The 474,551-nt window shown below is 45.7% G+C and overlaps 7 protein-coding genes, 3 long non-coding RNA genes and 2 pseudogenes across 24 annotated transcripts in view; 7 read left to right on the forward strand and 5 right to left on the reverse strand.

Moving 5' to 3' along the window:
- Positions 1-608: 608 nt before the first annotated feature.
- HHLA1 (HHLA1 neighbor of OC90) lies at positions 609-56,889 on the reverse strand. The gene is made up of 18 exons (XM_081204719.1): positions 56,749-56,889; positions 51,224-51,331; positions 49,457-49,507; positions 47,906-47,986; positions 47,183-47,266; positions 46,168-46,251; positions 45,650-45,733; positions 30,738-30,794; positions 30,038-30,124; positions 29,200-29,292; positions 28,149-28,400; positions 25,725-25,964; positions 22,963-23,040; positions 22,049-22,120; positions 20,432-20,506; positions 4,191-4,341; positions 3,613-3,695; positions 609-1,000 (listed from the first exon to the last, which is right to left on the reverse strand). The coding sequence occupies exons 2-18, from the start codon at positions 51,297-51,299 to the stop codon at positions 957-959; spliced, it is 1,692 nt and encodes a 563-aa protein (XP_081060845.1). The 5' UTR covers positions 51,300-51,331; positions 56,749-56,889; the 3' UTR covers positions 609-956.
- A 16,509-nt stretch (positions 56,890-73,398) lies between these two features.
- KCNQ3 (potassium voltage-gated channel subfamily Q member 3) lies at positions 73,399-261,661 on the reverse strand. 2 transcript variants are annotated; one of them, XM_081204486.1, is made up of 16 exons: positions 260,647-261,661; positions 109,242-109,332; positions 104,737-104,863; positions 103,901-104,073; positions 102,769-102,921; positions 101,339-101,449; positions 100,276-100,371; positions 98,940-99,034; positions 98,243-98,266; positions 95,776-95,832; positions 86,289-86,476; positions 78,839-78,941; positions 78,137-78,268; positions 76,881-76,979; positions 75,741-75,825; positions 73,399-74,805 (listed from the first exon to the last, which is right to left on the reverse strand). In XM_081204486.1, the coding sequence occupies exons 1-16, from the start codon at positions 261,021-261,023 to the stop codon at positions 74,089-74,091; spliced, it is 2,628 nt and encodes an 875-aa protein (XP_081060612.1). In that variant the 5' UTR covers positions 261,024-261,661; the 3' UTR covers positions 73,399-74,088. The 2 variants fall into 2 exon arrangements, with proteins under 2 accessions (XP_081060612.1, XP_081060613.1); XM_081204487.1 differs by lacking the exon at positions 95,776-95,832 and having other exon boundaries at positions 260,647-261,650.
- LOC308593183 lies at positions 165,513-192,766 on the reverse strand. The gene is made up of 3 exons (XR_014010824.1): positions 192,672-192,766; positions 166,285-166,987; positions 165,513-165,584 (listed from the first exon to the last, which is right to left on the reverse strand). It is a non-coding gene; the product is annotated as an uncharacterized lncRNA (long non-coding RNA).
- Positions 166,423-172,742, forward strand: LOC308593175. 2 transcript variants are annotated; one of them, XR_014010813.1, is made up of 3 exons: positions 166,423-166,473; positions 167,928-168,026; positions 172,677-172,742. It is a non-coding gene; the product is annotated as an uncharacterized lncRNA (long non-coding RNA). The 2 variants fall into 2 exon arrangements; XR_014010814.1 differs by lacking the exon at positions 172,677-172,742 and adding an exon at positions 171,999-172,167.
- A 32,530-nt stretch (positions 261,662-294,191) lies between the features above and the next one.
- DNAAF11 (dynein axonemal assembly factor 11) lies at positions 294,192-334,576 on the reverse strand. Of its 4 annotated transcripts, XM_081204807.1 has the most exons (13): positions 334,501-334,576; positions 329,645-329,812; positions 328,176-328,253; positions 323,694-323,866; positions 321,806-322,044; positions 320,539-320,727; positions 317,940-318,017; positions 316,078-316,143; positions 315,231-315,300; positions 313,848-313,943; positions 304,676-304,761; positions 299,067-299,154; positions 294,353-294,508 (listed from the first exon to the last, which is right to left on the reverse strand). In XM_081204807.1, exons 1-12 carry the CDS (start codon positions 334,559-334,561, stop codon positions 299,112-299,114), a joined length of 1,347 nt encoding a protein of 448 aa, XP_081060933.1. In that variant the 5' UTR covers positions 334,562-334,576; the 3' UTR covers positions 294,353-294,508; positions 299,067-299,111. The 4 variants fall into 4 exon arrangements, with proteins under 4 accessions (XP_081060930.1, XP_081060931.1, XP_081060933.1 ...); XM_081204804.1 differs by lacking the exon at positions 299,067-299,154 and having other exon boundaries at positions 294,192-294,508; XM_081204805.1 differs by lacking the exons at positions 299,067-299,154; positions 334,501-334,576 and adding an exon at positions 333,859-334,003 and having other exon boundaries at positions 294,192-294,508.
- Positions 333,936-349,039, forward strand: LOC308593142. Of its 2 annotated transcripts, XR_014010776.1 has the most exons (3): positions 333,936-334,013; positions 348,415-348,544; positions 348,651-349,039. It is a non-coding gene; the product is annotated as an uncharacterized lncRNA (long non-coding RNA). The 2 variants fall into 2 exon arrangements; XR_014010777.1 differs by lacking the exon at positions 333,936-334,013 and having other exon boundaries at positions 347,694-348,544.
- Positions 336,297-370,104, reverse strand: TMEM71 (transmembrane protein 71). 5 transcript variants are annotated; one of them, XM_081205147.1, is made up of 8 exons: positions 369,958-370,104; positions 353,537-353,597; positions 351,638-351,850; positions 349,814-349,977; positions 349,497-349,685; positions 347,606-347,681; positions 338,255-338,319; positions 336,297-337,464 (listed from the first exon to the last, which is right to left on the reverse strand). In XM_081205147.1, the coding sequence occupies exons 1-8, from the start codon at positions 369,968-369,970 to the stop codon at positions 337,442-337,444; spliced, it is 804 nt and encodes a 267-aa protein (XP_081061273.1). In that variant the 5' UTR covers positions 369,971-370,104; the 3' UTR covers positions 336,297-337,441. The 5 variants fall into 5 exon arrangements, with proteins under 5 accessions (XP_081061273.1, XP_081061272.1, XP_081061276.1 ...); XM_081205146.1 differs by having other exon boundaries at positions 353,537-353,600; XM_081205150.1 differs by lacking the exon at positions 351,638-351,850.
- On the forward strand, positions 353,733-356,479 carry LOC308593004 (phospholipid scramblase 1-like). 2 transcript variants are annotated; one of them, XM_081205169.1, is made up of 2 exons: positions 353,733-353,838; positions 355,709-356,479. In XM_081205169.1, exon 2 carries the CDS (start codon positions 355,738-355,740, stop codon positions 356,440-356,442), a length of 705 nt encoding a protein of 234 aa, XP_081061295.1. In that variant the 5' UTR covers positions 353,733-353,838; positions 355,709-355,737; the 3' UTR covers positions 356,443-356,479. The 2 variants fall into 2 exon arrangements, with proteins under 2 accessions (XP_081061295.1, XP_081061294.1); XM_081205168.1 differs by lacking the exon at positions 353,733-353,838 and adding an exon at positions 355,119-355,449.
- LOC308592959 (phospholipid scramblase 2 pseudogene) lies at positions 359,161-360,721 on the forward strand (annotated as a pseudogene). Its single transcript has one exon. The product of its transcript is annotated as a phospholipid scramblase 2 pseudogene (transcript).
- On the forward strand, positions 362,601-363,890 carry LOC308592995 (phospholipid scramblase 1 pseudogene; annotated as a pseudogene). Its single transcript has one exon. The product of its transcript is annotated as a phospholipid scramblase 1 pseudogene (transcript).
- A 4,385-nt stretch (positions 370,105-374,489) lies between the features above and the next one.
- Positions 374,490-440,232, forward strand: PHF20L1 (PHD finger protein 20 like 1). 2 transcript variants are annotated; one of them, XM_081204462.1, is made up of 20 exons: positions 374,490-374,673; positions 377,188-377,301; positions 390,275-390,446; positions 390,647-390,731; positions 391,817-391,905; positions 395,490-395,552; positions 402,182-402,389; positions 402,704-402,829; positions 408,915-408,997; positions 415,309-415,561; positions 419,232-419,438; positions 421,761-421,817; positions 422,554-422,658; positions 424,496-424,660; positions 425,727-425,908; positions 426,906-427,005; positions 428,750-428,945; positions 430,308-430,674; positions 436,229-436,394; positions 437,608-440,232. In XM_081204462.1, the coding sequence occupies exons 2-20, from the start codon at positions 377,219-377,221 to the stop codon at positions 437,748-437,750; spliced, it is 2,850 nt and encodes a 949-aa protein (XP_081060588.1). In that variant the 5' UTR covers positions 374,490-374,673; positions 377,188-377,218; the 3' UTR covers positions 437,751-440,232. The 2 variants fall into 2 exon arrangements, with proteins under 2 accessions (XP_081060588.1, XP_081060589.1); XM_081204463.1 differs by lacking the exon at positions 395,490-395,552.
- A 2,935-nt stretch (positions 440,233-443,167) lies between these two features.
- TG (thyroglobulin) overlaps positions 443,168-474,551 on the forward strand; it is a 178,058-nt gene continuing 146,674 nt past the window's right edge. The window contains exons 1-16 of the mRNA XM_081206080.1: positions 443,168-443,373; positions 446,728-446,836; positions 448,585-448,682; positions 449,004-449,207; positions 450,033-450,192; positions 451,767-451,873; positions 452,733-452,876; positions 454,708-454,893; positions 457,747-458,793; positions 460,086-460,673; positions 464,216-464,455; positions 466,650-466,787; positions 468,007-468,084; positions 469,475-469,587; positions 470,692-470,803; positions 471,944-472,144. Coding sequence (XP_081062206.1) covers positions 443,310-443,373; positions 446,728-446,836; positions 448,585-448,682; positions 449,004-449,207; positions 450,033-450,192; positions 451,767-451,873; positions 452,733-452,876; positions 454,708-454,893; positions 457,747-458,793; positions 460,086-460,673; positions 464,216-464,455; positions 466,650-466,787; positions 468,007-468,084; positions 469,475-469,587; positions 470,692-470,803; positions 471,944-472,144 — 3,589 coding nt within the window. The 5' untranslated portion in view covers positions 443,168-443,309. The remainder of the gene's footprint in view (positions 443,374-446,727; positions 446,837-448,584; positions 448,683-449,003; positions 449,208-450,032; positions 450,193-451,766; positions 451,874-452,732; positions 452,877-454,707; positions 454,894-457,746; positions 458,794-460,085; positions 460,674-464,215; positions 464,456-466,649; positions 466,788-468,006; positions 468,085-469,474; positions 469,588-470,691; positions 470,804-471,943; positions 472,145-474,551) is intronic.

Here is a 474,551-nt window from a genome sequence, read left to right on the forward strand (position 1 = left end):
ATCCTGAAGCTGAGGCTCCAAGACTTTGGCCACCTTATGAGAAGAGAAGACTCCCTGGAAAAGACCCTGGTGTTGGGAAAGATGGAGGGCACAAAGAAAAGGGGACGACAGAGGACGAGATGGTTGGACAGTGTTCTCGAAGCTACCAGCATGAGTTTGACCAAACTGTGGGAGGCAGTGGAAGACAAGAGTGCCTGGTCCATGGGGTCGCGAAGACTCGGACACAACTAAACGACTAAACAACAACAACAACAAGTTTTATCTGAAATTGCCCATTCACACCGCAAGTCACATTTAAATCTCACAGTCCCAAGGAGGGTCAAAACTCAGTGGCAGAGCATGGAATGGTTCCAGATTCAATCACTGCCATCTCCAGGCAGATCTGAGGATATCTCCTGTCTGAAACCCTTGAGAGCTCACTGGACCAATGGTCTACTCATTGTTAAAGCAGGTTCTTCGTATACTGCACATGATATGAAACAGCAATAGATTTCATATCAATTCACTTAAATATATGCCATTTCATAATAAAAAAAAAGTTCTCCAGGATTTTATCACAATCTAATTCTTGAACATATTTTTATTCAGAGCTGGTTTACCACAGTTAACAACCCTCAACATGCACCCGCAACAATACTAATGATTACACTTTATGAAGTACAATGTACCAAAAAAAAGAAAGAACATTTAAGTTTAGTTTCATGCTTGAGTTCCACCTCCTATTATTACAGTTCATTTAATCAGTGCTTGGAATGGAAAATATTCTACGCTACTACAGGGAAAAACTCATTCTCCTCTCTTCTTCTTCTTCTTCTTCTTCTTCTTCTTCTTCTTCTTCTTCTTCTTCTTCTTCTTCTTCTTCTTCATACCTGGCAGTGATTTCTTGCGCTGGATAATGGGATGAAGACTAAGAGTTTGTGTGAGTCTTCTCCTTAGCAATGACTCCTCTTTGGGCTTTAAATAGCTCTGCAAATGCTTGCAAGGCATTTTTGCTTTAAAGCTGAAAAAGCAAAAGAGGAAGCTCTTAACAATCTTAGAATCATAGAAATGTAGAGTTGGAAGGAACCCAAAGGTTCATCTGATCCAGGCCCCTGCAATGCTGGAATCACAGCTGAAGAATCCCTTACAGATGGTGATCCAACCTCTGCTTAAAAACCTCCAAGGAAGGAGACACCATCACCTATTGTGGGAGTCTGTTCCCCAGTTGAACAGCTCCTACTATTAGAAAGTGTGGGATGTGAAACACAAGAGCAGTCAAGTACAACATTCCTAGAGTGAACATGTTTACACATGGGGAGGAATGTTTGTCCAGCCAGCAGGTAAACTTCCTGTTTCCTTCTGGGCTGGGACAGACTTCCTCTGCATGTGACCAGAGGTGGGCGTGGCCTCAGCTGTGCAGGTAACAAATGCATAGGACTGGCCACCATCTCTCTCTCTATGACTACTTTCATTGAAGAAGCAACATCTGCTTAGCCAAAGATGCTGTCTTGGCCTCCATCCAAGAGAGGACAAAGGGACTGTCTCCTTATGAGATAGTTTCCAGGTGTATGTAACTTTTCTAAGCTAAGTCTGCCTTCTGGGATCCGATTGTGAACAGAATGTGAGTAAACTCTTTTTATACTTTTATAGAAGACCGTGTCGTGTCTTATCTTTTATGAGGGAATAAGGGGGAAATACCAGAATAGTTGTTATAGAGGCTTTAGCGAGCCTGAGCAAACGCATCCGCTGTGAGTTTAAAAAGGGGGATGTTACTCTACTAAATTGTGAACTTGTTAACACAAGTTGGAAAGGCCATAATCAAACAATATATCCTCTCCTGCATCCCTGAACATTCCCACAGAAAGTTCTTCCTAATGTTTAGTTGGAATTTCCTTTCTTGAAACTTGAATCCATTGGTTTGAGTCCTACCCTCTGGAGCAGCAGAAAGCCAGCTTGCTCCATCTTCCATGTGACGGCCCTTCAGATAATGGAAGATTGCTCTCATATCACCTCTCAGTCTTCTCTTATTTGCACATATTTAATATATAGCAATGGTTCACACTCCCAAAATTGTAGCTTTGATGGCACCCTTAAAAAAAGAATCCTCTGATTCCACCCACTACCCTCCTTTGGTTCTACCTCCTGAGTGCCTTGAGCATGTGCAAAGTGCAATATTCCATATGGCAGGGGTCTACCACTCATAAGCAATCACTTAGGAAGGCGAGGAGCTAAATGAGCTTGTCTGTGCTTCCTCTTTGTGTGCCACCCATGCACCCCTCCTTCCTTCCATCCTTTCACCCAGAGGTTAGAGACAGCAAGCTGGGCTGGAGGAAGAGAAGCTTGGGAACCAAAAGATGGGGAAGGCCATAGCTCTATGATACAGCATCTGCCTTGCAGGCAGAATGCCCCAGGTTCAGTTTCCTCCTAGAAAGTAAGGGGAAATGTCTGTGCGTGTTATGGAGGAAATGCCTACGGGTGGCATGCCTACGGATTTTCCTCCTCTAAAAACTACGTGCGTGTTATGGTCGGGTGTGTGTTATAGAGCGAAAAATACGGTACCTAAGTAAAGTCAGCTGGGAGCAAGCCACTCTGAAAACATTCTGTGCAAAAGCACAAAGTATTGTATTCTTGTCATCCATTTCTGAATAGCCTTTCAAATCAGTGTCAAGGCTATTTACGAACATACCGTAACAACAATCAAAACCAATTTTAAAACAATACCCGAAAAGGGGCAGATACAGGTTTTTTAAACAATACAAAATCAATGCCTAATGAAGTGACTAGGGAAACCCAGCCAGATGGGTGGGGTATAAATAATAAAATTATTCTTATTATTACACCAAGATGGAAAAACCTGTCAAAATAAAAAATGTCTTCAGTAGTTTCTAGAAAATACAGGTAGTGAACACCTGTATGATCTCAACAGAGATGCTGTTCCACAAAGCAGGGGAAGTCACAGTGAAAGTCCTGTTTTGAGTTGCTGTGGAGCAGGCTTCTGATGTTTTAGGGACTTCAAGAAGTGAAGTATAAACCCTACTGGGTCTATGATGGTTTCTTAAGTAACCTGGTGCTGTAAAGAGCCTTGTATGTTAATCCAGACTTGAGGTTGCCAGTGCACGAACAGCTGTGGTCAAGCTAACCTGTCCTGTAATCACAGAAGGGTAGTGGGAAAGGAGATAGATTTTGTCCAAGGGAAAGGGAGGCAAGCCTAGGGAATTCAGGTTTGGGGTGCCTGCAAGCTCTCCTGCAATCTTGTGAAAAAGGAGGAAATCTGGGTTCAGTTTGCAGCAGAGAAAAGAGCTGAACACCAGGTCTACTTGTTTGTTGAAAATTAATGTCTGCTGCCTAGTCCAAGGTCTACCCATAGCTACTAGCCGGTAGACCCATTAGGATGGACCTGGATTAAGTTAGTCTCACTGATGTCCCACTGAAGGTCATTGTGGAAAAAGTAGTCATGGCTAACCATATCCTATTGACTTCAGTGGGTACTAAATGCAATTAATTTAGTCTTAATATTTTCCATTGTCCATTTCAAGGCCACATCCCCAAAACCCTGCGAGCCAGATGAGAATTTGTCCCATTATATTTGAGAAAGAAAACATTATGAAACACCATTGAGGAACATCTACTTACTCCTTGAATGGGCAGCCCTCTTGACTTTTTCACAGATGTATGTTGCATTCTTCAAGAACCAGGAATAGTTTTCAATACAGTACCTAAAAAATTTAACCAGAATCACAAGATCAATGCAATATTGATTAGAATAAGATCTGATCATCTAGTCATTCCACAATTACACAGAACCACCACACAAACTCATGGCAGGGTCATAGGAACAAAGGCAGCAGCAACTACAACACTGGAGATGCACTCCATGACTTTTCAGTCATAAAATGTGAATTTGGTATTTCCAGTCAGTGAGTGGCAAGACATGAATCTTGAGGCAATCCAGTGCTTGGAAAAACCTGGACTGTGTCATCTTTTGTAGCTAACCTTAGCTATGGGACAATACAGCCCAAGCTTAGAGCTCTTGAGGAAGCGGGCAGAGGGACCTCTCCATCCAACAGAATCCAGAATTCTATGTTTTGAAAACTCTTTGCTATAATTGTATAGGTCTGAACTTCCTCATGCAAACTCAATGTTCTCAATTATCCTTCACTGTTCCCCAAATTTAGGATAAAAACCAAGGTGAGACCGGTTCTACCTTTTACCTCATAGCTTCATCTCTTGAATAGCTTCTGTCCCTTGCACAGAGGCACTGCTGGAAAAATTTGCACAGCTCCATCACACAAGGGTTTATCTTCTGAGCCGTGATGTACGGTGTAGTCATGGAGGTGCCTTTCTTCATTGCCTGCGGACATCCTACAAGGGAGAAGATAATCTCCAAGTAGACCTTGACAGTAGCTCCATATGTTTGGCATGTCAGAGGCACAGGAATAAGACACTTGCTAAAGTCCTGAATAGGGCACCCAAATGGATCAAGGTGCTGGAGTAATTCTCTACAGTGGGGAAGTTGCAATGTTTGGGGCTTTTTAGGTTAGGGAAAAAAAGAATTAAGACTTTGGGGCATGAGAAAGGTGTATAAAATTAGGAAAGGTTTGGAGAAACTGGATCGGGAAAGTTTCCCTCCCGCTCCCACCCTGTGACAACTTGGGACAACTCTTCACACAGCTCATAGTGGAGATTTGCTCCCACTTGAAGAAGAAGAGTTTGGATTTGATATCCCGCTTTATCACTACCCGAAGGAGTCTCAAAGTGGCTAACATTCTCCTTTCCCTTCCTCCCCCACAACAAACACTCTGTGAGGTGAGTGGGGCTGAGAGACTTCAAAGAAGTGTGACTAGCCCAAGGTCACCCAGCAGCTGCATGTGGAGGAGCGGGGACGCGAACCCGGTTCACCAGATTACGAATCTACTGCTCTTAACCACTACACCACACTGGCTCTCATCACACTTTAGGTGATGATGGTTACCAACTTGGAGGCCTTCCCACAAGGATTAGGCAAATGCATGCAGGAGAAGACTATCAGTGGCTACCAGCTCTGATGGCTATCTGCAGCCTCCACTGTCAGAGATGGTATGATTCTGAATACCAATAAACCTAGGGAGAGAGCTATTGCACTCATGTCTACTTTCTGTAGAGAGCTGGTTGGCCACAGTGGGGACAGAATGTTGAACTAGGCGTAGAGTCATCAACAAAGCTCTTTAGGCCCTCCAATAATTTTCCTTGCTCCTGCCACCCATGTTTCAAAAAACAGGGGGTGGAGGAGGGCAGGTGCAGAGCCAAGTGTACCATGGCTTCAGTGGTCAGCTCCTTCTCCTCATCCTCCTGCCACTACATCATTCTGGCAGTGGTGAGGTCAGAGGATTCTGATGAAAATGGAAAAGGAAGCCAGAATTGCTGAGATTTAGAGCAGAAATCAGCCAAGCATTATCAATACAGTCAAACCTTGGTTTTTGAACATAATCCATTCCAGAAGACCATTCGACTTCTGGAACGTTCAAACGGTTCAATGGGCGGTTGGCAAAATCCATTGAAAAAATAGAAAAGCACGCATCGGAAGCCGTTCAACTTCCAAGGCGCATTCAAAAACGGAAGCAATTACTTCCATGTTTTCGGTGTTCGGGTTCCAAATCGTACGTCAACAGAGACGTTTGAGAACTGAATTTCCACTGTATTCATTCACAAGGTTGTTGCTGTTTTTAAGCCTACAGATGAAACTTAATTATCTTTTTAAACAGTGTTTTGACATTTCCTTTACATTGAAACGTGTGTAAGCTATGCAGCTTACATTAAATAATGTCATATGAGACAAATGGCATAGTATTTTGCAGAAACCAAACTGCAGTGAAATGGAAACAGTGCTGACTGTGTTGAATACAAGTGGAACAGAAATCGCTGCGTTTTTGCATTTCTAGCTGACGCTGCCTGTTTATCTCAGTCCAAAGGAGATCACTTCATGATTTTCAGGGGGCACAAGCAAGTCCTGCTAACCCAATGCAGAAAAATAGCCACACTTAATATACTTGTGTTTATCCAAAGTCTGGTGCAGCCAATCCTATAGGGACGCTTGTGGTTATTGGAGCTGCCTTGGCCAGGCATTTGAAATCAAGGCTCAGCTGTACATCATTTTTGCAAGCTCTCTGAGCCGTAATCTCTTTGGACAAGGTAATTGAATCTCTCCCCACCCACCCAATGCCTTGCATTCCTTATGGCTTTGGTTGTGTTACACGATAGGAGAGGTTATGGAGGTTACCCTTAGAGTAATGAAGCTCTGTTGACATACACCTGAGTTGTCGGAGCTCATCGCAAATTTAATAAAAAGTGGCATTCGTTGATGGCAGAGAAATAAAGCTGCTGTCGTCTTCAAAGAGACAGGCACAAAACTACCTTAAGAGCTGGGTGAACTAGTGAGCAAAATGGAATCCCATCTTTTTTAAGTCATCCTGGCCTCTAACCCACTCATTTTCCTGCCCAAGGTTACCCCCACCAGCCCCAAACTCAGCCCAAAAGTACAGCGTGTGGTCTTACAGCGGTCATTATCTCGATTCCAAACTTACCTCCCAGGTTTGTCACAAAGATCTAATGAGAGACAGGGTGAACTGAGCTTCTTGGAGCAGAAATGGAATGGTGGGTGGTGGAATGGCGATCCAAAAGGCTAGATAAGCCAGTAGCAGAGATTAGTTCTGCTGCCTTGACCCCGAGACTGAGGGGGCCCAAGGCCATGTGACATCAGCACAGCAGGCAGCCATGCCAGGAACCATGTCTTCAGAACGGTTTGTCCAATTTTATGGAACTCCCTTCCATCATCATCAGCATCATTTTATTTGTATGTCGCCTTTCCATAGTTAAAACAGTGTTCAAGGTGGCTTACAACATGACAAGATTTACATAATTACCAACATAACAAAAGTCATAAACAATAAATAAAGGTAAAGGTAAAGGGACCCCTGACTGTTAGGTCCAGTCACAGATGACTCTGGGGTTGCGCCGCTCATCTCGCTTTATTGGCCGAGGGAGCCAGCGTACAGCTTCCGGGTCATGTGGCCAGCATGACTAAGCCGCTTCTGGAGAACCAGAGCAGCGCACGGAAACACCATTTACCTTCCCGCCGGAGCGGTACCTATTTATCTACTTGCACTTTGCTGTGCTTTTGAACTGCTAGGTGGGCAGGAGCTGGGACCGAACAATGGGAGCTCACCCTGTCGCAGGGATTCGAACCGCCGACCTTCTGATCGGCAAGCCCTAGGCTCTGTGCTTTAACCCACAGCGCCACCCGCGTCCAATAAATAAAACACATCAAAAGGTACACAACCAAATGGAAAACAATTTCCACATAAAACATAAAAACTAAAACTAAAACTACAACATTGATATCAATAACTATATAAAATGGCATAGATAAAAAATAAAAACAATATTAAAGAAGCCCTCTATGTCAAGCAGCAGCAACAGCAGTCCTTGTCAGGCCCTGCCCCAAGCCTAGTGGAGAGAGGTGGGGCAGGGTCCTTCAGGCTCCCAGCAAGCAGTCATTCCAGCTGAGGACAGACAGACCCTCTCCCTGTTGAACTTCCAGCACCTACTGAAGACTGTTTGTTGCAGCAGGCGTTTTAATTGAAGTCCAGTTTTATAGTTGGGACTGTTTATTTGTGGGGGGGGGGGGGTTACCTCTTCTTTGCAATTTCTTATACACTGTTTAGAGACGATCATAGCTAAAGCCAGATACAAACGGCTTAAATAAATAAAACAATCAAGAGCAACATACATGAACAGTTTTATTGACAGTTTCTTGGGCTGATTTGCCCATAACTTGCAAACTGCCTTGGGTCCATCTTGGCAATTGGGTGGCACTTCATGGGCAAGTGACAGAATTCAGAATATAACACATTTATTCATTTTCTTACATATATATCCCACTTCCCATCCACCATGGAGCCCAAGCAGCATACATGTGGTTCCCAGGTGGTCTGCTACCTGGGCACTGACCAGACCGAGATCTTCAGCAAACAGGTGGTCCATTGTGTCTTCAAACTGTACCTTGGGACCCTAGAGGTCATTCTCTATAGTCCCAGTCTCTATCCACATAGGACAAAAATGGCTGGTTCAATTTTATTATAATATGAATGAATCAAAGGAATATGATGGATGCAATCTCATTATCTCCTTCTGTAAAATGATTCCTTTGGGATGATGGCTTGGGAGGTGAGGCTTTATTCAGTCTTGATCAGTGATCTGAAGCCCAGAGAGCCTTTTCATTTTCATTTATTTACTCAAGAGTGTTAGCTTTCTTTAAAAACTTTAGAAGCATCTCCATTGGCAAAGGGAGGAGACTTGTAGCTTCATCACATGGCAGGTACCAACTCTGTCCCACCATCTCATTATGTCCCTGTAGAGAAACCAGAGATGATAGATCATTTTTCAGTGGGGGGCATTTTAAGGTGAAGAAGATGTTCTTCAAAGCTGAAAATGTTCACATACACATTTACCTTCTTCCAGGGACAACAGGCTCATTCTTCTCAGAAGTATCCGCCCCTCGTCACCTGCCTGAAAGAAACAGTTGTGTTCCAGTGAACAAAATATATGCTTTAAGTGGACGAAAGCCAAAAGGAGCAGGGGAAAAGTGGAGAAGACAATGAATTACCTTGCTATCATTTCCAGACATGAAGGAGAAAGTCTTTTCAATCCATGCTTTTGTTTCCCAGAAGACTTAAGACCGATGTTCTGCTTAGAATAGAAGTTGCAAAGATGGCATGTTGACAGCCTGCAAAGGTTGATTCCCACTCAGGATTCCTGTTATCCCATTGTTTGCTGTGGTGGTATGTATTTTTGCGTTTCTATATTGTAAACCACCCTGCGACCCTTGGATGAAGGACAGTATAGAAATACAGCCATACCTCAAGTTACATTACCTTCAGGTAAAGTAATTTTGAGTGGTGAACGCGGCAAACCAGGTTTCACTTCGCGCATGCACAGAAGCGCTCTATCATGCCGTGCGCATGCACAGAAGTGGTGCCTCTGGATATGGACTTTTCAGGGTAAGTACGGACCCCCAGAATGAATTGAGTTCGTATCCGGAGGGTCCACCGTATAATATAGAAGGACAGTATAGTAAATCAAATTTACATGTTCCTGTCAGTAGCCATTTTGCTTTGGGCAGCCTGTGGTGGGCTGCTTTTGCTGTCCTCACTTCAAAATGATAAGGAGTGGCTCCACATCAGCAAGTGTGCCATGAAGCATAAATAGCAGCTTTATACCAGGACAGGGACAATGCTTCAGTCCAAGGCCCACCTTCCTTTGTGGAGAACCTTCCAGAAACCACACGCCTGTGGTGGGCAAGGCCAAAGGCAAAAGTGTGTGGAGCAATGGGTGCCACTCTTACTTTTATTCAATGGGCATAAAAGTAAGAGTGGCAGGCAAAAGTAATTGCAGTTGGACACAGAACAAGGCAAATGTACTTGAGTTGGGCACAGAACAAAGCCAGAGAAAGGTGTGCCCTGAGGAGAATTTTTGAGAGGCCCAGAGGCGTACATTTGCCCCCCCCTCACATACCTTCCAACTACCCCCAAAATACTGGGATCATCAAAAAAACCCCCCTTACGCTGTCATGGCTTTCCACCTTTCCACACAGAGTCCCAAATTCCCCAGGGACCTTCCCTTCTGCACAGCGTTTCAGTGTGTTACTAGAAGGCTAGATCTGTGTGTCAGAAGGACACACATTTCTCCCTACCGCTCAGTCAATATGGCTCCACTTCCCTTTCTTGTGAAAACAAGATCTGGGGCACACGAACACGGCTAAGAAAGTTGGTCACTGTTTTCCTCAGTTGGTCAGTTTCCCATAAAGAAAGTGGTGTGTACGGGAGCAAAGGGGCAGGGCCTGTCCATGAGGCTGGTGCCATGGCTCCAAGTGTTCACAGGCGCTGAAGAGCAGCCATTACAGTTTCTTGGCTCTGGCTTGTTTCATTTGGCTGCTGCGTCTGTGTTCCTGCCACAGCCTCTGAGGAAGAGGTGTGCAGGGGGACAGGGACACTGATGTCGAATGTGTCTCTATTTTCATCTGAGGAATGTTGGAGGCCATGCCCTTGCTTTATACCAAGGGAAAGAAAACACAGCTCCATCCTTCTAGCCCAGTATTTTGTTCTCTGACTGATCATGACTCAGGGGTAGCCAAGATGACTGCAATTCCCATCATACCTGACCATTGGCCATGCTGGCTGGGCCTGACAGGAGCTGGAGTGCAACAATATCCAGAGGGCACCAAAATTGGCTACCCCTGCTCCAGGGTGTCAAACAGGAAGGTGTTTGCCCAGTCCTGCTCCATGGAGGTCCTTATGAATGGAGATGCCTGGGATTGAACCTGGAACCTTCTACATGCCAATCATGCACCCTGCCACCAAGCTACAATTTGATGAAGTGACCTGTACCTTTGGTGTTCTTGGTTTTTTTCACCAGCCGTCTATTCTGCTGAAAAGCAGACTGCAGAGAAACACGAGAGAAGCAAACCTGGCGATACGCTTGAGCCATTTGCTTCTTTCCGCTCATGCCTCCAAACCCCCGCAGTCCAAGAAACGAGTCCCATGCTACAGTTCAACTACCCACGGGCTCAGTACTCAAATAACAATGTAATTGCATTTCTAACATTCAATCATCATTTAAAAATATATATATGTGGGCACAACCAAGCCAAATCCAGCATTCTGAAGAACCACATATTCCAGTGGTAAGTTCAAAACACATGCTTCCTTTCTCCCCATTCAACTCCATGAGGTTGCCGTTGCAATCCTATACCCAACCTTACTGGCACTTAGAGGGGCTTCCACACAGCAGTTTATTGTGGGCGCACTGCTAGTCAATCCTGCAGATATTTTTTGTGTGTGCAGCATTCAGAAGACGTCGTCCTCACCAAAAATGGTGCCCCACACAATTGCCTTATTTAATCTGGGTTTACTGTTTCCACAGCATGCAACTCACAGAGGAAGTACCCCAGTCTTCATTCACTGATATAGGTGTCAACAGCCTACGAACCACCCTGAAGGACTCTGCTGAGCTATTACTCAAGGAAAGATTAAGACTAAGAATTTTAAATGATGTTGATGATGATGATGATCAGGCCCATTTGAGTGGACATTTTAAGATTGCTCTGTTAATAAAGGTAAAGGGACCCCTGGCCATTAGGTCCAGTTGTGACTGACTCTGAGGTTGCGGCGCTCATCTCGTTTTACTGGCTGAGGGAGCCGGCGTACAGCTTCCAGGTCATGTGGCCAGCATGACTAAGCCGCTTCTGGGGATCCAGAGCAGCGCACGGAAACGCCGTTTACCTTCCCACTGGAGGGGTACCTATTTATCTACTTGCACTTTGATGTGCTTTTGAACTGCTAGGTGGGCAGGAGCTGGGACGGCGCTCTCCCCGTCACGGGGATTTGAACCGCCAACCTTCTGATCGGCAAGCCCTAGGCTCTGTGGTTTAACCCACAGTGCCACCTGCGTCCAATAAATAAAAATAAATAAAACACATCAAAAGGTACACAACCAAGGAGGAGGGACCAAGCAACAGGAGCTCACCCCGTCATGGGGATTCGAACCTCCGACCTTCTGATCGGCAAGTCTTAGCAATTTTGGTTGGGTAGCCTCTACATGGGATACATCAGCCTCGCTGCTTGAATTTCTGCTTGCTCTGCAGGCATTAATGTCAAAGGAGGGTGCCCAGGGTGGAGGATGTGTGTAGAGACAGCTCTTCAGAGATGGATCAAGTTAAAGTTCACTCAGTGGCTTGAAACAGAATCTCCCTCCTGAAGGATTTGGGCTTGTGCACAACACTGCATCCCATTGTGACGAAAAGATGGCCCAGAGGGAAGATCTGGCCAAAGGGGACACCTCTGGGATACCTTCTCCGGGGAATGTGAGCTTCAGTGTTCAGCTGATGCAAGAATGCAGTTGGAGAAGCTCCTCTCCTTTTTCAAGCAAGGGAACACAGCTGTCAGAGCTGCTTCAAGATCCTAGCTCACAGAGGATCACGCTAGCCAGCGGTCATTAAGTAAAAGTCTTTATTGAATTACAGTTTCCATTCTCACGCTGCTGTCTGCAACTCTACGTCTACTAGCTAGATCGGCGAGGCTCCGTCTGAGTCTCCGCCCCGTGCGCACCAACTTAATATCCTAGCCTTGCTCCACCTTTTCCTCCTGACTGTCCTCCTCTGGGTCCCTCTACCCCCCGGGGCTTCTTCCTTCCGGGATTCTTCTGACGCTGACCCGGACCCTTCTGCCTCCTTGCGCCGGGCTTTAGGACCCGGTTCCCTTTCGGGGCTGCTCACTGCGCCGCCTTCCTCTGCATTTGAACTTGGCGCGCGCGCCCAACCTTCCACTTTCCTCTTAACCGTTTCTTCGCTCCCCGATGGAGGTGTGGCCACTCCTGACTCCTGCCCTCCCTCCTGTGGTGAGCTGCCAGCGCTTCCCCCCTGGCTCCTTTCCTCTTCCCTGCTTCCTGGCGGTGACGCTGGTCCCGATTTCCAGCTGCTCCCCCCTGAGTCTCCTCTGGCTCTATCTTCCTGGGGTGCCTCCCTAGACTCCCCCCTTGCCCTGGCCACTGGTGCTCCTTTCTGTGAATCCTCTGATTCACTGGAAAGACTGGGAGATCTCGGGTCGTCGTCATCACTCATCCTTTCCTCTGTCTCCTCCCCTTCGCTCTCTGTTTCCTCCCTTGCCCGTGCCTCTGCACCTAAACCCCTGACATCCATCCCCCCCTCGAAGCCCCCCAGTCCCCCCTCCCCTCCTTCCGGTGCTGGAACTGGGGGCTGCTGTTGCAAAGGGACGAACGTCGGATATCGGTCGCTTCCCGTGGCAGGCCTCCAGCGGAACTCTTCCAGGTCTTCCTCTCTGCTCTCGTTGACGACAGTCACCTCCTCTTCCATCTCTGTGCCGCCGTGCTCGAAACCAGGGTCGTCCCCGAAAATGTCCATGTCCGTCTCTCCCGCACTACCTCCAGGCGGCGTTGCTCGGCCGGAACAGTCCAGCCACTTCCTGCGGAACTGCTCCTCCGGCCTATCGTCCCACCAATACGAGGGTTCTGAGACAGATCCCGAGGGTGACCCCTCCGGGGAACGGACGTCTCGTGTTGGTTCCTCGTCCGAGTCGAACCCCCTGAACGTGCTGTCCGAAAGCGTGGGCGTGAAAAGCCAGTCGTCGAAAAAGTCTGCTGGCATAGGTCTATGTGGGAAGAGGGCATGAAACTCGTCTTTGAGCAGAGGTTCGTCTAAAGCGTAGCCCGGCACCCAGCTGTTCGCACTGGCCGGGGTGCCCTCCCTGGCGAGAAAGTATTCTACTCCCTCTTCCCCCCATCTGGAGTCCAAAATCTCCGTGACTTCGTTGATGCGCTCCTCCTGTGCCACTCCCGCGTGCCCCGTTCCTTCTCTGAGCGGACTCGGCGCCGTTCCGGGTTCCTGGAACCTGTGCGGTGCCTTGTAGGGAGTGAGCACCGATCTGTGGAACACCGGATGCATTCTGGAACCCTCCGGAAGCGCCAGCCTGAAAGCCACCGGGTTGACCTGCTCTTCGACTTGGTAGGGCCCCAGTTGTTTATGCCCTAGTTTCTTCTTGGCCAACGACCTGGCCGGCACTGCGTGGGCTGCTAACCAGACCCAGTCTCCCACGTGGAGCTCTTCGCCAACCCTTCTGTGTTTGTCCGCTTGTACCTTGTATGCGTGTTTAGCCAGCTCCAGGTGGCGCCGCAGCTGATCGTGGACTTCCTGCAGCTCCGACGCGAACGCATCGGCTGACTGCGGCTCCTCTTCTCCCCTGCATTCCAGTCCCGGAAAGGTTCTAGGGTGCCGCCCGTTGTTGGCGAAGAACGGCGTGACGCCCGTGGATACGTGCTTCGTGTTGTTGTAGGCAAACTCTGCAAGCGGCAGGTAATCCACCCACGTCGCAGGCTGTTGGTTTGCATAACATCTCAGGTACTGCTGCATGATGGCATTGGCTCGCTCCGCTTGCCCGTTGGTCTGCGGGTGTCTCGCCGACGCCAGATTGATCTTGACGTTCAGGAAGCCCATCAGTTTCTGCCAGAAGTTCGAGATGAACTGCCGCCCGCGGTCGGACAGAATAGACCGTGGCAGACCGTGAACCTTGAACACGTGGTCTATGAACAGTTTGGCGGTTTGCTCCGCCGTGGCCACCTTAGCACACGGAATGAAATGCGCCATCTTGGAGAACAGGTCCACCACCACCAACACTGCCGTCTTGCCCCTTGAGCTGGGCAGATCCGTGACAAAGTCCAGAGCCACCCTTTCCCAAGGTTCGACCGGAGTTTGCAGCGGCTCCAACAGTCCAGCCGGCGGTTTGTGTACCGGCTTTGCCCTCTGGCAGGTGTCACACCTCGCTACGTAGTCTGCGACCTCCCCTCTCATTCCAGGCCACCAGAAATCCCTGGCTACTAATTCCACCGTCTTCTCCTTGCCAAAGTGCCCGGCCGTGGGTGCGTCGTGCAGCTGCTGTAGCACCTTGGCTCGAAGTTCGTCACCCGGCACGTAGATGGCCCCTTTACGGATGAGCAAGCCATCTCGTAGCTGGAAACCGTCGGCCGCTGCCTTGCCCCCTCGCACCTCTGCCATCTTCGTTTGTGCGAAGGAGTCCCCCTGCAACGCTCGCCGCACCGCCTCTAGGTCCACGGTCGCCGCGGCGCACGCCCACACTGTCGGTGCAAAGATGTGCATGGCGGCCGCTGGTGTCGCGTCCTCCAGATACTGTGGCTTGCGGGAGAGAGCGTCTGCCATGATGTTGGTGTCCCCCGGGACATACTCTATTCGGAAGTCGAAGTCCGCAAAGAACTCAGCCCAACGTATCTGCCTCTGGTTCAGGAACTGTGCTGTGCGCCAGTGTTCCAGATTCTTGTGGTCCGTGCAAACCTGCACCGTGTGCTTGGCGCCGATCAGAAAGTGCCTCCACGCCTTGAACGCTGCATGAATGGCCAGCAACTCCCTGTCCCATATGGTGTAGTTCTGCTCGGACTTGCTGAGCTTCCTGGAGTAAAACGCTCCCGGCCGCCACACGCCCCGCGGGTCCTTCTGCAGCAGGACCGCCCCCACTGCTCTGTCCGAAGCGTCTGTCTCCACCCTCATCGGCATGCTGGGGTTGACATGAAGCAGCTGCTCTTCCGACGCGAAGAGACGCTTGAGGGCCTGAAAGGACTGCTCCGCCTGCTCTGTCCAGATGAACTTCTTCTTCTTGGAGCTAAGGGTGTCAGTGATGGCCGCCGTCTGCATCGCGAAGCCCTTGATAAACTTGCGATAGAAGTTCGCAAAGCCGACAAACCGTTGGACCTCCTTCCGGTTGCGTGGGCTCTTCCAATCCAACACTGCTCGAACCTTGGCGCTGTCCATGGCGAGCCCCTTGTCAGACAGCTTGTAGCCCAGAAAATCCACCTCCGGCACGTCAAATTGGCACTTCTCCAGCTTGGCGTAGAGCCTGTGTTGCTTTAGCCTGCCCAGCACTTCCTTGACGTGCTTGTCATGTTCTTGCTGCGACTCCGAAAAGATCAGGATGTCATCCAAGAAACAGACGCACGTCTTGTAGAGCAGTCCCGCCAACACGTGATGCATAAATGCTTGAAAAACGTGAGCGCCATTTTGCAGTCCAAAAGGCATAACTCTGTATTCGTAGGTACCCAGTGGCGTGAACATGGCTGTCTTCCACTCATCACCTTCCCGCATGCGAATGAGGTTGTACGCCCCCCGCAGGTCCAACTTGGTGAACACCTTTCCCTTCCGTACCTTCGCCAGGAGGTCGTCGATGCGGGGCATGGGGAAGTCCGACGGCTTGGTCACACTGTTCAAAATCCTGTAATCCACTACGAGTCTTTTTTGGGGCGTGTCTCGCTTCTTAACAAAGAATACAGGACTGCCCCCCACTGCCTTAGACTCCCGGATGAAACCGCGCTCCAAATTATGATCGATGAAGTCTTTGAGTTCCTGCAGTTCGTCCTCAGACATGGAATACAGCTTCCCTTTAGGCAGCGCCGCCCCCGGCAGCAGGTCAATTTTGCAGTCATATGGTCTGTGAGGGGGTAGCCTGTCCGCCTCCTTCTCGCAGAAAACTTCCAGAAATTCTGCGTACTTGTGGGGAATCGCTTGCAGCGTGCCTAGCAGCAGCTGTGACTCCTCTTCCTCTCCTTCCTGCCTGGGTACGATGCAGTGTTCAGCACAAAAGGAAGAGCCGAAGACCAGTTGCCTCTGGAACCAAGCCATCGTTGGGCTGTGCTTGTCCAGCCAACTCATACCCAATACAATGGGCGTGTCAGACAGTTGAGTGACGTTGAAGCTGATGACTTCCCTGTGATTCCCAAGTCGCATCACCATTGGTGGCGTCTGCTTCACCACTTGCCCCCCTAGCAGCTCCCTGCCATCCACCGTGACAACCTGCAGGGGCAGTGTGGCCGGCAGCAACTGCACAGCGTGCCTGTCGACAAATTCCTGCCCTATAAAGTCCGCGTTGCTGCCGGAGTCGATGGTGATTGGCACGTCCATGGTGATTCCATTGGGCAGCTGGAGAGATGCTGTGAGCCTCACTACTGGTTTGGGCGGGAGGGGGTTCACTGGCTGTAAAATTTCTGGGGACTGCGTCACTAACACGTCTGGCTGGGCCCCAGTGCCTCTTCCTCCAGCCAGACATCGTCGTTTCCCTGCTGTGGTCCTCCCTGCTGCGTTGCTGCAGTCACCATTGCTGAGGCTGCAGTAAGCTTGTGGGGCCTCTGGGGACACTCTTTCGCCATATGCCCTGGCTGCTCACAGACGTAACACTTCCTGGTCCCTCTAGTAGGCTTCGCCTTCACTGCTGCCGGTGCTAGGGCTCTGGTTGCTGACTGAGCCCTTGCACTTCCAACCTCCATAGGTTCGGCTCCTCCTCCTGGCGGAGGCGTGGATTGCGCCCGCGCTGCTTCTCTGGGAAAGAAGGAGGGGCCCCCGGCTGGTTCGCGCCCTCCACGTCCTTCGTCCTTGCTCCACGGACGTCCTTCCAGCCTCACCCCCACGGCCAGTGCCCTCTGAACGACCTCCTGGGTGGTTCGGGGTCTCTCCCCCCTCGCTATCTCATCTTTAATCGAGTTGTGCAGTCCCTCCCAAAAGAGGTCTCTTACAGGAGCCGAATCTCTGTCCCATTCCAGGGCGCTGACCAAGGCGAAAAAGCGGGCATGATACTGTCTGACGCTGGCCCTCCCTTGTCTCAGCCCATGCACCTCCTTCCGTGCAAGATCAATGTCAATACTTGATAAGAAACACCCATCCATCGCTTTAATAAAGGCATCCGCATTCTGGAGCGCCGGATCGTTATCTCTCCATAAATTGCGCAACCATGCTTTCGCCTCCCCATGCAGATGGGACATGATGAACCCCACTCTCTCCTGTTCATCTCTAAAGTCTTTATGCAACAGTTGCAGTGCGCACAGTACGTCGGCTCTAAAGTTGGGATACTGTTGCAGGTTCCCATCGAAGTGAGAGAGCAGCCCGCCTGTCCGTCTCGCCAACCCAATTCCCTCCTGCCGGGGTGGTTGCTTTGCCAGTACGTCTAACCTGACCTGGAGATCCCTGCAGGCGGCAGCTGCCTCGTCCTCTCTCTTCCTGGATGCGAGAACCTCGGCGTTCAGTTGTGCCACTGCTTTTCTGAGGTCCTCTATCTGCTGCTCAGCCGTCATGTCTCCTGCCGTTCGTGAGCTCGCTAGTGGGCGCCTGTTTCTCTCCCCTCCTCGAGGCTGCAGATGCCCACAATGTAGAGACGGAGCCTACTGTCAGAGCTGCTTCAAGATCCTAGCTCACAGAGGATCACGCTAGCCAGCGGTCATTAAGTAAAAGTCTTTATTGAATTACAGTTTCCATTCTCACGCTGCTGTCTGCAACTCTACGTCTACTAGCTAGATCGGCGAGGCTCCGTCTGAGTCTCCGCCCCGTGCGCACCAACTTAATATCCTAGCCTTGCTCCACCTTTTCCTCCTGACTGTCCTCCTCTGGGTCCCTCTACCCCCCGGGGCTTCTTCCTTCCGGGATTCTTCTGACGCTGACCCGGACCCTTCTGCCTCCTTGCGCCGGGCTTTAGGACCCGGTTCCCTTTCGGGGCTGCTCACTGCGCCGCCTTCCTCTGCATTTGAACTTGGCGCGCGCGCCCAACCTTCCACTTTCCTCTTAACCGTTTCTTCGCTCCCCGATGGAGGTGTGGCCACTCCTGACTCCTGCCCTCCCTCCTGTGGTGAGCTGCCAGCGCTTCCCCCCTGGCTCCTTTCCTCTTCCCTGCTTCCTGGCGGTGACGCTGGTCCCGATTTCCAGCTGCTCCCCCCTGAGTCTCCTCTGGCTCTATCTTCCTGGGGTGCCTCCCTAGACTCCCCCCTTGCCCTGGCCACTGGTGCTCCTTTCTGTGAATCCTCTGATTCACTGGAAAGACTGGGAGATCTCGGGTCGTCGTCATCACTCATCCTTTCCTCTGTCTCCTCCCCTTCGCTCTCTGTTTCCTCCCTTGCCCGTGCCTCTGCACCTAAACCCCTGACAACAGCCCATGGATTTAATTGAGGCAGGATTCTCCAGATGCTTTTGCTTATCAGCTTCCCCTGTCTTTCCTGGACAGATCTTGCTGGATACAGAGCAATAGTGGCTTGCCGCCAGTCACTACACATGATGGTGGTGGGTGGCAACGGAGGCAAAAGGGGGTGGGAAAAATGTAAATTTTACCTGTGTGCAGTGAGCTAGTTTCTCCGCACCCCCACCTCTACCTTCCAACCATGCAAGCAATCACCAGCAAGGGGTGTGCAGGGTTCTCCTGGAATTCCCGGACATGTCCTCTTTTGGGAGTCCTACATGCCCACCCGGGGGGAATTTTTACATCTCAAAGCAAATCTCCAGGATTTTGGGTTATTTTTTGTGTGCAGGCAGCTCTGGGTCTGGCTATTTTTTTAAAAAATATATATATTATTTATACCCCACCCATCTGGCTGGGCTTCCCCAGCCACTCTGGGTGGCCTCCAACAAAATATTAAAATACATCAAGCATTAAAAGCTTCCCTAAACAGGGCTGCCTTCAGATGTCTTCTAAAAGTCTGGTAGTTGTTGTTCTCTTTGACAACTGGTGGGAGGGCGTTCCACATCAAGCATTAAAAGCTTCCCTAAACAGGGCTGCCTTCAGATGTCTTCTAAAAGTCTGGTAGTTGTTGTTCTCTTTGACAACTGGTGGGAGGGCGTTCCACAGGGTGGGTGCCACTCCTGGGAAGGCCCTCTGCCTGGTTCCCTATAACTTGGCTTCTTGCAGTGAGGGAACAGCCAGAACGCCCTCGGCGCTGGACCTCAGTGTCCGGGCAGAACGATGGGGGTGAAGACGCTTCAGATATACTGGACCGACTGGCTATCATGTGATTGCCCCCCAAAAAGCTCAACAACTTTTTGTGTCCAGATTTTGAAATATGGCAACCCTAAGTGTGTGACCTGCAGAGAGTGCCAGGGGCCAGGCAGAGGGACCTGGAGAGCTGTATTCAGCTCCAGGCCAGAGATTCCCCACCCCTGCCCTGCACATTCATCCTTAATCCACACAGAGAGCCTAAGTGCTGCTAATGGGCTGTATGGAAGATGCCCACACAAGTATAGCTTGTCTGCCACAGGCTCTGTACAGGGGTACATGAATGCATGCATGCCAGGGATGCAGCCAAAATGCCCTCTGGTGCCACCCTCCAAAATTGGTGAGTTTTGGGGTCCTTATTTTGAAGCTTGCAAGCTGAATGAATAGCTTTATTATTATTATTATTATTATTATTATTATTATTATTATTATTATTATTATTATTATTAGACCCTCTCATCCACCTAGTGATTCAAGCTCTCTCCCTGCCACCTGGAATGGGGACAGGCAAACCAGGAGATTTCATTTCAGCCCTGGAATTCTGGCATCCCTATTACATATTGCATTTTAAGATGAAGTAGTAGGATGATGTTAAACATGCTTTTAACCTCCTCCTCTCAAACCCTAAAAGCTCAGCTTATGAAGCAAAACTTGGAGGTGATATTTTTTGCAGTTAAAGGACAGTTCCTGGACCCCAAATTGGCCCCAACCCCATTTCCCTGTCAAATCCATGGCAGATAGAAAGTCTTGAGCAATGATGCTTTGGTCTTCCTTCTGCAGCTGAAGAACCCTGAAACAAGCCAACTTTTTTCCAGCCTGAGGCAAATTCACTGGCACAGATGAATTAGCTGCAGGATGAGACGCTTAGTGCATTTGTGAAATTCCCAAACACGGATGAATATGGGGCATTTGCAAAGTTGGATATCTTTGAAGTTGGGATAATATGTGTAGGATCTACAGTAAAGAAAGCTATGGGAACTCATTAAAAAGAAAGAAAAAGATTCGCACGCATGGTAGTAAACATACTTAGCCTGGTAGCGGTTAGCCGTATATGGTCTACGTTTTATAGCAAATTAGCACAAGACATAGGTACTTACTGGAGGGCACCTTTAGTAAAATGCCAGGCCTCTGTTGTGGTGTAGATGCTGCAGGAAGAGGCATGTTTTCTGCCACTGAAATCAGGAACAGAACATAAAAGATCAGCTGGGCTGCAAGATATAGGTCATAATATAATGTTTGAAGACTGGGAAAGATTGTGGAAAACTGATTTAAAATTTACAGATTGTGGCACCCACCCTGTAGAACATCCTCCCATCAGATGTCAAGGATATAAACAACTACAGTGGTACCTCGGGTTAAGTATTTAATTCGTTCCAGAGGTCTGTTCTTAACCTGAAACTGTTCTTAACCTGAAGCACCACTTTAGCTAATGGGGCCTCCTGCTGCTGCCGCGCCACCGGAGCACGATTTATGTTCTCATCCTCAAGCAAAGTTCTTAACCCAAGGTACTATTTCTGGGTTAGCGGAGTCTGTAACCTGAAGCGTCTTTAACCCGAGGTACCACTGTACAAATAATCTGCCCTGTCTGAGAGGTGCCTGCGCATCCTCATGGGACCGGTCTTTTCTGCAACCTGATCCTGCAGAATGCAGATAACCACTCACTCAACCATGGGTAGGGGAGATTGTGTGGATCTTTGCAGAACGTGCTGAACTATGTGTCACTTTTCCAGGCAACCAGCACCTTCTGCAAAGACTCGTGGGCCCAGCCAGAGTCTTCAGGTACAGCCTCTGGGTGCCTTGGAACTTGTTGAAGGAATTTGATTCCCCGTGGAGTTGCATGTGCATTTCTAAGAACCAGGAAACGAAAGTGGACAAAGGCAATTAGAAGTGTATTGTTGTTGAGCAAGAATCATCCCTGCATCCCAGCCTCCTCATACATGGATGGACCTGTCCGTTTCATCTGGTCCTGGAGGAAGAACTGTGAGAGGAGAGACTTCATCAGGCAAGGCTTCCTTCCACCTGCCTTGCTCCACCCTCCAGTCTCTGCTTCTCAATTTGTATTGTATTATTTTATGTACTGTGGCTTGCCGTTGTTTTATTGATTATAGTGTAGAAATTATTTATTGTAACTGTTGAGTGGATTTCTGTTTAACTTTTATATGTTAATATTATTTAATACTATTCTAATGATTGTTGAATTTTACTTTTTTGATGTAGGTTGCCTATTTTAAAGTTTTATTATCACATTTTTGTATTGCATTAGATTGTTATAAGATGATGTAATACAATATGTGTATGTGGAGTATCTAATTGAAAAACTAATAAATATTATTTGGAGGGGTGAAGATTGTTATAAGATGTACATTTTTTATTTCTTCAGCTTGTATACTGCCTTGGGTATTGTAAGATAGAAAGAAGGTATACAAATTTTAAAAAATGATGATGATCTCAGTTTTCCTCCAATCTTAAATTCTATTTTCCACATTTGAATTGTTTAAAACAATAAATAAATTTTAAATTTCTAACTATTCTACTGAGAATTTGTCCCAAGAAATACATTTTTTGTATGCATTTTGGACTAATATACATATTTTTGCAACCATTTCCACTAATATATACAGAAAGGCTGGAGCTAGGGCATGGCTTCCATCATCAAGAAATTCGCTATATACACCAAAGTGTTGTGGGTTCCTTGCACTGCAAAATAAGCTCACCTGTCTGCATTGGGCGAGGCGCTTTGGTCCGTTTCAAAGAAGCTGGTCGCGTCCAGAACGTAAGGGCTTCAGCTGAAAAAGCAAAAGCAGAAACACGTATGACCTTAATTACAGTGGCAAGAAGAATTACTCTTGTAGCGTTAAGGGTTTCACAGCAGTTACGTTACTGCAGTTCCTCAAACAAGTTAGGAGAGGTGCAGGAGATTCTCCCATGAATCCAAAGGATGTGCAAATGGGTTTTTTTAGGTCCACACAGGCCAACCCCATTCGCTGATGATGAGCCTAGTGAAACCTGTCAGCATTTTGGTGCAGATTTCTCCGTTGCTTGTATGTAATTTTCTCTAAAATACACATTTTTGCAAAACTATTTCCCCATACATAATGCATTCATGCATTTTCATTTCACTAATATATTTATGTGTACTGTATTTATTTTACCCTAGTATTTCTGTGGACATTGCTTGGCCACAGAACGGCACCGGAAATAGAATAGAGGAGAATGAGGTGTGTTTCAGTTTGCATACTGTTTGGGCAAGTGTAAATTCAGTGAGTTCAGCTTTAAATGCAAACTGAATTATTCCCCCCCCCCCGCGTTCCTTGTTACTTGTGCTGAGATATCACAGGACTTCATCCATCAAAGGCATCCCCAAACTTGGCCCTCCAGATGTTTTGGGACTACAATTCCCATCATCCCTGACCACTGGTCCTGTTAGATAGGGATGATGGGAGTTGTAGTCCCAAAACATCTGGAGGGCTGAGTTTGGGGATGCCTGATCCATCAGAAAAACCAGGCTCTGTTAATCCTTAAAATGACACACAATCAAACTTTGGATGGTTTTTCTGGCAAGAGAGTAACCCATGCAGCATCTTTCCAGTAGATTATTCAGACATTTTCATAGACAATCTCTACTCACAGGGAGGAGGACGGGTCTTCAACGCATCCTGCACTTGCTCTATGGAAGGAGAAGCCAGCGGTAAAGGAATTCCTGTTGCTGAAAGGGTTGAATGTTAAAATTAGTTGCCTCTGATCTGAACTGAATTTAAACTTTGCATGGGTTATATCTATGAGAGATAAACATGGACTAAATCTGATGTGGGGTTCTTAAACTGGAGCATCTTCGTAAATTTTCAGATCTGCTTAAAAAGAGAGAACTGATCCCAATTCTTAGGAAGTTTACTGTGTACATACATTTTCTTAAGTACAGTGGTACCTCGGGTTACAGACGCTTCAGGTTACAGACTCCGCTTAACCCAGAAATAGTGCTTCAGGTTAAGAACTTTGCTTCAGGATGAGAACAGAAATCGTGCACCGGTGGCGTGGTGGCAGCAGGAGGCCCCATTAGCTAAAGTGGTGCTTCAGGTTAAGAACAGTTTCAGGTTAAGAACGGACCTCCGGAACGAATTAAGTACGTAACCAGAGGTACCACTGTATTGGAAACTTTGCTTTAAAAATAATAATCACCATCATCATATCATTTGGCTGAAATGGCATTTCCTCCCACCTTTTGTTTAGATTGGGATAGTTAATGTGGTACCCTCCATATGAGATTCTTGGGTTGTATCTCACATCTTCCCCGACTGTTGCCTATGCCAGTAGGGTCTTATGGCAGATGGAGTTCAATAACATTTAGAAGGCAATATATTGACTGGTCCTATTTTAGATTATCTTGGGAGGAGGTTGGGGGGGAGGACCCCAAAATAATATCAAGATAACTGGAGCTGGAAATATGATCCCAAACTGTTGGATTTTAATCTTGTACAAATAGAGATTCAAACTGCATGGACACCCAGGAATAAAAGGGTGCAATCTTGTGTACAAAGTACAAGAATCCTTTGACAAAATGAATATTTTTCCCCTGAGGATCTACAGTGAATTTATACCCACAGAGCTTCCCAATTCATGCACAATAACCCATTTAGCATATCAAATGATTGCAGATGATCCACCAATTAATGGATGAATTAATGACAGTTGTACCTCAGGTTACAGATGCTTCAGATTACAGACTCCGCTAACCCAGAAATAGTACCTCGGGTAATAATAATAATTTATTATTTATACCCTGCCCATCTGGCTGGGCTTCCCCAGCCACTCAGGGCGGCTTCCAACAAAATATAGTAATCCATCAAACATTAAAAGTTCCCCTAAACAGGGCTGCCTTCAGATGTCTTTTAAAAGTCTGGTAGTTGTTGTTCTCTTTGACATCTGATGGGAGGGCATTCCACCGGCCGGGTGCCACTACTGAGAAGGCCCTCTGCCTGCTTCCCTGTAACTTTGCTGCTCACAGTGAGGGAACCGCCAGAAGGCCCTCGGCGCTGGACCTCAGTGTCCAGGCAGAATGATGGTTTGCTTTGCTTCAGGATGGCAACAGAAATCATGTGGCATGGCGCGGCGGCAGCAGGAGGCCCCATTAGCTAAAGTGGTACCTCAGGTTAAGAACACTTTCAGGTTAAGAACACACCTGCAGAATGAATGAAGTTCTTAATCTGAGGTACCACTGTACAACAAAATGTTTTGCACCTCAGGCAATATGGAGGTTGCATCTGTGATGCTAGACTCATCCTGCCTCATTCATAGACATGACTCATTGCTTTTTTAAAAAAATAATATTTATTATTTTTCCAAAAACTTAAACACTAAAAAGAAAAAAGAAAAATGACTCATTGCTTCCTGCTGCTGTCACCAAATGATTAACATGAAGGTTGGTGGTTCAAGCACACCCAGGGACAGTCTTTGGGGGGATTCCTGCATTGCTGGGGGTTGGACTAGATGACCCTCAAGGTCCCTTCCAACTCTACAATTCTATGATTCTAATCAGTATCATATAACACCACCAGCTGAGTCCCTGTTGAACTGGGATGGGGAACATATGCTGGCATATCTCTGGCTGAGCCAAGGATGAGGGAGTTAAGCTGGCACAGCCAGCTGTTTCGGGAAACTCACAAGTTCAGCCAGAGATCTGCTGGATCCTAACCTGCTCATCCTGGTGGATCTGGCTATAGGATTCCTCCCGAAGTGTTTCTAATGCTAAGTACAGTACCCTGTATACAGGCACGTCCAACAGGTATATTGTGATCTACCGGTAGATCACTGGACGTCTGTGGTAGATCACTGGTTGATCATTGGCTCACCTCAAGGAAGCTCAACAACTTTGACCTGAAGCCCTAAAAATGGGGCTTTCCCTCTGAATTATACTGGGAGTTGAGATTTCATGCTCTTTATTCAGCTCATAGTGGTGAGGAGGAATGGAAGTTCCCCCAGAATGTCTGCTTTATATACATTATTTACACCATGGGCCCCATGTGATTGGCTAATTCCGGGATTCACCTGGAGGCCGATCAGGTTACAGATTCATTTCCACCTGGAGCTGGATTGGGTGGCTCCTGTGGACCAATCAGACTGCTGCATTCTGGATCCTATTGTTCTAGGACCAATCAGACTGCTGCGTTCTGAATCCTATTCAACTCAGTACATAACACCATCCTAAAAAAAACCCCTCTACAACTTTGACCTGAACCCCCCACAAAAGGGGGTAGATCACTGCCAGTTTTTAACTCTGTGAGTAGATTGCAGTCTCTTGGGAGTTGGCCACCCCTGCTGTATACAAAGCAAGGTTTGCTTATATTCATAGTGGGCATCTATCATCCCTCTGCTTCCCACACTCTGAATGCTCACTTGGCACTGGCTGCGTTCCAGGCGGAATCCCATAGCTCAACGGAGGCAAGGAAGAAGCCATCGCAGTAGGCGAGACCGCCCATTCTTTCACAGCATCCGTCTGCAGCCACGAGGACTCTTGGAAAGACGAAGCCTCAACACCTTTCAAGCCAGGAGTCTGTTGCCACATGGTGAACGGCGGCGAGGATGCCCCATCACCTTTTGCAGCAATGGTCCACGGTTGCGCAGGCATCTCTGGAGCTGAAAAATGAAGAAGCATAACAGATAGGGTTGCCATGTCTCGAAGAGCAAAAAAGAGGGCAGCCCGAGCCGCTGCCAGCCCAAACTGGGGAAAGAGGCATGCGAGACTGCCGTCACACTCATGCACCTTTTTCCATGGCTCAGGATGGCAGCAGCCATGGCACAAAGAGCCCAAGTCACTGCTAGTCCAAGCAGAGGCAAGACCCCAGCTCCTTCCTACCTGATCTTTGCTGCAACAGCCTCGCTCTGCTGCGCCACTTCCGCTTCTGGGTCACAGCACCCACCTGAGCATGTGTGTGCCCCCAACCCCCTACCCCCCAAATTTAAACAAAAAACCCCCGGACTGGCTCCCGGTGGAGTATAGGGTCAGGTTCAAGGTGCTGGTCTTGACCTTTAAAGCCCTTTGTGGCTTAGAGCCCTTGTATTTACAGGACTGCCTCTCCTGGCATGCCCTGCAGAGGACCTTAAGGTCCATGAATAACCATAGTTTAGAGGTCCCGGGCCCTAAGGAAGTCAGACTATCCTCCACCAGGGCCAGGGCCTTCTCAGTGATGGCTCCGACCTGGTGGAATGCTCTGTCCCATGAGACGAGGGCCCTTCAGGATTTAACCTCCTTCCGTTGGGCCTGTAAGACCTTTAATTTGAATTCAGCCTGATCTTTTATTTCCCTTCCCTTCCCTTCCCTTCCCTCCCCTCCCCTTTTATGAAGATCACGCACTCTGAGACCCCATAGCTAATTCTCCCCCGGTCTCCTCGCTGGCCCAAGTAGGACCAATTCAGCCAGCTAGCCCTGGGGATTATCTAATGTTTATTTCCCCTAAATTGATTTTTGATTTTTGAATTTTATTGTAATTCATGTTTTTATACTGTATTTTATACTGCTTTTATAATTAAGTGTTTTAAATTTATTGTTAGCTGCCTTGAGCCTGGTTTTTGAACCAGGAAGGGCGGGGTATAAATAAAAAAACTATTATTATTATTATTATTATTATTATTATTATTATTATTATTATTATTATTATTTCCTTTTAAATTTAAAAATCTACCCAGATGGGCATGTTGGCCCCCAAAAAGAGGACATGTCCAGGTTTTCCTGGACATATCGCATACCTAATAACAGATCCTGAGGGCTCGCTGAGAAACCTATCCAAGAGGCCTGTGGACAAACCTTTGTCTTTTCATTGCCTGTGGTGGAAAGGCAAAGGAAACAATCCTGTGCACAGTTATTTAGGAATATTCCCGTGAGCCAGGAGTGTGAACTGCCCAAGCCATGAAAAATGGACATTCCAGGGTAGAGGCGAGGGACTGAGCAAGCAAGGGGTACTTACTCAGAATCTTAACTCTGTTCAGCTCAGTCGCATGAACTGACAACCTAGTGGGACTTATGGTGGAACTCAAATGCTATTTTAAAGGCTTGTTTTCCTACTTCCAGTGCAAGTAGAAAAATAGGTACTGCTCTGCTGGGATGGTAAACAGCATTTCCATGTGCTGCTCTGGTTTCTGTTGTGCCAGAAACGGCTTAGTAATGCTGGCCACATGATCCGGAAAAACTGTCTACGGACAAACATCAGCTCCCTTGGCCTGTAAAGCGAGATGAGCACCGCAACCCCAGAGTCGTCTGCAACTGGACTTAACTGGCAGGGGTCCTTTACCTTTACTTTTCCTCTGTCAGGCTTAGGTTGGCTCAGCTGGCAGCAGTCCCACTGCTGAATGTAGTTTGAATCTGGCACACGTTACGCCCACTTAATTTAAATTACCCTAGCTTCCCATACTTTAGGGAATGGGGGGGGGGGGGGAAACGATATAAAAACAGATTGTGTAGAATGAGGGAAGGACACTCTGAAAGGATATGGTAGTCTCCTTTTCTTAGCTATTGGTCTTTGATATGAAGATGGATTTGCTGCATACATTGGGATATCTTTTCATGCCTAATGTAGTTTTAGGTGTTTCCGTTGCAACTGCCGATATTCAAGGCGTTTTTATGTTATCTGTGCAGAGTATGATTGTTTGAAATGAAACAGAGCAGGTTTTAAAAGCGTTCCCAAGGAAAGCAATAAAATCTGTTAAAATAAATGTGACACAGAGAAAGCGGTTGTCTGAGTGACAGATTGCAGTTGCCTGCTTTATGCTCACACTCCATCCAGATATGGACTGTGCACCCTGTTCTGAATCCTCAGAACTTACTGAGGGTTGCTGGAGCTTCTGATGGACTGTCATAGCTTCCCAGAGGAGTTGGAGGAGGCCCTGTGGAAGCTGTTGTAGTTGATGAAACCTCATACGCTCTTGAAACCTCAGTCTGCAGCCATAAGGGAACCTCTGAGGATGATGCTTCGAAGCCTGTTGGATTAACACTCTTTTGTATCGTGGGATCCTGCGTGAAAGGCATCTCTTTTCCTTTCCAGTCGCCAGTCTGTGACCACCTAGGTATCTTTGTAGCTGAAATATGTTTAGGAAATATGAAGATAAAGTATAGATTAGATATAGATATGTAATATGTTTGCAGATTTATAAACTGCTTCACTGCCCAAAATTATCAAGCTCGCATACAGCAATAAAAAATGAGTTTGAATACCAAAAAACAACAACCCCAAAAAGTTCTGAAAAACAATAAAACCATTTCTACAGTTGTACAAATAGTATTGCAAAAAAATGACTGAGTCACACTTTTGGGAAGGTCTTCTGATGGAAAAGGTCTTCAGTAACCACCTAAATGTCAAGTCCCATCTTATTTCAGCTGGCAATTGATTCCAGAGGGCTGGTGCTGCAACTCTAAAAGCCCAGTTTTGCAGTACAAATTAAGTGCACCTCTGGGACATATGGTACCCTCAGTGGTGCCCCATCAGAAGATAAATATATATATGTGATTATATATATGTCAATCACATACAAGCGTAAGCACACCACTGTCTCCACCAGTACACACATTGATTTTGTGCTTCCAATACTACTTGGCTAGAAGCCATCACAGGCAGATACAAGTCATGGCTTCCCCCAAAGTAGCCTGGGAACTGTGATACAGAAAACAGAGAATGCAACATTTTTAGGAATGGCGAAGATCAGGGCTAGAGCCCATCAAAGTGATATATTGCCGGTACAATAAGGTAAGTGAAGGCATTTTGTGCTTTTGAAAGCATTAAGAACATCTAAAAACAACCATGCCCATTGAAAGACAAAGGATTAGTCAGCCAAATAAACAAAAGATTGCCTTTCCAAACACAGAGGGATACTTGCGCACTTTTAAATGTCCATGTGTCTTTTGCAGCATCACCTAACACCTTGCCAGCATCCTCCCATAAAGGAACCAGGCCGGGGAGAATCAAATCTAAACCTTTGAGGGAGGGAGAGAAAAAGAAAGGAAAGCTATTGCAGCAGAGAAAACGCAATGGCCATCACCACCAAACACTGGAAAACACCACAGGAAACAGGTAATAAACGATTGAGAAGCACCTCATCTCTAAGCTGCCTGCCCATGGTCATGCTGAACAGGAACCAATGACAGAGGCAGTATCTGCAACTCAGAATCTTATGATGAACACTGCAGATGAGCTTTCACAAATAGCTGGAATGGGGATTCCCCCCCCCCAGCTTGAGGGCCACGCTTACTTGCAGGCAGCCTTAGAAGGGCCACATGCCTGCAATGCAGGGAGGTTGAAGTTGATGACTCTTGTGGTTCCTCCCAAGTCAATGAAGTTGATGACTCTTGTGGTTCCTCCCAAGTCAATGAAGTTGATGACTCTTGTGGTTCCTCCCAAGTCTACAATTTCTTTGATTATTGACCTCTGGGCCTGAGGTTCCCTGCTCATACTGAATGGGATTTGCATGGGAATAAATGTTAAAGGAGGAACTGGGCCCTGGGAGAGGACATTGGTGGATAGGATTGAGCTATATTAAGTACCACCATTTTGCTTGTGTGCCCGGCTGACAAGTAATGCCTCAGTAGCGCTAAAGGGTCTTAGGATAGAAGCAAGCTTAACTTCCAAAGATCAAAGCCTGGCCATTTCATGCAACTCAAACACGCTTCTTGTTCATTAACAGCTCGGCCTCCCTCCGTGTTACATTCAAGATACACTTACCCAGAAGGTCTGACACATTTCCTGAAAAAGTGTAATTAATAAACGGTGACTTTTCAATGGCTTCCCACAAATCGGACAGGTTTCTTCCTGTTGGGAAAACATGGATTCAGGATGCTTCAGTAAAAACTGGATGTGACAAGGGGCGAGAAAATGACCTGGGATAGCAGTAAGCAAGCAGGCTAGTGCTTGTCCCAGAATCATGGGAAGGGCTGTAGCTCAGTGGAAGAGCATTTGAGTAACATGCTCAAGGTCCAAGTGTTGGCTAGTGGAAGGCATGGAGGCCAACAGTAGGTGGCACTAGAGCCCATAACTGGCACAGCCAACTAAATTCTAGATTCGTCTCCATTGTCCTTCCTGTTGAGTTCGTCAAATGCAAAACAAGGACCATGAAGGTAGATGTTTTCAGTTAGTGCCACACCCTGGACAGGTACCTTCAGCCAGCATGAGGTTGGGGAGGCAGTGCCCCATTCAACCTTAAGGATTGGCCTCCATCACTACAACCCTTCCTCTTGGCATGTTAGGTTAGCTTGGGCAGAGATTTAGCCCTGAAACACCCCCATCCAAAGCAATGAAGCTCTGAACACCCCCGGCTGAAGTGGTCAAGTCCAAGGTGGGCTCTTGTGCACAGGGTTCGTCCAAATACAGAGTTCAGATTTCTAAGCAACATATTTGGGGAAGAGAAGGGCAATTACATGGTTACCTGTGCGGCCTGACATGACACAAATATAGATGCAGTCCGTGTCATTTCCTTGGCTCACTGAAAGACAGATGCTGCCTTAATTAAAACTCATTGAAGAGGAACAACAACAACAAAATCAGTTTTCTCATTCACATCACAAAGTCTGCGACAGAAATATCCAAAAATTATCCTGAAAGTTGTAGTGCCAATTTCTTTCAAGTTGGAATTTCAAGGGGCAACAGCAAGGAACAATGCCCTCCTTATAATTTCCTCACTGGACCTTTTTTGTAGCATGCATTAAACACACACACAGCATCCAAGCAATTTGAGCCTAAATCTGATTCCCTCCTGAATTTGTGTAGTGGATAAGGGAGCAATCCTATAGAAAGATCCACCAGGAGGAGCAGGATGGGATCCAGCAGATCCTTGGCTGAAACAGGAGGATCTCAGCTCAGCCAGGCTACGCCAGCTTAACTCCTTCCACAGCTCAGTTGGTAGAGCACGAGCCTCCTAATCTCAGGGTCGTGGGTTCCAGCTCCACATTGTATTTTTTTTTTATAAAATTTTTATTGGTTTTACAAAGTTTTAAAGAACAAACAAACACTTAAAAAGACATACAAACACGTATAGTTTCATAACATTTTTTCATAGACCTCTTTTCTGAGACTCCCCCATACCCCCCCTTTCTGCATCCCAATGTCCATAGTTTTATAGCAACTCCCAATTGTTCCTTTCCAACCTCTGTCATCTTAGTCATCTCTGTATTCTGACCTTATGTCACTGTATCCCTTTATTCCTAAAAACCACAACACTCTAACATTCATCAAGTTTATAATAGTCCTTAAGATAACTTTTGAATTTTCTCCATTCTTCTTCCGCCGTCTCTTTTCCTTGGTCACGGATTCTGCCTGTCATCTCGGCCAGTGTCATATAGTCCATCACTTTCATCTGCCACTCTTCCAGAGTAGGTAGATCTTGTGTCTTCCAATACTTTGCGATAAGTATTCTTGCTGCTGTTGTAGCATACATAAAGAAAGTTCTATCCCTCTTTGACACCAATTGGCCGACAATGCCCAAGAGAAAGGCCTCTGGTTTTTTAGGGAAAGTACATTTAAGTACCTTTTTCATTTCATTATAGATCATTTCCCAGAAAGCCTTAATCTTTGGGCATGTCCACCAAAGGTGATAGAAGGTACCTTCAGTCTCTTTACATTTCCAACACTTGTTATCGGGCAAATGATAAATTTTTGCCAGCTTGACTGGGGTCATGTACAACCTATAAACCATTTTCATAATGTTTTCCTTTAAGGCATTACATGCCGTGAATTTGATACCGGTGTTCCATAACCATTCCCAGTCAGCAGACATAATGTTATGACCAATATCCTGTGCCCACTTAATCATTGCCGATTTGACTGTTTCATCCTGTGTATTCCATTTCAGCAGCAAGTTATACATTCTTGATAAATTCTTAGTATTGGGTTCTAACAATTCAGTCTCTAGTTTTGATTTTTCCACCTGAAAACCAATTTTCCTATCCTGTTTGAAAAACTCCATTATTTGATGATATTGAAACCAATTTTGTACTTTATGTTTCATTTTCTCATGACTTTGTAGTTTGAATTTATCTCCCTCCTGTTCCAAGATTTCCCAATACTTCGGCCATCCGACCTCCATATTGAGCTTCTTCACTGCCTTAGCCTCCACTGGTGACACCCATCTGGGGGTTTTGTTTTCCAACAGATCTTTATATCTTATCCAAACATTAAACAATGCTTTTCTAACAATATGATTTTTAAAGGCACTATGCAGCTTGATTTTATCATACCATAGATATGCATGCCAACCAAATGCATTATTAAAACCTTCCAGATCCAAAATGTCTGTGTTCTCGAGGAGCATCCACTCTTTCAGCCAGCAAAAAGCTGCTGCCTCATAGTACAATTTTAAGTCCGGCAGGGCAAAACCCCCTCTTTCTTTAGCATCTGTCAGTATTTTAAATTTGATTCTGGGCTTTTTGCCCTGCCAGACAAATTTCGAGATATCTTTCTGCCACCTCTTAAAACATTCCATCTTGTCAAGAATCTGCAAGGTCTGAAACAAAAATAACATTCTAGGCAATACATTCATTTTAATCACTGCAATTCGGCCTAGCATTGACAATTTCAGATTTGACCATATTTCTAGATCTTTTTTGATTTCTGACCAGCATTTTTCATAATTATCCTTATACAAATTCACATTTTTAGATGTCAAATAAACCCCTAGGTATTTCACCTTCTTGACCACCGTCAACCCTGTCTCCTCCTGGAATTTCTCCTTTTCCGTATCTGTTAAATTTTTTCCTAGAACTTTGGTTTTTTGTTTATTCAACTTGAATCCGGCTACCTGGCCAAACTGTTGGATTATTTCTAGGACCCTTTTCGTACTAGTGTTTGGCTCTTGCAAAGTCAATACTAGGTCATCTGCAAATGCTCTTAACTTATAATGTTTAGCTCCGACCTGCACTCCTTTAACCTGCTGGTCATTCCTAATCATATTCAGCAACACCTCCAGAACTGAAATAAAGAGCAATGGGGAAATTGGGCACCCCTGTCGTGTTCCCTTTTCTATCTTAAGTTCCTCAGTTATTACATTATTTACAATCAATTTAGCTTTTTGTTCAGAATATATTGCAGCCATACCATTCTCAAAACCTTGGCCTACCCCCATCCCATGAAGATTCTTTATCATAAAGCTCCAAGAGATATTGTCAAAGGCTTTCTCCGCGTCCACAAAAATCAGTACTGCTTTAGTATTTATATTCACCTCTAGCTTTTCCAAAATGTCTATTATATTCCTTACATTGTCTGCTAGGTGTCTTTTTGGGAGAAAGCCTGCTTGATTCTTATGAATCTTTTCCATCAACACTTTTTAAAATCTTTTTGCCAGAATGTCTGCAAAAATTTTGTAATCCACATTAAGTAGTGAAATTCGGCGGTAGTTCTTCAGTTGAGTCTTTTCAGTCTCTGTCTTTGGTATGAGTGAAATATATGCTTCTTTCCACGATTCAGGTGCCTTTTTCCCCTCTAGGATCTCATTACAGACCTCTTTTAATGGTTGAATCAACCATTCCTTCAACGATTTGTAGTATCTGGAAGTCAGTCCATCTGGTCCTGGAGATTTGCCCAATTGCATATTCTGAATGGCAGCCTCTATCTCTTGTTCTGTTACTCTCTGGTTCAGATCCATCTTACTTTGATGAGAGATTTTTTTGTAATCCATATTTGTCAAGGAATTTGTCTATATCTTCTTCATTTTGCGGTCCTTGAGTATAAAGTTTTTTAAAATAACTCAAAAAGCAATTTCTAATTTCATTAGGTTTGGATATATTCTTTCCATCCACTTCTAGGCTTGTAACTGTATTTAATTTCTGCCTTTTCTTCAATTGCCATGCCAGAAGTTTGCCACATTTATTTGCCGATTCAAATGTCTTTTGTTTCATTTGCTTTATCTTCCATTCAATCTCTTGGTTCATCAATTCCATATATTGTGTTTGGTATAACTTAATCTCTCTTAAGATCTCCTGGGACTTTGGTTTTACTCTTAATTTTTTCTCTCCTTCTTTTATCTTTTCCAAAATCTTTTCTTTTTTCTCATTTTGTTTTTTCCTCTTTATTGAATTTTGTTGAATCAAGAAACCTCGCATCACGGCTTTGCTTGCGTCCCAGATCACTCTTTTTTCCACCTCAGCCCTCAAGTTTATTTCAAAGTAGTCTTTTAAAGTTTTTTGGGCCTTCATGAGGATCTCCTTATCTCGAAAGAGAGTGTCATTCATTCTCCATCTAAATTGACCAGTTGTTGTAAGTTTCTGTCAGAGCTGCTTCAAGATCCTAGCTCACAGAGGATCACGCTAGCCAGCGGTCATTAAGTAAAAGTCTTTATTGAATTACAGTCTCCATTCTCACGCTGCTGTCTGCAACTCTACGTCTACTAGCTAGATCGGCGAGGCTCCGTCTGAGTCTCCGCCCCGTGCGCACCAACTTAATATCCTAGCCTTGCTCCACCTTTTCCTCCTGACTGTCCTCCTCTGGGTCCCTCTACCCCCCGGGGCTTCTTCCTTCCGGGATTCTTCTGATGCTGACCCGGACCCTTCTGCCTCCTTGCGCCGGGCTTTAGGACCTGGTTCCCTTTCGGGGCTGCTCACTGCGCCGCCTTCCTCTGCATTTGAACTTGGCGCGCGCGCCCAACCTTCCACTTTCCTCTTAACCGTTTCTTCGCTCCCCGATGGAGGTGTGGCCACTCCTGACTCCTGCCCTCCCTCCTGTGGTGAGCTGCCAGCGCTTCCCTCCTGGCTCCTTTCCTCTTCCCTACTTCCTGGCGGTGACGCTGGTCCCGATTTCCAGCTGCTCCCCCCTGAGTCTCCTCTGGCTCTATCTTCCTGGGGTGCCTCTCTAGATTCCCCCCTTGCCCTGGCCACTGGTGCTCCTTTCTGTGAATCCTCTGATTCACTGGAAAGACTGGGAGATCTCGGGTCGTCATCATCACTCATCCTTTCCTCTGTCTCCTCCCCTTCGCTCTCTGTTTCCTCCCTTGCCCGTGCCTCTGCACCTAAACCCCTGACATCCATCCCCCCCTCGAAGCCCCCCAGTCCCCCCTCCCCTCCTTCCGGTGCTGGAGCTGGGGGCTGCTGTTGCAAAGGGACGAACGTCGGATATCGGTCGCTTCCCGTGGCAGGCCTCCATCGGAACTCTTCCGGGTCTTCCTCCCTGCTCTCGTTGACGACAGTCACCTCCTCTTCCATCTCTGTGCCGCCGTGCTCGAAACCAGGGTCGTCCCCGAAAATGTCCATGTCCGTCTCTCCCGCACTTCCTCCAGGCGGCGTTGCTCGGCCGGAACAGTCCAGCCACTTCCTGCGGAACTGCTCCTCCGGCCTATCGTCCCACCAATACGAGGGTTCTGAGACAGATCCCGAGGGTGACCCCTCCGGGGAACGGACGTCTCGTGTCGGTTCCTCGTCCGAGTCGAACCCCCTGAACGTGCTGTCCGAAAGCGTGGGCGTGAAAAGCCAGTCGTCGAAAAAGTCCGCTGGCATAGGTCTATGTGGGAAGAGGGCATGAAACTCGTCTTTGAGCAGAGGTTCGTCTAAAGCGTAGCCCGGCACCCAGCTGTTCGCACTGGCCGGGGTGCCCTCCCTGGCGAGAAAGTATTCTACTCCCTCTTCCCCCCATCTGGAGTCCAAAATCTCCGTGACTTCGTTGATGCGCTCCTCCTGTGCCACTCCCGCGTGCCCCGTTCCTTCTCTGAGCGGACTCGGCGCCGTTCCGGGTTCCTGGAACCTGTGCGGTGCCTTGTAGGGAGTGAGCACCGATCTGTGGAACACCGGATGCATTCTGGAACCCTCCGGAAGCGCCAGCCTGAAAGCCACCGGGTTGACCTGCTCTTCGACTTGGTAGGGCCCCAGTTGTTTATGCCCTAGTTTCTTCTTGGCCAACGACCTGGCCGGCACTGCGTGGGCTGCTAACCAGACCCAGTCTCCCACGTGGAGCTCTTCGCCAACCCTTCTGTGTTTGTCCGCTTGTACCTTGTATGCGTGTTTAGCCAGCTCCAGGTGGCGCCGCAGCTGATCGTGGACTTCCTGCAGCTCCGACGCGAACGCATCTGCTGACTGCGGCTCCCCTTCTCCCCTGCATTCCAGTCCCGGGAAGGTTCTAGGGTGCCGCCCGTTGTTGGCGAAGAACGGCGTGACGCCCGTGGATACGTGCTTCGTGTTGTTGTAGGCAAACTCTGCAAGCGGCAGGTAATCCACCCACGTCGCAGGCTGTTGGTTCGCATAACATCTCAGGTACTGCTGCATGATGGCATTGGCTCGCTCCGCTTGCCCGTTGGTCTGCGGGTGTCTCGCCGACGCCAGATTGATCTTGACGTTTAGGAAGCCCATCAGTTTCTGCCAGAAGTTCGAGATGAACTGCCGCCCGCGGTCGGACAGAATAGACCGTGGCAGACCGTGAACCTTGAACACGTGGTCTATGAACAGTTTGGCGGTTTGCTCTGCCGTGGCCACCTTAGCACACGGAATGAAATGCGCCATCTTGGAGAACAGGTCCACCACCACCAACACTGCCGTCTTGCCCCTTGAGCTGGGCAGATCCGTGACAAAGTCCAGAGCCACCCTTTCCCAAGGTTCGACCGGAGTTTGCAGCGGCTCCAACAGTCCAGCCGGCGGTTTGTGCACCGGCTTTGCCCTCTGGCAGGTGTCACACCTCGCTACGTAGTCTGCGACCTCCCCTCTCATTCCAGGCCACCAGAAATCCCTGGCTACTAATTCCACCGTCTTCTCCTTGCCAAAGTGCCCGGCCGTGGGTGCGTCGTGCAGCTGCTGTAGCACCTTGGCTCGAAGTTCGTCACCCGGCACGTAGATGGCCCCTTTACGGATGAGCAAGCCATCTCGTAGCTGGAAACCGTCGGCCGCTGCCTTGCCCCCTCGCACCTCTGCCATCTTCGTTCGTGCGAAGGAGTCCCCCTGCAACGCTCGCCGCACCGCCTCTAGGTCCACGGTCGCCGCGGCGCACGCCCACACTGTCGGTGCAAAGATGTGCATGGCGGCCGCTGGTGTTGCGTCCTCCAGATACTGTGGCTTGCGGGAGAGAGCGTCTGCCATGATGTTGGTGTCCCCCGGGACATACTCTATTCGGAAGTCGAAGTCCGCAAAGAACTCAGCCCAACGTATCTGCCTCTGGTTCAGGAACTGTGCCGTGCGCCAGTGTTCCAGATTCTTGTGGTCCGTGCAAACCTGCGCTGTGTGCTTGGCGCCGATCAGAAAGTGCCTCCACGCCTTGAACGCTGCATGAATGGCCAGCAACTCCCTGTCCCATATGGTGTAGTTCTGCTCGGACTTGCTGAGCTTCCTGGAGTAAAACGCTCCCGGCCGCCACACGCCCTGCTGGTCCTTCTGCAGCAGGACCGCCCCCACTGCTCTGTCCGAAGCGTCTGTCTCCACCCTCATCGGCATGCTGGGGTTGACATGAAGCAGCTGCTCTTCCGACGCGAAGAGACGCTTGAGGGCCTGAAAGGACTGCTCCGCCTGCTCTGTCCAGATGAACTTCTTCTTCTTGGAGCTAAGGGTGTCAGTGATGGCCGCCGTCTGCATCGCGAAGCCCTTGATAAACTTGCGATAGAAGTTCGCAAAGCCGACAAACCGTTGGACCTCCTTCCGGTTGCGTGGGCTCTTCCAATCCAACACCGCTCGAACCTTGGCGCTGTCCATGGCGAGCCCCTTGGCAGACAGCTTGTAGCCCAGAAAATCCACCTCCGGCACGTCAAATTGGCACTTCTCCAGCTTGGCGTAGAGCCTGTGTAGCTTTAGCCTGCCCAGCACTTCCTTGACGTGCTTGTCATGTTCTTGCTGCGACTCCGAAAAGATCAGGATGTCATCCAAGAAACAGACGCACGTCTTGTAGAGAAGTCCCGCCAACACGTGATGCATAAATGCTTGAAAAACGTGAGCGCCATTTTGCAGTCCAAAAGGCATAACTCTGTATTCGTAGGTACCCAGTGGCGTGAACATGGCTGTCTTCCACTCATCACCTTCCCGCATGCGAATGAGGTTGTACGCCCCCCGCAGGTCCAACTTGGTGAACACCTTTCCCTTCCGTACCTTCGCCAGGAGGTCGTCGATGCGGGGCATGGGGAAGTCCGACGGCTTGGTCACACTGTTCAAAATCCTGTAATCCACTACGAGTCTTTTTTGGGGCGTGTCTCGCTTCTTAACAAAGAATACAGGACTGCCCCCCACTGCCTTAGACTCCCGGATGAAACCGCGCTCCAAATTATGATCGATGAAGTCTTTGAGTTCCTGCAGTTCGTCCTCAGACATGGAATACAGCTTCCCTTTAGGCAGCGCCGCCCCCGGCAGCAGGTCAATTTTGCAGTCATATGGTCTGTGAGGGGGTAGCCTGTCTGCCTCCTTCTCGCAGAAAACTTCCAGAAATTCTGCGTACGTGTGGGGAATCGCTTGCAGCGTGCCTAGCAGCAGCTGTGACTCCTCTTCCTCTCCTTCCTGCCTGGGTACGATGCAGTGTTCAGCACAAAAGGAAGAGCCGAAGACCAGCTGCCTCTGGAACCAAGCCATCGTTGGGCTGTGCTTGTCCAGCCAACTCATACCCAATACAATGGGCGTGTCAGACAGTTGAGTGACGTTGAAGCTGATGACTTCCCTGTGATTCCCAAGTCGCATCACCATTGGTGGCGTCTGCTTCACCACTTGCCCCCCTAGCAGCTCCCTGCCATCCACCGTGACAACCTGCAGGGGCAGTGTGGCCGGCAGCAACTGCACAGCGTGCCTGTCGACAAATTCCTGCCCTATAAAGTCCGCGTTGCTGCCGGAGTCGATGGTGATTGGCACGTCCATGGTGATTCCAGTGGGTAGCTGGAGAGATGCTGTGAGCCTCACTACTGGTTTGGGCGGGAGGGGGTTCACTGGCTGTAAAATTTCTGGGGACTGCGTCACTAACACGTCTGGCTGGGCCCCAGTGCCTCTTCCTCCAGCCAGACATTGTCGTTTCCCTGCTGTGGTCCTCCCTGCTGCGTTGCTGCAGTCACCATTGCTGAGGCTGCAGTAAGCTTGTGGGGCCTCTGGGGACACTCTTTCGCCATATGCCCTGGCTGCTCACAGACGTAACACTTCCTGGTCCCTCTAGGGGGCTTCGCTTTCACTGCTGCCGGTGCTAGGGCTCTGGTTGCTGACTGAGCCCTTGCACCTCCAACCTCCATAGGTTCGGCTCCTCCTCCTGGCGGAGGCGTGGATTGCGCCCGTGCTGCTTCTCTGGGAAAGAAGGAGGGGCCCCCGGCTGGTTCGCGCCCTCCACGTCCTTCGTCCTTGCTCCACGGACGTCCTTCCAGCCTCACCCCCACAGCCAGTGCCCTCTGAACGACCTCCTGGGTGGTTCGGGGTCTCTCCCCCCTCGCTATCTCATCTTTAATCGAGTTGTGCAGTCCCTCCCAAAAGAGGTCTCTTACAGGAGCCGAATCTCTGTCCCATTCCAGGGCGCTGACCAAGGCGAAAAAGCGGGCATGATACTGTCTGACGCTGGCCCTCCCTTGTCTCAGCCCATGCACCTCCTTCCGTGCAAGATCAATGTCAATACTTGATAAGAAACACCCATCCATCGCTTTAATAAAGGCATCCGCATTCTGGAGCGCCGGATCGTTATCTCTCCATAAATTGCGCAACCATGCTTTCGCCTCCCCATGCAGATGGGACATGATGAACCCCACTCTCTCCTGTTCATCTCTAAAGTCTTTATGCAACAGTTGCAGTGCGCACAGTACGTCGGCTCTAAAGTTGGGATACTGTTGCAGGTTCCCATCGAAGTGAGAGAGCAGTCCGCCTGTCCGTCTCGCCAACCCAATTCCCTCCTGCCGGGGTGTTTGCTTTGCCAGTACGTCTAACCTGACCTGGAGATCCCTGCAGGCGGCAGCTGCCTCATCCTCTCTCTTCCTGGATGCGAGAACCTCGGCGTTCAGTTGTGCCACTGCTTTTCTGAGGTCCTCTATCTGCTGCTCAGCCGTCATGTCTCCTGCCGTTCGTGAGCTCGCTAGTGGGCGCCTGTTTCTCTCCCCTCCTCGAGGCTGCAGATGCCCACAATGTAGAGACGGAGCCTACTGTCAGAGCTGCTTCAAGATCCTAGCTCACAGAGGATCACGCTAGCCAGCGGTCATTAAGTAAAAGTCTTTATTGAATTACAGTCTCCATTCTCACGCTGCTGTCTGCAACTCTACGTCTACTAGCTAGATCGGCGAGGCTCCGTCTGAGTCTCCGCCCCGTGCGCACCAACTTAATATCCTAGCCTTGCTCCACCTTTTCCTCCTGACTGTCCTCCTCTGGGTCCCTCTACCCCCCGGGGCTTCTTCCTTCCGGGATTCTTCTGATGCTGACCCGGACCCTTCTGCCTCCTTGCGCCGGGCTTTAGGACCTGGTTCCCTTTCGGGGCTGCTCACTGCGCCGCCTTCCTCTGCATTTGAACTTGGCGCGCGCGCCCAACCTTCCACTTTCCTCTTAACCGTTTCTTCGCTCCCCGATGGAGGTGTGGCCACTCCTGACTCCTGCCCTCCCTCCTGTGGTGAGCTGCCAGCGCTTCCCTCCTGGCTCCTTTCCTCTTCCCTACTTCCTGGCGGTGACGCTGGTCCCGATTTCCAGCTGCTCCCCCCTGAGTCTCCTCTGGCTCTATCTTCCTGGGGTGCCTCTCTAGATTCCCCCCTTGCCCTGGCCACTGGTGCTCCTTTCTGTGAATCCTCTGATTCACTGGAAAGACTGGGAGATCTCGGGTCGTCATCATCACTCATCCTTTCCTCTGTCTCCTCCCCTTCGCTCTCTGTTTCCTCCCTTGCCCGTGCCTCTGCACCTAAACCCCTGACAGTTTCATTTCCATCTTCACAGCGTTATGGTCGGAGCAAGTTTTTGGGCAGATTTCTACCTTTTTAATCTTTGGAGCCATGCCACTAGTAATCCAAATTTGATCGATTCTGGTCCAGGTCATCATTGCTTGGGAGAAAAAGGTTCCCTCTCTCTCCAGAGGGTTCCTTGTTCTCCATATATCTATCAAATCCATGTCTTCCGTCATTTCAAAAAAGGTCTTAGGAAGTCTCCCTTCCTTGATAACTGTTGGTCTTTGTGCCTTGTCCATGTTAGTGGAGACCACACCATTCATGTCTCCCATAATTATCATATTGTAATCCAAATAGTCCGTCAGAGTTTCATGAAGTCTCTTGAAGAAGTCAGATTTGCCTTCATTTGGTGCGTAGATTCCAACAATCAAAAATTTTTCTCCTTGTACTTGTATCTCCACTGCCAAATATCTCCCTTGTTCATCTTTAAACATCATTTTTGGGGCCCATTTTTCTTTTACATATATCACAACTCCTCTTTTTTTAACTTTGTCTGATGAGATAAATTCTTGTCCTAGTCTTTTGTTTATAAGTAATCTCCTGTGAGCTCTGGTTATATGTGTTTCTTGTAGACATATCAGATCCAATTGTTCTCTGTTCAAGATGTGAAAAACTTGTCGTCTCTTCAAAGGCCCATTGAGCCCATTGCAATTCCAACTAAGGAATTGCAGAGCCATCTTGTTATTTTTCTGACACTCCTCCAACAGCTCCAAGTTGTTGCTCTTCGTCTGATGGTGGTGGGATATGTCCAAACGATAGATTCAGAATGTCTATTGCTCTCCTCTGTTCTGCAATTGGGTCCACAGTTCCCTTCTGAAGATCCTCTTGGTTTCTTTTCAAAAATTTCTCTTTATCTTGAATAGTTTTTATTTTCACCTTCTTTCCCTTGTAATCAAAGGACAGTCCCTGTGGGAATTCCCACCTGAAGCGGATGGAGTTTTTCTTTAACAGAAGAGCCAAGTCCTTATAGAAGTTTCTCAAGTCCAGGATATATTTTGGGATGTCTTTAAAGATCTGTACAGTTGAATTTCCAATTTGCAAGGCCTTTTCAAAGTGTAGTCTTAGTATTTTATCTCTTTCTTCCTTAGATCTAAGTGTAATCAGACAATCTCTCGGGGTCTTTCTGTCCTGCTTTTTACCCAGTCTAAACGCTGTGGTAATTTTAAATTCGTCTTCCTCCAGTTCTTCCCAGCAGTCAGCAAACTCTTGTGTTAAAAACTCCTCGAGATTGTCAGTTTCGTTCTCTGGAATCAATCTCAATTTCAGATTTCTCTCTTTTCTCTGTAATTCCCATAGAGCCAGAGTTGCATCGTGCTCATAGACCTTTTTGGCAATTGGTTCTAAATTCTCTTGGGTCTCTCCAGCAATAGCTCTAGCTTCTTCAGCGATTTTACGTGTAGTAGAATTTTCCTCAACCAGTTTATTTATAGATTCTGTGTTCTGATCTAATCTTGCTGATATTTCTGTTAATTTTTGAGTATTTTCTGAAGTCTGTTTTGTCAAAGACTCCAGGGATTGGTTTATCTTAAGTAAGGCTTGTGTCACAGCATCCATGGAGACAGCTGTCACTTTTTCTTGTCCTGTTGTTCCTGTTGTTCCTGTAGGTCCTGCAGAAGTTACGCCTGTAATCGAGCCTCTTTTCTTTAGTTGCTGTTGCTGCTGCTGGTGCTGTTGTTGTTGTTTGGTCTTGGCTCTTGTGACTATCTCTTCTTGTGAACCACTCATGTCAAGGTCGTTTCTCACGGGAGCTGTTTCCCGATGGAAAGTTCCACTGTCTTAAGCTGTGCCGGCCTTTACTTTACCCTCTAGGGGGAGCAAATCAAAATGTCCAAATACAAAGACAAAGAGAATATCCAAATGCGTAGGAAAAGGAGAAAGAGAGAAATTAAAACAAGTATAGCAGGAGGCTTGTAACTGCAAGTTGCCACAGTTTCCCAATAGATATTGTCTCAGCCTGCTCTGGTATACTGTATCCAAGCAATGCAAAAACTTTATGTCACAATGTAACTTTCACAGGAAGGATTCAGTTCAGTGTCCTATTGTCTTATTAGGCAGACCGTTTCAGGTTCTTAAGACAGCAGAGGCAGCAGAGGATTTTTTTTTTTAAGTAGATCATGCAATTGCTAAAGTCTCTCTTGCCTCCCCTCTGCCCTGCTAGCTAGAGGGGAGATTTAAGGTCCAAATGTCAGGTTTAATTGAACAAAAGCAAAGTCTTTAATGGATGCAGCTTTTAAGTTCCGTTGCTTTCACTTTCATGCAGTCGGGGGAAGGCAGACTTCCTTTATTTTCGCCTCCCCGTTTTCAGCCAAATTTCCGAGTTTTAATTCCAAATAAAGATTCCGTTTTACTCACGGGTTTTTTCTGTCCAAAATTTACAGGAAGGAATCGGCGCTCTCCACTAATAGCGACGTGGCTTCACCCTGCGGGCTGGGTAGCGATTCTCAGCACCGCGCTCCCCCGATGTCATTCCGGAGCCTTTAAAAAGGCTCTTTCTGCGGTAAAGGGGGGGCGCTTCTGGTGCCCACCGAATCTCCTCGTTCACAGGCTTCCGCGCCTGTGATTTTAGGGGTCCCCCGCTTGCCATAGCGGGACAGACCCGAACTCGCAGGGCAGTCCTTTTCCGAAGCTTGGAAAGAGGACCGCCATTAGCGCTGGCGCCGACCACATTAGCGGACCACATTAGCGCTGGCTCCACATTGTAAGACTAGATGACCCTCGTAGTCCCTTCCAAATCTACATTTCTATGACCCTCAGCTGAATTGGGATCCAGCTGACTGAGCCAAGCACTGTGGGTCTTAAGCTGCTGTAAGTCCTGAAAAAGGGGTGCTCCCGGTGGATGGCATGGGCAGCAGTGGTGTAGCGTGGGTTGCCAATTCCCAGGGCATGGCAAGTATTGCGCCCAGTAAGGCAAGTATTGCGCCTCCTAACCTGTGCCTCCATGCATCACCAATGCTGCTGCCAGACAGGGCTGCGGAGCATCAGCAGGACACACGTGCATGGCTCCTTGGGCTGGGGCACTGGCACGAGTCTTGCCATCTGCCTGACTCCCCCACCAGTGGGAGACACTGCATAGCTGAGGAAAGCAAGGGCCCATCCTTTCCCAGCTCCTGCTCAAAGTGCTGCTCAGGTTATGGTTACCAGATGTCTGTTTCCTGGGGACAGTCCCTGGATTTACAAATCTGTCCCTGGACAAAATCCATCCCCGGAACGTCCCCGGATTTCATTTAATGCCCCCGGGTTTATATTTTAAGTGCTGTAGATTTATTAGTAGGGAATGAATTGTAATAATAATAGGGGTTGCTCGTGCGTACGTTGGCGCCACTCCTGGCTAGGTTGCCTGGTTGAACCTTTCCTGTCTGGACAGCCCTTCACTCCGTGGCTGTCTCAGTCGCTAGCAGTTTCCGTCAGTGGGCATTTCTTAAACCTTTTCCAACATAAAAGTTGTTCGACGCCAAGTCTCCTCCTACTCTCCCTGCGCGGAAGTCTTCTGCGCAGGGAGGGTGTGGGCAGCGGAGGACCCGTGCTCTCCCCTCTGGTGTCCGGCGAAGAGTCCTGGAGCCCTCTCGCCGATTCCCCCATCTGCCCCCCTTTATCCCTGGTGTTACGCTGATTTCCTTCCCCCGCTGATGAGCTGCCTCTCTCCCTGCTGGGCCCTTCTCCAGCATCACTTGGGAGCCTTGCCTCCACCTCTGGCTCCGATGTCAGTTCCCTGACATGAATGTTGTGTGATTGGTTCAACAGCACAAGACACATCATATGGGGACTTCTGGTGCGGCAAAATGGCGGGTGCCATGTCAGCGATCAGCGATCAACTGCACTAACAGGCTGGCTCCGAGCTGCTGAGACTGCCACTGCCACCACCACTGCCAAGGGGGAACTGGGTACACCTGGTGCATCAACTGGGGGAACTGCTGACCCCCCCCCCACGACCCAAATTGAGCTGGGAGCGAGAGCACTGGCCACTTGGCTGACTGCCCAGCGGCATTCTGGGGCCAGGAAAACCCCGGAACCAACGCAGGGAGAAGGAGGAAAGGAGAAGGAAAAGGGAGAGAGAGAAAGAGGAAGGAGAAAAAAGAGGGTAGCCCCAACCTTGTCACACCGCTGCCACCGCTAAGGAAGAGAGGTAGGAGAGCACCGGAAGGGCAAGGACACATGGCCAAGCCCAGGCCTGACCCAAGCCTACCTCACGGTGGCTAGCACTCCAAGAAAGCAGGCTGGGGCCCAGAGGAAGGCCGCACGACAGAGGAGACCACAGAAGAGAAGATTCTACTTCTTAATTATTATTTTTTAATATCTTTTTTTCTCTTTTCAAAAAAAAAAGTGTCCCTGGATTCTTTGAAAAAAATCTGGTGACCTTAGTTCAGGTGAGGCGGGTGAGTGTGGTGGGGAGCCCCTCTGGTCAGGGCAGCAGATGGGGTCCATGGCCCGGCACCCACATTCCCTGTGCCTGCCCTTCGATTGTCAAGCTTAATGCACTTGGCATCAAATTTGCCAGCAATGACTCTTACCTGACACAATAGAGGTAGACTTGAAAATTTCTTTAAGGGAATCAGTGGAGTTGCCAACGATATCAACTAGCAAAGCGGTAAAATCTGGAGAGAGAAAACCCAGCCAAATAAATAAAGCACTTGTCTAGTCCAGGACCTTCCCCAAGTCCATCTCTTTACCACCAAAAATGAAGTGATGGAACAGAAAAGGCCAAACTACACATTTCGACAGGGATGGTGGGATCTATGGTCCACCTGTTGGACTACAAATCCCATCATGCCCGAGAACTGGCCACCCTGGTTTACAATAATCTGTAGGGCTGCCATGTTCACCATCCCTGGTTTACAATCATCACTTCCCCCACCCAAAAAAGGGTGTTTAAATTGCCCATTTTTATTTTTAAGTATTGGCACCCAACTCCTGTGCAACGGCATATTGCTTACCTGCGAGTAAAGACTGACATGTTGGGTGTATCCCTCAGATACTTTGGCAATGTCCCCCTGGTGGCAATAGCAAATATCTTTCACGCACCACTCACCTGTTAAGTCATTTGTCCTGTTGTTCAAGCAATAGCAGTACCTCATGGGGAATTTGCTGGGGTCGATATTCTTCAGGTTGGATACTGTAAAGAAAGGAGGGGGACGAAGCAACAAGACATACGCTGCAGAGGCATTTAAGACATGGGCAATGTTCAGGAGTTGAATTGTTAAATCAGGTAATTTATGTTAGGATTTTTATCCATCCGTGCTGCTCCAGCAGTAGCACTATGTTTTGTGTATATCATATGTGAGTGTCTGAGAGAGCGTGAGACAGGAAGTCTCAGTACTGTTGGAAGTTAGTTTTACTTCTGTACTGATGCTGAAAGAGCACAGACGTGCTGATGGATTCTCTGTATATAGACTGTAAAATAAAGTAGTTTAGAGCTACTGATTGACTCTTTCTTCTGCTATGATATGCCAGAAGACGAGTGTGCTCCTCTCAGGAGAGAGGGGTCACTTATTACTGGTCTCTCTGAACTGAGGGAGATTTACAGTCAGGGAGGACCACAGAGAGACGCCCTGAAGACTTAGGAAGCTGGAGGCCTTCCCGGGCATGTTTCCAACAATTTATTGGACCAGTTGCTGTGTCTCAACCTGACCTCCCTCACAGGGTTGTTGTGAGGATAAAGGGGTAAACCATGTCACTACCCTGAGCTCCTTGGAGGAGGAAGTGGTAGATAAATTCTATAAATATTTATTTAATGGCTTATGTTCTGCTTGTTTCTAAATTATAATAATTAATAATAATTTATTATTTGTACCCCGCCCATCTGGCTGGGTTTCCCCAGCCACTCTGGGCAGCTTCCACAGAGACCAAAAATACACAAAAATGTCACACATTAAAAACTTCCCTGAACAGGGCTTTCATCCTCCTTTTTAGGAAAATCTCATCAAAGATAGCAGAAAAAAGCATGGCATAATTGTCATTGACAAACCACAACGTTTAAAAACCCATTAATATATATTTATTAGATTTATAACCCACCCTTCCTCCCTGAAGGAAAATTAGCTTACTGTTGTAGACGACTATGGAAACCTTATGGAAGGCATACGAGCTGTAAGATGTGATGCTCAGCAATGAGAAGAACTTTTTGCTGCCTGTGGAGATATAGACAAAACTTACCCATCAGTTATATACACATGCAAATGAATATTCGGGAAGGGCCCAAGCTCACAGATATAGCATTTGCTTTCCCCTGCCCCTGCCCCTAACATCACATACCTCCTGTCTCCATTCTCCAATGGGCATGCATTGAATGTAGTCAATCAAGGAGCTCAGCCTACACTCGAGTAGGACCCTGGCAGAGACACATGCCCGACTGGCATGTTCTCTCCCTCCTGGTCGATCATTTGGGAGCTTCAAAAGCTTTCTTCTGCCCAAACATCACAGAGAACAATGCCAACCGACAACAGCACACTTAGGGATCCGTAGAGTTTGCACATCATGCGTAACAGACCTCAGCAACTCAGCATTTTGGCTAATCTACTTTATTTACATATAAACACACACGGAGCACTGCAACATGGCTCCCTCTATCTCTAGCATCAGACAGCAAAGAGAAAAAACAAAGGACAATAGTGCCACTTCACGGAACACAGTAACACAAACATCCTGTCTCCATCACTTCCCACTCTGTGGAGTCAAAACATATACCGTCATGTGAAAGACAAAAATCCCATGACTGCAATCATGGAGCAGGAATTCAAACAAATAATAGAATGGGAAGGAACAGATACCTTTGAGAGCCGTGTTTAGCATCCCATTTACCAATTCAGTCAGGTTAATCGCTGCCAGATCAACCGATTTAGCAGGCAACTCTGGAAAAGAAGAAACCATTTCTTATTAGCGCCGACATTCCATGTTGCAATTATGCCCAAACCAAACACTTCAAAGTGCATAGTTCAGCAACAGTTTTGTGCTTGTGATTGCATATGCAACAGCTATAATGAGGTTGCATAACCCATGCCACATCCAAGACAGTTATGCGCAATATGGTTGGTACATTGCCTGCACTACTTCTCTGGGTCTGACCTCACTAGACTTCTTCCTCATTGCAAAACTGACAGAGGTGCTCTGTGAGAATCAGTAACACCTGAAAAGTTATCTGGTTTTGTCTCAGTTTGGAAGCAGGCAATGGCACACAGAAAACAACGATCAGGTAAACAACAAAGGAACAAATTCATATGGCTGTTTTCCGCATAAAGTGACTTCTGGTCAGTCAACTTCATGCATGTTGAAAAATTCCACTCCACCTTTAGTTACAGACATGGAACTGTTGTGTGTCACATGTCTGTTTACAATCCAGCACAGTCTGCTGGGAACTTCCGTTTGTGTATAGCTTTTGCTTTTCTCTGTCTCTCGGAGAAGACAAAGAGAGAGACGACATGTTTCTTTGTCCTGATTTATGATTAATAAATCCATAGTTGTAGCATGCTTCCACAAGCCTCACACCTATTCTGTGTGCGCAGTTCACTCTGCTGACATAGTGTGCCCTGGTTTTGAAGCCTGGGTCGCTGATTTACATCAGAGCAGAGGCCAATGGGTCTTTGCAGTGGGACAGCTGGAAGGAGACAACCTTCTGTGACCCTCTGCATGCCAACATCCTGCTGTTCTTACATTTCTGGAAAACTTTGAGGCAGTAAGTTCTGAAGTGCTCTGGTTTGGTTGAGGAACTGCATTGTGAAATTCAGATATCTGTGAATTGTGAAGGCTAGCTGTGTACAGTGGTAGCTTGGTTCTCAAACAGCTTAGTTGTCAAACAAATCAGCTCCTGAATGCTGAACACCCGGAAGTAAGTGTTCTGGTTTTTGAACACTTTTCGGAAGCCAAACATCCAACACAGCTTCCACTTGAGTGCTGGAAGCTCCTGCAGCCAATTGGAAGCTGCACCTTGGTTTTCGAACGGTTTCGGGAGTCAAACAGACTTCTGGAATGGATTAAGTTCGAGAACCAAGGTACCACTGTATTGGTTTGTGTATTGGTTCAAGAAGTGTATTGGTGGGTTTCGTATATTGGTTCAAATTGGATAGACAGTCACAATGATGATGTGAAGAAGGTGTTTTAGAGACCCCTAGTGGTTAGCGCAATCACACCATTTGTCTCAGGCAAAATGTTGTATTAGCTGGCCCCTTTTTGGTGAGTGGGGTGCAAGGGGGAAAATATCAATTTATTCATGTGAAACACTCATCCGTCACCCTTCCTGCAGTTCTGATTTTGGGTAGTGTGCAAGACTATATATCAACACACTCCCTTATTTATAACCCTTGAGTTTCCACAGAAAGACTTACCTGCAGTTGCCAGCACCGCCACTTTCTTGCTTTCTCCTTTCACGCTTTCAGCTGCAAAAGATATTTAAGAGGCTTCTATGCTTCATGCCACAATCTATCAAAACAAAACTTACTTGTCTTGCTTGAAAATGATGAAAGGCTTCTTGGAGATCTTCTGCATCAGTAATGGTGGGATACAGGGAATGGAAAAGCTTTGAGTTGGAAACCTTTCAGGTGCCCTTGATGAATTGGGATCTGATTCAGAAAGTCTGGTTTATATTTAGTAAATGGAACGTTTTTTAAAAAAAAAGCGCAGCAGATGCTTTTCATGCACCCTACAAACAACTTCAATAATTTTTCAAGCAGCCAAAGGTCATTAAACTAAAAAATCAGGGTTGTTTCACCCTGGCAGTGAAATTTTGCACATACTGTAGTTTTCGCTCCATAACATGCATTTTTTTCCTCCTAGAAAGTAAGGGGAAATGTCTGTGCGTGTTACGGAGTGAATGCTTCCCTCCTCCATGGCTCGCTTTGAAACAGCAAAGCGGGAGAAGAGCCGCTGAGTGGGGAGGAGAGAGGGACAGAGAGCCTGCTTCTTTAAAGGAGCAAAGCGGGAGAGGAGAGAAGCTGCTTACACGAGTGTAAGCGGCTCCTGTCCGGTTGGTTCCTTTAAAGCAAGCAGGATCTCTGTCCCTCTCTCCTCCCCACTCAGCTCGCTACATAGCAGCAAAGTTTTTCAGCTCGCTAAGCCGGGGATGAGCGGGGAGGAGGGAGAAAAGCAGAGCCTGCTTGCTTTAAAGGAGCAAAGCGGGAGAAGAGAGGAGCCTTATCCCCTTATACCCCTCTTCTGCATTATTAGCAGCATCCTTCTCCACCCACCCCATGCATGCTCCTTGTCCCTTGAGTGCTTTTCCTTCCCTCCCTACTTAAAACGTGGTTACAAAGCACAGATCCACATGGATCCTCAGGATTTTTGCACTGGGTCACCCCAAATTCACCATCAGATCACATAGCATGTCCATGGCTACAGTTTGCACCAAAAAAATCACGCACCCACTGTTGCCTGGGGCCGCAGTGGTGCAAAAGCGTGGTTACAAACATGGATCCACATGGATCCTCAGGATTTTTGCATTGGGCTACCCCAAACTCACCGTCAGATCACATGTCTGTGGCCACAGCATGAACCACAAAAATCATACATCCACTGTTTCGTTTAGAATATTTTTTTCCTTGTTTTCCTCCTCTAAAAACTACGTGTGTGTTATGGTCGGGTGCATGTTATAAAGCGAAAAATACGGTATCTATTCAGAAGAAAATCCCCTTTGTCCAGTGGGGCTTGCTCCCAGGTAAGTGTACACAGGTCTGCAGCCTGAATGGCAGCTTTGAGTTCCAGCTTCTCATTTCATAAATTGGTTTGACTCTGAAAGTCTGCAAGCTAATATGAAATGGGTATTTTGTTACTTGCTAAAAGCCAGCTCCTTTGCTGATAGCAAGACCCAGAGGTGGTCCGAGATGTTTTGCAGCACAAAACAGAGCCCCTTCCCTAACTATACTGGTCCAGCAGTTGAATCTTACTTCAACCCTGATGGTAGGATAGGGTCTCCTTCACCGCTAGCTTACGAGATAGCTAGCTTACGAGATGGCGGGCAGCCTGTGGGTCACACAAAGCACCGGCATCTCGTTGCTGCTCCCAACCTCCCAGCACGTGCTGCCCAAAGCAGCTGTCTCCTTCTGCCTAATGGCAGAGCCAGCCCTGCGAAGATTTGCCTATGCACATATGTTACTTACCCAAGCTGGAAGCAAACAGGAGGCAAAGGAACCCGAGGGATAAATTAACAGCACCATGCAGAGGGAACCATGACATTTTGGAATCTGACTTCCAGTTATGTAAACTGCCTGGAGTGTGAGAAAAGAGAGAGGTGGGGGACTCAGTACCTCTGGTGGAAAGGTAAGTTGCACTTTGAGGCCCCCAGGATCCCCCCCCCCCTTGAAATAACTTCACACTGACACTTACATTACTTTAAATTTTGGGCAAATTTTGGTCACAATTTTATTTAATACAACCATGTGAGCGGTATTGGCTTAGGCACTGGCTCCAAAATATAACTGACTCCACCTTTCTGATTGGTAGTCTAAAAGGGTAGACCACACGAGGGAGCAACATCGATGAAGACCAACCGAAGCTCACCCCAGGGTTCTTGTGGTCCTGGCATGGCCCTAGCCCCTCAAGCGGACTTCGGACAAGATCCAGGACCCCCAGATTCCTTTACTGGAATACCCTGTTCCTGGAGGGGCTGGTGATGGCCGCACCTCCCCTCCCCCACATTTCAATGAGCGAATGCCTAACTGCTACCTTACAAGTTGTGACAATTGTTGAGGGGGTAGGCGAAAACCAAGTGGCTATAGCCAGTCTGCCAAATGGAAAAAATTCCTACCCAGCCCCTGTTCCAAAACAGGTGACCCAGTCCAAAGCAAGGCCAGAGCAGCACTGCCTAATCAATAGGGAGGGAGGGTGTTCGGCAGCGCGAAGCAAGTGCCCCCAATTAAGTCGCACTGCCGTTCTTAACAGCCCCTGGGATCACGCCACCCCCAGGCGATTGGCCCAGACAGCCTGGCATGATCCCAGGGCTATGGCTAGGGCTTGGGTTGCACCCCTCCATCTAAATTAACCCTTGGTGTGCCCTGAGTGCCCGGGCGCAACCAGGACCCCTCAATTAGGAGGATCCCATTTAGTCTACTTGGCTGTCATTGACTTAAAATATTATTATTATTATTATTATTATTATTATTATTATTATTATTATTATTATTGGATTATTTTTTAAGTTACAAGTATAAACTTCAAACAAAATCAAAGGTTATAATGCCATGCCCTGCCTCTCTCCACCTGGCCTGAGGTGGGGCCTCGAGGGCTCCAGAAAGGACTGCTGCTGCTGCTGCTGCTTGACAAAGATGGCTCCTTTTCAAAATTGTTTTTATTTTTTATCTATGTCATTTTAAATTGTTATTGATATTAATGGTGCATTTTTTCAGTTTTAGATTTTATGATTTATGTGGAAATTGCTATCCATTTGGTTGTGTGCATTTTGATGTGCTTTATTTATTGTTTATGACTTTTGTTACGTTGGTAATTGTGGAAATCTTGTCATGTTGTAAGCCGCCTTGGACATTGTTTTAACTATGGAAAGGTGGCATACCAATAAAATTATGATGATGATGATGAACTTTCCTCATTGCTAGAATGCCATAAAATGATTAATGCATTAATTATACTTTGCTGAGATGTTGGCTCATTAAGTATTTCTCATCAATATCTAACCATCACATTGGCTTATTAAATATTTTCAGTCGATATCATAATGATGGCATTAAAATTGTGCCAAAGGTATCTTTTGGGGAAATGCCTTTTTGAGGGGGCACAAAGCAAGAGAAGAAAAAGAAGAAGAGGTGTTTGGATTTGATATCCCGCTTTATCACTACCCAAAGGAGTCTCAAAGCGGCTAACATTCTCCTTTCCCTTCCTCCCCCACAACAAACACTCTGTGAGGTGAGTGGGGCTGAGAGACTTCAGAGAAGTGTGACTAGCCCAAGGTCACCCAGCAGCTGCATGTGGAGGAGCGGAGACGCGAACCCGGTTCACCAGATTATAAGTCCACCGCTCTTAACCACTGCACCACACTGGCTCTCAAAGCCCCTGGCCCAGTGCTAATCTCCTGACATCAGAGGAAACAACATTCGTGGAGAGGAACGATAGGCTCCTGCCCCGGGCACCATGAACCCCCGCAATGCTGCTGGCCCACATTTCATATGGTAAATTAGAAGTTCTCTTCATGAAGGCCCCCCCCCCCGCTAAACTAAAAAGCCCCACCCAATGGCTGAGCTGCTCTTGACTTTTCCAGGAGGCCAAAATGGTGTCAGAAAATCACATGGCTGGGCCAAATTAGAAACCCCGCATTGGGATGGTTTTGTGTCGTATCTGCAAAATAGCCTCTCTGTTTGGGCGGACAATTACCTGAGCCTCTGCATTATTACAACATTTTGGAATGGACGAAGGATAAAAGGAAGACAAATGCCTTTGATGTCTATTAATATTGCATGGAAGAATGAACCGGTCTGTCAGCCATCCGGCCGTCATTACCAGTTTGGTTCAACACATGGTCACGGATAAAAGGAAACGTTTCTCATATGTCCAAGCAATTTTCCAACCAGGATTCAAGAGTTCTGATTGTACGTTCAAACTGGTGGGGAGCTGTACAGAGCAACACAGAAGGAAAAGAGAAAGGAGCTCTTTGAATATATTAAGATTATTCAAATGGAGTTTGTGGGTGATTGTATTCCGTGACAAGATACCAGTTCCCATGAGATTCATTACTGCTTCTCAAGTTATTCCCAGGTGCTCCATCAGCCCTTATTTTTTTCAGGGACAATTCCCAGTTTCATTGTCACAATTTTTTGCTTTGGTGGCATAGCTTTTGAATGTTTTGTTGGTGTGTGAATTGTCTTTTCTCATGGCTTTTCTCCTGCCCCACCCAAGATCCCTAGAGCAGGAGTGGGCAGAAGGGAAAGATTTGCAGTAGATCGGCAAGGATGACAGAAAACTCATCCCCCATTCTAGTACAAAAATCGTGGGGGATAATTAAGAATGGACTATTGTGTAGAATGGACACGAGTGGTGCTGCAGGTTAAACCACAGAGCCTAGGACTTGCCGATCAGAAGGTCGGCGGTTCGAATCCCTGTGACAGGGTGAGCTACCATTGCTTGGTCCCTGCTCCTGCCAACCTAGCAGTTCAAAAGCACACCAAAGTGCAAGTAGATAAATAGGTACCGCTCCGGCAGGAAGGTAAACAGTGTTTCTGGTTCGCCAGAAGCGGCTTAGTCATGCTGGCCACATGACCCAGAAGCTGTACGCCAGCTCCCTTGGCCAATAAAGCGAGATGAACGCCGCAACCCCAGAGTCGGTCACGACTGGACCTAATGGTCTGGGGTCCCTTTACCTTTACCTATTGTGTAGAAGGGCTGCGAGCTCATCCCAGTTCTAATAATAATAATAATTTTTTATTTATACCCCGCCCATCTGGCTGGGTTTCCTCAGCCACTCTGCGCGGCTTCCAACTGAATATTAAAAACAATATAGCATCAGACATTAAAAACTTCCCTAAACAGGGCCGCCTTCAGTTGTCTTTTAAAAGTAAAATAGTTGTTGATTTCCTTGACATCTGCTGTGAGGGTGTTCCAGTCTAGCTGCCCGCAGTCTGTGGGCAGGTAGGGTCTCAGTCTGCGTACCAGATGGAGCTGGTAGACAGCTGCCCTGGACACAGAATTAACCTGCACCTCCATGGACAGCTGTGAGTCCAAAATGACTCCCAGGCTGCACATCTGGTCCTTCAGGGGCACAGTTACCCCATTCAGGACCAGGGAGTCCTCCACACCAGCCCGTCTCCTGTCCCCCCAAGAACAGTACTTCTGTCTTGTCAGGATTCAACCTCAATCCGTTAGCTGCCACCCATCCTCCAACCTCCTCCAGACACTCACACAAGACCTTCACAGCCTCAAAACAAATTCTTCTGCTTGGTAGCTTTGCAAAGCCTGGATAGCCCATTTGCTTAGAGCATGGTGCTGATAAGGTCAAGGTTACAGGTTCGATCCCTACATGGGACAGTTACATATTCCTGCATTGCAGGGGGTTGGGCTAGATGGAGTCCCACTGAAATGAATGGAAATGCCTACGGCAGAGCTTTTCAAACTGTGTCATGACACGTTAGTGTGTTGGCTGCAGTGTGTAGGTGTGTCGTGCGAATGCTCCCTGCGCTACTCCTGGGGCTGGAAAAGGGGTTAGTTTAACCTCTGGTTTGCTAATGAAACTGAATGACTGCATCGCAGAATGATGCATGTCTAAAAAGCATGTCCCTAACATGAACAGTTTGGAAAGCTCTGGACTAAGGTCTACTCTGTTTTCACTAACATTGGATAAAACCCATTTTTGTTATTTATTAGAAAGCATGTTAAATTCATTATTGTTATTATTATTATTATTCTACATACATAGAAGTCCCAGTGATCTCCCATCCAGATTAAAGACTGATTTTGTCCCTGCCTAACCCTACTGAAGATATTTTCATTCTGGCCAGCTGTTTGCACAATAGGGCAAGCTATTTTTAGATGTAGTTTTACTGATACTATTTGCTGATCAATTGTTGCTGTTATGACTTTGCAGTTTAACTGAAAGCGGCGTTTTGTATAATTATCCATCTATTAATTTTTAGCTGTCCTGAGCTCCAGATCACAGGTGGGGCAGGATGCAAGACTCTCTAACGAGCAAGCGAATAAATACATAAAATAACTCGGCAACATTTGGCCAAATACAATCCCTTGCATTTTGAAACTGTTCAGTAAGTTCATCACGAATATTTTAAAACCTCTTCTGTAGCAGTTTCTACTGCTGAGCATCTAAGGAGAGACGCTGTTAATGATGACTTTTGAAGTCCAGCCCCACACCCACAATTTCATTCAGCTTTAAAAAATCATTATTAGATAACATACTAATAGAACATTAAAGAACGTTTTCCATTTTGTTTTGCTAATATGTGTAGCATTTCTATGACACGCTATTATTTTGATGCCAAGCCTGAACTCAACAAAACATTTATTTTCTAACACATTTAAGGTTCATGAAGGGGACTGGGCCATTAGCTTCAGCAGGGAAAAGATAGCTTCGTTCCAAATATATCAATTTATAACCTGTTTGATCATCCATAGTCAGACCATTTAATCAGGATTAAGTGCCTTTTCATTGCTCCGACCCGAGTTAACAAAAACACTAGCCACGGTTCACGTGCACCATTTAGCACGACAAGTAACTTATAATGTTCTCCTTTTTGTGTGTTGCCAGTAATGTCAAATCAGGTATCAGGTGTTCCCCCTGCTTTTATCAGTAGCAATACACAAGGAATTACTGCAAATGCAAAGAACACAGAGAGATCTCTTGTTTTGTGACTCTTCCTGTTTCAGCTCATTTCCAAGCGGCAAAAGGCCGCTGTCTCAGATCTGAAGCTGACTTCAAATATTTATATATATACTGCAAATTAGAAATACCGCAAATTAGAAAAGAAATTATTTTCTTGATCGCTAATCCTATACTTAAAGCTAGCTTGTTAACGTTTAGCATTCTGTCTGGTCCATTATTAGAGGAGGGTTTTGTGTTGTTGTTGTTTTAAAGCTTTTCAAAAAGGGCTATATTTATGCTGAAACTATCCAGGGTCTCTCTCTCTCTCTCTCTCTCACCATATCTATGTATCTTTTAGTTTCAACTCACCTGGCTTCTGTGGATGGTGTTGATAAAGCCCTGAAGAGTACTCAGCCAAAAGGTTATCTCACTCCTTTTGATGAAAGGTGACTAGGCTGCGAATGGACAGGCTCGATAACCTTGTTTTTAAAAGATAAGCCGGTGGAAAAAGAGAAATGTCAGTCTCCATGGGATGGAGGAAGTGAAAGGCAAGCAAAAAGTGCTTGTGGCACGAACTGGAGTGAATCCCTTAGTGGGATGACATAGCAAGGTGCGATGTGAAGCCACTTTTGGCAGTAATTACTTTCCCTGAAAAGTAGAATTGAGAGGATTGTTTCTCCAACATTTAAAGAGACAGGCCCTCTTAGTGTCATAAAGGAACATCCCTTCTGGAACAAAGAGAGGTTGACTGCAGAAAATGACTCCCTCTGTGTTAGTGCTTTGCATTAATTCTGAATCCTGACAAAACAGAAGTACTGGGGGCGGGCAGGTGTGGAGGACTTCCTGGTCCTGAATGGGGTAACTGTGTCCCTGAAGGACCAGGTGCACAGCCTGGGGATCATTTTGGACTCACAGCTGTCCATGGATGCTCAGGTCAATTCTGTGTGCAGGGCAGCTGTCTACCAGCTCCCTCTGATACGCAGGCTGAGACCCTACCTGCCCGCAGACTGTCTCCCCAGAGTGGTGCATGCTCTAGTTATCTCTCGCATGAACTACTGCAATGTGCTCTATGTGAGGCTACCTTTGAAGATGACTCGGAAACTGCAATTAATCCAGGATATGGCAGCTAGACTGATGACAGGGAGTGGCTGCCGAGACCACATAACACTGGTCCTGAAAGACCTACATTGGCTTGCAGTACATTTCCGAGCACAATTCAAAGTGTTGGTGCTGACCTTTAAAGCCCTAAATGGCCTCAGCCCAGTATACCTGAATGAGCGTCTCCACCCCCATCATTCAGCCCGGTCACGGAGGTCCAGCTCCGAGGGCTTTCTGGCGGTTCCCTCACTGCAAAAAGTGAGGTTACAGGGAACCAGGCAGAGGGCCTTTTCGGTAGTGGTGCCCGCCCTGGGGAAAGCCCTCCCATCCAATGTCAAGGAAATGAACAACTATCTGATTTTTAGAAGACATCTGAAGGCAACCCTGTTTAGGGAAGTTTTTAATGTTTGATGTTTTATGGTGTTTTTAATATTCTGTTGGGAGCCGTCCCGAGTGGCTTGGGAAACCCAGCCAGATGGGCGGGGTATGTAATAAACCATTATTATTATTATTATTATTATTATTATTATTATTATTATTATTCACATCGTATACTACCAGGTGTGTAATCAGGAGGGGAATTTGACTCAGTTAAGCGGGTATTGGCAGACCCACCTCATTTGCAGCTTCTGAAACATTGCACCAACTGAATCGCAGAAGCATATAATTGCAGAGTCGGAAGCGGCCACGACGGTCGTCTAGCCCAGCCCCCTGCAATGCAGGAATCTTTTTGCCTACATGCCTCTCTGTATGTTATTTTTGTTAATTACATTTATATACTACCTTTATCTTCCAAGGATCTCAAAGTGGTGTGCCTGCTTCTCCTCCTCCCATTCATAGCTGTCAACTTTTCCCTTTTCTTGCGAGGTATCCTATTCGGAATAAGGGAATTTCCCTTAAAAAAAGGGAAATGTTGACAGCTATGAATCCTCCCCACAACCCTGTGAGGTAGGCTAGGCTAAAAGAAGAAGAAGAAGAAGAAGAGTTTGGATTTGATATCCCGCCTTTCACTCCCCTTCAGGAGTCTCAAAGCGGCTAACAATCTCCTTTCCCTTCCTCCCCAACAAACACTCTGTCAGGTGAGTGCGGCTGAGAGACTTCAGAGAAGTGTGACTAGCCCAAGGTCACCCAGCAGCTGCATGTGGAGGAGCAGAGATGCGAACCCGGTTCCCCAGATTACGTGACTACTGCTCTTAACCACTACACCACACTGGCTCTCCAAAAAGATGGGTAGCCGTGTTGGTCTGCCATAGTCAAAATAAAAAAAATTCCTTCCAGTAGCACATCTGTATCTGATGTGTGCATGCACACGAAAGTTCATACCAAGAACTAACTTAGTTGGTCTTTAAGGTGCTACTGGAAGGAATTTTTTTATCCAAAAAGATGGTGACTGGTCACCCAGTGAGCTTCATGGCTGAGCAGGGATTTGAAACCTGGTCTCCCAGGTCCTAGCCCAACACTCTAACCATTATGCTACACTGTCTCTTTTAACTGTCAGACTACACATGATAGGGGAGATCTGCCTACAGGAGGCTGATCCCAGGAAGACAGATGGTACAGCATTGGTGGGTACAGCATTATCTTATGCAAACAGAGGACTGCTTTGGCTCTGGTGTATATTCGGCTGCACAGGCTTGAATCCAGCCAGTTATGTGCTTAATTCTGCCCAATGTGAAGGGCTTGGTTTTACCAGATCTGAAGATCCACCAGACTGTTAGAATTCCTGCTCCATCATTGCAGTCATGGGATTGTTGTCTATCACATGACGGTATATGTTTTGACTCCACAGAGTGGGAAGTGGCGTGGACAGGGTGTTTGTGTTACTGTGATCCATGAAGTGGGACTATTGTCCTACATTCTTTTTCTCTTTGCTGTGTTATGCTAGAGAGAGAGGGAGCCATGTTGCAGTGCTCCGTGTGTGTTTATTTACATATTAGCAACAAAATGCTGAGTTGCTGAGGTCTGTTACGCTTGATGCGCAAAATCTGCGGATCCCCAAGTGTGCCGGTGTCGGTTGGCATCGGTCGCTGTGATGTTTGGGCTGAAGAAAGCTTTTGAAGCTCCAAAACGATTGACCAGGAGGGAGAGAACATGCCAGCCGGGCATGTGTCTCTACCAGGGTCCTACTCATGTGTAGGCCAAGCTCCTGACACAGACGTGAAGTGCATTTCTGCTGTTTATCTCTTTGGGTTCAGTCCAGGGGTCGGTCACACAGTAGCTTCAGATGTTACTGGGTGCCAACTCCCATCAGACCCACCCAACATGGTCAAAGGTCAGGGATTATGGGAGTTGTAGTCCAACAAAATCTGGAGGGCATCACATTGACTGCCTCAGTTCTAGAGTGTAGGCTCAATGAAGGTACTTGAAGAAATTAATTCCTCAGATTTCTGCTTCCTCCCCTGCTGGAGGTTTTGTTGCCATTGACCGCTGCTTAATATTTCATCAATCATGCTGGAATGAAAGGGCCTGGGAGAATGATCTATCACAAGACTCTCTAACTGAGAGATAAAGGTGTTCCCTGGGCCACCATCCAAACCGTTTGATGTTTGGATGCGGAGATAATTTGACTTTCAGCAGGACATACATCACACGGCCATTTCATCTTGGGGCAGTGCAATTTCAGATGTGCCTCCCTGCAAGGCGATGCTCAGCTAAATCACTGTATTGTTCTGCTCCGACCAGCATACAAAAAGCTTTATTTGGGGCAATAATACATTTTCTGTGAAAGCACAGCTCAGATGAATTATGCAAGGAACTTTCTCAGGGCTATAGTTTAACTTCCCAGCAGGAATCTTTTGACCAATTGCTAAGGAAAGAAGCAAAAAAAGAAGGCGTAGAGCCTCCATCTCTCGGGGCAGTAAACCCCTTGCGGACAAACCACAGAAAAATGTTTTCTGCATCATGCCCTACTTAGAGATTCAGAGAGGTATGTGTCTGCTGCAGACAGACTGTAGGTCTTATCTAGCAAGGCGATTGTTACATTATCAAATAGTCTCTCTCTCTCTCTCTCTCTCTCTCTCTCTCTCTCTCTCTCTGTGTGTGTGTGTGTGTGTGATGCTACATTCCCTGAAAAATTCACATTAGTGAATGCAGGCATTTGGAGAAGGAAGGAGTACAGTGGTACCTCTGGATGCGAACGGGATCTGTTCCGGAGCCCCGCTTGCATCCTGGAGTGAACGTAACATGTGACTGTGTGCCTGCGCCTGCGTGGGCCACGTTTTGCCACTTCTGTGCATGCACGTGATGTCATTTTGTTTTTTTTTTTTTAAATATTTTTATTGGGTTTTCACATTTTATATAAACACAAACAACACACCAACACAAACATAAAAAACAACGAAAAAGAATAGTTCCCGAAAATCTTATTTTCTAACCCTAGTCCTTGACTTCCCCCCACCCCCTCCCCTGCATCCCTATTCCCAAACTTATGTCAGCAAGTTGGCATTTCTTCCATCTTAATATTAGTCCTTTTATAAAAAAACAAAAATAAATTTTCCCTAAGTTGGACCCCAATTCTCTTCCCTCGATTTCTCATTTTTTCTTACATAATTTTCTTAATACTAAACCCCCTGGTCTTGAGTGTTGTTTAAATTTGATACTTCCCTCCCTCCCCTCCCCGCTTTGCGTCCTTTCCCGGGACATGTCCAAATTAACAGTTTTTAGCCTGGATTCCGGATATCCGAGGCTCTCAATTCTCTTTTAGTCCCTCTCCGCCGGTTTTGTTGGTAGTCCTTTTTGTCTGTCATCGAGTCTCGAAAGATTTCCTTAACAATCAATCCAATCAGTCCATAGTCTCTTCCCATATTTAAAGGCAACTGCTGAGGAATTTCCACAAGGCCTAAGTCTTGCTGATAGTCAAAATCAAAGTCTATGTGGAGGCCCCAATTGTACTTCTTTATTTCGAGCTCCTGAATTCCATAAAGTCCCAGGGCCTCCACTTTCATCTTCTGTATCTTTCGTAGGCTTAGAGTGGATTTAATCCAATAGTCTCCTTGCTTGTGTTCTCCAGATGTCGGCTTCTGGTTAGTACTTTCCCAGATAACTTGTTCTCTTTCTTGTTTTGTCTTCTCCTCTTCTTTGTTTATTGTTTCAAATTCAGCTGTGGGTTCTTTCTCACTCAGGCCCTCATTACTTTCAGCAGAACTACTTGTTTCCAAATCCAAGGTCGTCAATTGTTTACTCATAGCTGTAGTCTGCTCCTGTAGGGTTCCCACCAGTGAGAACATTCTTTCGATTTCTCTCAGTATCTTTCCACCCACAGCCATTGTAATTCCACAGAATTCCCCCTAGAGGGAATCTGGTTACTGAGTAACCTTTTCTCCAACAATCCTCTGTCCTATTATTGTTTCTTTGTTTCTCAAAATTTTAGTTCAATTGTAACTCCTTTTAATCCGGAGAGGTCTTAAACAGCAATTTTTTTCACTATTAATAGTCCATTTGACAGCTTTTGACAGCTGTCAAATTCTGCTCCTCTATACAGGCTCCAAAGCAGGTCGCTCCCGGGCCCGGGAGGGAGGGTTGTTTACCACAAAACAAAGACTCTTCCAACACTCCACTCTCCTGCTCAAATTTACCTTTCTAAATCTTGGAAGTTACTGTCTTTTTAAAACTCACCCTTTACAGGGTAGGCACTCCAGCTTAGTTCTTATTTCGTTGCTCTGGATCGTCTGCAAGGGGGGGGGACTTCCTTTTAGCACACCCCCCGGTCGTCTCAAATTCAAAAGGTAAAAGTTTTAAAGTTCAGTTCCAAATTACTCACGGGTTCTTTTTTCAGTCCGAATTTCAAGGAAGGAAGTCAGCGCTCTCCAGTTATGGCTCGCGGCTTCGCTCAGCGGCGGTAGCGGTCGACTCTCAGTGCCACGCCGTCCCCTGTATCCCCTCCGTAGCCTTTAAAAAGGCTCATTGCGAATCAGGGGGGGCGCTTAAGGCACCCGCCGAGTCTTCAGTCCGCAGGCTTCCGCGCCTGCGGTTTTTAAGGGTCCCCGTGTCGCCGGCACGGCAAAGACCCATCCACCGCTGAGCCGATTCCCTCCGGAGCTCGGAGGGAATCCGCCATTTCCCGATCGCGCCAACCCGGAAGTCCCGCACGTGATGTCATTTTGAGCGTCTGCACATGTGCGAGCAGCGAAACCCAGAAGTAACACACTCCATTACTTCCGGGTCACCATGGAGCATAACCTGAAAATATTCATCCCGAAGCTACTTCAACCCGAGGTATGACTGTAATCCTCCATCTTCAGCTACAATATTCAAGGAGACCACCACTGCAGAAATTAGGCTTGATAAAAGCTAAATCCTCTGAGAGAGAGAGAGAGAGAGAGAGAGAGAGAGAGAGAGAGAGAGAGAATGAGTATACAGTACAGTGGTACCTCAGGTTACAGATGCTTCAGGTTACAGACACTTCAGGTTACAGACTCCTCGGGTTAAGAACTTTGCTTCAGGATGAGAACAGAAATCGCACAGTGGTGGTGCAGCAGCAGGAGACCCCATTAACTAAAGTGCTACCTCGGGTTAAGAACAGTTTCAGGTTAAGAACAGACCTCCAGAATGAATTAAGTTCTTAACCCGAGGTACCACTGTACTAGATGCTTCACCTCACTTGGTCTGTTCACCAACCCCCCTGCAGTTCTGCCTCCAACATTAACTCCTTTAAGTTCCCTTTCCTGCTCATTACAAATACTAAGCTCACATTTCTTAGAACCATAGAATTGTAGAGTTGAAAGGTACTCTGTAAATCATCTAGTTCACCTCCCTGAAATGCAGGAATCTCAACTAAAGTATTCATGCATCCAACCTCTGCCTCAAAACTTCCAACGAAGGAAATTCCACCACTTCCCGGGGAAGACCGTTCCATTGCCAAACAGCTCTTACCCTCGGAAAGTCCCCACCCCGCCAAGTGAGGGATAACTCATTCAGTACAGCACAAGACTCTTAATCTCAGGGTTGTGGGTTTGAGCCCCAGGTTGGGCAAAAGAATTCCTGCATTTCAGGGGGTTGGTGTGGATGACCTTTGAGTCCCTTCCAACTCTGCAGCTCTATGATGCCTTTACAGTGGCTTATTGGCGAATAGGGGGCATCGCTAGTCTCCTTGCACCCTTGTTCCTAGATCTTCACTCACTGCTTCTTCCTTGGTGGGGTGGATATTGTGTGGTTCACCTTGGGTGCCGAAATGTCTTGAGCCACTTAAAGAAAGCACTTAAAGAAATTTTTTCAAGGCTTTGCATGTTCTCTTAAATACAGTGGTACCTCGGATTACAGACGCTTCAGGTTGCAGACACTTCAGGTTACAGACTCCGCTAACCCAGAAATAGTACCTCAGTTTAAGAACTTTGCTTCAGGATGAGAACAGAAATCGTGTGGCGGCAGCACAGTGGCAGCGGGAGGCCCCATTGGCTAAAGTGGTTAAGAACAGTTTCAGGTTAAGAATGGACCTCCAGAATGAATTTCGTTCTTAACCAGAGGTACCACTGTACTTAGAAAACTTTTCAAGGCTTTTGGAAGATGCAAATGCGACACCGTAAATGGCCTCTTTCATTTTCTGACCAAGGCAGCTCGCCGCTCTAGTCAGAACGCATTTTGAAATGAATTCTTCGCACACGACCAGTAATTGAAATTTCAATTCATTTATTAATAAGTGGTGCAGGTTGTATATTTTCGTTTTAAAGACAGAACATAAATTAAAAAAACAGGTAAGAAGTATTATTTGCATAATATATATATATATATTTATATATATATATGTATATATAACACATTGAAATCAACATATTAAAGTTGTTCAAATGTTGGACAGTGCTGGAATATAAATTACACATAACCGTTTAAAAATTACATTAAATGATATTAGAAAGAGCTCTGAAGGCCACTTGTATAAAAGTTGTGTTTCCCTTGTCAGCCCGGATCTGAAGAGCATCTGTTGTAGCGTGGAGAAATTATCTGAATGAGCAAGGCACAATTACAAGTTAGAAGAACAAGAGGCTCTAAGCTAGAAAACAAAACGCAATTGATCATATAACTGGGCGGCACGTTGGTGCATGGGTGAGGTGGGTTTACAAAGTGCTTTTTTAAAAAAAGAGGGGCTCCATCTCCAACAGAACATTTAAAGCATCATCATACCACTTTAAACTATCACGGCATCCCCTGGGAACTCTAGTTTGTTAGGGGTGCTGAGAGATGTTAGGAGACTCCCTGTTCCCTTCACAGAGCTACAGCTCACAGAGTTCGCTGGCCAGAGGGATTGATTGTTCAGACACTCTGGGAATTGTCACTCTTTGCAAACTCTCAAGATCCCTTGGAGTGGTACACTAGTGCTTCAAATGCATAGTCCAGAGGTGGCCAGAGCCTCGTTTGGAGTACCCAATCAGCAATTCATTTTTCACAGGCGTTTGTATTTTGAATCAAGCAATGTCTGAAGGGGCAGCAAATATTGGTTCTAGTCCTATCACAAGCTGGCGCTGTGGCTTATCTCCATGGCAGTCTAGATAGAAGCAAAGCCTTCTTTGACACACACATGCACACCACCAATGTACAGTTGTGCCTTGGTTTTCAAACAGAATGCGTTCCGGAAGTCCGTTCGACTTCCAAAATGTTCGGAAACCAAGCCGAGGCTTCCGATTCGCCGCAGGAGTGTCCTGCAGCCAGTCGGAAGCTGTGGAAGCCATGCTGGACGTTCAGCTTCTGAGGCAAAGTTTGCAAACCGGAACACCTACCGTGTTTTTTGCTCTATAAGGCACACTTTTTCCTTCCTAAAAGTAAAGGGAAATGTGTGTGCATCTTATGGAGCGAAAGCAGGCTGCACAGCTATCGCTGAAGCCAGAACAGCAAGAGGGAGAGCTGCGCAGCAATCCCTCTTGCTGTTCTGGCTTCAGCGATAGCCGCGCAAAGCCACTTCAACAACATTTGATTCAGAATATTTTTTTTCTTGTTTTCCTCCTCTAGAAACTAGGTGCGTCTTATGGTCGGGTGCGTCTTGTAGAGCGAAAAATACGGTACTTCCAGGTTTGCTGTGTTTGGGTTCCAAGTTGTTTGTGAACTAAGCTGTTCAAAAACCAAGGTATGACCGTATATGTCAACACATTTTGATTGTAAACTTTGCTTGTTAAGAAGAGGGCTGTCCTTATTTATTTCAATATTTATATTTACGGTACAGCTGGAGAGGCTAGTTAACACCCCCAGTTTGGCAACCTGATCTGCCCCCGCCCCCGATCCTGCAAGAAGGTTTTATTTTTATTTTTGGCTGCCCAAGATCTCACTGATTTTGACAACAGCAGCAGGGGAAAGGAGATAAAAACAGCCAAGACTTAGTGCTGAGGTGGGCACCTTGATGGGCATACAAAATGGCCCCTCCCCAGTCATCGGATTCATCATTCGGCAAGAGGGGGCAATGATATGCCATTCCTTAGCTGATCTCTGCAGACCTAAGAGATGCTCCTTCCATCAATGGCATGCAGGAGAAGGTTGAATGCAGCCCTTGTAGCCTAAAGAGCTAGCCACCCTCGTTGTACAGTGCCTACTGGCTTTGTGTGTTTTATCAATATAATAATTGCAGCAGCAGCATCAAGAAGTGCCCTGTGACAGAGTCCTTTGGCTGTCTATGGAGAGAAAGAATCTGGAGTCCTTGGATCAAACTTCCAGACCACCAGTTGTCTATCCCTAGACCAGCCTTCCCAAACGTGGTACCCACCAGACGGCATGCACTCCAGCTCCCATCATCCTCAGCCAACTTAGCCAAACAGCAATGAAACATGGGAGTTGTAGTCTGGGGAGCCAAGGCTGAAGAACACTGCCTTGGACAGTAACCTTACAACGCAATCCTAATCTGGCCAGGATGAGACAGAGAGGTGTCACTAGCAGGTTGGTGGGCAGAGACCCCAAATATGTTTAGAGAATTATGCAGGCATAAATCCAAAGGCCAACGGGGTTTCGGCCAGCAGTATATAGGACCTTCTGGGACAGATGTGGCCTTGGATCTACTGGATCCCCCCAAAAAAACCCTGAGAACTTCAAGCCCAATTAGCCACCAGCTGGTGCTGGTCATTTTCTACCATTGTTTTCAATGGGGAGGGGAGATTTAAAAGAAAACGACAACCAGAGTCACTGAGGCTGAAAGAAACACATTACCCAACACCACCACTTTCTGCCTTCAGCAGAAAAAGCTGGAGGATTTCCTTAGAGGCAGGTCCCAATGAGTTTGATGTACTTTACAGCCCTACCTGCAAGAAGGTGGAGTTTATAATGTAGCATTTGCTTAGCAGCCCAGCCGAATCCTAAGCACGTTGACTCAAAAATAAGCTCTGTCAAATCTGATGATGACGACTCCCATCCCTTAGAAGTGAGCATGGGTCAGATCCAGGGAGGTGTGTCCCATTTTGCCCATCAAGGTGAAGCAGGAATTGATGCCTTGCAACTGCCTCACAGCTCCTGGCACCACTTCTCCATCCATCCTGCCACCTCAGCTACTGGCAAAGAAGCAGTGCTGGAATCAGCACAAATTTCAGGTGAGATCCCACCCGATTTGGATGAGATCTCACTGAAATTGCATGAGATCTTGCACACTTGCACGATCTCACGTAATTCAGGACACTGTTTCAGCCGATGGCAGAGCTGTTTATCTGCCAGCGGCCTCAGTCGGCCTAATGGCAGAGCCGGCACTGGCTAGATCGCTATCCTATGGGTAACTTGGACCTGCTACACAAATGGTCCTGCCATAACACACATTTTTTAAAAACTCCTTTGAGATCAGTGCTAGAGACTTCCCTGAATTTTACCTAAATAAGAACTAAGAAGCTAACTTGGGGGGGGGGCGCTGTGGTCAGGTAAACAAACTAGAGAATGTTGGAACAATTTTGCCACATTGCCTTTAAAATTCGCCCAGTCCAAATCTGTAGATCTAACAATGAACACACAAACAAACAAATTATAAAATACAATGGACGAAACCTAGACTAAGCTTTGAAATCAATGGGACAAGTCCGTGGAAGAATGGAAGCCCTTTTTGGACTACTTAAGGAAATATTGCACTATGATGAACTCGTGAGCAGGATTTGAATTATGGGCAACAGAAGGAATTAAAGAATACAATATTGATGTTATGGTATAGAAAAAAGAAAGCAGGGGGTGGGATAAAAACACCATGGAAAATGGGGTGGGGAGTCAAAAGAAGATAAATCTATTATGTATTGAAGTATATATGTAAATTTTTTGAAAACAATAAAATTTATTATTAAAAAATGTTTAGGAATGTAAGAAAACATCAATATTTGTTTGACCCATGTCTGTCAACTACAGCAATGTTTTCATTCCACTGCAGTTCAAATTCTGATGTTATTCATCTTACTGAATGTAACTGTCCACTGTGATGGAGTTTCACATAATTACATAATTAAATCCACACCATTCATTTTGATGCAAAGAACATAAAAAACCATAAATTGAGCCTTCTGGATTGGGCCTATCTAGTCCAGCAATCTGTTCTCTCAGTTGCCAACCAGATGCCTGTGAGAAACATGAGTGGAATACTGTGTCCAGTTCTGGGTGCCACAATTTTAAGGATATTGTCAAGCTGGAACAGAGGAGGGCAACCAAGATGGTCAAGGGTCTGGAAGCCAAGCCTGATGAAGAACGGTTGAAGGAGCTGGGCATGTTCAGCCTGGAAAAGAGGACACTGAGAGGAGATACGTCAGCCATCTTCAAATATCTCAAGGGCCGTCACATGGAAGATGGAGCAAGCTTGTTTTCTCCCGCTCTGGAGGAAAGGACTCGAACCAATGGCTTCAAGTTGCAAGAAAGGAGATTCCGACTAAACATCAGGAAGAACTTTTTGACTGAAAGAGCTGTTTGACAGTGGAACAGTCTCCCTTGGAGGTTGTGGGCTCTCCTTCTGTGGAGGTTTTTAAGAAGAGGTTGGCTGGCCATCTGTCCAGGATGCTTTAGCTGAGATTCCTGCATTGCAGGGAGTTGGACTAAAGGACCCTTGAGGTTCTTTCCATCTCTACAATTCTATGAGTTAATGCTGCTCTTGCAGATACACCTGGTTTCCAAAGTGGCAGTGCTATTTAGCTGATGGGCCACCATTTTTTTTAAAAAAAAAGCTCATTTTTTGTTTTCGTTTTCTTTAAGCCTGATTGCACTTGTTCAGTTGCTGAATCCCTTGAGCTATTTTCTCAGCCAGTCACCTGAAGCAATTCAAAGCAGCTTCTTAGCAGCAGCAGCCTAACAATGCAAAACCTGCTCTCAGTTGACCCGTTAAAAACGATTTGCTCCGTTGTTGATTTTTTTAAGTCACCATGGACAGAAAACAGATTGAATCAGCCACAACTCCTGGATGAAAACAGGATAATAATCTTGCTAAACTTAGTGGGATATGTAAGGAAAATATTACCGCAACCACAACAAGGACAACCATGGATAGAATCAGCCTTTCTGCCAACCTGCAAGGGATATAATGTACTTTTGATAAAGTTTTTCTTTTTTGCATTCTCTCCCACATGGTCTCAGTGCTGCTTGCAAGGTTAATCTAAGGCCATGTAGAGATGCCATATTTTTCACACACAATAAAGTGATCGGATGGGAATTGGCACATAGCGACAGACTAGGGCTGCCATGGCTTTGCCCCCACCTCCCAAATAGCTCAACAACTTTTGCATCTGGATTTTCACTTTTTGAAATATGGCAACCCACAACAGACACCCTGTTTTGAAAACTTGCTAGGTGCATTAATAAGAAACACTTGTCAGATTTGGACAGCCCATTTCCTTCACAATGGGCTGTGCCAGCCCCTGTTCCACATGATCAATCGTTAATTGCTTTGCACTCTTCGGAAATTCAACTACTGCTCTTTTGTAGTGTGAGAGATGTCGTGTGCTCCCCCCCCCCAAAAAAAAAGAGATCTGGCATGCTAAGCTTCTCTATGGCCAAGATGGGACAAAGAAATGCCCTGTTAAAACCCACCATGGTGAAAAGGAATTCAGGTAGCTGAAAGGAAATGGATGACATTTCTGAGCATGATCATTTAAAATGGTGGTTTCCCATGTGACCATAAATTCAGCAAACACACCACTTCCACCTTCGTATCACTTGTGAAAGACAGCACCAGTATATAGAATCGGCCGAGTCCGAGTTGTTGTCACGATGGTAATGGTAGCATATTGCCAACCTTAATTTCCAGAATTCCTGACATGATCAATCCTCACCAAATGGTATCTGCATCCCCCCCCCCCCCGCTTGCAATTATTATGGTCCATAGGAGAAGTTTTCCAATGAGAACTGGTGGAAAAGGCATCACATTCACAAATGGTTCACCTGCCGTGAGTCCTGCAAAAGAGGTTGCCTGCCGACAGTGATGCTCAGGTGACCTCATGATCTAGGCTTGCTTCAGATTTTTACAGCATGGATGATGACATCGTCAGAGGAGCTGGCATGGGCCTGCCATATTCCTGCACTGCAGGGGTTTGAACTATATGATCCACAGGGTCCCTTCCAACTCTACAATTCTACAGTTCTATGGTTCTATGTCCTTCACCCATTTACGGAAATAAGGGATGGACCACAGCTCAGTGGCAGAGCACACGTTCTTCCTGCAGAGGTTGAAAATCCTGGCCATTTCCAGTTAAAGGAATTAGGTAGCAGGAGAGATCCTGGAGAGCAGCTGCCGGTCAGAGTTGTCAGTACTGAGTTAGATAGCCCTAGTAATAAGGAAGCATTCTATGTTCCTAAAGGTGTTCCGTGTAAAGGCCTGTTGTGTAGAATGACTTGATTCACATGACTTATTCCCTTAAAAAGTGTGGGGAGGGAGTGCATACAGCCGCAATGCACATGAGGTTCTGCAAAAAAAAAGATGCTCGCTCTGCATGTTACATGATGTATGCAGTGCAAGAGCATCTGCCCTCATCGCACCAAATGCATTGCCTCACCAGTCCATCCAGCGTCTGAAGCGAGCCTTACTCCTCTGCAAGACGGTAAATGAGTACCGTTCTCTTCCTACCAATGGTCCTGCGAATGTGCCCCACAACATACACAGGTAGTAAAAGGGGGGAAACATATCAATGGACTTTCCACTGATTTCAAAATGCTTGGCAGATGTGGACAAACTGAGCCTCACGTAGTCTTCCGTGGCAAGGTATAATTAACCCCATTTTACAGATGAGGAAACAGACGCATGAGGGTCCCTGGATATACCAAGCTGGCTATTTTACCGGTGATGTGAAATTTCAGTGCCACTCAAACAGAGTGCCAATTTTTTTGCTGATCTCCGATGGATTAGGATACATCCTTTGCTGTGTGCCGGGTTTTGTAATATTAGGAGGAGCAGAAAAGTAGGAGGAGCTCTACTTCAGTTTGTCAAGGGTACCAAGCCGTGTCTCACTGGAGTTATCTCTCCTAAATATTGTTAATAGATTGTTCGGTCTTCCAAAATATTGCACTGCACTCCTTTTGCACAATATATGCTTGCCCTGGACACTGATCATAAATGATGGAGATTCTGGATGCATTGAAATCACATTTAAACCAATGGAACCTAAGACCACTCTTGTGTGCTCCAATACCATAGAGCTCACTGGGATTCAGAGCTGGCCTGCACTCCATGGAGGAATATCTGGCTGCTGTATTGTGGTTTTCCCTACAAGGATTGTGAAAGGGAGAAGCATAACTCTGAAACACAGATCATGCTTCTCAGGGCATGTCCATGGGGTGTCCGCCCTAGTGGTGTAGACTCACATTTCCCTTTGGCATGTGACCTGTTCCCTACAGAGCCAGTACTGGCATAAATGCAGCAAACATGTCTGCTATCACAAAGTAATGAAATGTGACAGGGCTGCATTCACATGACAGTTTATCTCATTTTCACGTTTGCCTAACTGTTCATTTCTGCATGATAGGCATCTCTCCGTTTTCACACGTTCAAGGCATGCCCGACTGTGCAGGTGCACATCACCACAAACCCGGAAGTGGCACAAAAAGGAGCAAAAACAACCCTCAAAGAAGATCCAGCAATCCTATGAGCCTTTGCAAGTGCAATTCCATGGCAACAGCCTTTGGAGAGCATACCCTCCCACATTTCTCCAATGAAAATAGGGACGTCCCATTCCCTAATTTATACCCTACACATCTTACTGGGTTACCCCCAGCCACTCTGGGCAGCTTCCAACATATATAGGTAAAAGGTAAAGGGGCCCCTGACCATTATGTCCAGTCGTGGCCGACTCTGGGGCTGTGGCACTCATCTTGCTTTATTGGCTGAGGGACAGCTTCTAGGTCATGTGAACCAGAGCAGCGCACGGAAACACCATTTACCTTCCCACCGGAGTGGTACCTATTTATCTACTTGCACTTTGACGTGCTTTTGAACTGGTAGGTTGGCAGGAGCAGGGACCGAGCAACAGGAGCTCACCCTGTCGCAGGGATTTGAACCGCCGACCTTCTGATCGGCAAGTCCTAGACTCTGTGGTTTAACCCACAGCGCCACCCACGTCCTCCAACATATATAAAAATATAATGAAACATTGAACATCTTTTTAAAAGCCTTCCCTATACAGGGCTGCCTTCAGACGGCTCAGAGGTTGGATAACTCCATACCGTCCACCATTTCTCCAATGAAAATAGGGACGTGCTATGGAAAAGTGGGGCATTCTGGGATCAAATCAGAAACCAGGATAGCTTCTCTAGATTAGGGACATCCTTGGAAAATAGGGACACTTGGAGGGTTTGGGAGAGTTGGGAGTTTGAGCAAGGATGTTTGGAGGGAGTGATTGTGGTGCTTGCAGGCTTTTTCAATGGTTTCCCAAAGATGTGGGATTTCACTCGGAACGTAAATGGAGAGTTGCCTGAATACTTGAGCTTTCACACAGTGCAAAAGCCACCTCCAGAATTGTAGTGGAACATAATGGGATTGTAGTGAAGCATAGCACAATTTAGCACTCATTTCCATATTATATACGACCTGGGAGCAAATAATATGGAAATTAGCATTAACCTTGCGCTATAATTTCGTAATAGTTCCAGAAGTAGCTTTCACATTGCGTGAAAGCTCAAATACAATGCGGAGCTTAACAGTTAGGGGAAAGTTCTGAAAATGGAATAAAGTAATTTATATGTGACAACGGCAGCCAGAATGTTATATGCACAAAAATGGAAAGGAGGGACATTTCCAACGAAGGAGGAATGACTTTAAAAAGTAATGGACTATATGAGGTAACGGCAAAGCTGACAGCAATATTAAGAGATCAAAACGATGGATTTTTTTAAAATAGAAGAATGGAGGTCTTTGGGGGATCATTTGAGGGGGAAAAACACTGCAAATGAAATCGCAGGATTTGAGATTGGAGTAGTGGGGAAAAAATGATGAAGCAATTGTATTAGAGGGATTTCTGTAGTAGATAAGGGTTTGATATTTAATGCATCGGGGAAAAGGTTTGGATAAATACATTTTGGAGATGTGGGTGAGAAGTCCATACGTGAACAATGTCAATATTTAATTTGAAGTCAATTTGCAAAAAAAATTATGGAAATTTAATTAAAATATATATTATTTTTTTAAAAAAAGAAAATGGAATAAAGTGCCATTTGAATGCAGCCTTGGTCACTTAAAAATCCTGTTTAAATTAATGGAATTTAAGGAGTCAGAAACCCACCAAGTTTAGTGAGATGGATGCTCTCAAGGTGATAGGAAGGCTGCCACAACCCAGAGTGCTAGGGCACATGTAATTCTCATTGAAAAGTGTGCCTACACTCTATGATTTCTCATATATATATATATATATATATATATATATATATATATATATATATATGGGGCATGAAGAATGTTCAGTTATCAAAAAGGGCAGTAAGAGCTGTTCCACAGCGAAACGGACTCCTTCAGAAGTTGCTGGGATCTCCTTCATTTGAGGTTTTTAAACAAAGGTTGGGTAAACATCCATCAGGTATTCTTTAGCTCTGATTCCTATATTGCACAGGGTTGGACTAAAAGACCCTCAGGGTTCTTTTTTTAAAAAAAGGATATAGCAAAGGAAATTTGGATGAACAGAATGAATTACAGTGATGCCGGCAAACTGGAAAACCGACGTACAGAAAGACAGGATGGGAGGGTGGAATATTCCACAGACATACAGACACATATATATATATTGAAAAGGGCATTGCTCTGTAACCTAGTGTTTGGTTTTGCTCTGCTTACAAAAATGTAGCATGTGCCACTGTTAGAATATCTTTTTGTGCCCAGAGATGACCCGGCCCTCGGTATACCGAAGAACATCCATTTTTGCTATGGGTTGTTTTTGTTTTGTTTTTGTTATTTAAAACCACAGAAGAAATTATCTGTACCATTTATAGTGTAAAGTCATGCACAACCATTGCTCAAAACTAAACCGCTTAGTTTTGGCAGCATGAAGAAAACCGCATTAAGCCGACCGTATGAAATGGTGCAGGATGACTACCACTAATACCAGCATGCATTGCAGCCATTGGTGAAATTTGTGTGTGTGTGTGTGTTGGTTTATGAGCTAGGAAGCTTTGGGTGTGTATAGTGAGATATACAAAGTTTATGTTTACATTACGAGAAGAAGCCAGCCAGTGACTCCACCCCAACCCCAACCCACCCCCACTGGATAAATTTTAAACTGGCTTGCTCGGAGTCCATACTGAATCAGAGAAGCCCTCCCCTGTCGAAGAAAGAGGCATGGAACCACTTGGGGTAAAAGGGTCAGTATCCGTGTCCGTTTCGCCCTCGGCCAAGTAGCGTTTCTCCTTCATCCAGCTTGAGCCCCCGTTCGACCCGAAAAGGAAGTCGTCCTTGTCTTGGGAGATGCTGAACCCGCTAGGCGATCGTTCGAGTTCCTCGTGGTTGACAGAGAGGAGGGATAAGGGAGTGTCGCTGTCTCTCGTCAGGCTATGTTTCTGCCTGGAAGAGATTCTGTCTGAGTGGGGGCTCTGGAGGTCTCCTGGTGGGGAACGGTAGGAAACGTGGGGGTCAATGAAGGTGAGTATAGGCAAAACCGTCGGCCTTTCAGCGTACGAAGTTGAGAACGGCATGGCCTGCCACCTACCGGAGTTCTGACCGCCCAACGGCAACGAGAGCGGGCCAACGTCGCAGCCCTGCGTCGAGAAACCAAAAGGGGGGACTTTGTTCACCGGTACATGGTGGAAACTCGGAGGCATTTCATGAATAGAAGGCTCAGAATATTTGTAAATGATGGACTTCAGTTCAGAATATCTGTTATCCTCTGCTGCGGACACAGTTTCTTTTGAAGGGCACACTTGGACTTGGAGATGCTCCATATGCTGCATGTGCATATCGACCAAAAAATCCAATTTCTTCCCCATGTCATGGACCTGAAAGAGAAGAGCCCATCAGACTGGAGGACAATGAGCAATTGGCCATCCAATCATATGTGGCAAGGAACCATTGTTCTTTCTAGCTCATCATGGTCTCCACCAAGGACCATGGAAACCTGTGACCCTGCAGATTTTGTTGGAACTCCAATTCCCATCAGCCTCAGTCAGCATGGCCAACAGTCAGGGGTGATGGGAGTTGTAGTCCAGCAACTTCTAGACCAGGGGTGGGGAACCATTGGCCACCCAGGTCTTGCTCAACTACAACTCTCATCCGTGCCAGCAAGCATGGCCAATGACCAGAGATGATAGGAGTTGTAATTCCCCACACTTGATCTACAGGGCCAGACTAGCCATAGTCTACACTGACTTGTAGCCACTCTCTATAGTTTTGAACAGGAAGATTTCACAGAATAAGCTAAAACATGTACTCCACCACAGAAAATAAGCCCTTTCCCCCAGAGTTTTCATGTTAGGCTGTGATGGAGAGAGGAGCTTTCACCTACGTTTCTACATCTTCTCTTGGAGCAAGTTTGTACCAAGAGCTTGTTTACATGTCCCCCTTATCAATAGCTCGCTTTAGCCATTTGGAATCTGTAAGCATGTTCAATCAGGAGGGTGGTATTTCATGTATGGCAGAGGGAAGCAATTTTTGCTTTCGAGTGCTGGACCAACAGTGCATCTGGAAAGCAGCGCGTCACTGGGGCCAGATGCAAACTCAACACGAACTTCAAGGAAGTCTGGAGTCTCCACCTAAGCCTTTCCACATCTTCTGAAGCCAACTGTAGCAAAAAAGATGGTCACCAGTACAATATATATATACAAAATCTCATCGTTATAGCCATGTTACACACATATATATATTGCTATAGGCATGTTATATGTTATAAGTGGATGTTATAGGGAAGACTTGGGAAGAGCTGAGAATTCCTTACCTGTCTTTCAACTCTGACAAATTTGCCCATCATACTTTGGTCTTCAGGATCTACTGTCGATGCTTTGGCTACATACGGATCATTCCTAAAAGCAAAGAAGGCTCTAGTTTAGGCAAAACGTTTGCTGTTGTTTTCACTCATATTTCCACTTCTTCTGGGCCCAAGGAATTAAGTGCCTCCCACACTACCTCACCAGTCTTATGTGGCATGGTGGAAGGCCATTGGATGAAGGAGAAGTGGCCTTCTCCAGGCCAGGGGATTGGCCCTTTAAGCACCTGAGGTTCTCCAACAAAGGAGGCAGAACATAGGAGAGAAGGACTGGAGTCAAAAGGCTCCAAGACCCCATCAGAGCATGCTGCTCAGCAGGAGCTGTCCGTGGCGCTATGACAACTGTCCTGCTTGACAGTGCATTCTGTAGGTGCTTCTTTGGCCCCAGAGCAAGAGGAGCACAGAAACCTGAATGAGTTGCATGTGGTTTTTGGACTGAGCGGTGCTGAGGCTGCTGAGATGTTGTGTGCATCCCTCATGCCCAACTAATGCTTACCATGTCCTCCTTTGAAGAAGCACAGAATGGCCAACTCAATGATTCCCAAATAGTGTGGCAGGAGGCACTATGATAGAATGGTGAAGGTGCTACAAGATGTTATATAATGAAGTGCTCCTGTGAACCGAAAGGCCCATCCACAAATGAGGCTGATCAATGCACCTCTGTACGACTTACTGTTCTAGCTTTGCCTATCCCCTTTCAATCAGCCTCTGTTAATAGTTCGTAAGTCTGTTGTGTCTTTCTAAGGATGTGCAAACATTCTTTCACTTCCGCCTTCCAGAGGAGGTGGGGTTGCCGGCTTCACGCTCCCAGCCCCCGCGTGATTGGGGGAATCCCCAGCCACATCACCCCCTGGCCAGCCAATCGGCTGGCTCTGGGGGCATGGCCTGACCTATTTAACGGGGGCGCGGCCGGGGATCTCCCTCTTTTGCCACCTCCAGCTCCAGAAATGGTCAGGTTTTGCAAGGGTTCACTTAAGAGTTTTGGTGGTTGTGGTTTTTGTAAAGTCTACAGCAGGGATGGGCAACACTGGCTCTCTAGGTGTTGTTGGACAGTCATCTATTCTCAACAAGCTGTGCACAGAGGAATTTCACCTTGGAGACTGCTGCGAAGGGTAAGGGAAGGCTCCTCCTTTCTGGGATTTCTTATGCTTGGGAGTGGACGGAGGTCCAGGTGCAAAAATCATATCTATTCTGAAAGAAGACAGTAAGAGGACATAATGAAACAGGTGTGATTCGTTAATTGTTGGCCCGCGGCCCCAGTTACATTCTAGGATCAAAAGGTGTGCTATAAATCTTCCAAATACATCAATAGCTTTAGCTCCCACTTGGTTATGGGTTTTTTTTGAGGGGGGGGGGGTGATCACACAGGGTCCCCAGAGGTTTAACGGTCTATTGATCCCTATACCACCACTGTGCTTGCTTCCCCGCTGCCACCAACCGGTTACTCTCTGGTAAAACACTGTGTCCAGACAGTTGTTAAAGGTGAACAAAAAAACCCCAACAAGTTTATTTTACAGACATTAACAAGCTTATGGTTTCTCCGATAATATTCCTGTCAGTATCTCAACTTTAGTTTCTTTACTGCATGGTGACATGATGTATGTGGGAATTTATGTGCATATACCTCTGCCTTCCTCCATTGCCAGACAGAGGACGGGTGAGTTTAAGCACCTTCCAAAATGTGGGCAGGGTTTTCTGTACAAAGTGGTAACTTCTGAATATCTCCTACAGCTGTCACTAGTGCATGGGTTGGCAACCCCAAAGAGTCTTCTAATCCAGTGTTTCCCAACCTTTTTTGGGCAAAGGCACACTTGTTTGATGAAAAAAATCTCGAGGCACACCACCATTACAGCCCCGTGACGTCAGCGTGCAGCGTCACGCCGGGAGGGACGCACGAAAGTGTAAGTTTCAATTTTTTCCCCTCCCCCTTGCCGGGGAACCTCCAAGCTTTGGGGGGGGGGAGGAGGCAGCAAAGCGAGGCAGGAAGGAGAGCGCGGCTTGGCTGGGTGAGCTTTGGCAGGGGCAGGGAATGAGAGCCGCGAGGTGGGCGCTGCGGACGGAGGCGCTGCCCGCCGAGCTCGCAGGCAGCCAGGTAGGCAGATGGCGAGAGCCCCGCGCTGGGCGGCCTCTCCTCGCCGTCGCCGCCCCGCCTCTCGCCGCCTGACTCGCCCGCCTCCCTCCAGGCAACATCTCGCGGCACACCAGGCAACATCTCGCGGCACACTAGTGTGCCGCGGAACAGTGGTTGGGAAACACTGTTCTAATCCATACTGTGAAATTCTGGGCCAGTCCTTGCCAGCTGAACATCTTTACACCTTTAGCACACTGCTGGCAGCAGAGCCACTTACCTCGCTTGAAGGTATTTGATCCTGGTAAGCATGTCAAGGTGTCCTGCTGAATATTGCTCTATCACATCCTTTACATCATAAGGCCTCAAGGTCTCCTTGAATCGCTTCTTATAGAGGCGGAACTGTAGTATTCTGGTACAAGGAGAGAATGTTTATCACTGGGGTTTCCCTTGGCTAATTCCCACCATTCTCATAGAGGAAGGGATTGCATATGTATCTGTGTTTAAATATCAGCCTTGCTTATTAGCCTACTGCGCTAACCATAGTTCAGCCTTTGCCATGCTGGCTCACCTCCAGTGCCCATCAGCCCCACTCAACATGACCAATTGGCATACATAGCAGGAGGTATAGCTAATAACACCTGCTCTAACTAGCTACCGGGTTGCTCTAACTAGCTACAATTGGAAATAAAACTGTCAATATCATAATGCCGTTATTAAAAAATAGTCCTGTTATTCTAAACAAAAAACTAAGGTGAAGCAGCACTTCCCAAAACAACTTGCAAACCGAAACACAGCCACTCACTGAGATTTGCACTTCTCTGAATTTTGCAATGCTTTTCGCCAGCTCTAAATGCACCTTGAGATTGGGGAAATGAGAAAAACTAAGTTTTCCCCTAGTTGCAGTCATCTCAAAGGTCGGGTTTACAGGGGCCAATATTTTAAACTGAGGCAAAAAGAGGACAACAAGCACAGACTTTACCTGACAGCTCGGATGACCACTTTCAGCGTGGGGATCATGTCTTCAATGAGGAGTTCATTGCTGTACCCTCTGTCTTCTGCCAGAGGATCCCCAGTTCCAGCATCTAAAAGGTGAGTGAAGAATCCACATGAAGGAAGGGCAGATGCAGAAGAGTTCAGAGCAAAGTGGAGCTGCTCCTACAGTACCAGCTAAATTCTCGTGTTATTGGGTTGTATCCATTGAAAATGTCCCAGTAGCACAAGACTTCTGCGTTGCACAATGGAAAATTCCATTATTCTCTCCCCATGCTCCCCTATCCAAAAAATATGCTTTGGAGGACTGGTGGAACCCCCAGACCAGACCAGATCTGGGGAGCCCACAGGAGGAGAATCATAGAATCATAGAATCATAGAGTTGGAAGAGACCACAAGGGCCATCGAGTCCAACCCCCTGCCAAGCAGGAAACACCATCAGAGCACTCCTGACATATGGTTGTCAAGCCTCTGCTTAAAGACCTCCAAAGTAGGAGACTCCACCCCACTCCTTGGCAGCAAATTCCACTGTCGAACAGCTCTTACTGTCAGGAAGCTCTTCCTAATGTTTAGGTGGAATCTTCTTTCTTGTAGTTTGGATCCATTGCTCCGTGTCCGCTTCTCTGGAGCAGCAGAAAACAACCTTTCTCGCTCTTCTATGTGACATCCTTTTATATATTTGAACATGGCTATCATATCACCCCTTAACCTCCTCTTCTCCAGGCTAAACATGCCCAGCTCTCTTAGCCGTTCCTCATAAGGCATCGTTTCCAGGCCTTTGACCATTTTGGTTGCCCTCCTCTGGACACGTTCCAGTTTGTCAGTGTCCTTCTTGAATTGTGGTGCCCAGAACTGGACACAGTACTCCAGGTGAGGTCTGACTGGACACAGTACTCCAGGAGAGGAAGATGATATTCCTTTGTACAAGTGGAAGTCTTTGTGCAAACCCATAGTTACCACCCATCAAAACCGTGGCTCCCAAATGTTATACAAGCCAACAATGTAGAAGTCAGAAACTAGTTCTCTTGAAATTAACAGTTCACCATGCATTCTTCTTTAGCTAAAACAAAACAAAACAAAACCCTACTCTTTTGACACTTGTTAATTAGCTGTGTTGCCTGAATAAAATCATGCTTAAAGTATTAGTTGTTGTTGTTGTTGTTGTTGTTGTTTATTGGATTTATATACCGCCCTGTACCCAGGGGGCTTAGGGCGGTTCACATAATAAAATCAAGATATAAAACCACAAAATACCTAATGAAAATAAAAACAACAACCTGATAGCCCTGAGGACACAACCTAATGTGTGGTTGAGAAGGATTTCTGACACACATTAACATTCTTCATATTACCTGGCAGTATTTACATGAATTAACCTGGGAGCAAAAGAAAGCACCTCAAGGGCCAAACCATATGTGTACCAAATTCACAAGGTAGAATCGATGTTGGCCACTACAACTCCAAAATACGGGGGGGGGGGGGAATGACCTGAATGTGCACATTACTTCTCATTTCTTTTTCTCTGTCTTCAGGGCAAAGCAGGGAAGAAGTTGAAGAAGGAGCAAAAAGGGTTTTCTCTTGTGTGCTTGTGTTTCTTTGTGGCTGATTAGCTGTTTTCTCTGTGCAAAGGTCAGAGGGGGCAGGGTTTCTGTTGAGGAAGGTGATTAGCTGTGGGAGGAGCTTATCAGAGCTAGCAGGGAAGAAGTTGAAGAAGGAGCAAAAAGGGTTTTCTCTTGTGTGTTTGTGTTTCTCTGTGGCTGATTAGCTGTTCTCCCTGTGCAAAGGTCAGAGGGGGCAGGGTTTCTGTTGAGGAAGGTGATTAGCTGTGGGAGGAGCTTATCAGAGCTAGCAGGGAAGTGGTGCACGCCTAGCAGCGCGCGCAGTTCAATCCATCTTTTAGATTTAGAGGAGCTAGTCTCAAACGTTTGTTGGTGGAGACCTAGGTTTTTTTGTGGGGGGAGTTATTTGTCCTTTCTTCACGCTTTTTATGGAGGACCCCTGTAGCCACCCCCAACGACACATTCTCAAGATGGAGGGGGAGGGAACAGCTGCAGTCGCCTGCGATTCCTGCACAATGTTTGCCATCTTGCCAAAGGTTGCAGGCAGCTTTACCTGCAGCAATTGCATGTTGATTGCCCTCTTAAAAGACAAAGTCCAGCAACTGGAGGAACGTGTAGCTACGCTCCAAAGAATTAGAGAGCTGGAGCTCTTCTTGGAAGCAACAGACCACACCGTCTCCATCAAGGAGGAGACAGGGGACTCCCCTGAGAAGGAGGCTAGTTCACCAACACAGGAGCCAGATATATGGAGAAACGTGACTCAAAGAAGTAGGAGGCCCAGGGTTCGTTCTGATTGTTTAGAAATACACAATCGCTTTGAGGTCCTCTCCCCTAGCATGGAAGATGAAGAGCAGACTCCATTTGAGGATCTCTCCCTCATTTCAGTCGATCAGGTAAATGAAGACGAGCAGCAAAGTCAGTCCTCAGGGAATGTGCAGGCGACCTTGGAACAGACAGCTCATGGAAGAACCCCAACCAAACCTAAGAGGAGGCGTGTAGTGGTGATAGGGGATTCCCTACTGAGGGGAACAGAAGCAGTGATTTGTGGGCCTGACAAGATGTCTCGGGAAGTGTGCTGTCTCCCCGGGGCTAAGATCCAAGATGTAACTGAACGACTGCAAGGAATCATAAAACCCACTGACAAATACCCCTTCCTCTTGGTTCATGTGGGAACCAATGACACTGCAAGCAATAGCCTCCAGAAGATCAAAAGAGACTACGAGGCTCTCGGCAGGAAGTTGAAGCAACTAAATGCACAAATTGTCATCTCATCTCTCCTCCCAGTTGAACGACGTGGCCCAGGGAGAGAGGGAAAAATAGTGGAAGTGAACAGCTGGCTTCGCAGGTGGTGTAAGCAGGAACGGTTTGGATTCTTAGATCACGGACTGCAGTTTCTTGAAGATGGACTTCTGGCAAGCGATGGGCTGCACCTCACAACGGTTGGGAGAAATGTTTTTGCCAAAAATCTCAGAAACCTCATCAGGAGGGCTTTAAACTGACTAATGTGGGGGAGGGAGACAGTGCTCCTGAAGGTAGGAGCCTATCAATTGATGAAGATGATCATCCAAATGTCATATACCAAATGGAGCAAACAGCACGCAGACCTAGTGGTGGGAGGAAAAAATCCTTAAATAAGGGACACGGGGGAATGATTAATGGACTTCAATGTCTGTACACTAATGCGCAAAGCATGGGAAATAAACAAGATGAGCTTGAGCTCTTGGTACAGCAAACTAAATATGACATAATAGGCATCACTGAAACCTGGTGGGATAAGTCCCACGATTGGAATGTAACAATGGGGGGATACAATCTATTTCAGAGAAACAGACCAGACAAGAAAGGAGGAGGAGTGGCGTTATATGTCAGGGATGTGTATACCTGTGAAGAGATCCAAGATTTAGAACCTCAAAGCCAAAGTGAGAGCATTTGGGTCAAAATTAAGGGAGAGAAGAATAACAGGGACCTCATTGTGGGAGTTTACTATAGATCCCCAAGCCAAACGGAGGACATAGATGATGCCTTCCTGGAACAGATGGCCAAGCACGCAAAAGGAAGGGAGATAGTAGTAATGGGGGACTTCAATTACCCAGATATTTGTTGGATGTCAAGCTCAGCCAAGAGCATAAGGTCAAACAGATTCCTCACTGGCCTTGCAGACAACTTCATTGTCCAGAAAGTGGGAGAAGCAACAAGAGGAACAGCCATTTTAGATCTGGTCCCAACCAATGTTGATGATCTGGTTAGTGGGGTAGAAGTGGAAGGATCATTAGGCGCGAGTGATCATGCTCTTCTGAAGTTTACTATACAGCGGAAAGGAGCAGCCAAGCATACTAGGACTCAATTTCTTGACTTTAAGAAAGCCGACTTCATAAAACTTAGGGAAGTGCTGGGTGAGATCCCATGGACAGCAATACTAAAAGGAAAGGGAGTTCATGATGGCTGGGAGTTTGTTAAGAGGGAGATACTAAAAGCACAACGTCAGGCAATACCAATGAGACGGAAACATGGAAGGTGCCTAAAGAAGCCAGGGTGGCTATCTAAAGAACTTTTAACTGAGTTAAGATTAAAAAAGGATGTGTACAAAAAATGGAAAAGGGGGGAAACCACCAAAGAGGAATTCAAACAAATAGCCAGCACGTGTAGACACAAAGTCAGAAAAGCTAAAGCACAGAATGAACTCAGGCTTGCTAGAGAGGTTAAAAGCAACAAAAAAGGCTTCTATGGGTATGTTCGTAGCAAAAGGAAGAACAAAGAAACAGTGGGGTCACTCAGAGGAGAAGATGGTGAAATGCAAACAGGGGACACAGAAAGGGCTGAACTCCTCAATGCCTTCTTTGCCTCAGTCTTCTCCGATAAGGAAAACAATGCCCGACCTGAAGAATTTGGAGCAAATGATTCAGCAAAGGAAACACAGCCCAGAATAACTAAGGAGATAGTACAAGAATACTTGGCCAGTTTAGATGTATTCAAGTCTCCAGGGCCAGATGAACTGCATCCAAGAGTATTAAAAGAACTGGCAGATGTGATCTCAGAACCACTGGCAGTCATCTTTGAGAATTCCTGGAGAACAGGCGAAGTCCCGGCAGACTGGAGGAGGGCAAATGTTGTCCCTATTTTCAAAAAGGGGAAAAGAGAGGACCCAAATAATTACCGCCCAGTCAGTCTGACATCAATACCAGGGAAGATTCTGGAGCAGATCATTAAGCAAACAGTCTGTGCGCACCTAGAAAGGAATGCTGTGATCACCAATAGTCAGCATGGATTTCTGAAAAATAAGTCATGTCAGACTAACCTGATCTCGTTTTTTGACAGAATTACAAGCCTGGTAGATGAAGGGAACGCAGTGGATGTAGCATACCTTGATTTCAGCAAGGCATTTGACAAGGTGCCCCATGATATTCTTGTAAAGAAGCTGGTAAAATGCGGTCTTGACTATGCTACCACTCAGTGGATTTGTAACTGGCTGACTGATCGAACCCAAAGAGTGCTCATCAATGGTTCCTCTTCATCCTGGAGAAGAGTGACTAGTGGGGTGCCACAGGGTTCTGTCTTGGGCCCGGTCTTATTCAACATCTTTATCAACGACTTGGATGATGGACTCAAAGGCATCCTGATCAAATTTGCAGATGACACCAAACTGGGAGGGGTGGCTAACACCCCAGAGGACAGGATCACACTTCAAAACGACCTTGACAGATTAGAGAACTGGGCCAAAACAAACAAGATGAATTTTAACAGGGAGAAATGTAAAGTATTGCACTTGGGCAAAAAAAATGAGAGGCACAAATACAAGATGGGGGACACCTGGCTTGAGAGCAGTACATGTGAAAAGGATCTAGGAGTCTTGGTTGACCACAAACTTGACATGAGCCAACAGTGTGACGCGGCAGCTAAAAAAGCCAATGCAATTCTGGGCTGCATCAATAGGAGTATAGCATCTAGATCAAGGGAAGTAATAGTGCCACTGTATTCTGCTCTGGTCAGACCTCACCTGGAGTACTGTGTCCAGTTCTGGGCACCACAATTCAAGAAGGACACTGACAAACTGGAACGTGTCCAGAGGAGGGCAACCAAAATGGTCAAAGGCCTGGAAACGATGCCTTATGAGGAACGGCTAAGGGAGCTGGGCATGTTTAGCCTGGAGAAGAGGAGGTTAAGGGGTGATATGATAGCCATGTTCAAATATATAAAAGGATGTCACATAGAGGAGGGAGAAAGGTTGTTTTCTGCTGCTCCAGAGAAGCGGACACGGAGCAATGGATCCAAACTACAAGAAAGAAGATTCCACCTAAACATTAGGAAGAACTTCCTGACAGTAAGAGCTGTTCGACAGTGGAATTTGCTGCCAAGGAGTGTGGTGGAGTCTCCTACTTTGGAGGTCTTTAAGCAGAGGCTTGACAACCATATGTCAGGAGTGCTCTGATGGTGTTTCCTGCTTGGCAGGGGGTTGGACTCGATGGCCCTTGTGGTCTCTTCCAACTCTATGATTCTATGATTCTATGATTCTATTCTATGATTGAACAGTGTCGTGTACGCCTTTCCTGACACTCTTGAAAATGTGTGTGTGATTTGAGCTATGGATTCCCTGAAAAATGTGAGAGTTCATAAATGAACACACCACCTTTTACTGCAATGTCTTAAGAGTCAAGGAAAGCCATTTCCACCTTGGAGGAGAGGGGGTTGCGGGCTAACTCCTCCCACACACACACGGGGGCTGGCCTTTGCCCCCGCGCGAGCAGGGAATCCCCGGGCGTGTCACTGAGCCGGCCCGCCAATCAGCGGGCCGGGGAGGTGGGGCCTGGCCTACTTAAGGCCAGGCATGCCCGGAGACCGCCCTCTTTCCACCTGGGCAGCTGAGAGGTTTTTTCCCATCCCACCCACCCTTAGGCTTAGCTAGCTATGACCTTGCTATGGACTTCGGTTGGTCGCCGCAAGGGGCCTGGTAGGAATTTTTCCAACTTGGCGCACTTCGAGCCTTTTGGTTTTTTCGCCTACCTTGTAGCAAACGTCACAACTTCCGCGGTATTGGCGGTTAGGCATTGGCAGGGGGAATTGTTATGCAAATGAAAGGGGGGAAGGAAGTGCCATCACCTTCCCCCAATGAAAGGGGTAGTCCGGTAGAGGACTCCGGGGGGCGTTGCCTTGTCCGAAACCTAGGGAGGTAAGGGCCTCCGGCACGCCCCAGAGCGGTGACACCCGTGGGATCCTAGTTGGCGTACTTCAACAGGACTCCCACGGCTTGTGGATAACCCGTCCATGCCGGGTAGTCAATAGGAGCCAATGCCTAAAGCCAATACCTTTCAATTCTGTAATCAATAAAGTTGTGGCCTTTTTATGCCCATTAACCTAAAATACTGTGTCCAGTGTCTTCATTTCACATGGGGGAGGAGACTCGCCACGCAAGGTACTGTTTTGTGAGGTGTGTTTTCTCATAGTTCACCCCCCCCCCACCGCTTTAAAATAGTTGTGTGGGTCGAACTAGTTTTTAAAAACCTGAAATGCAGAATCGCGTCCCGAATGTGTGCACCAAATTTCATTCCAAGATCTAAATATTCAACAAAGTGATAATAAGCAAACAAACGGGGATTGTCATCGAACTTTGTTCGGACAACAAGAAGTAAGATTTTGCTGTTTTGAAAATGTCCTCCTAATTTAAAATTCAGAAGGGTGTGTGTGTGTGTGTGCGAGAGAGAGAGAGAGAGAGAGAGAGAGAGAGAGAGAGAGAGAGAGACTCAACCGAAAATTCAGAGCTTTGCCAGATTATACATTTGTGCAACATTCAATTTCAACTCCAGCCAAAGGGACTCAGAAAATGGAGAGAGTGATCGGTGAAATAGCCCAGGAAAATTAAAACAGAAATCAATGTGAACCTTTTACCTTCGGAGCTTTGCCAGAATGCATAAGCTTTCATTCGGAATGCAGTGCGAAAACGCTCCCTATTATTCAAGGCAACAGTCTTAGGTTCTTTAGAAGGACTTTCTTCAATTGCATCTACATTCAGAGGGGTAAATAGCTTTCCTTTAGTATTGGTACCACGAACCCGATCCAAGAGACCCAGCTTTTGGCTAAAAAAATAAGGAAAAGGGATCATTTTCCCCCTCACTCTCACACAGACCTACAATTCAAGGTGATCCTAATGCATTATATCCCAAGCAAACATATGCATGAAGGATACTAGTAAGGACCACATGGAAGCTGACTGTACAAACCCACAGATCAATGTTTTCATAGGTCTTCAAATAAAATGCCATCAATGGACCACCCAACATCACACTCACCCTACTGAAGAATTAATCACACATATTTATTGGCTGAACTTGCACCGCTAGTATTTTCTTTGAACAAATGAATCGTGGTGTGTTTCAGCAAGGATTCCTGCATACAATGACACTCGATTTGCTAAGCAATCCCACTAGGTTACCCCACCAGGGTTAAATGAATCCACCGGTTGGATCTGCCATACATAATGTGATTCCAGTCCACCAACATTAACAAATTCAGTCACTCAGCACCCCCGTGTGGCACTGGGAAGGCATTTCTGAAGAATGCTGCGGGAAGGACAAAATTCCAGTTTGTCAATCAAAATGCATGAGCAGTGAGGATGCTGTCGAATGGTGAGCCAACTGTAATTTGCAGTAGAATGTGTAACTTCTGGACAAAGCAGCAATTGTTCTCAAAACTCGGGGATTCTGGGATGGAACTGAAAACTGCATGAGCTGAAGCTGACCTAGCTGACTAGTGCAAAAGCCTGGGAGCTCCCTTTGGATGCAGAAGAGAGGGAAGAGGGGTGTTTTTCTTTGATGGGTTGGCAGCTTGAAGCTTCTGGATTGACTAGGAGGCCTGGTATAAATACTAGGAGCCTGGCCAACAGAGCAAAATATTCTGTCCATTCTGGAAGATACTTGAGACATCCCCAGTAATGGACAACATAGGCTGGAAAATGGCCTATGGTCTCAGTTGTAGATAAGGCCAGCCCTGCCATTAGGTCAAGTGAGGAGACAGCCTGAGATGGCAAGTGTTGTGAAGCAGCAGTAGCCCTTGGCTGTCTCTCCCATCCCCCTCTGTGGGGGGACAGAGTTGTGTCCTACAAGCAGTGGCAGAGGAAGCTGCTCGGGCGCCTGAGGCAGCACGCCCAGGGTCAGAGTGAGCTGGACATAGGGGAGAGGGAGGGGCACACTGCGGGACCTCCAGAGTCTGCCTGCCTCCTCCCACTCAGCCGCCCTACAGCTGGGGGGGAGACAGTGGGTGGACCATTTGGGCAGTGCGGAACCTGCGCATGCCCAAGCCACCGCATCTCTCCCAGGAGAGACATGTGGCTCAGGTGTGCTGTAGGCCCTGTGGTGAGTGTCGCACAACATTTTGTCACCCCCATCAGTGGTGACGCCCAACGTGGCCGGCACCCACCACACACCCTTCCTCTGCCCCTGCCTACAAGGCCCCCTAAACCAGCCTGCTGACTCTGTAGATGGCATTCCTCCATCACCAGTACAGTGGTACCTCAGGTTAAGAAGTTAATTCGTTCTGGAGGTCCGTTCTTAACCTGAAACTGTTCTTAACTGAGGTACCACTTTAGCTAATGGGGCCTCCCACTGCTGCCGCTGCACGATTTCTGTTCTCATCCTGAAGCAAAGTTCTTAACCCGAGGTACTATTTTTGGGTTAGCGGAGTCTGTAACCTGAAGCGTCTGTAACCTGAGGTACCACTGTATTCAATGAAGCAGGTCACACCCACATTTAAAGCATTCCTATACCACTTTGTCATGGCTTCCCCCAAAGAATCCTGGGAACTGTAGCTTACCCCTCAATGGAGCTGCAATTCCCAGCACCTTTAGCAGGCTAGTTTCCAGGGTTCTTTGGGGTGAAGCATGACTAAGTGGTATATGACTGCCTCAGGTGCAGGGCAAGAATTTGACCCCAGTCCAGTCATTTTGGGGCAGCGAAAGGTCTTGGGCTGGTCCTGAGTCTAGATTTGTGTATGTGGTTGGATCCGAGGGGCTTCAATAAGTCCAAATGTGCCGTATTAGGTCTCTGCACACATGCGGCCAATGATTCCAGTGTGTGTCATTCTCCACAATTGTTTGCAGTGGGGTGTGTTGCAAACGGGTACCGAGCATTTGAGTGGCATAAGGGACATTTCAAGACGGTGCTTGCTTTTCCCACATACCCACTGCAAGATCTGGTAATAATCTACATGGGATTCTAGAAGGCAACTTGGGAGGTTTACTGAAATTGGTTCAGTGGGATGGTTCAGCTTCAGCAGACCCTGTGGTTCCACCATAAACACACAAGCTATGATTCAGAGCATTCATCCTGTTTTAGGCTCATACAACCACTGTGCTGGATTTGGAATTGTTAATTCGGACGTCAAGCCAATAATTTTGGCTCTTGGGGATTATGTGGTCCTCTCTTGCGATCACTGTGCAAATGGATGATGTACATGGAGTCCAAATCGGCCCGTCACATTACGGACTCTAATTCCACCATGTTTTACTGCAAACAAGGTTTTTACAATTGGGCAAATGTGTGATGACACAGGAATCAATCATGGGTCTTAGACATGTTCAAGGCAACTCAGTTCACCGCGGACCAGGTAGGAATTGGAAAAAAGTAATATGTGCAACAGTCTGCCCCCAAAAGTTAGAAAACATAATGCACGAACAAAATAGGGTTTTGAACAATATAGTTGCGCCATCATGTCAGGAAGCCAATGGAAGAAAATCAGCAATATATGAATGGTGCAGAGCAAATGCAGAGAAGAGACATCGATTCACACAACTCCATTGAAATAAACTGTGTGGATGTGCCAGTTCTGAGGTGTTTCAGTCCTAGATGCCCAAGATCCCAAATAGACAGATAATCAATTGTAGGCACGCATAAAGCATGGTCTGCATTAACAATTTCAGATATTTCAATAATAATGACAACAATACTTGGCAATGATATTGCATTTGGAATATCCCCAGTGCTGGCACCAGGCTGTTTTGTGGCCCAGGCAAAGCTATTTTGCATCCTAGGTAAGGTTAAATACTTGCACCTCCCCCCAAAATATACACTAAATTCAATTTTCAAAAACAGATGTCTTCTGGAAATGATAAAATTCTTCAAAATATAAAAGAAAAGTAAAATATTATCAGGAATGTATATTTTTTAAAAGAAACTGTATAAAATTGTGCCCCTCAAAGGTCAGGACTGCACCCCTCTGAGGTCTGTGCTGTGCCCTAGATGGCTGCCTAGTTGCCATCAAAACCCAACCCCCAGGTCATTTCCAGTAAACTATAGAGCAATCCTATAAAATGGCACAATATCATTATCCCTAATAATGCTAGTATTATCCCCGGAGAGCAGAGTGTGCACAAAAATGGTGCAGGGCAGGGGACAGTGAAATGAAGAGCACAGTGTCACCAGGCCATGGGCATGTTTTGCCACACAATACTAAAGATGAGCTCAGTTTTTTAGCATTGACCCTGTGCTCACCGCAATGCCTGTACTGCTCTTAGCCATTATATGAGATCAGGAGTAGCCATCATGGTGGCCGCAGATGTTGTTGGACTCCAACTCCCATCAGCCCTGGCCAACATGGCCGACGGTCAGGGATGATAGGAGCTGTAGTCCTGCGGCATCGAGAGGGCAACACATTGACTACCCCTCCACTAGATCATCTCTTATACAGCAGCCAGAATCAGATGTAATGGCAAACACTTATTTATGATGACATGAATGACCATGTCATGTACAGTAACACCCTTGTCCTTAGTGCACAGGAGGGAACTGGGTTTCCACTTTCATTTTTGAACTTTCTACAGTTCCCTGTTACACATGTACACATGGAACTGTGGTTTGTTTTAACTGTGGTCACTTAACTATGTTCTGACCTCAACCCACATTGGGCTGGGTGTTCCTCCAGCCATATAAGCTTATATCCATGCCACACTTTCGTGTAAACCACCCTTGAACTTCAACACAGCTTGAACAGCAAATGTAAATGCAGGTGATAAAAATACTTAGCTGTAGAAGTATGGATGAAGGGTTAAATCTGAATGAGATAGAGACTCTATGGATAAGATGAAAAGACAATACTAGACCAGGACCTCCAGGCCAACTCAAAGAGGAAGAGAATAGAGCCAGAGTCGGGGTGTCTTATTCTGAGAAGAACTGGCCTAAACAGAATTAGTTATCTTATGTAGGAACAACCAGTCAATGCATGCTAATAGATATTCAGGCTTGATAAACTGTGAACAGATTAACCCAGAGAAAATGAAAACAGTTGTAAATACAGGGATAATCTTGGTCATTTGATTGTCCTTTTTACCCATTGTTGTCTTTTTAATTGTATATATTGTTTGTTTTATGTTGCTATGGCTGTTGGCTAATGTGAATAAAGTTTATCTATCTATCTATCTATACAGGGACCAGGTGAAAATAGAACAAGTAGAATGATGTCCAAATGCAGCAGAACAAGTTATCAAACTATAGTTTGATATCCTCGTTTGTTTCAAAATACGTTTGTTTCAATTAAAACATACCACAGTTTCCAGAGTTTGGACATAACAAGGAACTGTGGCAGATTCAAAGTGAAAGCAGAATCTCATGTGCACAAAGGAGGGTTAGCCGAAGGGTTGTGCAGACTTCCTCTCATAATGACAAGCCATGATCCAGCCTTTACTTAATACAGTTCTTTAGAATAAACATTGTCAGGTCTTCAACGGAAGCTTCTCCACAAAGCATTTGAATATTATTGAATATCTGAAAGTTAATGGGAAGGATAGTGGAGGTCAAACTTTTGCCTCCAGTGTGTAAGCAGAACGGAACTTGAATAAGCCTTTGGAACCACTCATGCAACAGCTGAATGCAATTCCTTCTCAGCATGCAAACCAGACACTCCCCTATTCATTGTCTGATTCTGCAGTTCATAACCAAATAATTAAATAACAAATGGCAGAGCAAAGCATGCCTCTTCCTCCATTTATCAGCCTTTTTTTTTTTTTTTTTTTGCAGGAGGAGGGGGAAAAGACCAATAAAAACTGAACAAAAATATAGCAGTTATATTCTTAGATTTTGCAGCCTTAACACTGGAAACACAAGACAACCATGCTTGCTCTGATTTTTACTACATTAGAAAGATGTATGTATCAACATGGCTGAACACAGTTCCACCAAGCTGCGTATTGTTTGGTAGTGATATCAAAAACACGTAAGACGGACTTACACAATGTTCTGGAAGCCCAGGACAACCTCTAAGGCAAGTGTGGGGAACTTATGGCCCCCTGACGCTTTTTAACCCCAGCTCCCACCAACCTCAGATGGCGTGGCCAATGGTGAAGCATGATGGGAGTTGTAGTCCAACAACGTCTGCATCCCTGACTCCAAAGAAACCATGCCTCAAAGTAACACAACTCAACGTCTGAAGGTCTGTTTGCCTGCTCTCTCTGAACTGCTTTGCTGGAAAGGGTGGAAGAGGTGACGATGGAAAACTGAGAGGCAGAAGACAATGGACTAAATTTGGCAGATCTGTAAACACTACCCAGGAAAGAAATCAAGGAGAAGCCCATTCCACCTAAAATTTGCAAATTGGGTTGGCACCCACAAGGCTTTCTCATGGTGTAGAATGAAACGCCTATGTTACATCAGCTTCTGGTGGACTCCAAAAATTACCTCCAGTGTATTAAGACTTGTATCTAAAGGGAGAAAAGGGAATCCAGGGAGGCTAAGAAAAGAGATGGAGGCAGCAGAGGGAACTAAGGAAAGGGTAAGTAAAGGAACCTAACAAGCTGAGGTAGCATCAGTCCCTCTAGCTCAGTATTATCTGCATCAAGGACAGAGAACCTATGGCCTTCACAATGCTGTGGGAAGACAATTCTCATCACTCAAGACCCTTAGGCCATTCTGGTTGGGGCTGATGTGCGTTGAAGTCCTGGTAACGTAACCTAAGGTTTAGTAGTGTTGGGCATGTGTGTTGAAGTCCAGCAACGTCTGGAGGGCTGCAGGTTCCCATCCCTGTTCTGTGACAACCAGCAGCAGCTGGTCCAGAATTTCAGACATTGCCTGTCAAGAACAGAACCTGGGGCTTCTGCATGCAAGGCAAGCACTCTACCATTGAGCCACAACCCTTTCTGCTAAGGCCAAGGGCCTTCTGGTGGTTCCCTCACTGAGAGAAGCCAAGTTACAGGGAACCAGGCAGAGGGCCTTCTCGGTAGTGGCACCCACCCTGTGGAACGCCCTCCCACCAGATGTCAAAGAGAACAACTACCAGACTTTTAGAAGACATCTGAAGGCAGCTGTATTTTAATATATTGTTGGAAGCTGCCCAGAGTGGGTGGGCTATAAATAATAATAAAATAATAATAATAATAATAATAATAAGAAGAAGAAGAAGAAGAAGAAGAAGAAGAAGAAGAAGAAGAAGAAGAAGAAGAAGAAGAAGAAGAAGCAGGAGACAGGGGAAAGAGGATACATCGACACTTGTACGTTTCAATATCTGCTAAACTAGACTCTAATCTTCCTCAAGTGAGTAAGAGGAAGGATAATTAATAAATCATATATCCTATCCTTCCTTCCAAACCCCTCCCATCATGGGCTCTCCTTCAAAATTTCCCAATTCCTCAATGGCAGTTGATGTTACCCTGTTCTACAACAGAATCCAGTTTTCTTCCAGGTTTGCTCAACCTGAAGTCCCACCATTATTCTGAAGTTACAGATAGGTAGCCGTGTTGGTCTGCCATAGTCAAAATAAAAAAATTCCTTCCAGTAGCACCTTAAAGACCAACTAAGTTAGTTCTTGGTATGAGCTTTCGTGTGCATGCACACTTCTTCAGATACACTGAAACAGAAGTTGCCAGATCCTTCTATATAGTGAGAAGGTGGGGAGGGATATTACTCAGAAGGGTGGTGGGAATGGGAGATTGGCAGATAGCTGAGATGAGCCTGTTGACGACTCTTAACGACTGTAATAGGTCTTACAGGAAAAGGCAAGGAGTGAGAAGGTGAGAAATGGCTTAGTCATTGGACAAACAGGCCAAACCTTACGCCAAAGAATAAACGGACATAAATCTGACATCAAGAATCACAAAACAGAGAAACCAGTAGGAGAACACTTCAATCTCCCAGGACATTCTATACAAGATCTCAAAGTAGCTGTTTTACTACAAAGGAATTTCAGAAATAGACTGGAAAGAGAAGCTGCTGAATTGCAACTCATTACCAAACTTAAAACCATGGAGAGACCTGGTCTGAACAAAGACATTGGATTCTTATCTCATTATACATGACTAAGCCATTTCTCACCTTCTCACCCCTTGCCTTTTCCTGTAAGACCTATTACAGTCGTTAAGAGTCGTCAACAGGCTCATCTCAGCTATCTGCCAATCTCCCATTCCCACCACCCTTCTGAGTAATACCCCTCCCCACCTTCTCACTATATAGAAGGGTCTGGCAACTTCTGTTTCAGTGTATCTGAAGAAGTGTGCATGCACACGAAAGCTCATACCAAGAACTAACTTAGTTGGTCTTTAAGGTGCTACTGGAAGGAATTTTTTTATTTTCATTATTCTGAAGGTAAGGAAAGGGAGCGTTGTCCTGCAGTTCCAATCTGGGTTGGGCGGGAGAGAGAGATGAAACCGGCCAGTTCATCACCTCCTTCTCTGCGCTAGAAGTTGCAGGCTGGAGGAGAAGGAGACGAGGGGACTCCTTCTCTCCCAGAGAATCTAATGCCTTCAAGAGCAACACGGGAAGGGAAATCTCTTACTTGTGAGCTGCCCTAGCAGTAGGGAGTGAGGCCAGGTTGCCTGCGTGTGTTGTGCTACACCTTGCGTCTCCTGGGGGTGCAATAATCTGGGGGTGGGAGCACCTTCTGGGCTTCACATCACCCCTTCCCCATTTAATGTTACGGAAAAGGAGCAATGCAGCAGCGAGCTGCAGCTGGCTGGAAAGCAAAACATTATGGAAATGTTTGGGACTGTACCGTGAGAACAAAGGGGCAGTCTATTCACTGTGCTGAGCACTGGATGTTAGCTCAGAGTGTCATTTGACCTGTACAGGAAGTACAGGGGTGGATTTTGTCTCTCTGCTATTGGATTCTGAAGAGAGCAGACGTGTTTCTCTGTAATGCTGCAAAGACAGAAATAAAGGCATGTAAATACATTTCTGTCTATCTCTTTCCCCTCCCTGGGGGGAGCAGGGAGCAGGGAAGAGTGGTGTGTTCTTCTCACGCTTGAGGAGGATCGCCGATAGTGACCTAGCCTGTATCCTGCCGGGAAACGCAGACAGGGAGGTCAACAAGGAGATCAAGCCGGGTGCCTGGAAAGTGGCCAGTTCCTCTGATAAGGCTTGATATCCGACATTAATTAATTAATATTCCACCTTTCCTTCAAGAAGCTCAAGGTGGTGTAGATAGTTCTCCTTTCCCCCATTTATCCTCAAAACTACCCTGTAAGGTAGGTTAGCCTAAGAGTGAGTGACTGGCTTCATGGGTGAGTGGGGATTTGAACCCTGGTCTCCCATGGTTCGGATGCATGGCTCATAGCTACCAGGAGCTGTGTGTCCGGTATTGTTGGCCCAATTTTATGGAACTCCCTTCCACCTGGGATTGGACAAGTTCCCTCCCTGTTGAACTTCTGGCATCTACTGATTTTATTATTATTATTATTCCAGCAAACACTTTTAATTGAAGTCTGGTTTTTCAGTTCTAACTTTTCCTCCTCTGTATTGCATTTCTTGCACACTAGTTAGAGACGGCTGTAGTTCAGCGGTGTGCACAAATGGTTTTTTTAAAAAAAGAAGCAAAGAAAGATACAGTGGTACCTCAGGTTAAGTACTTAATTCGTTCCGGAGGTCCGTCCTTAACTTGAAACTGTTCTTAACCTGAAGCACCACTTTAGCTAATGGGGCCTCCTGCTGCCGCTGTGCCGGAGGAGCACGATTTCTGTTCTCATCCTGAAGCAAAGTTCTTAACCTGAAGCACTATTTCTGGGTTAGTGGAGTCTGTAACCTGAAGCGTATGTAACCCGAAGTACCACTGTACTGTGACAAAGTACATTGCTCCGCCCACTTTCTGCCCATGGCCCCGCCCACCACAGCATGTGGCCCTCAGGCAGTTGTCCAAAATGAAATGTGGCCCCCAAGCTGTAAAAAAAAGCTTCCTCATCCCTGCTTTATAGTACATATTAGACATTTAAGCTGAAAATGAAATTTGCATGTTCCATGCTAGATAACTCCCTTGGACTTCCGTCCCTTCTCCACTTTTGGGTTTGATAAACTACTGTAGTAAAAATGGCTATTCAAAAATTAAAATAAAGGAGAAGATAGATATCGCAGGCAAGAACGGCATGCAGTATATAAAAAAGATTTGGTTGCTATTCAGATGCATGTACCTAAGTTTTCTGGTGACGCTTGATCCAAAGAAAGCCTCCCTACTAAACATGACATTACTGCAAAGTGAAAAAGATGTCATTGTGAGTGATTAATGTTCACTTATGAGAATCTACGTGGAATTAATTAAATGAGTATGGAAACAGGATTACTGGAGCGTCTGGTCCTTCAGCCCTGACCCAGTTTCTCTTCTCAGGAAGGAAGGCTAAAAATAATCACATTTTTACACTTACACCGTTGCTTGCTATATTGCTATCCTCCTTTCGCAACCCACACCTCATTGAACAAAGGAACACAGATTACATACACAAAATATTGGGAAGAGATGCAACGTTAAGAATAACAGGCGTTGTGACATTGGGTTGCGTTCAGCAGAGGCCTCCCATCACCTCAAAGACTTCTGTTTGCATGAGGAGCCTCCCCTACGTCTCCTTTCCCCATGTGCCCCAGCTCTGTCCTGGGGGTCAACACAACCCTCTGGAGCAGATTTTGGGGAGCAAGGGGAGAGCAGACTGAAGGGAGGGTTCACTGCCCAAGCAGAAGAGGTTTTGTCATGGTGTGCTTTTGGAGCAACTAGATACCTCCTGAGATATTTGAAATAACAAGTCATAGCAATGGTTCTGAACCATGATCTCTCTTGTTCATCATCAGCACGGAAACATCGTAACAGAGCACAGAAAGACAGGGTGAGCCTGCCCAATAGCCCTGAGCTGGATCATACCAATCCTTCTGGAATATGATCTCATAGAATCATAGAATTGTAGTGTTGGAAGAGACCATGAAATTCATCCACTCCAACCCCTTGCAATGAAGGAATATGCAACTGTCCCATATGGCGATGATTGCTCACATGTGGACAGCTCCATTGGTTAGAGCATGGTGCTGATAACGCCAAGGTTGCAGGATCAATCCCCATACCGACTCCCTTTGAACTCTACAATTCTATGATTTGAGATACCTTCCCAGCTGAGAACTGGCTATGTGACCGCGCCAAGATGTATCCCCGTCACAGATCATCATGTTCTCATTCAAAACACTTTCTCATGCCATGACATAGCTGGTTGCTGCTTGGAGACTTGGGTTGGACCCAAGGAATTTCTTGCTCTGTGGAAAGAATCTTTCTACAACAGATGGACTCTTTCTATTGCTGCAAGGACACGTTTGGACCTAACCACATGCTGTTGATGCAGTAAATGGCTTGTTCGGCTTGTTTTCTAAGCGTAAGAATCTATTATTTAACATTCTGCCAATACATCTTACATAAACTAAAGCAGATCATTGCAAACTGTCTCAGGTCCCATTTAAAAACAGGTTCATGTCAGACACCAAAAAACGAATGAGAAACAGCACACTAGGTGCTGGTTTTTGTACCCAATATGGGAATGGATGAATATGCAGTCATGGTGCCATAACATTTAGGGCTGCTTACCATATAGGTCACCCTCACCTTGACCAGAAATGTGCACAGGGGACATGAACATTCCACATCCCATAAGGGCTAGTCCATTTGATAAGCACTCTCATGCATTACAGCTGCTATGCTGTATCATGATCTAAGAATCAGTCCTTGATGCTGCTTATGGAAGTGGCCATAGAGATAATACATCTGGAAAGAAATTCAGTAGGTCTAGCCCTGAGGTGCTAGCTTTCTATGTCTGGGGAGAATTTAAATGAGCGATTCCACCTAGAATCTGAAATGGTATTGCCCAGGAAGGTTGGAAGACAAATGTGGTACTATTGACATTGATACAAAGAAGTGGGAGATGTAACAGAATATTGCAGTATGGAGTGCGTCTGTTCAGGGTTCTCCATTCTATCCCCCGCTCTGAAGTGGTTTCCTATTACTTCACCCCAACAATACACTTCGCCACTTCACTTGCTCCATCCTGACTGGGCAGCTTTTCGGAGGGTCCTCACCTCACTATCCTGCTGAGTCTTCTCACACACACTCCTCAATAGTCATATTTACTTTACTCAAGATTCCTCTAAGCCTTTGTTCTCATGCACGAATGGTGCAGTTATGCCAGCACTCGGAGAACTGAGGTTGCAATTGGCGGCTTTGATTTGTTCTCTTTTGCTTATTAATTTCCCCCACTATGAACATGACAAACAACGATAAATCAATTACGCTGTTGTTCTTTTTGAGAATTATTAGTACGCGCCAATTCATTAAAGCCTGCGCATGTAGCAAATTAAGACCATTCTGCTATCAGATCAAAGGTACTGATTTCCCTTTTGCTTAAAATAATTACTGCAGCAACAGGTCAAATGCTAATCCATGATTATGCTACCCAGACAGTCCGTTTTTTGTCATCTGGACAAACAAACAGACTTAGAATACTCAAACCTACTTAGCCCATTACAAACCAGTTAAAAGTCACAATAGCGGGGCTGGATTTGCGTTCCTCCATCTGAACATACAACAAATGAATGCACGACCATAGGAAGCTGAAGATATTGATTACATACCTGGTCCCATCCACTGGCTCTTTCCTTTTGGAGAATTGAAAGCAATGGGAGAAAAGCAAGGAGAAAGGAGGTAGCTGTTAAATTTAGCAGGAAATGCCAAGCATTAGCTTCAAGCCATGCAAAGGCATTTCTAAGTGCTTTTGGTCCTGCCACCTGACCCATAAGAATCCTACATGTGCTTCTCAGGGGACATATTGGTAAGTGATAATGTTTCTTTATCACGGGGATGTGGAACCTTGTTCCTCTCCAGGTGATGTTGGACTCCAACTCCCATCAGCCCAAGCCAACATGGCCAATGACCAGGGATTATGGGAGTTGTAATTCAACCAAAGTCAGAGGTTTCCTCACACGTGCCCACATGCCACATATTTCTCCACCCTCCTTCCAGGCGAACACAGTCACTTCCAGTCATGATCACAGATCACAGTTCAAGAAAGCATTGCAGTCAGGCAAAAGCAGTCTGCGAGGGTGTGGTCTGGGAAGGGGCATGGCCTGGGAAGATTCCCAAGAGCCAGATAGGCCTGGAAGGGCCAGGAAGTTCCCCGCCCCTGGTATGCATACATTACAGGATACACAATCTTCTCTGCCTGCTCTCAACAAAGCTGCCCCTTTCGTAACGCTCTGGTCTCCTGTTCCATAACCACGAAACAGGCTGTGCTGATTGATCTGGGAGGATGTCTCAAAGCACAAGACTTGCCTGAAATACGGGAATGACACAATTGATTCATAAAACCTCCAAGTGGCAACGAGGTCCAGCCTATTGGGATTAGTAGCATAGTACCTCCAGGCAGCCTAAAGGGACACAAGGGGAGCAACACGGTTAGGAGAAGAAGGGGAACGACTGGGGTGAATGTTGTGCCTATGAGCAAATGCAACTGGTGAATGAATGCTTTTGCGCCCAGGAGCCAGATGATGAGACAAGATGTAAGAGGTGATTTGCCCCGACCCCGACCCAGCCAAGCAGTCCAAGGTTTTAGGGCTGTTTGTGGTTAATAATAATAATAATAATAATAATAATAATAATAATAATAATACATTTTATTTATACCCCACCCTCCCCAGCCAGAGCCAGGCTCAGGGCGGCAAACACCAATAAAATCACAGTAAAAACATAAGGGGGGCAATTTAAAATACATGTTAAAATGCAATTTAAAATGCAGCCTCATTTTAAAAGTAGCCAATAAATCCAGTCCATAAGGGGAGGGAAACATAAGGGTCAGACTGAGTTCAAACCAAAGGCCAGCTCTGTCTTGCAGGCCCTGCGGAAAGATGTCAAGTCCCGCAGGGCCCTAGACTCTTGTGACAGAGCGTTCCACCAAGTCGGGGCCAGTATTGAAAAGTCCCTGGCCCTAGTTGAGACCAATCTAACCACCTTGCGACCTGGGACCTCCAAAATGTTATTATTTGTAGACCTTAAGGTCCTCCGCGGGGCATACCAGGAGAGGCGGTCCCGTAGGTATGTGGGTCCTAGGCCACACATAGGACAGAGGCACAGGGATCTGTCCAATTCTGTAGATCACAACGTATTATCATTCCATGACATTCTGGTAAGAACACAGGAATATAGGGAGCTCTCCCTTGGCCCATTTAGCTCACACTGGTTGGCAGAGGCTCTCTAGGATTTCAGGCGTGTGCATGCCACTGAACCCGAGAACTTGTGCATGCTAAGAAGATGCTCTACCACTGCAATCCTGCCCTTTCCACAAAAAACCCCAACCCATGACCACTAGGTTCCAAGAGGGACACTGGTGAGCTTTGTCCCTGCCCCCTCCACCCCCAAAAATGCAAAAGAAGGAAGGCAACTCCTACCCCGCTTTTGCCCTCCAAATACCCCCTTCCCCAAATTTCCCCAAAAAGTTCTCATTGGAGAACTTTCAGTCCAGCCAGTGATCTTTTCTTCTAGTTAAAGCTGGAAGGGTTTCATAAAGGCCAACCCCTCCTCTGTGGCTTCTCTGCCACGAGACCTGGAAGAGGGCAGTTTTCAAAGAGCTGCAAACTGTGTGTGTTTCAAAGCAGGCATGATGAATCCCAACCTGTATGAGTTCTGCTGCAGGCTTTCTTCTTTTCTCAAAATGCTTCTGGCGGTGTTGCTCCTGAACTTTCAGAGCGAGTCCTGAACCCAAAATGCCCTGAAAGCAAAGTTGGGCAAATCATCATCATCATCGTCATCATCCTGTTGAAAATGGAAATGTCAGACCGAGGGCAAAACGGGAGACAGCTTCTCCCTGGGGTTCAAAAATGGTGGGGAAGTTGGAACCAAGATTGTCCTGGGCAGTGAGAGGTGATGGAGTTAAGGGCAGCGTCTCAAAGCTTAAGCCTTTGTGGTGATGATGATGATGATGATGATGATGATGATGATGATGATAACAACAACAACAGCAACAACAACAATAATTTATTTATACCCCACCCTCCCCAGCCAAGGCCGGGCTCAGGGCGGCTAACAAGCAATAATAAAAATAAGTTGAATGAATACAACTTAAAAACAACATTAAAATACAACATTAAAATACTGAAACATTAAAATATTAAAATGTAGCCTCATCGCAGGAGGAGAAAGGAAAAGAAAAAAGGAAGAGAGGGAGGGAGGGAATCAAATTGACTCCAAGCCAAAGGCCAGGCAGAACAACTCTGTCTTACAGGCCCTGCGGAAAGAAATCAGATCCTGCAGGGCCCTGGTCTCATGAGACAGAGCGTTCCACCAGGCTGGAGCCAGAGGTGAAAAGGTCCTGGCTCTGGTTGAAGCTAATCTAACTTCCTTAGGGTCCGGGACCTCTAGGGTGATGCTATTTATGGACCTGCCCCCTCCACCCCCAAAAATGCAAAAGACCTGTTGAGGTGTTCCTCCCTAGTGGTGGCTGGTGTGTGGGGCGGAAGGCAGAGGAGCCCCCATTGGTGGAACTAGAGCCTCTTCTGAGGAAGGGAGAGGATGAGGTGGATATCTGCATTGGGTGGGTTTTTTTGTGGGATGGGGGCTTTGATTGGAACACTTGAAATAGCTAGCCCCCTCTAAGGGTTACCAGGAGCGACGTCACCTGCCCCATTCCCAACCAGTTCCCCCATGCCTTCTCTCACGAGTCCACCGGCAGAACTTACAGCTGGAAGAGCAAAGAAGGAAACTCCAACGAGAGAGAATGTTGCTGCTATGAGGCGTCCCTCCCATGTTTTGGGCGTCTTGTCGCCATAGCCGATGGTTGCTAGCGTAATCTGTGGGGAGAAGGTTTGGGACAGTCTGTAAGAAAGACAAATGGGCAAGGACAATGATTTCTTGCACTTTCCAACTCCGTAATGCCACTCCTCAGTGCCGTACACACCCTGTGTTTAAGGCCATATCATTTCAACAGGCATGGCTCTTTCTCCCTGCCCCCCTAGCAAAGAATCCTGGGAACTGTAGTTTGTTAAGATGCCAAGAGTTGTTCTGAGACCCCTGTTTCCCCTCTACAGTTCTCAGAGTTCCCTGTGATGAAAGATTGAATGTTAAACCACTCTAGAAACTGTGACTCTGGAAGGGGTCTCCTAACAAACCTCAGAACCCTTTGTGAGGAGCTCGTCCTACACTCCTGGCAGAAACACATGCCCGACTGGTATGTCCTCTCCCTCCTGGTCAATTGTTCAGGAGCTTCAAAAGCTTTCTTCAGCCCGAACATCACAGAGACCGATGCCAACAGACATCGGCACACTTAGGGATCCACAGAGTCTTCGCAGCTTGCGTGACAGATTTCAGCAACTCAGCATTTTGGCTAATCTACTTTATTTACATATAATCACACACGGAGCACTGCAACATGGCTCCCTCTCTCTCTAGCATCAGACAGCAAAGAGAAAAAGCAAAGGACAATAGTCCCACTTCACGGAACACAGTAACACAAACATCCTGTTTCCGTCACTTCCTACTCTGTGGAGTCAAAACATACACCATCATGTGAAAGGCAACAATCCCATGACTGCAATCACGGAGCAGGAATTCTAACACCCTTAACTACAGTTCCCAGAATTCTTTGGGAGAATCTGCAACTATTTAAAGTGGTATGATGCTGCTTTAAATGTGTGGATGGGGACTCTATTGCTGCATCTTTTCAAGTTGGACTTCGCTTTACTTGACGGCCTCCACGATTTCCCCCATGCATGTGCAATAACATTTTCAATTAACTCAGAAGCTGTTGCAGGAAACACTTTTTGGTTCTTTTAAGGTACAGGTGGGCAACCTGTGGCACAAGTAGCCTCTAGCTAGCCCCCAACCTCATTTTATGTATCTCCCCATCTCTGGTTTTCATTCCACCCAATGTCAGCATGCGGCCCCCGACAGGTTACTCCAAGGGGATCTGGCCCTCAGCAAGTTAGAGGTTTCCCAGCCCTGTTTGAAGAGACTGGAATTGGATGCTGCAAGCTTCCATCATCCTCCCTTCCTTTTCACAATGCAACCCAAGTTGAATAACAGCTAGCATTAAAATGCTAAAGGACCCCAGAACATTCAGATGAACCACCTCAAAGCAACATCAGCCCGCATAACCCCTGTGGATACTGACCAGTCCCCACCAAAGGGCATCGGCATAGGTTTCAAACTCCCTTTTTTCCTTCCCTTCCTCGTTTTTTTCAGGCACATCTTTCTCCACCAGGTAAACCAGGAATGAGGAGAGGATAAGGGTCAGGAACCCGATGTACCAGGCAGTGATGAGTTCCTAAGAGGGAAATACACTGCTGTAAGACAGAAAGCAAAGTTCCTGACTGTGCCAGGTCTTGGCCTCAGACCAGGACATTCCTAGTTCAGGAGACCCAAGAGTTATTGCTCACCAGGGCGAGATGGTTTGAGCATATAATAGGGTTGCCATATGTCTGGAATTTCCCAGACATATCCGGAATACTGCAGCCACAAGCAGTTTCTGGGCAGAAATCAGCGAAATGTCAGGGAAAATCTGGACGTATGGCAGAACATGTAGGCAGTGTCGTTTTTGCCGATTTCCCTCAGAAATAGCTCCCAAAAATGTCAATTTTTGCAGGGGGAAAAAACAAATTTTCTGTCCAGATTTTCACTTTTTGAAATATGGCAGCCCTAGCATATAACACCAATTATGGCCTGTGTCAGGGTGATATGTGGGTGGTTGCCGAGATAAGAGCCCGGGATTCCAGCGTGTCTTTACAAGATTTAGTAAGTCCAAAACTATTTACAGTACGGAGCTCTTGAAGCATGTCTGCCTCAGTCACTATCAGTTGCCGGAAGTGGCTCATGCCTGTTCCCCCTCCAGCAGAGAAACTTCCTGAGACACCCCCCCCTTTCCTCCTCTCCTTACGTGAAAACCTAAGCACCGGAGACTGCTCCTTTCTCTCTACTATAGCAGCCTTTGGATCTCCCTCCCTCTCATTTTCCGTGTTTCCTGACAGTCCCTCTTCTTCTCCCTCTGACGAAGTGCAGCTGCTCATCAAAGTAGGCGGCTCTCTGTACATTCCGGTCTCTCCCCCCTTCTCTGCCAACTGATCCCTGACAGCCCGGCTGCCAATTAGTTTCTGGGCCCAATTCAAAGTGCTGGTTTTGACCCAAACAACCTTCAATGCCTCAGGACCGCAATACTTCAAAGACCACCTCTCCCCGTATAAACTGACCCAGACCCTGCCTTCATAGTCTGAGGCCCTTCTTCTTCCAGCCCCACAGTCCTTTCTTACTTTGCTGTGTGCACAAATGGCGGAGCCCAGGAGTTTCCAGGTTCCTCCTCTTCTGTCCATCCGCAACATTCGCAGAATCTGAAGGAAACGGAGGCTTCTCAGCGACGTGGCCAGGACGTTGCCCTGGTTGCCAACAGCCACTACCGGCACAGAGGCGATCAGTACAAAGATATCTGTGGAGCAAAAAATTAAAGTAAGATCTTGCTCAGATAAGGAAGAAAACCTGTCTTGTCTCCTTAAAAAACAGAGATGGGAAGGTTTGAGCACTTTACAAGAACCTCAAGAATGAAGTAGAGACAGGTACAAGAACTGGTAGATATTGAAAGCCTTGGGAGTGAAGAATTGCCTTTCGTGGTTTGTTTGACCCAGTCCCCAACCCTGCTGGACCCTTCAAAGCAATAGAGAACCACAAAGAAAAGCAATGGAAAGGCTTGTGGTTTAAAAAAAGGCAAAGAACCCCTGGATGGTTAAGTCCATTCAAAGGCGACTACGGGGTTGCGGTGCTCATCTCGCTTTCAGGCCGAGGGAGCCGGCATTTGTCCATAGACAGCTTTCCAGGTCATGTGGCCTAAACTGCTAAACCGCTTCTGGTTCAATGGGACACACCATGACGGAAATCAGAGCGTGTGGAAATACCATTTACCTTCCTACCACAGTGATATCTACTTGCACTGGAGTGCTTTCGAACTGCTAGGTCAGCAGGAGCTGGGACAGAGCAATGGGAGCTCACCCTGTCGCCGGGATTCAAACCGCCAACCTTCTGATCAGCAGGCCCAAGGGGCTCAGTGGTTTAGATCACACCGCCACCTGTGTCCCCTGGAAAGGCTTGTACTTACCCAACATACACAAAGGTTTCCTGGCAAACTTCAACCTCCCTCGCCATCCTTTGTACCGACAGCAACAGCCAGCAGCCCAGATCCTTAAGGCAAACTCTGCTCCAAAGATGAAAATGGCAAAGGTTTCCTACGCAGAATGGGAAACAAGTAACCAAACAATGTATATTACCAAATGCACACATCGCAGGGTTGCAAAAAGTCATAGCTTCTGAAAGAAATCGTTGGAAGGAGAAATTTGCTGAGAGCAAGTAAGGTCAGGTAGGGATAGGGGAACCTTGGGCTGGGTGGGGGGCAAAGGTGTCCCCCTATCTGGCCCGTAGGACTTTCTCTAGGCCATACAACATTCCAAGTCACAACACTCATGACCCCTGCTGTGCATCCTCTAGAACAGCCTTTCTCAACCTGTGGGTCCCCAGATGTTGTTGAACTACAACTCCCATCACTGCTAGCTAGCAAGGCCATAGCTCAGGGACAATGGGAGTTGTAGTCCATCTGAGGACCCACAGGTTGAGAACCACTGCTCTAGAATGATGGTTCTCAAACTTTTATTCTCTGGGCCACACTTTCAGAATAAAAATTTGTTCGCGCAACACTGAATTTTTTTATTGGAAAACAAGAAGAAGCAACTCCTAGCAGTGCTTGATGTATGACATGGAACTGCTACTTTATAATATGGTTGTGGGACATCTAGCAAGTATAAAACAATGCAGCTACGTAAGAACATTAATCGTTCCCATAATAAATGAGCCTCTTACATGTGTACCTTAAGTATGCATACAGACTCTGTGAGAGGTGTGAGTTCACTTTTGCCATGTAATCTCATTTATATTAGGTCTATTTTGGGAGAAACTCCCATCTCCTCATCAGCACAAAGAAACCTTTCTCTTTTCTGATCTTTCATGATTGTCAGAGCTGAAAATCCCTGTTCCCAACAATATGTCGTGGAGAACTGCAGAGGCCAATGGTCTTGAAGAGAGGTGTGAATACTGCTTTTGATTGGTAGATAGATGATAGATGATAGATGATAGATGATAGATAGATAGATAGATAGATAGATAGATAGATAGATGATAGATAGATAGATGATAGATAATAGATAGATGATAGGTAGGTAGAGAGAGAGAGAGATGATAAATAGATAGATAGATGATAAATAGATAGATGATAGATGATAGATAGATGATAGATAGATGATAGATAGATAGATAGATGATAGATAGATAGATAGATAGATAGATGATAGATAGATAGATGATAGATAGATAGATAGATAGATAGATAGATAGATAGATGATAGATACATAGATAGATGATAGATACATAGATAGATATAGATAGATATAGATAGATATAGATAGATAGATAGATGATAGATAGATAGATAGATAGATAGATAGATGATAGATAGATGATAGATAGATAGATAGATAGATAGATAGATGATAGATACATAGATAGATGATAGATACATAGATATAGATAGATATAGATGGATAGATATAGATAGATAGGTAGATGATAGATAGATAGATAGATAGATAGATAGATAGATAGATAGATAGATAGATAGATAGATGGATGATAGATAGATAGATAGATAGATGATAGATACATAGATAGATATAGATAGATGATAGATAGATAGATAGATAGATAGATAGATGATAGATGATAGATGATAGATGATAGATGATAGATGATAGATGATAGATGATAGATAGATAGATAGATAGATAGATGATAGATGATAGATGATAGACAGATGTTAGATGATTGATAGACAGATGATAGATAGATGATAGATAGATACATAGATAGATGATAGATAGATAGATAGATGATAGATAGATAGATGATATAGATAGATATAGATATAGATATAGATATAGAGATAGATGATAGATATAGATAGATGATGATAGATAGATAGATAGATGATAGATAGATAGATGATAGATAGATAGATAGATAGATGATAGATAGATGATAGATAGATAGATAGATAGATAGATATAGATATACATAGATAATACACGTCACTGAAATGATTAAATGTTTCCATTATTGCCCTTGAATCTTCCTGCCGCACTTGCCACCCTCTCCTCCCTTGGAGGTCTTTAAGCAGAGGTTAGATGGCCATCTGTCATGGAAGCTTTAGCTGAGTTTCCTGCATTGCAGGGGGTCGGACTCAATGACCCTTGAGGTCCCTTCCACCTTTACAATCCTATGATTTTCCTGCCTCACGTGTGTGGTGTGCCACACCTTTGAGAACCCATGAAACCTATGTCATTTTATTCATTCATTCATACCCCACCTATTTCGCTGGCGGGGCTCAAAAGACTTGTTAACCTATAAGGTGCCACCCAGGAGAGGTTTGCAGAGCTGGGAGACATTGTCCACTCGGCTTCCCAACAGGGATGTTGCTGCCTGTAACTGAGAGGAGGAAGACTTCCGGGTTAGCGCGATCGGCTAATGGCGGATTCCCTCCGAGCTCCGGAGGGAATCAGCTCTGCTGGAGACGGGTCTTGCCGCGACGGGGAGACCCTCAGAAACCGCAGGCGCGGAAGCCTGCGGACTTGGTGACTCGGTGGGCACCTTAAGCGCCCCCTCCGACCCACGAAGAGCCTTTTTAAAGGCTTCAGAGAGGGAACGGAGAGTGACGTGGTGCTGGGAGTAGACCGCTACTTCAGTGGAGCGAAGCCGTGAGCCATGGCCGGAGAGCGCTGACTTTTTTCCCTAAATTTGGACCTGAAAAGAAACAACCCGTGAGTAAAACGGAATTCGGACTTTAAAATGCTTATTTTTGAATTCGGCACGACCGGGGGATGTGTTAAAGGGAATTCCGCACCCCCTCTCCTACAAATGATCTAAAGCAAGAACAGGAGAACTAAGGTGGAGAGTCTACCCTTCTTGGTAGCGAGCTAAAAGATATTAACTTCCACGATTTGATAAAAGAAATTTTGAGCTGGAGTGTGAGAGCGGAACTTTAGAAGTTTATTTTTCCTTTTTTTCTGTGCAACCCCCCCTCCCGGACCCGGGAGCGTCCTGTGTCTGAGTCTGTTGAAGAGGAATAAGGAGTTTGACAGCTGTCAAAGCTGTCAAACGGGCAGTTTAAAGTTAAAAAACTTGTTACTTAAGATCTCTCTGGACTGAATGTGTTATAATTGAACTAAAGTTGTTGGAAACAAAGAAACAAACAACGAGGTAAAGGACTGTTGGAAAAAGACTACTAAGTAACCAGAATCCCTCTAGGGGGAATTCTGAGATATTACAATGGCTGCAGATGGAAAATTACTAGCTGAGATAGAAAGAATGTTTCTCCTCGTGGGAATTTTACAAGAGCAGAGTCTGGCTATGAACAAACAACTTACGACCTTGACTTCTGGAACAAGCAGCTCTGCTGAATGCACTAAGGGCTTGATTGAGAAAAAATCTGCAGCTGAATTAGAAGAGATACCTCAAGAACTGAAGGAGAGTAAACAAGGAATGGAGAAAGTACAGATGGAAAGTACCAACCAGAAGCCTATACTAGTGGATTATAAGGAAGAAGACCCTTGGATTACATGGATTACAAATCTGCGAAAGATGGAGGAGGAGGCCCCTGGAGTATTTGGAATACAGGAACTTAAAAGAAAGAAGAAATATGATTGGGGCCTCCACTCTGAATATGAAGGATTGGTGGAACTTTTGCAGCAGCTGTCATTAAGTATTCTTCTGGGAAGAAAACCTGGTTTGATTGGGATAGAACTCCTTCGAGATTCGATGACCAACACAAAGGACTACCAACAAAACCGGCAGAGAGGGACTGAAAGAGACTTGAAGGCCTCGGACGTGAGGAATCCAGGCTAAGAACTGTTATTGTGGACACGTACTTTGGGAAGGGACGGAAACCAGGGATGGGAGGGAGGGGAAAACAGAATTTTAAAAAACGTTTATGACTTTTGGGTTTAGCTAGTATGATCCACATTTAATATAAAAATGGGAAATCGATGGAAGGGAACTTGGGTCCACCTTAGGAAAGAACCTAATTTTTATAAGAGATGTAATATTAATATGGTAAGAAGGAGAAATAACAACTTGCTGACTTAATTATGGGAATTGGGATGTATGAAGGGGGTGGGGGGAAGTCAAGGAACAAGGTTAAGAAAGTAAGGTTTTGAAATTATACATGTTTTTGTCTTTGTCTTTTTTGTGTGTGGGATGTCTTTATAAAATGTGAAAATCTAATAAAAATTTTTTTTTTAAAAAAAGTAACTGAGAGGAGGAAAGGCAAGGCAGAAGAAAGGTTGGCATGATGTTGGAACCATCAGGTTGGCTTCAATGCTGGGACAACACTGTCCTTCCCACTGCCTTGCCCCTCCTGTTCTATCTCTCTGTTCCTGACAGCAACGCCCACATTGGGAAGCCAGGTGAGCTCCGGTGGCTGCTGGCACCATTTGAACTGATAGTAGAATAAGTCAGTATCCTCTTCCTTTCCACCATCCCAAGTAAGCACCTGAACTTACCAACAGCAGAAGCCAGTTTCCTGAAACAGTTTCGTATTCCTTGAATGTTGTCAGAACAGCTAGAATCAAGCAACCCAGGACTATCAGAAACCTAGAACAAGAGATAGATAAAAAAAGGAAAACAGAATGTTAGGAGATGTTCGTTCAGTGTGTAGTCCTCTAGAAGACTCTTGTACCAAGAATGTAGGGTGCCTTTGATTTGGGATGCAAAGGCAATTAAAGGGATTGGCCTGCCTGCAAAACAAGTGGGCATTCACTGCCCAAGAGATTCTCACAAGCCAGGCACTCAATTCTTTCTCCAAGGAAACGGGTCACTTCACAGAGGGCAGTAGCCCTGGGAACAGACTTCCCTGTTGATCTTAACACCCAGGCAGGTCAATGTGAGAGTTTGCACATGAAGATGATGTACAGATGGTACACGACACCAGTGCAGTTAGGGAAAATGTACAAAACTAGTTCAAATATATGTTGGAAGTGTAAGGAAAAGAAGGGGACAGTTTATCATATGTGGTGGGATTGTAAGGTGATTTTAAAAAAAATGGGAAATGATATACAACAAATTGAAGAAAATGTTCCATTTAACATTTGTTTAAAAAAAAACCTGAAGCATTTTTGTTAGGGATGGTAGGGAAAGATCTGCCAAAAAAGCTGAAAAACATCTTCATGTATGTGACAACGACCATGAGAGTTTTAATAGCACAAGGATGGAAGACTGAAGAAGCCCCAACTAAAGAATCATGGGAAGAAAAATTGATGGACTATGCAGAACTGGCAAAACTGACATACAAGCTACGCGACAAGGATAACTGTGACTTTAAAGATGAATGGGAACCATTTACACAGTATTTGAAGACGCAACAGAGCAAACTGGACTCCTTGGCTGGCTTTGAATAAACAGTCACAAACTTTTTATTGATAATAATCAGCTAAATAGTTTGAGGATCTATACAACTGTATAACATGCAGAAAACAGCATTTTTAGAGAAATCAAAGACTGGAACTGAGGGAAGTCGGGGGGGTTCTGTGGGGGGAGGGAGGGGGAGGGAGAAAAAATGGGGGGATAAGGGTGATATGTCTCTGGATAATATGTTTTGTTTAATTTTGAATTTTAAAAGTTTTTTAAATAAAACAATGTGAGAGTTCGCACTCCTTCGGCTATAGATCTGAAATTTTGATCTAGCACTATAGAATTGTGCCAGTAAAGAACACCAATGTCATTTCAAAACATCCCTCATTATGTCATACTTTCTTCATGCATGGGCTCTAGTGGTCTGTAATAGCCATTTGAGTTTTCACCCATAGATTTGTCTATCTATGGGAAAAAAGAATGATGCTTGTAGGAAAGGGGGGGGGGAGAGAGAGAGATTTGTGAATCTTTAGATTTCCTCCTTCTCCAGTCCACACAAGGAAAAGAGGAAGTGCTGTGCTTTGTCCACAGGGAGGCAGCAAATGTCTATGCACTTAAGGAACAAAGTGATTTTCCAGCTCTGTTTGCCTTGGCCAAGAAAAGAAATATAAGATAAGTGAGGGGGGGTATCAAATCCAAAGAATTACAAAGAATGTTTTTAAAAAAGTAACTGTCAGCTAAACCTGCCGATCTCCCATTTCTGCTGGTCAACATTTTAACTCGAGAACCATAATTGTTTTAAATCCAATTAATAAAGGTATTAAAAATATATTTCTTCTGGCTTAGCCAATCCACCACAGAGCTTTCCCAACTAAATAAAAGCAAGAGTAACGAAATTGCAAAACATAAGAAAGGGAAAAAATAGAAGAAGGAAGGAAATATTGCAAGAAAGACTATAAGGAGAATTATTAGTTAATGATAATTAAGAGTAATAGAGAAATTAAGAAATGCAGAATAAGTGATAAAGATAAAAAAATCATCAGAGGTGTTGACGGAAGTCTAAAACATTGTATAAGATACGAAGTTATGTTATATGATTGTTGGAAATGATATGTTAAAAAAAACCAATAAAATGTATATATATAAAAGAGAACCATAATTGTTTTGACCTCCTTATGATCCATCTACATGCTATGACTGTTCATTGTGGAGCCACGATCACCCTACCTTAATGTGGCTGATGGGGGTTTGGAAAATTGGGGGGCAACACATGAGCACGTCGACCACTCTGAAGCTCCTTGTGGTTGCTTTTGGATGAGCACAATTTTTCCATCAGGAACTACTTCCAATATGACATTACATCATCATTGCTCCTGAGGGCTGTTGTTGTTGTTATTGTTCATATGCCACCCTTCTTTTTCAGCGGAGGGAGTTCTGACCTCAAGAAGGAACTTCAGAGGCAGTTAATCCCCCCTCCCTCAATCCCTGAATTTTGCTGGGAGTATTGGCCCTCCCATCAAAAATTCAAGCCAAAATCTTTTGGCTCAGGATGAAAGAACCTCTGTACATCAGTTGTAACATATATAGCTGGCCATTATATGGATTGCCACTATTGCTTGGTGAGTTTCCAAAAGTGCTGCTAACTGATCAGGCAAAATGCAGCAATCCAACTCTGGCCCTGTAGCTACCTGTGGGCTAATTTCCCAATTTTTCTGTCTGGGTAAAACCCAGGAATTTGACCATGTGGGCAGACTTTGAGGACGCAAAAAGTCAGTAGCATCATATTGCACTCTGTGGGTGCCATGGCCCCAGCAGCTCAGACACAGAGAGTGGGGGATTAGTGGAGCAGATTGAGGAGACAACCCCTGAGTCTGCAATAACCCATGACTGTAGTCCTCATCCTTAGTCACACTGGAGGACTGTCATTTTCACTCCACAGACCCACGCCTCACAGATCCCGTTTGCTGAACCAGGAAAATACGGTGGGTGAGAAAATATGAAGAGGCCACAGAGTGCTGGGCTTACTCTTTAAGGCTTTGCAGTCCTCAAAAAGTGGATGGAGCTAGAGTCAAGTCCAGAAAATATGAAAGGGCTCAGTTGGGACTGACCTTTCATTGGAACAACATCTTTACTTGCTGAGCCCTGTCCATGGTTCTGAAAAGCCTGCATCAAGCTGCTTTTGTTTAATAATAATAAGAATAAATTTATTTATATACCACCCTCCCCAGCCAAAGCCGGGCTCAGAGCAGCTAAAATCATACAAGTAAGACAATACATAAAAACAAGTGATTAATAAATTAAGATACATCCCACAATTAATTCAAACAAATTAAAATTAAAACTGGACAAGTGGCAATCTTCAGGTTAAAATTGAAGGCGGTTACCAACTGTTTCCACTGATATTATAAGCACCTGTGATCAGGCTGGGAAGCTCCTTCGTGCTTGTTCTTATACAAAGATAAAATGACTGAACCCTGACCAAAGGCCTGGCAGAACTAATGGGAGGTAAGGTCTGAAACTCAAACACCACCTGTTGGTTTCCTGCTCATCTTTCCCTCCATCCCTAACTGCTTGCTGGACCTGCATCATCTCAACCTGTCCACAGGCTCCACCTTGTGAGAACCAAGCAATGAGCATGCTTAGATTACATACCTGTTATGTACTGAGTTGAATAGGATACAAATTGCAGCAGTCTGATTGGTCCTAGAACAATAGGATTCAGAATGCAGCAGTCTGATTGGTCCTAGAACAATAGGATTCAGAATGCAGCAGTCTGATTGGTCCTAGAACAATAGGATCCAGAATGCAGCAGTCTGATTGGTCCGCAGGAGCCACCCAATCCCACTCCAGGTGGAAGTGAATCCTCAACCTGATTGGTCTACAGGAGAATCCCGGAATTAGCCAATCACGTGGGGCCCATTGTGTAAATAATGTATATAAAGCAGACAGTCCAGGGAAACTTCCATTCCTCACTACTATGAGTTGAATAAAGAGCATGAAATCCACACTCGACTCCCAAGTATTTTTCAGTACCTATCACATGCAAGCGAGAGTGCCAAATTGTTGAGCCAAGTGGCAGCATGTCATTTCCAGCTTGCTCCCTAGAATCACAGAACTCTAGATTTGGAAGTGCCTTAAAGGATCTCTTAGTCCTACGTTCTGCAATGCAGGCGAGACTGTCAGACTGGTTCCTTCACAGATGATCTCCACAAGTTCTGTTGATCTGGAGGAAGGCTGTGTGGGTCACACAACAGCACTGGTGAGGTGGCTGGTGTGGCCATGTGGAGTCTGCCCTCCCACCCACTTCCTTCACATAGCCTTGCCTCCTTCTCACTGCCACAAGCTCTTCTCACGGACCACACCCAACTACGAGAACTTTAGGAGTCGGTGATGGTATTTCTATACCATGATCAAGAGCAAAGAAACTTCTCATACAATGACAACAATCACCAAGATTCTTTGCACTTTGTAGCTTCTCCCCACTTTACCATCAGGGGGGAGCGCTATGCTTTGCAGTAGTCTCTTCCCATCCTCATGTCATTTTTAATTTGTACACCACCTTTCTATGTTAAACTGCGCTCAGGGCAGTTTACAACCCATTGGAATGACAAGATGCAGGAAAAAAACCACACCACCATCTGTCCTGCTCTGGTCCTGCATAGAAGTCCGGGGAGCAAGGAAGGCTGGTTATATCAGTACCATGGAGAGCTCTTGGTGAACAACCAGTCATATAGCCAACGGCGATTACACTGTCAACCACAAAACAGCAACAGAAGAACACAACCCAAGAGAAAACTAAAACATACCGACTTTCAGAACTGCAAATTATCAAATACTAAAATGATGTAGTTACCACAAATCACTTAAAAAATAAAAACAAAAACCCTTGTCAGTTGACACTATTAAGTCAAAAAAGTAGTCTGTAACATTCTATTTGCTAGAGCATAAAAAACTACCCAATAGATAACAAACTTCTCTCCATCAGATAATTTTGAAATCATGCGAATTACCTTCTTAAAAAGAAAAAAGAAACTCTGTAAAGTATATAGGAATATATCCCAAGGGAAATGAAGAGTGATAAAGAGAACATTACACTGCACAATGTCTTCAAACTGGTCTGATCCACAAAAGACAAGAAAGTGGTCATTAGTTGGCCTGTTAAATAATTTACTGGTCAGATATGGGATAGTTTGAAACATGAGCTGAGTAAATACATCTCTAAAAGAAATGTAGTAGATGATAGATATAGATATAGATATAGATATAGATATAGATATAGATATAGATGATATAAATATAGATATATATAGATGATGATAGATATGGATGATAGATGATAGATGATAGATAGATAGAGATAGATAGATAGATAGATGATAGATAGATAGATAGATGATATAGATGATAGATAGATAGATAGATGATAGATAGATAGATAGATAGATAATAATAATAATAATAATAATAAATTTTATTTATATCCCGCCCTCCCCAGCCAAGCCGGGCTCAGGGCGGCTAACAACAATCAAATAAACAATCAAATAATAACACATTCTAAAAAATTTCATTATAAAAATTAGTTAAAATCAAATTGATGGCAACCGATTAAACAAAATTCTGTGCAGGTTGCCAGAGGAGGGAGTCAGATAGATGATTGATAGATAGATAGATAGATAGATAGATAGATAGATAGATAGATAGATGATAGATGATAGATGATAGATAGATAGAGATAGATAGATGATAGATGATAGATAGATAGATAGATAGATAGATAGATAGATAGATAGATAGATGATAGATAGATGATAGATAGATAATAGATGATAGATGATAGATAGATAGATAGATAGATAGATAGATAGATAGATGATAGATAGATAGATAGATAGATAGATAGATAGATAGATAGATAGATAGATGTAATTTTTACTGAAGATGCCAATCTGTGGGAATATCTATCTATCATCTATAGATAGATATTCCCACAGATTGGCATCTTCAGTAAAAATTACACTGCAGATCTTACGCTAAAAAATATGATGAGATAACATTTGAGCAAATTGCCCTGATGAGAGATGGAGATTGTTAAATCTCCTAGGAAAGGAGGGCTTTAACTGGGGTGACTTAGTAAAAATGCCCTGTACGTGAGTGGGAACCATCAGCTTCCCTGGGTAAACAGAGGCTGTATGGCCATCTGTTAGGGATCCTTTAGCTGTGATTCCTGCACAGCAGGGAGTTGGACTAGATGACCCTTGGGTGCCTTCCAACCCTACAATTCTATATGTCAAAGACAGCAGCTGCATTTAGGTTGTGATCTCTCCCCTGCAATCTCTACATGGGGAACTCAGCTCTCAGCCCAATCACCATTTTTCACCCGGCTTCCAGCTGCTGACTTCCAACATCCTTGTCTCTATTTGCTAAACTTTTCAAATGAGCCCAGGCACACTGTTTCAGATTTCACAGCAAGATTACAAGCTCCATTTGTCTGATTAAATGGCAAAAAAGGCGACACAAATGCATTTTTCATGGTCCTTTTCTTCTTCTTTTTATCCATACCTGGCAAATATGATTGCAATGCAATCAACACAGGCTATTGCACACAAACAAATCTCTCTCTCTCTCTCTCTCTCTTAAAAAAGCAACAAGATTTTTGCATTTGGCATGCACACCTAGACCCATTTGATTGATTGTGACAATGTCACTCAGGCTGCAAAACCAGTTAGTCAGACGGAGATATAGGAGCTCCCAGGGAGTAAGCTCATGTGGTCTAAAATATGGAGGGAGCTATCCCTCTTTCCCACCACCTTCTGGGTAGTGTAGGACTCTGATTCCCTTCAGTGCCCACCAACCTAAGTTTTCTATACCTCCTGTGTAAGTTCTGGACCCCTCAGCCCTCTTCAAGCATCCATAAAGGAACAAAGACTGTCAATGCCCATTCTCCACACTTAGGATTCCCAGCAACCATCATTCAAAAGTTTACTGCCTCCAACGTAGGAGGTAGCACTGAAAGAGTTTCACTTGGTTTGTCTTGTTGTGAGAATTCTAAGGTCTCAAATATGAATTAAATGTTCACAAATGTACAAGGCAAACACATACATAAGTACATAAACCATGTGTCTCAAATAGTACAGGAGAGCAATCCTAAAGCCATTTTGACTCTCCCAATGACCTCAGATATTCCTGTCTTTTTGCTTAAGGCTGCATATGTGTGTGAATGGGGTGAGCCTGTGACCTGGATTCATCAGACTGCCCAGGTAATGCAATCAGTGACCATTATTAGGTATCCTGGCAAATGGGATTTTTGCTGTAGACCACCTCCTCTGCTGTAGACCACCTCCTCTGCTGTAGACCACCTCCTTCTGTGATGTATGTATGATGTTTCAGGGGGGTGGTCTTGGGCTATAGGGTGGGCAATTTCAAAAGTCTATATAAGGGCTTGCACACCATGGTTCTGAGTTCCTGCTCCCTCCTGCATGAGTGAGGACCATGTTGCAACAGTTTAATAAAGGTCAGGCTTACTAGCTGCTTTCTTCTCAATATACTCTGCTTGGCCTCTGTTATTTTCTCCTACTGATAGGGGGCCCACTTAAGGACTCTATACGGGCTCTTGGATGATGATGATGATGATGATGATGATGATGATTTATTATTTATACCCCACCATCTTGCTGGGTCCCCCAAGCCACTCTGGGCAGGTACCAACAAAACACTAAAATACAATAACCTATTAAATATTAAAAGCTTCCCTAAACAGGGCTGCTGGATACCCCACAAGGGAAAAGGAGCAGTTTCTTTTTTCTTAGAACAGTCTTTCCAGCAGCCTTACAAGGTGGACCAGTTTTATCCTTCGTCTGCTGCCGTTGTGGGGATGAGCAGAGCTTGCAGAAGGCCAACTGGGGAATTTTGATGGAGGTGAGATTTGCACCAAGGACTTGCATCTGATTTGTAGCTCTGTGCCACACATTCGGCAATTATTCATTTTTCTGAATGTGAATTGCGAGCGACGGATGTGCAGCTGATGATTCATGCCCTTCCTGAAGGTGAACTTTGGATTAGCCGCGCGTCGCTTTTCACGTCACCGGGACTCTGATTTACAATTCAGCAACATAAACCCGTGTATTCTACCTGTGTAAAAACGTCTCCCATCCTATATTTCCGTAAGTAATTAATCAGCATCAGAGAAGCTGGAACAAGCATCTGTAAACAAGCAATATTTCAGAAGAAGCCTGAAGTTGAAATCTTCAGAGGAGACTATCAGCTTCCTCCAGAGTCGCTTTGATTATATTCCTGAAACATTTCGCTGGGGTGGGCAACGATGATTTCCAACAGAATATACAACACTTCTATTCACTCTGCTGACATGTTAATATTTCAAAAGGCATTCTTCCTCTTTAGCCTGACATTTGCAAATGCGGACAGTTTTATCAAACTTCCAACAGAGAGTATTATTGCTAGGCTGCTTTATTAATTTTGCAGTCTAAATTCCCACTAAATCTTGTCTGTCGCCCTCGACAGGGGACATGGGATTTGGAACGTTAAAAGCTAAGGCAAAGAATGAATGCAGATGACCACTTACCAGGTGGTTAACTTACTGTAGGGCGGATGTAATCACTTGGTAAGTGAATCATCCTCTACATCCAGCTATGAATGAAATGAGGTTTTCTCTAAGGATAGGAAAAAGAACCTCTTGATTTCACTACAGAAAGTTTGCACAGACTGAGTCCATTCCTCTCCAGCCAAACTCTTCTGGGTTCCACAATCAGTTCCAAGCATGCCCAGAGAGAAGCAGCGTGACTCTTCTACAAAGCTTTTAATTTTCAATAAAGCAAGAACAGGCAACGAGATAATTAAGCATATGTTGGGGGGGGGATTTGATTCAGTTTGCATTTACAGGTGAGCCTTCCTAATTTACACTTTCCTAAGCAATGCTGGACCATAAAGAAGGCTGATTGCTGAAGAATTGATGATTTTGAATTATGGTGCTGGAGGAGACTCTTGAGAATCCCATGGACTGCAAGAAGATCAAACCTATCCATTCTGAAGGAAATCAGTCCTGAGTGCTCACTAGAAGGACAGATCATGAAGCTGAGGCTCCAAGACTTTGGCCACCTCATGAGAAGAGAAGACGCCCTGGAAAAGACCCTGATGTTGGGAAAGATGGAGGGCACAAGGAGAAGGGGACGACAGAGGACGAGATGGTTGGACAGTGTTCTCGAAGCTACCAGCATGAATTTGACCAAACTGTGGGAGGCAGTGGAAGACAGGAGTGCCTGGCTTGCTTTGGTCCATGGGGTCACAAAGAGTCGGACATGACTAAACGACTAAACAACAACAAGCAATGCGTGAACTAGAACACAGCCAGCTTTCGAATTTCACACTTCCCTGAATTTTGCTCTGCAGTTTTCCAACCGAGATATTGTGAATACTATGGCCCCTGAGGTTTGGACTTTACTGGGGACCGAACCTTTAGCATGGCAGGCCCTGCCCTGTGGAACTCCCTGCCAGTAGAGGTTTGGCAGGAATCATTCCTGCCTTCTTTTAGCTTTCTCTGAAAATTGGTGTTCTTCAAGCAGTGTAGACTTTTAACAGACCAGTATTTATTGATTCTTTTCTGGATGTTTTTGTTGGTGTTTTTATCCCTCTTATTGTAAGATATTGCTTGTTTTTCTTCATAGCTCCTAGAGAAGGAGGATTGTCACCGAAACCGAGCAAATTAAACACTTTATTACAAGAAGCATCAGAGGTTGTCTCTTTTCTGGTATAGATATTAGGCTTGCACCAACTCAGACCATGAACCCATCTGGTCCACCCTCGCAATTCTGGCTGGCAGCAGTTCTTCAGGATGCGAAAATACCAGCCTTTTGCCTATGAGCCTTTTAACTGTCAGGGATTCTTTGATGACCATTCCAATTCTACAATTCTGTGATTCTATTATTGCAACCAGCAACATCAAGGATCGAATTTGGGTACGTATGCATGCAAAGTGTGCGATCTGCCACTGAGCTATAGAGATCACAAGTGATTAAGTGATGCCATACACCAGAGCATGATAAAAAAATTCCTTCCAGTAGCACCTTAAAGACCAACTAAGTTAGTTCTTGGTATGAGCTTTCGTGTGCATGCACACTTCTTCAGATACCAGAGCATGAGTTATTGCTGCAGCTAGGGAATAAATATTAAGACTCTTTCCCCCCACTCCCACTGCCATGTTCTCTGCCCTTGGTTTTTAAAACATCCTGTCGGAGGGCTACCAAAGCACACAGAGCTCTTCCATGCTGAAACATACAGGACTTCCGGGTTGGCGCCATCGCCGAATGGCGGACTCCCTCCGAGCTCCGGAGGAAGTCTGCTCGGCAGGGGCTGGGTCCTACCGCGCCGGCGACGCGGGGACCCTCAAAAACCACGGGCACGGAGCCCGTGGACATGGGGACTCGGCTGGTACCGTTAGCGCCCTCCCGACTCGTGAAGGAGCCTTTTTAAAGGCTACGGATCGGGTGCCGGGGAGCGGCGTGGTACTGTGAGTCTATCGCTTCCCCTGCCGAGCGCAGCCGCATGCCATTCATCGGAGAGCGCTGGCTTCTTCCATTGGAAATTCGGCTATTTAACAACAACCCGTGAGTAATTGGGCAACCGGGTATAAAAGGAGAAAAAAAAGGAATTTTTTTTCGGATTCGGCACGAGCGGGGGGGATCTAAAAAGGAAGTCAGTCCCCTCCCTGATTGTAAACATGCTAAAACAAGGACTGAGAAACCAAGATCGATTCAGAAGCATATTGACAAAAAATATCAATTCCACGATGGGATACTACAAGAATTGTGCTGGAGGAGAAAAGTCGAGGGTGAGAGGGAAAAGGCAACCCCCCCCCCCCCTGGGAACCGGGGCGATTCGGAAAACCTGGCGGAGAGAGAAGGAGAATTTGACAGCTGTCAAAGTAGCTGTCAAATCTTGAGAATATAAAGAGGACTTTGTTATAAGTATTTTGCTGGTAAATTTTGTTATAATTGGACATAAATATGGTTACAAAATGTCTGGGGGAAAAGAAACAACAACTTGACTTTTGGATTAGAGGATACAAAGTTACTGCAACCCCCCTAGAGGGGCTTTGGGACATTACAAGTGGCGTATGTGGAAAACTACTCCGGGATGTGCACAGGACTTATCTCCTGGGAAAGCAGCTGAACTGAAATATTGTTTTGTCTACAGAGGTGACAACACAATAGAATTTTTCTATTGAAGCAAGGTAGGAACTGGACGTAAGTTTTGTTCCTGAATAACAAACCTCTGTAGAGATACTAGATTTCGGAATAAGAATGGTTTTGCAGCTGAACAAGATAGAAACCTGAGAAAGTAAGAAATAAAAGAGCAAAGGACCAACTACGCGATGGAAAGAACAATGGGAGGAGCAACTATGATCAAAGGAAATTAAAGGCCTCTATTAGACTGGACTTTTGAAGTTAAACAGCATCAAAACAAGCAAATTTAAAGAAAACCGGCAAGATGGATTGAGGAAAATTTGGCTGTGGACTTGAGATCTCCAGGCCGACAACATACAGACTGATGGACATGGGGAATCTAAACCGGGGAAGGGAGGGGGAATTCTAGAATCCAAAGGCTATGTAATCAACTTTTTGAATCTTCTTCTATCTTTTATCTTTTATTTTTCTATATAACTTTGGTATTTTGATTTAACATGTTTTGGAAAAAAAAAGGGGGAATTCGTGGAAGGAAACGGGGTAGATCTTGGGGGAAAAATCTTTTTTCTATTTTGTTAAAGATGAGGAGTGATGTTAAGATTGTAATTTAAATTGGCTAATAGGCATAACATATTAGGTTTAAATTGGGAATGAGAACTTGTGGAACCAACTTAGGGAAAGGGGAATACAGTCGGGAGGGGAAGGAGGGAGTCCCAGAAAGGAGGTTATGAAAATAAGGGTTTAAAATTGGTCTCTCTTTTTCTTTCTTTTCTTTATCTTTTCTATTTTTTCTATTCTGTTATTATTGGAAATTTTAATAAATATGATTTTTTAAAAAATGAAACATACAGTCGTGCTGTGCATTCTGAATCACTGCATCAGAAGGTAATGGCTTCTACTCTACCTACCTGTCATGTGTACAGGAGTGAGAGAGGCTCTGTTCTGGCCAGAAGGCAATGGCTTTCCCCACTTGCCTTGTCCCATCCTCCAGCCCTAGGAACCTTCAGAAGGAAGCTGTTTCCAGAGAAAGAACTGTGAGGGGGGAGAGACCCTCACCATTCCTGACCATTGGCCTTCCTGAATGAGGTTGATTGCCCCTGGAAGCCAACATCCCTTCCCCTCGTTTAAGGCCAAAACTCCCTTAGCTTCCGAAATATCTGCATTCATAGGGGATATTTGGCCCAGCCCGTGTGTCTTGTGTCCTTCTGTGGTGTGCTGTGTCTCCTTGGCAGGCGAATTTGCATGCATAGGATTCCCTGGAGGCAAAAAAAGTCTGAAAACTGGATGTGATACAAAAACAGGGGCTTGATTTATAGCGTGTGAAAACCAGCTGTTAAGTAAAATATAAACCAGTGGGGGGGGGGGTTGAACACTTTGGATGTATTTTCCTAGCTCGAAATAAACACCGCCTTGGGAAAATCATGAAGTGTGAAGTAGCCCTTAAGTGCATCCCAAGAATTCCAGCTCCGACACCCCGGAGAAGTTGATGGGTTGGTAGCTTCTGCACTGTGGATATCAGCTAGAGGCGAGCTGTTTAGAAGAAGCTGACAGCAGATCTTAAAGGAGCACAGAGTGTGCTGAATCTGAGACAGGACAGTGGGTGTTTTTCTGCTGCTCAGTTTAGCCCAATCTGTCAGGATTCCCCCCCCCTTTTTTTTTTTGCTCAAGTGGGGTATGTCACACATTCCACAAAGCACTCTCACCTCTAAAGGAGGGAAGACAAAGTTCTCCTTTTTTAAGTCACTCACCCAGAAGAATATTGGAATACACACACGAGCACACACACAGAGGGAGAGAGCTGAAAGGGACATGCAGATGTGGAGAAAAGGGAATGGGCAGTGTCAGGATGAGACCCCTGATCATTTGCCCCCCAACCTCCTCACACATCCTCCCAACACTTGTCTGGTCCCCACAGTTGTGGATATTCACTACCCTGAGGTTCCAGAGAATGTATACAGCACCAGCCCTTCAGGCCAGCAAAAATGCATTTACTTTATTTAAACTATTTCTATACTGCTTTATAGGGATGCAGGTGGTGCTGTGGGTTAAACCACAGAGCCTAGGACTTGCCGATCAGAAGGTCAGCGGTTCAAATCCCCATGATGGGGTGAACTCCCGTTGCTCAGTCCCAGCTCCTGCCAACCTAGCAGTTTGAAAGCATGTCAAAGTGCAAGTAGATAAATAGGTACCGCTCCAGCAGGAAGGTAAACAGTGTTTCCGTATGCTGATATGGTTCTCCGGAAGTGGCTTAGTCATGCTGGCCACATGACCCAGAAGCTGTACACCGGCTCCCTTGGCCAATAAAGTGAGATGAGTGCCGCAACCCCAGAGTCGGTCACGACTGGACCTAATGGTCAGGGGTCCCTTTACCTTATATTGCTATATATTTTCCTAATAATAATAATAATAATAGTCTTAAACCATGAAATGGGACATTCCAAAAGAAGGTGAAGTATACACATTGCCTGCTCCTCTCTAGACTTGTAAGAACATTTTGATTACCGGGGAAAATTCTGCCCATAGCACTGCACCCTGCAAAATATTGTAGGGCAGCGACTCAAAAATTGGGCATTTCCCATTATTGCCACTCTACTATGGAATGCCCTTTCCCCCGCCATACATTGAAGCAGGTACATCCATTGCTCCCCCCTCTTTCACTTTTCATCTCCTGCTGGTATATGGCCCCCAGAAGGCTGTTCATGTGACCCTTAGATTATTATTTTTTTATCAAATATTTATTAACTTTTCCAAATATATACAAAAAGACAAAAAACAAAAATAAAAACACAAAATTCAAAATACAAAAATACAAAAATTAAAAAACACATATAATTTCATTCACCCATTTTCTTAAACTTATTTCTCGGACCTCCTCATACTTCCCCTTTTTGTATTCCAATTTAAATTATTCATTCAGCAAATCCTCATCCTTAATTTTCACTTAATTTTACACCTTTCTTCTTTTCCCCCCAATTATCTTAATCATTACAGCTGGTAACCACTTAACTTCAGTCCAGCATCAATCTTGTTGTTGTTTAGTCGTTTAGTCGTGTCCGACTCTTCGTGACCCCATGGACCAGAGCACGCCAGGCACTTCTGTCCTCCACTGCCTCCCGCAGTTTGATCAAACTCATGCTGGTAGCTTCAAGAACACCATCCAACCATCTCATTCTCTGTCGTCCCCTTCTCCTTGTGCCCTCCATCTTTCCCAACATCAGGGTCTTTTCCAGGGAGTCTTCTCTTCTCATGAGGTGGCCAAAGTATTGGAGCCTCAGCTTCACGATCTGTCCTTCCAGTGAGCGCTCAGGGCTGATTTCCTTCAGAATGGAGAGGTTTGATCTTCTTGCAGTCCATGGGACTCTCAAGAGTCTCCTCCAGCACCATAATTCAAAAGCATCAATTCTTCGGCGATCAGCCTTCTTTATGGTCCAGCTCTCACTTCCATACATCACTACTGGGAAAACCATGGCTTTTACTATACGGACCTTTGTTGGCAAGGTGATGTCTCTGCTTTTTAAGATGTTGTCTAGGTTTGCCATCGCCTTTCTCCCAAGGATCAGGCGTCTTTTAATTTCGTGACTGCTGTCACCATCTGCACTGATCATGGAGCCCAAGAAAGAAAAATCTCTCACTGCCTCCATTTCTTCCCCTTCTATTTGCCAGGAGGTGATGGGCCCAGTGGCCATGATCTTCGGTTTTTTTATGTTGAGCTTCAGACCATATTTTGCGCTCTCCTCTTTCACCCTCATTAAAAGGTTCTTTAATTCCTCTTCACTTTCTGCCATCAAGGTTGTGTCATCTGCATATCTGAGGTTGTTGATATTTCTTCTGGCAATCTTAATTCCGGTTTGGGAATCATCCAGCCCAGCCTTTCGCATGATGAATTCTGCATATAAGTTAAATAAGCAGGGAGACAATATACAGCCTTGCCGTACTCCTTTCCCAATTTGGAACCAATCAGTTGTTCCATATCCAGTTCTAACTGTAGCTTCTTGTCCCACATAGAGATTTCTCAGGAGACAGATGAGGTGATCAGGCACTCCCATTTCTTTAAGAACTTGCCATAGTTTGCTGCGGTCAACACAGTCAAAGGCTTTTGCATAGTCAATGAAGCAGAAGTAGATGTCTTTCTGGAACTCTCTAGCTTTCTCCATAATCCAGCGCATGTTTGCAATTTGGTCTCTGGTTCCTCTGCCTCTTCTAAATCCAGCTTGCACTTCTGGGAGTTCTCGGTCCACATACTGCTTGAGCCTTCCTTGTAGAATTTTAAGCATAACCTTGCTAGCGTGTGAAATGAGTGCAATTGTGCGGTAGTTGGAGCATTCTTTGGCACTGCCTTTCTTTGGGATTGGGATGTAGACTGATCTTCTCCAATCCTCTGGCCACTGCTGAGTTTTCCAAACTTGCTGGCATATTGAGTGTAGCACCTTAACAGCATCATCTTTTAAAATTTTAAACAGTTCAGCTGGAATACCATCACTTCCACTGGCCTTGTTATTTGCAGTGCTTTCTAAGGCCCATTTGACTTCACTCTCCCGGATGTCTGGCTCAAGGTCAGCAACCACACTGCCTGGGGTGTACGAGACATCCATATCTTTCTGGTATAATTCCTCTGTGTATTCTTGCCACCTCTTCTTGATGTCTTCTGCTTCATTTAGGTCTTTACCACTTTTGTCCTTTATTATGGTAATCTTTGTACGAAATGTTCCTTTCATAGTTCCGATTTTCTTGAACAGATCTCTGGTTCTTCCCATTCTGTTGCTTTCCTCTATTTCTTTGCATTGCTCGTTTAAGAAGGCCTTCTTGTCTCTCCTTGCTATTCTTTGGAAATCTGCATTCAATTTCTTGTATCTTTCATTATCTCCCTCGCATTTTGCTTGCCTTCTCTCCCCTGCTATTTGTAAGGCCTCGTTGGACAGCCACTTTGCTTTCTTGCATTTTTTCCCATTGGGATGGTTTTAGTTGCTGCCTCCTGTATAATGTTGCGAGCCTCCACCCATAGTTCTTCAGGCACTCTGTCCAGCAAATCTAAATCCTTAAACCTGTTCCTCACTTCCACTGTGTATTCATAAGGGATTTGGTTTAGATTGTATCTTACCTGTCCAGTGGTTTTTCCTACTTTCTTCAGTTTAAGCTTGAATTTTGCTATAAGAAGCTGATGATCTGAGCCACAGTCAGCTCCAGGTCTTGTTTTTGCTGACTGTATAGAGCTTCTCCATCTTTGGCTGCAAAGAATATAATCAATCTGATTTCGATGTTGCCCATCTGGGGATGTCCATGTGTAGAGTCGTCTCTTGTGTTGTTGGAAAAGCGTGTTTGTGATGACCAGCTTGTTCTCTTGGCAGAACTCTATTAGCCTTTGCCCTGCTTCATTTTGATCTCCAAGGCCAAACTTGCCAGTTGTTCCTTTTATCTCTTGATTCCCTACTTTAGCATTCCAATCCCCTATAATGAGCAGAACATCCTTCTTTGGTGTCACTTCTATAAGGTCTTGTAATTCTTCATAGAATTGGTCAATTTCAGTTTCTTCAGCACCAGTAGTTGGTGCATAAACTTGGATTACTGTGATGTTAAAAGGTCTGCCTTGGATTCGTATCGAGATCATTCTATCATTTTTGAGACTGCATCCCAGTACAGCTTTCCCCACTCTTTTGTTGACTATGAAGGCCACTCCATTTCTTTTACGGGTTTCTTGCCCACAGTAGTAGATATGATAGTCATCCGAACTGAATTCGCCCATTCCCGTCCATTTTAGCTCACTGATGCCCAGGATGTCAATATTTATTCTCGCCATCTCATTTTTGACCACATCCAACTTACCCAGGTTCATGGTTCTTACATTCCAGGTTCCTATGCAATATTTTTCTTTACAGCATTGGACTTTCCTTTCGCTTCCATGCATATCCGCAACTGAGCGTCCTTTCGGCTTTGGCCCAGCCGCTTCATCAGCTCTGGATCTACTTGTACTTGTCCTCTGCTCTTCCCCAGTAGCATGTTGGACACCTTCCGACCTGAGGGGCTCATCTTCCAGCGTCATAACTTTTATATGCCTGTTGTCTTTGTCCATGGAGTTTTCTTGGCAGGGATACTGGAGTGGCTTGCCGGTTCCTACTCCAGGTGGATCACGTTTGGTCAAAACCCTCCACTATGACCTGTCCATCTTGGGTGGCCCTCCATGGCATAGCTCATAGCTTCTCTGAGTTATTCAAGCCCCTTCACCACGGCAAGGTAGTGATCCATGAAGGGATCAATCTAACATTCACCAATTTTGTAATATTTCCCCAGATAGTCCTTAAATTTATTCCAGTCTTCTTCCACCGTCTCTCCTCTCTGGTTTTGGTTTCTGCCAGTCATTTCTGCCAGTCCCATGTAGTCTATCACCTTCATCTGCCATTCTTCCAGGGTGGGTAGATCTTGTGTCTTCCAATACTTTGCGATGAGTATTCTTGCTGCTGCTGTAGCATACATAAAAAAAGTTCTATCCTTCTTTGGCACCATTTGGCCGACCACATGTGACCCTTAGATTAAAAAAAAAGGCTGCCTACCCTTGCCTGAAAGTTATTCTCCACTTGTGCTAGAAAAAGGAGCTCTTGTGCATGAGCACAGCATATTTCTAAAGGGAAATCTATTCCACGCCCAAGCCCATGTCCAACCAGTCTGCCCTCGGCCAGCCCTCAACGGCCTGCCTCCACATTTACACCCAAGTCCAGGGGCTGTACCTGGCCATCAGCTTTCCCCCTCCTCAGTGGGGACTGAGAACTCAGCAGGGAGGAGAACGAAGAAAAAGCTAGAATGAGTTGGCTTGATTTATAATGAATTGGAAAAAATGTTGAAATATACACTTATTAAGAAACCAGAGGCCTTTCTTCTCGGAATAATAGGTTTAGAATTGCCCAAAAAAAAATGCTAGATTGTTTTTGTATGCCACAACTGCAGCTAGAATTTTGTTAGCTAAGTATTGGAAATCACAAGAAGTCCCGACAGTGGAGGAACGGCAGATGAACATGATGGACTTTTCGGAGCGAGCCGACCTGACTGGAAGAGTCCGCAACCAGGAGGAGGAGGAGTACTAGGAGGAATGGACGAAATTTAAAGACTATTTAGTTAAATATGCTAAGATAGCTTAATTGGAAAAAACTTGCAAATCCCAGATTTAATTATGTAATTTTAGAGAATAATATGTTTAAAGTCAAAATGAAAACAAAGTAAGAGGTTAAGTGATTAAGTTAATTTTATGAGAAAATAAGTTCTGGAAAACTGTTACAATGAATACACTGAAATTCAGCCAGGGGGATTTGAGGAAGTCACTTAACAATGTTACTAAGATTGGATCAAGTACAGTTAAGATGTATGTTTGTTTGTCTGTTTAAAAATTTTGGAAAACCAATAAAAAAAAATTGGGGGGTGGGGAATGAGTTAGCTTGGCCCATCATCAACATTGGGGCTCCACCTATTCGAGGCCACCAGCCCTACCAGTTCCAATGGACGCCATCCGCCACTGCTTTGGGTGTAAAGAAGCTGTGAAACTCTGGTTAACATTTGCATCCAGGCCCTTCAAAACACAACTAGCCCATAGCACATGCCTTGGCTTTTATTACAGGCTCTGACAGCTTTCCTGTGATTTCATGACCTCTTCAACTTAAAACGAGACAAAACAATGTCTTCCCAACAAATGCTTTGGTGTTTAGTGCAAATGCTATCACTTGCCCTAATCAGGAGGGGCTGGGTTAATTCAATTTTGATATAGACTGCCTTATGCATGGCACCACAGCTCCCTGAGTCCTGCACTTTGTAGGCAGAGGGTGACCTGGCCAATTCAGAGTTCGCCCTTCTATGTGTCCACCCTTCCATTTAGACTAGTGGTTCACAAGGTGGGCAGTATCTGAAGGAGTGTCTCCACCCCATCTTTCTACCCAGACACTGAGGTCCAGCGCCGAGAGCCTTCTGGGGGTTCCCTCACTGCGAGAAGCCAAGCTACAGGGAACCAGACAGAGGGCCTTCTCGGTAGTGGCACCCACCCTGTGGAATGCCCTCCCACCAGATGTCAAAGAGAAAAACAACTACCAGACTTTTAGAAGACATCTGAAGGCAGCCCTGTTTAGGGAAGCTTTTAATGTTTGATGCATTACTGTATTTTAATATTTTGTTGGAAGCCACCCAGAATGGCTGGGGAAGCCCAGCCAGATTGGCAGGGTATAAATAAATTGTTGTTGTTGTTGTTATATCTCCCATGGGGCACTAAGAAGCAGGGAGTGGCAAGGGGCCCTGGAGGTGCAAACGACTATCAGACTTTGAGAATCTGGTATCACGGCATCAAGCTCATCAGTTGTGTTGAATTAATCAAACTAAACAGTTCTATTAGGATTTTTGCATAATTAATCGTTATCATTCTGAATTTTATTGTGTTACTATCCATTTAATGTTTGGTTTTTATTATGATTTTATATTCGTTGCAGCAACCCAGTCAGATGGGTGGGGTAGAAATAATAAAATTGTTGTTATTGTTACTTTTCTTAGTGGGTTCATGCAAACCACTATTCTGAATAACGCTTTTTATAAGGTAGGGTAGGAGGCAACTGGGGATGACTTTATGGAACCAAAGGGGGTGGAGTGGCGTGGAAAAAATTGAGAACGCAAATGAAGAGCTTTCCTGGTAGATCACAAGGAGTCAGCCCTCTAAAAGCATCACGTTAAGCACATCCAGAATTGTTCGCAGGACAAATAAACAACGCCATCCATCTCTTCGGCGACGGCTTCAGCCATCATTCCTAAAACAGCTACACTTTCTTTTCCCAGAGGCCCGACAAGAAACGAAATCCAAGCCTGTGATTCATGCCAATTACTCATCCAGGTTTCTCTAGGCGGTGGGCCATGTTGTGATGTCGCCCCTTGGAGGGCAGGCAAATGAAATCGGCTTTCTCTTTGGGCTGGCATGACATGATGGATGGTAATCTTGTAAGCAGCCACCGAGACGCGACAATCTGATTTGCACTTCATGGGCTCCTGCCCAGTTTGCAGAGTGATGGTTCTGCGCAAATTAGGTCCGCTAAGCAAGTTAACAAGCTATAACGCTTCTCCAGCTCTTTTCCTGCAGTTCAACCGCTTGAGAAAAGAGGTATTGTCAGACTAAGAAAGGGATGCTGATACCGTTTAACTTAATCATTGCAGCAATGTGTTTTTTGTTTGTTTGTTTTAAATGCATTTCCTAAAGGAGGAGGGGGAATTAAGAGTATGTGTCTCTCTGTCTAAAATCTCCCCTCCAGTCTAAACATCATTATGAGATTCCCTGTTTGAGCACTCAGTGAACATCTTGCCTCTATCAGCAGACAGAGCAACTAGAGATTATCAAGGCCATGTGAACACATTACTCTCAGCCCAGCACAGGAGGCGTGACTCTGCAAACACAGATATTTTGGACTCATATCCCATACAACCCCTGTTTTAAACAGTTGTGCTGGTTGCCACTTCATTTCTGGGCCCAGTTCATGGTGCTCATAATTAGTATTTCAAGCCTTTAATGACTCAGGCCCCCCAAACCTGCAATACTGCTTCCTTCAGAGCTTTTTAGGTGCTTAAGATCAGCAGAGGGGGCATTCCTGGTTGTTCCACCATCCTCAGAAGCTTGGGGGGGGGGTTGACAGCCTCTACTGCAGATATTAATATTGTGAATGAGAAGAGAAGACTCCCTGGGAAAGACCCTGATGTTGGGGAAGATGGAGGGCACAAGGAGAAGGGGACGACAGAGGACGAGATGGTTGGAGAGTGTTCTCGAAGCTACCAGCATGAGTTTGAGCAAACTGTGGGAGGCAGTGGAAGACAGGAGTGCCTGGCGTGCTCTGGTCCATGGGGTCACGAAGAGTCGGACATGACTAAACAACTAAACAAAAACAATATTGTGAAGCGACTGGATGCATTAAAACTGACTCCTTTTTGGAAATAAAAACATTGTCAAGGCCCATAAGTTTAAATAAAACTTTACTTGCAGAACTTTCTTCAAAACAAAACCCAAATGTCAAAGATACATCCAGATAGTTCCACAAGACATATGCAAGTTTAAGGCATAGGTTCAGCATCTTACAAAATATGATATAATTCCAACAGACCTAGAAGCAGAGGTCTGTCTCCCCCTACAGCCTGCATTCCTGCCTGACCTGGAGAGCTTCATTTACATCCTTACCCTCACAGAGTCTGGGAACACAGAACTGCAGCCACTACCCTTCCAAGATGGCAGATTTCAATTCAATACCTTAATTGCCTGATCTAAGGTTAAACACTCCCGTCAGAATAAAAAATTTCTTCCAGTAGCACCTTAAAGACCAACTAAGTTAGTTCTTGGTATGAGCTTTCGTGTGCATGCACACTTCTTCAGATATGCATGCACACGAAAGCTCATACCAAGAACTAACTTAGTTGGTCTTTAAGGTGCTACTGGAAGGAATTTTTTATTTTGACTATGGCAGACCAACACGGCTACCTATCTGTAACTGGAACTCCCGTCAGAGACAACAGAAAACAACAGTAGTTAATTATCAGCTAAAGCTCAGAGAGCCCTTTTTGCTCTTAAGTTATCTTCAAGGGAATTGTCCAGTTAAACTCTTTCACCAATACACATTGCAATTCCCATTTCAGTGCTAATTAAAAAATTATACTTAACAGCCCCAACTTTAGCTCAGCTGAAGATACACTGGCATAACTTGCTGATCCCGGCTCAGCTGGCTAAGCCAAGGCTGGTGTTATGTCCCCAAAGGGGTGTGTTCCAAGGGTGTAGTGCAAGTGTGACTGAGCGGGGATCCTAACTGTGTTCAGCTCAGACATGTGATCTGGCAACCCAGCAAAGAAGAAGAGTCAAACACTAAAGTCTTCTTTTCCTTCTGACAGGATTGGGCCAGCTCAGCCGACAGCAGCCTTGCTCCTGAACAGGGATTGGATCGGGCATAACTTTATGCCTGCATAACTTAACACAGTATAAATGACACTGGCCTCCCATAAGCTTGGACTGCTTCCCCAAAACATGATTGTTGTTGTTGTTTAGTCGTTTAGTCGTGTCCGACTCTTTGTGACCCCATGGACCAGAGCACGCCAGGCACTCCTGTCTTCCACTGCCTCCCGCAGTTTGGTCAAACTCATGTTGGTAGCTTCGAGAACACTGTCCAACCATCTTGTCCTCTGTCGTCCCCTTCTCCTTGTGCCCTCCATCTTTCCCAACATCAGGGTCTTTTCCAGGGGGTCTTCTCTTCTCATGAGGTGGCCAAAGTATTGGAGCCTGAGCTTCACGATCTGTCCTTCCAGTGAGCACTCAGGGCTGATTTCCTTCAGAATGGTAGGTGTGATCTTCTTGCAGTCAATGGGACTCTCAAGAGTCTCCTCCAGCACCATAATTCAAAACATGATAAACGGTGGTAAAAGGTTGCATTTGGCCCCTTGACTCAAATTTTACAAATGCATATGTGCCTCTGTTCCTTGGAGCAAGGCCTGCGTTGGACTGTCATTTGCCATTTCCATCTTCCGCCAGGCCTCCAGCCGTCATTTATGGGTCAGTCTTTTCAGATTTGTAGCTGTGGGCTTTGCCAGGAAATGAACGTGTAGAAAACAAAGAAGATGAATTTTAACAGGGAGAAAAGTATTGCACTTGGGCAAAAAAAATGAGTGGCACAAATACAAGATGGGTGACACCTGGCTTGAGAGCAGTACATGTGAAAAGGATCTAGGAGTCTTGGTTGACCACAAACTTGACATGAGCCAACAGTGTGACACGGCAGCTAAAAAAGCCAATGCAATTCTGGGCTGCATCAATAGGAGTATAGCATCTAGATCAAGGGAAGTAATAGTGCCACTGTATTCTGCTCTGGTTAGACCTCACCTGGAGTACTGTGTCCAGTTCTGGGCACCACAGTTCAAGAAGGACACTGACAAACTGGAACGTGTCCAGAGGAGGGCAACCAAAATGGTCAAAGGCCTGGAAACGATGCCTTATGAGGAATGGCTAAGGGAGCTGGGCATGTTTAGCCTGGAGAAGAGGAGGTTAAGGGGTGATATGATAGCCATGTTCAAATATATAAAAGGATGTCACATAGAGGAGGGAGAAAGGTTGTTTTCTGCTGCTCCAGAGAAGCGGACACGGAGCAATGGATCCAAACTACAAGAAAGAAGATTCCACCTAAACATTAGGAAGAACTTCCTGACAGTAAGAGCTGTTTGACAGTGGAATTTGCTGCCAAGGAGTGTGGTGGAGTCTCCTACTTTGGAGGTCTTTAAGCAGAGGCTTGACAACCATATGTCAGGAGTGCTCTGATGGTGTTTCCTGCTTGGCAGGGGGTTGGACTCGATGGCCCTTGTGGTCTCTTCCAACTCTATGATTCTATGAAAACAAGAGGCGTATTCATTGCACTCACAACTTATCTGACAGTTCCAAATGCCACCCGCTGCAATAAACATGCAACTGGTGCCTGGGATTCATTCTGTGTTTTCTTTTAAGAAATAGGTCTAGCAAGGAAAGTTCCCGATTCGCAAAAGGGCACTCATCCGGCGTCTCTCCTGAGGAAGGATCTCCAAATTCACCATCAGCATTTGGCTGTGGGAGAAATGTTCTCCCTCTCTTGGTCCTTTGGTAGCAATTTCTTTCCCTCTGCAAATCAATCCTACTCAAGTCATCTCAGCCAATCTGGGTGATAGATGATATTGTATCAAAACACGATACAGAAAATCAAATTTAGCTACGCGTTGCTGTTACCGAGGGTAACTGAAACCCACTAGAATGAGAGGAAATTTAATTATTTAACGGAATTTGCAAATCACTTGATTGCAAAAAAACCCCCACCCACCTCTAAGCTGTTTGCTACATAGACATAACATTAAAATGATTGATAAAAACAGTTAAGAACAGGTCTTAGAAATTATGTTAAGGACTCACATAGGTAATCCTAGACAATCCAATGTAGCTACGCACCAAAGTCACCAAGGCAGCTCAGTCAGTAGAGCATGAGGCTCTTAATCTCAGGGTTGTGGATTCGAGCCCCACTTTGGGCAAAATAATTCTACATTGCAGAGGGTTGGACTAGATGACCCTTTGGACCCATACAATCCTATGATTCTAAAATGAAGCCTATTTGAATGAAGGTTATTGTTTCCTCATGTGAGCAATCTAGTGAATCAAGGATCCTTCTAGTAGTTTCTTGGAACCTTTGAAATGTTCCATTCCAGGGGGTTTCTCCCAAATGGGATAGTGTTCACCTTTCAGTTCTCGTGAATTGAAACTGCCCTTCCTTCCTCTAGTTTGGGCTCAGCACCAATATCATGTGATCCACTGCCCGAAAGAAAAAAAATATTGTTTTGTGAAGCAATATGAAACATCTATCTGACCTTTCATGGCTTTTATATATCACTTGCAAGTCTGTTTGAAATTAAATTGCTTTCTTCCACAAGCAGACTGAATTCTAAACAGCTTCCCAAGCACACAAAAAGTGTGTGTGTGTGTGTGCGTGCGCGCGTGCACGCGCGCACACACACACACACACACTATTTTAAATCTGCACCTATACAAAGTAAAACCAAGAACATGTAGGGCAAAGTTCTTGCTCACCAAAAGTTTCCAAGTGGGTCAGTTACATTCTGATCCCGACTGAGTGATGCATATTTCAGAATGTCGGACGAGATTGTGAAATTGAAGCCATGAAAACTGCTGTCACTTCTTCTTTTTCTGATCCATCCTGTACATATTTATTTTAAATGTCTTAATATTCAATTTCCAGCTAAAGCCAACAGTATAGAATTAATCAAGACCCAATGCATGAATTAATAATTGCTATCCACTGCAATACAGGAATCGTGATCTTTTCTGCAAGTGCTTTCTAAGTTACCACTCTCCCTATCCGAAGGTTCATCTTACATTATTCACATCTTCTCAGAAAGAGAATTGCAGCCAGAGAGAGTGTAAAATAATTTCCAGTGTTAAAAAATAAAACTTGTTTCCTCGGAAACTAAAGCGAGGAAGATCTTACGCAAGGGAGGGCTGTGTGTTGTGGAACCACCTTGAAACCATGAAAATAATCTTACTAGAAGTGATTTATATGATGGCTAGGCAAAAATGCCTCCCGTGATGCCGCTCTTTTCACAGACTGAAATAAAGGAGGGTGGTCTTGTCTCCTCTGGGAGTGGGAAGATCTGGTGAAGGGCAAAAATTTAGCAGAGCTCCCTCACACTTCCGATTGGCTGGTAAGCTCAATTGCTGCTGATAACGCCAAGGCTGCGGGTTCAATCCCACTATGGGGCAGCTGCACATTCCTGCATCACAGAGAGTTTGTATCAGATCAGGCTTCCTCAACCTTGGTCCTCCAGATGTTTTGAAACTACAATTCCCATCATTCCTGACCACTGGTCCTGCTAGCTAGGGATCATGGGAGTTGTAGGCCAAAAACATCTGGAGAGCCGAGGTTGAAGAAGCCTGGACTAGGTGATCTCTAGGTGATCTCTATGATTCTATGATTTTATTTATCATTAAATAATTCATTCAAATAATTTATTATTATTTAATTTTTATTTTTCCATATATTTCTATACAGTGGTACCTCGGTTTAAGAACAGCCCTGTTTACGAACTACAGTGGTACCTTGGGTTACAGACGCTTCAGGTTACAGACTCCTCTAACCCAGAAATAGAACCTCAGGTTAAGAACTTTGCTTCAGGATGAGAACAGAAATCGCGCGGCAGTGGCGTGGCGGCAGCAGGAGGCCCCATAGCTAAAGTGGTACCTCAGGTTAAGAACAGTTTCAGGTTAAGAACTGGCCTCCAGACCGAATTAAGTTCCCAAATCCGGAAGTAGCGTCCTGGTTTGCGAACTTTACCTCGGTATAAGAATGGAATCCAAACGGTGGAAGGGCACCGGCAGTGGGTGGCCTCATTAAAGTGTGCACCTCGGTTTAAGGATGGTTTCGGTTTAAGAATGGACTTCCAGAACGGATTAAGTTCATAAAGCGAGGTACCACTGTACTGTTGAATACTTAAAGACGGTCTTTTAAGCAGTTTACAAAATAACAAATGCTACAGAGGCAGATAGATTTATACAGTATAGATGAAACAGATGAGCAGTATAATGCAGTGCAATGGAATATTGAGCAAAACTACAACACAGTGCAAAAAAGCAATAAAATCCCCCCAAACAAGCAACAGTTTCAGCATCTTTGGTGCCAAGGCTTCCCTCCCTCTTATGCCCTCCTCTTGCCAAGGCATGCATTGACTCATAAAAACCAATACTCATCCCACGAGCACATACGCATCACGCCCAAATCTGTCTTAGATCTACATGATTCATTCAGTATCTACTCCTCATTCAGTATCATTCATCCCATTCAGCCCTCACATCCAACACACATCAGACAAACACACCATCCACCGAATCAGTCCAATATCGTCCACTCCTTCCGCTCAGTAAAAAAATAGGTACTGCAAAAGCTCCGAGGAGACAATGAAACTATCCACTGATAGTAAAGGTAAAGGGACCCCCTGATCATTAGGTCCAGTCGTGACCGACTCTGGGGTTGCGGCGCTCATCTCACTTTATTGGCTGAGGGAGCCAGCGTGCAGCTTCCGGGTCATGTGGCCAGCATGATTAAGCCGCTTCTAGCGAACCAGAGCAGCACACGGAAACGTTGTTTACCTTTCCGCCGGAGTGGTACCTATTTATCTACTTGTGCTTTGTGCTTCCGAACTGCTCGGTTGGCAGGAGCAGGGACTGAGCAATGGGAGCTCACCCCATCGTGGGGATTTGAACCGCCGACCTTCTGATCGGCAAGCCCTAGGCTCTGTGGTTTAACCCACAGCACCACCTGCGTCCCATCCATCCACTGATAGTACAACAGTACAAATTGCCACCTATCCATCACAGACATGGACTGTTCCCCATAGCGATCTGGCCTCTCAGCCAGGTTGCTGCCTCCCACCCAAGATTCTCACCCGAGGATGGGAAGAACTGAACCCTCCATCCTGGTACAGTGGTACCTCGGGTTACATATGCTTCAGGTTACATACGCTTCAGGTTACAGACTCCACTAACCCAGAAAAAGTTAAGAACTTTGCTTCAGGATAAGTACCGAAATCAGGGTCCAGCAGCACAGCAGCAGCAGGAGGCCCCATTAGCTAAAGTGGTGCTTCAGGTTAAGAACAGTTTCAGGTTAAGAACAGACCTCCAGAACGAATTAAGTACTTAACCTGAGGTACCACTGTACTTCTTCCTCTCACCAAGGAATGTCCTCAGACCATTCAACCTACACAAGAATCACCCCCCAACAAATGGAGGAGGGCACCCCCCTAATAATCCTAGAATCCTAGAGTTGGAAGGGAACCCAAGGGTCATCTAGTCCAACCCCCTGTGATGCAGGAATGTTTCACCCAACATGGGGCTCAAACCCACAACCTTGAGATTAGAAATCTCGTGCTTTACTGACTGAGCTGTGCTGTGTGATGTTATGCATTTTTTTGCGTTTTTATATTGTAAACTGCCCTGGCATCCTTGGATGAAGGGCAGTAGAGAAATTTAACTGATTGATTAATAGTGATACTGAGCGACATGGACCAATGGTCTGAGCCCCTTTTGCGTCAGTTGTGCTGGTTTTGTAGTTCCCTGGATGACTTTCTCTGTAGTTTTGGCAGTGCTATCAGTGTGCAAGGGGGTCAGGTGTCCTTATCTCTCTCCTCCATCCTTTAATGCACGTATAATGCATCAGTTTTAAAACCCCAGGCATCTAGTCCATATGATTGTGAGGCTATGTAGAGCTACTGCCAGTCAAGAGTACTTCCAGAGTAGGGAACCAGTTGCCCTCCAGATTTTGCTGGACTACAAAACCTATGATCCATAAAGGTTGACCATGTTGGCTGGGGCTGATGGGAGTTGGAGTCCACCAACTTCAGTAGGACCACAGGATCTCGCCCCTAGGATAGACAAAACTGGGCTTGACCTGAGCTGACCCAGCAGTATCAGTCTGTTCCTGCTCCAGACATTTTGATTTGCCTCTCCTAATTGCTTCCAATTTGGCGTTTCACTGCCAACTGGCTTATTAGTTTCCAACTAACACTTGATAAAGCACTCATGAGATGCTTCTCCAAAATAGGGGGCCATGACATCTCGCTTACATTTCCTGCGTGGCGCTCTACGTGCTTTGGGGTCCCAGGTTGCATCTAAGCCTCGCTCTTTCCTGCCCCCCTGCTAAAGATGAAACATTTAGCGAGCTCGCCTGGGTGCCTACAGGCTTTCTTAATTAATGGGTGGCAATTGCTCAGAGAGACCTAAGCCAAGAGGTGCTGTTAGTGAATCATTACTATGCAAGATAAAGGCCTCAGACACATCCCATGTGACACACACACACAGCCACATGCCTGAGTTAATTGCCTCTGTTAATTACAGGCAGAGTGTTTATGATGACGCTCATTCATTCTTCTTTTTAGGAAGCCTCCTTGTTGACAAATGGTCCCACCTCACAGCGCCAATCACCTCACAGACATTGGGCCTTGTCAAGAATCTTCCCCTCAGCGCTCATCAATTCACGACTGCTGGATCCTTCAGAGGTACCGCAAATCATCCCGTTAACTCAAACCTAGCCATATAAACAATCCCTGGAAGTCAGTCACTGTAGCAGATATTAATTTTGCTCAGTTTGGAGCAAATGGAAGCATAGGAACTGACTCCTTTTGGAAATAAAGCATTGGCCAAGCTCCTAGGAAGATTATTCAGACTTTTACTGGCAATATGCTTCAAAAAAAGAATTAAAATATCAAATGGACCCATACAAATACCCATACAATGTCTGGTGCTGTCCAGCACAGGTTCAGCATCTTAGAAAATATGAAATAATCCAAACAGACCTATAAGCAAAGGTCTCTCTCTCTCTTCACAGCCTTCATTGCCCTTAGGCTGTTTACTTTCCCTTCATTTCACATCCTCATTCCATTGAGTTTGGGAGACAACGACTCAAAGGCAACTCCCTTCAAAATGGAGATTTTGCAACCCAATACCTTCATCACATGATCTAAGGTTACAACATGTTAGAGCTCTGAGTACAGTAGGCTACATTGCAGCTGCAGGAAAAAAAACATTGCACATCTGTCTCCATCCAAGCAGATAGCTACTGTCAGATGCGTTCCATTGCTGCCGGAGGGGGAGAGTGTGGAGAGATGGGTGGAGGTAATTCGGCAGGGATGTGGAAGGGGGGAGGAGCAGCCAATTTGCAGTAGAAGCCTGAGTGTCGAGAACAAGGAGAAGGAAGGAGGGAGTTCAAGGGAGAAAATGCAGACTGACAGCTGTAGCTCAGACTCAGGGAGAGTTACCGGGAATTGCCCATCCCCAGGTGCGTAGGCTCACAAAGATTAATGAAAGGCGTGAACAAGAAAGGAAGAGTAAATGGGGCTTTAAAAGTGGGAGGAGGAAGGTGTGTACTTCAGACTCGGCAACAGCAAACTTGGAAGCCGACTCTGAGTGACTGAACTCCAGAATGATTTGTGTGTTTTGAGCAATAAAACCTGAGTTAATTGCTGCCAGCGTTGTCTTGCTTCTGTGGGAGACACCCAACCATAACAGCTACATACGCACACCAGAACGAAGAATGATACTTGAAAGGAGAATGGAGAATAGGCATCAGTGCAGGAATATGGCCATAGAACTTCCAAAGTCCATTACGTTATTATTTATTCTGCCCAATCTCTGTGGAGCAAAGCCTGTGTTGAACACAGGGAGCCATTTTGTTTTACAGTGAGGAAGGTCTGAATCAGATTCCAAACCACCAAATGTTCGTCAGTGAAACTAGATGACCAATGAGCTGACTATGGTTGCAAGCTGTGGCAAGGGGGAAGGAGATGTCAGCAGCAAGAAGGTTTATTTAAAAATTGGGATATTTTAGATCTAGAAGGTCATGACACCCGTTTTGGGTGGCATGGCTATCTTAATTATGGGAAAATAAAGGTGCATAGGAGTTTTTCAAATCATATAATAAGAAATGCTATATATAAGTTATGGGGAAAATACAAAAGATATTTGGAACATAAAATCCCAAGATGGAACTCTCCACTAAAAGCAATCACTGTTAAAAAAACAACAACACACACAACAACATCAAAGAGAACTGGATAACGTTTAACACAATATTAAGGGAGGAGGAGGGTCAACTGATATTGATAAGTTATGAGAAAATAAAAGATCACTTTTCTAGTTGGCTAGATTACTTCCAGGTGAATGAAGTGTTCAGACAGGATAAGCAGATAAGATTTGAAAGAGAACTACTGAATAGTAAAACCAAAATCATCGCAAAAATGTATAGACTTCTTTTAGACTATGAAGTAATGGATGAGGAGGTTAAGGCTTCAGTGATAAAGTGGGCCCAAGATGGGGGACGTCCAATTATGCTAAAAGAGAGGTTTTCCTTTTTTCTAATGAAGCTGAAAGAAAAACCCAGCTGAATGCATCTGAACATAACACATTGTAATGTTAGAACTCTTCTGAGTTCTAACCTGAGGCCGCTGCCGCCAAGTCTTTGTCCCACTTTTCATTTCAAAGCCACTTCTTTGTACCAGCAATCTGTGCTGTTTATCTTCACGCTCTCCCCCCCCCCCTTATCTAGGCAGCCATCCTTTAATAACAAGGGGCGGCAAATAATGAGAGAGGGTGGAGTGTCTAATGGACTGCAGGGGTCTAATGGACTGCAGAAAGGAGGATAAACAACTTTGCAGATGACACATGGCTCCCATTACAATTTGGACAGCCTAATCACATTTACTAATTGCCCTATTGGACTGCATGTAATTCGCTAGGTAAGAAAGGAGGGATTCATAAAAAGATACACTTTTTTAAAAAAACAACTCCCACTACTGTAATGAATGTTGGATACATCATGTTCTGTTAGGTCTGTTCCCCAAATTGCATGCTTTCCCAAAAGGATGAACACATGGAAACAAATAATGGATTCAAGAACTATCAATGGATAACAATTTCAGTTCTTGCTCTGTAGGAAAGGATGATGGTGTCGAATCCACTTTGGCATTGTCCAGGAAAATCTATGAAATGGCAATCAATAGTGCTCGCCTATTAAAAAATTCAAAATCGAAACAGATGGTGCTAAATCTGAATCACAAGGTTGCAGAGCAGAACTGCTGGAAAATGGGCTCCTTGTTGCTTTGAGCTTTGTAGTTTCTCTTTTTAATCTTTGTGAACCAGATTAGTCTGGGAAACCCACAACCAGGGCACAAGGGCCACAACCAGGGCCAATCCTGTGCATGTTTTCCTTCAAAGTGAGACCCTCTGAACTCTGCAGCCATGAATGCAACTATACTTTGACCTAGGGACATGGGTGGCGCTGTGGTCTAAACCACTGAGCCTCTTGGGCTTGCAGATCAGAAAGTTGGCAATTCGAATCACTGCAACAGGTTGAGCTCCTATTGCTCTGTCCCAGCTCCTGCCAACCTAGCAATTCAAAAGCATGCCAGTGCAAGTAGATAAATAGGTACCACTGTGGCGGGAAGGTAAACGGTGTTTCTGTGCACTCTGCTTTACGTCACGGTGTTCCTTTGCACCAGAAGCAGTTTAGTCATACTGGCCACATGACCCGCAAAGCTGTCTGTGGACAAACGCCAGCTCCCTCGGCCTGAAAGCAAGATGACTGGACTTAACCATCCAGGGGTCCTTTACTTTTACCTTTTTATACCTTGACCTAGAAAAAACAACCTCACAATTGCTTACACAACAGTCCAAAGGCTGTTATCTACTGATTTGCACTTGATCCACTGAAGTTTATTGTTAAATCACTCCTGGAGGATGCAGTCAGATAACGCTACATGGGGAGTGTAAGACGTAAAAACTGGGGCAAGAGGAATAGGTTAGGATCTGCTAAGTGATATCTGAATGGGGTGGGGAATGTTTTAGATAAGAACATGAGAAGAACCCTGTTGAATCCAGCCAAAGGCTCATCTAGTTCTAGCTTTCTGTTCTCACCTTGGAATAGATCGCTTTAACTTCAATTATTACTCTTCTGTAATAATTCTCTGATTCTGAACTTTCTTGGTCTCTCACCTAGCTACTAAATCTCCCTGGTACAACTTTATATCTCACCCCATCATATGCCATGATAACTCTGAGTTATAAAGCCCCGACATATATTCTGTTTATATGTGTGCATTTGCCAGGTATGTGTAGACGAGGACACACACTAAAAGTGCACCAGTGTGGGAGAAAGAATGTATTAGTGCAATTATTATTGTGTGGGCATTAAAACAATTGAGGGGGTGGCGGCTATGAAGTGCTTGCAACAAAACAAGATAAAATGCAAAATAATAAAGGAGAATAATAAAATCAGAGACAAACGGCGAGATAAAACAACAGCACAAAGCATGAAAACAGTCAGTTGTAGTAAAAGTGGTCATAAAAAAATTTCCTTAGGAAGAAATGGCACTATTCCAAAGCCAGAGAGAGGGGATTTCAGCCCCCTAGGGCACTCAGTAAATGACCTCAGAGTGGCCTTTCTGGAGCTGAAGAACCTCAAAGGGAGTCTGTGAATGTGAGACAGCCTATATGTTACTATACAGCAAGGGATCCAATGTTATAAATTGTGGGCTGGGCTGAGGCAACGGGTTTTTATCACTTTACATATGTCAATCAGTTTACCCCTGCCAGGGCATCAATGTTACCATCAGCAGTTTTATTATCATTCATCATTTTCATCATTTTTAATTTGTATATCGCCTTTCTATCTTACAACACTCAAGGCGGTTTACAAGCTGAAGAAACAAAAATTGTACATCTTACAACAATCTAATGCAATACAAAAATGTGATAATAAAACATAACTTTAAAATAGGCAACCTCCATCAAAAAAGTAACATTCAACAATCATTAGAATAGTATAAAATAATAACATATAAAAGTTAAACAGAAATCCACTCAACAGTTACAATAATATCTAAACTATAATCAATAAAACAACGGCAAGCCACAGTACATAAAACAATACAATACACATTGAGAAGCAGAGACTGGAGGGTGGAGCAAGGCAGGTGGAAGGAGGCCTTGCCTGATGGAGTCTCTCCCCTCACAGTTCTTCCTCCAGGCACAGCTTCCTTATGAGGAGACCCAGGGCCGGAGGGTGGAGCAAGGCAGGTGGAAGGAGGCCTTGCCTGATGGAGTCTCTCCCCTCACAGTTCTTCCTCCAGGCACAGCTTCCTCATGAGGAGACCCAGGGCCGGAGGGTGGGGCAGGGCAGGTGGAAGGAGGCCTTGCCTGATGGAGTCTCTCCCCTCACAGTTCTTCCTCCAGGCACAGCTTCCTTATGAGGAGACCCAGGGCCGGAGGGTGGGGCAAGGCAGGTGGAAGGAGGCCTTGCCTGATGGAGTCCCTCCCCTCACAGTTCTTCCTCCAGGCACAGCTTCCTTATGAGGAGACCCAGGGCCGGAGGGTGGGGCAGGGCAGGTGGAAGGAGGCCTTGCCTGATGGAGTCTCTCCCCTCACAGTTCTTCCTCCAGGCACAGCTTCCTTATGAGGAGACCCAGGGCCGGAGGGTGGGGCAAGGCAGGTGGAAGGAGGCCTTGCCTGATGGAGTCCCTCCCCTCACAGTTCTTCCTCCAGGCACAGCTTCCTTATGAGGAGACCCAGGGCCGGTGGAAGGAGGCCTTGCCTGATGGAGTCTCTCCCCTCACAGTTCTTCCTCCAGGCACAGCTTCCTTATGAGGAGACCCAGGGCCGGTGGAAGGAGGCCTTGCCTGATGGAGTCTCTCCCCTCACAGTTCTTCCTCCAGGCACAGCTTCCTTATGAGGAGACCCAGGGCCGGTGGAAGGAGGCCTTGCCTGATGGAGTCTCTCCCCTCACAGTTCTTCCTCCAGGCACAGCTTCCTTATGAGGAGACCCAGGGCCGGTGGAAGGAGGCCTTGCCTGATGGAGTCTCTCCCCTCACAGTTCTTCCTCCAGGCACAGCTTCCTTATGAGGAGACCCAGGGCCGGTGGAAGGAGGCCTTGCCTGATGGAGTCTCTCCCCTCACAGTTCTTCCTCCAGGCACAGCTTCCTTATGAGGAGACCCAGGGCCGGTGGAAGGAGGCCTTGCCTGATGGAGTCTCTCCCCTCACAGTTCTTCCTCCAGGCACAGCTTCCTTATGAGGAGACCCAGGGCCGGTGGAAGGAGGCCTTGCCTGATGGAGTCTCTCCCCTCACAGTTCTTCCTCCAGGCACAGCTTCCTTATGAGGAGACCCAGGGCCGGAGGGTGCAGCAGGGCAGGTGGAAGGAGGCCTTGCCTGATGGAGTCTCTCCCCTCACAGTTCTTCCTCCAGGCACAGCTTCCTTATGAGGAGACCCAGGGCTGGAGGGTGGGGCAGGGCAGGTGGAAGGAGGCCTTGCCTGATGGAGTCTCTCCCCTCACAGTTCTTCCTCCAGGCACAGCTTCCTTATGAGGAGACCCAGGGCTGGAGGGTGGGGCAAGGCAGGTGGAAGGAGGCCTTGCCTGATGGAGTCTCTCCCCTCACAGTTCTTCCTCCAGGCACAGCTTCCTTATGAGGAGACCCAGGGCTGGAGGGTGGGGCAGGGCAGGTGGAAGGAGGCCTTGCCTGATGGAGTCTCTCCCCTCACAGTTCTTCCTCCAGGCACAGCTTCCTTATGAGGAGACCCAGGGCTGGAGGGTGGGGCAGGGCAGGTGGAAGGAGGCCTTGCCTGATGGAGTCTCTCCCCTCACAGTTCTTCCTCCAGGCACAGCTTCCTTATGAGGAGACCCAGGGCCGGAGGGTGGGGCAGGGCAGGTGGAAGGAGGCCTTGCCTGATGGAGTCTCTCCCCTCACAGTTCTTCGTCCAGGCACAGCTTCCTTATGAGGAGACCCAGGGCCGGAGGGTGGGGCAAGGCAGGTGGAAGGAGGCCTTGCCTGATGGAGTCTCTCCCCTCACAGTTCTTCCTCCAGGCACAGCTTCCTTATGAGGAGACCCAGGGCCGGAGGGTGGGGCAAGGCAGGTGGAAGGAGGCCTTGCCTGATGGAGTCTCTCCCCTCACAGTTCTTCCTCCAGGCACAGCTTCCTTATGAGGAGACCCAGGGCCGGAGGGTGGGGCAAGGCAGGTGGAAGGAGGCCTTGCCTGATGGAGTCTCTCCCCTCAGAGTCAACTGTTAATTAGGTACCGTATTTTTCCATGCATAAGACTGTTGGCTATTTGCAGTATGGTAGCGCTGCAGAGAGCTTGCTGGGGAGACCATGCATTAAAAAGGGACTCAAAAATAACTTAAACAAGGTTTTAATAACAAAAACAAAAACTCCATTTACACTAAATACATCAACAACAACCAGACCCAACCACCAACCCATCCCCCAGGGTAATGGGAGAGCTAGGTGCTGCTCCTTATTCACTACACCCAATTGCTGACACAGCTTAATCAATACAACTCAGCAGCACCTGCTATGTTTCACAGCTATAAAGCTGGGTCTCGTTATTTTGCTCTGGCCCCTTAAAGATATACACATCGGGTGGAACAATGATGAACCTTTACATGTATAAGACGACCCCTATTTTTTAAAACCCAAAATTAAGAAATCAAGTTGTTTAGCTTTGAGGTGGGGGTGAAGGTGGAGGAGGTCACTTCTGCCAATTGCTCACCTGCCTGCCCACCACTGCCAATCGCTTGCCACAGACATTGCCAATCGCACACCTCGCCGCAGCTGCCAATTGTCTGCCTGCCTTGCCACAGCCACCAACCACCCGCCCAATCGCCGCTGCCAATCTCCTGCTTGCTGCTGCCATTAAGCGCACCTCCCCCCTCTGCAGTCACTATCTGTGTATAAGACGACACCCAATTTTTGCCTTTAGAAAAGCAAAAAACATCGTCTTATACATGGGAAAATACGGTAATTATCTTTGCCTGCATTTCTCTGCATTCCATTTCCCTCTGACCTTGCAGTTTACAACCCCCCTTCTCCCGCCACCAAAAAACCAAAATAAACCATGCACACCTGTAACTCAGCATAACACCAATGCTGATAAACTGAACTGCCAAAAGCTTACGGCACAATAAATTTGCTCGTCTTTAAAATGCCACAAGGTTCTGCTGTTATTGCTCTTTGCTGCAAAAGGCTAAGAGAGCGAACTATCAAGAAATTTCTTTAAAAGGGAGGTTCTGATCAGCCTCCCAAATACCTGGAAGTAAATCCTTTCAAACTGAATAGGACTTCCTTCAGAGTAGACATGCATGTCCAGAATGTTGCCCCAAAGGTCTAGCTTTGCAGCTGAACTATACCGAATTCAGTGACACCTGTCTCTTTTCCTGCAATGTTTGGCACACCAGGAAGATGTTTTGCAATGTATCAGGTCCAAGCTAGCTCTGACATTTGCACGAGAATTTGGCTAAGCAATAGCAAGGCTGTATTTTAAAAACTGTCTTTTCATTCTGGGGGCCTTGGAGACCCAGTGTTTTCGGCAGATATGAATGGATCAGCTGTAGCTTTCTGCACAACTTAAGGGAGATTTGTACTGTCAAGTCCCAGAGAAACCATTATTTTATCATTTTGTCAAAGAACATCTGCTTTTCCTCGCGCAACCCCCCCCCCCCATGAGATTAAAGGCTGGCATTCCACCAGCTCAACTCGTGCCACCAATTTGGCTAATCGGAGCTGTAAGTGTACTTACTCTAGAGAAGCCTTATATTCTCCAGTGGAATTGTAGAGAGGCATCCTGAGAATAACTTACCCTGTAGTAAGCCTGCTTAGCGTGGCTGCCTTATTTTAATTTCTGCTACATGAACCACAGTACAATCTTATACATGCCTGCTCGGAAATTAGACCCACTGCCATCAGTGGGAGTTACTAATGTACAGGACATGTATTTGGGTCATATGTGTGCAATTTAATGGATAAATGTACTTGAGAAAGCACCTGATCCCAAAGGAAAGGGCAGTAATATGCAAAAGAGAAAAGTGTTCTGAACGTCTCCAGCCAAGAACAATATGTGAGAAAGGAAATTTCCTCGGGGAAAAATGAAACCCAATGACATGTTAATTGCTACTTTGACTGCCTTCCAATTTGGAAAGCAGCCTCAAGAACAATCCAATGGTGGAAGGAGATGAGAGAAAGGATGGACAAATACAGGACAGTGGGGATGCATCTTCATAAAAGTCAAGTTCACTTAGTTGCTAAATTGACTTTGTGGAAACTCAATTTTAATTTATTTATTTTTTTAAAAAAAAGATGGTACTGTGGAAAAACTGGATGGAAGCAGGTATACTGACTTCGAACCAACTGGTAGGTGAGGCAGATGAATTTTACATGTACAGTCATACCTTAGATCCCAAACGCTGTCTGTTTTGGTCATAGCTGTCAACCGTCCCTTACTTGGCGGAAAACTCCCTTATCCCAGTGCCGTGTCCCGCTGCTGTCCCTTATTGATGATGTCCCCTAAATTTCCCGGGTTTCAAAGGAAGCAGTTCCTCTCCCTCCCTCCCTCCCTTCCTGCCGGCCAGAGAGGAGGGAGACTCCAACTGTGTTGCTTGGCTGCCCAGCCCGCCCCCCTCTGGCCTCCTCTCACCAGCCTCGGCCCCTGGGAGCCCCTCCCCACCGGGACTGAGGAGCCTTGAGAGGAGAGTGAAGGCAACCATAGAGAAAGCAGTTCAGAGAGAGGAGGAGGAGGCAGAGGAGGCATGGGCAGGTGTTCCAAGGGCTAACCATAGAGGAGGAAAGCGGAGGAGGGACCACAAGCGCTTCTCCCATAGATTTGTAGTGGTAGATTAGCATAGATAGTCTGATCTGCGGGTTTACTTTGGGCACTATTTTTTTTCTCCCTCTCTTCCTCCCGCCCCGCCTGATGGAACTGAGAGCTGCAGATGGAGCACGAGAGAAAAGATACAGAACTGCAGCAGCATCTTCATAGCTTGGACTTCATTTTGCGCGAAAAGTGGTTGCTGCTTGAGGTTATTTAATTGCAGTGTTTCATCAGCTGGTGTCTTGAGCAGCAACCTCTGGAAACGAAGGGCTAAAAACCAGCGCTGCTCTCCAAAATTATCAGGTCCCTTTTAACTTCGTATTTCAGCTGGTTGACTAAAATCCCTTATTTTGGCTGCTGATCCCTTATTTTCGAGGCTGCTGGTCCCTTATTTTTAAATCTGTAAGTTGACAGCTATGGTTTTGGTTCCCGAACGCCGCAAACCCTGAAGTGAGTGTTTCAGTTTGCAAACGTTCTTTGGAGCTTCCTGCAGCCAATCGGAAGCCGTGCCTTGGTTTCTGAAAATTTTGGAAGTAGAATGGACTTCTGGAAAGGATTCTGTTCGACTTCTGAGGTACAACTGTACATTGCCTTAAGAGATAAATATCATCTATCGAATGAAGCCCAATTTGCAGTTGCAACATTTACTTTGTTTAGACTGGCAGCTTTTACAGCTTCTGAGATATCAGAGATATTGGAACAATTGGTCAAATCTTTTGAAACTAAAAAGCCTATGATTACTTGTTATAGATATCTGGTATCAACGAATCAATTCAATTCGCAGATTTTAAGAAATGAGAGGAACAAAGAATTGGAGGTTCCTTTGTTAAGTAGACAGTGGAAAAGTGTTTTAGCTTCTTTAACAAAGGCATCTATGGATCTTAAATTATGACCTCTACAACAGAAAATAACATTTAGAATTTACTGGATTCCATTATGTTTATATAGAAAAGGACTGTCTAAGACAGCATATGGTTGGAGATATAATGAGGATAATGCTTCTTTGAAAGTTCTTTGAAATACATGTTTTTACAATGTCCTTCACTTACTAAGTTTTGGGAGAAAGTATTGGATTCTGTTAAAACGACTGTGCAGAAAAAGTTAAACATCTCAGAGGAAAATATTCTTCTGAATTACATACATACAATATGGAATCTGACAAATGGATAAAATAAATGGATCCTTCATGCCTTTACTATGGTCAAAAGACTATATTGATGCACTAGAAAGATAAATCTGTGGTCCTCTTCAATCAATGGATTGAGGTTATGACAACACTTGAAGTTTATGAATAGATTGCTTATAGATGTAGACTTTGCACAGACAAGTTAAGCGATACTTGGAATGCATTCATAAAAAATATAGTAGGTTATAAATAATCATATATGTATTGCGATAATAATAACGTTTTATATACCTATATACAGTGGTACCTCTGGTTGCGAACGGGATCCGTTCCGGAGGCCTGTTCACAACATGAAAAGAGTGCAACCCGCAGCGCCACATCTGCACACATGCAGGTTGTGATTCGCCGCTTCTGCGCATGTGCGTGACGTCATTTTGCGCTTCTGCGCATGCGCGAGCGGCAAAACCCAGAAGTAACCCACGGGACATAACCAGAAAGAACGTAACATGAAGCAAACGTAACATGAGGTATGACTGTACTAGACAAGCACATATGGAATTTTGCATATATAGTGATATAATATACTTTTTTACTTCATTATATTTTATTGGTTATTCACTTTTTATTTACATTTTATTTTGTTCAACTGAAATATTCTCTCTCTCTCTCTCTCTCTCTCTCTCTCTATATATATATATATATATTTACAGTGGTACCTCTGGTTACGAACTTAATTCATTCCGGAGGTCCGTTCTTAACTGGAAACAGTTCTTAACGTGAGGTACTACTTTAGCTAATGGGGCCTCCCACTGCCGCCACACCGCCACCGTGCAATTTCTGTTCTCATCCTGAGGTAAAGTTCTTAACCCAAAGTACTACTTCCGGGTTAGCGGAGTCTACAACCTGAAGCATATGTAACCTGAGGTACCACTGTAATATACTTTTTTACTTCATTATATTTTATTGGTTATTCACTTTTTTATTTCCAGTTTATTTTGTTCAATTGAAATATTCTCTCTCTCTATCTCTATCTCTACATATATATACAGTTAGCAGAGTCTGTAACCCGAAGTGTTTGTAAACCGAGGCGTTTGTAACCCGAGGTACCACTGTACATAATTCACTTAGATATTGAGGACTGAGGTACCAATATCCCTAGACCGGGGCTGGGAAATCTGTGGTCCACTCTGGCCATGATGTCTGCAACATGGCATTTAACAGGAGTGCCATCTTGGCCCCACAACCGTGAGTGCCCAAGGCCGTGGATGCCATGCAGCATGCATGGCCCTGGCATCAAAATTTGTGGGTGCCTGGCCCCTTCCTGGGGAATTTTGTGGGTGCTCAGGCACCCAGGGCCTCAGGTTGGCACCTATGACATCTAGCCACAATGATGTTCTTCTACGCATGCTGTTCTCAGGCAATGTGCAAGTCCGAATGCCAGTTGCTGGAAATCATGTGGATCTAAGCAGTGTCAGAACCTGCGTTCGACTGAGCGACTCCTCCGGTCGAGCCTTCGTTATCTCCTCCGATGATAATTAATGACCCGAGCCTCTGATAAGACTCCAAGCACGTTCCCATTCAGCAGAGTTTCAAAGCAGCAGAAGTGATGAGATTTGTGAGTTACATTGCTAAGAGTTTTATTTCTAGCTACTCAGACAGAAAAGAAACATCCTCTCTCTGTGAAAGCAGAGAGCAACTGAACAACAAAGGAACAGGAAACCAGTAACATCACATCCGTCTCCAGTCTTCTGTGAGACTTCCAACAGTCTGGAATGTCTCTGGAATGCAAAAAAGAGTCTTGTGACTCCAAGGGCACTGCACAGTGGCAAACAGAAACTAACAAGCAGGGCTAGGACTGAACAGCACCCAATTATTATCCCGCTCCCCAATGCATTGTGGGTGGGCAAGGAGGCACAATTTCACTTTTCTTGCATGTGCTAGAACTCCAACCGAACCGCTAAATGAGCAAAAAGAACTGTGATGTTGCAGTGCTCAAAATGCAAGTATGAATCAGCCTAGAGAGCCTGCCCTCCCCTCGTCCGGACAAAAGAAAAACAGTCTCCCTGAAGTATTGTCTGGATGCAAATACAGCATCAGATCATCTTCTTGGATCTGATTGCTGGAGATAACAGCAGGAGCTAGAAAATAATAAGTACAGTCACACAGGCAAGGAAAAGACAACCAGTTCATCTTTGGGGCTGTTGTTGTTGTTTTAATTAAGGAAGCCCAACTCTGTAGAAGAATCACATTAACCCCCTGCTGATATCCTCAGAAGAGACGGAAGACAAACAAAAATTCAGAACATAAGAAACGAAAGTCGGAAGATGCAACAGAGGCGAGACAATTGGCTTTTATGGGCTTGGAGCGTGCAGTATATTTATGGAATATCATGGAGCTCTGCAATGATTAAATGGGCACAAGACATTGGACATAACATAATGATGGCTGACTGGGAACAGTTATGGACCACAGGTATCAAGTTTACGGCATGTAATGCCTTAAGAGAGAATATTATGTGTCAGAGCTGCTTCAAGATCCTAGCTCACAGAGGATCACGCTAGCCAGCGGTCATTAAGTAAAAGTCTTTATTGAATTACAGTTTCCATTCTCACGCTGCTGTCTGCAACTCTACGTCTACTAGCTAGATCGGCGAGGCTCCGTCTGAGTCTCCGCCCCGTGCGCACCAACTTAATATCCTAGCCTTGCTCCACCTTTTCCTCCTGACTGTCCTCCTCTGGGTCCCTCTACCCCCCGGGGCTTCTTCCTTCCGGGATTCTTCTGACGCTGACCCGGACCCTTCTGCCTCCTTGCGCCGGGCTTTAGGACCCGGTTCCCTTTCGGGGCTGCTCACTGCGCCGCCTTCCTCTGCATTTGAACTTGGCGCGCGCGCCCAACCTTCCACTTTCCTCTTAACCGTTTCCTCGCTCCCCGATGGAGGTGTGGCCACTCCTGACTCCTGCCCTCCCTCCTGTGGTGAGCTGCCAGCGCTTCCCTCCTGGCTCCTTTCCTCTTCCCTGCTTCCTGGCGGTGACGCTGGTCCCGATTTCCAGCTGCTCCCCCCTGAGTCTCCTCTGGCTCTATCTTCCTGGGGTGCCTCCCTAGACTCCCCCCTTGCCCTGGCCACTGGTGCTCCTTTCTGTGAATCCTCTGATTCACTGGAAAGACTGGGAGATCTCGGGTCGTCGTCATCACTCATCCTTTCCTCTGTCTCCTCCCCTTCGCTCTCTGTTTCCTCCCTTGCCCGTGCCTCTGCACCTAAACCCCTGACATCCATCCCCCCCTCGAAGCCCCCCAGTCCCCCCTCCCCTCCTTCCGGTGCTGGAGCTGGGGGCTGCTGTTGCAAAGGGACGAACGTCGGATATCGGTCGCTTCCCGTGGCAGGCCTCCAGCGGAACTCTTCCAGGTCTTCCTCTCTGCTCTCGTTGACGACAGTCACCTCCTCTTCCATCTCTGTGCCGCCGTGCTCGAAACCAGGGTCGTCCCCGAAAATGTCCATGTCCGTCTCTCCCGCACTTCCTCCAGGCGGCGTTGCTCGGCCGGAACAGTCCAGCCACTTCCTGCGGAACTGCTCCTCCGGCCTATCGTCCCACCAATACGAGGGTTCTGAGACCGATCCCGAGGGTGACCCCTCCGGGGAACGGACGTCTCGTGTTGGTTCCTCGTCCGAGTCGAACCCCCTGAACGTGCTGTCCGAAAGCGTGGGCGTGAAAAGCCAGTCGTCGAAAAAGTCTGCTGGCATAGGTCTATGTGGGAAGAGGGCATGAAACTCGTCTTTGAGCAGAGGTTCGTCTAAAGCGTAGCCCGGCACCCAGCTGTTCGCACTGGCCGGGGTGCCCTCCCTGGCGAGAAAGTATTCTACTCCCTCTTCCCCCCATCTGGAGTCCAAAATCTCCGTGACTTCGTTGATGCGCTCCTCCTGTGCCACTCCCGCGTGCCCCGTGCCTTCTCTGAGCGGACTCGGCGCCGTTCCGGGTTCCTGGAACCTGTGCGGTGCCTTGTAGGGAGTGAGCACCGATCTGTGGAACACCGGATGCATTCTGGAACCCTCCGGAAGCGCCAGCCTGAAAGCCACCGGGTTGACCTGCTCTTCGACTTGGTAGGGCCCCAGTTGTTTATGCCCTAGTTTCTTCTTGGCCAACGACCTGGCCGGCACTGCGTGGGCTGCTAACCAGACCCAGTCTCCCACGTGGAGCTCTTCGCCAACCCTTCTGTGTTTGTCCGCTTGTACCTTGTATGCGTGTTTAGCCAGCTCCAGGTGGCGCCGCAGCTGATCGTGGACTTCCTGCAGCTCCGACGCGAACGCATCTGCTGACTGCGGCTCCCCTTCTCCCCTGCATTCCAGTCCCGGAAAGGTTCTAGGGTGCCGCCCGTTGTTGGCGAAGAACGGCGTGACGCCCGTGGATACGTGCTTCGTGTTGTTGTAGGCAAACTCTGCAAGCGGCAGGTAATCTACCCACGTCGCAGGCTGTTGGTTTGCATAACATCTCAGGTACTGCTGCATGATGGCATTGGCTCGCTCCGCTTGCCCGTTGGTCTGCGGGTGTCTCGCCGACGCCAGATTGATCTTGACGTTTAGGAAGCCCATCAGTTTCTGCCAGAAGTTCGAGATGAACTGCCGCCCGCGGTCGGACAGAATAGACCGTGGCAGACCGTGAACCTTGAACACGTGGTCTATGAACAGTTTGGCGGTTTGCTCCGCCGTGGCCACCTTAGCACACGGAATGAAATGCGCCATCTTGGAGAACAGGTCCACCACCACCAACACTGCCGTCTTGCCCCTTGAGCTGGGCAGATCCGTGACAAAGTCCAGAGCCACCCTTTCCCAAGGTTCGACCGGAGTTTGCAGCGGCTCCAACAGTCCAGCCGGCGGTTTGTGCACCGGCTTTGCCCTCTGGCAGGTGTCACACCTCGCTACGTAGTCTGCGACCTCCCCTCTCATTCCAGGCCACCAGAAATCCCTGGCTACTAATTCCACCGTCTTCTCCTTGCCAAAGTGCCCGGCCGTGGGTGCGTCGTGCAGCTGCTGTAGCACCTTGGCTCGAAGTTCGTCACCCGGCACGTAGATGGCTCCTTTACGGATGAGCAAGCCATCTCGTAGCTGGAAACCGTCGGCCGCTGCCTTGCCCCCTCGCACCTCTGCCATCTTCGTTCGTGCGAAGGAGTCCCCCTGCAACGCTCGCCGCACCGCCTCTAGGTCCACGGTCGCCGCGGCGCACGCCCACACTGTCGGTGCAAAGATGTGCATGGCGGCCGCTGGTGTTGCGTCCTCCAGATACTGTGGCTTGCGGGAGAGAGCGTCTGCCATGATGTTGGTGTCCCCCGGGACATACTCTATTCGGAAGTCGAAGTCCGCAAAGAACTCAGCCCAACGTATCTGCCTCTGGTTCAGGAACTGTGCCGTGCGCCAGTGTTCCAGATTCTTGTGGTCCGTGCAAACCTGCACCGTGTGCTTGGCGCCGATCAGAAAGTGCCTCCACGCCTTGAACGCTGCATGAATGGCCAGCAACTCCCTGTCCCAGATGGTGTAGTTCTGCTCGGACTTGCTGAGCTTCCTGGAGTAAAACGCTCCCGGCCGCCACACGCCCTGCGGGTCCTTCTGCAGCAGGACCGCTCCCACTGCTCTGTCCGAAGCGTCTGTCTCCACCCTCATCGGCATGCTGGGGTTGACATGAAGCAGCTGCTCTTCCGACGCGAAGAGACGCTTGAGGGCCTGAAAGGACTGCTCCGCCTGCTCTGTCCAGATGAACTTCTTCTTCTTGGAGCTAAGGGTGTCAGTGATGGCCGCCGTCTGCATCGCGAAGCCCTTGATAAACTTGCGATAGAAGTTCGCAAAGCCGACAAACCGTTGGACCTCCTTCCGGTTGCGTGGGCTCTTCCAATCCAACACCGCTCGAACCTTGGCGCTGTCCATGGCGAGCCCCTTGGCAGACAGCTTGTAGCCCAGGAAATCCACCTCCGGCACGTCAAATTGGCACTTCTCCAGCTTGGCGTAGAGCCTGTGTTGCTTTAGCCTGCCCAGCACTTCCTTGACGTGCTTGTCATGTTCTTGCTGCGACTCCGAAAAGATCAGGATGTCATCCAAGAAACAGACGCACGTCTTGTAGAGAAGTCCCGCCAACACGTGATGCATAAATGCTTGAAAAACGTGAGCGCCATTTTGCAGTCCAAAAGGCATAACTCTGTATTCGTAGGTACCCAGTGGCGTGAACATGGCTGTCTTCCACTCATCACCTTCCCGCATGCGAATGAGGTTGTACGCCCCCCGCAGGTCCAACTTGGTGAACACCCTTCCCTTCCGTACCTTCGCCAGGAGGTCGTCGATGCGGGGCATGGGGAAGTCCGACGGCTTGGTCACACTGTTCAAAATCCTGTAATCCACTACGAGTCTTTTTTGGGGCGTGTCTCGCTTCTTAACAAAGAATACAGGACTGCCCCCCACTGCCTTAGACTCCCGGATGAAACCGCGCTCCAAATTATGATCGATGAAGTCTTTGAGTTCCTGCAGTTCGTCCTCAGACATGGAATACAGCTTCCCTTTAGGCAGCGCCGCCCCCGGCAGCAGGTCAATTTTGCAGTCATATGGTCTGTGAGGGGGTAGCCTGTCCGCCTCCTTCTCGCAGAAAACTTCCAGAAATTCTGCGTACTTGTGGGGAATCGCTTGCAGCGTGCCTAGCAGCAGCTGTGACTCCTCTTCCTCTCCTTCCTGCCTGGGTACGATGCAGTGTTCAGCACAAAAGGAAGAGCCGAAGACCAGCTGCCTCTGGAACCAAGCCATCGTTGGGCTGTGCTTGTCCAGCCAACTCATACCCAATACAATGGGCGTGTCAGACAGTTGAGCGACGTTGAAGCTGATGACTTCCCTGTGATTCCCAAGTCGCATCACCATTGGTGGCGTCTGCTTCACCACTTGCCCCCCTAGCAGCTCCCTGCCATCCACCGTGACAACCTGCAGGGGCAGTGTGGCCGGCAGCAACTGCACAGCGTGCCTGTCGACAAATTCCTGCCCTATAAAGTCCGCGTTGCTGCCGGAGTCGATGGTGATTGGCACGTCCATGGTGATTCCATTGGGCAGCTGGAGAGATGCTGTGAGCCTCACTACTGGTTTGGGCGGGAGGGGGTTCACTGGCTGTAAAATTTCTGGGGACTGCGTCACTAACACGTCTGGCTGGGCCCCAGTGCCTCTTCCTCCAGCCAGACATCGTCGTTTCCCTGCTGTGGTCCTCCCTGCTGCGTTGCTGCAGTCACCATTGCTGAGGCTGCAGTAAGCTTGTGGGGCCTCTGGGGACACTCTTTCGCCATATGCCCTGGCTGCTCACAGACGTAACACTTCCTGGTCCCTCTAGGAGGCTTCGCCTTCACTGCTGCCGGTGCTAGGGCTCTGGTTGCTGACTGAGCCCTTGCACCTCCAACCTCCATAGGTTCGGCTCCTCCTCCTGGCGGAGGCGTGGATTGCGTTCGCGCTGCTTCTCTGGGAAAGAAGGAGGGGCCCCCGGCTGGTTCGCGCCCTCCACGTCCTTCGTCCTTGCTCCACGGACGTCCTTCCAGCCTCACCCCCACTGCCAGTGCCCTCTGAACGACCTCCTGGGTGGTTCGGGGTCTCTCCCCCCTCGCTATCTCATCTTTAATCGAGTTGTGCAGTCCCTCCCAAAAGAGGTCTCTTACAGGAGCCGAATCTCTGTCCCATTCCAGGGCGCTGACCAAGGCGAAAAAGCGTGCATGATACTGTCTGACGCTGGCCCTCCCTTGTCTCAGCCCATGCACCTCCTTCCGTGCAAGATCAATGTCAATACTTGATAAGAAACACCCATCCATCGCTTTAATAAAGGCATCCGCATTCTGGAGCGCCGGATCGTTATCTCTCCATAAATTGCGCAACCATGCTTTCGCCTCCCCATGCAGATGGGACATGATGAACCCCACTCTCTCCTGTTCATCTCTAAAGTCTTTATGCAACAGTTGCAGTGCGCACAGTACGTCGGCTCTAAAGTTGGGATACTGTTGCAGGTTCCCATCGAAGTGAGAGAGCAGCCCGCCTGTCCGTCTCGCCAACCCAATTCCCTCCTGCCGGGGTGGTTGCTTTGCCAGTACGTCTAACCTGACCTGGAGATCCCTGCAAGCGGCAGCTGCCTCGTCCTCTCTCTTCCTGGATGCGAGAACCTCGGCGTTCAGTTGTGCCACTGCTTTTCTGAGGTCCTCTATCTGCTGCTCAGCCGTCATGTCTCTTGCCGTTCGTGAGCTCGCTAGTGGGCGCCTGTTTCTCTCCCCTCCTCGAGGCTGCAGATGCCCACAATGTAGAGACGGAGCCTACTGTCAGAGCTGCTTCAAGATCCTAGCTCACAGAGGATCACGCTAGCCAGCGGTCATTAAGTAAAAGTCTTTATTGAATTACAGTTTCCATTCTCACGCTGCTGTCTGCAACTCTACGTCTACTAGCTAGATCGGCGAGGCTCCGTCTGAGTCTCCGCCCCGTGCGCACCAACTTAATATCCTAGCCTTGCTCCACCTTTTCCTCCTGACTGTCCTCCTCTGGGTCCCTCTACCCCCCGGGGCTTCTTCCTTCCGGGATTCTTCTGACGCTGACCCGGACCCTTCTGCCTCCTTGCGCCGGGCTTTAGGACCCGGTTCCCTTTCGGGGCTGCTCACTGCGCCGCCTTCCTCTGCATTTGAACTTGGCGCGCGCGCCCAACCTTCCACTTTCCTCTTAACCGTTTCCTCGCTCCCCGATGGAGGTGTGGCCACTCCTGACTCCTGCCCTCCCTCCTGTGGTGAGCTGCCAGCGCTTCCCTCCTGGCTCCTTTCCTCTTCCCTGCTTCCTGGCGGTGACGCTGGTCCCGATTTCCAGCTGCTCCCCCCTGAGTCTCCTCTGGCTCTATCTTCCTGGGGTGCCTCCCTAGACTCCCCCCTTGCCCTGGCCACTGGTGCTCCTTTCTGTGAATCCTCTGATTCACTGGAAAGACTGGGAGATCTCGGGTCGTCGTCATCACTCATCCTTTCCTCTGTCTCCTCCCCTTCGCTCTCTGTTTCCTCCCTTGCCCGTGCCTCTGCACCTAAACCCCTGACATTATGAAAATGATATACAGGTGGTACATAACCCCAGTCAAGCTTGCAAAAATCTATCACTTGCCCGATAATAAATTTTGGAAATGTAAAGAAACTGAAGGTACATTCTTTCACCTTTGGTGGACGTGCCCAAGGATTAAGGTTTTCTGGGAAATGATATATAATGAACTGAAAAAGGTATTTAAATATACCTTCTTGAAGAAACCAGAGGCCTTCCTTTCTCCTGGGCATAGTCGGCCAATTGGTGTTAAAGAAGGACAGAATTTTCTTTATGTATGCTACAACAGCAGCAAGAATACTCATCGCAAAGTATTGGAAGACACAAGATTTACACACTCTGGAAGAATGGCAGATGAAAGTGATGGACTACATGGAATTGGCGGAAATGACTGGTAGAATCCGAGACCAGGGAGAAGAGTCGGTGGAAGAAGATTGGAAGAAATTTAATTGCTGAATTAATTAATTGAATTGGAATACAAAAAGGGAGGTATGAGGAGGTCAGGGAAACAAGGATATGAATGTAAGATATGGAAAGGTTGACTTTTTATTTTTATTTTTTGTCTTTTTTCTGTAAGTGTACTTATTTTTTTATTCTGTATTTTTCTTGTATTCTTATTTTTGTTTTTTACTTTTGTATTTCTTGTTTTTATGTAATTCCTTTTTCTGAAACTTTAATAAATATTTTATATATAAAAAACAGAGTCATTCGTGACTGGACTTAATGCTTAATGGTCAGGGGTCCCTTTACCTTTTTACTATGGTTAATCTTAATTGATTTCACAATGCATGCTGTATCCCTATTGTACGCAGCTTAGAAACTACAGCATTAAGCAATAAATAAATTCAAAGAAATGAATACACTCCCAATCAGGTTGAGATGAGAAAGTGGATCGCTCCACTTCTGATACAGGTGACAGAATGCCATTTTTGAATTCTCCCTGGGTTGTTGTTTCTTAAAGTAACCTCCCCCCAACTCCCTACAGGCACATCAGTGGGGAAAACAGAGCTGAACTTGCTCCCTCCTCTTCTACTTGCCAGGAGCTACTGTTCATCTGTTTTTTGGGACTGTTTTTTCAAATCAGAGGAGCGTTCAAAAACATAATTCCCCCACCTGCAGTCTGAAGTGGAACTGTCCATCCTACTGTTTGTTTATTTACCATCATTTTCAGCCTAATTTAGAGGGGAAATTGGGGAAAGGAGTGAATAGTTTCATGTTGGCAAATGCCGTAGGCTACTAAGTCTCCAGCACTGAAGTTGGTTGAATAATATTTGTTAGATTTGGAAGGGCTAACAAAGGGTAGTTCAGGGATCTCTGGGGAGACTGATATGAGCTCTGGGCAATATTACTCGACAGCTCTGGCTTATAACTTTCCCTTGTGAAAGCAGCCCATGAAATTGAAGTGCTCACTGCACTGGAAAACCTCTTATTGCTTTTTTCCACATGTGTGAAGGTCCCTAATTGAAGGCCCGCTTTGCCAGGCCAATGCCCGGAAATAGAATCTGTTTTCAATGCTAGATGCAGCATTCCGTAGAACAAGGCTTCTGACAATGGCGGGATACTGGAGTGCAAAAAGGCTGCGCCTCTTTATAACAACAGGGATGCGGGTGGCACTGTGGGTTAAACCACAGAGCCTAGGACTTGCCGATCAGAAGAAGATCAGTGGTTCGAATCCCCGCGACGTGGTGAGCTCCTGTTGCTCGGTCCCTGCTCCTGCCAACCTAGCAGTTCAAAAGCACGTTAAAGTGCAAGTAGATAAATAAGTACCGCTCCAGCGGAAAGGTAAACGGCATTTCCGTGCGCTGCTCTGGTTCACCAGAAGCGGCTTAGTCATGCTGGCCACATGACCCGGAAGCTGTATGCCAGCTCCCTCGATCAATAAAGCGAGATAAGCGCCGCAACCCCAGAGTCGGCCACGACTGGACCTAATAGTCAGGGGTCCAAGATGAGCGCTGCAACCCCAGAGTCGGCCACGACTGTGTCAGTATTCTCAGCACGCAGTCAGAGGTAACTGGCCTCACTCCAGGCAATTGGCTGAGATACTTGTTGACCTTCCCGTCTGCGTCTCCCGGCAGGATACAGGCAAGGCCATAAATCGGCGATCCTCCTCAAACGTGAGAAGAACACACCCTCTCCTCCCTCCTCCCTGCTTTCCCCCAGGGAGGGGAAAAGAGACAGACAGGAGTCTATTTACATGTCTTTATTCCTGTCATTTCAGCAGTACAGAGAATCGTGTCTGCACTCTCCAGACTCCAGCAGTAGAGTCACAACTCCACCCCTGTACTTCTAGTACAGGTCAGATGACACTCTGAGCTAACATCCGGTGCTCAGTACAGAGAATAGACTGCCCCTTTTTCCCAACAGTACAGTTCCAGACATCAATATCCTGTTTTGCATTCCAGCCACCTGCAGCTGGCTTTTGCATTGCTGCTTTTATCTGACAGACTGGACCTAATGGTCAGGGGTCCCTTTACCTTTACCTTATAACAATGCAAGATGGCTGCTGATCTGTTGTAACTCAGAACTGCTTTTGAAATTTGTGGTGCAATAATAAGACAAAGGACCCCTGGACGGTTAAGTCCAGTCAGAGGCGAATATGTGGTTGCGGTGCTCACCTCACTTTTCAGGCCGAGGGAGCCGGTGTTCATCCACAGACAGCTTTCTGGGTCATGTGGCCAGCAGGACTAAATTACTTCTGGTGCAACAGGACACCGTGACGAGTGCCAGAGCGCACAGAAACGCCATTTACCTTCCCATCACAGTGATATCTATTTATCTACTTGCACTGGTGTGCTATCAAATTGCTAGGTTGGCAGGAGCTGGGATGGTGCAACAGGAGCTTACTCTATCATGTATCAATAATTAATAATAATAATATATATATTTATCGAGAAACGCCCAACAACATTTCAAAACTCTTCCTGTAGCATGGGAAAGTTTGGGGGGGGGGAGATACAAAAAATAATCCAGAGGTCTAAGCAAGTGGGAAATTATTTGACTGGCTGCAGCACTGGAGCAGAGGCTTGCTGAGTCCTTGACTGAAAGATCAATAAATCCAAGCCAGCTCAGCTCTGATGGCAATAATGCTCCTGCGACAAATCAGGCATATCAGGGAATCTCTCCAACAACGTAACTTGCCACAAAGGGCTGCCTCAAACCAACAGTAGCAGAGAGAATGGGAAAGCCAGCTGATTGGCCAGTAGCCAGCCAGCAGGAGCTCAACTGATATGTCAATGCCAATAATAATTTGGCTTTCCAGATACTTTGATGCTCTTAGATTACAGCCAATGTATCATCTTCTAAGAACATAAAATGAGAAGAGCTTGGCCAGGCCACCCCCAAAGGTCCTCCTGGTATATACTGTTTCCAAGAGTGGTCTGAATCTCAACATCAAAAAAACTAAGATCATGGCCACTGGTCCCATCACCTCCTGGCAAATAGAAGGGGAAGAAATGGAGGCAGTGAGAGATTTTACTTTCTTGGGCTCCATGATCACTGCAGATTATGACAGCAGTCACAAAATTATAAGACGCCTGCTTCTTGGGAGAAAAGCAATGACACACCTAGACAGCATCTTAAAAAGCAGAGACATCACCTTGCCAACAAAGGTCAGTATAGTTAAAGCTATGGTTTTCCCAGTAGTGGTGTATGGAAGTGAGAGCTAGACCATAAAGAAGGCTGATCACCGAAAAATTGATGCTTTTGAATTCTGGTGCTGGAGGAGACTTTTGAGAGTCCCATGGACTGCAAGAAGATCAAACCGATCCATTCTGAAGGAAATCAGCCCTGAGTGCTCACTGGAAGGACAGATCCTGAGGCTGAAGCTCCAAGACTTTGGCTACCTCATGAGAAGAGAAGACTCCCTGGAAAAGACCCTGATGTTGGGAAAGATTGAGGGCACAAGGAGAAGGGGATGACAGAGGATGAGATGGTTGGACAGTGTTCTCAAAGCTACCAGCATGAGTTTGACCAAACTGCGGGAGGCAGTGGAAGACAGGAGTGCCTGGCGTGCTCTGGTCATCATGGATCACTGCCTTGCCATGGTGAAGGGGCTTGAATAACTCAGAGAAGCTATGAACTATGCTGAGCAGGGCACCCAAGATAGACAGGTCATAGTGGAGAGTTTTGACCAAACGTGATCCACCTGGAGCAGGAACTAGCAAGCCACTCCAGTATCCCTGCCAAGAAAATTCCATGGACAAAGACTTCACCAGCATACTGGAGTCTAACTCACACAACAATGGCAAACGGTCCTGGAAAGATGGTTGAAGGTGAGGGGGCAGCAGTTTGAAAAGAATGTGTTTCCTGGTCAAGAAGGAGGGGGGGAGAACCCATTAAATATCATTGTGCCACTGGTTATAGCAACTGGCCTCCGCAGAAGCAAGGAGAAGAAAATTAAAACCAGGAAATTGCAGGCTGCGCATCACGAACTAGATAGGTCATGGATGGTCTCTATCATTAGAAAGTTTTTTAAAAGAAAAATAAGTTAGACTAAGACTTTTCAGAAGGAAGAACAGGAAGGAACCATCAAGCCTAGATGACAAGATGTAATTAAGAGCGCATTGCTGTCTTTCTCCCCAGTTCCTGCGGTGATGTCATCCCTCTCCTTGAATAACTCTTCTCCAACCTGGTGCTCTCAAGATGTTTTGAACTGCAACTCCCATTACTGCTAGCTGGCAGAGTTGTGCAGCCACCAGAACATCTGGAAGGCATCAGGTTGGGGAATCCCCTGCATAAGCTCATGCAAAAGTCGGTTCCTGTATTGCCTGCACATTGTGGATGCTGCTGATAATTGCCCCTGTGTCCCTCTAGTAATGTTCACAACAGGAAACATGGACAGGCCTGCAACTGAGAAGGGTCCAATATGCAGACAGGGACACAGGCATGCACAGAATGCTCCCCCACCTGTGTGGGAATCCTGGACAATCAGGGATCCTGACTGGCAGAGCAGTGGTTTCTCCTCAATGCTGAACATGCACATTGTGAGCACATCTTGAGAGTATAAGAAGATCAGGCCAGTGGCTGGATCAGGCCAGTGGCCCATCTAGTCCAGCACCTTGTTCCCGCAGTGGTCAACCAGATGGGAAGCCTGAAAGCACGAGGGCACTATCCTCTCCTGTGGCTTCTAGCAGCTGGTCTTCAGAAGCGTTACTGTCTCCCACAGGCAGCTCTCATGGGTAGTAGTCATTGGGAGCCTTGTCCTCCACTAGTTTCATCATCTTCCAAAGCAGGCATGTCCAACAAGTTGGTTGTAATCTATTGGTTGATTGTGGGGCGACCCTGGTTGATCTTGGTTGATCATGTGATCCTGGTTGATCCACCCCCACCCCAATACAGAAGAAGAAGAAGAGTTTGGATTTGATATCCCGCCTTTCACTCCCCTTCAGGAGTCTCAAAGCGGCTAACATTCTCCTTTCCCTTCCTCTCCCACAACAAACACTCTGTGAGGTGAGTGGGGCTGAGAGACTTCACAGAAGTGTGACTGGCCCAAGGTCACCCAGCAGCTGCATGTGGAGGAGCGGAGACGCGAACCCGGTTCCCCAGATTACGAATCTACCGCTCTTAACCACTACACCACGCTATTAATGCATGAATCTTTTGCCCTATTTGGGGCTCGACCCATGACAAGGAGATTAAGAATCTCATACTCTACCAAGCTGAGCTGCTACAATATTCAGTTGTTGCAGAACACACACACACACACACACACACACACAGGAAGTGTCTGGTGGGGCCCTAAATGTTTCCAGGGTTCACGGATTGCTGACTGCTGTGACGGAAACATAAAACTGGGGAGGAGGGATGGAGCGGAGCCCCAGGAACCCTGAACTGCAGGGCTCCACGCTGCAACAAAATGTTGCAAGTTTTTATACCCCGAAAAACTCCAGTGACAGCACAGCACTCAGCTATCGTGTGCCTGGCTGCCAAGTCCCCAGGAGCAGATTAGGTAATCACCCTCCTCAATATTTCATTAGCTGTAAATTTCTACTATTCCCTCTTGGTGTATTGAAATGTGCTGGGAATTGCAGTTTCGATATTATACCAGGGAAGAGAGAAAAAGGTTGACCCGTTAAGTAAGCCATTTAGAGTATTTTATTACAAATCCCATAAAATGGGCTGGCAGAGGGGAGGGGGAGAGAGAGAGAAATGTCCGCCCAGGAAAGACTCTCAGAGACTTTAAATCTCCAACATGGAGCCATCTTTGAAATGCGCCCCTTTAAGAGACAAAGAGATAAAACAAGAGTTATAATCAGATGCTGATATGTATCTGCAGGTTAAAAATGTAGCAATGTAGTGGCCACAAGGAGTCATTGGAGAACGGGGTAACCCTCTAACACCACAGCAGTGAGATGCACCCACAGTTGCCCCCAGCATTCTGTGAAGCCCAAAGGCCAACAGGCATGGTTAGCCTTGTTCAGTTGCATATCTTCCCTTTTTTAAAGGGACATGCATGTTCTTGGTCTTGTCCCTTCAATCCGCCGGAGCCTGTCTTGCATTCAGGGGAAAGGTCCCTAAGTCACCGAGGCTTTGAGACCCATCGGCTACCCTCACCTGGTGTCAGGCTTCGGGGAATGGAATCCCTCCCTTGGTGGCAATATATAAGCAGATCAAAAGAAAGGGGCGTTCTTACCAGTTAAAGGTAAAGGTACCCCTGACCGTTAGGTCCACTCGCAGACGACTCTGGGGTAGCGGTGCTCATCTCGCTCTATAGGCCGAGGGAGCCGCCGTTTGTCCACAGACAGCTTCTGGGTCATGTGGCCAGCATGACTAAGCCGCTTCTGACGAACCAGAGCAGCGCACGGAAACGCCGTTTACCTTCCCGCCAGAGTGGTACCTATTTATCTACTTGTACTTTGACGTGCTTTCGAACTGCTAGGTTGGCAAGAGCTGGGATCAAACAACAGGAGCTCACCCCGTCACAGGGATTTGAACTGCCAACCTTCTGATCAGCAAGCCCTAGGCTCTGTGGTTTAGACCACAGCGCCACCCGTGTCCCTTACCAGTTAGTTTCTTTAATAATCACAGCCACAGATAAAGGAATGCATATCTCTCTAGAAATGGCATTGCTCCCAGTACATGTTCACCCCTTCCATCCCCAATTAATCTACGTCACACCTACGTTGGGTAATCTGATCTTGTTGCCACTGTACTTTCTGTTCTATCACTCTCAAATTCCACCTAGTCCAGGGACGTCCAACTCCCAAGAGGCTGCGATCTACTCACAGTGTAAAAAAACTAGCAGTGATCTACCCATTGTCGTTGGATGGATCAAAGTTGTTGGACTTTTTCTGGGAAGCCAAAGTTGTTCAGCTTTTTTTAGGAAGCAAATGAATGAAGGAAATGGAATACAGTATATGAATGAATGAATGAAACTGAATAAGCATTGCGATATACACAGAACATAATCAAAAGTCGGTTATATAAAACACAGTTTAGGGTCCTGAATCCGCAGTCAAATAGTGGACCTTAATCTGATGGTCACCTTTTTGGCTAGAAACCAAAAGTTGCTGAGCTTTTTTGGGAAAGGCAAAGTTGTTCAGCTTTTCTTAGGAAGCCAGAGTGGTTGAACTTTTTTTTTACGAAACAGTAGTTATTAAGCTTTTTTATTCTTTTTTTTGGGGGGGAGATCCCCGAGAGACCATAGATCTACCAGGAACACCCCACAATCTACCAGTAGACCATGATCTACCTGTTGGATGTGCCTGGTCTAGTCTTAGGCGAAGGGGGGATCAGGAATGCTGTCCTGCCAGCTGTCCCTCTCCTGGTATTCCCTCTTCTAGGTATTCTCACCCAGTATTTCCCAGCTTTTCCTTCTAGACTATGTCCCTCTGCAAACCACTGTTCTAAATCAATACTGTCCTCCTGCCCTTGGAAAGGTTCATAAAAAGGAGTGGGTGGCTCTCACAATTCCTCCTCAGTCCAGCCCCTAGCCCCTGGTTTAGCCAGCCAGTCAAAGCTGTTTCCCGGGTGTAGACACTGTCACATGCTGACAGCATCTAGGAGCCACAGGTGAGAGCCGAGTGCAGGGTGGGGACCAAAGGCTGCAATTAACATAAGAACATAAGAAGAACCTGCTGGACCAAGCCATTTGATTCAACACCTTGTTGTTGCTGTGGCCAACAAGACACCCATGGGAAGCCTATAGGCAGGACCTGAGCACAACGGGACTCTTGTCTCCTGGGATTCCCAGCAACCGGTAATTTGGAAACATAATGCCTCAAAGAGTGGCGGCAGAACATTTTGTGGCGTTCGTACGGAGCCCCTGGTCGTCTCACAGACTATTGACCCATACACCACTAATCCACTGCCACCAACCAGGTCCTTCCTGGTAAATCACTTTAATCTCAGTCAGGTTCTCAAGTTAACAAAGAAGAGTGTAGTTTATTGCAGACACAAACAAACTTTAACCGCATTCCAAACCATAGCTGTCAACTTTTCCCTTTTCTTGAGAGGAATCCTATTCAGAATAAGGGTGAAGGAAGGTGAGGACAGGTGACCTCACCTAGGCCCGAAGTCACCCCCCACCAAAGCAGGCTCAAAGCTTCTCAAAGCTTTTCAAAATCATTTTCTCAGCAGCTAAGCATCAGAAACATTCCGCTTGCTGTAACTAAAAAGATTGCAACAAGGTAGAGAACAGAGCCCATTGTCTTCTCAGGCCTTTCTCAGAACCACGTTGCAACTTGCTTTCTCTCCGGGAACCATGCCAAAGCACAGGAATGAAACAACTGGAACACACTGAAACCCCCTCACCCCCTTTCCTTCCAAGAGTCCACAATAGTCCCAAGACAGCTTTCTGTACGTGCTCAGGAACCTCAACATGGGGGAGGACTCCTGAGGGAGGAGAAAGGAGGAGGAAACTGGAAAGGGGTATATATGCTCTGCACAGGACTGTGAATTTCGTGCATGCTTTTTGTGACTTATCACACTTGTTCCTTCTACCAGTTCATGGATGGTAGAAATAAAAGCCTTTTCTCCGAAACTATTCCTTGAGTGTCTGTTGACTCCCACTTCCCTTTCCCAGGTGCAATATTTTTCCCACCCGAGGGCAAAGCCTCATAAGGCTACAAGGGAATTTCCCTTTTAAAAAAAGGGAAATGTTGACAGTTATGTTCCAAACGTTGTTACTCTTTACCTTCTTAGTCTTATTTTATCCTGTCTCTATCTCTTCTACCTCCCTCACACTCGAACCCACTGCACCAACTGTCTCTCTATTTTCAACTGCCTGCCAACTGCTTTTCCAACTGCCTTTTCCCAACCAACCAACCAACCAACTACCCACAACCCAAACCTCGGGCTAAGCCCTTTTATAAACAGGTAGACTCCGCCTCCCGCTTTCCTATTGGTCCACATTTTAACCCTTTCTCTCTCCCCTGTACAGGCATTTTCAAACGAACGGGCAAACACTATAATAGCCATCATGGCAAGTAGGCACTGGTCGCCTTATTTTCCACAAATGTATCTAACCCCCTTTCAAAGCCATTGAAGTTGGTAGCCATCATCATTATTCTTGCATGGCAGGGGGTTGGACTAGATGACCCATGGGGTCCCTCCCAACTCTATGATTCTGTGACCTTTTGTGGGAAAGAATTCCGCCACTTTACAAAATGCTGTGTGAAAAAGCACTTTCTTTTCTCTGCCCTCACTCTTCCAGCATTCAGCTCCGCTGGATGCTCCAAAGTTTTAGAGTCGTGAGAGAGAGAGAGAAAAGCAATTTTTTTGTACACTTCTGCTGCCTCTTGCTCAGATTCCAAACATACTTACCAGAAAGCAGCCTCCCTCAGCCTCCATGTGATTTGCTTCTGAGTAAAATATGCTCAGGATTGCATTCCTTTTTTAAAAAAATAATAATCTTTATTTACACATTAAAAATTACACGTAATAAAACACATTGTTATGTTATGAAATAAAAAATTACACAAAAAGAAAATAGAAAAAAGGAAAAGTAGAAAAGAGGAGAAAAATAGAAAAAATTAAAAGTTAAAAGAAAAATTTTAATCTGTCTTAAAAAAGACAGTTTTTTAAGAAATATGAACCATCATCGACATCATTATAAACATAAATTTACAGTAAGAAGTCCTTTTATCTTCACCATATTGATTTCTCCTTGCCACTCTTACTTTCTTATCTATATGTAATCTCTGGTTTTACTCCCTGACTTATTTAATGACTTCCTTCTACCTCTATGTGGTTCCTAATTTCTCATATCTTAAAATTTCAGCATCCAGAATGCAGAAATTTGGATTGCATTCCAAGTTACCAGCACGCGTGCAGAACTGAAACTCACTCTTCAAAGTTCAGCCGTCACGGCAAGGCTGAGTGTGCCTGTCCTTATCTGGAGTTGCCAGCTGGCAACTAGGACTAGGACTGGATCCAGGCCATCATTTTTCCTGTACAACCCAAGTGCTTGACATTGTGCCAAGTGTCTGATATCCAAAGGTCAGCAAGAAGCATCTGTTTCTACAGAGCCACCAATCTCTTCTTCGCCCCCCAAAAGTGTAAGTTGCAGAAACCGCTAGAAATCTCTTCCCCAGACAGGAACATTCCTCCTCCTTCTTTTCTTCTTCTTCTTTGCTTGTTCCTGAGCCAAGACATTCTGCCAGTGTGACGTCGTGTCTAGCACCTGGGACAGCCAGGGAGCGCTTGCCTGTGTTGCTGAATTCATTTGCCACCTGAACGGCAAAGTACCCTTGCGAGCACAAAGGAAGCTTGCCAAAAACCTCCCATCTGTCAGGGCACCGGTTAGAAATAAAATGTTCTGCTTGTTCCAGCTTCACCTGCACCAGTAGGATTGTGTTGGCACCACTTATACATCTTTGGATTTTCCCCAGGGCAGTTTATATCTCATGCGGCTTTGGGGATCACATTGTGTAAGTATAATGGAAAGTATCAGCTTTAATTTAGAGCAAAAACAAAACCCAGACAACAAGGGTGGAATCTAACCAAAGCAAGGGGTTGCCATATTTCAAAAAGTGAAAATCCGGACACAAAAGTTGCTGGGCTCAAAGAAAATATTAGTTTTTGAGCTATTTTTAATGAAATTCATCAAAATCTACATTGTCCCGGACATTCCAGCAATTTCCCCCTGGGAAATTCCCCTATTTGGCTTAAGAGGGCCAAATACTGGCTATGTCTGGGAAGTTCCGGACGTATAGCAACCCTAATTAAGTCTCTTGTTCCATCACTGCAAGTATTTCCCCTTCTGCAATGAAACATTTTCCCACTCTCGTACCCAGATCCTTGCTCTGATGGGACATGGTAGTTGAATACCACCTTCAGTTTCCAAACCCTTATCGGCAGTGCTTCCCCCCCCCCCTGGAAAAATAGGGGCCGGTACTCACCATGAAGTTGTTACAGTAAGTGTCACACTTTTTAACAACAACAAAAAGAGGTGCCAGTACTACGTACCCTTTAGTAAAAGGTACAGGGACACCTGACAATTAAGTCCAATCGCGAACGACTCTGGGGTTGCGGCGCTCATCTTGCTTTATAGGCTGAGGGAGCTGGCGTTTGTCCACTTCTGCAGACAGTTTTTCTGGGTCATGTGGCCAGCATGACTAAGCCACTTCTGGTGAAACCAGAGCAACGCATGGAAATGCCGTTTACCTTCCCGCCAGAGCAGTGCCTATTTATCTACTTGCGCTGTGTGCTTTCGAACTGCTAGGTTGGCAGGAGCAGGGACCAAACAATGGGAGCTCACCCTGTCGAAGGAATTCGAACTGCCGACCTTTCGATCGGCAAGTTCAAGCGGCACAGTGGTTTAACCCACAGCGCCACCCATGTAAAAAAAAGCACTGCTTGTTGGGCAATGCCTAGTTAAACAGTAATGCAGAAATGAAGGTTACAGCAACAGGACTCTTTCATTTCTCTGTGCAACATCTTACACCTAGACCAAAGGAGGAACAAAGCTGTATTGCTATGGGCACTTACTCGGAAGTAAACAAAATTGAACACTGTTGGGTAGATTATAAATTAACACAGTTCGGATTGTGCTGCAGATTGTGCAAAACAAGCAAACTAGCATAAACTTGCTTGCTTTGCATGACCTGGGCTGAGTCCACTTGCCAGTTCCTGGCTCAAATGTGCTCTTTGCAGTATATGCTACAATGAGTTATGCAGCTGCTTGTTTAACAAACAAGAGTTTCCTTTAAACCACACCGTGTCCTTCTGTACCCACAGAGCATGGGGGTCAGTCCTTACTGAGATTTGGGGAAGGGTCTTCTCCTTAGGAGTTTTCTTCCTCTTTTTTTTAAAAAAAATACTCCTACAAAACCTGAGTTACCTGCACATATGAATGGTGCCAGTGGCGTAGCGTGGGTTGTCAGCACCCGGGGCAAGGTAAGTAATTTGCGCCCCCTAACCCGTGGATTTGCGCCCCCTAACCTGTGGATTTGCGCCCCCTAACCCTAACCCCCAGATGTTGCCCCCAGTGCAGCCGGGCCCCCCTGCACCCCCCACGCTACGCCACTGAATGGTGCTCTTTTGACCACATGAAGATCCATGACGCAATTCATGGACGCAATTCAATGCACAAGAAGTTGGTATAAAGCATGCCTTTGTAAATTAAGCTGGCATAAAGCTACACCAGAGCCAAACCCATTCAGTAGTGGAGTGGCTGCTCTGCCTAAGCCCACGGCTGGATTGTTCAGCCAGCTGAGCCCCAGCTGTACAAATTACCCTGGCATATATTTGACTAAGCCAGGGTTGGACAGCCAACAGCATCCTAAACTGCCAACAACTGTTGCCATAGGATTGCCCATTTAGGCAGCTGTTCGCACGTATGATAAATATGGCTAGTTCCTTTTACTGTTTGCCTCCAAAACGATGCACTGGGCTTCTACAGACGAGTTTGTTTGCCCAGATCAAACTTGCAGATCAAGAAGAACAGAAACTGGGCTTTTGATTGTACATTTGCACACATATACGTTTGCTGATCCTTCAAAAAAAAAAAAGAGTTTCCTTTCGAGCCAGCCAAAGCTTCATAATGCTCCATCAGGTCACTGTGTGAGCCAGACTGGGCAGAAGCCTCCAAGAACATCTGCTCCCCAAGAGAGAGAGAGATGATTCACTGCTCCATAATGACTTGGCGTTTTATGCCTCTCAGATTTATGTGGTCAATAGATCTAAAAAGTGTTAGCCATGTTCCCATTAAATCCTTGACTTATTTCTTACAAGGCTCCCCGCCGCCACCCCAACGCCATTCCGCAGGTCAGCATATTGCTTTGATGCCCTGGCTTTGGCAACGCAGGAAAGACAAGCCCTAAAAACTGGTTTGCAGGTGGCAAACTGGGGGCTTCTCTCTTTTACAGAATGGGTGGGTGTTTCTCAAAGTTAGACAAAGGCAGGCACTTATCAATTGGCAAACACAACTTTTTAAGTTGAAAAATGAATCTTCTCCCCTCTCATTTTTTGTGCCCACTGTGGCTGTACGAGAGCACAGAATATGGGACATTGTGCTCAACTTTACTTCCTCCCTGACAATCTAAGCCTTCTTTTTTTAAAAGGAGAGAGAGCAGGTTTCTAGTCCTTATGGATACAAAGCTAGGGTTAAAGTTTCCAAATTAAGAATCAGTAGAGCTCAGTCTGCAAAATTCAGAATTTGGTTGTTCTTGGCAGAGAATTTCAATTTTGAGAGGGGGGTGAGATACATACTGTACCATATTTTTAGTTTAGTTTAGCACTCTGTACTGCATGAAATCTAGAACATGCTGTTCAATTACACTCTCCACTAAAATAAAGATGGATTATCCCAAGAACTCAGAAAAGGCAGTGGCTGAGTGAGACAGACAGGACTCTCCCCCCCCCCCCCCAGACTGTCACTATTTTGCAGGAGAGATCCAAACATGTACTGTACTGGGAATTTTGGTGGATGACAGTTTTCTGCCTCCCTAGAGCAACAAATCCACTTTTTAAAATAAAAAATGAACTTTTTGCAGTTAGGAAAGTGATGGGGAAATGCACAGAAAAGTGTGTGTTTAATGAATAATAGAATTATAGGGTTGGAAGGGACCCTGAGGGTCATCTAGTCCAACCCCCTGCAATGCAGGAATCTCAACTAAAGCATCCCTGCCAGCAGCCCATTAAGCCTCTGCTGAAAAACCTCCCAAAAAAGGAGAGTCTACAATCTTCTGGAGGAGTCCACTGTCGAACACCTCATACTGTCAGAAATTTCTTCCTGGAGTTTAGCTGGAATCTCCATTGGTTCAAGTCCTACTGTCCCAACCTGAAGAGCAAGAAAACACAAGCTTGATCCACCTTCCATGTGACAGCCCTTGAGATATTTGAAAAAGGCTGTGGTGTTTGCCCTCCTAGGTGTGTAACATCATACTGGGTTCATAGGGAAAGGGTTAACTGATTGTAAAATGACTAACCAATGGGAACCCAAGGGGCAGAGTTAACTGTGTATAAGGTTTAAGCACAGAGAGGTTTTGGGAGGAGTTAGGATGGTTGAGAAGACAGTCTGGAGTTAGAAGAGACAGAGAGGATAAGTCTGTGGGCTAGTCTGATGTGAGAGAATTTGTTAAGAGGAGTCAGTCAAACAGTTGAGATAATCAATCAGAAGGTATTAGGAAGGTATAGGCCGGTAAAGAAACTAAAGTTAAGATACTGACAGGAATATTATCTGAGAAACCATAAACTTGTTAATGCTTATAAAATAAACTTGTTTATTTGGTTCACTTTTAACAACTGTCTGGACTCAGTGTTTTACCCGAGCGTAACGGGTTGGTGGCAGCGGGGAAGTGAGCACAGTGGTGGCACTGGGATCAATAGACCGTTAAACGTCCGGGGACCCTATGTGATCGCCACAAAGGCTTTCATAGCTTCCTCTCGGTTTCTTCCAGGCTAAACATACTCAGCTCCCTCAATCGTTCATCATAAGGCTTGGTTTCCAGACTCTGGATCATCTTGGTCCTGAATCATTAATGGGAAGACATGTACACACCCCTCAAGCAAAACATGATGAATGCTCATTGTCAGATATAACAAATCAGAATAGATGCTTAGTAAAGACCAGACCTCTGTGTGGGCAAGCAAATCAGGACAAATGCTCAACGAAAGGTCATCTGGAGGGAGCGATGTCGAAAGGAAGCGATTTCCATTCTGACCTCCATTAATCACAACCAGCATTGATTCTTGGTTTCCACCTTATACTAAGTCCACTAATAAGTTATAAGTTACATAATTTACATAACTTGCGTTCATTTCAATGTAAAACAAATGTCAAAACAGGGCAAAACAGCCTGTCATTAATTACATATCGTTTGCAGAACAGCAATGAAGCAAATGAATACTCATCGTGTTGATTTGACCAATTTCCATTTCTGACCACACAAACTGCAGCAATTTCTGGAAATGTTTATAGTGGCCTTAGGCAAATTACTAATCTCTTGTCCTTGGATTTCCATCGCATACCCTTCTGAAATATGGGCATAATAAATACCAGCATACCTTTCAGGGCTGGTGTGCATGTGTATGTGTTTTAACCTTTGAAGTCCTATTAATGTTTGTTATTATTACAGGGAGGAGAGTTTTCCTGGATTACATCCATTAGCTTCTGATGGGGTACCCTAGATGCTAAAAATTGGATTAAAACCGATTCTTTGTGAATTTACACCCAAGTAAACATGTATTGGCTCACACCTTTGCTGTGCAATTTACTGGAACCAAAGAAATGCAAAAGGTAGGTCATAAACAATAAACTGAAAAAAGGATCCCCACACATCCTATTAATACATCCTTGTAATAATCAACTTTGCCTGATAAAAATCTGTGAGGAAAGATTTTCAGCCTATGCCGGACAGAAATTGACTTTGAATGCCTTTCGGAAAAATCGTTTACCAGGTTAGTATGTAGGTTAACAGTCACACGAGAGGTTCCGTTTTCACAAGCGCAGCAAAAAGCATAATTACGGACAGATCTGACCTATTTCAGTCAATAATCCATTAATGTACAAGCGAAACCACAATGAATGTATGGCTCCTTATCAGATTTTGTGTTTCCCCCCTCTTCCCGTTCAGTGCTATGGGATTATTAAATTTCCTGAGAAGTCAAACAAAACCCGCTGAAGAAAGTAGTTACCACCAGCCAGGACATCCGAAAGGTCATGAGCTTCTCAGCGAAATAGCAACTTAGGTGCCAGGAAAGAACTTGGTTAAGAACCACAGGGGGAGAAAACAAAGCCAGCTGCTCTGGTGATGGTTTGGAAGCCAGGCCATTTCCCAGCAAAACATTTCTCTCCCTACTGCAATAGCAGATAGGTTGCATTTGAGCCATGTAAGGGCCAGAGGTTTTTAGACATGCACGGTCAAGAAGACATACGCATGCACACCTAACCACAATCCATCCAAGAGAGGAAGAAATATTATCACGGTTCAAAGAGGCCTGAAAGCCATTTGAGGAGGGCATGGAGCAAGGCTGCGCTGTAAGAATTCTAAGGTGTCCTAAATAAAATGCACGTTCACAGGTGCACAAGGTGAACATCCATAGGTAAAGGTAAAGGGACCCCTGACTATTAGGTCCAGTCGTGGCCGACTCTGGGGTTGCAGCGCTCATCTCACTTTATTGGCTGAGGGAGCCGGCGTACAGCTTCCGGGTCATGTGGCCAGCATGACTAAGCTGCTTCTAGAGAACCAGAGCAGCACACGGAAACACTGTTTACCTTCCCGCCAGAGCGGTACCTATTCATCTACTTGCACTTTGATGTGCTTTTGAACTGCTAGGTTGGCAGGAGCAGGGACCGAGCAATGGGAGCTCACTCCGTCGTGGGGATTTGAACTGCTGACCTTCTGATCGGCAAGTCATAGGCTCTGTGGTTTAACCCACAGCACCACCCGCGTCCCATAAGTGCATAAACCATGTGTCTGAAATAGTACAGAGAACAGTACAGCAGCCAGGTTTAGCCCCTAGTCAACCTCCGAGACACCCTCAAGTCATGAAGCAGGAAATTCCTGATAGTGTTGGCATGCACCCAAGGAAACGGGGGCAATTGGCAGGCCCCCAGCTGGCCCCAGGCGAACTCTGGTCCTTGGTGCAGCATTAAACTGTGACCCAGGCTTTAGAAGACTGAGCACACTATCCAGCAGAGAAAATACTGTGCAGACAGAAGTGGCACGAGAGGCTGTGTGAGCATATTTACAAGCAGGTTTTATTAAGAGTAGATCAGGACAAAAGGAAACATGTCTGATCTCCTTCGTGTCCAAAGCAAAACAGAAAGCTATACACAAAGTTCCCAGCATACTGTGCTGGAATGTAAACAGACATGTGACATGCAACAATTCCACATGTCTGTTCCTTAAGGTGGAATGGAATTATCAACAGATAGGTCCCTCACACTCTGCAAACCAGATTACAAGTATCTGTTGAATGCCCATGGTGAACTGTGAAAAGAGCAGGTATCTGTGTATGAATGAAACAAGTTATTGACAATGGATTCTAGAGTCAAGGCATTCACCAATTCAGAAGGATGCTTCTGACAAGCCAGGAAGGACAATTAGCAAGAATTATCTGGCATCTTGACTGACAGGCTTGTAAATATGTTGGAGAAACATGAACTCTGATTTACATGTACAACGCATGCTGTAGTGTGTCTGTGACATTTTTGGGGAGGTCTTTCTGTGACGAGGCAGGGTTTAAAAATTCTAACATGCTTTTGTTCTGGGCTCCTGTTCACCTCTTTGCACAGGGAGGTAGACTCTATTGCAACAGACCAATAATGATCAACAGCTTGCCGTGCTTCCTTGATAGCCTCCTTTTGCATCTCTGACTGATAGCGCACCTCAAGGGATGGGGAGTTGGGCTGTAAATGCCAACCTCAATTTCCCTACAACAGCTGGTAAGGGGTATGGTCTGGGAAGAGGTCCAAGGGCCAGACAGAGATGCCTAAAGGACTGCACTCAGCTCCTGGACTTTTGAAGTTCCTCACCTCTGGTTTCACACTTTTTTCCAAGAGGGAACTCACAGGTGGGTTCCAGCACCTCTCGGGTGGGTACCACTGCCATTCTAAGAGAAAGAGGGAGGTGTTCATGGTGAGTTCCAGAACCTCTTTTTCTAGAAAAAATAGCACTGATTAACACCTAGTCCCTTCCTGGCTCTTCCTCGCCTTCTGGCTGTTCCCTCACTGCGAGAAGTGAGGTTACAGGAAACCAGGCAGCGGGCCTTCTCGGTAGTGGCACCCACCCTGTGGAACGCCCTCCCATCAGATGTCAAGGAAATTAACAACTATCTGACTTTTAGAAGACATCTGAAGGCAGCCCTCTTTAGGGAAGTTTTTAATGTTTGATGTTTTAGTGTGTTTTTTATATTCTGTTGGGAGCCACCCAGTGGCTGGGCAAACCCAGCCAAATGGACGGGGTATGAATTATTATAAATTATTATTATTATTATTATTATTATTATTATTATTATTATTATTATTATTATTATCCTCTGGCCTTCCTGTAAAGAGTAGAAGCTTTCACTCCCCTTTTTCAATTACCCATGGTTTGTCATGCTTTTAAAATCCATCAAACTGTGGTTAGCTTTAACTATGACTTATGAAACAAACCATAGTCAAGGCTACCAGAGTTTAAGGGACAGACAAACTGAAATTAGAAGTGAAGCTTTCAAACTCCGCAGAACCACACTGGAGGCAGGGAGGGGAGGAGGAGGCTTGTGAGTCTGGGTAGAGGTTAGGTTCATCTCCTTATAACAAACCACAGCTTATCATGGCACCCAAATGCAACCCGTAACGGGATCCGAAAAAGCCAACATTTCCCACTCGTTTCTTCGTCCCTCTCCCCTTTCCAATCAAAAGGTTCTCATGCGTTTCTGAAGATCCATGGGGAGAAAACTCAACAAATGTTGTCAGCAGAAATGATGGTGAGATAAGCATTCACAACACACCGTGTGCCAGCAATGCTTTTTTTTCACACTGCCTTCAATTTTGAGAAAATACACAGCCCATTGTCCACCTCCAGGCTTTGAATCTCAGCCAAGCACAGCAAAGGTCCTTTCCAATATAAGTTTGAAATGCAAGCCTACCTCTGGTATTTTGCAGCAAAGAGACAGAACACTTTAGAGTGGAAGGATGCATTTTGCAAAAGTGAAGGGCAACGCTTACCATCAAACGATGCTTAATTTATTGCATGGATCTATCTTGCATTATAAGTACACAGGTGGCGCTGTGGGTTAAACCACAGAGCCTAGGACTTGCCGATCAGAAGGTCGGCTGTTCAAATCCCCGCGACAGGGTGAGCTCCCATTGCTCAGTCCCAGCTCCTGCCAACCTAGCAGTTTGAAAGCACATCAAAGTGCAAGTAGATAAATAGGTACCACTCCGGCGGGAAGGTAAACAGCATTTCCGTGCACTGCTCTGGTTCGCCAGAAGCAGCTTAGTCATGCTGGCCACATGACCCGGAAGCTGTACGCCGGCTCCCTCGGCCAGTAAAGTGAGATGAGCGCCGCAACCCCAGAGTCGTCCGTGACTGGACCTAACAGTCAGGGGTCCCTTTACCTTTATCTTCCATTATAATGTAGCGGGGGCGGGGGGAGGGGTAGGAAAAAATAAATGCATGAAATTTCACCATTTATCTCTCTAATTCTTTAAATGTTGACTACTAAATTGGCAAAGGACACATCCTCTTTTTAAAAATGAGAGTCATCATAGCGATCCTAGTTAAAAGTAGAAGTCGGAAAATGTGTCCTCCTTTTTGCTCTTCGAAATATGGCAGCCCTACCCATACCTTGTTACTGCAGGCTGAATAAATCCTCTCTTTTCCCACCCTGGTGTGATTATTGACTTGTCATCCCAGCATTGGACTTTTGCCCTCTCAGTGTGGCAGTGCCTGCCTTTTGGACCTTCCTTCCATTATATATCAGACAAGCACATACTTTAAAGACCTTCCTTTTCCAGCAAGGCTTTTAAGTGGAGCAATAGTCCCTGTATTGGATTTGAACAGAATTGTGGTGTTGGGGTTGTTGTTGTTTTGTTGAATCGCTTCAGGATGTTTCGTGGAAAGCGATTCATAAACGAAATGAAATGTGTAAAATCATTTGCTTGGGTTTGCAAAACTTGGATTGATTAATAAAAAATAACAACAATAGCTATAATAATAGTAATAAAGGTAAAGGTAAAGGTACCCCTGCCCGAACGGGCCAGTCTTGACAGACTCTGGGGTTTGTGCGCCCATCTCACATCTATAGGCCGGGGGCCAGCGCTGTCCGGAGACACTTCCGGGTCACGTGGCCAGCGTGACAAAGCCGCATCTGGCGAGCCAGCGCAGCACACGGAACGCCGTTTACCTTCCCGCTGGTAAGCGGTACCTATTTATCTACTTGCACCCGGGGCTGCTTTCGAACTGCTAGGTTGGCAGGCGCTGGGACCGAGCAGCGGGAGCGCACCCCGCCGCGGGGATTCGAACCGCCGACCTTTCGATCGGCAAGCCCTAGGCGCTGAGGATTTTACCCACAGCGCCACCCGCGTCCCCCTATTAATAGTATTAGCAGGAATCAAATAATGAGACTTCATTCAATAGAAATACAGTGCATGTTCATCCAATTGCAGAGCAAGCCGCAGTGTTGAAATCTTCAGATAATTACTTTAAAGCGTTAGTCTAATCTGCTTAATAGAGACTAGTCAAATAACTACTCTCCAGGCATGCAGATGACAAGGGGCAGAAAGCAGGCAAGGCTATCCTTCTTGTGTGGCTATTTCCGCTGTTGCACAGACTGGCATTACAAGAATAGGAGACTTTGCCTGAAAAAGCAGGTATGTACAGTGGTACCTTGGGTTACATACGCTTCTGGTTACAGATGCTTCAGGTTACAGACTCCGCTAACCCAGAAATAATACCTCGGGTTAAGAACTTTGCTTCAAGATGAGAACAGAAATCACATGGCGGTGGCAGTGGGAGGCCCCATTAGCTAAAGTGGTACTTCAGGTTAAGAACAGACCTCCAGAACAAATTAAGTTCTTAACCCGAGGTACCACTGTAGGGTTTTTTGCCAAAGACAGCCGGACCAAAGTGGTGAATGCATGCATGTTTATCTGCAATCACATATCATGTGTCCTCATCCAAAAGCAGTATAGATATGGATCCCTGCTGAACATCACACAGGCCCCATTTAAAAAGAGTGACGTAAATCCGAATCACCTTTGAGCATTACGCATGCAATCAAGTTGTGGCAGGCTTCCCCCTCCGCTCTTGTGCACTCGGTTTTCTTTTGGGGATCCATTTATAACGCTGGCAAATGTGCTGCCTGCTCAGGACACTTCCCCAAACAATGGTATTTTCAGTTAGGAATGATGGGAACAGCTATGATTTTACACACCCGAACAATAACCAAGAGTTGGGAGGAAATCAAGGGAAGACAGTTCTGGCTTTTCAGCAGAACAGAGTCAATTTGCATCTGCCTTTGCATCTGGCAGCAATGTATAAAGTCTCCCCAGTTCAACCAGCCAACGAATTACCATCATGACCTGCATAATAATAATAATAATAATAATAATAATAATAATAATAATAATAATAATATTTATACCCCGCCCATCTGGTGGCTCACAGCATATATCAGAACATACTAAAACATCAAACATTTACAAGTCCACCACATGTGGTAAAATATACCTTCCTTTTCTTTACATTTTCAGCACTCATTAGTTCTTGTCTTATACATTTTGGCCTACTGAGCAGTCCATTCAGCTTGGTCCTGTCTCCACTGACTAACAACAGCAGCCATCTGGGTTTTCAACCGTGGCCCCGACTTGGTGGAACACTCTCCCACAAAAGACCAGGGTCCCGCGGGATTTGATATCTTTCCACAGGGCCTGCGAGACAGAGCTGTTCCACCAGGCCTTTGGTCGGGGTTCTGCCTGATTCTTCTCTTTCTGTATAAGAACAAGCATTAAAGACGCTTCCTAGCACTCTCACAGGTCCTTTATAAGACCAGTGGTAACAGTTGGCCCTGGAGAATATTAACCACTCTCACTGTTACCCATGGACTGCCATCTGTCCATATTTTAATTTGCTCTGAACTAATTTTAAGTTGTATTTTAATTAATTGATTGGCTGTTTTTGTGTTCTTTGTATACAGTGGTACCTGTACCGGTACCTTAACAGTGGTTAAGAACTTAATTCATTCTGGAGGTCCGTTCTTAACCTGAAACTGTTCTTAACCTGAGGTACCACTTTAGCTAATGGGGCCTCCCGCTGCCGCCGCTGTGCGATTTCTGTTCTCATCCTGAAGAAAAGTTCTTAACCCGAGGTACTATTTCTGGGTTAACAGAGTCTGTAACGGGAAGCGTATGTAACCCGAGGTACCACTGTACTGTGTTAGTTTTATGATGTTAGCCGCCTTAAGCCCGGCTCCGGCAGGGGAGGACGGGGTACAAATAATTTTTATTTATTTATTCATTCATTTATTTATTCATTTATTTCAAGAGATGAATTTCCACAGCCTACTTGGAGATGCCAGGAATCGAACTTCATGTTCTGTACCACAAAGCAACTGCCCTTCCCTAGAAATGCCATCAGGGGTATTTTCCTTCTCCCTGATGGGGCTCAAAACCCCACTGGAGGCTGCAGCAATAGCAGAGATGGAACAGAATTCAAAACAGGTCTTATTAATAGAGATGTTGCTCATGGGATTGGCTCAACGCAGCTTCATTTCCTCGCTGCTTTTCAGAGGCAGAACCCCCAAACACAGGAGACTTCATTTGCATGATGCGAAACCCTGTGTGTGTGTGTGTGTCTGTGTGTCTGTATATTCACAACCGAGCCCAATGGCGTGTCTTCGCACTGAATAGTTCTCGCATTTCTAATCAAAATATGCAAATGCTTCTGACGAAGCAGACTGTGGCTTATAAACCTGTTAGTCCCAAAGGTGCAATGGGACACTTCGCACATTTGCTGTTTCTTATTTAGCAGATTAGCAACAGAGAAACATCACACTGAAGGTATCTCATGTATAGCATGCAGATAGGCTGGCACTGATAGTCATTTCCGGTGGGGAGGGCCTCTGGGGGACATTGCATGTCACTTCCCTCCTTCTTGCTGTTGCAGGAAAGGGAGGGAATGGAGAAATGCCGAACACATGCCTGCCTCATGTTCGAGTGACAAAATGCAAGTTTGACACACAGGATCTGACTCAGAAGGTTGGCAAGTCCCACGCATAAGTACTTCCTTGCTGGTTTAGATCCAAGGCTCATCTAGTTCCCCAGTCTAGGAGCTGCCTCATATCGAGTTCAACAATATGCAGTAGTCTAGTTATCTCCCGCTTGGACTACTGGAATGTGCTCTACATGGGGCTACCTTTGAAGGTGACTCGGAAACTGCAATTAATCCAGAATGCAGCAGCTAGACTGGTGACTGGGAGTGGCTACTGAGACCATATAACACCGGTCCTGAAAGATCTCCATTGGCTCCCAGTACGTTTCCGAGCACAATTCAAAGTGCTGGTGCTGACCTTTAAAGCCCTGAACGGCCTTGGTCCTGTATACACTCCCATCATCCAGTCCGGACACTGAGGTCCAGCGCTGAGGGCCTTCTGGAGGTTCCCTCACTATGAGAAGTGAGGTTACAGGGAACCAGGCAGAGGGACTTCTCAGCAGTGGCGCCTGCCCTGTGGAACGCCCTCCAAGCAGATGTCAAGGAAATAAACAACTATTTTACTTTTAAAAGACAACTGAAGACAACTGGCGCGGGGTCCGGCAGCCTTTTATCTTTGTCGGGGTAACGGGCAGTCCTGATCCCCCAGTGACTCACCTCCCTGCCTCGCCCAAAGGCGAGCACTCCTCCTGCAAGTACTCAGGTCTCTCCTTCTCTCAGACCTCAGTCTCTGCAGCTCGGGAGCCGTCGGTGGGTTACTAGACCCAGGGGCCACCTCAGCCTCCCCTTACCCAACCGGTAGTGGAGCAGCTGTAAGTGATGGCCCAGCTGAAGGCAACGAGGTAATCCCCGCATCTGGAGCCAGGACAGGCTCAGGCCCCTGACTCGGCCCAGGTGGTGTTTGTTGCAGGGGAACCTGTGCAGACTGGGGCTCTTCAGAATCAGGCCCCAGACTCGATTCAGATGCCGCCCGAGGCAGAGGATCAGGTGCAGACTGTGACTCCTCTGGTTCCGAGTCTGAGCCTGAGTCCCAGGCCATCACACCCCAGTTGCCCTCACAAGTAGGAAACAGATGGAATGAGAGAATGCTAAACATAAGCTGACCTGCACCCTGAGATCAAAATCTGAGGCCCTTCGTCATGTGAAGTGGGTGTCAACATGATTTTTGTACTGGTTCCCCACTTGTGGAATGCTTTCCCCAAGGAAACTCTCCTGACACCTTCATTACATATCTCTAGTCACCAGGAAAGACTTTCTTCTATAACCAGTACTTTGGTCTTTAACTATCTGCACCCTTTTAGAAATTGGTGGGATGCTTTTAATGTATTTTCCCCCCACCCCGGATTTAATGTCTCAGGGTGGGGTGTAATTTGTTTTGGTTGCTTGGTTGTAAGACACTTTGGGTTGCCTTTGGCCAGATAAAGCAACGGACAAATTTTATAAACAAAATAAACCAATCTGCTTTAAAACAAAAACCCCACCAGAATTTTGGCACTTGGGAAAGAGACATGGAAATGCACTCAAAAGTAGGGGAGGAAAAAATAATCCATGGGAAGGCATATAAACACCATGCAAGTAATTCAGGAGGCATAAAAGGTAAAGGACCCCTGACAGTTAAGTCCAGTCGCGAACGACTCTGGGGTTGCAGCACTCATCTTGCTTTACTGGCCGAGGGAGCTGACGTTTGTCCACAGACAGTTTTTCCAGGTCATGTGGCCAGCATGACTAAACTGCTTCTGGGGAAACCAGAGCAGTGCACAGAAATGCCATTTACCTTCCCGCTGGAGTGGTACCTATTTATCTACTTGCACTTTGACCATGCTTTCAAACTGCTAGGTTGGCAGGAGCTGATACTGAACAACGGGAGCTCACCCCACCGCGGGATTCAAACCGCTGACCTTCTGATTGGCAAGCCCAAGAGGCTCAGTGGTTTAGACCACAGAGCCACCCACGTCCCTACTCATTGCCATATAACCTTCCTGCAAACAAATGATCTATTGAGCCACAGTCTAACCTCCGTGTAAGCAAATGAAGATGGATACGCGATAAACAGGTCATCTGGAGGAGCCCTCAATACCTAACAACTCAAACCTGGCACTTTCTCCTTTCTGTGTTATAAACACTAAATTAGTGTGGGGGGGGGGGGTTAAGCAACTGAGGAGCCTCCACAGTTTCAGGCTTGCTGAGGCAGTGAAGCATTTTAGCTATGAGTATGAGTAAGCCTGTGTTCTCCAACGGGGTGGGTGCAAAGCATACATTATTTAAAGCAGTTTGTGCCATCCAGAGCTTTCAGGGTGAACAAGGGGTGGGGGCAGGAACGAATGCGAATGAAAGGCAGTGATTTATCACCATTGTCCAGAAGCTACATAAAAATAGGAGTCTTGTTCCACCATATGTTACAAATGGCTACTAAAAGGACAAGTTTCTCTGCATTTGCTGTTAAACAAGGAAAGTTAGAAAGATCACTCTTTCTGTCTCATTCGCTAGGCTACTTTCCCCCTCAATCTAGTAAGAATAATGCCTGAAATTAATGTAGGGAGAGTAGAATGAGAAAAGCAAATCTACATTTATCCAGCCACATTAACCCTATAAATTTTATCGCATAAAGGCACATTATACTTGATTAGAGGTTTCAGCTGCTCTTTGCTCTGACAAGGTTCCCCGAAGGAATGGGAGAATCTGTCAATTTTGGTTTCTCATTTTCCCCACTCTTCAATTCAGATCTCCAGTTTTCCACATCAGTCTGCAAATTCCATTTTTCTTCTAAAAGGCCCCATGGAAGTTCATTCACACTTTACCTAGCATATGCATTCTGAACGTATTACTTGTCTGGAGAACTACTTTGCAAAATTCAGAGAAGTGCAAATTGAGGAGAGTGGCTGCATTTTTGTCTGTGCGTTGCAGTGGTGGGGAACTTGCAGGTTATGAGGCTGTTTTGAGGAAGACACACCCTACACCTGAAGTCATACAAATATGGGCTTCCTAGTAAGAGAGTTTGCATTTGATATCCCGCCTTTCACTCCCTTTAAGGAGTCTCAAAGCGGCTAACATTCTCCTTTCCCTTCCTCCCCCACAACAAACACTCTGTGAGGTGAGTAGGGCTGAGAGACATCAGAGAAGTTTGACTAGCCCAAGGTCACCCAGCAGCTGCATGTGGAGGAGCGGAGACGCGAACCCGGTTCCCCAGATTACGAGACTACCTCTCTTAACCACTACACCACACTGGCTCTCTTCTGGTGGAGCAAGACGTTCTCCCAACAGCAGATCAGCTGATGGCCTGCAGGAATGTGCCTTGCTCAAAGAGGGGGAAGCAGTTTTCATTCAGTTGAAACGACTTCTCACTCCCAGCACTGCTCTGTGAAGCAGCCCCAACACAAACTGCTTTTTGCTGCTCCCTGTAACCTCCAGAACGGAAAGTTGAAGGGAGAAGCCCAGGGTGGCTTGCAAAGGGCTTTGTGCTGTTTCTTTGAAACTGGAGGTTCAAGGGAGCAGCATGAACCAGCTTGCAAAGAATAGGCATGGCACTGCCCCTTGCACTGTGTTTCCCAATTTCCGGAACACCACGAAAAAGGATTTTGACACGTGGGTGGGATACGCCACCTGTCAATCATGTGATGCCATAATGACATCATGAGGGCAACAGGTGGGTTGCCCCACCTAACTATCAGAGTTGGCCTGTGGAGTGGGACCGATAAAGATCTGGGCAAATAAGGTTCCTCACTCTTGCTGTATTGTTTCAGGAAGGGCAAATTAGGTAATTTGCCTTACAATGCAAACGGAATCGGATTTCTCCCCCATCTCGAGTTCCCTGCAGACAAAGGCAAATGAATACAGGTGACAATGGGATGAGAGCCTTCAGCTGCATACACATCAGATGTTTAAAGAACATTTAAAACACACACACACCAAGAATCCAGGTAGCAGCAATTTCTTAAATGGAAATTACAGCTCTGTGATAGGTATACTACAGTTCGCAGGATTCTTCCAGGGTGTGTACTTTGTGTATTGTTATTTTTCGATATTTTTCATGTTGTTGTGTGGAAATTACTAATAAAATTTATAATAAAAATAGTTTTTTAAAAAATAAATAAATCATAGAGTTGAAAGGGACGCTGAGGATTGTCTAGTCCAACCCAGCAACAGAGCATATGCCCACGCTGTCCTGGGTGGGCACACTCCCGAGGGAGGCATGGCACGGAAGGTGCCCTCCCAGGTGTGGGATAGCCGCTCAGGTACCTGGAGTGGTGCGCGCGCCCTGCAGCTGCCCATGGGGGCAGAGCAAGTCACCCATGGGGGCAAAGCGAGCTGCCCATGGCGGACATTCAGCACGCCACCTGCCCGCGACTCCCAAGCCTCCCCCAAGCTGTCAAGATGAAGGGGGAAGGGGGGAATGCTGCCGGCAATGCGGTGCAGCTCCCCCCATACCCTGACAGCTCGGGGTAGGCTTGGGAGTCACGAGTAGGCAGCACACCGAATGTCACCCCCCTCAGTGAGGGTACCCGGGGTAGTCCGCCCCACTGCCCCCTTTCCTACACCCCTGGTCCAATTCCCTGCAATGCAGGAGTATGCAGCTGTCCTGAATGGGGATTGTGTGGGATGTGAAACACAAGAGCAGTCAAGTACAACATTCCTAGAGTGAACATGTTTACACATGGGGAGGAATGTCCAGCCAGCAGATAAACTTCCTGTTTCCTTCTGGGCTGGGACAGACTTCCTCTGCATGTGATTAGAGGTGGGTGTAGCCTCACCTGTGCAGGTAATGACAAAAGCACAGGGCAGGGCAGCACTCTCTCTCTCTTTGACTACATGCACCGAAGAAGCAACATCTGCTTAGCCAAAGATGCCCTCTTGGCTTCCAGCCAAGAGAGGACAAAGGGACTGTCTTCTTATGAGATAGTTTCCAGGTATATGTTACTTTTCTAAGCTAAGTCTGCCTTCTGGGATCCTATTGTGAACAGAATGATGTGTGAGTAAACCTTTTTATACTTTTATAGAAGACTTTGCCGCGTCTTATCTTTTATGAGGGAATAAAGGGAAAATACCAGAACAGTTATTATAGAGGCTTTAGCAAGCCTGAGCAAACACATCCGCTGCAAGTTTAAAAGGGGAATGTTACTCTGCTAAATTGTGAACTTGTTAACACAAGTTGGAAAGGGTATTATCAGACAATATATCCTCTCCTGCATCCCTGAACATTCCCACAGATTGAACCTGCAACCTTGATGTTATCAGCACAGCAGTCTAACCAACTGAGTTATCCAGCGGTAACGAAGCTCTCCTTCTGCAGTGCCCTCCACATTCAGGCTGGGATAAGCAATCAAAGGCTAAATCCTAAGCACACTTGGGAGTACGCTGAACCAAGTCAGCCTGACTTCCAAGCAAAATCCCCTCTCTCACTGCAAGTAGACATGGCTGATGCAAATGTGTAAGTGGCTGTTCACAAAGAGTAAGTAGTCCAATAACCCACTTGGGTCCATTGTCCTTCATCAAGGACCAAGCCATGCCAAACTTGGGGCAACTGCATCTTTCCCCTTTGTCCAATGCAACGGCATGGCCCCCAATGACATAAAGCAGAGTTTACATCAAGGTGAAATATTGTACTTGTGTGCACAGTACATTAAAGGCAATTTGCCCCTTCATCCATGGACTGCAACTTGGAGGGGAAATCTGTCACTCCATGATGCATGGGCTTGAACGTCTCTCAATCCATCTCTCCAAGATGCTTATTCAATAGCTACACAGCTGGAATTCATCTTGTCAGACTTAATGACTAAAAATTGAATTAAAAACATTTTGCAACAGAACTTGGATATGGATTCTCCTGTGTTTTCTCAAACCTAATCATGTCCTTTTACAGTGGCAAGTCTGTGTGTGTGTGTGCAGTTGCAATCGAAATTATTCAACCCCCATTCCAAATCAGGTTTATTATTATCAAAATTTACAGACCTTCGGCTGTTTGCAATGAGCAAATCAAACAAAAGCAATTGAAATAGCTCAACACAAGGGATGCTTCAAGTGATTTCCCCAAAATTCAGCTGGAAGAGCAGCCTTTTGCCCATTGCTCAGGAACACTGCCAGAAAAAGCTGTCTGGCTATGCGTCTCATTTGCAGCAGGTCACACTGCACCAGTGTGGTGTAGTGGTTAAGAGCGGTAGTCTCGTAACCTGGTGAACCGGGTTCACTTCCCCGCTCCTCCACATGCAGCTGCTGGGTGACCTTGGGCCATTCACACTTCTCTGAAGTCTCTCAGCCTCACTCACCTCACAGAGTGTTTGTTGTGGGGGAGGAAGGGAAAGGAGAATGTTAGCCGCTTTGAGACTCCTTAAAGGGAGTGAAAGGCGGGATATCAAATCCAAACTCTTCTTCTTCTTCGTCATAGCAGCAGAAGGCTGCTCTACTAAGTACGAAAGATGCTTGTCATAAGGGGTTGAATACTAGCGAGACTGGAGAAGCCAGTGTAAGTTGCATTTCCAGCTGAATTTGTGGGAACCACTTGAAGCATCCGTTGTGTTGAGCTACTTCAATTGCTGAATGATTTTGAATGCAACAGTATACTCTTCTGATCTCTCATCAAAGTAGGTCTACGCCAGAAGTGGGGAGAAAGAAAAGCTTGGGGTGGAAGCTTGGGGAGGAATGCTCCTCCCATTTCCCCAGTTCTGCTGTTTCCCCATGTATAGGTGACATTCTTAATCAGTAGGATGTTTGGCTGGTTATGGAATGCAGAGATTGCTATAGCCATTTCCTTCAATGATGGTTTGCCTCTCCTCTTCATCCTGTTCCTTAATCCTTGGATTCTAGATTCAGGTAGGTAGCCGTGTTGGTCTGACACAGTCGAAATAAAAATGAAAAAAAAAATGTCCAGTAGCACCTTATAGACCAACTAAGTTTGTTCTGGTATAAACATTTGAGTATCTGAAGAAGTGTGCATGCACACAAAAGCTTATACCAGAACAAACTTAGTTGGTCTATAAGGTGCTACTGGACATTGATTAAGGTGCTTATATATAAGGTGCTACTGGACAGTGATTCAAGAACTCTATATACAGTGGTACCTCGGGTTACATACGCTTCAGGTTACAGACGCTTCAGGTTACAGACTCCGCTAACCCAGAAATAGTACTTCGGGTTAAGAACTTTTCTTCAGGATGAGAACAGAAATCGTGCTCTGGTGGTGAGGCAGCAGCAGGAGGCCCTATTAGCTAAAGTGGTGCTTCAGGTCAAGAACAGTTTCAGGTTAAGAACGGACCTCCAGAACGAATTAAGTTCTTAACCCGAGGTGTGTGTGTGTGTATATATATATATATATATATATATATATATATATATATATTTGCTTTCGTAGATTTTCACGGGTACAGGAATGTAGGTTTTGGTGTCTTCGGGTGTCTTCCCGTGTAAGAGTTGGGGTGTCTAGGCGACGTTTCGACGAGGTCTCACTCGTCATCTTCAGGCTGGTGCTTTCGGCTTCTTGTTACTTCTAGTAACAAGAAGCCGAAAGCACCAGCCTGAAGATGACGAGTGAGACCTCGTCGAAACGTCGCCTAGACACCCCAACTCTTACACGGGAAGACACCCGAAGACACCAAAAAGTTCTAGTAACAAGAAGCCGAAAGCACCAGCCTGAAGATGACGAGTGAGACCTCGTCGAAACGTCGCCTAGACACCCCAACTCTTACACGGGAAGACACCCGAAGACACCAAAACCTACATATATATATATATATATATATATATGGACCACACAACCCCCCTCATTGGAAATCAACTAATTGGTACAATTGACATAATTTGGTGCCAATTAACCCTTGTTAACTATGAAAAACCTTTAATAAAAACTGAAAAATTATGAGCACATGTGTATTGTTTAGGAGAAAGTTACCCTAGAACTTGGTGGGGAAATCTGTACTCATATTCAATGTGAACTTAATACAACCATCAACCCATTTCCAGCTATGTCCCGCTAACTCAGCAATTACAGGATTCCCCCCCCCCCTTTAAACTCTGAGTACATTCACTCACAGCCGAGAAACAGAGTCTGACATTCTGTTAGATCAAAGCTAATGTTCTGCTGCAGAACAGCATTCAGGCTTCTGGAATCTGGTCCTTGCTTTTTCAGGCTTCACGATTAGAGCCACGTGATGTTTGTTGACACAACCTAATATTGACTTTGACGTTAATCATAATAAAAAAAGCTGAACGATCTCGCTGAGCTTCCTTCAGAAAGAGTAGAAATGACATAATTTGTGTGGACACTGCAAAGCATTAAACGGCGTAAGAATATCACCCATGGAGAGTCACATTTGTATGTGATAACCATGACGATATTTCTAAATCTATTGCTTCAGATCAGAGGTTTACAAACTTTCTACTGTCAAGGAAGCTTTTCTACAATGATTCCACGGCAGTCGAACGTCTCTGTGTTGCAGGCAATTCTGGAGAGTGCATTAAGATGAACAATGAGGAATTGTCCAGGACTCTTGGGTCACACCAGCACATACCACAAGAGCTGAGAGCCACTAGAGGTGATGAGGGCTGTCCGGTATAGTGGTTATAGTGCCCAACCAGGACCAGGGAGTTCCAGGTTCAAATCCCCACTCAGCTATGGAACCAGAGTTCCCTGTGAAGAAGTTATTAAACCATTCTGAGCATTGTAGCTCTATGAGGTGGGGAAAGAAAGGCTCCTAAGACATACCCTCAAAGTGTCCCAATTTTCCCTGGACGGACTTGGAATTACAGAAGTTATCCCAGCTTCTTTGATTTGATCCAGGAATATCCTGATTTCCCCTGCTAGCAGCGCCAGTACCAAGCTCTGGGAGGAGGGTGAGCAGGGATTTGTCCCGAGTAACAACAATGAAGGCGGCTGCGACTGCAAGGGAGCTTCTCGTTGCCTCTCCATGGCCACTGCCAACCTCCTCTCTTGGGCAGCTGCAGGAGAGCAGTCCCTTCCTCTCCCTGTCTCTCCTCTTAAAGATGTTGTACATGATCTCTTCCCTCATACATTTTCCCTTTACAACAACCCTGCCAGGTAGGTTGAGAGGTTGTAATTGGCTCAAGGTGACAGATCAGAAATTGAAATACTTTATTGTCACTTATACAACTTGTATACAGTCAGATTACACGAGCACCCCCCACTCAGCTCTCTTAGTCTTAATTCCCCTTGTTTACTGACGCACACCCACCAAACCCAAAAGTCAGTTGCCCTGTTGTTATCTTTTCATTCAGCAGCCTAACAGCCCACGGATAGAAGCTGTTCTTTACCCTGTTGGTGCGACTAATCATGCTTCTATATCTTCTGGCCGAGGGCAGGAGATCAAGAAAGTGCCGGCCAGGGTGTGAATGATCCCTGAGAATTTTCCTTACTCTCCTGAGGCAACGTTCTTCCGCTATTTCATCCAGTGGTTTCACGGGACAGCCCATAATATCTTGTGCTGTGTTCACCATCCTCTGTAGGCACTTCCTATCAGATGATGTCAAACTAGCGTACCACACCGTGATGCAGTATGAAAGGACACTTTCTATTGTTGAGTGGTAGAAGGAGATCATCAAATGTTACTGAAGCTTCCTGGTGTACAATAGAATGTCCCTATTTTCATCTGAGAAATGTTGGCAGGTGTGTTAACAACTCTGACAACTCTAAACAAACTACAGCTCCCACAATTTGGTGGTGGGGTTCGGGTAATTCACCATGAACACTTGTTCTCTTATAATGGCAATGGCGCCTACCTAAGATGTGCTGGAGCTGTGTTCTGTTGAGCTCAGAAAAAGCCCTGGAAGCTTCCAGCGTGTATAAAAACATAATTAAACATTAAGTATTAAACAACTTCCTGATACAGGGCTGCCTTCAGATGTCTTCTAAAGGATGTATCTTATCTCCTTGGCTCGGAGGTCACATAACTCCAGACCCTCCAACATTTCTTGTGGAAATAGGTATGTCCTAAGGAAATAGGTATGTCCTAAGGAAATAGGTAGACATACCTATTTCCAGTGGAAATAGGTATGTCCTAAGGAAAAGCGGGACATTCTGGGATCAAATTATATTTATTGAATAATAATAATAATAATAATAATAATAATAAGAATAAGAATAAGAATAATAATTTATTATTTATACCCCAGCCACACTGGGAGGCTTCCAACAGAATATTAAAATACCGTAATGCATCAAACATTAAAAGCTTCCCTAAAGAGGGCTGCCTTCAGATGTCTTCTAAATGTCAGGTAGTTGTTTATCTCTTTGACTTCTGGTGGGAGGGTGTTCCACAGGGCGGGTGCCATTACCAAGAAGGCCCTCTGCCTGGTTCCCTGTAACTTGGCTTCTCACAGTGAGGGAACCGCCAGAAGGCCCTCGACACTGGACCTCAGTGTCCGGACAGAACGATGGGGGTGGAGACGCTCCTTCAGGAATACAGGACTGAGACCGTTTAGGGCTTTAAAGGTCAGCACCAACACTTTGAATTGTTCTCAGAAACGTACTGGGAGCCAATGTAGGCTCGGCGGCCACTCCCAGTCACCAGTCTAGCTGCCGCATTCCGGATTAGTTGTAGTTTCCGGGTCACCTTCAAAGGTAGCCCCACGTAGAGTGCATTGCAGTAGTCCAAGCGGGAGGTAACCAGAGCATGCACTACTCTGGCGAGGCAGTCCGCAGGCAGGTAGGGTCTCAGCCTGCATACCAGATGGAGCTGGTAAACAGCTGCCCTGGACACAGAATTGACCTGTGCCTCCATGGAGGCAGAACCCAATACAGCTTCTGTAAAACTGGGACTGTCCCTGGAAAATAGGGACACATAGAGGGTCTAGGCCTTTGTCTTCTGCACAGCTGGGCTCTAGCTGTTACATCTCAGAGTTATAGTAAAATGCAAATTAGATCCCGCAAGCTTGAAGCCTTCCCTCTCCTGCCTTGTGAGAATCACACTATGGAAATGGAGGTATGATCAGCAGTGATACCTGTCATTTGCTCCAAGCCCTGTTTGTGAAATGCTTCGCTTATATATTAGACTCCCTGAAGTGTAAAAATGGCTCCTTGTGAAACACACCCATGATAATAGCATTATGGGGTGTTTTGTTTTTTACAGATCAAGGGAAGAAAGTATTGCAATCTGGCATAGTCTGGCCAACAGAGACACAAGGGCGTCTGTTCAGTTTCACCGCTCAGCACTCCTGCGATGAGGCCACATGCCCCAGAGGCCTGGCTAAGTATTTCACTCAGGTACGAAAATTCCCCCTACCAAATCGTCAGCTCCATTTATGCACAGAGCCAGGTGGGAATGATCCCTGTGGGCCTCTGTACCAAAAACTGCCCGGACCTAGCTCCAGAGAGATGTGATGATGTTACAGCAAGAAACGAATACCTCTTGGTTCTGCATGCTCTAATTCAGCAGTTCCAAGTTAGACATAAGCAGCAGTAATTTACTTACCTGACTCGGTAACTTTGGGCTGAAGCATGCCTGACAGGAAAGCTGTAGGCAAATTACTATTGCAGTGGTACCTCAGGTTAAGAACTTAATTCGTTCCAGAGGTCCGTTCTTAAGCTGAAACTGTTCTTAACCTGAGGTACCACTTTAGCTAATGAGGCCTCCTGCTGCCGCCGCACCGCCGCCACACGATTTCTGTTCTCATCCTGAAGCAAGCCATTCAGGTACAGTGGTACAGTGGTGCCTCGCAAGACGAAAATAATTCGCTCCACGAGTCTTTTCGTCTTGCGATGTTTTTCGTCTTGCGAAGCACGGTCCGTCGCAACTGCGCCTCTTCAAGCGGCTTTAAGAAAAAAGCGCAAGACGTTTTCGTCTTGCGAAGCAAGCCCATAGGGAAATTCGCCTAGCGAAGCAACGCAAAACCGAAAAACCCTTTCATCTAGCGAGTTTTTCATCTTGCGAGGCATTCATCTTGCGGGGCACCACTGTAACTCGGGTTACATATGCTTCAGGTTACATACATTTCAGGTTACAGACTCCGCTAACCCAGAAATAGTGCTTCAGGTTAAGAATTTTGCTTCCGGATAAGAACAGAAATCGTGCTCCAGCGGCGCGGCAGCAGCAGGAAGCCCCTTTAGCTAAAGTGGTGCTTCAGGTTAAGAACAGTTTCAGGTTAAGAACGGACCTCCGGAACGAATTAAGTACTTAACCTGAGGTACCACTGTATTCATGTCCCAGATCAGCGGCAGACCTGGAGGTCTCAAATTTCAGCAACACCAAAATTCTGCCACCTCTGCCTTTTGCCTTCTGTTCTATATCATAGTTGCTTCATGCCCAAACTGGTCACGCTCCCCTAAATCTGGTCAGAAATTGGTCACACTCCCCTAAATCTGCCTCTGCCCAGATCCATGCCCCTGCTAGTTGCTGGAAGGAGCATCTAGAATGATACAATGGCATTCAACTAAGTTTTACTCAGAGTAGACTCACTGAAATGAATGGACCTAACTTGCAGCTTACTCACCCTTATATTTTCCCCTGCTCTTTCCAGGCACAGTCCACACTTTAAACTTCTGTGTCCGAACGACCTTTTTTTATTAGCTCTGGATCTTCCCCCGCAAAAACTTGCTCTTTCACGCTGAATCGGGGCAAACGGCCGTTCGCCTTTCTCTTTGTGTTTACAAGCAAATAGGCTCTGTCGGACTTTAGTAATAGGCTAGACATTATCTCTGCTACGTGCAGTGAGTTGACTAGCAACTTGTCAGATAAGATGCCTTACACAAGCAGCCAATAAGAAAATGAAATAGCGGGAGACGGGACTTTTTCAAGGGAACTCTAGCCAAGTGCGAAAATTCATTTTCAAAGAAGGACAGGCATGCAAGAATCTGAAATACCGTGCAGGTGGCAGGGGGAGCAGCGAAGCGAGAGCGGAATAACATTGCTAGGAATGGAGGAGAACACAAGGACATAGGAAGGTGCCTTTTCCTGAGTCAGACCCATGCATCCATTTAGATCTGTACTCTCTACACCATGGGTTGGCAAACTAAGGCCCAGGGGCCGGATCAGGCCCAATTGCCTTCTGGATCCGGCCCGCGGACGGTCCGGGAATCGCCACATGGATCACCAGCGCACACGTTCTTTCTCTCTCCCTCACACGGCAGCGCCGCCTCCTCCCTCCCTCCTCCTGGCGGGTGCAGAATGCTGCAGCGAGGCTCCTCACGGGGTCCCTACCATGGGAGCATATTCACCCAGTGTTTTACCAGTTGCACTGGCTCCCGGTGGGGTATAGGGTCATGTTCAAGGTGCTGGTTTTGACTTTTAAAGCCCTTTGTGGCTTAGGGCCCTTGTATCTACGGGACCGCCTCTCCTGGCATGCCCTGCAGAGGACCTTAAGGTCCATGAATAACCATAGTTTAGAGGTCCGGGGCCCTAAGGAAGTCAGACTATCCTCCACCAGGGCCAGGGCCTTCTCAGTGATGGCTCCGACCTGGTGGAATGCTCTGTCCCATGAGACTAGGGCTCTTCCTTCCGTTGGGCAGACCAGGGCACTGCAGGATTTAACCTCCTTCCGTTGGGCCTGTAAGACAGAGCTATTCCGCCTGGCCTTTAATTTGAATTCAGCCTGATCTTTTATTTCCCTTCTCTTCCCTTCCCCTCCCCTTTTATGAAGATCACCTGCTCTGAGACCCCACAGCTAATTCTCCCCTGGCCTCCTCGCTGGCCCAAGTAGGACCAATTCAGCCAGCTAGCCCTGGGGATTATCTAATTGATTTTTGGATTTTATTGTTATTCATGTTTTTATACTGTATTTTATGCCGCTTTTACAATTAAGTGTTTTAAATTTGTTGTTAGCCGCCCTGAGCCCAGTTTTTGAACTGGGAAGGGCGGGGTATAAATAAAATTATTTATTATTATTATTAATTATTATTATTATTAATTATCCCCGCCCTGCCCAGAGGAGGAAGGGGGCTGAGCTTTGTTGTGCCAGCAGCAGCAGTGCTCAAGCGGCTACCATTTTAAGCAGCACCTCTCCAGAGCCCTTTCGCGCACCACTCACCGTACCGCCACTGCCACTGCCGCCAGTCCCTGCCGCTCGCAAGACACAGGTAAGCTGCCACCGGGGCTTGTGGTGCTCTTGCATCACCCCCCCAAAAAAAATATAGTCCAGCCCCCCACAAGGTCTGAGGGACAGTGGACCAGCCCCTTGCTGAAAAAGTTTGCTGACCCCTGCTCTACACAGACTGGCAGCAGATCTCCAGGGTTTTAGAAAGGAAGTCTCTCCCAGTCCCACCTGGAGACGCTGGGGTTTGAACCTGTGACCTTCTGCATCTAAGACAGATGCTCTAACCAGTGAGCTATGACCCTTCCCTGTTCTTTTTGCTTGTGCGTTTTCCATTTCAGTGTGAACCTGCCTAATTCGCACTTCCTGAAGGAATGCACAACCCAAAATGCAGCTATCCTTTGAAATTTGTGCTTCACTCCGACAACAAACAGAAAAGTGTCCAGAAAATACGCACAGCAGTCGAAAAATTGCATATATTAGTGAAATGCCAAATATTAGTGAAAATAGCAATATAGGAAAATGCATTTTTTGAGGGGGGGGGATTGCTTCCAAAAGCATGTGTGTCAGCCACAAATATGTGTTGCGTTAGGAGAAATACGTGCTAAAATGCTGGTGAATTTTCGTGAGGAATATCGCAATGTTGCATGGAATTGGATGGAAGAATGTCTTTAAGCGTTTTAACGGTAATTGGTTTTTTAGAACATTTCAATCTGTTTTAGAAGGTTTTTGCTTTGGTCTTAAATCAGGGGTAGGCAACCTGGACCCATGGGCCGGATACAGCCCAATCGCCTTCTCAGTCCAGCCCGCGGTCGGTCCAGGAATTAGCCTGTTTTTACATGAGTAGAATGTGTCCTTTTATTTAAAATGCATCTCTGGGTTTTTTTGTGGGGCCTGCCTGGTGTTTTTACATGAGTAGAATGTGTGCTTTTATTTAAAACGCACCTCTGGGTTATTTGTGGGGCATGGGAATTCATTCATTTCCCCCAAAAAAATATAGTCTGGCCCCCCACATGGTCTGAGGGATGGTGGACGGGCCCATGGCTGAAAAAGGTTGCTGACCCTTGTCTTAAATTGTCTCTCTCTTTGCCACCCTGGGGTCCTTGGGAGAAAGGGGCGAGATATAAATTCAAAAATCGATAGTAAGAATAGTTCAAGGACAAACAGATATCTGGCCCTTTGCATAAGGAAACGCAATGGGGTGAGAGTGTTTTGGGGTGGGAACACAAGCCCAGAGGGCTTCAAATCCTGCTGCATCTTCACTCAAATGACTGCACACACTAGAGTATAGTATGCACAGTATCATCAGAGGGTAGAGAACTGTGCAGAGCACAAATGAGTGGAGGAATAAATGCCCAGAATGTGTAATTTCTGCAAAATTAACTCATTGCATTCAAGCGGCAGACGGGAAGACAGAAAAATAACACCTTTCATAGAAAATGGCAACCTTTCAGAAACTATTGGGAGAGGCGGCATCTGCCGTTTAGAAACAAGCTTCGTGCTTGACCTACTGCTGCTCCAATTCTTCTCACTTGTTTTCCTCCTTTTCTGCATCTCCTTTTGCAACTTAAAAATAATAATTAACTGAGGTATTTATAAGATCTGCAGTACACATCACCTTAAAGGGACACCTTCTCCCCCCCCTTTAACTCTCACACAGGAATGTGAATTTTCTCAAATGCTTTCTGCTAGGACACATGTGTGTGGGGGAAGGGTTGTTTTCCATTTGGTTTGCAACTTTGCGGAAAATTATTCTATTAATGACTCAGTTCATTGACTAACACCCTGGTGATCCACTGACACTGAACAGCGCACTCCTATACGGCGATACTCCAAAGCAAATCCTGCTGAACTCAGTGGGGCTTACTTCTGAGTAGGCATGTACAGGACAAGCGAATTGCAATCAGGTGGTTGCCTTATGAGTTTGGATTTGATATCCCGCTTTATCACTACCCAAAGGAGTCTCAAAGCAGCTAAAATTCTCCTTTCCCTTCCTTCCCCACAACAAACACTCTATGAGGTGAGTGGGACTGAGAGACTTCAAAGAAGTGTGACTAGCCCAAGGTCACCCAGCAGCTGCATGTGGAGGAGCGGGGAATCGAACCCAGTTCACCAGATTACAAGTCTATCGCTCTTAACCACTACACCACATTGGCTGATGAGTGAAACCGTATGAGTGAAACCGTAGACAACCTTGTTCCCACGCTGTGATTAAAATTTGGCAGAGCTACCGAGAAAGCAGGTAAAATGATTCCGTGAACACAGCCAGTCATTCCCAGATTAAGGCATAAGGGGATGGAGACAGAGGCAGTTGTTAATATCTTTATAGTTTTTCCTCAGCCACACAGTGACTTCTGGAAGACCAGGGCTTGGTTTGCGGGTGTTCAGTCCCCGCTTTCTTGCTATATTTTCTACCTCCTTGAAAACCACCTAGAGAAGATCTGTTCTGCAAGTCAGCAGTTACTCACCCGAGCCTTAATTGAGTTTCCCTGCCTTTCTCGCTGCACTAAATATAGCCTTATTTACAGCCAGATGTCAAAGATTAATTGCATTTGCAAGATAGCAGGGAACCTGCAAACAACTTCAAAGGCCAGGTGGAAGAAAAGGAACTTCAGAGTTTCCCTCCTGTACATGTCATCACTCAAGACAGTCATTTGCAATTCCCCAGAGCTGCACCAATTACAGGGAGATTTTTTTAAAAAAGAAAGAAAGAAAAAGAAAACAAAGCGTGATAGGTTCAGCAGCATAGCTGAAGGTGATTCTCCCTCCATGAGCTGCAACAAAGATGACGTAAGAGACTGAGACTGGATCTCCCCAGTATTATTATTACTCTTCGCTTAAGCAGAGCTGAGAAAAGCAAGGGCCACATTCCCTGCTAGGCATTCTCATGGGGGCCGCACGCAAGCAGCAAACACAGCCAGAAGCAAAAAGTGAGTGGAACAATTGCTGCACATATTAGCTTTGTACAGCAAGCTAGTTTCTCCACCTTATCCAGGCAAGCAAGAGTCGTTGCCAGAGTCCAAGGACATATTTATTGAAATACTTTATTGTCACTTGTACAACTTGTATACAGTGAGATTACATGAGCACCCCCCACTCAGCTCTCTTAGTCTTAATTCCCCTCGTTTACTGACACACACACACCAAACCCGAAAGTCAGTTGCCCTGTTGTTATCTTTTCATTCAGCAGCCTAACAGCCCACGGATAGAAGCTGTTCTTTACCCTGTTGGTGCGACTAATCATGCTTCTATATCTTCTGCCTGAGGACAGGAGATCAAAAAGTGCCAGCCAGGGTTTTTTCCCCTGAGAATTTTCCTCACTCTCCTGAGGAAACGTTCTTCCGCTATTTCATCCAGTGGTTTCACAGGATAGCCCATAATATCTTGTGCTGTGTTCACCACACTCTGTAGGCACTTCCTATCAGATGATGTCAAACCAGCGTACCACACCGTGATGCAGTATGAAAGGACACTTTCTATTGTTGACCAGTAGAAGGTTGCAGGCAGCTTTACCTGCAGCAATTGCATGTTGATTGCCCTCTTAAAAGACAAAGTCCAGCAACTGGAGGAACGTGTAGCTACGCTCCAAAGAATTAGAGATCTGGAGCTCTTCTTGGAAGCAACAGAGCACACCGTCTCCACCAAGTAGGAGACAGGGGACTCCCCTGAGAAGGAGGCTAGTTCATCAACACAGGAGCCAGATATATGGAGAAACATGACTCAAAGAAGTAGGAGGCCCAGGGTTCGTTCTGATTGTTTAGAAATACGCAATCGCTTTGAGGTCCTCTCCCCTAGCATGGATGACGAAGAGCAGACTCCATTTGAGGATCTCTCCCTCATTTCAGTCGATCAGGTATATGAAGACGAGCAGCAAAGTCAGTCCTCAGGGAATGTGCAGGCGACCTTGGAACGGACAGCTCATGGAAGAACCCTGACCAAACCTAAGAGGAGGCGTGTAGTGGTGATAGGGGATTCCCTACTGAGGGGAACAGAAGCAGTGATCTGTGGGCCTGACAAGATGTCTCGGGAAGTGTGCTGTCTCCCCGGGGCTAAGATCCAAGATGTAACTGAACGACTGCAAGGAATCATAAAACCCACTGACAAATACCCCTTCCTCTTGGTTCATGTGGGAACCAATGACACTGCAAGCAATAGCCTCCAGAAGATCAAAAGAGACTACGAGGCTCTGGGCAGGAAATTGAAGCAATTAAATGCACAAATTGTCATCTCATCTGTCCTCCCAGTTGAACGACGTGGCCCAGGGAGAGAGGGAAAAATAGTGGAAGTGAACAGCTGGCTTCGCAAATGGTTTAAACAGGAACGGTTTGGATTCTTAGATCACGGACTGCAGTTTCTTGAAGATGGACTTCTGGCAAGCGATGGTCTGCACCTCACAACGGTTGGGAGAAATGTTTTTGCCAAAAATCTCAGAAACCTCATCAGGAGGGCTTTAAACTGACTAATGTGGGGGAGGGAGACAGTGCTCCTGAAGGTAGGAGTCTATCAATTGATGAAGATGATCATCCAAATGTCATAGACCAAATGGAGCAAACAGCACACAGACCTAGTGGTGGGAGGAAAAAATCCTTAAATAAGAGACATGGGGGAATGAATAATGGACTTCAATGTCTGTACACTAATGCGCAAAGCATGGGAAATAAACAAGATGAGCTTGAGCTCTTGGTACAGCAAACTAAATATGACATAATAGGCATCACTGAAACCTGGTGGGATAAGTCCCACGATTGGAATGTAATAATGGGGGGATACAATCTATTTCGGAGAAACAGACCAGACAAGAAAGGAGGAGGAGTGGCGTTATATGTCAGGGATGTGTATACCTGTGAAGAGATCCAAGATTTAGAACCTCAAAGCCAAAGTGAGAGTATTTGGGTCAAAATTAAGGGAGAGAAGAATAACAGAGACCTCATTGTGGGAGTTTACTATAGATCCCCAAGCCAAACAGAGGACATAGATGATGCCTTCCTGGAACAGATGGCCAAGCATGCAAAAGGAAGGGAGATAGTAGTAATGGGGGACTTCAATTACCCGGATATTTGTTGGATGTCAAACTCAGCCAAGAGCATAAGGTCAAACAGATTCCTCACTGGCCTTGCAGACAACTTCATTGTCCAGAAAGTGGGAGAAGCAACAAGAGGAACAGCCATTTTAGATCTGGTCCTAACCAATGTTGATGAGCTGGTTAGTGGGGTAGAAGTGGAAGGATCATTAGGCGCGAGTGATCATGCTCTTCTGAAGTTTACTATACAACGGAAAGGAGCAGCCAAGCATACTAGGACTCAATTTCTTGACTTTAAGAAAGCCGACTTCATAAAACTTAGGGAAGTGCTGGGTGAGATCCCATGGACAGTAATACTAAAAGGAAAGGGAGTTCATGATGGCTGGGAGTTTGTTAAGAGGGAGACAGTAAAAGCACAACATCAGGCAATACCAATGAGACGGAAACATGGAAGGTGCCTAAAGAAGCCAGGGTGGCTATCTAAAGAACTTTTAACTGAGTTAAGATTAAAAAAGGATGTGTACAAAAAATGGAAAAGGGGGGAAACCACCAAAGAGGAATTCAAACAAATAGCCAGCACGTGTAGACACAAAGTCAGAAAAGCACAGAATGAACTCAGGCTTGCTAGAGAGGTTAAAAGCAACAAAAAAGGCTTTTATGGGTATGTTCGTAGCAAAAGGAAGAACAAAGAAACAGTGGGGTCACTCAGAGGAGAAGATGGTGAAATGCAAACAGGGGAGACAGAAAGGGCTGAACTCCTCAATGCCTTCTTTGCCTCAGTCTTCTCCGATAAAGAAAACAATGCCCGACCTGAAGAATTTGGAGCAAATGATTCAGCAAAGGAAACACAGCCCAGAATAACTAAGGAGATAGTACAAGAATACTTGGCTAGTTTAGATGTATTCAAGTCTCCAGGGCCAGATGAACTGCATCCAAGAGTATTAAAAGAACTGGCAGATGTGATCTCAGAACCACTGGCAGTCATCTTTGAGAATTCCTGGAGAGCAGGCGAAGTCCCGGCAGACTGGAGGAGGGCAAATGTTGTCCCTATTTTCAAAAAAGGGAAAAGAGAGGACCCAAATAATTACCGCCCAGTCAGTCTGACATCAATACCAGGGAAGATTCTGGAGCAGATCATTAAGAAAACAGTCTGTGAGCACCTAGAAAGGAATGCTGTGATCACCAATAGTCAGCATGGATTTCTGAAAAATAAGTCATGTCAGACTAACCTGATCTCGTTTTTTGACAGAATTACAAGCCTGGTAGATGAAGGGAACTCAGTGGATATAGCCTACCTTGATTTCAGTAAGGCATTTGACAAGGTGCCCCATGATATTCTTGTAAAGAAGCTGACTATGCTACCACTCAGTGGATTTGTAACTGGCTGACTGACCGAACCCAAAGGGTGCTCATCAATGGTTCCTCTTCATCCTGGAGAAGAGTGACTAGTGGGGTGCCACAGGGTTCTGTCTTGGGCCCGGTCTTATTCAACATCTTTATCAACGACTTGGATGATGGACTCAAGGGCATCCTGATCAAATTTGCAGATGACACCAAACTGGGAGGGGTGGCTAACACCCCAGAGGACAGGATCACACTTCAAAACGACCTTGACAGATTAGAGAACTGGGCAAAAACAAACAAGATGAACTTTAACAGGGAGAAATGTAAAGTATTGCACTTGGGCAAAAAAAATGAGAGGCACAAATACAAGATGGGGGACACCTGGCTTGAGAGCAGTACATGTGAAAAGGATCTAGGAGTCTTGGTTGACCACAAACTTGACATGAGCCAACAGTGTGACGCGGCAGCTAAAAAAGCCAATGCAATTCTGGGCTGCATCAATAGGAGTATAGCATCTAGATCAAGGGAAGTAATAGTTCCACTGTATTCTGTATTTCTGTAGGCTTTGGAGAATTATTTGATTTAGAGTCAGGATAAGGAGCTCATGGCCCTCCTGATGTTGTGGGACCACAACTCCCATCTTCCCTGACCATTGGCCCTGCCGGTTGCAACTGATGGGAGCTGGAGTTCCCAAGAACACCTGGACACCTCTATTCCTGTTCCTGATTTAAAGAACAGCAGCCGAGGTAGAGAAATATTAGGATACATTGCAATTTGGCTTCACTTATTTTGTGCTTTGGTTGTTGATTACAGTCATACCTCATGTTACGTCCGCTTCATGTTACGTTCTTTCAGGTTACGTCCTGCGGCAACCCGGAAGTACTGCAAAGGGTTACTTCCGGGTTTCGCCGCTTGCGCATGTGCAGAAGCACAAAATGATGTCACACGCATGCGCAGAAGCAGCGAATCGCAACCCGCGCGTGCACAGATGTGCCGCTGTGGGTTGCGCTCTTTTTATGTTGTGAACAGGCTTCCGGAACAGATCCCGTTCGCAACCAGAGGTACCACTGTATTTCATTTAAAAAAACAACCAAACCCAGGCTAAAGATTTGAGAAAGTGCACTTCCTTAATTCAGATTTTTGCTCCAGCAGTGACGTCAGAATGACAATTGAATTAAGAGCAGGGCTGGTTGGATGAAACACTGAATGGCTGTGATGCAAAATCTGTGCCTGCAGTAATGTAAGAACAGCTGTAGAGACATTGAGAAGGTGGGTTGCCTGTTTCTGAGGCTGATTTATATCCTTGCCAGACATTTCCCTCCCCCCCACCCTAGTTCCTCCATTCTGAGGTTTTCTTCTGTTTACTCTTTGCACGTTACTGCAGGCATGAGCTATATATAGCTCCGTACGGTGGGGATACCCTCGCCATTACTCCCGGATTTATGATCAGCCATGAAAAGTTAATTCATCTCCAACTCTGCTTATGGAGCTGGAAAGGCAACCTCTGAATAATTCATCTTTATACACTCCTCTGAGCCTTTCTGGAGGCTGAGCAGGCCGGGAACAACATCATGCCATTAGCAGCAGGAGGTCCTGCTCAGTACTAAGGCCACTTCAAGGTTACACGAGGCATATGCTTCACGATGCCTTCCAGGGTTGCCAACCTGGCAGACTTTCATAATCGAAAGAAAAGGGAAGGCAGCTCTCGGAATGAATAGGAAAGATTATTGTTATTATTTATTAAAATTATATGGTGCACTTCATCCAAGGATCAGAGGGTGGTTCGTGGTATAGGAACACAAAACTACATAACTCAGAAACACACAAAACAGTAACGCCCACCCCCCAACACAGTTTAAAAGGCCATAGATTGTTTAATTAGGCAAAGAGGAATGTTTGGGAGAAGAGGAACATTTTTGCCTGGTGCTTAAAAATGTGTAATGAAGGCGCCAGATGAGTCTCCCTGGAGAGAGGATTTTCACAAATGGGAAGCCACTTGTTCTCCTGTTGCCATCCTCTGAACCTTGCAGGGAAGGGACACAGATGATGATTGCAAGGACCAGGTTGGTCCATATGAGGAAAGGCAGTCCTTGAGGTATTGCAGTCATGTTCCATTTAAGGGCCCAGAAACTAAATGAAAGCCATTGAAAAACGGCCTCGGTCTAGTATACTTGAAGGAGTGTCTCCACCTCCATTGTTCTGCCTGGACACTGAGGTCCAGCTCCAAGGGCCTTCTGGCGGTTCCCTCACTGCGAGAAGCCAAGTTACAGGGAACCAGGCTTCTCGGCAGTGGCACCCGCCCTGTGGAACACCCTCCCACCAGATGTCAAAAAGAAAAATAACTACCAAACTTTTAGAAAACATCTGAAGGCAGCCCTGTTTAGGGAAGCTTTTAATGTTTAATAGGTTATTGTATTTTAGTGTTTTGTTGGAAGCCACCCAAAGTGGCTGGGGAAACCTAGCCAGATGGGCGGGGTATAAATAATAAATTATTGTTGTTGTTGTTGCTGTTGTTGTTGCTGCTGTTGTTGTTGTTATTGGCTTTTATAAAATGGGGAACACCTGACTTATCTGCACATGTGAAAAGCTATTGTACATGTGAAAAGGTTCTAGGGGTCTTAGTGGATCACAAACTTAGCACGAGTCAACTGTGTGATGCAGCAGCAAAGAAAGAAAGCTAATGCTATTCTAGACTGCAGCAATGAAAGTATAGTGTCCGATTCAAGGGAAGTAATAGTATCACTCTATTCTGCTTTGGTCAGACCACACCTGAAATATTGTGTCCAGCTCTGGGCACCACAATTTAAGAAGCAGATTGACAAGCTAGAACGTGTGCAGAGGTGGGTGACCAAAATGATCAAGGGTCTGGAAACCAAGCCTTATGAGGAATGGTTGAAGGAGCTGGGTGTGTTTAGCCTGGAAAAGAGGAGACTGAGAGGAGATACTGTAGCCATCTTCAAATATCTAAAGGGCTGTCAGATGGGAACAAGCTAGTTTTCTCTTGCTCTGGAGGGTAGGACCCGAAACAATGGCTTCAAGTTACAAAAAAGGAGATTCCGACAAAACATCAGGAATAACTTTCTGACAGTATGAGCTGTTTGCCAGTGGAGCCGACTCCCTCAGTTTTTAAAAAAACAAACCCCCTGAACTTGTGTGTTGCCAAGGAAAAGATGCACAGCACAGAAATGATCAGTCCCTTGCTTTATTTACTATGAATTTTGAAATGTTTCTGCACGTGCGATTAATGATTTTAATGAACTGGGCTGCTGTTCCTAGCATTAACTCTATTCTGCCTTCCTTGGCACGGACAGCCACCCTCAAACAAGGCGAATTTGCCAAACTGCACTGGGCACTTGTCACCTATAAAAATTCTCTATCTGGCGCCAGCTTCGAGGCTTGCCTTGTGAAAACCCACTATGTCGCAAAGACGCCGTTAGAATTTGATGAGCTTTTGTCAGATTATCTCGCGTGTTTCCACGCCTCCAGCGTCTCGGCCCCCTCCCATCCCTTGCCGTTTCGAAAACGCCTTGTTATTTGCTCGGAGGGAAAGGGAGTAAGAGCAGCCGAGAGGGAGAGCGAGGGAGAAGGGAATCCCAACTCGTTCGATACATTGGAATCGATATTTTGCTTGGCAGGCTGCTGTGCGGGGGTGGAACCCGAGCCAAAATCAAAGGGCAGGCGAGACAGCGCGAGACCGCACGCTTGTTAGCAGGCATCTGGGCTGACACACAGCAAGCGCAGAGATAAGCAGGGAGGGAGCGGGAGCACCGATCACAATCCAGAGAAACTGGGGCACTTTTTTCCCCAAGCCTCAGCATCTGCTGAAGAAGCTAAAACGAGAGCTTAAAATGGCCAAATATGTATCCGGTGCTGTCTATTTATAAATGCATACTGGTGTTTATTATTTATTCATTTAGTGTACATTTATATCTCCCCTTTCTCCAAGGAGCACAAAGTGGTGCATGTGATTCTCTTCCTCCACCTTTTAACAACAACCCTGTGAGGTAGGTTAGGCCGAGAGGCAGCGAGCGGCCCAAGCAGTGGCTGAGCAGGGATTCGAACCCTCGTCTCCCAGCCCATAGCTTTAACCTCTACACTACACTGAGGTTTATTTGTTTACTGGAGCCCACCCTTTTCTGAAAGGAGCTCAAGGCGGAGTACATGGTTTTCACCCCACCTCAACCCACACTGACCCTGCAAGGTAGGTGTGACTGAGAGGCAGTGATAATAATAATAATAATAATAATAATAATAATAATAATAATAATAATAATAATAATAATAATTTATTTATTTATACCCCGCCCATCTTATTACAATATATATTTAACCAGAAGAGTTTTCTGACAGTAAGAATTGTTTGACAGTAGAATGGACTCCCTTGGGAGGTTGTGGACTCTTGTACCTTGGAGGTTTTTAAGAGAGGTTGCATGGCCAACTCTCATAGATGCTTTAGCTGTGATTCCTGTATTGCAGGGGTTTAGACTAGATGATCCCCAGGGTCCCTTCCAGCTCTATGATTCTGTGATTCAATAATAATAATAATAATAATAATAATAATAATAATAATAGAACACCAAAAGCACAATAAAACATCAAACATTAAAAACTTCCCTAAACAGGGCTGCCTTCAGATGTCTTCTAAAAGTCAGGTACCAGTAGTAGATAGGTAGCCGTGTTGGTCTGCCATAGTCAAAATAAAAAAATTCCTTCCAGTAGCACCTTAAAGACCAACTAAGTTAGTTCTTGGTATGAGCTTTCGTGTGCATGCACACTTCTTCAGATACACAGTCAGGTAGTTATTCATTTCCTTGACATCTGATAGGAGGGCGTTCCACAGAGCGGGTGCCACTACCGAGAAGGCCCTCTGCCTGGTTCCCTGTAGCTTCACATCTCACAGTGAGGGAACGATCAGAAGGCCCTTGGAGCTGGACCTCATTGTCCTGGTAGAACGATGTGGGTGGAGATGCTCCTTCAGGTATACTGAGCTGAGGGCGTTTAGAGGTTTAAAGGTCAGCACCAACACTGTGAATTGTGCTCAGAAACGTACTGGGAGCCAATGTAGGTTATTCAGGACCGGTGTTATGTGGTCTCGGTTTGACTGAGAGGAAGTGACTGGGCCCAAGGTCACCCAGCGAGTTTCAGGGCTGAGTGGGGATTCAAACTCCAGCCTCCCAAGTCCTCGTCCATCACTCTAAGCACTACACCACACTGAGGTGTCTCTCCTTCCCTCACAAGGCTAGAAACATAATTTTCCACATAGGAAACCCATTGCTCTGCATTGTCTACTCTGGTAGCAGGATTTCCAGCAGGGCTATTGATACCAGAGTGGTTTCACAGCCAAGCTCTGTGAGGGGGATGGGGTTCCACTAACAGCTCTCAGTATCCATAACAAATGACAGTCCCCAGAATTCCTTGTGGGGAGCCAAGACAGTTACTCTGTCGCCATAGGGTTTTAACAGCATGTTGTTCGCCTTGGCCAGGGGATTCCAGGTCATCCTCTGAAGAGGATTCCAACAGTGGGAGCATGGCAACTCTCAGACAATATAATATCAGTGGTTGCTTGTGCAATATGTTGGATTTGGCTACTGCACAGCACTAAAACCACGCTTCCACTAACAGGACGGATATTTCACAACCAGGCAGCCCACAACTGGATATCAGCCCTAAATGGCTTTAGACAGTGGTACCTCGGGTTACATACGCTTCAGGTTACAAACACTTCAGGTTACAGACTCCGCTGACCCATAAATAGTACCTCGGGTTAAGAACTTTGCTTCAGGATGAGAACAGAAATCATGCTCCGGTGGTGCGGCGGCAGCAGGAGGCCCCATTAGCTAAATTGGTGCTTCAGATTAAGAACAGTTTCAGGTTAAGAACAGACCTCCAGAACGAATTAAGTTCTTAACCCGAGGTACCACTGTACTTGACTTTGTTGTTCGCTTTACTGTTTTATAAGGTTTACACTTGCTGACAGTGTTTTACTCAGATATTTAAATATATATTAGGTACACCACGCTGTGAACCTGCTTTTGAAGGCAATTGGATAAATACTGTAAATATGCTTCACGGGGCGAGGATTAAAATACAGTCTAGAATTAAAATACAGCAACTAGAACCTTAATCAAGCGAAGGAGGAGGAGGAGGAGGAGGAGGAGGAGGAGGAGGAGGAAGCTACAGTTTGACAACAGGAAAAACAAAATATAGGCAGCACACAGCAGCTTGAAATTGGTGTGTATTGTTCCATTGCAGACAATGAGAAATCAAATGGAAGGAAATAATGCAGGCAGTCAAAAATAACCCACCAGATTACTGGGAAAGAACAACAAGCTGGTATTCCAAAGCATTACAACTGTGGAGGCAGAACAGAACTGTTGTGGCTAGTAGCCATTAATAACCCTCTGGTTACCCTCCAAAACATCTGGGAGGCACCGGGCTGGAGAAGGCTGCCTTCGAGCATCTTAGCTCCCTTCTCAGCCAGCTGCATTTCGCTCCAGCAAAGGCTGTTGTAACAGGAACCTCTCCTTTGCCCCGCGGCTCAGAATGTTGCCAGCTAAGCAGCTTACATAATTGTACTAGAAGACTGTGGACTTCATTTGGCCCAGCCAGAACCTAAGAGCCTCTTGTTGTTCTGAACTTTGCAGAGCCTGGTCGATAGATGGAACGCTGGCAAGTGACACACACACACACACACACACACACACACACACACACACACAACCCTGTCTAGTGCTGGAAAAGGTTCGAAAGGGGAGACAAAGGAAGTTCTCACAGTTCAGCAAGCTCAGCAACAAAGTACTTTCTAGGCCAAATCGTTTCCTTTCTTCTCTTTAGGCAGTTTGTGATGTTGAGGCAGAATGTGAACACTTTCCCAAAGTTTTCGGAGTTTTTATTCCTGATATAGTAACACACACACACACACACACACACACATGGATTTTGGCAGAAGCAGGTGGGTCAGTGGAGGAGCCTATGGGGAGCCAAACAAATAAAATGAAAACAGCTTTGTTGCACCAACTCTTACATTTACTGAAGACGACCATGAACTCAAGTACATTTGCAGCCAGATGAATCACTTCCCAAACTCTTGTAGACAATTCATAGCAGCCACACAGTGAGCTGTCCAGGGTTCTGACTACCTGCAATTTAGCCCGACTTCTTCCTTCGTATACAGCAGTGGGTCCCAAATTTTGGTTCCCCAGTGACCCCTACCCTATAAAAAGCACTATTCAGAATAGCGGTTTGCACAGCCCACCTCGGAAGATGACAACACAACACAACTCAAAACAGTAGCAATTAATTGCACATTTGTTCAGAATCCAATGAAAACTCTTTGGTTTAATTAATTCAACAAAACAGAAAAAATTGGTATGACTGGATCAAGTTCATCTGAGTCTGATAGCCATCTGCACAGGCCCTGTCTCCCCCTTGCCTCTTAGCACCCCCCCCCCAGTAATCCCCCAGGGGTCAGTACCACCCACTTCAGAACCACTGACACACAGCTATTGAGTTGTATGGAATTATCATAGAATCATAGAGTTGGAAGAGACCACAAGGGCCATTGAGTCCAACCCCCTGCCAAGCAGGAAACACCATCAGAGCACTCCTGACATATGGTTGTCAAGCCTCTGCTTAAAGACCTCCAAAGAAGGAGACTCCACCACACTCCTTGGCAGCAAATTCCACTGTCGAACAGCTCTTACTGTCAGGAAGTTCTTCCTAATGTTTAGGTGGAATCTTCTTTCTTCACCCGTAGCCCAGTGGGGCAGAGCCATCCTCCCAGACCCAGCGTTTCTGCATCTTACCAGGAAGGCAGTGGCAAGGTTGGGGCTGACTGGTGCCCTGGCAAGCATTCCATGTGGTTATCCTTGCGGAGACCTTTGTACTCAGACAGGCCTTTGGAAACTGAGGCGCAGATAATACTGATCACCAGACCGCTGTCAGGGCAGACTGGGTTTTAATTGCTGGCTCTCAATGTGTTCTGACGTGTTTTCATTATTGCTTTTAACTATATCCTTTTTGTATCTTGTAATGATTTTAAATCTCATGCTGTTTTTAAATATTGTAAGCTGCCTGGAATCCCAGTGTGGAAGAAAGGCAGAAAGTACTGTAAACATATTAAATAATAATTTATCATCATCATCATCATCATCATTTCTCCCCCCTTACATCCAGCCTTATTATCCAATGTGATAGCTGGACTCAAGTGTGTGCGGTGGCTCAATGTAGAGTTCCACAACTGAAGGCTTGACTTTCTAGCTGATCTCTGTTTCTATTTGCCCTAAGTCCTTGGACATGCACTGGGGAGTTCAGTAAGAGGTAGAGGCTTATTGCCATAGAAGCCAACTCCTAGGGGCCAAGGTCCCTTCAGCCCCCCCCCCCATAAAATATTTGAGGTGGCCAGGGGCCCCCAAAGTTCATGGGTAAAGGTAAAGGGACCCCTGACCATTAGGTCCAGTCATGACCGACTCTGGGGTTGCGGCGCTCATCTCACTTTATTGGCCCAGGGAGCCAGCATACAGCTTCTGGGTCATGTGGCCAGCATAACTAAGCCGCTTCTGGCGAACCAGCGCAGTGCACGGAAATGCCGTTTACCTTCCTGCCAGAGCAGTACCTATTTATCTACTTGCACTTTGATGTGCTTTCGAACTGCTAGGTTGGCAGGAGCAGGGACTCATCCCGTCGCGGAGATTCGAACCACCGACCTTCAGATCGGCAAGTCCTAGGCTCTGTGCTTTAACCCACAGCGCCACCTGTGCCCCAAGTTCATGGGTACTGCTATTCAAACGGGGGTGGGTGTGCCGTGTCATATGATTGATTATGTGGGACAGGACTTACCTGGCCCCCTCCCCCCCCAATATTTTATTCAAGTTGGCTCCCCTGCTTCCTGCAGTTGCACTGGCCAATGGGGAAAGGACATGTGTCTGCTCTTTCTTCTGTTCCCATATTAGTGTGTCAGGGCAGTGTTTTGCATGCTACCTGCTATTCTCCTTGCCTGCCAGCCAAGACAATCACACTTGGGGACAGGATCTCTGAACTCCAGGCTAGATGTACACAGGCCTCTCATCAAGTACAATTGTCAGCAGACAGTGCTCTGTGCACACTTGTATTGGCTGTGCTGAGAGACACCAAACCAGGGCCATAGCTCAGTGGTGGACCACATGTTGTTGACGGTCCCAGGATCAGTCCCCTGGACTCTTCAGGTGGTTCTGGGAGTGCTCCCTGTCTGAAACCCTGAGGAGCTACTTTCAGTCAATGCAGACAAATGCTAAGCGAGTTCAAGCAATGGTCTGACTCAGCATAAGGCAGGTTCATAGGAGTGCTGTGCTGATTTCCTGCACAGGCGCTTCTCAGTGGAGTATGTGTGCAAATGTTCCCAGATGTCAGGTCAGCAATAAATCACACAGTCCCATTGAAGATAACTTTTTATTCCAGGAAACAAGGTCAGCTCAGGAAGCCAGGCCTAGTGAGCACAGCAACTCATCCCAGTAGATCTGCACTTGATCTTAGCCAAAAGGCCGAGAAGCGATAGATCTGACCCCTATGAGGCAGACTTGGGGACTGAAGGTCCACACCTTCTCACAGTTGCCTAAGTCTCCTCCTCCCCTAGGTCCTTCCCAATGAATCTGAGACTATGTCACTGAAATATACTCAGAGAGTGGATTTCATGCTCTTTATTCAGCTCATAGTAGTGAGGAGGAACGGAAGTTCCCCCAGAATGTCTGCTTTATATACATTATTTACACAATGGGCCCCACGTGATTGGCTAATCCCGGGATTCGCCTGTAGGCCAATCAGGTTGCGGATTCACTTCCAGCTGGAGCTGGATTGGGTGGCTCCTGTGGACCAATCAGACTGCTGCATTCTGGACCCTATTGTTCTAGTACCAATCAAACTGCTGCATTCTGAATCCTCTTGTTCTAGGACCAATCAGACTGCTGCCTTTTGGATCCTATTCAACTCAGTACATAACAGTCACCATGCCTGTCTCTGCTCCTCTCTCTACAAACCTCTTCTGGTTCTGGGAGACCAGGAGCGAGGATTGCTAGTCCCAGCAGGAGAAAGAAACACCCTTGCTTCTTCACCAGCCTGCCTCATCTGTGTCTTCTGGCCTCTTTCCTCCCCTGGTTCAGCTTCTGCCTCTGATTCTGGACTGCTCTCTGACCCAGCTTCTCCCTGCTCACTAAACTCTGTTGCCTCTTCAGCTTCCATCATCTCCCCCCTCCATCTGCTCCTTCTTCTCCCTCTGACCACACATTGTCTTCCCACCACCAATTCCCAGCCTCTGAGCCTTCTTCCCATGGGGGTTCCCACCATTCCTCTGCATCCAGCCAGTCCCTGACACCAGAGGTGGGTGACTGGATCATGCCCCTATATTGTACTGTACTCAAAGGAGTAGCCTACAAAGAAAACAGCATGCCCATGGACTGTGTTTTGTTGTCAGCTCACAACTGATCTTGAAGGACAGGCCTTTGGTTAGGCTGAAACAGAGAGAAAAGTATGCTGGGTAGAGTGATTATTGTTGTTAATGGGAAACTCAGGAAGCCACATCATTTACTCTCCTGGGCGTTATGTAAATAGTTATCTCACGATCGGCTAAATACAGGATGCAATCAAGAATATTTATAAGCACATGATCTCCTCAGCTGAATTCAGATCTAGGCATGGCAGAAAGGCAGAGGCAATTCCGTGCAGCCAGTATGTTCTTCGGAGCTGCAGGTCTAATTAATCACGAGGCGAAATTAAGAAGTTGCGTTCACATTCCGCATACACAAATCCTCCAGCATCTGCTGTGCCAATCTCTTCCAAACACTTGTCATGCCCTTGGCAGATGCAAATTCTTTCAGCCAAACTTGAGAGATGGTTGGATGAGAGATGTTGGAGTGATGGGGTGTCGGAAGATGGTTGGGCAGAGGATGAAATAGCCAAGATGAGGTGTTGTTCCTATATAGTCTGTTCTATGGGAGAGCCAGTGTGGTGTAGTGGTTAAGAGCGGTAGACTCGTAATCTGGTGAACCGGGTTAGTGTCTCCGCTTCTCCACATGCAGCTGCTGGGTGACCTTGGGCTAGTCACACTTATTTGAAGTCTCTCAGCCCCACTCACCTCACACAGTGTTTGTTGTGGGGGAGGAAGGGAAAGGAGATTGTTAGCCGCTTTGAGACTAGTGGGTAGTGATAAAGCGGGATATCAAATCCAAACTCCTTCTCCTCTTCCTCTTCTTCCTCTTCTTCCTCTTCTTCTTCTTCTTCTTCTAATGGATATGCTTTCACAGGCTTTCTGGACTGAATAAAGTCTGAGCCTCAACATTGAACCCCCAAAGGGAATACACACACACACACACACACACACACTTTCCCTGATGGTTTGTTTCTCCTTCTGAAATCTTTTGGGTTTCCCAGTCAACCTCCTCTTGCAAGACTTCCAAGCTCAGCACTTCGGCTTGGTGTCTGCCATTGATTCCCCACCGCAGCCTTGACGGCCCACACACCAGACACAGAAAGGTGTCAGCTGACAAATCATTCCCTAAATCAATGTTTACCTGGGCTGTTGTTAATCATGCACGGTGTAATTGACTCTCCCCAAGCATCCAGCAGGAACTGTCCCTGTTCTCCTTCTCAAGTACCTGCAGGTGGCTGCGATTTAGTGCTGTGTTTGCACTTAAGTGGGGGGGGGGGAGGGAGGGGAGAAAACAAAGCACCCCCAACACCGAAACATATAATGAACTGCTCAGGTAATTGGAAGAGAAGTCCTGGGAGGCAGGAAATGCCACTGTAGGCAGGCTGGGAGCTCAAGGAGGGCGGCGATGCGATGCCAGCTGCTCTGAAAAATTGCCTCGAATCCTTAGCACGAGCCACGCAGGGCCTGATTTCAGTGAGTGGCAGAGCCGACAGCTAAATTAAGGCCCTGCAGCTAGACGAGATGGATGGCGTCCTTTGCGCAAGGGATGGAGCGAAGGGCAGCGGTGATTCTCCTCCCGCAGAGTAGAATAAGGGAGTCGCTGTGCTTCCTTCCAGTTCAGCGAGTCAATCATGAGAGTATTAAGGCAGTAGGAGCAACTATGCTAAGAGTGAGGGATGGATAAAAGTTGTGGCTGGGTGCCAAAGCTCAGCCACACTGCATGAGCTGTCCCACATTATAAGAAGAGATTAAGAGGTCTCTGGATCAGGCCAGGGGCCCATCTAGCCCATGCCCACAGCAGCCACCCAGTTGCCTGCTGGAAACCTTCCGAAATGGGATACTATCAAGAAAAGAAAAGAAAATTGGCCACACTCACTGTTACACTTCAGTTGTACCCACTTAGACATCCCATCCCGATATACTGTAGATGTCCTAAGCATCCTTTACTCTCTCCACCCCTGAAAATCTTACTGGTTTTGGAAATGGAGAGAGGCTCAAATTGTGCCATGGCTCTAACCGACTAAAAGATGCTCTCCGAAAATAAAGTTTAATGGAAGCATCTGAGAAAGTGAGTAGTCAAGGGTCCACTTCTACAGAGACGGGAGTCAGGCAGGCGCACTAGAAAAGCCGAGCTCCTCATAAGCTTTTATGGCTGTTTGAATGCATATAGCCCTACAGAGGATATTTGATGGCCTCATTCTAATTGCCCATCTACCTTTTGGCCAGCTTTGTATATGCCAGCCATCCAACTGCCACATCAGAGAACTGTGCAATCGCTCAACATGTGTTCCTGCGCCTATTTGGCAAGACGGCCCAAGACGTGATTCATGCTCCAGCCAGCTCGCTCGCTCGCTTGCACATCATGTCGCAAAAGCCCCACAGACTGCGGTGGTGATGATTCAACAGAACTCAAGGCGTCCAAGAAGGCTTGATGATGCCTGAACTGCGAGGGAAGCTGGGAGCAGGAGAAGAGCAACAGCCCAAGTAAAGAGTGGGTGGTGCATGAGGTCATAGCTCGGGGTGCTAATACCCTGTCACCTGTCATGCCCTCTCCCCATCACCCACACGCAAATGTGGAGAAGGCACAGGGAAAGAAATGCTCTTGAACTCCAGACTTCGATGAGGACTTAACAGATTTCATCCTCCCTCCTCACAATATTCTGGGAACAGAGTGTGAGAAAGAAGGAGGTTGGTGAATCAATTTGACACTCAGAAACTGTCCATCTTGCAGGTCTTAAGAGAGTTTTGGATTGTGTCCTAGTTAAGGAGCCAGGAACCTTTGTCAGCTCAAAGTCTGCCCCATTCCCTTCTGGGCAACACTTTGAGGGTCATAGAGTCATAGAACTATAGAGTTGGAAGGGACCAAGAGGGTCATCTAGTCCAGTGTTTCCCAACCTTGGGTCTCCAGCTGTTTTTGGACTACAACTCCCATCATGCCTAGCTAGCAAGACCAGTGTTCAGGGATGATGGGAACTGTAGTCTGAAAAAAAGCAGCTGGAGACCCAAGGATGGGAAACATTGACCTAGTCCAACCCCCTGCAATATGCCAGGGGTGGGCAGTGTTGGCATGCAACCAAGGAAACGGGCAATTGGCAGGCCCCCAGCTGGCTCCAGCTCACTGGCTGGTGTGCTGGGCGATCTCCAGTCCTTGGCATGAATCTGCGACCCGAGCTTCAGAAGCTAGGTCATGCTACTCAGCAGAGTAAACACTACGCAACAGAAGGAAACATGTCTGATCTCCTTTGTGCCCAAAGCAAGACAGCCTAAGCAAAAGCTATACACAAACAGAAGTTCCCAGCAAGCTGTGCTGGAGTGTACACAGACATGTGACATGCAACAATTCCACACATCTGTTCTTAAGGTGGAACGGAATATCCCAACAGGCAGAACCTGAGACAAAAGTGGGCGAAGTAACAAATGTCAACTGCACCTTTGTGCAGTAGGCCAGTATCATTCTACAGAGCCTTCTCTCTATTCTCCTTCCAGACAAACAAGAGGCAGGACCAGAGTTTAAGGACACAGCCAGGCAAAAACACAGGATACAAAGCAAAGAGAAGTGAGGAGTTTAGGTCAGACAGAGAGGCTTGGGGAAAGCATTTAGCTCCTGGACCTGATGTTCCCCACACCTGGCCAAATTAGTATTACTGTCTTAATAATATTGATTAAATTTGTATACAACTCTTCATCTGAAGATCACAGGACAGTTCACAACATAAAAATACAAAACAAGAGCACAAAATACATGATAAAGCATAAGCCAATAACACCCGACTCACAAACACATTTAAAAGGCCATGGAATGTTAATCCAACCATGAAAGTAGAGCACAACTGACATGACTACAAGCGATTCATAAATCTATCTTCTATGATTTGTCTAAACCTCTATGAATTTGTCTAATCCGCTTGTGGGAGTGAGTTTCGTAGAACGATGATAGGTTAATGAGAAAGGACTTGTCCTTGCAGAAGCCATGCTGACTTTGCTTCAGCAGGGCTTGTTCTATATGTGTGGTTGTTTTAACTAGACTTTCAACCAGCTTTCCCAAGATGGATTTTACACTCACTGTAATTTCCAGCATCTCCCCTGGATCCCCTTTTGAAAACTGGCACTACAACGGCTACTTTCTGGTCCTCAGGTACGGAGGCTGGTCTGAGAGGCAAGTTACATGTTTTTGTTAGAAGATAAGCATTTTCACATGTGAGTTTTTTGAGAACTCTCAGGTGGAGGACATTAGGACCTGGCAATTTCTCCATTTTTCTTTTATCTATTAGGTCTAGAACAGGCATAGGTAAAGTCGGCCCTCCAGATGTTTTGGGACTACAACTCCCATCATCCCTAGTTAACATGACCAGGGGTCAGGGATGATGGGAGTTGTAGTCCCAAAACATCTGGAGGACCAAGTTTGCCTATGCCTGGCCTAGAACTTCATCTTTCATCACTACTATCTGCCTCAGTTCCTGATGCTGCCCTTTAGAAAACGGGATGCCCAGAATGGCAAGCAGTCACATTTCCAAGAGTGGCTGTCCCAAGGATTTGTACAGAGAGCCTTGCAAAAACAGCCTGCCTTATTTTCAATCAAGGTTAAGGGGAGGGGCTCCAGTCCCTGTGGCACTTTGTTCCTCAGCCACGACCAACAAAGTAATCCTATTCACACTTACTGGCAGCATGGGCCATTGCACTTAATGAGAAATGGCTCAAAGTAAACATGCATAGGGTTGGCCGGCATATTATGCCAAATAAGCACGCCTCTGCTGATCAGATTAATTTGCAGTAAATACAATTAGCTGCATCGTTTATACAGATTACATAAATCAGCTGCCCTTGGAACAGAATCTGGGTTTCCTTTTGCTGGGTTTGAATTTCTCTCCCTCTCTCTTTAAATGTGAGGTATATATGGTTCTGGTGCTGGAGGAGACTCTTGAGAGTCCCATGGACTGCAAGAAGATCAAACCTATCCATTCTGAAGGAAATCAGCCCTGAGTGCTCACTGGAAGGACAGATCCTGAAGCTGAGGCTCCAATACTTTGGCCACCTCATGAGAAGAGAAGACTCCCTGGAAAAGACCCTGATGTTGGAAAAGATGGAAGGCACAAAGAGAACGGGACGACAGAGAACAAGATGGTTGGACAGTATTCTTGAAGCTACCAGCATGAGTTTCACCAAACTGCAGGAGGCCATGGAAGAAGAAGAGTTTGGATTTGATATCCCGCCTTTCACTCCCTTTAAGGAGTCTCAAAGTGGCTAACATTCTCCTTTCCCTTCCTCCCCCACAACAAACACTCTGTGAGGTGAGTGGGGCTGAGAGACTTCAAAGAAGTGTGACTGGCCCAAGGTCACCCAGCAGCTGCATGTGGAGGAGCGGAGACGCGAACCCGGTTCCCCAGATTACGAGACTACCGCTCTTAACCACTACACCACACTGGCTCTGACCAGAGCCTGGTGTGCTCTGGTCCATGGGGTCATGAAGAGTCAGACACGACTAAACGACTAAACAACAACAACAAACAAAATATATGGTTCTAGCAGAAAAAGGACCAGCCCTGCCATTAGGGGGAATGAGACAACTGCCTCAGGTGGCAAATACCGATGAGCAGGAACGGCAGCCCCCAGCCAGTCCTGGTGAGCTCCCAAAGCCATCCTCCTCTGTTGCCAACACCGCCTCTTCTGAGGCCCAGTAAACTGGGGTTGAAGGAAGATTAAACTGCCAGTCCAGATGGCTTCCATTTGTGAATGACAGAGGCCTCCTGTCCTTCATTTCAAGTAGGAAATTGTCTTGGGCTGGCCCCGAGCAGCCATATTTTAAGACTCCCTGAAGAGGGTGCAAGAAAAAAATTACCAGTGAGTGGCAAGGTGAGATGCACACACACACACACACACACACACACACACACACACGAACCCTGCGAAGATGCACTTCGGAAGCAATGGGATGTTCGTAAAAGTGTCGCAGGAGATCTTGCCGTGATTGGATTAGTGAGGCATGCTGGTGGTGAGGAAATAACAGGGTGAGAGAATAGATAGGATGCTGTCTGTTGACGTGTTTTGCACTTGGAAAAGCACTACCGACTTGAACAACAACACTGCAGCCTCAGCTAAGGGCAACACTTAGCAGCTCCCTGTCAGTACCTTGAAAAAGCTGTAGGAGGAAAACGCACACGGCCGTACCATAAGGAGCTTAAATAAAACATCACCAAAGACTGGGGATGTGATTAAAAAAAAATTTAAAAATTGGGGAAATATACACGAGGAACTGAAAAACAATTTTTAAAACAACAATTGGTAAGAAGCCGGAAACATTCCTTTTAGGAATTATAACAAATGACATCCCCAAAGACACAAAGATAATCTTTTTATATGCAACAGCCGCCGCAAGGTTATTGATTGCCAAAAATTGGAAATCAGAAGAAGTACCAACATTGAAAGATGGGCAACATAATTTTTTTTGAAATGATTGAATTAGCAAAAATGACGGCAACAATTAGAATGCAATCTAATAAAATCTCAAAGAGGAATGGAAATGTGTAGAAGAATACATGACCAAAAGATGCTCCAACAAGAATTTATTGATATGTATAGACGGATTTCACAAAGCTAAGCTAAGCTAAGCAGATATATAAGATTGAATGTTTAATTATTAAGATGCAGAATTACAATCTCAATAATAAAGTTACAAAATGATAACAAGGAAGTCACGCACGGGTGGAGGGAAGACACAGGGCGAGAAATAAGAAATGAATAAATGTTGGTACATAATGAAATGTGAAAATGTGAATTTACGAATATCATGTATATGTATCATTATGTAAAGATTTCATATATGTATTGCAACATTCTAAATAAATAAATGGGGCGGGAACATCACCAAAGACTCACAACGTAGCAGCTTGGGTAGAGGGGTGCAGTCACTGGCTCCACTGAATATTCAGTTGGGTTGATTTGAGAGGGTAAAAAAACAAAAACTTCCCCACATGCCCCCAAGCTTCTCTGTCTTCTCTGCTCTCACTCTTTTCCAGAGATATCCTTTTCATGGAGAAAGGTTTGCCAGGTGTTGGAGGGTCTGTAAAGGATTTAGGAACTCCCTTTAGCAGGCAATGATCCACAGCACACATTATTTCTGTACAGCAGGAGGGGAAAAACCTTTTCAACCTGAGAGCCACATTTCCCTTCTGGGAAACCTTAGAAAGGCTGCATGCTCTCATAACAGGAGAAGCCCCATCAGTACTGGCACTCTGCCAGCTCTTGAAAATACACCTGTCTAGCCAAACGTTCGGCTGAATTGGTGACTGGGAGTGGACGCCGAGACCATATAACACCGGTCTTGAAAGACCTAAACTGGCTCCCAGTACGTTTCAGAGCACAATTCAAAGTGTTGGTGCTGACCTTTAAAGCCCTAAACAGCCTCGGTCCAGTATACTTGAAGGAGCGTCTTCACCCCCATCGTTCTGCCCAGACACTGAGGTCCAGCTCTGAGGGCCTTCTGGCGGTTCCCTCACTGCGAGAAGCAAAGCTACAGGGAACCTGGCAGAGGGCCTTCTCGGTAGTGGCACCCGCCCTGTGGAATGCCCTCCCACCAGATCTCAAAGGGAAAAACAACTACAGTGCTACCTCGGGTTACAGACGCTTCAGGTTACAGACTCCGCTAACCCAGAAATAGTGCTTCAGGTTAAGAACTTTGCTTCAGGTTGAGAACAGAAATCGTGCTCCGGCGGCGCGGCGGCAGCAGGAGGCCCCATTAGCTAAAGTGGTGCTTCAGGTTAAGAACAGTTTCAGGTTAAGAACAGACCTCCAGAATGAATTAAGTACTTAACCCAGGGTACCACTGTATTTTAATATTCTGTTGGAAGCCACCCAGAGTGGCTGGGGAAACCCAGCCAGATGGGCAGCGTATAAATAAATTATTATTATTATTATTATTATTATTATTATTATTATTATTACTACTACTACTACTACTACTACTTGTGGTTTTATTGTGTTAACTGTTTCTTAACCATTATGTATTTGAACTGTTTGCTTCGTTATATCTTTTAATTGGGGGTATTTTAATGTCACTGCGTATTTTAATTGAGAACTGACTTTTGAGCTGTAAACCTGCGCAGGGCCAGAGGCAAAAGTGGGTGGAACGATTAATGTAATTTTTGCATTTCTTTGGAAATCAGGCTAGTCTCTACAGTCTCTTACACACCAATAGCTCTACCCTCTTTCCAGGTAAGCAAGAGACACTGTCACAGCTCAAGCCATGCAATCAATGGGGATGCAAAGCAGAGGGAGTGGGGAAGTGGTTGGGGAGCATCCCAAGGGCTAGTTAGGGAGAATCAGAGGGCCGCATTTGGACTCTGGGTCCAAGGTTTTCCCCTCCTTCTTTGAAAGATTATTTGCTAGGAAAATAGGTGTCTACCTAACAACTATCCCTGCATGCTCATTCCTGTACTCCCGGCTGTCTTAAAACTGTTGAAATAATCTCTGTCTTGGTTTTAAAGGGGATGGAGAGATGAGGAGGAGGAAGAGGAAAGCTGTATCGCTATCGAGCCAAATTGCCTTTTATGTAACTGGATGTGCTCTGGAAATTTTAGGGGCATTTTCACACCCGATGCTTAAATTGCCTCTGAGGCTCTCTGGTGCAATCCATGCAAATGCGAGACCACTGTGAAAGCAAAACAGGAAGCGCAAGAGAGGCATTTGCAATCCAAATAGATCTATAGGTTTTACAATCATATTACGAGCCAATTTGAAAGAGAGCGCTTAAAGCCCCATGTGTGAACAGGGCTTCAGGGAATATCAACTCTGCGGAGTTAAACTGGCTTAAGAATAATTGCTTCTCCGCAGGGAACCCTGAGAGTTGTAGTTCTTGGAGCAGGGAGGACACAAAAGTGACTTTGGCAAAGAATTATCAGTTCCTTCAAAGAACTACAATTCCCAGGAGTCTTTGTGGGGGAACCATGCTAGTTTTGTCCTAGAATTGTAGAGTTGGAAGGGACACTGAGGATCATAGAGCTCAACCCCCTGTGATGCAGAAATATGCGGCTGTCCAATATGGGGATCGAACCTGCAACCTTGGCATTATCAGTGCCCATGCTCTAACCAACTGAGCTATCCAGGCTGTAGGGATCACAAGCAGATAATGCTCATGAAACCCTTTGAACTCTTAAAAGCACTGTGCAAACATAGCAGACTATGAAGGTCCTATGAAAGACCTATGAAGGTCCGCATAGTTAAAGCTATGGTTTTCCCAGTAGTGATGTATGGAAGTGAGAGCTGGACCATAAAGAAGGCTGATTGCCAAAGAATTGATGCTTTTGAATTCTGGTGCTAGAGGAGACTCTTGAGAGTCCCATGGACTGCAAGATGATCAAACCTCTCCATTCTGAAGGAAATCAGCCCTGAGTGCTCACTGAAAGGACAGATCCCGAAGCTGAGGCTCCAATACTTTGGCCACCTCATGGGAAGAGAAGACTACCTGGAAAAGACCCTGATGTTGGGAAAGATGGAGGGCACAAGGAGAAGGGGATGATAGAGGACGAGATGGTTGGACAGTGTTCTCAAAGCTACCAGCATGAGTTTGACCAAACTGTGGGAGGCTGTGGAAGACAGGAGTGCCTGGCGTGCTCTGGTCCATGGGGTCACGAAGAGTCGGACACGACTAAACGACTAAACAACAACAGGTTCAGCTTCCTTGAAGGAAGGAAGGTGGCTTGGCACTTGGGGGGCTTCCTATGCCAGTGGGCCTCCACAGCGTCATTTACCAGTGACGCTGCTTCTCTGATCAGAGCCAGGCAGCTGCTATTTTGATTTACCCACAATGCCCCTGAGGTAGCATCACTCCAACACACTACAAGAAATAAAGATGGCCGCCAACGGTGGGAGATGCCCATTCAGTACCCCACAATTCCCTGGAGTGCCACTACCATCAGAGGCACAGTGGGAAAGTAAAAATGGCAGCTGCCTGGCCACATAGCACTGAGTACCTCAAAAATAAAATTAATAAAGAGTGCACCAGCAAGCAATGGTGGTAGGCCTTGCCCAAGGTGCTGGGCCCAAGGGTACCATGTGATGAGGCAAGGCATAACAGTGCTGAAACTGATTATAAGCATTTTTTAAAAAAAAAAATTCATTTATATCCCACATTTTCTCCAAGGAGCTCCATCTCCTCGTTTTAATCCCTACAACAGCCTTGTGAGGTAGGTCAGGCTGAGTCCTGCCCAAGGTTACCCAGTGAGGCCGAGTGGGGGCTTGAACCCTGGTCTCTCAGGTCTTAGTCCAACACTCTAACCACTGTGCCACACTGACCCTCTAAAAACATGGAAAATATTGGATTCCAATACACGGAGCCACACACAAGCACATGCTTACTGCACAAATACACACTGATTTCCCCTGTCTGGGGAACTCCAGAAATTCCATGGGGCTAGTGGGAGGGTTTTTAGAAAAGTTTTTATTAAAGATTTTCTTGCGTAACATACAAATGAACAGGGGTTGATGGGAGTTGTAGTCCAAAAGACCTGGAGGGGACCATATTGAGAAGGTCAACATAAAAGGTCTTTGTACATTGCAGTGAAGAAGAAGAAGAAGAGGAGGAGGAGGAGGAGGAGGAGGAGGAGGAGGAGGAGGAGGAGGAGGAGGAGGAGGAGTTTGGATTTGATATCCCGCTTTATCACTACCCGAAGGAGTCTCAAAGCGGCTAACATTCTCCTTTCCCTTCCTCCCCCACAACAAACACTCTGTGAGGTGAGTGGGGCTGAGAGACTTCAGAGAAGTGTGACTAGTCCAAGGTCACCCAGCAGCTGCATGTGGAGAAGCAGGGAATCAAACCCAGTTCACCAGATTACGAGTTCACCACCACTCTTAACCACTACCCCACACTGAGTATCAAGGCTCTTTCATGAGGAGCAACACAAGTCTGTCTGTACAAAAGTACCGATAAATGTTTCCAGGCTCAATTGAAATTTAATTTATTTTGACCTACTGCCAAAAAATTAAAAACAAAGTTGCATCTGAAAACGAACAGACCAATAGAAGCACCGTCTGTTGTCCAATTCAGTGGTTAACAAAGGGCCTGTTTCAGCAAGCCAAAAGCCAAATCCATATTTATCATTTAAAAACAACAGTGAAGGGAGAAAAATAGTTAATAAACTCCGTCTTGCTTTTTAAAAAAGAAAGAAAAATGCCTAAATCTGTTCTCAGTTAAGAGCTCTTTAATTGCTGCAAACATTCCCTTGAAAATCCCCCACAGGCCAATTCTGACCAGCTCTTTCCCAGGGCTGCCCGACTACGAATCACTTGGTTTTAGCGAGGAAAATATTTTTTCTTCGGATACAATGGCCCTGAAATTGAGACTCGTGAGAACTCCGTGAGCATGCTGGGGGGGGGGGGTTTGGGGAAAGAACTGCAGCCGTGGATTTCAAACTGCTTTCCAATGCAATTCTGGGCTGCATCAATAGGAGTATAGCATCTAGATCAAGGGAAGTAATAGTGCCACTGTATTCTGTTCTGGTCAGACCTCACCTGGAGTACTATGTCCAGTTCTGGGCACCACAGTTCAAGAAGGACACTGACAAACTGGAACGTGTCCAGAGGAGGGCAACCAAAATGGTCAAAGGCCTGGAAACGATGCCTTATGAGGAACGGCTAAGGGAGCTGGGCATGTTTAGCCTGGAGAAGAGGAGGTTAAGGGGTGATATGATAGCCATGTTCAAATATATAAAAGGATGTCATATAGAGGAGGGAGAAAGGTAGTTTTCTGCTGCTCCAGAGAAGCGGACATGGAGCAATGGATCCAAACTACAAGAAAGAAGATTCCACCTGAACATTAGGAAGAACTTCCTGACAGTAAGAGCTGTTCGACAGTGGAATTTGCTGCCAAGGAGTGTGGTGGAGTCTCCTACTTTGGAGGTCTTTAAGCAGAGGCTTGACAACCATATGTCAGGAGTGCTCTGATGGTGTTTCCTGCTTGGCAGGGGGTTGGACTCAATGGCCCTTGTGGTCTCTTCCAACTCTATGATTCTATGATTCTATGAATTCTTACCAGGCAATATTGGAGAGACGGATAATAGGGAGTGAGTTTCTGTAAAAGAGAGCTTGGTCTTCCAACATTCCCTGCTCTCGGAATGTAGGTAAGGAGGACAGTCCCCTTAAAGGGAGGATAAGAGCACGAGTGGCTTCTACCCAAGATGGCTAAGCTGTACCTCCCCTGTTGGAGGCAGTATGCTGGGGAATCACAAATGAGGAGTAGCTTGCTGTGCTCAGTTTTTGCTTAAGAGCATGGGTAGGCAAACTAAGGCCCAGGGGCCAGATCCAGCCCAATTGCCTTCTAAATCCGGCTCGCGGACAGTCCGGGAATCAGCGTGTTTTTACATGAGTAGAAAGGGACACAGGTGGCATCCCTAGGGCTTGCCAATCAGAAGGTCGGCGGTTCGAATCCCCACGACATTGTTCGGTCCCTGCTCCTGCCAACCTAGCAGTTCAAAAGCATGTCAAAGTGCAAGTAGATAAATAGGTACCACTCCAGGGGGAAGGTAAACAGCATTTCCGTGCACTGCTCTGGTTCGCCAGAAGTGGCTTGGTCATGCTGGCCACAAGACCCGGAAGCTATCTGCGGACAAACACCAGCTCCCTCGGCCTATAGAGCAAGATGAGCGCCGCAACCCCAGTCGTCCATGACTGGACCTAATGGTCAGGGGTACCTTTACCTTTACATGAGTAGAATGTGTCCTTTTATTTAAAATGCATCTCTGGGTTATTTGTGGAGCATAGGAATTCGTTCATTTCCCCCCAAAAAATAGTCTGGCCCCCCACAAGGTCTGAGGGACAGTGGACCGGCCCCATGTTGAAAAAGTTTGCTGACCCCTTCCTAAGATTTTCCCAAAAGCATCTGATTGGCCACAGTGAGAAGAGAATTCTGGACTTGATGGGTCTTTGGCCTGATCCAGCAAAGCTCTTTTTATGTGACATTTTGGGAGTGGTCCTGCCATGCACCCATGTTTGTACGGTATAATGGCGAAGCCCAGTAGCTCGCTACAGGCAACTCCTCACTTCTGCAGGGCTTATGTTCCACGCACACCCCGTGCGCATAAGTGAAATCGTGTAAAGTGGGGAGTACGCTCTAAACACCCTTTCAAAGCCCTCTCTTCTGCTCCCTCTGCAATCCATACCCAAAGTACTGTGGGATGTAAACACAGGAGCAGTCAATGACAACATTCCTAGAGTGTACATGTTAGAACATGGGGAGGGATGTCTGTCCAGCAAGCAGGTAAACTTCCTGGGGACGGACTTCCTCCACATGTGACCAGAGGTGGGTGTGGCCTCACCTGTGCAGGTAATGACAAAAGCACAGGGCAGGCAACCATCTCTCTCTCTCTGCCATTTTCCTTCGATGAGGAAGCATGTAAAGATGCCCTCTTGGCTCTCAGCCAAGAGAGGAGATAAGGTCTATCTTGCAACAAGATAGATTCTAAGTATATGTAACTTTTTAAGCCTGTCTGCCGTCTGGGATCATATTGTGAACAGATCGTGAGTAAACTCTTTTATACTTTTATAAAGACTGTGTTGTGTCTTGTATTTTAAGAGGGAACAAAGGGGAAATTACCAGAGTAATTATTATAGAGGTTCTAGCGAACCTGTGCACACGTTACCGTTGCGAACTTAAAGGGGAATGTTTATAAAATCTGCTGATATTTTGGGAACTTGTTAGCACAAGTTGGATAAGGATATAATTAGTCAATATATCCTCTCCTGCACCCCAGAACATTCCCACAAGTACCGTATCTAAAAATATCCACAACTAGAATGGAAGCTCTGAGGCTGGCTGGAGGCTTTGCGGGAGAGCAACTGCCACCGCTGCACTACCTTGCGTGCCAGCTGTTAAGCAGGGAGGCTGATCAGCCTAAACAAAGCCTTGCTGTGCCTCCAGTCTCTTTGAGGCATCCTCTGTCCTCACTGATGTCCTATTGGGGCTCTGAGAAGGGCCTTCCCACGAGACACAAGGACTTTCCAGCTCTCTCCCGCCATTTCTAGGTTTGAAATCAAGTATTTAATTATTTCCTGGTGCCATGTGTATGCACGGTTTTGCAAGAGAGAGCTGAGAGTTTGTCTGGACCCTGGGTGAGAACCCAGAGGCTGAGAGAGAAGGTGTGTCAGAAGGAAAATGAAATATTAATGAATTACGTATATATTTGTCATGTTGTATTAACACATTTATATGTAACTGTGCGTTTTTGTGATACTTTTGTTTAAGATGTCTGTTGTTGCTTCAGTTTTCTGTACACCACTTTAGAGATATTTTTAATCAGCAGGAAAGAAATTAAATAGTCGTCGTCATCCATCGTCACTCACATCGCCAACTTCCCCAGCAGCTCACCCTTTTCCCCCGTTGGGGAAATAGAGATTGCTGGAGGAAAAAAGAAAGAGCTGAAGATCAAAAGAAAGAAGTCAGGACAGAGATGGCTGCAGCAGATCCAGACTCCAGGGGGAGTAGAAGCTGAGCTGAAATGGCTGAAAGTTCCACTGCCAATAGAACAGAATGAGTTGAAACTGCTTTATTGATACGTAACGGTTAAGTAGCGAAACTAGCTCCTTGCAACTTCCCATAACTAGCACAGCTGAATAAATTGTGCAAAGTATGCGATAATGTGAGCATTTAGTTCCAGTCAATAATTTAAAATAAGATGAGGATTCCATCTTTTCTTGGCAGAGAATTAAAAATGTCTGGATGCAGGAGTGTAGATTCTCTCTTTCTCCACCCCACCACAAGTTGTGAGAAGAAGGTGCTCTCATTCAGGCAGGCTTCTGACGCTCTTTGATGCCTTTAGAAGTTAGACACCAATCAATTTGATGGCCAGAGCAGAAAATCCAAATGGGAGCTCCTCCAGGTGTGGGGATCATGAAACCGTAATAAACTAAATAACTGACAATTTGCTGCCTTTTAATTCTGCTCTGAAATCCGCTGCCTAAGAATTCACCTCTGCCTAAAAGTAGGACAAGTCCAGGGTTTCGCTCAAACAGCTTGATGCCAGAATTCAGTTCCTGTGGGTTCCAGCTGAAAAAAATCCCTGGTCTCAATTCAGAAGTATCCAAGCTATTCCATATATATATATATATATATATATATATATATATATGCAGGTTTTGGTGTCTTCGGGTGTCTTCCCGTGTAAGAGTTGGGGTGTCTAGGCGACGTTTCGACGAGGTCTCACTTGTCATCTTCAGGCTGGTGCTTTCGGCTTCTTGTTACTAGAACAGAGCAGGGTCTCAGTGTTTGAGTTCATATAAATACTGTTGAGGGGGTGTGGTGTATAGCCTCCAACGTTCTGGGCAGAGAGGAAGTTCCCAGGTTAATGTGCCTTTTCTTCTTTTGTTCATTAATTACTTGAGGGATATCTTGAGTGATTACTTGAGTGATATTCTGAGTACCACTTAGGAGGGTCATTAGGTGTGGATTAGTTGCTAAAGCTTTCGTGTCTTGACCTCTTGAGCTTGTGAAGAGTTTTTCTGAGAAGATGGCTGTACTGCACTTAGTTGTGCTCTGGCTTGGCTTCGTGTATAGGGGCGAGCTGTGGTTTTGTGCCCTGTGCCAGCCAGATCTGTGTAGGGATTGCAGGGGGGTGCAGCATCCGGAGGTGCCACTATGGTTTGGCTACTGGATGGTGTCTGTAATTTATCTGTGGAGAGGGTCTGGGTTTGGGTCTGGTGTGGTTGATTGGAGATGGCGTTCTGTGTGCCTCTGGTTCTGGTGTCGGTTTTTGTGGGGAGGGCTAATTTCCAGATGTCTGGCAGGCGGGACGTGTCGTCACGCTTGTTCATGTTGTGAGGGTGTTTCTCTATCTCGATGGCTTCCATGATTATTCTCTTGTGGTGATGTTCCATGTTAAAGAGCAATTTGGAATCTGCAAAATTAATTTCGTGTCCTGTTTCTTTCATGTGTTGGTAAAGAGAGGAAGTTTTTTCTTCTTTTTTGACGGCATTCTTGTGTTCTGCGATACGTGCATTTATTCGTCTGTTTGTTTGTCCAATGTACGTGGCTGGGCAGACTTTGCAGGGTATTTCATAGACCCCTTGGTTTTCTAACTGGATTTTATCTTTTGGGTTTCTGAGGATATTGGCTATTTTTTGGTTGGTGCAAAAGGCTGTTTTGATATTGTGTTTATGGAGGATTTTGCTAATTTTATCTGTAGTGCCCTTGATATAAGGAAGGAGGGCCATGCCATTGTTTTCTTCTGTGTCTTGGTTTTTGGGGGGTGTTTCTTTTTGGATTAGCTTCGTAACCCTGTTTTGCTGGTATCCGTTGGCGATTAACACATTTGAGAGATTCTGTAACTCAGTTGTCAAGTGGTCTTTGTCAGCCAGGCGTTTGGTTCTGGAGATGAGAGTCTTGGCTACGGAGTTTATTTGTGCAGGGTGGTGGTGTGATTGTGCATGTAAGTAGCGGTTGGTGTGTGTTTTTTTCCGGTAGATAGTGTGTCCTAGGGAGCCATCAGGTTTTTTGTAGATTAGGACGTCAAGGAAGGGAAGTTGATTGTTGGCTTCTATTTCCATAGTGAATTGTATTTTGGGGTGTAGGCTGTTGAGATGTGTGAGGAAGCTATCTAGTTTTTCCTTCCCGTGTGGCCAAATTACAAAGGTGTCGTCAACATATCTGAGCCAAAGTTTGGGTTTGTGTTCTGACTTGTCTAAAGCATTGGTTTCAAAGTGTTCCATGTACAGATTTGCGATGACCGGTGAGAGGGGTGATCCCATAGGTGCTCCTTCTATCTGTTTGTATCTTTGTCCATTGTGGATGAAGTACGTGTTGGTTAGGCAGTGGTTGGTCAGGTCCAGGATGTATTCGGGGGGATTGTATTTGTTTTGAATGGCTGTCAAGGCTTCATTAATGGGCACTTGTGTGAAGAGAGATACAACATCGAAGCTCACAAGTAGGTCATCGGGATGTAGGTTTTGCTTCTTTATTGTTTCTATGAACTGGAAGGAGTTTGTAACGTGTGAAGCGATAGATTCTGCATAGGGCTGAAGTTGCTTAGCGAGAAATTTAGCGAGATTTTGTAGAGGTGAGCCTATGGAGCTGACTATTGGTCTGAGTGGTGTTCCTTCTTTGTGTATCTTGGGGAGACCGTAGAGTTTGGGGCATCTGGATGATTTTTCTCTGGGGATGATTCTTAGCTGGATTTCTTCACTGATAGGAGAGGCTTTTATTTTGGATTTGGTGGTTTTTTCCAGATAGGTGGTGGGATCTGTTTTTATAGGTTGGTAGGTAGGGTCTTGGAGTAGATTTGATAGTTTTGCTTGGTAGTCCGATGTGTTCATCACAACAGTGGCATTACCTTTGTCTGCTGGGAGAATGATTATGTTGTTGTCTTTCCTCAGGTTGGTGAGTGCTTTCTGTTCTTCTTTGTGTAAATTGCTTCTGGGTGGTTTGCTGGAGCAGAGGATGTTGGTGACTTCAAGTCTGATTTTATTGGCTTCATCTGGGTTGATTTTGGTTAGGCTAGCTTCGACTCCGCATATGATGTTTTCCGTGGGGATGCGTCTCGGGGCGACTGCAAAGTTGAAACCTTTGGAGAGTACTTTGGTTTCAGTTGAGGTGAGGATCCTGTCTGATATGTTATGTACTGTTTGTTTCATGGGTTGTTGTGGAGGGTGGCTGGGCTTCTGGCGTTTCTCTAGTTTGTGGAGTTTGTTGGTGTGTATGTCTGTCTTATGTGAGGACTCTGTTTCAGCTCTCCAAACGGCTAGTTGTTTGCATTTGTCCCAGAGTGCAGGGTGGATTTTGTTACAGAGTTTGAGGTGAAGAGTGAGCAGATCTTTGTTGGTTTGGTTTAGTAGGTATCTTTTCTTATGTAGTTCGTTTCTTGTGGAACATCACCACAAGAGAATAATCATGGAAGCCATCGAGATAGAGAAACACCCTCACAACATGAACAAGCGTGACGACACGTCCCGCCTGCCAGACATCTGGAAATTAGCCCTCCCCACAAAAACCGACACCAGAACCAGAGGCACACAGAACGCCATCTCCAATCAACCACACCAGACCCAAACCCAGACCCTCTCCACAGATAAATTACAGACACCATCCAGTAGCCAAACCATAGTGGCACCTCCGGATGCTGCACCCCCCTGCAATCCCTACACAGATCTGGCTGGCACAGGGCACAAAACCACAGCTCGCCCCTATACACGAAGCCAAGCCAGAGCACAACTAAGTGCAGTACAGCCATCTTCTCAGAAAAACTCTTCACAAGCTCAAGAGGTCAAGACACGAAAGCTTTAGCAACTAATCCACACCTAATGACCCTCCTAAGTGGTACTCAGAATATCACTCAAGTAATCACTCAAGATATCCCTCAAGTAATTAATGAACAAAAGAAGAAAAGGCACATTAACCTGGGAACTTCCTCTCTGCCCAGAACGTTGGAGGCTATACACCACACCCCCTCAACAGTATTTATATGAACTCAAACACTGAGACCCTGCTCTGTTCTAGTAACAAGAAGCCGAAAGCACCAGCCTGAAGATGACGAGTGAGACCTCGTCGAAACGTCGCCTAGACACCCCAACTCTTACACGGGAAGACACCCGAAGACACCAAAACCTGCATTCCTGTACCCGTGAAAATCTACGAAAGCAAATATCTCACCTCTACGGGGAGGAAACCTTCCAGCTGACAAGAACCTACGAGAAACTAGAAATCCGAAGAGCCACCATCTTATGTGATCTCTTGTTCCTACGCAACTGCCGAGACAACAACTTAATTCCCACATGCTTCCAACTTAAATTCCACTCTAAAACCCCAGCTACCGAAAGGATCCTGAAACGAACTGAACTATCCCTAATCAGAAACGAACTACATAAGAAAAGATACCTACTAAACCAAACCAACAAAGATCTGCTCACTCTTCACCTCAAACTCTGTAACAAAATCCACCCTGCACTCTGGGACAAATGCAAACAACTAGCCGTTTGGAGAGCTGAAACAGAGTCCTCACATAAGACAGACATACACACCAACAAACTCCACAAACTAGAGAAACGCCAGAAGCCCAGCCACCCTCCACAACAACCCATGAAACAAACAGTACATAACATATCAGACAGGATCCTCACCTCAACTGAAACCAAAGTACTCTCCAAAGGTTTCAACTTTGCAGTCGCCCCGAGACGCATCCCCACGGAAAACATCATATGCGGAGTCGAAGCTAGCCTAACCAAAATCAACCCAGATGAAGCCAATAAAATCAGACTTGAAGTCACCAACATCCTCTGCTCCAGCAAACCACCCAGAAGCAATTTACACAAAGAAGAACAGAAAGCACTCACCAACCTGAGGAAAGACAACAACATAATCATTCTCCCAGCAGACAAAGGTAATGCCACTGTTGTGATGAACACATCGGACTACCAAGCAAAACTATCAAATCTACTCCAAGACCCTACCTACCAACCTATAAAAACAGATCCCACCACCTATCTGGAAAAAACCACCAAATCCAAAATAAAAGCCTCTCCTATCAGTGAAGAAATCCAGCTAAGAATCATCCCCAGAGAAAAATCATCCAGATGCCCCAAACTCTACGGTCTCCCCAAGATACACAAAGAAGGAACACCACTCAGACCAATAGTCAGCTCCATAGGCTCACCTCTACAAAATCTCGCTAAATTTCTCGCTAAGCAACTTCAGCCCTATGCAGAATCTATCGCTTCACACGTTACAAACTCCTTCCAGTTCATAGAAACAATAAAGAAGCAAAACCTACATCCCGATGACCTACTTGTGAGCTTCGATGTTGTATCTCTCTTCACACAAGTGCCCATTAATGAAGCCTTGACAGCCATTCAAAACAAATACAATCCCCCCGAATACATCCTGGACCTGACCAACCACTGCCTAACCAACACGTACTTCATCCACAATGGACAAAGATACAAACAGATAGAAGGAGCACCTATGGGATCACCCCTCTCACCGGTCATCGCAAATCTGTACATGGAACACTTTGAAACCAATGCTTTAGACAAGTCAGAACACAAACCCAAACTTTGGCTCAGATATGTTGACGACACCTTTGTAATTTGGCCACACGGGAAGGAAAAACTAGATAGCTTCCTCACACATCTCAACAGCCTACACCCCAAAATACAATTCACTATGGAAATAGAAGCCAACAATCAACTTCCCTTCCTTGACGTCCTAATCTACAAAAAACCTGATGGCTCCCTAGGACACACTATCTACCGGAAAAAAACACACACCAACCGCTACTTACATGCACAATCACACCACCACCCTGCACAAATAAACTCCGTAGCCAAGACTCTCATCTCCAGAACCAAACGCCTGGCTGACAAAGACCACTTGACAACTGAGTTACAGAATCTCTCAAATGTGTTAATCGCCAACGGATACCAGCAAAACAGGGTTACGAAGCTAATCCAAAAAGAAACACCCCCCAAAAACCAAGACACAGAAGAAAACAATGGCATGGCCCTCCTTCCTTATATCAAGGGCACTACAGATAAAATTAGCAAAATCCTCCATAAACACAATATCAAAACAGCCTTTTGCACCAACCAAAAAATAGCCAATATCCTCAGAAACCCAAAAGATAAAATCCAGTTAGAAAACCAAGGGGTCTATGAAATACCCTGCAAAGTCTGCCCAGCCACGTACATTGGACAAACAAACAGACGAATAAATGCACGTATCGCAGAACACAAGAATGCCGTCAAAAAAGAAGAAAAAACTTCCTCTCTTTACCAACACATGAAAGAAACAGGACACGAAATTAATTTTGCAGATTCCAAATTGCTCTTTAACATGGAACATCACCACAAGAGAATAATCATGGAAGCCATCGAGATAGAGAAACACCCTCACAACATGAACAAGCGTGACGACACGTCCCGCCTGCCAGACATCTGGAAATTAGCCCTCCCCACAAAAACCGACACCAGAACCAGAGGCACACAGAACGCCATCTCCAATCAACCACACCAGACCCAAACCCAGACCCTCTCCACAGATAAATTACAGACACCATCCAGTAGCCAAACCATAGTGGCACCTCCGGATGCTGCACCCCCCTGCAATCCCTACACAGATCTGGCTGGCACAGGGCACAAAACCACAGCTCGCCCCTATACACGAAGCCAAGCCAGAGCACAACTAAGTGCAGTACAGCCATCTTCTCAGAAAAACTCTTCACAAGCTCAAGAGGTCAAGACACGAAAGCTTTAGCAACTAATCCACACCTAATGACCCTCCTAAGTGGTACTCAGAATATCACTCAAGTAATCACTCAAGATATCCCTCAAGTAATTAATGAACAAAAGAAGAAAAGGCACATTAACCTGGGAACTTCCTCTCTGCCCAGAACGTTGGAGGCTATACACCACACCCCCTCAACAGTATTTATATGAACTCAAACACTGAGACCCTGCTCTGTTCTAGTAACAAGAAGCCGAAAGCACCAGCCTGAAGATGACGAGTGAGACCTCGTCGAAACGTCGCCTAGACACCCCAACTCTTACACGGGAAGACACCCGAAGACACCAAAACCTGCATTCCTGTACCCGTGAAAATCTACGAAAGCAAATATATATATATATATATGTAGGTTTTGGTGTCTTCGGGTGTCTTCCCGTGTAAGAGTTGGGGTGTCTAGGCGACGTTTCGACGAGGTCTCACTCGTCATCTTCAGGCTGGTGCTTTCGGCTTCTTGTTACTAGAACAGAGCAGGATCTCAGTGTTTGAGTTCCTATAAATACTGTTGAGGGGGTGTGGTGTATAGCCTCCAACGTTCTGGGCAGAGAGGAAGTTCCTAGGTTAATGTGCCTTTTCTTCTTTTGTTCATTAATTACTTGAGGGATATCTTGAGTGATTAATTGAGTGATATTCTGAGTACCACTTAGGAGGGTCATTAGGTGTGGATTAGTTGCTAAAGCTTTCGTGTCTTGACCTCTTGACCTTGTGAAGAGTTTTTCTGAGAAGATGGCTGTACTGCACTTAGTTGTGCTCTGGCTTGGCTTCGTGTATAGGGGCGAGCTGTGGTTTTGTGCCCTGTGCCAGCCAGATCTGTGTAGGGATTGCAGGGGGGTGCAGCATCCGGAGGTGCCACTATGGTTTGGCTACTGGATGGTGTCTGTAATTTATCTGTGGAGAGGGTCTGGGTTTGGGTCTGGTGTGGTTGATTGGAGATGGCGTTCTGTGTGCCTCTGGTTCTGGTGTCGGTTTTTGTGGGGAGGGCTAATTTCCAGATGTCTGGCAGGCGGGACGTGTCGTCACGCTTGTTCATGTTGTGAGGGTGTTTCTCTATCTCGATGGCTTCCATGATTATTCTCTTGTGGTGATGTTCCATGTTAAAGAGCAATTTGGAATCTGCAAAATTAATTTCGTGTCCTGTTTCTTTCATGTGTTGGTAAAGAGAGGAAGTCAGCACCCCAACTCTTACACGGGAAGACACCCGAAGACACCAAAACCTACATTCCTGTACCCGTGAAAATCTACGAAAGCATATATATATATATATATACACACACACATATATATACAGTCGTACCTTAGAAGCCAAATGGAATCCGTTCCAGAAGTCGTTCGACTTCCAAAATGTTTGGACACCAAGCTGCGGCTTCTGATTGGCTGCAGGAAGATCCTGGAAAAGACCCTGGTGTTGGGAAATATGGAGGGCACAAGGAGAAGGGGACGACAGAGGACGAGATGGTTGGATAGTGTTCTTGAAGCTACCAGCATGAGTTTGACCAAACTGCGGGAGGCTGTGGAAGACAGGAGTGCCTGGCGTGCTCTGGTCCAGGGGGTTACGAAGAGTCGGACACGACTAAATGACTAAACAACAACAAAAACTCTGCATTTCCTTGGAGCAGGGATGGGGAAAACGCTTGCCTAGGACCCTGGAGAGTCAACACCAGCCAAATTAGGCAATACTGAGCTATGTCCCTGGCAGTGCAGTGCCTTCACTAGAAAAAAGAGGGGGCTCCCCTTTATTGCAAGCCCACCCCCCATGGGCTAGACCTGTTCATCGCCATCTCATGGTTAATGGAATCTTGGCCTTATTTCCCCTGCTCTTGTTTTAGGTAGTCAGCTAGTTGCTTTCTGGGAGAGCCAGAGACCAAGAGAGCCAAAAAGGACTTGTGGGAAAATGCCAAGCATATCAGTTATTTGGGGAGGGTGGGTGGAAATCATCTCCCTAGACAGAGCTGACAGCTTTTACGCCGGCAACTACACTGTAATCACTTTTTAAGTAACCCAGAATTATAGGTTAGATGCTGGCAGAGGGAAGCAGATAGAATCTTAGCCAGAGAGTCTGCAAGAATCTCAAAGCCAGGAGTGAGAAAGGCTCTTCACCTCTAACTCAGAAACTTTTCCAGGCCAAGGGCCGCATTTCCTTCTAAGCAATCTTCCCAGGGCCACACGCACGTGGTGGGTGGGGACAGAGGCAAAAGTGGGTGGGGCAATGGGTGCAAATTTTTAGCAAGGTGGACAACAGTGTGTCTGTATGTTTGTGGCTGAAGACGGGAGACGGCACGCCCACTGCACTGAACATCCAAATTGATTTCTAATTGTATTTTTATGGCTCCTTCCATTTCTTACGTTGCAGTTCACTACATTGTGTGGAGGTAACACTCCGCTTTGCGAAGGCAAACCTCGCACCAGACATACAACAGTATGTCAAGAAGCGTTGTGCCTGCTTACCCTGACCTTTTGCCTTCTCGGCTAGAAAACAGGGTTTTTCCCCTGACCATTTGTCCTCTCACAGATTTGTTTACTAGACATAATGCTTGGCTGGAGCATGACCGGGGACGCAGACGTAATCAAGTATCGGGGGGAACATCTGATGGAAAACACCTGCTGACACGTGTATTTGCTAATGCTGGAAATGTGTTTAGATGGAAATATGTTAAGATTGAGGGTCGGGGGTGCTGCTGTGGGTTAAACCACAGAGCCTAGGACTTGCCAATCAGAAGGTCGGTGGTTTGAATCCCCGTGACAGTGTGAGCTCCCATTGCTCGGTCCCAGCTCCTGCCAACCTAGTAGTTCAAAAGCACGTCAAAGTGCAAGTAGCTAAATAGGTACCGCTCCGGCGGTAAGGTAAACGGCGTTTCTGTGCGCTGCTCTGGTTCGCCAGAAGCGGCTTAGTCATGCTGGCCACATGACCCGGAAGCTGTATGCCGGCTCCCTTGGCCAATAAAGTGAGATGAGTGCTGCAACCCCAGAGTTGGTCACGACTGGACCTAATGGTCAGGGGTCCCTTTACCTATGTTAAGTTCAGGGTGGTTTCACTACTGTTTCCAATTGTTGACATCTGCTAATAAAAGGAGCCTCTGCAAAGCTAGTCAGCAGCTTGCTTGGAGCATACTTGCCAGCATGCTTCTGCACAGCTCACCTGCATTCAACCTCCTGTCGTCTCCATTATTCCTACACATCGCCATTTGAATTCTATGGAATTATGACTGTAATATAATTAGAACATGTTCAGAAGTGGGCAACCAAGATGATCAAGGGTCTGGAAACCAAGCCTTATGAGGAACAGAAGAAGGAGCTGGGTATGGTTAGCCTGGAAAAGAGAGACTGAGAGGAGATATGATAGCTGCCTCCATAAATCTCAAGTGCTGGCACATGGAAGAGGCAGCAAGCTTGTTTTCTCCTGCTCCGGAGGGTAGGACTCAAACCAAGGGCTTCAAGTTACAAGAAAGGAGATTTTGACTAAACATTAGGAAGAATTTTCTGACAGTAAGAGCTGTTCGACAGTGAAATAGTCTTCCTTGGAGGTTGTGGGCTCTCCTTCCCTGCAGGTTTTTAAGCCTAGGTTGGGTGACCACCTGTCATGGATTCTTTAGTTGAGATTCCTGCATTGCAGGTGGTTGGACTACATGACCCTCGGGGTCCCTTCCAACCCTACAATTCTATGATTCTATGAATAAAATTCAATCAGTCAGAAATATATGAAGCCATAAAATACAATTAGCAAGCATGCAGCATATTGAATGGTGTGTTGCAATGGATACAACATGCAGGAAATATCATCCAGTGGTTTGCCAAGATCCTCCATGACAGTGGTACCTCGGGTTACATACGCTTCAGGTTAGAGACGCTTCAGGTTACAGACTCCGCTAACTCAGAAATATTACCTCGGGTTAAGAACTTTGCTTCAGGATGAGAAGAGAAATCGTGCAGCGGCGGTGCAGTGACAGCAGGAGGCCCTATTAGCTAAAGTGGTGCTTCAGGTTAAGAACAGCTTCAGGTTAAGAACGGACCTCCAGAACGAATTAAGTTCTTAACCCGAGGTACCACTGTAATTTGTAAGTGGTCCATTGGGGTTTGGGTGAAATTTGGGAACCAGTGAGCTACTCTTTCTACTCACAAGCCTCTCGGTCCTCCATCCAGGTGAGCAATCAGCCTCATCTGAGTCCAAGGCCACTTTCCAGCCAAACACTCAAAGAGGGCATGAAATGAGGCTGGTGGCAGATCTGGCCTGAGGAGAGTCCCATGGGCCAAACAGAGATGCTTGAAAATATGTACTTGATCTTTGTAGGGAAAGATCTGCCAAAAAAGTTGAAAAACATCTTCATGTATGCGACAACAGTCACGAGAGTTTTAATAGCACAAGGATGGAAGACTGAAGAAACCCCAACTAAAGAATCATGTGGCAAGAAAAAGTGACGGACTCTGCAGAACTGGCAAAACTGACATACAAACTACGGGACAAGGATAACTGTGAGTTTAAAGATGAATGGGAACCCTTTACAAAGTACGGTATTTGAAGACACAACAAAGCAAACTGGACTCCTTGGCTGGTTTTGAATAAACATTCACAAACTTTTTATTGATGATAATCAGCTAAATAGTTTGAGGATCTATACAACTGTGTAACATACAGAAAACAGCATTCTTAGAGAAACCAAAGACTGGAACTGAGGAAAGTCGGGGGGTGGGGGTGGGTGGGTTCTGTGGGGGGAGGGAGGGGAGGGAGGAAAAATGGGGGGGGGATAAGGATGATATGTCTCTGGATAATATGTTTCATTTAATTTTAATAATAATAATAATAATAATAATAATAATAATAATAATAATAATAATAATAAATTTTTATTTATATCCCGCCCTTCCCAGCCGAAGCCGGGCTCAGAACAGCTAACAACAATAAAATAATACAACATTCTAAAATCATTTCATTATAAAATTAATTCAAATCAAATTGATGGCAACCATTGGGCTAGAGTTCTGTGAAGATTGCCAAAGGAGGGAGTCAGGCTGTGCCCTGGCCAAAGGCCTGGTGGAACAGCTCTGTCTTGCAGGCCCTGCGGAAAGATGTCAAATCCCGCACGGCCCTAGTCTCTTGTGACAGAGCGTTCCACCAGATCAGAGCCACAGCCGAAAAAGCCCTGGCTCTGGTTGAGGCCAGCCTAACCTCTCTGTGGCCTGGGACCTCCAAGATGTTTTTGTTTGAAGACCATAAGTTCCTCTGTGGGACATACCAGGAGAGGCGGTCCCATAGGTACGAGGGTCCTAGGCTGTATAGGGCTTTAAATGTCAAAACCAGCACCTTAAACCTGACCCTGTACTCCACCGGGAGCCAGTGCAGCTGGTATAGCACCGGGTGAATGTGATCTTGCAGCGAGGACCCCGTAAGGAGTCTCGCCAGGGCATTCTGCACCCGCTGGAGTTTCTGGGTCAGTCTCAAGGGCAGCCCCACGTAGAGCGAGTTACAATAATCCAGTCTGGAGGTGACCGTCGCGTGGATCACAGTGGCTAGGTCAGGGCGAGAAAGGTAGGGAGTAATTTTGAATAAAAAGTTATTAAATGAAAATATTTACTTTGATCTTGAGGTTGACCTGAGGTTGACCTGAGGTTGTCCACTCTTGTCCCCTGCTCTGCCCTTGTGCCATTGCTATCCCAATAGGGGAAAGAGCATGGCTCCACGCACTGGCCCCACCCCTTCTGTCATGTCCCCGTCACCTGCCCTTGTCAGGAGTGATAAGCCAGCACTTCGGCTCATGAACTGGACCAGTGGCTCACGAGGAGATCCTTACTCCCTCCCCTCCGCAGCTCACGGAGAATTCAAGCCGTCTTGCCGACAGATGCAAAGAGGTAGCAATTGATCAAAACCATTCTGCGCGCAATAGATAGCCATTGAACGAAAGGTCCTCCTTATCTCTGAAGGAAAAGTTGCTCCTGCCAAACGCAGATACCACTGAGGTGCAAATTAAGCTTGGAATCTCAAGCGGAAAGACAAAAAAATGCTTTCCTCACGTTTTAAGCAAACTGGAACCGCCCCAAAATGCCTGTCTGTAAACCCTGTCTGTAAACAGGGTAGTATCTCAGGTGCCCGTCTTGCAAAGGAATTTGAACTTTGCCCAAGGTGATGGGAGATCTCCCTACCCTTGCTCATTTGCCCTCACAACAACATATCTGCCCCCCCTTTAAAATACCGTATTTTTCGCCCCATAGGACGCACTTCCCCCCCTCCAAAAATGAAGGGGAAATGTGTGTGCGTCCTATGGGGTGAATGTAGGCTTTCGCTGAAGCCTGGAGAGCGAGAGGGGTCGGTGCGCACTGACCCCTCTCACTCTCCATGCTTCAGGAAGCTATCCACAAGCCGTGGAAAGCTGCCTGCACCCCAAAGCCTGAGGGCGTGCTGAGCTCAGCGCCCCCCAGGCTTCGGGCTTCGTGCAGCTCTCCCACATCTTGTGGAGAGCTGCCTGTTCTGGGGGCTGGGGTCGGGGGAAGCTCGGGCTTCCCCCGCCCCAGCCCCGCGTCTGGGGGAGAAATAAAAATGTTTTTCTTTATTTCCCCCAAAAAAACTAGGTGCGCCCTATGGGCCGAAAAATACGGTACATACACGCCTGTGAGAATCAAAAGCAGACTTAAGGCGTAGCTTTCAGCCTTGCTTTGCGCTTCAGACGTCATCTCATTTTCACACCCACTCATGCAGCATCTTTTGGTGAGGAACATCACAGCACAATGTGTCAGAGCAAGAGGCCTGATGTAAAAATAAGAGTTCTTCTGCCTAGCTCCCTTGGTTGAGAGTCTAAACTCAAAGCAACCGCACTGGGCAGAGCTTGTGACTTCCAAGAGGAGTCTTGGCCTGCAAGTCTTACCCAAACCTCTGGTATTGATCTCAACACTGACGTGTTCAGAGAAGGTCACTGCAGTTGCTGGACAACTCAGTCTTGAGCCACGATAGGTAAACTCTGCATTTCCCCCCTCTATTTTCTCTACTTCATATCAAACTGCTAGAATTTAGGTGCTCTTATTTCTTTAGATTAGGCGTATTAACATGTTATTCTGTTAGCAGCGAGGAGATCAAGGAGTGAACCAGGAAAGAGAAAGATAATCTGTGCAGACAAGTTCAACATTACAATTTTCAGAAGAAAAACGCATCTCTATCCTTTGGGCTACAGTTTCAGCACTAAAAGGATCAAGAGGACTAGGGGAGTTTTGCTCAAAGGCATCTATCTGCCTTCTGACATTGTTTCACAAGCACAGGAGCCACTCCCAAAGAGTTTCGAACCACACAAGGCAAATTGCTTAGCATCTTCTCCTATCCCATATGAACCAATCCAGACCCTGAAATCATCATAGACTGGAAGTGTCCACCGAGACCACATACAGTAACACTGTGAGAAGCGAACTTACAGGGAACCAGGCAGAGGGCCTTCTCGGTGGTGGCACCCGCCCTGTGGAACGCCCTCCCATCAGATGTCAAGGAAATGAATAACTACCTGACTTTTAGAAGACATCTGAAGGCAGCCCTGTTTAGGGAAGTTTTTAAAGTTTGGTGTTTTATTGTGCTTTTGGTGTTCCCATTAGGAGCTGCCCAGAGTGGCTGGGGAAACCCAGCCAGATGGGTGGGGTATAAATATTATTATTATTATTATTATTATTATTATTATTATTATTATTATTATTATTATTATTATTATTATATCGCAGAATCATAGAGCTGGAAGGGACCCTGAGGGTCATGTAGTCCAACTCCCTGCAATGCAGGAATCTCAGCTAAAGCATCCATAATAGATGGTCATCTAACCTCTCTTAAAAACCTCCAAGGTACAAGAGTCCACAACCTCCCAAGGGAGTCCATTCCACTGTCAAACAATTCTTACTGTCCGAAAACTCTTCTGGTTAAATATATATTGTAATAAATCATCTGAGGCCCTTCTTCATGTGCCTCCTCCATGAGAGGTCGAGAGAGGGCGGTAACAAAATGCGATAGGAATTTTGAGGTCTTATATATATGTTAAATGTTCATGAGTGTACCAACCAAGCACATACATAGATCAGCACAGGAAGACTGACCTGAAACCATTTTTTATTCCCAAACTGACCAAATGTTTTCTCTGCAAGGTCAAAGGTAAATGGAAAAGCCTCCCCTTTGTCTTTCCCTTCACAAATCCTGTCTTAAGGGCACATGTAATATATGAATAGGGTGTGAGCCTGTGACCTGGCTCAGGAACTAAGTATTTATCATTACAAAAGACTGGCCAGGCTCCCCAGGCAATCCAATCAAGTGACCATTAAACAGGTAACCTGGCAGCCAGGAGGTAAACAAAGCACTCAGATTTCTGCTGTAGACCGCCCTTTCTGTGATGTAGGTATGATGTATCTGGGGTGGTGGTCTTGAGCTACACCCCTTCTGTGATGTATGTATGATGTTTCTGCGGGTGGTCTTGGACTCCAGGGAGGAAATTTAAAATGTCTATATAAGGGCAGGCATACCTTTGTTCTGGGTCCTCCTCCTTTCCTGCGGGTGAGGGGAGCACCCTGTTGCAACAGATCAATAAAGATCAGCTCACTAGCTGCTTTGCTTCTCAATATTCTCTGGTTGGCCTCTGTTATTTTCTCCTACCAATAGGGAACCTAAGTAAGGACTCTATATGGGCTCTTGGATACCCCATAATGGAAAAAGGGGCAGATTTTTGTTTACAACATACAACAACAGGCCTTTTCTTTGGTGGCTCCCTGAATATGAGGCTTCCCTTGCACCTTCATTATATGATGCCATGCCAAAAAGAAATTCATTTTTTCCCAGGCCTTTGGCTGATTAAAAAAAATCTATGGACTTTTAAATGTGTTTTTGGAGGGGTGTTTCTGGGTGGGTTTTGTTGTTGTTATGCTATTATTTTGTCTTTCGTTTTGTATTTTTATGCTGTAAATTGCCCTGTGAGTGTCACAGGAAGGGCAGTATATAAATCTAATAATGAATAATGAATAGGCATTGCCTAATGAGGAAAAAAAAATGAAAAGTTAATGGGACGGTCAAACACAATTGGCTTCCTTCCTCTTTGCCTCTGAAAGGTTTCTAAGGGGAGGTGGGGACCAAACTCAGAGATCACACTTCATCAAAGTCCAATTCTCCCTCCCTCAGCAAATTTTCAACCCCATTGAAAGTGTGGTCCTTTTTCAGCTGGGCAATGACTGGATGAGAGCGACCCAAATGAGGAGTCTGTGAGCAGGGACTGCTACATTTTGGGTTCCTGTTTACTAGCCCTGCTTCAGAGAAAGTGGTGATGTAACAACCAATATCTGTTTCCATGGGAATTGGGAATAAAGCCCAAAGTTGATACTGATCAAGTTTAGCAGTGATAATTCCACAAGTCTAATGTCTCTGAGAGATGATGGTGCAATCCCTAACCTATTGCCAGTGCTCAAGATCTACCTCTTATTTTGTTTTGATGGTGTTGTTGTTGTTTAGTCGTTTAGTCATGTCCGACTCTTCATGACCCCCTGGACCAGAGCACGCCAGGAACTTCTGTCTTCCACTGCCTCCCGCAGTTTGGTCAAAATCATGCTGGTAGCTTCAAGAACACTGTCCAACCATGTCATCCTCTGTTGTCCCCTTCTCCTTGTGCCCTCCATCTTTCCCAACATCAGGGTCTTTTCCAGGGAGTCTTCTCTTCCCGTGAGGTGAACAAAGTATTGGAGCCTCAGCTTCACGATCTGTCCTTCCAGTGAGCACTCAGGGCTGATTTCCTTCAGAATAGATAGGTTTGATCTTCTTGCAGTCCATGGGACTCTCAATAGTCTCCTCCAGCACCATAATTCAAAAGCATCAATTCTTCGGCGATCAGCCTTCTTTATGGTCCAGCTTTCACTTCCATACATCACTACTGGGAAAACCATAGCTTTTACTATACGGACCTTTGTTGGCAAGGTGATGTCTCTGTTTTGATGGTAAAAATAGCAAATTTTAATGGTGTGTTGATTCATATGCAAGCTCCATCAGCATCCTGTTGTGTGGAAATGTGCCTGTGTGCACCGGAACACACCTGAAGGCTCTGAGTGGATCAGAGTGATCAATCGAAAGATCACCAATCCCCTGTCACTCTCATTGCAACACAGAGCCTGAAAACCAGAAGGCTTTGGACTTGTCGACCTTAAGCCAGCACTGGTTGCTAGATCTAGCCACTCAGAGAGTTTCCACTGGGGGGTGCAAAATGTCCCCACGCTGCACCATTTGAGAAAGGATAACCTTGAAAACAGCAGCACTAAGCAGGGGGAGACAGCACCACACACACAAAAATAGCAAATATCATTATTCAGCAAAAACTGCAGCAGTTCATAATGCAATATGACAGTGAAACAGGGAACTGGGGATTTAATAAGCAAAGGTGTTCTATTACATGCCGGAGTTCTGGAAGAATGCAGTGCTGCATTTATTCCGGATGCCTCTATCAGAAGATTGCTTGAAGGAATGGCTCGAACATTACAGATTTGCCTGTGTGCTATGGGGAAAGGCCCTCCTAGTGGTGGTGCAGTGAACTGCAGGGGGAGCCTTCTCGGTGGTGGCTCCCCACCTGTGGGACTCCCTCCCCTCTGAGCAAAATCCTACTTTTTGACAAGCTTTCAGCGCCACGTGAAAAAAAACACTCATTCTGTTGTGAGTTCCTGCTTTACTGGTTGATGAATGTGGGAAATGTATGCTTGCGATCTGTTTTAGGGGTTGTTTTAAAATTGCCATGTATCCCACTAGGTGGAAGAGTGGGTAGCAAAATAAATAAATAAAAATTTATTATTATTATTGTTTTGGGAGAAAAGCAATGACAAACCTAGACAGCATCTTAAAAAGCAGAGACATCAGCTTGCCAACAAAGGTCCGTACTGGTTTTCCCAGTAATATATGGAAGTGAGAGCTGGACCATAAAGAAGGTTGATCGCCGAAGAATTGATGCTTTGGAATTATGGAGCTGGAGGAGACTCTTGAGAGTCCCATGGACTGCAAGAAGATCAAACCTCTCCATTCTGAGGGAAATCACCCCTGAGTGCTCAGTGGAAGGACAGATCCTGAATCTGAGGCTCCAGTACTCTGGCCACCTCATGAGAAGAGAAGACTCCCCAGAAAAGACCCTGATGTAGGGAAAGATGGAGGGCACAAGGAGAAGGGGATGACAGAGGACGAGATGGTTGGACAGTGTTCTCGAAGCTACCAGCACGAGTTTGACCAAACTGCGGGAAGCAGTGGAAGACAGGAGTGCCTGGCATGCTCTGGTCCATGGGGTCACAAAGAGTCGGACACGACTAAACGACTAAACAATAACAACAATTATTATTATTATTATTATTATTATTATTATTATTATTATTATTATTATTATTATTATTAAAGAGTCTCATGCTCTGCTGACTGAGATATTGTCCTAGGTTTTATTAAGGCGACTCCTTGCCGATGTTATACATCTGTGTCCCTATGGGGAGGGGACAAAGACAGGGTTGCCAACTCCTACCCCAATAGTAAAGAATAAGTCAAAAGGGGAAGGGGAGGAGAGAGATTTAAAACACGCCAGCCCAATCAGTCTGACTTCCAGACCGAGAAAGGCACTCAGATAGATTCTAAAGCAGTCAGTCTGCAAACATATTGATAGCAAAACTGTGATAAAGTAGAAGTCAGCACAGATTTGGCAAGAATAAATCCTGCCAGACTAGTCTTATCTCTTTCTTTGATCAGGTTACTCACTTTGTGGATTGTAAGAATGCTGCGGGTGGAATTCATTTTGATTTCAGCAAAGCTTTTAACAAAATCCCCTGTGATATTTTTGTGAAGTGGCTAAAGGCAGGCTAGGTGATAAAACAGCAAGGTGGATTGCAGCTAGGGGAAAGGGTTGTAGGTTCAAGAAAGCACCTGCTCTGCATGCAAAAAAGGTCCCCAGATTCGGTCCTCAGCCTCTCCTGGTAGGGCCGGGAATGATGCTTCTCGTCAGTGCAGTCAAAAATGGACTGAAGTTACACAGCAGATTCCCATATTACTAATTCACAGCTGTTTGGAGCCCACACTCAAAGAGTGCTTTTCAATGGGCCATTCCCTTTGTAATGTAACGGTTAATGGTTTTAAAGTCTAGCCAAGGGTGTGTGTGTGTGTGTGTGTGTGTGTGTGTGTGTGTGTGTGTGTGTGTGTAAATGTTGCTTAGCAACCAGGCAGAGCAGCATGAGCTCCACTGAGGTAGCACATCTCTGATTGGCTGTTCAGTTCTGAGGGAGTTTTCTTCTGTATATTTGGTTGAATGTCTCTGTGTGATGTACAAGGCCGACAAAGAAAAGACCAAATCTCCCTGCTTATTTCTCTTCAAAGTATACACTGCTTGGTTCAGTCTCCTCAGTTAAGTGTTATCAAGATTTTTCTCTCTGGGCTGCAGCTGCATTAGTTAAGTGACTTTGCTAAAGCTTCTGAACTGAAGAGGATCATGATATAAGGATCGCAGCCTTACCTGGGAGTAAGTCCTTGGGGCTAAATGGAGCTTACTTTTGAGCATGCATGCACAGGAGTCTAACTGTGCAATCTTATAATATTCATTTACACTCAAAAGTTAAGTCCCACTGACTTAAATGAAGCTTAGCTCCAGGTATAAGTAGGAATAGGCTCGTAGCCATCAATGGTTTGGGGAACAGAAGAGGCTGAATTAAATTTAATATTGCTTTATAGGCAAAACTCTTCTTCTTCTTCTTTTAAGTGCAGCTGATCCCTGAAGTCAATGCTGTGCAGTCTTATTCCAAAGTTCTTGGGCGTCTTATCTTTCTTCCAGGCACGAGCTGATCAGTCTCGCACAGATAGCTCCAAAATGAAATTGGAGGTGACACATATTTAATGGTTCTTTGCCCATTTTCTTTTCAAAGTTATTAATAGTTGAGGTTCTCCCTTTTAATTTTCTTCCACGCCAGAAGCAATTTTGAGGCAAGCAATGCCTGTGGCTTTGTTAAAAATGTGCGGTATCAAAGTACAATGGCAATAATAATAAAAATGTACGAATTGCCTTTCTGGGGTCACATCTAAAGGTCCCCATAAACCCAGCCCTCTGTTCCAAAGGGGGTGGAGTCAGATGCCTGCAAGAAAGGAATCGCAGTGCTGAAAATAGGCATCACCTTCCTTTTACTCAGCACTGAATACTTCATTTCACCAATATCAAAGCAACACCACAATGAGACTTATTGCCCGTGAATTTTCCTAATCCAACTTTCTCTAATAATGTCATTGGGAGTTGCTAGGACATAATTTGATGCCCTACCGCCACATGCCTATATTTCTAGTTATTAATTTATCAATTTAGAAGAAGAAGAAGAAGAAGAGTTTGGATTTTATATCCCGCCTTTCACTCCCCTTCAGGAGTCTCAAAGCGGCTAACATTCTCCTTTCCCTTCCTCCCCAACAAACACTCTGTCAGGTGAGTGGGGCTGAGAGACTTCAAAGAAGTGTGACTGGCCCAAGGTCACCCAGCAGCTGCATGTGGAGGAGCGGAGACGCGAACCCGGTTACCCAGATTACGTGACTACCGCTCTTAACCACTACACCACACTGGCTCTCAGTGACTCTGATAGCCCAGCTTTTCCATTTTAAAAAAAGGGTCAGGGCAGCTTACAAAAAAATAAATAAACCACACAGTCCCACCCTTGGAATGTCCCTTTTGGGGGACTTACACCAACCTCAGCTCAAACAGTTGTACCCTGGCTAAGCCAGGATAGGCAAGTGTGGCGATCACACAGGGTCCCCGGGCATTTAACGGTCTATTGATCCCTGTGCCACCACTGTGCTCACTTAATGACAGGCTGTTTTGACATTTGTTTTACATTGAAATGAACGCAAGTTATGTAAATTATGTAACTTATAACTTATTAGTGGACTTAGTATAAGGTGGAAACCAAGAAACAATGCTGGTTGTGATTAATGGAGGTCAGAATGGAAATCGCTTCCTTTCGACATCGCTCCCTCCAGATGACCTTTCGTTGAGCATTTGTCCTGATTTGCTTGCTCACACAGAGGTCTGGTCTTTACTAAGCATCTATTCTGATTTGTTATATATGACAATGAGCATTCATCATGATTTGCTTGAGGGGTGTGTACATGTCTTCCCATTAATGATTCAGGACCAAGGTGATCCAGAGTCTGGAAACCAAGCCTTACGAGGAACGATTGAGGGAGGTGAGTATGTTTAGCCTGGAAGAAAAGAAACAGAGAGGGAGCTATGAAAGCCTTTGTGGCGATCACACAGGGTCCCCGGACGTTTAACGGTCTATTGATCCCAGTGCCACCACTGTGCTCACTTCCCCGCTGCCACCAACCCGTTACTCTCGGGTAAAACACTGTGCCCAGGCAGTTGTTAAGAGTGAACCAAATAAACAAGTTTATTTTATAACCATTAACAAGTTTATGGTTGCTCAGATAATATTCCTGTCAGTTTCTTAACTTTAGTTAAGAAAGTTTGCTGCCAAGGAGTGTGGTGGAGTCTCCTACTTTGGAGGTCTTTAAGCAGAGGCTTGACAACCATATGTCAGGAGTGCTCTGATGGTGTTTCCTGTTTGGCAGGGGGTTGGACTCGATGGCCCTTGTGGTCTCTTCCAACTCTATCGTTCTATGATTCTATGATTCTAGTTTCTTTACCGGCCTATACCTTCCTAATACCTTCTGACTGATTATATCAACTGTTTTGACTGGCTCCTCTTAACAAATTCTCCCACTCTCTCACATCAGACTAGCCCAACCCACAGACTTATCCTCTCTGTCTCTTCTCTAACTCCAGACTGACTTCTCAACCACCCTAACTCTAACTCCTCCCCTTTGGTTCCCATTAGTTAGTCATTTTACAATTAGTTAACCCTTTCCTTATGAACCCAGTATGATGTCACACACCTAGGAGGGCAAATGCCACAGCAAGTTCTGCCGGCTTATTTTCAACTAAGCCAGGGTTGGAGAGGTAACCCTGGCTGAGTCATTCTTCAGAGCGCAGCTCCTTCCCCAGGGTCCAGAAGGTCAGACTCCAAGGAAGGGAATATATACTAATAAATCTGTATTCAACGGATGAAAATATGATGTTTGACATGATTGAGACTCCTGGACTCGGGGACAGAGAATTATAAAGCGTCAAAATCGAGATGTGGAAAGTACGGAAACAACAAGGAGAGGCAGGACTGAGATGGGGAGATATGCTTCAGAGATCTAGACCGTGAGGAGCTCTGAAAAATTAATAATTATAATTTGGACTATAATTTAGTCTTTTTTATTTTGATTGGAGCATTATGATTGGATATATTAATTGGATGTTTTTATTGGAAAATCAATAAAAATGATTTTTTTAAAAAGACTCCAAGGAAGAGATGGGCGTGTGCATTTTAAGTTAAAATTAAGGCGCTGTGCAGTGTGCAGCTTGACATGCAGACACTGCAGACGCCGAAGGTCACTCCAAGCTGCAATAAAGGTAAATGGACCCCTGACCGTTAGGTCCAGTCGCGGACGACTCTGGGGTTGCGGCGCTCATCTCGCTTTATTGGCCAAGGGAGCCGGCGTACAGCTTCCGGGTCATGTGGCCAGCATGACTAAGCCGCTTCTGATGAACCAGAGCTGCGCACGGAAACGCCATTTACCTTCCCACCGGAGTGGTACCTATTTATCTACTTGCACTTTGACATGCTTTTGAACTGCTAGGTTGGCAGGAGCAGGGACCGAGCAATGGGAGCTCACCCCATTGCGGGGATTCGAACCACCAACCTTCTGATCGGCAAGTCCTGGGCTCTGTGGTTTAACCCACAGCACCACCCGCGTCCCTCCAAACTGTAATAGTGCACTAGTAAACACTTTATAATGCACTAGTAAACACTTTATTTTTTCCAAACGTATATTTAAGCAAGAGGAAACAATGTCCCTCCTGGCTTTAAATTGACCAGAAGACAGGCAGTTGCAGGGTAAATTAATGTGGCATACAAGAGACACAGTAGCAGGAAAACAAAAAACCTGCCATGCACTCTGGACTTAGCCACAACTCCATTTACCCTGCTGATTTCCCCAGGAAAACCCATGCTTTGGCACTGAATCAGGACAAACAGCAATTGACTTTTCCACGGATCACTGTTTGTTCCAATGGAGTGCTAAAGAGGGGGCTTTCCGGTGGCAAATGGCAGAACAAAGGCAGACCTGCTCAGACCCACACCTAGAAACATGGGACAAGCAGAAAATCACTTGGATCCAGGCATTCTAGGCCCAGGAGAAGCAGAAATGTGCATGAGCCCAGAGTCAGGCCATGGGCTCATTTAGCTCCATATTGTCTACACAATATGGCAGCAGCTCTTTAAATTTTCACACAGCAGACATTCCCAGTCCTTCTTGAAGGTACCAAGTATTGAACCTGCGACTTTCTGCCTCCAAAGCTCCACCACTGACCTACAGCCCTCACCCAAATTACTCGAAGATAATAAGGTAGGGCAGCCTTTGATATGAGAACAGGAGTATTGCAAGGTATCCTCCTAGGACCCACGTACCTATGGCACTGCCTCTCCTGGTATGCCCTGCAGAGGACCTTAAGGTCCACAAATGACAATATTTTCGAGGTCCCAAGTCACAAGGTGGTTAGATTGGTCTCAACTAGGGCCAGGGCCTTTTCAGTACTGGCCCCGACCTGGTAGAATGCTGTGTCACAAGAGACTAGGGCCCTGCGGGACTTGAAATCTTTCCTCAGGGCCTGCAAGACAGAGCTGTTCCGCCTGGCCTTTGGTTTGGACTCAGTCTGCCCCTTATGTTTCCCTCCCCTTATGGTTTTGACCTATGGGCTACTCTTAAAATGAGGCTGCATTTTAAATTGCATTTTAACCTGTATTTTAAATTGGTGGGTTTTTTTCCTATTATGATTTTACTGTAATTTTACTGGTGTTAGCTGCCCTGAGCCCAGCTCTGGCCAGGGAGGGCAAGGTATAAATAAAATTATTATTATTATTATTATTATTATTATTATTATTATTATTATTATTATTATTATTATTATTTATTATCATTTGCAAAATGTTGGGCAGCAGGTGAGTATCTTTCCTGCAGAAAACAGCAAGGCCTCAGGAACCCACACAGCTTACACACAAGCACACACTGGGGTCCTAGATTGTGTTATCCCTGCAGATGTCACATCCAGCTTTCTGAATACATGGTTTCTCTCTAACACACACACACATAAACAACCACACACAAAGAGAAGGGGGATACTCTGGCTACTGCTCCAGCTCGCAGCAAAGATTTAATAGCAGAAAGTTTGTGGTTGAGATCCCAAATTGCTGAGGCTTCATTACTCTTACACAGCACATTGCCGAATATTTATTAGCGCAACATGAAGTATTAGCATCAATAATTAAAACCAAACTAAATAAACCAAGCAGAAAGGGCCTTTGCTAATGCAGCAACAATGTGCAGGGCAAAGCGGAGGCCAGGATGGAAGCATGGGCAGAGTTCCACCAGGGTTGCAGCAAGCAGTGGCGTAGTGTGGGGGGTGCAGGGGGGGCCGGCCACACCGGGCGCAACACCTGGGGGTTAGGGTTAGGGGGCGCAAATTACTTGCCTTGCCCCGGGTGCTGACAACCCACGCTACACCACTGGCAGCAAGGCACCAGGTTAGCACAGAAGCCCACAGGGAATCCACCTCAGCAGCATCTCTTGGATTTTGCCAGGCAGTTTCCATATGCTTTCAAACTCATCTTCAGAGACCTTGATAGCTAGGAACTTGCCATTTTCAAAACAACAACAACCTGGAAACAGAAACAGGAAACAGGGCAGCAAATCTCGTGTCGTGTTCTGCACTTGTGGAACGGAACTGCAGAAAAGATAGAGATACATTTGCCTTTTCCAAAGGCGTCAGGGCTGGCTGGGAAGACGAGAAATGGAGAAACAACCACGTCTCTTAATTGTCTGTTGCATGGATGAGTCACCTTTGCCGTTCAAAACCGGCTCTCATTTTTATTCATTCCGCTTTGGCTTCTACAGGCCGGTTCCTTTTCCTTCTCCCATCTGAGTGCCTGATCCTTTCAACCTCAAGCAGCAGAGATCCCGCTTTCCTCCTTTTTGAGGCCAGATCAAGAGAAACAGCCAGTTGCAACACACCCCTGGTTAACCCACCGCTGGCTTGTTATGACAAGATGCCAAAGTGATGTGTTATCTCCGAGTGTAAAACAGAAGAGCGAAAAGGAGGAAGGCCTCCAAAAGCACCGTGGAATATGAACATCATTTCAGATGGGGAGAGCAGGAAGCTGCCAATAACCCTGTACCAATAACTATCGCGCCCACCTGTGCACAGGAATGGCAGAGGCATCCCTGCTCAGGACCAGTGTTAGAAATTAGCCAGGAGTCAGGCGCAATTTGCGTCTGACTTGGGTCCATTTGCAACCACGTGGAGATCTCTGGATGCCAGGTTGCCGACTGGGGAAAGCAAAATGTCGCTTAGAAATATTTCCCTTGGTGTTTGGATTTGTTTTATACTGGATTGTTATACAGTGGTACCTCGGGTTACATACGCTTCAGGTTACATACCCTTCAGGTTACAGACTCTGCTAACCCAGAAATAGTGCTTCAGGTTAAGAACTTTGCTTCAGGATGAGAACAGAAATCAGGCTCCAGCGGCGCAGCAGCAGCAGGAGGCCCCATTAGCTAAAGTGGTGCTTCAGGTTGAGAACAGTTTCAGCTTAAGAACGGACCTCTGGAACGAATTAAGGTCTTAACCCAAGGTACCACTGTACTCAGTTATTGTCTGGTTGCATACAGGCCATTTGAAATCTCTAACCTTTGCGGAAATGGAAGCAAGAAGTTCCCACCAAAGAAGAACAGATAAATAAGGTAATGGACTAGGCGAAACTGTCAAATATTAACAGCAAAATTAAGCGAATCTAACAATGAGTGTTTCATGGAAGAATGGATGCCCTTTTCGGACTATTTAAAGGAATATTACAGTATGATGAACTTGGGAACAGAATCTGAGCTATGAGCAAAAGAAGCAATGGATTATAATATTGTGGTTGTGATTTGATAGATAGGCTGAGGTAGGAGGGGAAGAAATAAGAATTCCATGAGAAAGAGGGTGAGATGTCAACAAAAATAAAAGGGGGGGTGAAAATGTGTTTTGACTGTACATATTTGAAACGTTGAAACTTAATAAAATATAATTGGGTGAAAAATTTGAAATCTCTGACTGTTTTGAGCAAGATGCTTTTTATGTTTCCCCGCCACCTTCCATAGCCTAAACTGTATAAAGGAGAAGAAAAAATTGCACGAGAGCAACATTAGAACCCTTAATTCTACCATTAATAATACATTGACCCCGGCATGTCATTAAAAGGTTTTCAGAGCAAGTCGGAGTATCTCAGCAGAATGGAAAGGGCTCAGTGACATGCTTGGGGCACAGCAAAAGCTCCTTTGCGGAGACCACTGGAGTCGCATATACGCTGCTCTGAGGTTTCCAGGAAAGTAAGGGATATTAAGGTAATGAAGAGCATGTCCCAAATCTGCTGGCTTTCCTAGAAACTTAGGAAGCTGCCTTATAGCAAGTCAGATCCACTAGTCCAACTAGCTTGCCAGGGTCTCAGATAAGGGGTGTTCCCAGCCCTACTTGAACCCGAAACCTTCTGCATGCAAATCAGATGCTCATCTGCTGAGCTATCGCTCTTCCACATCTGTCTCTCTCCCTCCCCACCATTTTTGGAGTGCAAGACAGAAAAGTCTTCCTGCATGCACTGCAATGTTTGGGATTCATGGTCGCAAGATTTGGTGATGGTCACCCAGGGGCCACCCAGGCTTTTAAATCCAGGGCCTTTTCAGCACTGGCCCCGACACGGTGGAACGCTCTGTCACAAGAGACTAGGGCGCTGCGGGACTTGACATCTTTCCGTAGGGCCTGCAAGACAGAGCTGTTCCGCCTGGCCTTTGGTTTGGACTCGGTCTGACCCTTATGTTTCCCTCCCCTTATGGTCTTGATTTATCGGCTATTTTAAAATGAGGCCGCATTTTAAATTGCTTTTTAACCTGTATTTTAAATTGCCCCCCCTTTCCCCCCTATTTTGTTTTTACTGTGATTTTATTGGTGTTAGCCGCCCTGAGCCCAGCTCTGGCCAGGGAGGGCGGGGTATAAATAAAATTTATTATCATTATTATTGTTATTATTACTATTATTAAAGTGGATTAGACAAAATTCAAGGAAGATGCACCTGCTGATGGCAATTAATAATCTGCAATGTTTGCACAGCGCTTTTAAGCATTCAAAGGGTTTCACGTACAGTGGTACCCCGCAAGACGAACGCCTCGCAAGACGGAAAACCCGCTAGACGAAAGGGTTTTCCGTTTTGGAGGCGCTTCGCAAAACGAATTTCTCTATGGGCTTGCCTCGCAAGACGACAGCCCATAGGGAAATCTCCGGGACAGCGGGGAAGTGCAGCGCGTCTTCCCAACTGTCCTCGGACCTCCGCCCACCGCGCGGCATCGGAACGAAGCTCCGATGCCGGGCGGCGGGGGGGAACGCCTCCTCCCGCCGCGCGGCATCGGAACGAAGCTCCGATGCCGCCGCGCGGCATCGGATGGCTTTCCTGAAGACTTGGGGTGGGAGGAGGGTTTTCCTTCCCACCGCCAACATTCAGAATGCTGTTCTGAATGTTTGCGGTGGGGAGGAAAAACCCTCCTCCCACGCAAGCCCCGGGAACAGAGGGAAAGCGCTGCGCGCCTTCCCCTCTGTTCCCGTACCTGTCCTGAAGGCTTGCGGTGCGGAGAAAAGCCCTTCTCCGCACCACCAGCCTGGCAAGCGGTTTCCCTAGGAACGCATTAATTGATTTTCAATGCATTCCTATGGGAAACCGTGCTTCGCAAGACGAAAAACTCGCAAGAAGAAAAAACTTGCGGAACCAATTAATTTCGTCTTGCGAGGCACCACTGTACATTATCTGCTCGTGATCCCTACAGTCTGGATAGCTCAGTTGGTTAGAGCATGGTGCTGATAATGCCAAGGTTGCAGGTTCGATCCCCGTATGGGACAGCTGCATATTCCTGCCTTTCAAGGGGTTGGACTAGATGATCTTGAGGGTCCCTTCCAACTCGATGAATCGATTATATTAGAACAAGCCTATAAGGCAAGTCAGTCTTACTGCTCCTTCACATAGTGCAGATGGAGAGACTAGGGCAAGAAGGCAAGCACCTTGCCTAAAGCTACATAGTGAGTTTGTAGCAGGGGTAGGATTCGAACTGGGAGCTCCCTGACTCACAGCTCAGTCTCTTAGCCAACAAGCCACACCAGCTCTCCACTGAGAGCTGCTGTTAAGCAGGACAACCCATGTTCAGAGGCAATGTACAGTGGTACCTCAGGTTACATACGCTTCAGGTTACAGACTCCGCTAACCCAGAAATAGTGCTTCAGGTTAAGAACTTTGCTTCAGGATGAGAACAGAAATCACGTGGTGGCAGCGCGGCAGCAGCAGGAGGCCCCATTAGCTAAAGTGGTGCTTCAGGTTAAGAACAGTTTCAGGTTAAGTACGGACCTCCGGAACAAATTAAGTACTTAACCCGAGGTACACTGTAACTCTGAGTAGAAGGAAGCTGCTTTATCCAGTCAGATCATTGGACAATTTAGCGCAGTACTGCTTCCACCAAATAGCAGCAGCTCTCTGGGATTACAGGCATGGGTCTCTCACATCCCTACCAGTGTGGTGTGGTGGTTAAGAGCGGTGGACTCGTAATCTGGGGAGCTGGGTTCGCGTCTCCGCTCCTCCACATGCAGCTGCTGGGTGACCTTGGGCTACTCACACTTCTCTGAAGTCTCTCAGCCTCACTCACCTCACAGAGTGTTTGTTGTGGGGGAGGAAGGGAAAGGAGAATGTGAGCCGCTTTGAGACTCCTTAGGGTAGTGATAAAGTGGGATATCAAATCCAAACTCTTCTTCTTCTACCAGGGGATGCCAGGAACTGAACCTGGGACCTTCCGAATGCAAATCGTATGCTCTACCACTGAGCCACGCAGCCTCTGAGGTCTAACTGGGAGGGCTGTTGATTTCATGCCCTGCTTTGAAGGCATCTGGCTCTTAGAAACACCAAGACTCTGTTGCTCCAGAAGGCAAGGCTAGAGAAGCAATGGGTGGAAACTGCGCGTAATGAGGTCTGGGCTAAACATTAGCAGAACCCTCCGAAGAACGGTTGAACAGAGGCACAGAAAGAGCCTCAGGAAGGGGCAGGGCTCTGCTGCTGGAGGTATTTAAGCAGAGCATCTTGCATTGTGGATCCTGCATTAAGCATGGGGTTGGTCTAGATGACTTCTTGGGGTCTCTTAGAACTCCATACATTATACAGTCCTATGGCTAGATGGACTGATCTAGCAATGCAATTCTTAACATTTTCTTCTACAGTGGTGCCCCGCAAGATGAATGCCTCGCAAGACAGAAAACTCGCTAGACGAAAGAGTTTTCCGTTTTGGAGGTGCTTCGCAAAACGAATCTCCTATGGGCTTGCTTCGCAAGACGAAAATGTCTTGCGAGTTCCTGCTGGGTTTTTTTCCTCCCCCCCCTTTTTCTAAGCCGCTAAGCCGCTTATCAGCTGATCCGATAAGCCGATAAGCCGCTAAAAGCCGCTAATAGCGGTAATCCGCTAATCCGTCAATGGGCTTGCTTCGCAAGACGAAAAAATCGCTAGACGAAGAGAATCACAGAACGGATTCTTTTCTTCTTGCGAGGCACCACTGTACTCTTTTTAATATTTCAAATGATTCTTTTCCACCACCTGGCACTACTGTCCACAAGTGTGCAATATAAAACATAAAAGGAATACTATCTATCTATCTATCTATCTATCTAATCTATCATATATGCAAAACTAAGTCCAACTGAGAGCAGACCCGCTAAAATCAACAGAAGTAAGCCATGCCCATTAATTCCAGTGGGTTTACTCTGAGCTACAGCTCACAGAACACGTTAAAGATTAAAAAGCATTTATGTAAAACAGGTTTTAAAAGATTCCATTAAACATAAAACTTGCGTATCCCCAGCCACGAAGTGTTGCCAAAATAAGGAAGTACATCATTGCCTTCAGTAATAAATATTCAAGCTGAGACATAGACAAATGGCAAGAGAATTTTAGCCGTGGTGAGTATGAAGTAAGTATTAGCAAAATATAACACACTAAGTATTCCTGGGGGAAAGGGATAGCATAGTGGGTCCTACATGCAAGACAGAACTGCAAGGGGTTTCTTTATATCCAAGGCTACTCATCAGTTGCATGAATCTATTTTTAAAAACTTTTCATCAACTAACGAAAGACGCTGATTAATCAGGCAGCCGAACTTTCTGTAGGCTGTAAGCACTCAAAAACTGCAGATGCGAAGCACCACCCTATTAGTTTTTATAACTTTTTTATCCCAACTGAATGGTGGCAAAGAACAAAACTACTGCAAAAAAAAATCAAGAATATTTAACAACAGTCACATATCCTCATGGCTAATAATTTCAAGATTACCAGAAACGGCCTCTTTCAGCCACCAAAAGCCTGGGCGAAGAGAAATGGGGGGTTTTTTAGATCCCTCCCAAATGTTAATAATGAGGAGACTGACACACCTCAACAGGGAGGGCATTTCACAAACAGGTAGACACCACCGAGGAGGCCCTGCTATGAGTCAATGAGGAGAGAGACTCCATCAGGCAAAGCCTCCTTCCACCTGCCTTGCTCCACCCTCTAGTCTCTGCTTCTCAATTTGTATATTATTGTTTTATGTACTGTGGCTTGCCGTTGTTTTATTGATTATAGCTTAGAAATTATTTATTGTAACTGTTGAGTGGATTTCTGTTTAACTTTTATATGTGGATATTATTTTATACTACTCTAATTGCTGAATGTTACTTTTTGACGTAGGTTGCTTATTTTAAAGTTTTGTTTTATTATGACGTTTTTGTATTGCATTAGATCCTTATAAGGTGTACATTTTTTGTTTCTTCAGCTTGTAAACTGCCTTGAGTATTGTAAGATAGAAAAACGGTATACAGTGGTGCCCCGCAAGACGAATGCCTCGCAAGACGAAAAACTTGCTAGACGAAAGAGTTTTCCGTTTTGGAGGTGCTTCGCAAAACGAATTTCCTATGGGCTTGCTTCACAAGACGACAATGTCTTGTGAGTTCCTGCTGGGTTTTTTTCCTCCCCCCCCCTTTTTCTAAGCCGCTAAGCCACTTATCAGCTGATCCAATCAGCAGATAAGCCGCTAAAAACCACTAAAAGCCGCTAAAAGCGCTAATCCGCTAATCCTTCAATGGGCTTGCTTAGCAAGACGAAAAAACCGCTAGACGAAGAGAATCACAGAACGGATTCTTTTCGTCTTGCGAGGCACCACTGTACAAATAAAAAAATGACGATGACGCCCAACCAAACAGCACCACAAACAGGGCTGCCCTTCTGATCATATGGCCCAAGATGGTTGGTCCTGGTGGAGTCAGCTATGTGGCTACCGGAGTCTTGGCACACTAGTACGACCACCTTGAATTGTAGCACCTTTGAATCACAGAATTGAAGAACTGGGTCATCTGGTCCAACCCCCTGGAAATCAAGGAATCACAGCTAAGGGATCCCTGACAGATGACCACCCAAACTCTGGCTAAAGACCTCCAACGATGGAGAGTCCACCATATCTTCCACTGTCTAGGTCCAACCCCCTGGAAATCAAGGAATCACAGCTAAGGAATCCCTGACAGATGACCACCCAACCTCTGGCTAAAAACCTCCAACGATGGAGAGTCCACCATATCTTCCACTGTCCAGGTCCAACCCCCTGGAAATCAAGGAATCCCAGCTAAGGAATCCCTGACAGATGACCACCCAAACTCTGGCTCAAGACCTCCAACGATGGAGAGTCCACCATATCTTCCACTGCTGAACAGCTCTCGCCATCAGAAAGTTTCAGTGGGAATCTCCTTCCTTGTAATTTGAATCCATTGGTTCAGGTCCTACCCTCCAGAGCAGCAGCAGAAAACAAGCTCGCTCCATCTTCCATGAGAGCCTTTGCTCTCAAGTCTTCTCTTCTCCAGAATAAAGACACCCAACTCCCTCAACCGCTCCTCCTAAGGCTTGGTTTCCAGACTCTTGGTCCTCTTAAAAGAGGCAATCTCCCTTCTCCCTCAAGCAGCAAGGGACGTCCCATAGGATCACAGAATTCTAGAGTTGGAAGGTCAAGTTCAAGACAGGACCTCTTCTTAGGCATGCTGTCTACAACATTTGCAGCACCATAGAAAAACAAAATAGGCCTTTTGTTTCGAAACTATTTGTTTCACTCGCATACACAGGCAAGCAAATTCAGCCAGCCAACCAACCAATATTTAAATGATTGATTGATTGATTGATTTTAATTGCGTGCCAGCCCTAATTAATATATCCTGCTCTTCCTTGGGGGGTCATTTTATGCAGTCTCTGCCACGAGAGCTTGGAGCAGAATCACAGAATTGTAGAGTTGGAAGAGACCATGAAGATCATGGAGTCCAGGCTTTCCCAAACTTGGGTCTCCAGTTGTTTTTGCACTACAATTCCCATTATTCCTGAGCACTGGTCCTTCTAGCTAGTGATGATGGGAGCTGTAGTCCAAAAACAGCTGGAGATCTAAGTTTGGGAAAGTCCTTCCCCCTGCAATGCAAGAATCTTTAGCCCAAGGTGGACCTCAAACCCACGCTTTTTAGAGTCTCATTCTCTACCAACCAAGCTGCCCCTCAGAGTACTGTGTGCACGATCACCTCGCATCACCTCACAACCAGAGGCGTAGGAAGGTCAGGCAGTGGCGTAGCGTGGGTTGTCAGCACCCGGGTCAAGGCAAGTAATTTGCGCCCCCTAACCCGTGGATTTGCACCCCCTAACCCTAACCCCCAGATGTTGCGCCCGGTGCGGCCGGTCCCCCCTGCACCCCCCACGCTACGCCACTGAGGTCAGGTGGTACCCGGTGCAGAAAATTTCTTGTCAAACCCCCACACACACACACACACATTGATTTTTTTTATTTGTGTAGGGTTTTACTCCTTAGCAGTTTCTTCTCCCAGAGATGTCCCACATGACAGCTATAAACCGCTTTTATGGTGTGCCTGTTAATATCATCGTCGTCGTCGTCGTCATCCCACCATGACTCCAAGGACCTAAAAGTGAGTCTCCTTCCCTTTGTATCCTCACAACAACCCTGTGAGGCAGACTTGGCTGTGAGATACCAACTGGTCTAAGATCGACAAGGATTCTTGGTTACCCACCCGGGATTCGAACCCACATCTTCTCAGCTTTAAGTCCAACACTGCAACCACTGCACTGGTCTGACATCTGTAAAAAAAATATGTGTGGTTTCTCTGCACAGGCCCTGCACTGTTCCATAGCTGTTGTTGTTGCTTAGTCGTTTAGTCATGTCCGACTCTTTGTGACCATTCATTTTACTGGTTTTACGCAGGAAAGCCACACTAAATGTACCCATACTAAAAGTGAGACATAGTCGTCAGCCTTCCATTTGCCCTTTTTGCATTTTGGATATATTTATTTCACAAAAGCCCACGGCACAATAAGCCACACCATACATTCAAAGAACATCCTTGCCCAAGAATCCTGGGAGCTGTAGTTTGGCTCCTCCCAGAGCTATGATTTCCAGCACCCATAACAAACTACAGTTCCCAGAGTTCTTTGGGAAATCCATGGTGTGGGTGTGGCCCCAGTCACTAAAGATGCCATTCGGCTGCTAGGGGATAGTCCAGCTTTTATATTGTGGAATACAGTTGGTGTGTGACCCTTCCATTTCACCCATGTCCTTGGTATAAGTCTGTTTCTTGCAAAGTTCTCCACGCTGCAAAACGTTGAGTTGTTAGTAATGCACAGAAACCTTATTGATCACTGTCAATTAATTCGATATTTAAATAAAAGTATGGTGGGTTATCAGTTTGCCACGATTCATAATAGAGAACCTCCATGCCCAAGGGAAGTATACCTGCAAACAGCAGGTGCAGACAGTAACCACATTCACACCCAGTTTGTGGATGTGGTGCATCTGACCAGCGCTGAAAAGAAAATCCAGTATTAAGTGGACTCTTGGTCCGATCCACTAAAACAGTGTTGTGTCCTTGTTTTAATTTCTCACCGATCTTGCTTTTCCTTAAAAACAGGAAAAAGCTTATTCCTCTCCATATTTAATCGCAGAGGTGCGTTTCAGGGGCATCTCATTTTTTTAAAAACGAATAAACCTTTTCACAACCCATCTGGAGAAGCATCTTTGAAGCACCGTTTTCAATCTACGTGCCTTTTTACAAACTCCCCAGAGAACATCATATCGCCCCCCCCCAAAAAAAGAGCACAAGTGTTGCTCCCGGAGAAACACACACAGAGACCCAAACAACCGCCTGCAATTCTTTTTGTTGACAACAAGTTTCCATGAGGCTGTTGCCTAGACTAGAATGATAAAGCACCACAGCCAGATCATCAAACATTCCTGTTTCTATGGCAAATTCCCCACAACACCTTGAGCGCTTTCGACTTTCAGGAAAACATGTTCTCTTCCATGTGACCAAGATAACATTACGTTATCACAGCCCTCACATCTTCAGGCGTTGCATCTCTCGAGGGCTCAGCCCCCCCCCCTTTTTTTTTTACAGGAAGAAAATAAAGCCATGCTTTCTATCTTTGCAACGAGATTCCATCCAACATCGTGGAGGCTTTTACCTTGCAGGAAAAGAACCCAGCCGATCACCCAGTGTCACAATTTAACTCCGTTATCAAAACGCACACTAGCTATTGATAGCGATCAGTCCACCTCAGAAAGCAAATGCTTATCACGCGTTTTCCCCAACAACCCAGAATTCATATGCTTTTTTTCTGTGCCCACAGCCCACAATCACTAATCCAGATTTATTTACCAGCGTGTTTTTCTGCCCTTACAAACCACCACGGTTTCTTGCAAAGAGCCCTTTTGGGTAAAAGAGGCACGTGAATGAGAAGCATCTCTGAGCGTTACATGCGTGCCACGAGCCTTCCCAAAGGCTGATTCACACATTACATTCAGCACAAAACGCAAAACACCACCGAGGTGGATTTGCAGACACGTGCATCTTACTGGGAGCCCGGGATCAAGTGCAACTCCCGGCTGGGTTGTCTGCACATCCATTTGCAGCAGCAAACCCGTGTGTGCTGCCCCATAACGTGGGAAACGGCCCTAAAGCTGCGCTCTCCGTTCCAGGATCTGTGTCTGCAGCTTGCTAGAACCCAACCTGAAACATTGCTGTTGTTGGCATCGTGGCATCGGCCCAACAAATGACACCCCCCTCCTAATATCCATCCCACTGAGGAATGCCAACCCATATGGACATGATTCCCCACCCCTGGTCCCATCCAACCCCCCCCCCCCCGAACATTTTATCCTGGCCCATCGCGCAAGCAATCCATCAACCGCGCGCCCAGGTGTCCTGGGGTGCCAGCAGCGACTCACACGAAGGCGTGATAGAGCAGCGCCCAGCCCCTCGGCCTCTCCAGGGCGTCGTAGATCAAAGTTTGCATCCGCCTGTATTTCACGTTGTTCCTCTTGACGGGTCGGCTCAGCGGCGTCTTGGCCAGCAGCCCAATCCCTTGCGCGGACCTCTTGCCGCCGTCTTCCTTGCCCGCCCCTTCCAGCAGGAGGGTCCCATCTTTGTCTGCCCCGGCGCCCAGAGCCAGAGCGCCCTGCTCCAGGTCCCCAGCGGCCAGCCCCACTTTCTTCTCGTCCCCGACGTGGCCGCCGCTGCCACCACCATCAGCCCCTGGAGGTGGTAGCGGCGACGATGCTCCTGCTGCTGCCGCCGCCGCCGCCTTCCTGGATTTTAGTCCCATCTTCCTCTCCTCCTCCTCCTTCTTCTTCTGCCCTGGTCCTCAGAGGTGAGCAAGGGGTGCGCAGGAACAGCAGCCGCGGGGAGCCAAAGGCCATGGTCTGCGCCCACCCTCCGATTTTCTGGGGGGGAGGGAGAGGCGAGGACTCCCCCCTCCCCAGCAGGGCAGGGCAAGGGAGGAAAGAGAGGGGGGAGAGCTGGAGAAGGAAGGAAAGGAAGGGCGAGGGAATCACATCCTCCGTCAGGTCATCGCCTCCCCAGGGGAGATGGGCATCAGCTCCGCGGGCACCGAGGGGGCATCAGCGGCGAGGATGCTCCGGAGGAATAGGAGGAGGAGGAGGAGGAGGAGGAAGAGAGAGGAAGCTGGGAGCGGCAACAACACCTGGTCCAGCCGGGCAGGGGCGAGCAGCTCATCGCAGGGTTTATTTCCCAGCCCGACGCATGAGAGCCCCGGCGCAGCCCCCCGACCCTCCTCGCGCGCTCCAGCTTCCGATGCCAGCCAGGGAGCGAGTTTTCTCTCTCCTCTCTCTCTCTCCGCCCAGCCCTGCCCAACCTCACCGTAGGGCGTGGTCCATTGTAGAGATGGGAAGCCAGCAAATCGCAGCAGCGCCTCAACCGGCTCCTCCTTCTCTTCTTTCTCCTCCTCCTCCTCCTCCTCTTCCTCCTGCCCAGTTTGGCGAGCGCCCGGCGCGTAATTGCGCACGGAGCGGCGGCGAGAAAGGAGGCTGGCGCGCGCTCTCCACCCGCCACCTTTTATGATCGCGATTGCCGATGGGTGCAAAAATATAAAATAAAGGGAGAGGTGGGTGGGTGTGAATCCCCCAGAACCAGGCGCGAGGGATTGCCCCTCTCTCCGGTAGAGGCAGTAGCGGCGATCGCGCCGCCAAGCTGCCTGTTTTCGTGGCGCTCTCTTTCCGTTCCAGGCTTGGCTCTGGTAAGAGACGGGAGGAGGAGGAGGAGGCCAGGCTAGGGGGTTGCCGGGACTCCCCGCGGCTTTCGGGCTGGGAGGAGGTGCGGGGAGGCTGCGAGAGGGAGGGGTGCTGGCGTCACACACAGACACACACCTGCGCGATCACCTTCTTCCCCTGCCTTGGTCCCAACGCTCCCAAAAAGCCCACAGCTGCAGCTTCTGGATCCCGAAAGGAGCCGCGTTCATCGGTACGATTTTCAGAACGGTCTGTGATGACGCCTGTTTTCCCAGGGCTCGGTCATAGGAGGAGGATTTGCGAGAAAGTGTCCCTAAAACACACGTAGGGCTCCTCCTCTGAATTGGCAAAGAGTGCCCCAAAGCACGTGCAGAGCGCCCTCTTCTGAATTTGCAAAGGGACACGCAGAGTGCCCTCCCCTCATTTTTGTGAGATGCCAGGATGTGAACCTGTTATGATAGAACTGTGAAGTTGGAAGGGACCCTGAGAATCATCTAGTCCAACCCCCTGAAATGCAGGGATGTGCAGCTGTCCATAGGAGAATCGAACCTGTGACCATGGCATTACCAGCACCACGCTCTAACCATTTGAGCTAGAATGTAATCATACACAAAAGCCCAAAAACATGTTCTTAGACTGAGGTGTATAATCCATTGACTGCCCTTTGTGGTCTATTCACAGCATGATGCAACCCTGTGCACATTTACTTGGGGGCAGTGGCGTAGCGTGGGGGGTGCCAGGGGTGCCGGCCGCACCGGGCGCAACATTTGGGGGGGGCGCGTTTGGCTGGCCCTCCTCGAGGAAGCAGGAACCCCACTGTCCTCGGACCTCCTCCGAAGGCTGGCGGTGGGGCGGAGAGACCTCCTCCCGCCGCCAGCCTTTGGAAGGCTGCTCCGAAGCCTGGCGGTGGGGCGGAGAGACCTTCTCCCCACGCCAGCCTTCGGATGGCTGTCCTGAAGACTTGTGGTGGGAGCAGTGGCGTGGCGTGGGGGGTGCAGGGGGGCCTGCTGCACCTGGCGCAACATCTGGGGGGCGGGGCGGAAGAGACTCGAGTGCTAAAATCCATGGGTTAGGGGGCGCAAATTACTTGCCTTGCCCCGGGTTAGGGGGCGCAAATTACTTGCCTTGCCCTGGGTGCTGAGAACCCACGCTACGCCACTGCTTGGGGGAAATTCCAACTGAGCCCACTGAAAGAAAAAACCTGATTCAGACTAATGGCCCATCTGGGCCAGCAATATTATTATTTTCCTGGGGTAGCCAGTGTGCCCTGCAGATGTTGCTGAACTACAAACCCACAAGCCCTGGCCAGCAGCCCAATGGTCGGGGATAATGGGCAATGTAATCCAGACACATCTAGTGGGTACCACATTGGCTACCTATGGGCTTTATATGGACTGGCAGTGCTCTGACCCTTCTACTTGAAGTCCTTCAGCTGACTGGATAGCTCAGTTGGTTAGAGTGTGGTGCAGATGATGCCAAGGTTGCAGGTTCGATCCAGGCATGTGGCAATTGCATATTCCTTCATTGCAGAGGGTTGGACTAGAAACTAGATGATCATTGGGGTCCCATCCAACTCTGCTGTTCTGAAGGAGCTGGGGTTTGGCCACAGAATCTTTTCCATGCAAGCGAAGCCTATGCTCTGCTAGTAGACTTAGGGATTCTTCCTTGAGTTCTTGCTTCTGAGTAAACATGCATGGGAGCAAATCAGGCAATCGGGTAATAAACCATAATTTCTGGGACTCTCCTATTGCACTCATGTATATAACCAATATCAGTGTCAAATAAATGTATGTTATGGCCCAAAGGATGGATTGGAAATGGGAAAAGAAAGCTATCAAGAACTGTGGCTCCCAAACTAGATGGATGGCCCATACATTGCCAGCAACATCTCATGGCTGCCAGATGGCGGGTAGTGCATCAGAGCAGAACGTAGGTTTTTCTGCATGTAGTCAGCCAATTATTAATTTTTCCTTATCTCTCCCCCCCCCCCCCGCCATATCCAAATAACAAATGGCAGCATCGATGCCAAAACGATGATCTTATTATCAGTTTTGGTGATAAAAGAACACAAGGTAACATTTCTTCAGCAAGATGCAAACGTAATCCCGGCTGACTAATGCTCCACCAACCACACGCACCTCAGCCTTTCCTAATATTGAATCAGAAGCGGTTTGGGAAGGTTTGAAAGGGCTGTCGCAGCCAAGCGCTGACCACAGAACAGGGCATCCCAGCAACCAGTTGTAGACTGCAGACAGATAAATCTACACACATCCTTGTGGTTGTTCCCAAATTACTTTTATTGGAGAAAAATGCTAGTCTACAGCAGACTGCAAAGATATTTTTTCACTATGCATAAAGAAACAAATTCTTAAAGCTATTCTGAAAATTATAGCCACTCTGGATGTGCGTTATTTTTAATTAGCAATTGTATTTATTTTATTATTATGCTATCTACACACACCTAGATAGCAGGGTAGAACAAGCAGACAGCAGAGCTGCTGCCTTTGGGGAAACCCAGCCAGATGGGTGGGGTATAAATATATTATTATTATTATTATTATTATTATTATTATTATTATTATTATTATTATTATTATTATTATTATTATTACCCGCCCACCTATATCAATGCCTGTGATCTTAATTCCTCGAGTTCAGCCACCTTCCACTGTCCAAACCTATCCTTCCTTTCTCCAATCCTGCCTCGTATGCTTGGAACTGCATCCCAGGTCACTGGTCTTAACATAATTCAGATCCCTCCTCAATTCCACTTTTCCATGACGTCTTCCATGACCGTTGTGTGCTATCCCAGACTCTGAGTGCTTGGAGACTCCAGGGGTGGCTGCACAGATTTTGGCTGTCTTGGAATGAAGGTTAGCAGAGACTGTGGTGTCTTTAAGATACGTGGTTTCATTTATACATACATATGTACAAGGGACACGGGTGGCGCTGTGGGTTAAACCACAGAGCCTAGGGCTTGCTGATCAGAAGGTCAGCGGTTCAAATCCCCGCGACGGGGTGAGCTCCCATTGCTCCGTCCCTGCTCCTGCCCATCTAGCAGTTCGAAAGCACATCAAAGTTCAAGTAGATAAATAGGTACCTCTCCGGCGGGAAGGTAAACGGCGTTTCCATGCACTGCTCTGGTTCGCCAGAAGCGGCTTAGTCATGCTGGCCACATGACCCGGAAGCTGTACACCGGCTCCCTCGACCACTAAAGCGAGATGAGCGCCGCAACCCCGGAGTCATCCACAGCTGGACCTAATGGTCAGGGGTCCCTTTCCCTTTCGCACAATCTGAGCATAGGATGGAGGGGCTCACAGCATTAACACCCCAACAAATCTTGCTTCTCCATTTATAGTTTATAGAAAAGCCCCCAAGCCACAGCTTGGGATCCAGCACAGAGCAGACATGACTCTGTGTTTAGTTTCCAGCATCAGCCCAGCTCACACCCCCAACTCTCTGCTTTAGCCTATTGCTCTTCGTCCCAGGAAGAACCCCACCATTTTCCAGAGAGCACCATCCCTTATTGTTGGCATCCATCTGTCTCAAGAGACAATGGAGTGCACCTTCAGGGGTGAAGTCAAACTGTTGCATTAGCAGCAGCAAAGTGACCTCTCTGGGGCGCAGGCCTGGGCAGTGTGGATGGAGGTTCTGGGCTGCCCAGATGACAAGACTCTCCCTTGTTCTCGCTGATGCAGTCCAAAGGAAAGCAGAGCAATACGTTTGGCATCAGCTCATCTGCAGGAGTTGCCGGAAGGAGGCGTACAAGGCACCATCTTAGGAACTCCACTTCAGATTGGTGTAGGGCAGGGGTCAGCAAACTTTTTCAGCAGGGGGCCGGTCCACTGTCCCTCAGACCTTGTGGGGGGCCGGACTATATTTTGAAAATAAAAATGAACGAATTCCTATGCCCCACAAATAACCCAGAGATGCATTTTAAATAAAAGGACACATTCTACTCATGTAAAAACACACTGATTCTCGGACTGTCTGCCAGCCAGATTTAGAAGGCGATTGGGCCAGATCCAGCCCCCAGACCTTAGTTTGCCTACCCATGGTGTAGGGTTTTACTCTTTAGACATTTCAACTAAAGATGTCCTGCAAAGCAGCTATGCACTGCTTTTATGGTGTGGACATGAATATCATCATCATCCCACCATGGATAAAGAGAAACACAGGACTGGAAGGGACCCAATGATATTATCCAGGCTGGCTCTCCCAAGTTCGTAACGATACGGTCATTTTCATGCCCTACCTCAGACTCTAACTAAACCTAAGCATGTGCAACTCATAGAATCATAGAATCATAGAATCAGAGTTGGAAGAGACCACAAGGGCCATCGAGTCCAACCCCCTGCCAAGCAGGAAACACCATCAGAGCACTCCTGACATATGGTTGTCAAGCCTCTGCTTAAAGACCTCCAAAGTAGGAGACTCCACCACACTCCTTGGCAGCAAATTCCACTGTTGAACAGCTCTTACTGTCAGGAAGTTCTTCCTAATGTTTAGGTGGAATCTTCTTTCTTGTAGTTTGGATCCATTGCTCCGTGTCCACTTCTCTGGAGCAGCAGAAAACAACCTTTCTCCCTCCTCTATATGACACCCTTTTATATATTTGAACATGGCTATCATATCACCCCTTAACCTCCTCTTCTCCAGGCTAAACATGCCCAGCTCCCTTAGCCGTTCCTCATAAGGCATCGTTTCCAGGCCTTTGACCATTCTGGTTGCCCTCCTCTGGACACGTTCCAGTTTGTCAGTGTCCTTCTTGAATTGTGGTGCCCAGAACTGGACACAGTACTCCAGGTGAGGTCTGACCAGAGCAGAATACAGCGGCACTATTACTTCCCTTGATCTAGATGCTATACTCCTATTGATGCAGCCCAGAATTGCATTGGCTTTTTTAGCTGCCGCGTCACACTGTTGGCTCATGTCAAGTTTGTGGTCAACCAAGACTCCTAGATCCTTTTCACATGTACTGCTCTCAAGCCAGGTGTCCCCCATCTTGTATTTGTGCCTCTCATTTTTTTTGCCCAAGTGCAATACTTTACATTTCTCCCTGTTAAAATTCATCTTGTTTGTTTTTGCCCAGTTCTCTAATCTGTCAAGGTCGTTTTGAAGTGTGATCCTGTCCTCTGGGGTGTTAGCCACCCCTCCCAGTTTGGTGTCATCTGCAAATTTGATCAGGATGCCCTTGAGTCCATCATCCAAGTCGTTGATAAAGATGTTGAATAAGACCGGGCCCAAGACAGAACCCTGTGGCACCCCACTAGTCACTCTTCTCCAGGATGAAGAGGAACCATTGATGAGCACCCTTTGGGTTCGGTCAGTCAGCCAGTTACAAATCCACTGAGTGGTAGCATAGTCAAGACCACATTTTACCAGCTTCTTTACAAGAATATCATGGGGCACCTTGTCAAATGCCTTGCTGAAATCAAGGTAGGCTACATCCACTGTGTTTCCTTCATCTACCAGGCTTGTAATTCTGTCAAAAAAAAATGAGATCAGGTTAGTCTGACATGACTTATTTTTCAGAAATCCATGCTGACTATTGGTGATCACAGCATTCCTTTCTAGGTGCTCACAGACTGTTTGCTTAATGATCTGCTCCAGAATCTTCCCTGGTATTGATGTCAGACTGACTGGGCGGTAATTATTTGGGTCCTCTCTTTTCCCCTTTTTGAAAATAGGGACAACATTTGCCCTCCTCCAGTCTGCCGTCAACTGACCCATCACTTCTCTGTTTACGCTATCCTTCCCTTTCTTGCTTCCTGTGTCAAATACAGTGGTACCTCGGGTTACAGACGCTTCAAGTTACAGACTCCACTAACTCAGAAACAGTACCTCGGGTTAAGAACTTTGCTTCAGGATGAGAACAGAAATCACACAGTGGCAGCGGGAGGCCCCATTAGCTAAAGTGGTACCTCAGGTTGAGAACAGTTTCAGGTTAAGAACGGACCTCCAGAACGAATTAAGTTCTTAACCCAAGGTACCACTGTATTAGATGGTAAACTACTCAAGGGCAGGGACCTGGCCGCTTGTACTCAGATTGTACTATATAAATCATAATTAACAAGAGATGCATCAAATTCTTAAATTAGGGGGACGTTTCCATATCCACCCCACTCCCTGTTTCTATTTTGGATGAGCCCCAAGCCATCTGGGATCTCATGTTCCCTGGAGTCCTTCGCTGGTGACTCACGCGTCAATTTTGTCCAGCTTTGCAGAGGGAAAGAGGACGTCACACAGCACAGATTTCTGCCCTGGAATTTGCTCCAGCAAGATGTTGTGATGCCCACCCAATTGGGTGGCTTTAAAGGGGATTACGCGGGTGGCGCTGTGGGTTAAACCACAGAGCCTAGGACTTGCCGATCAGAAGGTCGACGGGTTCGAATCTCCGTGACGGGGTGAGCTCCCATTGCTCGATCCCTGCTCCTGCCAACCTAGCAGTTCAAAAGCACGTCAAAGTGCGAGTAGATAAATAGGTACCACTCCAACGGGAAGGTAAACGGTGTTTCCGTGCACTGCTCTGGTTCTCCAGAAGTGGCTTAGTCATGCTGGCTACATGACCCAGAAGCTGGACGCTGGCTCACTCGGTCAATAAAGTGAGATGAGCGCTGCAACCCCAGAGTCGGTCACAACTGGACCTAATGGTCAGGGGTCCCTTTACCTTTACTAAAGGGGATTAGACAAACTATTGAAAGATGTGGCTATTGACTGCTACTCTCCATGATGGCTCTGGCCTACCTCCCAAACCAGAGGTGACTTGCCTAGGAATGCCAGTGGCCAGGAAGCAGAAGGAGGGAGAGTGTGTTGCTCTCAGGTTCTCCTCCTTCTGGGCTTCTGGTTCGCCACTTTAGGAATAGGATACTGGACTAAATGCAACAGGGCTCTTACTGTTCTCCTAAGGTGAAGGTGGGAGGTGACAAGGAGGACTATACCAGTGCTGCAACTGAGTCTCTCGGATTCTGACACGTCAAATCTTTAGGCACCAGTCAAAAGCATCCCTCTTCTCCCAGGCCTCTGACTAATTAAACAATCTCTAGGATTCTCTGAGGAAATATTATAGTCAAATGAAACTGCAGGCAGGGCTGGAAATATAAGCAAAGGAATGAGAACGATAAAGGAATCTAATGTAGGACACATGTTCTAGAAATAAGTACAGTGGTACCTTGGGACGCGGGTGGCGCTGTGGGTTAAACCATAGAGCCTAGGACTTGCCGATGGGGTGAGCTCCCGTTGCTCGGTGCCTGCTCCTGCCCACCTAACAGTTCGAAAGCACATCAAAGTGCAAGTAGATAAATAGGTGGGAAGGTAAACGGCGTTTCCGTGCGCTGCTCTGGTTCGCCAGAAGTGGCTTAGTCATGCTGGCCACATGACCCAGAAGGTGTATGCCGGCTCCCTTGGCCAATAAAGTGAGATGAGCGCCGCAACCCCAGAGTGGGGCACGACTGGACCTAATGGTAAGGGGTCCCTTTACCTTTACCTTGGGTTAAGAACTTAATTCGTTCTGGAGGTCCATTTTTAACCTGAAACTGTTCTTAACCTGAGGTACCACTTTAGCTAATGGGGCCTCCTGCTGTTGCCGCCGTGTGATTTCTGTTCTCATCCTGAAGCAAAGTTTTTAACCCGAGGTACTATTTCTGGGTTAGTGGAGTCTGTAACCTGAAGCGTCTGTAACCTGAAGCGTCTGTAACCGGATGTACCACTGTATTACATTTAAGGCAGCAGATAAAAGGATTTGAACAGAAGCATCCTGGAAGTAAGGATGAGGATGCCAAGGGAATATTGCATGGAAACTGAGTTGAATTTGTTAAATTGTATGAAAATCAATAAAAAAATTGTGACCAAAAACCCCCCAATCTCCGGCCTTTTAAACTGTATGTGTGGGAGGGAGTTTGTTATGTATTTTTGCATTTTAATATTGTAAACCGCCCTGTCATCCACAGATGAAGAGTGGTATAGAAATTTAATTAACAACAATAACAACAGGCCTCCGTCTGTTTCATGCCCAGTTCAGAGGCTGGATCACTGGATTAATACTGGAGTAGATCTGAGTGGGTCTGGCTATCACTATTTCAAAGAACCCTTGTACATCTGTGGTCTAGCACTGACATTGTCTGGGCTGTGTTTCCATCATCTTCGGTCGTGTGGTGTAGGATTTAACTTCTGCACATTCTCGCCAGCTTTTGTATGCAACACAATAATTTCATTGGACGATAATCTCACGAAGGCAACCATCATCCATGGAGGCTCTGCACAGAAGATCTGATGAATGTGTGGCGCTCAGGGATGAGGTCAGCCAACACAATTCCCTCCTCCCTTCATGTATTGATTGTGCCTGGATGTTGGTCATCGGCAGGTACCAATGGGAAGGGATGTAGTTCAATGGTAGGACATCTGCTTTGCATGCAGAAGGTCACAGGTTCAATCCCCCAGCATCTCCAGGTAGGACTGGGAGAGGACTCTGTCTGAAACCCTGGAGATCTGCTACCAGTCAGTGTGGACTATTTTGAGCTAGGTGGATCAGCGGTCTGACTCAATACAAGCCAGCTTCCTATAGATCAGAGCACACTGTGATAGCTTGTTCAGAGCACACTTCTTGCTTTCCGTGTTTCACCAAGGTCTCAGGTAAGTCTTTCTTAATATTCCTACCTGGAGTCCTTGAGGTTAGAGATGTTGGGGATTGAATTTTGGACCTCTTGCATACAAAGCACGAGGCTGTGTCATTAATATCAGAGTCTGCTCCCTGAACTTTATGGAGGGGGAGGGAAAATGCGTTACAGCTATCAGAATTAAGGATGTTATCATCCATCAAGTTGGAGAGGCAATCAAATTACTGGAAGCCAGATGCAATGGTATTCAATGGGGTAGAAAATATTAGGCGTTGCAGAAGAATGGGAGAACTGGAATCTCGCAAAGGAAGGGGGTGCACATCTGCCTGTTTCTTCCTCGCCAGATGGCTCCGTTGTAGTGGCTGGATTTTGTTTCTTTCGCTGCTGATCAAGACGTCTTCAGCAGCTGCTTTTAAAGACATAGCCAAGCAGCCGCCCAGAACGATTGTTGCTGTGTGCTTGGTGACGTGACTCAAAACAAGCCTGGGTAAATACACAGAGCTGGATAGCTCAGTCGGTAAAGCATGAGACTCGTAATCACAGGGCTGTGGGTTTCAGCCCCATGCTGGGCAAAAGATTCCGGCATTGCAGGCGGTTGGACTAGATGGCCCAACCAACTCTACAATTCTATGATTGAGATCCAGGGTTGTGTAATGGTTAGAGTGTTGGACTAGACCTGGGAGAGCAGGGTTCGAATCCCCACTCAGCCATGAAGCTCACTGGGTGACCTTGGGCCAGTCATCATCTCTTAGCCTAACCAATTTCACAGGGTTGTTTTGAAGATGTAATGGGGAGGAGGAGAACCATGTAAATCACCTTGAGATTCTTGGAAGATAAAGATGGTATAAAGGTAAAGGGACCCCTGACCATTAAGTCCAGTCGTGGCCGACTCTGGGGTTGCGGCGCTCATCTCGCTTTACTGGCTGAGGGAGCCGGCGTACAGCTTCCGGGTCATGTGGCCAGCATGACTAAGCCACTTCTGGTGAACCAGAGCAGCAAACGGAAACGCCATTTTCCTTCCCACCAGAGCAGTACCTATTTATCTACTTGCACTTTGAGGTGCTTTCGAACTGCTAGGTTGGCAGGAGCAGGGACCGAGCAACGGGAGCTCACCCCATCGTGGGGATTCGAACCGCCAACCTTCTGATCGGCAAGTCCTAGGCGCTGTGGTTTAACCCACAGTGCCACCCGCGTCCCTAAAGGTGGTATACAAATGTAATAAATAATAATAAAGAAACAAAACTATTTGAAAATTGTTCTGGATATATCTGTGCTCAGGAGTCTTGTGGGGAGTGGGAGAGAGATGACCTGAATCAATGGGAAGAACACACCAGGTTTGCATGCCAAACGTCCCAGGTTTAATCCTAAAAGGACATCACCCTGGTTGAGGTGTGGTGAACCAGTCACCAACACAGCCCACTCGCCCTCCTGGTAAACAGCAGTGACACCACTGCCAGGAGGCTATTTCTGTGCTCTGCCCCCAACAGGTGAGCTGCTCCTGTACTGCAGCAGGTTGGATGGGAGTGAATCCTCAGCAGAAGCTCAACCATGCAGATTCTTGCCATGGGCCCTGCATGGATGGGATCCTCCGTAAACCCATCCATAATTATGCCACACAGTACAGTTTTACGTGATGAGTTATAAATGATGGTCAGGGACTGTGCTGGGAGGGCTGGACTGAGGAGGAATGGTGGGAGCCTCCCTCTCCCCCTGCTCCTGCTCAAAATCCTGAATATTCCCACAGTATAGATTTGGAACAGTGGTTTGCAGAGGGACATAGTTCAGAAGGCAGGAGCTGGGAATACTGGATGGGGAACAGCTAGGAGAAGAAACAGTGGGAGAGAGAGGGTTAACAGATTCACAGTCTCTAGATAGCATTCCTCCACTCAGCCCAAGGTCAAGAAGAGCTCAGAAAGTGGCAGAACAGAAAGCACGGAGAGTACAAACTCAGATTGAAAGACGTAGGAGTGAGGTAGATTAATAGGGGTGGATGGGGTGTGATCCTTAATTGGGAGCACCGCGATTTCTAGAAGAGGTGTTCTTTGTTCTCTTGGTATATGCAGAGATGGCAAAATTGATGCCGCTGATAGAATATGTAAATTTAGAATCCTTTAAGGAGAACTAGACTCATAATCTGGTGGACTGGTGGACTCGTAATCTGGTGAACCGGGTTCGCTTCCCCGCTCCTCCACATGCAGCTGCTGGGTGACCTTGGGCTAGTCAAACTTCTCTGACGTCTCTCAACCCCACTCACCTCACAGAGTGTTTGTTGTGGGGGAGGAGGGGAAAGGAGATTGTTAGCCACTTTGAGACTCCTCAGGGTAGTGATAAAGCGGGATATTAAAGCCAAACTGGAAACCCTTTCTAGTCTTTTTAAAAAGTTGTTTCCCATATGCAAAGACTACAGCGGGGTCTGAAGTGTAAGGAAACAGCAGAATATATTAAGAAACATGTTAGAGTGGATGAAATTAGGTAAGACGGAACCTTAAAAAGCAATTGTATGTAATTTGAGTTACAAACATCAATGGTGGGTGAGCAGGAATTCACTAGCTTTGCTGAACTGGCATATAATTGTTGAGTAACAACTGTAACTTTCTATATGGAAAAAAATATTATTACTACACACACACACACTTCTGGAAATTTCACATTTTCACCTACATCAACCTTAAAGCCAAGGTGCAAATTAATTTCTGAGTAAGATTTGCAGTGCAATTACATATCCCAGTCTGAGAAGAGTTAACTATGCAGAGCCAAAAGCAAGAAGTTCTTATCACTGCCCCTTGGGACACAAGATTGCTTAAGACTTTTGCCCTGTGGGTCTGCTCTTAGTAATTTCCAGTTTCAGCAAGTATTGATCCTTCATGGCTATTTTATATATCAAGGCATTTATTGGTTTCATTCCTTTGCAATATCTCAGCACCTGGAACTCATATTCCTCTCACAATTGATTCATTATTATTTTCGGCCTCGTGATTGCTGCTAGGAAAATAAAACAGCAATTTTAGATGGCATAAAGGGGAAATTATCTTTAAATTCAATTAAGAGAATGGATGGATGGATTTCCGCTCTGGCACCCTACTCTGGAAAGCTGATGACTTCTTCTTTTCTTACCTCATAAATACAACTGAGGCCTTCGCAAAGGCAGCCATCTTGGTTTGTGGCTCTTTCAAAAAAACTAACCAGCAGTTCTGCAAAGTGTTTGCTGGCCAAAGAAATTGCCCAGTACTAGCTGCCCTCTGGTTTTAAGGCTTCAAGAATAATATATTATGGTTCAGGGGCATAGCGTGGGTTGCCGGTGCTCGGGGTGGGACAGGTGTCGAGACAGCCAGCGTCTAAGCAAGGGAATCTCTCCTTGCAAACTATCCCCAACCTGAGAGCAGAGATAAGGCAGAGAAACATGGAGGCAGAGAAAATTCTCGCCTGACAGTGCTGTGACAGATGGGAGGCAGAACAGGCATGGTCTGGGGAGTGTTCTGAGGGGATGCATAGAGAGGCCTGGAGTGTTACATCCAGCCCCCAGGCCTGAGGCTCTGACCCCTGCCCTATCATTGCGTCCTTTCATATTGATGCTTGCCACTTACTCCTGTATGTGGCATCACCCAAGACCTCTGTAGAACCAGGAGAAAAAGGAATAAATAAATCTGGGGTCGGGTGGTTGGACAGGTCAGGCAGTTGCCAGGGTACATTATTATTATTATTATTATTATTATTATTATTCTTATTATTATTATTATTATTATATTAAAAATACATTAAAATGTCACACATTAAAAACTTCCCTAAACAGGGCTGCCTTCAGATGTCCTCTAAAAGTCTGGTAGTTGTTTTTCTCTTTGACATCTGGTGGGAGGGTGTTCCACAGGGCGGGCGCCAGTACCAAGAAGGCCCTCTGCCTGGTTCCCTGTAACTTGGCTTCTCGCAATGAGGGAACTGCCAGAAGGCTCTCAGCGCTGGACCTCAGTGTCCAGGCAGAATGATGGGGGTGGAGATGCTCCCTCAGATATACTGGACCGAGGCCGTTTAGGGCTTTAAAGGTCAGCACCAACACTTTGAATTGTGCTCGGAAACGTACCGGGAACCAATGTAGGTCTTTCAAGACCGGTGTTATGTGGTCTCGGCGGCCGCTCCCAGTCACCAGTCTAGCTGCCGCATTCTGGATTAGTTGTAGTTTTCGGGTCACCTTCAAAGGTAGCCCCACATAACGCGCATTGCAGTAGTTCAAGTGGGAGATAACCAGAGCATGCACCACTCTGGCGAAACAGTCTGTGGGCCAATAGGTTCTCAGCCTGTGTACCAGATGGAGCTGGTAAACAGCTGCCCTGGACACAAACTGAAAGCCAGCCAGGCCTAGCCCTATCATCAAGCAGAGTGAGGCGGCTGTCTCGGACAGCAAATCCCAAGGGATCTGGTGGAGGACACGGTTGTGTGTTTCTTGCACCCCCTAAGCTAGCCCGTTGCCATTGCCGAAATTAAGCTTGGCTTTTGTACATGAACCGGCACATTTGGTCCTTTGCCTCAGGCAGCAAAATGCCTCGGATGGCCCCGAACAATCAGATAAGTCTCCAACCTGCCCTGAGAACAGAACTACAAAAGAACTACATGGGAAGAAGAAATCATAGGGAAAGGAAGGGGAAAATGTTGTATAAGGCCCAAAGCATTTTGAAGAGAGTTCTTCCTCAGGGTAACTCTTCCCTTACAATTTTCAGCCCGTGATCAAACCCATGCAACAAAGGGTTCACCAGGTTGAAACTTGCCATTCCAGAAGGTCCCTGAGGAAGAACTTGGTTCAAAATGCATCAAGAGGAATAAAAAAAACATTTTTTCCTCATACACCAGGAGGTTTCTTCCCTTTCTTTCTCAGAGACCAGAGCTAACTATTATTATCATTTAGTAGAAGTAGTATCCTGTCCTTCCCCTGTAGCTCTCATAACATAAATTACATGATAAAAACAAGAAGATAAAAACACAAACCAATAAACATGCAAAACTGGATAATGCTAGGGGGAATTTGTGCTGAAATGCTCTTGTATTTTCAGGAGGACTTTATAAAAAATAATAATCACAAACTAGCTGATGTGGAAAACTGAACTTAAGATGGAAACCAAAATGGACTGATGTCTCCACCCCAATGGATTCAAGTTCCTAGAAAGGAGATTCCGACTAAACATCAGGAAGAACTCTTTGACAGTAAGAACTGCTCGACTGTGGAATGGACTCCCTCTGGAAGTGGTGGACCTTGAAGGTTTTTAAGCCGAGGTTGGATGGCCACCTGTCATGGATGCTTTAGTTGAGATTCCTGCCTTGCAGGGGGTTGGAATAGATGACCCTCGAGGTCCTTTCCAACTCTACAAAGCCTATGGTCCTAACTCCTGCAATGACTTTCTACATGGATCTACTATGTATCACTTTTACAAATCCGCTCCACTTCCCAGTGGGGAGGAGTTGCGGTGGACCACGTGGCCACCCACTCCCCACCGGGGCGGGGCACTTTGTCCCCCATTGACCGGGAGATCCCGGCCACATCAGAGCCCGGCCAGCCAATCCGCTACGGGGCTATGGGGCCAGGACCATTTAAAGCGGAGGCGCGAGCTGGAGGGCTTCCTCTTTGGCTCGCTTCCTCAATCACCCTCCCTCCCTCCCTATTTCTCAGGTTTAGGCACTGGCGTTGCTATGGACCTCGGTTGGTCACTGTCGAGGGGCCTGGTAGGAATTTTTCCACTTGCCAAATTGGCGCTGGCCTTGTGGTTCTCGCCTACCTCGTAGCAATCGTGACGACTTTGTTAGGGTTGCGGGTAGGCATTGTTTGACCTTGTGATGACCTTGAGAGCGGTGACCCCGGGGGAGCTCCTAGTTGACGTGCCTCAGCAGGACTCTCCCTCCTGGTGGTTAACCCTGTCCGGTCTTCATGCAATCGGGCTGAAGCCATATAGTCGATAGGATCAATGCCTAAGCCAATACCGCTCATTCCTATAATCAATAAAGTTGTGGCCTATTTCGCCTATTAACCTTATTCATGTTGTCCTGTGTCTTATTTCTACTGGCGAGGGCGGGAACTCGCCACACAACTCACCTTGTTGTGTCTGATACTGAAGTTCTTGCAACTGGTACAGATTGCATCTTTGCAGCCGCGCAGAACAGCACAACTTCCTGGCACAAAGGTTTCAATATCTGAAGCACGGTAAGATGCATTTTGGCCTCTTGGACAGGCACGAGTCTATTGATTTCCGCCGTCACTAGAGAAAGACAAGCAATATAAATACATTAGTAAAAGAACACTTTCGCGTTCAAAAGGAATCAACAAACAAGGGACGAAGGGCACACAGGGTAACTCTAGCATCGAAAGCTAGAAGGAGTCGCAGAGCAGAAACCTGACTCTTGACATGCTCCTTGCACGTCTTCCAGAGCTGTCATCTGTAGGTTTTGCCTACCTGCTGCCTTTTCGGTTTTGTGGTTTTATGATGGATTCCCGCAAAGCCACCTCTTCTGGGATAGAACCTGCAAGTCCAGGGTTCGAATCCCCATGAAGCTCAGTGGGTGAACCTGAGTCAGTTACTGTCTCTCAGTGCAACCTACCTCATAGGGTTGCTGTGGGATTCAATGGGGAGAGGAGAACCATGTATGACATCTTGAACTCCTTGGAGAGAAGGCGGGACATGAATGCAATAGTAAATAAATAATGCTTTTATTGGAATTCATGAATCTCATATCTCCTTAAGGTCTGATTGGATGAAGGGCAGTTCAGAATTAACATGGTGAAGACATAGAGAGGCCTTATGGCTATTATGTGGGATGTGTAAAATGCAGTCAAAAACAACCATTTGTTTTTTTCCTAGATAGGCACATGACAGGAGCTGGAGCTCACAGAGTTTTCCTGTAAGTTTGCTAGAGAGAACTCTGTGAGAGACATTCCCACTCCCACGAGGGAGGGCGTAGCCATTTTTATTTCCTTACCTACCTGGAAGCATCCTCTTTTTTCATTATCAATCCCATCAATCCAGAATGTGCTGTGTGTGAGCTCCAAAACCCAGACACTATTTTGAACTTGACTGAAGTATGTCTTTGTAACTGAATTGCCATTTTAAACCTTCTGTATCTGTATTCTGAGTGAGTAAATGTGTGTGTGTGGTTGTTGTTTTCAGGGGGAGAAAAGGGGGGCATACTAGGAGAACCCAATATGCCTTAAAGCATCCTGGATTACTTAAACCAAACGGCTAAAATTAGCCTATCTAAACTTCCCTTTAAAGCTGCAAAGGGGTGCACTCTGCTGAACTCACAAATGTGAGGAAGGAAGTACGGACAGAGGCCCAGGTGGGTGCAAAAATCATGCCAGTTCACTCTGGCTTGTATTGGCTAGGGACCCTGTCTGCATGTTCCCTGGACAGCTCCTTTACTGCTCTGGACCAGGGGTCGGCAACCTAAGGCCCATGGGCCACAAGCAGCCTGCAGGGGTCGTTTAACCGGCCCATAAGCCAGCCCTGAACTGAGCCACTCGCTCGGCGAGTCCCCGCGTGCTGCGCTAAACCGGCACAGCGTGGTGCAGCATGGCACGGAAACTCACTTCTGTGGCACCGGAAATCACGTCTGTGCATGCTCAGATACTGAAAATCGCATCTGTGCTGACGCAGATGCCGGAAACTGTGTCTGCACAGATGCCAGAAATTGTGGGCGGGCACAATCCAGCCCACAGAGATATCTCCACTGGAGTGAACTGGCCCAGGCAAGGTAAACCTTGCTGAGCCCTGCTCTGAACAACTGGATGAGGCACACAGACTCCACTGGATGCCTCAATGGTGGGAGGAAGGAAGACAGAGAAGGTGGGCAAGAGTTTTAAGAGGAGGAGAAAGGGAGGAACAAGGCAGAAGAGAAAGTGGAAGGGGAGAGGAAGGCAGGAAAGCAGGCAGATGGACCGATGGAGCAGGGGGAGGGAAGAACAGAACAGAGCAGAGCAGACCCCAATAGCCACTGGCGGAGTATGAAAGGGGACTGTGCTGGGCCCGGGGGTAACCCGAGAACTGTGGTCCGGGTCCGGTCCAGAATCCGAAGGTCTGTCCAACAGGGCCAAGGCAAGACACAAGGCAGGAAACCAGGCAAGGACAGGTACAGGGTCTGGCATAAAGCAATGTTGCTCCCGCAACGTGGGACAGGGTCCAACAGCCTTTTATCTTTGTCGGAGTAGTGGCCGGTCTTGATCCCCTGGTGACTCACCTCCGTTTCGCCCAAAGGTGAGCACTCCTCCTGAGAGTACTCAGGTCTCTCCTTCTCTCAGACCTGAGTTACTAGACCTAGAGGCTGCCTCAGCCTTTCCTGACCCAACCGGTAGTGGAGCAGCTGTAAGTGATAGCCCAGCTGAAGGCAACCAGGTAATCCCCGCATCTGGAGCCAGGGCAGGCTCAGGCCCCTGACTCGGCCCAGCTGGTGTTTGCTGCTGGGGAACCTGTGCAGACTGGGACTCTTCAGGATCAGGCCCCAGACTTGGTTCAGATGATGCCTGAGGCAAAGGATCCGGTGCAGACTGAGACTCCTCTGGTTCCAAGTCTGAGCCCGAGTCCCAGGCCATCACAGGGACGAAAACTTTGGTCCATGGTCTCTCCTGGCTTTGGAGGAACCAATGCACCTCTTTGGCAAGGGTGCAAGGGATGAGGGTGCCAATATAGGTCCGTGCCAAGGGAGCAAAGGATGCGTGTTGATACAGCTTCTTGCCACGGGCACAGGGGAACCTAGGTATACCTCTGCTTGGTGGCACAACTGGGGAGAAGCGTGGGCTTCAAAGTGTCCTACCGATTGGATTCTGGCTGCACCAATCCAGAAGCAGAGAGGCTGAGGAAGCCTTGGCAACCTGGGACTGGCGGGTAAAGATGGAACCATTGCACCATGCAATGCTTCCCTCTTGGCAGACAAAGAAGGGATTAATTGAACATAATGTGCCCACTGCCTTCCAGGGATGTACCAAACGAGAGATTGGATGCTTAAAACTGGAGGCGCGTGTAGCACTATGTGACAGGCTGGCAAGGAGGGTGCGTTCTGGAGGGCGTTCTCCACGGATCCAGTCACCTTCTGCTGCACAGCGCTGAGAATGGCAAGAGGGAAAACAGAGTGGGAGGCCAGCTCTGGTGCTTCAGGCAAGAAGGAAGCTTCCCAGATCTCCCAGAAAGGCTTCGAAAGTACCCTTCTGCATTTCCTTCCTAACGGAGTGCCAAAAAAAATTCCTCTCAAAACAGAGGAAGTCAATATGTGTATATGTACACAAAGATTATTATGAAGGCATGGTTTTCTTTGTAGGTGTGTTGTTGTTGTTTTGTTTTGTTTGTTTTGTTTTTGTTTTTTGGATTTTATGTTTGTAATTTTTGTTGTAATTTTTGCATTGAAAATAATTAAAAAAATTCCAGCAATTACCGTATTTTTTGCACCATAACACTCACTTTTTTCTTCCTAGAAAGTAGGGGGAAATGTCTGTGCGTGTTATGGAGCGAATGCCTACGGGTGGCGGGGGGGATCTGCTGCAGTCGTGAGCAGAGGATCCATGGTTCCCCTTCCTTCCCTCCTCCGTGGTTACAAAGCATGGATCCACATGGATCCTCAGGATTTTTGCATTGGGCTACTCCAAACTCACTGTCAGATCACATGTCTGTGGCCACAGCATGAACCACAAAAATCATATATCCACTATTTCGTTTAGAATATTTTTTTTCTTGTTTTCCTCCTCTAAAAACTACGTGTGTGTTATGGTCTGAAGCGTGTTATAGAGTGAAAAATACGGTACTGGTCCAAACAGCATTATTCAGTAACTAGAGATCTGGCTATTCAGAGTTCTGCATGAGTGTGGAACAGCACAAGCCATGCCATCTTTTGGCCATCCGGATATTGTAGGACTCCCAACTCCCATCAACATAAACCAGCATAGTCGGTGGTCAGAGGTGATGGGGAGTTGTAGTCCAACAACCCTTCTGAGTAATACCCCTCCCCACCCTCTCACTATATATAAAGGTCTGGTGACTTCTGTTTCAGTGTATCTGAAGAAGTGTGCATGCACACGAAAGCTCATACCAATAACAAACTTAGTTGGTCTCTAAGGTGCTACTGGAAGGAATTTTTTTTAAAAAATTGTTTCAACTACAGCAGACCAACATGGCTACCTACCTGTAATTAGAACTTCTGGAGGGTTGCAGCTAGAAGCAGACAGCAGAGTAGCAGTGGCGTGCAGTGAAATTGTTTGTTGGGAAAGAAGAAGAGTTTGGATTTGATATCCCACTTTATCACTACCCGAAGGAATCTCAAAACAGCTAACATTCTCCTTTCCCCCCCTCCCCCACAACAAACACTCTGTGAGGTGAGTGGGGCTGAGAGACTTCAGAGAAGTGTGACAGGCCCAAGGTCACCCAGCGGAGCGGAGACGCAAACCCGGTTCCCCAAATTACGAGTCTACCGCTCTTAACCACTACACCATACTGGCTCTCAAAGTTAGGTCCAGAGGCGTTAGCTTGTGAGGGGGATTGCAATGTCCTGACATCACGAGTGCAAGCATTGTGCCTCCCTCACTAAGCCACGGAGAAGCTTCCCGGGCTTTGGAAGGGAGATGCCAGGCCTCTGACACAATGCTGGTGCCCTGCTGCTTCCTCCCCAAAGCTGGGCAGGCATTGGGAAGGTGGCAGGAGGTGTATTGGGCCCCAGTGGAGCATCGTGCCTCCCTCCCTAAGCCAGGCAGAAGCTCCCTAGGCTTTGGGATGGAGGCACCAGACTTTAATACTCTAATTTACCGGGAACATTTAGGGGACTAGTCTAGTCCCCCTAGTCCATTGACCCCACACCTCTGTTGGGCAGGGCAGCATTGCTCAGTTGATCTTCCTGCTGAGTTGCCGCTGCATACCTGGATGGAGAGGGGGAAGGATGCCGCCACAATGGCAAAGTTTGCATGGTGCAAACACTCTAGCAGGGCTGATGGATGGGCTCCGCCGTAGCACTTGCCCTGCGCTGACCTCACCACTGTCTCACTCTCTGCCATCTCATTCCAGTATGCTGCAGTGATTCATCCCAATGAGCACCACGTCACCCATCATGTCACCCACTGCTTTGGCTCCCACTCTCAGACACAGTGCTCAGACTCTGGGCTCGGTTATTCCCCAAAGGTTTCGTTCTGCAAGTCAGCGCACGGCTTAAACGTAGATCAGCATCCAAGCTACCCAGTTCAGTTGTTCAGAAGCAGAACCCTACTGTACATAACTAGGCACGAACTAAGATGTCATCTCAACAACTCCTCTCCTTCAACTAGCCCATTGGGGCAGCCATTCCATCTGATTGCCTTAGTGGGAGAGATGGGGTGCTGGGCTCATTCCATCTGGCCAGGGATAGCCTAACTACGGTTGTCTATCCTCTTGTAACCTCTAGGTTAGGTTACTGCAACATGTTATATGTAAGGCTGCCTCTGAAGACAGTTCGGAAACTTCAGCTGGTGCAGAATTTGGTGGCCAGGTTGCTCACTGCTCACATTAAACATTTTTTAAAAACTTCCTTACACAGGGGAAAGCTTTCTGGCAGATGATATTTAATGAGTTGGGAGTGGGGGAAAGTTGAAAATAACCTTTTCTAAGAAACCAGAAGCTTTTCTTTTAGGGATTTTAGGTGTGGAGATTCCGAAGGACCAGAAGAATCTATTTATGTACACGACCACAGCTGCCCAGACTTTGCTAGCCCAGAGATGGAAAGATATAGTCCCGACCAAGGAAGAGTGGCAGATAAAATGAATGAACTATGCTGAAATGGCAAAACTTACAGGAAAAATCAGGAACCAGGAAGAATCAAACTTTAATAAAGAATGGGGAAAGTATATAATGTATTTGAAAAATTATTGTAGACAACTACAATCATTAGTAGGATTGACAGAAAACTTGCATTAAATTTTGAATTATGGGTTGATTAAGGATTTATAATAATTGGAGTTATTGAGGAGATGCAGATGAAAAATAATTACATAAGGATCCACAAAAGGGGGGATGTCATAGGGGATATTTTGTTTGTGTTCTGTTTGATTTTTTTGCTATTGTTTGTAAAATCGAAAATGCAAAAATAAATAAAAAATAAAATAAAAATAAAAAGCTTCCCTACAAAGGGCTGCCTTCAGATGTCTTCTAAAGGCTGTATAGTTACAGTACTTATCTCCTTGGTTCAGGGGTCGCAAAACTCCATAAGCTCCAACATTTCTCTGATGAAAATAGGGACGTCCTGAGGAAAAACAGGACATTCTGGGATCAAATCAGACACCGGGATGGCTTCTGTAAATCTGGGATTGTCCCTGGAAAACAGGGACACTTGGAGGGTCTGTACTTTTTATTGGATTTGTTTCCCAGCCTGTTTCTCGCAGTGGCCAACCAGATGTCTTCAGGAAACCAGAAAAGCAGGACGTAAGGAAAATAGCATTCTCCTGCTGTCCCCCCCAATAAAATTTATCAATAGCATACAGCCTAAGAACCTTTATAGTCATCACAACTGGTAGCCATTGACAGACTGATCCCCTGCAATGTTATATCGCACCAGCAAAGCCTTTCCAAGGAACCCGCCGAACCTTTTTCACAGGACAAAGCAGGAACAGCGATTTAGGAAATGGGAGATTGCCCCAGATAAGCAAGGACCGTTAAAGCATCTGCACCCTCGCAGATCCTTGGAGCCAACGTGTTTCTTTTCAGTTATTTCTCATCTTTCATTTCCTCACCATTAGCAGTTGTGCCAAGGCTGCCGTATGCTGAGCTATACGCCTATTAATTTTTAGAGATGGCATTTAGACGCTTGGCAAAGAACACGGGCACAATTTCACAGAATGGCTTCTCTGCCACTTCCTTTAGACATCATGGATTAAACCATGGGTAAGCAAACCGGGATGCGGGTAGTGCTGTGGGTTAAACCACAGAGCCTAGGACTTGCTGATCAGAAGGTCGGTGGTTCGAATCCCCACGACGGGGTGAGCTCCCGTTGCTCGGTCCCAGCTCCTGCCAACCTAGCAGTTTGAAAGCACGTCAAAGTGCAAGTAGATAAATAGTAGGCTACATATATCAGTCGAGAAATTAAATGGCTGGCTGAACTGAGCAGGTGTCCTAAGAATTCTGCATGCAAACCTGACTGAAGAATAAAGGAGAGGGGGCGCATATCATGAGGGTTTTCAAATATTTAAAAGGATTTTTTTAAAAAAAATACTTGCAGAATCAGAGGTGGGTGTTGAACGATGTCCCAACCCCAGGGAGCTCTGGCATCTGAAGGTATAGGGAAACATAGTGCTTTTTTCTGGGGGGGACGGAGGGGTATGCATACCCCTAAACATTTTGTGAATCTAACAGGAGAAGAAACTACATGATTTTAAATTTTTAGTTTCTTCACCACCACTGTGAATCGTCAGTTCCACTGCTACCCCCAATGGCGGCCTCACTTCCTGTCATGGTGCTTCCTGATTCTCAGACGGAAGCGAGCGTTTAATGTGTGAAGTAGGAGTTAGAATCTAGCATGGTGATTGGTCAGTTCTGTTGTTACCACTTCCGATGGTGGCTTCATTCCTTTCCCAGTGATTGTCTCAAGTCAAAATGAGAGTATACCTAAACATTTTTTTTTTAGGGGGGGGAGCACTGGGGACACCCATCTCCAGCATGCTAGCCTCGAGGCCCAGAAGAACCAGGAAACTTGGAAGTGGGGACCCCCTAGGAAGCAATAATCTTTGGACTAACCAGTTCCAGCTGGGTTTGAGGAAACATCTGAATTTAAAGCACAGTCAACTCAGATTTAAAGCACATGTTCTTCTTCCAGTGAATCCTGGGAACTGAGTGTTGAAGTCCTTTCTTTTATCTCTCCTGAATCTTCCAACAACCAGCTGCATTGGCCGCCCATGAGTTCTAGTGAGAGAAACTCTTTTCCATCCACTCTCTCCATGTGCCATGCACAACTTCTATGTCACCAAAGAGCAGAGATCTATCTATAGTTCCGCATCCTGCATCCCACAGTGCAGGGTTGGCTCGAGACATTTTGTTGCCAGGGATGAAGAACAAGATGGTGCCCACATGCCATTCACAGAAGCCAGCTGGGCCAACAGTTGAGTCTTGCTTCCACTTTGGTGGTGGAGCAGTCGTCCGCTGCGCTTGAAGAAAACTGACTAGCTTAGGAAGTTGCACAGCTGTATCGTCCCAATAATAATAATAATAATAATAATAATAATAATAATAATTTATTATTTGTACCCCGCCCATCTGGCTGGGTTTCCCCAGCCACTCTGGGCGGCTTCCATAGAAACCAAAAAACACTAAAATATCATACATTAAAAACTTCCCTGAACAGGGCTGCCTTAAGATGTCTTCTGAATGTCAGGTAGTTGTTTATTGTTTTGACATCTGATGGGAGGGCGTTCCACAGGGCGGGCGTCACTACCGAGAAGGCCCTCTGCCTGGTTCCCTGTAGCTTTGCTTCTCGCAATGAGGGAACCGCCAGAAGGTCCTCGGCACTGGACCTCAGCGTCCGGGCAGAACGATGGGGGTGGAAACGCTCCTTCAGGTATACTGGGCCGAGGCCATTTAGGGCTTTAAAGGTCAACACCAGCACTTTGAATTGTGCTCGGAAACGTACTGGGAGCCAATGTAGGTCTTTCAAGACCGGTGTTATGTGGTCTCGGCGGCCGCCCCCAGTCACCAGTCTAGCTGCCGCATTCTGGATTAGCTGTAGTTTCCAAGTCACCTTCAAAGGTAGCCCCACGTAGAGCGCATTGCAGTAGTCCAAGCGGGAGATAACTAGAGCATGCACAACTCCGGCGAGACAGTCCGCGGGCAGGTAGGGTCTCAGCCTGCGTACCAGGTGGAGTTGGTAGACAGCTGCCCTGGATACAGAATTGACCTGCGCCTCCATGGACAGCTGTGAGTCCAAAATGACTCCCAGGCTACACACCTGGTCCTTCAGGGGCACAGTTACCCTATTCAGGACCAGGGAGTCCTCCACACCAGCCCGCCCCCTGTCCCCCAAAAACAGTACTTCTGTCTTGTCAGGATTCAACCTCAATCTGTTAGCTGCCATCCATCCTCCAACCGCCTCCAGGCACTCACACAGGACCTTCACCGCCTTCACTGGTTCTGATTTGAAAGAGAGGTAGAGCTGGGTATCATCTGCATATTGATGGACACCCAGTCCAAACCCCCTGATGATCTCTCCCAGCGGCTTCATATAGATGTTAAAAAGCATGGGGGAGAGGACGGAACCCTGAGGCACCCCACAAGTGAGGGCCCAAGGGTCTGAACACTCATCCCCCACCACCACTTTCTGAACACGGCCCAGGAGGAAGGAGCGAAACCACCGTATAACAGTGCCCCCAGCTCCCAACCCCTCTAGACGGTCCAGAAGGATGTTATGGTCAATTGTATCAAAGGCCGCTGAGAGATCCAGCAGAACTAGGAAACAACTCTCACCTTTGTCCCTAGCTCACCGGAGATCATCAACCAGTGCGACCAAGGCAGTTTCAGTCCCATGATGAGGCCTGAACCCTGATTGGAAGGGATCCAAATGGTCCACATCCTCCAGGCGTGCCTGGAGTTGTTCAGCAACCACACGCTCAATCACCTTGCCCAAGAATGGAAGATTTGAGACTGGGCGATAGTTGGCCATACTGGCCAGGACTAAAGATGGTTTTTTAAGAAGCGGTTTAATGACCGCCTCTTTCAGCAGATCTGGGAATGTTCCCTCACAGAGGGAAGCATTCACCACCCCGCAGAGCCCATCGCCCAGCCCTTCCCGGCTAGCTTTTATAAGCCAGGATGGGCAAGGATCAAGGAGACAGGTGGTTGGTTTCACTCGTCCAAGCAGCCTGTCCACATCCTCGGGGGTAACGGATTGAAATTGATTCCATGCAACTTGACCAGACAGGGCTCTAGCACTCTCCCGCCCCAGCCCTGCTCCCACGGTGGTGTCTAGCTCCTTCCGAATATGAGTGATTTTATCTGCAAAAAACTTTGCAAAATCGTTGCAGGAGATCTTGGGGTCTTTACAAGGCCCCGGTGGTAAAGGTGGTTCCGTTAAATTGCGGACCACCTGAAAGAGTCTCCTGCTACTATTTTCTGCAGATGTAATAGAGGCGGTGAAGAAAGTCTTCTTCGCCGTCGCTATCACCACTTGGTAAGCTCGACGTTGAGCTCTAACCTGTGTCCGGTCAGATTCGGAGTGAGTTTTCTGCCACTGATGCTCTAGCCGTCTCAGCGATTGTTTCATCGCCCTCAGCTCCGGGGAAAACCATGGGGCTGTCCGGGCTCCATGCAATCGGAGAGGGCGCTTCGGAGCCAGACAGTCGATAGCCCTGGTTAACTCCCAACACCTTGACATCACTTCCAGCGTCTGTCACCTGCAGAGGCCACTACTCACTTTGCCTCAAGATAGGGCTGGCATTGCCACTGTGGTCAACCACATATTTCTGGGAAGCTTCTGAACAGGGGATGAAGGCAGTAGTTCTCCAGAAACTGTTACTCACTGCAAAAGCCTCTGAACCTCTTGCCTGTTCCTCCTCAGGGTTGCTCCTTAGCAGTGAGACCTTATCTTATACCCTTCCAAAAGTGTCACCACCAGAAAAGGACCAGAAGGCATCAAGTGAGGCTCATCATGTTGTGCCTGTAGACCAGGCAGATCTGCACTTGAGAACGTAGGTCTTTTTAATTAACTACAAAGCAACAGTACCCGCTTCTCCCTCACAGACAGGAGTCAGAAATAGCATCAGGGACCCGAGCTGAATACATTGAGGGTGTTAGCGAGACTGAACTGCTGTCACCAGGCAGTGAGATGCATTTGGAGCAAGAGCTGTCGAATTAGTATTTGAGAGCAGCACAAGAGCTCCCTTTTATCCAGCTCCAACTCTGCATGCAGAGCTATTAAAAATATATCTCTTGCACGTCACAGCCGAGGGAACCAGACACATAGCTAAACCCACTGCGATGCTTTAAGAGACGCATCTCGTGTTCTTCATAATCCAGCAGGATCCATTTCAAAGATTTCATATATATATATTTCATATCGCAGAAACTGAAGGCATCCGATAAGGAGATTAATGGGCGACATGGTTTCTACTGGAAGTTTAAACAAAGCCATTTTGCTCGCCAAAATTGAGCAAAAAATGGGCCTTTCAGAGAATTAGGCCAGTTTTAACATTCTCTGCTCTCTCTTGGCAAATGCTTTCTTTTTCCTTCCCCCTCAAAGCTTCAGCAGCTACTCATGCAGCCCAAGCCTTAGCAGACTTACTCATGAGTAGGGATAGAGGAAACCATCAGTTTTGGTTGTCTGGATTTCTGATTTTCCCAGTACAAAAACTCTCTTCTCCACATTTCTGTGGCGATTTGCATTTTTAAAAAATATACTCAGGAATATCCATCATTAATGCAAATTTCTCCTAATAAACATGTTTATATATTGTTATGACTATAATACACATTTTTGCAAGCAATTTTCCATAATATCATTCATGTTTGCACTATATTCCATAATATGTGCATTTTACACACATTTCTCTCAAGTATAATGCTAACTCTGTACATACTCTTTGGTTGGAGAACTACACTGCAAAATTCAGTGAAATACAAATTTCAAAGGACCAATCTCTTGGCATATTACAGTGGTACCTCTGGTGCGAACGGGATCCATTCCAGAGCTCTGGTCGCATCCTGAGGAATTCAAAACCAGAGATGCTGCTTCTGCGCATGGCACAGTTTAGTGCTTCTGCACATGCGCACGGCATGTAGTTTGCCACATACCTATCCCGAAGGATACGTAACTGGAGGTGAACGCAAGTAGAGGTACCACTGTATTAGGCGGTCAGGTTTGTCCTACATACGGACCATGGGATTCCTTATGTTCCAGCTCAGTCATTGAGATCTTCTGATGGGACCCTTTGGGTGGTCCCCAGTGCCCCTGTAGTTCAGTCAGTCATCACCAAGGACTGAGCCTGTAATGTGTCAGGTCCTGCCCTGTGGAACGTCTGACCAGTAAAAGAAGGCAAGTGTCTTACCCATTTTCTTTTAGATGTCTTTTAAAAACTGCATTGTTCAGACAGATTAATGTAATTGTAGTATTATGTCTCATATCACTCTGCTGTCCTTCTTTATTGAAGTGTGGTTTACAACTATGCTCCAAGGGACAAAATCTCTAGTAAGAGCCCGACAGCCATGCCCTGCAGCAGTCGTAATCCCCAAATATCCTTGAAAGGATCGTTTAGGCAGCTCTGATTTTCTAATTGTAAAGACAGTCCGGGTCACTCTCAAGCCCACCCCCGCCTCCAGCGATTGCCTTCAGAGGGTATCCACTGCTAATTTGTCCTCCTCATCTTCATTAATCAAACCTTGCAGCTCCAACACAGGAGCTATTTTTAGAAAGTGAAGTCATCTTGGGATTAGAATATCCTTTCACACAGAAATCGTGCAAGTTTCCTTGAGTAAAAGAGCGCTTTTTAAAAACGGCATGCCATCTTTTTGCATTACCCTTTCAAGGTCAAGTTGAGGAGGCTTGAGTCACCTCACAGACTGGCGGCAATAAATCTGGTGGGAGACCAGCGACCATTGAAAAAACACAATCAATCATTCCTCATTGACCTTTATTCATGCTCGCTAGAGAAGACACATCACAGAGAGAGGGATATGTCATTATTTGAATTGTGTTTAGATTTATAGGATGCTTAATTTGTTTACATTTATTTTTATCGCTTTTCTGCAAGATGCAGAGCTGCAATGCTGATGTAATTTATTTTAATGTAAAAGTCTTCCCTTTGTGGGATATGACAGAACCAATGCTCAGTCTTGTTCTGTTTACGTACTGGAGACTGACCACTTGTAGCATCTTATGTTTTCATGTCGGGGTTTAACCAAGGCGATGTGAACCCTCAAAGCAACAGCCCTCACACATTATTGTGGCAACCTGGGAGATGGTTCGCTGTAATTTCATCCCTTAATGTCACAGTAACATTTGGAAACTGGAACTACACAGCTTGACCCAAGTGCATGGGTCCTTCCGCTCAATAATGACCCAGCCAGGAGGGAGGGCAACTGCATTCTGGTAAGGAAAAGTACAATTGGCCCAGGACACATATTTCCTGTTTCCATGTGCTACTATGAGGCCTTGAGAGAAAGGTGTGGAGAAGTAGCTTCTGCAGTAATGTATGAAATGGACTGATTGATGTGTGTTCCAGAGCAGTAGCAACCTCTGTATTTCTTGGGGCCATAGAGATGAGCCCCAGGCTATTGTGTTTTTCCATGGGAAAGGGAAGGTGCCCTCTGGGAAGAATAACATCAAATGTCTCCTGTGACTCAGCAAAGCCCAGTCTTTAGAGACCCCTAAAAACGCAAGCTTCATGGATCAGACTGAACCCATTCACTGTCTTACACTAAGCCAGACTACCAGTCCATCTAACTTAGTTCTGCTGATGCTAGCTGGCAACAGCTCTCCAGGGTTTCAGACAGGAATTCCCCCCCCCCCAGCCCAACCTGGAGATGATGGGGATTGAACCAGAGACCTTCTGCATGCAATGCATGTGCTTGGGGAAAACTACAGGTCTCTCTAAGTTACCCTCCTTCTTCTCACAGTGGAAGCAACAAGTTGAGCCTGAAGGCAATACCTTTCTCCTGTTTCTTCCCAGCAGCTGGGGTTCAATGGCATAAACATGGAGATTCCTTATGGCCATCATGACTAATACCCATTGATAGACCTATTGACAGTATGGGGCAGAGCATTTTGGCATCACTCTACACCGCTCCGGTAGTTCATGCCTGCTTCTGAGTTGTTCCCACCTGCAATGAACATGCAGTCCAAGCTCCCTTGAATCAGCAGGGTCTCAGCAATTACCTGACCTTGCTATTTGAGAATGAAGGGCAAGCAGGCTAGTGTGGTCCCTTGCATGTGTACTGTAAGGCTCCAGGTGTGCTGGTCCCGTGGGTTACCCAAGAGGCAAGGTCCAAGTCCGGTCCATAGTCAAAAGTGCAACATGGAGGAAGTCCATAGTAGCTGAAGCTGGGTGCAGGGCAGGGAGTCGGGTGAAGTCAGGAACAGGCTTGGAAGCAGGGAGCCAGGGCGGGTCAGGAGCTCAGGCAGGAAAGCAGGACAGGGTTCAGGCAGGAACTAGCAACCAACAATGTTGCTCCTACAACTTGGGACTGGGGCTGGCCGGCTTTTATCTGTCATAGAATCCTAAAATCATAGAATCATAGAGTTGGAAGAGACCACAAGGGCCATCGAGTCCAACCTCCTGCCAAGCAGGAAACACCCTCAGAGCACTCCTGACATATGGTTGTCAAGCCTCTGCTTAAAGACCTCCAAAGAAGGAGACTCCACCCCACTCCTTGGCAGCAAATTCCACTGTCGAACAGCTCCCGAGGCATATGGCAGTAAGAGCTGTTCGACAGTGGAATTTGCTGCCAAGGAGTGTGGTGGAGTCTCCTGCTTTGGAGGTCTTTAAGCAGAGGCTTGACAACCATATGTCAGGAGTGCTCTGATGGTGTTTCCTGCTTGGCAGGGGTTGGACTCAGTGGCCCTTGTGGTCTCTTCCAACTCTATGATTCTATGAATCTATGATTCTATTATTCTAGGAGCTCAGGCAGGAACCAACAATGTTGCTCCCACAACTTGGGACTGGGGCTGGCCGGCTTTTATCTGCCCCGAGGCATAGGGCAGCCCCGATCCTCTGGTGACTCGCCTCTCCTGGCCTGGAGGCAAGCACTCCTCCTGAGGGAACTTAGTTCCCTCCGCCTCTCTGCCCTGAGCCTCTGCAGCTCAGGAGAGGCTGGAGGGTTACCGGACCCAGAGGCAACCCCCTCTTCCCCTGACGGGGCTGGGAGTGGAGCACCTGCAGGCAATGGGTCCTCCATCACCTCAGGAGCCAGAGCAGACTCAGCTGGTGCCTGCACCTGAGGACCCAGCACAGGTGAGGACCCTTCAGGCTCAGGCCCCAGCCCCAGCTCAGCTGGTTCTGGAGACGGGGAATCCTGTGCAGGCTGGGATCCCTCAGGTTCAGCATCCGAGTCCGAATCCCAGGCCATCACACCAGGGGGATGTCTGCTCCCAGTTTTCCAGAGTCCTTCCCAATGTAGAACATCTTGTGCCAAATACTCTTCCCTGAAGTGATTAAAAAAAGTTAAAAGTAGACCTGAGCACAGAAGTGAAATCGCAGTTCTGGTCCTTGCCTTGCTTTGACAACTAACAGCTGGCCTTCAGCAGGTGTTCTGGCAGAAAGCGATGCCAAGGCAACACCTTAAAATTCATTAACCAATAAGGAGCTGATGAGTTCCTCCTGAGAGTGTGGATCCTCATCCCTTGCAAACAGCAGGAACCATCGCTCTTAACATCACAGGTGGCTTTAATGAAAATGCAAAACATTTTTAGTAGGAAATTGATTGGACACCAACAAAAAGCTACAGATGTTTCAAAGGTGATTTACCCTAAGTAGATGACTTCCTAAATCCCAGATGACTAAGAAGATTCAAATAAATGATAGCGCTGCAATACTTTATTTATTGTGGCACGAACAGGCAACAGTCCACTACACTGGGTGCATGGATTTCCATGTGTTATTACATTTATATCCCACCTTTCTTCTGTGGATGTGTTGCACAAACTGATCACTTGCATCTGTTAGTTGCATGAAACAATAAAAACTGGAGTGTCAGGAAGAAGGATAAGCTAAAATACTTCTCCCAGACATGGAAGAGTGATGTTTGACCTCTTCAGATGCTGCAGTGCTGGCACAGGTATACCACTTCAGAGAGAATCAGGCCAAGTCTTGCAGGAAATTATAACCGCCGCAAAGTGAGTTAGCTTATTGGCCTATTTGTTCCAATACTTCAGTTCAGATTGATAATGGTAGTATGTCCAAAACCGTGAGTGCACCGAGGACACAAGGCAAAGTGGCAATGCTTTCATCCTGCCTTTAGGAGACATTGTGGGATCTGCAGAAGTTAATCCAATGCTCCCCATCATCTTAGCCCTATTAGCATGCCTAGCAACCAACTAAGGCAGAGGACTGAGCAGAACCTTAGCCACAGGGTGATACTGAGCAAAAAGGGGGTGAGGTTATGGTTTGTATCCAATGTAGTAAGCCTCCCACCAGTGCAAGGATTTCTGCACATGCAACTAGACTTCCCCTCATTTCCTCTCCACACACACCCTAAACTCTTCTTGGGTTTCCCTCAACCCTCTGGAGCAGATTTTGGGAGGGTGTGGGGTACGTGCAGCAGGGGAAGGAGAGGGGAGAAAGCCCCGTTGCACAAGCAACCATTATTGCACCGACAGGATTGGGAAGTTCGATGCTGTCCACTGCCCCATCACCTTCCACCTCCAGGGATGCTGCCATCGTCATTTGAAGGCCAGCAGCAGCAGCAGCAGCAGCAGCAGCTGCACAACTTTACTGTTCCACTCCTTTCAATTGGGCTAGTAAAGGTAATCAGGAAAGGTAGGGGAAAGTGAAATGGGGGTGGAAATCACAAGTATGGTTGCTAGGCAACCACACAAGTGTTCATTTTGGTATCTAGGTTAGCAGGAAGCATAGAAGATGTTTGTGTGGTTGCTAAGCAGCCATACAGATGATTTCACCCCCCTGGGCTTAATCTTCACTCATCCCATTGATATGAAAACATTGGGCATGTTGCACGATTCCCTGTGAATCTGAAGTGGTGGAGGGCAACGGAAGGGAAGGGAAGGGAAGGATTGGATTATGACCAACCACTTCCTTTTGTCTGTGAGTTGTCTCAGCAATGCTGTTGCTGCCTAGGATTGGGGATGCATGAAGAAGGGAGAAAAGATTAGGAATGTGTGCTGTGGCCAGGCTGCCCCACCCCCCACTAGGTGTTTAGCACTGGATTAGTTCACTGGCCTATCTAGTTGCCAACTGCTGCAGCATGGAAAGCAACAAGACTTCCTTCATCTCACTTAACAGTTCAGGAATTAGTGTACTTTTGTAGAAGTAAATAACAATCTTCATCGTGATTTTCCAGAGGAACAGTGGAGACACAGTGTAGGATTTGTGGAAGCAGAGATGGGAGGGCATTGCGGGGGAGAGAAAAAGAGAGAGAGAAGAGAAAGCTGGAGTTTAAAAGCCAACTAGGCAGGCTAACTCATCCATCCCAAGCTAACTCACCCATCCCAAGCTAACTCACCCATCCCAACCATTTACAACCCATCTTTGCAGCCATCTTTCCATGCCCATTTCCAGTATTTGGTCAGAATCCCACTAGCTCAAAAAAAATTATCAACCTGGGTGCTTTGGCTAGGACTCTGATGAGTGCTCCACATCTAAAAACTGTTCACCACTGTCCCCTTGACTCTGATCTTTGGAACAAAGATCAAAATTTTCTCTTTCCCTTCTAAACCATTGCAGGAAAAGATACAACATGGATTTGCTTTGCCTACTGTCCCCCTCCCCACCTCGGCCGCTTAGAACAAGCCTGGCCTTGAGTCTTGAGGCAATTTCAGTACATGCAAGAGAGAGAGAGATTTGCCTCAGACCCTGAAAACAATTCACACCATCTCCAAGGTTGATGTAAGAATGCTGGCAAAGCACGGTATGTGAAAAAAGGCCTGTGCAATTTGGAACTGATGTGCTGTTTAGTAAAGCAGAACTCCACTCCGACAGGGATTTCAATTACCACCAGAGACAGCTGAAGTAGATGGGTTTATAGAGAAGCACATCCATTTGTTTGTACAACAGAATAAGGGAATCAGCTAAAAGGCAAGGCACTTATCTTTAGACAGGTCTATGGTGTTCTAAAGTCAAAAGAAACTCTATATCAATCTTTCAAATTAAAGGAGGAACATCTGGGTCATCATCAAAGCTCATGTTATTAGCATCTACAGTTTTCTGCTGCTGAAGCCTTATAGGTCCTTGTCCAATCCGATCCTTTTCCTGGACAATGTTTGCTACATCAGGGAATGAATACTTGCTAGGGTCCACTTCCAGCTTCTCTGTACACTCATTTCTGTAATAATAATAATAGTTATATGCATAATTTTATCTTAGCATAAAATGGACTAGAAGACATTTCGCTTGGAAAAGACTTCAAAGATTTATCTACGTAAGCAGGATTTGGACAATTTTATCCAAGACAGACAGATACTCATCCTGTAGCTTCCTCAAATCTCCAGAGACAACAATTTCGCAATCAAGAATATTAAATCAAGAATGGTTCTAAAACCAGGACAAGTCAAACTGTGTGTGTTTTCATAGGTTTACTCACATATGTAAACTACATACGATTTAATACATAGAAGGCCTACAAACACTGGTTTTTATATTTTTAAAACTCATTTTAATCCAGATACTTACTTTGCACCAAGAATATGCATCAAGGTATAATTTGTCAGCTTCTAAAAAAGCACCTATTTTAAATGCATTATTTTCATTGCAGATGTATCTCACTTGCTTCAATCCAGCAATTTATCCTTCTCAACATCCCAATTACACAAAAATGCTGGAAAGCAGTGATAAAAACCAAACCTTTTGTTGACAACAAACAAAACATTAGTTGCTATTTAAATTGAATGGTATGTTTATATCAGTTCGTGCTTATTTCAGTTGGCTGCTTTTCTATGTCCTTTTGTTAAGTAATGAGATTCAAAACTGTACAGTAAAAAACAGTAGTACCTAAACTCGTCTCCTGAAAAGAGTTCCACCTTCACCCCCGAACAAAATTAAAACAGCATTCAACAGATTAGCATTCACTATTCTCATTTGTCAGGGCCAATGCAGCAAGGAAAGCATGTACATGGAGTGTTCGGTGCATAGAATATGAACTCAAAGTTGCTGCAAATCAGGCTAGACATATACGGAAGCATGTCCCAGTCCACTCTAGTACAGTTCCATTGCTTGGGTTGCCAACTTGCTGTGCAACTGGGAAGAATGGAGCTGGCCCAGTTAACTGGCCCTTCTGCCACCAGCCCAATCAGGACACGGTTGCTGTTATAACCACACACTACCTACTGCTGGAAGAACAACACTAAAAAAGGGGTGATCAGAAATGGCGCTCACACAAACTACATCACACATTTCAGGATGGTCTCCTTGCATAAGGTAAAAGGTAAAGGTAAAGGATCCCTGGAGGTCACATCCAGTCATAGGCGACTATGGGGTTGCGGCCGCTCATCTCGCTTTCAGGCCGAGGGAGCCAGCGTTTGTCCACAGACAGCTTTCTGGGTCATGTGGCCAGCAGGACTAAACTGCTTCTGGAGCACAGGACACTGTGACGAGTACCAGAGCGCACGGAAACTCCATTTACCTTCCCACCGCAGCAGTACCTATTCCTCTACAGTGGTACCTCAGGTTACAGAAACTTCAGGTTACAGACGCTTCAGGTTACAGACTCCGCTAACCCAGAAATAGTACCTCGGGTTAAGAACTTTGCTTCAGGATGAGAATAGAAATCGTGTGACGGCAGTGTGGTGGCAGCGGGAGGCAGCTAAAGTGGTACCTCAGGTTAAGAACAGTTTCAGGTTAAGAACGGACCTCCAGAACGAATTAAGTTCTTAACCCGAGGTACCCCTGTACTTGCACTGGCATGCTTTCAAACTGCTAGGTTGGCAGGAGCTGGGACAGAGTAACGGAAGCTCACCCCGTCGCAGGGATTCGAACCGCCAACCTTCTGATCGGCAAGCCAAAGAGGCTCAGTGGTTTAGACCACAGTACCATATGCAGGATCCCAAGCCAGGTTAGGGGAGCTGTCCAGCAGTGTCAGCAACAGCAACCAATGAGAAAAGACAAAATGGCAATGCAAAGCAGTCAAGAAAATCCATAAATGCACAAATTCAAAGGCCACCAAGACATGTAAATGGTTACATATTGACTAGGTCAACTAAAAAATTAGTTATATAGATGCCAGGAACATGCAAACAAAACTTAATTTTACGGTGTTCAAAAAGCAACTGTGCATTCTTTTTCCTTGGATGACACTGATACTTCAATTTTATCTAGCAGTGCCGACTGTTCATCTGTGGCATCTCTCCAGCCAAAGAGCCCACAGTGAAATGCAACAACAAATGAAGTCTTCCACTGGATGCAGTATGTATTTATTCTCAGAGTCACTGCTCAGCGGAGCTTCACAACTGCTTGTTCTCTCTATCTAGAAAGAACAAACAATCATGAAGTTCCACTGAAGGATTGTGAAAGGTCATTCACTGGCCAAAATGACGAAACAGGAGACACCGAAAGGAGAAAGCTAGGTGCTTTTCACACATTGTTATGATTTAAACTACTTTAAAAAGTATTTGCATTTCAAGGGAAACTCCCACTGATTCTTCTAGGCATGCAAATAGGAGCTGTCGAGAAGTTATTTTGCAAGGAGAGAAAAAGCTAAATTCCCCTCAGTACTCCCTACCCTCTTGCCCAGTCTGGAGGCTACTCAGCAGCTACTTGCAGAATGCATAACAAAAAACAAAACAGAAACTTGCAAGTTAATTGCATTCATGTAATTAACATCACGTTTAGTTTCACCCTTAGTGAGAAAGGCTCAATCATCCCCCTCTTTTGCTGAACACACTTTAGCCGTACAGATCTTTCATGCTGTTCAAGTTTAATAAAGTGGATTTAATATTACGGTAGACACACTACAAATGGACATTTCTGAGAGGTAATTAACTGCTGTCTCCCCAGCTCATTTGCAAGAATGTGTTATGATTCTGATTCAGATTATTAGTCGCTTTGAGGCAGGCGCTAAAGACACTTACTCTACAACCACACCTCTGCATCTATCATGTAATTTAATATTCTAGACTAACCATCCAACCCCAGACTTCTTCAAGCAAAGCCAAAACAATAGAGAGAAGCAAATTGCTTTTAACCAACTCTTGATTCCAATTTTTGGAACCAGAAATTGAAATTGTTTAGCAAAGTCTGGAAAGCAATTGTGTGGGGGTAGGAAGAGAACTACAATGGCTGTTTGGTAATCCCTGACAAATTTATGCCATGTCTGGGCATAAGTTCCCAAACTATCTGAAATCATTATCCAGTTCTATGTGGGTATCACAGTTAAACTAGAGTCCAAGACAAGGATGTCCTTAGCATCTTATCACAACTACTTGGATCAGTGTTTTTCTTAACCTGAGGACAACACAGACAATGTGCTTGGTGAAGCATTGGCAACTGCACGTGCCCCGGGCAATTTTACCAGGAGAGATTGGCTGCATTTGTAGGAATCGTCAAAAATGCTTCTACAGTGGTACCTCGGGTTACAGACGTTTCAGGTTACAGCCTCCGCTAACCCAGAAATAGTACCTCAGGTTAAGAACTTTGCTTCAGGATAAGAACAGAAATTGCACGGTGGCGGCACAGCGGAAGCAGGAGCTAAAGTGGTACCTCAGGTTAAGAACAGTTTAAGGTCAAGGACAGACCTCCAGAACGAATTAAGTTCTTAACCCAAGGTACCACTGTACTCATAAGAAGATGCTAACATTAAGGGATCGACAACTGTTAAGCATTCCATGTAGGGCTATGTAGTCTGTTCAGAAGCTGCAGTTAGTGCTGCCTATGTCTGCCAGAATCTGACCCCATCTGCATGCTGTCTTTGAGCTTGGACAAAGCCTGGCACCTCCCTTGTGAAGTCACAGGATTAAAAGGTGGGACTGGGATAGGAATGCCTAATATTAACACAAATATGAAAGAAAAGTATTTATGAGTAAAAGGTAAAGGTAAAAAGGGTAAAGGACCCCTGGATGGTTAAGTCCAGTCAAAGGCAATTATGGGGTTGGGGGACTCATCTCACTTTCAGGCTAAGGGAGCCAGCATTTGTTCACAGACAGCTTTCCGGGTCATGTGACCAGCATGACTAATCCGCTTCTGGCGCAACAGGACACCGTGACAGAAGCCAGAGCACATGGAAACACTGTTTACCTTTCTGCCGCAGTAGTACCTATTCATCTACTTGCACTGGTGTGCTTTCAAACTGCTAGGTTGGCAGGAGCTGGGACAGAGCAACAGGAGCTCACCCCATAGTGTGGCTTCGAACCGCCAATCTTCCAATCAGCAAGCCAAAGAGGCTCAGTGGTTTAGACCATAGCGCCACCTGCTCCCTTTCATGAGTAAAGGCAGCCCAGCCATATATGAGCCATATCTACAAGCGCCTTGCATGTTCATCTTTCTCTCTGCCATTCCAATACAGATTATTTGAAATTACATACATACATACATACATATAGATAAGACCAAATAGAAAAGGGGTTTGTCGCCTCCAATAGTTTACCTTCTACTTTTTTTTGGTAAATGTGAACATGTTCTAAGTTATGAAAAATAGAGGTGAGAGAGGATTCCAAGGGCAAGAGCATTTATTATCTGTAACAGCAGCAGCAAAATAAAAGACACCAACCCAACGCTCTTCTTGCCTCATGATGGAGCTTCTGTCCATCATCTAGAAATGGTGCCAGAAGACCACAGTGAAAAGGGCCACAATGCTTTATAGCCACTTGAAACGTCGCTCAGGGAAACTGAATTGGGTTCTACTTTGTTCAACAATATACGTACTTATCTCTGCTATTACATTAAATACACACAATTCTGGAGACGCAGAAAGCACACAAAATCAAAAGCAGCAATGTTCATTGCCGGTCGTAATTCAGACCTCCAGGCTCAGGTACTTTCCTTCGCAAAGATTATTGGAAGCTTTACGATGCTCAGAAGTTGAAGCCCTTTAAAACATGGGAAGATGATGCTGGGTACTACAAAGTCTCGTGGAAGGAACTGCAATCGTCTCCCATCCCATCCCCCACTGCCCAAGGAAATTCTGGATGTACCAAAGTACTGCAATATAATTGTCTGGAATGGGCCTGTTGTGGCATGTCTACTAAGCCAGTGTGGTGTAGTGGTTAAGAGCGGTAGACTCGTAATCTGGTGAACTGGGTTTGTGTCTCTGCTTCTCCCCATGCAGCTGCTGGGTGACTTTGGGCTAGTCACACTTATTTGAATTCCCTCAGCCCCACTCACCTCACAGAGTGTTTGTTGTGGGGGAGGAAGGGAAAGGAGAATGTTAGCCGCTTTGAGACTCCTTCAGGTAGTGATAAAGCGGGATATCAAATCCAAACTCCTCCTCTTCTTCCTCTTCTTCTAATGGATATGCTTTCACAGGCTTTCTGGACTGAATAAAGTCTGAGCCTCAACATTGAACCCCCAAAGGGAATACACACACACACACACACCCCCACACACACTTTCCCTGATGGTTTGTTTCTCCTTCTGAAATCTTTTGGGTGTCCCAGTCAACCTCCTCTTGCAAGACTTCCAAGCTCAGGACTTCGGCTTGGTGTCTGCCATTGATTCCCCACTGCAGCCTTGACGGCCCACACACCAGACACAGAAAGGTGTCAGCTGCCCCCCCCCCCAAAATGGTCAGGCTAACTGATTTTGTGATTACAAAATCAGGCTACATCACCTGCCGCTGAATTGCAACGACACCTGGGTTTACTACCCACCTCTCAAACCAGCCTGAATTTTTTGCCTCGTTGCAGACATGAGCAGCCTGCTGGAACATCTAGTCTTTAAACATCAGCACTTCTGAGGTGTTATATATCAAGCACCTGGAAGCTCAGAGCCAAGCTTTTTCTCTTAGCATGCCAGGTATTGGGAGGGGGGCAGCATTCAAAGACCATCACACATCTTTCCAAAGAACAATGGTATCCCCCAGCTGGGAACAGCCTGATTTTCCTCTCCTACTTGAAGAAGGCGGGAACTCTCGTTTGGCTTCTGTTCTCATGCCTTTAACAACGTTGAAATATATTTCCTTTACCTGCAAACCTCCTGTGGAGAAAAGAGTGTCTTTTCTTGAAAAAGAAGTTCTTCCCTAGCCTCAAGAAATTCAAACATCTTCTTGCAAGTTCTGTCCTTTCCCCACTGAACCTTGTGGGATACTTAGTGAAAATCCATTGACGAATACGGTGGTACCTCTGGTTAAGAACTTAATTCGTTCTGGAGGTCCGTTCTTAACCTGAAACTGTTCTTAATCTGAGGTACCACTTTAGCTAATGGGGCCTCCCGCTGCGCGATTTCTGTTCTCATCCTGAAGCCAAGTTCTTAACCCGAGGTACTATTTTTGGGTTAGCAGAGTTTGTAACCTGAAGCGTCTGTAACCTGAAGCGTCTGTAACCCCAGGTACCACTGTAATGATGTTCTGAGCAGGGCATCTCCACTCTCTCCATATTAAAAAGAAAGTGAGGTCCATGATTGTTTCTTCATTATAATGTGAAAATGAATGTGCTAGGTTCTGTCTTCCTGGCCTGCCTAGAAGATCATGAAAATTTAGATAGATCACCAAAATAATGTTCTTGACCACTCTTTAATATTGTGATAGAATATTAATTGAAAAGGGCATTTACCATGTAATACCAAAACTGGCCTTGGAGGAAACAGAAAGCAGTCTATCTGCTGCATTGTGGCAGGGTACAAACGAGGGTGCTTTGCAATTCTCTGTCCTGCTTCCTGTTTTGTCTTTCCTTAGTGGGGAGGAGATAAAACAGTTGTGAGCTACACCAGCTCCAGGGCTGGAGTAATTCAATCTCCTGTTTGGGGGCATGTTGGGGGACTGAAAAGTCACTGGATCCTTCAGATCTAAGCCTTCACCATGTCCTCTCCTGGCATGCCCCCAATGTGTTCCTATTGCACCCAGTTTTCTGCTCTATGGAGTACAAGCTGCTAGGACAGTGGAAAGGGGAAAGCTAACATTGGATCTTCCTCTCTGAGGTTGGAACTCTTTTTCTCCATTCTCAGAGAGGGAGGTCTAATGCCTTGGAGAAGGAGGGTCCTAAGTTTGCAGTGACAATGTATGGTTTTTTCTCTATGCAAGTCCTTCTCCCTTGGGTCTCATCCCCCTTAATTTGTTTATCTGCCTGTAAGCAGATGATAATTATGGTTGTGATATCATGGGGAAGAGAGAATCTGTTTCCTGGATATGCAGATAATTTATATTTCAAAATATATTTCAGCTATGTGAAGCTGCTACCTTCTACTGTGAGACCATCGGCACAACTTTTCCAGCATTCAGTATTATAGAGCCTCTGAAGACCTGAGACACAGATAATTTAACTGGAGATGCTGGGAATTGAACCCAGAATTCAGCTATGGCTAACCTCCAACGGATAATTTGAATTGTTCCCCAAATGCAACAGGTTGCCATTGCAGTCCCTGGAGAATTTGTCGGAGCTGAAGTCTATGAAATGCTGGATTTTGTATAAGCCACAGCCTCTCATTAAATCTACACTATTATTTAAATGATATCATTTATGAAATGTTAGTGCTTTGTGGTTCTTGCCATTTATGTAGCGATCTTAATACCTCTAAGTGCTTTACAGTCATTCTCATTCGTCTTTACACCCAGTGAGGTTATTGCTATTAACTGAGAGTAATCATGAGACCATAAAAAGATTACAAGCCGACAGCACAAGCAGACATGCCAGTTCAGGCCCAGAATTTGTGCTCTCTTTCTCTCCCCCCCCCCCTCCCATTTGATTTTATAGGAATCTTGCCTGACTTGGTATATCTATCTGTACATATAAGCACAGTAGTTTGACTGGCAGTGTTTACTAGCAGATGAAGACAGGACTAGGCTAGGTCTTTGAAAAGGTCTTCGTATAGTTGTTACACAAGCAAAATAGATATTTAAGACAGAGACATATGATATGAGTTTCCAAGAGCCTGTCTGACTCTTGTAATCAAGCAGCAGTCTGAAGAACATCCATTGAAGAACATCCATTGAACTGGAAGTGCAAGGACACCTATGACTTTCAAAATCAGGATCTGATCGGGAAGAACATGCCTTTACAAGTATTATTTAGAGGAAGACATCAATCATGGGAAACAAGGTCTTAGTCACAATTCATGTTGTCTAGGTCACCTTGTTCCCTAAGCTCAGTACATGTCATAAATATGATTAATTAAAGTTTTTAAAAATCTGCCCGTGTTCCTACTGGAGGCTCTCAGGCTACTGGAGGGTGAGATTCACGCCAACTCTTTGACATGTTTAGGAACTGTCCTTGCTAAAATGGAGCAACGATAAAAGGGATTATTATTTATTTATTTAGATATCTACTGCACTTTCATAAAAATATAACAAGGTGATGTGCAACATAAAAATATAATGTGAACATCAATGAAAACATCAATAAATACTGGTTGTTTGATAGTTGTTTTAAAAAAATAACATTCCAAAGGCCTGTCTGAACAAGACTGCTTTTAAAAGACTTTTTTTAAAAAAAAGGCAGGGATGAATTCTACTGGGACTTCTACTGGAAGGAGTTCCACAGGGCAGAGCTAATCGCACAATTGAATCGGTCCTTGGAAAAGGCCAAAATGAATCGCAGGGGTATGACTAACCATCCAAAGTGTCCCATCAGAAGATGGAGCATGAGACTCTTAGTCTCTTGAGTCATGGATTCAAGCCGCACATTGGGCAAAATATTCTTGCATTGCAGGGGGTGGACTAGAAGTTCCTAGTGGCCCCTTGCAACTTTACATTTCTCTGATTCCATCCATTCCAGCATCCACCTCTGGATTTGAGGAAACTTCTATGCGATCTGTTAAGTAGCCAAGCTCCCACTGCCAGATCTTCCAATTCATGTTAAGCTGTCCATGCAGCATCAGGCTGAACATTTGCTCCTATAAATTTTATTCCTCAAAGCCCTTGTAACTAACTCCAAGAGGAGAGGCTTGACTTTGCAAAGAAGCAATTGGGTCAGCACCACCCTGAAGGTAAGGCTCTTAAGACTGACTCCCAGAAGAATCACCCAGTCTGCTTTACAAGAATCCTGTGTGTGTGTGTGTGTGTGTGTGTGTGTGTGTGAGAGAGAGAGAGAGAGAGAGAGAGAGAGAGAGAGAGAGATGAAGCTCCTGGTGCAGTCCCCACAACAATATTCCCCACCAGCTCATCAATTGTGCTTTGCTTTTTGGGATGAGAAACCTGAAGAAGTAAAGTGGCTAGCAGAGGGTATTTTTTTTACAAGAAATGCCAAGCTAAACAGTTATCAAATCACTTCCCCACAAGGCATTTGCCTAAGCACTGGTTCTCAACCTGGGTTCCAAGGATCCTGGACTTCCTCATTTATTTATTTCAGTTCCTCGGTGAGAAGATCCATAATGATGGTCAATCTCCTTCAGAGACAGATAATCAAAAGCTACTGATTTTTCTCTGCAAGGTGCAGGTTCGACGAGGGAGACATTATTGGCTGTGCAGTCAGGTCATGTGAGGCAATGGGAGTTTGGCCAGTACCCTACAGAAACTGAGTGTGCCCTACAAAACTTTCAGCAACACGTAAGAGAGTCCAATATCAAACAGAGAAATGATGGTGGTGACAATCTACAATTCTCTGATTCTGGTAGATTTTGTTTTTAAAGTATTTTTATCCCATCCTTCACCAAAAAGATGGTCCACTACGCACTGTCCCTCCAGCCCCAGTGTTAACGCTCATCTTTCTCCAGCTAGTGATACAGAAAGTAAACTGCTAGCACATTTGCAAAGCTAAGCAGGGTCAGGCATAGTTTCAAATTGGATGTGTGTTAAGATTCCCAAGGGTTGGAATAGATGACTCCCTGATCCCTTCCAACTCTACAATCCTATGATTCTCTGACACATGATCTAGTGCAGAGATTTCCTAGTCCACTAGCAAAATGTTACCTTTGTTCAGAACACAAAAGACAAATATCATCCTTTCCTCCTTGCCAATGAGAGCCTATGCTGCCTTGTGTTATTGATCAATAACTTCGAAAATTTCAGCCATTAATAGCCCTAAACTAAATGAGATGGAATTCAAAGAGATGACTTGTGTCTTCCTAAGTTGTTCAGGCACCCAGGAAATATCGCTTAGCAGAGTGAAGAACCTGAAAAGTCCTTTCTTGATCAAGAATTTGAGCTTCAATTCATAACGCTGTAGAAGAGGCCAAGTGACAGTCAATGGAATAAATCTGACTTGCGGCTGTAAGAACTTTCTCGGGTTGGCCACCAAAGCAGACGTTTATAAAGGCATTGGACAAGGCTCCATATAAAGCTTTATTTCATACAAATCAATATTTATTTTTGTTATTCCATACAACTGTGCATTCCATGAGAAGAAATATCCTTGCAACTGAAAAACCCATTTGCAGCATGTATAAAAACTGAGGTATAAATCATAACTATTACCTTCTTAGATTTTTTTGAAGCTTAGTGGTGTCAGAGGGTTTCTTAGAATTGGATACGTCTTGCTTAGCCACAATTATTTCTTTAGCCTGAAAAGAAAAGTATATTGGTTTCATCATTAGGTTGCATTTTTCTGTAGGATAGAAAATGTTATAAACACAAATACTTCAGGTAAAATGTGTTTATTTAACATTTCAGTCCACCGTATCTGAACATCAAGGTTAGGGAGCACAAATTATCACAGTTCAGCTCCAGGCACTGAAAATAAATAAAATCTTCTGAATAAAGGGTGTGTGCGCACACACACAAACACACATACACACACACACTTATATTTGCTGCCTAAAGCAGACAATGATTCAGAAAGAATGAGGTCCAAACCTTCTGTATTCTTTACAAATCAAGGAGCACAATGCAGCCAAAGTTAAGCACATCTAAAACCCAATGATTTTAATGGCAGAATTATGCCTATGCTTCACTCTCTCTCTTACTTAAATTAGTGAGACATAGAGGTGCTCCACTTTGGCTAGATTGTGTATTTGATAAAGAATAAGCTATTTATGTTCTGAGTCTAATGCAAAAACTGTTCTGGACTTCCAAGTTGAGTAACATTTTATGCAAATCCTGAAGACATCTGCACAAAATGTTCCCAGAATTATAGAGCACCAGCATGTCAATGATCATTCATTTTGATGGTGGAAACTGTATATTTTTGTTATAAATTATAGGTTTGGGTTTTCAGAGTTCAACTGCCATTAATTTTTAGATATTTATTAATGGCATCTGAAGCCCAATAAATTTGCCTAGTATTGCAGAACTGTGAGAAAGCATACTCTGGTCCCATCCATCAGAGGTCAAAGATCTACTGGGAGATCACATCTTCTACCTCCAAGGAAGAACAGCATGGCTAGAGGAAGTCTAGCCCAACCTTCAGCCAGCAGGGAAGCAAACATAGGAAGCTTGCTTCCCCCTCTCTGCTAGAAGGAACACTGGGCTCCAAGTTGTCCTAGGGGTGCTAAGCAGAACAGACCTACATTCTGGCCAGCCACTCCCATCAGCCAGAAGACCACAAACCACTGGGAAGTCAAACCCCATGCCTCTCAGGAAGCATATCATGGCAAGGTCAAGACCAACCTAGTCCTCTTCATCAGACAGAGAAGGAGAAGCTGCTGAGAGCTGATTTCCCCCATCCCAGCCAGGAGTAACTCTGTACTACAACTGGTTTCCCAGTGGGAACTGCACACTCTGGCCCCATCCATCAGCCAGAAAACTAAGGGCTGCTGGGTTATCTGTGTATGTGCTGGTTCTTGTTTTATTTAAATCACTGCAATCCATTGCAAGCCTCCTTAAGAATTTGATCAAAAGATGGGTACGGCAACACTTCTTACCAATGCATCTGCTGAACTTTGCTTTTTTGGATGATAAACCTGGACAGCTGTGAAAGCTGATGTTGCTAGGAGACATTTATCTTCATTTTTTATGTTTCCCTTTGTCATCAACTGGGCATCTGGTGTCAGAAACAAAGAAGGCTGCAACTCTGCAGTGCTGCTCATGCATTTCCCTCATAGTGATTCTGTACAGATTCACTACAGATTCATCAGCTCCTTTGTTTGGGGTAATTCTTACAAATCTTCTTTGGTGATCACTCATCACTGCGTAAGAATGTCTTCCATCAACACAGTCTTGATAGGGAGTCTATAACTGTGGAGGCAAATTCTGGATCCACAAGTCCTTCCACAGTGGGGACATAGGTTTCCAGGTGGGAGTTGATTATGGTGAGGATTTGCCAAACGTGTCTTCCTCTTAGCATGTTACTCCCTTGCGTCCTTAGCTTGAGCATCTTCATAGTCCATGACACCTTTGGTAAAAGCCGTTCTCCAATTGGAGCACTCGCAGACCAGTGTTTCCCAATTGTTGGTGTTTATACTACATTTTTTTTAGATTTGCCTTGAGAGAGGCTTTAAACCTCTTTTGTTGACCACCAGCATTATGCTTTCCATTTTTAAGTTCAGAATAGAGTAGTTGCTTTGGAAGACGATCATCAGGAATCCGCACAACATGACCAGTACAATGAAGTTGATGTTGAAGAATCATTGCTTCAACACTGGTGATCTTTGCTTCTTCCAGCACACTGGCACTAGTTCACCTGTTTTTCCAACATTTTTTTCAGAGACACCACTGATGGAATCTTTAGAGGAGTTGGAGATGGCATTTATAAGTGGTCCATGTTTCACAAGCATACAGTAAGGTTGGTAGTACAACAACTTTGTAAATAAGCATTTTGGCTTCCTTGTGAGTGTCCCGGTCCTCAAACACTTTGCACTTCAATAGGGAGAAAGCTGCACTCGCTGATTTCAGGTGATGCTGGATTTTGATATCAATGTCGGCCCTTGTGGAAAGACAGCTGCCCAGGTAGGAGATGTCATCGACATTTCCCAATGTTACACCATTAAGTTGGACTTGTGGCGCTGCAGGGGCATTGTTTTGTGCTTGTTGGTGCAGTACTTTGGTTTTTTGGATGTTGAGCAATAGGCCAAGCTTTTCATAAGCTTCTGCAAAGCTATTTAGAATGGTTTGGAGCTCATCCTCTGAGTGTGTGCACACTATGTTGTCATCAGCATGTTGAAGCTCTATGACGGAAGTTATGGTAACCTCAGTCTTTGCTTTCCGCCTACTCAAGTTAAAGAGCTTTCCATCTGTTCAATATATAATTTCTACTTGGGGGGGGGGACTTTCCCTTTGACAATGTGTAGGATCACGGCAACTAAAATAATAGAGTTGGGGCAATAACACAACCCTGTTTAACACCTGATTCAACTGTGAATGGTTCACTTTAAGAGCCACTGTAATCTGCAATTGTTGCTGTCATATTATCACGGAGAAGCTAAAGGATGGTCACAAATTTATCTGGGCAGCTGATTACAGCATGCAGTATCTCCAAATCTGAGAGAGTTGTGTATAGCTATTAACCAAATGAAAAACAACAAAGCTAGCAGACCTGATGCTGCTGAAATCTTGATTTCTTATTCTTCTGGTAAGTTTTGCCATTTCTGCATAAATCATAAGTTTTTGTATCCATTCATCTCTTGTCAGGACTTCTTCTTTCCATTTTTGGGCAAATAACATTCTTGCAGCTGTAGTTGCGTACATAAATAAATTTCTATACTGTTTGAGTAGTTCTACATCTATAATTCCCAAGAGAAAAGCTTCTGTGTTGTTGTTTTAAAACAAATGTTATCTTAAATATCTTTTTCAATTCATTATACATCATTTCCCAGGAAGCTTTAACCTTACTACAAGACTGCCACATAGGATAAAAGTGTCTCCTTTTTCTTTGCATTTCCAACACTTACTCGATTTTGATTTATAAATTTTTGCCAATCTACTAGGTGTTAGATACCATCTATATAACATTTTCATGATTTTCTCTTAAATTTTATATCCATATTCCACAATCGTTCCCATGCTTCCATGTCTATATTATAACAAATATCTATTGCCCAACATATTATTGAAGATTTTACTTGCTCATCCTTTGTCTACCATTCCAATAATATCTTATACATTTTAAAATAAAAAAAATTCCTTCCAGTAGCACCTTAAAGACCAACTAAGTTAGTTCTTGGTATGAGCTTTCATGTGCATGCACACTTCTTCAGATACCAGTGTGCATGCACAGTGTGCATGCACACGAAAGCTCATACCAAGAACTAACTTAGTTGGTCTTTAAGGTGCTACTGGAAGGAATTTTTTTATTTTGACTATGGCAGACCAACACGGCTACCTATCTGTAACATTTTAGACAGCACTTTAACATTACATTCCAACAGGTCTCTCTTCAATTGTGATATTTGTTCACCAAACCCTTGTTTCCTATCTGTCTTAAATATTTTGTTCAAGCGATGATATTGCATCCATGTTGTTAACATTTCTGATAATTCCTTAAATTCTTTTAATTTAAACTCTCCTCCGTCTTCTCTTAATAAATTTCTATAAGTTGCCCAACCTTCCATCATATTCTTTTTCTTTACCACTATGTCTTCCAATGGTGAAAGCCAAAGTGGTGTTTCTTTCTCCAATAAATTTTTATATTGATCCCATACTCTATACATTTTTTCTTAATTATATGGTTTGTGAATCCTTTATGTACTTTCACCGTTCCATACCACAAATAAGTGTGCCAATGGACCAATGCATTTTTCAATCTCAACTCAGCACACATATAATACTTTGAAAAGTGGGTTGAAGTAGACCAGCAGAGTACATACATAACTCAGGAAGCCAACTTGCATTGACTTTGTGAAGCATAAAATGTCTATGGAAACCCACCCTATGCAAAAACTTGAAAGTCTCCCTTTTGGTTAGCTTTGTGATGAAAAATGTCCTGTTCTATTTGTCTAAAACCTTTTGCTGCCCTTATTGCTTGCTTTGGAAGAAGGAAGTACATTAATTTTCAGACTTAATAAAAGTGTGTCCGGGAACATGAAATGCTTTCATTTACTTGATGCAGAAATTTATTCTCTTCAGGATCTTTGCTACCACAAGGTCACTAGAAAGGCAATATTTTTTTTTTTTTTAAAGGACTGCAAGTTCTGAAAAGCTGGAGTTTTGCAAAATTAACAAGCTATCCAATGTAGGCCTTGCACTGAGATGTAAGAACTTTCAAACAGGATGCTTATGAATCAATACAATTGAGGAATTACTATTCTTGTGCTGCATGTGCACTTTGGATGACCATAGATCCAGAGTCCTCAGATATGCGTAGTGAATACATATGAGACCCTACACTTTTGCAAAGGCTTGCCAAGAAGACCAGCTTTGAACGTAGCGAAGGTTCCTTTCCAGACAATAGGTTTATTTGACACATATTTGTATGGCGCAATTGAGAGTTCAGTACACATCACATACTTGTAAGACACGCATCAACTCTCTAAGGTAGACTGGCATTATTCTTTGCAAGTGACACAAGCAACAAAATGTTGCAGTGCATCATTCCTCCTAAAAGGAGTGTTCCAGTTCACGGTTCTAGCCGGCCGTTCCCTCCAGATAAATTATTCGAGTCTCTCCTTCTCTCTACCCATTCTAACGTTTGCCAACTGTCAATCTACATTCCTGGCTATTTAGCATACTCAGTCCTCTTTTGGCTGTATTTTGGGACTTTTAGGCTTGTTTTTTTGTGAGGGGTTGCTTGGATTTTTTTTGTACTTCTACAAAACTTGAAAGCATGCTGATACTTCACTCCTGCTTCTTAATGGCCCTATTCTGGTAACAATCCTGGCAACATTCACCGACTGAGTTCCATATTGGAAAAAAGTAGTAGTTTACTGGGGGGCGGGGTGGATATCTAAGACCCTAGCAGAACTTGTTAAGTTTGCAGCAGTTGACATTTGGACCAAGGCTGTCTTTACAGTTACAGACTTTCAGCCCTATGCCACACCAGCTCTCTGTATTGCACAGCAAGGCAGCGGTACATCACTGCACTGCAAATGTCGAGATTCACCTGTCATTCCTCAGGCCTCCAAAGTATCAAGGTATTCTTCTGGATGAGCCTGTTCATTTGCAGAGATCACTATGAATCTCTGCTGTGGATGCCCTTTCTTGGGCAGTGAAGTCAGCGGCAGTCGCGGACCAGGCCTTTTCTGTGAAGGCTCCCTCATTGTAGACTTTTCTTCCCAGACACCTTTGCCAATTGTCCTGTCCTGTGGGCTGCAGTCCTATGCATGGTTACTTGGGGGTAAATCTCTCAGTGAAGTTTACTTATGAACACACTTGCAATGGCATGTGGCTGCTATCCATAGTATCTCTACACTTAGGCAAGAAGAACCAGCTGCACAAATATAAGATGGGGGACACCTGAATTGCCAGTAGCACATATGAAAAGGATCTAGGGGACTTAGTAGACCACAAGCTGAATATGAGGCAACAGTGTGATGCAGCAGCAAGAAAAGCTAATGCTATTCTAGACTGCATCAACAGTAATAGTCTCGCTCTATTCAGCCTTGGTCAGACTGCACCTGGAGTACTGTGTCCAGTTCTGGGTGCCACAATTTAAGAAGGATATTGAGAAGCTGGAACATGTGCAGAGAGGACAACCAAGATGATCAAGGGTCTGGAAACCAAGCCTTATGAAGAGCACTTGAAGGAGCTGGATATGTTTAGCCTGGAAAAGAGGAGGCTGAGATAGGCATCTTCAAATATCTGAAGGCCTGCCACATGGAAAAAGGAATAAACTTGCTTTCTCCTGCTCCACAGGACAGGACCTGAACCAATGGCTTCAAGTTACAAGAAAGTAGATTCTGACTAAATATCAGGAAGATCAGCCCAATAGTAAGAGTTGTTCAATAGTGGAACAAACTCCCACAAGAGGTTTTTAAGCAGAGGTTGGATGGTCATCTGCTATGTATGATCTAGTTGAGATCCCTTCCAACTCTACAATTCTATGATTTAGAAGTGTGATAAATATTCATTTTAAGTGTATTCTGAATGTTTTGGAGAAGTGGATTTTGGTCAGATGAATAACATTTCAGGCACAATTCCAGCTACTGATGAGGCTGCAAACCTGTCATTACAGATGCACCATTGGAATTAATGAGAGGCCCAGCAAGACAAGACAGATGGTATGAACTTGTAGGAGACTGGCTACATACATCTCAGCAGAGGAGTCATATTTTAAAAAAAGATTTAAGAACAAATGTAAAAAAAAAAGTAAAGAAGGAACACACTATCTTACTAATGCCTTCCGTTAATAACTTAGGGATGTGGGAGAAAAGGCCATCATTTTGATGCATTAGCTTTGCAAGGATTCATGGCTCAAGGGGAAGAAAAAATGTCCCGAAGGCAGCTCGGGAGCAGTTTTCAACATCAGAACAGTTAAAACGCTACACAGCCATCTCTGTCTTTGCCTCTGTGTTTATTCCAGACCAGGAATACAAACTGCAGCTGTGCAACCTGCTACTGGAGCAAAATTTTGCTTTCCATAACTTTAGCTTTTATTTGCAGATAGGTAGCCGTGTTGGTCTGCCATAGTCAAAATAAAAAAAATCCTTCCAGTAGCACCTTAAAGACCAACTAAGTTAGTTCTTGGTATGAGCTTTCGTGTGCATGCACACTTCTTCAGATACACTGAAACAGAAGTTGCCAGATCCTTCTATATAGTGAGAAGGTGGGGAGGGGTATTACTCAGAAGGGTGGTGGGAATTGGAGATTGGCAGGTAGCTGAGATGAGCCTGTTGACGACTCTTAACGACTGTAATAGGTCTTACAGGAAAAGGCATGAGATAATGAGATAAGAATCCAGTGTCTTTATTGACATCAAGAATCACAAAACAGAGAAACCAGTAGGAGAACACTTCAATCTCCCAGGACATTCTATACAAGATCTCAAAGTAGCTGTTTTACTACAAAGGAATTTCAGAAATAGACTGGAAAGAGAAGCTGCTGAATTGCAACTCATTACCAAACTTAAAACCATGGAGAGACCTGGTCTTAATAAAGACACTGGATTCTTATCTCATTATACATGACTAAGCCATTTCTCACCTTCTCACCCCTTGCCTTTTCCTGTAAGACCCATTACAGTCGTTAAGAGTCGTCAACAGGCTCATCTCAGCTACCTGCCAATCTCCAATTCCCACCACCCTTCTGAGTAATACCCCTCCCCACCTTCTCACTATATAGAAGGATCTGTTTCAGTGTATCTGAAGAAGTGTGCATGCACACGAAAGCTCATACCAAGAACTAACTTAGTTGGTCTTTAAGGTGCTACTGGAAGGAATTTTTTTATTTTAGCTTTTATTTAATTTTCATTACAGCCAGTTCAAAAATACCCACACGAGAAAATAAAATAAGAAATCATTTGTTGTTGAAGCAGGGGTGGCCAACGTGGTACCCTCCAAATGAGGTTGGACTCAAACTCCCATCAGTCCCAGCTGTTATAGCCAATGTCCAGAGGTGTTGGGAGTTGTAGTCCAACACTACCAGTAGGACAGCCACATTGGTGACCACTGATTTCAGACATCTATTGAACACTTTGCATGTCTGAACTCATGTATAGAAAAGCTGCAAAAAATAAAATAAAATCGGCAATGAAGATACTGGAGAACTGAGGCAATAAAAACAAGAGCAAAAATCAGAACAAGCATTAAGCAGCCATTAAAACCCACAAACCAGAAAAACTGTAAAAGAGTAACACAATTAAAAGACTTATTAAATAAAAAGCTTTTAACCCGACACCTAAATGTCACCAATGAAGGTGCCTCCTGTTATCTGCTGTGGGGAGAGTGTCCCAAAGACGAGGCACAACCACTTAATTGCATGTTGCAAGTATGATACGCAATAAAATCATTAAATAAAATGGCAGACCAAAGTTCCACTCTGCGGTCCGCATCCATCTGGAAAATGACGCTCCTGATGAGCTCTCTGCTCAGCAGATGAGAACATGCTTTGTTTGGATGCAGAACATCCCATGTTCAATCCCTGTCATTTCCAGGAAAAAGGATGCTGGGTAGTAGACAAAACTAGGCCAGGACAAATAGTCTGAACCTGCTATAAGGCAGCGTCCTACTAAAAGGTATCACTGCTTCTGCCAAAGCTTCTTTAAGAGAGCAAGATCTCAAGTCCCTAAAGCAGAGCTTTCCAAACTTTTCATGTTGCTGACACAATTTTTAGACATGCACCATTTCACAACACAGTTTCACTAGCAAACTGGAGGTTAAACTAACCCCTTTCCAGCCCCAGGAGAAGCGGTTCGCGGTCGTGTGACACACCTATACACTGCAGCCGACACACTAATGTGTCGCAACGCACAGTTTGGGAAGCTCTGCCCTAAAGACTATGTTGTGAAAAGGCCTTGAAATGCTTGCAGACAGGCAAGGCATCGAATCAGCATCGTGACAACATGGGTTTAACTCTGAAGGTGCTACTTAAGAGGCAGTCTACTCAGAACTGAGGCTCAAGTTTGCCATGTTTCTTCCTTTAGGAGGCTATGTTGTTTATCCAGTCTTTCACGTTTGATGTTGTTCCACTTTGGCGGTAACACTGTGCTCTGGGGAACATTTTGCTCTGAGTTTTGCAATGCCTCAAGGGCAGAACATACGGGGAGAAGAAGAAGAATGTGCAGGCAAGCAGATCCAAGGCAAAACTGAATTCTGAGCATCGCAGGAACATCTTGCCCTACCTTTGGTAGGCTGATAACCAAATGTCCAGTTGTTTGAGATCTTTTAGCAGCGCTGTTATCTGGCTTCACTTCTGCAGGAAGCACAAGTTGAAACACCTGAAAAACCCAAAACACACAGACAAGGAACTACGCCATTTGTGATATAGATACTACAAAAATCATAAGTTTACCAGACTTAGTTTTGTGGGTTTACAGGGATGTGAAGTATGAATCAGGAAGAATAAAGCATTTGTGACCCAGATAGAAAAACATGCAGTTATATGAATAACATGTCTTTGATCCGAGAGGATTTTTTTGACTTAAATCTCTCTTGTGGTATATATTAATACCAATCCTAACGGGTGATTTGCATCTTAAACAGTCCTCATTTACGTTGCAAGTAATGACGAGTGTGTGTGTGTGTGTGTGTGTGTGTGTGTGTGCGCCTTCAAACATACACGTATGCCTTCAGTGTTGTCAGTGAAAAGTATGACATTTTAAAGAAGGTTATAGCATAGTACTTAGGTTATATTGGCAACTAAATGAGAATAATTATGCTAGTCTATTTTAGACTGAAAGTAATTTTTAATCTGCATTTAGTAGTGTGATTATGAATACAGCTTCTAATGTTTAGCTTAGCAGCACTGGCATTTTTAAAGTCAAAAAATGAAGAAAATGCAAGATCTACAGGGATTTTTAAAAATGCTCCATCTCTCTATTCATGATATATTACAGCTCTTAGGGTGATAACTCAACTTCAAGTTATCCCAAATAAAAGCTTTAGCAAGAACAAAAATGGCATGGAAGGGGAACTTGACTCCCCATCTTAGGGCCTTTCTACATCATCAGTTAAATATATCTTCCAATTTTGCTTTTGCATAATACTCCCGAAATGGCTAATTTCAAAAGTTAAGATAGCCCACCTGAATGTAACTGATGCAGTGTGGCGAAGCTGCTTTTCAAAAGTTAGCTAAGAAGTATACTCCAGCCAAGAAAGTGAGTGCAAATGCAACTTTGCATGGCAAATAACAAACGGACTAAGCCTTTTCTTGCCACAGTGTCTTGGTGCCTGTCACCTTATTTCATTTTCACTGACATCATGAGATGCAAAAACTATCAGGGTTCATTAGACTTGGGTCTCAGAGTGGAAACCTACAAGGAACTGAAGGGAGAAGAAAGGCTTTCTTTGAGTCCCCCAGATTGAAGTGATAAAACTGGAAGGGTGAGGTAATAGTAGGTTTCCTCCTTCACTCCTTCTAGAACTCTTCCCACCAGGCCAATAACATCCATAGAACAAGTACAGGATTGACATGTTGAAGGAGCCAATATTAGGAAGTGGAAAGGAGTCAAAATTAAACTTCTGAAAAACATAAAATAAAAGCAATAACAACAAAGCATACTAACCTTTCCCTTGATCATTACTCGGACGTAAGTAGGCTGTACATCAATATCAAGTAGGGAGGTGTCTAGATGTCTTTGAAATGGGGAGGGAAGGGAGTCCATTTAGTTTAGTAGTTCCTTAATTTATGAGCCTTCCTTGGGAGGATTAAACTCCTCTCTGTTCCCTCCTACAGCGGCTCATGTTACACCAAGAGTCACATGGTTGAATTCAACACTTTTACCCAGACCAGACCCAAAGGGGAAGGGGAGAGAGAGAACAGTGATATCACTCGAGCGACTGAAACAAGATTCAAACCCAAGAAGCAAATCACCCGTAGAAGAATACAGGCACACCCAACAGTCAACATAGACTGGGTCTCAATTTGCATGAAACCACAGGTGAGAAATGTTTACCGCTGTAGTGAGATAACAAACCTGTCTGTATTAAGGGTCAATGAAATTGCATCAAACCTGCAAATGAAATCCAGTTCAGTACCTTTGCACTAAGGGCCAAAGTAGATGAGATGCTGTCAGATCGCCCATCTCTTTATTTCATTTTTTTAAAGCAGCCTTGGGGGAGCATGACTCGGGTTGAGGCTTGTGTGAGTGTGCTAATGGTCTGCCCTGAAGCATTTTCCTTGATGTCAAAACTCTCCCTTCTCCCACAACACTGGTATTTGGCCCAGTTACGGAAAACAAACAGGCAAACATGTGCAATATAATATTTGCTGCTTCACATAGCCAATCTAAAACCATCCACTGTGCATATGAAAGTATGAATGGAAAGCCAACAGTTGAGTAACTAATAACATTCAGCAGTGTCCAAAAGCAGGCACAGCAGCAGTGCAAATATAGTGATTTTTTTTCTGACCTGTATACAGCAAGATCCAGGATGAATTGGTTGTTTGCTTCATCATCTTTTAAAGAGAAAGGAAGCCTAGCAATAATAGCAAAAAGATTTGCACATTACTAGAATTGAAAGAAACAATGTGCAGACTTCAACTGCTAGTTGCTTTAGATTTAGCATTAACAAAGACATACTTCTTTCTTTTAACATATCTGCAGAATCCTACAGAATATCACACAAACTGTGCTCTGGTTTATTGCTTATGAGTGACACGAGGTCAGTTTAATTCAAAGCTATATATCAGTGCTGGAAGAGAGACACCTGCTGGCCAAAAACTAACAAGAAGGGGTGATGGTAAACATTATTCTTCTATCAGGAATAGAATTTGTTTTGCAAAGTGCTTTCCACGTCCCATTATTTCAACAAGCTTTACTGAGCTATGCATTATTCTACAAACTGAAATCCTTGAGCAAACCATTGAGAAAATCAGTATATAAGATGATACAAGTATTTGGGATAGGAACATACGAATCTGCCCATTTTGGTCTACTCTGACTGATAATTTTTTTAAAAAAACTGTTCTTGCCTCTTGATAGCCTTAGGGAAGCCATTATTTTCTTAGTCTCAACCCCTGCTCTGCAATGTAAGCTAATATAATGGGCAGTATCTGACAAAAGTCAAGGACTTTTGGCTGTGCAATGGAGCTTCCCTTCCTTCTCCTCAAGCAATCCCCACATGCCCCCTAAATCTGTTCTGGAAAGGTTCCCCTAATGCTCCAGAGCACATTTCGGAAGGGCACACAGGGAGAGAAGAGGGAGGGGAAGTTTCATGGCACAAAAAGAAATCTCTGCACAAATGGAGCTACACTGTTGGATATTGCCCACCATTTGTAAAACCTTTGGAATGCTCCAAAGTGCTATTTAAAGGCTAAGAATTATAATAACCTTGGTATAATTCGATCTCACCAATCCAACATTTTTCATATGCATTCAAACTGGGATGGGGAACCATCTTACTGGACTCCAACTCAAATCAGCCTCAGCCTCCATGTCCACTAGCCAGGAACAATTGCAGACCAGCAAATAGAAGGGCCAAAGAGAGCATTAAAATGCATTAAATCATCTCTGCATTAAAATGACGTTGTGAAACTGAGTTGCACTGGGTGGGGGGGATATTACTGCTTCTCACAAACCTGCTTAACAGTTTATAAAAATCTGGCCCTCAATATGAATCCATTGAAAGAAGGCGATAGTACATATCATTCAGTAACTATTGACAACATGAGTCTCTGGGGCTCTAGAGCTTTCTTCAATATGTCTGTAGCTCCCAGAACCATAATTCCGATCTGTCAACACAACATTTTAAGATATTACACACTTGACGTCTTCACACAAGCAAGCTACTCCTATTTTTGTACAGCTGTCAACACATTTTTACAGCAAAGCAGAGACATCGATAAAACAGTGCGTTTCTTGTGAGACACTGTAGGTAAACATCAATATTTCCTTCCTGCCACTATTCTTCTTTCTTCTCATGGCACTCAGGTACGCAGAAGATTTATTCATTCTCTTTGTAACTTACTTGATCTGAATAAAGAAAAGCAGCAAAGGCCAGATCGTCTTTAATGTGGAAATCCTACCTAAGGCATTGGAGGAACCAAAGTGTGGGGTCTTGATGTCTATTCAAAAATTCTCCATACCTTGAAACAAGTGTATACAGCATATGGATTTGGGGAAATATGGAAAATTTATATGTGCATATACATTTATATCATGAGATTTTAGAATCTGACACAGATTCTGGTAAATTCTCAAAACTGCGTATAACTTAACCAATTCCATCACTAAAAGGCCACACAACCCAAGTGATCATTCCTCCTTACATACTTAGGTTCATTTATATTCAGAACTCTTCCTTCTGGAGTGATTAAAGTCCTCGGTGGTTTCTCTTTCTTGGTTTGCTCTCTAACAAAGAAAAATGAGGAAAGGATTTTCAGTATTTTATTGGTTTTTTTTTCCTCTTTCTCATCCTTTCTGCAAGGTAACCAAGACAGAAATGGGAAGACAAGAGAAAGATTTTTGGGCTTTTAAATAAAACACAAAAACATTTGCTTAATGCAAGGAGGACGCCTGGCATGTTGCTCTACTTTAGAAATGCAAATAAAGTTAAAACTGCAGTCAGTTATGTTGTCATCCCCCAATTGGCTCAGTTCTTGGATAATAAATGCCAGTCCAAACAGAAGGATCTTATGCTGTTTCCAAATAACTGCTCTGTCAATGCTAGTCTTAAGCACCTAATTTTAATGAAACTTACTCCCAAAGGAGTATACTTATAACCAATGTGCCTGTACCCCTGCTATTTGAACATGGTGCATGGATAATATTGTAAAGAAGGAGTGCTGATTTCACTGCATGCAATGGAACCTTAAAAAGAGGAGCTCTCCATGGTACTTTGAAAGCAAGTCATGTATGGTTATCGCAACGGATTCTAATGTAGAGATGGTAGCTGTTTCTTCATGAGCACTGGAGCCAGCAAACATTCCGCAAACAGAACTGCAAGCGTCTAATCCCCAATCTCTCTGCAAAATCTTCCCCTCCTGCCCTTAGCAAAATATAAGCATATTGGAATATACAGTGGTACCTCTAGTTGCGTTCTGCTCATTACGGACTTTCAGCTTACAAACACGGCAAACCCGGAAGTGTTTACTTCCGGGTTTGCCACACGCGCATGTGCAGAAGCGATCTGTGAGCTTCGTGCATGCACAGAAGCGCTTAATCGCGCTGCACACATGCGCAGAAGAGGCAGGTGCGAATGGCACCCCGAAACGGATTAAGTACACAACTAGAGGTACCACTGTACCCCATATACTTAAGTCACTGTTTTTTGAAACTGAAAGGCTTATACCCTCCCATGGGGAGAGTGCATCACAAAGATATATTTTGTACAATGGGTCTGCAAAAGTACAGTGAAAATGCCTGCCTGATTTCAAGAGGAAAGGATAGGTTCCAAAGCATAGGTTTTGCCACACTTAAAGACTGATTTCTTACAGGTGAGGAATGAGAAGTATGTGGCACTTATAACAGTGCCAGTTCTGCAGATCAAAGTGACCAAGTGGTCATATATGGGGCGAAGCAATCCCGCAAGTAAACTGGTCCCAATCTATTAAGGCAGTGGTTTTCAACCTGTGTGCCATGACACCCTGGGGTGACTTGAATGATGGTCAGGGGTGCCACGGGCAACACTGGCCTCTGTCCCTCTTTCCTTCCCTCCCTCCTCTGATGCCCTCTCACGTCTCTGCCTCCCAAAGGCTTGCACAGCTGTTTATTGCAGCAGCCCTGGCTATAAGCTCTGCAGACAAATGGTGCCTCTGGGAAGCACCTCTCTTTGGGGCAGGGGGGGCAGCTCAGAGACCAGGGAAAACAGCAGCATCTGCCCGAAGGACTCCCAAGGAGAGGGAAGTGGCTGAAGGAACACTTCACAAGGGAGTGTATTCAAAAAAGGGTGAGAGGCTGTCATCTCTACATGCAATGGGTGACATAACTGGGCTCCTGAGCCCTACAGAAGTGCTGCAGAAAGAATGTAGTTGGTTAAGGGAGCCATGGACTCAAAAAGGTTGAAAACCTCTGTATTAAGGGCTTAATATACTGATAGTAAGACCTTGAACTTGGTCTGGTAGCAAATAGGCAACCAGTGCAGATCTAGAGCATAGAGTATTTGAAGTGCTTCATATTCATTATCTCAGGTACCTCCACAAAGGCACTGCAAAGTAGGCCAGTATTATTTCCCACCCACCAAACACACTGCAGATGGTGCTGAAGGAGAACATCTTGCCTATTCTCCAAGCTACATAGGAGTACCTTATCTAAGAGTAGCTCCTGCAACACTGGGATAAATTTTAAATTACTCAACCACCTGGGCAGAACCAGAGAGTGCAATTCTGGCACAGATACGAGATTTGAACCTGAGATTTCATGGCTCAGTCACCATTCAGCCAGTCTCATGAGAGAATTTGATTGGTCCTGCCTTGTGGAGCGAGTGGGAGGAGCAATCCACCCACAGATCCCCTTCTCTACTGGAGGAAGATTACTTCCCAGCTTTTACCATTTCCTGTACTCAAGCATCACCTCACCTTAACTGTTACCTGTAACCATGCACCTTGCTTTAACCACTGCTTTAAACTACTGCAGGGTACCATGGGGCATTTATACAGGTACATTCTATAGCAGACACTCATAACCAATATCTGCAATATTTTTGTGGCACAATAGTTATTGCCCTAATAAGGATTCTGGATCTTTTCTTACAGTCCCACACAACTATCTCTACTTTTTTATTTCTGCAATAAAGGTGTTGTGCAGATTATAGTCATTAGACCTAAGCGATGCTGAATACCACTGAGATAGAAGGGGCAAAGATTAACAATATTTGGCATTGTAGATAAGTGAAAATCAGTGCAAACATGGCAAAAGTGTATTAGAATTATACCTGTTTTCTTTTGCTTTATTTTTTTCTTCAATATATCTGTGAGCTTCTAACCTAGCCTCTGGAGTATGAGGCACAGGTTCCTCCCAAAAGGCTCTCTCTTCTTCGTCATCTTCCTTTATCACTAAATCACGGTATTCATTTCCTTTTTCAGCCTTCTGCTGGCTCTCTTTCTCTCTTACAGAATATGGGCTGAAAAAAGCAACACGCACACAAAGTATCTTTGAAACTTTATTAATTTTAAATCATACCCCGCTTTTCAATAATATTTCTGGCATGCATTACATTGTAATAAAATATGATTGAAAGTGGCAACTAAAAATGTAAAAGTCTGGGAATAAGAATGTTTTCACCAGGCGCTTAAAGTTTAGCAATGTGGATGCCAGGCAAGCCTCATAGAGGAAGTAATTCCATAATTAAAGGCCTTCTGGGAAATGATCTATAATGAAATGAAAAAGGTACTTAAATGTACCTTTTCTAAAAAACCAGAGGCCTTCCTCTTGGGCATTGTCGGCCAATTGGTGACAAAGAAAGATAGAACTTTCTTCATGTATGCTACAACAGCAGCAAGAATACTCATCGCAAAGTATTGGAAGACACAAGATTTACCCACTTTGGAAGAATGGCAGATGAAAGTGATGGACTATATGACACTGGCCGAGATGACAGGCAGAATCCGTGATCAACGAAAAGAGACGGTGGAAGAAGAATGGAGAAAATTTAAAAGCTATCTTAAGGACTACTATAAACTTAATGAATGCTAAAGTGTTGTGGTTTTCAGAAGCAAAAGGGTACAGGGATACAAGGCTAGACTATAAAAGAGGACTAAGATGACAGAGATTAGAAAGTAACAACTGGGAGTTGCTAGTTGAATTATGGACATTGGGATGCAGAGAGGGGGGGTATGGGGAAGTTTAAGAAAAGAGGTTTATGAAAATATGTTTGAAACTATTCATGTATGTCTGTCACTTTTTGTGTTTGTTTGTTTTTCTTAAAAATGTTGTAAAACCAATAAAAATTTTATAAAAAAAAAAAAAGTAATTCCATAATTATGGTGCCACCACAGAGAAGGCCATTTCTCCAGGTTACACCCATTTTGCTTCAGATGGCAGGGCAGATACTGATGGAGATTCTCAGCACATGAGAGCCCCGTGTTACCTAAAGAGACATATGATAGCCTACCATTATGCTATACATAAGTCTTTCCAGGGCAGGAAAAAAAAATCTGTATCAAGAGAAAGATATAAAATAGGCTAATAAAAACACATACATGCTGTTATTGATGTCTGTGTACCACCGCCCATCGTATCCTGGATTATATTTCTTTTGGTTCTCGTTTTTCTTCTTCTCCTCCTGCTTTTCTTGTATCCTTCTCTGTGCCTCTTCTTTTTCTTGTCTTCTTTTAATCAGGTAGGCCTTCTCCTGCTCGTGGATCTGTTTTGCTACCTCAGGGTAGCTCTGTAAAGCCTGAATCTTCTCTGAACGTCCTATCTCTTTAGAATCCAAAAACTTAAAGGGAGGGAACAAAATAAAAGCTCAATACAAACACCAAAGAAATTCATTCCCCATTCAATCATTTTTATTAAATCCATTTTAGTATACAACTGAAATAAAAACTACCCACTGTTTCTCCATGATGCTTGACCTCAGCAACTATAGCCCAGGTGACTAACCTTCTTCAGGCCAAGGATCACATCGGCTTATTGCAAACCCTTCCAGAGTTGTACACCCAAAGTGGCTTATTGTGGCTCTTTCACATCACGGCAAAGTATGTTATACCTGAACTGGGTCATTGTGGAGGTTGCTTGATGCCACACTGTATATATGTTTCTTAAAGCTACTTTAAGCAAATCATTTTTAGCTTCATGAAGGAAATAGAAGTTTTAGACAAGAGTCAAAAATGTAATTACATGTGGACTAGCTTTTACAACCTATTAACAAGACTGGTGTACAAATAGCTATGTTTTGCTCCAGGAAAAATCAAAAGCAAGTCAGTCAGTGGTCATAAACTTGACTTTTACCAATTCCTTTTCATCTTGCCTAGTAAATATCAAGTGAAAAGATTAAAATATACAAAATTTTCCTCTGGTTAAAAACCACAGTTAAGAAGCATACTTTCTTTATTTTTAGATCATGCACCCATGTGTAGGAAGAGGTATCATCTTAGAGAAGGAAATCCATCCTATGTTCCTCTTTTAGGATGGTACTGGCAATATGCATATTTATAAGCACATGTATTAAAAATAATTAAGAAATTATATCCTGCCCAATTAATCAAATGCATGTTTTTAGTTGATTAACAGTTCAGACCTATACAATGCAAACCTATACAACAACTCTCCACGTTAGCTATTTTTAGAAAACAGGCCAAAACATAATTATTTGCCCCAGCCTTTGGAACCTGATAGTGATGGATACTGGTTAGAGTGGAGGCTTAGTGCTGCTGTTTTTACAGTGGATATATGGTTTTTGTAATGAGTATGGGGTTGCTCGTGCGTAAGTTGCCGCCACTCCTGGCTATGTTGCCTTGTTAAACTTTTCAGTCTGGACAGCCCTTCACTTCGTGGCTGCCTCAGTCGCTAGCAGAATCCGTCAGTGGGCGTTTCTTAAACCTTTTCCAGCATAAAAGCTGTTTGACGCCAAGTCTCCTCCTACTCTCCCTGCGCGGAAGTCTTCTGCGCAGGGAGGGTGTGGGTAGCGGAGGACCCGTGCTCTCCCCACTGGTGTCCGGCGAAGAGTCCTGGAGCCCTCTCGCCGATTCCCCCATCTGCCCCCCTTTATCCCTGGTGTTGCGCAGATTTCCTTCCCCAGCTGATGGGCTGCCTCTCTCCCTGCTGGGTCCTTCTCCAGCATCATTTGGGAGCCTTCCCGCCGCCTTTAGCTCCGATGTCAGTTCCCTGACAGTTTTGCTTTGTTTTATATTACTGTTTATACTGCATGTTGTATTATCAGCCACACTGTGCTCTAATCTGGAGGAAGGGCAGAGTATAAAGACTTTGAATTAATTAATTTGTGTCTAAGCCCTACTGAGTTCAACTGGTAAAACAAATGAACCAAATTAATGCTACATCTCTAATCTATATTTTGCTTTAGTGTGTTGGATTAACCTGGCCCTTGACACAAAGGTGCTTGCAGTTAATATTTTACATGAGACGTACTTTGAGTTGATGAAGGGTAGCAACGACAAACTGCCTATAACCTTCAAAATCAGTGCAGGGGTTTCCGGTAAGGAAGAGCTCTTTAAGGTGTATGTTGTTTTTCAGGGTCTTAACACTGGACAATTCTCCAACGAAATTAGCTGTCAAATCCAGCTTCTGCAATTCTTCACAGCCTATTTGGCAAATAGGAGAGGGTTTGTTTTTTTTAAAAAAAGATCATTATTAACTCTGCATTTAATAAGCACACCCTCTCACCTCCGAGTCATCATGGGACACAGCTCCTGCTTGCCTTTCAATTCACAAACAAAAACGTCAGATTCTAAGAAGACAACTGACATCTTAAAAATTAGGACAGTGTGCTTGTTTCTAACTCAGACTTCTTGTAAAACAGAAGAGTCAATTAAAGATGATGTTCATTTGAAATGTGTAAAAAGTGAGAACTACTTGCAGAGTATGCTTCTGGCCTAGCTAGTCCAGCATCCTGTTCTCACAGTGGCCAAGCAGATGCCTGTGGAAAATGAGCAGGATTCAAGCACAACAGCACCCTCTCTGCCTGTGCTTTCCAGAAGCTGGTATTCTTCATAATAATAATAATAATAATAATAATAATAATAATAATTCATTATTTATACCCCGCCCATCTGGCTGGGCTTCCCCAGCCACTTTGGGCTGCTTCCAACAAAATATTAAAATACCGTAATGCATCAAACATTAAAAGCTTCCCTAAACAGGGCTGCCTTCAGATGTCTTTTAAAAGTCTGGTAGTTCTTGTTCTTTTTCGCATCTGGTGGGAGGGCGTTCCACAGGGCGGGTGCCACTACCGAGAAGGCCCCCCTGCCTGGTTCCCTGTAACTTGGCTTCTTGCAGCGAGGGAACTGCCAGAAGGCCCTTGGAGCTGGAACTCAGTGTCCGGGCAGAATGATGGGGGTGGAGACACTCCTTCAGATATACTGGACCGAGGCCGTTTAGGGCTTTAAAGGTCAGCACCAACACTTTGAATTGTGCTCAGAAATGTACTGGGAGCCAATGTAGGTCTTTCAAGAAAATTCAGAAAGCATTGCTGCCTCCAACTGTGGAGGTGGAACACAGGCATCATTACTAGCAGCCATTGATAGCCCTCGCCTACATGAATTTGTCTAATCCTCTTTTAAAGCCATCTACGTTGGTGGCCATCACTGCCTCATAAGGGAGCGAGTTCCACAGTTTAACTAAGTACTGTGTGAAGAAGTACTTTATTTTATCTTTATTTATCCATCTTAATAGCCTTAACATAAACACATCTGTAGCCCTAAATAAACAGAACAACTAATGTCTCTCTACTGACTTGCTATTTGGTAATCCCATTTATAGCTGATACCTTTCCGGATCATATACAGCAGGATTATTTAAATTCTTTTAGCAACCTTGCCCTGAAACATTGCCCCTTTGCAGGACTGTTGCTTTGCCCAGCCAGCATACAAGAAATCTTAGCCTTAACACTCCTGTAGCAGAGGGAATAATACAGAACTGTAATTGCTATCATTTCTGTCTTGCACCTGCTTCCTGTATTTAGACCATTTGCTCCCTCCTGTTCCCTGCATGTGGTCACTAGGAACTTTTGCTTTCCTTTGATCGTAGACGTGTTCTTATAGGATATAATCTATTAGAGGTGCTTAGCCTGGGGCTGACCCCATCTCAAAAAAGGGGAAAATTCGATAAGATTATATATAATACATCTAAGATTTATAGTTTTATGTGACCCAGATGGTTAGAGGGTTAATTTTGCAATTCTGAGCTTCCAAGGTAGAATTTTTTTTGTCGATACAGTTGTCTCACAGAAAAGCAGGATGAAATCAGAAGGGAGAAACAGTAGTTCTCCAGAGTTATATGCAGTAATATACAGTACTGGGAACTTCATTTATATTCTGATTAATCTTAGCATTCATTTGGACTGTTATCAGTTTCCATTTTTAAAGAGGCTCTAGCTACAGCAATATGCTTCTGCCTTGCACACTGAATGTTTCTCCTGCAATTGGTTGCTAAATTGGTCTGTGATTTTTCCACATTCTTTCATAACTGGCTTGCGCTGTGAAGAATGTAACTAACATTCAGAAGTGACTCCCCCTAAGCTCAGTCAGACTTAATTTTGGGCAAATGGATCTAGAACACAGCCTCACACTGCAATCTTACACAGGTCTACTGAGAAGTAAACTCCACAGTTTTCAGTGGAACTTACACCCCAAAAAAGATTACATTGTCTGATTTACTCTGCTGAAAGATGGGATAACAAGATGAAAAGGTGGACAGGGCTCCTGAACCTTTAATAGATGTATAGAAAAGTGGATTTCAGCCCTGAAGCACATCATGCAAGCCGCACCTGCTGAAGCCCCCTCTTCTACACGACTACTAAAGGTGCTATAGTTTTCAAATGGCTGCCCTCCTACACAATCAGATTAACATATGAAGCTGATATTGAGCCAGATCATTGGTCCATTTTTCATGGCCACAGCCTCCAGCTTAGAGGCAGAGGCAGAAGAGCTGGCCAAGTCTAGGGCTGCTGCATGACCAGCTGAGAAATTGGACCTGGTTCTCAAGGCTGATGGTTTGGAGCCCATGGAACCTTAGGCTGGTGGTCGAGAACTTGCAGAGCCTGAGTCAGGTAACTCACAGATGCCGTTCTCTGAGCCTGACTCACTGGGGGAATCTAGTCCCTCCTGCACTGCTGTATCTGCACACCAGGTGGGAGTTCACAGAAAGAACGAGAGGCACTTGTCTTCAAGCCAAGGAGACAACCCTCTAAGATCCATAGTCTTCAGGCCAAAGCACTGGAGCCTGGAAAGGGCAGGGTGGAGGAAAGCACTCATAAAAGCCTGTTTACCTCCAGCCTTTGTTGGAGCAAGCTGCTCACTTGGATCTACCCAGGGCTGGCTGGCCTTGACTCTATTGCCACCTGGTATGGCAGAGTCGGGACATCACTGAGCCAGCAGCCTCTACTCTAGCTGGCAGTAGCTCTCCGAGATTTCAGACATAAAGCAGAGATTCCAAGGGTGAAACTAAGCTATGTTCCTTTCTGCTTGCGTGCACACCTGCTTTCCATCTGCCCAACCTGCACATTATATAAACAAAAAAACCAGGTCTCCAGCATTTTCTCCTCACAATAAAAGTCTCCCCCTGGAGCCTCCTGCTTTTTGTGGGAGAGAAACAGTGACATGCTTGAACTGTTAGAAGCTCACATTTTGTTCTCAAAATCAAGTCCTCCCCCCCCCCCCCGAATTCTAGAAACAGCATAGCCAAGGATCCATTTCTAGAGATGAGGGTGAGGCAGGCATGCTGGAATATACTGGCTCTAAATTATTCTTAAAGATAAAGGTAAAGGGACCCCCTGACCATTAGGTCCAGTCATAGCCAACTCTGGGGTTGCCGCAATCATTTTGCTTTATTGGCTGAGGGAGCCGGGGTACAGCTTCCAGGTCATGTGGCCAGCATGACTAAGCCACTTCTGGTGAACCAGAGCAGCGCACGGAAATGCCGTTTACCTTCCCGCCAGAGCAGTACCTATTTATCTACTTGCACTTTGACGTGCTTTTGAACTGCTAGGTTGGCAGGAGCAGGGACCGAGCTACCACCATTTAAATGCAGAGCCTTACAGAAGATATTTGATTAACCGGTCCGATTGCACAGCTACCTTTCGGCTAGCTTGCATAGTTCAGCAGTCCAACTGCCGCACTGGAGAATTGGGCAATCACTTGAAATATGTTGCCGTGACTATTTAAGCACAATATAGTCATACCTCATGTTGCGTCCACTTCAGGTTACGTGTTTTCATGTTGTGTCCCACGGCAACCCAGAAGTACCGGAACGGGTTACTTCAGGGTTTTGCCGCTCGCGCATGCGCAGATGAGCTAAATCACACCGTGCGCATGCGCAGACACAGTGCTTCAACTTGCGTCAGTTCTGTGTTATGGACGGGCCTCCAGAACGGATCCCATCCATAGCACGAGGTTCCACTGTACTCCAAAGCTTCAATCTAGTGTTGTGCCAACTCACTCAAATAACGTATCAACAAAATTCTGTGGGCTAAAGGACTTATGTGTGAAGATCACGTACAATGTTTTGATGTCACAGGCTGTTGGGAAAGGATCCCCTGCAGACAAAACTAAAGTGAGAGCAGGTCTCTTTCTCACCCAGACTAATGAATAAGCCTGGCATGGAAGTGCTTATATTGAGCATCACCTATCAATTCAAGGAGGTGTCTCAAGCTGGATAAAGTTTGTTCCACTTGCTGAATGCAAACATCTCTGCTTGATATTCCTTCTGTTGACAGGTTCAATAACTTGAACCTAGACAAGTTAATAAATATCTGCTTCCGAGAAACAGAAAATCCATGTGTGCCCAGAATCCAGCAGGGTTTCAGCAGTACCATTCTCTATCATAAAAAGATGAATCCTTTTCCATATTAACAAGCATGACTTACATTTTTTTTTTGTAAGGCAAAGATCTTACCTTCCAAATTCTCAATTTTTTCAATGTTGTTTAAAGCCAAATTTAAATATTCAAGCTTCTTCAGTTTGCTAACATTTTCTGAAACAGAATTTATTACTGATCATGTCAATCTGCAAGGTTAGGCTTAATGAAGAAAATACAGTAATAGTTTTTAAATTACCAACCGAGCAGAAATTAAAACAGGCCCCCCAAAAAAGTATTCAAGAAGCCAAAAGACCACAGTGTTATTAATACTATTATTATTCATTTCATTTCTGCACCTCTCTCTATATTTTTAAGAGGATGAATCAAAGCATTACCATTCCATTCAAATAAATTAAAAGACTAGTGAATGAATTCAGTTCAAATGGAAGGGGAATTGAGATGACAGTGGCTCTGCTAAGAATGAGACTGGATCTCTGTCCCCCAAAAGGAGCATTCTGGGAGCAGGAACATGCAGCAGGGATTTAAGCAGGATGCTCACATGACCTGGCAAAAAATGGAAGTGTAAGACAAGCTATTTTAAAGGCTTGTTTTCCTTTTTGATAGGCTTGGACCAACTCAGCAGGCAGAAGGCTTGCTCCTGAAGGAGTTTTGGATCTGGCATCATTCTACGCTGGCTTACAATGACAGCTTGCTTTACACCAGCTTCTTGAGATTAAGGGAATGATCCTATACACAATTTACTCACCGCATTTGTAAGTTTCAGAGGAAGCAGAAAGGAAAATTAATGAACAACTTCCTGGTTATAGCTTGTGAACTACCGTATTTTTCGCCCTATAGGACGCACTTTTTCCCCTCCAAAAATGAAGGGGAAATGTGTGTGTGTCCTATGGGGCGAATGCAGGCTTTCGCTGAAGCCTGGAGAGCGAGAGGGGTCGGTGCGCACCGACCCCTCTCGCTCTCCAGGCTTCAGGAAGCTATCCGCAAGCCTTGAAAGCCCGGGGGAGGTCCCGCGGGCTCGCAAGGCTTGCGGGCAGCAGCCTGCAGCCCACAAGCTTGGGGGATAGCGGGGAGGCGCAGTGCCGCCACCCCGCTATTCCCCGACCTGATCTGGAGGCTGTCGGGGGGGAGAAGCAAGCTTGCTTCTCCCCATCGCCAGCCCCATAAGCTCGGGGTACAGCGGGGCAAGCCGCTGCCCCACGGAGGCTAGAGAGGCTGTCCCTGAAGGCAGAAGGGGGAGACGGAGCGCTCCGTCTCCCTCTTCTAGCTTGGGGATGGCTGCGCAAACCTGGGGGGGAAATAAAAAAAAATTCCTTGATTTCCCCCCCAAAAAGCTAGGTGCATCCTATGGGCCGGTGCGTCCTATAGGGCGAAAAATACGGTATTTGTATAGGACAAAACAGAAAGGAGTTTTTGAAAACGGTTTTCTCTTCTTAAAACGTTATGAGCCTTGAACACCTTATCCCTTTTAAAACTTTCCCCTCCCAATATCATCTTAGACCATTTTCAGCTGTCAGACGGATTAATACATCACTGAGTTTACTCACCAATTTTGGGGATCAGATTATTTTGAAGATACAGAATTTTCAAATCCCGGCACCATTTGTCAAGATGTTCTATTTTCTCTATATTCTGCTGGTGTAAGGAAATTTCTTCCAAGGAAAAGATTTCACAGTTGTTATGTTCTGCCCTTTGTCTAACTAGCTCTTCTGTGACTGAAAGAAATATCATAGTAAATACAGAAGCAATTCCTTCCATCAAGTAAGGCCACATTCATTGCTTTAGAAAGATATCAAAACCAGAAGTGGGTTTTATATTCTCACTTCTGTATTTGATACTTTCTAAGGCAATACTTCTTGCAATAGCATAGAAAAATAGAAGCTGCCCTTTGGTCCGTCCAGCTCATTAATGTTGACACTGACTGGCAGCAGTTCTTCAGAGTCTCAGACAGGACTCTTTCCTAGTCCTACCTGAAGATGCTGGGGGGTGAACCTGAGACCTTCTGTGGTGTATAAAACATGTGTTTTGTGGGGAAATTAATCTCATCACAGGAAAAAACAATAACATAACACCTGCCTCCTTGATCCATGCCCGTCTTGGCTGATTAGGGAGTGTCCAGATGTTGCGCGGACCCCCCTGGTTGAAATTATCAATTTGTCCCTTGACACGGGGACATCCCCAGGGGAACTGAAGGAAGCAGTGGTGCGTCCACTCTTAAAGAAAGCTTCATTAGATCCCTTAGACCTATCCAATTACCGCCCAGTTTCAAATCTTCCATACCTGGGTAAGGTAATTGAGAGAGCGGTTGCTGAACAGCTTGGTAGGTTTCTGGAGGAAACATCGGCATTAGATCCATTTCAGTCCGGTTTCCGTCCTGGTTTTGGGACGGAGACGGCTCTGGTTGCCCTAACAGATGATATCCGTAGACAACTGGATCGAGGCGGGTCAGGACTGCTGATCCTTTTAGATTTGTCAGCAGCCTTTGACATGGTCGATCATGATCTTCTGGACCATCGCCTTGCAGACGTGGGGATACAGGGCATAGCCCGTAACTGGTTGTGCTCTTTTATCTCTGGTCGGGGACAGAGGGTGGCACTAGGGAGGGAAATGTCGTCACGCCACTCCTTGGTGTGTGGAGTGCCGCAGGGCGCAATTCTCTCCCCAATGCTTTTTAACATCTTTATGCGCCCCCTTGCCCAGATTATCCGGAGCTTTGGGCTGGGCTGTCATCAATATGCTGATGACACTCAGCTCTATCTACTGATGGATGGCCACACCAACTCGGCCCCTTACACACTGACCAGATGCTTGGAAGCTGTGGCTGGATGGTTTCGTGGGAGCCGATTGAAACTAAATCCTTCGAAGACAGAGGTCCTATGGCTAGGTCAGGATAGCATGGGGATGAGGGACCAACTCCCTTCTCTTGCGGGGGCCCAATTAGTGCCATTGCCTTCCGTTAAGAGTTTGGGTGTAATCCTTGACGCCTCCCTTTCCATGGAGGCGCAAGTCACAGCAACAGCCAAGGCGACATTTTTCCACCTTCGCCGCATCAAGCAGTTGGTCCCTTACCTTTCCCGCCCCGACCTGGCCACAGTGATCCATGCGACAGTCATCTCCAGGCTTGACTACTGTAACTCGCTCTACGCGGGGCTGCCCTTGAAGCTGTCCCAGAAACTCCAGCGGGTACAGAATGCTGCAGCGAGGCTCCTCACAGCGTCTCTGCCATGGGAGCATATTCATGCAGTGCTTTTCAAGCTGCACTGGCTCCCGGTGGAGTACAGGGTCAGATTTAAGGTGCTGCTTTTGACCTTTAAAGCCCTTCACGGCCTAGGACCCTCGTACCTACGGGACCGCCTTGCCTGGTATGCCCCACGGAGAGCCTCAAGGTCCATAAATAACAACACCCTAGTGGTCCCAGGCCCTAAGGAAGTTAGATTGGCTTCAACCAGAGCCAGGGCCTTTTCAGCACTGGCCCCAACTTGGTGGAACGCTCTGTCTCATGAGACCAGGGCCCTGCAGGATCTGATCTCTTTCCGCAGGGCCTGTAAGACAGAGTTGTTCCGCCTGGCCTTTGGATTGGAGCCAATTTGATTCCCTCCGCCCCCTTTTTCTTTTTTCTTTTCCTTCTCCTGCAATGAGGCTCCATTTTAATATTTTAATGTTCCATTATTTTAATGTTGTATTTTATTTTTGTTTTTAAGTTGTAATCACTCATCTTGTTTTTATTATTGCTTGTAAGCCGCTCTGAGCCCGGCCTTGGCTGGGGAGGGCGGGGTATAAATAAAAAATTATTATTATTATTATTATTATTATTGGTTAAATGATGCGCAGAACTGATCTCATAAAGAATGCATTCCAATGCTGTTTTTGTGGGAGATTTTGCAATTAAACCTAACAATGCATGTCTATGCTAGTTAGTAAATAAAGACCACAAAGCTGTAAATTTCTAGAGAAGGCTCAGCTGGGTCATGCTCCTGTATTTTGGGGGCGGGAGGGCGGGAGGCTTGTTTCCTATTCCTTTTGCTCTCTTTTCTCTTCTTTTTGAACCATGTAACGGACCAGGTGCATGAGACTGGGGCTCCCGAGTGCCAGACTCCATGTTTGAAACTAACTGTTGCAATTTATACTGCAGAGGTTTTTACCTGTGTTGTTTTTGCTGTAGCACTGAACAATGCATGAATGAGACCTCTGGTCACCGTAAGTAAAGCGTTTAAACTTACTTAAGTTTGTAGTCTATTCACTATGAGAGAGGGGTAGAGGCAGGGGAGCACACTGTGAGCGCTCAGTAGTTTTAAATTATTTTCTATTGATCTGAAGTGCTCAGAAAAAATATGTCAAAAATTGTAGAAAGGTTTATTCTACGATTTCTACTTTTAGTTAAGTATTTTTATTTATTTACTTGATGGGGGGCAGCTATCCCCACCACCACCACCACTGCCCCCTTGCCTCTGCACATGCTCTTGACTTGCAAATCCCTTCTGCACGTGCTTTTGGGCTGTCAGAACCGGGAGACCCTCTGCATATGCGCAGAGATGAGCTCTCCTTCCACAGGCTGAAAAAGGCTTCCTGCAGGTGCCTTTGCCTACTTAGCTTACTCAGCATCCCCTTTCCACGTGCTCCCTGTACGGGAAGATGTCCTCTGCACGTGCTCAGGTCCACCGGCTTCAAAGTCATTCCCCCTTGGCTTGAGAAACGCTCTCTGCACATGCTCTTGGCTTGGGGAGAAATGCCTCCTCAATAATATTGTGCCGGATTTACATATAAGCTAAACAAGCTATATAGCTTAGGACCCCACTCTCTTGGGGACCTCCAAAAAATTTAAAGGAAAAACAACAACTGGATGCACATTTCCAAAATATAAGATAAAAAAAACCAATGAAATGAAATCATTTTAAATTAGAGCTTAATAATTATTTCACTATTAATATACTTCTTCTTAATTGTATTTCACTATTAATATACTTCTGCCCAATTGTATTTCAGTTTAACAATTGCTTTGATAAAATACTATTTTGTTATGTGCAAATGGCTTTAGATACCTATTAGGTGCATAAATTACCACATAACATATATTCAACACAAAAAACAGGGACAATTTGTTGTTGACAAAGGACAGCTGGACATATAAAGGGCCCCAATACCTTCAGTAGCTTAGGGCATCATCAAACCTAAATCCAGCCCTGAATAATAATAATAATAATAATAATAATAATAATAATAATAATAATAATAATAATAATAATAATAATAGTGTCCCGTCCATCTGACTGGGTTGCCCCAGGCACTCTGGGAAATAATAATAATAATAATAGGGCCCCGCCCAGCTAACACGACACATTATGCAGCTGTTTAGCTACGGTGTGGGGAGAAAGAACGCTCCCTGCCCTCTGCACATGCTCCAGAGACAGGCGAGAGGCGGCAGAAAACACCTGAAACCAAGAGGCGCAGGCGGGTGTGAGGAAAGGGCGTGGGAACTGCATTTCCCAGGAGGCTTTGCGCGCGGGGCAGGGACAGGGTCACGTGCTTTGAGCGACCGTTACAAACGACGGCTGGCCGCGTTCGAAATGCACGGCGCGGTCCTGCTCTGAAGGCACCGCAAGGCCCCCTGTTGTTCTCTCAGGGAAAACCGGTTCCGGGGTTTCTCCCTCCCCCCCCCCAAAAAACCCACACCCTCCGCCCCATTTTTCCCTCAGGCTCGGCGTCGAGCGGTTCGCACCCCCCCCCACCCCGCCGGCGAAGACGCGAGGAAAGCGGGACTCACTGCGCCCCATGGCCGCTCGCGGGGCCTTCGCTTTGCTTCGGCGGCGGCGGCCTTCACCTCACGGCCGACGCCGTCGCCATGGCAACCGAGCGCAGGAGGCGGGGCCTACCCGGCGGTTTATATTACGTTCGTCTTTCCTCGCGGCGGCTAAAGAGGTGAGGGCTTAGGGGGCGGGGAAATAGAACTCTCCTCGTACAATTCCGGCACCGAACCGGACGTCGCCGAGTGGCTTCTCTCGCTGGGGTTTTGACCACGCTTGTGTTCTAAGGATCCAGAGCTGATTCCCAGCAACACGAACCCACAGACAAAACGGCAGGGGCGGGGGGGGGTGCATTGTAAGCCAACGAAATGCCTAGCCGGCCCCGAGCTCGCTATCTGGACTTGGGGAGAGGGTTAAAAAGGGGGAGCAGTTCGGTTTTGTGCCGGAAGTGTAGGACAGCACTAGGTTGGGTTCGCACCCCTTTGGCGGGAAGAATCTCTTCCCTTTTGCGTCCCCAATTTACTGCCCCCGCGGCGGGAACAGCCCTCCCACGTTGCCGGTATTTCTGTGCCGGATGAATCTCAAAGCGGCTTTAAAAACAATGGATAACGCCAACATTATAGAGCAACACGAATGCGGCGTGGATCAAGCCACGAGCTCACCTGCGCTTCGCGAAATAAGCATTTTAATCTCGAAAATGGCTTCGCTTGGGTTGTAAGGCATGCTAAACAACGCCCCGCTGTGGCTTTAAAAGGGAAGTAGACGCCTGCTTCTTGGGAGAAAAGCAATGACAAACCTAGACAGCATCTTAAAAAGCAGAGACATCACCTTGCCAACAAAGGTCCGTACTGGTTTTCCCAGTAATATATGGAAGTGAGAGCTGGACCATAAAGAAGGTTGATCGCCGAAGAATTGATGCTTTTGAATTATGGAGCTGGAGGAGACTCTTGAGAGTCCCATGGACTGCAAAAAGATCAAACCTCTCCATTCTTAAGGAAACCAGCCCTGAGTGCTCACTGGAAGGACAGATCCTGAAGCTGAGGCTCCAAGACTTTGGCCACCTCATGAGAAGAGAAGATTCCCTGGAAAAGCCCCTGATGTTGGGAAAGATGGAGGGCACAAGGAGAAGGGGACGACAGAGGACGAGATGGTTGGACAGTGTTCTCGAAGGTACCAACATGAGTTTGACCAAACTGCGGGAGGCAGTGGAAGACTGGAAGGCCTGGCGTGCTCTGGTCCATGGGGTCACAAAGAGTCGGACACGACTAAACAACAAGTGTTGTTTGACAAATTTGTATACCACCCCTTCACCCAAAGATCTCAAGGAGGAATTTCACAGCATGAAAATGCAAAACAAAAACACGAAATGCGTAATTAAAAACAAGCCAGTAACACACATGCGCGCAATTAAAAGGACATAGGATGTTGATCAACAGAAGGCCTGGTTGAAGAGGAACATTTTCGCTGGGGCCTGAAGCTGTGCAAATTTATTTTATTTTTTTATTCAGTTTCTAGGTTGCTCTTCACCCATACATGGAACTCCTTGGACTTAATTAAACCTATGGAACTCACTGCCCATAGTCACAGCTTTAAAATGTTCCTGAGATTAGACTGATTCAGGGCCCTCGGGACTTTTATGGCTTATTGGCCATGGCAGCAGGTCCAGAAGCAGCATACCTCTATTAAGGGGCAGTTGTGGCAGAGAGGGAAGGGATTAGCGCTTTTGGGTTCACATGGAGGATACCTGCAGGAAAGACAACAAACTCAGCTGTAAAATTGCACCATCTGGTGGCTCAAGATGCACTTTATAGAGAATCGGTCTAACTTCTACAATGCTTTCTCTCTGTGTGTGTGTGTGTGTGTGTGTGAACAAAACAAAAAGTGCAAGCATAACACAAAGAAAACAAAGAACCGAAAATGTAAACCATAAAGCGTCACAGCCTGGAAACACTGAAAGTACAAAAATACAGTGCACTAGCATAGCTGTCAACTTTTCCCTTTTCTTGCGAGGAATCCTATTCAGAATAAGGAAATTTCCCTTTAAAAAAGGGAACAGTTAGTAGCTATGTGCACTAGTCATTAGCATCTGTCTGGCAGGGAACACTTCCTCATTGTCTTTTGCAGGGATACCTTCCTAGCGCTTACTCCCTGGGACTGCTTTTGGACTGGTGTTTGCCAAGGATCGAACCTGAGGGCTCAAAGGATGTGTTCTGCCTCTGAGCTATGGTCCCACTGCAGACGAGTAATAGGATAATGGAAGATGGGGAAAAGCAGATGGACAGGTAGATGGTTGCATATGCAACCTTTTTGCCTGCCACAATTTTGCACACCAAGTTGAATGTGTAGTGCTCTGTGTTGCCCCACAAACTTGGAACCAAGCAATTTCTTTCTTCCCAAATGCATACTTCAGATTTCAAAATAACGTGTATCCGCAACATAAAAATAATGATAATTGCACTAATGTGCATAAAAAACTTTATTGTAAAATATGTGTTAAAAAACAAGTACAGTGCAGGTTTCAGGATTAGGTGCCTTGATAAGTATCACTAAAATGTGGCGATTTGCTTTTATTGTAGTTTACAGTATTACAAGTAAGAAAGGTGCACAAATGATACAAAAATCCTGAACTTTTCTTGACCAAGAAATTTATAGTGCAGGGAATAGGAGTGGCACAGCTAGACTGAATGCAAGACATCATTTATTCTAATTTACTGAGTTATTTACAGCCTGCCTTTCCTCCAAGTAACTCAGAGTGGTGCTTTATCCTCACAGCCCTGTAAGGTAGGCATATTCTGAGAGAGACAATGGTACGTCTAGACCCTCCAGACCTGAGTGGGAAGTCTGAACTTGAGTTTCCCCATAGCCACTCCCAACCCAGTTTGGAAAACTGGATGCAGGTAATCAAACATGAACCTTTCATAAAATTAGTTTGGATGTATCCTGTCGTCTGATAAACTGGAAAAATAAGTGAACAAACAGACCCGCACTGGATTAAGGGAGGGCAGCAGTTTTCAAACTGTGTTGTATGGGTAAGCCTCTCTGGGTTCCCCAACAAGAACGACAGAAATAGTGGGCAAGCATTTCTTAAGGGTCATTTGCCTACCACTGACTGTCTTTCCCATGCAATGCACACATAGCTATAGGATGAGGCTAGTTTGCTAGCACTCCATCCTTTCTGGGATTAGCAGTTTAATCAGCAAAGAGGGTGCATATTGGCTCATGTGTTATAACTGCCAAGGTAAGTGAGATGAGCGCCGCACCCCATAGTTGCCTTTGACTGGACTTAACCGTCCAGCGGTCCTTTACCTTTACCTTAATTGCCAACCCAATGTCCTGTCCCAGCTTGGGTTTCCACCAGTTCCTAAATCATGAAAATCGTGAAATGCTCTCAGAATCCTCATTCCTCAAAATGCTTTTTCATCTGTGTCCCTGGTGTAGCTTGAAGGCACGTGGTTTAAAAAAACAAAACAAAACCATTGCAGATGTTCCTACAGGTAGCTAGGCAAGGATTCCAGAAGAATGTGGAAACAAATAAGATTCTGAAGGGAAAGGATGATTATTCTCCGTAGATCACATGAACTGACAGGTGGTCCCATGAAGGGACTAGTACAAAAGTGCCAGTGAACCTGAGAGAAGAAGGGGAAAGAATGACAAGTATTACACAGCTGAAAACCATCTAACATTCTCACATTTGTCAGTATTACTTAAGGCACAATCTTTTAGGCATGTTGATTCCTAGCCATGCAGCAGTCTGTAAGTTGATGGTAATAAGCATCTTGTTAAATTTGATTAGAGAAGTTTTATGTCTTGGTTAAGAAATTATTATGAAGTCCAAATTAGCAGTGAAATAGGTATGGAATAGCACTGCAAAATAAGTTCATAAACATATTCTAACTTTTGGTGTTTTATTAATAAATAAATTATAGATGGTTATGATGATTGCTTACTGGGCACAGCACACACTTGTTTTCAGAAGAATTAGGTACCTCAAGTCAGGACTCATGCAGACTTTTGTGCCACACTTTCCAGGTGTGGGTCTGCGCTTTAAAGCTCCATACCGAAGCAATGTGTTTGTTTATTGTCCAAGAGTTTTCCCTGAGAAAACCCACATTTTACTACTGAATGGCAAATGGCAGTCCATGGGGAAGCCCTTCACCATTTGCTCCAATTCAGCGGTAAAATGTGGGTTTTATTGGGGAAAGCGCCAGGACAAAAAGAAAACCGCTCAGGTACAAAGCTTTAAAGCCTGGCCCTGTGTCTAGAAACGTGGAGAAAAGGAAGTCTGGGTGAACCCTCAATCCCACAAATCACAGAATTGTAGAGTTAGAAGGGACCCCAAGGGTCATCTAGTCCAACCCCCTGCAATGTAGGAATCATCTGACATGTAGCAAGGATAAACATTTATTTTTTGCTTACAAATTAAAATGATGATCAACAGCAAGAAGCTCAGCAGAGTTGTAAACAGTCCTCCCAGAAAGAATCTGAAACAACAAGAATCAACGCAAGTCAACATCTTAAGCATTATTTATTTGTTTATATTCCGGTTAAATGCCCAGGCGGCTTCTTTCCTCCCCCCCTTTTTAATTTTTATTGGAATTTTATTTACAACATAACATAAACCCTCCCAATACACAAATCCACCCTCATTAAACGTGAACATAATATACGCTGAGCATAACATACAACAATACAAACAACCAAATAAAAGATTTCCTTTATCCTGTATCTGGCCTCCTAATTTACTTCTTATAAACTGTTTCCTTTATGAATAATTATTAAGATTTTTCTAATTATAACTTAAATATCCACAACGTATCCTGCAGACATTAATCGAAACAAGTCCAGGTATGTATTTTAGGGCACTGTTTTGTGAAGTATTCTCTGCATTTTCCCCATGTTTTTTGAAACTCTTGTCTAGTGTGATCTCTAATTGCCTCTGTTAATCTAGCCAGTTCAATATACTCTAACAGTTTATCTTGCCATTCCTTTTTTTTTGGCAGTTTCTTTTTTCCAGTTTTTAGCAATCCTTTCTGCTCCTGTGGCATAGAGGAATATTTTCTGATCTTCTCTTGCTATTCCTGTGTTCGTTATCCCTAGTAGAAAAGCTTCTGTATTTTTCATAAAGTTATACTTAAACTTTTTTTAAGCTCTTCATATACTGCGTTCCAGAAGCTTTGGATTTTTTCACAGGTCCACCAAACATGTATAAGTGTCCCCTCTGTTTTACCACACCTCCAGCACAGATTTGTTTTTGTCTTATACATTCTAGCTATTTTGGTAGGTGTTAAGTACCATCTATAAAACATCTTGATTAGGTTTCCCCTCAATACTTCACAGGCTGTAAATTTCCAATTCTTTCTCCATAGTTCTTCCCATGCTGTTAAGTTAATGGTTTTCCCAATATCTACAGCCCATTTGATCATTACCTCCTTGACCTGTTCGTCTTTGACCTACCACTCGAATAATGTATCATACATTTTTGGTATTACCTTGGTTTTGTTTTGTAATAACACTTTTACTAATTATGAAGGTTCGTTTGAGAAACCTTTTTTCTTATCTGTCCTGAACACTTCATGCAATTGATGGTATTGGATCCAACCCGTATTGCCCAGGCGGCTTCTAAGCAGTACAACATTGCTAAAATTCAAATTTAAGCTACAGTGCAATTAATTAGAATGGACTATAAATTAAAGTAAGATTGTATGGGGACTATTTGTTCATGAGGTAAGGAACTGCCCAAATTCAAATGAATTCTCCATATGCTTTTCTTGACATTCAAAACAGTTTTGACCTCAAACCCTATTTGGATGTGAGCCTGGGACCCTGCAAGCCTACCTTATTCACACCACCATTTACTTTGGTATTACACTAAGCCCACAATTTATGTGCATTTAACTTGTGTTCAGCTTTAATCACTTGGCAAAAAATAAATAAATAGAAAAATTAAAAAGGAGGAATGGGGGCAGGCGTCCAAGGAAAAAAGACTTTCTCAATCCTACCTGCTATTGCACACAATGTGTTTTGACTATACACAATTTTGCCCTTAGGTGTGATCCCCCAGAATGCATCTTTGCGTAAGATGTGGGCTTATTGTATATGACAACAATCCAATTTGAGATGCCCCCCAAAGGCTCGCACATTGTCAGAGGCAGAGATCTCCTACCCGAGAGATAGCAATTCCCTAGTGTGTTGTCCTTATATTAATAACTTTCAGAATCCAGGATGTCCCTATACATAAGGTAAAGTTTATGAAGTACTTACAGAATGAGGAGTCTCTGTTAAAGGAAACCACAGCTTCTCTACGGCTGAGTCCTTTCCCTACCCAGAGGCCTCTTCCAGTTTCATCCAGTTCACTTAAGTTTAAACCCACTTGTCAGAGCTGCTTGAAGATCCTAGCTCACAGAGGATCACGCTAGCCAGCGATCATTAAGTAAAAGTCTTTATTGAATTGCAGTTTCCATTCTCAGGCTGCTGCGCGCAACTCTACGTCTAGTAGCTAGATCGGCGAAGCTCCGTCTGAGTCTCCGCCCCTTGTGCACCAACTTAATATCCTAGCCCTGCTCCACCTTTTCCGCCTGACTGTCCTCCTCTGGGTCCCTCTACCCCCCGGGGTTTCTTCCTTCCTGGATTCTTCTGACGCTGACCCGGACCCTCCTGCCTCCTTGCGCCGGGCTTTAGGACCTGGTTCCCTTTCCGGGCTGCTTACTGCGCCGCCTTCCTCTGCATTTGAACTTGGCGCGCGCGCCCAACCTTCCACTTTCCTCTTAACCGTTTCTTCGCTCCCCGATGGAGGTGTGGCCACTCCTGACTCATGCCCTCCCTCCTGTGGTGAGCTGCCAGCGCTTGCCCCCTGGCTCCCTTCTTCTTCCCTGCTCCCTGGCGGTGACGCTGGTCCCGATTTCCAACTGCTCTCCCCTGAGTCCCCTCTGGCTCTATCTTCCTGGGGTGCCCCCCTAGACTCCCCCCTTGCCCTGGCCACTGGTGCTCCTTTCTGTGAATCCTCTGATTCACTGGAAAGACTAGGAGATCTCGGGTCGTCGTCATCACTCATCTTTTCTTCTGCCTCCTCCCCTTCGCTCTCTGTTTCCTCCCTTGGCCTTGCCTCTGCTCCTAAACCCCTGACATCCATCCCCCCCTCGAAGCCCCCCATTCCCCCCTCCCCTCCTTCCGGTGCTGGAGCTGGGTGCTGCTGTTGCAAAGGGACGAACGTCGGATATCGTTCGCTTCCCGTGGCGGGCCTCCATCTGAAGTCTCGCGGGTCTTCCTCCCTGCTCTCGTCGACGACGGTCACCTCCGCTTCCATCTCTGTGCCGCCGTGCTCGAAACCAGGGTCGTCCCCGAAAACGTCCATGTCCGTTTCTCCCTCACTTCCTCCTGGCGGCGTTGCTCGTCCTGGGCCTTCCAGCCACCTTCTGCGGAACTGCTCCTCTGGTCTATCGTCCCACCAATACGAGGGTTCTGATGCAGATCCCGAGGGTGACCCCTCCGGGGAACGGACGTCTTGTGTCGGGTCCTCTTCCGAGTCGAACCCCCGGAAAGTGCTGGCCGAAAGCGTGGGCGTGAAAAGCCAGTCGTCGAAAAAGTCTGCTGGCATAGGTCTATGTGGGAAGAGGGCATGAAACTCGTCTTTGAGCAGAGGTTCGTCCAAGGCGTAGCCCGGCACCCAGCTGTTCGCACTGGCCGGGGTGCCCTCCTTGGCGAGAAAGTATTCTACCCCCTCTTCCCCCCATCTGGAGTCCAAAATCTCCGTGACTTCGTTGATGCGCTCCTTCCGTGCCACTCCCGCGTGCCCTGTTCTGTCTCTGACCGGACTCGGCGCCGTTCCGGGTTCCTGGAACCTGTGCGGTGCCTTGTAGGGAGTGAGCACCGATCTGTGGAACACCGGATGCATTCTGGAACCCTCCGGAAGTGCCAGTCTGAAAGCTACCGGGTTGACCTGCTCTTCGACTTGGTAGGGCCCCAGTTGTTTATGCCCTAGTTTCTTCTTGGCCAACGACCTGGCCGGCACTGCGTGGGCTGCTAACCAGACCCAGTCTCCCACGTGGATCTCTTCGCCAACCCTTCTGTGTCTGTCCGCTTGTACCTTGTATGCGTGTTTGGCCAGCTCCAGGTGGCGCCTCAGCTGATCGTGGACTTCCTGCAGCTCCGACGCGAACGCATCTGCCGTCTGCGGCTCCCCCTCCCCCATTCTTTCCAGTCCCGGGAAGGTTCTGGGGTGCCTCCCGTTGTTGGCGAAGAACGGCGTGACCCCCGTGGACACGTGCTTCGTGTTGTTGTAGGCGAACTCGGCAAGCGGCAGGTAATCCACCCACGTCGCAGGCTGTTGATTCGCATAGCATCTCAGGTACTGCTGCATGATGGCATTGACCCGCTCCGCTTGCCCGTTGGTCTGCGGGTGTCTCGCCGACGCCAGATTGATCTTGACGTTTAGGAAGCCCATCAGCTTCTGCCAGAAATTCGAGATGAACTGCCGCCCGCGGTCGGAGAGAATAGACCGTGGCAGACCGTGAACCTTGAACACGTGGTCTATGAACAGTTTGGCGGTTTGCTCCGCCGTGGCCACCTTAGCACACGGAATGAAATGGGCCATCTTGGAAAACAGGTCCACCACCACCAGCACTGCCGTCTTGCCCCTCGAGCTGGGCAGATCTGTGACAAAGTCCAGAGCCACCCTTTCCCAAGGTTCGACCGGAGTTTGCAGCGGTTCCAACAGTCCGGCCGGCGGTCTGTGCACTGGTTTGGCCCTCTGGCAGGTGTCACACCTCGCCACGTAGTCTGCGACCTCCCCTCTCATTCCAGGCCACCAGAAATCCCTGGCTACTAATTCCACCGTCTTCTCCTTGCCAAAGTGCCCGGCCGTGGGCGCGTCGTGCAGCTGCTGCAGCACCTTGGCGCGAAGGTCGTCTCCCGGCACGTAGATGGCCCCTTTACGGATGAGCAATCCATCTCGTAGCTGGAAACCGTCGGCCACAGCCTTGCCCCTCTGCACCTTTGCCATCTTTGCTTGCGCGAAGGAGTCATCCTGCAACGCTCGTCGCACCGCCTCCAGGTCCACGGTGGCCGCGGCGCACGCCCATACTGTTGGTGTGAAGATGTGCATGGCTGCCGCTGGCGTTGCGTCCTCCAGATACTGTGGCTTACGGGAGAGGGCGTCCGCCATGATGTTAGTGTCCCCCGGGACATACTCTATGCGGAAGTCGAAGTTCGCAAAAAACTCAGCCCAGCGTATCTGCCTCTGGTTTAGGAACTGTGCCGTGCGCCAGTGCTCCAGATTCTTGTGGTCCGTGCAAACCTGCACCGTGTGCTTGGCGCCGATCAGGAAGTGCCTCCACGCTTTGAACGCTGCATGAATGGCCAGCAACTCCCTGTCCCAGATGGTGTAGTTCTGCTCGGACTTGCTGAGCTTCCTGGAGTAAAACGCTCCCGGTCGCCACACCCCCTGCTGGTCCTTTTGCAGCAGGACCGCCCCCACGGCTCTGTCCGAGGCGTCTGTCTCCACCCTCATCGGCCTGCTGGGGTTGACGTGAAGCAGCTGCTCTTCCGACGCGAAGAGACGCTTGAGTGCCTGAAAGGACTGCTCCGCCTCCTCTGTCCAAACGAACTTCTTTTTCTTGGAGCTAAGCGTGTCTGTGATGGCCGCTGTCTGCATAGCGAAGCCCTTGATAAACTTGCGATAGAAGTTCGCAAAGCCGACAAACCTTTGGACCTCTTTCCGGTTGCGTGGGCTCTTCCAGTCCAATACCGCTCGAACCTTGGCGCTGTCCATGGCGAGCCCCTTGTCAGACAACTTGTAGCCCAGAAAATCCACCTCCGTCACGTCGAATTGGCACTTCTCCAGCTTGGCGTAGAGCCTATGTTGCTTTAGTCTGGTCAGCACTTCCTTGACGTGCCTGTCATGCTCCTGCTGCGATTCCGAAAAGATCAGGATGTCATCTAAGAAACAGACGCACGTCTTGTAGAGAAGTCCCGCCAACACGTGATGCATGAAAGCTTGAAAAATGTGGGAGCCATTTTGCAGTCCAAAAGGCATAACTCTGTATTCGTAGGTACCCAGTGGCGTGAACATGGCCGTCTTCCACTCATCTCCCTCCCGCATGCGAATGAGGTTGTACGCCCCTCGCAGGTCTAATTTGGTGAACACTTTTCCCTTCCGCACCTTCGCCAGGAGGTCGTCGATTCGGGGCATGGGGAAGTCCGACGGCTTGGTCACACTGTTTAAAATGCGATAGTCCACGACCAGTCTTTTTTGGGGCGTGTCTCGCTTTTTAACAAAGAATACAGGACTGCCCCCCGCTGCCTTGGACTCTCGGATGAAACCGCGCTCCAAATTATGATCGATGAACTCTTTGAGTTCCTGCAGCTCGTCCTCCGACATGGAATACAGTTTCCCTTTAGGCAGCGCCGCCCCCGGCAGCAGGTCAATTTTGCAGTCATATGGTCTGTGAGGGGGTAGCCTGTCCGCCTCCTTCTCGCAGAAAACTTCCAAAAATTCTGCGTACTTGTGGGGAATCGCTTGCAGCGTGCCTAGCAGCAGCTGTGACTCCTCTTCCTCTCCTTCCTGCCGGTGCACGATGCAGTGTTCAGCACAAAAGGAAGAGCCGAAGACCAGCTGCCTCTGGTACCAAGCCAGCGTTGGGCTGTGCTTGTCCAGCCAACTCATTCCCAATACAATGGGCGTATCCGATAGTTGAGTGACATTGAAGCTGATGATTTCTTTGTGATTCCCAAGTCGCATCGCCATTGGCGGCGTCTGCTTCACCACTTGCCCCCCTAGCAACTCCCTGCCATCCACCGTGACAACCTGCAGGGGCAGTGTGGCCGGCAGCAACTGTATAGCGTGCTTGTCGACAAAGTCCTGCCCTATAAAGTCCGCGTTGCTGCCCGAGTCCACTGTGATGGGCACGTCCATGGTGATTCCATTGGGCAGCTGGAGAGATGCGGTGAGCCTCACCACTGGTTTGGGCGGGAGGGGGTTCACGGGCTGTAAAATCTCTGGGGACTGCGGCACTAACACGTCTGGCTGGGCCCCAGGGCCTCTTCCTCCAGCCAGACTGCTTCGTTTCCCTGCTGTGTTCCTCCTTGCTGCGTTGCTGCAGTCACCATTGCCGAGGCTGCAGTGAGCTTGTGGAGCCTCTGGGGACACTCTTTCGCCATATGCCCTGGCTCCTCACAGACGTAACACTTCCTGTTTCCTCTAGGAGGCTTCGCTTTCACTGCTGCCGGTGCTAGGGCTCTGGTTGCTGACTGAGCCCTTGCACCTCCAACCTCCATAGGTTCGGCTCCTCCTCCTGGCGGAGGCGTGGATTGCGCCCGCGCTGCTTCTCTGGGAAGGAAGGAGGGGCCCCTGGCTGGTTCGCGCCCTCCACGCCCTTCGTCCCTGCTCCACGGGCGTTCTTCCAGCCTCACCCCCACTGCCAGTGCCCTCTGAACGACCTCCTGGGTGGTTCGGGGTCTCTCCCCCCTCGCGATCTCATCTTTAATCGAGCTGTGCAACCCCTCCCAAAAGAGGTCTCTTACAGGGGCCGAATCTCTGTCCCATTCCAGGGCACTGACCAAGGCGAAAAAGCGGGCATGGTACTGCCTGACGCTGGCCCTCCCTTGTCTTAGCCCATGCACCTCCTTCCGGGCAAGATCCACGTCAATGCTTGATAAAAAACACCCATCCATCGCTTTAATAAAGGCATCTGCATTCTGGAGCGCCGGATCCTTATCTCTCCATAAATTGCGTAGCCATGCTTTAGCATCCCCATGCAAATGAGACATGATGAATCCCACTCTCTCTTGCTCATCTCTAAAGTCTTTATGCAGCAGTTGCAGTGCGCACAGTACGTCTGCTCTAAAGTTGGGATACTGTTGCAGGTTCCCATCGAACTGAGAGACCAGCCCGCCTGTTCGTCTCGCCAACCCAATTCCCTCCTGCCGGGGTGTCTGCTTTGTCAGCACGTCTAACCTGACCTGGAGATCCCTGCAGGCGGCAGCTGCCTCCTCCTCTCTCTTCCTGGATGCGAGAGCCTCGGCATTCAGTTGTGCCACTGCTTTTCTGAGTTCCTCTATCTGCTGCTCAGCCGTCATGTCGTCTGCCGTTCGTGAGCTCGCTAGTGGGCACCTGCTTCTCTCCCCTCCTCGAGGTTGTAGATGCCCACAATTGAGTGGGACGGAGCTTACTGTCAGAGCTGCTTGAAGATCCTAGCTCACAGAGGATCACGCTAGCCAGCGATCATTAAGTAAAAGTCTTTATTGAATTGCAGTTTCCATTCTCAGGCTGCTGCGCGCAACTCTACGTCTAGTAGCTAGATCGGCGAAGCTCCGTCTGAGTCTCCGCCCCTTGTGCACCAACTTAATATCCTAGCCCTGCTCCACCTTTTCCGCCTGACTGTCCTCCTCTGGGTCCCTCTACCCCCCGGGGTTTCTTCCTTCCTGGATTCTTCTGACGCTGACCCGGACCCTCCTGCCTCCTTGCGCCGGGCTTTAGGACCTGGTTCCCTTTCCGGGCTGCTTACTGCGCCGCCTTCCTCTGCATTTGAACTTGGCGCGCGCGCCCAACCTTCCACTTTCCTCTTAACCGTTTCTTCGCTCCCCGATGGAGGTGTGGCCACTCCTGACTCATGCCCTCCCTCCTGTGGTGAGCTGCCAGCGCTTGCCCCCTGGCTCCCTTCTTCTTCCCTGCTCCCTGGCGGTGACGCTGGTCCCGATTTCCAACTGCTCTCCCCTGAGTCCCCTCTGGCTCTATCTTCCTGGGGTGCCCCCCTAGACTCCCCCCTTGCCCTGGCCACTGGTGCTCCTTTCTGTGAATCCTCTGATTCACTGGAAAGACTAGGAGATCTCGGGTCGTCGTCATCACTCATCTTTTCTTCTGCCTCCTCCCCTTCGCTCTCTGTTTCCTCCCTTGGCCTTGCCTCTGCTCCTAAACCCCTGACACCACTCAAAAAGATCGTGTCCTCCCACTATATTCCCACCACAGACCTCTCCAGTGTGGTGTAGTGGTTAGGAGCGGTAGACTTGTAATCTGGGGAACCGGGTTCGCATCTCCGCTCCTCCACATGCAGCTGCTGGATGACCTTGGGCTAGTCACACTTCTCTGAAGTGTCTGAGACCCACTCACCTCATAGAATATTAATAAAACAGGATGGATCAAAAGGCTCAAAGCAGGAAAAGATCAAATAGTCAATAATCAATGCAAATATAATTAATTCATTTCCCTTCTATGTCAAATCATCTTAATATTAAATCAGGCAGGGAGATATGTAGAGCAATGACAGCTATGTGTTTCATTCATCCTCCAGCCATGAACTCAAGAGCCTGTCAACAAGGTCAGGCTAAGCTGGTGGCTTTTCACATCAGGAGCCAAGATAACAACCAGCTTGGCATTCTCCAAATCTCTCCCAGAAATTCACCTGGGTCACTAGTTTGTAAGTGGGCATCAAAATGGCTCTCCTTGGAGATCAGTCTTCTGTTAAATGGCTGAATAGGAAGTGGGTGGTCCTCTGGGATATGCAACTCATTAGTATTTGATCTTTTTAAAAAAGCTCAACCTAAACTAGAACAACACACTATACAGGTAGTATCATTTAACAAATTGATTTTGAAGTCTGCCTGAATTTTCCGTGCAACAGAACCTAGAGACTGCTGCTAGTCCAAAGGACCCTTGAGCTCCCATATCTGGTCACATGATTTTCCGAAGGACAGTTTATATAGCTTCTTTGAAAAACTCTTTGAATGCATTATAGATGAAAGTGCTGCTATATATAAAAAGACATTCAGATTTACCTTACGCAGAGAGAAATGATCAAACACATGAAGAGCACGATAACTGGGCAGAGGTCCTGCCTTACTGTAAAAGGCTCTATTTAGAACACATACAGAGAGAGAGAGAAAGAAAAACAGTTATTGCAAGAATGTTACCTTCCCGATAACAGGAAGCCACAGGCCAGGTTATTTGTCCACCCAGTGCTGTCTGCTCTGACTGGTAGCAGCCTTCTAGGGTCTTGGGCAAGAGGTGTTTCTTATCTCATGATGCCTGTCCCTTTTGCCTGGAGATGCTGGAGACTGAACCTAGGAGCTTCTGCATCCAAAACTCTGGTTCCTGCATTGCATGGGGTTGGACTAGGTAACCGTCTGGATCCCTCTCAACTCTACAGTCTTAGGATTCTATGAAAATGTGCTCTGCCATTGAGCCATGGTCTCTTCCACCCCTTAATGTCATTTTTCCACAAGGAGTTTTCATTATATCTTCCCCTGGGCTTTAACTGTAGCATGGGCCCCTGAAAAAGACTGCAGAGCACAGGCTGTTGGTGAGATGATTTGTAGAATGAAAGAAGAGACTTTTGGCCACCTCAAAAGTAAGGTAAAGGTAAAGGGACCCCTGCCCATTAGGTCCAGTCATGGCCGACTCTGGGGTTGCGGCGCTCATCTCGCTTTATAGGCCGAGGGAGCCGGCGTACAGCTTCCGGTCATGTGGCCAGCATGACCAAGCAGCCTCTGGCAAACTAAAGCAGCGCATGGAAACGCCGTTTACCTTGCTGCCGGAGCGGTACCTATTTATCTACTTGCACTTTGACGTGCTTTCAAACTGCTAGGTTGGCAGGAGCAGGGACGGAGCAACGGGAGCTCACCCCATCGCGGGGATTCGAACCGCCGACCTTCTGATCAGCAAGTCCTAGGCCCTGTGGTTTAACCCACAGCGCCACCCGCATCCCCAAAAGTAAGGTAAGGCCAGCTAAAACTCTGCACCTCGCCTGTGAGCATTTCCCCTAAATGTTATACCCCCTTTGGTGATGTTTAAATGGTCCTTTTCTCTCGTTAATCGATGTAGAAGGATTGGAAAGAATGAAGGAGAAATTTCCAGTGCTGTGCTAGCTTTAATCCAGAAGACCTGTTCCCGACTAGATCACACCTTGACCAGCACAAAACACCTAGTACAGCCAAGGCCTCGGTAAAGAATGACTGATAGGGAATGAACAGTGCACCAAAACATTTGTATAAATGAGGTTACATATTGCAGAGCTCTGAGGCATTCCTGGAGCCATAATAACATAAGTGGAGAATTAGGCCATAATTAAGCTGATTTAATCCTCCTGATTTTGTTTTAAGCCCACCAAATACGACATGACAGATGTTACAGAATGTATTCAAAGTATTCATCTTAGCTCCTCTTATTATGTTCTTGGGCCTTTCTTTAATTAAAGAGCATCTTCCTAGCAACTTCTGCTTGTTTTCTTTCTTTCTAATGATCACAAGTGGGGCTGTGGATTTATTTCCCTTCTATCCTGCTCTTCCTCACAACAGAACATAGTGTGGCTGACAACCTTCATAAAAACCACAAATAAAAAACGGTTAAAATCCCAGTTCTAAAACCACAAGCACAAAATACACTGTGATGGTCAGCAATAAGCGGCAGATAACAAGATGTCAAGTATGTACCAAATGTCTGCAAGAATGAGCCCAACATACGAGACAACCAGATTTCCACTGAGAGTTCCACAGCTGAGGTGCCACCACTGAGAAGGTTCTGTTTCATGTGGCAACCCCACGAGCTGCAATCATCAAAGGCACGACAGGCAGAACCTCCCATGCCAATCTTAAAACCCAGGATAGTTTGTACAAGGAAAGGCATATCATAAAAAGATAGCTTTATAACACAGAGAAGGGTTTAACTCACTTGAACAGTCCAAAGATTTTTCATAGAAGTACTCTTCTTCTGCTGGGGGAAAGATACAAGTAGGTGAATAATGCTGCTCTTTTCTTGGTTTTGTCCAAGTTGCATCTTTCGAAGAAGAGGGCTTCTTTTGTACCAGACTGTGTCTCTCTGCCCTTTGGGCTTTGCAGTTGAAAGCAGCATCAATGGTACCTGTAAAAAAACCCATTGAAAAACATATATCGTAAGCCCAGATGTTCTGCGCCATGTCACAGGTCTTCCTTTAAGTACAATACCTATTAGAATAGCTGCTAGCTTTCATGACCAAAGTCAATGCTCACCAGTGTCATAATATTCATTGGCGTCCCCCTTCATGTCTCCATCAAACCAAGCATCCTCTACGTGAGGTAAGTCAATAGTGGTGCTCTTCAACCATGAATTAGAGGCTCCAATACTGAACAAACTAGCAAGGGATCGGCGGATTCTCTTTCTTCTCCGAAATATTCTGGCACGAAAAAATAAAACCAGAACATTAGTACAAAACTGATCATCTACAAATGCCTATGAAACACTTAACCCATTAAGTTCTCATCTGTAACAGAAACAAAGTACTTAACTTGCATATAATTAAGTTTTACGCATATTCTTCTGCTACTCTCATCTTTCTTTCTTTCTTTACTGTTTCTTCCCTGTTTTCAATTCTGTATCCAGGGCAGCTGCCTACCAGATCCACCTGGTACGCAGGCTGAGACCCTACCTTCCTGCGGACTGTCTTGCCAGAGTGGTGCATGCTCTAGTTATCTCTCGCTTGGACTACTGCAATGCGCTCTATGTGGGGCTACCTTTGAAGGTGACCCAGAAACTACAACTAATCCAGAATGCAGCTGCTAGACTGGTGACTGGGAACGGCCGCCGGGACCATATAACACCGGTCTGAAAGACTTACATTGGCTCCCAGTACGTTTCTGAGCACAATTCAAAGTGCTGGTGCTGACCTTTAAAGCCCTAAACATCCACGGCCCAGTATAACTGAAGGAGCGTCTCCACCCCCATCGTTCTGCCTGGACACTGAGGTCCAGCGCCGAGGGCCTTCTGGCTGTTTCCTCACTGTGAGAAGCAAAGCTACAGGGAACCAGGCAGAGGGCCTTCTCGTCAGTGGCCCCCGCCCTGTGGAACGCCCTCTCATCAGATGTCAAAGATATAAACAACTGCCTGACATTTAGAAGACATTTGAAGGCCGCCCTGTTTAGGGACGATTTTAATGTGTGACATTTTAATGTATTTTCAACCTTTGTTGGAATCCGCCCAGAGTGGCTGAGGAAACCCAGCCAGATGGGCGGGGTACAAATAATAAATTTATTATTATTATTACTACTACTACTACTACTACTACTACTACTACTACTATTACTATTACTATTATTATTGCTCCCTGCCAGAATTTAGGTTGTAAGCTCCTTGGCAGAGAGGTCTCTATTGTTAATGGCTTTTGCAAAGCACTGTCCTACTGATGGTGAATTATCATTGTTATCAACAGCAACATGATTGAGAGCAGAGAACCAAGATTTATCTCTTGGGAATCTGTAACATGGATGGAGAACCTCAAATGTGATGGCTAAATGCAGCCCTCCAGTTTTCTCTTTGTTGCCCACTTCTCTTCAGCCCAAACCCCTGTTCTGGGTCTTCAAGTGTTTTGCCGGTATTGAATTGTGACTGAGTTGTGATTGTATCTCTTTCTTGCCTGGATCCAAGCTGAGACCTCTGACTTTTGTGTGCCTGGAATGTAGCTTGTTGTACAATGGTAAAAGTCACACACTCTTGCCCTGGGCCCCACTCAATTGTCCCTCTGGCCTCTTCCGCCACTGGCATGTGATCCCTAGACAGCTAATTATGAGTGAAAGTTGCACAGGATGAAAAAGGTTCTCCACTCCTAATCTGCACTTTTGTAGAGAATATAGATTCTCAACAAGCTACCAGAGGTAGCAAACCATAACATTGAACTCATAGGCTGGTTTATATAGTAGTTAATTCCTTTGAGAAGGCCTCCTATAAGGAAGGAGATGGTGCGTGAAAATAACTGAACAGGACTCAGTAACATTGGTCTTGCAGAATGTGTGGAAGGCACTTACTTCTCCAATAGAACTTATACACGAGGTCACATTTACCTAACTAATTTCTCTTTATAGGTAACACTTGTTTGGGATAGACTCAGCGTGACGTTGCCGTCTTCATCGGACAGAAAACTGTCCTCTGTGAGTAAGTAGTAGCCGTTAGTAAGAAGCCGAGGGCTCCGGCGACAAGCCAAGACACAGCCTGTGCAGGGGTTGGTGGAACAACATTCGTAGGAGGTCTCGTGGTCCAGAAAAGCATCTGTGCATCTATGACAATAATAGCAAAAATCCTGTTACTCAGACATCTGGCAGAAGACCACAAGACAGCAAGTTCCCAAGTGGGTAGTTCTGTTGGTCTGTTGCTGTTAGTGCAACAAGAAGCCTTGTGGAACATTTACGACGGACAGATTTATAGTTACTTATTTATACAGAAAATATATAAACATTTAGCAACATCTGGAGGGTCACAGGTTCCTCTGATATGGAGAGTTCTGAGCCGGATGGACCAGTGACCTTGCTTTTATCTGGTATCTATCCTAAGGCATGTATAATCACATTCCAACATACACATGATATTTCCAAGGGGTTATAATGCCTAGGGCAAACGAAATTACCCTACATGCTTTTCCAAAATTTAGCAAAATAGTTATGGGTTCAAAATGTACTAGAATGCACGACAACAGGCATTTTTGGATAAAATATATCAAAAAATGAGACAACCATGCTAAAAATATGAGTGTGGATTTTCATGTAGGTTTTAAAAAATGGTGTATTAATGTAGAAACAGGATAGAAGGAATAAACACATGCCAAATTGACACAGGCTAGACGTGGAGCTACCCATTCATCCCTGCTTCCTTGAGCAATCAAGTGGCTCTAACTTGTTCTACATTGTCCAACCCACCTAGAAATACCCCACCCCCATAGCATCTATTATTATTTATTTTAAATGTTTCTGACACGCTCTTTCATTTCAAGCGACAATTCTGAAGTAGGTAGCAATAAGACACACATAACATAAAAGATAACAGCATAAAACTAGGCAAGTAAATCACAGCCACAAAAAGCATTCCACCTGGCATCCTACCACATCCAAGACTTGGGTGAATTCCCAGGTCTTTACGTGGTGCTAGGTAGATCTTAAAAAGCAGAGATATCACCTTGCCGACAAAGGTCTGTATAGTTAAATCTATGCTTTTTCCAGTAGTGATGTATGGATGAGAGTTGGACCATAAAGAAGGCTGATCGCCAAAGAATTGATGCTTTTGAATTATGGTGCTGGAGGAGACTCTTGAGAGTCCCATGGACTGCAAGAAGATCAAACCTATCCATTCTTAAGGAAATCAGCCCTGAGTGCTCACTGCTCATCTGTCCTTCACAGGAAGGACAGATCCTGAAGCTGAGGCTCCAATACTTTGGCCACCTCATGAGAAGAGAAGACTCCCTGGAAAAGACCCTGATGCTGGGAAAGATTGAGGGCACAAGGAGAAGGGGACGACAGAGGATGAGACGGTTGGATAGTGTTCTCGAAGCTACCAGCATGAGTTTGACCAAACTGCGGGAGGCAGTGAAAGACAGGAGTGCCTGGTGTGCTCTGGTCCATGGGGTCACGAAGAGTCGGACATGACTAAACAACTAAACAACAACAGGTGGATTTTTGTGGGAGGAAGTTGCAAAGCTCAGGCTCCACTACTGCAAAAGACAGCTTTTTTGCCATGTAGTATATGTTACCCATGCACAGCGCTGGCATATGCACGAGTGAAACATTACTTTTCCTAATGCATACATTTAAACATTACATCCCATCATAAGAAATGGCTTTTTGGTAGCAGCCATGAGCAGGAGAATGCGACATTTGATCTGGCCCAGGGAAAATAAGGAGGGGAAACATGTGGATTTAGGGTACCATCTCTAGTACTGTTTTAGACTGGTGATATAAAAATGTTTAAGTAACCTTGGTGTGATGAGTTCTGGTGCCACCTTCTTCCTGGGCTCCTCTTCAAGCAGTGGATAACCTGCTAAAGCAGAGAGCAGATAAGCAGAGTGGTCAGTTGTGATTTGTTCCTCAGGGACAAGATGCATAGCTAAACCATATATCCTTTCGCACATATTATGCACATGAAATATATGCGTTATCCATCTCCCTCTCTCATTTAGGTAGAAGGACCATTCACAAGGCAAGGTCAATTCAATGAAGGTCACTTCTGATTAAGTAGGCATGTTTAGGATTGTACTCCAACAGCCATCCAGAGCAAGGTAGGAATGGCTTGTGCCTAAAAGATGGCAAAGGAGGTGTTAGGTAGATACAGGTAGGGCCATGGTTCATCTACAGGAAGTCCCAGGTTCAATCCTTGCCATCTCCAGGTGGAGCTGGAAAGGGAGACCTATCGGAAAATCTGAAGAGTCACTGTCTTCAACAGAGTCTTCAACATTTTCATATCTGGGCCCCACCTTTAGCCAAAACATCACCATTATTATTATTATTATTATTATTATTATTATTATTATTATTATTATTACCATATATTTGCAAAGTGGCAGTACTACTGCTGTGCCTCACCTTAGATCAAGTTGCAATCAAGTAGTGGGTCCTGGTGACTCACCAGTTGAACCAATAGAGGATACTAAGCTAGATGGACCAACGGTCTGACGTAATATAAGGCAGCTTCTTGTGGGTAATTTGGGTGCCACCACTGAGAAGGTCTTTCTCTAGTACTTATCCACCTAACCTCCAAAAGCAGGAGCACCTGGAAGAGGGTCGGTGGACCGGTTCCATAGAATAAGTTTGTTGGATGGTATAAAAGTGTGCAATGCAACCTAAATAGTTTCTGGTCCAAGCTGACCCACACAATTATTTGCAAATTAATGGGCATCATGTTATAGTTCAGCCTCTCTTTTCTACTCTGTAAAACTCCATTTGCATGAGTGGCGTTACATAATCCATAAATAGGCATAATGCACGCATGCACACGCACATATACATCTCCAGCTTCCATTTGCAATAAGTTGTGATTTTTCTCAGCTACTTCTTTCCTGTGCCAGTGGGGCTTGCTTTCTGCAAAACCCAAACAGTTTAATTAGCAATGCCAAATGTAGATTAACAGTCATATTATGGGCAAATCATCTGATGGATTGCATTGTTGATTCACACTACGGTGCTAAATTATTACTTTGCAAACATTTACACAGTGTTTACTGATTAATGGTTGTAGCCATGCTAGCTAGAGGGAAATCAGTTATTCATTTGCAAGCCTGAGGGAAATCAGGTACCCTTAATTTGACATGCAGTGTTTCATTCAAATCCTTTATTTGTTTACTTGATGTTTATAATGGATGCAAACATTTGTGTGTGTGTGTGTGTGCGTGAGAGTGAGAGTGAGTGAGAGAGAGAGAGAGAGAGAGAGAGAGAGAGAGAGAGAGAGAGAAGTTCCTTGGCACTGCTTCATAGGTCCAGCTTAAAGATTGAAAGAGGACAATGACAGTTGCAACCATTGTGACTCAACAACAGGCCCATGGATGCTTAGTTCAACTTGTGTATGGGCTATACCATTTCAGTCTGCAGGTGGAGGCTCACATCATCTGAATGGTCCTCCTTCAAAAAACCATTCCCCCTTTGCTTAGCAGCAACCTGAGCCCAGTAACTGCGAAACAGTGCATTGAGAGAACAACACAGCTCCCAATGAAACAGATGTTTACAAACTCACAGAAATGCCACCAAGACAGTTTCCCCCGCAAGCTCGTAGAAAAGCTGGCCCTACACCACAGGCGATGCAGGATGGGACAGTCAACAAGCCCCTGGGCCACATTATCCAGGACCGCTAATGAACGCACCCCAGCATCCTCAAGGAGCTTATGGAGCTCCCCCAGGTCAGTGAGAGCCAGTGTGGTGTAGTGGGTAAGAGCAGTGGACTCGTAATCTGGTGAACTGGGTTCGCTTCCTTGCTCCTCCACTTGCAGCTGTTGGGTGACCTTGGGCTAGTCACACTTCTTTGAAGTCTCTCAGCCCCACTCACCTCACAGAGTGTTTGTTGTGGGGGAGGAAGGGAAAGGAGAATGTTAGCCGCTTTGAGACTCCTTCAGGTAGTGATAAAGCGGGATATCTAATCCAAACTCTTCTTCTCTTCAGGTCAAAGATATGCACGTCCTGTAACTTGGATGCCAGCTCCACCTCCACTTCCCAACTGCCCCCCGGGACTGGAATATTTAAGCCAGATTGATCAAATGATTATTCATCAACAGATTGAGCTTCTGGAAATCATCATTGGCTTTGAAACCAGCAACAAGTATGAAGTAAAAAACGCTTGGGGGCAAATGGTTTACTCGGCGATTGAGGACACCGACTGCTGCACACGAAACTGCTGTGGAACATTGCGGCCATTTACAATTAAAATCACGGACAACGTGGGCCAGGAAGTAATTGAGCTCCAGCGACCTCTCCGGTGCTCCAGCTGCTTGTACCCTTGCTGCTTGCAAGAGCTTGAAGTCCATGCCCCGCCAGGCACCCCTGTGGGGTATATTAAGCAGACGTGGCACCCCTTTCTGCCTAAATTCACTATCCAAAATGAACTCCATCAGGATGTCCTCAAAATCACTGGGCCCTGTATAGTGTGCAGCTTGTGCCAAGATATTAATTTTGAGGTGCTGTCACTGGATGAGCAGACAGCGGTTGGAAGGATTTCTAAGCACTGGAGTGGCTTTCTGAAAGAGGCCTTCACCGATACTGACAACTTTGGAGTCCAGTTCCCGTTGGACCTTGATGTTAGAATGAAAGCTGTCATGCTGGGGGCCTGCTTCCTGGTGGATTTCATGTTTTTTGAATCCGCGGGAGGAGGCCGGCAGAGAATGGGCGTCTGGGGTTAGGCCAGGCTACCGCCTTATAAATGCCCTGGAGAAAGTCCTCTGGTTTCTTCTGTTTTTGCTTTGCTTAGATGGAGTCTTAAGCCTGCTCACAAGAGGGTTTTGTTTGTTTGTTGAAACCAGGTTTTTTTTGTATTGTTGCTGCAGCTGTTGCATCTATAGAGGCAGAATATTGTTAAAGTTAAAGGTAAAGGGACCCCTAACCATTAGGTCCAGTCATGACCGACTCTGGGGTTGCGGTGCTCATCTCGCTTTATTGGCCGAGGGAGACGGTGTACAGCTTCTAGGTCATGTGGCCAGCATGACTAAGCCGCTTCTGGCGAACCAGAGCAGCGCTCGGAAACGCCGTTTACCTTCCCGCCGGAGCGGTACCTATTTATCTACTTGCACTTTGACATGCTTTCAAACTGCTAGGTTGGCAGGAGCAGGGACCGAGCAACGGGAGCTCACCCCGTCGCGGGGATTCGAACCTCCAACCTTCTGATTGGCAAGTCCTAGGCTCTGTGGTTTAACCCACAGAAGCACCCTAGAGTCCCTGTCAGGTGGGGTATAAATTCATATATAAGAAAATGATGGTGACTTTGTGTACATAAGCATTATAGTAGCTAACACCCCTGTATCTTATCTGTGGCTTTATTTCCAGTGTAGCAGTTGCTGTATTACTGCTGCTCCTATACTCATCTAGCCAACTTTGCTTCATATCCCAACTGACTCTCAACTGTCTCCTCCCTCGTATTCAGATTCTTAGCCAATCCTCCATTCCAGCTCACTCTCTCCCCCTCCCTAATTCTATTATTATACTTACCACTGCAGGGGTACCTCTGGTTAAGAACTTAACCTGAAACTGTTCTGAACCTGAGGTACCACTTTAGCTAATGGGGCCTCCCGCTGCCACCGCGCGATTTCTGTTCTCATCCTGAAGCAAAGTTCTTTACCCGAGGTACTATTTCTGGGTTAGCGGCGTCTGTAACCTGAAGCGTCTGTAACCCAAGGTACCACTGTATTACAATATCGACTTATTTGCTATCAATGTACAGTACTCATGCTTGGACGCGTGAAACCAACCACCTGTCTCCTTGATCCTTGCCCATCCTGGCTAATAGCAAGCTGGGAAGGGCTGGGTGATGGGCTCTGTGGGGTGGTGAATGCTTCCCTCTGTGAGGGAACATTCCTAGATCCGCTGAAAGAGGCGGTCATTAAACCGCTTCTTAAAAAACCATCTTTAGACCCGGCCAGTATGGCCAACTATCGCCCAGTCTCAAATCTTCCATTCTTGGGCAAGGTGATTGAGCGCGTGTTTGCTGAACAACTCCAGGCACGCCTGGAGGATGCGGACCATTTGGATCCCTTCCAATCGGGATTCAGGCCTCATCATGGGACTGAAACTGCCTTGGTCGCAGTGGTTGATGATCTCCGGCGAGCTACGGACAAAGGTGAGAGTTGTTTCCTAGTTCTGCTGGATCTCTCAGCGGCCTTTGATACAATCGACCATAACATCTTTCTGGACCATCTGGAGGGGCTGGGAGCTGGGGACACTGTTATACAGTGGTTTCGCTCCTTCCTCCTGGGCCGTGTTCAGAAAGTGGTGGTGGGGGATGAGTGCTCAGACTGTTTGGGCCCTCACTTGTGGGGTGCCTCAGGGTTCCGTCCTCTCCCCCATGCTTTTTAACATCTATATGAAGCCGCTGGGAGAGATCATCAGGGGGTTTGGACTGGGTGTCCATTAATATGCAGATGATACCCAGCTCTACCTCTCTTTCAAATCAGAACCAGTGAAGGCGGTGAAGGTCCTGTGTGAGTGCCTGGAGGCGTTTGGAGGATGGATGGCGGCTAATGGATTGAGGTTGACTCCTGACAGGACAGAAGTACTGTTTTTGGGGGACAGGAGGCGGGCAGGTGTGGAGGACTCCCTGGTCCTGAATAGGGTAACTGTGCCCCTAAAGGACCAGGTGCGCAGCCTGGGAGTCATTTTGGACTCACAGCTGTCGATGGAGGCGCAGGTTAATTCTGTGTCCAGGGCAGCTGTCTACCAACTCCACCTGGTACGCAGGCTGAGACCCTACCTGCCTGCGGACTGTCTCACCAGAGTGGTGCATGCTCTAGTTATCTCCCGCTTGGACTACTGCAATGCGCTCTACGTGGGGCTACCTTTGAAGGTGACTCGGAAACTACAACTAATCCAGAATGCGGCAGCTAGACTGGTGACTGGGGGCAGCCGCCGAGACCACATAACACCGGTCTTGAAAGACCTACATTGGCTCCCAGTATGTTTCCGAGCACAATTCAAAGTGCTGGTGTTGACCTTTAAAGCCCTAAACGGCCTCGGCCCAGTATACCTGAAGGAGCGTCTCCACCCCCATCGTTCTGCCCGGATGCTGAGGTCCAGTGCCGAGGGCCTTCTGGCGGTTCCCTCATTGCGAGAAGCAAACCTACAGGGAACCAGGCAGAGGACCTTCTCGGTAGTGGCGCCCACCCTGTGGAACGCCCTCCCATCAGATGTCAAAGCGATAAACAGCTACCTGACATTCAGAAGACATCTTAAGGCAGCCCTGTTCAGGGAATTTTTTAATGTGTGATATTTTAGTGTTTTTTGGTTTCTATGGAATCCGCCCAGAGTGGCTGGGGAAACCCAGCCAGATGGGCGGGGTACAAATAATAAATTATTATTATTATTATTATTATTATTATTATTATTATTATTATATTATATTACATACGTTATTATATGCAAACACTGGAACGTCGCAGAGACCCCTCCATCTGAAGTTGGCCCCAAGGGACAGATTTGGGAAGGGGATGATTGTGTGTTGCACGCTCTGCTTCCCAGTGATATCTGGTGTGGTTCTGGAGAACCCTAAGACTTCTGGGGGAGTTCAATGTCCACACAACCACTGTGACTCAACAATAGGTCCATGGATGTTTAGAACTTAGTTCACCTTAGTATCATTCCAGCCTCCTGGTTGGAGACTCACATCCTTTGAATGGTCCTCTGTTGCAAAATAAGTAAGTCCCACCTCCTTGGGCAGCAACCTGAGCCCAGTAACAGTGAAGAAGGCACATTGAGAGCCTGGCATGGCTCCCAAAGAAACAGATGAACACAGACCCACAAAAACGCTACAAATACATTTCCCCACAGAAGTTAGAAAAGCTGGCCCCAGACCACTGAGAATGTCTGGACACGGTGTACAGAACAGCGCTGATGAGCTACTTTATCCAGGAGAGCTGATGAGCATAAAGCAAGGTTATCCCGGAGTTTATGGATCTTCCCTATCTTGTTGTAAGCTAAAAATGGGTGATGTTTGCATCCCCCAGTCTGTAACCTGGATGCGGGCAACCATTCCAGATCTCAGCTGTCCTCCCGGATTAGAATATTTAAGTCTCTTGGATCAAATAGTCGTTCACCAGCAGATTGAGCTTCTGGAAATAATAATGGGCTTTGAAAATTGCAACAAATACGAAATAAAAAATGGCTGGGGGCAAAGGATATACTTGGCAGTTGAGGAAACAGACTGCTGTGCGAGAAACTGCTGTGGAGCGGCATGTCCATTTACAGTAAAAATCATGGACCGTGTGGGCCAGGAAGTGATTGAGCTCCAGCGACCTCTCCGGTGCTCCAGCTGCCTGTACCCTTGCTGCTTGCAAGAGCTTGAAGTCCATGCCCCGCCAGGCACCCCTGTTGGGTATATTAAGCAGACGTGGCACCCCTTTCTGCCTAAATTTGCAATCCAAAATGAACTCCATCAGGATGTCCTTAAAATCACTGGGCCCTGTGTACTGTGCAGCTTGTGTCAAGATGTGAACTTTGAGGTGATGTTGTTGGACGAGGAGACCAAGGTTGGAAGGATTTCTAAGCACTGGACTGGCTTTCTGGGAGAGGCCTTCCCCAATACCGACAACTTTGGAATTAAGTTCTCGTTGGACCTTGATGTTAGAATGAAAGCTGTCCTGCTGGGGGCCTGCTTCCTGGTGGATTTCATGTTTTTTGAATGTGCAGGAAGAGGGCAGCAGAGAACGGGGGTCTGACAATAGACCTGGAAGCCGCTTCGAAGAAATGCCCTCGTGTTGCTACTTCTACTTTTCCTTTGCTAAGATGGAGCGTTAAGCTGGCGAATAAGAGGGCTTCTTGTTAAAACTACTTATTTTTGAATTGCGCCTGCAGCTCTTGTACCTATCGTGGTGGGACATTCCAATTTATGGGTGCTGCTCTAGAATTCATAATGCATTGAAATGGAAACACTTTTTTTAAAAAAAAATATACAATTAAATGTATGTATTTTTCTGTCTATGAGTCACACCTGGCATCTTTATGCAGAAGGTACCTCCTAGTCTGATGTCCTTTGGCATCAATTGTCAGATCTATTAGTATTTCTGTGTGGTTATTATTGACTAGCTGGCTGTGTGTGGAGTGCCACTGTGTGTTCAATGTGTCCGGGAAGTGTTGGGCTTGGTGAGAGTGTGGGTGCCTCTTCTATTTCAGTGGCCATTGGGGAATTTCAGGAGGGTAGGACCTGAACCAATGAATTCAAGTTACAAGAAAGCAGATGATTCTGACTAAACATCAGGAAGAACTGTCTTGATGGTTCAGATAGTCTAAGCTGTCATGTATGATCTAGAGGAGATTCCTGTATTGCCTGGGGTTGGACTCGATGGACCTCACAGTCCCTTCCAACTCTACAATTCACTGATTCTATTATCGCCCTGTGCCTCTCAGTCTCAACCTGGGTTTCTCTCTTTCTCCTTCACCATAAATTGCCACAAAGAGAGGCTACAGTGCTGTATATCCACATATAACCAGAGGGTTTTCCAGCCTCTGCCATAATGGAAGCAGATGAACAACTCGAGTCACCTTCACAATGGTACATACTCTCCTAGGTCATAGAGTCCAATCACTTATTTTTAAAAGCTCACAGTGGCTGAGCTTGGCTTATTTTCCTTCAGGTCCTCAGTGGGCAACAGTCTTGGACTGCAGTGTAATGTTTAATCTGGCTTCCAATCTGGATAAAACGGAAACAATAAAGGCATTTTTGCAGGACTTCTTCGGCAAGGAAGGAACTGCAAGTCTTTCCTTGCCACTGTCTCCTGTTGGCAATGACAACTGCCACCACTTAACAAAAGACCCATTAATAAGTAGCTCTCGGTCCAAATTCCTCTGAAGTGGCAAAATTGTGTGACAGCAGCTGCATATTTTGGTTTTCTGGCATGCCCCCTGCACTCACCTATGGAAGATCCCTATCTAACTTCTTTCTTTCCCATACAGCTGGGGTAGGTAACTCTCACAGCCTATGGGCCACATCTGGACCCCCTTTCAATGTTTCCTGCCCAAACCTTTACTTCTAAGAATATATCTTCCCCTTCAAAAATATGTAGCGTTGGTTGCTAGTACCCATGAGAGTCTGGAGCAGAAGCAGACTCTAGTAGGTGTGGTAGATTTTTTCTATCTCTGTGGCAAGAGTCAGGATGTTGCAGCCCAACACAGAAGTTGGCTTGCAGCAGTGGAGAGCTGTGTCATGAGCCATGGACAGAAAATAGCGACAGGATATTGAATCGCCTGGAGTTATCAGAAGAGGACACAGAGCCAAGGCAATAGAGGGAGATGAAGGAATACAAGCCAAGTGTGGAATGGAGGGAGCGACAGAGAGGAATCTGAATACAAAATGGAGGCTGGAGGAGAAAGGTGAGAGTGGGTTTGGCTGAGAAGAAGAGGGAGGAACAAAAGCAAGCAGGAAACTGAAATATACTTGGAGTGGAGTGTGGATTTCATGCTCTTTATTCAGCTCATAGTAGTGAGGAACGGAAGTTCAACTGAAAAGTCTGCTTTATATACATTATTTACACAATGGGCTCCATGTGAGTGGCTAATTCTGGGATTCTCCTGTAGGCCAATCAGGTTGTGGATTCACTTCCACCTGGAGTGGGATTGGGTGGCTCCTGCGGACCAATCAGACTGCTGCATTTTGGATCCTATTCAACTCGTTACATAACAGAAATCTCATTGAGAAGGCTGTCTGAAGGTATCACACAATGAATTAAATGTTGTTGCCTTTTCAAAAGGGCTAAACTTTGCTCCCCGGGTATCCTGCCTTCCAAATACTGGAATGCCTCAGGTTAAAATTTTCTGTTGCAGGCAGCCAAGATTCATTGAGGGACACAGACACACACATACACCACATCACAACAGGAGATGACTTTGAGCACGCAACAACCGGGACTCTTGAATCTTATTACTGGGCCAGCTTGGTTGGGGCTGCCCCAGCCTACAAGTGGTTTTTGTGGTGGAGCTCAATGACCCTTTAAAAAAAGAAGGAAAGATTCTTCACCGCTGCCTCATAGGTACAGCTTCGGAACTGATAGCTGCAGTTGCCATTGTCCTCTCTACCGTGACTCAACAATAGGCCCACTGATGTGCAGTATGTGGTTAAAACTCTGTATGGGCTGCATGATTTCAGCCTCCAGGTGGTGGCTCAGCCCACCTGGATGACCGTCCTTCACAAAACAATCTCCTCCTCCTTGGGCAGCCCACTAACTGCAAAGAGACACCCTCAGAGCATGGCCTAGCTCCTCAAGAAACAACAGATTCACGCGGACCCACGGAAATGCCACCAAAACAACCCCCCCAGCGTGGCCCTACACCACAGGTAGCATACGGATATGTCCCACATGCCCCAGGAGCTCAGCCCGTTCACGGTCAGGCGCTTCAGGGCGTCGTGTGGATGCCGGCTCCAATTCCGCCTCCCAACTGCCCCCCGGGATTAGAATATTTAAGCCAGATTGATCAGATGATAATTCAGCAAAAGATTGAGCTTGTGGAAATCATAATTGGCTTTGAAACCAGCAACAGGTATGAAGTGAAAAACGCTTGGGGGCAAAGGATCTACTTTGCAGCCGAGGATACCGACTGCTGCACGCGACTCTGCTGTGGAATGGACCGGCCATTTACCATTAAAATCATGGACAATGTGGGCCAGGAAGTGATTGAGCTCCAGCGACCTCTCCGGTGTACCAGCTGCTGTTTTCCGTGCTGCTTGCAAGAGCTTGAAGTCCATGCCCCTCCAGGCACGCCCGTTGGGTATATTAAGCAGACGTGGGATCCCTGCCTGCCAAAGTTCACTATCCAAAATGAACTCCAAGAGGATGTCCTTAAAATCACCGGGCCCTGTATAGCGTGCAGCTTTTGTGAAGATGTTCATTTTGAGGTGCTGTCGCTGGATGAACAGACGGCTGTCGGGAGGATTTCTAAGCACTGGACTGGCATTGTGAAAGAGCTCTTCACCGATACTGACAACTTTGGAGTCCAGTTCCCATTGGACCTTGATGTTAAAATCAAAGCTGTCCTGCTGGGGGCCTGCTTCCTGGTGGATTTCATGTTCTTTGAAGCTGGAGGAGGAGGAGGCCAGCGAATGGGGGTCTGGGGTTAGGTCTAGCTGCTGCCTTATAAATACTTTGGAGAAAGCTCTCGCGTTCCTTCTCCTTTTGCTTTGCCAAAACGGCGCATTAAGCCTGCCCGTAAGAGAGAATTTCGTTAAAAGCACCGTTAGAAATTCGCCAGCCACCGGGTGCATTTTGCACCTGGCTATTGGCCTCTTGCGACCAATTGACCTACATCTCCGAAATCTGGTGGCTCATGCCTGGGGATTCTTGGATCTTGACTGTTTTCACACACTAGCAACACATCCTGTAGAATTCTATCCGCTATGTTTTATCTGCACAATCATAATGAATTTCAGGAACCAAAAAGTCACCTTGAAAAAATACGACCTTTGAGCTGTCTGGCTCCAAAATGGCAACTAGGCATTCCATTTTGGCGACTGTAACCCTGGTTTAAGGAGCCATTTGGCACCTAGCTGACATATCTTGAGTTTCTAACACTGGTTAAAAGTACTTACTTTCTTAAAAAAAATATGGCACATATATATCTGCTTATGAGGGCTCTCTAGAATTAATAACACACTGACATGTATTCTTATTTAATTTTTTGATACAGTTATGCCTTTTACATACAAGGGGAAGCCCTCCCCTGTGCAGGCGGAGTGTTTACGAAAGGGTAATAGAATCATAGAATGATAGAGTTGGAAGGGGCCCTGAGAATCATCCAGTCCAACCCCCTGCAAGGCAAGAATATGCAGCTGTCCCAGATGGGGATCAAACCTGCAACCTTGGCATTATCAGCACCATGCTCTAACCAACTGAGCTAAGTCCCTATGGACCAATGCATGGGTGAGAAATGGGAAGTCCCAGTGCCTTGTGGCTGTTAAGGCAGGGATCATACCCATGAAAAGGATAATATAAAGCCAACACAAAAAGATATTATTTTTGGTTTAGGACATTTTGCTTAAGTCAGATCCCACCTATAGTCACCAGAGCCGTCTTTCCCATTGGTGTTAGTGGTTCGTTGCGCCAGGGCGCCAGCGTCTCAGGGGCACCCTAGAGAGTGGGGGAGCTGCGTGGTTTGCCGGCAGCCTCCCCTTTCCCTGCATGCCTGCCAGCTGTGCCCCACCAAGTATATGGCTGGCAGATGTGCAGCTTCCTTCCCAAGCTTCCGCGGGAGGAGCGAACCCCGCAGAGGCTTAGGACTACTGCAATGTGCTCTATGTGGGCTACCTTTGAAGGTGACCCGGAAATTACAACTAATCCAGAATGCGGCAGCTAGACTGGTGACTGGGGGCGGCAGCCGAGACCACATAGCACCGGCCTTGAAAGACCTACATTGGCTCCCAGTACGTTTCTGAGCACAATTCAAAGTGTTGGTGTTGACCTTTGAAGCCCTAAACGGCCTCGGTCCTGTATACCTGAAGGAGTGTCTCTACCCCCATCGTTCTGCCTGGACGCTGAGGTCCAGCGCCGAGGGCCTTCTGGCGGTTCCCTCATTGCGAGAAGCCAAGTTACAGGGAACCAGGCAGAGGGCCTTCTCGGTAGTGGTGCCTGCCCTGTGGAATCCCCTCCCATCAGATGTCAAAGAGATATACCTGACATTCAGAAGACATAATAATAATAATAATAATAATAATAAATTTTATTTATATCCCGCCCTCCCCAGCCACAGCCGGGCTCAGGGCGGCTAACAACAATCAAATAATAATCACACAATCTAAAAATATTTCATTATAAAAATTAATTAAATCAAATTGATGGCAACCAATTAAGCAGAATTATGTGCAGGTTGCCAGAGGAGGGAGTCAGGCTGCGCCCTGACCAAAGGCCTGGCGGAACAACTCTGTCTTGCAGGCCCTGCGGAAAGATGTCAGGTCCCGCAGGGCCCTAGTCTCTTTTGACAGAGCATTCCACCAGTTTGGAGCTGCAGCCGAGAAGGCCCTGGCTCTAGTTGAGGCCAGCCTAACCTCTCTGAGGCCTGGGACCTTGAGGATGTTATTATTTGCAGACCGTAGGTTTCTCTGTGGGGCATACCAGGAGAGGCGGTCCCGTAGGTACGAGGGTCCTAGGCCGTATAGGGCTTTAAAGGTTAAAACCAGCACCTTAAACCTGATCCTGTACTCCACCGGGAGCCAGTGCAGCTGGTATAATACCGGATGAATGTGGTCTCGCAGCGAAGACCCCATAAGGAGTCTCGCCGCGGCATTCTGCACCCGCTGGAGTTTCTGGGTCAGTCTCAAGGGCAGCCCCACGTAGAGCGAGTTACAATAATCCAGTCTGGAGGTGACCGTCGCATGGATCACCGTGGCTAGGTCAGGACGAGAGAGATAAGGGGCCAACTGCTTAGCTTGGCGGAGATGAAAAAATGCCGCCTTTGTTATAGCTGTAATCTGCGACTCCATAGAAAGGGAGGTATCGAAGATTACACCCAAACTCTTAACGGCCGGTGCTGGCACTAATTGCACCCCCGCAAGAGATGGGAGTTGCCCCCTCGATCCCATATCGTCCCGCCCCAGCCAGAGGACCTCTGTCTTCGAAGGATTTAACTTCAACCGGCTCCCACGTAACCATCCAGCCACAGCTTCCAGACATCTGGTCAGTGTGTCTGGGGCCGAGTCAGGATGGCCATCCATCAACAGATAGAGTTGGGTGTCATCAGCATACTGATGGCAACCCAGCCCAAAACTCCGGACAAGCTGGGCGAGGGGGCGCATAAAGATGTTAAAAAGCATCGGGGAGAGAATTGCACATCTGAAGGCAGCCCTGTTCAGGGAAGTTTTTAATGTATTTTTAACCTTTGTTGGAAGCCGCCCAGAGTAGCTGGGGAAACCTTTCAGCCAGATGGGCAGGGTACAAATAATAAATTATTATTATTATTATTAGGATGAAAGCTGCACACAGCTTCCCTCCCAAGCCTCTGCATCTGCTAAAGACGGCCCTGCTCCAGGTCATTGTCCTCCTCCTGCTTCCTGGCGAAAGGCAGCACGCAGCCTTCCCAGGCTGCCTTCTCGGGCGCCTTGACGCTGGAGAGCATGTCCGCCAGCATGTTTGATCGCCGCCACTATGCCAGATATCAAAGCAATGGGGGAGGCAGAGAACATTTTCCACCACCCCCTCCCTTGTTTTGGAGTTGCCAGGGGTGTGGGTGTGCCAGAGGGATCTTTGCACCACGGCGCCGGATATGCTTAAGACGGCCCTGATAATAATACATAGTACAGTGGTACCTCGGGTTACATATGCTTCAGGTTACATTCGCTTCAGGTTACAGACTCCGCTAACCCAGAAATGGTGCTTCAGTTTAAGAACTTTGCTTCAGGATAAGAACAGAAATTGTGCTCCGGTGGTGTGGCGGCAGCGGGAGGCCCCATTAGCTAAAGTGGTGCTTCAGGTTAAGCACAGTTTCAGGTTAAGAACGGACCTCCAGAACGAATTAAGTACTTAACCCGAGGTACAGTGGTACCTCGCAAGACAAATGCCTCGCAAGACGAAAAACGCGCAAGACGAAAGAGTTTTCCGTTTTTTGAGTCGAATTTCCCTATGGGCTTGCTTCACAAGACGAAACGTCTTGCGAGTTCTTGCGAGTTTGTTTCCTTTTTCTTAAAGCCGCTAAGCCGTTAATAGCCGCTAAGCCGCTAATAGCCGTGCTTCACAAGATGAAAAAACCGCAAGACAAAGAGACTCGCGGAACGGATTAATTTCGTCTCGCGAGGCACCACTGTACCAACATAATATTTCCAAGCCCTAGGTCAGGTTTGAGGACTCCACAGGTAAGTTGCCCAGCACGGGGGCTAGTGCCTCCCTCGGGGATCCTTCAGAGTAGTCCAGTCACCTCCCCTGATGGCCTGCGTTCCTCCACTGCCTCCCTTAACTGGGTTGCGCGGCAGTGCTTGTGAAATGACAACGGTGGGTTCCACCAAGATCTCACAGAGCACATGAGATGCAGCAAGACTTCTGTGAGATCTCGCTGGAAGCCTGCTGCTGCCGCTGCTACAGCAGGTAGCAGGTCGCCTGCAAGGTTGCCGCCTCTTGGGTTTCTGCCGTCTGAGGAAACCGTCTTGAGCGGGCCAGCCCTGCTGTTGGCCTTTGTAGTGATCCTGTATCGAGGGGTGCCACCTTTGTTCTGGCAAAATGCAGGGTGGGGCAATTGGCGGACCACCCACCCCCAATCTGGTGTTGAAGTGACTTCAAAACAACCCATTACAATCTATTGCAGCCTAACAGGATGGCCCCTCTGGAATTTGTCCCTCACACATGTGCGCGCGCACACATAAACATGAATTTGTTAATCTCTCTGTGCTTGGCTACCCAGAGTTTAAATGCATGACCTTTCAAACACCCTTTCAAGCACATGCATTTGGAGAGGACCCCTAACTTGGCAGAGGGAGAGAAGATCTGAAATACAGGACAAAAATTGCATCAATACAGGACGTAGCACTTTCCACTGAAATACAGGATGGTCCTATATTATACAGGACCGGTGGCAACCTCTATCATGATCCCCATTAAGTTTACCAGGTTATAGAGAAGAGAGCCGAGGCTGCTGTTTAGTCCCCTCTGTGCAATGCTTCTTTCAGCACTGTGTCCTTGAAAAGCCAGAAGTGGAGGAAGATAACTAAACCTGAAATTCCTTTCAAAGGGGCATTTCACATGCACACACCTTTCAAGGACCTGGTGCTGAAAGGAGAGCCACTGAGGCAAACAGCCCTGCATTATGGCATAACCTTTTAGAAACCACAATCCACCAACAGATACTGTACATGATGAATGAAGGGGACCATAGTTCGCAAACCATAATACCATCACAAATCTGTCGGTCTTTAAGGTGCCCTAAGATTCCCTGTTGTTTTAAAAACCAACAATCAGAACAATTCCATACAGTGGTACCTCGGGTTACATATGCTTCAGGTTACAGACTCCGCTAACCCAGAAATAGTACCTCGGGTTAAGAACTTTGCTTCAGGGTGAGAACAGAAATTGTGCAGCAGCAGCAGGAGGCCCCATTAGCTAAAGTGGTGCTTCAGGTTAAGAACAGTTTCAGGTTAAGAACGGACCTCTGGAACTTAACCCGAGGTACCAATGTACTTCAGACATGGGGAACCTGCAGCCCTCCAGAAATTGCTAAACGACAAAGCCTAGTAACCCTTTAATTTTCACATTTACACCAAACATGCAAAGAATGAGGCGAATCCTCGCCCCCGTTTCAATTTTCATAGTAAGATCAGTGCCAGCATTTTGTACACGGATTTAAATGGTACTGGTTGAAGTGGGTTGTGATTATTCTAAAAAAAATAAAATCAGATAGATATATATGCTTGAAGCCACATACTGTTAAGGTTGTTTACCCCTAGGCACACAGAGCAGGAAGTAAGTCTCAAAAACTGCAGTGGGCCTTACTTCTGAGGAGACACCTATAGTATTGAGCTGCAAACAGCCAAGTTGGAGGGCGTAATTCCTGATAAGGTGGGCAGAAGCAAAAGAGGACATGTCTCCTGTATCTTGAAAAGCAGCGCAGAAAGGGGAATATCAGCAGTGAAGTTCACTCTTCACAGTTGTTAAGTGTGCAGGAGCTGCTTCCCCTCTTTCGCCTGTTCTGATCACCTTTCTTACTAAGTAAAACTGATTTCTAAACCAACAATGCCCCTCAACTGGCAGCCAGGATACTTTCTTTACATGGTACACTCTGCACTGCAAGCATTTACAATGGGAACTAGGTCATATGATTTGGGGGGGGGGGGAGAGAAAAACTAACTTGGCATGTCAGCATCTTTAGTTTACCATGACAGATAAAAGTCTGATCTTGGAAAGCTGAGATTCCCCCCCCCCTAAAAAAAACAACAAACAACCAAAGAAGAAAACAAGACCACTAACCATATAAAGCCGCTTTGGGGTGCACACTTTCCTGGTGGTAAATCTCACCGAAAACAATCATACTTATTTTCCAATAAACATGCACATTATTCAAATATTTATCACATCTGCCACATCTTTGCACATATTTTCGTACAGCATTGCCATTGATGCGACTTGTGTATCCCGCTTAAATCTTTTCTCTCTGCGGATAAAAAGTTCCCATCTTAATGGCCTCTGAAGCAACCCTCTTACAATATTGCTATCAAGAAAGCATCTGACATGGTAAAAAATCTTGCAGACCTGGAAGAGCCATGTTGCCAGTTGGTAAGACTCCACCAGCAGCTTATCCACCCAACAAGCGAGACTGTGGACTGTCACTGTTGAGTGCCTGTTAGCGCTTGCTTCCTGCAGCCGAAAGAGCGATGGGTCTTCGAAAGAGCACTGAAGAGCTTGCTTGTTTCCTTTTGAAAACAGACTGTGCAATAGGAAGCACAGAAGCAGAATGAGGTCATGTTTCCTGCTAAGTCTAGCTTCGCATCACAAGCATTCTTTCTGAAGAGTCCGTTGCAGATTAGAGATTAGCCCACTGGAGAATTCAGATGTTAAGGTATCTTCAGCTATGAATAGAAGGGTCTTGCTTGTTGCATTGTTCTTGGCAAAGAACAAATTTCAGAAACAGTGGGAGGTGGTAGATGAGCAGTTTACTAGGTCCAAGAGAAAGGTCTGGTTTGGATGAGTTACTATCAAAACAGGTGTCAGTGAGAGTGGTGTGAGGGGAGAGATAATCTGAGAAATAAAGTGATATTATACATGCATGCATTTGTTGTCTTGTGCCCTGCTTCACATGCCACTCCCTCATGCCCACCTCCACCTGTCAGGAAAAGAATCATTGCTGCTCAGGGATGGGTGAATAATGACAATTTCAGTTTTTCAATCTTTATTTTGGTTTTTCACAATTTGCAGATTCTTTTTTTTTTTTTTTAGTTCCCTGGCATTTTAATGTCAGTTTCTCCTAAAGTTATTGATTTACATATTTTTGCAAGCAATTTTCCCTAATATAATGTGGTTTTTGCATTCTACTCCAATATGTACATTTCTATGCTATTTTGCTTAGCCTATGCATTTTCTGTACCTGTTACATGGTTGGGAAATGCATTGCAGAATCCAGAGATGTGCACATTTTGAAGGATGTTTCAGTTGGTGCGTTCCTTCAAGAAGTGTGAATTAGGTGGATTCACCCTCAGACTGAATCAAATTTCTCAAGCCCTATTGCGACCCCAGAAACGCCAGCTCTCAACATAAGCATATGACAATTAGAAAACGTGCAGATGAACAAAAAGCAAACAGTGTCATGAGGAAAGGAAGAGTGTCATTCTCTTTGGGTGCTTCCACATCAACCTGCTTCTTTGCTATTGACACCATTTGCTCAGTTTTATTCAGCCAAAATAATCCCAAACTGCTACATTTCCAAGGTTTCCATGTTGTCCTCACCCACCACCCTTCAGATTAAATGCAATTTAAAAATAAGCACAATTGCAGCGCAGATTGTCTGTTATCCAATTGACTTAGGATGGAGGAGTGGCTGGTGATTCTGCCAAATCCTGCTTCATCAACCCCAGTAGCATTTTCACCTGTCCACTGTTGCTGCTACATTAAACAGAAAGTGAAACTGATAAAAGCTACAGTGGTACCCCGCAAGACGAACGCCTCGCGAGACGAAAAACTCGCAAAACGAAAGGTTTTTTCGTTTTCGAGTTGCCTTGCAAGACGAATTTCCCTATGGGCTTGCTTCGCAAAACGAAGCTTGCCCCGCAAGCTCCAGGGACAGCGGGAAGCGCAGCGCGTCTTCCCCGCTGTCCCCGGACCTCTTTTGAAGCAAGGGGCGGCAGGGAGAAGCGATCTTCTCCCCGCAGCCCCTTGCTTCAAAAGAGGGTACAGAGCAGCGCTTCCCCTCTGTCCCCGGACGGTCTCCATAGGAACGCATTGATTGATTTTCAATGCATTCCTATGGGAAACCGTGCTTCGCAAGATGAAAAACTCACAAGAAGAAAAAACTTGCGGAACGAATTAATTTCGTCTTGCGAGGCACCACTGTATTGCTCTTCTTAGCAGTGAAGTCAGAATAGTCTGGTGCCACTGTTAAGGTTGTAGCCAGTGTGACTTCTACTTAAGAGTAGACACATTGAAATTTAATGGGCATGACTAATTTGGATTCATTAATACTGGCACATATACTTTGAGTAACTTAGTTGGCTACAACCAATAGCTTTATCAGTTCCACCATCAGGGTTGGACCAAATTGACACAGACTATCTCCTGTTTTACCCACCTCAAAATCAGCTGTTGACTATATATATTTTTGTGTCGACCAGACTGGCTCCTTCTTTACTGTCCTTCCACTGGCTTTTGGAACGGACTGCTTCTAATTATTATTATTTAAGTTTCTACGTGGGTGGCACTCTGGTCTAAAGCTCTGAGCCTCTTGGGCTTCCTGATCAGAAGGTCGGCAGTTCAAATCCACTCGACGGGTGAGCTCCCATTGCTCTGTCCCAGCTCCTGCCAACCTAGCAGTTTGAAAGCACACCAGTGCATGTAGATAAATAGGTACTGCTGCGGCGGGAAGATAAACAGCGTTTCCATGCACTCTGGTTTCTGTCATGGTGTTCTGTTGCGCCAGAAGCGGTTTAGTCCTGCTGGCCACATGACCCGGAAAGCTGTCTGCGGACAAATGCCAGCTCCCTCGGCCTGAAACTGAGATGAGCACAACTGAGATGAGCACCATAGTTGCCTTTGACTGGACTTAACCGCCTAGGGGTCCTTTACCTTTTTATCTATTTAAGGTTGTACACCACCCTTCATCAGAAGATGGTTCTATTGAAACGGCTAGTGCCATTCTGCTTTTATTGTAATTATTGGCATGGTTTTAATAATTATACGTGTGCGTATTTATAAAAGTGTTTATTTGTATGCATGCTCATAGTTCTATCAATGTTTAACTGTACTCTGTTTTCAGTAATTCTTATTTCTACCTACAGGCAGGTAGCCGTGTTGGTCTGCCGTAGTCGAAACAAAATAAAAAAAATTCCTTCCAGTAGCGCCTTAGAGACCAACTACTAAGTTTGGTGGAATGCTTCATGAGACCAGGGCCCTGCAGGATCTGATTTCTTTCTGCAGGGCCTGTAAGACAGTTGTTCCGCCTGGCCTTTGGCTTGGAGCCAATTTGATTCCCTCCCTCTTTCTTTTTCCTTTCTCCTCCTGTAATGAGGCTGCATTTTAATATTTTATTGTTGTATTTTAATCTTGTTTTTAAGTTGTATTCATTCAGCTTGTTTTTATTATTGCTTGTTAGCCACCCTGACCCCGGCCTTGGCTGGGGAGGGCGGGGTATAAATAAGAAGAAGAGTTTGGATTTGATATCCCGCCTTTCACTCCCTTTAAGGAGTCTCGAAGCGGCTAACATTCTCCTTTCCCTTCCTCCCCCACAACAAACACTCTGTGAGGTGAGTGGGGCTGAGAGACTTCAAAGAAGTGTGATTAGTCCAAGGTCACCCAGCAGCTGCATGTGGAGGAGCAGAGACGCGAACCCGGTTCACCAGATTACGAGACTACCGCTCTTAACCACTACACCATACTGGCTCTCAATAAAAATTATTATTATTATTATTATTATTATTATTGGTATGAGCTTTTGTGTGCATGCACTTCTTCACACGAAAGCTCATACCATTAACAAATTTAGTTGGTATCTAAGGTGCTACTGGAAGGAATTTTTAAAATCTTATTTCTACCTGTAAGTCACCTTGAATCCCTGCCTAGGAAGGCAGGGTATAAATTAATCTATAATACAAATAACAATGATGCTGGCAGAATCCGAGGCTAGGGAGAAGAGTCGGTGAAAGAAGACTGGAAGAAATTTAAAGACTATTTAAAGAAATATTGTAAAATTAATGAATGTTAGAAGGATGTTGGATAGAAACTAAGTGGTTTCCAGCTGTAATGCTTTAGGAGACATGAAAAAAAGATTCACAAATGGGTAAAAGTTTAATGGTAAGGATTTGCTGAACTAACAAACTGAATTGGAATACAGGGAGGGGAGGTGTGAGGAGGTCTGAGGAAATAAGTGTACGGAAGTTATGTTATTGAAAATTAATGTGTGTTTTTAATTGTTTTTATTTTGTATGTTTATTTTTCATTTTTTGCTATATTTTAAAAACTTTCAATAAATATCTTTTAAAAAAACAACAAATAACGATGATGACAACTCTTCTTTAAAGCTTAGACGCTCGAGGACCTCAAGGTGCCTTTTGGCGAAAAGAAGCAACCGGCCGCTTTCAAATGCGGAGCTCCCTCGCCTGCAAACCCTCCTCGCCTGCGCGCAGAGCGGGAACCCGACCAGGGCATGCAATCCGACGCCTCCGCACGAGGCTCCCAGGTCACGGCCAAAGAGTTCAGGGGAGAAGAGCGGCGTGGCCAGCCGCCACTCCCGGTTTCCTCTCGACCGCCTCTACTTGAGTGGGGCGGCAAAAGCTCCACCACTCACCGCCACCCTCCCCGAAAACACCTTGCGCCGTTCGCTTGCGCAGGCATTTATTGAAACAAAAACTAAAAACCAGCATTCCCCCCCCCTGCCCGCATTCCGCAGCTTGCCCACCCTGCCTTCGATCGGCAGCCGGAAGTGTTTTATAGCACCTCAGCTGAGTGCGGTGACCTGCCCGCTTTGGTTCTTTCCTCTTTCCCTCCCGCTGTCGGGTGGGAGGGTGGGTGCGTTGGCGTCACGTGACGGTGGCGGAAGGGGAGGGGAAGACGGCGTCTCCTTGCGTCGCGCAGCAGTGACGCGAGCGCGCCGTCGCTGGGACGCGAGAGGCGGGGCCGGGAGGAGACTGGCGATGGGTCCCGCTGAGGAGGAAGAAGCGGGTCGGAGGCGGCGGCGCTGCTGCTGCTGCTGAGGGCCTTCCCTCCTGGGGAAGCGAGAAGGGACGCCGCGCTGCCCCGACGGGGCCTGGTAGCGGCCCGCGGGTAAGGACAGGCCGGAGCCGCCTCGCAGGCGGGCAGGCCCCGGAGCGCCGCCTCAGCTGCGGCCTCCGGTGGAGGAGAACCGAGGCCCGCGAAGGGGCTCCCCTTCGCCGGCACCCGCGCCAGGGACCTGCCCCGGAGGCGCCCGCGGGCCGGGAGGCCGGCCGGCCGGGGCCGCGGAGCGGGGCCTTTCCGGTGGCGGCTCCTCCCGTCCACCAGAGAGTGAGGCGCTCTAGGCCCGCTCTCGCCCCTCAAGGGAGGCCGTGGGGTGGGGGGAAGCGGCCTGCTCGGTGCTCGCGGAGGGTTTCGAGCCCGCAACTTACGCGGGAGGGAGAAGGAGGACGGGGGGGGGGGTTAGCCCGGCCTGCCTCACAGGGTTGTTGTGGGGACGAAACGGAGAGCAGGGCCGCCTTGAGTTCCTTGGGGGAGAAAAGCGGCATAATATCAGTGCAGGCAATGAGGTGCTCTCCAAGAGGTCGCGCCTAAAGCCAAAAGCCGCGTATAGTCAAAATGCACTGGGTTTTCTTCCCCTGGGACACCCTCACACCCTTTCCAGTTTCTCAATAAAGAATACAGTGGTACCCCAGGTTGCATACACTTCAGGTTACAGACTCTGCTAACCCAGAAATAGTGCTTCCAGTTAAAAACTTTGCTTCAGGATAAGAACAGAAATCGTGCTCCGGCGGCAGCAGGAGGCCCCATTATCTAAAGTGGTGCTTCAGGTTAAGAACAGTTTCAGGTTAAGAACGGACCTCCGGAACGAATTAAGTACTTAACCCGAGGTACCACTGTAATGCACACGAGTTAAGCGAGTGCAAGTTGCAGGGTTACTGTAACCCGAGAGGACTTTGGTAACACGGTGCCCTGAGCAAAGACAGAATTTGGTTTGTGTCCCCCCTTTCATTCTGCGCATGCCCTCATGTGCCCTATGTGATAGTTTTGCCCCTCATTCGCCCTAAATGAATTCCACTCTTTGTTTAGGGAAGCCCCTCTGCACTGCTCTTTCTTAATTTGTATGCCATGTTCTACTATGTCAAAAGCAGTTTTTTGTTTTTAACTTAAAGATGGTTTTCGGGTTTTTTGAATAAATAAATGTTAAGTCGCTGGGATAGTTCTGGGATCCCCAAAAGTATTATTATTTTTTTGCATAAATATATATTTGTGGGAAATTTCATCTGGCCAGACGCTGTGTAGGTGGCCATGAATTTAGCCACATGCAATTGGAGTCACAGCCAGAGAGGTATTGGGACTTATTAAAAACCGGGCAGGATCTCTATTAAAAAAAATTAAAATTAAAGTGTGCATTGTCACTTAACTCCACTCTTTCTAGCTTGGATGATTTTTGCATAAATTGACATAGGTAGAAAGCTAATGTCTGAAATATGGGCTAATTTATAAACATACACTGCTTTTTTCTAAAGCACATTTGGGACTTAAGTTCAAGTTGGTAGGGACTGTGGTTTTACTTGTAGTGCTTAGGCCAAGGCAAGGGTGAGAATGTTACATTCAATAAAGAGTGGGGCTGTAGTCTTTCTTTTTTGAGGACAAGGATTATGGCTCAGGGTTACGATATTTTTCTTGCATGCAGAAAGTTCCAGGTTCGATTCCTGACTCCTGCTCCATCTCTGAAACCCTAGATAGCTACTGCCCATATATACAATATTGAACTAGATTGAGCAAATTTCTGACTTGGTATAAGACAACTTCCTATGTTCCTTGTGTCTAGAAGTCTTACCCTTAGTATCAACTGGGACCTGGAGATCACTGATTGCCATGAATCCTTAGGTAATGCATAGTGGAGTTTGGGTTCCTAGGAAAATTGGGTTCTACTGACTGTTATGCTGGACCCTCTGAATCCAAGTTCCTACAGGATCTCCTGTGGTGGACTCAGAGGACTACCATACCTTCTGAGTGCTTGCACCATTCCACCTAAGTCATTGACACCGTAACAGTTCAGTGAAAGATCTTGCTCAGAGATACATACATTTCAACTTTTGCCCGTTCTGTTGAGTTAAGTTCAACCTTCTGCCACGGGAACCCTTTCTGTGGCAAGCCGGTTTAATGTGTATGGGAATGTATATGCAGTAGATATCAAGCATTGGAAAGTGACATGTATCAGTTCTGAGGCCCCCTAAGCAGGCGAGGTTTGTGTTCTGCATTCAGTTTTCTGAATTGATAAAGATAATAACACCGTAGTGTAAACTCATGTGGTTTCCTGCTTTAAGAAATACACTAGTTAAGTGAGCATTACATGATTGCCCGATCACTAGCCATCAGACTTTAGGAACTAAACAGTGCTACAGTTTTGCAATCTGTCACCCACTCACCTTGCTGTAAGCCTCATTACTGTCTCTTCATCAGGACATTTGAGTAAACATGCATAAGATTATTCTTTTAGTGTTCAATCTGCTGCTTTTTTGACTGCGACCCAACTGTCTAAAGGACAAATACAGGAATATCACCTTAAACAATATTTTCTGTGGCAATAACACCTTTTCTTTCTTTTTCTTTCTACAGCTAAGAGGCGAGAGGAGTAGAAGCTGTCAAGATGAGCAGAAAGCCTCCAAATCGTCCTGGGATCACATTTGAGATCGGTGCTCGTTTGGAAGCACTTGATTACCTACAAAAATGGTATGGAAGTTGATGTTGGTGCCTGGTTTAGATCAGAAATTATTTCACACGCGATGCATGATGGATGGGCCTTGAACTTCTGTTTTCATTTATATGCATTTTCATTCCTTGTTCATAAACTAACTTAAAATATAGTCACTTCTTCCAAAAAGAGTTGTTAAGGTACCAGGACAATTTGTGAAAAGAACTTGTTCAGAAAATAGTTCTTACAACTAAAATAAACCACAGGTTTCCATGTTGGTTGATTGTTTGAAAGTGCACTGGTGGATTCTGGTGTCAAATGAATGTGTTTTATCTCTCCTATGAGAGATTCCTTACTAGCAATTCAGCAAATAACACCTTTATACCCTGACACTAGATAATAGGCAATATTTATGGATATGGACAATGATATTTGATAGGGTTGTATCTGGAATCATTAACTTGGTAGACTGAAGTTATTAGAGTTGCACTGAAGGTGGCATGTAGGGAGATTTGGAGCTGCCCTTGAAGATCACTTGGAAACTACAGCTGGTGAATAATAATGCTGTCTGTCACCCAATGAAATATGGGAGATGAGTGGTTGTTCAGCCTGAGCTGTACCAGTTGCACTGGCTTTCTGCTTGTTTCCTAGCGCAATTTGTAGTCCTGGTTTAAACTCTTAAAACTAGACAGCCTGAGGCTCACAACCCATATATTTTGTTTCTCTGTGCCATCTGCAGTCTTCAGATCAGGTTCTACTTCAGTGTATTAGTTGAGGTCAATCACAGTGATTGCCCTGAGACTTTGGAATGTGTCCTCAACCCATGATAAATTTCCTTCCCTTTCTGCCTTTAGGAGGGGGTTGTTTGTTTATTTATTAAGATACTTTTAACATAGCTTCTCATAACATTGTTGAGGCAGTGTACAAAAAACCCCCTCACGTTAATAAAAAACACATTGCAATAAAATAGCTGTGGCTGTAAATTGGCGGAAATTAAATAGATATTGGAACTAAGCAGCAGGAAAGGTCTGGTTTGCAGGACTTTCCTTATTTGTAAAGGATTTGTTGATTTTCATAGGGTTGAGTATGGAATCAGAGGTCATTTATAAAATCTACTTACATATATGCTAGAAATTAGCCCTTTAGATTTTTTTCTTCAGTGTTACATTAACATCAAGGGGGGGGGGTGCAGTCGGGGAAACAAGCATGGTAGGTCTGCCCCATCACAGTTTCCAGTGTTCTAATATATGTGGGGGATTAGTGGGAAGCTATCTCCCTGCTTCAGAGCTTCACCCAAGTAAGAGGGCAATGGGGGAGAGCTGGTGTGCTCCCTTTCTTAGCAGATTGACTCTGTTGAACGATGCCCGAAGAGGGCTATTTTGGTTTTTTATAAACCGTTAATGATGTGCATCCCTTGGACTGCCGTATTCTTGGGAGGCCCAAGTCACTTGGATGACACCTTGTCTTTTCTCCTCTTCCTATCCACAAGGTTGAAGCTCAGTGGTACAGCACCTTGCAGGTTCAATCCCTTGCATTTCCAGAGAGGGCTGGGAGAGACTGCTCTCTGAAACCCTGGAAATTTTGCCCCAGTCACCAAGGACAATACCAGGCTAGATGGAGCAGTGGCCTGACTTTGTATTAGGCAAATTCCTGTTCTCCATCTCCCTGTGTGACTTTAGAAGTAACCACATTTTGTTAATTATCTGTGGTAATATAGTGAATCGGGAGCGACAGTTTTATAGAAGGTGTCGTAAAAACCTATGGATAATTGCAGCCACTTGCATCACAAGGTAAAGTAGTAAAGAAAATCTATGAGATCTCAGGAATGTCCCTTGGATTACTTCAGAATTAAGCTGCAATATCACTGTGTTCTCTATCCGAAAATTCTTGAGATGCATTTAATTCCCTGACATAGAGCAAAGTGACTTTTGCGGGGAGTAAGAACATAATGCTTTGAAGTGACACAAGTAAGAGATATATGAAATAAAGTTGGTTATTATGCACTCATGAGAGTTTACCTTTATGAAATATGTGGAACTTCTTAGTTATAGAGTTCTAATGCAGAAATATGCCTGGGCAGGTGGCATCTCGTAGATTGAGTGCCTTCGCCAGGCATCTTACCTGTTGCCCAGTTTGCCTTTTTTTTTTTTTTTGCACCAGTTTGAAGCCTTTTAATTTCCCAGGCACTCAAAGAAGTATTCTGGTTGTTTTATGGTTTCTGATGGATTATATTGATTGTAGTTAATGCTTTTGCAGTTTCATATTGATTTTATTGTTTTTGCTTAGTTTTTGGTGTTCTAAAAAGTACATGGAGCTGCGAGTTTTATGCCAATTGGTGTATTATAAATTTACTAAATAACTAATTATGTTGGTGTCTTTACCCTTTTGAAACAAAGTGGGAATGATATCGCTTCCTGAACAGTTTACCCCCTTGCCTTTAGTAATTTCTTCCATTGCATTGAGAAACAAAAAGCATACTACATATTTGCTTATCCTTTACAGAAAGCTACTATAGACCTCTAGATACTCAAGATTTCCATTTGTTTCAATTTTGTGATAGATTAATACACAGCTCATAGTTGGCATGGCATGTCGACCATGAGGGATTTGTTTATACCTTAGCTTGCAAGTTGTGAACCACATCAGGCCCTTCCAAATTATTTAAATGCCTTGCAAAGGCTCTGCTTTCCCCTCCCATTTGCACCTTTCTATGCTTTTCTAAACCACAGAGCCCAGGGATTGCCGATCAGAAGGTCAGCGGTTCAAATCCCCACGACGGCGTGAGCTCCCGTTGTTCGGTCCCAGCTCCTGCCCACCTAGCAGTTCGAAAGCACGTCAAAGTGCAACTAGATAGATAGGTACCACTCCGGCGCGAAGGTCAACGGCGTTTCCGTGTGCTGCTCTGGTTCACCAGAAGCAGCTTAGTCATGCCAGTCACATGACCCGGAAAACTGTCTGTGGTCAAACACCGGCTCCCTCAGCCAGTAAAGCGAGATGAGCGCCGCAACCCCAGAGTCGTCCGCGACTGGACCTAACGGTCAGGGGTACCTTTATGCTTTTCTAGCTTGCCTGCTCACATCACCAGTCTTGGATACGATGTTTTTCTACTGCAGGTTGTGTTCATGGCTGTCCACGCACGAGTGGAAAGGATGTCTGCTCATGCAACAGGACTTCACCTTCCTCTCCTTTCCCCTGCATACCTCCACACATCTTTAAAATTACTTTGGAGAGTTGAGGGGGATCCTCAGGGTTAGATTTTGGAGGCACATGTAGGACTGCAGGGGGAAGGAGTTCTCTTGCACAAACAGAAGTCCAGCCATGCAATATTGGATTCTGCCCTGCATGTGTGGACACGCCATCTAGGACATGCCATCTAGCTCAGTACATCAGGCTGGAATGTAGCTGTTATATACCAGGGGTGCCCAAACAAAGGGGGCCAGATTTGATGAACTGAACATGCGTGAGGGCCATTGAGCTTTTTTAGGATTTTACCCCAGGACATAGACTGTCACGGGGACTGGATTAGGCCCCCGAAACGGACTTTGGACATGCCTATGTTACACAGTTAATTTGAAGTGTTTCTGTAGGGTAGAGGGTTATTGTGTTGAAGATCCTACTAAAAGTAAATCTGTTGGACATGAGCGCTTTTCGGTAGGAAAGGACCCATGGCCATAAATAATTTTGGATAGATTTCTCATACGCTTTCCTATCGAAGGATTTTCTAGGGACAGTCAATTTTCCCTTGCTGTGCATATTTTACTGTTCTAGTTTTATGCTTTAGGTTATGATCAGTGTCATTTTAAAATTCTTAGACAGATGGAAGTTTCTACCTTTTTCTCTTTGCGTATCATCACAGAAGTACTCCCCCCATCCTCTACAGTCCATTTCAAAAAGATTTGTTCCCTTGTTAACGCTACAGCTTTGTGAGATATATAATGGAGCTGGCATGAAAAGGTGCCTCTACCCTACCTTGTGAATGAGAGGGAAAAGAGTTTGCTGTGTAGCCCACTAAAGTTACTACTGTGTAAAAAAAAAAGGGGGTGTGTGTGTCACGAAATGTTGGGATTGAATTTACTTTGCTATGAAATTAAAACTGATAAGCCCAGTGTTGGACTTGCGATTCTTAGACTAGGAGCCAGTTCTTTTTGCTGTCTCTTTTATCTTTACAGTTTGTTTTTCTTTGATTATAATCCACATAGCACATTTTGTTTAAAAAGGAAACATTAACATAAAACAATTCAGTTAAAATAAATCCTTGCTTATTTACTAAGGTTGCTATCCTAACTTCACTTAGCTAGAAGTAGATCCCAGTGAATTCAATAGGATTTACTTTTGAGTAGATATGGTTAATACTGTGCTGTTAATATCTTGAATAGATATCTACATATTGCTTCCAAGAAAAAAAAATCTGGTTATCAGGTGAATGGAAGCTCCTATGCCCAAAGCCTCTTGCTTTTGTTTTCTCAAAATTTACTACTTTATTTGCTATTTTATTTATTTACTACTACTATCTATAGGTTGATTTTATTTTTATACTGAAGCATCAGCTAAACTTAGTGGTTTGAGTGATTCAGTCAACACCATCAGATTCTCTGGAGGTATAAGCCTCCTTTCCATCCCCACACTTTCTGATCTTGGGAAAAATTTGTGGAAACAGTACAGTGGAACCTCTGCTCACGTACGGAATCCGTTCCCAAGGTCTGTTCATGAGTCGATCCATACTGTGATTAAAACTATGAGCCTTCCCAGACCTGCTGAAAGAGGTGGTTATTAAACCGCTTCTTAAAAAAACATATTTGGACCTGGTCAATATGGTCAGCTATCAACCATTCTCAAATTTTCCATCCTTGGGCAAGGTGATTGAGCGGGTGGTCATTGAAAAACTCCTGGCACGCCTGGAGGATGCGGACCATTTGGATCCCTTCCAGTCGGGATTCAGGCCTTATCATGGGACTGAAACTGCCTTGGTCGTCCTGGTCGATGATCTCTGGCGGGTTAGGGTCACAGGTGTAAGCTGTTTCCTAGTTCTGCTGGATCTCTCAGCGGCCTTTGATACCGTTGACCGTGACATCCTTTTGAACTGTCTAGAGCAGTGTTTCCCAACCGGTGTTCCGCGGCACACTAGTGTGCCGCGGAACGTTGCCTTGTGTTCCGTGGGAGGCGAGGCGGGCGAGTCGGGCGGCGAGAGGCGGGGCAGCGGCGGCGAGCACACGCGGGGCGGCGAGCGAGCTCCCACATCCCATCGCCGCTCGCTTCGGCCGGCCTACTGGAGGAAGGCGCGAAAACCTCGCGCATGCGCAGGCCTTCCGCCTGCGACAGCCCAGTAGGCCGGCCGAAGCGAGCGGCGATGGGATGTGGGAGGGAGCTCGCTCGCCGCCCCGCGTGTGCTCGCCGCCCGACTCGCCCGCCTCCCTCCCACGGCACACCAGCCTACCTCTGTGGGAGGGAGGCGGGCGAGTCGGGCAGCGAGAGGCGGGGCGGCAGCGGCGAGCGCCTCGGGTGAGTCAGTCCGGCCTTAAGCCCTCCTGCAGTTTATTATATGGAGTTTCCTTCTTTCTGATGAAACGATATGCTTTTTTGCAGCAGCTCCGGGTGCTTCCTCTCCCCTCCCTCCCCCCTCGCTCGTGATGCAATTCCCGCAGCAATTTACACGGCTGGGAACCCGGGAGGCGCTAGGACCCAGCCGAGCTCGCCGTGTGAGTTCTGGCTGCGGCTGGACTGCTCGGCTCGAGTTACGGAGCTCCCCGACGTGCCGAGCTCGCCGTCTCACCGACCGGCCTCCTCCTCCTCTACCCGAGGAATTGCAACAAAACCCGCCCTTATCAGCTCCGCGACGGTCAGTCGATAGCGCGGCCCTGCGCGCACCAGCGCCCAGACATGAGCTGACGTCAATGCAGGCGCAATAATAATAATAATAAACCCCGTGTTATTTTTTGCCGATCCAAAGTGCTGGCAGGGTGGCCAACACTTAATGTGTGAACCCGAGTCCGACACGGGCCCCGACCCGCTTTTACATCACTCCTCTTGTTGTGCATTGCAAGGAAAAGCCCGATGAAAATGCGCCTAATACCAAGTACTTTTGCGGTGAGTGGGGGTGTCCTGATCTTTGCAGCAACAAAACACGCACACATCCCTCTACAGGCCGCTTTGTGGAAGATTCACTTCTTCGGCTGCTTGTCAAAATAATGTAACCTGACTGCTAATGCAACTGTTACTTTTCGTGGCCATATACCTACATGGTTAAGGTCTTTGGGAGAGCACACTGTAAATAGAAACTTACACTTTCGTGCGTCCCTCCCGGCGCGACGCTGCGCGCTGACGTCACAGGGCTGTAATGGTGGTGTGCCTCGAGATTTTTTTCATCAAACAAGTGTGCCTTTGCCCAAAAAAGGTTGGGAAACACTGGTCTAGAGGAGCTGGGGGCACTGTTATGCAGTGTCCAGAAAGTGATGTTGGGGATGAGTGTTTGGACTCCTGGGCTCTCACTTGTGGGGTGCCTTAGGGCTCCGTCCTCTCCCCTATGCCTTTTAACATCTACATGAAGCTGCTGGGAGAGATCATTAAGGGGTTGGGGCTAGGTGTCCACCAGTATGCAGATGATACCTAGCTCTACCTTTCCTTCAAATCAGAACCAGTGAGGGCACTAAAGGTCCTGTGTGAGTGTCTGGAGGCGGTTGGCAGATGGATGGTGGGTAACAGATTGAGGTTGAATCCTGACAAGACAGAAGTACTGTTCTTGGGGGACAGGGGGCTGGAGGGTGGTGGGGACTCCCTGGTCCTGAATGGGGTAACCATGCCCCAAAGAACCAGGTGCACAGCCATTTGAGTCATTTTGGACTCACAGCTGTCGATGGAGGTGCAGGTCAATTCTGTGTTCAGGGCAGCTGTCTGCCAACTCCATCTGGTACCCTACCTGCCCGCAGACTGTCTTGCCAGAGTGGTGCATGCCCTGGTTATCTCCTGCTTGGACTCCTGTAATGTGCTCTACGAGGGGCTACCTTTGAAGGTGACTTGGAAAATGCAATTAATCCAGAATGTGGCAGCTAGACTGGTGACTGGGAGTGGCCGCCGGGACCATATAACACCGGTCCTAAAGGATCTTCACTGGTTCCCAGTATATTTCTAAGCACAATTCAAAGTGTTGGTGCTGACCTTTAAAGTCCTAAATGGCCTTGGCCCAGTATACCTGAAGGAGCATCTCCACCCCCATCGCTTAGCCTGGACACTGAGGTCCTCCTCCAAGGGTCATCTGCTGGTTCCCTCACTGCAAGAAGTGAAATTACAGAGGGCCTTCTCAGTAGTGGCGCCCTCCCTTTGGAACGGCCTCCCTTCAGATGTCAAGGAAATAAACAAACATCTGACTTTTAGAAGACATCTGAAGGCAGCCCTGTTTAGGGGACTTTTTAAGGACTGATGTTTTTATTATGTCTTTAAATATGTTGTAAGCCGTCCAGAGTGGCTGGAGAAACCCAGCCAGTTGGGCAGGGTATAAATAAATTATTATTATTAAGGAGAAGCACATCCTTAATGCAGTGCTACCCCAAACTCCAGCCATTAGCTCACTCTTGATGACAAGAAGACAGAGTGTAGCAAGGCTCATACAGTACATGCATAAATAAAGTTGTTGATGAAATGGATGGGACACTGTTGATACATGAAAGCCCTGCCCTGTCTTTGGGAATAAGTGAAGGGCAAGGGGAAAGGTAACATACCGTATCTTTCGCTCTATAAGATGCACCAGACCAAAAGATGCACCTAGTTTTTGGAGGAGGAAAACAAGAAAAAAAATATTCTGAATCTCAGAAGCCAGAACAGCAAGAGGGATCGCTGCACAGTGAAAGCAGCAATCCCTCTTGCTGTTCTGGCTTCTGGGATAGCTGCGCAGCCTGCATTCGCTCCATAAGACGCACACACATTCCCCCTTACTTTTTAGGAGGGAAAAAGTGAGTCTTATAGAGGAAAAAATACGGTAATTCTGGATTCTCACTGTGTCCCAGCTCCTGTCAGCCCAGCCAGCCTGACCATTGGCCTAGAACAGGGGTCAGCAAAGATTTTGAGGCTTCGGCTGGTTCACGATCCCGCAGAAGCCACGGTGGGCCGTGTGTGTGCGTGCGCATTCACTCATGCGCAGACGCTATTTCCAGCACTCCTTCTGGCGCGGAGGAGGTGTGCACAGCTTCCCATTGGGTACAGGAGCTTCCTGCAGCCAATGGGAAGCCAGCCAGTGTCGCGGAAGGCATTCCCCACTCTGCTCCATGCCGGTTTAGCGCAGTGCACGGGAGTGGGCGGCAGGGGTCCATGGGCCAGTTAAACGACCCCCATGGGCCGCTTGTGACCCATGGGCCTTAGGTTGCCGACCCCTGGTGTAGAATGATTTATAGTCCAACAGGCTCTGGAGGGCATCACATTATTTACAGTGGTGCCTCGCAAGACGAAAAGAATCCATTCTGTGATTCTCTTTGTCTAGCGGTTTTTTCGTCTTGCGAAGCAAGCCCATTGACGGATTAGCGGATTAGCGCTATTAGCGGCTTTTAGCGGCTTATCTGCTGATCGGATCAGCTGATAAGCGGCTTAGCGCTATTAGTGCTATTAGCGGCTTTTAGTGGCTTGTCTGCTGATCGGATCAGCTGATAAGCGGCTTAGCGACTTAGAAAAAGGGGGGGAGGGAAAAAACCAGCAGGAACTCACAAGACATTGTCGTCTTGCGAAGCAAGCCCATAGGAAATTCGTTTTGCGAAGCACCTCCAAAACAGAAAACTCTTTCGTCTAGCGAGTGTTCCGTCTTGCGAGGCATTCATCTTGCAGGGCACCATTGTACTTCTATTCTACATAATTCCAGTGAAGAAGTGTTATTAGACCCAATATTATTTATTTATTTACTTGGATATTCATAAACCACATATAGGAAAGAAATTCCCCAAGCTGTGTATCTGTGCCAACTCATCCATTGAATATGTTAACAAGATGAGTGAAAAAACAGCCCCTTCGGATGCACAGGTGGAGCTATGTGTAGGATATAGTTGGTTTGTTAAGTATTTTTTTTGGGGGGGGGGGGATTTTCAACAGCAAAAAAATAGCTTCTCAAGATATTCCAGCAGCTGACTGGCAGTATGGAGGGTTGTTGGTTTTTTTTTTTAGTTTAAATGAATGAGGTCTAGTAAGATTGAATGGCATTTGTACACGGAGCAGGGAGTTATTGAAGTCTATGCCATGTTAGGGAATTGGGATGGCTAGATGTTGAGGCAGGGTGTGCTTGTTATCATTTATTTAATATATTTGTTTACCTGATTCCTGGATCTCTAAATTGTGATAAGTTAGGACGCAGTTTGGTTGTAACTTTTTTCTGGCCAAGATTGTTGTAGCGCTTAGTTACCCCACCTGTAAAAGGGATAAAATGATTTATGCACTAGAAGGGTGGTTGTCTGAATAAATAACTGTTAAAGGAAGATAGTAAACAAATAATTGGCTTACTGTAAAATTTAAGAAGGCACAACTGAAATGTTCTATAGTGTAAAGTCTTGTATTCAGCCTTACATAAAGATAGGCTTATAGCTACTCTCCTGATTGCTTATGGCTACTCTTCCTGATTGCCAGGAAGATAAACTTAATTCATTTTCTTCTATTTGCAAGCCACATAGAGTTAACATTAGGGTGGGTTGGCACGTTGACTAGTAAAAGTCTTGTGGGGCAGTGACAGTTGTGCACAAATCCTGACATATAACTTCATCTTTACAAAATGACATCTTAGTTGCTTTGTCTTTTTCCATCCTTGCTAATTTGATAGCTCAGAAGAATCCTAACTACAGCATGCATACATCTCAATAGGCAACCTAAAATGCTGGGGTGGTGGTAGTTAGGGGAGGAAGTCTGAGTAACCTAAAGAGGCTGAGCCTTTTCACCTGTCCTCTCTCCATCTGCCATGGAGCCTGATATGCTGTTGCCTTGAAAGGGTGTTGGGAGAGAGACGAAGGAATATCAAGGGGCTATGCATGCTGTGGTTTGAAGGAAGCCACCTCCCCCCTTGATATAGCCTCCTTAGTGAAATAAATTTGTATATGATCTTATTTGTGCTGTATTTTAGTTCTGTATTACACCACAGCTCTGTACATGTTTACTCAGAAAAAAGCCCCATACACTTCAGTGGGACTTACTCCCTGGTCAGTGTGTATGGGATTGATTCCATGGGTTTTTCTCTGTCTTCTGATTAGTTTTCATTTGATATATATTTTTATATTGCTTTATTCTTGTTTTAGCTTGAGATTTCTTGATAGTATGTGTTGAATTAATGACATGCTTTTCTGGCTGCTGCTGCTGATAAATATTGATATTTGTAATTGTTGGTTACGGTTTGAATTGCATTGTCTGTATTGTTTATTGCTGCTGATGGTTCAGTAGGTTGTAAACCACTTTAGGCAATATCTTGTGGAACAGTAGCAGGCACATTTCACACACATTTGTAAAACATTCTTACTAACAAAAAGTAAAGGTTTTGCACTCACTACCTTTGATATTGATGCTATGTTGCATCAGATGTTGTGCAAGTATAAAAGATTTCCTTAAAACTAAGGAACTTTAGTCTTTAGTTCTACATACATGATGGATATGGAAGGAGATTACTCAAATATATGTATGTTTCAAGACATCATTGAGAAACTCCTTTTTATTGTCAGGGATGTTCTGCTTCAGGGTTTTTTTGCACCTGTGATTAATTTTTTTCAGAAAGTAATATCTTAAGAAATGCTTTATTGAAATATTAGCACATATTTGTGTAATTCTAAAAGTTTACATAGGCAAAAAAGTAGAATTTGCATAATTCCCTAAGATACACAGGGCTGGTTCACACGTCCATGTTCATCTGCTAATTAGCAGCTAAAGGTTTGAACCCACTCCACTGAAAAATACTGCTGTAAAACCATTGAACCACATATTTTTACTTAAAATATTAATGCTTTCTAGACAGCATGGTTGTTTAGCAAGGTTAATCTTCCACAATACTATTGCAACATTTCTGTTTCCATCTATTGCCAAGCGTGTTTGTTTTTTTAACGGCTTTCTATGCTGTGGCTCCTTTTTATGTACATACATACAGCTTATTAAGCTGAAATGTAAATGAACTTTCTACCCTGCACTCTTGTTTTCCTACGTCGCCTTCCATCCTCCTTTCTTAGTGCACTGTATACCTAATTGGGTAAATTAAGCTTAGTTTTCTGTTACGTCTGAACTGGTAAACTATGGCTACTAGCTTTTGACAAATCAGGGTCTGAAATCAGAGTTTGGAATTGGTTTTAGGGCTAGGTGCTGAACCTGGTAACTATATTTTCCCAGTTCTCATGTAATGGGAAACTACCTAAGAACAGTCCTTTGGATCAGATTTAAGGTCCATTTAGTTCAGCATCCTGTTCTCACAGTGGCCAACCAGATACCTATCAGAAGCCCTTAATCCAGTGTTTCCCAACCTTTTTTGGGCAAAGGCACACTTGTTTGATGAAAAAAATCTCAAGGCACACCACCATTACAGCCCCGTGACGTCAGCGCGCAGCGTCACGCCGGGAGGGACGCACGAAAGTGTAAGTTTCAATTTTTTCCCTCCCCCTTGCCGGGGAACCTCCAAGCTTTGGGGGGGGGAGGAGGCAGCAAAGCGGGGCAGGAAGGAGAGCGCGGCTTGGCTGGGTGAGCTTTGGCAGGGGCAGGGAATGAGAGCCGCGAGGTGGGCGCTGCAGACGGAGGCGCTGCCCGCCGAGCTCGCAGGCAGCCAGCCAGCCAGACGGCGAGAACCCCGCGCTGGGCGGCCTCTCCTCGCCGCCGCCGCCCCGCCTCTCACCACCCGACTCGCCCGCCTCCCTCCAGGCAACATCTCGCAGCACACCAGGCAACATCTCGCGGCACACTAGTGTGCCGCGGAACAGTGGTTGGGAAACACTGCCTTAATCAGACACTGAGTAGTTAACTGCACTCTTGCAGCTAGTGATTCCCACCAACAGGTGCCTGTACAGAGGCATACTGCCTCCGTCTGTGGAGGTACCACATAACCATCACGGCTAGCCACCATTATGCTTAATTGAAATACAGTCGTACCTTCGTTAATGAGTGCCTTGCAAATCGAACGTTTTGGCTCCCAAGTGCCGCAAAACCGGAAGTGAGTGTTCCAGTTTGCGAACGTTCTTTGGAACCCGAATGTCCAATGGGGCTTTCGTGGCTTCCTGCAGCCAATCGGAAGCTACGCCTTGGTTTCTGAACGTTTTGGAATTCAAATGGACTTCTGGAACGGATTCTGTTCAACTTCTGAGGTACAAGTACAGTGAGTGGGGGCAGAGTGGACAGATCCATTGATATGGCTTAATAACGCCACTGAACCATTGCAGCATTTTCCCACTGTTAGCACTGTATTTTGAATCTCTGATTCAAGCCATGGCCATATTTATGAGACTACGGCTATAGTCCTAACCCCACTTACCTTAGAGCAAGTCCCATTGAATAAAACAGGACTGACTTCTGAGTAGACATGGTTAGGATTGTGCTTTGCATGGGCTACACATATTTAGCTATTGCAGTCATCAGTGTTACAGCTACTCTGGCTGTGTTCTTGCTTTATTTAGTTGGATAGTTCTTTGGGGTGGAGAAATAAAAGAGATAGGGATAGGCTGTATTTGTTCTGCAACCATTTGCCATTTCTTCTGCAACCATTTAGAGCTAACCTGTATAGCTAATTAGTGCATGTTTCTACCTGTAATTTCAGAAACTTTCTGATTGTACAAAAATGTTCTGAATATTTATGCTACCAGTAGTATTTTTGTTGGATGGATTTGATGGGGGTGCAACTGGTTGTGTAGATCCGGGATGTATGATGTATGATGCCTTCCATTTTGAATTACTGCAGTTTCAGCCTGAACTCTCTTAACCATTCATATGGAAAACGATATGCGCAGCCAAACAGGCCTATGAGTCTTTAGTCCGTTGAAATACAGAGGTTATAACCTGCCAAAACAGCATCTTTTGTTTTGTTTCTTGAAGGTATCCTTCACGCATTGAGAAGATAGACTATGAAGAGGGGAAGATGCTTGTCCACTTTGAGCGCTGGAGTCATCGTTACGATGAATGGATTTATTGGGACAGCAATCGGTTGCGACCCCTTGAACGGCCATCGCTGAGGAAAGAGGGTCTGAAAGATGATGATGAATTTATTGTAAGTGTTTATTTCTCCCCTTATGAGAATATCTTCATATGGAAATCTTGGGTCATAATAATAAACACGCTTTCATGGAAAGCAGAGAAATAAGTAGATCTTCCATATAGTTTGTTCAGATATTTAAGTTCTCTATATGCTAGCATTGAATACATTTGCAGTCATGTTAACGCACTATTTTCTTAAACCCTTTAAAACAGGATTTTCAACCTGGAGAAGAGGTTCTAGCTCGTTGGACAGACTGTCGATATTATCCTGCAAAGATTGAAGCAATTAACAAAGAAGGTATGTATAACTTAGCCTACTGGCTTGAACCAAAAGTTTATCTGGTCTACTGTTCCACTTCCACAAGTGCTTTGTTTTGTTTTTGCTTGAAGTCACTACATCCAATATTCATTGGCAGACATTATTTCCACCCCATATATACATGCAGCAATTGGACTTAGTCTGAAAATGGAGTGCGTCTTTGGTTAATCCTTCCCACCCTTTATGGGTGACTGTTGTTAGCAGTTGCTGGCCCCAAATTTGTAATGAATTTAAGAACAGAATCCAAATAAAAGAAATGTGCTTTCATCTTTTTACATGAATGAATGTAAAATCCAGGTAATTTGTGATTGTACTCTGCAAATCTTATTTGGGTTGCATGTCTGAAAAGTTCAAGAATTCACAATTCTGGATTTGTCACGACTGGTTCATGCACAATGCTAAACCATGGTTTGCTTATCCCAAAGACAGTTAAACCATGGCTTCCTTCTCCCAAATGTCATTTCATTGCTGATCTTCCCTGTTTAATGCTGTTGTGATTTTGGTAATTGAAATTTCATTTCCTGAGATTTCATTTCATCGCTGATCTTGCCTGTTAAATGCTGCTGTAGTTTTGGCATATGATGGATGCGGGTGGAACTGTGGTCTAAACCACTGAGCCTCTTGGGCTTGCTGATTAGAAGGTTGGCGGTTCAAATCCCCGTAACAGGGTGAGCTTCCGTTGCTTTGTCCCAGCTTCTGCCAACCTAGCAGTTCAAAAGCATACCAGTGCAAGTACTGTAGATAAATAGGTACCACTGTGGCGGGAAGGTAAATGGCATTTCCATGCACTCTAGCTTCTGTCATGGTGTCCCGTTGTGCCGGAAGCAGTTCAGTCCTTCTGGCCTCATGACCCGGAAAGCTGTCTGTGGACAAACGCGGCTCCCTTGGTCTGAAAGCGAGATGAGCGTCACAACCCCATAGTCAGCTTTGACTGGACTTAACCGTCCAGGGGTCCTTTACCTTTACCTTTAGTTTTGGTATAGCACCATGTGGCATCTCTGAGGTGGTGTGCTAATATGCAGCTTAAATTTTACTTCCCTATCTCCATATCATTCTTTTTCTAGGAACCTTTACTGTACAGTTTTACGATGGAGTGATTCGGTGTCTTAAACGAATGCATATAAAATCTATGCCAGAAGATGCCAAAGGTCAGGTAAGTGAACATCCATGTTAGATTATCACTACATATTATTTATTCATATACTGCTTAATGGCCAAAGCAGCTTCTAAGCGGTATAAATCCAATTGTGGAAAATATAAATCACACCCCTTCACTCTTTATTCATCTATCCACAGTGATCAGACCCTTCAGAGTCTGTATTTCCAGTTACTTGTTTGCCATCCACAGGTGGAAAGTGAGGAAACTATGTTATCCCACTAACCAACTATTAACCACTCTGGTTGAAATCTGCAAGGTGGTTAACATCAGATGATCCTTAAAATTTAGCATTTTGATTAGAAGGGTTCTTTCCTTACTTGCCATTGTGTGCCTTAAAAAAAGTTCCCAGTTTTCATGTGGAAGGCCATTGTTTCTTGCTAGGCAATTTCTGGCATTTGGTTCTCCTTGCTTATGCCTGGCATTTTCAGCAGGCAGATGGTTCTCACATATAGCTGCCACATGGGGAAGAAATCTCTGCCATGGTTCTACCTAGAATTCTTCATCTAGAAGAGTCAAGGAAGGAGCCTTCCAGCCTGCCACTTTTGCTTGGAGATTGCTAGGGAATACTAATCCTGAAGAGGATCTGATTTGTTGCTTGGTTTAGAAGTGTGCATGACATTGGTCCGCAGATACAGTATCCGCACAATATATTTCTCCTTCTTTGCTCTCCTTGGATTTCTGTTGCCTGTCATGGCAGATGTAGACACTAGGATATGTTCTACTTGTGGTTATTGAAGTTTTGCTTACCTATGTAGAACTACAGTTTGCCAAGCACTGCCTGCACCAGAAGGTCTACACAGGCATTCAATAGTACAACAAGGTTTAGATTAGCTGTAGCCCACTGGTATAGAGCAGTCCCTTTTCTTTCCCTGTAATGCCCAGTTAAAAGATCATAACTGTGCAGGTAAAGAAAGACCTCTGTTTGAGACCTGTAAGAGCAGCTGCCAATCAGAGTAAATAAAAATTGTGCCAGATAGATCAATGATATGACTTGACACGAGGCAGCTTTTTATTTCCGTATCTAGGTTTTGAACTTTGGCGGTACACTAAGAATGAACTGGGTTGTTTTTTAATGTGGGCCTTCAAGACACTGTGGAATATTTCCCCAGGAAAGTGGAAATTTTGCCTGCTCAATTGCATAGCTACAGCAGTAAATACACAACATCTGAGTAGACATTGCTTGGAAAATAAGGACCAGTCTTCCTTGAGAAGGGTAGAGAGAATGATTCAGAGTTTGCATTCTGGGGTTTTTAATTTTTATTATTGGTTAGTGTTTTCTTGGTGGCATTTTTAAGATGAGCAAAGCTAGATTCATTTTGTTTCTGAAGCAGAATTTCACTTTGTTTAAAACAAACTATCGGGCTGAGCTTTCCAATAAAATATGTCTTTGTAACAAGCAGAAAGTTAAACACCGTTCGTCATCGCCCATTTTTTGAGTACAACTGACTTTTTGCTCTGACATGATTAATGGAATGATGTCCATGCAGCCAAACTGCAAACCTAAAGTGGGCAAAGAAGGAATTTCCAGGTGTCTTTCAGATACAGTGTTTTTTAATGCATGCTAAAAAAGAGGAGAAAGCTAGAGGGTTCATACCTCTCACCTATGCTTTCTCTGCAGAATGGGGTCCCTTCTTAAGCATAACAGCACAGGATTGTCAAATGGTTGCCAGCAGTCCTGATGCAGGGACTTCCGTTTCATCAGGATTGGCTTGACTTAGCACAGAATGAGTCATGATGATGTGCAGTCTCCCCCAAGTCTTTCTCATATGTAAGGAACCACTTACAAGTTCTTTGAGTTATCCCTTAAGCAAAACTTTATGGCTATTTAGAAGTGTGAAGAGTGTCTCTGAGAAATTTTGTTAACACTTAGCAAAAGTCTCTTGGATTCTCAGGGCATTCCTGATCTGTTTTGTCTGTGGAGAAGCCTTCAAATTTCATTTTAGATGAAATTTGAGGAGCAACTGTACTGCATCTCCATATTGGGAATAGCTTAGATGTTGCCCCCACTAGTCACTCACCCCCTCTTCAGTGGACGGATCTCATCTTAGATTCCCCGCAGTGAAGCGCTTGACGTTGGTGTCAGGTCTTGTGTTTTTAGGAGTATAATACGGCACTTTCCCACAAAAAGATTGAAGCTTACTTGGCTTCCATCCAAAAGTGCCGCTGTTTCTCTGGGAGAAGTTCACCCAAACCAGCAGAGCGAATGGTGGTAGAGGCAGCAGCACTGAGCAGGGGGATGAGGTCAGAGTTGAGCAGCACCCATTTTGAGGCAGGATTCTGAAAATGTTCCATAGTTCAAACATCTCTTGAACATCACGGGATGTCAAAATAATAGGTCCTTGTATTTCACGTGCATCTGTGCAATGTAATGTTGGCTGCATTCCGCGGTTGTAGGTTGTGAACCACTGTCTTGGCAAACCTGTGTGGTACAATTGCATAGGCCCCCAATGCGTAACGCAGGAAAATAGCCACTCTTAGTTTTTGAAAACATGTGGTCAAAACAAGGCTTTCTGTTCTCGAGAACGTGCTCCATCTTAGATGCACGTGTGATCTGCACAGTGGTAGAGCCACCATCAATAAAAATGTTGTTTATGCGTAATGTGTTATCATCATAGAGCTGTGGGAAATTTTGAACGTGAAGTAAGCCCTTATTGTAAAATAATGCAGGGTGCAACTAGCCATAGCAAAAAAATTATTGAAGGAGTAGGACTTTTAAATGATTAGGATGTGGTCCAACAGTGCGAAACTTGGATAAAAGAAAACCAGCAGGAGAAGTTGGACAGAATTCCTTTCAAATCATTTTGTGATGGAGCATTTCAGATAGATAAACGCAGCAAAATTTTGTTTTTGCTATGTTGTCAAAAATACTACTTTTCTGTCTACTATTTTCAACTTGCAGCTTCATATCATTTAGTTGCAATATGGAAATGAAATGGCAAATGTACCATCACTAGATACATTTGTGTCCAACAATATGTATGTATCCAACAGAAATGGGGAGTTTTTTTGGAGCAAACTTGGTTGGGTGTAGTGTCTGAGCTTTTAAAACTGCATGCTTATGCATTTCAGTATTCACTTTTAGATTCCTCACCTATTTTCTCTCATTTCAATCTCAGAAATTTTCTTGCATTTGATTGAGAGCAACTACATGAGTGATACAACAATATGCACATAGATATATAAGCCACCAATTAACAAAAATACTATGCGTTGTTAAAATTTCTCTCTCTGTGTCATTTAATGTAGAAGTTGTAATACCTTGTATTAATTTTGCAGAAGAAAATGCTATTCTTCCAATCGTTTTCTAGCATTGGGGTACTCTTGATTTTCTGACTTTGGTTGGCCCCAAACCATGACTGGTGGGCGCGGCAAAGTGAATTAACTGCATAGATTTTGCAGGTTATGTTCTTATTTAGAAAAAGATTTAAACTGTTGATTTTGGAGGCAGATATTACTGAGGGAGGGATATGAGGTATTATGAAAGATGTGTGCACGGAGTCTTCTTCTGGTGGAGAGACGTTTATGATAACTTGTCTCTTTCTGTTTCCATGTTTGTGTTTTATCTTCGATATAATTAGGCGCGTGAGTGGCAGCAGATAGCGCCGGAGCTGAGATTAGTGACGGATAACGATCCACATGAAGTGAGTTTTGAGGGACTTGAAGGAGAGGGAGGGCTCTTGGCACACAGGAAACGGAAGCTGAGGAGAAGCCATGAAAACCCGGTTGTGCCAGGACCAGCAGAAGAGGTGACAGTAGGTGGAAAATGAGAGCTGTCAGAGAGGTGGGGCAGAGCTGTGTAGATCCTCAGAAGGTGAGAGCGAGCAGTCCAGTGTTGGTTCAGGTGTGCCCAGGATGGATGATGTTTCAGGTAGGCATAATGTTTCCAGCGAGAACGAAAGCTTCTTGTAGAGGACAAGCATCTGAAAGGTGACAACAAGGTAGCTATCTGTTACTGATGAAACTGTTGGTGGTGGAATGCTGCTCTCTGTTTTGCTTTCTCACTTGTAAAGCTGAAAGGTGGTTCTGAATTGTGCCTCTAGCAAAATTTGCTTAGACCACCATGGTGAAGTGAAACAGGCTTGGGCCTGTTCAGTGCCTGGGTGGAGGACCTTGGATCCGCATGTATGCCACCTTGTGCTCCATAGTGGAAGAAAGGTGGGTTAGGAACGTAAGAAAACGAAATAAAGTAGTAGCTTTCTCTTAAGACAAAGGAATTTTGTACAGCCTCTGAGGGTTCTGGGTTAGTGTTCATGATTTCTGTGCCTTGCTTACACAGTTTCCTGTGCTTTGACTCAACGGTTGCAGCTTTCAGATTTTGTAAACAATCAAAATTATTACATGTAGCTCTTGGCTAGCTGTTTGGGTCACTGGAGATGTCTGGGATGGCGGAGGTAGGAAAGAGATGCTAAGTGGTTGGAAAAATAGATGATCTGGAGAAGTAGATGATCAATTTTGGGTGGTCAGATCATCCAAGCTTTGCAAATAGCTGTCTGGAAGCTTGCAGGTTTGCACAATTCTCTACAGAGATTTGCTCCTCAAAAGGTATCTCCTTCCTTCCTTTGTGTGGTTGGTCTCCCATTCTGGCAGCACACAAACTCATTGTAACATTCAAGAGAAGTGTTGTGAATTCATTCTGCTTTTTTGGCTACTCTGCCATACATAATTTTGTGTGCGTGTGTGCAGAAGGCAAATATTTTAATATGCAAGCACATTTCTGCAGATGCTTGCATTATAAAGGTACAGGTGCCAGAGGTCTGGCTTGTGGCTCCTTGCAGCTTTTAGAGGGGAAACTCTTTGCCCTGCATAATGCACCTCTTTTAAAATTCACAGTTGGGGGGAGCATCTAAATTATGAGCATATCTGAATACATTTAATTTTGGAGCACTGATTCTTAATACATAGGTGGGAAAAGCACGTGCAAGATCACTATCACCCACCAGCTGGAATTCCGGACAGTGTTATATAAGACATGACCTTTTCCCCTAGCCAGTGATAATGGAGTGGAAATGTCCCACAAACTTCCCCACTGCTGTGCTTTCATACAGAAAACAACCCATTTCAGAAAACTCATTGTTTCATAGGATTATGCCGGAGTACTTCTCTACACAATGCATAGTTAAACAAGGCAGTTCCCTCCCATGTGATGATAGCTACCAGCTTAGATGAATTTAAAAGGGAATTAGACAGATACATGGAAGATAAGGCTAGCAATGTCTACTAGCCATGACAACCATGTTTCCATGTCTACTAGCCATGACAACCAATACTTCCTCTGAATACCTGTTTCTAGGAATCACAAGTGTGCAGCTGCCCTCCGGTCCTGCTTGCAAGCTTCCCAGAGGCTGGCCACAATGAGAGAACTGGTTGCTGTGCTAGTTGGGCCTTTGATCTGATCCAGCAGTGGTCTTGCTGCAACCTTATCCATTCATAACAATGAATGGGTCGTATCCAAACCAAGTTACTGATTGCAGGTTGCATTGAAATCAGTTGGTCAGGTTAGTCATTAATTGGCTTGTTCCATTGATTTCAGCGGAAGCTAAATAAATTAGCCTGGATTCAATTCAGGGGATAGAATACCAGTAAAAATTGGCAGCCCCAAAGGTGTAAGTAATGTTGTTCAGGTGGCTGTCATTGGGAATAATGCATGCATATATAATGTAATTGCACAGCTCTTTAGTGCCTTTAAAATTTAAACAGTTTAAAGAAGTGTTTGTATTGATTTGCCGTCTCTTAAAAATATTTACAAGTTTTCCAATAGAAATAATTGGCAAGCTAAGTTGCAAATTGTTGCAAGCCGAGTTTTTAAAATATAAAATGTAAACTACATTAGGTATGCTTTATTCCCTGCCCCCCTCCTCTTCAAAAAACGAATTTCAGTTCAAATACTTTGACAATTTGAAAAACTATTGATTTATCCAGCATAGAAAATTAATGTTGGACATTTTTTAGTTCAGTTCACAAAATCAAAGTGAAACCAGATCTCCCACAAACAAATTTTATTTATTTATTTATTTTTAAATTCAGTTCACGTTTGTCCTGAAAAGCTATGCAATAGCTTGCCTATACTCTAAATAGCCTTAGACTTTGAGATAATTTATGAATATAAGAAGCCGAAATAGTAGTTAAGTAGCCTGTGCCAGTGGATGGTTATAGGTCAATTTCCAATTACTCTTAGATGTATGCCTAAATATGTAAAGTGTGAATGTGACAAATGTGTTGCTGTATAGATATACGTGTCATGGAGCTAGGATTGGCTGTAGGTTCTCTGCCTTAGTGACATATGTGGGTTTTTGAAATAACGCTATGAACAGGTGAGATAAGTTTTTGGTTCCATAGCATCCTGATGTTTGCATGCAGATTTAACATGCAGGTACTATCATGCTCTGGATTGATTTTGACATAATCCCACAGGAAATGTGGCAACTTCAAACAGTGTGATAACTCTTATCTGAGGGTTAATTACAGTGATTTCTTGTATGCAGATTCACCATGAAACCTTATTGCAGCTGGCCACGTAGGGAAATGGTTATTAGATGACTTTTATCAGCCACCAACTCTAAAGATAGTATAATCTATTTCCTGATTAAACTTGCTATTATAGTGTCTTAACTGTTGTTTCCTTTTCCCAGGTCTTGCATTTAAATGTACATTTTTTTTTTTAAAATTTAAAGACAGTGGAGATGTGATAAAGCCAAACATTTGAAGGAAGAGGATATGTTAGCAGATTTTTAAGAAGAATGGTAGAGATATGCTGAGTGTGTGTAGCTCCCAAATAAGACTCTAGGAGCAGGTCTCTCATACAGGTCTTAAAACCTGTAGTTCTAAATAACACACACATCCCACCTGCCAGGAAAACTTGCGTTTTCCCATCAAGTCACTTGTTTTCAGTCTTCCTTTCCATTACTAACCTACCCCTCTTCTCATCGTTCCAGTATCATGCTCCCCATTTGGAAAATTGTGTCTCAGGATGACTGTGTAGCAAAACGTTGAATTGAAAACAAATGAAAGAACACTGATAAAAGCAGATTTGAATGCTATGGAATCTGCTTAGGGGCAGTTTGCCACTCAATATCAGTTACCGGAGGGCAACAGCAGGAATGTGCTGTCACTTTCATGCCCTGCTTGTGAGACATATGACAGGCAGCTATAGGAAACAGGGTAGTCGATTAGAAGTGGACTGTCAAGTCTGATTCAGCCTGGCTGCTTTTATTCAGAGATATTTAATTAATAGACTTTAGGACCATAAACATAAATGGTAATTTAGTCTGCCTTCAGTGTCACTCAGATGGCACAAAAATACATTCTGTAAAATAGCTCTCATGTGACACAGCTTTAGTTTGGGGAATAAGTGTCTGGAAGGCATGGAATCACTGGCTGTGGTTTGTTTTCCCTATGGTTTGTTCAGCAAACCTTGGATGCTCTGTCAGATAAGCATACAAGCCACAGCCTATTTCTTCAGAGCTTGGGAAAGTAGCTTGGCAAGCATCTTGAGGTGTGGTAATCGAACAAACTGTGGTTCAGCAACGCTGTTCAGTAGTGCCAAACCACAGCTGAAAACAAGCCATGGTTTGTGAGCCGAAAAAGATATACCAAGAACTCTGGCCACAACTTTCAATTTGAGGAATAATTCCTACTCAAGAGTTGAAATGAAAAACGTATATATTCTGCTAAGAATAACAGTTTGAAGCTAGTAGTAAATTTAAATCTAACATGTAAGTACGATGGTTTTAAAGTAATGGTAAGTTTGGATACAACGTTTAAGTACAGAAATAATGTAGTTTCAAATATGCAGTGATATGGTACAAAGGTACATGAAATACCAGTGCACAACAATTGTTTTATACAAGTCTCAATGGCAGTCAAAAAGAGTCCATATATATAAAAAATCAGGATAAAGAATACAGAATATAGGATCAAATAGGGCCAAAACGGAGTATCCGGAGTGTGAATCAGATGTACGACTCAGTAGTGGTGACCAGGACAGGGCCCTATTTCGGAGTAAACGCCTTCTTCAGCTCGGTTTTTTTGAGGACTATAAATCTGTTGGAAGTCTGTATCATTTAATTCTTTTATGTTTCTTTTTCGACTTACGTCTTAGATAATTGAACAAGAACTCCAATTTCTTTAACGATTACTATGGTTTGTGAGCCAACAAGAAACTATGACTTCATGTTGTCTTTTTTTGCCAGAAATTCATGATTTGCTGGAGCTAGGTTCAGAAATTTAACTAAACTATGGCTTAACATTATGTGTAAAGCAGACTGCTGTCTGCTTTACTTTGCATCTGAAACTTTCTTTGCAAAGCTGATCTTGTGAAGGTGGCAGTTGTAAAATGAAGCTCTCTCTTGATGTGGTGTTGGAGAAATAACATGCAGGCAGTTTGTCAGAGATTGAACTCCGTGTGAAATAATCCCACCCATAAAACCTTTCTTGCTTCGTTACATGTACTATGGGTACAACCATGTTCAGGCTACATTCTGTGTTTATCAAGTCCTTGATTCCACTTTTAAAGATCCTCAGATCTCTGTGGTGCTTGCAGAACAGTAGGTCACGGAACAGAGGAGATGCTAGTTTATCACTAACTGCTCTAGATGTTTTCTTTCAAAGAACAGCTCAAAAGCCTGGGGAGAAAATAAGTCTTGATGTTGCAGTAGGATGCATTAATCTTGCTCTAAGGGAAAACCTAGCTAAATTATCAAAGTATGTTTCTCTTTTTTGAGCACTAACCTTAGCAAATTGAGGAGATAGTTGAGACGATAGAATCATAAGAGATGTTGTTTTGCCTGCAGGACAGGGATGTTTCAGTGGGGGGGGGGGAACAGAATTTAAATTCTAAATTTATTTTTCCACAGAACATTTTCTTCTTCCTAAATTCATTGCTAACAATAAACATATGCCATTCGCAAATGCAATATTACACAAGTTTGGCAGTTTATGAACTTATAGCTTTGTTTACAAAATGTGAGAAAACATGCCAAATTAGGACATAAGAAAAATTTCCAAAGCAAGCTGAATATTATCCGACACAAATTACCCTGGAATAGGATCCCCCCCCCCCCAGTTTACAGTTTCTTGAAAATGCACGTCACTGATACAGAAGGTTCTAGGTTCATTCTGAACACTGGTGATGTGAAAGTTCCCCGAGACCCTGCAGAGCTGCTACCAGTCAAAATAGACATAGCTAGGCTAGCTGGAAACATAGTCTTACCTAGTAAAAACGTAAAGGTACCCCTGCCCATACGGGCGAGCCGTGTCCGACTCTAGGGTTGTGCGTCCATCTCGCTTAAGAGGCCGGGGGCCAGCGCTGTCCGGAGACACTTCCGGGTCATGTGGCCAGCGTGACGAAGCTGCTCTGGCGAGCCAGCACCAGCGCAGCACACAGAAACGCCGTTTACCTTCCCGCTATAAAGCGGTACCTATTTATCTACTTGCACTTAAGAGTGCTTTCGAACTGCTAGGTGGGCAGGAGCTGGGACCGAAAGACGGGAGCTCACCCCGCCGCAGGGATTTGAACGACCGACCATGCGATCGGCAAGCCCTAGGCGCTGAGGTTTTACCCACAGCGCCACCCGCGTCCCTAGTCTTACCTAGTATAAAGCATCTTTTCTATGTCTTGGTTTGTATAGTGCCAAATTTATAGATGCTTAAGAAATATGAACCTAGCAGTTCGAAAGCATGTCAAAGTGCAAGTAGATAAATAGGTACCGCTCCAGCGGGAAGGTAAACGGTGTCTCCATGTGCTGCTCTGGTTCGCCAGAAGCGGCTTAGTCATGCTGGCCACATGACCCGGAAGCTGTACGCCGGCTCCTTCGGCCAATAAAGCGAGATAAGCGCCGCAACCCCAGAGTGGGCCACAACTGGACCTAATGGTCAGGGGTCCCTTTACCTTTTAAGAAATATGATTAGCATCTTTGAGTGCCAGGGAGAAAAATGGCTAAGCTAAACTGGTGTTTTTGGCTTTAAGAGCTGCTGCCACAAACCTCCCCCCCCCCTAAAAAAAATTTGCTTCTCTCTCTCTTTTTTTTTTTTTTGCATGCATTTGTACATGCTATATGTTACGTAGCAGCCTATACAAAATATGTGACGGGTATCTATTTCCTTTCAGTTTGCATGGAAAATGGAAAGCTCAGTTGAATGCGCAAATCTAAAAAAATGCATTTAACATGAAAAAAGTTCCCTTTCTCCCAAGACCCTGTTAGCCACAGTTGGATTTCATTTTGCCCTAGTTCACCCCCTTGTTCTCTCCCTATTTTCTCCTTTGCGGTGAAAGGACTGGATCGCTCTGGTCAAAGCTGCGGCGGTGGCCGCTGCCAAAAACAAAGCGGGAGTTAAACCTCGGACCAGCGCGAACAGCAATAAAGACAAAGAGGAGAGAAAGTGGTTTAAAGTTCCTTCAAAGAAGGAAGAAACGTCAACCTCAGCAATTGTCCAGGAAGTTCAGAAGAAGGAAGAGCAGCCTACATCCAGTGAGACACTTGGTACAACTAAATTTTTATACATCCTTCCCCACCCTGCCGCAGAAAAAGTAGACTGTGTGGGTGGGTATTAGCAATCTGTCTATTACCTCCCTGGGTGGCTTAGATTTATGAAACAGCAACTGCAAACAGAATAACTTCCATGTTTAAAAAATCAGATAAAGCTGTCGCACACATTTGAATATTCTTTCAGAAATCAGTAAATAAATCTTCTGGTGTCTTACTGTGCTGCACAATATATTTCTTAATTATTTGTGTTTAGGCAAGGTTTTTTGAGATATGACCTTATTCTGTGGTTTCATCTCTTATAAACACAGGATTCCCTCTAGTGGACGTCCCAAAGATTGCCTTTGCACAGGCAGAGAATGCATTGGCGCACAAGAGGAAAAATAACCTAGGCAACTCATTTCAGGCAAAGAGGGCTCGGCTTAACAAGATCACTGGTAAGCTCTCCTTTAAGGCTTGGCATTGTGGCTGCTTTGGCTTTGTTTGTTACAAATATCCATACTTCTTCTCTAAGGTGCTTCATTGTGTGCATGCTCATGTGCTGTGCTTCTTTTGCATTGTCGGGGAGATTTCTAAATCTTTGAAAAGTGAATTGTTCATTGGTTTGGTGCTTTTGGATCATTCACATAAGGTGCTCGTCAAGTGTGTATTAGGAGAGAGTGGGGTCATTTGTATGACTGTGGCATTGGTCATATTGCCATGTTGATTAGCTGTTCTTTAGATGGATAAGAACCGACTTGCTGGATCAGACGAAAAGTGTATCAGGTCCAGCTTTCTGTCCTCAGTAGCAGCCAGGATATGAAAGGGATGTTTGCCCTCCACATCCTGTACTATAGTTAGAAATATGTTGAACTGTGGAGGGGATTCCATTACTTGGGAGTGCCTAGTCACTTCTGACATGCCCATTTCCTTCGTCTAATCCTTACTCTCTGTTAAATTTCTGGGGACCACGTTTTAAGAAATGACAGTGAGAAGGGGTTGCTCTCCCTCCAAATACTCTGGCTCTCTTGGACCCAGCCTTAGACCTGGCTTTTCAGGCCTTGACTGTGACCAGGAGACCTTTGCATAATTAAGAATAGGGCTTTGTTTTTGCCACCTACATCCCTTTCTTGACCATATGGTGATCCATGCCTTAAAGTTGCCTCTCACCTGGATTGTTGTAACATGCTCTGAGGGGCTCCTGTGTTTGAAAACCGTTTAGAAACTTGAGTTGGTTCAGAATGTTGCGGCCAGGCTTTCTATGGGGCTGGGATATAAGGGGGTTCATGTTACCCCAACTTCACTGACTGCCTATTCATTTGTGAGCGCAATCCGAAATTCTGATTTTGACCTATAAATCCTTAAATGGCTTGGGATCAGGTTACTTACCATTTCACTGCTTGTTCATGTTTGGTTACTGTTTTCAATATACACCGCTCAGCTCTCCTTAAGGAGAAAGAACAAGGTAGAAATTATTTCAAATAAACAATTAGTGCTGTTCCTCACGACTGGAAATTTCTGTTGATTAGAAGAAACCTAGGGAAACTTACAAGCAGGCTCAGCTGAAAAGCATGTTTAATTGCTTTGGGCTTCTGGCTTGCTTTTCCCCATCAAAAAGAGGCCAAAATGTTATCTTGCCTGCTGGGTCTTCTAATTCAAGTTGAAAACCACACAAACCCTGTTGCTTTATAATAAGAAACTGATTTCATGGCCATCCAAATATATTTTGGAAGGCAGCATATAAATGTGCTCTGCTTTCTCTGCTTTTATTAACCTTATATTTTTAATCAAGGTCAAAGTTTACTTGTATCATGCATAAGTATGACAGCATCAAACTGCAAGTCAGCATTAAAGCTACACTCCTGCTATGTTTTAATATATGTTGGAAGCCGCCCAGAGTGGCTGGGACAACCCAGTCAGATGGGCAGGGTACAAATAATAAATACCGTAATTTTCGCTCCAAAACACACACTTTTTTGCTCCTAGAAAGTAAGGGAAAATGCCTGTGCATGTTACGGAGCGAATGCACTCGACTGGAGCCATGGCTGCCGTCAGTCAAGCAAAGCGGGAGCCGCTTGCAGGGCTTTGCACGGCTCTAGCTTTGCTTGCTTTACAGCCAGGAGGAGGGATAGGGGCCGAGGAGGAGGGAGGGAAGGAGAGCCATGGCTGCAAAGCGGGCAGCAGCCACTTACACGGGAGGAGGGACAGACGGGAGCCATAGTGAGCCGGAAAAGCGCCGCGTAGCCCGCAACAGCTGCTGCAGCCTCAGCTAACAACGCTCTCTAAACGGAGCAATGAGGCTGCAGAGGGACAGCAGGGCACAGGAGGGCTCTGAGCCACGAGCGCAGTGCAAACCAGTAAAAAAGTTTTTAAAAAGGCTGCTGGGGACAGGAGGGCACGGGATGAGGGAGAGGGGGAAATTATGATTCTCCCAGCGTCTCAGCTGATCCGCTGAGCAGGACTTGGGTTGCAGGGGATTCGCCATTAGCTGCGTAAAGCAGCAAAGAGGGAGAGAAGGAGCAAAGCGGGAGAGGAAAGGAGCTGCTTACACTGCTGTAAGCGGCTGCTGTCCGGTTGGCTCCTTTAAAGCAACAGTGCTCTTTCCCTACCCCCTCCCCGCTCAGCTCGCCGAAAAGCTCCTTTTCCACACACCCCACACGAGCTCCTTCTCCCCTTAAACCCCTCTCCTGCATCATTAGCAGCATCCTTCTCTACACACCCCACGCGTGTTCCTTCTCTCCATAGACCCCTCGCCTGCATTATTAGCCGCATCCTTCTCCACACACGCCACGCGTGTTCCTTCTCCCCTTAAACCCCTCTCCTGCATTATTAGCAGCATCCTTCTCTACACACCCCACGCGTGTTCCCTCTCCCCTTAAACCCCTCTTCTGCATTATTAGCAGCATCCTTCTCCACACACGCCACGCGTGTTCCTTCTCCCCTTAAACCCCTCTCCTGCATCATTGGCCACATCCTTCTCTACACATCCCACGCGTGATCCTTCTCCCCTTAAACCCCTCTCCTGCATTATTAGCAGCATCCTTCTCTACACACCCCACGCGTGTTCCTTCTCCCCTTAAATCCCTCTCCTGCATTATTAGCAGCATCCTTCTCTACACACCCCACGCGTGTTCCCTCTCCCCTTAAACCCCTCTTCTGCATTATTAGCAGCATCCTTCTCCACACACCCCACGCGTGTTCCTTCTCCCCTTAAACCCCTCTTCTGCATTATTAGCAGCATCCTTCTCCACACACCCCACGCATGTTTCTTCTCCCCTTAAACCCCTCTTCTGCATTATTAGCAGCATCCTTCTCCACACACCCCACACATGCTCCTTGTCCCTTGAATGCTTTTCCTTCCCTCCCCACTTAAAACGTGGTTACAAAGCACGGATCCACATGGATCCTCAGGATTTTTGCACTGGGTCACCCCAAGTTCACCATCAGATCACATAGCATATCCATGGCTACAGCCTGCACCAAAAAACACACACGCACCCACTGTTTCATGGTGCTGCAATGGCGCAAAAACGTGGTTACAAAGCATGGATCCTCAGGATTTTTGCATTGGGCTACCCCAAACTCACCGTCAGATCACGTCTGTGGCCATAGCATGAACCACAGAAATCATACATCCACTGTTTCGTTTAGAATATTTTTTTCTTGTTTTCCTCCTCTAAAAACTACGTGCATGTTATGGTCAGGTGCGTGTTATAGAGCGAAAAATACGGTAATAATTGTTATTATTACAAACCTTATAATTCAACAGAAACTCTGATTGACTACTGATTAACAGATTTTATGAGCAACAAAGAAATACGTCATTATTCATCTCAATTACAGTGGAACCTCGGTTGTCGAATGCTTCGGAAGCCTAACAATTCAAAACCTGAATGCCGACAACCCAGAAGTGAACGCTTCTATTTTTGAACGATTTTCGGAAGTTGAATGGCTTCCTGAGACTTTTTTTTCTTTTTTTGCTATTGACTTTGCAGCCAGCCCATTGATCCTTGGTTTTCAAACGTTTTGGAAGCCGAATGGTCTTCCGGAACGGATTAAGTTCGAAAACCCAAGGTTCCACTGTATCTCTGTCTCACTGAATAAAAACAACAGTTTTACCTGTGATTGACTGTTGCAACTGTTATAATTAGATGCTGCTTACCTGTTACATCACTGTACAAAGGGCTATAAAACAAGTGATGTGAGAAGGGCCTAGTGACATCTAACATGCAAATACAAATTTGCTTTGGCAAGCGCCCTTCAGGAATTCATGTGTGCTTGCTCATACTTCAGCTGCAGTGCAGTAGCAGTAGCTGTATAGGGAAGAGAAGACTTTCCTCTGTGGGGCACCATTTTTTTAAAAAAAAGAAAGAAACCAGCCTGGGAGGGTTCCTGCAGCCTTAGTCAAACCCAGGTCTTGCTGCTGGAGAACATACTAAGTCTGATTTTAGTAAAATCCTTGAACTCTTATTCGCGTGTTTGTCAGAATGCATGCAGGCTTGAACTGGGTCAAGGGCATGTGTGCAAGCCCTGACCCCAGTATCCCAGTGCACATGGGTTGCACTGAAGATGTACAGGCAGCCCTGTGTAGGGAAGCTTTTAATGTTTGATGCATTACTGTATTTTAATAGCAGATAGGTAGCCGTGTTGGTCTGCCATAGTCAAAATAAAAAAATTCCTTCCAGTAGCACCTTAAAGACCAACTAAGTTAGTTCTTGGTATGAGCTTTCGTGTGCATGCACACTTCTTCAGATACACTGAAACAGAAGTTGCCAGATCCTTCTATATAGTGAGAAGGTGGGGAGGGGTATTACTCAGAAGGGTGGTGGGAATGGGAGATTGGCAGATAGCTGAGATGAGCCTGTTGACGACTCTTAACGACTGTAATAGTTCTTACAGGAAAAGGCAAGGGGTGAGAAGGTGAGAAATGGCTTAGTCATGTATAATGAGATAAGAATCCAATGTCTTTGTTCAGACCAGGTCTCTCCATGGTTTTAAGTTTGGTAATGAGTTGCAATTCAGCAGCTTCTTCATACATTGTGTATGCCATCAAATGCCAACAGTGTCCTTCAGCTCTCTATATTGGACAAACAGGCCAAACCTTATGCCAAAGAATAAACGGACATAAATCTGACATCAAGAATCACAAAACAGAGAAACCAGTAGGAGAACACTTCAATCTCCCAGGACATTCTATACAAGATCTCAAAGTAGCTGTTTTACTACAAAGGAATTTCAGAAATAGACTGGAAAGAGAAGCTGCTGAATTGCAACTCAGCAACAGGCTCATCTCAGCTATCTGCCAATCTCCAATTCCCACCACCCTTCTGAGTAATACCCCTCCCCACCTTCTCACTATATGGAAGGGTCTGGCAACTTCTGTTTCAGTGTATCTGAAGAAGTGTGCATGCACACGAAAGCTCATACCAAGAACTAATTTAGTTGGTCTTTAAGGTGCTACTGGAAGGAATTTTTGTATTTTAATATTTTGTTGAAAGCCGCCCAGAGTGACTGGGGAATTATAAATAATAAATTATTATGATTATGACTACTCCTCTATGAGAACAGGGCCTGGGACTAGGTGTGCCACTGGTCTGATTCGGCAGGCTCTTCTTACACTCTTAGACAGGGTAAGAAGGGGTCAGCAAACTTTTTCAGGAGGGGGCCGGTCCACTGCTCCTCAGACCTTGTGGGGGACTGGTCTATATTTTGAAGGAGGGGAGGTGGAATTGATGCAAGAGCACCATGAGCCCCGGTGACTGCTTTCCTGTGTCTTGCGAGCAGCAGGGGCTGGTGGCTGCGGCGGAGGGAATATTAGCGGCGCGCAAAAGGGCTCTGAAGAGGGGCTGGTTAGAATGGCAGCTGCTCGAGCGCTGCTGCTGCTGCTGGCACCAACAAAGCCCAGCCCCCTTCCTCCTCTAGACAGGGCAGGGAGAAGCCAGGAGGAGGGAGGGAGGAGGCGCCACTTCCACATGAGGGAGAGGGAAAGTATGCACCCTGGCGATCCATGCGGCGATTCCTGGACCATCCGCGGGCCAGATCCAGAAGGCAGTTGGGCCTGACCTGGCCCGCAAGCCTCAGTTTGCCTACCCGTGTTCTTAGATGTTCTCACGTCCAGCAGGGGTCCTGGAAAACAAGGCTCCTAATCACAGGCCACTTCTAAGCTTATTCAGCTGAATGTAGTTGGCATCTCCTTTCATATCTTGGCTCTCAACTTCTGAAGCTTGGAAGCAGAGTTGGCAGGTGCAGGGATGTTGATGGCAGGGCTTGAGTGAATGCTCCCTCCTCACTTTGAAGCCTGCATGCATTTACCTGAATATAGAGAAGGCTTTGGGCACCAGGGGTTCTGTCAAAGCCAATGTCAGGACAGCGTAAAACTACCAGTCAGTAATAAGGCATCAGGCATTGCAGTTTAAACCTTGTGTTTCCATAAAGCATGAAGATGGAGTCTACTCAGATCCACCCGTAAGATTATACTTGTCATCAAGTTTGCGGAAGTGAATTCAGAACAATCCTATCTCTGTGTTCCTTCTTCTTTTGCAGGGCTGTTGGCATCCAAAGCCGTCAGCGCTGATGGTGCTGAAAAAAAGGAAGGCAACAAACAAGCAGCTCCAGTCTTGGAGCAGGTATGAAATTGTAGAGTTTGATTCTTTTGCAAGGGTCCTACTGGAATGTACCATGGGAAATATCAGGTCCATGATGTTAACGTTGCTCTGCCAGACAGAAAGTAAATAGGGGGACTAAAGAATTATGTTTACACTTCTGCATAAATGGAGTTAATGAAAGTAAGTCTGCAATCCTAAGGATGCATAGCATGGAAGCAGGTTCAGATCTAAGTCTGGGCTTGACTTCTGTGGTATGGACTTTTGGATCAGACAGCTTGATGTCCCAGATCGTGGCTACCTTTATTTTCATAAGCGAACATCCCGAGAATCGAAAGCTCAGAGATGTCTGTCCCCAGGTACCATTTCAATATAGCTGGAATTGTGCCCACAAGTGGCTTAGAAGACCCTTGACACAAATTCAGTTTGTGCTTTTCGACACAGGGTTTTTTGGGGGGTTTCTTTTTTACATCTGCCAGAACTTCTTTTGTAAGAAGTTTCCTTTCTATTGTAAGAATTGGTGTTGTAAACTTGTATGTGTTTTATGAAACTGTTCAATGAGCCATACCTTTTTTTGCTAGGATGTATATTTTTTAATAAATACGAGGAAAAAAGAAGACATTAAAAATATCTTAGGGGTCTGGTTTGAGTCCACATCTAAAGTGGAGGATGGCCACATTGTCTCCAGCCTGTTCCACTCAGTTGAGTTTTCTCCAGTCGCGCATTTTGTGCATGGCTGTGCCTACTATTAACAAGTCTTGATAAGTAACCACGGTCGTAGGTGCTGCTTTTATGCTATTAGTTGACACATAGGAATGACTTCCAGGAATGAGCCTGTATCCGAAAATGTGCTAGATATGTTAGTTTATAGGCATGTGCACACAGAGAAGGACAAACTATTCTTCTAAGCCCCTACATGCTTATTAATTCTATTTCTTCAGAACATTCTCATGGTCTGCAATTTGGATGCAGAAACAGAAGAAGAATGACTATCCATAAGCAGGTAGCCTGCCATGCCATATGTGGTTGCAACCCAGCCTCCTAACTCACGAGTAGGCATATTGTCAGGGAGAATTTCAGTCTCCAGATTAAAACCAAGCTCTTTCCAGCTTGCAGCTCTTTGAACTGGGTGCTTCCCAGTCAACAGAGCCCATGTAGCTCACCTAGCCTGCCCGCTCATTCTGGAAGAGGAGGGCAATCCTCTAAAGTCACTTTACCTGCAGCACCCCCCGCAAGTAGAGCTCTGGTCAGTGATTCTGCCCGGGGTTTATACACGTGCGCCTTTGCTTGGCCAGAACCCGTAAACTTAAAGCCATACTGGAGTCACTTACAGACCCATTGCATGATGGTGCCTGTGACTTCCTGTTCTGTTTTGAAGCCTGTGCATCAAACAGGAAATGAAGGCGGACAAGAATTGGTGTTCTGCTCACTTTGGCCACATAGACTGCAACCCACTCACCCTGTTGCTGGCAGCTTCCCTTGTGGATGGGTGGAGACACCCACAGGATGACGTCACAGGTGCATGTTCCCTGGACTCCTGTTCACCTTCCCATAAACTACCACGTTCAGCACATTTCAGGCAAGAATGAATCAAGGAAGTGTTTCTGTGTTAGTTAATTCTGCCCGAAAGGTAGCTAAAGAGAGCCCTAAATCTATACACCTTTTTAATTTATTCAGATCAGAGCCTTAATATAGTTTTTAATGTGGATTTTTGTTGTCTAGTGGGTAGTTCGTTTCTTGTTTCTTTTTTAAAAAGACCCCCCTTTTAAGAAGAGTGCTTTTCGTCTACCACTCCCCCTTCCCCAACAAACCCCAACCCTTTTCTGAAACATACCTCCATATTGCATTAAATAATTGGGTCAAAGGAAGTAACCTATACAGGCAACTACATTTCCTCCCCACTCTTTCCCCTCATTAAACCTGTGCTGGTTTTGGTAGCACATTGATTATGGCATGTGCAGCTTTCACTTACTCCCAGTGCAGATTTCACCATTGAGCCTGGATTTAGGAATTGGGCCATGGAACCGGAAGCCAATTTCCCCCTGCCCTTCTGTAACTGGCTTTGGAGCTGTGTGACTCCCAAACCAGATGAAAATAGATCTGATACTCTCCTTAACTCTGTATGTTTGAGGGGAAATGTTTGTTTGTGTGAGAGAGAAAGAGATCCCACAACTTCTCCTGATCCCTAAACTAGGGTTCAATTGTGACTAGGTCTTAACAGCCCTTTTTGAGTCACTGCGGTGTCGATGCATTGCCGTAATGTATTTTTACTTTTGCTTAAGAGCTGAGAATGTGTTGCTATGCGTTGCAGCTTCTTAAGGCAGTACTGCATGTTTCAAAGAACACACGGCTTCCACTAAAAGTGGCAGGCTTTTATTGAGTCACATCCATAACATCTAGCCTAGTGGCCTTCAAACTGCTTGCATCCAGAACTCTTGCTTAGCTCCAGTCTGCAAGATGGACACAGTTCCAATTTATTTTACGGTTCTCGCTCTTTTTCTTTTTTCACTTTCTGTCTCCCTATCCCTCTGCTTTTCCTACTTTCCAACCCATCCCTCTTTTCCACTTTGGTTTTTTGTTTAAAAAAACCAAAGTTGTACAAGCAAAAAGTCATATGGTGGTGGCACTTAGAGCATGACTCATGACCCACCATTTGAAGGCTTTGCCATTACAGCCCTTGTCCTGATGTCGTGTACTTTCCCTGCAAGAGCAGGGGGGAAAGCACATTGCAAGTGACATCAGGACATGCAGTAAGTGAAATAGACATTATGGAAGTTATGTGTGTTTGTGTTGGCGGGTGTGGGGTGAGACTCACCATAGGAATTAGTATTTTTCCAGTGGCAGCGTTGTGTTTTTTGTAACATGTAGTTCCACCCTTACCTTTTTCTTCTCGCGTATTTAAGGATGAAGGCTGCAGCCCCCAAATTGGCTGATCAAGTAGTTGTAGGCATCATAAAAGCAGAGGTGCTGGAAGGCACTCAAAATGTGAAAACCCAGCCCCTTAAGCCCTCTTCTCCTGCTCACTTCTTGACCACGCCACACCAAGTGCTCCATGCCCTTACAAAACCTGGATTTGATTCTGCAGAGAAACCCACATATTCCAAGAACGCAGTATGCAAGAAACAGGGAGGAGGAAGACAGTTAGACAGACTATTTCTCACCAAATGTGCCTGGCAACACATAATGAAAAAGCAATCTTTTTTGCGGCATCCCAGTGAATCTGCCCCCTAGGAAATGGTTTGGGGCATTGCAGCCAGTTTCCTCCCCCCCCCCATTAAAATAAGTTATGGAATGATTGACAACCTGATAACTCTTCCACAAACAGTGCAGCACTAACCTTAACTTACCAAGCAGAGCCACCATTGAAACTATCTCAGTTTTGCAGACTTTGTTCTGTAGCAACAAAATATAGAATACATTGTGTATTTTAAACTAAACATGGCTGGTTTTTGTTTCTGTCGGAAGTTTACAATTACGTATCTACAGGTTGTTGTCAGCATTTCAAATTAACAGCCTATGAAATGTGTCTTTGCAAACACTTTGGTTATGTGGACTCTCTTTTATAAATTGTTTAGTTATTAGCAAATGTTCTCACGGGAAACCAAACTTGAGCTTTTTGCTTCCCCTACTCATTCTTTTTTGGTAGGGAAAATTCTGAATTTGCACACCTTTTTAAAGTTAGCCACTAGCTCCGTTGAAACAAACGATGACTGAGGAGTGAAACCTTAGAGGTCTTGGGCAGATGTAACACTGGCTCCCAGCAAAAAAAAAAAAAAATTATTATTATTTTAAAAAAGGCATGCAGATTGGAAGCCAGACATATGAGTACCTCAGAGCAATTCTTCCCACCTAGTATTAGCCATGGTTTAAAGTTGCGCCAAAATAAATGCAAACCACGGTTCCTTTAGAACCCAAGTGACCATGTTTTTAAGTGGGTTTTCCAAACCATGGTTATAGGAAACCCCAGTACATGTTAGTTACGGTCTGCATCAGTGCATATATGACTCTAAGCTATGGTTAATTTAGGGAAAGGAATGGAGGAGGGAGAGCATTCTTTCATGAGTCTGGTTCCCAATTTGTATTTTGGGCGGAGCCAGCATTAATCCGTCTCGGGCCAGAATGACTTTGCAATGGCTAAGCTGTCTACAGCGATAACATTTATGGTTAAATTATGGCTCAGTTTCCCCCCAAGTGTAATACAGAGGAGAATTTCAGGCCAGCAGTCTTATTAGGCTGCTGATCCCCCCCACTTTTCTGGTTTACAACTGTTTTAACCCTAAACCCTCAGGTTACATGAAGCAGGTACAGTAGTCTATTGAACTGTATTGGGTTGGGCCACGTTTTCTTTCCTTTTGAGCAACAACTGCTTAGATGAACGAGTAACATTCGTTTAAGGTTTTTTCTAATGTTTAATTTTGTCCTTGTTAAGAGGTTAAGCACCTTATTAGAACAAGTTTTAAAACCTTGTTTTAAATAATTTTGTAACTTTGAAAGTAATGGTTGCTGTAGTGATGTCTTTCACACATGTGAAGATAAACAATAAAATCATTTATTTACAAGTTACGGCTCTAATTAATTTTTGGTAAATAAGTTTCTCAATCAGCCTAGATATATGTTCTGCAATCCTTCAAATCCTTGTTGGACATGAATAAATTATACTCTCAATGTGCATGAATTGCTGGTTCATTGGTAGCTGGACGGGACATTTCACACCACCAGGCCCTTATGTGGTACTTCCAGTGTGGCTTTTTAGTGTCTAGAGCACGAGTGGTGGACAACTTAAGGACTTTATACTCGTTTGCAGACCCACCCTAGCCTGTCTTTCATCCGTAATGCCAAATGCAACATTAATCTTAATGTACTTGTGACAAATGTCTGTACCCACTTGGGTGGCTGGTTTGCACATTTATATAAAAAATGGCTCAGTTTAGAAGTTGTCCACTCCTCTTCTCTTACTCTGAATGTCCAGAACCACCAGAAGAGAAAGCAGTCAATACCAAAATTACATTACTTGCGTATACAAAGGTTTGAAAATTGGAGAACGCTCTTGCATATTAGGAGTGTGGCGGCTCTTCTTGCGTGGTGTTCAGCTGTGTTTGTTTGCTTTTACCAAAAGCGGTGACACATAATCTGAATTTCTTCTATGGTTTGATGAAAGGTTTTACTTGCACAGTGATCTTGCCTACCAGATGGAAAATCATTTTTAACTCCATGTGGGAAAGTAGCTACCAACCTAAAATGCTAGTATTTGTTAAACATAGATAGGTCTGTCTTGACACAATTATCCTTTATGTTTATTGGACAAAAATACGATGCAGACAATCACATATTCGAAAATGCAGTATGCTTTGATTTTTCCAAATTAATTAGCCTACAACGCTTTTGTTATGTTTTTGTTGTGGTTGTTGGATAAAGCGGGTGATATCCTAATGCAAATACATGTGGTGACATTCAGATTACTTTGGGGGTGGAAATCCTTAATCTTTGTTGGTTTTTTAATAATAATAATAATAATAATAATAATAATAATAATAATAATAATAAAAAGGGACACTGCCAGACTCTTCATGTCTTGTTTTAAAATTGAACTGAATTTGCAGAGAATCAGGGACACTGCAACCACAAACCTAATTGTAAGCTGTTGGGGCTGACAACCCCAGAGTCAGCCACAACTGGACCTAATGGTCAGGGGTCCCTTTACCCTTTTACTTGCTTTCTGGGGGGCGGGGGTGGGTAGTGCTTTGAAGAATTAGCAGTAAAGTTGCTATGTCTGCAGAAACGTGGCAAAAATTTGGTTTTGTTGAATGTATTAGCATGATTGAAGAGCTACTGCGTTCAGTTTATGAGAACTGAAGACATGTTTATGGCCTCATATCCTGATCCAGAGATCCATGTGTAAGTAGGCTGCAGGTATAGATTCCAACCCCCCTTTCTATAGAGAGTGAGCCCATCCACACATTCATTGGACTGCATGTGGGGATCAGTCTTTCTCTGTTGAAATGAGGGGGGAATCGAGAAAAGGAAATTACAAGGGCATATCCTGGTTCCTGCACCTTGAAGCAGTTCACTGGATTGAAATGGTGGTCTTTGGCTGAGTCCTTTTTTGAAGTTTCAGCTTGCTTATTTCTTAACTTTGTTTATTATTATTATTATTATTATTATTATTATTATTATTATTATTATTATTTATTTATTTGTGTGTGGGGGGGAAATGTTCTGAAAATGTGCTGTTGTTAAGTACTGAAGTTGCTTTTAAAAAAATAAATCGAAATAGAATACAAGAGCTGCAATGAAGAAACTGCAATAAAAGTATCAATTTCTTATTATTTATTCAGGAGATATCACCTAAGCCTCAAAGTCAGAAAAAAAATGAAGCTGATATTAGCAGTTCTGCCAACATTCAGAAATCTGCACTGTTGCCCTCAACTTTGTCTTCAGGAAAGGCTCGCAGCAAGAAATGCAAACAAGAATCTGGAGATTCTGCAGGGTGTATAAAGTCCCTTAAATCACCAATTTCCCCAGAGTTAATACAAGTGGAGGATTTGACCCTGGTCTCCCAGCTTCCTTCTTCTGTGATAAATAAAACTAGTGAGCACAGACATTTTAAAACATACCATAATTACTTCTATTACAGTCATATTGGGAAATAATCATCATTGGGGTGGTTCTTTTTCTTTCCTTTTTTCCTTTTCCTTTGAATGTGACTTGTATATAACAGACTGGGTTGGGGGGGGGCTGGGAGAGTGGAATGCAAGTGTGACATGGGATATAGTACATGCAATTAAGTTCACCACTGAAGTTATCCCCCACCCCCAAATCCTTAGTAGCCAGTACTGGAAACTCCTTGCACATCGGTCATCTGAAAGGAGGAAGGAAACAAAAGCCAAACCAACTCTTTTTGCCGCTTCCAAAAGTTTTCCTATATGGTTGCCTGGAAATTTTGGGTTGTGTGTGTGTGGGTTTTTTGTGTGTGTGGGTTTTTTTTTTGGTTGTAAACCCATTTGTTTCCAAGATTGAAATATCAAACACACACAGTATGGCACTTGTACGATGGCGGAAATTCATAGCAAGAGCGCAACTCGTCATGTTACACGGAGCAGCAAAGGCTACAGCTGATCTGCTTTTGGAGGCACCAATTCTTCAAAAAGAAGATGAGCCATTCTTGTGTGTTGTTGGTGTTTTGTTTTTTGTTCCCCCACCACCACCCTCACCCTCGGGAAATTCTACTGGCATGATTTGCCTGCTGGACCTACTAGCTCTTGCTCTCTGTGTGACATTTGCTCTTACTTTTAGTGCTATAGAAGACAAACAAAAAAATAGGTTTCAGTCCCTGGGATGAGGGTCCAAAGGAGGCTGGTTTAGATGGGGAACAGGAATGTACAAAACTGCAAGAAAACTGATCAGCGAAATGTTTGCAGTTGTAGAAATGTCCAAGTCCCTTTGGTAGGGAAATGGATGAGGATATCCTTGCTTTCTTCTGCCCCCCCCCCCCTTTCAGACCGTACCATTTAACATTTCCCTGCCAGAGGATTTAATCCCTTGTCAGCAGTAAAGTAGAGAATGGGGGATTCTGTCAAGCACTGCTCTAGATCTTTTGCATCTCTCCGGGAAATGAAGAATGACACACAAAAAACTTCCTAGGGCTGCTTTCTTCCATCTCCGAGTTAAAATTATCTTCCGCTGAATGTTATGATCCAGCCATAGCTACTTAACAAGTCTCGCTGGTTTGAAAGGGACTTGCACGCACCTAACGTCTGGTTGGATTGTGCTGCTAATTAATTGAGAAGAGGGAAACAGCTTGTGCAAATGTAATTCTCTCCCCCCTGCCCCCTTTGCACTGAAACGCTTCATCAGTCAATGACACTCTAAATCTTCCCTCATTAAATGTTGCCGTCCACACTTGTTGCGATTGCACATGATGTCGGTAAGTAACCTTCACTGAGGATGATTTGTGCCTTTTAACAATGCAAAGATAGCACTGTAAAGGGAATCCCTCTTAACAATCTGCAGCTATTGTGGTAGTATTGAAAAGCATAGTTGTAGCTTTTGTAGAGAGTTGAGCATTTTGCAGGTCTTCCCCCCCCCCCATTTTTTTTAAACCATGGGGATTATATATCTTTTTTCCAATTATGAGGCTTCTTAAGCTGTGTTTATTTTAATTTATACACTGCTTTTTGAGAAACATTTTCCATAAAGTGGCTTCCATTGGATCTAAAGTTGTTTACAATATATAAAATAAAAGAAGAATCCATTCCACAAATTAATAAATAAAAGAGCAGAACAACAGAAGCTAAGAACGCATAACATAAAATCCCCTGTATATATTACACATTGAAAGCCATTGAAAGGAGGTAGGTTTTCAAATTAGACTTTGTGGTGCGAGCTTTTAAAGTGATCGCTTGAATATAGATATGTGGAAATTAACTTTACTGAGTTCACTTCCTCCAAACCATTGCAGTCCCGTTGCTTTCAGCAGAAGAGTTAACCACGGATTTGAATTTCTTCTACTGAAATCAGTGAGACTGCAAAGTGCTTTGCTTTGGTTGAATTTGAACCCATTGTAAACCTCCGCCCCTCCCAAAAATAAATTAAAAATCCTGGAATTTGACCAAAGGAAAACAAAGGGCCCTTCATTCCTCTTGGGAACTTCCCTATGCATAACTCTTGTGTATAAATCAAATCCAGCATAATTCACTCACATACGCATGATTATGAGATCATTTCAATATGCATAGCAAACACAGCTTGCTGTACTAGTGGTAGCGTTGGAATCCAAAGGCCCAGTATTGGGATTCACTGAATCAGTGTTATAATAATGGCTTGCAATGGCATGGCTAATACGATGCACTCCAGATCTTGCTGTATTACATACGGCTTCTGTCATTCACCCTTCGCCAGGCTCCTGTGTTTTAATGGAAGTTCTAGTCCACAGCACCTGGCAAGCATGTTGACTTACCCCCTGGTTTTAACTAACGATTGCTTATTGCATTATCAAACCTACCATACTTAATTTCTCAAGGATGTTATAAGCTGGAACACATGCGTGTGCACACACCTTCATTCCAAGGTGGCTTACATGCTATTGAAATTATAAATAACTATAAAAAGCAACAGTGAAGGAAACAGGATTTTAACCGATCTAGTACATTCAGACCGAAGTAAAAGAACAATAAGCACATTGTGAGTGCTTTTCCAAAACCTAACCGAACGGCTAGCGCAACAAATAAGTTAATATTAGTTGCCGACAAGTTACCAGGCCCTGCAATCCCACAGAGGGCATCCAGTAGATATTGCATTGTTGCAAAAACAATGGAACAGTTTTGTATCAGAAAGTTTGTCATTCTTTGCTTGCTTCAGGAGTGTTAAGAAACTCTGCATTTATTTATAATATCCTATTGTGGGAATGGGGAACCTATGGTCCTCTAGTTGTTGGATTCCAGCTCCCATCATCTCTGGTCATCAGCTTGGGCTGATGCGGGTTTGAAGTCCCAACAACACACAGACAACCACAGGTTCAGCGTCCCTGGTTTATAATTTTCTCCTAGCAGTTAAGAGGGAAGTGAGAGAGTCAGAAATCGAATGTATCAGGGAGCTTAGGTATATTAGTGCTGCCTATGACCTTTTGTGCCAGATTTGTTCCATCACAATGGACCCCCTCCCCTTGCAAGCCTTTTCATTAAAAGCCTGCTTCTACTAACTGAAGCTTAAAACCATTCCTCTAGTCTCCTGGTATCCCCCATTTTTCTATTTGTAAAGAGCAATGCCATGATAGATGGGGAACCACTTAAGGCAAGCGCCTTATGACCTCCTTAGAAATATTAGAGTAAGACGATGACCTGTGTCTGCTTCATGAACATTGCAAGGTCTCTTTTTAGGTCCATCACAGCAAGTGAGTGCCCTTAGATCTTTCAAAAATAGCCAGCGGAGATGAAGATCACAGCGCTTAGCGACTGGTTCGTTGCCTCATGGTTCACTAGAAAAAGTTCCTTCTCCCTCTCCAGTCACTGATAGAAAAGGGTTCTCCATCAATGCCCCAAATCAGCCGCCAGCATTACTGGAGGGTAATGTATTTCAGTCTAAAGTAAAGAACCAGAGAGAATCCAAGTGTTAAACGTAAGACCTTCGCGAGAAATGTCCTGCCTGACAAGAGCTTCTGGCTAATAGACGAGAACTGTGCCACGTTAGGTGTGTAACTCAGCGACCTCAAGGAACGCGGTGCTTGTCTGTCGTTTAATATTCCGTTCTTTCTTTTATGTAGTTCCCAATGTTGCTCATGTCTCCCTTGAGAAGCGCGGACTCTGCCTCCCTCTTGACTTAAGCCGCAACTTGGATGTGTCGGCGCTCTTAACTGCGGAGGCTGCTTTCCGCAGTGACTACCCCGTTAAAGAGAAGGAAGATAATCAGATGGTGTTGTGCCATTCTTCTAAAGCGGCAGCTGATGGCAGAGTAGCCCCAGTGGCATCAGGTAAAAAGTTTGTCAGCGGCTTTCAAGAGTGTATTAGGTCATGCAGAATGCTGTAGGCCACTGTGTTTAGAACATTTCTGGATGTATATTGTTGTTGTTGTTTAGTCGTGTCCGACTCTTCGTGACCCCATGGACCAGAGCACGCCAGGCACTCCTGTCTTCCACTGCCTCCTGCAGTTTGGTCAAACTCATGCTGGTAGCTTCGAGAACACTGTCCAACCATCTCGTCCTCTGTCGTCCCCTTCTCTTTGTGCCCTCCATCTTTCCCAACATCAGGGTCTTTTCCAGGGACTCTTCTCTTCTCATGAGTCTCAGCTTCAAGATCTGTCCTTCCAGTGAGCACTCAGGGCTGATTTCTTTAAGAATGGATAGGTTTGATCTTCTTGCAGTCCATGGGACTCTCAAGAGTCTCCTCCAGCGCCATAATTCAAAAGCATCCATTCTTCGGCGATCAGCCTTCTTTATGGTCCAGCTCTCACTTCCATACATCACTACTGGGAAAACTGTAGCTTTAACTATACGGACCTTTGTTGGCAAGGTGATGTTTCTGCTTTTTAAGATGCTGTCTAGATGTATATTAAGAGTATGTTTTTTAAAAAAAAATAATTTTTATTTGATTTTTCAAGTATAAGAATATGACAATGCCATCATACACATCCATATTTAAAGATTACTCTGAATCTCTAGACTTCCCACCCTCTCCCTTCCATGGGTCCCATTGTCAACTCTTTCAACTGCATATTATTCGGTAGTCCATATTTTATATTACTCCATTGTCTCCACTGTATTTGCTACACAACAAGTGTTATTGCAGTCCTGCTAACGTTTTCATCTGCTTACAGTGGTCTCCAAGATAAATTATAAATCTTTCCCATTCCTTATTAAAGTTTTGGTCTTCTTGGTTTCTGAGCTTCCCGGTCAGTTTTGCCATTTTAGCATTGTCCAACAGTTTAATTTGCCATTCTTCTCTGGTAGGGACTTTGTCTTCTTTCCATCTCTGGGCCAGCAACGTTGTTGCGTATGTTTAGAATATGTTAACTCGTATACCTAGGAAATACTTGTGTGAATGTGACGAGCGTGTGTTTGTGTATCATTCAGGTACACTTGTCTGTAAGGAGAGGTTGGTTGAATTCTCTTGTTTCAGTGCGTGGGTCCACTTTTCATGCCACATTGTGAATGAAAAGGGCTCTTTATTTGCTGTTTTAGTTATGGCCGTGTTTGGGCCACCCCTTGTCACAAAGAGGTGTATCCAACTAAGTCATTGTGTGCACCGAACTTTTCCTCCTTCTTTGCACCCCCTGCCCCAAATCTGTTCTGGCGGGTAGAGAGGGAGGGGAAGTTCAGTTGTGCTTGCAGAAGTCATTCCACTCGGGCAGTGATTTAGACGGATTCCACCCACTGTAGTTAGCCATGGTTCTGCTTACACCTTCATTCGGCTATCTTCGGAAGCAACCATTTTGGAAAGAGCTTAAAGCTCTGAAACTGCTCTGCTTGGTTGGTGGCAACCCAGCCACACCCAGTTTTCTGAAATGGAAGCATGATGATTTGCCAACGTAGACAACATAAGGAGACTGCAAATAAACTGTGCCGGTCTTTTCCAGAAGCAAAGCAATACATGAAAGCTGAAGTTTACTTCAGGAAACAAATAATTCTGGAGGAGGGGGGAGACAGGTGGAATGGGAGATTCCCATGGCACTTTCTCAAAAAATCTGGCTTAAAAAGATTGCTGACCCTTTATCTAAAAGTAAATCACATCTGTCTTCTCAGTGCTATTCAGGCCTCACAGAATTCTTGGGATGCAAAAAATTAGGAAAAGGTGCAAGTGGATAAGTTGGTTACTCTGCTGGCTTGCAGAATTCATCTCTTCTTTAATGTCAGGACCTCTCATCCTGCTCTCAACACCTTCTTTACTCTACCTTCTGTGCAAAACGTATTCAGATAATAATCTAGCAGCTTCTTTAGCCCAGAGGATCACACATGAAATGGATCATAGTCATACACAGATGCTGCAGCTAATTTAGAAATGGAAATTTTAGAGTAACATAATTAAGTGCCCCTTTTCGTTAGCATGGCAAATGCTCGTTTTTGTTTTTTTTACAACAGATATAAATATCTCCCAGTTAAATCTCTTATTCAGAGAACAGTGAATGTGAGTTCTCTTCGATTCGTTTCCTTGTTTCTCATCCTCCGTCGTTTAATCTTTTCAGATCTAGCAGTATAAATGAACTAAAGCATGGTCCCTAGTGCTTGCCACCAAGAGACTTAACACACTGTTGCCAGCAGTGTTCTGCTAAGCTTCTGTTTCCTTTCTTACATCCACAGGAATGCTGAAAACGGAGAGAAAAACGAAATTGGAAGACAGATGCTCGTCGCTTCTTGGTATGGACAAAAATTTTCAGCAAAAACAAAACTGTAGCTTGAGAGAGCAGGAATGTAGCCTGTCTGTTTATTATTATTATTATTATTATTATTATTATTATTATTATTATTTTCACCTGTTAACGCTTTTTAAGGGGTCACAGGACAAAAGAGTGTACTTCTTCACACAGAACATAGTTAAACTATGGAATTTGCTCCCATAAGGCTGCCAGCTTAGATGGCTTTAAAAGGGGATTAAATAAATTCGTAGAAGTGGTGTAGATATATGTAGCGTAGCTCCATTGTTGGAGACAGCATGCCTCTCAATACCAGCTGTTAGGAATTGCAGGCGAGGAGAGTGCTGTTGCAGTCAGCTCCTCCTTGTCTAGTTGCTCTCGTTTAAACACAACTAACCTTGAACTATGACTGTAATTCTGAGTTACGACTTTAATTAAATTTCATTGCCTCTGTAGATTTTTATTTTTTTTGCAAGGCTCAGTTCTTGGTTCATCTCTAAAACTCCCTCTCCTTTGAAAATCGAAAACGTTGGGCCACTTCCCCTGCAATCCTAAATACACTTACTAGTAAGCCCAGTATGTCTCCGTAGAGCTTGCCTCCGAGTAAATAGGCATAAGTACTGTTGTAAGCGAACAGTTCCACTCTCAGGTGGCTGGAAGCACATGACCTAATCTTGGAACAGGCTGCGTTTGTTTTACACTGATGCCCTTTGTTTAATAAAGATCCATTTGCAATGTAGGTAAAAAGAAGGAGAAGGAGAAAGAAAGGAAGGAGAAGAAGGAGAAAGACCACAAGTCGAAACAGAAAAAGAAGAAAAAGAAAAAGAAGAAATCAAAGCAGCATGGTACAGTTTAGAATATAGTAAATCTAGCTAAAGACTTTGCCTGTTGCTTCAGACTTTGCTTGCTAGTTCGATCTCCATGCATTATGAGCTTTAAGCATAAATTGCTCCAGTGTTACTTCAGGATGTGTTTATTAGATCTGTTGAGATACTGCCCGTTGACCAAATTGCTCTTTGGCATCATGCCCCAGTGTCCTCATTCACCTACAACACTAAGCCAATCTATGGCCTAGCATGAAGGACAGGCCGGCTGGTGTCCATTTATATAATTGTAGCCATTTTGCTCCTCTGCCAGGTCCAGCTGCTTCTGTTTCTACCAGGACGTTAGCCATGGTTTGGCTTAGTATTGCATGCAAGCTTGGGCTCATGCTTTGTTATTCTATAAACAAACCAGCAAATGGTAAGCCAATAACAAACCTTGGTTTTTGTTCATGGTTTGTTTGGCAAATAACAAAACCATAAATCGCCAGAATGCCTATATTAAGCAGATCCAATTGAAAATACACATAAATGTAATAGGCCGTATAGTAACAATCACAAAGTTATTTACTAGAACTACTTCTCAAAAATTAGATACCAGAAAAATACAAAATACAAGAGAGATGAAGAAATTGGAAAAGAATGTACTACGGCACTGACTAATATAGGACTTGTATTTTGTATGTACTGGATTTGGTGATCAACTGAAAAGTTACATTTTTATTATATTATGTCACGATGTTGATTTTGACATTATGAGAAGTGGTATCATGGTTTGTTTGGAGCACGACAAATCAGGAGCCAAGGTTCTGATGTAACTGAACCAAACTGTGGCTCAGCTATGCGCTCAGAGTTTTCTAAATGTGCACCCACATGTTTGCTCATTCATGCTAAGCCATACTTTGGCTTAGCGTCACATGCAAGAGTAACGTTGCGTCCTCTGTATTTGACACATGAGATGTCGATCAAGTGCTTATTCTTGGGCATATGCTCTTTGAATGTGCTGCTCATAAACATCTCTGTCAATCATCTTGGCATCTTGAGATTTGGTGATAAGGGACTGGAGTGGGCGCTTACTGGAAACCCTGCGACAGACCTGCGTTGCACATTCACAGGAGTGAGATGTTATTGCAGGAATCACTTGCGCATGTGGGTAACATGTGAAGGGGGCACTTCCACACCTGCCCAACGGCAAGATGTATGAAATCCATACAAGAATTCATACATCTTGTAATGGAAACATGCAAGTTTCAATTTTGCGTGTTACAGCAAATGTACAAACATATCCAGAAATGCCTGTCTGTTGGAGGCTAGCAGTGTTCTAAAACCATGTGAATCTGCTTAAGGTAGCTATTTCCTATTTGTTAGTTTTAGAAGCTATGTGCTTCTTCTTCTTTGGTGATCACTCACAGCCGAGTAAGATTGTCTTCCATAAACACGGTTTTAACGAGTCTGTAAGTGACTGTGGAGGCCAATTCTGGATCCACACGTCCTTCCACAGTGGGGACATTGGTTTCCGGGCGGGAGTTGATCACGGTGTGGATTTGCCAAGCGTGCCTTCCTCTTAGCACGTTTCTCCCTTGCGTCCTGAGTTCAAGTGTCTTCTCCAACTGGAGCACTCGCAGGCCAGTGTTTCCCAATTACTAGTGTTTATACTACATTTTTTTTAGATTTGCCTTGACACAGTCTTTAAACCTCTTTTGTTGACAATGTGCATACAGTGCTAAAAGGAGTGACTTTTTAAGCAAGGGTGGTTTTGGTTTTTACCTTTTATATTTGGGGTGTGTGTGTGTTAGCAAAAACCATCTTGATGTAGGTAGACAGTGAGACCATGTGTTCGTGTTTTGTGATTACTTTGCAGATTATTCGGATTTTGACGATAGTTCTCTTGAGTACTTGGACAGGTGCTCCTCTCCATTCACTAGGTCTTCTGGGAGCTCGCTGACACTACGGAGCACAACCGTGGAGAAGAACACATCCTATCAGTACCCAAGGGCTATTCTGTCTGTCGACCTTAGTGGTGAAAGTAGGTTTCCTGTCTTGTATGTTGTTCTGCTTAAATCTTAATTTCATTTTTCATCTAGAGAAATTGAGGAATTAACCAAATATGTGCTGATTTAGCTATCCATTTTTTGTTTTTGCATTTCTGAAGAGTAATTTTTCTTTCTTTATAAAGGACTCTTCAGATAAGCCAAGTGCTTCATGTAGATTTCCCCCCTAAACCTAATAACAGCCCTCTAAAAGTATCCTGTCCCCATTTGTTTCCCTAAGCCAGCCAGATGCCTCTGGAATCTTGCAAACAGGACATGTTGCAGATTGTCATCTCCTGTTTTTTCTGCTCCAGCATCTCATAATTTCAGAGATTCTGCCTCTGAACACAAATGCTCAGCATAGCTGGTGTGCCTTTATATATTCTATAAACCTAATTGTTTTGCTTTGCTTATGTAGGGGGAAAAACCCAACCCTTATCTAGATGTCTTTGCCACATCTTTTGATAGTAGCTTGCCTGAGCTCATCCAGTGAACTCATCAGCAAAGTTAGCTTGTGCTTTTGGCTACTATTGTTAAAGAAATGTTTCCCAACAGCAATGCACACCCCTATTTTTCTTCTGTTGGTGCTCCCATCACACAGGTGGCAAATAGGGAGAAGGCTTTTTCAGTTTTGTTGCTTCTATATCTGGAATGCTCTCCCCAGGGAGGCTTACCTGGTGTTGAATATTACAACTTCTGGGCCCTGGGTAAAAAAATAAAAATAAATCCCTGTCCTTTCCGTTTTGATTTCACTACTGCTTGTGGGATGTTTTATTGGTGTTTTACTGTGTAATGATATTTTATATTTCAGTTCCTGTTTTATAGTAAACTGAGTTGGAAGATCTCTGAACAAAAGCATGGGGGTATTAGATCTTTTTAACCTGTAAAATAATAAGATTGATACTCTGTTTTTGAAGTAGGCAGTTTTTGTGAGCACAGCATCATAGCAATGTCCATCCAAAGAGGAAGTTTGAATGTCTGCCTTTCCAAATGCACACAATCTAATCCAATGCTACCCACTTGCCAAATTGTATTGTTTTCTGTAATGTTTTCAAATTTCAGACCTCTCTGATATGGAGTTTTTAGACGACTCTTCTACCGAGAGCTTGCTGCTGAGTGGCGATGAGTACAATCAGGACTTTGATTCAACCAATTTCGAAGAATCTCAGGATGAGGAGGATACTCTCAATGAAATTGTCAGATGTATCTGTGAAATGGATGAGGAAAATGGGTTCATGATTCAGGTAAGGAATCTGCTCGCAGTACAGTTTTCTATGGAATTTTTTATCCAGTTATTCAGAACTTTTTTTCCTTTGGGATATTATTATTTATAGAATGGTATGATTCAGGCTGGTTTGAATTAGCACTGTGCCTCCATTCAGTCTCTGTGGAGCTCTCCAGTGGAGGTGGGGGAGATAATACATATTTTTAATTCTTACAATGGCACAGTTAATACTTTTTCCTCCGCCAGAGACCTTTCTAAGAGTTCTGTCTCATGCAATTTATGGGGAATAGTTGGAGCTACCTTATACTGGAGTTGCCATTGGCCCTTCTAACTCCAGGCAATCTACTCTGACGGTCAGCAGTTTTCCTGAGGTCTGAACAGGTTCTGAGAAATCAGATGTGGAATAAACATGAACAAGAAACAGTCCTTGGTTCTCTTTATCGCTAACCGTTACTTGTTTCAGTAAGCCGTCTTTCTAGACAAGCTAGAGACGCGGGCGGCACTGTGGGTTAAACCACAGAGCCTAGGACTTGCCGATCAGAAGGTCAGCGGTTCGAATCCCCATGACGGGGTGAGCTCCTGTTGCTCGGTCCCAGCTCCTGCCAACCTAGCAGTTTGAAAGCACACCAGTGCAAGCAGATAAATAGGTACCGCTCCAGCGGGAAGGTAAACAGCGTTTCCGTGCGCTGCTCTGGTTTGCCAGAAGTGGCTTAGTCATGCTGGTCACATGACCCGGAAGCTGTACGCTGGCTCCCTCGGCGAATAAAGTGAGATGAGCGCTGCAACCCCAGAGTCGGTCACGACTGGACCTGATGGTCAGGGGTCCCTTTACCTTTAGCTTTGTCTAGACAATGCATCCAGAGACTGGTGTCTTAGATACTTTGAACCAAAGCTTCCAACAGCCATGACTGCTGCTTGTTGTTGTTGTTGTTGTTTTGACCAAGCGAGGGTTGGACCTGAATTTCCCTCTCACGTTATGATGCATTATTTCCTTTCTCTTTGAATCCCTGCCACAGTGTGAAGAGTGCCTGTGTTGGCAGCACAGCGTGTGCATGGGACTGTTGGAAGACAGCATTCCGGAGCAATACATCTGCTACATTTGCAGGGACCCACCTGGTAGGAGCAAATTTTCAAGCTAAGCTCCAGCGTTTCCAAGCCCCTGTAGTAGCTCACACGACCGCCACTGCTCCCATTTCCCACACATCTAAGGGTGTGTTTCTATAGCCAGCATTTGTGATGATATAGTCTAGGATCTGGCCTAGGCAGTCAGCAGAAATCCATGGTGCAGTTGTTGCTCAGACTTCAGGAGGCGCGCTTCATGCCCCCCAAAAAAACTAACCGGGGAAAGGCAGCAGCTCAGGATGAAATGTTCTAGCTCATTTCTCCAACATGCTAGTTTTCCATCTACAGAGATATGTTTCGGTTTGTTTGTTTTTAAGGGGAGGTTTTTGTTATGTGGTCAGTAAATTCAAGGAAGCATGACACTTTCTGCAGTTGTTTTCCTGGGTTTGTCTGCAGAGTTCTGTGGCCACTAACGTGTGGCCTTTCCTTGTCCTCCTGTCCCATCCTTGTGGAGGACTAATGCTATATTCTACCCTTATATGCATCTAAGGCAGGGGAGGGGTGGGGAGTTGGATCATATGGCTCCTGTCCAAGTTTGTTAATTGTCTTGCTTTAAAAGGCGTGAGGATCCTATGCCCTTTTAAAATGTGGGTATTTGGAGGGGGGGTTATTTGGTTGTTGTTTTTAATTTGATTATGTATTTTGTGGTTTTATATTTTGATTTTATTCTGTGAACTGCCCTGAGATCTCCAGGTATAGGGCAGTATATAAATAATAATAATACAGTGGTACCTCGGGTTACAGATGCTTCAGGTTACAGACTCCGCTAACCCAGAAATAGTACCTCGGGTTAAGAACTTTGCTTCAGGATGAGAACAGAAATCGCGGTGCAGCAGGTCCCATTAGCTAAAGTGGTGCTTCAGGTTAAGAACAGTTTCAGGTTAAGAATGGACCTCCGGAACGAATTAAGTACATAACCAGAGGTACCACTGTAGTAGTAGTAGTAGTAGTAGTAATAATAATAATAATAATAATAATAATAATAATAATAATAATAATGGCATGATGTGGCAGGTGGGTGTGGCTTGGCCAAATGGCCTGGTGGGCCAAATGAGCAGGCCTGACAGGCCAAATTAGGCCCTTGGGTCGGAGGCTCTCTACCCTTCCTCCAGGGCAATGCTTCCTCTCTCTCGCTCTATTTATGATTTATAATCCACTGTTTGCCCAAAGGTTGCAGGCAGATTAATTTTTTTAAAAGTATGTCCCAATGAAAGAGAATTAAACAGATACAATTAAATAAAAAAATTCAGTCTGTCTGCCATTTTAAGTCTTCCCCTGGTCTTCCAAATCCTGAAGATGCTCAGGATCCAAATTTAGCAAATCACCACACCACAAAACAACCACAAATGGGGCTTCATGGTGCAGACCCAGAAACATCCCAAAGTTGCAAAACCAGGTGATTGGGCAGGCAGGCAAATCTCTTCTGTGATAGGAACCTACCTAAGTTATAGTAAGAGCCCATAAGCCTTCACGGCACCAATGCTGACATCCATTTGAGGGCCCCTTCACACATTACTTCTCCCATTTATGAGTTATAAACCTATATAGGCTTATGAATGTGTTTAGTTCATCTGTTTATTAAATGGAGGGCATGGTTTCTCACTGCCTGTAACTGCAGCTGTGGTGGCGCTTGTGCAGATACACACCTGTGCACCCACCCTTTTGCATTATTCAGTCTCCGATAGAAGACAAAAAGCGATGGCGAGAGAATAAGATCTGAATCCCTCGTTGTCTCTAGGTCAGAGATGGAGTGCCAAATATCTCTACGATAAAGATTGGTTGAATAACGGCCACATGTGTGGTCTGTCGTTTTTAAAAGAGAACTACTCTCATTTGAATGCCAAAAAGATTGTGTCGACGCACCACCTCCTCGCTGACGTGTATGGTGTTACGGAAATACTGCGCGGGCTGCAGCTGAAGATTGGGATACTAAAGTAAGCATGCCTTCTGGTATTGCATATTGCTTTTTAGGGATATTCTCTCTTTACCTTGGTAGAACAATCAGACACTTAAAAATTGGGGTAGTTGCGTGGCAGGGATAGAATGGTTTCAGGGGAGCAGGGGCCAGTTTTTGTTTTTGTTTATAAATTTTAATTTCAGTGCAAAATTACAACAAAAATCACAAACATTGAATCCAAAATAAAACTATGCAAACAAGAAAGAAAAACAGAACACAAAAAACCAAAGAAAAAGCACACATCTACAAATAAAACCATATCTTCATTCTAATCTAGTCATTACATACATATACACATATTGACTTCCTTCCTTTGTTCTAAGACCTCAAAAATGTTACTCTTTCTAAATTGTTGTGTCTAATGTAGATTACTTCTATCTTTATACTTTTTACACCATTTTTCTTTAACCCTGTAAAGCATCATTCATTACATACCGATATGCTTACTACAGAACAATGTTTTTTTCATATACTCTTTAGCACATCCCCATTCTTTTAATAATTTCTGGTCCGATTGTCCCCTTAAAAATGCTGTGAGTCTTGCCAGATTTATATATTCACAAAATTTTATTTGCCATTCTTTCATTGATGGATTTTTTTCCCTTTCCAATTTTTTGCTATAAGCATCCTGGCAGCTGTCGTTGCATAAAGGAATACTTTCCTTTGATTGTCAGGAATATCGTTTGTGATTATACCTAAAAGGAATGCCTCCGGTTTTTTACTGGGGCCAGTTTTGATGTGGAGGAGCTTAGCTCTCCTACCCTGATGGTTTCGACCAGCTGTTATCGGCGTTCGGTATTTGTTTAAGAAGAACAAAGTGCCAAGCTCCGTGCAACGCTCAGAGGTGACATGGTCCTGCCACGAGAAATTACAATGTGTTCCAATTTCAGTGTCACATTGTTCAGCCGTACCGTCTCTGGGTGCTCAGGTGAGCATGCCTGGTCATTGCAGGACTTCAGTAATTTGTTTTGACAAGCCCCTTTGCCACGTCAGATTGAGTTCCAGAAAGACAAAAAGCCCTGCTTTGCATTCAGGCGTCGAACCGGACATTTTCTGGTTCACTGCCTCCATAAGTGGAGACAGAAGTGTTGACGTACAGAGATTTGAGCCAGTTCCCCTGCCGCCCCCGCCCCCATGTCAACCGACTTATGTGTATCATGAGACAAACTTTGTTCCACTTAATGGACTTGTGAACACTGCAGACTTCACATGTCATGGAACTGCTCACCCGAATCTCTTTCGTAAAAAATGTCAACACAGATCCCCTCTTCAGGCTGCTTAAATCGACTTCGTTTCTCTACCACTTTGACCCCTTTATCTTTCTTTTTTTTCTCCCCAGGAACAAGCATCATCCTGACCTTCATTTGTGGGCTTGCACAGGTGTGCGGAAGGATCCAGACCAAATAACTCTTGGAGTGGAAAGAAGGGTATTGGCTGTGCCAGATACCCTTAACCCCCCTGAAAGGACGTATCATGGTCAAAACCATAGAGAGCCCCCTAGTTTACCCCAGAAGATGGAGGAAACGTACATTACGAGCGAGCACAGTTACCAGAAACCCCAGAGTTACAGTCAGGACTGCAAAATGATGGCCGATCCTATAAGCTCAGACGACGACACCAGCAGTTTTGAAGACGATCAGGAACTTCCCTTAGAGGATAAAAACTGTTTACAATATTCATCTAAAGAAGATGGTTTCAGCCATCAGGTAAAACTACCCATTTGTTTGTGCAACCTTCCAAGAATTACAGTGCAATCTTAACCATGACTATTCAGAAGTAACTCAATGGGCATGGGGGCTTACTCCCAGGTAAGTGGGGTTAGGCGTGAAGGCAGAAGCAACAAAGAATCCCATAGCACCTAAAGACTAAAAAAGTTATTGTTGCCTCTGATGGAAGTAGACCAGGCATAGATAAACTCAGCCCTCCAGATGTTTTGGGACTACAACTCCCATCATCCCTAGCTAACAGGACCAGTGGTCAGGGATGATGGGAATTGTAGTCCCAAAACATCTGGAGGGCCGAGTTTGCCTATGCCTGAAGTAGACTCTGGTCCAGGTATCTTCAACCTTTTCAGATACAGGGCATCCTTTTAACCCAAACATGCATTTGGGGACCCATTTCTTAACCTTTTCCTATATATTTGCGTGCCGGTAGTCCTCTTGTTGCAACCTACCTTGGGTCAGGCCATGCCCCTCTAGTGCAGGGTTTCTCCAGCTGTTGTTGGACTACAACCCCCATCATCCCTAGCTAGGAGGACCAGTGGTCAGGGATGATGGGAATTGTAGTCCAAAAACAGGCAGAGACCCAACCTGCATTAGTGTATCCTGACCTACCAGTTTGAAGACAAGTGTCCTAGTCCACAAAAACTTGTGCTGTGTTTATTTTGGTTACTTCCTAAGCGCTTCGTAACTCCTAACTTGTTTTTGCTGCGACAGGCTATCCTGGCTGCCCTTCTGGCAATTTTTATGAAGGCAAAATTACCTTCCGATATCAGAGGAGAAAAGTCTAGTATCTTCTGCCTAGAGAAAAGAGGGTGTGGGCAAGGGAGCATGCTGACAGTTTTACAATATTTAAAAGTTTATTGGAAAGAGCAGCTGGAATGATGGGTCAGTGCTGTTCATCATTCCAGCATTGGACAGAAGGACAGAATTTGAATTGGGAAGTTTTATGCTTGTGCATCACATACTGAAGACACCTTTCTTTACCTACCTTGGCCTTTGACACCTGAAATGCATAGTTTTAGGACCCACCCTGTTATTTTGATTGCATTTGCTTTTAAACTGATTTTAATTTTGCTTTTTAAGATTGCTGTAGCCCATCCCTGGGACCTTTTGGTGAGGGGCGGGTCAGAAGTTGAATTAACGATCACTGTAACAATGATAACAATAGATAACGCTACAGAGATAAATTTTGGCTGGACACACCAGAAAGCATTTCCTTGTCTATAGAAGCAGTTCAAGCAAAAGGAGTCACAGCCACATCTCCCTACCGCTTGCTCCCTTTGTGTCCCTCCCCCACTGCAGGTTGCCTCCATGACTTATCACATAAAACTACATTATCCAGACCTGTTTCCTATTCACAATATGCCTCCCCACCCCCCACCCCCATCCACTCGAGTAAGAGGAGTGAAACTCATTTCAAAATTTCTCTTCTGTTACTCGACAGTTACATTTCCAGCTTGGCATTTTAGGAACTCATGCTCAGTGTTTTGTTGTTTGTTTGTTTGTTTGTTTGTTTGTTTGTTTGTAGGCAGCAGCAGACATAATATCATGATTTTTTTTCTTTTCCTAAAAGATGTAGTTTCCACTTCCTTTCCTGCATTTTATTTCTCTTCCTGCTAAAACTTGCCCAGTTCACAGGCAGTTCCACAGTTGCTCGGTCTTCCATTTCAGCTTTTTTGCAAATCCATAGCTGTTTTTCAGCTGATGCTCTCCCCATAGTCCATGTGTGCAAGGACTGCCTCCCAGGCTCCAGTTTCCTGCCCATCCACCCAGCTGAAGGAGTACTAATGATGGTGTTGTTGTTTAGTTGTGTCCGACTCTTCGTGACCCCCTGGACCAGAGCATGCCAGGCACTCCTGTCTTCCACTGCCTCCCGCAGTTTGGTCAGACTCATGTTCGTAGCTTCGAGAACACTGTCCAACCATCTCGTCCTCTGTCGTCCCCTTCTCCTTGTGCCCTCAATCTTTCCCAACATCAGGGTCTTTTCCAGGGGGTCTTCTCTTCTCATGAGGTGGCCAAAGTATTGGAGCCTCAGCTTCAGGATCTGTCCTTCCAGTGAGCACTCAGGGCTGATTTCCTTCCGAATGGATAGGTTTGATCTTCTTGCAGTCCATGGGACTCTCAAGAGTCTCCTCCAGCACCATAATTCAAAAGCATCAATTCTTTGGTGATCAGCCTTCTTTATGGTCCAGCTCTCACTTCCATACATCACTACAGTGGTGCCCCGCAAGACGAATGCCTCGCAAGACGGAAAACTCGCTAGACGAAATAGTTTTCCGTTTTGGAGGTGCTTCGCAAAACGAATCTCCTATGGGATTGCTTCGCAAGACGAAAATGTCTTGCGAGTTCCTGTGGGTTTTTTCCCTCCCCCCCTTTTCTAAGCTGCTAAGCCGCTTATCACCTGATCCGATAAGCCGCTAAAAGGTGCTAATAGCGCTAATCCGCTAATCCGTCAATGGGCTTGCTTCGCAAGACGAAAAAACCGCTAGATGAAGAGAATCACAGAACGGATTCTTTTCGTCTTGCGAGGCACCACTGTACTGGGAAAACCATGGGTTTCACTATATGGACCTTTGTTGGCAAGTTGATGTCTCTGCTTTTTAAGATGCTGTCTAGGTTTGCCATCGCCTTTCTCACAAGGAGCAGGCGTCTTTTAATTTCGTGGCTGCTGTCACCATCTGCAGTGATCATGGAGCCCAAGAAAGTAAAATCTCTCACTGCCTCCATTTCTTCCCCTTCTATTTGCCAGGAGGTGATGGGCCCAGTGGCCATGACCTTCGTTTTTTTGATGTTGAGCTTCAGACCATATTTTGCGCTCTCCTCTTTCACCCTCATTAAAAGGTTCTTTAATTCCTCCTCACTTTCTGCCATCAAGGTTGTGTCATCTGCATATCTGAGGTTGTTGATATTTCTTCCGGCGATCTTAATTCCGGCTTGGGATTCATCCAGCCCAGCCTTTCGCATGATGAATTCTGCATATAAGTTAAATAAGCAGGGAGACAATATACAGCCTTGCCGTACTCCTTTCCCAATTTTGAACCAATCAGTTGTTCCATATGATGGTGTAATGTGTACTTAATCTATAACGCACCGTTGGGGTTAAAAGTCTATGCCTTTACTAGCGACCTTTGCATTTGTGGTCATCTGCTATAGAGAACTGTTCTGTGTGTGCTTGGTAGGTTGAGAGCGAACAACAGCTGAACCTTGACGTTCTACCTACCACTTTGAATTTTCATTGTACTTCACCTGGTGCCTTAAATCAACAAAACCTGAAACTTGTTTATCTTTTTCTGTAACTGATCAACAGTGCATGGAGAGTTGTGTTGAGCACAAAGATTTTTCTACACATATTACACGGCACAGATCATCCTCTAGAATAAAATAGCTTACTAGGGAAATGCTGAAGTCACCCTTTGGGGTGCCTCAGGGTCAATTTTTATGGTAGCCCAAATCTCAGTTGTACGGGTGTATGTATATATCTCAGTTTTAATTGATGAGCTATGCTGCAATCTGCTCTGATTTTATATTTTATCCTTATGAACGCTGTTTTTATTGTGTTATGCGAGCTGGTCTTTGACCGTAATAAATTATCCATCTACACATATTACAGTTATGTACCAGATGCACATAGCAGTACATGGACTGTACAGGAAATACTGCATTTTTCGCTCTATAGGACACACTTTTCCCCCTCCAAAAATTAAGGGAAAATGTGTGTGCGTCCTATGGAGCGAATGCAGGCTCCTTGGCTTCAGCGATAGCAACGCGAAGCATCCGAAGCGTAGAGGGAGTGCTCCCTCTGTGCTCCGGAGGCTTTGCGTTGCTTTCGCTGAAGCCTGGAGAGCGAGAGGGGTCGGTGGGCACCGACCCCTCTCACTCTCCAGGCTTCAGGGATAGCTGCCTGAAGCCTTCGGAGCACAGCGCGAGTTCCCGCTGCGTTCTGGAGGCTTCAGGTTCCTTTTGCTGAAGCCGGGAGAGCAAGGAACCTGAAGCCTCCGGAGTGTAACGGGAACTCCTGCTGTGCTCCGAAGGCTTGGGGATAGCCGCCTGAAGCCTCCCGAGCGCAGCGGGAACTCCTGCTGCGCTCTGGAGTCTTCGGGTTGCCTTCACTGAAGCCTGGAGAGTGAGAGGGGTCAGTGCACACCGATCCCTCTTGCTCTCCAGGCTTCGCTTCGCTGGAGAGGCACTGCACAGTTTTCCCTCTCTGCGCAGTGCCCCTTCAGCGAAGCGGGAGGAGAAATGGAAGGGGCTCCGTTTCTCCTGCCACTTCACTGAGGGGGCGCTGAGCAGAGAGGGGGAGAATTTTTTTTTCCTGTTCTCCCCCTCTAAAACAAGGTGCATCCTATGGTCGGGTGCGTCCTATAGAGCGAAAAATACGGTAATTATTATTATTATATTTGTGCCCCACCCATCTGAATTGGTTGTCCTAGACCTTCTGGGCAGCTTCCAAGAGATACAAGAACACAATAAAACATCAAGTATTGAAAACTTCCCTAAACAGAGCTGCCTTCAGATGTCTTCTAAAAGTTGTATAGCTGTTCAACTCCTTGACATCTGACTAGAGGGCGTTCCACAGGGCAGGCACCACTACCGAGAAGGCCCTCTGCCTGGTTCCCTGTAACTTGGCTTCTCGCAGTGAGGGAACCGCCAGAAGGCCCTTGGCGCTGGACCTCAGGGTCCAGGCTGAACGATGGGGGGGAAGACGCTCCTTCAGGTATACTGGGCCGAGGCCGTTTAGGGCTTTAAAGGTCAGCACCATCATTTTGAATTTATAGTACCACACAAACTCCCTTTGAAATGTGCAAAACTTAAATGTTATTTGCTAGCCTCCTTCCCTTTCTTTCTTTCTTTCTTTCTTTCTTTCTTCTCTCACCAAAATATCAGTCTCTGACAAACAAACACTGTAAGTCTGTGCAGACTCCCCATTGCCTTGTGAAATTTTTATCATAGATAGCTGGGCCATTCCTTACAAATATGAGGTCTAGAAGTATGCCACTTAAATAATAATAATAATAATAATAATAATAATAATAATAATAATAATAATAATAATAGGCAGCTTAGCCAGAGCTAACTCTTTAAGGTCCTGTTGATTTCACTGGGAAAATTCAAGCATGTGCTTAACTTTCACCAAAATTTTGAAATCGGAGGTGCCCATAATCCATTTGCTGGATTGTGTCTTACATTTTTACTACCAGCATATTTTGCTGGAGAACTTCAAGTGCATATTAACGAGGATATGATTTACAATGTGCAGTGCTGCTTTACAGCCATTATTATAAGTTGTATTAACCTATACGGTAGTTGTATAATCCTCAACAAATCACCTCCAATGCTCTCTTGTTATGCTGTGTCATTTAAGAGCAGCGGTTTTGTTTAATCTCACTCTTCAGCTACTGGGAAGCATCTTCAGTCAGGCTGTATCTGTGGGCAGGTGTGGTGTAGAGACAGCCTTAAATTGTGACTATGCATTTTGCTAATTCCTCCCTCTCTCTCTCTCCCCCCACCACCCAATCTTTGTTTTGTGGATATCAAACAGAGGCATTTGGCTGAAGGGAACACTGTGTTTGTATTTAATGAAAAAAGAGGAGCCGAAGAACATGTGGAATCCCATCTTCAGTGGCAGCTAAACCTCCTCACCCACATAGAAAACGTACAGAACGAAGTTGCTAGCAGAATGGACCTGATCGAAAAGGAAGTGGATGGTAAATATCTTAAAGCAATAAGTTTCTGGAATGGTAACATGTTTAGAAACTGGTGCGTTATGTACAATGCAAGGTGCACAATCATCACTTTTTGAGCAAGTCTCATAATAATAATAATAATAATAATAATAATAATAATAATAATAATAATACTACTACTACAGTGGTACCTCGGGTTAACTTAATTTGTTCTGGAGGTCTGTTCTTAACCTGAAACTGTTCTTAATCTGAAGCACTACTTTAGCTAATGGGGCCTCCTGCTCCTGTCGTGCTGTCGGAGCACAATTTCTGTTCTCATCCTGAAGCAAAGTTCTTAACCCAAGGTACTATTTCTGGGTTAGCAGAGTCTGTAACCTGAAGCGTGTGTAACCTGAAACGTATGTAACCCAAGGTACCACTGTAATAATAATAATAATAATAATAATAATAATAATAATAATAATAATAATAATACCCCTCCCATCAGACTGGGCTTCCCCAGCCACTCTGGGCGGCTCCCAACAGAGTAATAATAATAATAATAATAATAATAATAATAATAATAATAATAATGTAACAAAACATCAAACGTTAAAACCTTCCCTAAACAGGGCTGCCTTTGGATGTCTTCTAAAAGTCAGATAGTTGTTTATTTCCTTGACATCTGATGGAAGGGTGTTCCACAGGACAGGCGCCACTACCAAGAAGGCCCTCTGCCTGGTTCCCTGTTCCCTGTAGCTTCACTTCTTGCAGTGAGGGAACTGCCAGAAGGCCCTCGGAGCTGGACCTCAGTGTCCGGGCTGAGCGATGGGATGTATTCAGTTTGGTTGACAGCTCTAGGAATCATGGAATTGTAGAACTGTAGAGTTGGAAGTGACCCTGAGAATCATCCAGTCCAACCCCCTGAAATGCAGGAATATGCAGCTGTCCCTTACAGGGATTGAACCTGCAACCTTGGCATTATCAGCGCCATGCTCTAACCTACCAAGACTAGCTGAATGCCCTGCGTTTGTCCTTTTGCGATCTGTTCAGATTAAATGACACAATACAGTTAGTTGAAACCAGAAGTGGGTGCTTCCTATCAGCTGTCCCAGGGCGGAAAAGGGATCAGGCTTATTCTCAGACTGCTGAGAAGCTTGGGGGCTCCCCGGTTTAGTGCGACTCCAAAACCAGGCCTAAATATTGCCGCATCTTTCTATCCCTAACTCTGCTCGTATCCCTTTTGTCTGTGCAGTTTTAGAAAGCTGGCTTGACTTCACCGGGGAATTGGAGCCGCCGGACCCCCTTGCACGCCTGCCTCAGCTCAAGCGCCGGATCAAGCAGCTCATATCTGACATGGGGAAAGTCCAGCAAATAGCAACCTTTTGTTCCGTATGACAAAGCGGAAGCGGAAAGGAATACGCAGATAGGCTCTTAACAATGGATTTCTTGCGCTTCTTCGCGAGACTGACGAAGGGGTGAAATACGAAAATAAAAAGACGCTTGAACACTATTCCTTTGTTCTGTGCTGGATGTCCCGTTATCCCGAAGGTCTTGAGAAAAGGGGAAAGAGGAGGAAAGCATCAAGGAAGGGGCACACGATATGGCCTGCCAGGATGTTCCCACAGGCCATGTCGGGGAAATCTTCAGACTGGTGTTTCCCTAAGGGGAAAAAAAAATTAAGAAGCTGTGTTGGAGAAGGAATGAAAGCGCAATGTTTTCTTTCAGTGTGATAGCAGATAAATATTTGCACCCCCTGGTATCTTGAAGGATAGGTAAAATGGAGCTAATGCCTGTTTTTCCTGGTGCAACAAATATTACCCAGGAAAATGAAAAATACTAGCTACCCTTTTTTAAAAAGAAAAAAAGAGAGACTGTTTTCTGTGGTGGCCTCTTCACGAATATTATTTTTTAAAACTAAACCTTCCTTGCGGGGATCTTGCGCTCCTTGTTAGAAACAGGTATGGGGAGGGTAATTGTCAGAAGTGCCAAATAAAGTTTTCGAAAACCACTGAAATGGGAGGATGAGAGTCGTCTGCCGCGTGTTGCTCCCTCTTCCTTTTCCCCTGCTCCCCTAGCAGAGTCCTCCATATTGCCAGCCAGCAAACCATCCAATATTATACTTAAAGCATATTTGCGTTTAGCCGCAACAGTATTCAGGGCTACAGTGCATTTTTTTAAGAACTTTTTTTTGTCCTGGACGACTGCTTAGCATTAGCTCTCTGAACAACTGTTGCTCCTCAGCTGGATTGAGGAATGACCAGAACATTCAGAATGCCAGCGGATGGGCTGTGAAATCAGGCCATTTCCCGTGTTAACATGTTTTTAGATTTTGGGCAGCATCCGAGCAATGCGTCCCGCCAGTGCAAGAATTTCCATTTGTTGCAACAAGACTTGCACCCGTCTCCTCTCCCATGCATCGTCCCCAAATCTGCTCTGAAGGGTTGGGAACCCCTAGAACAGATTTAGAGGGGTGTGGTGAGAAGGGGGGTCGAGGCCTGCAGAAATCCTCATGCCGATGGGACCATGACTTGGTGCTGTTTTTGCAGACAACCCTTTGGGAGGTAGGGAACAGCACAGAATGAAATTGCAACATCTGTACAGATGTCTCCCGATGGGATTCACTTGTGTTGCATGCCAAGGAGCTTGGAAGGGGTCAGCCTGTTCCTGTTGTCATTTTTTCCAAATCTTTCCAACCCTTATTTGTAACCCTGGAGCAGGGGTCAGCAACCTAAGGCCCGTGGGCCACAAGCGGCCCACAGGGGTCGTTTAACTGGCCCATGGACCCCCGCTGCCCGCTCGGTTGGCTACCATGCACCGCGCTAAACCAGAGTAGAGCTGGGACCGCCTTCCTCAATGTTGTCTGGCTTCCTATTGGCTGCAGGAAGCTCCTGCAGCCAATGGGAAGCTGTGCACGCCTCCTGTGCGCCGGAAGGAGCGCCGGAAATAGCGTTCGTGTGTGCATGCGCGCTCCAGCCCACTGCGGCATCTGCGGGACAGTGAACCAGCCCATGCCACAAAAACGTAGCCAACCCCTGCGCTGGAGTGACCTGCAGGATCACCCCCTATGAATCGAAATCTGAGTGTTGGTAGCTGCCTTTGTAGAGCGGATATGGCGAAAAACCCGTTTCTCGTATTGAGCACCTCTGATGAAGAATAACTCTTCGCTATCTGTTAGGGATGCTTAATTATGAGTTTGCAAAGCATTGTGAAACCAAAGTCAACCTAGTTGCTGTGCGGTTTTTGTTTTTGTTTTTATTGTTTCTGCACCAGAGTCCAGAGCCTTCACTTCACTTCTGTTCATCTGCAATTTTGCTGCAGCCACTGCTGCAATACGCCTTTTATTATGTGTATATGTCTCTCTGTGTGTTGGTGTGATACACACATACAGGCGCTCATATACATAATACAATCTAGAGACATATTTATATTGACAAGTCTAGTTTTATTGCAATAGACTAAGACCTTGGTGACAAAATATTTAAAATGTTGCCTTTTAACACGCAGTTTCTGAAAGAGAGAAAGAGATGAAGAAAATGAAAATAATGTATGTACAGATTTTGAAATTTGTAAAAAAGAAAGAAAAGAAAATGAAATGCAAAATTTTAAAATATTGACTGTTCAGAAGAGGTTGTGTAACTAACGGCAGCACGATACTTGAACTCTTTACGCCTCCCTTGCAATTTCAGTGCTGGTGATATGTATAAAAGCATACGAGAACTGTATGACAGGCCATAAACTTGAAGTTCCCCTGGGATAAGAGTACAAGCCACTGTACATTTTTTTTTAAAAAAAATGTATTTAAATTTGCAGATACACTGTTCTATATGTAAGGTACTGTATGTAAAGCTGTTTATTAAAATATTCTGCATACTCTGCATCCTTTCACTCTTCACGGCCTGCTTAACATTTTATTTTCAATTTACAGATCATCAGATTTGCCAAAGCCTTTCAGGAGGTTGAGAAATGTGCAGTTCGTGTGACAATTGCAATTTGCAGTACGGAATTGCCTTATGATGAGTCAGGCTAATGCTCTGTCTAGCCCAGTCATTTGACCTGCTTGATGGCAGATGGTGTAGTAGGCTGGCAGCACACAGCTGACCATGAGCCATGTTGCCGTGTACTAGGAAGGGGTGGGACAAGGTCATTGTGGTGCAAACACGTCAGATTGGCTCCACCAGTGTACTTCTCAGTTGCCTTGAAGCCATGGAGTGACCTCCTTGCTGAGGTTTACAGAAGTTCCTCCCTTGGATTTTAAAATCCATATACAGTGGTACCTCGGGTTACAGACGCTTCAAGTTACAGACTCTGCTAACCCAGAAATAGTACCTCGGGTTAAGAACTTTGCTTCAGGATGAGAACAGAAATCGTGCTCCGGTGGCAGCAGGAGGCCACATTAGCTAAAGTGGTGCTTTAGGTTAAGAACAGTTTCGGGTTAAGAACGGACCTCCAGAACGAATTAAGTTCTTAACCCGAGGCACCACTGTACCAAGATATTTTTGGCTGAGTCTTGATGCCCACTCTTGCTTCTGCTACGTCTTAAGTGCATCTCACATTTTGATAAGCTTTAAAATGTGTTCATGAAGCAATGCTTAAAATACTTTGCATGGCTTTCTAGGCTGAGGCCTAGTCAAAGTGGGAAGGTCTTAATGAAGTGGTAGAGCAAATAGTTGGCTTTATTTATTCATTCATTTATTTATTCATTCATCCTACCCCCCTCAACCACTCTGGGCGGCTCCCAACAGAATATTAAAAACACAATAAAACAGGGGTGGCCAACTCCCAAGAGACTGCAGAAGAGACTTCCAGAATTAAAAACAGGCAGTGGTCTACCCCCGCTTTTTAGGGGTTCAGCTCAAAGTTGTTGAGATGTTTTAGGGAGGAGAGAAGTTTTGTTTTTGAGGAGGGTTAAAGGCAAGGGACGCAGGTGGCGTTGTGGGTTAAACCACAGAGCCTAGGACTTGCTGATCAGAAGGTCAGCGGTTCGAATCCCCGCAACGGGGTGAGCTGCTGTTGCTCAGTCCCTGCTCCTGCCCACCTAGCAGTTCGAAAGCACGTCAAAGTGCAAGTAGATAAATAGGTACCGCTCCGGCGGGAAGGTAAACAGCGTTTCCGTGCGCTGCTCTGGTTCTCCAGAAGCGGCTTAGTCCTGCTGGCCACATGACCCGGAAGCTGTACGCCGGCTCCCTCGGCCAATAAAGCGAGATGAGCACCGCAACCCCAGAGTCGGCCACGACTGGACCTAATGGTCAGGGGCCCCTTACCTTTAAAGGCAAGGGACGAAGAGGTAAAGTCACTCACAAAAAGATCGCTATGGATCGAAACAGCACCACAGAAAAAGCTCTGTCTTCCCTTCCAGAGATCATACAATGCTGGAAGGGGGGGGGGCAGGGCATGAATCAGTTTTAGGACAGTGTATGGGGTGGGGTGGAGACGCTCCTTCAGGTATACTGGGCCAAGGCCGTTTAAGGCTTTCAAGGTCACCACCAACACTTTGAATTGTGCTTGGAAACGTACTGGGAGCCAATGTAGGTCTTTCAGGACAGGTGTTATATGGTCTCTGGCCACTCCCAGTCACCAGTCTTGCTGCCGCATTCTGGATTAAGATGGCTCCAGATGCAGACATCAACATCTCCAGGTAGAGTTGGAGCAAGCTTGCAAGCTTCCTATCTGAAACACTAGAGAGTCACTACCAGCTTGCATTAAGTAACACTGGACTAGATGGACCAGTGGTCTGACTCAATATATAAAGCAGCAGATTAAAGCCAGTGAAAGGCATTATCTGTAGTTGCAGGAAAATACTAGGACAGTTTCCACCAGAACCATGTCATCGCTCGGAGATTTCCTACAGCTGGGTTTTCCCCTTGTCATGCGAATATGAAACCTGATGTGTCTCTTGGTCTGGGAAATATTAAACCAGAGCTTTCCCAAGTGACACACTTTTTAGACGTGCATCATTTTGCGACACAGTAATTCAGTTTTACTAGCAAACCAGAGGTTAAGCCAGCCCCCTTTCCATCGGGCAACATACCTACACACTAGTGTCACAGCACACAGTTTGGAAAGCTCTGTGTTAAGCTAACAGGGGGAGCAGGATCAGTGCACATTCCACACAAGGATCCAAGGCCATCTTGGAAGGATTGCAAGTTCAGTGGGCCCTGAATCTCTATTGCACTAACTATTCAGTAATGTAAGCCACAAAGATCCAATTGGCACATGGTCTTTCGTTCTGAATTATTGGGATTGTGCTCCTGGATCCAAAGGTAAAGGTAAAGGGACCCCTGACCGTTAGGTCCAGTCGTGACTAACCCGGGTTGCGGCGCTCATCTCGCTTTATTGGCCACGGGAGCCAGCGTACAGCTTCCGGGTCATGTGGCCAGCATGACTAAGCCGCTTCTGGCAAACCAGAGCAGCACACGGAAACACCGTTTACCTTCCCGCTGGAAGGTATTTATCTACTTGCACTTTGACGTGCTTTCGAACTGCTAGGTTGGCAGGAGCAGGGACTGAGCAACAGGAGCTCACCCCGTCGCGGGGATTCGAACCGCCGACCTTCTGATCGGCAAGTCCTAGGCTCTGTGGTTTAACCCATATGGCAGTTGTATGCATTGTGCTGTTACCCGTTCTCATTTTTTGCTGATTCATTTGAGTCCTGTGACCCCAGCGCTTTTCGCATGTGATGCTTCTCCAGATCTGTCCTTTTTTCCTAAGTGGCTGGGGAAAACACTCTCATGCTGCTTGGAGGGAAACCAAGGAAGAAATCTCAGGTGGGAGTGGGCCAACTCAATGGCCCTTGTGAAACAAAATGTGCGTCATTAGCCTACTTTAGTGCCCAGTCTTCCACTTCGTAGCTGAAGGTATCTGAGCAGCATCAGCTATAAAAGCTTGGTCCAAAAGAGTGGGCTGAGCGAGATCCCTCTACCTGCTCAGAGGGGCTCAGTCTTACTGTCCCCCACAATGGGGCCCTTACTTCTCGTCACTCTGCTTTGCTTTGTTAATACAGCATCTGCCGACCTCTTTGGTAAGTGATGATTCCCTCATTTCTTTGCTTACAGGTGTCTCTTGATTTTAGAAAAATAGGAACGCAAGCTTTGCCTTTCCCTATTCAAAAGCTGGACTGGTGGATGGGCGACTTGTGTTTGGCTGGTGGCGAGAGCTTGGTTTGAATTCCCCAGTGCTAATAATAATAATAATAATAATTTATTATTTATACCCCTCCCATCTGGCAGGGTTTCCCCAGCCACTCTGGGCGGCTTCCAACAAAACACTAAAATACAATAACCTATTAAACATTCCTTCCAGTAGCACCTTAAAGACCAACTAAGTTAGTTCTTGGTATGAGCTTTCATGTGCATGCACACTTCTTCAGATACACACTGAAGAAGTGTGCATCTGAAGAAGTGTGCATGCACACGAAAGCTCATACCAAGAACTAACTTAGTTGGTCTTTAAGGTGCTACTGGAAGGAATTTTTTTATTTTGACTATGGCAGACCAACACGGCTACCTATCTGTAACTATTAAACATTAAAAGCTTCCCTAAACAGGGCTGCCTTCAAATGTCTTCTAAACGTTTGGTAGTTATTTTTCTCTTTGACATCTGATGGGAGGGCGTTCCACAGGGCAGGCGCCACCACCGAGAAGGCCCACTGCCTGGTTCCCTGTAACTTGGCTTCTCGTAGCAAGGGATCGCCAGAAGGCCCTCGGTGCTGGACCTCAGCATCCGGGCAGAATGATTGGGGTGGAGACGCTCCTTCAGATATACTGGACCGAGGCCGTTTAGGGCTTTAAAGGTCAACACCAACACTTTGAATTGTGCTCGGAAACGTACTGGGAGCCAGTGTAGGTCTTTCAAGACAGGTGTTATATGGTCTTGGCGGCCGCTCCCAGTCACCAGTCTAGCTGCTGCATTCTGGATTAGTTGTAGTTTCTAAGAATGCCTTTTAGCTGAAAATATGGAAATTAAATGTGACATAGGCATGAGCGTCGCTTCAAACACCCGGATCATATAGGTTTTGTGTTTGAATTAAAAGTACAGAGATATAATAAGAAATCAATCGAATCAAAAATTAAAAAAGGAGTGGAAATGTTTTGATGAATATATGGCAAAACATTGCTCAAAAAAGAGAGATATTGTTAGTATGCCTAGATTAAAATGTGAAGTACTGGATGGAAGAAAATTTAGCAAGGCAAGATAAGAATATATTGACGATTTGAGAAGATTGTAGAATGCAAAGATTATTGTAAATTGTATAATGTGGAGGAAATCGAGAGGGGGCAGAGGGAAGTGGGAAGAAGGAGAAAAGAATAATATGGTGGATTGAGGAAAAAGAAATGTAAATATATGGGGGGATGGGGAGGAAATAGTGTTGGCTTTGGAATATCTGTATTGTAATGTAATATGTAAAAACCAATTAAAAAAAAAGAAGTACAGAGATAGCAAAAGCCATTTTAAGTATAGACTTGTAGAAAAGGATATTAGATATGAAGATTGCTGAGAAGCTGCTACTGTGAGCCCAAGTTCTTGGGGACAGTGTAGAAAGTAAGTACACTTAACCTACATTTTCCTAATTATTTGTGTATTGTTGTATACCAAGAACTGCATCAATTGCATGTTTGACACTGATGAGAATTGTAGGGTTCATAGAATCATAGAATCATAGAGTTGGAAGAGACCACAAGGGCCATCGAGTCCAACCCCCTGCCAAGCAGGAAACACCATCAGAGCACTCCTGACATATGGTTGCAAGAGACCACATGGGTCACCTAATCCAGTGCAGGAATAGCAGCTAAAGAATCCTTGACAGATGGCCACCCAACCTGTTTAAAAACCTCCAGTGAAGGGGAGTCTACAACCTCCCAAGGGAGTCCATTCCATGGTCAAACAGCTCTTACTCTCAGAAAGTTTTTCCTGATGTTTACTTAGAATCTCCTTTATTCCAACCTGAAGCCATTAGTTCGAGTCCTACCCTCCAGAACAGGAGAAAACAAGCCTGCTCCACCTTCCATGTTACCGTAATAATAATAATAATAATAATAATAATAATAATAATAATAATAATAATAATAATTTTTTTTTATACACCGCCCTCCCCTGCCAAGACTCAGGGCGGCTAACAACCGATATAAAAACAAATTGATTGAAAAACAACTTAAAAAACAAGATTAAAATACAACACTAAAACATTAAAATGCAGCCTCATTTCAATGGAAAAACTTTTTTGGGGGATGAAAAGGTCAAATCTTCACCAAGGCTAACTATCCAGACTGGTCCTACATGGGCCAGAAAAAAGCCAGGGAAGTCCCCAAACAGGAGTTCCATTACAGGAGGAGAAAGGACCATAGCAGTCAAAGTGGGTTTGCAGGAATTGTAATGTCTCCATTACAAAAGTCCACGGATGCAGAAGACAATGTATTTTGAGAAATGGAATAGCCAGATGGACTTGCTACTGCCGTTGGTTGGTTTCCTGCTTGGCAGGGGGTTGGACTCGATGGCCCTTGTGGTCTCTTCCAACTCTATGATTCTATGATTCTATGGTCCACTTTTCCAGGGAAGGCAGAAGGAAAGGTTAGGACTGGAACAGGTACAGCAAAGATGAAGAACCTGTGATCATCAATGTCACAGGTGTGAGATTTTGATCAGCTCCGGCCCATCTGGAGCTGGTACAGGCTCGTCTTATCTTGAGCCCAAGCAGAGTGTAGTCCAGCAACGAAAGGATAAGCAGGTAAATGTGCTACATGCTAAGTTTATTTACAAGCTATGCTGAGAGCATACAAACATCCATCCTGCCTCTGTGAGAGCAGTGAAGCAACTCCTCCCGACACAAAGAAACCGAGAGAACACTGAAAAACAGGAAACCAGTGTACGTCACATCCAGTCTCCCATTCCCGTGGGAACCCAACAGTAACTCTGACTGTGGAATGTAAACATTGTCTTGTGACAAGCATTTGCTGCTCAGTGAAGAAAGTAGAAACCAACAACAGGTTCATGTGTCATCAGCTCCACGCAGCAGTCAATGGTCAAGGATGATGAGAGCTGTGGTCCGACAACATCTGAACAGCCACAGGTTCTCAATCCCTGTCATTTGAAGGCATAGAAACTACGTCCTTTGTGGGATAAGGCCATCTTTCAACCGGCCATAGGAAAAGGATGTGGAAAACTGGCCCACCAGATGTTACTGGGAGTCCAACTCCCTACACCCCCAATTACTGGCCATGCTGACTAGCGTTGATGGGGTTTGGCATGCACCAAAATCTGGAGAGCCACAGGTTCCCCATTCCTGCTGTAGGATGATGGGCAAAAGATGTAACAGCTCTATTGGAATGAAGTTGGAATCAGCTGCCCCAATAATTGTGCACATTCTTCCTGCATTCAGAGTACCAGGCAGAAAGCCAACCGCTTCGCCCATGTGAGCTTCGAAGGGCAAAGGCCTTTCAAGAAGGCGAAGACTATGTCCCTCAGTGCTTGGAAGATGGCCAGTTCAGGTAATGAGCTTATAGTATGATGAGACGTTTCAGGCAGGAAGACGATGACGCTGAGTCCCAATATAAGGGTGTTAAGATGAAAAATAGTACCTGATTAGTCTCACCATGGCCTGATGAATATCAGGTTGTGGTGACATAGAGGCAGAATGTTGCACTGGTGGCCTTGGTGTTGTAGAGCACTATCCCTGCCGAAATATGAGATGTCCCATCTGTATTGGCATTCTGCCGGCATTTGAACATGCACCTGTTTACATGTGTACATAGGTGTTCCCTTGATCACTCTACACGAGTCTCTTGCCTTAATCACTGTGCTCTTTTAATGGGAATGTTTTACTGCATGTTTTGATTGTGGATGCTTATATGTTAATGATTTTACATTATTGTTTTATTGTATTTCTATTTTAATAACTGCACATTTTTAATTACCGTTGTGCAATTGGTTTTTATATTTTGCAAGCTGCTTAGAAGTCTATTTTGGCATTAAGCAGTGTATAAATGAATGAATGAAATGAAAGAATGAAGACTAAACCTGTGTTCAAATCATGCGCTTTGCCATTGACCCATGGCCCCATTTCCCAGCCTAGCATGCCAAGGTTTATCACCTAGGTCTGGTGCACATGAACAGTAGAAAGGTGGTAGAATCCCCATCCTGAGACGGAAGTGCAGATTGTGTCACACGGGGCTACTGGTAGGAGATGCCATTTTTAATAAAAGAGTTCTACAGTAAAATAAAATCCCAAGAGTAATGCATCTCCAGTCATACCAAGGAGAGAGGTTTTATCCTGGCTTCCTTCTTGCTGTGCTAGTTCCCTACTTGCGACGAGCCTTGCGTTTTTACATTCGGAAACATTATTCCCTGCCGCCTGCATTGCAAAGTGGTGCAGCCTATTCTACCACTTTAAGGACTCTACCACATACAGGACTCTACCACGTAGTTGGCACCTGCTGCCTTGTTTTCCTCAGCCCCTCTTACATTTGTCCATAGGATGCAGGAGGGTTCCACTAAGGCTGTAGTGTGGCCAGGTAAGTTTTTGGAAGGTGTTTGATCATCATCATCGTTGTTGTTGTTTAGTCATTTAGTCGTTTAGTCGTGTCTGACTCTTCGTGACCCCATGGACCAGAGCACGCCAGGCACTCCTGTCTTCCACTGCCTCCCGCAGTTTGGTCAAACTCATGCTGGTAGCTTCGAGAACACTGTCCAACCATCTCGTCCTCTGTCGTCCCCTTCTCCTCGTGCCCTCCATCTTTCCCAACATCAGGGTCTTTTCCAGGGAGCCTTCTCTTCTCATGAGGTGGCCAAAGTATTGGAGCCTCAGCTTCACGATCTGTCCTTCCAGTGAGCACTGAGCTGATTTCCTTAAGAATGGAGAGGTTTGATCTTCTTGCAGTCCATGGGACTCTCAAGAGTCTCCTCCAGCGCCATAATTCAAAAGCATCAATTCTTCGGTGATCAGCCTTCTTTATGGTTCAGCTCTCACTTCCATACATCACTACTGGGAAAACTCCATGGACAAAGACAACAGGCATATCATCATCATCATAATAATTTATTATTATTTATACTGTGCCCATCTGGCTGGGCGGCATCCAACAGAATAAGACTTCAAACATTAAGAACTTCCCTAAACTTCAAACATTAAAAACTTGGTGACAGCTCTTGGGCTCATCTGCAGTGATGAAGCTTGAGAACCTCTGATGGGCAGCTATTACTGCCTGGTGACACTGGAAATCTATCAATTGTCCACCAGGAACATCCAGTGCAAGAAGAAAGATACTTCCTGCTGGTGTGTAGATGGCAACGGAGCTGAAATAGCAGGGAGCAAGCAGACTGGATCCTCAGTAACTTGTAAGTAAACCATGCCAGGTTTAATTCTCTTTATTTTCACAAGTGCCTTGCTTGGCTCCTCTTCAGCCACACCAACAGTGATGCAAAGGGCATTTTTGGCTGGCCAAGCTTGGATATGGGGAAAAAGGCTTCCTGTTTGAAGTCCAAATGGCACAGGGGGCACTTTTGTCCAAAAACAGGGCAATCCTGTTTTCCTAGGGACGGGTGGCAACCCTACTTCCAAGGGCCACATGGCCACTCCTGACAATAAGGACAATTTGGGGATGGTATCTCAAAGCCTGGAAATACCCCAGATTTAATGACGTTTCTTCCCTGCCATAGGTTTATCCTTCTGCCAGCTGCAGAAGCAGCAGATCCTGCTTGGTCGAGTTGTCAACGGCAGCACAGCTTCCTACATCCCACAATGTCTGGATTCCGGTGACTTTGACCCCATACAATGTGACTCTGGCCTGGGTCAGTGCTGGTGTGTGGATTCTGAAGGGATGGAGGTTTATGGCACGAGGCAGAGAGGGAAGCCTAAGCGATGTAAGTCGTGTTCTGTTAAAATGGGATCGTCCATTTATTCCACCTTCCTTCCTTCCTTCCTTCCTTCCTTCCTTCCTTCCTTCCTTCCTTCCTTCCTTCCTTCCTTCCTTCCTTCCTTCCTTCCCAGCCAGCCATTATTCATAGCAGAATCAAGATTTTAAACAGAGGTCATCCCAGTTTGCAGCGCAGTATGGGGTGTTAGGAAGGGACGCGGGTGGCACTGTGGGTTAAACCACAGAGCCTAGGACTTGCCGATCAGAAGGTCGGCGGTTCGAATTCAGGGTGAGCTCCCGTTGCTCGGTCCCAGCTCCTGCCAACCTAGCAGTTCAAAAGCACGTCAGAGTGCAAGTAGATAAATAGGTACCGCTCAAGTGGGAAGGTAAACGGCTTTTCTGTGCGCTGCTTTGGTTCGCCAGAAGCGGCTTAGTCATGCTGGCCACATGACCCGGAAGCTGTACGCCGGCTCCCTCGGCCAGTAAAGTGAGATGAGCACTACAACCCCAGAGTCAGTCACAACTGGACCTAATGGTGCAACTCCTGCAGCCAAGCTGGTGCACAATGTATTGTCCTGCTTTCCTTTGAAAAACGTCAGTGAGGACGAGAGGGGGGTCTTGTTATCTGGGCAGCCCAGGACCTCCAGACACGCTGCCCAGGCTTGCGTCCCAAAAAGGAGATGTACTCCACTGGCTCTCGAGACAGACAGATGGCAAGAACAAGAATTCTGTAGTAATGAGATGAAATCTGCAAGAGTGTTTTCCCCTCCCACAAAGACTCCCTTGTACTAAAGTGACGTCTCAGCAAACCCCTATGCCTTTTGCTTGCCAGGCCCTAGGAAATGTGAGATCCGAGACCGCCGCATCCTGCACAACGTCGGAGAAAAGAGCCCGCCCCAGTGTTCAGCTGACGGAGAATTCCTGCCTGTCCAGTGCAAGTTTATCAACACAACGGACAGGATGGTCTTTGACCTTGTTCACCATTTTAGCAGGTAGGAGTAAAAGACATGCTGTTACTTTAGTAAATATGGGAAGGCATTCTAGCCCTCATGGTTGGTCTGTGACCAAGAAGAGCCTGAGTGTTGTGGGAGAGATGGCACACCTTTCCAGGGCTGGGACATTGGTGGAAAGAAAGAACATGAGATGCTGGGACTGGTGGAAAATGCAGTTAAGGAATGAGAACTTGAGCTCCTCCTCCTGTTGCTGTTGGACTTGTTGTTGTTGTTGTTTAGTCGTTTAGTCGTGTCTGACACTTCGTGACCCCAGAGACCAGAGCACGCCAGGCACTCCTGTCTTCCACTGCCTCCCGCAGTTTGGTCAAACTCATGTTCGTAGCTTCAAGAACACTGTCCAACCATCTCGTCCTCTGTCGTCCCCTTCTCCTTGTGCCCTCCATCCTTCCCAACATCAGGGTCTTTTCCAGGGAGTCTTCTCTTCTCATGAGGTGGCCAAAGTCTTGGAGCCTCAGCTTCAGGATCTGTCCTTCCAGTGAGCACTCAGGGCTGGTTTCCTTAAGAATGGATAGGTTTGATCTTGCAGTCCATGGGACTCTCAAGAGTCTCCTCCAGCACAATAATTCTGTTGGACTAGAACTCCCATTATCCCCAACAATTGGCCTTGCTGGTTGGGGCAGATGGGAGCCCAAGAACCTCAATGAACTCAGCAGAGCTCTTTCACTCAACGGCACAGAGAAAATATTTTAAAAGTGACAGATGACACTAGAGGGCAGGAAAGCCTTAAATGTTGCAGCCACCACGGCTGGCTGAATGAAGTTGATCTTTCTAATCAATCCAAACTGGGGGGAAACCGAAGAAATGAATTGCTCTTTCAGCAACTGTAGAAGACCTCAGGACCAGCATTATGGGAGATGAGTTTCTTTGAATGTGCCAGCTGCAGTGAGGAAGAGAGCGAGGTTTGCAATAACCCCCAAAAGATTAAATTGCTCAGATGGTGTTCTCTAGCTATTGAGATTCCACAACCAGACAATTCTTATTATTAATCTTTATTCATTTTCTTTAGCCTAAGGCGTTACAAAAGATAAAATAAAACAAAATGAAATGCATTATGCATTTTAAATAATTATGAAAACCAGATATTCCATCAGATAAGGGTTTGCTCCCCTGGAGAATTTAACTTAACACCTCCAAAAACTTTTATCCCTAAATTTGCTGGTCTAAAGGCAGAATAGGCACTTTTTTAGAGGTGTAAGGAAGACCTGCCTCCTAATAAAAAGTTAATCAAATAACCACTCAATCTCCCAACTGAGAAATGTAAATCTTTCAATGAGAATGCTGCTAAATCCTCATAGATTGGGCAAACCAGTAAGTAGTGGGGCAAATCTTCAGGTGCATTGCTACCAAACTCTCTGTTCATACAGGATCTGGCGATCGTGTCCTTCAAAGCTCACGTTCATTTACTTCCCAAGATGGATCCTTGAAGGTTTAGCATGTCTGACCAACCCAAATCTAGTATCTTAACGCTATTTCCCCCTCAAAATCAGATGGGGAGTGGAAGTGTTACGAGGGTTTGCTATGTCACCTGTGATGCATGTTGATTTTCCTTTTAGATTCCCAGAAGCGTTCTTGACATTCAGATCCTTCAGCCGCATGTTCCCAGAAGTCTCTGGGTACTGTTACTGCGCTGACAGTCTAGGGCGAGAGCTGGAGGATACTGGTAGGTGTTTGCTGAATCCGGTCTTTTGCTGAATACAAAATTTCGCACAATCATTTGACATGCGGCAAATGCCCATTATTCAAAATGGCTGGAGAGAAAGTCAAATTCGACTTTGGAACTCTGGTGTGTGTTTGTGTGTGTGTGTGTGTGTGTGTGTGTGTGTGTGTGTGTGGCAAAATTCAGATCTCCACAGCCAAAAATTTCAGCACTAACACCTCAAACCTGCTCCCTCCCCCGCCAACTTGACTAAGAAGAACAAAATGTTAATGTCTCAGAGTTCAGATTTTAGAATCTTCCTGTGGTTGTTTTCTAATTGCGCATGCTGAAATTTTTCTTTCTTTATATAATGCTTTAAATTGGCATAGCCAGGTGGTTGTGCCATGAAATCAATACATACAATGCAATGCAGGTTTACATATAAACTTTAAGTCTCAAGAACAATATTCTATACAGATGCATGAAACCAAGAACATTGAATATAGTTAAGCGTCAGTCAGAAAAGGCTTGGGTTAAAAAAAAAAAGACTTTTAGCATGTGCCAAATTTGTACAGTTTTGTTGCTTTTCTTATAAACATGGGTTATTATGGGATGCACCCAGCACAGTGTGAGCAATGGGGTGTTTTTTTCTGCTCCTTCCCCAAAATCTGCTCTGGAGGGGCCCCCAGCCTTCTATAGGGGAATTTGATGGTGTGGGAGCTAGAGAAGAACAGGGAGCTCTGTTGTGCAAATGAAGCTTTATAAAAGAGAACAACAGATTTTGTTTTAGGCATGTTACCTTCATGGTTGGTTGGTTTTTTTGTGGAGGGGGGCAATATCTCAGCACATGATCCGGTACTTACAATACTATTTCCCTTTCCAGGTCTAGAAATGCTACTTGAGAATGTTTATGACACTATTTTTGCATCGCTGGAGCCTGTTCCCTCTTTCGCTGAAACCAGCATGTACAGGATCCTGCAGAGACGCTTTCTGGGAGTTCAATTGGCTACAGCTGGCAGATTCAGATGTATGTAGCACCTAAGACTGCAAGGCGTGGTAACTTGAACTAAATTTAAACAAAGGGAGTCAATCTGAAGCCCTCCAGATGCTGCTAAATGATGATGATGATGATGATGATGATGATGATGATGATAATAATAATAATAATAATAATAATAATGATAATAATTAATAATTAATAATAATAATTTATTATTTATTATTTATACCCTGCCCATCTGGGTGAGCCTCCCCAGCCACTCTGGGCGGCTCCCAATCTATTGTTAAAAACACTACAGCATTTAATATTAAAAAGTTCCCTAAACAGGGCTGCCTTCAGATGTCTTTTAAAGATAAGATAGCTGCTTATTTCCTTCACATCTGAAGGGAGGGCGTTCCACATGGTGGGCGCCACCACCGAGAAGGCCTTCTGTCTGGTTCCCTGTAACCTCACTTCTCACAATGAGGGGGAACCGCCAGAAGGTCCTTGGAGCTGGATCTCAGTGTCCGGGCTGAATGATGGAGGTGGAGACGCTCCTTCGGGTATACTGGACCGAGGCCGTTTAGGGCTTTAAAGGTCAGCACCAACACTTTGAATTGTGCTTGGAAACATACTGGGAGCCAATTCAGATCTCTCAGTACCGGTGTTATATGGTCTCGGCGGCCGCTCCCAGTCACCAGTCTAGCTGCCGCATTCTGGATTAATTGCAGTTTCCGGGTCACCTTCAAAGTTTGCCTCACGTAGAGCGCATTGCAATAGTCCAAGCGGGAGATAACTAGAGCACGCACCACTCTGGCGAGACAGTCTGCGGGCAGGTAGGGTCTCAGACTGCGTACCAGGTGGAGCTGGTAGACAGCTGCCCTGGGCACAGAATTAACTTACAACAGAATTAATCTACAACAGGACTACAACAGCTCCTGTCTTCCCTGGCCATTGGCTGTGCTGATGGGGGCTGTAGTCAGCAGGACCAGGAAGGGTATATTGTTCGCTGTCCACTAGGAGATGAAGTATTGACACATGGTCTTTGGCAGGTGGCTATTTATGCATCTCCAGAAAAGAGGCAACACATCACCAGAAGTTAGTTATACTGTAGTTACCATTAGGCTACCAACTTCAAAGCTTTTGTGTAAATTCACAAAGGCCCAGAATGTTGGAGGAAAGCAAATACATTTCCTCCTCCTGAACTTCTAGTTAATGCGTGTGTTAGTTTAAACCACACAAGGGTGGTCTAGCCACCGCTTGTTTGTAAGCCTCTCTGTCTTAGTTAACCACCTCTAAAAGCTGAACCATTTTGTTTGGCTCTGGACAGTATGCCTGCTATTTTCCCTCTCTCATCTCCACTCGTCCTCTAAATAGTTCCTGTGTGAACTAAACCTTTGAACTCCATAAACTGTAAGCGACCTTTTCCATCTAATTCACCCAAGCTGCAAAGTAAGGGCTGCCTGTTTCCTTACACTCCACCTCGACTGCTGAGTTCTTCTGATGGGGTCACTTTTGGTGGTCCTGAGGTTTGGCTGAGACTTTAGTGTTGCAAGACCTGTCCTGTGGAACTCCTTGCCACTAGAGGTTGCTTTTAGGCAACTTCTAAAAACTCTGTTATTCAGACAGACCGTTCAAATGTGAGATTCTTTGCCAAGCAGGTCTTGCTGATGTGTTTGATGTATTTATTGTAATACTGCATTTTTAGTCAGTTTACTGCCCTGTGATATCTTAAGCAAAAGTGGAGTTATGACTATGTAAATAAAAATAACAAGCAATTGGGTTCTAATCTCTTTAGGGATTGATTGCTGGTCAAACACAGAAGTCAGTGCAAATCATTCTGATTAGCTCCCATCTTTTCCTCCTGTTTCCTTCGCAGGTCCCTCCAAGTGTGAAACCGAAAGATCCACCGCCATTCGTTTCAAACAGAGTTACAGGCCATCTTGTGATGATAATGGAGCCTATGAGACAACCCAGTGCCAGCTGGATGGGCAGTGCTGGTGTGTGGATGCCAACGGGCAGGAACTTCTTGGCACAAGAAAGAAAGGGCAGGATTTATCCTGTGGTATGTGAAACTAGAGCCTTAGAACAGCTCTGTTGGGTTATCTGGCCTGTGCTTCATTCTGAAGAACAGGATACATAAAATCTTGGAAGTCAAATGGAATCTGTTCCGGAAGTCCGTTCGACTTCCAAAACGTTCAGAAAGCAAAGTGCGGCTTCCGGTTGGCTGCAGGAAGCTCCTGCAGCCAATCGGAAGCCGTAGAAGCCCTTTCAGACGTTTGGGTTCCAAAGAACGTTCGCAAACGAACACTCACTTCCAGGTTTGCGGCATTCAGGAGCCAAAACATCCAAGTACCAAGGCGTTCAGGTACCAAGGTATGACTGTACTTCACACACACACACACACACACACACACACACACACACACTTTTCAAGTTTACACATTTCACTAATTTCACAATCATTTTGACATTTTAAAACTTGACTTGCTTCCCCCTCTTTCTATGGTTCCTTAAATTTATTATTAATATCTTCCTCATATCCAAATGAACTTAATTTGCTCGTTTAGTCATCTTCTTTAAATACATACTCTTATGAAACTGCAGGTTATTACAATAATCCTGCCAATATTTTCATCTGTTTACAATTTATCTGTAAACATTCAATAAACCATTTCCATTCTTTTATGGAAAAAATTGTTATCTTGATCTCTTATTCTTCCGGTAAGTTTTGCCATTTCTGCATATTCCGTAAGTTTTTGTATCCATTCTTCCTTTCATGGGACTTCTGCTTCTTTCCATTTTGGGGCAAGTAGCATTCTTGCCGCTGTAGTAACATACATGAATGAATTTCTATCTGCTTTAGGGAGACAGAACTTACAAAAGAATATACTTCTTAAAGCAGTGTAGTCACACCCAAATGTGGGCAGTGAAAGCCACCAACCCAGATGGCTTTAAAAGAGAATTAGACAATTGATGGATGGAAGGGCTGTTGGTCGCTATTAGCCATGATGGCTGTTCTCTGTCTCCAAAGATGGGGGCAGTAATAATAATAATAATAATAATAATAATAATAATAATAATAATAATAATATTGTATTTATATCCCGCCCTCCGCAGCCAAAGCCGGGCTCAGAGCAGCTAACAACAATAAAAGTAACACAGTCTACATAAAATCACAATCAATTAATTGAAATACATTCAAAAATCAATTCATTCTAAAATCAATTCAGAATCAACTTAATGGCAACCATTGGGCTAGAGTTCTGTGAGGTTTACCAAAGGAGGGGGTCAGGCTGTGCCTTGGCCAAAGGCCTGGTGGAACAGCTCCGTCTTGCAGGCCCTGCGGAAAGATGTCAAGTCCCGCAGGGCCCTAGTCTCTTGTGACAGAGCGTTCCACAAGATCGGAGCCACGGCCGAAAAAGCCCTGGCTCTGGTTGAGGCCAGCCTAACCTCTCTGTGGCCTGGGACCTCCAAGATGTTTTTATTTGAAGACCGTAAGTAAGGTCCTCCGTGGGACATACCAGGAGAGGTGGTCCCGTAGGTTCAAGGGTCCTAGGCCATATAGGGCTTTAAAGGTTAAAACCAGCACCTTAAACCTGATCCTGTACTCCACCGGGAGTATGTGTGGTATAGCACCGGGTGAATGTGATCCTATGGTGAGGACCCTGTAAGGAGTCTCGCCACGGCATTCTGCACCTGCTGGAGTTTCTGGGTCAGTCTCAAGGGCAGCCCCACGTAGAGTGAGTTACAATAATCAAGTCTGGAGGTGACCGTAGCGTGGATCACAGAGCCTAGGTCAGGGCTAGAGAGAAGAAGAAGAAGAGTTTGGATTTGATATCCCGCCTTTCACTCCCTTTAAGGAGTCTCAAAGCAGCTAACATTCTCCTTTCCCTTCCTCTCCCACAACAAACACTCTGTGAGGTGAGTGAGGCTGAGAGATTTCAGAGAAGTGTGACTAGCCCAAGGTCACCCAGCAGCTGCATGTGGAGGAGCGGAGACGCGAACCCCGTTCCCCAGATTACGTGACTACCGCTCTTAACCACTACACCACACTGGAGGTGCTGGAAGCCACAGGAGGGGAGAGTTCTCTTGTTTTTGGGTCCTACTTATAGGTTTCTGCAATGCATCTAGTTGGCCACCCTGAGAACAAGATGCTGGACTCGTTGGGCCATTGGCCTGTCCCAGCAGGCTCTTCTTACGTTCTTAAGAAAACACATCAAAATCCATTCATTCAATTCATTTGTATACCGCTTTTCCACAGGAATGCTCAAAGCAGCAGACCAAAAAGAAAGCAGGGATGCATTTCGAAGCCGAGCAATGTCAAAACAATTTTGCAACAGCGCAGCAAAACAACACAATAGCAAATATAATAGCATACCAAAAAAGCAACATTTAAGTATTACTATATGTTGTTATTTATTAATTTTGTATATCTCCCTATACCCATGGGTCTCAGGGTGATTCAAAAGGGGGGGGGAATCACAATATAAAAACATAAAATGCATAATAAAAACAAAAACAAAAACGACTCTATAAAACACGATTGCAAAAATAACAAGGGAGCTTTAAAGTCCTAGAAACACGCCTTCCACAATGTTTTTCCTTTGGAAAACTTCCCAGTAATCTAGCTTGGACAAATACAGTGGTACCTTGGGTTAAGTACTTAATTCGTTCCAGAGGTGCGTACTTAACCTGAAACTGTTCTTAACCTGAAGCACCACTTTAGCTAATGGAGCCTCCTGCTGCCGCTGCGCCGCTGGAGCCTGATTTTTGTTCTCATCCTGAAGCAAAGTTCTTAACCTAAAGCACTATTTCTGGGTTAGCGGAGTCTGTAACCTGAAGTGTATGTAACCTGAAGCGTATGTAACCCGAGGTACCACTGTATTACATCTGCAGCATCTTTTCCTTTGTCTAGGCAAGGAACTTACCTGTGTCTCTGAGAGACGGCGAGCTCTCTCCAGGTTGTTTTATGGCCCCATCGGACGCTTTGGCCAGGACCATTTATTCTCTTCCACTCAAGAGCCGCAGCAGATAGCCGAGTCCTCAGGATCTTGTCCTCCATCATTCAAGGAGCTGTTTGTGGATTCTGGCCTGCTGTCTTCCATCATAGACAAACCAAGCGATTCTCAGCTGCTCGCCCTGGAATCCACCATCAGCGAAGCTATCGGAGGGATGTTTCCTTCGAGAGATCTTGCTCGCATCGCCCTCCGCTTCACCAGCAACCCCAAGCGGTTCCAAGAAAACCTGTTTGGTGGGAAGTTCTTGAAGAACGTGGTCCAGTTCAACTTCACAGGAGCCCTTGGCCCCAATGGCAAATTTAATTTGGACCAGTATTTCCGGCAGAGAGGGGTGAGCGGTGGATTCAGTGAACTGGCTCGACGACTTTCTCTGGAAATCCCACCAGAGAGGTTCAATCTGAGCCAGCCTGTCGTAGACAGTTTTGGCCGCACTGTCAATTTGCAGGACAACCAGAATGCTGTCAGATCTCTAGCTTCCCTCCTTGAAGCCCCAGAGTTCTTCGTATTTTTGCAACACGTGGTTTCGGTCCCCGAGAGCATTGCCGAAGATTTGGGTGACGTTGTGAGGATTGCGCTGAGATCCAAAGACTGTGCAGAGGAAGGCAACAGTTTGTTTGTCCCGGTTTGCACAGAAGCAGGGAACTACGAAGAAGTGCAGTGCTATGCGGGTGCTTGCTGGTGTGTGGACTCACGTGGCAAAGAGATCCTGGGATCCAGAGTCCGTGGCTCACGCCCAAGGTGCCCCACCCTATGCGAAAAGCAGAGGGAAGACCTCCAACGCTTGCAAAGACTCCAGCCGGCTGGTTCTGAGCTGTTTGTTCCTTCATGTACCCAGGAAGGGAAATTCCTGCCGGTTCAGTGCCATGGAAGAAATTGTGTCTGCTTCGATTCTGAAGGCAGGACTATTCCCGGAAAAGGTGCAACTGCTGAACAGCCCTTGCAGTGTAAGTTCCCTATTTTGTATTTCCACATGTGTACATGCTCTGATTTTTCTTTTGCTAAAAGACTCTTGTGTTTTTAGTTTTTAAAGCCCGTCTCTTGCAGCAGTCTAACTGCAGCATTTTGCTCCAGCTGCCGCTTCTGGACCCAGGCCCAAGGGATACCCCACACAGAGCAAATTGCAGTAGTCAGGTCTTGAGCTTACCAGTGCTGAAATCCCTCTGGCTGAGTTCCAGCCCTCCTTCTGTGAAGCAGATTCATATTTGGATAAAATCATGTCTGTCAAATGACTGAATAAATCTTAAAGGGACCCCTGACCATTAGGTCCAGTCATGACCGACTCTGGGGTTGCGGCGCTCATCTCGCTTTATTGGCCGAGGGAGCCGGCGTACAGCTTCACGTGGCCAGCATGACTAAGCCGCTTCTGGTGAACCAGAGCAGCACACGGAAACGCTGTTTACCTTCCCACCTGAGCGGTACCTATTTATCTACTTGCACTTTGCCGTGCTTTCGAACTGCTAGGTTGGCAGGAGCAGGGACTGAGCAACAGGAGCTCACCCCGTCGCGGGAATTCAAACCGCCGACCTTCTGATCAGCATGCCCTAGGCTCAGTGGTTTAACCCACAGCGCCACCCGCGTCCCGAATAAATCTTAGCTGAGCATTAATATATTAGACAGTCTCTTAGATCTGCAGAAAAATAGAGCCAATTGTTCTGTAGGGGGAAATACAGGTTTTGTAGGATGACACACATGAAGAGCAGAGTAGGAGCCATGTGTGAGAGAAGAAGCAATCCTCTTTTTAACATAATATCTGTCACACCATCTTTTTTTCCTGTCTGCTCCCCAGTTAATCAGGCATACCTTTTAATGATTTTTTTTACCTCATGAATTTTTATTTTCTTATAGTATTTGTTAGATTTATATACCATCATTCTTCATAAGCTCTCAGGGCGGTTCACAGAATAAAATACAGGATAAAAACATGAAAATAAGTTAAACAAAATAGCAAAACAGCCCCCCCCCTTCCCACAAACACATTTAAAATGCTGTAAAGGTAAAGGTAAAGGGCTGGTTGAAGGGGAACATTTTTGCCTGGCACCTAAAATATATAATAAAGGTATCTGGCAAACCTCCCTGGGGAGAGCATTCCACAAATGGGAGCCACCACAGAGAAGGCCCTTTCTCGTGTTGCTACCCTCTGGAAATAATCTGACCAATGACACAACTGAATGTTGCAATGCTACCTTCAACTCTTTATTGCGTGCTTAGCAGGCCGTGTTGCCTTTGCCTCCTGTAGGTCCAAGTGATTGCCAGCTAGCAGGCGGTCAGGCTTTCCTGAGAACTGTGCAGCAACTTCTGCTGGAACCTTCATCCCTGCCTAAGGTATCCAGCGTCTACATCCCACAGTGCGGTCTCGATGGTCGGTGGAGGCAGGTCCAATGCAATGGCCCCCCGGAACAAACTTTTGAGTGGTATCAAAGGTGGATCAGCCAGAATAATAATGGCAGGGCTCTTCCTTTCGATGACTTGGTGGGTATCCTGCTCAACTATAAAGAGAGATCTCAGCAAAGCTTTGAAGACTTCGTCAAAATCCTTTACAGTGCCGGCCACCAGAAGGTCTTTCCAGAGTTTGCCAAATTTCCTTCCTTTGATGAAGTTCCTCAAGAAGTGCTGGAAGGCAAGACCACAGGAGGTCCATCACAGAATGTCTTGCTGGAGCCATTCACGTTTTGGCAGCTCCTTCAGGGACACCTCACTCAGTACCCAGGATCTTTCAGCGATTTCAGCACCCCGCTAGGACACTTTGACCTTCGCAATTGCTGGTGCGCTGATGAAAAGGGGCAAATGCAAGGAAAGGAAGCTGATGTGAACAAGATCCCGGACTGTAAGTAACTCACCCTAGTCATTAGACCTTGTGCTTAAATTGTACTATAAATGTTCATGCCAACTTTGGCCAACTTGAGGATTTGGAACAGGGCCAGATTTAGGTTTGATGAGGCCCTAAGCTACTGAAGGTAATGGGGCCCTTTATATGTCCAGCTGTCCTTTGTCAACAACAACTTGTTGCTGTTTTTGTGTTGAATATATGCAATATGGTAATTTATGGACCTAATAGGTATCTAAAGCCATTTGCTCATAACAAAATATGCATTTTATCAAAGTAATTCTTGAACTGAAATATAATTAAGAAAAAGTATATTAATAGTGAATTTTATTTTGGGTGGGGGGCAAGACAGTGAAGCCCTAAGCTACAGCTTGTTTAGTTTATATGTAAATCTGACACCCATTAGGCTCAGCCAGGACAGCCATGATGGGACTTGTAGTCCCAAACAGCCAGAGGACACCAGTTTGGTGAAGACTGTGATCCAGACCAAATCTGGACTGGGTGAAACATCTACAGTGGTACCTCGGTTTTCAAACGTCTCCGTTGACTAACGTTTCGGTTTTTGAACGCCATAAACATGGAAGTAAAAGCTTCAGTTTTCGAACACGCCTCAGAAGTTGAACATGCCACGTGGTTTCTGCTGAGCACAAGATCCTGAGGCCTAGCTGTCAGCTATTGAGTTTTTGGTTTTCGAACCCACTGTACTCTATATTTTGGAGAGTTTCTTGTTTCCTATGTATTTGGACACCTCTTAAGATATGGTAACCAAATTAGCGTGATGGCTCCTGAGATCAAGGATCAGGTTTCTGTCTGTATTTAGATTTGGTTGGGTGCCACTTTGAATTGAGGTTGTGCACGGAGCCTTTCAGAACTGTGCTGATTTTTTAGGTTTCTTAGAATTCCTGAGCAGGACCAAGTATGAGGCTGCTGGTCCATAATACGATGAACAGCGATTTTGCTGAAGTGGAATGCTTTTCAACAAGGCAGTATTGCATTTTATGAATTGGGTGCCTGGACTCGGAGGAAGACATTGGATGACCTAAGTTGCTGAGAGGGCTCAGAGTAGTGGACATTGCAAAGGAATAAATACATGAACCTGACTCTGCAACTGCTGGAAATTGCTCGCAGGTTTTCAAACGTGCCTTCATATAATAAGGGCTGGGAATATAACCTTGCATTGTTTTTAAAGAGGAACGACCAAGGATTGAACAAGGGAATCTCTTAGGAATCTCTTCCCTAGTCCTCTGGGGTGTGCTCTGACACAGGATATGTGACAGTTGTGTCTGTAGTGCTACATACCAGATTAATATAAAGTTTGTGGCAGTCTCTCATTTCCATGAGAACGCTAAGGATATATATCCAGACAGTGGAAACAGAAGGAAATGTAGGAATAAATGAGAATCTGAAGCCAAATACATTTCCCCTTTGTTCCATGAGTTCACTCTGATTGCTATTCCGTTCCCCCTAACCGGCAGTTTAACTAGGAGGATTTCCACAATTAATTCTGGACTGGCATATGAAGAGCTGTGGTGGATTAGTCCAGCCTCCCGCTTTCCTTTTCTATATATATACATTTTTGCATTAGTTTTACACAAAAGTTGTACACAACAAACGTAACATAATCAATATTAAAAAGGGGTTCTTTCGAAACTTCAGGCCTCTTCCCTTCCCTCCATGGGTTCCAATTCTAAATTTTATTCTTGCTTATTTTACTGTAATCTATCTGTCATATGGGACGCGGGTGGCACTGTGGGTTAAACCACAAAGCCTAGGACTTGCCAATCAGAAGGTCGGTGGTTCAAATCCCCGTGACAGGGTGAGCTCCTGCCAACCTAGCAGTTCGAAAGCACGTCAAAGTGCAAGTAGATAAATAGGTACCGCTCCGGCGGGAAGGTAAACAGCGTTTCCGTGCTCTGCTCTGGTTCACCAGAAGTGGCTTAGTCATGCTGGCCACATGACCCAGAAGCTGTACGCTGGCTCCCTCGGCCAATAAAGCAAGATGAGCACGCAACCCCAGAGTCGGCCACAACTGGACCTAATGTTCAGGGGTCCCTTTACCTTTGTCATATAATCATAGTATCCAAAATTCATATTACTTTGCAAGTGTCATTGTATTCCTGCCAATGATTTCAGCTGTTTACAGTGGTCTCTCAAATATGTTAGAAAATTATTCCAGTCTTTAAAAATACTTGGTCTTCCTGATTTCTGATCTTTCCCATCAGTCTCACCATTTCTGCATATTCCACCAGCTTGGTCTGCCACTCTTCTCCTTTCAGTACTTCTTCTTTCCATCTGTGGACAAGAAGCATTCTTGCTGCTGTTGTTGCATACATAAACAGTATTTTCTTTTCTTTTGGTAGTTCCGCACCTATAATGCCTAACGAAAATGCCTCTGGTTTTTTTTAAACAAAAGTTATCTTAAACATTTTTTTCAACTCTTTATATTTCATTTCCCAGAAAGATTTTACCACTCCATATAGCCCCCATATATGGTAAAAAGCACCCTCTTTCCCTTTACATTTCCAACACACATTTGAACTCTTTCTATACATTTTTGCAATTTTATGAGGTGTCAAATACCAACAGTACATCATTTTCATATACAGTGGTACCACGGGTTAAGTACTTAATTCATTCTGGAGGTCCGTTCTTAACCTGAAACTGTTCTTAACCTGAAGCACCACTTTAGCTAATGGGGCCTCCCGCTGCCGCCGCGCCGCCGGAACACGATTTCTGTTCTCATCCTGAAGCAAAGTTCTTAACCCGAGGTACTATTTCTGGGTTAGCGGAGTCTGTAACCTGAAGCATATGTAACCGGAAGCATCTGTAACCCGAGGTACCACTGTAATTTTATTTCAATGAACAGCAGGCTGTAAACTTCAAATCCTCTTTCCATAACTGTTCCCATGATGAAAATATGTTCCTGCTTTCCACGTTTATAGATAGCCCACTTGATGGCAGTTGCCTTCTCCAGCTCTCCTTCCCCAGCACTCATATACAGAAGGCTGCTGACCAGCTCTGAGGGCAGCTCATAGAGTTAGATTTAAAGTTAGGACTAGTGGCCATCTTTTTAAAATAATATTTTATTAAAGCTTTTCATAATACAGTGCAATATAAAACAAAATAGTCTGAACAAAAGGAAAAAGTAGAAAGAGAAAGGAAAATGCAAAGTCCTCTCTCAAAGGTAGACCTTAACCCTTATCTCACACAGAGAGGGGTGGACTCTCCTAACTCTCACCTGAGAGCTTCCCTTCTCCTAGCCTCCCCCCCCCCATTCTTCCCTTCGCTGCCTCCCGTGATTTGCATTGTGCTTCCATTGCGCTGAAATGAATGAGGTGGAATAACATGCTGACAACGTAATTTACACAATGAATCATGTAAATAGCATAATTCAACCATGGCAGACAGCGAGGTGAATATTGTAATTTTCAGTGGAAAGCGAACTGCAGTGGAAGGGAGACAGCGTTGCGTGCAACATATACAGGGAGGAACGGAAACCAATGCCTTTTTACACCCGTAACAATACTTTCCCCTTCCGACAGGCCCCGGAGAGTGTGAAGCCACCAAGCGAGACGCCATGCAATTCATTAGCAAAGTGGAGCAACTCATTAAGGACTCCAACAGCTCCCACTTTCCTTTTGGGCAGAGTTTTTTAGTAGCGAAAGGCATCACACTGACAGACGAAGAGCTCCTGAGCGATATTTCTCCATCGGCGAGCATCACGATTTCAGAAGGGCTGCTGACCGGAAGCGATTACGCCATTCGGCTGGCTGCGCAATCGAGTATGTTTGGAATGGGGGTGGGTGGGTGGGGTGAATGGTTTCTGTCGATCTGGTGAAACAGATGTTATTTTTGGTGGAGGGACCTCAACTTTTGTTGGCCAGGTGGACTCTTATGGGAGAGTTAGATAACCAATCAGGCCCTTGGGGGATCTTGAAGAAGCTGGTTCTGGTTTCCCATTTGCCAGGGGGTGGGGGAATAATGCAATAAAAGATGGCGCTCCATGGCATCTTAGGGAAGGGCTGGAAAAGACCTCTTTCTGAAACCCTGGAGAGCCATTGCCAGTTAATGAAGACAGCCAATGTGGTACCCTGTTGAGGGCTGTTATGTATGTATGTATACAGTGGTGCCTCGCAAGACGAAAAGAATCCATTCTGTGATTCTCTTCGTCTAGCGGTTTTTTTGTCTTGCGAAGCAAGCCCATTGAAGGATTAGCGGATTAGCGCTATTAGCGCAATTAGTGGCTTTTAGCGGCTTATCTGCTGATCGGATCAGCTGATAAGTGGCTTAGCGGCTTAGAAAAAGGGGGGGGGGACCAGCAGGAACTCGCAAGACATTTAGTTTTCGTCTTGCGAAGCAAGCCCATAGGAAATTCGTTTTGCGAAGCACCTCCAAAACGGAAAACTCTTTCGTCTAGCGAGTTTTCTGTCTTGCGAGGCATTCGTCTTGCGGGGCACCACTGTATATGACATTTTCATCCCACCGTTTTCTCTATGGAGCCCAAGGTGGCATAAGCACCTTGCCATTGCTCTGCTGAACATCAACCTCTCCCGAAACTGGGGGAAACAGCTCCTGGGGCTAAAATACAATAGGAAATAGATATCCATGGCAAACTCCCACTTTTCCAGGCTTTCTCAGCTAGATAAAACAGTCCTTGCCACCAGTGTCCATTTTGTCTTGTTTTAGTTTTGTTTCAAATGTATCTGGGTTTTAAAAAACAAACAAAAAAACTGGGTTTTTTTTTGCCGTTTTGATTGTACATCGCCTTGAGATGATGTTGTAGATGGCAATCAATAAATGACTGTTAACAATGTGTGAGGTAGCTGTTAAAGCATTGAGCCTAAGACCTGGGAGACTTGGGTTCAAATTCCCCACTCGGCCATTAAGCTTGCCAGGTGATCTTGGACAGTCATGGCCTCTCCAGCTAATGTACCTCACAAGGGTATTGCGAGGATAAAATGAAGAGGGGAAGAACCATGCAGGTCACCTTGGAGAAAAGGTGTCATTTGACCTTGGAGGGAAGTCATGTCACAGATGCAATAGTAATAATAATAATAATAATAATAATAATAATAATAATAATAATAATAATAATTTATTTATATCCCGCCCTCCCCAGCCGAAGCTGGGCTCAGAGCGGCTAACAACAGTAAAAATAACACAGTTTACATAAAATCACAATCAGTTAATTGAAATACATTCTAAAATCAATTCAGAATCAAATTAATGGCAACCATTGGGCTAGAGTTCTATGAGGATTACAGAAGGAGGGGGTCAGACTGTGCCTTGGCCAAAGGCTTGGTGGAACAGCTCTGTCTTGCAGGCCCTGCGGAAAGATGTCAAGTCCTACAGGGCCCTAGTCTCTTGTGACAGAGCGTTCCACCAGATTGGGGCCACGGCCGAAAAAGCCCTGGCTCTGGTTGAGGCCAGCCTAACCTCTCTGTGTCCCGGGATCTCCAAGATGTCTTTGTTTGAAGACCGTAAGGTCCTCCGTGGGACATACCAGGATAGGCGGTCCTGTAGGTACGAGGGTCCTAGGCCGTATAGGGCTTTAAAACCAGCTCCTTAAATCTGACCCTGTACTCTACCGGGAGCTAGTGCAGCTGGTATAGCACTGGGTGAATGTGATCCTATGGCGAGGACCCCGTAAGGAGTCTCGCCGCGGCATTCTGCACCCGCTGGAGTTTCTGGGTCAGTCTCAAGGGCAGCCCCATGTAGAGTGAGTTACAATAATCAAGTCTGTCCAGTTGTCCACAGTTGTCTTCAGTGTATCTGAAGAAGTGTGCATGCACACGAAAGCTCATACCAAAAACTAACTTAGTTGGTCTTTAAGGTGCTACTGGAAGGATTTTTTTTATTTTGACAGTTGTCCACAGCTATTTATGAATCTGCAGGAAAGCAGCTTGCTTGTCTACGTCTCCATGCCGAATATACCTGCTGAGATCGTGTGCTTTTGTTCCTTGTTTTTCTTTGAAGCCTTGCGTTTCTATTGGAGGAGTTTCACCGCACTCCAGAATTCCTCAGGAGAGGCCGTGCGCTTGGGATTTCAGCCTTACATCCCCCAGTGCGATGGGCTGGGGAACTGGCTACCTGTCCAGTGTTATGACAGCTCAGGTGAGAGAGAGGGCGAAAAAAGCCAGTTGGCAGCACTTAGGACAGCTGAGGAGTCCTAGGCCATGGTTAGCGCCTGTGGCCCCTCTTCGTTTACTGACCCTCAAAAGATTCTGTTGAAGAACTGTTTGAGAAGGGGGTTGGACAGGACTGGTGAGGGGTGCGATATAATGGGGGAGTCTTAAGACCTGGACATAGAAGCCTGGAGAGGACTGCATTTGGCCCTTTTCCCCCTACCCTGGCTAACTTTTCTGTGGCTGGTATATCAGCTATTGTACACTTGTAAGCGTTACCACCATTACTCTGCCCACTTTTCCCTCTGGCTCCACCAAAGGACGTGGGTGGCGCTGTGATCTAAACCACTGAGTCCCTTGGGCTTGCCATTCGGAAGGTCAGTGGTTTGAATCTGTGTGACGAGGTGAGCTCCCGTTGCTCTGTCCCAGCTTCTGCCAACTTAGCAGTTTGAAAACACACCAGTGCGAGTAGATAAATAGGTACCACTGCGGCGGGAAGGTAAATGGTGTTTCCGCGCGCTCTGGGATCCATCATGGTGTCCTGTTGCACCAGAAGCAGTTTAGTCCTGCTGGCCACATGACCCAGAAAGCTGTCTGTGGACAAACTCTGGCTCCCTTGCCTGAAAGCGATATGAGCACCGCAAGCCCATAGTCGCCTTTGACTGGACTTAACCGTCCAGGGGTCCTTTACCTTTTTACCCTTACCTTTACCTTACCACCAGCATGCGGCCCCCAGAAGTTGCTCACAAAGCAATGTGGCCCTCAAGCTGGGGAAAAAAGATTCCCTGTTCCTGCTTTTAAAGACCAGGTCTTCTTGCCAATAATTTTTGCTACAAGGGAATAAACCTGTAAAAGGTTGCCCCCTGGGAATTGCTCATAGCGCTTGGGGAAGCGCAGAGTGCAAAACCAGCATTTCATTTCTTTGCAAATGTTGGGGAATCAGCACATCCTTTGCAGGATTGACTTCCGCTGGTAGAGAGAGAAATGGAGACAAGCGGTGCCTTTGTAATATCAGTTCATCTATAAATACACAAGTTAGGAAAGGATGGTTGTGGGCATAGCAACCAATTGAGACGATGCCGAGGGCTAGTTCGGTGCAATTTATTCCATTATTTCGAACCTGTTGTCCAATTCGATTTCACTACAATTGAGTGTGCCAGGGTATCTGACTATCGCAGATATTAGATATATGTTTTGTTGCATCTTAGGCCACTGCTGGTGTGTGGATGAGAGAGGACGCTATATATTGGATTCCCTGGTGACACGCTCAACACAGCTGCCCCAGTGTAAGTTGTATTCCTCTTTCAAAGCTTTGTCCTTGTCATAGAAACTTAGAATTGTAGGGATCCTAAGGAAGAAGAAGAAGAAGTAGAAGAAGAGAAGTTTGGATTTGATATCCCACTTTATCACTACCCGAAGGAGTCTCAAAGCGGCTAACATTCTCCTTTCCCTTCCTCTCCCACAACAAACACTCTGTGAGGTGAGTGGGGCTGAGAGACTTCAAAGAAGTGTGACTAGCCCAGGGTCACCCAGCAGCTGCATGTGGAGGAGCGGGGAAACGAACCCAGTTCACCAGATTACAAGTCTACTGCTCTTAACCACTACACCACACTGGCTCCTGTGTCATCTAGGCCAAACCCACTGCAAGGCAGGAATCTGTACCATATTTTTCAGTGTATAACACACCCTCGTGTACAAGCAGACGCCTATTTTTTTGGACCGCAACAAAATTTTATGGGGGTGGGGAAAATTGCCCAAAGTTGTTGAGCTTTTCCTGGGTGGGGTGTGTGTCATCGCAGCCAGTTGCACGCACGCCTCACGGCTGCCGTAACTACCACGACCAATTGCCGCAGCCACAGCCAATCAGCAGCAGCCTTTGCCACAGCAACCATTCACACGCCCAATCGCCACTGACAATCTCCTGCTGGCTGTGGCCACCAATACTTATTGGCCTGTTGCTAACCATGTATAAGACGACCCACATAAATGGACCAATACCATGCCTTAGAAATTCCATTGGTGGCCATGAGCTGTACATGATACATGAGATGTACCGTATTTTTTGCTCTATAAGACTCACTTTTTCCCTCCTAAAAAGTAAGGGGAAATGTGTGTGCGTCTTATGGAGTGAATGCGGCTGCTCAGCTATCCCAGAAGCCTGAACAGCAAGAGGGATTGCTGCTTTCACTGCGTAGTGATCCCTCTTGTTGTTCTGGCTTCTGAGATTCAGAATATTTTTTTTCTTGTTTTCCTCCTCCAAAAACTAGGTGCGTCTTGTGGTCTGGTGCGTCTTATAGAGTGAAAAACACAGTATTTTGTAACTACTTCTTTGTTCTGAGAGTCAGTTTCAGTGCAGATTCAGGGAGCATATTTCACACACACACCCACACACCCACACACCCACACCCACACACCCCACACCCACACACCCCTTTCCCTCTGGTTCTGTTGAAGTCATCGAAGTTACTCTAGGGATGGACTTGACTTCTTACTGCTTTCCCTGTGTGTCTGAATTTGCAACTACTTGCTGTGGTAATACACTTGGCAGGATTGCATCCTTAGTTTTCAGTCCCTGCAGCTGTCATCCCATCTGCATGGGGAACAAGCGACTGACTATGCACGGTGATATTCTGACTGGAACTTTCATGACTGACCAAGACTTTTACTTTAATGCAGGTCAGACGCCATGTCAACGCTCCCAAGCGAATGCCTTACTCTCTGGCTGGAGACGGACTGGACTGATGTTTAATGTTACTTCAGCAGACCTGTTTGCTCCCTCCTGTACAGAGGCAAGTCCAGTAGTGCTGAAACCTTACGGATTTTTACTCTGGTTTATAGGAATTATCGGACTGCAATCTGAACCGTGCACATTTCCAATCTGAATTTTGGAAAACGTGCATTTCGTTTTTGGGTAGGGATGAAATAAATCCAGTCCTGGTGATTTGTGGGATGGAACACAGTGTCCCTCACAATTTACCTCCCCCTTAGTAAATAGTGAAGTCAGGGATAAGTCACCCATTTTTATGAAGGACACAAATTCAATGAACTATTTAGGAGGCTCCTTCCTTCCTTCCTTCCTTCCTTCCTTCCTTCCTTCCTTCCTTCCTTCTCTCGCTTCCTGTGCTGTTGGTGGTTGCTATTGGCAAGCTGTGTCAGTTTGCATTTCTTAGTGCAGAACGTATTGATCTGATGTGTAGAGATCTCTCCACTTCTGGCTAATTCAAGAGGGTTTCGGAAGCTTCTCTGTGTGAAAGAAGCAAGCAGAAAGTTCGTGATGTTTGGGTTATTCCTTCAGAGAAGCTGAGTACAGCTGGCTTAAACTGGTTCTCTCATCTCTTTCTGTCAAGGTCATGCTGACTATAAAAGTAAGGCCAGAAAGAGCCTGGGTTTCACTTTCTATTTCTATCTCTTTTCCTTATGGCGTGGTGCTCTGTCCATTGATAGTGTTAAGGTTCAGACTTATTATAAGTTATTGTAAGTTTAAGTTAAGTCTGCTGCAACTGGATTTCTTATTGGACAGTGCCAATCCTGAATGTATTGGATTTGTGACCATTATGCTCATTTGTCTTCAGTAGCAGTAAAGCTCTGCTGGATGAAATATTGATTGCCTCTGGTCTATTTTTTGGGGAATCCTGCAACGTGTTTAGGTTTTTACTCCGCTAACAACACATTGGAATCTGCTCTGGGTCAATATTGAGTAGAATCCCATGACTAACTGCCCATTTGAGGTTGAAGAGAGAGCAGAATCCTATAGCGTAAGCAGAAGTCCTTGAGCGAAAAGGATAACTTTGTTAGATGCAACCCACCATTTCTCAGATAACGGTCCTTAGATAAATAGCAGCCTTACAGAAGGCTTCTCGTTCTGCAACTATAACGCAGCTGCTTTCTTCTAGACTGGTGCCTATGCTGTGCTACAGAAGTCAGAAACCAGGGCCTGGTGTGTAGATCCAACATCTGGCGAAGCCTTTCAGCAGAGCGACGTTGATGCAAATGGCAGAGCTCACTGTAAGCGCCTTCCCTACCTTTCCTTCTGGTTTGGGGGTGGACGAACCTGTCAATTTCCGTTTATTTGTGAAAATTCTTCAGCATCTCAGTGCACTTTTCTCGTCAGTGTGTTAGGATTACTTTCTCCTAATATACATACAGGGCTTTTTTTTCAGCTGGAACTCTCCGGAACTCAGTTCCGGCACCTCTCAGGTGGGTGCCAATTGCCATTCTAAGAGAAGGAGGGAGGCGTTCATGGGGAGTTCCACCACCTTTTTTACTAGAAAACTATCACTGTACAGTGGCACCTCGGGTTACAACCACTTTGGGTTACAAACTCCGCTAACCCAGAAGTAGTTGCTCCGTGTTGCGAACTTTGCCACAGGATGACAACAGAAATCGTGCAGTGGCGGTGCTGTGGCAGCTGGAGACCCCATTAGCGAAAGCGCACCTCAGGTTAAGAACGGTTTCAGGTTAAGAACGGACCTCTGGATCATGCCCTTCCAGCCGTGACGAAACCCAGACCTCTGGTGTGACGTAAATCAGTGACTCAGACTTCAAAGCCTGAGCACACTATATCAGCAGAGCATACTGCGCAAACAGAAGTGGCGTGAGGCTTGTGGAAACATACTAACAAGCTATGGATTTATTAAGCATAAATCATGACAAAGGAAACATGTCGTCTCTCGTCTCCTCAGAGAGAGTCAAAAGCAAAAGCTATACACAACGGAAGTTCCCAGCAAACTGCTGGAACATAAACAGACATGTGACATGTAACAATCTCACAGGTCTGCAACTTAAGGTGGAATAGAATTTTCCAACAGATGTGTACATGGTTTTTGTCAGCAATTCTACCTAATATAATGCATTTCTGTATGTTATTTCCATTAACAGATGCATTTTTATCTCGTGAACTGCCCTGAGACTTGTGGGTAGAGGGTGGTATACAAATTTAATGAATGATAATGATAATATTTAGGTACACTGTCTGTCAAGGACCACCTAATTCCTTATATCCTTGCCCAATGATTGAGCTCTTTGGGGTGGTCACTGTTAGTGCTCCCCCCCCCTGAGCCCAGATGCACAACTCATCTTTGCCCATAGCCATGCATTTAGCCTTATAGGGCTCCTTTTCACCACCTCTCTTTTCCTCTTCGAAAGGCCCCAGTTACTGCAAGATGCTGGCGTCAAAGGCTCTCTTACGGGAAATGGGTCGAGGTTACATCCCTCAGTGTGAAGGCAGCAGTGGGGGGTTCTCACCCGTGCAACGGACCGAAGACCAGGAAAGCAGCTGGTGTGTCCTTGAGAACGGAGAGGAGGTTCCTGGAACACGAATCAGTGGAAAAAAGCTTTCATGCGAACGTGAGTGAACTTGGAAGTCTGGGCAGTTTTGTGCTTTCGTTACAGAGGTTGTGGCCAATCTGCACACTGGGAAACGCTGGTTTGCATTGCCTGGATTCATGTGGGAACTTTGAGAATTTAATGAAATATATCTATCTATCTATCTATATCTATCTATCTATCTATCTATCTATCTATCTATCTATCTATCTATCATCTATCTATCTATCTATCTATCTATCTATCTATCTATCATCTATCTATCTATCTATCTATCTATCTATCTATCTATCATCTATCTATCTATCTATCTATCTATCTATCTATCTATCTATCGTGGTGCCCCACAAGACGAATGCCTCGCAAGACGGAAAACTCGCTAGACGAAAGAGTTTTCCGTTTTGGAGGTGCTTCGCAAAACAAATCTCCTATGGGCTTGCTTCGCAAGACGACAATGTCTTGCGAGTTCCTGCGGTTTTCCCCCCTCCCCCCCTTTTCTAAGCCGCTAAGCCGCTTATCAGCTGATCCGATCAGCAGATAAGCCGCTAAAAGCCTCTAAAAGCCTCTAAAAGCCGCTAATAGCGCTAATCCGCTAATCCTTCAATGGGCTTGCTTCGCAAGACAAAAAAAAACCGCTAGACGAAGAGAATCACAGAACGAATTCTTTTCGTCTTGGAGGCACCACTGTATCATCTATCTATCTATCTATCTATCTATCTATCTATCTATCTATCATCTATCTATCTATCTACATCTATCTGTATCTATCTATCTATCTATCTATCTATCTATCTATCATCATCATCATCATCTATCTATCTATCTATCTATCATCTATCTATCTATCATCTATCTCTATCTCTATCTATCTATCTATCTATCTATCTATCTATCTATCTATCTATCGATCTATCGATCTATCTATCGATCTATCGATCTATTGATCTATCGATCTATCGATCTATCGATCTATCGATCTCTATCTCCAGGTCATGATTGATAGGATGGATGGATGAATGGATGGATAGATAGATATCGAGTTGTAGGAGTTCTTATGCTTAGGATTCCAGAGAACGCCTTGACAATGAGACTTTTCTGCATGATAGTTAAGCAGTGCTGGACATGAAATAGGGAGACCTGCGTTCGAAAAAGCTTTCTGGGTAGCCTTAGGAAGATCACACTGGAATGTCTTCACGGGATTGTTTAGGTGGGGCGTGTATGTAATAATGTCACATCCCCTGAGGTCTCAGAAAGTTACAAATGGAATTTTGTTGCTGCTTAGTCATGTCCGACTCTTTGTGACCCCATGGACCAGAGCACGCCAGGCACTCCTATCTTCCACTGCCTCCCGCAGTTTGGTCAAACTCATGTTCGTAGCTTCGAGAACACTGTCCAACCATCTCGTCCTCTGTCGTCCCCTTCTCCTTGTGCCCACCCAACATCAGGGTCTAATCCAGGGAGTCTTCTCTTCTCATGAGGTGGCCAAAGTATTGGAGCCTCAGCTTCAGGATCTGTCCTTCCAGTGAGCACTCAGGGCTGATTTCCTTCAGAATGGAGAGGTTTGATCTTCTTGCAGTCCATGGGACTCTCAAGAGTCTCCTCCAGCACCATAATTCAAAAGCATCAATTCTTCAGCCTTCTTTATGGTCCAGCTCTCACTTCCATACATCACTATGGAAAACCATAGCTTTAACTATACGGACCTTTGTTGGCAAGGTGATGTCTCTGCTTTTTAAGATGCTGTCTAGGTTTGTCATTGCTACAAATGGAATAGATGCCTGATTACATTATAGTTCCAGATGTGCTCTTAGAAGCAGCTGGATAAATCTGTGCCTACAGTCAGAGGAATTGCAGCAAAAAACCTTCTGGCCCAGGAAGCTGCTATTGGCTGGAAGGCTGTCAGGTGACCCTTCCCTGGATCCAATGGGGACATGCGAGTTGCTGGCTCTCAGGGCCAATCCATATATATGTATAGCAGAACCAAATGATAAAGCTTTTTTCTGGACTGTACTACTTCAGACTACAGGTGGAGGTTGACGTCAAAATGCCCCCCAAATCCCTCCCCTCGGTGGGAAGAGTCCAACCTAACCTTCTCCTTGGTATGCTATTTTCCCATTCTATGCATGGCACAAACTCCTTCCTTGGACTAAATGACTTCCAATATAACCTTCCAAAGCTATTATTCTAATTTGCATATAATCCTGAACAGACGACATAGACCCCTTTGTAAGCGACTTATGAAGGTACTTAAATCCATACCCTCCAACATTTTTCCAATGAAAATAGGGATGCCCTATTCCATTATTAGAGGGACGCGGGTGGCGCTGTGGGTTAAACCACAGAGCCTAGGATTTGCTGATCAGAAGGTTGGCAGTTCGAATCCTGCGACGGGGTGAGCTCCCATTGCTCGGTTCCTGCTCCTGCCAAC

The sequence above is a fragment of the Podarcis bocagei genome, assembly GCF_964188305.1.
Source record: "Podarcis bocagei genome assembly, chromosome: 8".
Lineage (NCBI taxonomy): Eukaryota > Metazoa > Chordata > Lepidosauria > Squamata > Lacertidae > Podarcis > Podarcis bocagei.

Bases quoted from the DNA above. Each gene is read 5' to 3' on its own strand.
- DNAAF11 (XM_081204804.1), bottom strand. From the start codon at position 334,561: ATGCCTTACAACCCAAGCGAAGCCATTTTCGAGATTAAAATGCTTATT. The intron at 304,762-313,847 runs GTAGGGCAAGAT...TTTTCTTTTCAG, and splicing joins TGGTTATCAGCCTACCAAAG to GCTAAAGAAATAATTGTGGC. The intron at 294,509-304,675 runs GTAATAGTTATG...TTATTATTACAG, and splicing joins CTTCAAAAAAATCTAAGAAG to AAATGAGTGTACAGAGAAGC.
- LOC308593004 (XM_081205168.1), top strand. From the start codon at position 355,404: ATGAACGCACCCCAGCATCCTCAAGGAGCTTATGGAGCTCCCCCAG. The intron at 355,450-355,708 runs GTCAGTGAGAGC...TCTTCTCTTCAG, and splicing joins AGCTTATGGAGCTCCCCCAG to GTCAAAGATATGCACGTCCT.
- KCNQ3 (XM_081204486.1), bottom strand. From the start codon at position 261,023: ATGGGACTAAAATCCAGGAAGGCGGCGGCGGCGGCAGCAGCAGGAGCA. The intron at 104,864-109,241 runs GTAAGTTCAGGT...CATTCTGCGTAG, and splicing joins GAAACTGGCTTCTGCTGTTG to GAAACCTTTGCCATTTTCAT. The intron at 76,980-78,136 runs GTAAGTGGCTCT...GTCTTCTTTCAG, and splicing joins ATCAAATACCTTCAAGCGAG to AATAGATATGATTTTTGCAC.
- HHLA1 (XM_081204719.1), bottom strand. From the start codon at position 51,299: ATGTCATGGTTCCCTCTGCATGGTGCTGTTAATTTATCCCTCGGGTTC. The intron at 45,734-46,167 runs GTGAGTGGTGCG...TTCTCTCTCCAG, and splicing joins CAGGACAAATGACTTAACAG to ATTTTACCGCTTTGCTAGTT. The intron at 25,965-28,148 runs GTAAGTTCTGAG...TTCATTTTTCAG, and splicing joins AGAAGCTCCAGCAACCCTCA to CTCCAGAGATGCCTGCGCAA.
- TMEM71 (XM_081205146.1), bottom strand. The intron at 351,851-353,536 runs GTTACTTAAACA...TTATTGTCATAG, and splicing joins CCAGAACTCATCACACCAAG to ATGCACAGATGCTTTTCTGG. The intron at 349,686-349,813 runs GTGAGCATTGAC...GTTTTTTTACAG, and splicing joins CAATGAATATTATGACACTG to GTACCATTGATGCTGCTTTC.
- PHF20L1 (XM_081204462.1), top strand. From the start codon at position 377,219: ATGAGCAGAAAGCCTCCAAATCGTCCTGGGATCACATTTGAGATCGGT. The intron at 402,390-402,703 runs GTACAACTAAAT...TTATAAACACAG, and splicing joins TACATCCAGTGAGACACTTG to GATTCCCTCTAGTGGACGTC. The intron at 425,909-426,905 runs GTAAGGAATCTG...TCCCTGCCACAG, and splicing joins AAAATGGGTTCATGATTCAG to TGTGAAGAGTGCCTGTGTTG.